We start from the raw sequence: 573227 nt of genomic DNA, 5'->3' as shown, positions 1-573227 counted from the left end.
CCACTGACGGACATATGGGTTCACAGACATAACATAAATAGTGCTGCTGTGACCATGTGTGTACATGTCTATTTGACACTTGTCTTCAATTTCCTGGGAGCGGAACTGCTGGATCAAATGGCAACCCTGTGTTTAACTTTCGGAGGAACTGCCAAACTGTTTGCCAAAGCACCTGCACCATTTTAGATTTTCATCATCAATGTCCAAGGGTTCTAATTTCTCCACATCCTTTACTTATCACACTTGTTCTTATCTGCCTTTTTTTTTTTTAGTTTTTTTTTTTTAGTTTAGTTTATTTATTTTTGAGAGAGAGAGAGAGAGAGAGAGAGAGAGAATCCCAAGCAGGCTCCATGCTCAGCATGGAACCTGACACTGGACTCGATTCCACAATCATGACCTGAGCCGCAATCAAGAGTCAGATGCTTAACTGACTAAGCCAGCCAGGCAACCCATGACTTTTTTTATTATAGCCACATCTCAATAGGCATAAAGTGGTATCTCATCATGGGCTTCATTTGTTGTTCTGTAATGACTAATGATGTTGAGTATCTTTTCATGAGCTTACTGGCAGTATGTGTAGCTTCTTTGGAGAAATATCTACTCAGATCCTTTGTTCACTTTTATTTATTCTGTTACTTAAACTTTAGTTAACATACCCTGCAATATTGGTTTCAGGAGTAGAATTCAGTGATTCATCACTTCCATATGACACCCAGTGCTCATCACAACAAGTGCCCTCCTTAGTACTCATCACCCATCTAGCCCATCCCCCCCCATCAACCCTCAGTTTGTTCTCTATCTTTAAGAGTCTCTTGTCGCTTGTTTCCCTCTCTCCTTTTTTTCCCCCCTTCCCATATGTTCATCTGTTTTTTTTTTTTCCCTTTAATTCCACATAGGAGTGGGATCATATAGTATTTGTCTTTCTCTGACATATTTCACTTAGCATAATACACTCTAGCTCCATCCACATTGTTGCAAATGCAAGATTTCATTTTTTTTAAGCTTATTTATTTATTTTGAGAGAGACAGAGAAAGCGAGAAGGGGAGAAGCAGAAGGAGAGACAGAATCCCAAGCAGGCTCCACACCATCAGCACAGAGCCCGATGCAGCATTGGAACATGAGCCGAAATTAAGAGTTGGATGCCCAACCAACTGAGCCACCCAGGTGCCCCAAGATTTCATTTTTTGATGGCTAAGTGATATTCCATTGTGTGTGTGTGTATGTAAAAATAAATAAAATAAAATAAAATAAAATAAAATAAAATAAAATAAAACTTTAAAAAAGGCAGATAAGAACAAGTGTGATAACGAAAGGATATATATATACATATATATATATATATATATATATATATATATAGGTTCATGTATATATGTATATATATATATATATATATATATATATATATGTTGCATCTTCTTTATCCATTCGTCGGCTGATAGATGTGTGGACTCTCTCCATAGTTTGGCTATTGTTGATAATGCTGCTGTAAACATTGGGGTGCATGTACCTCTTTGAATCTGTATTTTTGTGTCCTTTGGGTGAATACCTAGTAGTGCAATTGGTGGACTGTAGGGTAGTTCTATTTTTAACTTCTTGGGGAACCTCCATACTGTTCTCCAGAGTCTTTGTACACTTTTTTTTTTTTTAAGCGGTGGGGAGAAGGAGCAGAGGGCGAGGGAGAGAATCTTAAGCTGAGCTTGAAGCCCAACTGGGGCTTCAATCCCATGACCCTGGAATCATGACCTGAGTCAAAATCAAGAGTCCAGTGCTCAACTGACGGAACCACCCAGGCACCCTGCCTGCTTTTAAATTAGGTTATTTACCAGAGCATCTGGCTGGCTCAGTCAGTAGAACATGCAACTCTTGATCTCAGGGTGGTGAGATCAAGCCCCACATTGTGCACAGAACTCACTTAAAAAATACATAAGTAAATAAAGTTGTTTACCTTTTTATTGTTGAAGTGTAAGAGTTCTTTGTGTATTCTGCATACTAGTCGCTTATCAGATATGAGATTTGCAAATATTTTCTTTCATTCTCTAGGTTGTCTTTTCACTTTCTTTTTTTAATCACACTGTCATAAATATATGTACATGTGTAAAAGATGTTTCTAAGAGTGCTTATATTTCATTGTTGTCCTTCAGTGCACAAAGTTGTTAAATTTTGGTGAAGTCCAGTTTCTCTAGCTTGTATTTTGTTGTGTGCTTTTAGTGTCATATCACAAAAACCTTTGCCACAAAAGAAGTTGTCCTTTGTTTTCATCTAGGTCTTTTATAGTTTTAGCTCTTGATTTTTGTGCATGGAGTGAGGTTGGGGTCTCACTTCATTCTTTTGCATGTGGATATACAGTTGTCCTAGCACAATTTGCTGAAGAGACTATTCTTTCCACATGTGTTACAACAATTGTTTCATATCCTTAGCACCTTTGTCTTAGCATTTTTGTCAAAAAGTCAATTGACCATAAGTGTATGAGTTTATATATGGACTCTATCATTTATTTCATCGATATATATGTCTATCCTTATGCCAGTCCCATGTTGTCTTTTTTTTTCAGGTTAAAAAAAAATTTAAGTAATGTTTACACCCAACATGGGGCTCAAACTTACAACCCCGAGATCAAGAGTCACATGATCTACTGACTGAGTCAGCCAGGTGCCCCCCAGGTTGTCTTATTTTGTAATAACTTTTGTTAAAAGTTTTGTAATAACCTTTGAAATCAGCAAGTGTGGGCCCTCCCAGCTTTGTTCTTTTTCAAGATGTTTTGGCTATTCTGGGTTCCTTGGATTTCCAAATAAACACCAGAATCAGCTTGTTAATTTCTACAAACAAGCTAGATGGGATTCTGATAGGGATTGCATTGAATCTGTAAGTCAATGTGAGAAGTATTGCCATCATAACAATATTAAGGATCCATGATCATAGAATGTCTTTTCATTTGTTTAGAGCTTCTTTAATTTATTTCAGTAATGTTTTATAGTTTTCGGTGTTCCAAGTCTTGCACAAGGTTTTTCCTAAGACATTATTATTTTTGTGCTATTGTAAATGGAATTATTCTCTTAATTTCTTTGGTGGACTGTTTGTTCACTGCTAGTGTGTAGAAATACAACTGATTTTTCTGTTTTGGTATTGTATCCTCTAACCGTGATGTACGTGTTTATTAGTTCCAATGGTTATTTCAGTGGATTTCATAGGATTTTTTATATATAAGATCATGCCTTCTACAAATAAAGATTGCTTTTCATATAGGCATTCAAAGTGTATTGTAAATATTTTACATTTTCTGTATCTTCTGATGTTTTGATACCTTAACAAACCTTCTGGTTACGAGAGATTGCCCCTTTCTGGGCTAGCCAATTCTTGGGCATAACTTTGATAAGCAAACTAACTAATCCAGAGCCATACCTCTTCTATATGGCCTGTATACTCAGGAGGCAATATTCTTCTGACTTAATCACCTCAGGGCCAGGTATCAGACAACTAGAGACCATTCCAAATCCCAAAACCCACTGAAGTTATTCTTCAACTGTTCACCCAGTCCTGCCTTGACTTTCCAATGGAAATCCTGATAGAGGCTCTGGCCTAATGCTTTCCCCTCACTCCTGTCTTCTGTCTCCTGACCACACTGGTGTCTTTCCCATGTGGCCCTACATGTCATGCGCGGCCTCCCGTCTCTAGGACTTGTGACTATAATACACTGTTTTTCTCTGGAGCCTCCCCTATGTCTCCTCTGGTGGTCATACCTGACTGACCATCTCATAAAAGAATACACAACATAAAGGGGTGCCTGGGTGGCTCAGTCAGTCAAGCATCAGACTCTAGATGTCAGTTCAGGTCATGATCTCATGGTTAATGAGATCAGGCTCTATAGTGACAGCACCAAGCCTGCCTGGGATCCTCTCTCTCTCTCCCTCTCTCTGCCCCTTCTCTGCTGTTCTCTCTCTCAAAAATAAACATTAAAAAAAATAATACAAAACATATAGCTATAAATTTTCCTTTAAGTGCTTTTTTTGCTATATTCCAAAACTTTTGGTATGTTGTATTTTCTTTATTTTTTAAAAATGTTTTTTAGTATGTGCTTGTTTTTGAGAGAGAAAAACAGAGTATGAGTGGGAGAGGGGCAGAGATAAAGAGGGAGACACAGAATCCGAAGCAGGCAGGCTCCAAGGTGTCAGCACAGAGCCTGATATGGGGCTCGAACCCACGAACCACATGATCATGACCTGAGCTGAAGTCAGATGCTTAACCTTAAGACTGAGTCACCCAGTCAATTAAGAAATTGTCCATTTCTCCTTTTTCTGCTGTTCTATGCATATTTGGGGGGCTCTTTTGCTAGTTGCATATGTTTAGAAAAAGTTGTAACAAGGGGCTCCTGGGTGGCTCAGTAGGTTAAGTGTTGACTTGGGCTCAGGTCATGATCTTGTGATTTATGAGTTTAAGCCCCGCCTCGGGCTCTGTGCTGACAGCTCAGAGCCTGGAGCCTGCTTCAGATTCTGTGTCTCCCTCTCTCTCTTCCCCTTCCCTGCTCACACTCCGTCTTTCTCTCTAAAAAATAAACATTAAAAAAAAAGTTGTAACAGAATAGATAAAACTTTATGAAAAACATCTTACTCTAAAATTAAAAATAAAGCATTGCCTCTATGAAGCATTAGAACAAGAAAGAAATAACAGCAGTTGGGGAAGAAATTGTGAGCAAACAGGATAAGATAAAGCATAATCTGTCAGAGCTCAGGAAAGAGGCAGAAGAAAAATAAGATAAATTCATTGCTGCAATGATACTGAAATTCAAAGGCCTCAGAAGTGGATAAAGACCGTAAAGTACCCTAACAGAGGATACACATGAAGAAAGCAATCAGGATGAAGCTGAACTAAAGGTATTAAAAGGACTAGAGAGAAAATTGTAGCTATAGGGAATAGACAGAAAGATGTATGATTTTCCTGTTCAATGAATAAGATAACAAATAAGATAACAAACAAAATAAGATAACAGAATATGCAAATATTTTAAAAGACAAGGAGATTATAAATTACCAAATTACAGACCTGTGCCATCCAAAATGGTGGCCACTAGCCATATGTGGCTAATTAAACTATAATTAAGTAAAATGTTAAATTCAGTTCTTCAGTCACACTAGCCACATTTCAAGTGCTCGGTAGCCACATGGGCCCATTAGCTGCCGTATTGGACTACACAGATATAGACCTATTACATCATCACTGAAAGTTCTATTGGACAGCATTGTTACAGACCATTAACTTCTCATGAACATAGATGCAACATTTTTCGAGAAAATATTAGCAAATCAAACCTAGCGATATACAAAAAGGATGGTGTCTCTGACTAATGCAGGTTATCCCAGAAATACAAGCTTGCTTTTATTAGAAATATCAACCAGTCAGGGCGCCTGGGTGACTCAGTTGGTTAAGCGTCTAACTTCATCTCAGGTCATGATCTTGTGGTCTCTGAGTTCGAGCCCCATATCGGGCTCTGTGCTGACAGCTCAGACCCTGAAGCCTGCTTCAGATTCTATGTCTCCCTCTCTCTCTGCCCCTCCCCCACTCACACTTTGTCTCTCTGTCTCTGAAAAACAAATAAATCTTTAAAAAATTTAAAAAAAGAAATATCAACAATCAACACATTAACAGAATAAAAGAGAAAAGGCACAAGATTAAAGATTAGTTCATTAGATATGGAAAAAATACCTGAAAAAATTGAAAACTCATTAATGATTAAAAAAAACAAAAACCTTGGTGAATTCGGAATTGAAGGGAATTTCTTGAATCTGATAAAAGTCATCTACAAAAAATTTACAACTAACATAATAATTAATGGTGAAATAGTGAATGACTTTCCCCAAAGATCAGGAAGAAAGTAAGGATGCCTGCTCTCACAAATACTATTCATTAGTGCTCTGGAGATGCCAACTAGAGCAGTATGCCAGGAAAAATAAACAGAAAACATAAAGATTAAAAATAAGGAAGTAGGAGTACCTGGCTGGCTCAGTCAATGGAGCATATCACTCTTGATCTCAGAGTGGTGAGTTCAAGCCCCGTGTTGGTTCTAAAGCTTACTTCAAAAACAAAAACAAAAACAAAACAAAAAAACATGAGGAAGTAAAGTGGCCTTTATTCACAAATAAGATTGTATACATAAAAAGTCCTAAGAAACATGTCAAGAAGAAAAACTCACTTGGATTACTGAGTTAGCAGATCATAGGTGAAAAGCCAATTCACATATACTACAAACAAAGAAGTAAAAAATAAAAAGTTTGTGGGGCACCTCGGTAGCTCAGTCAGTTAACCTGGTTTCAGCTCAGATCATGATCTCATGATTCGTGGGTTCAAGCCCCACATCAGGCTCTGTGGGGACAGTGTGGAGCCTGCTTGGGATTCTGTCTCCCTCTCTCTTTCTGCCCCTCTCTATTCGCTCTCTTTCTTTCTCTCTCAAAAATAAAGAAACATTAAAAAAAAAGAAAAAGTTAAAAATATTTTATAATAGCATCAAAAACATAAAATGCTTAGAAGTAAATTTGCAAAATATTTGCAAGACTTGAAACTACAAAACATTTTTTCAGAGAATTTAAATACCTAAATAAATGGAGAGATATACCATGCTCATGGATTAGAAATTCATATATTATTAGGATGTTAATTCTCCCCAACTTGATCTAGAGGCCAATAAGCACATGAAAACTTGCTCAATATCACTGGTCATCAGAGAAATGAAAATCAAAACTACAATGCAATATGCCTTCACATCCACAAAATGGCTCATATTGCAAAGACTGACAACCCCAAATATTGTCAAGAATGTGGCACAATTAGAATTCTTATACATTGCTGATGAGAATGTGAAATTGCTTTGGAAAACAGTTTGGCATTTTCTTGTAAAATTAAACATACACTGACCCTGTGACACAGCAATTCCACCCCTAGAGGTTTACCCAAAAGAAATGAAAATATGCCCCAAAATACACTTGTTCAAGAATATTCATAAGAGGTTTACTCATAATTGCCCCAAGCTGAAAACAAACCAAATGCCCATCAATCAGAAAATGAATAGACAAATTGTGGTATATTCATACAATGGAATGTTACTCAGCAATAAAAATGGCCTACTTATACATGCAACAGCATGGAAGCATCTCAAAAACATTCAAGGGCACCTGGCTGGCTCAGTCAGTGGAACGTGCAACTCTTGCTCTTGAGGTCATCAGGTCGAGTCCCACGTTGAGCACAGAGATTACTTAAAAAAACAAAAACAGGGGCGCCTGGGTGGCTCAGTCACTTAAGCCTCCAACTCTTGATTTCGGCTCAGGTCATGATCTCACAGCTTGTGAGTTTGAGCCCTAGTCAGGCTCTGCACTGGCAGCCTGGAGCCTACTTGGGATTCTCTCTCTCTCTCTCTCTCTCTCTCTCTCTCTCTCTGCTCCTCCCCTGCTCACATGCTCTCTCTCTCTCAAAATAAATAAATAAAACACTTAAAAAACAAAAACAAAAACAAAACAAAGACCAAGAACATTTAAGCAAAAGAAGCCAGACACAAACAGTACATACTCTATGATCCCATTTCTGTGAAGTTCAATAATCCCATTTCTGTGAAGTTCATAATAATAGTATTATGTTATAGAATAGAGCCTAGCACTTCTCCCCAAACTGACCTATAGATCCAATACACTACTAATCAACATCCCTAATAGATTATTTTTGTGTGGAAATTGTCAAGGTCCTCCTAAAATTTATATGGAAATGCAGAGGGCCAAGACTACCCAGGACTCCAAGAAAAATAATGAAGTAGAAGGACTTTCCCTACAGGACAGAGAGACACTATCCACACCAAAAAACACTGTGGTGCTGGCACACGGCTAGCAGACCAAGAGGGTCGCCTAGAAACAGGCCCAGGTGTACATGGATATTTGGTTTACAACAAAGGTAGTAAATCAGAATGGTGTAGAACAGTTATTTCACTTTCAATAAATCTTGCCCAGATGATTGGGTATCTATATGGAAAAAACAAAAACAACCCATATGTCACCTACACACAAATATCAATTCTGGATGGATTATAGATCTGCATGTAAGAGGCGCCTTACATGGCCCCTCAGCAGGGGGTGCCTGGGTGGCTCGGTTGGTTAAGCATCTGGCTCTTGGTTTTGGCTCAGGTAATGATCTCACGGTTTGTGAGTTCAAGCCCCACATTGGGCTCTGCGCTGGCAGTGTGAAGCCTGCTTGGGATTTTCTCTCTCTGCCCCTTCAGCACACTCTCTCTTTCTCTCAAAATAAATAAACTTAAAAAAAAAAAAATAGAGGGGCGCCTGGGTGGCTCAGTCAGTTAAGCATCCGACTTCTGCTCGGGTCATGATCTCACAGTTCATGAGTTCCAGCCCCACACTGGGCTCTGTGCTGACAGCTCAGAGCCTGGAGCCTGCTTTGGATTCTGTGTCTCCCTCTCTCTGCCCCTCCCCTACTCACACTCTGTCTCTCTCTCTCTCTCTGCCCCTCCCCTGCTCACAGTCTGTCTCTCTCTCTCTCAAAAATAAATAAACATTAAAAAAAAAAAAAAAAAGGAAGCGAATCACTAAAGCTTCTAAAAGACGATAAAAGAAAATGTCTCCATGACTTTGGAATAGAGAATGATTTATTAAACAGAACACAAGAAAGTGTAATCATAAAGGAAAATATTGAAATAGCAGACTATTTTAAGAACTGTTAATCCCATAACACTATTGAGAGAGCAAAAAGGCAAGCCACAGAGTAGAAGTAAATATTTGCAATACAAATAACCAAGAAAAGGTCTGTATCCAGAATGTCCAAAAAACTCTGTAAATCAGTAAGACAGGCACCCTAACAGAAACACAGGAGGGGCGCCTGGGTGGCTCAGTCGGTTGAGCGTCTGACTTCGGCTCCGGTCATGATCTTACAGTTCGTGAGTTCGAGCCCCGCATCGGGCTCTGTGCTGACAGCTCGGAGCCTGGAACCTGCTTCGGATTCTGTGTCTCCCTCTCTCTCTGCCCCTCCCCTGTTCATGCTCTGTCTCTCTCTGTCTCAAAAATAAATAAATAAATAAAAGAAGGTTCTTCTTATGTTAAGAACCTTCTTTAAAAAAAAAAAAAAGAAAAGAAAAAGAAACACAGGAAAGAGGAGCACCTCGGCGGATCAGTCAGTTGAGCATCTAACTTTGGCTCAGGTCATGATCTCAGGGTTCCTGAGGTCAAGCCCCACATCTGGCTTGGCACTGACAGCATGGAGCCTGCTTCCGATTCTGTGTCTCCCTCTCTGCCCCTCCCCTGCTCATGTGCATGTGCACTCTCTCTCTTTCTCAAAAAAGAAATAAACATTAAAAAAACTGGCTGATTTCATTAACCACGTTTCTGTGCTTCATCAATGTTGTTAAAAACAATAATTTATTCATTTCCATGTCTCTGTGATATTCCATTATATGAATACACCACGATGTATTTATTCTTTTTTATTTTAATTTTATTTTTAAAATTTACATCCAAATTAGTTAGCATACAGTGCAACAATGATATCAGGAGTAGATTCCTTTATGCCTCTTACACATTTAGCCCATCCCCCATCCCACACCCCCTCCAGTAACCCTCTGTTTGTTCTCCATATTTAAGAGTCTCTTCTGTTTTGTCCCCCTCCTTGTTTTTATATTATTTTTGTTTCCCTTCCCTTGTGTTCATCTCTTTTGTGTCTAAAAGTCCTCATATGAGTGAAGTCATATGATATTTGTCTTTTTCTGACTGACTAATTTCACTTAGCATAATACCCTCCAGTTCCATCCACGTAGTCGCAAATGGCAAGATTTCATTCTTTTTGATTGCCGAGTAATACTCCATTGTATATATATACCACATCTTTTTCCATTCATCCCTCGATGGACATTTCAGCTCTTTCCATACTTTGGCTATTGTTGATAGTGCTGCTATAAACATTGGGGTGCATGTGTCCCTTCGAAACAGCACACCTGTATCCTGTGGATAAATGCCTAGTAGTGCAATTGCTGGGTCGTAAGGTAGTTCTAATTTTAATTTTTTGAGGAACCTCCATCCTGTTTTCCAGAGTGGCTGCACCAATTTGCATTCCCACCAGCAGTGCAAAAGGGTTCCTCTTTCTTTGCATTCTCATCAACATCTGTTGTTGCCTGAGTTGTTAATGTGAGCCATTCTGACAGGTATGAAGTGGTATCTCCTTGTGGTTTTGATTTGTATTTCCCTGATGATGAGTGATGTTGAGCATTTTTTCATGTGTTTGTTGGCCATCTGGATGTTGTCTTCTTTGGAGAAGTGTCTATTCATGTCTTTTGCCCATTTCTTCACTGGATTATTTGTTTTTTGGGTGTTGGGTTTGATAAGTTCTTTATAGATTTTGGATACTAACCCTTTATCTGATATGTCGTTTGCAAATATCTTCTCCCATTCTTTCGATTGTCTTTTAGTTTTGCTGACAGTTTCCTTCGCTGTGCAGAAGGTTTTATTTTGATGAGGTCCCAATAGTTCATTTTTGCTTTGGTTTCCCTTGCCTCCAGAGACATGTTGAGTAAGAAGTTGTGCGGCCAAGGTCAAGGAGGTTTTGCCTGCTTTCTCCTCGATGATTTTGATGGCTTCCTGTCTTACATTGAGGTCTTTTATCCATTTTGAGTTTATTTTTGTGTCTGGTGTAAGAAAGTGGTCCAGGTTCATTCTTCTGCATGTTGCTGTCCAGTTTTCCCAGCACCACCTGCTGAAGAGACTGTCTTTATTCCATTGGATATTCTTTCCTGCTTTGTCAAAGATTAGTTGGCCATATGTTTGTGGGTCCATTTCTGGATTCTCTGTTCTATTCCATTGATCTGAGTGTCTGTTTTTGTGCCAGTACCATACTGTCTTGATGATTACAGCTTAGTAATACAGCTTTAAGCCCGTGTATTTATTTTTTCTACTGTTGGTAAACATCTGGAGTGTTTCCAGTTTTCTTTTACCATTACAAATGATGCTACTATGAACATTCTCATACGTGTTTCTTTCCTTTTTATATATAATTTAAAAAATTTAATGTTTATTTATTTTTGAGAGAGAGAGCATGAGTAAGGGAAGGGCAGAGAGAGAGGGAGACACAGAATCCAAAGCAGGCTCCAGGTTCCGAGCTGTTGGCACAGTGCCCGACACAGGACTCTAACCCACGAACTGTGAGATCATGCCCTGAGCCAAAGCCAGATGCTTAACGACTGAGCTACCCAGGCACCCTTATATATAAATTTTTTTAATGTTTATTTATATTTGAGAGAGAGAGCTCGAGCAGGGGAGGGGCAGACAGAGGGGGACAGAGGATCCAAAGCAGGCTCCAGGCTCTGTGCTGACAGCAGAGAGCCTGACATGGGGCTCAAACTCACAAACTGTGAGATCATGACTGAGCCTAAGTCAGATGCTCAACCGACTGAGCCACCCAGGCACGCTACAAATAAGCCAGATTCTTAAGAAAACATTTTATTATTCAACTTATATAAAGTTCAAAACTGACAAACCCTAACAGCAGTGTTTAGGGGTACATTCTTGAATGGTAAAACCATGAATGTGAAATCTGGGTAGTAATTGGGAGGGAGGAGGGAGCCTGAGGAGGGTTTCTGGGGGTGCTGACAGTGTTTTTGCCCCAAATAGTGGTTATAAGGACTTTATGGTCCTTTATGGTCTCACTGAGCTTTACATTTTTGTTTCATTCACTTTTCAGCATGTAATATTTCACAATTGAAACAAGTGTACATGTGTGTGTATTTTTAAGTAATCTCTGTACCCAACATGGGGCACAAACTCACAACCCCAAGATCAAGAGTCTGATGCTCTACTGATTGAGCCAACCAGGCACCCCAAAACCGAAACAAGCTTAAGAGAAGATATAGTTCACAAACACTTGCCTGATGTAAAAGTCTCCTTCCTACATGTTGGAAGGGAACTCTGCATCCCAAAAAAATATGATCAAATTGGACAAAACTGAGTCATATCCTAGAAAAGTATTTGAATCTTAAATATAAAGATAGACTCCCTTACACAGCCAAGCAAACAGATAAGGTTACTTACAGGGGGGTAGAAATCAAGCTGGCCTCATACTTTCTCACAACAGCATTCAGTTTTAGAAGGAGATGGAACAGGGGTGCCTGGGTGGCTCAGTCAGTTAAGCATCTGACTTTGGCTCAGATCATGATCATATAGTTTGTGGGTTCGAGCCCCACATCAGGCTCTCTGCTGACAGCTCGGAGCCTGGAGCCTGCTTCGGAATCTGTGTCTCCCTCTCTCTCTGTGCCCCCCCCCCACACACACCCATCCACCCCCACCCCGCTCACACTCTGTCTCTCTAAAAATGAATAAACATTTAAAAAGAAAAAAAAAAAGAAAACTGATCCAACACAGTATAACAGCATACAAGAATCATAGCATTCATATCTACAAAAAATAACCATAAGAGGCCCTGGAAGAAAAGATTCCTGTTCACAGTAGCAATAAGAAAGAGAAATTATGTAGGCTTAAACTTCTCAAGATATATGCAAGCCAAAAAAAAAAAAAAAAAAAAAAAAAAAAAAGAAGAAGAAGAAAGAAAGAAAGAAAGAAAGACATAAATCTCCAGAAACAGAACTAAAACAACCTTGACAGGGAAAAGTAGACTTGAACAAATGGAAGAACATATGTTCTTGGATAGAACAACTCAACATTGCAAAGATAACAATCCCATGTTAATTTATAAATTCAAATGATCTCAACTGAAAAATACTAACAGGCTTTTTTTTTTCTGATGCTAGGTAAGTTGATCTACTTAATATAGAAAAATAAATAATAATAGGCATTTTATTCATGTATTTATTTATTTACTTTTTTTGAGAGAGAGAGAGAGAGAGAGAGAGAATCCCAAGGAGGCTCAGTGCTATCAGCACAGAGCCCGATGTGGGGCTGGATCTTACAAACTGTGAGATCATGACCTGAGTTGAAATCAAGAGTTGGACACTTGAATGACTGAGCCGCCCAGCCTCCTTATTTATTTTCTTATCAAAGATTTTATTTTGGGGTGACTGACTGGCTCCATCAGCAGAGCGTGCTTCTCTTGATCTCAGGGTTGTGAGTTCAAGCCCCACACTGGGTATAGAGATTACTAATAAATAGACTTTTTAAAAAAAGATTGAAAAAAAAAGGACTTTAGGGGCGCCTGGGTGGCTCAGTCGGTTAAGCGTCTGACTTCAGCTCAGGTCATCATCTCACAGTCCATGAGTTTGAGTCCTGCGTCAGGCTCTGTGCTGACAGCTCAGAGCCTGGAGCCTCTGCTTCGGATTCTGTGTCTCCCTCTCTCTGCCCCTCCCCTGTTCATGCTCTGTCTCTCAAAAATAAATAAACGTTAAAAAAAATTTTTTTTAATAAAATTAAATTTTAAAAAATGACTTTATTTCTAAGTAAGCTCTACACCCAAAGTGGGGCTTGAACCCACAACCCCGAGATCAAGAGTTGCACACTCTACCAAGTGAGCCAGCCAAGTGCCCAAGAGTAGGCATTTTAAATAAAACCCTAAAATTACCAGTTAGGGCAAGCTGGCCCTACCAAATATTAAAACGTTTTATAAAGCTTCTATAATATGTGGTACTGCTGCATAAAAAAAATAATGGAACAGAACAGGAAACCCAGAGATAGACCAAAGCACATAGGCAAGTTTAGCACAGGCTAAAGATGGCATTTCAAATGAGTGGGGAAAAATAAAAATTTTGATAAACCAATAGCCATTTGGAAGAACATAAAATTGGATCCATGGTTCACTCCATGTATTGGAGTTCAAAGTGTAAAACAATGAAACCAACCTCAGAGTAGGCGACAAGGGGAATGTCTTTTTGCACTGAATCATTCCATTGTCAACTGGGCTCGGCTGCCTCTCCCCAGAATTCCCTTCCCCAGCTGGCCAAAAGAGGAACTTGCTGGTGACGTGAGAGGTAGAAGTAAACAGTGGCCATTTCACTCTGAAGGTCAGTGTGGTGCTGTGGGGACAAGGGACACACGGGTGCCAGTGAGTTCCAGTGCACGCTTGGCCTCTTCTCCATATCCAGCTCTTCTCCCGTGCTGCCTGCAGAGGCCCAGCTCCACCCCCGTGGGCTTGGTTGGGGTCACACAGAGGCACCAGCTTCCCACAGACTTCTCAGCGGCTCTCCTCACAGGGCCCCACTGCAGCCTCCCAGACCGACCGGCTGGTGGCTCCTCTGGTCCTCAAACTGTTCATTCCCAACCTTTACTTCTTGAGCTCCTCTCATGACTGTGGAAAGTTGAGTTCCAATGTTAAATCTCCTTGGGGCGCCTGGGTGGCTCAGTTGGTTAAGTGTCCGACTCTTGGTTTCCACTCAGGTCATGATCCCAGGGTCATGGGATCCAGCCCTGCATCGGGCTCCACACTGAGCACAGAGCCTGCTTGGGTTTCTCTCTCTCCCTCTCCCTCTCTGACCCTTTTCCCCACCTGTGCTTTCTCTCTCTCTCTCTCTCTCTCTCAAAATAAATAAATAGGGGCGCCTGGGTGGCTCGGTCACTTGAGTGTCTGACTTTGGCTCAGGTCATGACCTCACAGTTTGTGAGTTCGAGCCCCTCGTCGGGCTCTGTGCTGACAGCTCGGAGCCTGGAGCCTGCTTCGGATTCTGTGTCTCCCTCTCTCTCTGCCCCTCCCCCACTTGTGCTCTGTCTCTATCTATCAAAAATAAATTTAAAAATTGTTTAATAAAATGAATAAATATATAAACATTTATAAAAACGATTCTCTCTTTCTCCCTCTGCCCTTCTCCCCAGCTCACGAGCATGCTCTCTCTCTCTCTCTCTCTCTAAAAGATAAACCAATCAATCAATAAATAAAAATTAAAACTACGTGTTACCTAGCAGTGGAACACTTGGAAATATTCTCACCTGTGGTAATACTGAAGCCAGAAAATGCACCTAGCAAACCTGGGTGTCTGGCTAAGGAGACTTCTAGGCAGGAAGACAAAAGTGCCAATTGCCTCTTTTAGCCACCTCTGATAAAGAACAGGAAGAGGGAGATGAGCTAAAGCAGGCACAGTTTAGGAATCGTTTTCAAGCAGAGTTTAGAGGAAATGTTTTCAACCCAGTACTCTTCAAAACGATTTCTCACCGCCAGCCTTTACAGATTTTCAAAATAACAAAACGGCTTCAAGGTTAAGATCAAATCTAGATGCGGCTGTAAAACCTTTTGTTAAAACCTTACAATGATATTTTTAAGTTTATTTATTTATTTATTTTGACGGGGGGTGGGGGGGGAGCAAAGAGAGGGAGAGACAATCCTACGCAGCTGAAGGATTGCCCAACAGATCTGACTCACGTTTCAGAATCATGACAAATAATAGACTGTTTTAAGCTACTTAAGTTTTAGGGTTATGCACCAGTAGAAAACAACCTCCATGATACACTGTTGTTCTGGCTCACTTGGTAGAGTGTGCAACTCTTGATCTTGGGGTTGTGAGTTCAAGCCCCACGTTGACTGTAGAGATTACTCAAAAAGAAAACAAAAAATTAGAGGTGCCTGGGTGTCTCAGTTGGTTGAGTGTCCAGCTCTCGATTTCGGCTCAGGTCATGATCCCAGGGTGGGATTGAGCCCTGGGTCTAGCTCCATGCTGAGTGTGGAGCCTGCTTAAGATTCTTTCTCTCTCTGCTTCTGCCCCTCCCACAGTCACAATCTGTCTAAAATAAAATAAATAACTCTTAAAAATAAGTAAAAAATTTTTTAAAGAAAAAGGAAAGGCACAGAATAATGTATATAGTAAGCAATCTTTCATATTAGAAAGGAGGGAGGGAGATATGAATGTGTGTGTGTGTGTGTGTGTTTATATGTGCACAAACATAGATTCATTAAGAAATGGACAAATAAGGGGCTGTGCACTGTCACAGTGTGGAGCCTGCTTGAGATTCTCCCTCTCTCTCTCTCTCTCTCTCTCTGCCCCTCCCATGCACTCTCTTTATCTCAAAATAAACGTATAAACTTAAAAAGATATGTTTTTAATGTGCAAATAAAACAACATGGATTCAATGCAATTCCTGGCAAAATCCCAAGAGGGCTTTTTCATAGAGCTTGATAAGCAAATTCTAAAATTGACATGGTAAAACAAATGCCAAGAATATTCAGGGCACTCCTGAAAAAGTACAAAGTGGGGAATTTACCTACCAGATATCAAGACTTATTATAAAAGGCATAGCAATTATGATAGTGTAGTATTGGCACAGGGATAGCCAAATAGACCAATGGAACTAAACAGATACGCCCAGAGAGAGACCTGTAAATAGGTGTTAGAGCCCAAAGGGGGTGAGGAAGGCATCCAGAGGGCATATCCCTTTAAATACATATACTGAAATATTTACATGTGAAAATATATGATGTCTATGATTTGTTTGAAAATAAGGATGTGGAGGGGCACCTGGGTGGCTCATTCGGTTAAGCCTGTGACTTCGGCTCAAGTCATGACCTCACCATCCCTGGGCTCGAGCCCCACATTGGGGTCTGTGCTGATCGTTCAGAGCCTGGAGCCTGCTTCAGATTCTGTGTCTCCCTCTCTCTCTCTGCCCTTCCTCTGCTCATGCTCTCGGTCTCTCTCTCTTTCTCTCTCAAAAATAAACATTAAAAAATTTTAATACAGCCTAAAATATGTATGGATAAAATGGTATAATGTCTAGGATTTGTTGTGAAATAATCCAGTGGTGGAAATGGAGGGCGAAGGGGGGGGTGGATACAGATGAAAGAAGGGTGCTGGAAACATGCTGCTGTCTGTAGCTGACTGGTGGGCCCCAGGGAGTTCATTGTTCTCTTGATTCTACTTGTAGGTATGTGTGAAATTTCCCATGGAGGAGGGAAAGAAGGGAGAGGAGGGAGGAAGGGAAATAGGGAGGAGAGAAGATCCTGAGAACCTTCCCTAACTTGCAGAGAACTCCAGTCTCTCAGGGCACAGCTCAGCTCTGCATGTGGATGCGGGCTGCCCTCCTGTAGATCATGTCACTAGCCAATGTGAACTTCATAGTTCCACACACTATGCCACTCTTGCCCGGTTTTGTTTGTTTGTCTGTTTGTTTAGAAAGAGACTGCAAACAGGGGAGAGGGACAGAGAGGGGCAGAGAGAGAGAGAGAGAGAGAGAGAGAGAGAATCCCAAGCAGCCTCACACTCTGCAAGGAGCCTGATGAGGGGCTCCATCCTATGACCTGGGGATCATGACCTGAGCCAAAATCAAGAGTCTGATGCTCAACTGACTAAGCCACCTAGGCGCCCCCTTGCCCTGTCTTTTTGAGGCCAAACCCACCCAGAGGACTGCTGTATCAGGAAGGCACAGCCTGCGCAGGCATGTGCACCTGTCCCTCCTGTCTTCCCCAAGCCTTGTGCTTCTCACTCCCTGGAAACCATGCCTAAGAGGTGGGGCCATTTCCCTTTTTCCACCCCTTCAAAGACCACAGCAGTCTCTCTTGAAATACACCAAACGTTTCCATTCCACCCCTTCTGGCACAGCCTGACAGCCCTTGAGGAGTTCCTCTGCCAGGTAGGGGGTGGGGGGGTATATACACGGCGTGGGCTGCGTGGGAATAATATTTCCCGGTAATTCCTGTTCCTCCCTCCACCAAATACAGGCAAGAAGACTTCTTGCTATAGAAGTGCCTTGAAAAATGTTAAGTGCCCGTGGGTCCCCATGCTGCAAGTAAGGGGAACCAAGGGTGAGTCACCAGGTACAGAGCGGTCGCGCATCCACCAGCTCTTACTGCCCCCTAGTGGTCATTTGCTTCTCACAGCTGTTCTTGTCACACAGATTGCCCACTGACCCTGCTCTATTCATAGGTGACAAATTGGCCCCCGGAAAATCTTTTTTTTTTTTTTTAATATTTGTTTTTGAGAGAGAGAGAGAGAGAGAGAGAGAGAGAGAGAGAATGAGCAGGAGAGGTGCAGAGAGAGGGAGGGACAGAGGATCCAAAGCAGTCTCCACACTGACAGCAGAGAGGCAGGTGTGGGGCTCAAACCCGTGAACCACAAGATCATGACCTGAACCCAAGTCAGTCGCTCAACCATCTGAGCCACCCAGGTGCCCCAGCCCCCTGCAAACCTTACATTGGGCCAGTCTTTACTGAAGGGCAGACATTTGGCTCAGCAGTGAGAAAACTTCCTCCCAAAGCAAGTTTGTACCTAAGCATCTTCCAAACAATTTCTTTGCTCTTGGAAAACTTGACCGGTTGAACTTTTTCAAAATAAGTTGGGGACAAGGAAACCTCACGAGGTGGCTACTGGGGAGAGGGATCAGGAAAAACGCTCCCTGCTTCTGTACTGGTGACAGAAGCTCTAATTCCTATAAAAACACCCCAGAGGACACTGCTTGGGCCTAGCAGGGCATGACTGGATCTAACTCCCAAGCATCTGTTTTGGAGCCCCGGTCACTCCGTGACTCAGCCTCTGGTCACAGCAGGACAACATTTGGAGACATAGTGTGGACTGGAGGCAGATAGGACTTACCCCGTTCTGGGGCAGGCCACACAACCCTCCTGCTTGACCAAAACCTCCATTTCAGGGATATTGAGAGTGAGGTTTGAGACCCCAGGGTGAGGAGGACAAAGGCAAAGGATCTGATGAAACCAGTTTGTGGCCAGCCCGCTGCCTTCTATCCTGTGTGGGCCACTTCCCAGAACACCAAAGAGCAGGTCTGTCCCCAGCTGTTCCTGATGTCTTACACCTGAGCAGACAGCGCCAGAACCGCATGGATCGTGCCAACTTACTCCTGGAAGTCCTCATCTAGAAGCCTGTTCCTCTGCTGCCTTCTCCCTGTAGCATAAGCACCTGACGGTTGGGTCTGTGTGTGTGTGTGTGTGTGTGTGTGTGTGTGTGTTTAATTGCAATGCATGCAGGTGCTTGACTTAAGCATTTGATTGCCAAGGCAAGCACTCCAAAGACTGCTATCTTGAATAAACCCATTACCAGCCACACACTAGATACTGAGCCAGGCTGTACCCCCTGAAGTTCTTTTGTTTTAGAGACCTTTGATTTGGCCACTAGTTTTTTCTTCCTGAGCTGTAATCTCCCTTCTTAGGTTCTACATTCACCAATACAGAGAGAACCCAAGAAATTGAGGCTCCTACTCTCGACCCCAATCAAAGCACGGCCCCAGGCTCTCACTCTCCCTGTGACCTTACTGTGTGGTCCCAGGTATGCCGTGTACTCTCCAGGACTTGTAATAAACCTTGTTTTCTTTTTTCAAAGTGTCCTGGGTTTTGCTGAAGCCGTGTGTCTTGCAATCGTATCAGGAACCCCAAGGGCTAGTCCAGCCACGACCCTCGTTACAGACAGGCAGAGACCAGCACAAAACAACAATTTTGCCCAAACGTGCCTTCTCTCTGGCTTCTGATATTCACAAATTAGCAGCGCACCTATAAAGCAGTGTTTTCCTGTGACAGCAGAAAGCTTGCCTTTCTGACTGGTGCAGCCACAGCTATCTTTGAGGGACTGGAGAATTGGGAGGGAGGCCGGTGCAATTCAGATGCTCAGGCTGGGCAGCTGAAGAGTCCGGGATTCAATAACCACATGTCCTTGGGAAACCGGCCACCCCCACAAAGTCTCTTTGCTCATCTCTACAAAAGGGAGAACACCAGCTCTCACCCCAAGGAGTGTTGGGGTGATATGCGTGGGGGATGGCTGAGTTTTGTCCGCACCACTGCTTAGATGCACAAAGTAAATGGGGTCAAGTGCATCTCCTTCACAAGTCATGGGGCTTGTCAGGACTTGAGCTTGGCATCTCAACCTCCTCTGGTCCAAAACGGTCTCTTCCAAGTCCCTTTCCACGTATAACTTTTGAATCAGGGATGGTTTGAGAATCTCTTGAATGACAATCTCTTTCAGATGAACTTCCTGTCATTCGGATGCATGTGATAAGGCACCCCGTCCTTGTGTGCCTCTCCAAAACGACACTTGGGTACATGTGGGAGTGATAGGGAGAAAGGCCAGGAATCCGGTGCAGATCCATGCTGACCCCTGAAGTGGAGGGTCAATCTGGTTTGGTCCGGCCTTGGACATGTGATGGCTAGGGGGTGACTGGTCCCATCGGACCTTTGGGCCACTACTGATGTCTCTGGGCCCAGCCATTTGCCTGTGACCATAAAGACTATGCATCTTGCAGTCTGTCCCCATCCTAGACCTCTGCTGGGCCACTGGTCCCCTCAGCCCCTTCATGTTCTCCCCAGGAGGCAGGTGGGAACTTCTGGATCCCTGCATGCTTCCCCCAGGCCATGGGGAGCCAGGAACCCTGTCTCAGGCTCCTCTACCAGCTGCTTTCTTCTGCCTTTGTGTTAGGGACAGAATGTTAGGGCCCTTCCCCCACCCCCATTCGTATGTTGAAATCCTAACTTCTAATGTGATGAAATTAGGAGGTGGGCTCTTTGGGCAGTAATCGGGTCTGAAGGTGGAACTCCCACGAATGGGATCTGTGCCCTTATAAAAGAGACCCCAGAGAGCTCCCCTGCCCTGTCTGCCACGTGAGGACACAGCAAGAAGACTGCCGTCTGCAGCCTGGAGGAGGGCCCCCGCCAGAACCCAAACATGCTGACACCCTAATCTTAGACTTCTAGCTTCCGGAGCTGTGAGAAATCAATTTGTTGTTCACAAACCACCCAGTCTGTGGTTTTCTGTCACAGCAGCCCGAACAGACTCAGACACCTGCTACTGCTCCCCTGAATCTCTCTGGATGTATCTGTCAGGCCTCCCCCATCGTGGCTTCACCCTGAAAAGGAAGCAAATGGAATATGTGCCTGTGACTCTCTTGTCCTTCCCTCATTCTGTGGTGGCAGGAGGAAGGGACATCCTGGGCCTCCCTCTGCCATAGTCCCTTCTGCTCAGGGCCTTAGTGGGGTCACTCTGTATGCTGAAAGAAACTTTATGATCTGGCCCATTGGTCTCCAAACTGAGGCTGTTCAGGGCACCTGCCTGGCTCAGTCAGTAGAGCATGCGATTGTTGATCTCAGGGTCATGAGTTCAAGCCCCACATTGAGCAGAGACATTACTTTAAAAAAAATAATAGGGGCGCCTGGGTGGTTCAGTCGGCTAGGCACCCGACTTTGGCTCAGGTCATGATCTCAGGGTTCATGAATTCGAGCCCTGCATTGGGCTCTGTGAGGGCAGAGGGGAGCCCGGCCTTGGATCTTCTGTTTCCCACTCTCTGTCCCTCCCACTCTCATTCTCTCTCTTTCAAAAAAAAAAAAAAAAATTAGAAAAGTAGTTTTTTTAATTTAAAAATAATTTTAAAAATAGTAAAATAATAATAAGAGAAAAAAGAAAAAGATTTAAAAAACAAACAGGGGTGCTTGGTGGCTCAGTTGGAAGAGCATGTGACTCTTAATCTTGGGTCATGAGTTCAAGCCCCCCCACATTGGGTGTAGAGATTACTAAAAAATAAATAAATACACTTTAAAAAACAAAAAAAACACTAAGGCTGTTCATCATGTATTTCCAGCCCTCTGCCTCCTAGCATGTGGCAGGATTATACTTCCTGTCCCTGTGGTTGACTTGGCCATGTGACTATTCATGATGGGAGCAAGAGCAAAACATGTTGCTCCCCACCACAACTCAGGGCCCCCACCAACCCCCCACCAACCCACAGCTGGTGTTTAGTGTGAGGGAGAAGCTGCTGCTGTTACAAGGCACGAAGGTTTGGGGACTGTTTGTTATGCAGCATACCTTGAGCATCCTGACTGATCCACTTCTATCGCCCCTAAAAGAAGTTTTTAAAACTTGTGTGTACACCCTTGCACATTTTGAAGATGACATCTACAATAGTCACTAAATATTTAAATTATTGCAAGGGACGGGCCCCAGGGTGGCTCAGTCAGTTAAGCGTCTGACTTCGGCTCAGGTTGTGATCTCACAGTTCGTGAGTTCGAGCCCCACGTCATACTCTGAGCTCTCAGTGCAGAGCCTGCTTCGGATCCTCTGTCTTCCTCTCTTTCTGCCCCTCTCTTACTTGCATGCACGCTCAATCTCTCTCTCTCTCAAAAATTAGTAACAACAAAATAAAAAAACATTTGAAAAATTCTCATGGGGCACCTGGGTGGCTTAGTCAGTTGGGCATCTGACTTCAGCTCAGGTCATAATCTTGCAGTGCATAAGTTCGAGCCCCGCATCAGACTCTGTGCTGACAGCTCAGGGCCTGGAGCCTGCTTCAGATTCTGTGTCTCCCTCTCTTTCTGCCCCTCTCTTGGCTCATGCTCTGTCTGTCTAGCTCTCTCAAAAATAAATAAAACATTAAAAATATTACAAGGGTTGGAATTTCCCACCTGATGTAAATACTAATATTTAACATAAAAAACTATTATGTAAGTCTTTTTTTTTTTTTAAGTAGGCGTCACACCCAGCGTGGAGCCCAATGCAGAGCTTGAACTCATGACCCTGAGATCAAGAACTGAGTGAGATCAAGAGTCAGATGCTCAACTGACTGAGCCACCCAGGTGCCCCTGTTATGTAAGTCTTCTAAATGTATCCAGTGGAATCTAAACATTAAAACACTTTCTTCCCTGCTATCTTCAGGTTTTTAAATCCACCAGCAAGCTCTTCTCCAACATTTGGAAATTTTACACTTTTTCCTTTTTCTCCTTAAATCCATGTTTCCATTCCACATCCTCTGTACATCTTTGCCATAAGGGGATGTATTTTTAGGCTTTAAAGTCTTTTATCGACCACTTTATCATACTTGGCTAGAACCAAAAAAGTATATAAACTGAAATTTTGAAGTTTACTTTATTCCCTACCAACCATAAGTCCTAAGTGTTAAACGTGTCTCCTGAATTGAATTACCGGTACAAACAGAATGAGTACACAATTGACCAAAAGAACAGAAAAAGCAAATTTTGATGAATAATTCTTAAACATAAAAAACATCTTTTATTGAGGCATATACTGCTAAAAACTAATAGATGTGGTGCTAGCAGTCTTTTTTTTATAACAGAAATAGATTATGAAACATTTTATAAGATGAAGGCTGTAATTAGAATACTTTATGCGATTTGATATGACAAGTTAGACTCCATTCTTGAATACCACAAAGAATCTGAAAGAAATATGGAAATACTGGGGTGCCTGAATGGCTCAGTTGGAAGAGCACATGACTCTTGAGCTTGGGGTCATGAGTTCGAACTCCACATCAAGTGTAGAGATAAATAAATAAGCTTAAAAAAAAAAAAGAAATATGGAAATATCACCTGTCAGTTGCAGCCAATGTGTCCTGAAAAGGTTGATACTCCCAGAGACCATGCTCCCTGCTCAGCATCCCTAACCTCCACTATGCCTGCTGTTCAGAGGCACCTGCTGTCCCCACCTAACTAACGATGATTCTTTTTTTTTTTAAGTTTTTATTTATTTATTTTGAGAGAGGGACAGAGAGAGTGATCAGGGGAGAGGCAGAGAGAGAGAGGGAGAGAGAGAATTCCAAGAAGGCTCCACACTGCCAGTGCAAAGCCCCAGTGCGGGGCTCAAACTCACAAACTCTGAGATCACAACCTGAGCCGAAGTCAGCTGCTTAACCGGCTGAGCTACCCAGGTGCCCTGAGACTAATGCATTTCTAGACAAAAGGAGAGATGAAGACAGTAGATCTTAGAAGTTTTCATCACAAGAAAAATATGTTTGCAACTATGTATGCTGGTGGCTGTTAATTAGATTTATTGTGATGATCATTTCATAATATATACAAATACCAAATCATGATGTTGTACACCTGAAACTAATATAATGTTATATGTCAATTATACCTCAGTTAAAAAAAAATTATACCTCACTTGAAAAAAAAAAAGGAGGGGCACCTGGGTGGCTCAGTCAGTTGAGCTTCCGACCCTGATCAGCTCAGGTCATGATCTCACAGTTGGTGGGATCAAGCCCCGCATCAGGCCCCACACTGGCAGCACAGAGCCTGCTTGGGATTCTCTCTCTCTCCTTCTCTCTCTGCTCCTCCCCTGCTCACTTTCTTGTTCTCAAAATAAGTAAACTTAAAAAAATAAAAAATAAAATAAAAACTTAGTTATTTTTTAAAAAGATTCTTTTTCAGATTCTGTGTATCAGTCAATAAATTAGTAAAACCTGTTTTCTGGTTTTCCCAGCCCCTGCACCTGGAAAGACTGTGCACCCCAGAAGTTTGTGTACCCTTAGTTTGAAGACATCTGAGCTTATCTGCCAGGCCTGGGAACTAAAAAAGTTCACAAAATCCTTCTTGTTTCCAACCCTGCTGGCTCTCAGATCTGAACTGGAGTAAAAGCTTTACATTCCCGCAGCAAGACCAAGGCAAACGATGGCTTTGGCAGGGAGGTCACAGCCAAGGGAAGACAGAGGGGAAAAAAAATCACAGTGACACAATTCAAAACTCTCGTCCACATTATACTTGCCAAGTGTTTAGCACAGTGACTGGCAAGTAGTAAGCAGTAAATAAAGGAGAGAGCCACGCAGATGCATTTCACATGCACGCCCCTCAGTCTGGCACGGTTCTGAGCTTCAAATGTCATTCATTGCGGGTGTTGAGTAGGTTGGTGCACAGTTGCTGCTGAACTAACAAGGTAAGGCTCTGAACTAGAGCCTTTGGCCACCTGGTGGTGAACTGTGCACCTACCCCACGCCAGCCCCTGAGCCGCTGCTGTCCACCTGCTTAAGGGCATCGCTGTGGGCTTCAGGCACAAGGAGATGGAGATGGGGAGTCCGTGGGAGGTGGCTGGAGGCTGTCAGTCATCCCAGGGGGGTCGCTCAGTCCCCCTTCCCTGCCTGTGAGCTGAGATCTGGTGAAGAAAAGGCAGAGAATGGCTCAGAGCCCAGGAAGCTCCACCTCCTCCCTACCCTGGCGGGAAGTCCTGGGGTGCCTGACCCTCTTTGCTACCGTCAACCAGCGGGGGAACGAACACAAATTCTGGAGTCTGGCAGACCCGGACACTAACACGGCGTTGCCTGGCCCACCGCTGACCACTCGCCTTGGAGGTCTGCCCGCGCACCTGCTGCTTAGAGGTGCTTCGTCTGACCATCATAGCCATTAACCGAAGAACAGTGATTGTCAAGGAAGAGCTGCTGCCTTGTTCATCCTGGCCACTCCAGACTGTCGTCCCCCCCTTTTCCCACGCTCTGTCCCCTTGATTTTATAACCCAACCCACGTTGGGAAAGCCTCTTCCCATTCCCGTATCCGAATTCATCCTCACCTTTTCATTATCTCCACGGTTAAGACCTCCGTTTGTGTTGTATTAACTTCGTTCCGTCCGACTTCGTAAACTCCGCCCTTTCCACTGGTCCATAACTGAATCATGGGAAAGACAGACTCTATGAATGCAGTCGATCTCCTCCAGTGACACCTAGGCGAAGGAAGAAGGTCCCACCAAGTTTTGGTGTTGGAAAAATTGTAATTAACATCCAAGGGCTGCTGAAGGAAGGCGCGTTCTTGGCCAACAGTGTCCTGCAGGGGGCGCTGTCCACTCAGTGACTCATCACCGCTCAGAGATGGGGGTGGAGTCTGGTTTCACAGCCCGTCTGGATCCCAAGTGCTGACAGGTCAGTTGCTAAGTGTCTACTTATTAAAATGTTTGCTTTGCTAGAAGCAGTCCCAGAGAGCTCAAGGAAATAACACCCTTCTTTAAAACTGCAAGAAAGTACATGTATCCTGCAGCACACACACAATCATTTCAGAAATACGCCATCAAACCACTCCTACAACAAGCCTTAGCAAAGGTCAGGGTTTGAGAGCTGTTCTTTTTATCCTTGGAGAATGGTCCGTTAATGGGTACCGGAATCAAGGATTCTTCAGTGTGTGCGGGAATGTTACTGATTTGATATATAATTAGGTTTGTTTTTTTTCTATTCGTATTCTAGTTCAGGTTTGCTTTTTTCTCTTTTCTGGTTTAACTTTACTTTTTTTGGATATGTAAAACATTTCCACGATTCAATGTCAAAACTATGAAAAAGAGGGGAACTCAGAGAAGTGTGTTCCTCCGATTCTACACCCCAGTTCCAATGTGCGGGTGTTTTCCCCACCCCCAAGTGTTTCTCCGGCACCAGCTGGGTGTCCGACAATTCAACTCAATTCTGATGCTGTCTACCTGGAGAGACCATCAGACGCCACAGGTTAAGGGCTCAGCCCTACAAGACTGCCACCCCTCTGTCCCACCCCACCTCACCCCTTCAGATGCCAATCGCAAATCCAGGTTACTGTGCTTCCGACTGACTGGCTATGGATGGTAAGTTCCAGTGACCTCCTCCCACGGGTTTTATTAATTTGCTAGAGCGGCTCCCAGAACCTAGAGAAACACTTTACTTACTAGATTACCGGTTTATTATAAAGGCTGTAACTCAGAAACAGCCAGATGGAAGATATGCATCTGGCAGGGTACAGGGACGACGCGTGGGGCTTCCAGGCCCTCTCCAGGAGCGCCACTCTCTCCAAGTCTCCACGTGCTCACCAACCCCGAAGCTCTCGGAACCCCATGCTTTTGGATGTTTATGGAGCTTTACTGCACAGGCACGTATGATTAAATCGCCCACCACTGGTGAGATCAGTTCAACCTCCAGCCCCTCTCCCCTCCTCTCAATGCAGGGGGTGAGCCTGAAATTTCCAACCCTCTAATCACGTGGTTTGTTCTCCAGGCAACCAGTCCCCATGGGGGGGGGGGGGGCAAAGTCACCTCATTAACATAACAAAAGACACTTTTGCGCTCTCACCACTTCGGAAATTCCAAGGGTTTTAGGAGCTCGGTGCCAGAAACTGGGATGAAGACCAAGTACTTATTTGTTGTTATAAATCATAGTATCACAGGGACACCTGAGTGGCTTAATCGGTTGTGCGGCCAATCTTGATTTCCATTCAGGTCATGATCTCACAGCTGGCGAGATAAGAGCCCCGAGTTGGGATTCTCTCTCCTTCTCTCTCTGCCCCTCCCCTGCTTGTTCTCCCTCCCTCTCTCTCTCAAAGTGAATAAATTAAAAAAAATAAATAAATCACAATATCACAGTTCCCTTTCCCATCCTGGAAGTTTATTTACAGCAGCCTCCTCCAGGAAGCCCTCCACACCCACTGTTTTTATTTTTATCTTATTTCATTATTTCATTTTATTTATTATTCTCAAATTAGTTAACATACACTGTGGTCTTGGTTTCAGGAGAACACAGTGATTCATCTCTTATGTATGACACCCAGTGCTCATCCTCCTTAATGCACCCATTTAACCCCCTCAATCCAAATTCTGTCCTCTGTATTTGAGTCGCTTATGGTTTGCCTCCCTCTGTTTTTATCTTATTTTTCCTTCCTTGCCCCCGTGTCTTCTGTTCAGTGTCTCAAATTCCACGTATGAGTGAAATCATAGCATATCTTTCTCTGACTGACTTATTTCACTTAGCATAATACCCTCCAGTTCCATCCACTTTGTTGCAAATGGCAAGATTTCATTCTTTTTCATCGCTGAGTAATATTCCTTCATATATATATATATATATATATATATATATATATATATACACACACACACACACACACACACACACACATACCACCTCTTTATCCATTTGTCAGTTGACAGACATTTGGGCCATCTGCAAGAGGGAAAGTCTTGTTGGATGACATCTAGGAGCCCTGCCAGCTCCGGGCTACCTCATGCCCTGACACAAACCTGGACTGCTGAGCCCTCAATCCAAGAGACAAGGTGGAGGCCAGAACAGTGGGTGTGGAGTGCTTCCTGGAGGAAGCTGCTGTAAATGAACTTCCAGGATGGGAAAGGGAACTGTGATATTGTGATTTATTTTAATAAAATAATAAAATAAAATGACTTTCCCTCTTGCTAATTGAAATCAGTAAATCAGGCTTCTGGCCATCTGGGCAGGAACCTTGTGCACACTCCCTCCAGGAAAGGTAAAGCCTCTCGGGCAGTGCGTGGGGTGGGGGGGAGGCGCTCACCTTTATCCAGCTGCTTCCAACCAGCGTGTTTCCATCTAAATCCTCTTACAACACTGTCTGAGGGCTACTCTTCCAAGAAACACACAGAGAGGCATGGAAAGGTCAAAAGACCCGACTGCTCTGACCTCTACAGTCCTTGCCTTTCAAGCAGCATCACACAAAAACGTAACATTCTGCCCCTCCTGCTACTCAGTTTCATCCTCGGTTCCCAGCTTGTACCTGCAGCAGCTGCTGCCGCCGCCTTGCAGGCTTCCAAGCCAGCAGTGCACAAGCCATTTTTAGCTCTTCCTGCTCCTTCACCCTGGCATCCAGTCTGTGGGCACAGAATCCAGCCCTCTAGGGCTGGAGGAAACCACAAAGGGCATGCAGTTCGGCCTGCCCACGCAGCACTTGGATTCCCTCTGAACAGTGGTAGAAGCCATTGCCCAGGCTCAGCCTAAACACTGCCCCCCACCTTCGTGCCAGGGAGGTGGCCACTTCCTGACATTATCTGTTACATCTTGAAACAGTTACGATGTTCAGAAGAGACAGCCTTGGGCAGAGCTGAAATCCGCCTCCCTGTTGCCTCTCCTTTTTACCTCCCTCACACACACTTCACTGGTCCTGGATTTTTTTTCCTGGGGTATCACAGAATCGACCTTCCCCCACCCCATCTTTGCCCTTTAAACCTGAAGGTTAGGGGGCGCCTGGGTGGCTCAGGTCATGATCTCACTCTTCATGAGTTCGAGCCCCACGTTGGGCTCTCTGCTGTCAGCAAGGAGCCTGCTTTGGAACCTCTGCCCCCTCTCTTTCTGCTCCTCCCCCACATGCTTTCTCTCTCTCTCTCTCTCTCTGAAAAATAAATAAACTTAGGGGGCACCTGGCTGGCTCAGTCAGTTAAGCGTCCAGTCATGATCTCACAGTTTGAGTTCGAGCCCTGCATCAGGCTCTGTGCTGACAGCCTGGAGCCTGGAGCCTGCTTCGGATTCTGTGTCTCCCTCTCTCTCTGCCCTTCCCTGCCTCACACTCTTTCTCTCAAAAATACAAACATTAAAAATACATACAGGGGCGCCTAGGTGGCTCAGTCAGTTAAGTGTCCAACTTCTGCTCAGGTCATGATCTCAAGGTTCATAGGTTCGAGCCCTGCATGGGGCTCTGTGCTGACAGCTCAAAGCCCAGAAACTCCTTGCTCTCTGCTCCTCCCCTGCTCACACTCTGTCTCTATCAAAAATGAACAAACGGTAAAACACACACACACACACACACACACACACACACACACACACACAAATAAACAAACTTTAAAAAATAATACAAATTTAAAATAAACGTGAAGGTTAGGATCACACCCCCGCCCAGGGTAAATATTCCCCAATGTTCCATTGGATGTGGTTTCAAATCACTAGCCTGTCTGGCCCCTACTCCAAACATGCTCCCGTTTAGGCAAATCAAGCATTGTAAACTCTGCCTGTGAGGCCCAAGCAAGTGACCTCAGTGCGGGGGGGGGGGGGGGGGGGGGGGGGAGCTGTAGCAAAGAGAGTATGTGTCCCTTCTACTTTGCCTTCCATGGGCATAGGCGACCTCCATCAGGGAAAGACTGTAACCTGGTAGTCCTCGGCCAATGAGGAAGCAGGGGAGGGGCTTCATGCTAGGAGATAAACTGTCTGCTGTAACCGCCCAGAGTGTGCCTGTCCATCAGACACCTGCTCTTGCTAGAACACTAATTAAAGCCTCACTTCACTGTGCTCCGGGTCTCTGTGTCCCTCCTTTGACTGGGTCAGTGGGCTTATTTTTCACAACCCCCTTCACCCAAGCCCCTGCCCTGGGACCTGCTGTGGCCAGACTTCATTCAGCTAAGTCTGGCTCCTAGAGGGCAGGCAGGCCAGAGACTTAGCTAGCATGCCCCCTGGGCCTCTCTGATCTTGTGACAGAACTGTCCTTTCTGCCCTTTCCTCCATACCTTTGCTTAACCTGTCCTTCCTCTCAGAGAGCCTTCCTCCTCACCCACCCACGTCTCGCCCCAGCTTGGCCTAACTCCTCCTGAGGCTTTCCCTGGTAGTGTCAGCCCAAGTGACAAAAGCCCTTATATTCTGCCAACACCACATCTGTAATAAGGAAGTAATGACGGACCAAACCCAGAGAGCATTCAAGAAGTAAATGAGGTGAGGAGCGTCTGGGTGGCTCAGTCGGTTGGGTGTCTGACTCTTGATTTTGGCTCCGGTCATGATCTCACAGTTTGTGAGTTCGGGTCTCACGTCAGACTCTCAGCTGACAGTGTGGAGCCTGTTCAGGATTCTCTCTCTCTCTCTCTCTCTCTGCCCCTCCCCTGCTTGCTCTAAGAAAAAAAAAATTTTTTTTTTAAAAAGGAAGGAAGAAAAGAAGAGAAAAGAAGAGAAAAGAAAAGAAAAGAAAAGAAAAGAAAAGAAAAGAAAAGAAAAGAAAAGAAAAGAAAATGAGGTGACTCACGTCAAGCACTTGGAGCAGTACCAGATACACAGGAAATGCTCAATGAACAGGAGCTCTTACTATTAATCCCCCAATTAGCACTGACTCCACGTGCCATCTTAACACTCTTTCACATTGGCTCCTCTTACCTTTCCAGCTAAATGGTGAAAGAACCCGGGATCTGGAGGCCGGCAGACCTGGGTCTGAATCCACGTCCGCCATGTCTTACCTGGTGAAGTCACACAACCTCTGCTTCTGTAAAATGGAGCTAATGGCTCCCACCCGTCAGGGTTGTGATAAGGATCAAATGAGGCAATGTCTGCAAAGGTCCTAAGTAAACTGGGAAGAACTTCAGTGAGAAGCCTGAGTTTCTGGGGGAGGAAATTCCAGACCAGCCTCCAGACTGCTGGAGTCAAAGGCAAGCCAGGCGGTTCTGTCTTTGAGCAGACCCAGAATGTTCAACAGTTTTCGAGAGCAGCTACTCTGGGCCAGACCCCGTGCAGAGTTCCTGTAAAGATGGGGCCAATCCTCAAAGTAAACACTGTAAAGTCACCTCTAAATCTCCAGCCACTGGGCCATCACCCAGTCCCCAACCTGCCCTTATATTCTAGTAACTTATATTCTAGTATTCCTATATTCTTATATTCTAGTAATTCATTACAGAACTTCTTTGCCTTGGGCGACTGTGTGGCTCAGTAGGTTGGGTGTCCAACTCTTGATTTCGGCTCAGGTCACAGTCTCACGGTTTGTGAGCTCGAGCCCTGCATCGGACACTACACTGACAGTGTGGAGCCTGCTTGGGATTCTCTCTCTCCCCCTCTCTCTCTGCCCCTCCCCTTCTTACTCTCTCTCTCTCAAAATAAATAAAATAAAATAAATTAATTTTAAAAATCGAGGCACCTGAATCGAGGCACCATCGAGGATGGTTCAGTTGAGCATCCAACTTTGGCTCAGGTCATGATCTTTCTTTGCTCTAAAAATTCCACTGTTTTCCCACTACTTATGCTAGTCTACCACTTTGAACCTGGTCTTGGGGACAGTTAGGGATCTGGCTCCACTCCCTTTCCCGCCCCACTCACTTCCTTTCCCAGGAAGGAAGGCACCCACAGGCTCAAGGTGGGCCACACCCCCTCAGACTGGGTGCCTTAGCTCCCTCAGTCCTGGAAACGCCTCTGCCAAGGGATAGGCAGCCAAATGTTTTCCCAGTAGGGGAACCTGTTCTCAGCCCCGCCCACGGCCTAGCTCAGGGGCCTCTCCTCCCCAGGAGCTCTGCCCTCATTCACCTGGGAGCTCCCCAGGGTAATTTTCCTTGTCATTTCCCCAGCATCTGCAGAGTGGACACGCCTCCCTGGGAATCCATCTGCGTGTGTGCACCAAGGACATAGCTGGTAACATATAGTTTTGTGGGTGGCCAAAGAAGTGAGCAGGGAACACTGTCCAGTGGAGAGATTGCAGAGAGGGTCTCATGGGCGATGTTCATATGATCCTGGATGAATGAGCAGGGTGTGACCACAGGGAGGAGAATCACCCACTAGCTAGGGGTGGGCCAGCGGGGGCAGGGACAGTGTGGTGTAGGGGTGCAAAAGTTTCCTTCTTCCCTTCTACGTTCTTTGCCTGGTCTAATAATTAAATTGATGTAAGACCGATTCACAGGAGAAAAGCATACAAAAGTTTTAATAACTTTTTTTTGTTTAATAACTCCTGTGCACAAGGGGGAGACCCGGGAAAATTGAGTAACACTGCCGACCCCACCATGGCCCAAGCTCATCATCTTAAATACCGTCTTCAGCCAGAGGCAAAGGATGTTGGTGGTGGGAGTCAGTTATGGGAAGTTAACAGAAAAGCACAGGAAGCAAGAGTAAAGTTGTTATGCAGATTTAAATCCGGGCCTTAGCCACTGACTGAAGATTCTAAAGATTTAGATATCTTCCTCTTTTTGGTACTTAAGGGGAGACACCCTAACAAATGAAGATTTCCTTTATAAATGTAAATGTCAAATGGGTAACTACTTAGTTTTGCCAGTGTCTGCCGTTTTTTAAAAATAATCAGCTTTTAAAAAATGGCCAGCATGAAATATGCCAAAAAGGCACATTTGGGGATGATATATTTTTTTTTTTTTAATTTTTTAATGTTTATTTTTGAGTGAGAGAGACAGAGTGCAAGCAGGGGAGAGGCAGAGAGAGAGACAGACACAGAATCTGAAACAGGCTCCAGGCTCTGAGCTGTCAGCACAGAACCCCACACAGGGCTTGAACTCGGGAACAGTGAGATCATGATTTAGGCCAAAGTTGGACGCTTAACCAATTGAGCCACGCAAGTGTGCCAGGGGTGATATATTTTGCACCCCTTTAGTGTCCAGATGCATGGGACATGCAAAGGAGCCATCCAGTGTGCCAGTGGGCTTGGAGAGGAAGGTGAGGAAAGGAACAGAGAAAGAAGGTGGAAGAGAGGTCATTTTGATGTGGAAATGTTGGGTTCGGGGCCAACAGCCAAGAAAGAATTCTTGAGACATCTTCAGTATACAAAGGTGGTTTTACTAAAGCACAGGGACAGGACCCCTGGGCAGAAAGAGCTGCATGGGGGTTGTGACAGGTAACTGATTATATAGTTTCAAGTTGGGAGAGGGTCAGGCATAGGGTAAGTCTGTAAGGAATTTTGGAAACAAGGTTTCCAGGACCTTGAGGGGCTAGCTGCTGTTAGGAAAAGGTCATTGGTTACTGTTAGGAAAAGGTCAGTAAAACCTCAGTCATGAGACCCTTCAGATGTCTATCTGGGTCATATGCTTGGGGGATGATTTTTAACACATATCTTGGTGGATAGAGAGAAAGGAAGTTTCCAAAGGAATTTCTATACGTTAAAGGAGACTTACAAGACCCTGAAGGTCAGGATGATGTTAAGTTCAGATTGCCTTTTGCCCTTAGCAAAGTGTCACCATTGAGGCAGCTGAGCTCCTAGAGAAATGTCACTTTGCCTGTCCCAAGGACTTGTCAGTGGGCTATAGACAGCAAGGAAATTTAATTTTTCATTTGTTTTTGTTTTCCACATCACTTTTTTGAAGACGTCAGTCTCCACTTCTCCTGGATCCCCTAAATCTCACTCATCTCCATAACCTGGCCTTGTCCTCTTTGAGCTTTTGACCACTGACCTGCTGAGGTCACAGTTCCCAGCTTGACACTCAAGACCTTTCCCAGTCAGGTTGATGTGGGGAACAAAGGCAAAAGAAAAAAATTAAGGGCTCCTGGGTGGCTCAGTCAGATGAGTGTCCCACTCTTAATCTCATAGTTCAGGAGATGGAGCCCTGAGTCAGGCTCTGTATTGACAGTGTGAAGCCTGCTTAGGATTCTCTCTCTCCCCTCTCTCTGCCTCTCCCCTGCCTGTGCTTGCTCTCTCTCTTTTTTTCTCTGTCTCAAATAAACCTAAATAAATAAATAAATAAATAAGTTTCCTTATTGCCTGACAACCCAGTGCCACATCCTTGAAACAGTAGAGTGACCTTCCTCTAAGAACTCAGCCACCTTAATAGTGACACTTTGCTAAGGGCAAAAGGCAATCTGAACTTAACATCATCCTGACCTCCAGGGGCCTGTAAGTCTACTTTAACATATAAAAATTCCTTTGGAAACTTCCTTTCTCTCTACCCACCAAGATATGTGTTAAAAATCATCCCCCAAGCATATGACCCAGATAGACATCTGAAGGGTCTCATGACTGAGGTTTTACTGACCTTTTCCTAACAGTAACCAATGACCTTTTCCTAACAGCAGCTAGCCCCTCAAGGTCCTGGAAACCTTGTTTCCAAAATTCCTTACAGACTTACCCTATGCCTGACCCTCTCCCAACTTGAAACTATATAATCAGTTACCTGTCACAACCCCTATGCAGCTCTTTCTGCCCACGGGTCCTGTCCCTGTGCTTTAATAAAACCACCTTTAGGGGCACCTGGGTGGCGCAGTTGGTTAAGCGTCCGACTTCAGCCAGGTCACGATCTCGCAGTCTGTGAGTTCGAGCCCCGCGTCGGGCTCTGGGCTGATGGCTCAGAGCCTGGAGCCTGTTTCCGATTCTGTGTCTCCCTCTCTCTCTGACCCTCCCCCGTTCATGCTCTGTCTCTCTCTGTCCCAAAAATAAATAAACGTTGAAAAAAAAAAAAAAAACAAACCACCTTTATGTGGGGCGCCTGGGTGGCTCAGTCGGTTGAGCGTCTGGCTTCGGCTCAGTCATATTCTCGCAGTCTGTGAGTTCGAGCCTCGCGTTGGGCTCTGTGCTGATAGCTCAGAGCCTAGAGCCTGCTTCAGACTCTGTGTCCCCCTCTCTCTCTGCCCCTCCCCCACTCATGCTCGGTATCTCTCTGTCTCAGAAATAAATAAACATTAAAAAAAAAAAACAAAAAACCCACCTTTATGCACCGAAGACGTCTCAAGAATTCTTTCTTGGGGAGCAGCTGGGTGGTTCAGTTCGTGGGCTCCCGACTCTCAATTTTGGCTCAGGTCACGATCTCACGGTTCGTGGGTTCAAGCCCCAGGTAGGGCTCCGTGCTGACAGCACTGAGCCTGCTTTGGATTCTCTGTCTTCCTCACTCTCTGTCTCTCTCCTGCTTTCTGTCTCTCTCTCTCTCATAATGGATAAGATAAACGTTAAAAAAAATACATATTTTAAAAAAAGAATTCTTCCTTGTCCATGGGCTCCAAACCCCGACATTTTCCACATCAAAAAGGACAGGCACTCTCAGCTCCTAGCAATGGAGCCAAGGTGGATACAAGGCTGCCATAACTTCACATTGTTTTGAGAAGCCAGAAACCCAGTCTTTATAGTGAAATTTCCAGATTGCAAACACTACCACCCCCAAACAAAACGTGTTCACGGGCTTCAGTTTGCAGCCTCCGGGCAGGGTTTTAGGCGGCAAGATCAGAGCTAGGCATTGGCCCAGTGATGCTGGTGACTGGTGGGGAAAATGGCCTGGAGGGGTCCACAGTGGAGGCAGGGATGCAGTTGTTGACCTGGGTCTGAGTCAGGGGTGGGATAAAAAGAAAAGGAGAGCTCGGAGAGGGGTAAGGTTGCTGGACAAAATAGAGAACCCCCCAGTTAAATCTGAATTTCAGATTGGGCGCCTGGGTGGTTCTGTCAGTTAAGCATCCGACTTTGGCTCAGGTCATGATCTCACGGTGGGTGGGTTTGGGTTCGTGAGTTCAAGCCCCTCATTGGGCTCTGTGCTGACAGCTCATAGCCTGGAGCCTGCTTTGGATTCTGTGTCTCCCTCTCTCTCTGCCCCTCCTCTGCTTGCACACTCTCTCTCTCTCTCTCACCCTCAAAAATACATATTTTAAAAAATCTGAATTTCAGATAAATAAAAAATTTTTTTTATTATTTATATTTTGAGAGACAGAGCACAAGAGGGGAAGGGGCAAAGAGAGAAGGAGTCACAGAATCTGAAGCAGGCTCCAGGCTCTGAGCTGTCAGCACAGAGCCTGACACAGTGCTCAAACTCACAAACTGTGAGATCATGACCTGAGCCGAAAGCAAACGGTTAACTGACTGAGCCACCCAGGCGCCCCTAAAAATTAAAAAGCAAATAAATAAATAATTTTTAAAGTAAATGTTTATTCAGTTTTTTAGTTTTTTAAAAATGTTTATTTATTTTTGAGAGAGAGGGAGAGGCAGAGCACAAGCAGGAGAGGGGCAGAGGCAGATAGGGAGACAGAATCCAAAGCAGGCTTCAGGCTCTGAGCTGTCAGCACAGAGGCCGACACAGGGCTCGAACTCACAAACTGTGAGATCATGACCTGAGCTGAAAGCGAATGGTTAACTGACTGAGCCACCCAGACGCCCCTATTCATTTTTTTTAAATAATTAATTTATTTTGAGAGAGAGAAGAGTGAGCAGGGGAGGGGCAGAGAGAGAGGAGAGAGAAAGAATCTGAAACAGGTTACAAACTGCCAGCAAAGAGCCTGATGCGGGGCTCGAACCCACAAATCATAAGATCATGACCTGAGCTGAAGTCAGATGCTTAACCAACTGAGCCACTCAGGCACCCCAGGAAAATCTTTTTAGTTTCAAAAAATGATACAAAAAAATAACTCCTTGTTCATCTGAGGTTCCAATTCAGAAGGTATTCTGTAATTTTATTTGCAAAATAAACCTGGCCACCCAGGACCGGGGTCCTATGGCAAAGAACCTGACACGTGGGCAGCAGTGCTGTAAGGTGTCCAGCAAAGGTCAGGGAAGCAGCGCCTCCCTCGGGTACCTGGTGAGGGCTGCTGGGCCCTTTTAACCCAGGCCACCGTCCAGGATGAAACAGCCAGTTGAATCCCAGATGTCAGCAACCCCCACTCCCCCGCCCCCACCTCCTTGCCCCAGGCCATTGTTGCAGGGTGACCCTCAGGCTGGGCTCTGGAGTGGCAAGGAGACTGAGTCCATGGAGATGAGGAGGAATAGGGGAACCTTCCTTTCCCCAGGGCCTCTTCCTGCAGCACAGCCTGGCACTGTCTGCCTTCCCTCCCCCTGCTTAGGAAGATGGTTCCCCCATCACTCTGATCACCTTTGCTGGACGGGGCTGGTGGGCAGGCTGAGTGTTGTGCGGGGCTTGTGGGCAGGCTGGGTGTTGTGCGAGTGGGGTCTGCACCAGGTTTCCTCCTCCCCTCTGCCCACCTGGCTGGCTCCTCATCCTCCTAGACCTGCCTTCAAGAGGAGCAGTCCCTTCAGCCTTAACCTTGAGCTTGGTTCTCTCTCCTGACGATCTCATTCGGGGCTTCAGTGACCATCTGTAGGCTGAGGACTAAAGCAGGACATTTTTTTTTTATCCTGCCTACTTAAACCCCAAGGGTATTCTGACCTGCTGTACTGGGGGTCCCCTCAGCCTACTCACCTCCTCTCCTCTCTCTGACCCTTCCTCCCTCCCTCTCTCTCTCTGCCCTTCCCCTTGGTCCCTCCTTCTCCCCTCTCCTTCCCTCTCTCCCCTCTCCTTCTCCCTCTCTCCTAGTGTTCCTCAACTATTCTTTTCTTGTAATGTTTATTTATTTATTTTGAGAGAAAGAGAGGGAGAGAGAGAATCCCAAGACACAGGGCTCCATCCCATGAACCCGTGAGATCATGACCTGAGCCAAAATAGAGTCAGATGCTTAACCGCTTAACTGACTGAACCACGCAGATGCCCCTTCCTCAACTATTCTTTCCTATCTCTCTCTCCATTTCTGTCTTATTCCCAAAACTGCTCCAAAATTTCTTCTGGATTCCCTAAGAAATGTAGACAAACTATGACAGCTCCACCCAACAATGGAAAATAAAATTGATAGGTAAACCTGCAGGGTAAAATTTATGATTGCCTTAAAATTCTTGGAAAAGTCAGCTCTGCTTGACATAATGGAGAGCTGCAAAACTCAATCCAGGAGACTGGAACTCGTAGAAATACAAGCTGCAAAAGTATGTATAAACTGACTGATGAAGAAAATTTTGTTTAAAAACTAGACTGAATAAAATTAAATTAAGAACTGATAGCCATGGGGCTCCTGGGTGGCTCAGTCAGTTAAGCATCGGGCTCTCAGTTTTGGTTCAGGTCATGATCTCGTGGTTTTGTAGGTTTGAACCCCGCATCCGGCTCTGTGCTGACAGCGCAAAGCCTGCTTGGGGTTCTCTGTCTCCCTCTCTTTCTGCCCCTCCCCTGCTCGCATTCTCTCTGTTTCTCTCAAAATGAATAAACTTCAAAACAAACAAAGAAACAAAAACACACCTGGTTAGAATGGCTGTGATCAAAAAGACAAAAAATAACAAGAACTGATGAGGATGTGAAGAGGGAACCTCTGTGCACTGTTTGTGGGAATATAAACTGAGGCAGCCACTACGGAAGACAGTACGGAAATTCCTCGATGAATTAAAAATAGAACTACCATACCATCCAGGCATTCTACTTCTGGGTATTTCTCTGAAGAAAATGAAAACACTAACTTAGAAAGACATATGGACCCCCAGGCTCATGGCGGCATTATTTACCATAACCAAAGGAAGGAAGAAGCCTAAGTGTCCATCAATGGATGAATGGGTAAAGAAAATGTGAAATACATGTACCATAAAATAGCCAGAAAAAAAAAGGGATTCTTGCCATCTGTGGCAACATAGGTGGATCCTGACAACAATACACTAAGTGAAACAAGTCAGAGAGAGAAAGACAAATACCATACAATCTCACTTATATATGGTATCTAAAAAAAAAACATAACAGGGGCACCTGGGTGGCTCAATCAGTTAAAGCGTCCAACTTCAGCTCAGGTCATGATCTCGCGGTTCGTGAGTTCGAGCCCTGCATCGAGCTCTGTGCTGACAGCTCAGAGCCTGGAGCCTGCTTTGAATTCTGTGTCTCCCTCTCTGCCCCTCCCCTGCTCTCTCTCTCTCTCTCTCTGTTCTCCCCAGCTCACACTCTCTCTCAAAAGTATATAAAATATTTTTTAAAAATTAAGAAAAAAGAATAAACATTAAAAAAAAGTTTTAATAAAAAAAAAAATAAAAAACAAAAGCAAACATGAAACCAAGCTCAAAAATAGAAAGAACAGACTGGTGGTTGCCAGAAGCAGGGAGGGGAGGGTGGCTGAAAAGGGTGAAGGGGGTCAAATGGTACAAACTTCTAGTTATAAAATGAGTAAGTCATGGGGATAAACAGTATTGAGTATAGCATGGGGACTATAGTTGTGAATATTGTACTGCATACTTGAAAGTTGCTAAAAGAGTACATCCTAAAATTTCTCATCACAAGAAAAAAAAATCTGTAACTACGTATGGTGACAGATATTAACTAGATTTATCATAGTGATCATTTTGCAATATATACAAATTTGAAGCATTATGTTGTATACCTATAACTACCATAATGTATGTCAATTCTACTTCAATAGAAAAAAAGTTAATTTGTGGGGCATCTGGGTGGCTCAGTCAGTTCGGTGTCCGACTCTTGATCTCAGGTCAGGTCTTGATCTCAGGGTTGTGAGTGCAAATTCATGGCATGGAGCCTACTTAAAAAAATCAAATCGAAATATTTCCATTCAAAGAAACCACAGGGTTAAAATGCCCCTCATCTGTTGAAGACTAACAATTTTATATAACTGACTGATCTCCAGACATAAATACACAGCTGCTCATGGAACATTCTCACCAAGACATCCCAAAGCCTCATCAAATATAGACGTCCGGGGCGCCTGGGTGGCTCAGTCGGTCCTACTCCAGCTCAGGTCATGATCTCACGGTTCATGAGTTCAAGCCCCACATCAGGCTCACTGCTGTCAGCACAGAGCCCACTTTGGATCCTCTGTCTCCCAATCTCTGCCCCTCCCTCACTTGTGTGCTCTCACTCTCTCTCTCTCTCTCTAAGAAATAAACATTTAAAAATATATATGTATAGATGCCCAAAACCAAACTGTTGATTTTCTCTATTAAACTGTTCTTCCTCTCAGACACCTGTCTTAGATGTCAGGACCATCACCCATTCAGTCACTCATGGCCAAGACCAACAACATGGGAATTGCTGCACTGAGGTCCAGGAGAGGATGGGATTTCAGACAGATGACCCTGATACTTGAGGCTGCAGTCGCCCTGGAAGCTTGTGCCAATTGGAAAGACGTGGCTGGGAGGGCGAGCTCACCTCTCATGGCCTTGCACAACTGGAGACAAAAATCAGAGTCAGGATGGGGCACCTGGCTGGCTCAGGCAATAGAGCGTGCAACTTTTGTTTTTTTTTTTAAGTTTACTTATTTATTTTGAGAGCAAGAGAGCATGAACAGGGGAGGGGGAGAGAGAGAGAGAGAGAGAGAGAGAGAGAGAGAGAGAGGGAGAGGGAGAATCCCAAGCAGGCTCCGTGCTCAGCACAGAGCCCAATGTGGGGCTCGATCTCACAACCCTGAGGTCATGACCTGAGCCGAAATCAAGAGCTGGACGCTCAACTGACTGAGCCACCCAGGCGCCCCTTTTCCTCTTCTCATAAGGACACCAGTCCTATTGGACTAGGACCCCATCCTTATGACCTCACTAAATCTTAATTCCCTTCATTACCAGGCCCACTGGAGGTTAGGGCTTTAATGTGTGGATTTGGGAGGGACACAGTTCCATCGCTAACAGCCCGGGACACAGAATTCAGCCCAGGGGCTGAGCGTGATGAGATCACCACTTCCCTCAGCAGGATAAAATCCCCTGGTGACCCCAAACTCGCCCCTGATGCGGCTACAGCTTCAGGTTTCCCCCCAACCCCAGCTCCAGACATACTATTCTCTCTGAGTCACCTCCACCTGTACCCGCCCACTTCAGGGCCCCACATGTGTCCCTCGGCCAGCATACCCTCACCCTGACCCCTAAAGGTCTTCCTGACCCCCCACACCAGGTCTGGCCCCTGGTTACCCCCCTTTGTGGCACCACTTTGACCACTGGCATGTCCTTTTTTTTTTTTTTTTTTACATTTATTTATTTAGAGAGACAAAGAGAGTGGAGGATGGGGCAGAGAGAGAGAGAGAGATACCAAGCAGGCTCCGCACTGCCAGAGTGGAGCCCATTGTGGGGCTCGAACTCATAAACCGTGAGATCATGACCTGAGCTGAAGTCAGAGAATGTGTGACTCTTGATCTCCAGGTTGTGAGGTCGAGTCCCACACTGGGTGTAGAGATTACTTAAAAATAAAATCTTTAAGAGGCAACTGGGTGGCTCAGTCAGTCACCTGACCCTTGATTTCAGCTCAGGTCATGATTCCAGGGTCGTTGGATAGAGCCCCATTACCAGCTCCTCACTGAGCATGGAGCCTGCTTGGGATTCTCTCTCTCTCTTTCTCTCTCTCTCTCTCTCTCTCTCTCCTCCTCTGCCCCTCTCTCCAACTTGCATTCTCTCTCTCTCTAAAATAAAAAAAAAATGAAAAATGAAGAAAAAAAACAAAGTCAGGGGCCTGCCAAAGGTAGGGGACCAATAAACACTACGTTGGGTTAAGCCCCACAGGACTGCACCCTAGAAGTAAAGCTGAACTGAAAACCAGCCCTTCCCTGAATAGTAGTCCCACTCTGAGTCATCCTGAGGCAACATCATGCCCTAAGTATGAACTAACATGATCTCAGTTTGCTAATCCCTCCAGGCACCTGGCAAAGGCAATAGAAAATTCTTTTTGGCAAATGACAAAAATCACCCCACTGCAAATTATTCCTACAAATAATATCACAACTGTAATATTCAACGTACAGAAACAACCAGACATGTGAGAGAAAGCAAGATTCCTTGAACTAAAACCATCAGAAACAACAGTCAACAGAAATACAACTGGAAGAATTCTGGACTATAAAACAAATTACATGTACTCTGTTCAAAAAATTAAATACCAAAGGGGCACCCAGGTGGCTCTGTCGGTTGAGTGTCCGACTTCAGCTCAGGTCATGATCTCAAAGTTCATGAGTTTGAGCCCCGCATCGGGCTCCGTACTGACAGTTCAGAGTCTGGAACCTGCTTCGGATTCTGTGTCTCCCTCTCTCTCTGCCCCTCTCTCACTCACACTTTGTCTCTCTCTCTCTCAAAAATAAATAAGCATTTAAAAAAAAAAAAAGAAATTAAATAACAAAATTGAAACTTCCAGCAAGGAATAGGAAACTATATAAAATTATATAGCACATGTATAAAAGGAGTAAGTGGAAACTAAAAAGTAAATTATAGGGGCGCCTGGGTGGCTCAATTGGTTAAGTGACTGACTCTTGGTTTTCGGCTCAGGTCATGATCTCATGGTTTCGTGAGTTCGAGCCCCGCATTGAGCTCTGTGCTAACAGTGCGGAGCCTGCTTGGGATTCTCTGTCTCCCTCTCTCTCTGCCCCTCCCCCACTTGCACAGTCTCTGTCTCTCAAAATAAGTAAATAAATTTAAAAAAATAGCAGAATAAAAATAATAAAAATAAAAAGTAAATTATAAACTTAATGGGCTGGGGGCGCCTGGGTGGCGCAGGAGGTTAAGCGTCCGACTTCAGCCAGGTCACGATCTCGTGGTCCGTGAGTTCGAGCCCCGCGTCGGGCTCTGGGCTGATGGCTCAGAGCCTGGAGCCTGTTTCCGATTCTGTGTCTCCCTCTCTCTCTGCCCCTCCCCCATTCATGCTCTGTCTCTCTCTGTCCCAAAAATAAATAAAAACGTGGAAAAAAAATTTTTTTTTTTAAATAAATAAAAATAAACTTAATGGGCTGATTTTTTTAAGTTTATTTATTTTTAAGAAAGTACAAGCAGGAGAGAGGCAAAGAGAGAGGGAGAGAGAGAATTCCAAGCAGGCTCTACACCATAAGCGCTGAGCCCCACATGGGGCTCAAACCCATGAACTGTGAGATCATGATCTGAGCTGAAGTCGGATGCTTAACTGACTGAGTCACCCAGGTGCCCCATTAATGGACTGATTTCACAGCAGATTTGACATGGTTGAAGAATGAATCAGAGAAGTGGAAGACTGGTCAGAGGAAACAATCCAGAAAGAAGTATGGGGAGACAAAAAAAGGATGGAAAAAAAACAGAAGAAAAGGTTACAGATATGGAACCTACAGCAAGAAGGCCTCACATACATCTAGTTTCAGTCCCAGAGGAAAAGAAGAAAGAGAGAGCAGAATAGAGGCAATGTTTGAAAAGATGATGGTTGAGAATTTTCCAGAATGGGTACAAGATATCAATCTATAGATTTAAGAATTCAGATGGATCCCAAGTAATCTCACGATCCGTGAGATCCCGCTCTGCATCTGGCTCTGTGCTCACAGTGAGGAGCCTGCTTGGGATTCTTTCTCTCTGCCCCTCCCCTGCTCATGCGCTCGCTCTCTCTCTCTCTCTCTCTCCAAAATAAATAAATCAACATTTTTACAAAATGGATCCCAAGCAGAGTAAATAAAAAGAAGTCCATACCTTGACCCATCATGGTTGAAAATGTAGAAAATCCAAGACAAAGAGAATAGGAAAAGCATCCAGAGGAAAATGATAGCTAATAGTGCTGGTCATTTACCTCTTGTGTCTCAGATCACAGCTACAATCTGTTGTGTGGTTCTGGGCTAGGGTCTGCGAATGACATTTCCCAGGCCCCCTTGTCAGCTGACCTCCTGTTTGGTTCTGCCAGTGGGAGGCACTAAGGGAGATTAGCCGGCAGGGGAAGGGGATTCCTTCCTGTCTCTACTTCCTGCTGGCTTTACTTCACTGGCATCCAGCTCCTTTCAACACTCCCAGCACCAGCCACACCAACCCCCCTTGCAGGTCATAGCCCAAGCCATCAGGGTCCCTCTTCTGGGGGTCCCCAGAAGGGCTTCCTTCTCCAAGACTCTAAGTGCTGTTAACCCTGCCCCTTCCCTCTTCTCTTCCCAGGTCCAGGGGTAGAAACTATAAACCGGGGCAACCTCAGTACCCTCTTTTGCTCTTTGGGTCTTCCAAAATCTGTGCAATCCACTTTGTGTATTATTTCCCCTTTGTCTGAAAAAACTAGCATGGTTTACGTTTTCCTGAGTGGACCCTAAGGGATCCAGAACTCTCTAAAGGAGACACAGAGAACATGGTAGATAGCATCTTTGTTGTCAATTATTTGCCACCAATCCCTATGGGAAGCTAGTATGTTTCCACCCTGGTGACATCAGGCTTTGTCCAGTGACCTGCAAGGGTAATGACACGTGAGGGTAAGTAATGCCTGCTGCTACTTTTCAGTAAAGGCTTTAAGAGCCATCACATGATTTTGCCATGGCTCTTTTCCCTCCATGCCAGGAGCCAAGCATGTCCCAGGGAGGAGCTGCCGCTGACACCACAGGGCATGGAAAGTGAGCCAAAAATAAACCTTTGTTGTTGCAAGCCAAGGAGATGTAGGGGGATGTTTGTTACCGCAGCACACTCTAGCGAAACCTGCCTGATTCACACAATTTGACTGCATCTCACTCCTTAACAGCAAACATGGGAGCCAGCAGACGGTTAACCAGTAGCTTCAAAGTACTACAAGAAAATTACTGGGGCACCTGGGCGGCTCAGTCAGTTAAGCACCCAACTCTTCCTTTTGGCTCAGGTCATGATCTCACGGTTCATGAGTTTGAGCCCTGCATCGGGCTCTGTGGTGACAGTGCAGAGACTGCTTGGGATTCTCTCTCTCCCTCCCTCTCTCTGCACCTCCCCTGCATGCTCTCTCTCTCTCTCTCTCTCTCAAATAAATAAATAAACTTAAATTTTTTTTTTAAAAGAAAATTACCGCCAACTTAGAATTCTATACTCAGAGAAACTATCCTTCAAAAAGAGACACCAGAAAGACATTATCAGACAAAACCTGGGGGGTATGCCATCAGCAGACCACTGCACATTAAAAGAATCTAAAAACAATTTTTTTTGTTTGTTTTGCAGAGAGAAAATGATTGAGAAGGAAGATCATGGGCACAGGAAGGAATGAAGGACAAAAAACACAGCAAATATGCGGGTCAATCGAGCTGAAGACTGACCATATGAAAGAACAGTGGTAAATAAATACAGTGTGCAGTGCTTGCTGGATCCTGGACCAGAAAGGGGCGTGAGTGGAAAATCTGGTTGAACCCAAATGAAGCCTGCAGTTTATATTCCTGCACCACTGTTAACCTCTCTGCTGTCATCATTGTGTTGTGGTTATGTATGATGGTTTTACTTATTTATTTATTTATTTATTTATTTATTTATTTATTTATTTATTTTTGAGAGAGAGAGAGTATGAGAGGGGGAGGGGCAGAGAGAGACACATAGAATCCAAAGCAGGCTCCAGCCTCTGAGCTGTCAGCACAGTGCCCGATGTGGGGCTCAAACCCACAGACTGCGAGATCATGACCTGAGCTGAAGTCAGATGCTTAACCAACTGAGCCACCCAGGAGCCCCTTATGTGTGATGTTAACACAGGGAGAGGCTCAGTCAAGGATATCAACGAACTTCACTACTTTTGCAACTTTTCTCTACATCTAAAACTACGTCCAAATAAAACAGAATCATCGGGGTCTGTATTGCTGGGTGGTAACCTCTGCCCAATCCTGCTTCCTCCCCTTTTCTTTCATAGATGTTCCAGCCCATAAATTCCTGTGCTCCGAACCCCACCCCAGTGTCTGCTTCCCAAAGGATGGACCCACGACAAGCTGTTTATTAGGTTGTGTGACCTTCCCACTGGCTCATCAGGTGAACTAACCCCACCAGCCTGGAAAGCCCCCTGGGGCTGGCAGCTGTATGCAGAATAAGAGGCAGGTACAGGGAGTGACCCCCACGATGTCCACACCGCACAGGGCATGACCTGCCAAGGGCATGATAAACACGTGCCTGGAGGACCTTGCCAACCACGTGAAGGTCTGTGTGTGGCCTGGATCTCCAAGGTGGTGGAGCTGGTGGGAGGAGAGCTGCTGCCCAGGTAGGTTCGGTCGGAGGGTGGGGTGGGGGCGTAGCAGCGCCAGGCAGGTGCGGGTATGTAGGAGCCTGTCTGGCTCTCCTGGGTGGGGCTGGGTAAATGTTTGGGTACATGGCTCTGTGAGGCGGGCCTGCCTCGGGTTGGGGCTGGAAGCCAGATGGGCAGGCTGTGTCGGGCACATGTACTCAGCAGGCTGAGGAAGCAGGAGAGTAGGAGCAAAGGAAAATCTCTGCCTCAGCAGAAGATACAGGGGAGACAGTGCTGATGTTCAGACTTCCAAGGTCGGGGGCACTTCACATAGCAAGGCCCAGGGCAGCGACGGCTGTGCCCCAGGCTTAGCTGACCAGCTGGACATGGGTAGCTGGGAGGGCGCATGAGGGGCTCACTGGGCGGGGCACCTGGGCAGCTCAGTCGGTAAGCATCCGACTTCGGCTCAGGTCATGATCTCGAGGTTCGTGGGTTCAAGCCCCACGTCAGGCCCTGTGCTGACAGCTCAGAGCCTGGAGCCTGCTTTGGATTCTGTGCCTCTCTCTCTCTCTGCCCCTCCTCCCTCAAAAATAAATAAAACATTTAAAAAACATTGAAACAGTGCACACTGGCATCTTAGCCAATTTCTCCACAGAGACATGAATCCCACAGGTGACAAAAGGTCACTTCTCTTCCTGGCCTTTCCTTCAGGGGAGAGCTTCCATTCTCTCTCAGGAGAGCAGTGTTGGTGGGCAGGGGGCCCAGCAGAGAGGCCCATCTGTGGGAGGCCATGCCTGGCGGACCCCAGGGAGTCTGAACCCTTCAGCTTCATCTTTGGCCATTGTACCTGAGCAACCACACACCCTTAAAATAAATGGCAGTTACAATTTAAAATGTGTGTCCACACTGAAATACTGCTGGATGAAATACCATAATGTCCGGACTTTGCTTTCATGTAACCTGTGAGCGGGGGAGGGGCCAGGGCGTGGAGGGAACATTTATACGGAGGTGAATAAAACCCTAAAGCAGGGTGATGAAGACCTGGGAGGGTTTTTATTCTCCTCTATGGGCCTTTGTGCATATTTGGAAATTTCTGTAATTAAGCTTTAAAAGTAATCTGGATGAAGTCCTTGCTCAAAACAAAATGACTGGCCCCCTACTAGTGTCTTTTAGGTAACCCTGGAACATAAGGATCCAAGTTCACTTCAGTGTACAACTTTTTTTCTTTCTTTTGTTTTATGAAATTGCTTTTTAGAAAGAGAGTGTGAGCAGGAGCGAGGGGCAGAGGGAGAGAGAGGCAGACACAGAATCTGAAGCAGCTCCAGGCCCTGAGCTGTCAGCACAGAGCCCGACACCGGGCTCAAACCCACAGACCCTGAGACCATGACCTGAGCCGAAGTTGGACGCTCACCCGACTGAGCCACCCAGGAGCCCCTTTCTTGTGCTTTTTGAGTGTAGCTGACACACAATGTTGTATCAGTTTCAGGTGTACAGCATAGCGGCCTGACTTTTTTTCTTCCTTCATGAATTTTGTAAATTGTGGTAAGATACATCTAACGTGTAATTTACTGTCTTAACCATTTGCAAGCGTGCAGTTCAGTGGTGTTAAAGCACATTCACATGGTTGTGCAACCGATTTCTAGAATCTCTTCATCTGGTCAATGCACGGTTTTGCAGTGACTTCCCCAGACTTCTTGCAATTTCCCCCCCACCCCCTTTCCCACCCATAAATCCCTTGGACAGAGGGACTGGAGGCCAGGTCTCCCAAATTCCAGAGCAAAGTGCCCTGTTAACCATCTGGGCGGCAGATGTGGGGCCAGGCCAGCTGGCCGGTGACCAGCAGGTGGGCCAGTTGGGTCGCCTGGACTTCCGGCGGTGTTGGCACTGCCGTCCTGGCTGGCTCCTGCAGGTCTGAGCTCTCTGCCCCAGGGCAGGCCCCTGAGCAAGTCCTGGCAGCTGTCAGTTTCCACCCTACCCTGCAGGCTGGAGTTGTCCCGGTCATTGGGGGGGTGGGGGTGGGCAGGAGGGATGAACCGAGGCTCCTCCCTGGCACGGGTGACTCAGGAAGGGCAGTCCTGGGCCCGGGAGTCCACTTTCACCCCAGGGTGTGGGGCACTCTCCCCGGGGCGCGGTGTCAGGGCCCTACTGCCTCGATCCCGCCAGCCATGATGCCCAGCTATGACACAGATCTCCTGGAAGGGCTGGCAGCAGCTGGAACGGGCCCCTACCAGCCAGCCTGCTCTCTGCGAGGTATGAAATCTGCAGGCTACCTCTCCAGAAACGCCCCGCTCTCTTCCCTCCTCCCTCGGGCCAGGGCCTGGCTCTGCTCCAAGGGGACCAGAGAGGATGAGAGAAGGCAAGGAGTGAAGGGCAGGTGGGGGACACACAGCTGTCAAGCCCTTCCTTCACAGTGGTGCCATTTCATCCTCCAGGCGGCTCTGCGTGTTCACACGAGGAAACTGAGGCTCAGAGGGCACCAGGAAGTTACAGACTGGGGATTAGCGCCAGGCCTGCCTCTCTTCCTCCTTCTCCTGGTGAGAAAGAAGCCATACAGTGGCTTTTTGGCAGATGGTGTGTTGGAGCTGAACACGGCCAACTGTCAGGCCCTGGAGGAGGTCCTGGGGGTCTATTCATAGACCGGAGACCAGTCGCTGTGCGTTCAGGGCTTACTGTCTCCAGAAGGTGACAGACAGAAGATCCACAAATGCTGTACTGCTGCAGGGATGGAAGATGGGGGCAGTAACCTTGTCTTGGACGTGGGGCAAGGGACACAGCAGGTGCCATTAATGGGTGCTCCCAAGGACCAGCCCTAACAGATGAGGACACTGAGGCAGTTCCCAGTGCAGAGGTGCACAAGACAGGGGCAGAGGCCAGGCCCGAGGGGGGTATGGGACTAGTCCTAAAGCTGGGACGCCACCTTTCAAGAACACGAGGTTGGGGACAGAGTGTGTGGACTGGAATGCACCCTCTGGGGCAGAGTGGGTGACAGCTGGGAGCCCGTGCATGGGCATAACTGCTGCAATAGTCAAGGAGAAAGGTGACGAGGCCAGAGGTGGCAGGCAGAGAGAAGGGGACAGTCCCTAGTCACCATAGGTAGGCTCCGGGATTTAAAAAAAAAATTTTTTTTAAGTTTTTAAATTTATTTTGAGAGAGACAGAGACAATGCGAATGGGGGATGGGCAGACAGAGAGGGGGACAGAGAGAACCCCAAGCAGCCTCTGCGCTCCTAGCACAGAGCTGGATGCAGGGTTCAAACCCACGAAGCCACGAGATCATGACCTGAGTAGAAACCAAGAGTCGGATACTTAATCTACTGAGCCACCCGGGCGCCCCTAGGCTCTGGGATTTTGAAGTCCTGGCCACTCTCAGGCAGCAAGGATGCACCTACTCTCTAGCCCAGGGAGACAGATCAGAGACATCGAGAGTGCATGCTGGGTGGGGACACCACGTGGCGTCCCCGGCCACTTGAAGACAGGCCCCATGAAGCACTTTGTCCTTCTGACAAACTTGCCTCCTTTCCGCATCAGGAGAAGTGGAGACGGATAAACTAACATTTACAGATGGCCACCATCTGCCAGGAACTGTGTCGAGTGCTTCACATTACTTCACATGATCTCCTTTTCAAGGTGAGAAAACTGAGGTGCAAAGAGAGAAATTAAATGGTCCCAGGTCAGCCGATTCAGGAAGTGGGTGCAGCCAGGGAGCTTGCTTCCCTTCCCCTGGCCTGGTGCCCAAAGTGCCGTACCCCTTGGCATCACTGTGGCTGAACACAGTAAGCCCCATGTCTAGGAGGCAAGACACCCAGCTTCCAGGCCCAGCTCTGCCAGGAACTAGCTCTGATATGCGTTCTGGGGGAGTTTTTCCATCAGAGGAGGTTGGGCTGAGGGTACCCCAGGGTTCAATGTAATGCTCTACGGTTTATGCCCTAAGGTTCATGCTTGTGAATGTGCACAGGAAGGCATGAGGGTAGAGGGCACAGGGCATATGGAGGTGGACAAGGAGGAACTTTCTGGATTGGGACCAAAGCTGCCTCTCCCTTGGGGCAGTGGGTCCCCTCTGCCCTGCACTCCCCATCCAGGGGATCAGGACAAACTCAAAGGGCTCAGAGAAACCAGGCAGGACGGAGCACCTGCTAGGCCAGCTTCCCAGATTGGCGGGAGGGATGGGGGGGTGGTGGTGGTGATGTCCTTACCAGCCTGGAGTCTAGACCTATGCAGGAAGTGGGAGACAGATAGCCAGGCTGGAGGGGGCATGGTCAATTTTGTTTCTTTCTTTTTCTTAGCTTATTTTTTTATTTACTTTGAGAGAGAGCGCGAGCTGGGGAAGAGGGGAGAGGGAGAGAGAGAGAGAGAGAGAGAGAATATCCCAAGCAGGCTACACACTGCCAGTGCAGAGCCCAATGCAGGGCTCGAACTCATGAATCATGAGATCATGACCTGAGCTGAAATTTAGAGTCAGACCCTTAACCGACTCAGCCACCCAGGCGCCTCAATTTTGTTTCTCTAACGAGAGTTCTGTTAGAGGGATAGAGCCAGGCTGCTCTCTGCCCCTGCTCCAGCCCCCCTGCATTCTGCACCCAGTCCAGTTCAGTGAAGTGGTTCCAGCTCCCTATGCAGCAACCAAGGTACCCCTAGCCTCTGCTCTGCTCCCCTCCATTGTGCAGCCACTTTCCCAAGATTCCATTCAGCCAGGACCCTCCTGCCCTTCTCCCCTCCCCTCTCCTCCCTGTGTTTAACATCTCTAGGCTCCAGAGTATTTTCTGATTTCTTTCCCTCCTGTTGGGATGTTCCAAAATACTGAACACCCTTCCTCTCCCACCTCCCTCTGGCAGCCTGGTACAGAGAAAGAACATTGGACTTGGGGTGGGGGAGTGGTCAGAAGATCTTGGATAAGGTGCTGTGTTTTTTTTTTTTTTTTAATTAATTTACTTTTGAGATTAAGAGAGAGAGCACGCGAGCAGAAGAGGGGCAGAGAGAGGGGGGACAGAGGATCCGAAGCAGGCTCCGTGCTGACAGCAGAGAGTGCAATGCCAGGCTCGAACTCACGAACCATGAGATCATGAACTAAGCCGAAGTTGGACGTTTAACCTACTGAGCCACCTGGGCGCCCCTATAGGCTCTTGACAATGGTGAGCACCCTCCTCCCTGGAAATGCCTCCCACCGTTCAAGTACCACCTCAAAAGCGATTTCCCCAGTGAGGCCTTTCCACAGGTCCCCAAAACGGTAAAGTGTGTCCTTGTGCTAAATTTTTATCTGTCCCAGTGAGTAACCCTACCAGACTGGGGGCTCCTCAAGAGCTAATATCCAAAGTAGCAGTGATGCGTTTTCTTAGAGATGAATCCTCTTAAATTTGGCACCCCCATTGTTAGTAAACGGGTAAGGACAGCACAGAATCCAAGGGATTGCAAACTGGTGACCCATGAGCCAAGTCTGATCCACGGGTGACGTGCTTTCTTTTCTTAATTGTGGTTAAATTCACACAACGTCAAATTAACCATTTTAAAGCGTCCAATTCAATGGCATTTGGTACACTCACGATGTTGTGCAACCACCACCTCTCATGTTCCAAAACATTTCCTCATCCGAAAAGGAAACTCCATGCGCATTAAGCGTCACTCATTTCTCCCTCCCTACAGCCTCTGGCACCAATCTGCTTTGTGTCTCTAGGGATTTACCTACTTCATACAAGTGGAATGATACCACAGGGGGCCTTCTGTGCCTGGTTTATTACACTTAGCATAATTTTTTGGAGGTTCATCCATGCTGTAACAGGTATCAGAAGTTCATTCCTTTTTATGGTTGAATATTATTCCATGGCATTGATATACCACAATGTGTTCGTCCATTCATCAGTTGATGGGCAATGGACTGTGTCCACCTTTGGCTATTGTGAAGAGTCCCGCTATGACCATTGGTGTACAAATACTTGAGTCCCTATTTTCAAATTCTTTGGGGTATACACCTTTAAGTGGAATTGATGGGTCATTTGAGGACTCTGCTGAGCTTTTTGAGGAAGACACCTGCTTTAATTTTTTGAGTCTGAATGCCTTTAGGTGTTCATCTCTGTCTCTGTCTCCATCTCCTCTACTGTCCTACACCTATTTGACTCACATCGTCTGGCCCCTGAAGGCATCTGAATCTGCTGCCCCTGTAAGACTCTGGCGGCAAAACAAAAAGAAGAGAGAGAGAGAGAAGAAAAGAAAAAAAGGAAAGAAAAGAAAAGAGAAAAGAAAAGAAAAGAAAAGAAAAGAAAAGAAAAGAAAAGAAAAGAAAAGAAAAGAAAAGAAAAGAAAAGAAAAAAGAAAAGAAAAGAAAAGAATCTTAGCGCCCAATTCAGTCGCTAACGAGCCGGAGACCTTGGGGTCAATCTCTCCAGCTCTCGGAGTACCTTTTGCTCAACCTCAAAACGGGTAACAACGCTTACCTAAGAGGAGGCGGCGAGGATCTGGGAGTTGAACGCGCCTCTTCGGAAGCTGCCGAGTTCTGGAAACGAAGAGGAACGGGCAAGGCCGGGAGGAGGAGGAGGGGGGCTGGCTGGACGCCCTCCGGGGACGTCGGCTGCGCGGGGGCTGCCGACCCGCCGGGAATCCGCGCGGCGCCGGGCGCAGCCGGCAGGGGGCTCGGGCGGCTACGGCGCGCGGCGGCTGGGCGGCGCGGCGAGCCCGGGCGGGGCTCAGGTTGGCTCGCGGTGGGCGGGGGTTGCCCCCCGTCCCCGTCCCCGCCCCCCACATCCGGGGGCCCGGCCCTGGGCTGGCGGCGCGCCGGTGAGTCAGGCCGGGTTTTCCCTCCGCCTCTGGGGCAGGCGAGCGAGCGCCGCGGAGCGCGTCCCTCCCTCGCCAATCCGGCTCCGGCGCCCGCCCGCCCGGTCGGCTGGCCGCGTTTTCCAGGCGCCTGCCGACTGGTCGCTCCGGCCCGGCTCGCATTCTCTCCTGGAGCCGACGCTTGGAGGGAGGGTTCGAATCCGCGCGAGGGAACTGTCGCGCGCTAGGGGCGCGGAGCGGCGCCAGCATGGTGAGTGGGACGCGGCGGGGGCCGGGGACTGGGCTCGGGGGTGGGGCCGGCCGCCGAGGTCTCGCTTTCTGGGCGACCTTGGCCAAACCGCAGCCCTTCGCCCGCGAGGTGCCCGTCTGAGAAGTGGGCGGGGGTGGCAGGGTGCGGTGTGCGTTTCCAGACACTGAAGCGCCGAGGCGCGGGACCAGGGACCGACCGCGAAGCTCCTCTGGAGAGGCCGGCGGCAGGTTACGCTGCTCCCCGCAACCCCTGCAAATGTGCTCTCTCGAACCCCTGCGCCGCGCCTGGGGTGGGGCAGGCGCCCTTGGCGCGGGAGTCTGACCTGGGCTTCGGCCCCCCACCACGGCCGCTCCGGGCAGGCCTCAGGGAGGAGGCAGCAACAGACGTCCCCTCTGGCCCCCCAGGTAGCTCGCCGAACCTCCCGCAGTTCTGCGGAGCCCACGCCTCCGTCACAGCCTTCGGGGCCCGGGGGAGGGAATTTCGTGGGGGATGCCGACATCGTCTGCTCCCCACGAGACCCCTCTCCCGTCCCCTCCGGGACACCCCCTTCCTGCTCCGGTCCCCTGCTCTGTAAGGGCGGCAGCTGCCAGCTGCTAGGGATCCCGACCTATGGGGACGCTACCAGTTCTTGGCGGACGGAGCACCTGCCCAGTCTGGCCACAGCCTTTGGCCAAAGCGAGGACCAGCCTGGGGCCAGGCCCACGTCAAGTCCCTGGCTGTGTCGAGAAAGAGTACTGCGACCGGTTGCCTCCCACCCCGCACCCAGTCCCCTAGTACAGATTGGGGCTCTCCTTGTTTGCACCTGCGGCTTAGTCCGGCTGACCTGCAACCTTGACCCTCCGTGCCCTCTCCCTGCCCAGCCAAGAAGGGAGTGGAGGCAGGAGGCCACCCTGGGCCCAGTGATCAGCCTCCTCCAGGGCCCTCCTGGGCAGGGCTCCTCTGCCGGCTGGCTGAGTGTGGGTGTACATGTGCAAGACTGTGAATGAATGTGGCCAGCCTGCTCCCGCCTCTAGAATCAGTAGCTTCCAGGGCTCAGAGTCCCCATGCGGCAGTGTTTCCACTATTCCTCTTTGACCAGGGGCGGGCCGGAAGAATTCTATGCTGAGGAGACTGGAGTCCAAACCTACCTGGTTGCAGATGCCCTTGAGAGAGGCAGGTGTGGGGGGCTGGCCCGACACACATACACAGCAGTGTGTGTCTGTGAAGGGCAGCTGGTGACCTCTGGCTGGGACAGCAGGAGAGAGGGCCTTGCCCAGGGTTTTGGAATTGTTCATCATTGTGGGATGTTGGGCAGCTGGCTTCTAGGCCTTTCTGGGCCTCAGGTTCCTTGCCTAACCCCAACTAGGCTGTTGTGGAGATGAGCGCAGATGATGAAATGAAAGGCTCAGAAAAACTGTAGAGTGGTGTATGCCTCTGTGACTCTCTAGTGATACTCAGACACACTCCTTTGTGGTTAGATGCCGAGCTTTACTTCTTCAGGTGTCACAGTGTAACTAGGGTATGCCAGCCTCTTCCATCGCCCCCGCCCTCCCCCCGCCCCCTTACCCACTGCCCCTCTTTTGGAACTGGGACATTCCAGTCCAATTCTTCAGAGGCAGCTGCAGACACTCCCTCCAGCAAAGCTGATCCCCCCCAGCAGGTGGTGGGACCTTCCCCTGGGGCCTGGGCTCTGGAGGGGCTAGCCACAGCCAAGGCAGGACTCTGGAGCTTCCTGCCTACATGCTCTGGGATGTCCCACGCTGGAGGAGACTCATGATGGGGTCAGGATGGGCTTCTAAACCTGAGGAGCTGACGTACTTTCTCCAGGGCAGCTGAAAATGTCCTCAGGCATGTGCTTTTACTTCCTGGGCCTCAGTTTCCTCTTCTGAAGAGGATCTCAATATTCCCCACCTATGAGTGTTGTGAGGCTGTGGCAAGCCGTGTGGGGCTGACTAACGGACGCTGGGATGCTTTCCCTGCGTGCCCTGTCTCTGTTTCATGGCCAGCATGGTTCCCGAGCCTCATGTTCCTGTCACCACCAAGGGTTGATCCAAAAGAGATGCCCCTGTCTGCCCAGGGCTTTCAATGCTGCTGGCTAATCTTGGGCCCAGGGGTTGGGAACAGGAACTAAAGGGTCCTGTTGAGGCCAGCTGGGGCCTGTGCAGAATATGGCTTAGCCCAAACCTAGCCACCAGGGTGGTGGGGGGGGGGTTTCATCTCTGTGCAGAGCTCTGAGCCCCAGGGTGTGTACTGAGCTCTTGGCAGGGAAGCCCTTGGAGGCACTTGGAGGAGGCCCTGGTTTTTGCTCTGATGTTCCCATGGGGGACTGCAAGGCTCTTGCTGTCTCTCTCTCCCTCCAATACCCCCCCCCGCCACACACACACATACACATCCTCTCCAGCCCAGCCTGCACAGCTGCCCTGGCCTGACCAGGCCATTCCCTGGGCCTCCAAGCAACGGGGAAGGAATGTGTGTGTGTTGGGAGGGGAGGCAGGATGGACCCCTGTAGGAAAAGGGACTGTCCCAGACTGAGACCTGGGCAGGGTAGAACCTCCTAAAAGCCAGGGGCCTCAGCCTCTCTGGGAGAGCTGATAATACAGCCAGAGAAGTTACCTAGGAGGGGCGAAGGGTGGAGGGCGAGGGCATTAGGGAAAGACAAAAGGAAGGGGCTGTGTGTGCCCCCTTCATCCAGCTCCACAGCTCTTTCTAACTGCTCAAGTCACACGTGGAGAGAAGCCCCTGACCACACACACCCTAATACCCTCTGCATCTAGCCTGGGGCTGGGAGGACGAGTGGGTCTTCATGCTAGAGTAATGCTAGACCATTCCTGTGTGTGTGTGTGTGTGTGTGTGTGTGTGTGTGTGTCCCAGAGGATGCTCATTGCCGCAAAGGTGACCTTGTGCATGACTGTGTCTGCTGTTGGATGTGACTGTCTGTGCTGTGTCCTGTCACATAGGAACCACCGTGCTACTGGTTTCAGTGACTAGACTGCAGTTTGTATGTGGGGTATGCGCTCTAGTGGCCCATGGCTGCCTCTGGTTCAAGGACTCTCCCCCTTGACCCTGAGACCATTTGTAGAGAACATGAGGTGCTAGTTGTCTCTTCCTGAAACAGGAAATAAGGATCTGCCCAGGGGAAGGTGAAGTGGTGTGTGTTTGGGGCGAGATGGGCATATTCAGCACCACTGCCACCTCCCCCGCCCCCCCCCCATGCTTGCACTGGGCTTATAGTTCATGAGACCTTTCACCTCCATTGTCTCTGTGACAAAAACCCAAAGGGAAGGCCAGGGCAGGCAGTCTTTCCCCACTTCAGAGATGGGGAAACTGAGGCATGGCAAAGGGCTATGAGATAGTGTCCAGGGTCCCCATGGAGGGGCAGTGTGAGGACAGGGCTGGAGACCAGGTTCTTTGCTGTCTGCCTCCCTGAGAAGCAGTGACAAGAGTGAAGTGTGCTCATGGTAAGGACGTGTCAGATTGGGAGGCAGGATACTTTGTGTTTTATTTTTTTCTGAAAGAGTGCAAGTGGGGGAGGGGCAGAGAGAGAGAGGGACAGAGGATCTGAAGCCAGCTCTGCGCTGACAGCAGGGAGCTCAATGTGGAGCTTGAACTCACAAACCGCAAGATCATGACCTGAGCCAAAGTTGGACGCTCAACTGACTGAGCCACACAGGCACCCCAGGGATACTTCAATTCTAACTCTTTGGGCTGTGGATGCCATCCTGGGCCCCCACTAAACATTCAACAGCATCCTGCTGGGATCACAGGCATCTCAGCCTGACCAGCTCTGTGACCTTGGGCAAGCCACTTCACCTGCAGGAGCCCCAGTGCCCTGGACAACGGCTATCTCACGGGACTCCGTAAGATCACTCCTTTGCAGGGCTGTGTCTCTGTAGGTGGCCAGCACCTCTGATTCCTTAAGTGGATGAGTCCTCTGGCCCTGTGAGCCCTGTGACATCCTTAGAGGTTATTAGATGGAGGCAGGGCCGTGCCCCCGCTCCGTCTCCCAGAGAGCTTTGTCTTCCACAAACACAAAACCTGGAAATGGTTGAGGAAGATGGAACCTCCTAACGACCATTGTTTGAGGTGGGAGTGGGTATCCCGGAAGCATATTGGGTGGGTGGGGGGTGCTCAGCCACCACATGCCTGCTGGGTGTCTGTATGTAGATGGGAGCAGCCGCTTGGGGGCCAGAGGCAGAGACGGTGGTGTTCACTCATTCAGCAGGTCCTTTCTGAGTATGGACCATGTGCCGGGCCCTGGGCTGGATAGGGGGGATCCAGTGGGGTGGTAGGGCCAGGCCAGGGGTGGGGGGTCTCAGCCCAGATGGGAACTGGGTCCATAACCTGGTCTCTGGGCCGCCTGCCGGGGAGGTCATCTGAGCAGCTGAGCTCATCTTCAACCAGCCTGTGTTGACCCTGTCTGGCTAGGGGCCAGGCCCTGAACTAGACTCTTTAGTCGTGTTATCTCAGCCCATCCTCCCAGCATCTCTGAGTGATAAGACTTGCCATGGCCATTGTCTGCATGAGGAAGCTAGGGCCTACGTGTAATTGGCCCCACCCCGGGTCAAGATTTGGGTCCCCCCCACGCACCTGGTGGTGGTCTTTGGAGTGGCAGCATATGCAGGGGCTGGCGGGGGCTCCCGCTGGCCCTTCCCCCTGCCTCCCCCCACTGCCCCTATGACTATGTGAACACCTGTTCCGGAAACTGTGGCCATTGTTACCACCATCCTTCCTCCCCTCAGGCCCTTCCTGTTTGTATCCCTCCCACTGCAAACCCCCAACCCCACCCGTGCCAGCTGCTTCCCTCGGGGAACTCTGACCCACTGCAGGAAGAGGGGCTCAACTGGGTTTTCCCCCTCCCCAGAGAAAAAGAAGGAATGGAGAATCATAAGCCACTGGCCCCGGTTCCCTGTGCCCTCTGCCCACCCCACCCCCCAGATTGGGTGAGGAGCCTGGTAGGAGAGTGAACAGGGTCAGAGTTGGACAGAGCCTGAGTCCACAGCTGACCCAGTCCTGGGAGGGGCCCCATCCTGCCGCTTTGGGGCCGTTCCCCTATGTCCCCCCCATCACACCGGCCCTCATAGCTGGAGCTGGGGCACCAGGCAGATGACTTTGGGGCCCTTTCTCTTGCCATCCTAGGAGTCCTGTCCTGGGTTTTCTTTCCGGGACCCATATCTGCCTCCTGGGCCTGGGCCAGGCAGGTGGCTGACATAGGCAAAGAGCAACTGGTTTTAGAGTATCGGAGAGGTTGGGCAGCAAGTGCCCACCTGCCTCTGACGGAGCCTCCCAATCCCCAGAAACAGCTGCCTGTGCCCTGCTGAAAGTTCATGGCCACAGCCCTGGGCCCTGCTGGCATTGCCATGGGCAGCGTGGGCAGCCTGTTGGAACGGCAGGACTTGTCCCCGGAAGAGCTACGGGCAGCGCTTGCAGGGCCCCGGGGTTCCCGCCAGCCTGATGGGCTTCTCCGGAAGGGCCTGGGCCAGCGTGAGCTCCTCAGCTACCTGCACCTCCCCAAGAAGGACAGCAAGACAGCCAAGCGTGCCCCTCGGAACGAGAGTGCTGACTACACCACCCTCTACTACCGGGAGCATCCTCGAGCTGGTGACTTCAGCAAGACTTCACTGCCCGAGCGGGGTCGCTTTGACAAGGTGCATCTCTGCCCACTTCCCTTCCCCAGTGTTGGTAGGGATGGGGAGCTCGGGGTCTCCTCGGAGATGCTCTGATGGGGCTGGGACATGAAAATCCTGCTGTAGCCTGTCCTGAGGCTTTGGTCTTTGGTCACCGGTCACTGCCTCTGTGTGACACGCACCCCAGGTTCTCAGAGAGGATCCTGGGGGCTGTGGGAGCGTTAGAGGGCAGAGGCGAGGTCAGCCCAGGGCCTCAAAGCTGCCCTTTCTTCCCGGCAGTGCCGCATTCGCCCATCGGTGTTCAAGCCCGTGGCGGGCGCTGGGAAAGGCTTCCTGTCCATGCAGAGCCTGGCAGCCCACAAGGGCCAGAAGCTGTGGCGCAGCAATGGCAGCCTGCACACATTGGCCTGCCATCCACCCCTGAGCCCAGGGCCCCGGACCAGCCAGGCACAGGCCCGGGCCCAGCTGTTGCATGCGCTCAGCCTGGATGAGGGCGGCCCCGAGCCCGAGCCCAGCCTGTCTGACTCCTCCAGCGGGGGCAGTTTTGGCCGCAGTCCTGGCACTGGTTCTGGCCCCTTCAGCTCCTCTTTGAGCCACATTAACCACCTTGGGGGCTCCCTGGACCGGGCCTCCCGGGTCCCCAAGGAGGCTGGGCCACTGGCGATGCTGAGCTGCCTGCCCGAGCCACCGCCCCCCTATGAGTTCTCCTGCCCCTCCGCCGAGGAGGTGGTGGCCCTGCTTCCCGACACCTGTGAAGATCTCAAGAGAGGCCTCGGTGATGAGGATGGCTCCAACCCTTTCACACAGGTGAGGGCTCCCCCTGCTCTGGGGTCCTGTTCTGTCCCTTGGCATTGGAGTACAGGACACACAGAAGGGTCCCCAGCCAGTTCACTTACGTAGCTCTGGGCACAAGAGAGTAAGGAAGATGGAGTTGATTCGGTTCCCCAGCCCCCATGTGATGGGAATGTCATGTCACTGGTGGCCCTTGCTAGGAGTTGCGTGGAAGGGAGGAAGAGAGACTCCCTGGGCAGTCTTGGCAGGCACTTCACCTCCAGTTGCAGCTGAAGTGTTGTGGAGGGGCTGGCAGTTGGTGTTCAGGAGCGAGGGGGGGTTGGGTGGTCCGCGTGTGGGATATTCCCGCATGGCAGGCGCCTCGTCCCCTTGGCAGGTGCTGGAAGAGCGCCAGCGGCTGTGGCTGTCCGAGCTGAAGCGCCTGTATGTGGAGAGGCTGCACGAGGTGGCTCAGAAGGCAGAGCGCAGTGAGCGCAACCTCCAGCTCCAGCTGTTCATGGCCCAGCAGGAGCAGCGGCGGCTGCGCAAAGAGCTCCGGGCACAGCAGGGCCTGGGCCCTGAGCCTCGGCCCCCCGGTGCCCTCCTGGATGCTGACCCTAACACCCGACCAGAGGAGGAAGCCCGATGGGAGGTGAGAAATTGGGCATACAGAAACTTTTTATGTCCTCTTTGCCACCTGTGGGGTCCCACCCTCTGCTGGCTCCTGGTCTTACCCACTTTGTTTGGCTCTTGCCCATCTTGTTCCCCGCCCCTCCCCACCCAGGTGTGCCAGAAGACGGCGGAGATTAGCCTCTTGAAGCAGCAGCTGCGGGAGGCTCAGGCCGAGCTGGCGCAGAAGCTGGCCGAGATCTTCAGCCTCAAGACGCAACTTCGGGGCAGCCGGGCGCAGGCGCAGGCCCAGGACGCAGAGCTGGCCCAGCTGCGCGAGGCCGTGCGGAGCCTGCAGGAGCAGGGCCCTCGGGAGGAAGCCCAGGGCAGCTGTGAGACCGACGACTGCAAGAGCAGGGGGCTGCTGGGGGAGGCGGGTGGCAGCAGCGAGGCCGCAGGTGGCGCCGAGCAGCTACGGGCCCAGCTGGTGCAAGAGCGGCTCCGCGCCCAGGAGCAGGCACTATGCTTTGAGCGGGAGCGGCGGACGTGGCAGGAGGAGAAGGAAAGGGTGCTGCGCTACCAGCGGGAGATCCAAGGAGGCTACCTGGACATGTACCGCCGCAACCAGGCGCTGGAACAAGAGCTGCGGGCGCTGCGGGAGCCCCCAGCACCCTGGAGTCCTCGGCTGGAGTCCTCCAAGATCTGAAGCCAGGGGGTGAGCGGGCTGCAGAAGCACCGCCAGAAAGCGGCTTGGACGAGCCCGCGCTGAGAGGGCTGGCTCCTTCCTTACACTGGTTGGGGGCAGGAGCTGCTGAGGCCAGCCAGGAGTGGGGAGGCCCACCGAGAGGAGGGGTCCAGCGCTGCTGTGGGCTGGATAGGGTGCCCTCCTGGCAGAGGAGCACCTCGGCAGGGCCCCGCCCTGCTCCCTGGAGTAGATGTGGCCCAGAGAAGGAGGCTGGGGGACCAAAGGCCTGGTGATGCAGAAGGGCAGGCGTGAAGGAGGGAGGCTGGGACGGGGACATTGGCCTCCCTCAGAATAAAATCACATTTTCTACAAGGAGGCCCTGGGTGATACACTGGGCCTGTCCCTGGCCTGGGTCTAGAGGATTGTGGATGGTTGGGGGTGGGGGCCCTTTACCTTGGCTGTATGTAGCTCCTTCCATGGTCATGGTCGGTGGGAGGCCGTGCCATGTGCCTGTGTGCGCAGCTGCTGGGCATGTGTGTTGGGGAGTGGAGGAATCCATGCCCCAGCACCACACGGTTCCTTAGCTGCCGTGTGGGCTGAAATTCCTTTCTCAGCACCAGTGGGATTTTTCGGAAGGAACAATGCCAGAGAACCCAGAAAAACAAAAGGGCAAGTCAACCAAGGCATTGCTAGAACATGAAACATTCTCTTGGTAGGAAGTCTGGACTGTGGTACCCAGCCCCCTGCTGGGTTGGGGCCGGTCTAAGACAGCTTCCCCTGGAGCACCCAAAGGCTCCAGTAGGGCCCTGCCCCTCCCAGAACCCACCTCCCATCTTTCTGTCTGGCTGTGGTGCACCCCTCCCCCCCACACAGGGATGGGAGGCCCTGGGAAGGTAGAGGAGACAAAATTTGTGGGTGGGTTACTTGGTGAAGGGCCTGTACCGCAGCAGGGAACGTGGCCATTTTCCTGTAGACAGTGGAAGGCCCTGGGGTATTTTTTAGCAGGGGTGAGATGTGATCTTATTTGTATTTTGGAAAGATCTGTCCTGAGAGGAAGGAGCCCTCCACTCCCAGCCCTGCGCCGGGCTCTCTGACCCTTAGGCTCAGCCCCCTAAAGCCCACTCTCACCCATAGCCTCTCAGCAGTCCGCTTCCCCTTTGGGTTTTTGCTCCCTCCTGGGTGGATGGCCTGGAACACAGACCCAGGCTGGCATGCAGGCAACCCTTCCCCACTCCCTGCAGTAAAGATCAGTATCCATATGTCATGCATTGAGCACTTCCTATCTGTTAGGCCTTCAGGGCTTGGGGGCTCAGGGTTGAATTAGATGTGCTTCCCGCTCCAGGGGAGCCAGCGCACAGACCTCTTCTCCTCCCAGTGCCTGCCCTGATGGGGCAGCAGCATCCTCTGGTATGTTCTCTGCAGAAACCCCAGGTTGCTCCCTTCCACCATGATCCCCCCTTCCCAGGCCATGCCTGGCAGCCTGTCAGGCCCCAGCATGTGGGTCCTGGTGGTAAGTGGATTCGCTATGTAGGGGCACCTATGGGGCTATGGAGTATGAGCTGATGTGCCCCACCTTTTTAGGGTGGGGAATGGGGTGTGTGTGTTGTCTGCCGTGGGGATGGTGTGTTTATGGCTGTGTAAGTGGCAGGTGTGTAAAGCTGTCTTGTGGGTGGTGGGTGTGTCTGGGGGTGTGTTTGGGGCCCCTGGGTTGGAGGCCAGGAGGGCTGCTTCCTGGCCGCTCCCTTCTGCCCCATTTCTTTCCACCAGTCCCTGCCCCACTTGTCTCTGGCCAGGCTTGAGTAGAGCCTGTGGCCAGAACAGACCCCTGTGTCTGGGTCCTCTGCCTGGGAAGGGAAGCAGAGAGCACTCAACTTAGGCAGGCTGGTCTCCCACAGGCCTTGGAACCCATTTCACAGACTTCTCCAAACCGAGATCTCTGGGCCAGTGACCTTCCAGAAGACCCCCCTCCCCAGCAGAGCTAGGTGCTGACCTGAAGCCTGGGTCACTCCCTCCCCACAACCCGGAACTGGGCAGGCTGCGTGCCCAGGTGCCCCACAGTGGCTGGGGTCTACCTTTCGGTGAACCATCTCTGCAGGACAGCTCCCCACCCAGCAATTAGAGAGCTGGGCTGGCCAGTACAGCCGGCGGGGAGTGGGTGGGCGGTACCAAAACTTGGCAGCTGTGCCAGAAACCAGGGCCAGACCCAGATGCAGGGGGAGGGCACGAGAGAGCTGAAGCTGGGGTGGCTCAGAGGGAACCGGATCCCTGTTAGCTCATCCCTGCTGGGCAAACCAGTTCCCTGGTCCCCAAGCCGGCTGGGTGGCTCTGGGACCAGCTGATCACAGGTGCCACTGCAGTGGCTACTGCTTCGGAACCCTCCCTCCTGAGCCTGGCAGGCCCCTTAGCTCACCAGGTGCCCAGAGGTCCCCCTGCCCTGGCAGACTAGGCCCAAGCAGCCAATTCTCCAGAACTGAGGCCAGCTGCCCACACTGGGCTCCATGCCCCTGGGCCCTTCTGTTCTCAGCTCAGCTAGTGTCACCTCTTCCAGTCACTCCCTGGGCCCCTCAGCCTATCATTTAAGGCCTCTGACAGCCTGGCCTCCACAGAGTCCCTGATAGTGGTTGCCCTTTCTGACCCCATCATTCCCTCACAGCACCTCTGAGCCCTCATCCTCCAGGCAGAGGCTCCTCACAGTCCCCAGATCTTGTTTCCTCAGGAAAGCCTGCCCTGAACTCCTGCCCTGCCCTGCCCTGCCTGGGCAGCGCCCCCCGTCCCTGTGCCCACAGTCCCCTACTTCTCCTGACATTTTGGTCTCTCCACTGGGCTGTGGGCATTGCCAGGCAGGACTGTGTCTTCTGTTTTTATCCCCAGAGACTGCTCTGGCTCCAGCCCAGAAGGCACTGGAGGGCTTTGGACTCAAGAGGAACCAGACCTCTCCCTGGCTGTCATGGGTTCAAGCTGGGGGTGGAGTGGAGTAGGTGGGGAAGTCTCTGGCTCTGAGTGTTCATTCACCATTCACAGGCACCTGGGCCAAGCACTGGGGCTGCAGAGCCAGTCCCCATTCACTGCCTGGGGAGGTACTGCACGCCTCCCTCAGGGCCAGGCCTGGTTCTCAGATGAGGAAGCCACAGTGGCCAACGCCCCTGCCCCCATGACCTTTCCCTGTGGGTGGGGGAGGGAGACAGCACACACATCTGTCCATGGTAGTCACCGGGCCAAAAGCGTGCAGACCTCTACATCACAGTGGCCAGTCAACGGCACATGGAGAAGCAAATTTCTCAGACTGGGTATATCTATAGGTATCAGGGAGCCTTTTTTCAAAGAGGACGCATGCCCCATGGTGACAATTCAGATTGCATAACTCCCCACCCTAGTAGGTGGGTTTTAGCTCTATCAGATTCGGAAAAGAAAAGGAAATGTGCTATTTCTTGCAACAAAGCAAAAGTGAAATATGTCATGAAAGGTAAGGCGTAAGTACTGTGGAGTTCGGGCTGGCTCACTTTTCACTGCAGGTGATGAGGGGTGTGTATTTGACCATATTTTGGTCAGGCACTTTTCTGACCTCTCTTTGTGCCTGACCTTGGCAGGTGTCTCCTTATACGGTCCGGTTCTGGCAAGATTTCTGCTTAGTTTAGCCAGACTCCCCCTTTGTCCATATCTGACTATGTTCCTCATGTAATCTTCCACCAACCCCCTCAGGCAATGGCTAGCCTGCCTTCAGCAAGACTCCTGTGAGGTGCATTTAGCCAGAATCTGCTTCCAGACCCCCAAGGTTTCCTCTCAGTAATTTTTCATCCACTGACCCCTACCCACTCCTTGGCTGTAAATTCTACTTTTCCTTGCTGTATTTGAAGTTGAGCCCACTCTCTCTGCCCTACTACAAAACTCCACATTGCAGCAGCCTCTCTTGAATAAAGTCTTCCTTACCAAACTGATGAGTGTCATGAGTAAATTTTTTTTTTTTTTCTTCAGCAAGGATAAACTTCTCTGAGGAAGGGAAGTTGGGAGGATTTCCTCAGGAGCAGGGTGGGATGAGAGCGTCCAGGATTGGCCTGGCATTGGACACAGAGAGGTGTGGGGCAGGTCCAAGGGAGGGTCCTGTCTAGAAGGGTTTGAAGGGAGGCAGGGCAGCCCCTAGACCGCCTGGTAAGTTGGCACAGGAAGACTTCACCTGTGGCTGTGGGTGGGTCCCTCAGGCAGCCAAGGGGGAGAGCCGGAACTGGGACTAGCTTTTCCTGTGTGTTGTCATTCAGGACAACACTCGGAAGGGCCCTACACTTGGTGCAATGGTCTCCTGTTGCCATCTTGAACTTTTTTTTTTTTTCCTTGAGAGAGAGAGTGCGAGCCGGGGAGGAGCAGAGAGAGAGGGAGACAGAATCTGAAGCAGGCTCCATGCTCTGAGCTGTCAGTGCAGAGCCCGACATGGGGCTTGAACTCCCAGACCGTGAGATCATGACCTGAACGGAAGCCTGACGCCCAACCGACTGAACCACCCAGGCGCCCCGCCATCTTGAAATTATAATGATGTTTGAACAAGGAGCCTTACGTTTTCATTTTGCTCCAGAGCCTGCAGATGAAGCAGCTGCTTTTGGCCTGAACCAAAGCCTGACAAGGAGGGGCAGGAAGAGAGAGAAGGCACAGGAGACTGGTTGGGTGCCACCTGGAGGGTGGAAGAAGAGACAGGGCCTGAGCAGGCAACTTGAGCTCCACAGGCGGAGGCCTGATGCTCCACAGAGGTTCCACAGAGGGCAGGCAGGATCTGCATTACCTGTTATTGCCCTCACCCCAGCTATCAGGGGAGACTCCATCTTTTCCTAGCCTGGCCTTCCAGGGCTCATTCTGAGAAGTGAGGAAGGCTGTATTTTCAGAAAAACATGCCAGGGATTGTCTTATCCCAGAACTTTTTCTCTTTTTAAAAAAAATGTTTACCTATTTAAAGAGAGAAAGAGCACAAGTGAGAGAGAGCATGAGAACGAGTCGGGTGGAGGGGCAGAGAGAGAGAGAGAAAGAGAATCCCAAGCAGGCTCCTCATGGAGCCCAATGTGGGGCTCAATCCCACGAACCAAGAGATCATGACCTGAGCCCAAATCAAGAGTCAGATGCTTAACCAACTGAGCTACCCAGGCACCCCCCGCCCCCGCTTTTTGTTTAGAGATTTATCTAACGTGCTCTTTGTGTATCCGGTCCCGCTCCCCTCCAGCATTTTTAAGGTATAATTTACATAGAGGAAAATGCTTCATTTTTAGAGTATAGCTTTAATTTATTACTTATTAAAAATTTGTAATGTTTATTTCTGAGAGAGTGAGAGCAAGCAGGGGAGGGGCAGAGAGAAAGGGAGACAGGGAGACAGCACAGAGCCTGACACAGGGCTCGAACACACGAAATGCGAGATCATGACCCGAGCTGAAATTGAGAGTCAGACATGCTTAACTGAGACACCCAGGTGCCCCAAGAGTAGTTTTTAGAGCTTTGACAAATGCAGAAAGTTGCGTAACCAACACTACAATCAAGATACAGAATAGTTCCGTCACCCGCCCCCCTCCAAATTCCTGCGTCTCCTAGTCAGCCCGGTCCCCATCCCCAGCAACAGTGATCTGCTTCCTCAATCACCTTGCTTTCCCTTAATTTTTTTTTCCTTTTTGTGAACAGTGTATAATCCCACCACATATTGGAACATATTACAAAGTAGCAAGTAAAACAATATGACATTGGTGTAAAAATAATACCACATCTCAATGGAAGGAATGAAGAGCCAGAAATAGATTCCATTCAGTAGAAAATCTTAATGTTATGATAAAAGGCTTCAAAACGAAGGGGTAAGGTAGGATCATTTAATAAGAGGTACTGGGATAACTGGACACAAATTTGGGGGAAAAATAAGTCATACTGTGCACCACCCCCTGCAAAATAAAATGGACATGTATTGAGGACTGAAATTAAAAAAAAAAAAAAATCCTAGGAAACTAGCAAAAGATTAAACAGACTATTACTGAGTTAGTGGAGAACAGCTAGGTTTTTCTGCTTTGAAGCACTCCACCCCTCAAACAAAACGAAACAAAAGCCATAGTCCCAATGAGCACGACAAAATCATCCGTGCACTTTGAGAAGTAGCCGACATGCAAGGAGAGCCACATGTGGAGTGGACAATGACAGACAGAGGTGAAATGGCCTGGGGTGTGAGAGTGTGTGTGAGTGTGTGAAAGAGACAGAGGCAGAGACACAAAAAAACGTGTGCTCGGGTGCGCGCGCGGGACATTCAAAGTCCTTGGAGAAGGCAGGTTTTGCTCCCGCCCACCTGGACTGTGAGGCAAGCAAAGGCTCCCTCAGAGGAAGTGAGGAAGCCTGGGGCGTTAGGGAAGGTCTGTGAGGTCCTGCTGAGTTGGAGGCGGCTTCAGCCCAGCCCGTGGCCCCAGGCAGGGTTCACCGAACTCTCCGCCCCCGCGGCCCCCAAGTTGGCCAGGACCACCCAGGCTTAAGGTGCACAGTCAGGGCTCTCCAGGATGCTCCGACGACGCTCCCGCGGGGGACTGTGGACTGCCCTCTTCCCTGTGTCATAAGGTTTTGGAGCTGCCTTTCCTCCTTCAGGAGTAGAGGATATTGGCTACCTCGGAGTATTTTTGAGCACTTACTGTGTCCCAAGAACGTGGTGTTGAGGATACAGCAGTGATGAGTCTAGAGTCCTTACTCCAAAGGACCTTTTATCCTAAAGGGTGTGTATGTGTTAGGGGCCGGAAGACAGAATAAAAGAATAAACACACAAGACAATTTCAAGTCAAATGCTATAAAGAAAACACAACTGGATTGTGCAAACGCTATACAGAAAGCAAGATTGCGCAAGAGCATTTGGGGGTGGGTGGAGGTGGGAAGGAGGCCTGGAGGGTTGGAGGGGAGGTTGCTCTGGAATGAGACTAGCCCCAAAAGGGAGCAGGAAATCACGGAAACAAGAGATAAGAGTCTTTTTTCTTGGGCTGTTTCTAGTCCAAATCCCTGAGGCCTGCGGAGGAAATGGGGAGTTTCTCTGCCCTCCCCTGTATAGGAAGGGGGTCTGGGGGGTATCGTGAATTCCGTCCTGGCCTAGGTCTCCTCTCCCTTCCTAACCCTTACCCTTCCTCCTTAGGGCCATTTTGCAACCCCCATCTCTCCCCCACCCCACTCCCCGCCCCTCAAGGGGGGCGTTCTCAGAGGGCAGCCAGACAGGGGCTGGGACCCCCCCCCCCCCCCACACACACCAGCAGAATCCTTCTGTTGAATACCCAGTGGGTATATCAAGTACAGGCTTAGGGGACCAGCGAGGCTGGGCAGAAAAAAGAAAATTTAAACATCGCTTGATGTTTCATAAAGAGCACCAAGGAACCACATCAGGAAAGTTTAACTCCTGCACCCCTAACATGCACTATGCTGTTCGGTATTGTCCTCCCTTTGAAGGAAGGCGAAAGGCAAGGAGCCGGGGAGGCACAGTTGTTCCGGGTTTGGGGCTTCCGAGAGCCGAGTTGGGCCGCTGGGACCCGGGTGGAGAACTCGGGCCGACCAGGTACACGCAGCCCCGCCGGGGGGCAAGTGGTCGGCTCGATTCCTTCCTGCCGACTGGGAGGGTCGCAGCTCTGCAGGCGGCTGCTTGCGCCCGGTGAAGCCCAGAGGCGACCGCCCGACGGGTGGAGGCGCGGCTTCCGGCCGCAAGGCACCTCCTGCGGGCGACTCCACTCTTGGAGTGCGGGAGGGGAAAGCCCGGCGCTCCGGCCCAAAGCCGGGCTCCAGGGACGGCCACCCCTCCGCGAGGCCGCGAGTGGGCGGGTCCAGCCCAGCACAGCAACCGCCGAGACTTCCGGTTCCGATGACAGAGGCGCCGGATGCCAGGGCTCCGGCTGTGGGAAGAGGTGAGAACCGGCTGGCTTCCGGGCGGTGAGGTGCGGGCCCAGGACAAGGGGCGCCGGGCCGGCCAACGGGGGCGCGGGGGACGGGAGCTCTGGGCCTTCTCCGCAGCCCCTCAGGCGCCCGCCCCAGCCTGCCTGTGGGCTTGTTTTCTCCCCAGTCGTCGGCCCGGAGCAGCTGGAGTCCCACGGACTCACAGGACCCTGGAGGAGCCGCCTCTGCCAGGGGAGTCCCTCGAACTGAGAGGACCCGTTCTAGTGCGACCCGGCCGGGTCTGAGGTAACCCGAGGGGGCCAGACGGGGCTTTCAATCAGGGTCTTCTGAAGGATGAGTAGGAGTGTGCCAGTCATTTGCACGTTAATGCAGGCGAAATTCCTAGTAGGAGTTACAGCTTAGGAGTTGCAAATGGTGAGCTTTGTCCTCCAGTTTTGGCTGATAACGAAAGATTTGAAACTTCAACTAGGGATGTATAATGAAAAGAAGGAACGGGGTGATAAGATAGGGTGTCTGGAGTGGGGGTGGAGCAGAAGGGTCAACATTAGATACTGTGATGTAGGAGAGCACCTCTGAAGAGATGATGTTGACATTGGACCCTGACAAGGAGCCAGTCATGGGAAGATTTGGGGGAAGAGTGTATCAGGCAGAGGGAACAGCCAGTCACAGGCCCTGAGACAGAAATAAACTCATTGTAGTCAAGGACAGAAAGGAGGCTGGTATGGTTGGAGTATGGGCAGTGAAGGGGAGAGTGGTAGCTGAGCAAGGAGGGGTGGTTGGAAGTCAGCTCACATAGAGCCTCGTGGGCCATAAAAAGGAGGTGGGAGGCACCTGGCTGGCTCAGAGGAGCATGTGACTCTTGATCTCAGGGTGGTGAATTCGAGCTCCATGTTGGGTGTAGAGATTACTAAAAGAAATAAACTAAAAAAAAAGGAGGGGATTTTATTCTGAGTACAATAGGGATCTATTGGGTTTTAAGCAGAGGACTGGTGGGCAGGGTGGAGACTGGATAGAAGTGAGGAGTGCAGAAGTGTAAGAGTTGGGTCAATGGAAGCTGTCCAGTCCTAGGCATTTTTTTTTAATGTTTATTTTTTTATTTTTGAGAGAGAGAGAGAGCGAGTGAGTGGGAGAGGTGCAGAAAGAGGGGGTACAGAGGATCTGAAGCAGGCTCTGCGATGTCAGCACAGAGCGAGATGCGGGGCTCGAACCCACAAACTGTGAGATCATGACCTGAACCAAAGTCAGACGCTCAATCCCGGTGCCCCAAGGCTGTCCAGTTCTGTGTCAAATGGCAAAGGGGACCTTTCTGTGTTTTGCATAAGCTTCCCTTCTTCCCTTTTGCCTCAGAAGGGGGCCCTTCTGTTTCAGGATGCTGAAGACTGACTGGGGACAAAACCCATGCATGCCTTAGTGGGGATTTTAATACTTTATTCATGTGTCTTCCTGTCCACCCCCCTGCAGGTTCAAGCTCAGGTCCCCTAGCCCAACGGTTAGGAGATGGATGCGCCATTTAATCAGCAAGAATTCACTGAACAGCCACTGTGGACCAGGCCCTGGGCTGGGTGCTGAGGGGAGAAAGAGGACAAGATTGGCCTCCAGCCCTGAGCAGCTCACAGTCTAGTAGGAGACCTGTAAAGAGGCAGTTACTGTGCCACAGTGCTGAGGACTCAGAGGAGTGTGGAATGGGTGTCTTCCACAGAGGTTTGCGAACCAGAAGGAGACACCAGGGGGGATTTCGTCGAGGGCCTTGTGGGGAGCTGGTGATTAAACTGCTTCTTGCGGCCTCCATACAGAGGAGTGCACAGGGCACTCTGGACACAGGAGTAGCTTGTGCAAAGGAAGCGAATGTGTAACTACACACGGCTTGTGCGTCAAGCCAGGCAGTGTTGAGTCAAGGGGTGACAGGGTCTGATGTGTTGTTTGAAGGGATCGTCCTAGTGGATCGTTTCTGTACATGTGAGACCTTGGGGAGGAGGGCTGGAAATGGACATGAAATTCCACTGGATCCATCATGAAGCTTGTCAAAGACAAGCTCACACTCATCCATCCTAGTGCCTGGTGAACATGACCGACTGTGGTTGAGGCAGAGTGGCTCACCGTGGACACACTGAATTAGCCTCCTGGGCTTTTGGGTAGAATACTTGCATGCAGTTCTGTTTTCCTGGCTTATTTATTTTATTTTAGATTTTATTGAGTTCACCAGACTCCTCAGTTCGTTATACATTTAACTGGTTCAGGCAGGGCCTCTATCTCTTTTGTATTTATTTATGTAGTCCCTTTTATCCCCTTTCCTTCCTTCTCCCCCCACCCTCCGCCCACAGGAAACCACCCTGCTATGTTTAGTGTAAATCCTTTTATTTGCCTGTGTCCTTGGTTGTACGCATAGGTTAAAAAAAAAATTTTTTTTTAGTGTTTATTTGTTTTTGAGAGAGACAGAGACAGAATGTGAGTGGGTTAGGGGCAGAGAGAGAGGGAGACACAATCTGAAGCAGGCTCCAGGCTCTGAGCTGTCAGCACAGAGCCTGACGTGGGGCTCGAACTCACAAGCTGTGAGATCATGAGCTGAGCCGAAGTCAGACGCTCAGCGCTCAACCGACCCCACCACCCAGGCGTCCCCATAGATTTTTAATTTACATAAATGGTATTCTGCCTAGAGTTCCTTGTTTCTTTTTTCCCCTTCAGGGCTGTGTCTTTGGGATTTTATTGATGATCCTGTGAGTATCTCTGAGGTGGCTTCTAAATGCTAACCAGGTTTCCATAGATGCATCTCCCATATTTTACTTCCTTGACTTATCAGCGCCTCCCCCTCCAGTGCCTCTCCCCGTGGCTCCTAGATTGTCTTCCACTTCCTGCCACAACACACAGTGCTGGGGTGAAAATCCTTGTACCCAACTCCTCCCTCAGCTTTTTGATACAATTTCGAGATGTTGACTTGGGCTTCCCTTAGATAATCCTGGCCTCGGTTGGTGTCCCACAGGGTTAGACTTGTTTGACCTCGGTGAGGTCCTGACCTTTCTTGAGCTATATTTGTTTTTGGTAGATTGTGATCCTAGTTGGTTCCCCAACTCTTGGCAAACATTCTTTTGTGGTGCCATCTTTCCTAGTTGATCATCTCACAGGCTGTGTGGTTGGTTTTCTGTTGCTTGGTGTCATTAATCATTGCTGTGCACTCATTCCAGCCACAGATACTGGCTGCTTTCCTCTCCTGGTGAGATGGCGGCCTGTTTAAGCTGGTTTAAGTGTGATGTGAAGTGCTTCAGAAAAGGGCTCTGGAGCCAGACTGCCTGGCTTCACTTACCAGGTCCTCCCCTTTCTTAGCTTCATGACCTTGGGCAAGTTATTTAATCTTCTGTCATCTGTAAAATGGATCTAATAACTAGACCTACTTCATGGTGTTTTGATAAGAATTAAATCCGGGGCGCCTGGGTGGCTCAATCGCTTAAGTGTCTGACCCTTGATTTTGGCTCAGGTTATGATCTCATGGTTGGTTGTGAGATTGAGCCCTGTGTCGGGTTCTGGCTAACAGTGCAGAGGCTGCTTAGGATTCTCTCTCTCTGCCCCTGCCCCCCCTGAAAATAAATAAATAAACATAAAAAAAAAAAAACTAAATTAGTTAATGCACGCAAAGTCGTTAGAACAGTGCCTGGCACATGTTAAGCCCCTATGAAACATTATTAGTAGGAGTAATAATAATTATTACTATTTCAGACAGGAGTCCCTGGTATATTTTGCCCATATGGCTCATATTCAGTTGTAGGGTATTTGCCCAGGGGGCATGAGGAGGGAGGCATGACCTCTGTACATCACAATTATGATTACAAATTCTAGTGTGATGACATCAGCCATAAGGATAGAGGGCAAAACCACATCTCTAGGCCCTGGTTGCCATTTTCCCATCACTCATCCCTTGTCTGCGAAGGAGGGGGCTACAGGCTGGGCCAAGATGATGAAGCCAGGGCTGGCACTGCCGGTGTGAATGGGGAGTCTCGTGAAACCGGGAGCATCCCGACGGTCCCCTCAGCCATGGGATTCTTGTGTGTTACTCTGGACCCTTCTTTGAGACAATGGACAGCTGGCTAGATTTGAACATTCAAGAGAGCCCTTTCCTTTCAAATCCATTGGATGGAACGATAGGGAGGGAACTCTGTCACTGACATTTTGAGGACTACCCATGTGGTCAGCATCAAAACTGCTCTGGAATAGAGGGGAGTCGTGGGCCCAGGGTGGAAGGGACTGAGGAAGGCACCTTGGTGGTGGTATAAGAAAAGTCAGCTTTCTTTTAATGGTATAATGAGAAGGGAGGGAAGAAGATGAGAGATGTTCTAGTCCAATGGGGGAGGCAGGCCCTCGAATACCCAGTTTACTCAAATATCTCACATTATCTGGTGATCCAAACTGAAATTGAAGGGGGCCATGTGGGAGTTGAGGGAGCCGAGCAGCAGTAAGCTAGGGATGGCTGCTGGAGGAGGTGATCTTTGAGCTGCCTCCGAAAGGATGAGCCAGCTTCTCAAGCAGTGATGACTGAGGGCTAATAGCATACGCGGGAGCAGAAGCAGCACGGAGCCTGGAGGGAGCAAGGGTTCAGGCTGGCTGGACACAGGCTGCCTGTCTGTGGGTGAGCAGCAAGGGCTGCTGAATATGCTTTGCTGAGGCAAAGCCCATCAGGCCCACGTGGTGGACAGTTGTTCTTTAGGCTGCATTTTCAGTTATCAGCCATTCGAGGACTGCCTTTGTGGCTTCTATCACTGTGGTATGTGGAAAACCAAGTCCACTAGCCAAAGAGAAGGCACTTATGATGAATATATAAAAATACATGAAATATGAAAATAGGCAGCATCTGTATGTATTTCTGCTAGATAGTATTGTCTGCTGAAGGCTCTGGGAGTCCTGCTCTTTCTTCTGATTAAAAAGAGATGAACAAAGGGGCACCTGGGTGGCTCAGTCAGTTGAGTGGCTGACTTTGGCTTCAGGCCATGATCTTGCAGTCCGTGGGTTTGAGCCCCACGTCGGGGTCTATGCTGACAGCTCAGAGCCTGGAGCCTGGAGCCTGTTGTGGATTCTGTGTGTGTGTGTGTGTGTGTGTGTGTGTGTGTGTGTGTGTATGTGTCTCTCAAAAGTAAATAAACATTAAAAAAAAATTTTAAAGAAAAAAGAGATGAACAAGGATTATAGAATGAAAAGAGTTGAAAACAGTAATTTTGTCACCATGATTCAGAAAACCTGTCCTTATGCTTGCCTAGACGCCCCCCCCACAGGGCCCCCTGGCTGGAGTGATGGGCGCTGTGGACTCGTATTTGAAGCTGGGAATTTCTGAGCGTTGATAAATGACATGGGTGTGGCGAGGGGGATCTGGGAGCCCTCCCTACCATGCCCCCCCCCCCAGCCCAGGTGGGGCCTGATGCAGTGGACCCCTTCCGCCCACAGGCAGAGGCCACCATGGAGCAGTGTGCGAGTGTGGAGAGAGAGGTGGACAAGGTCCTGCAGAAGTTTCTGACCTACGGGCAGCACTGTGAGCAGAGCCTGGAGGAGCTGCTACACTACGTGGGCCAGCTGCGGGCTGAGCTGGCCAATGCAGGTGGGTGTACCCCCTGAGAGCCCCATGTCTGCCTCTGGGGGGGCCTAGGAGACCCCAGGGTTGCTTGGTGACAGGCTTCTAGAAGGATGATGGTTTGTGGACGTCAGTACATGGATCCCTAGGCTTCCTTGAAGGATAATGGAAGTCATTCTGAGCTATTTCAAAAGTCCCAACAGAAGTTACTAATTTAGGGGTGCCTGGGTGGTTCAGTCAGTTAAGTGTCCAAATCTTGATTTCGGCTCAGGTCATGATCTCAGGGTCATGTGATCAGGCCGCGTGTGGGGCTCCGTGCTGGGCGCAGAGCCTGCTTGATTCTCTCTCTCACTCTCTACCTCCCCCACTTGCTTTCTTCTTTCAAAAAAAAAAAAAACATTTTGGGGTAGTTTCAAATTTACAGAAAAGTTCCAGGAATAGTATAAAGAACTCATATATACTCTTCATCCAAATTCACAAACTGTGGGTATGATTGCCAGATTTGCTTTATCACTTCTCTTGCATACTCTTACTTTTTCACCATTTGAAAGTAAGTTGCAGATCTCAAACCACTTGGCCCCTAAACTTTCAGTGTGTATTTCCTAAGGTCAAGGGTATTCTTTTACATAAGTACAGTGTAATTATTAAAATCAATAAGTTAAATATTAATACAATGTGATGGCCTAATGAATTCAGCTCATACTTTGATTTTATCATTGTCCTATGGTTTTCATAAAACCTTTTAATTTTATTCCCCATTCCAGGATCATGCACCACATTGTTTCCCATGTCTAATCTTTGTTTTTTCTTTTTTAATTTTATGTTTTAATTTTATTAAATTTATTTATAAATGTATTTACACATTTATTAAAATTTATTAATTAAATTTTAATTTAATGTTATTTATTTTTGAGAGAGAGAGAGAGAGAGAGGGAGACAAAGCACAAGTTGGGGAGGGGCAGAGAGAGAGGGAGATACAGAATCCGAAGCAGGCTCCAGGCCCTGAGCTGTCAGCACAGAGCCTGACAGGGGGCTTGAACCCACAAACCATGCAATCCATGACCTGAGCTGAAGTTGGACACTTATCCGACTGAGCCACCCAGGCACCCCATAATCTTTGGTTTTTTAAACTTGGGACATTTCTTTTACTTGGTCTTTGTCTTTCAGGACATTTGACATTTTTGAAGAATTAAGGCTAGGGGCACCTTGGTGGCTCAGTTGGTTAAGTTGCCTGTCCGACTTCGGCTCAGGTCATGATCTCGTGGTTCATGGGTTCAAGCCCCCCAACGGGCTCTGTACTGCTAGCTCAGAGACTGGTGCCTGCTTCAGATTCTGTGTCTCCCTCTCTCTCTGTCCCTGCCCTGCTCTTGCTCTGTTTCTCTCTGTCTCTCAAAAATAATAAATGTTATAAAAATTTTTTTGAAACACTAAGGCTAATGGTCTTGCAGAATATCTCTTGGTTTGGACTTGTCTGCTGTTTCCTCCTCAGTCAGATTTTACATCTTGAGTAGCAGTACTTTAGAAGCAGTATGGTTCTCAGTGCATCATATCAGGAGGTACAAGGTGTCAGCTTGTTCCATGATTGGTGATGTGAACTTTGATTACTTGGTTAAGAAGGGTCCACCAGGTTCCCTCCCTCCCCTTACCCCCCTCTCCCTGTAAGGGTAATATTTCTCACCAGTTAATTAGTAAGAAATTTGAGGAGACATGCTTTGAGACTGTGTAAATGTCCTGAGCGTTATCAAATGTCAGCCCACTAACTTTAGTGTCCATTGAGATTTCTTGCCTTTAATTAGTTGTTACAAAGCTGGTTGCAACATGGGTGACTTTTTCTGCTCTGTCGTTCCTTACATAGTTCGAACAACACAGATTTGAACTGTGAGGGTCCACTTACATGCAGATTTGTTTTTCCATAAATACAGTACAGTACTATAAATATATTTCTTATTCTGTATGATTTTCTCAATGACATTTTCTTTTTCCTAGCTTTATTGTAAAAATACAGTACATAATACCTGACATACAAAATATGTGTCAATTGACTGTTTATGTTATTTGTAAGGCTTCCAGTTAACAGTAAGCTATTTGTAGTTAAGTTTTGGGGAATCAAAAGTTAGGGCTGCCTGGCTGGTTCAGGAGATAGAGCATGCGACTGTTGATCTTGGAGTCATGACTTTGAGCCCCACATTGGGCACAGAGATTAATTAAAAATTTTTTTTAAAAAATGGGTGGGGCGCCTGGGTGGCGCAGTCGGTTAAGCGTCCGACTTCAGCCAGGTCACGATCTCGCGGTCCATGAGTTCGAGCCCCGCGTCGGGCTCTGGGCTGATGGCTCGGAGCCTGGAGCCTGTTTCCGATTCTGTGTCTCCCTCTCTCTCTGTGCCTCTCCCGTTCATGCTCTGTCTCTCTCTGTCCCAAAAATAGATAAACGTTGAAAAAAAAAAAAAAAAGGGCTAAATGGGCAAGGGGCATTAAGGAGGACACTTGTTGGAATGAGCACTGGGTGTTATATGTAAGTGGTGAATCACTAAATTCTATTCCTGGGGGAAAAAAAAAGAGATGGGGCACCTGGGTGGCTCAGTTGGTTGAGTGTCCGACTTCCGCTTGGGTCATGCTCTTGTGATTTGTAAGTTTGAGCCCCACATTGGGCTTGCTGCTATCAGTCCAGAGCCCACTTCAGATCCTCTGTCCCCCTCTGTCTGCCCACCCCCCACCTCAAAAATAAACATTAAGAAAAAGAAAAACAAAAACAAAAAAGCTAAAGCTATAAACCTTCAAGTAAACTTTTAAAAAGTGGGGTGGGTTCCTGGGTGGCTCAGTCAGTTAAGCATCTGATTCTAGATCTTGGCTCGGGTCATGATCTCACAGTTTGTGAATTTGAGCCCCACATTTGGCTCTGCGCTTATGGTGAGGAGCCTGCTTGGGATTCTCTCTCTCTCTCTCTCTCTCTCTCTCTCTCTCTCTCTCTCTCTCTCTCTCTCCCCCCACCCCCCTACCCCCCCACCCCCCGTCTCCTCCTCCTCCTCTTCCCCTGTCTCCCACTTGTGCACTCTGTCTCTCTAAAATACAAAATTAAATGGGGCTCCTGGGTGGCTCAGTCAGTTGAGCGTCCAACTTCGGCTCAGGGCATGATCTTGCGGTCCATGAGTTCAAGCCCTTCATCAGGCTCTGTGCTGACAGCTTGGAGCCTGGGGCCTGATTCAGATTCTGTGTCTCCCTCTCTCTCTGCCCCTCCCCTGCTTGTGCTCTTTCTCTGTCTCAAAAATAAACATTAAAAAAAATTTTTTTAATAAAAAATTAAAAACAAAAATTATACACAGATTTTTGACTGCATGGGGTCAGCGCCTTTAAGTCCTGTGTTGCTCAAGGGTCCACTGTATTCATTGGCATTCAGCTTTCCTTTTTCCCTTATTTATTTATTTATTTATTTATTTATTTATTTATTTATTTATTATTAGCTCACACCTCATAGATTCTTATTTTATTCGATGGGCTATAATCCATTACTGTTACTATTTATTTTGATGCTTAAATTGTCTTAGATTTGACCAGAGGTCACCTAATTCCTATGTCCTTTTTTTTTAATTGAGCTGTAATTTACTTTAAGTTTCATTCTTTTTTTTTTTTTTCCTCAATGTTTTTTATTTATTTTTGGGACAGAGAGAGACAGAGCATGAACGGGGGAGGGGCAGAGAGAGAGGGATACACAGAATCGGAAACAGGCTCCAGGCTCTGAGCCATCAGCCCAGAGCCCGATGCGGGGCTCGAACCCACGGACCGCGAGATCGTGACCTGGCTGAAGTCGGACGCTTAACCGACTGCGCCACCCAGGCGCCCCTCTTTTTTTTTTTTTTTTTAAACATTTTTTGTTTATTTTTTGAGAGAGAGACAGAGTGTGAACAGGAAGGAACAGAGAGAGAAGGAGACACAGAATTCGAAGCAGGCTCCAGGCTCTGAGGTGTCAGCACAGAGCCTGACATGGGGCTCGAACTCACAAAACATGACATCATGACTTGAGCCAAAGTCAGATGCTTAACTGAGCCACTCAGGTGCCCCTTAAATTTCATTCTTTTAAAGTGTGCAATTCAGTGGTTGTTAGTGTATTTACACAGCTGTACCATCACTACCACTATCTAATTTCAGAATTTTCATCACCCCAAAAACGAATCCTACCCACCAACAATCACTCCATTTCTCCCCTTCTTTCACATCCTGCAGCCACTTACCTACTTTGTCTCCATGGATTACCTATCCAAGATACTTCGTACAAATGCATTCCTACAGTATGTGGCCTTTATGTCTGGCTTCTTTCACTTAGCATAATGTTTTCAAGGCTCAGACATGTTACAGTATTATCAGTACTTGCATCTTTTTTTCTATGCTGGGTCATGTGGTAACTCTCTGTTAACTTTTTGAGGAACTGGCAGACTGTTTTCCAAAGGTAGCTGCAACATTTTGCCTTCCCACCAGCAATGTATGTGGGTTCAAATTTCCTCCTATCTTCATCAATACTTGTTTTTACCTGTTTTTTTGATTATGGCCATCCTAGTGAGTATGAAGTGATATCTTACTGTGGTTTTGCTTTGCATTTCCCTACTGACTCATGATGCTGAGCATCTTTTCATGTGCTTCTTGAACATATATCTTCATTAGAGAAATGTCTACTTAATTGTTTCCCATTTTTAAATTGGCTCTCTTTATTGTTGAGTTGTACGAGTTCTTTATATATTCTTAAAAAAAATTTTTTTTTTCATGTTTTTATTTTATTTTTGAGAGAGACAGAGTGTGAGTGGGGGGAGGGGCAGAGAGAGAAGCAGACACAGAATCCGAAGCAGGCTTCAGGCTCTGAGCTGTCAGTAGAGAGCCCGATGTGGGGCTAGAACTCACAAATGGTGAGCCGAAGTCGGACACCCAACTGACTGAGCCATCCAGGTGCCCCTATATGTTAATAGTAGACTCTTAGTGGATGTGTGTGTGTGTGTGTGTGTGTGTGTGTGTATACACACACATATATATATATATATTTAAGTTTATTCATTTATTTTGAGAAAGAGAGAGTGGGGAAGAGGGGGAGAGAGAATCCCAAGCGGGCCCCACACACTGTCATTGCAGAGCCCAACGCAGGGCTCAATCTCATGAACCATGAAATCATGACCTGAGCCTAAATCGAGAGTCTAAAGCTTAACTGACTGAGGGGCGCTTGGGTGGCTCAGTTAGTTGAGCGCCCAGCTTCGGCTCAGGTCATGATCTTGTGCTTAACGAGTTTGAGCCCCCCGTTGGGCTCTGTACTGACAGCTCAGAGCCTGGAGCCTGCTTTGGATTCTGTGTCTCCCTCTCTCTCTGCACACCGCCTTCCGCCCCACCCCCCCAATTGCACTCTGTCTCTGTCTCTCTCAAAAATAAACATAAAAAAAATTTAAAGCTTAACTGACTGAGCCACCCAGGCACTTGTCATGTCTTTTCACTTTTTTGATAGTATCCTTTGAAGCATAAACTTTTTTTTTATGTTTATTTACTTTTGAGAGAGACAGAGACAGAGGGGGAGGGGCAGAGAGAGAGGGAGGCAAAATACAAAGCAGGCTCCGGGCTCTGAGCTGTCAGCACAGAGCCCAATGCAGGGCTCAAACCCATGAACTGTGAGGTCGTGACCTGAGCCAAAGTCAGACACTTAACTGACTGAGCCACCCAGGTGCCTTGAAGCATAAAATTAAAAAAAAAAATTTTTTTTTAATGTTTTTATTTATTTTTGACAGAGAGAGAGAGAGACAGAGCATGAGTAGGGGAGGGGCAGAGAGAGAGGGAGACAGAATCTGAAGCAGGCTTCAGGCTCTGAGCTGTCAGCACAGAGCCTGACACGGGGCTAGAACTCCTGAACCATGAGATCATGACCTGAGCTGAAGTCTGATGCTTTACCGACTAAGCCACCCAGGCACCCCCGAAGCATAAAATTTTTAATATTGACAAAGTCTAGTTTATTTTTTCTTGGGCTACACAATAAGATAGTTCCTGGAATCAGTAATTTCTTTCTACAAGGAGACTGGTTCTTTTGGTGGAAAATGGTAGTTGGAAAGCAAGATCTGGGTTGTTACTGAGGGGTTGTATCTGTTTTTTTTAGGAGACAGATCTTTGTATGTTGCAGGCCATGGATTTGTGCGGATACCTCTGATTTCAATCCAATATCCAGGGTTCTTCCTAGGCTTCCCCCATCCATAGCCAAATCTCTTTTCTGCATCCGTGAGAAGCCTGACTCCGAACAACATTAATAAATTTCTCATCTGCTTGATTTCTGTGGTACATAGAAAGTATTTTCAGAATTGCTACACTAGTAGCACTGAGAAAAACAAATGTATAGAGTTTGTTTCCTTTTTATCTTTTTTTTTTTAAAGAAAGCATGCACATGGAAAAAGACTAAGGTCAGAAAAGCTTACAGTGAAAAGTGAGTCTCCCTTTCACCCTTGATTCCCAGTGTCTGTGTGCTTCTCTCCCAAGTCAAGCCCTGTCCCTGGTTTCTCAGGTGCCCTTCTAGACAGCATCTGGGTGCCCATATAGGTGGCATGTGTGTCTATTCCCCCCCTTTTTTTTTTTTTTTCCAAACGCAAAAAGGGTAGAATAAAGTACATGCTTTCCTGTACCTTGCTTTCCTAGTTTGTCTTGGGGAATGTTCTGTATTAGTACATAGAATTCTGCCTCATCCTTGTACCTTTTGGCTTCCCATTCCATCATATGGTTGTGCCATGCTATAACAAATGCCCTTGACTTTGATGGCATGTTAACTGTGTGCAGTAGAATGGTTTCCTTCTGTGGGTCTGAAACTCTTGTACACTGTGCTGTTGGTTAACAGATGGTGATGGCTGCCGTAGCGTCTTTACACGGAGACTGTGTTTCCTCAGATGGGGATTTGTCAGGGCTCGTAGTTGTCCGTGGGTCCTTGGGCAGGGAAGATTTGGGGATTTCAGGTTAAAAGGCTTTGGTTTCGGGGCACCTTGCTGGCTCAGTTGGTAGAGCATGTGACTCTCGATCTTGGGATCGTGAGTTCAAGCCCCACGTTGGGCCTAGAGCTTACTTTAAAAAAACACAAAAAAGGTTTGGTTTCCTGAAAGCTGTTGCTTTGTCCTAACAGGAATGTGGCCAGGGAATGTGCAGAGTGTGGCCCTCTGTGACCTGAATGGAGCAGAATATGAGAGATGAGTGGCAAGCTGGGGTTGGGGCAGGTGGCACTGATGTCAGAGTGGAATGCAGTCCTGCCCCATCTCCCCAGCATAGGAGGGTGGCCCATCCACTGCCTCCTGTCTGTATTTGTCAGGATACATTCAGTTACAGGTGACAACCCTGGGGGTGCTGGGGTGGCTCAGTGGGTTGAGGGTCTGACTCTTGACTTTGGCTCAGGTCATGATCTCACGGTTTGTGAGTTTGAGCTAATCATCGGGCAGTGTGGAGCTTGCTTGGGATTTTATCCCCTCTCTCTCTGTCCCTCCCCTGCTCACACACACACTGTCTCTCTCAAAAACAAACAGAAACCAAAAACAAGTGACAGAAACTCAGCTCAGACCAGCGTAAACCAACAGGCGGGGGTCGGGAAGACTGGATTTATGGACTCGGGTCACTGAAATGTCCAGGCTCAGCTGCGTCCAGGTGCTCACGTGATCCCCTCAGTGTATGCTGGCTTCATACTCGGAGCACTGCTCCCCTGAGGTGGTCACAGTGCTCCAGAAGCTCCAGTTCCCATCTGATTGTTCAGCATCTTAGCAGAATGCATCTCTCTTCCAGGGCGTCTGGTCTTGGAGTTGAGACACTCCCCGACCTTCTTGGGTCATGTTTCTTTCCCTGACCCAAGGTGCTGCTGCCTAAAGACAGCGCATCGATGCTGGGCTGGAGGAGGGGCCTGAAAACCATTGCAGGCCTGGGGGTGTGAGCCAGAAATATCCTTGAGCTTCCCTGGCAGTATCCTCTGGGTTGATAAAAGGCACAAACACAGGGATAGTGCCTTGTTGTTCAAAGCCTTCTCACATGTGGTATCTTACACAAGACCATAAAGAGCCCTCAGGTGTGGTGGTGGTTTTACATCTGTCATTGCTGTTGCCTGGCAAGCTCCTGCCTCAGCTTCCTCAGCTAGAGGACGGGATATTCATAGTGCCCACTGCAGAGCACGGTGGTGAGGATTAAATGAGCTAAAATTAAGGGCTTACCCACAGGAAGTCCCAAATCATCTACATTTCACAGCAGCGTACAGGGCCGGCATTGTCACACCATTTTACAGGTGAGGAAATGAACCGAGAGATGAACCCACTTGGCCCACTTGACCAGCTCCAAGGCATGCAGTTACAAAGTGGCAGGACGTGGGACAGAAGCTGAGATCTTTACTTGGGAGTTCAGGGCTTCCTCCCGGGCCTCCAGGCTGGTGTTTAGAGGAAGCAGGGACAAGGTGTGCTCCTCTGTGTCCTGCCTCACTGCCGGTGTTTCCCTGCAGCCCTCCAGGGGACCCCTCTCTCTGCCACCCTCTCCCTGGTGATGTCCCAGTGCTGCCGGAAGATCAAAGACACCGTGCAGAAACTGGCTTCGGACCACAAGGACATTCACAGCAGCGTCTCTCGAGTGGGCAAAGCCATCGACAGGGTGAGCCTGCGGGCATCCCTGGGCTGGGGGTGGGGATGCCCTGGAGCTAGTGTGTCAGGTTCGGTGGGAGGCGGGAAAGTGAGCGTGAGCAGCACGGATGCTGAGTCACGGAGCCCTGTCTCTTGTCCTCGTCAGAACTTTGACTCTGAGATCTGTGGTGTCGTCTCCGACGCAGTGTGGGACTCACGGGAGAAGCAGCAGCAGATCCTACAGATGGCCATCGTGGAGCACCTGTACCAGCAGGGCATGCTCAGTGTTGCTGAGGAGCTGTGCCAGGTAACGGCCTGGCCCGGACGGTGCTGGCACCTGCCCGTTCTGCTCCCGCTTGATAGTTGTCTTTATGTCAGGTTCCTGTTATTCTTTACAGAAGTTCGTTTTAGAAAGGAAATCATTTCCCCTGCCTAAATAGAAGGTAGCTCTAAACATATATATGATGGAAAGTGAAGTCATGAAGTCAGAACTTCTAGCTAGAGCTGGTTGCCTGCCAGGGTTCTGAGTTGAGGCCCAATAGCCCTTTCTTAAATAGGCAGGTTAGTGAAACGACAAAGTAGCACTTGTTAGCTGTTAAAAACACACAAACAGTAAAAGTAAAGGATGCTTTCCCTAATGTAATCAAGAGGCCTGAACAGGAACAATGCTCTCACCATGCTATTCCACGCAGGTCTCAGACCCTGGGGCTGGGGCGGGTGTGTAGTCTGCGCCCTGGGAGGCCAGCATGTAACGCTCAGCCTTAGAGAACTGAAATGTTCTGAACTGAATGTCCAGCGATGGGACTGCGCTCTCCCCCCACAGGAATCCACCCTGAATGTGGACTTGGACTTTAAGCAACCTTTCCTGGAGCTGAATCGAATCCTGGAAGCTCTGCACGAACAAGACCTAGGGCCGGCGTTGGAGTAAGTTAGTCCTCAGATGGGCCAGAGGGGCACAGGGCATGTCTGTGGTCTCCGTGTCACCCAGTGTACTTGACATGACTCCAGCCCTGTGTTATGGGCCTCACTTAGGCTTTTGAAGCCCACCTCAGTCCCAGCTCTCCCAGGACCCCTCTCGTACCCCACCGGCTCCCTTTTTTCCCAGGTGGGCCATCTCCCACAGGCAGCGCCTGCTCGAGCTCAACAGTTCCCTGGAGTTCAAGCTGCACCGACTGCACTTCATCCGGCTCCTGGCGAGCGGCCCCGAGAAGCAGCTAGAGGCCCTCAGCTATGCCCGGCACTTTCAGCCATTTGCACGGCTGCACCAGCGAGGTACGTGCTCAGGGTGCCAGGGTGGGTGCTGCCGGACCCCGGCAGTTGTCAGCATGGGTCAGGCTGTTGGGCTGCTGGTCCCTGCCCCACCTGAGGGGCTGCATGTAACCAGGATGCCGTTCCCCAGCGTGAGAACTCTGACCGCTCCCTCACTGTCTCCGAGGTGAACTCCGAACTCAAGGCTCTTCCTCTGCATCTGCCTCTGCCATCATCTCAGACCACTCGGGTCCCTGACACCTGCTCTGTGCCACACCCACACTCAGCAGGGCGGGCCTGTGTGTGCCCGGGACACGCACGCCCTCATGCTGCCTGGCCTCAATACAGGCCTCCCACCTAGGAGAATCCCACTCCTTCCTGGCACGTCCTCCACAGCTTTCTTCATGAACCTTCTGTCACACCAGCATTTCCACACCTTAGTCATTTGAGCCTCACTTTCCAGATGTTCCCTGCTAGTAACCACCCCTACCATTGGTCCCTTTTTTCTTTAGCTCTGTTTCTATCTACTTATCACCTCACATTTTGTTTGTGAAATTATGAAAACCAGGCACTGTTAATAAATCTAGATACCACCTGTAAGTTTTTTTAACAGGGAGAGTAGCTAGTGTTGGGGTAAGAGAAACGTGAGGGAGACTCCCTCTTCATCATGCACTTGAAAGGATGGGCAGCGAAGTCACACTCTCCTGATTGCCTTGCGAGGATGCTTCTTTGCCCCACACATGAAGAGGCTCCGCCTCCACATGGGACTTTAGGGAAAACTGGTTTTGCCCGAGGGCATCTCATCGCCCCCTCAGCCTGTTCAGGGCCCTGGGCACTGCGGGGCTCAGTCTGCTCTCCAGCCCGTGCACCCAGATCTGTGCCCTGCTCCCCAGCCAGTGCACCAACCTGTGCCCTGCTCACCTTGTAGAAATCCAGGTGATGATGGGCAGTCTGGTGTACCTGCGGCTGGGCTTGGAGAAGTCGCCCTACTGCCACCTTCTGGACAACAGCCACTGGGCAGAGATCTGCGAGACCTTTACCCGGGATGCCTGTTCCCTGCTGGGGCTCTCGGTGGAGTCTCCCCTCAGCGTCAGGTACAGGCAGCCCTGTGGGGGCAGCGCCAGCGGGAGGGTTTCCAGGGAAACAGTTTGCCGAGGCCAGTCATGTGCCAGGGATGGTGCTTGGTTCTCTCAAACCTAAACTGGCTCTTTCAGTCATTCCTCCAGGTAGGAGTTACCTGTTCTTACAGGTGGAGAAGCTGAGATCAGGAAGAGTTGTGGCCTGATGTCACTGCAAGGTCAGGGGCAGGGTCAACGTTCCCCTTCTGTAAGGTCTTTGGAATGAGGTCTCTGTCTTGCCTGCACCTCACCCCTGAATTATCACAAGACCCCCTGCAGCCTGTCCTCTCAACCTCATATCTCAAACCACGTCCCTTCAGGGAGATTTGAAAGTGGCTGAGTAACATGTATTGAGACTTTTCCCTTGGAAGACTCCTTTACAGTAATGTTCTCATGACTCCCCAAGGTCGTGAGGTGCAGGTGGATATCCTCATTTTATAGATGAGAAAACACAGGCTCGACGCACAAATGAACTTGCCCAGGGCGTCACAGACCCCAGAACCTCAGACTGTACCACAACGGATAGCATCACGGTGCCATTTTATTTAGACTGGCTGTGGAGTCTCCTACCCCTCCCCTCCCCTCCCCAGGGTGAAGAATTCATGTTATAGAACAGTGTTTCCCAGCAGGGACACCAGTGGCACTTCAGGATGGTTCTGTAGTGCATGATTTCCCTGAGCATCATAGGTATTTAGCACCCGAGGCGCCAGCCAGTCGACTCCCCGCCCCTGCCTGAGTCACTGTGAGATCTGAGTCTTCCCCCCGTTTCCAAGTGATGACAACCATGTAGACAACCAGTCAGAGGTGCATTATGACAACAGAGCAGGGGAGACAGGCAGGCTGGGGCCCCTGCAAACCGATCACTGTCCCTAACACAGCAATGACATTCCAGTAGTTGGACGAGCAGGGATCTGCCCCCTAGATCTTCCTTTTGTCTCTCCCATAGGTTCGCAAACTCAGGGGTGCGTTAGAATGATCCTAGAGTTGGACACACATTAACCACACGTGGCACTTTATGAGCGACCGGCGCGATTTTCAAGGACCAATATGACCATGTGCCACTTTAGAACCCTGTCCCAGGACACAAGCCAACAACAGTGTGCTGGTGCCTTTGTCCGCTGGGTCCTTGGTCTGGGCCACTGCAGCCCCTGCTCTTTGTTCCGCAGCTTTGCCTCTGGCTGTGTGGCGCTGCCGGTGCTGATGAACATCAAGGCCGTGATTGAGCAGCGGCAGTGCACGGGGGTCTGGAGTCACAAGGATGAGTTACCGGTGAGGCCTGGCGGGGGGGGGGAGGTGTGGGCTGGCGGCAGCACCAGGAAGGGCAGCCATGGCCAGAAGTGGGGCTCACCCCTCCGTGGTGCCCCCACCCCCAGATCGAGATCGAACTGGGCATGAAGTGCTGGTACCACTCGGTGTTTGCCTGCCCCATCCTACGGCAGCAGACGTCAGATTCCAACCCTCCCATCAAGCTCATCTGCGGCCACGTGATCTCTCGAGATGCGCTCAACAAGCTCATTAACGGTGGAAAGTAAGTTCCCCGGGTTCTACTCCACCTCCGTTTCGCTCTCCTGCTGGCCAGCCCCTGAGACACTCTTTGTTCTCCTCCCTTTGCAGGCTCAAGTGTCCCTACTGTCCCATGGAGCAGAACCCAGCTGACGGGAAACGCATCATATTCTGATACTCACCTGGGAGGAACTTTGTCAAAAGGGGCTTTTCACCCTTGAGCCTTGGTCTTGTCTACGCGGGGGTAGCTGCTGTCTGTGGATTGTGGTTCACTTCAGCGCAAATGGCCGACTGCCACTCCAGGCAGAGGCCAAGAAGGGAGATGAACCAGTTTGTGCCAGGCAGCTGGCTCCTTGGCCATGAGGGTAGGCAGACACTGGCCTCTGCACTCCTGCCGTTTCCCTATCTGTATCTGCCACTGACTTAGTCACAACCAACAGAGAGGCAGAGGACTTGGCAGGCAACACGGACATCTTCCCAGTCCTGGCATCCTGCCCCCAGCCGGGTCGCTGATGGCTACACCCATGCTGTATCTGCTGCTCCAGTGGTACAGCCTCACAACTGTATGTATCCACTTCCCACTGTAAATAGGTTTGAACTGAATGCCATGGTTTTATAACTGAGCAAATATATTCACAGGCCTTCTCCTTACTTCACCGACAAGGAATCACTGCACGCCCACTGTACCCAGAGAGAACCCACTTTACATCCCTGACTGGGTGAAAGGGCCCGGTGAGGTCAGACCCCAGGCAAGATGCTTTTACACAAACATGTATAAAGTCTTTTCCTCTCCTTACTAGGAAGCAGTGCGAGGGGAGTTAGGAAGACAAACTGAGTTGACTTACGGGGCTCACAGCTTGTAAAGGAGAGAGCTCAGAATTTAAACCAGATCCGACCCTCAGTCTCAAGCTTTTTTCAGTTTACCCCAGGGCACATGGAGCTTGGTCACTGTGTGTACCCACGGAGCCCTGTGCTGGGCCTTAGAGAGCAGGAAGGCACCCTAAGTCTGAAATGTCTGAAGGGACTGGGTTACCGGGGTCATTGTGCCAAGTAGGAACGGTGGCCCAGGGTTTTGTTTCTAGCTTCATACCCCTCTTTCACATTTGCTGTGCACGTGGGTAAATGGTTTCCATACATTTCCCAGTGGCATTTCAGGCTCATAGGGGCAGGGAAAGGAAGAAAGGAATGGGGGTGTGCCCAGCGCAGGGGCTGCAGGCTCTGGGCATGGGGTTGGCTGCAGTGGCCTCATCCTGAGGCCACCTACCATGGCCATGGGAGGGCCCAGACTCAGCCTGGGTCTGGCAGCAGCCTGGGACACCCTGTAAGTCCTTCGGGTTGTCTGCCAAGAATGGCTGCTTCTACTCCCTCCTGCCCACCACCTCCTTGGCCCAGCAGCACCTGCCGCTGAAAAAGACACCCACAGACTCACCACCTTTTAGTCTTAGCGTTTACTTCCCCCACACTATACCCTCGGAGTGGTCTTCACCAATGCTCAACAGAACATTCCGGCTATGCCTTCACAAAAGAGCCGGCGGAGCTGCCCGGGAAGAAGACATGCTGCAGGGGACCAGGGCGATGCAGAGGCACAGGCCGCAGGAGGACAACCAGCTGGCCCACCGCCAGACCAACCACTTCCGGAGCAAGTGCCCGAGTCCTTCACATGGGTGGGGGCAGGGCCTGCACCTCCTCCAGGCACTCATCATAAGCCTCCTGGTACTCCTCGTGGGGCTTGACCATGATCACGCAGGTGGGGCGCTTGGAGCCTGCGGCTGCCCCCAGGTCCTGTGGAGCAGGGGAAAAAAGGCTGCAAGACCCATGACTTGCTGGCCTCATCCGGCCCACAGACAAGTGCCGTGTGGTCTGCATGACACCATCATTTCAATTCTGCCAACTTTCGAGTCAGGTCCAGCAACACTGGGCCTACACTGCCACACAGCAAGCACAAATGGGCTCCAGCCCAGCAGAGGCTATCTCCTTAGGCCGGACCTGTGTTCTCCTGGTCCCTGCCAACCTCCTCTCTGGGCCATGGCCCCTGTATAAGGATAAGGCCAGCTGCACAAGCCCCTTGAATGCCCACTCCTCCCCAAGCACAGCAGCCGCCTAACGGGACTAACACAAGCACTGCATCTTGGTCGACAGCACATCCACACACACCTCCTTTTCCATTCCCATGGTCCACGAGGGCAAGGATTCCCAGCTCACAAGAAGGAAAGTGAAGTGCAAAGCGCCAACGTGCAGTCCCTCAACCGGGAGCCGGTAGCACCAAGGATCCATTCCGGTCTGCCTCCAAAGCCTGTGTTCTTTCCCACTGTGGCCTGCTCCCACAGACCTGACCCCACACCCGCTGTTCCAATGCTGACCAAGACTGGGGCAGGGGTCGTGTGCTCCTTACCGTCTTGGAGGGGATATAGACGTAGGGCAAATTCCGGTCCTCGCACATAACTGGGAGATGGCAGTATACCTCAATGGGCAATGTGTCTCCTGCCAAAACCATGATCCTGAAATGAGAGAAACCCTCATCTCTAACTTGCTCAGTCCCGCTTTCAGTCAAAAGTGCCTCTGTCCAGAGACCAGTAAGATGGACCTTGCTCTCAAGGACCCCAGTTATTAATGTGGATCTCCCACCTCCTGAAAGTACGCGCAAATTTGTGTTTGATGATCCCCTTCCTCTGGGGAGGTGATCCCTAGTTCTCGGCAAATTAAGTAAATGCTACGAAGTGTGACAAGTGGGATCCCACTGGGACAGGTGAGGTATGGTAGTGACCCCAAGGAGTATGTTCAGTTCTTGAAGAGTCAAGAAAGGAATCAGGATGGGGCGCCTGGGTGGCTGGCTCAGTTGGTTAAATGTCTTGACTTGATTTCAGCTCAGATCATGATCTCACTGTTTGTGACTTTGAGCCCCATGTCAGGCTCTATGCTGGCGCAGAGCCTGCTTGGGATTCTCTCTCCCTCTCTGCCCCTGCTCTATCCACGTTCTCTCTCAAACAACTAAACAAACTGAAAAAAAAAAAAAAAAAAAAAAAAGGAATCAGGAGGGGACAATGGATCAGAAAGCTGGCACCTTCTTAGGGGTCAGGCAGTCCATGGAGGGGCTGGGTACAGGGAAAGCATTTAAGACTGAGAATCAGAATGGCACCACATACCCAGGAGCTGGCTGGCGGGGGCCTGGGATGGGCCTTTGGAATCTAGGATAGGGTAGACGAGAAGGCTAGAGAGATTAGTAGGGGCCATATCCAAAGGTCTTGAGTGCTGGGCTGAGAAGCATTCGCTCAGTCCCAAGAGTGACCAGAACTAATGAAGGCTTGCCAGAGAACCCTCAGGTAGGATACCTCTCTGGCAAGACGTCAGGCCTCTAGGGCAAGGAAGAGTGTTTCTCCAGGGAGTGACAGGCAAACATAAGGGAAGAGCTCTTGGTTCAAAGTACTGGGCCCGCTCTCCTCTAGTTTTTCTTTGGTCTTCTGGGCTCTCCTCTGCACACCTCTTCCTCTGAGTGGCCTTTAAGTGCTGGGGCTCCTCACAGCCTGATCCTTGGCTGCCCTCTCAGTACCTTCTCCCTGGGTGACCCCAGGCACTGCCATGGCCTCACTGCCATGTGCATACAACTCCCAAATCTGTTCTCTCCTGCCTGGCCTCTCCCTTCCAAGCTCCAAATCTATACAGCCACCTGCCAACTTGACAGTTCTGCTGGGGGGGGGGGGGGGGTATAGGATGAGGCAGGTCATGTGTCTAAAACAAAACTCATGATCTTCCCTCTTCAGCTGGAATCCGTACCTCCTCATTGCATGTCTGAAAGTTCTCTCAGATCCATCCACTTTAATTCTATTTCAGCCACCACTAACCTCATCAAAATCACCCCCACCTCCTCTAGACTACAGCAGTCTCCTATCTCAATATCCTTGTGTACTCTTGCGCCCCTGATCCTTTCCAGAGTTGCCAGAAAAATCCTAAGGGTAAACAATTCTGTCACTCCCTGGCTTTTAACCCTCAGTGGCCTGCAAAGCTGAGTATGAAAACTAAACCTACCACAGCTTACAAAGCCCCATGAGAAGGTAATACTTCTGTCCTCCACTATCCTCTCTCCTATTATGGCACCCAGTATCTTCTGGCAGAACCCCTGCCCTCTTGGCCAGACTTCCCACTGGGCATCAAATAATCCCAGGACTGTTTATCTCTTGAACACCAACAACATACCATATACTTCTAGGGATAAAGCAATGAGAGGCTTTATCCTGTTTTCAAAGAGCTTACTGTCTGACCTGAGTGGGAGATCCTGGGAATAAGTAAGTTTCAGATTCTGACAGATGCCAAAAAAGTAATGAAGTCATTCTCACTACACCCTGTATACTCCTTCAGTTATCTCAGAACTTTTAATTTTATGTGTATTTGATTAAAGACAGTCTCCCCATAGCACAGTGCCCGAAAAAGAATATAGACAATAGTCTATGAGTGAATGAAGCTGGTGTCTACCCTAAGTGAGTAGGCTTATACCATTCACTTCCCCAGTACTCACTTTCCCAGTGGTGTTACTTTTGCGCTCTTGTAAGTGATGTGATGTACCCACTAGCTGTATTCAAGGGAAGTCACGGGCTGCTGATTATTTTCCGTATGTGGGGCTGAATCCGATCACTTTTTTTTTTATGTTTAGAGAGAGGGGGAGAAAATCACAAGCAGGCTCCACGCTGTCAGCACAGAGCCTGATGTGAGGCTCAATCTTACCAACTGAGGTTCAACCGACTGAACCATCCAGCGCCCTCCCCCGCTTTCAGCCGACTTTTCTCAAACACCTACTTAGTAGAGATACCTGTTATCGTTCAGAAATGCAAAAATCCAGCGGGTGGGGGGGGGGGGTCCTTACCCTTTCTCGCCTTTGTTGATAAATTTCTGAACTTCCTTCACCCCGCGCCGAATCTGTTTCTGCTTCACAGCTGCAACGACAGAAGAGTCAGTGTGGGGGTCTCGGCCCACCACCCGCGCCACCACCGGCCACCGCGGCGGCTGCAGCACCTTTCTTGATGCATTTGTAGAGCTTCCGCGTGAGACGGCGAGAAGCCAGGGGCTGCGCGATGGGGTTCAGATTCACTAGCAGCTCGTGGTAAGTGCGCTCCCCGAGGCAAGCCTCCGCCTGAGCCTCCGGCCCGTCTGGATCTGCCTTTATTTTGGTCATCGCAGCAGCAGCTCCTGCAACCGAGCCCGCAGCAGGCGAATCCACGCGGCCCGAGGCTCAGGAACCACTTCCGGGTCACCCCGTTCTGCGTAAGCCTGTCATACACCCCAGCCAATCGGGAAATGAAGTCTCTGACTCAGACCAATCGTTGACGCTCAGACCCTTAAATACAGGCCAAACGGGGCGGAGTCTCGGCCGGAGGGCGGAGCGGATAGGGGCCGGGGCCCAGGGGAGGCGGGGCCTGGTGAGGGCGGGAAGTGACTAGGACACTGGCTCCCGCTGGTCTGAGAGTCCGCCTCACCGGTACAGGGAGCGGCGAAGGAGGCAGTACCTGCGGGGGCGAAACCAGGTCTCAGGACTGGACCCTTCCTTGAGGGGCGGGGTCTGCGGCCGAGCGGAAGAATGGTGAATCCAAACCGCGGTAGAATCTGATCGTCAGATGGTCCTGGGCGAAGTGCCGCCGGTGCCGAGGTTGAGGTAAAGCTTCACGCTGCCAGGGGCCTCTTCCGTTCTCACACAGTTTCTCACACTCTTTGTGGCTCCACTCACACTGAGCGCCTGTCTTCCCGCAGGGATCTGCTCAAATGTTACCCACGGGAGAGGTTCCCCTGCCACGCCCCCTGCCACCCCATCTAAAACTGCAGTCCCCACCCACTCCCACCCGCGCCCCCGACCCCTTTGTTTTCCTCCCAGTTCCTACTGCTGCCAGGCGTGCCGCACAATCCCCCGGCCTCGCGGAGATGCCCGAGTGGAGAGGGAGAGGAGAACGTGAGCGTCCCCGGGAACCCTGGGGCTGAGCCTTCGGGGCGCGGTGAGGGAGGTCTAGTGGGCGCCCGCGCTGCAGGTGTCTGTAGAGCTTTGGTGGACGGTGACGCTGGGGCGACGAGCTGGCCCAGACTAGGGTCGATCTTTTATCTCCAATTTCTTCCACCGTGTCCCAGAACACTGGATGGATAGGAATTAGATCATTGCTACAAATTACTTGCCTTGAGTCCTACGATGGTAGGCCTGACATTTTTGTGGTGGCGGAATAGGCCAGTAAGTGGAACTTTTTTTTTTTTTTTAATTTTTAAAGTTTATTTAATTTGGGGGGGGGGTGTTAATCTCTACATCGAAAATGGGGCTCGAACTCAGAACCCTGAGATCAGGAGTCGCACGTTCTTCCGACTCAGCCAGCCAGGTGCCCCAGTAGTTGGAACTTAAAAGTATGCAGGTGGGAAAAAAAACAAAAACAAAAACGGAATACAGGTGGCCGTGGGAGCGCTGCTTAGTTAAGCCAATTTAAAAATTGAACTTTTAATCCTGTAACCAAGTGCAAAGTCATTCAATAAAAAACAAGTCGGTTGTTTACATTTAGCTTTTTTTTTTAGATTTTTAAATTTTATTTAATTTTATTATTTTTTGTTAATGCGTATTTATTTTTGAGAGAGAGAGAGAGAGAGAGAGAGTGCGGGGGGGGGGGGGACAGAGCGGCACTGAGCTGGCAGCGGTGAGCCCAACATGGGGCCCAAACCCACGAACCACCACCAGATCATGACCTGAGCTTAACAACTGAGCCACCCAGGTGCCCCTTCATTTAGCATTTAGATAAGAAAAATTAGGATGCAATCCATCCTACGCTTAGACCCCAAATAGTTTTCACAAATAGAAATGTCTATCAACTGAACAATGAAATACATTATATAAGCAATAAAAAATAACATGAAAGTATACAAAATTTGTATGCACAACATAACAAGAAGATGTTTTCATTTTGGAATTCTCAAGAAAAGATAACCCCTTCCAGAGCTTTGACACTGGTAGTTACTTTCCTGCCTAGGACTTTGCTGTACCATTTCCCACCACTCCCCACACTTCCTTACACCTCCCTACACCTCTCTATACCCCCTTACACTCCCGTAGCCCACCCCCCCCCTCCCCATAGGTCCTGCAGTAGCAGTTTTGGCGGTCCCAGGGAAGTGCGTCCTAAAACTGAGAGCCCCCCGTGGGCTTCCTGAACACATAACTGGCAGGGCTCTAAAGGGTGCTTTTCTTTTCTTTTCTTTTTTTAATATTTATTTTTGAGAGAGAGAAAGCAGAGGGCACACGGGCAAGCAGGGAAGGGGCAGAGAGAGAAGGGGACAGAGAAGGTCTGATCCGAAGTGGGCTCTGCGCTGACAGCAGAGAGCTCAATGTGGGGCTTGAACTCATCAACCGTGAGATCATGATCTGAACTGAAGTTGGATGCTTAACCAACTGAGCCACCAACTGAGCCACCCAGGTGCCCCTGAAGGGTGCTTTTCTATTCCGGCTTCTGAGTGGTGTTCCTGTGAATGTTTTCAGCCTTGTTGGACTGATGACAACGTGTCAGAGTCACGAGGGGAAGAGGCACTGCTAGATGTGTGCATGCGGCAGGATGAACTCTGTCCAGCAGAGAATTTCATCCTCGGGAAACCCAATCTGAGTAAATGTGCCTAACTGACCTTACCAAGGTCTCAGTTGTGAAGGCCTCTCCACGATCATATGGCAGGAGGAAGGAAGTGAACATTTATGTGCCCAGCACACTACATGGAGTATTTCCTCCCTTGCTCACAAAGAATGCCTTTATTATGCACAATTTATGGAGGCTCATAGGGTAAATAGCTCGGTCGAGCTCATACAAAGCTGGATTTCAATCCAGGTCCACTTGTCTGGAAGCCCACACTCTGCTTGGACTCTGTGATACATCCTCTGTCATACAACTATGTCATGTATTTTTATTTATTTATTTTTCATTTTTTATATAAATATCTTTATTTTGAGAGTGTATGTGTGTATACATGAGCATGCATGAGTTCATGTGAGCAGGAGAGGGGCAGAGAGAGAGAGAATCACAAGCAGGCTCTGCACTGGCAGTGTTAGCCTGATATGGGGCTTGAACTCACGAACTGTGAGACCATGACCTGAGCTGAGACCAAGAGTGGGATGCTTAACTGAGCCACCCAGGTGCCCCTACACCATGTATTTTTAAAACCAGGCTCAGACCTCTGTGCCAGATCCGAAGTGGCTTGTGTGACTTTACTGATTTTGTTCTAATGGCTATTTGAGCTCACTTGAAGCAGTATAGACTGGATGAGACCATAATAGCTTAATGGGCATTAGACCAGGGGTCTGAAGGACAAGTGACCTTGGGCAATTCATTTAACCTCTCTTGAGGCTTTAGCACCTTGTCTGTAAAGTGAGAAAGTTGGACCCAGGTAGTCTAAGGTCCCATCTTTTGAAAAGATGGGGAGGATGATTTTTTTTTAATTGTGATAAAATTTATGTACCATATAGTTTGCCCACTTAAAGTGTACAAATCAGTGGTTTTAGTATATTTTAGTGAGTTGTGCAGATATCACCACAATCAATTTGAAGACATTTACATCCCCTCAATAAAAACCCCTGTACCCTCTGACCCCCTCATTCTCTCCAGCCCTAAGCAACCCCTAATTTACTGTCTGTTCCTATAGATTTCCCTGTTCTGGACATTCCATCAAAATGGAATCATATAGCATGTGACCTTTTGTGTCTGGCTTCTTTCACTTAGCATAATGTTTTCTAGGTTTATCCATGTTGTAGCAGATATCAGCATGTAAGAATATTATCACTTAACATTCCATTGTATTCTGCATTTTATCCATTTATCAGCCAATGGATGATTGGATCCTTTCTACCTTTTGACTGTTGTGAATAGTGCTACTATGAACAATCATGTGCAAGTTTTCGTGTAGGCATATGTCTTCAGTCCTCATGGGTATACACCTAGAACTAGAAATCTTGGGTCTATGTTTAACTTTTTGGGGAATTGTCAAGCTGTTTGCCAAAGTGGCTGCACCATTTTATATTCCTAGCATCAATGTACAAGGGTTCCAATTTCCTCACATTCTTTTTTGTTTTTTAAAGTTTGTTTGTTTTGAGAGACAGAGTATGCGCATGCAGGAGTGGGAGAGGGGCTGAGAGAGAAGGAGAGAGGGAGGGATCCTAAACAATCTTCACACTACCAGTGCAGAGCCTGAATTGGGGCTCGAATTCACGAACTGTGAGACCATGACCTGAGCCAAAATCAAGGATGGGTAGCTTAACCGATGGAGCCACCTAGGCACCCCAAGTATTCACTGTTAAGTTTTTTGGGTATATATGTGTACCTATGTTTGTTTACATACATTAAATAATAGAAAATGGAGGCACCTGGCTGGCTCAGTTAGAAGAACATAGGACTTTTGATCTAAGCGTTGTGAGTTTGAGCCCTGTGTTGGATATAGAGTTTACTTCGAAAAAAATAAATAAATAAATAAATAAATAAATAAAAGGGTACCTGGCTATTTCAGTCGTGGAGCATGAAACTCTTGATGTTGGGGTTGTGGGTTTGAGCCCCATCCATGTTGGGTATAGAGATTACTTAAAAATAAAGTCTGAAAAATTTTTAAAAATTCCATAATAAAATGAATTCTATTTAAAAAATAATATAATGGGGGCGCCTGGGTGGCGCAGTCGGTTAAGCGTCCGACTTCAGCCAGGTCACGATCTCGCGGTCCGTGAGTTCGAGCCCCGCGTCAGGCTCTGGGCTGATGGCTCGGAGCCTGGAGCCTGTTTCCGATTCTGTGTCTCCCTCTCTCTCTGCCCCTCCCCTGTTCATGCTCTGTCTCTCTCTGTCCCCAAAATAGATAAAAACGTTGAAAAAAAAATTTAAAAAAATAAATAAATAAATAAAAATAAAAAATAATATAATGTACTGTTCTGGCAATTTATTTCCCCTTATCAACATATCATGGGAAATGTTTCTATTTCTACCATAGAGATAAATCTTATTCTTCTAAGATCTTCATCACATTGCATTGTGCGGATTTCCATAGTTTATTTAAGTAGCCCCTGCTAATGGATTTTAGTTTGTTTTTAGTGTTTTTACTATTTTGAGTAAGTTTGCAATGAATATTCTATCTTTGCTACTTTTGTGAGTCTATCCAGGATAAATTCCTAACATTTATAATTTTGATATCTGCAGTATTATCAGGTGATCCTCTAAGGTACAATTTATTGGGGCACCTGGGTGCCTCAGTTGGTTGAGCGTTTGACTTCGGCTCAGGTCATGATCTCACAGTTCGTGGATTCGAGTGATGGCTCGGAGCCTGGAGTCTGCTTTGGATTCTGTGTCTCCCTCTCTCTGCCCCTCCCCTGCTCATGCTCTCTCTCTCTCTCTCTCTCTCTCTCAAGAATACATAAACTTAAAAAAAATTAAAAGCGTCTTCTGGAGGAGCAGTTCCAGCAGGGCAAGCTTCTTGCATGCATCGCTTCAAGACCAGGCCAGTGTGGCGAAGCAGATGGCTATGTGCTGGAGGGCAAGGAGCTAGAGTTCTATCTGAGGAAAATCAAAGCCTGGAAAGTCAGGTAATAAAAGGTGTTTATCCTGCCCTGTTAAAAAAAAAAAAAGTTAAAAAAAAGAGGTACAATTTACAATTGTTCTGAATAGCGTCTCACCAACACTTGCGAAGACTGGGCTTTAGCGACTTTTTCTTTTTTTATGTTTGTTTATTTTTGAGAAAGAAAGCGTGAGCGGGGAAGGGGCAGAGAGAGAGGGAGACAGAATCTGAAGCAGGCTCCAGATTCTGAGCTGTCAGCACAGAGCCCCATGCGGAACTTGATCTCATGAGCCACTAGATCATGACCTGAACCCAAGTTGGCCGCTTAACTGACTGAGCCACCCAGGAGCCCCTTTTAGCAACTTTTTTTTAGAGGGAAGAAAGTTGGTGATGATCCAATAGGGACAAATAGTATCTTGTTTTCGTTTACATTGATTTAGTTCTTGGGGAAGTTAGATATTATTTTTTTAAAGATTTTATTTTCAGGTAATGTCAGACACCCAACGTGGGGCTTGAACCCACAACCCTGAGATCAAGAGTCGCACACTCTACCAACTGATTCAGCCAGGCGCCTCTATATTTCATGTTTTTACAGCTCATTTATGTTCTATTCTTGTCCAGTTTTTCTATATGGTGATCTCTTCCCGCTGTAGAAGAGCTTTTAGTACTTTAAGGCAAATGTCCTAGTGCTTTTGTGGTTTCACAGTTTGTATGAAAATGTTTGATCCATCAGGTTTAATGTGAGTGTTAGGAGCAAGGCTGGGCTCCAGCTTGACTTTCTTCCAGCTGGCTAAGCCATTGTCCTTCTGTCATTTATTGAATTCTTTATTGAGCCATGCATTCACTTAAAATACACAAAAATAAATAAACCTTAAAAATTTTTTTGAGGAGTGCTTGAGTGGCTTAGTTAAGTGTCTGACCGGCTCAGGTCATGATCTCATGGTTTGTGAGTTCGAGCGCCATGTCAGGCGCTGTGCTGACAGCTCAGAGCCTGGAATCTGCTTTAGATTCTGTATCTCCCTTTCTCTGCCCCTACCCCACTTGTACTCTCTCTCTCAAAAATAAACAAACATTAAAAAATAAAATACCTCTGTTGGGGAGCACCTAGGTGGCTCAGTCAGTTGAGCATCCGACTCTTGGTTTTGGCTCAGTTCATGATCTCACAGTTTTGTGGGTTCGAGCCCCAAGTCTGGCTCTGCACTGGCATGGAGCAGAGCCTGCTTGGTATTCTCTTTCCCTCCCTCTCTCTCTGCCCCTCCCCTGCTTGCGCTGCCTCTCTCTCTCTCTCTCCAAATAAATAAATAAATAAATAAATAAATAAATAAATAAACTTAATAAAATAAAATGCCTCTGTCATATTCTAGATACTTATATGTATTTGGGCAGTAGTAAACTGCTTTGATGGCTATAGTGTTTGTTAGCTTGTTTTTGTTTTTGAATCACTTTTTAGATCAGTTTACTAGTTTAAACCAATCCTAGGGAGAGACAGGATACCTGGAGAGAGGAGGGGTCTGAGAGTCAAACAGGTCAGGATTTGAATCCCAGCCATAAGGTTTTATCAGCTTTTTACCCCCTGGGCAAATTGTTTAACTTTAGGAGCTCCTGTTTTTTTGGTCTTTCAAATCTGATGAGGATTGAAGGAGATCCTGCCAGGAAAGCCCCCAGGCTGCCCTTCTGCTTCTGCTGGTGGCATGAAGGTTCCCTCCCGGGGCCTGAGCTTTAGAGGGCCCGGGTGAGGGGTGAAGAATCTGGGAGCCCGAGGCCTGGAGGTCAGCTCCCCACCCCCAACCCTCCAGGTACAGGAATTCTCTGCTCAGTTGGTGCGGAGATTAGCAGGGCTTGCGTAGCCCTCTCCCCCAGTCTGCCCTTCAGAGGGAAGGCCATCCCTGTAGATCTGAAGGGCGGCCAAGGTGTGGGTCGGTCGGTTGTGGACAGAGTGTGAACATTTGGCTTGGGGCGTCCACACATGTGCAAGTGGGTCCCTCACTGTCAGAACAGAGAGGCGTGGGTAGGAATAGAAGAGGGGGGCTCGAGAGCTCCATTTGTACTCTTGCCCTGAACCTCTCCAATGTGAGAGGTGGGCCTGCTTCTTTTCTTCTTTCTCTCTCTCTTTTTAAAAATTTTTTATTTTTTGAGAGAGAGAGAAAGAGCGAGCTTGTGAGCAGGGGAGAGGGGGAGAGAGAGAGAGAGAGAGAGAGAGAGAGAGAGAGAATCCTAAGAAAGCTCCACACTTAGCTTGGAGCCAGCCGCGGGGCTCGATTCCATGACCCTGGGATCGTGACCTTGTAAGGGTTAAATTGTAGTATAGGGCTTAATGCTTAGCTTGAAAAATAACAGCTTTGTGTTGACACTGAAGGTGAAGAGATAACAGCCTTGCTTTACTCTTGTAAATTACGCCTTATACTCTTGTAAATTAGGCTTCACCAATTAAGGAAACAAAAGTTCAAAGAAAAGAGCATCAGAGGCAGGGTCAAGGAGATCCATTGGTTGCAACTTAGAGGCAGCAAGTCTAAAATAAACACCTCATTAGGCAACTGTTTCTAACTCATCTGGAAACTGTTTCTTTGTTCTGTTCCCAGGTGATGATAAAACAATGTGATCGGCTATAAAAACTCTGTACCCGGGCTGTTCGCGGCTGCACTCTTACCAAGAGTGTTGGTCCCGATCGGTCCGCCTTGCCTCTCATTGTAATAAACTTTGTTGTGACTGTCACTGGTGCCCGTAGCATTCTGTTTCAGGAGTCGTGTGGATGCAACAACCTGAGCTGAAATCAAGATTTGGACACTCAAGCTCAATGGACTGAGCCATCCAGGTACCCCTCTCCTTCCTCTCTTGATGACAAATTGCAAGCAGTGGGTGGGGCTGGGGGAGTGGCTGGGAGTGGGATGTACTCATTTGTTCAACCAGCAGAGACTGGGAACTGACTGGGTGTATTAGTTTCCTAGGGCTGCGCTAATAAAATACCACATACTGGGTGGCTGAAAACAGCACAACTTTATGGTCTCACAATTCTAGAGATTAGAAATCTGAAATCAAAGTATCAGCAGGGGCATGTTTTCTCTGAAGATTCCAGGGGAATATCTATTCCATGCTTTTCTCCTAACTTCTGGAATGGCCCCCAGTCCCTGGTGTTTCTTGGCTTGTAGGCATATCACTCCCATCTCTCCCTCCGTCCTCACATGCCTTTCTTTCTGTGCACCTGTCTTGACATGATATTTTCCTCTTCTTTTTAAAAAAATTTTTATGTTCATTTTATTTTGAGAGAGAGAGAGAGACCTAGACAGAGTGGGAGTGGGGGAGGGGCAGAGAGAGAGGGAGACACAGAATCCGAAGCAGGTTCCAGGCTCTGAGCTGTCAGCACAGAGCCCGACGCGGGGCTCGAACCCACAAACCTTGAGATCATGACCCGAGCTGAAGTTGGTGCTGAACTGACTGAGCCACGCCAGTGTCCCAATATTTTCTTCTTCTGAGAAAGGCACCGGTCATTGGATCAGGACCCACTAATGATCTCATCTTACCTTGATTGCATCTGCAAAGACCCTATTTCTAAATGAGATCATGTGTACAGGTACCAGGGGTTAAGACTTGAATAGATCTTTTCGGGGACACAACTGAGCCCAGCCCTGGGAGCTTATGCCTTAGAGGGGCATGCGCTGGAGGTCCATGTGCAGCCGAGGGATCAGGTGAGGTTGAGACAGCCCCCAGCCCCTGGGCCATCTGGCTGGGTTGAGGTAGTGATGGGACTGGAGGGCTGGGCCTGGAGAGGCTCGAGTCACTAGGCAGCTTCTGACATAGGGCTTCAGCACTGACTCTCCCACTTTCGCAGCCAGTGACCTGGGGCAGGCAGTGACATGTGGCTCTGATTTCTGGCGGGGATATAATTAGAAGGGAGATCTGGACTTTTGGAAACCAAAGGGACCCTGGGGACCACCTAATCCAGACATTTCGCAGATGGGAAGCCGAGGCAATTCCATAAGCCCCTATGCGTTCTGGTTGGGTGCTTGTGCAGGGGTGGGCAGCCCTGGGCTGTGGGCCGTGGCTCTCACTGGTGGTGGGGAAGGGGTGGCTGCTGAGTCCACCCTCAGCCCCTGAGCCCTAATCAGAGCCTGAAGCAGGTTCTATTCCGGGCCACCAACACGAGTCTGAAGTGTGCTTTTCTCTTGGGGCGCCTGGGTGGCTCAGCCGGTTGAGCATCCATCTTCAGCTCAGGCCGAAATCTCACAGTTGTTGAGTTCGAGCTCCACATCGGGCTTGCTGCTGTCAGCACAGAGCCCACTTCGGATCTTCTGTCCCCCCTCTCTCTCTGCCCTTTCCTCACATGCGCTCTCTCTCTCAAAAATAAAGTGTGCTTTTCCCAGATGGGTATTTTGGTCTGAAGCTGCTTGGAGGAAGAGGTGGGTTGGGGGGAGGGGGTGTCGCCCTGTTTCAGTTCTGACTCTCACTTCCACCCTCCTGGTGCCTGTGGGTGTCATGCAGGGCTGCTGTCCTCTGTGGTCCCCCTCGGCCTCTGCCTGGCTGCGTTTCTCACCACGTGCTTCATCTGTTACCCTCTGCCCTTGGCTTTGCATGCTCTCAAAATTTCTCATCTTTTCTCTTTTACCCTCCTGTTTTGGTAAAGCTTGATGGGGTGTTAAGCAGTGTGTGTGTGTACCAAAGCTGCCCCCTTTGCATGGCACTGTGCTGCCTCCCACTGTTTCACAGGATCCGCAAGCTCCGTGGGCACATATTCTGTTCCTGTGCTCCTTTTCCACGGCCTCGTGGAGTCAACATTGGCATGCCTGCCAGACCTCGTGCCATGTTCCTTAAATAGCTCATCCCCAAGCAGTCCCATCCTGGGCTCCAGCTGCAGTGTACAGCTAAGGCCAGGGCAGAGGGCACCAGTGTGGGCACCCATGGGCTAGAAGTCTGAGCAGCCGGAGTTTTTGCAGCCGGCAGTGTCAGCACAGTTGACAAACCATCAAGAGTAGAGGGAACGTGAGGTTTGGGGTCTCTGTACTGGACTTCCCATTCATTCCAAAAGATGTACTGAGCACCTGGAATGTGCCAAATTCTGTGCTAGGCATTGGAGGGAGCGATGGTGAACTACAGGGAGAAAGTCTTTCTCTCCTCCAGAGGTTCCGGTCAGCCAGGAGAAGATGGAGCTGGAACCTGGGAGAACCTGCATCCTGCTGAGAGTCACTGGATTGGTGGGGGGATGGGCGCTGGCCATGCCTGGAGCAGAGGGCGAGGGCAGGGTTGAGGACGCTAGGTGGCAGGACCCACCAGGTCGGCCACCCTCAGTGCTCATGGCGGCCATGCTCATTGTTGGGGATCTACCGGGCTACAGCACAGAAAACCCCAGAAGGGCAGAGACTGTCAGTGGATCTCCATACCTCCCAAGGAGTCAATGCCCAGAAAACATTGGAGCGAATGAACTTTATGGAGTTTTGTTTAGGTCTTGAGCTTACTGGGGGGGGCACTGCAGCAGTTTAAATTGGGGAGTAAGTGTGCCCAGCTGGCTGAGTGGGAAGAGCATGCGACTCTTGATCCCGGGGTTGTGAGTTTGAGTCCCGTGCAGGGTGTAGAGATTACAAAAAAACCCACAAAAATGCTTAGAAACAAATAAACTTTTTAAAGAAAGAAAAGAAAAAAATAAAATAAGGGGCACCTGGGTGGCTCAGTCGGTTAAGCGGCTGACTTCGGCTCAGGTCGTAATCTCACTCTCACAGTTCGTGATTTTGAGCCCTGCATCAGGCTCTCTGCTGTCAGCATGGAGCCTGCTTCAGATCCTCTGTCCCCCCCCCTCTCTCTGCCCCTCCCCTGCTTATTCTCGCTCTCTCTCTCAAAAATAAATAAACATTATTTTTTTAAAAAAGAAATAAATAGGGGCGCCTGGGTGGCGCAGTCGGTTAAGCGTCCGACTTCAGCCAGGTCACGATCTCGCAGTCCGTGAGTTCGAGCCCCGCGTCGGGCTCTGGGCTGATGGCTCAGAGCCTGGAGCCTGTTTCCGATTCTGTGTCTCCCTCTCTCTCTGCCCCTCCCCCGTTCATGCTCTGTCTCTCTCTGTCCCCAAAATAAATAAACGTTGAAAAAAAAAATTTTTTTAAAGAAATAAATAAATTGGGGAGTAGGCCAGTTAGCTTTGTGCATTTGTAAGATCATTTGGCTACCGTAGGAAAAGACGGGAGTGGGCAGTGGAGCCTGGGGAAGGGGAAAGAAAGATGTGGGCAGCATGGGACCCACTTCAGCGGCCCAGTTGACCCGTGAGAGGAGCCCAGGGTGGTGGTGGCCAAAAGGTCGGAGCTCAGGGAATGGGTATGAACAATATGTAGGAGGTAAGCAGGACTTTGAGACGGGGGGTGCAGGTGGGGAAGAGGACAGGTGGGGTAGGCAGAATTTCTAAACTGGGCCCCCAGAGAGGTCTGCCCTAATTCCCAGAATCTGTGGGTCCACCAGGCTGTCACTCCTGTGAGTCTGTGAGTTGGCACCACCGACTGCCCTGGATTATCCAGGCTGGCCCAGCATATAACTGATGAGTCCCTGAAGGCAGAGCACTTCCCTGGCTGGTGGCAGCTAGGCCATTGGGGAGATTAGAAACTGGCTGTGAAGATGGGAGCCTTGTGCAAGGACTGAACAGCAGCTGCAGGGAGCCTGGAGCGGCCTCGGCTGACAGGAAGGAGGACCTCAGTCCTGCAAGTTCCCTGCGGGAACTGAGTCCAGCCAACAACCGGAATGAGCTTGGAAGAGGACCACCCGCCCTGAGCGCCAGGTGAGATTACAGCGGGTAGAGACTTTGACTCAGCCTCCTGTAAAGCACTGAGCAGAGAAGCCCACTGCGCCATCCTGTGACACTTCTGACACGTGAGAGAAGAAATGGACGCTGTTTTCAGGCACGAGGTAGAAAACAAACACGTGGGGCGCCTGGGTGGCTCACTGGGTTAAGCATCGGACTTCAGCTCGGGTGCTGACAGCTCAGAGCCTGGAGCCTGCTTCGGATTCTGTCTCCCTCTCTCTCTGCCCCTCCCCTACTCATGCATGCGCGCGCGCTCTCTCTCTCAAAAATAAATAAACATAAAGGAAAAAAGAAAATGAACCTGTCAGGTTTCTGGATACATTCACTGAATTAAAAATCAGTGGAGGGCAGGAGAGGCTGGCAGAGAAAAAGGCCTGTCAGATTGTTGAGAGGATCAGGAAAGTGTTAGAAAGTATTTCTTTCCTTTTTTTTTAAGTTTATTTATTCTGAGAGAGAGAGAGCCCACGCGAGCAGGGAAGGAGCAGAGAGAGAGAGAGGGTTTTGAAAAAGAGAGAATCCTAAGCAGGCTCTGCACTGTCAGCACAGAGTCTGATGCAGGCCTCGAACTCACAAACCATGAGATCATGACCTGAGTGGAAACTAAGAGTTGGACGCTTAATTCACTGAGCCACCCAGGCACCCGCATCTTGCTTTTTTCAATAGGAGACTGTTCTTATGAAATTGTTGGTGTTTCTATTAGGATAGCTAGCCTTAAATTAGTTTATCAGATGTCTAGGGGAGGTTGGACATCTTCGTGATCTTGAATCTTCTTATTCAGGAACACAAAAGGTCTTTCCATTTCCTCACATGTTTTGTGTGCTCAGCGTTTACTATTTGCTTCATCTTTATCTTGAGTATTAAGTGTATTCCTAGGAGTTTTATGTCCTTTTTCCTTTATTTTCTGATTATTGTTGGCATACATAAAAGCCACCTTACTGAATTCTCTTATTGTTTATTTAGAATAATGTTTTGGCTAATCCTCTTTGGGGCTTCCAAGTATATAATCATGTGATCTGCAAATGGTGATGATTTTACCTACTCTTTTCCTCTTTTACACCTCGAATCTCTTTCTCTTGTCCAATTGTGTTAGTTGTTCCTCCAGAAAAGTTAAAGAATAAATGTAAGAAGGTATTGTTTCTTACTTTAATCAAAGTAAGAAGGCTTCAGGAAGATGACATTTCAGTTGTTTTTTAAAAGCATTTATCTTATTCTATTTTGTCAAGAATGGCTTAAATAAAAATATATGTTGAAATGTATCAAATACCCTGTTCATTCATATGGTAAAACCTTGGATGGTGAGTAACTTGTTCTGTGAGTGTTCAGCAAGACTAGCAAACATTTCTAATACATTTTAACTTAATAAACAAGCAGTGTTTTGCAATATGAGTCATACGTGATGCCGAATGTCACATGAGCACAACTGAGCCAGTGGTTTTTCTCTCTGGCTGTGGAATTGTGGATGATTGTCTCCCATACTCGGATGCTCGGTCTCAGGCCACAGTGTTTGACAGAAGTCAGTGGTTTTATTTATTTATTTATTTATTTATTTATTTATTTATTTTTAATTAAAAAAATTTTTTTAATGTTTATTTATTTTCGAGACAGAGAAAGACAGAGCATGAATGAGGGAGGGTCAGAGAGAGGGAGACACAGAATATGAAGCAGGCTCCAGGCTCTGAGCTGTCAGCACAGAGCCCGATGCGGGGCTCGAACTCACGGAGTGTAAGATCATGACCTGAGCCGAAGTTGGATGCCCAACTAACTGAGCCACCCAGGTGCCCCTATTTTTTTTACTTTTAAAAAAAATTTTTTTTGGGCGCCTGGGTGGCTCAGTCGGTTAAGCGGCCGACTTCAGCTCAGGTCATGATCTCACGGTCCGTGAGTTCGAGCCCCGCGTCGGGCTCTGTGCTGACAGCTCAGAGCCTGGAGCCTGTTTCATATTCTGTGTCTCCCTCTCTCTGACCCTCCCCCATTCATGCTCTGTCTCTCTCTGTCTCAAAAATAAATAAACGTTAAAAAAAAGTTAAAAAAATTTTTTTTTCATGTTTATTTTTGAGAGAGAGAGAGAGAGCACTCATGCGCGCACCTGGGTCAGGGAGGAAGAGAGAGAGGGAAACACAGAATCCTAAGCAGGCTCCAGGCTCTGAGTTGTCTGCACAGAGCTTGACATGGGGCTCGAACCCACCAACTGTGAGACCATGACCTGACCCGGAGTCGGACACCCAACCAACTGTGCCAACCAGATGCTCCAGAAATCAGTGATTTTTCAGAACGTTGGAAGGTGCCCACAACTAGCACAAGTGTATTTTTTGTCACTTCAAAGCACCTATGGACAGTCCTTTGCTTTTCCATACAAGAGTAAGCTTAGGAATGCTTTGCTTCATTCTAGGTCAGGCTGCCTGCAGACAGAGACCGTTTCCTCTGCTGCCTTATTGCCAGTTACAGTGAATACAGTATATGACAAGGGTTTATTAATACTTTACTGTGGCCAACATCCATGAGAGTGTATACAATGGCCCCATGCAGGAAAAGATTGAAAAGGTAGGCGGTAAGAAAGAGATGATTCCGGTGGAAGTTAAGAAGAAAATCAAGGTATGCAAATGAGGTATGAGAGTGGCAGAAACTGCGAGATTTTATAAGAAGTCTACATCGACCATTTGCACAATATTAAAGGAGAAAGAAGAAATAAGGTGGCTAGATGGCAGTAGCAAAAGCAGTGACTCCGTTAGTGAAAGTCGTCCTACACAATAACCCTCCTCTCTCTTGTCTCCCTCACATCAGCCACAAAGGTTTGCAAAGGTAAGTACAGGTTCGTTTATTTTTCTTTATATTTTGTATTTTCTTGATTATTTTGCATTATATTACAGTACTGTAATAATTTTCATATGAATATTTTTGAGTTGTGGAATGAATCATCTGAGTTTCCATTATTTCTTATGGGGAAATTCACTTCGAGATACAAGTGCTTTAGATTACAAGCATGTTTCCAGAACGAATTATGCTTGAAAACCAAGGTTTTACTATAGTGATAAGACTTTTTCCCCCTCATTCTTCCTATTAATATTATCGTTATATTAATGGCATTCTTAAATATTAAAGTGGTTTTTTTTAATGTTTATTTATTTTGGAGAAAGAGAGCATGAGTGGGGAGTGGGCAGAGAGAGGGAGAAGAAGATCCACATTGATAGCAGACAGCCTGATGCGGAGCTCGAACCCACAAACTGTGAGATCATGACCTGAGCTGAAGTCAGATGCTCAACTGACTTAGCCACCCAGGTGTCCCCAATGGAGTTCCTAATATTAAACCATCCTTGCCTTTCTGGAATAAGTCTTGCTTGGTTATGATTTCAAGTTATTATTAGGAGCACCTGACTGGTTCAGTTGGCGGAGTATGCAACTCTTGATCTGGCGGTCATGAGTTCAAACCCCATATTGGGTGTAGAGATTACTTAAAAAATTATTTTAAATATTTAAAATTACTGGGGCGCCTGGGTGGCTCAGTCGGTTAAGCGGCCGACTTCAGCTCAGGTCATGATCTCATAGTCCGTGAGTTCGAGCCCCGCATCAGGCTCTGTGCTGACAGCTCAGAGCCTGGAGCCTGTTTCATATTCTGTGTCTCCCTCTCTCTGACCCTCACCCGTTCATGCTCTGTCTCTCTCTGTCTCAAAAATAAATAAACGTTAAAAAAATTTTAAATATTTAAAATTATTAATATGCTGTTGGATTGTACTTGCTTATACTCACTAGCATTCTTGCATCAGTATTCATAACTGAGCTCAGTCTGTGGTTTTCTCGTATTGGTCATGTCAAGGCTTGGAGATGACCTCCAAGTGGAGGTGTGGAGGTGGCCATAGGACTGGGACCTGTACATCTGGAGCTCATGAGAAAGGGCCAGACTGGGGAGATAGATTGGTGAGTCTCTTGTATATAGGCAGTATCTTGTGCTAAAACATGGGTGAATCTTGAAAACATGCTAAGAAGCCAGATACAAAAAGCCCCATATTATATGATTCCATTTATAAAAAAAGTCCAGGGGTACCTGCGTGGCTCAAGCAGTTAAGCATCTGACTTCGGCTCAGGTCATGATCTCACGATTTGTGGGTTCGAGCCCTGTGTCCGGCTCTGTGCTGACAGCTTGGATTCTGGAGCCTGATCTGATTCTGTGTCTCCCTGTCTCTCTGCCCCTCCCCTGCTCATGCTCTGTCTCTCTCTCAAAAAAAAAAAAAATAAAAATAATAAAACATTAAAAATTATTTAAAAATGTCCAGAATACAACAATCTGGAGAGACAGAAAGCAGATTAGTGGTTGCAGGAGCTGAGGGGGTGGATAGGAATGGCTGCTAATGGGTAAGGGGTTTCTTTTTAGGTCAGGTGAATGTTCTAAGCTTAGATTGTGGTGACCCATTGCCCAACTCTGGGAATATACTAAAACCGTTGAATCGCACGTTTTAACCAGGTGGATTTTATGGCATGTCAATTATATGTGGATTAGAATGTGGGGAGAGGAAAAAAGAAACAGAATTGTCTGGAACTTAGAAGGAAAATTTGGTGACTGGTATGAGAAATGCTCTCCCAACCTGGGTCAGGGTTCGAAGTCCCAATGCGAGTCCAGTTCTCACTTTTCTGTCAAAATGGAGGAACGTTCACTGGGGACAAAAGTATTTGTGGGCAACAAGATCAGTTCTGGGTTATCATTCATCCTTGCTGGAAATAGTTCTGACCCGGCAGCCAAAGGGAGGGGCCGTTTTAGAAGGAACGCTTCCCCAGGAGGAAAAGATTTACTGGCAGGACGCGACAGGAAAACGGGTGGGCCAGGCTCAATAGCCTAGACTAGACCAACATAAATAGGTGACCAGCCTGACCCTGGCCTGGAGGAGATGATGACCGGAGTTGGTTCTGGTAAGGCAGAAGCCTGCCAAAGGACTGGCTGAGGTTGGCGAGGGTGTCTGGAGGAGGCAGGACTAAGATATTAGTGTCGGGATTGATGAGGTGCCAAGGGAAAAGAAGGACATGGTCCTGCAAATCTGGCCCACGCCTCGGTAGGCCAGTTGGAAGTATCTGTTGGGACACCGGGGGAGAGTGTGAAACTGGCCCGGCGGGAGCAGGGGCTGGTCGCTCCCTGGAGGCACCTGAGCCGCGCGCATGCCCAGAGCACGCAGGGGGCGTGCCGGAAGTGTGAGGGCCGAGCAGAGGAGGCGGAGCTGTGAGCCGAGGGCGTTCCTGGGGCTGCGGGTGTCCCCTCGCCGGGAACTGGGTTTGATGAGGGTGTGGGACGCTGTTTCAAGCAGTTGGAGGATTGCACTGCCAGAGTGATCCAGAAGCCACCGAGGTGGGGCTCCGGCCAACGGAGGCGGAGATGGGTGCTGGGAGAAGGCGACAGGTGGGGCATCACCTGCGGGAGGTACTGAGTCAGGTGAAGGGGGCCCTGTGGGCAGGTGTTACAGGCGGAGGAGTGAAGGCTGGAAACTTGAGACTGAGACTGGAAACGAGTGAAGAGTCACCAGCTATATGGCCGGCCCTCGGTTTTCACTCTTTACATTCATTTGAGTGCTGGCCCGATTTTCAAGTGAGTATTGAGGCCCCCAAGGGAAAATGACTTGTTTTGAATCCCAGAGTTGGGACGCTGGGTGGGAGACGGGATATGATTCCAAAGCCAAATCGGGCCCTCCTCTATTGGAGTTTAAGGGGCAGGTGAATGGTGTAGAACAGAGCTGGGCAAATATTACCTGTACAGGATCATATAATAAATACTGTATTGTCTGCCTTGTGGGCCAAGAGGCATGCTATTATGTGGGTGAGTACATGATAAGAAGAGATGAAACAGGGATGTCTGGCTGGCTCAGTCTGTAGAACATGAGACTCTTGATCTGTGACAGTGAGTTCGAGCCCCACCTTGGGCACAGAGATTACTTAAAAAAGGAAAAAAAACAAAAAAATCAGATGAAATGTAGCTCCACTTTTTATTGACAATTAAAAACTTTACTTACAGACACTAACTTTGAAATTCATAGATTTTATGTGTCATGAAATAGTATTCTTTTGATTTTTTTTTCAATCATTTAAAAATGTAAAAGCCATTTTCTGTTCAAGTGTCATACAAAACTAGGCCGCAGGACAGATTTGGGGGGTGGGCCATAGTTTGCCAGCCCTTGTCTAGATCTGTGCTGTTCCCACTGAGCACCTGGAAAGTATCTAGTCTGGGAACTTAACAGAAGACCATGGGGGAAGGGTAGCGGGAAAAAAGTTACAGAGAGGGAGGCAAACCATAAGATGCTTTTAAATACAGAGAACAAAATGAGCATAGATGGGGGGTGGGGGAGAGGGGAAAGTGGGTGATGGGCATTGAGGAGGGCACTTGTTGGGATGAGCACTGGGTGTTGTATGTAAGCGATGAACCACGGGAATCTACCCCAAAAACCAAGAGCACACTTTACACACTGCATGTTAGCCAATTTGACAATAAATTATATTAAAAAAAAAAAAAAAAGAAAGTATCTAGTCTGAATTGAGGAGATGTGCTAAAATACACTCTGGATTTCAAAGATGTCCAAGGGGAAAAAAAGAAAAGAAAAACATCTCAGTAATATTTTTTTTAAGTTTATTTATTTATTTTGAGAGAGAGAGAGCAGGAGGGGCAGAAAGATAGGGAGAGACAGAATCCCAAGCAGGCTTTGCACTGTTAGCACAGAGCCTGACTTGGAGCTCCAGCTCACAAACTCTGAAATCATGACCTGAGCTGAAATCAAGAATCAGATGCTCAACTGACTGAGACACCCAGGCACCCCTCAATAATTTTTTAACGTTGATTACATGTTGAAATGATAATGTTTTGAATAGATTGGTGGTCTAAATAAAGTATATTCAAATTAATTTAATGTATTTCTTTTGCCTTTTTTTCTAATTCTCTCATAGTCTTTTTTTTAATTTAAATTTTAATTAATTAGTTAATTTTTTAAAGTTTATTTATTCACTTTGAGAGAGAGAGAAGGAGGAAGGAGAGAGAGGGAGAGAGAATCCCAAGCAGGCTCCACACTGTCAGTGCAGAGCCCCACACTGGGCTCAATCCCATGAACCGGAAGACCATGACCCAAGCCAAAACAAAGAGCCAGATGCCCAACCAACAGAGCCACCCAGGCATCCTGAATTATCTACTTTTTTTATTATTTAAAACAAATTTTAATGTTTATTTTCTAGAGAGAGAGAGACACACACACAAAGTGTGAGCGGGGGAGGGGCAGAGAGAGAGGGCAACACAGAATCTGAAACAGGCTCCAGGCTCTGAGCTGTCAGTACAGAGCCCCACACGGGGCTGGAACCCACAAACCACGAGATCATGACTTGAGCCGAAGTTGGACACTCAACCAACTGAGCCACCCAGGTGCCCCTCATAGTCTTTTAATGTGGCTGTTGGAAAATGTTCAGTTATACACGTGTTTGCATTTATGGGGACGTGGATGGCCCCTCCATTCGTGTTGAGGGAGGTGGGAGGAGGTGTGGCCTGGCTTTCAGGAGAGTTGGGCTGTGTGGGGACAGCGGATTTCATTAAGGAGAGGTGGAAGGGCAGGGTGAAAGGGGTATATCAAACCAAGGAGGCTTCTGCAGGACTTGGTTTGAGGTGAGGGGATTTCAGGGAGTAGCAGGCTTGAGCTCTTTGAGGGGGCAGCCATGAGAGTGTGTGGGGCAAGGCGGGTGGCAAGAAGGAAAAGGCCACCAAACAGCTGGCCACATGAGTGACTGTGGGACGAGGAGTCTGCTGAGGTGCAACCATCCCTCGACCTCTCTGCACGCTAGGAGCTTGTCTTCGGTTTGGAGCCTGGAGCACGGCCTCTGCTTGGAGAGGTGGCTTGGCCAGTTCACTGGCCAAATGTGGAACCGGAAGTCACGACGTAGCATTCACACCAAGAACACTGGAGACTATTCCTCCCTCCTCGGCTGCTGACCGCCCCTGCCCGGCTGGTGAAGACCTGCCTGCTCCAGCCTTGTGGTGGGAACAGATGTTGCTGCCAGGGCTGTGGCTCCCTGTGCCACTGTCCACGCCCAGGAGCGGGGGCTTTGCCTTGCCCTCTGCTGTGGAGGGAAAAGGGAGGTGCCAAGAAGTGGGTCCCCGCCTGTGGCTTCCTGTTTCTGGGTGAAGGAGAGGGGTGGAGCTTCTGTGTCCTTGTCTGCGCTCACTGGGCGTAGGAGGTCGGAAACCTCAGTGTGCCCTTGTCTCTTGTCTCCAGCTGCCTGGGCCTCGGAGCAGCGCCGGGTGCTGAGTGGACACTGTCCACAGAGAGGCCTGGGTCCCAGGCCTGGTGCCACCGGACATGTCACCCCCTCCCACACTCTACTCCGAGACCGAATGTTTGTGTGTGTCTCCCCCCCGCCCCCGCCCCAGTTCATATGTTGAAATCCTAACCCCCAACGTGATGGTATTTGGAAGCAGGGCCCACCAGGGCAGATGAGGACACGGAGAAGACAGCCATCTGTGAGCCAGGACACTGAATCTTCCAGCGCCTTGATCTTGGACTTCCCAGCCTCCAGAACTGGGAGGAATAAATTTCTGTCATTTACAAGCAGCCCAGTCTATGGGGTTTGTTGTTGTTGTTGTTGTTGTAGCAGCTCAAATGGACTGAGACACTTTTCTTCGCTGCCCTTTTAGTTTTCTTCTCTCTCAATGAGATGCTTGGACTGGACCTGTGAAATGGATCATCTCTTGATTCTTTGCTAGCCATTGTGATGCAATTGGCTTGTGCAGTTAGCTGCAGGTGTCTCCAGGAAGCCAGGGGGCTGCCACCTGTGGTGGGGTGCTTTCTCCTTATTTGCCCATCGCCTTCCCTGCCAGGCCCGGCTTTCAAAGCCCACCCCCGGGAAGTTCTGGTCCACCCTTCCAGCCTTGCTGCCCACCGCCCTGTGCCTGGAGTCAGGGTCGTGACTACACACGGACACAAAGTTCTGCCCACTCACCCTCCTTGATGTCTCTCATCGCCCCTCCTTTCATGGGCTCGTGCCATCGCCACCATCACTGACTTCCTGTTTCCTGTGGATAAACGGATCCCTTTGTCGCCGCACATAAAGTTCCTGCCAGTCGGCACGGTCTCAACTCCCTTCTGTCATGTGGGGCTACCCGCAGTCTTTGAACACTCTGCACCCTCTCAAGCACTGAGCCTTTGCTCAGTGGGTCTCTGTGCCTTCGTCTCCCACCATCTCTGCCTGGAGAACCCCTATTCAGTGTTCAGTGTCTCCCCCTCTGGGAAGCCTGGTCCTTCCCACCCACCTCTCTGACTTACAGGAGGGATGTGTCCCTCCCACACGTCCTGTCCTCCTGTGCCTCCCCAGTGTAGCATTCACCTCTCCACGTGGCAGGGAGACTCCTATCCCGAAGCAGGAGAGGGCTGGGGGTGCCTTCTAATGGTGGAGGCCGGCTTGTTCCCCAGGATAGGTGCTTGCTGATGTCTCCCGAAAAGCTGATTGACTGAAAAAAAGCTTTCCTCTCCTGTCTCCTTTCATTGTCATTAACACGCAGTTGTTGAAGAGCCTGTCCCGCAGGATGGGCGCCCCAGTGTGTCCTTGCCTGCCTTATGCGCGGGTAGCTAAGCTCATTTCTCAGTGTCCCCTGTGGCACAGCAGGTCGGCGTGACAGTTCTAGCTGGTGCAGGGTGAGCAGAAGCGATGCGTGCTACTTCCAGGCCTGGACCATTAACACAGGCGTTGTCCTTCCCCTTTGCTTCCTTCTGCGGGCTGCACGCGCATGATAAGGCATGAGGGGATGGTGGCAGCCCAAGATGAAGGGGCCTGTGTCCTTAAATGCCACGTGGAGGAGAGCCACTTCTCTGACCTGAAAGCCAGTCCAGGACTGTTCATCTATGAGAAACAACCTCCCAGAGGCTCCTGGGTGGCTCAGTTGGTTATGCATCTGACTTTGGCTCAGGTCATGATCTCACGGTTCGTGAGTTCAAGCTCTCTGCTGACAGCTCAGAGCCGGGAGCCTGCTTCTGATTCTGTGTCTCCCTCCCTCTCTCTCTGCCTGCACTCTGTCTCTCTCTCAAAAATAAACATTAAAAAAATTTTTTTTAAAGAAAAAAGAAACAATCTTCCATGCTGTTTAGATCTGTTGGGTAGTGTGGTGTCGTTCATGCTGACTGCCTCTCCTGTCGTGCCAACCTGAGAGCTGTTGACAGAGTAGTAAAGGCATGTTGGGGCCTAGATGGCAGATGGGACAGGAGGAGGTGAGGGAAAGAGGGGCATCAGGGCTGACCCACCCATGTTCCCAGCCTGCACAGGTAGCTAGATGGGAGAGGCTTTCTCTGTAGCCAAGAACAGAGCAAAGGGATCTGGGCTCAGGGAAATGTGGTATGTTCAGTTTCGGACATGCTGAGATTTGAGGCGCCTTGGTGATAGTTCAGTAGGGACGTTGAGGGATACTTATGCTTGAGGGTTTGGAGTTCAGGAAACAGGTCTGTGCTGAGCATTGTGGGCGTGTTGATGGCAGCAGAAGCCCAGGTGTTAATAAATGAGTGAACAGGTGAATTGTTGCATAACCAGAACTGAGGCTCAAAGAGAGAGTCCCCCCTCCCCCGCAAGCCCATACTGACTTAGTGGCAGTGCTAAACCATAAATAAAAGAGCCTCCAATGCTGCCTGTCACAGGGGAACTGGGCATTTCCCAGTTTCTTTTCTTTTTCTTTTTTTTCTTTTTTAATGTTTATTTATTTTTGAGAGAAAGTGTGAGCAGGGGAGGGGCAGAGAGAGACAGGGACAGAGGATCTGAAACAGGCTCTGTGATGACAACAGAGAGCCTGATGTGGGGCTCGAACCCACGAACCGTGAGATCATGACCTGAGCCGAAGATGGACACTTAACTGACTGAGCCACCCAGGCAACCCGACATTTCCCAGTTTCGTAGGCTTTCCGATGCCTGGTGCCCAGACTGCTTTATAAAAGTGACAGTCCAGTCCCGGGGGCTTGGGAATCTGGTTTCCAAGCTTTTCAGGGGATCATGACATGAAGCCAGGCTGGGCCTCTCTTGAGTGCTATATTACCTATATGGGAGATCCCCAGGGGAGCTCCCAAGGACACTGCGGCGGGGTGGGGGGGAGGGAAGGTGTTCTATCTGTGCATCAACCACACAGTCCTTTGAGTCCTGATTCCAGAAGGGCAGCCCAGGAATTTCTGATTGGCCTTCTGGGGGCCCAAGGCTGCCTTTGAAGACTCAAGCCGTGCAGGGGGTGGTTGTTGTAAGAATGTGTCCCTTGGGAGGGGGTGTCCTGCCAGCTGGCAGAGCTGCTCCAGATCTTCCCAGTCTGGAAGATTTGACTTGAGAGAGAGTAGGCGAACTCAGCAGGTGAAGGAAACTTCCCCTAGATCTGTTGTTGTTGTTCTTTTTTAAAATTAAAAAAAAAATTAAGTTTATTTATTTTGAGGGAGAGAGAGAGTATGAGCAGGGTAGGGGCAGAGAGAGAGGAGGGAGAGAACCCCAAGCATGCCCCGCACTGTCAGGGCAGAGCCCCATGTGGGGCTCGAACTCACAAACAGTGAGATCATGACCTGAGACGAAATCAAGAGTCATTCGCTTAACTGACTGAGCCACCCAGGCACCCCTAGTAATCTGAGCTGCTCTCATTTACACCTACTTCCTGCCAGGCACTAGGCTAAACACTTGGCAGATATTATCTCTGATACCTGCAGGACTTCTTCAGGGGAAAGTGTTATCATCCCTGTTTTATTTATTTATTCCTTTAGTTTTTATATATTTTCTAAAGTTTATTTATTTACAGAGAGCCCACAAGTATTGGCGGGGAGGGGCAGAGAGAGAGAGAGAGAGGGAGAGAGAGAGAATCACAAGCAGAGCCCGACTCGGGGCTTGATCTCACGAACTGTGAGATCATGACCTGAGCCAAGATCAAGAGTTGGACACTTAACCAACTGAGCCACCCAGGTGCCCCAGTCACTCTGTTTTCAAGATGAAGAGGGTCGCCTGGGTGACTCAGTTAAGCCACCGACTTTGGCTCAGGTCATGATCTCATGGTTTGTGAGTTTGAGCCCCATGTCGGGCTCTGTGCTGACAGCTTAGATCCTGAAGCCTGCTTCGGATCCTGTGTCTCCCTCTCTCTGCTCCTCCCCTGCTCACACTCTGTCTCTCTGTCTCCTTCAAAAATAGATAGACATTCAAAAAAAAATTTAAAGATGAAGAAGCCAGGCTTCATGGAGGCCTAGTTAGGGACTGACATCTCAGATGCTTTCAGTCGATGAAAATGGTTTTAGGGGGCCCAGGAATAAGATGTTCGGAGCCAGTGGGGGCTGGGGTCAGCGGGAAAGCACCTGCTAGGGGGCAGTGAGTCTCAGCTCAGGCTGATTGTGGACGTGTGCAACTGTGGCCCGGTGTGACTTCATCCAACTATTTTCCAAAAGTAACTAGAGATGCTACATCTCATAGAAATAATCATACTTCATAGATGTTGGCAAATGATTCTGTAAGATGTTCACAATAAGCAAGTGTGCTAGGGAGTCAGATTTGGCCTGCAGAGAACCAGTTTGTAATCCTAGGTTAAGAGATCATTTATTCATTCTGCAGGTATTGGAGTGCCCACTGGAGGTGTTGGCGTGCAGGAGACAGACCTGGTGCAGGACATATTGAGCTTAGTGTCAGTAGGGTGTGGTCTGTGCTCTGAGAGGAGCCCCACCTTGAGGCATGACGGAGCACTTCCTGGAGGAAGTGGAAGTGTGAATGTATCAGTCAGCTAGGGCTGCTGAAGTCCAAAGTCAAGGTGCTGGCAGTGTGGTGCTCCCTCTGAAGGCCCTAGGAGAGAATCTGTTACATGCCTCTCTCCAAGCTTCTGATGTGTCCTGCACTCCATGTTCCTTTGTGCTATGGACTGAATATTTCTCTCCCCCTCCATTCATATGTTAAAGCCCAATCCCCACTGTGATGGTATTTGGAAGGGGAGCCTTTGGGAGGTGATTCAGTTTAGTGGTAGTCATGAGGGTAGGGCCCCCATAATGGGGTTAGTGCCCTCATAAAAGGAGACTGAGAGGGCTCGCTTCTCTCTTTGCTTCTGACATGTGAAAACATGAGAAGACAGCCATCTACAAATTAGGAAGGGGCTCCTCACCAAACCCCAGATCCACCAGCACCTTGATCATTGGCCTCTCAGCCTCCAGAACTGTGACACTTACATTTGCTGTTCAAGCCACCCAGCCTGTGGTATTTTGTTATAGCAGCCCGAGCTAAGACACCTGGTTTGCAGACCCATCACTCCAACCTCTGCCTCTGTCTTCACATGATATTTTCCTTCTCTGTCTCTGTCTCTGCGTGTCTTCTCTTCTCATAAGGCACCAGTCACGCTGGATTAAGGGCCCACCCTATGCCAGTTTGACCTCATCTTAACTTGACTGCATCTGCAGAGACCCTGTTTCCAAGTCAGGTCACATGCAGTGTTGAACCTATCTTTTGGGGGGATACAGTTCAACCCGCAACAGATATGTAGAGTAGGCAGGTGAGATTTGGGGAAGAGTACCCCGGTAGAGGGAACAGCAGGTGCAAAGGCACCTCCAGAGGCAGAAAGATGCATGTGAGTTTCAGGAAATTAACTCAGCAGAGCTAGAGTGGAGAGCGGCCATGAGATGCTGCTGGGGTGGTTCCTGCCGGGCCTCTCAGCTTGTGTGGAAAGGTCAGGCAGGGTTGGTTAGGCTGCAGTCAGAGATGAATGCCCAAATCTCAGCGGCTTGACCCGGTACAGTGTCATTTCTTGCTCACGTCAAGTCTGTCTTAGGTTGAGTGGCTTTTCTCCATCTCATGGCCGTGCTGTGCAGAATGCATGGTCCCTGGGGGAAGCTAGGTCCGGGGGAGGCCCCTGGTCTCACCTGCCCAGGCCTGGAAGTGACCCGTCTGCTCACAGGCCACACAACCAGGGAGGCTGGCGGGGAGCACAGATTTCTGTGAGTCCCCACTCTCTCTCTCTCTCTTTCACCAGACTTTGGAGTTAGGATTTCATCCTCAGGACACTGGGAAGCCCATTCCCACGCGGAGTGAAGATCCAACTTGCATTTTAGAAAGTAGCCTCCAGGGGCGCCTGGGCAGCTCAGACAGTTAAGCGTCTGACTTGGGCTCAGGTCATGATCTCACAGTTTGTGGGTTCGAGGTCCACATTGGGCTCTGTGCTGACAGCTCAGAGCCTGGAGCCTGCTTTGGATTGTGTCTCCTTCTCTCTCTGCCCTTCCCCTGCTCACACTGTCTCTCTCTCTCTCTCTCTCTCTCAAAAATAAACATTAAAAAAAAAAAATGTTCCCTCCAGCTGGAGCCAGCCTCAGCCGTACAGCAGGGGGGTGGCCCATGGAGCAGTGTCGCGTGGACTGGCCACATCAGCCACCACACAGTTGCAACTAATTCCTGCAACTTCTACCTTGCAGCCCCTGCCAGGAAAAAACAGGAAAAAAAGAAAAAAGAAAAAAGGAGAATGTGAGAAAAATTAAGTCATGTACAGTCGACCCTTGAACAACATGGTTTGAACAGTGTGGATCCACTTATATGCAGTTATTTTTTTTTGATAAATACAGTACAGTACTGTGAATGTAATCTCTTCCTTATGACTTTCCTAATAATGTTTTTCTGTGTAGGTGTTCACTCGATTGTAAGAATATAACATGTAATACACATAACATACAAAGTATGTGTTAATTGGGGGCACCTGAGTGGCTCAGTGGGTTAAGTGGTCGACTCTTGATTTTGGCTCAGGTGATAATTACACGGTTGGTGAGTTCGAGCTCCACGTTGGGCTCCGTGCTGACAGTGTGGAGCATCCTTGAGATTCTCTTTTCCTCCCTCTCTGCCCCTCCTCTGCTTGTGCTGTCTCTTTCTCTCAAAATAAACTTTAAAAAAGTGTATGAGTTAATTGGCTATATTATAGGTAAGGCTTCTGGTTAACAGTAGGCTATTAGGAGTTCAGTTTGGGGGACAGTCAAAAGTTGCATGCAGATTTTTGACTGTGGAGGGGGTCGGCACCCCTCACCCCTGCATTGTTCAAGGATCAACCGAAATTTTAAAACCTTTCAAAATGCATTTTGAGTCTGTTCTCTCTGTTCTGGGTTAGTTACTGTATATATTCTTACACACACTGATTGCCGGACAGCCTGAATACCCAAAGCCAGGAGGCTGTACTGTATGGGCCTATTAAGGGAATTTCAGGGGTAACTGGGCTCCTTGCTGATTTGAGACCTCAATGACATAAAAGATATCCTCTGCTCATTGTGGGAGGGGGGATGGGCCAAATGGGTAAGGGGCATTAAGGAATCTACTCCCCAAATCATTGTTGCACTATATGCTAACTACCTTGGATGTAAAATAAAAAAATAAATTAAAAAAAAAAAAAGATGTCCTCTGCTCAGGGTCTATAACTGGGACCCAATAACAAGAGTGGGATCCTTGGATCAAAGGGACTTCCTGCTGCTTCCAAAGAGCCAGGTGCCCTGCCTCAGTCAGAAACACCCTTGGAGGCAACCTGAAAGTATTCTGTGCTGAGACCGACCCCCTCTTGTCTGCAGTTCTTTAGAGTTTATAAGTTCTAAGTCATTGCTTCATTTGAGCCTCAGAAAAATGTAATCTGATATGAGATCTAATTTGTTTTATTTTTTGAACTTTTTTTTAAAGTAAAAAAAAAGTTTATTTATTTTGAGAGAGAGACAGAGAGAGAGCACGAGTGAGCACCAGGGAAGGGCAGAGAGGGAGAGAGAGAATCCCAAGCAGGCTCCGCTCTGTCAGTGCAGAGCCTAGTGCCCGGCTTGAAGTCACGAACCGTGAGATCATGACCTGAGCCAAAAGCAAGAGTCTGATGCTTTACTGACTGAGCCACCCAGGTGCCCCAGCGGCTACAATTTTAGATGTAATTTCATGTGTTTTGTTGTATAAATTACGGATACCCTCACACAAAAATTATTGTGAAGCTCCAATAAAGCAATGTCGGGGAAAGCATTTTGCAAACTGTGAAGCACTGTCCAAATGTTGTCATCCTCAGACTTGACATGTCATGGAAAGTGTTTCCTAAGATGTGCTAAAGGAATCCATGTGGACAAGAGCAGGAGATTAAGTGAATGTATGCCCTCATCATTAGTTACGTTGTGTGGCTGCATTTAGACTATTTGACTTTGAACTTCATTGCCTGTATTATCCTCACTGTTGGGGCAGCTGTGTCCATCATCCCCTGTGAGCCACATCCCTGACCCTTATTTCTGTGGGTGGGCACAGGCTGGGGTGGAGGTCGGGTGGGGAGTTTGTTAAGGTCTTCCTGCAAGCCTTACTATCAGGTTTCAATGACATGGCCACAGTTTTACGGAGATATGTGAATTCCAGTTGTGGAACATAGCCAGAAAGTGAAGCAGTCAGCTGGGCCCTGGGGTGACCCAGAAGGTATTTGCTCATCTGGATGGGTTGGGGGGGGGGTCGGTGGGCGCTGCTGCTCTAGTTGGTTGATACCTTGGGGGAATCCAGTGCTGGGTGACCAAATCTTCAGATGTTCTGAAGTCCATTATTTTTTCCCAATGGGAAACTGTCACATTTTTCATTCTCAGTGCATCTCCACTGGCTGGTTGGATAAGGGAGTGAGTTTTGGGCCACAGCTCAGCTCTGGATTTCCATATAATTTGTGATGGTATCACCTTCCAGAGGGTTGTTAGCAGACTAGATAAGAAAACAGAACCCCCAGCTCACCACACCGGGCCTGGCTGCAGAAACTCAGGGAGGAAATGTCAGCTTCTTGGGCTCTGTTGTCATTTGGCAATCCCCAGGCTGCAGAGGCTGTAATACTGGTCCATTTGGGGCCTGGTCACCCATTATGATTAACAGAAATCACGCAGGCCTTTCAAGTTTGGTGGTCAAGAATATCCAATTAAGGGGTTTTGTATATTGGAAAAAGAGAACCATCCCTCCCGGCCTCCAACTTCGTGATTTCAGGGAAGTGGTATATTTCTCTTAAAAATAAATTTCAGGGGCACCTCAGTGGCTCAGTTGGTCGCGCATCCGACTTCGGATTTTGGCAAAGGCCATGATCACAGGCAAAGGTCATGATCACATGAGTTCAAGGCCTGACTTCGGGCTCTGTGCTGACAGCGTGAAGCCTGCTTGGGATTCTCTCTCCCTCTCTTTCTGTCCATCCCCTTCTTGTGCTCGCTCGCTGTCAAAATAACTTTAAAAAAATTTTTCAGCAGAAATAAATGAACTAACCTAAGTGAAAAATTTTAATACAAAGTATAAAAAACAACGCTTATCGTCTAGGTGCTGCCGGACGACATAAGACTGGAGAAGACCATGGTCCCAACGTTTCTCCCGCCACATCCTGCCTGCCCGAACACCACTGGCACCAGACGCTCGGCGGGCTCCACCCCCTGTCCGCTTCTGCCACTGGGGGAAGCGGCAGAAAGGGCGGGAGCAAGGGACTGTGAGGGCACCAAGGTCAAAGGGGAGGGCGAGTTGCGTGCCAATCCCTTCGAGCCCTGGCGGAAGGCCTTCGGGGAACCCTGGGCGGCCCATCTCGGCAGCCCGAGTTCTGCCACTTCCAGCCAAGCGACCTTGGTTTGCGAGACTTCCTAGAGACCAGTTTCCTCTTTTGGGAAAATAAGAGTGGCCGAAGCTACCGTGCTGGGATGGGGCGCATCGGGGCAAGAGACTGCAGCCTCACAGAGAAGAGGCCGTCTCGGGCCCCTCGGCCACTGGGCTCGCGCGGCCGTTCGCTCGGGACAAGACCGTGGTCCCGCTCCGCCGCGGCAACCCTCCGCAAGGCCCTGGCTCGCGCGGGTTCTAAAATGAGGACAAAAGCCCGCCCGGATTTAGCGTGCGCGCTCCGCTGAGGCCAATGAGACGCCGGCGCGGGGTTGAGTGACGGGCCGGCGTAGCCAATGAACATGCGCCTTGTTGCGAGGTGGGCCCGGCCCCGGCATTATAAAGAGCGCCACGAGTCGGCATTGTCAGGCGGCGGCACCGCGCGGGCCCGAGCGAGCTGTGTAGATCGGTGGTCTCCGTGCGGCGCGGCGGAGGAGGGGGACGCGAGGTCGCGGCAGCTCCGTCGGCGGACGGAGGCGAGGCCCGGCAGCGCGGGCGTGAGCGCGGCCGAGCCCGCGGCGCCTTCCCTGCGGGTGGGGACGAGCGGGCCCCGCGGCGTCATCGGCGCGAGGTGAGCGGCCGGGCCCGCGGGCGGCGGGCGGGAGCTGGGTGGGAGCCGCGCGGCCCTGACGCGCCGTGGTCGCTCGTTTCAGGAGCCGCCGCGCCCCGGCCTAGCATGTCGGAAGCGGGTGAGGAGCAGCCCATGGAGACCACGGGCGCCACCGAGAACGGACACGAGGCCGCCCCCGAAGGCGAGTCGCCGGCGGGGGCGGGCACCGGGGCCGCGGCGGGCGCCGGAGGCGGGAGCACGGCGCCCCCGGCCGGCAACCAGAACGGCGCCGAGGGCGACCAGATCAACGCCAGCAAGAACGAGGAGGACGCGGGGTAGGTGCGGCCGCGGGCCGACCGGGGCGCCGCCTTTGTTCCGGGGCCGCCTTTTGTTGGCGCCACGCGGCGGGGGGAGGGGCGGGCGGGAGGCCGGGGCCTGCTCGCGGCCCGCCGCCCGGCCCCGCTGCGCCCGCCGCGCCGCCGCTCGCGCCGGAGTTTGCAGGAGTTTGTTGGGTCGACTTTGGCGCCGCCCCGGGGCCGCTCGCGCGGGGCTGGGGGCGGGCGGCCCGAAGGCGGGGGGGATAGTGCCCTCGGACCCGGGGCCGAGGCGGCCTCGGGCTCCGCGGGGCTGCGTGGGCGGAGTTGGCGCGCGCCCCGGCGGCGGCCTCCCTCCCCCACCCCGCGGAGGGCGGAGTCACGGTCTGAACGCGGTCTCCGGCCCCCGGAAGCCTCGAGTTCCTTGAGGGCGAGTTCTCGAGGGTGGGGAGGACGGGCAGGGACGGCAGCCTTTTGGTACTTGCTTGGTAGTCAAAAGACTTCCAGTTATGAGTGTTGCGGGGGCTTCTAGCCCAGGCTAAGAGTGCTCTTCTTTGCCCAGTCTGGGGCTGCTCCGTTAGGGTCAAGGTTGTTTGGGAGGGTAGTGAAGATTTGTTAGTACATTCCAAGGGTTTTACCCACCCTTGGGGACATTAAGGGTACATCTTCGACCGGATGGCCACCTTGTTTACAACCCTTACAGTGAAGGTTCTGTCAGGGCCAGCCCTTCTAAAATCACAAGGCTTCTTGTAAGACTTGTTGGCACGTGTCTTTACCATTTCAGAAAAATGTTCGTTGGTGGCCTGAGCTGGGATACCAGCAAAAAGGACCTAAAGGATTATTTTACCAAATTTGGAGAGGTCGTTGACTGTACAATAAAAATGGACCCCAACACTGGCCGGTCAAGAGGGTTTGGGTTTATCCTCTTCAAAGATGCAGCCAGTGTGGAGAAGGTAAGCTGCGTATTTGATGTCAACGCTCTTAAGTGTATCTAAGAGGATATCATTCTTAGAGTGTGATTAGTTTGTGTGTACTGTAAGTGGTTGAGGGCTTTGGCAACAGCAGAGGTGAGGAACTTTGTTTTTGAAGGAATTAAAAATGCAGATTAGGTAGAGCGATGGGTATGGACTAGAGTGGTCCAGGAAGATTATAGCTGGTGTTTATTATGTTTTTATGCCTACTCAGGGCATTGCTGAAGCAGATGCTTTATTGTGGGGATTAGAAAACAGTCCAGGGTTGCTATGAAATAAGGCATTATTTTAGGCCCAATTTGCAGAAAACAGACTCAGAGGTTTAAGTAGAAGAGCTCACACAGCTAGAAAGGGGTGGATTCCAAGCTATACTGTAGATACTGCTGCTTTACTCCTGAAAGAGACCGGCTTTACACCGAGACTGGGCAGGGAAGGTGATGGGGGGGTAGCTATACTTGAAGTTTGGAGAAGTTGAGTTGGTAAGTCAGGTTCGGGGTAGAGTTTGGAGGGGACATACACATTTTGTGTACCAGTGTTGGGTCTTTGTGTCTTAAAGAGAAGGGCCTTGTTCAGGGTCATGCTGCTGAGTTAGAACCTAATGTCCTTCTATTGGGACAGGTCCTAGACCAGAAGGAACACAGACTGGATGGCCGTGTCATTGACCCCAAAAAGGCAATGGCCATGAAGAAGGACCCAGTAAAGAAAATTTTTGTGGGGGGTCTGAATCCTGAAGCCACTGAGGAGAAGATCAGAGAATACTTTGGCGAGTTTGGGGAGGTGAGTGTGTCACTTAGGGAGCTGTCTGCTGGTTGCCCTGAGGTTGTGGTCTTCCGGGTTCTTGGCAGCCTTGGCTGGCTCTAGCCGTCCTCAGCAAGGCTTCTTGTTCATTCTGGCCTTTGTGGGTCTTTTCTCCTGGGAGTTCCCTATGGGTCCTGGGGTGGGAAGAGGCGTTGGTTCTGAGCTTTGTGTATGTTTACAGATTGAGGCCATTGAGCTTCCAATGGATCCAAAAACAAACAAAAGACGAGGCTTTGTTTTCATCACCTTCAAAGAAGAGGAACCTGTGAAGAAGGTTCTGGAGAAAAAGTTCCACACCATCAGTGGAAGTAAGGTAAGGTGTCACGAGCTCTGTATCTGGCCACCTGCTGGCGAATTGGCTTTTACAGGTGTGGGTTAGGAGGTGGACTCTCTAGGGCAGTCTGACCGGACAGTTTTTCTGTAGCATCTGCTTTCCTGATTGGGGCAGATGGTCCTGCCCTTCAGGGGGTTCCTAGGCCGGTAGAATTGGCAGAAACACAGGATGTGTGGGAGGAAGGAGAAAGGGTGGTTTCTGTGGGGTAGAGAGTGTTGAGTAGCCCCTTTGATTTCTGATTGAAAGCTAGAGGTCAAGGTGTTCTGAATGTAGTCTGAGGCGAATAGGGCCTGTAGTTAAGGTCTCAGAAGACTCTAGAACTTCTGTCATCTAGCAGTTCCCTGTGAAGTCTTTTCCTGCTCTGGAGCTTATTCTCTCCTGTCTCGCCACAAACAGATCTTTGTTCACTTGCACCCCCTTTGGATGCTGGTTTAGTGAACTCCCACCCCAGGTGAAGATTCTTGCCCAAGCTCCCAGGGTTTCAGTGAGCTGGCATCCGTGGCCAGTTTTACCTTAAACGAGCTCAGTGCTGTGCAGGGAGAACTGCAACCCTTTCCTCTGAACTCTGGTCAGGCCAGAGGTAGTTTGTCTCAGGTATTCTCCAGGTGGCTTAGGAGGCAGTTGAGGGTGTGGCCTGCTGTGGCTGGGTGTGGCAGGCCCTGAGCCACAGGAGCAGCCAGATAAGGTGGGACTGGTCGGGTGGGGCTTCTGGAAGTCTTAATCTTGGCTGGGAAGTTAGACTGGATTCAGGATTGGGCCCTTAAATGATGTTGAATCCTAGGAGCAGTTGGGTAAGAGCCCGCTCATTCATTGTTCCTCCGGTGGACAATGAATGACACAGAGGTCTTTTTTTTTTGTGTCTTAACTGTGAACTGGATAGGAAGTGTCTGTAAGGTAGTAAATTATAACTGGTAGTGGGTTTTGAAATAAATGTATTTGGCATTTTAATTCAACAGAAGACATCAGATGGCATCATTTGAGGGGGTAGCTTGTTAATTTTTTTGAGTTTTGAGGGAGAGTAGGCTTGTATGGTGATACATTAAAAGGTTTTTTTTTCTTGGTCCTAATTAGGGAGGTATATGTGCCCAGGTATTTTCTTTAAAAAGTAAACTCCTGATTTAATTAGGAGCACTGGGAGGTCCTGGACTCTCATAGCACACACAGTGGGCAAATTTTTGAGCAAAAAAAAAAGGATTCTTTGCGTCCTAAGGGGACACAGATTCCTGGCCCTTCTTGACAATAGGCCAGTGGTTGGGGGAAGGTGGGGGTGGAGCCGTAGGGCCTCAGGGAAGCCTTGTCCTGAGCTTCAGTGGTTTTCATCCTCCAAGCTGAAGGTCACCACCTCAGTGTATTTGAGTGGGATGCTTCGTTTCTTCTGTAAGAAAAAAAAAACTGAGACAGGTGGTTTGTTTCTTTTTTTTTGTTTCTCCTATAAGGCTTTTTATTTGGGAAGCCACCTCTCATCCCCCTTGCCCAGTAGGACCAGGCTGGCATCAGACTTGACCCTTGATGTGGGATCTTGCTACACTGGGTTGGCATTGGCCTCGCCGTCCATCCTCCCAGTTAGACACAGAGCTGCCCCTGAGCAGCCATCAGCAGGCCTGGGGTTGTATCTATCATCCCCAGTAAGTTCTCTGGGGAAAGGTTTCAGCCAAAAAGACCCTAGTAAGTTCTGGTCTATCTAGATTTTAGTTGTGGTCCTGAGAGTTTCTAGCCTACACATGGCTTCTGACTTGAGCATATTTTGTTTTGGGGCAGGTGGTTGCAGGTGGCTATCTGAATGTTTGTCAGCAAAGGTCTTTGTCCACAGTCCCTGCCCGGAGTTTGTCATGGTGGCCTGACCCATTGTCTTCTCTGCTTTCAGTGTGAAATCAAGGTGGCCCAGCCCAAAGAGGTGTATCAGCAGCAGCAGTATGGCTCTGGGGGCCGCGGGAACCGCAACCGAGGGAACCGAGGCAGTGGCGGTGGTGGCGGAAGCGGAGGTGAGTGGAACCTGGATGAAGAAGGGTCCCTGCCTGTGTGGAGCTTCCGTGCCTATCTCAGGGCTCTCACCCTGGCTTCTGGGGCATGGTGCGCCGGGGCGAGTCACATCGGCTCTGCTGCTTGGAATGGAAGAGCCTGGCTTTCTCATGGCCTGGGGTCCCAGGGCAGAGGGGTGATTGCGTTGCATTTGGAGGGGTGGGGGGCACAGAGTGCGCTTGTGTCCACGGCTGTCCCGAGTCTTGGTACACCCGTGGGCGGGCGGGCAGAAGGTAGGGCAGGGCTGTGCCAGGCGCTTTACCTCCTTCTGTCCAGGCCCCTCTGACTCCAAAGCCTGAACTTCATCCTTTTTAAGGCCGAGCTGCCGGGGAGGGTGGGGGTGAGGAGAGGGAGATCGAGTGAGAGTGAGCTCCTGTCTCTTTTTGCCCTGAGTGAAGTCAGTGTTCAGTCCTATCCCGGCCTGCAGCTCACAGGCTCGGGTCACAGATGCAGGGCCGGGCCTGGGGCCCTCCACACTGGGACGGCAGTCCCTTGGCTTCTATCTCCCGAGTTGCCATTATCAGCCCCGCCACCCAAAGGGCAGGATTTCCTCCATCCTAGCTCCTGCGTGTGCTAAATGGTCCACGGGCCCCTGTGCCCGCTCCCCCCACAGGTCAGAGTCAGAGTTGGAATCAGGGCTACGGCAACTACTGGAACCAGGGCTACGGCTACCAGCAGGGCTACGGGCCCGGCTATGGCGGCTACGACTACTCGCCCTATGGCTATTACGGCTACGGCCCCGGCTACGACTACAGTAAGTAGGAGAGAGGGAGGCCCCGTCTGCTCACCCACCCTGGGAGGCAGGACAGACAGCTCAGGGGCCACTGGCAGCAGGGGCTTTGGAGTCGGACAGGCTGGGCTGTGTGTGGTCCGGCTCGGCCACTAGAGCTCCCTGGTTTTGAGCTCTTGAGCTTCTGGGCCTCAGGAAGGTGGGGCACGGACAGACCCCTGCCGGACGGGGCTGTAGGCTCCGGCGAGGATGCATGTCAAGCGCCTGGCACAGGGGTAAACGCTCAGTAAGTCGTAGCTGCTATCGTTGTTGTTCTTGTCCCTAGGTCAGGGTAGTACAAATTACGGGAAGAGCCAGCGACGCGGTGGCCATCAGAATAACTACAAGCCGTACTGAGGCTTCGGCAGGATGCCCGACCGATCGCACACGCTTTGTTTGGATATTGAGTGAACACAATTATGTACCAAATTTAACTTGGCATACTTTCTATGGCCTGTCCCATGTGCATCTTATTTAAAATTTCCCCCCTGGAAATCACTCTCTTGTTGACTACTTCCAGAGCTCTAGTTGTTGTAGGCAGCGTGTGGGGTCTCTGAGGCCAGAGCGGCATTATGGGCTGATTTTATTCCCGGGTTACCCAGAGCCAGATTGGAGGGTCTGCTTCCTGCTGCCGCTCTGCAGCCTGGACCTGTGGACCCTGGTTGTAAAGAGTAAACTGTATCTTAGGAAACCAGTGTCACCTTTTTTTCACCTTTTAATTTTATATTATTTGTGTCATACATTTCCTGTTAATGGAAGTGTTAATTTTACTGTACTTTTTGGTACCTTTTGGGAATCTAATGTATTGTAAGGTATTTTACACGTGTCCTGATTTTGCCACGACCTGGATATTGAAGCTATCCAAGCTTTTGAAATAAAAATTTAAAAACCCCCAAAGCCTGGGTGAGTGTGGGGTGTGCTGTGGAGGAGAGCGGGGAAGGGCCAGGTGCTCCTGAGCCTTCGAAGCTCCAGTACCCTCCGTGACCTAACAGCAGTCCTGTCCGGCACGGCCATAGCCTGTCAGCCACAGGGTACTGCTGCTCAGCTGCTTTTAATGATCTGGCCCTGCCCTTCTAGAAAAAAGTTCAGTGATTCATAGTGAAGGCAGCTGTTCAAGGGGGTGAAGGTGGTACAGTGAAGGATGCCCCAGCGCAGCAGGACGTTGGGGCACCTTCAGACATCTCTCCTTACCCTGCCAATGAAAATAGGATCCCCTCTCCCAGTGAGGACAGTATGGTCCTGTAGATCAAGGCAGTGTCATAGGAGCCAGCTCGATTTGGACACGAGGGGCCCCTCCTGGGTGGTGTAGTACAGCCCACCCTGCCCTGGCAGAGCCTGTCTGCTGCCTGGATTGGGACGCCCAATCAGGCTGGTTGTTAAGGCCTGAGACTAGCTGGCTGCAATAGGCGGCAGTGGGCTAGGGCCCTAGATGGATGAAGCCTGGTAAAAATTTTGTTTTCCATCACTTCTAGAAGGAACTGGCTACTTCTAGGAGGAAAGTGCTACTCTTGCTTTCTCATGTCAGCTGTCAGATGCAACTATTGGAGATTTTTCTGGCAGGGTGTCTGGAAAGGCCCCATTGTTTCAAGCCTATCTGGGGGAAGGGAACATCACTTGGAACAAAACGTTAAGAGAAAGCTTTGGCTTTCTGAGTGAAGGAGCCACCGCTGATGGCAAGGAACCCAGGTGTGGGTCTCGAGAAGCAAGGCCCACTCACCCAGAGAAGAACACCACTCCACAGAGCTGCCTCAGGGCTGGAGCCGCAGTGTCTCACAACTTCTCACCTTTTCTTCCATGTCTGAAAAACATCACAAAGGCACCCAAACAAGTTAATCTTTCTCTAGTGTCCAAGCCTGTCTGGCCCCTTGCCCCATGTGCATGGGCCACCAAGCCATGTTTCCTGAGACTTCAGGCTCAACTGCAGCGCCCCCTACACACAAAAGCTAAGCTAGCTAGTCAGCCTCTCCTCCCCTGGGCTCCCCACGAATACACTCCCTACGGCGGGTCCCACACCACCTCCAGTTGTGTCTGCTGGGGGAGGTGAGGGGCCACCTGCGGGGCTGCTTTCATGTCTACCAGGAGATGGGATCTTGCCTACTTTGCCCACTCCTGCTCCTCCCAGCCCTACACACGCAGCACTGCCTTAGTGCATTCTAGATTGCTTTGTAAGTGCACTTAGGGGACACCCTGGACTGACCTTGATGTTCCTGTGGGATTGGGAATGTGGAGAGGAATCTCCTTTTGCATTTAATCAGTCCTGGCTACAAATCTCATTCCAATAGCTCTGCAGCTGAGGGTCCCCTAGCCTTCAAGTAAGGCACGAAGTTCCTGCCATCTACCTTTCCATGGTTTTACTGATCCATGGTGGGGTTTTCCGTTGTAGTTAGCTTGTCCCGTGTCTGCATGAGTGCCACCCTGGCAGGATGGTGAGTGCCCTAGTTCCTGCCTACTTGGTGCTCAGGAAGGCCCTCTAGGCACAGCCAGGGAAAGGGGTGGCTTGGGTCCCCGGGACCCCTCCACACCTCAGCTCCTTGTTCCCTCCGTCTCTTCAAAGACTCCTGGCTTGCTGTTGAGCCCCTTTCCTGGGCAGGCTGGAATGTCCTGGCTATTGGCTGCAGGTTGAGCTCTAGAGACCCTCCTTGGGCTCCCAGCTTACTTGTCAGGATGGCATCCATCTTGGCCACCACATGTCGTGCATTGTCCACACTGAAGCACATCGGGGGTTTAAACTTGAGGACGTTCCTCCCTGGGCCATCAGTGCTCAGCAAAATGTAGTTCTCCTTCATCCTGTGAGGACAGGATATGGCAGAGCCTTCTCTCCCCGGTTCCAGCCACACTACCCTTGGAGCCCCACCACAGGTGGGTTCCCACCAGGACACAGGACTGGCTGCCTCTTCCCAAACACCTACCTGCCCACCCTTTGTAGCCCAGCATGAACAGCTCCTACCTAGGGTGCCCTGCACCTGTTCCTGAGTCTGCTGCCTCCCCCACCCAGGGCAGGGGCCTCACCTTGTCCATCCCGGAGTTCCTGTCTAAGCCAAGACTACCACAGCTACGATGTAGACAGCAAGGATCCTTGCACTTACTGGTGTTACAAACTGGTACAGTGAACCCGACATATTCCCTTACCTGGCTTCGTAATTTCCCTGCCAACCTTGTTTCTGTTTTCTTCCCGTAAGTAATCTTGAAATCCCAGAGGACTATGCAGTTTTAATTTTCCATTTCTTTTTAGGGAGATGACTTCACCCTTAGTTTTACCAGTTTCTAAGAACCTTCATATCTCACGTGTACAGTTTTTAAACTAGGAAGGTGATTTGGTCAGAAAGGAGACTGACCTGATAGTTATTTCACATTCTCTGACCCACACTTCCATTCTTTTTTTTATTCCTTTTGTTATTTTCAAGTCTTGCCAGGAACAGACTGTGTCCTCAGTCTGCCTTCTGGCTCCTTTCTTCCATACGTTCTTCCTGGCATGGACTATGGTTGTACTAGAAAGAACAAGGTCCATACTTCACATCTGGCTGTGCCACCTACAAGCAGGCCAACTGTGGGTACACCACCTGCCCCTGGTTCCAGTTTTCTCCCTGAACTGGAGAACTTGCGTGAGGTGGAAGAAGTCAGGCCTGGCTCCAGGTCTGGCTCCCTCCTCCCACAGCTTCTGGGTTCTGAGGCTCCGTGGGGGGAGGGGGAAAAGGAGGTGTGGTGGGTGAACTGGTGGGTGTGCCCAGTCAGAGGCGGCGGGGCCGGGACCCCCCAAAAAAGGGGTCAGTCTCAAAATCTGGAGGAGAACATTTTTACATCATTACTGTTCGTGGGTTATCAAAATTGAACGATGCGCATTTCACACTGAATAGGGACACACCAGAAGGGTTTCTCAAGGTGGGGGAAAGGGGTAGGAGTAGGGAAGGGTGATAGAAAGGGAGTAGCAAGGGGAAGGGTCCCAAGGCTGGGGTCCTGAGGCTCAGGTCCTGGATGGGATCAAGTGCAGGAACATGCAGATGGGCTGGGGTGGGGGACTTGGGAGTCCGGAGATGCTTGGTCACCCAGATGCCTTGCACCTGTCCATCTCAAACCCACTGCTCTGGGGGACAGGGAGCCTTGAGTCTGCTTCTGCCTCAGTCCCTGATGTGGCTCTGGAGAAGCTTCTTCCCCTCCGGCAGCCCAGGTCTGAGAAGTGTGGCTTTTGGGCCCTGTGGCTTTGGCATTCTAGGCTGGGAATGGCCTGCACCCATCTGAAGCTTTTGCAGCCACACACGGGCCACAGAGCTGATGCAGCTGCTTTCCCTGGCTGGAGAGCCAGGGGGCGCACAGATGGGTGGCCCATTCCCTGCTCAGGCCCAGATGCCCACTCCGTGCCTGGGAACACGGTGACAACAGAAGTGAGAGGGAGGCTCTTGGTCAGGGCCTTAGACGCTGCAAAGGTAACTCGTCTGAAGAAAAAATACCTGGACACCACGTAATTGGCCTCTTCAGTTGCTGGTGTCCTGGTTGCCTCGTCTTTGATCAGGTCCACACCGATGAAGAGCCCAGTGCCCCTGGAGCAGAAAGACAATGTCTTAGGAGGCCAGGCCCAAGGGACCACGGTCCTGGGCCTCAGCCGAGCCCCTGTCAGCTCTGGGGCTGTTCCTTGGCCTCTTGGGGAGGCTAAGTGCCGTAGGGACTCTCAGAGGGTGGTGACCCAGTTCTAGGAAGTAACTGACGGGAGGGACCCCAGGGGTAACAGAGGAAAGGTTGGGGGTCCGAGCCTAGTTTGATCCTGGTTTTCCCTTCCCTAGAAGCGCCATTCTGGACAAGAGCACCTCTCAGTGCTTTAGTTCTGTGGAGCAGAGAGAAAAATCCCACCCCCCAACCCCAACCCGGGTGGTTAGGTGATACAAGAACCCCCCCCCCCCTTGGCCCCTAGCAGCTGCCCTGAGCCTCACCTGACGTCCCCGATGATGGGATGTTTGGCTTTCTGCTGTCTGAGGAGCTCCATCAGGAAGCTGCCCACGGAGGCGGCGTGGGCCTGCAGCTGTTCCTTCTCTAGGATGTCCAGGACGGCCAGGCCCACGGCGCAGGACACCGGGCTGCCTCCAAACTGAGCCGGGGCACAAAGGGCGTGTCAGATGCTCAGGAAAGTGGGCTGTGCCTCAGGGAGCATGAGGGCAGAACTGCCACCCACGTTCCAAGGGCAGCGACGAGCACAGGCCTGAACCCCTCAGAATTCAGGGGACTCGGGCAAATGGGGTTCTCCTGAAGCCCCCATGGGCTGTCCTGCCTTTCCAGGTGCTGATGTGACTGTAACTCAGGTAAGGCACCCTCAGGGGTACAGGAGGGGCCCCAAGAGGCAGAATCAGAGGAGAGGAGTGGTCATTCCCACAGAGCTGGTTTTTGTCAAGAGGCTTTAGGGCCCCATCTCCCAGGTCAGGGCCAGACCCAGAGCATTGGACTCGTTCCCATCACCTCCTTCAGAGAGGGTCAAGAGCACCATGCTGGAGCCACATCCAGGAAAAGCCACTCTGTCATTTGGCTCAGTGCTCTGTTGTTTGACAGATTTTAGGATGCAGACCATAAGTCAGCGGACCATAAGCCACATGTGGCCTGAGGATTTGTGTGTGGCTTGCATGGCATCAAAAGCTTTGAATTAGGTGCTAATGGTAAATATGTTTTCTTGACTTAAACCTGGCCTGTCTACACAGGAACTGGCTGTCCCCTTTGGGCACCCTGACTGCTTGGACTCTCTTCCTCTGCCTGGCTTTGCAGGTGTCTGAGTGGGGACCTGTGTTACAGAAAGTTAGGAGTAAGGTTGTCTCTTGCAGACTATTTTTTTTTTTAAACATACTTAAAAAGAAAACTGTTGAGCTATAGTGTATATACAACAAACTGCATATATTTCCAGTGTATATAGTTCAGTGCAATTTGACAAGTATATAGACCTGTGGAGCCTCCACCACAACGCAGATACCAAACGTTTCCACCACCCCCTGAAAGTTCTTTGTGTCCCTCCACTACTGGCCCAGGCAACCACTTGCTGTCAGTACAGTTTTGCCTTTTCCAGAATGTTGTATGAATGAAATCGCAGAGGATGTCCCCTTCTGTGCCTGGCCGGTTCTGCACAACATGGTTTTGAAAATTTCCTGTCTTGTGTGGATCAGTAGTTTGTTCATTTTATTGGTGCTAGTATTCCACGATATGGATGTTGCCATTTGTGCAATCTCCCGTTAATGGCCCCTTGCGTTATTTTTTGATTTTTTTGGCTATTACGAATAAAACCGTTGAGAACATTTCTAACAAGGCTTCGTGCAAACGTACGTTCTCATTTCTCTTAGGAATGGAGCTGCTGGGTTGTACGATCAATGTGTGTTGAGCTTTATAAAAAAAATGTTAAGACTCTTCTGAAGTAGTTGTCCTATCACATTCCCATCATTTGTCTACAAAATTCCAGGCGCTCCCATCCTCAAAAAAGCTTGGAATTTTTTTCTGATGGGTGTGTAATGGTGTCTTGCTAGATCATCTTCAAAATCTGTGAGCAGAGCCCCATGCTTGAGAGCATAAGAAGCTTCCTAGGTGAGTCTGCCATGAGGCGGATTTCTAATCCGTCCAAAACAAATTATGTGTGGAACGGACACAGGGGATGGACCAAGGCTACTTACTGTATAGTATTATTAACCATGAACTTGTTAAAAGGTGGAGTGTATGTATTATAGCATCTTTTGTTTGGAACCATGACCTGGCCAAGATGCTGAACTGGCACAATAGACAGGTTGACCTGTGGCCCCAAGATCACTCCAGAGGAGCAACAGAAGATGAACAAGGGGCGCCTGAGTGGTTAAGTCTCCGACTGATTGTGGCTCAGGTCAGGATCCCACGGTTTGTGAGATGGAACTCCGCGTGGGGCTCTGTGCTAACAGCGCAGAGCCTGCCTGGGATTCTTCCTCTGTCCATACCCCACATGCGCACACACATGCACGTGCTCTCTCAAAATAAACATTTATTTTAATTTAATTTTATTTATTTAACATTTATTTATTTTTGAGACAGAGACAGCATGAATGGGGGAGGGTCAGAGAGAGAGACAGACACAGAATCGGAAGCAGGCTCCAGGCTCAGCCATCAGCCCAGAGCCCGACACGGGGCTCGAACTCACGGACCGTGAGATCGTGACCTGAGCTGAAGTCGGACGCTTAACCGACTGAGCCACCCAGGCGCCCCTCAAAATCAACATTTAAAAAAAAAAAACAAAAAATGAACAAGTTCTGACATAGTCCTAGAGAATCTAGAAGGTCATGCATACACATAGGGATATGCTCATGCCCTGTGCCATTGCCTTTTCAGGAAAGACCTGAAAAGCTCTAAGCTCTCACCACTGGCTATCTTGAGGCCCTGCAGAAGGAGGAAGTGAAGGCTGAGACAGTTGTAGGCTGCATGGCTGAGTGCTGAAGTCCTGCCCTAACACACGCGGAACCATTTGTCAAAGGCTGAGATATATTTAAGATATCTGTCCAATCATTAGATGATCACTAAGCCACCCAAGCAAAGACTAGAGATCATGTGTGACACAGAATACAAACTTCACAGACTTAGTTCGGAAAGGGCATTACACAAACAGTAATAAAAAATACCAAATTATAAGGAGGGAAAGTGATTTCCAAAGTTGGTGGATTATTGTCCAGTTTTCAAAAGAAAATTATGAAACCTGCAAGGAAAGAAGAAAGCAGGATTCCTACATGGGGGTGAGGAACAATCAATAGAAACTGTCCCTGGGGAAGCCAAGATGGTGGCCTTCCTAGACAAACATTATATATGTTTTTAACTTTAATTTTAATTCACTTTATTATTTTTTGATGTTTATATATTAGAGAGCGAGTGAGAGAACGAGCACAAACTGGGAGGGGCAGAGAGAGACAGAGACAAAATCTGACGCAGGCTCCAGGCTCTGAGCTGTCAGCACAGAGCCCGACGTGGGGCTCGAACTCACGGACCGCGCGAGATCATGACCTGAGCTGAAGTCGGCCGCCCGACCGACTGAGCCACCCAGGCGCCCCTGACAAATTGTTTTTTAATGTTTATTTTTTGAGAGAGAGAGGGTGCAAGCAGGGGAGGGGCAGAGAGAGAGGGAGAAAGAGGATCCAAAGCGGGTTCCACAATGACAGCAGACAGCCCAATGCAGGGCTGGAACTCATGCACTGTGAGATCAGGACCTGAGCCGAAGTCAGGTGCTCAACTGACTGAGCCACCCAGGTGCCCCAAGAGACAGAAATTTCAAAAAAGAACTAAATGGGAATTATGGAGTTGAAAAGCACAGTACCTAACGAAAAATTCACCAGAGAGGCTCAACGGTAGATTTGGGCAAAGAGATGAAGGAATCAGCAGATTTGAAGATCTGTCAATTGAGATAGTCCTGTGTGAAAACCAGAATGAAACCGTGAACAGAGTTTCAGCAACCTGTGGGACACAATGACGCAAACCAGTATTTGCAAATGGGAGTCCCAGAAGGAGAGGAGGAGAGAGGGAAAGAGACACAAGGACAAGGCAAAGTAGGAGAAATGGGTGAAGGTGGTCAAAAGGTGACAAATTTCTAGTTATAAAATGACTACATCATGGGGATGTAATGTGCAGCATGGTGACTGTAGTTAATGATGCCGTATCATATATTTGAAAGCTGCTAAAAGAGTAGATCTTAAAAGTTCTTATCATGGGGAAAAAAACATACCTGTGTGGTGATGGATGCTAACTGGACTTGTGGTCACTTCAGAATACAGACAAATAATTGAATCATGTATGAATCTAGTACAATACCATATGCCAATTATAGCTCAATTAAAAAAAGAAGAATACTGAAAGCAAGAGAGAAATGACTCATCATATGTAAGAGATCCTCAACAAGATTAACAGCTGATTCCTCATCAGAAACCACAAAGGGCAGGGGCAGTGGGGTGACATATTGCAAGTAATGAAAGAAAAAGATTAGGGCACCCCAGTTGGATAAGCATCTGACTCTTGATTTCAGCTCAGGTCACGATCTCACGGTTTGTGAGATTGAGCCCCGTCCCGTGTCTGGCTGTGTGCTGACAGTGTGGAGCCTGTTTGGGATCCTCCCTCTCCCTTTCTCTCTGCCCCTCCCCTGCTCGTGTGCTCTCTCTCAAAATACATACATAAACATTAAAGAAAATTTAAAAAATTAAAAACTATGTGTTAGAGAAACTGCATGTTTAAAAAATAAATAAAAATGAAAGGAGGAACGAAGACAATTCCAAATACTGGAAAAATGTGTCACTAGCAGATCTACTTTACAAAAAATACTAACGGTGTTTTTTCAGGCTGAGATGAAAAGTGATCAGATAGTAACTCAAATTCACATGAAGAAATAAAGAGCACTGGTAAAGACAAAACAAGTGGGTTGAAAGCAAAAGTGTGGAGATGGCACACTGTAAACAGCAGAAGAGCTGGAGGAGCTGTACTAATAGAAGTAAAAGACTTGCAGATCAAAATTGTTCTTAGCAACATTGACAAGTAGTTTCTTATGCCAAAAGAGTCCATCTATCCAAAGGACGTGACCATTACAAACACATTTGTACTTAAAAACAGAGCCCCAAAATACACAAAGTAAGCACTGACAGAACTGAAAGGAGAAATATACAACTCAGTGACAACTGGAGAGTTCAGTCTCTCATTTTCAGTCATTGAGAGAACCCCCATAGAAGATCAACATGGAAACAAGATGTGAACACTATAAGCCAACTAGACCTAACATGCATACAGAGCAGAATAAACAGTCTTCTCAAGTGCATCAATAGGTCAAAGTCACAAGGACCCTTAAAAAATTTTTTTTAATGTTTATTTTTGAGAGAGCGAGTGAGTGGGGGAGGTGCAGAGAGGCACAAACAGAATCCGAAGCAGGCTCCAGGCTCCGAACTGTCAGCACAGAGCCCAGCATGGGGCTCAAACTCACGCACCGTGAGGTCAGGACCTGAGCCGAAGTCGGGAGCTCAACCGACTGAGCCACCCAGGCTCCCCACAAGGGCATTTAAAAATACATATGAATGCCATGGTTTGTGAGATGGAGCCTGCATCAGAGTCTGTTTAGGATTATCTCTCTCCCTCTCTCTCTGCCCCTCCCCCCTCAAAATAAGTAAGTAAAACATTAAAAAAATAGAAAATAAAAATACAGGTTAATGACAATGAAAACACAACATGCCAAAATTTACGGGATGCAGTGAAAGTAGTAATTACATGAAGATTTATGTCTGTAATTACATGTGTTAGAAAACAGATCTCGAATAATCTAACTCCCCCCCACTAAGAAACTACACAAAGAGCAATCAAAACCAAAAGCAAGGGGCGCCTGGGTGGCTCAGTCGGTTGAGCATCCGACTTTGGCTCAGGTCATGATCTCACAGTTCGTGGTTTCGAGCCCCGCATCAGGCTCTGTGCTGACCTCTTGCTCAGAGCCTGGAGCCTGCTTCAGATTCTGTGTCTCCTTCTCTCTCTGCCCTTCCCCTGCTCACGCTTTGTCTCACTCTGTTTCTCAAAAATAAATAAATGTAAAAAAAATTAAAAAAAAAAAAAAAAAGCAAGCAGAAGGAAGGGAATCCTAAAGATTGGAGTGGAAATACATGGAAATAAAGAAAAACAACAGAAAAAAAAACAAAATCAAAAGTTGGTTGAGAAGATAAATAAAATTGACCAACCTCAACTAGACTGCCAAAGATAAATACTCAAATGTCTAAAATTAGGAATGAGAGGACCCATCACTACCAATCTTAAAGAAGCAAAAAGGATTATAAGGGAAGAATATGAAAAAATGTATGTCAGTGAGCTAGACAGCAGAGATGAAATGCACAAATTCTTAAAAGATGAAAACTACTGACATCGACTCTAAAAGAAACAGAAAATGTAAGAGACATATAGCAAGTATGGGGACCTGGGTGGCTCAGTCAGTTAAGTGTCTGACTCTTGATTTTGGCTCAGGTCATGATCTGATGGTTGTGAGATTGAGCCCTGCGTCAGGCTCTGCGCTCAGCGTGAAGCCTGCTTTAAGATTCTCTCTCTCCCTCTGTCCCTCCCCTGCTAGTGTGTGCTCCCTCCCTCTCTCTCTCTCTCAAGAAAGAAAGACCTACAGCAAGTAAAAAGAAAAAATTAGTAATAAGTTCCCACAAACAACAGCCTAGAATCTGGGCACCTGGGGGCCTCGCACTAGCAGGCTTACAGCAATGCCAGCCAGGCAGGGGGCCAACTCCACCCGACAGTGTGCCCACAGGAGGTGCAGGCCTGCCACAACACAAGGGTGCGTATAGCCTACGCAGGGAACACCCATGGAGCACCTGGCTCTGGTGGCCAGGAGGAATTGCTCTTCTGGGCCCCACAGGACATCTATGTAAGGCCACTCCTTCAAGACGGGGAGGTAACTGAACTACCTAATACATAGAAACAAATGCAGACAGGGGCACCTGGGTGGCTCAGTCGGTTGAGCGTCCGACTTCCGCTCAGGTCACCATCTCACACTCCATGAGTTCGAGCCCCGCATCAGGCTCTGTGCTGACAGCTCAGAGCCTGGGGCCTGCTTCAGATTCTGTGTCTCCCCCTCTCTCTGCCCCTCCCCTGCTCATGCTCTGTCTCTCTCTGTCTCAAAAATAAGTAAAAACATTAAAAAAAAATTTAAAAAACGCAGACAGTCGTGCAAAATGAGACAGAGAAATATGTTTTAAATCAAAAAACAAGACAAAACCTGAGAAAAAGAACTAAATAAAATCAAGATAGCAATATACCCAATAAAGAGTTCAAAGTAATGGTCAGAAAGATGCTTACCAAACTTGGGGAGAAGAATGGATAAACACAGTGAGAACTTAAACCAAGAGACAGAAAATAAAAAAGCAATCAGAGCTGAAGAATACAATAAGGAAAAGGAAATATATACTAGAGGGAATAAACGTAGACTAGATGATACGGAAGAATGGATCAGTGATCTGGAAGACGGTAGTGGAAACCACATAACTGGGACAGTAAAAAGAAACAAGAATTAAAAAGATCATTTAAGGGGCCTCTGGGACAACATCAAGTGTACTAACATTCACATATTGGGGTCCCAGAAGGAGAGGAGAGAGTAAAAGAGACTGAAAACCTATTTGAAGAATTAAGGCTGAAAACTTGCCTAACCAAGACATACAAGTCCAGAAAGCAAAGTCCAAAATAAGATGAACCCAAAGAGACCCACATCAAGACATGTTATCATTAAAATGACAAAAAGTAAAGACAACGGGAATCTTAAAGCAGCAAGAGATGGGGCACCTGAGTGGCTCAGTCAGTTAAGCATCCAACTCTTGGTTTTGGCTCAGGTCGTGATCTCATGCTTTGTGGGTTCGAGCCCTGTGCTGCACTCCATGCTGACAGTGTGGAGCCTGCTTGGGACTCTCTTTCTCTCTGCCTCTCCCCTGCTCCTGCTCTCTCTCTCAAAAATAAACATTTAAAAAATTTTTTTAATATTTGTATTTATTTTTGAGAGAGAGCGAGTGAGTGAGTGTGAGCAGGGGAGGGTCAGGGAGAGGAGAGGAGAGAGAATCCCAGGCAGGTTACACACTGTGAGCACAGAGCTGGATGCAGGGCTCAAATTCACGAACCATGAGATCATGACCTGAGTCGACCCAAGAGTTGGCCACTTAACTGACTGAGCCACCCAGGTGCCCCCAAAATAAATAAACTTTAAGAAATAATAAAAAAATAAAAGACATGAAAAAAAGCAGCAAGAGAAAAGCAAGTAGTAAGGGAACGCTGATAAGACTATCAGCTAATTTTCAGGAGAAACTTTGTAGGTCAGAGGCTCCTGGGTGGCTCAGTTGATTATAAGCATCCAACTTCAGCTCAGGTCATGATCTCATGGCTCGTGAGTTTGAACCCCACATCAGGCTCTTTGCCGTCAGCACGGAGCCTGCTTTGGATCCAGGACAGAGGAGCCTGGTTTGGCTCTGTCCGCCCCCCCCTTCTCTGCCCCTCCCTTGCTCATGCTTGCATGAACACTTCCTCTCAAAAATAAACATTAAAAAAAAAGGAAAAAAAAAACTTTGTTGGTCAGAAGGCTGTGGTATGATATATTCAAAGTGCTGAAAGGGAAAAACAAACCAACAAACAAAACCTTACGACCAAGAATACTCTGCCTGGCAAAGTTATCATTCAGAGTATAAGTAGAGGTAAAAGAATTTCCTGGTCAGCAAAAGCTAGGAGTTCGTCACCATTATACTGGCTTCACAAAAAATATTAAAGGGACTTTTTCAAGCAGAAAAGAAAAGACAGTAACTAGAAATAAGGAAATATGAGGAAAAAAAACCCTCACTGGTAAAGGCAAACATAGAAAAAGTAGTGGAACAACCACTTATAAAATGGTAAAAATGTGTCATCAAAACCATAAAATGTGTGTGTGGGGGGGGAGTGGAGTAAAAATGTAACTAAAAAACATTTCTTTTTTCCTTAGAGACAGTGTGAGTGGGGGAGGGGCAGAAAGAGAGAGAGGGAGACACAGAATCCGAAGCAGGCTCCAGTCTCTGAGCTGTCAGCACACAGCCCGATGCAGGGCTTGAACCCACGGACCATGAGATCATGACCTGAGCTAAAGTCCAGTGCTTGACTGACTGAGCTATCCAGGTGCTCCCAAAATACAATGTTTTTAGAATGAGTTTGAACTTAACTACCAATTTACAACAGACTGCTATACACAGCTTGTTATATATGAATCTCATGGTAACCACAAACCCAAAACCTGTAATAGATGCACAAAAAAAAAAAAAAACCCAGAAAGGAATCTAAGCATAACACTAAGGAAGGTCATCAAAGCACAAGAAAGCAAGAGAAAAAGCAATAGAGAATTGCAAAACCAGCAGAAAAGAAAATGGCAGTAAATACATAGCTATCAATAATCACTACAACTGTAAATGGACTCAATGATCCAGTCAAAAGACACAGGGTAGCTGAATGGATTAAACAAACGAACAAACCCAGGACTCATCTATATGCTGCCTACAAGAGACTCACTTCAGACTTAACATACAAACTGGAAGTAAAGAGATGGAAAAAAGATAATCCATGCAAATAGAAGCAAAAAGGTAGCAATACTTATATCAGACAAAATATACTTTAAAACAAAGATTGAAATAAGAGATAAAGAAGAGCATAATATAATGATAAAAGGGATCATTTAAAAAAATTTTTTTTAACATTTTTATTTTTGAGAGATAGAGACAGAATGTGAGCGAAGCAGGGGCAGAGAGAGAGGGAGACACAGAACCCAAAGCAGGCTCCAGGCTCTGAGCTGTCAGCACAGAGCCTGACACAGGTCTCAGACTCACCAGCTGTGAGAATATGACCTGAGCTGAAGTTGGACACTTAACGGACTGAGCCACCCAGGCACCCCAGAATAAGTGCACATGGAACATTCTCCAGTACAGATCACAAGGCCACAAAACAAGTCTAATAAATTGAAGATGAATGAAATCACACTTACCAACCACAACAGTGTGAAAGGAGAAATCACTTACAATAAAGGAAATGGAAGAAATACAAACACCTGGAGGCTAAACAAGATGCTACTAAACAACCAATAGGTTAATGAATAAATCAAAGAGGAAATAAGAAAATACCTGTGACAAAAATGAAAAAACAATGCTCCAAAATCTATGGGAAACAGCAAAAGCAGTTCTAACAGGGCAGTATAGTGACACAGGTCCATATCAAGAAACTGGAAAAATCTTAAATACATATTTTTTAATGTTTATTTTTGAGAAAGAGAGACAGAATGCAAGCAGGGGAGGGGCAGAGAGAGATACACACAGAATCAGAAGCCGGCTCTGGGCTCTGAGCTGTCAGCACAGAGCCCAACATGGGGCTCGAACTCCTGGACTATGAGATCATGACCCAAGCCGAAGTCAGACACTTAACCGATTAAGATACCCAGGTGCCCCTAAGAAACAGGAAAAATCTTAAACAATCTGAGCTCACACCTAAAGGAGCTAAAAAAAAAAAAAAAAAAAAGAATAAAGCCAAAAGTCAGTAGAAAGAAGAATATAAAGATCAGAGCAGAAGTAAATAAAGACTAACGACAAAAAAAAAAAAAAAAAAAAAAAAAAAAAAAAGAAAGAAAGAAAAGATCAATGAAATTAAGAGTTGGTTCTTTAATAAACAAAACTGAAAAACCTTTGGTCAGACTTGTCAAGAAAAAAGAGAGAGGACCAAATAAAATTAGAAGTGAAAGAGAAGTTACAACCAATACCACAGAAATATAAAGGATCATAAAAGATTTTCATGAACAATTATATGCCATTAAATTGGACAACCTAGAAGAAATAAATAAATTCCTAGAAACATACAATCTTCCAAGACTGAATCAGGAATAAAACAAAAATCTGAACAGATGATTATTAGTAATGAATTTCAATCAGTAAAGAAACAAAAACGAAAACAAAGAAGACTCCCCCAAACCAAAAGTCCAGGACCAGACAGCTTCATAGGTGAATTCTACCAAACATTTAAAGAGTTAATACCTATCTTTCTGAAACTTTTCAATTTATTCCAAAAAACTGAAAAGGAAGGAACACTTATTTATGCTCATGAGGCCAGCATTACCATGATACCTAACCCAAAGACACTGTAAAAAAAAGAAAATTACAAGCCAATATCCCTGATGAACATAGATGCAAAAATGCTTAACAAAATATTAGTAAACCAAATTCAACTAATACATTAAAAAGCTCATACACCATGATCACATGGGACTTATTTTTGGGATGCAAGGATGGTTCAATATCTGCAAATCATTCAATGTGATACATACACCATATTAACAAAACAAAGGATAAAAATCATCCAGTCAGTCAAGAGATGAAGAAGCATTTGACAAAATTCAAAATCCATTCATAATAAAATCTCTACAAAAGGTGGGTACAGACATAACATACCTCAAACACAAAAAAGGGCATACATGGCAAACCCACAACCAACATCATACACAATAGTGAAACGTTGAAAGCTTTTCCTCAAGAAGACAAGGATACCCCCTCCTGCCACTTTTATTGAACACAGTCCTAGCCACAGCAATCAGGCAAGAAAAGGAAATAAAAGACATCCAAATTAGAAAGAAGGAGTAAAACGGTTATGATGCACAGATGACCTACTACAATATAAGAAACTCTCAAGTCTGCACCCCAAAACTATTAGCATAAAGGAATTCAGTAAAGTTGAAGGATGCAAAATAAACAGAAATCTTGTGTCTCTATCTACTAGTAGCAAATTATTGCAGAAATTAAGGAAACCATCCCGTTTACAATTGCATCAACAAATAATTAGGAATCAATTTAACTGAGGAGATGAAACAGCTGTCCCCTGAAAACTGTAAGACACTGATGAAAGAAATTGAAGATGACACAAATAAATGGAAAGATATACTGTGCTCATGGGTTGGAAGAATTAATATTATTCCCATGTCCATACTACCAAAATCAGCCTATGGATTTGATGTGATCCCTATCAAAATACCCAATGACATTTTTTTCACAGAACTGGAACAAATAATCCTAAAAAGACTCCCAATAGCCAAAGGAACTTTGAGAAAAAGGAACAAAGCAGGAGGTATCAATCATACTCCCAGATTTCAAAGGATACAATTTATAGTAATTAAAACAACATGGTACTGGCACAAAACCAAACACGTAGACAAATGGAACAAAATAGAGTCCAGAAATAAACCCACACTTATTTGGCCAATTAATCTATGACAAAGGAGGCAAGAACATACAATGGAGAAAAGACAGTGTATTCAATAAATGGTGTTAGGAAAACTGGACAGCTACATGCTAAAGAATGAAACTGGACCACTTTCTTACATCATATATAAAAATAAGCTCAAGATGGATTAAAGACTTAAATATAAGACCTAAAACCATAAAACTCCCAGAAGAAAACAGGCAGTAAACTCTTGGACATTTATCTTTTTGGATCTGTCCAGGCAAGGACGACAAAAGCAAAAATAAACCATTCGGACTACATCAAACTGAAAAACTTTTGCACAGTGAAGGAAATCATAAACAAAACGAAAAGGAAACCTACTAAATGGAAGAAGATGTGCAAATAAGAGATCTCATAAGGGGTTAATACCCAAACTATATAAAACCTCACAAAACTCAGTATCAACTGTTTTTTCAGAGTCCACACAAAAGTGAAATCATACGGTATGTGTCGTTCTCTGATTAGTTTCACTTAGCCCAGTACTCTCTAGCTCCATCCTTATTGTCACAAGTGGCAAGATTTCATTCTTTTCTATGGGTGAGTAGTATCGCACTGTGTACATCATATACCAGGTCTTCTTTATCCATTCACAAATTGACGAACACTTGGGCTGCTTTCCTATCTTGGTTCTTGCAAATAACGCATGATGAACACAGCGGTGGATAGTTCTTTTCAGATTGATGTTTCTATTTTCTTCAGATAAATTCCTAGAAGTGGAATTGCTGGGTTATATGGTAGCTCTATTTTAAGTTTTTTTTTTTTTTTTTTTTTTTTTTCCAGAAACCTCTGTACTGCTTTCCATAGTGACTGCACCAATGTACATTCCCATCAACACCTTTTCTCCACATCCTCGCCAACACCTGTTATTTTTCATCTTTTTGATAAAGGCCATTCTGATAGGTGTGAGGAGATATCTCATTGTGGTTTTGATTTGCATTTCCCTGATGATGAATGGTGTTCAGTATCTTTTCATGTGCTTGTTGGCCATCTGTAGGTCTTTTTCGGAAAAATGTTTATTCAAGGCTTCTGTTCATTTTTCAACTTTTTTTTTTTTTAATTATTAAGTTGTGTAAGTTCTTTACATATTTTGGGTATTAACCCCTTCCTGGATGTATGATTTGCAAATACCTTTTCCCATTCAGTATGCCACCTTTTTGTTTTGTTGATAGTTTCCTTCCCTGTATACAAGCTTTTTGATTATGGATGTAATCCTATTTAGTTATTTTAGGTTTTGTTGCTGGTCAACTTTGACAAGGGCGTCAAGACCATTCAATGGGGTAAAAATAGTCTTTTTAAAAAATATGTTTTAAATATTTTAAATAAACAAGTGGGGGAGGGGCAGAGAGAAGGGGACAGAGAATCTGAAGCGAGCTCTGCGTTGACAGCAGTGAGCCTGATGTGGGGCTTGAACTCCCAAATTGTGAGATCATGACCTGAGCTGAAGTTGGATGCTCAACCAACTGAGCTACCCAGGTGCCCCAAGGATAAAAATAATCTTCAGCAAATGGTGTTGAGTCAACAAGATATCCACATGCAAAAGAGTCAAGTTACCCCTACCTCATACCATATGCAAAATATTAGCTCAAAATAAACCAATGACCTAAATGTAAGAGCTAAAATCATAAAATTCTTAGAAGAAAGCAAAGGTGTAAATCTTCATGACCTTTGATTCATCAGTGGTTTGTGAGATATGACTCGAAGGCACTCACAACCAAAAAAATAATAAATTGGACTCCCTCAAAATTAAAAACTCTGTGCTTCAGAGGAGACTACCAAGAAGGTGAAAAACAAGTCAGAAATGGGGGAAAATATTTCCAAATTATCTATCTGATAAGGATCTAGTACCTAGGATATGTATCTAATTCTTAGGGTGCTGGGTGGCTCAGTAGGTTGAGCATCCAACTTAAAAATTTTTTTTTTCAACGTTTATTTATTTTTGGGACAGAGAGAGACAGAGCATGAACGGGGTAGGGGCAGAGAGAGAGGGAGACACAGAATCGGAAACAGGCTCCAGGCTCTGAGCCATCAGCCCAGAGCCTGACGCGGGGCTCGAACTCCCGGACCGCGAGATCGTGACCTGGCTGAAGTCGGACGCTTAACCGACTGCGCCACCCAGGCGCCCCGAGCATCCAACTTTAAAAAATTTTTTTTAAATGTTTATTTATGTTTGACAGAGAGAACGTGAGTGGGGGAGGGGCAGTGAGAGAGGGAGACACAGGATCCAAAGCAGGATCCAGGCTCTGAGCTGTCAGCATGGAGCCTGACACGGGGCTCGAACTCACAAACTACGGGATCATGACCCAAGCCAAAGATGGATGCTTAACTGATGAGCCATCCAGGCACCCTGAGGATCCAACTCTTGATTTCAGCTCAGGTCACGATCCCAGGGTCATGGTATTGAGCCCTGCATCAGGCTCTGCACTGAGCATGGACCTTGCTTAGATATATTCTCTCTCTCTCTCTCTCTCTCTCTCTCTCTCTCTCTCTTCCTCTGCCCCTCTCACCCAGTTATGCATGCTCTAAAATAAAAACTTTTAAAAAATTAAAGATTCTTACAACTCAGCAAAAAGAGATAAGTAACCCAATTAAAAAAATGGGCAAAGGACAATGAGTAGACATTTCCTAAAGAATATATATAAATGGTCAATTAACTATATAAAAAGATGCTCAGCATCACTAGCCATGAGGGAAATGCAAACCACAATGAAGTACTATTTCACACTCACTAGGATGGCTATCATAAAAGATAGAAAATAACAATTCTGGAGAGGATATGGAGAAATTGGAACCCCTATACATTGTGGGTGGGCATGTAAAGTGGTACAGCTGCTTGGACAAAGTCTGTAATTTCTCAAAAAGTTAAACCTAGGGTTGCCATACGATCCAGCAAGTCTACTCACAGGTGCCTACTCAGTAGAACTGAATATATATGTCCAAACAAACATATGTACACACATGTTCACTGCAGCATTATTCATAAGAGCCAAGAAGGGGAAATGTTGATTAATGGAAGAATGGAAAAATGCAATGTAGCATTATTCATACAACGGAATTATTATTCATCCACAAAAGAGAATGAAGTACTGATTCATGCTACAACATGGATGAACCTTGAAAATATTATTCTGTGTGACAGAAGTCAGACACAAAAGGCCACATGTGTGATTTCATTTATATGAAATCCATTTATAAGAACAGACATATCCATTGAGATAGAAAGGACAGCGACTGCCAGGACTTACAGAGGGAAGGCAACAAGGAGTGGCTGCTAACGGGTATGGGCCTGCTTTCTGGGTGATGGAAATGTTCCAGAATTAAGACAGTACTGATGGTGGTACAACTTGGTGAGTACACTAAAAACCACTGAGTTTTAATTTAAAGTTTGTTTATTTAAGTCATCTCGACACCCCACATGGGGCTCAAACCCACAACCCTGAGATCAAGAGTTGCATATTCCACCAACTGAGCCAGCCAGATACCCCCTAGCTAAAATATTTAAATATAAGGCCCTGATAAAAAATATTCTTAGGCACACAAGATCGCAGAAGTTCTGCAATATAAAGGCTTACACTGAAAATGATTTGAGATGGAATACTTTTAATACAGATACTATTAAAAGAGAAAAGCATGATAAACTGAAATTATAAATGAAGATGTTAGCAACAGGCCTAAATATACCAATAATTACATTAAATTTAAATTGTCTTAAGTAATCACTTTTAAAGTAAAATATTAACAAATTTACACCAAAACCCCCCAAATTCTAGATATATATTCAATAAAAGAAACACATCTAAAGCTGACTGAAAGGTGGACTCATAGCAGATAAAATGTGATTTAAGACCCAACATCATTATTAGGAATGGAAAAGATTACTCTTTGTGATAAAGATTCAGTTCCTGGAAAATTGACTACTGTCTTACACCATACACAAAAATTAACTCAAAATGGATTAAAGATTTGAATATAAGACCTGAAACCATAAAACTCTGAGAAGAAAACATACCTGATAAGTTCCTTGACACCAGTCTTGGCAATTTTCTGGATTTAACACCAAAAGCAAAGGCAACAAAATAAATGAGTGGGACTACATCAGACTAAAAAGCATCCGCACAGCGGAGGAAACCATCAACAAAATGAAAAGGCAACTGACCAAATGGGAGAAAATATTTGCAAATCATGTATTTGATAAGGAGCTAATAGTCAAAATATATACAGAATACACACAACTCAATAGCCAAAAAACAAACTATGATTAAAAAATGGGCATTAAAAGATCTGAACAGACATTTTCCCAAGAGGACACACAGATGGCCAACAGGTACACAAAGAGGTGCCCAACATCACCAGTCATCAGGGGAATGTAAATCAAAACTGTGGTATTACCTCGTACCTGGGAGAATGGCTATTACCAAGAAGATAAGAAACAGCAAACGTTGGTGAGGATGTGGAGAAAAGGGGACCTTTGTGTACTGTTGGTGGGAATGCAAATAGGGGGAGCCACTATGGAAAACCGAACAGAAGTTCCTCAAAAATTAAAACTAGAATGATCAGGGGCACCTGGGCGTCTGAGTCAGTTGAGCCTCTGACTTACGCTCAGGTGGCGATCTCGTGGTTCATGAGTTAGAGCCCCACATCAGGCTTGCTGCTGTCAGCCTGTCAGTGCAGAGCTCATTTCGGGTCCTCTGTCCCCCTCTCTCTGCCCCTCCCCTGCTTGCACTCTCCCCCAAATGAATAAATATTAAAAAAAAAAAAAAAAAAAAAAGAACTACCATATGATCCAGCAATTCCACTTCTGGGTATTTATCCAAGGGAAACATAAACACTATCTCAGAGATATCTGCACCCCACCATGTTTCTTACAGCACAATTTTCAATAGCTAAGACAGAGAAGCAATCTAAATGTCCATTCATGGTTGAATGGGTACAGAAAATGTGGTATATATTCACAATGGAATATTATCCCACCATAAAAAAAAGAAGGAAATCTTGCCATTTGTGACAACATACCCTGTACCTTGAGGACATTATGCTAAGTGACATAAGTCAGACAGAGAAAGACAAATAATATATCTCACTTATTTGTGGAATCAAAACTAAAAGCAAAAAACAAACCCAAGATGGAACACTTAGATACAGAGAACATATTGGTAGTTGCTAGAGGTGAGAGGGTGGGGGTTGGGCAAAATTAGTGAAGTTGGTCTAAAGTTACAAACTTCCAGTTACAAAATAAATAAGTTCTGGGGGCATAATGTACAGAATGGTTACCATAGTTAACAATACTCTGCTGTATTTTTGAAAAACCTAGAGCTGAATATTGCAGTGGTCCTCACTTTAAATTTAATTAATTAATTAATTTTTCTGAGAGAGTGAGCATGTAAGTGCACGTGAGCAGGGGAGGGAGAGAGAAGGAGAAAGAGAATCCCCAGCAGGCTTCATGCTCAGCATGGAGCCCAACGTGGGGTTCAGTCTCACAACTGTAAGATCATGACTTGAGCAGAAATCAAGAGTCAGAGGCTTAACCAACTGAACCACCCAGGTGCCTCAGCCCTCACATTGTAGAACTTAGAATCCCTTTACACTCTCAAAAATTATTGAGGAACCCAAAGAGCTTCTGTTTATATGGGTTATATCTATTAATATTTACTGGATAGAAATTAAAACCTGGAAATCTGAATAATGTTAAGAAAATTAGTGTCAAATTAATTTTTGTTAGGGGCACCTAGGTGGCTTAGTCGGTTAAGCGTCCGACTTTGGCTCAGCTCATGATCTCAGAGTTCGTGGGTTTGGGCCCCTCATCGGGCTCTATTATGACAGCTTGGAGCCCGGAGCCTGCTTCAGATTCTGTGTTCCCTCTCTCTGCCCCTCCCCTCCTTGCACTTTTCTCTCTCTCAAAAAAACCCCCCAAAAAACCCAAAAACATTAAAAAAAGAGATGAAAGGAAAATCTATACCAAATATCATCCTTGATGGACAAGTATTATAAATATTCCTATAAACTGGACAAGTATGCCCACTGTCACCATTGGTTGTCAACTATGTATTGGAAGTCTCACCCAGTATAATCAAACAACTGCCAGTTTTTTGAAAGGATATGATTTTTTATATAGGAACAAAGAAGAAAAGGTCTGCCTATAAATTACTAGAAGTGATAGAACAGTTTAGCAAGAGAATGGATTAAAAAAATTAATATACAAAAGTCCATTATTTTATACAGCAGCAGCAAAGAGTATACAGATAAAGAGAGGTCATCTTTTATGATAGAAAGTTTCAAATATCTAGGAATAAATTTAATAATGTGTAAGATCTCTGTGGGGGAATTTGTAAAACATGGAGAGGTATGCCATGTTCATGGGTAGCAAGATTCAATAATATACATCAATTTTTGTTTCAAATTCATCTACAGACTCAAGTGATTTCCCTATCAAAATTCCAACAGGGTTTTTCCTGTTTAAAGATAACTTTAAAATAAAACATCAGTGAAATAGTAAAGGGCCAGGATGGCCAGAACACTTCTGAAGAAGGAAAAAACAGGTCAGAGGAGAACTTTTCTACCAGACATACAGCTCATTAAGAAGTTCTAGTAATAAGGCAATGTGGTAGAGCAACAGATAGACAAACTGACTAGAAGAACAGAAAGAAGAACCTGGAAACACACCTGTGTGCATATGAACTCTGGTTACGTAATGCAGGTAGCATGTCCGATCAGCGGGGGAACAAAGGAAGCTAAAAACATGTTATTCACATTCACAGAGATGAAATGTGATTCCTATTTCACACCATGTACAAAAATCACCTCCAGGTGGACTAAGGGCTTATATGTCAAAACAAAATGTTAAGATACCTAACAGAAACTGTAGATGAATACCTTGTAGACTTTAGCGGTAGGGAGAGATCTCTGAAATGAGACACAAAAAGAATTATTAAAGGAAAGACTGATGTAGTCCATGCTAAAATTAAAAACTGTGGTTCAACAAAAAATATGTAAAAGAAGTAAAAGGCAAGTTATAAATGGGATGAACATATTCACAACCTACACAATTGACAAAAGACCAGTATCAAGAATACGTGTGTGTGGGGGCGCCTGGGTGGCGCAGTCGGTTAAGCATCCGACTTCAGCCAGGTCACGATCTCGCGGTCCGTGAGTTTGAGCCCCGCGTCGGGCTCTGGGCTGATGGCTCAGAGCCTGGAGCCTGTTTCCGATTCCGTGTCTCCCTCTCTCTCTGCCCCTCCCCCGTTCATGCTCTGTCTCTCTCTGTCCCAAAAATAAATAAACGTTGAAAAAAAAAAAATTTAAAAAAGAATACGTGTGTGTGTGCGCCCCTGTGTACACACACACACAAATGCATATATACACATACACAAATGCATATACACAGGCACACAAAACTCCTGCAAATAAGTAAGAAAAGCTCTAGTAACTCAATCAAAAAACGGGCAAAAGAAAAAACAGGCATTTTGCAGAAAAGGAAACACATGGCCAATAAACATACGAAGATATCCAAAATCTATAAAGAACTAATATAACTCAACACTCAAAAAACAAATAATGCAATTAAAAAATGGGCAGAAGACACTAACGGAAATTTCTCCAAAGAAGACATCCAGATGGCCAACAGACACATGAACAGATGTTTACTGTCACTTAACACCAGGGAAATGCAAATCAAAACTACAATCAGATATCACCTCACACCTGTCAGAACGCTAAAGTCAACAACACAAGAAACAACAGGTGTTGGTGAGGATGTTGAGAAAAAGGCACCCTTGTGCACTGTTGGGAATGCAAACTGGTGCAGCCACAGTATGGAGTTTGCTCAAAAAGTTAAAAAGAGAACTGCCTTATGATCCAGCGATGGCACTACTCAGTATTTACCCAAAGAATATTAAGAACACTAATTCAAAGGGTTACATGTACCCTATGTTTATAGCAGCATTATCTACAATAGCCAAGATATAGAAGCAGCCCAAGTGTCTATCGACTGATGAATGGATAAGGAAGATGTGGTATATATAAACAATGGAATGTTATTCAGCCATAAAAAGGAATGAAATCTCACCATTTGCAACAACATGGATGGAGCTAGAAAATACAATGCTAAGCGAAATAAGTCACAGAGAAAGACAAATACCATATAACTATGACTTCACTCCTATGTGGACTTTAAGAAACAAAACAGACAAGCAAAGGGGGAAAAAAGGGAGAGAGAGAAACAAACCAAGAAACAGACTCTTAACTAAAGAGAACAAACTGAAGGTTATCAGAGGGGAGGTGGGTGGGGGGTGGGGGAAATAGGTGATGGGGATTAAGGAGCACACTTGTCACGATGGGTGTCACATTGGGTGTTGTATGGAAGCACTGAATCACTATATTGTACCCTTGAAACTAACATTATACTGTATGTTAACTAACTAGAATTTAAATAAAAACTTAAAACAAAAACACATGAAGAGATGTTTCACGTAATTTGAAACCAGGGAATGGCATATCAAGAACACTCCCTGACATGAGGGGCTACCATTTTAACCTTACTTGCCCGGCAAATGTTAAAAGGCATTTGAGAGGAAGTAGACCCACAGAATCTCTTACCCGCCACAGGCAGGATGCTAACTTGTGACCTACTGTGGAAAACAGATGTCATCATCTGTTAAAATGGAGGTGAACACAGACCCCCACGACCTAGCAATTACACTTGTAGGGTCTATTCCTAAGACAGACTCTTGCACATGTACATCGGAAACTTATAAAAGTTATTTATAGCAGCAAAAAACATGGGGACAACCCCAGAGCACATAAAGAGGAATGGACAAATAAGCCAGGGCCCATTCATATGGTGGGGACAGTATAAAGCAGTCAAAACAAACTTCAGGGGTGCCTGGGTGGCTCAGTCGGTTAAGTGTCTGACTCTTGGTTTCAGCTCAGGTCATGATCTCAGGTTTCATGAGTTCAAGCTTTGAGTTGGGCTCTGTGCTGACAGTATGGAGCCTGCTTGGGATTCTCTCTCAACCCCTCTCTCTGTGTCCCTCCCCCACCCCCAGAATGTCTCTGTCTCTCTCAAAGTAAACACATACCCTTAAAGCAACAACAAACTTCAGTGACAAGCAATGTGGACAATTCTTAGTGACTTAATGTTAGGTGAAAAAAACAAATCTCCAAAGACAACACACAGCATGATACATGTTTTATAAGGTTAAAAAAACAACCAGAATAAATAATGAACGTGGTGATGGTTACCGGGGTGGCAGAGGCAATAAGATGGGACTGGGGAGCAACCATACGGGTAGATGCAGGTTACTGTCCAGGTCCTAACTTTCATTTGGAATAATGGCTTCTTGGATGCTTATTACATAAACAAAAGTACCTGGATAGCTGGCTAATGAAGAGAGGACCGTGCAGGGACAGAGGATGAGTCTTCATGAACCACGGTTTGTATGATCTAACTATGGGCACTTCAGGTTAAGCCAAAGAAATAAAAACCCAGATCTGTCTTTCAGCCCTCACAACACACTCCTTCCTGCTCCCAGGGCTGCTCCTCCCTGTTCCCCTAGACGCCCCACTCACAGGACACCCCTTCTCCGCCCTCCCTCCCACATGCCTCGTCCCTTGTGCTGTCCCCGAATGCAAGCTGTCCACGCCTCCAAGGTCAGGTGTCTACAGGTCTGGTCCAGGGCAGGAGCTCTATCTGCGTGTCTCCTGGGCACAAAGTGATGATTTGCCAAACCATCAGCCCTCACCCTTAACGACCTCTGCCAACTTTTGCCCACCTTGCCCAATCCTGATATGTTTCAGCCCCAATTTGAACTGGCTCTTTTTTGAGAAGTCATAGTGAGTTCTTCCCTCGACGCTGTCCCTGCCCATGTCCTCCCTGTGGCCTGTGCCCAGACTTGGGTCTTCCTCTCTTAGACAAGATCCTTCTGGATCCGTTTCCCCACCTCTGGTTCTTTCTCTACACTGATCACCAGAGATCCTTCTCGAGTGTATTTCAGACCTCATCTGTCCCCAGTTAAAACACTTCCATGGCTCGTCATGGCTCGTCATTGACGTCAGGATGGGTCCTGACTCCTCAGCTCTTTCTGAGGAAGCCCCTGCTGATGACCGTGCTCCCCTCACCCCCTGCATGTTCTCTCAGTGCCGCTGAACTTAGGGAAAGCTCTCCAGCCTTGCCCCCCCCCCCCCCCCCCCCCAAGGACAGGGAGCCATGCCCTCCTCAAAGCTCCAACTGGAATGTTAACTCTGCTCCCAGACCACTAGTCACCCAGACAGATGGAGCTCCTCACACATCTGCATCAGCTCAGGCACAGGGCCTGACACCCAGCAGGGAGAGAGGGCCTCTTGTATTCATTCTGCATACTTTACAAGGCACCGTCTCTTGAGACAGCTTTTAGATTGATGCGAGTTTTTAAAAGGTGTGTGGGGCACCTGGGTGGCTCAGTTGGTTGAGCGTCAGACTTTGGCTCAGGTCATGATCTTACTGATCTTGGTTTGTGGGTTTGAGCCCCACAACAGGCTCTGCGCTGACAGCATGGAGCCTGCTTGGGACTCTGTCTCCCTCTCTCTCTGCCCCTCCTCTGCTCAAGCTCTCTCTCTCAAAAATAAAGAAACATTAAAAAAAAAATTAAGGTTGTGTATATTTTTCCCTCTGACCTACAGTAACACCCAAGGACAGCATCTTAGAAATCTGTGCACTGGGCACAGTGCTAGGCCTGTGGCCTTTGCTCTTTAAGGACCACCAGGGTGAGGCCTGCAGGACACACGGTGCTCCCTTGCTCTGGAGCCTTCACTCACCGTGTTGAAGTATTCGACGCCGGTGGCTTCAAATGCCCTTGCCACAGCTTGGGTTGTGGCCACACAGGCTACGGGGTGGCCATTGCCGATGGACTTGCCCATGGTGACGATGTCAGGGACAAAGTCTTCTCCTTGCAGTTGGAAGGCCCAGAAGTGCTGGCCCACTCGGCCAAAGCCCACTTGAATCTCGTCTGCGACAAAGACCCCTCCAGCCCTGTGGATGTGCCTGTGGCAGAGGACAGATGGCTGACTGGGTCTGCGATAAGGAGGATCAGACCAGGAGCTCGGGGGTCTTGGACCCTGAACCCTGGCTCTGCCAGTACTAAGGTGGGGGCCTTAGGCAGGTGGCTGGCTTTCTCAGAGCCACCATTTCTTCTCAAGGTTCTGGCCAAGAGGCCAAGCTGAGGCTGGAATTTGGAACAAAGGTCGGGAAACCCCATTATTACAGCCCTGCTATCTCAGCTACTCACTCTGCCACTTCCTGGAAGAAGCCGGCAGGGGGGATGATCTGTCCTCCCACGCTGGGCAGAGACTCTGCAAAGAACGCTGCAATCTGTGGACGAGACAGGATGCTGGGGATACCACTGTGGAGGCACTGAGTGGCAGGCGGAGCATGTCCTGCCAATGCTGGCTCAGCGCTGGCTCCAAGCAGGACCAGTCACCAGCGTGGCTGTGTGGCCATTTCGGGCTCCAGGTCACATCTGGCCTGTGACTGGGTTTGCTCTGGGGCCGCAAACCAACTCTTACTGCATGGAGTTCTCCAGACCCTTTGTACGCAGCATGTCCCAGGTTTCTCCCCATCGGACTGTTCCTTCTCTGCTCCTCCCTGGTGACTCCCATCACCCCCACCGAGGGAAACTCAGCCCCCAGCCCTGATCCAGCCTCTTCCTTCATCCAGTCAGCACGGCCTCTGCCTCTCCAGTGTCTGTGCGCACGCTCAGCCCCTCCACCTGGACACACCTGCCTCCTGGCATATCTGTCACTTTCTGCCTTGGCCTCCTGCAGATGCCACCTGGTGGGATGCCTCTGGCAGTCCATCCTCCATCGGCCACCAGGGTGAGCCTCAGCTCAGTCGCCAAACTCATCACTGTCCTGTGTAAAGCACTTCCGTGACCCCATTTCTTACAGCTGTGACCTCCAAGCTATGTTTAGTCCTAGAGCTGCTTCAGAGGCTACCGCCCAGATGAAGGAAGGACTGATGGGGTAGGAAACAGTCTCTTATCTGCTTTTATGTAAGTGCAGGCAAAGCATCTGAAATGCACACGCCGAGCTCCCCTGATCTGGACCTGCCAGGCTTTCTGGCTTCATAGCCTGCTGCTCTTTGCTGTGTGTCCTGTGTTCAGCTGTCACTGCTGCAGCAAGACTTTCCGGAGAGCCCTCCCACCAACAGCTAACTCCGTCCAGCGGTCCCCGTGGCCACTGCTCTCCCAGTGCACACCCATCTCTCCTGTCTCTGCCCTTGAACTCCACGGCCACTACAACACGGGGGCAGGGCCTCCTCACGGCCTCAGGCTGGCCCCATTCAAATGCACCCCTGGTCTTACTGCTCTCTGGCCTCCAGCCCTCCTGCACTGCCCTTGTAGGCCTACGTTCTGCCTGCTTCTCTAAGCTCATTTCCTGCCAGCTCGGCCAGGCCCCACGGTGATGTCTGCCTGGGTTGCCCCATGCCCCCTGAGTGCTAACCCCTCTGCACGGAACCGTCCAACCAGGGGCCTCTGGACTCCTGTAACACCCAGCACGTACCTTTATCTAGACTGTCTGCTGAGCAGCTAACCACCCCCCCCAACTAGATTCCTAATGGGGGGGGCCCAGTTCCAGTTTCTCCCAGGGTCCCCAGTATCTAGTACTGGGTTGAAATGCCAGCCGCTATTCAATTCACGGGACCTGTGCAGACAGTTACCTTCCTGCCCTTTTCCTGTACGCTGTTCACCACGCGTTCCACCTCGCTGGCATAGGCCCCAGCCGGATTGGGGTGGTCCTCCCGGTAAAGACCCCGGTAGGTGTCTGGGAGAGGTGCCTGTGGGAGTGACAGCGCCGTGTCATCCAGGCTGGGGGGGTGAGCACCGACCTGTTGCCCACTTGGGCAGTGCATACCACATGGACCCACTCCTTCTGGCCATCCAGGTCTCGGAACTTGTAGGGGCTGATGTCAATCAGGGAGCTCAGGTGACCGTGATAAGCACTGAGGAGAAGAACGGAGGGGGCTCAGGAACAAGTACTCCATGGCCCAGTCCCGACCAACGTCCATCCACCTCAGGAGACACAGGGAAGACCAACCTTTCCAACACAGCCCCCGACTCCTGGGGCTGGGAACCAGCACGGGCCTTGGAGCCGGTAAGACTTCCCATATGACTGCTTACTAGCTAGAATGGTGGCTAATCGGTTAACCTCTCTGGGTTCAGTTCTGTCTGCTGAGAAGTGGGGGGGGGGGGGGTTCTCCTTCAGAACTGTCATTAATGCTCTAGCCCTGGGCCTGGGCCTGGTGCACAGCAGATACTCAATACCATTAGGGCTGTTTTAATACCAAACTGTGGGACCCATTCTCACCACCTTACAAAGCATTTTCTGCTGCCAGAAGAGAGGCCCTGGGGGAAAGAGCCCCCTGGTGTATGTAGGGGTGTCTCTATAGCCGGGTCTTCATGTTTCCCTCCAGTAGCCCAGGCCCCTCCTCATCTTCCTGCCCAAGGCATTCAAAGCTGGAGCCTCAGTGATCCCCAGTAAGTGGTGGGCCCAGGCTTCTGGAAATGGCACTTACTGGTCTAACACCACCACGTCCCAATGTCCCGTGTACTGGCGGGCCAGCCTCAGGGCCAGGTCATTGGCTTCTGACCTATGAAAGAAAAGGTGGGCCCTGCTCAGACTGCTGTCAAGGGCTTTCCTCTTGGATACCTGCTTCCTACAGGGAAGTCCAGAGGGAAAGAAAAGCCCTGCCAGCAGCAAGAAGATTCTCAGGACACCATTTGTGACTCATTTGAGTTCATTCATTCAATCAACATTTTATCAAATGTGCTAGGAGCTGGGGTGGGGGCTGGAAATAGTAAGGAAAATAGGTCCTGGCTCTTCTGGAGCTTTCTACATTCTAGTAGGTATCATGAAAGCAAAATAAACAAAGAATGATCATTTTCATAAGTGCCCCAAGAGAACCACATAGGGCCTCAATTGTGTCCCCCCAAATTCTTATGATGAAGCCCTAACCCCTACCACCTAAGAATGTGACTATTTAACATAAATTTATATGAATTAACATTTATTTATTTTTGAAAGACAGAGACAGAGTGAAAGTAGGAGAGGGGAGAAAGCGGGGGGGGGGGGGGGGGGGGGGAGACATAGAATCTGAAGCAGGCTCCAGGCTCTGAGTTATCAGCACAGAGCCTGATGTGGGGCTGGAACCCAGAAACACAAGATCATAACCTGAGCCAAAGTCAGACACTCAACTGACTGAGCCACCCAGGCGCCCCTAAATTTATATAAATTAAAATGAGGCTGTCAGGGGGTACCTGGGTGGTGCAGTCGGTTAAGCGTCCGACTTCAGCCAGGTCACGATCTCGCGGTCCGTGAGCTCGAGCCCCACGTCAGGCTCTGGGCTGATGGCTCAGAGCCTGGAGGCTGTTTCCCATTCTGTGTCTCCCTCTCTCTCTGCCCCTCCCCCGTTCATGCTCTGTCTCTCTCTGTCCCAAAAATAAATAAGCGTTGAAAAAAAAAAGTTAAAAAAAAAAAAAATGAGGCTGTCAGGGTGGGCCCTAATCCAATCTGACTAGTGTCCTTATACGAAGAGGAAACGTGGGCACACAGAGACACAAGAGGCGTGGACGCCAAGAAGAAAGACCAAGTGAGGACACAGCCAGAAGGTGGCCATTTACAAACCAAGGAGAGAGGCCTCAAAGAAGTCAAACCTGCTGACATTTTATTCTTGGATTCTGGCCTCCAGGAGTAGGAGAAATAAATTTGTTATTCAAGCCTCCCAGCCTGTGGCATTTTGTCATGGCAGCCCTGACTATCTAAAGGGGTCAGGGAAAACCTCTGTGAGGAGACACCACCAGAACTGAGTCCCCAGAGGGAAGTTTCTAGGCAGAGTGAGCAGCACGTGCAAGGGACATGTGCAGGAAAAGTGCTCAGTGTGCTCAGGGAACCGAGACGCACAAGGGAGGCAAGGGGCAGCATGGGAGAGGAAGTGGGGAGATACGCAGGGGCCCCACACACAGGACCTTGGAAGGCGCCTAGATTTTCTTCTCAGTGCCATGCCAAGCTACTGAAGAGTTTTTTATTTTTATTTATAGTAAAACCTTGGATTGTGAGTAACTTGTTCTGTGAGTGTTCTGCAAGATGAGCAAACATTTCTAACAAATTTTAACTTGATAAATGAGCAATGTCTTATGAGTGGTATGAGACACTGAATGTCACATGATCACAACTGAGCCAACGGTTCTTGAAATTTGCTTTGACATGCAAGTGCTTTGGATTACAACCATGTTTCTGGAATAAATTATGCTTGCAAACCAAGGTTTTGCTGTATTTGTTTTTTTTAAAGATTTATTTTATTTATTTATTAAAAAAAATTTTTTTTAACGTTTATTTATTATTGAGAGACAGAGAGAGACAGAGCATGAGCATGGGAGGGGCAGAGAGAGGAGGAGACACAGAATCTGAAGCAGCCTCCAGGCTCTGAGCTGTTAGCACAGAGCCTGATGCAGGGCTCGAACTCACAAACTGTGAGACCATGACCTGAGCCGAAGTCAGACGCTTAACCGACTGAGCCACCCAGGCACCTCAAGATTTATTTTATTTTTAGAGAGAGAGAGAATGCAAGCAGGGGAGAGGAGCAGAGGGAGAGAGAAAGAATCTCAAGCAGGCTCCACGCTCAGCACAGAGCCTGACATGAGGCTTGATCCCATGACCCTGAGGTCACGACCTGAACCGAAATCAAGAGGACACTTAATCGACAGAGCCACCCAGGTGCCCTGCTACTGAAGAGTTTTAATCTGAGAAGGGACGTGAATCAGCTCCCATCTGAGGAGGCAGCCTCCGGCTGTGTGGGCCTAATGGAGTAAAAGGGGAAGAGACAAGAGCTAAGGACACCCAGCTCAGAGAGGTCGTGGCCATGGAGAACAGAAAGAGGGACAGAGGCAGAAGACAACTTGGGGACAGATGAAGCGGGCTTGCTGTAGGATTGGGAGGAGGGTGTGTGGTTCCTGCCTGGAGGAGAGATGCAGATAGTGTTGCCATTTACGAGGTGGGACAGGATCGGGGTGGCAGGGGGGGGTGTCCTCCTGAGAATGCCAGTGACAGCCAGTGCCGTGGTCCCATACCAGGTGTTGGCAGAAGACAACCAACTCCTTTTGGACCCATCGAGTTGGAGATGTTCCACAAGTGGTCATTTAGAACCTTGGGGCTGGAACACATGGGAAGCATCCGGGCTTGAGACACAAATTTGGGAGTCATTAGCACGTGAACATGGAAAGACTTGGAAACGGATGAGATCACACAGGGAGAGGGCTCAGGACCAGCCCCAAAGAAGAGAGGAGAAGCGACTGGCAGAGGAGACCAAGGGGTGGCCAGAGGCTGGTGGAAACCGGGAGTGTGCAGCATCCTGGAAGCGAGACTAGAAAGCACTTCTGGAGAGTGGTGATGCTGTCAACATTGCCGAGAGATAGTGTAAGGCAAGAGCAGCAAAGAGACCGCTGGATTTGGCAACGTGGAAGTTGCTGGAATCCAGAGTGCATATGATGGAATAAACCAGCAAACGTCCCTGACCCCACTGCCCAGGAAGCTCTCACTCCTGGACCCAGCTTTCTGCTCTTCCCTAATAAGCTCTGGTTCTGGCTTTGCTCCAGAAAGGACCCCAAGCTGAGTCCTTTCTTTGAACTACTATTTCCTTATCTGCAAACTGAAGATGGGAACTTACGCATCCTAGAAATTACCAAGGTGTGGCGGCAGGGGTGGGGGGCGCGTACTGATGGATGAAAATGACAGTGGGGCATCTGAGTGGCTCAGTCGGTTAAGCATCCAACTTCGGCTCAGGTCATGATCTCACAGTTCATGAGTTCGAGCCCCACGTCAGGCTCTAGGCTGACAGCTCAGAGCCTGGATCCCCCTTCAGATTCTGTGTCTCCCTCTGTCTGCCCCTCCGCTGCTTGCACTCTGTCTCTCGCATGGTCTCAAAAATAAACAAACATTGAAAAAAAAAAAAAAGAAAATGACAGTGATGATGGTAACACTCATTACTATAACCCAAATGCCATGACTCGGTTTGTTGGAGTGTTCTGTCCCAGGCAAGGCTGGGCCAGACCTACGTACACATCATCATCTGCTGTTCCTGTCCCCGCTGCCACTACTAGCATTAGCTACCATCACCTGTCACCTGGCTGCTGAATTGGCGCCTAATGGGGTCCATTCTTGCTCTTCTCCAGCCCTGATGACATCACTTGCCTGATTAAAACCCTCAGATGGCTTCCCAGTGTTCTCAGGATAAAAACAAATTCCTCACTTGGAATGTGTCAGCTCATACCCTCTCCTCTCCCTTTGGGTCCTCAAGTGTGCCAGATGCCATGCTCTGACTGCTGCAGGGCCTTTGCACAGGCTGAGCAACCCTGATGTGAATACTTCTGGTGAAGTAGGCAGCTTCCTTCCTGCTCATCAGCTCTTTGCCTGATAGAGAAGTCTTCCCTGACCCTCTGCTGGCAGGCTTTGGCCCCTCACCGCTTCTCTGCCTCATCAGGTCCCTTCCTTCTCCTCCAGACAATGACCTCTGCATTTCTGTGAAGGACCAGTTGATGTTTCTGTTCCTTACTGAGCGAGCTGAGGGCAGGGATTTTGGCTATACCCCCGAGCTGGGCCTGTGTATTCATAAGGCAGAAGTAAAGGAACATATTACCTAGGTAAGCCCCCAAGACAATCATGGAGACAATCATGCAACAGAGGTACTGGCATGCCTTACTAAGAGACCAGAAAACTGGGATCTGACAGAGTGAGCACCAGGGTCTACAGAGGGGAGTACGGGCTCCCGACTCAGCAAGGGCAAGGCTGCCTCGCTCCCAGTGCTTGCTGGGTCAGCCACACTAGGTTTCAATAGGTGAGCAATTCTGTCTTCACCACCGGCCGAAGTCCACTTACCCAGAATTCAGGAAATAAAACACAGAGAGCTTCTCCGGCAGGGTCTCTGATAGCCTCTGTGCATAATCCACGATGTTGTCGTGCAGGTACCGGCTGTTGGTGTTCAGCACCTGGTTTTGTTCGTGCGCTGCTTGGACCACGAGAGGGTGGCAGTGCCCAACTGGAAGAGGGCCACCAATGTCACATAGTGGCTCTGCTCAGCCAGCCCCACCGGGCCTCCCCCAGCTGTAGTCTATAAATCCAGCCAGAGGAGAGCAGTTGTGAGGGAGAGGCAGAGAGGAAAGAGGCGAGTCTGAAGACGGGGTGTGTGGTGTGTATGTATGTATGTATGTGCCAGAGAGGCCAGTTCTAGAAAGGAGTCCCCGAGATTCGGGCAAAAGAAAAAGTTCGTTGGCAGAAACCCTATCTAGAAAATCCGTGTCTGTAAGGAAGCTTCTTGAGGCCTGTTGGACAAAGACAGGATGTGGGGAGGAGTGCCTGTCGGCAGGCTTGACTTCACTAATCAATGGAGGCGGGAGGTAATGTTGATTGCCAACAGCCTGGGATTATAGCAGCTCAACCTGTGTTGAGCCAGGCACACTCCAAGCAAATTATCTAAATTAATTCACTTATTCCTCTAAAACACCTTGAGATGAGTCCCTAGTATTATCGTGTCTATTTTGCAGATGAGTAAACTGAGGCACAGAGAATTAAACAACTTGCCCAAGATCATAATGTAAGTGGAGGGCAGGGATATGATGAACCCAAGCGGTTTGGGACTAGAGCCCTTGTTTTTACTATTTCATTAACCTCTAGTTTGCTTTTTGGGTCACAGACTCCTTTTCATCCCATCAGCTCTGGTGGCCCCACCTGGATAGCTAAATTCCTACTTCAGTTTCCTTGCCTAGCACCTGAGAAGGTCCCTGGGGCTGAAGCCCTGCCATGATTCCCAATACTTGGCCAGAGGCCTGCTGTGTTGCTGGTCATGGTCAGGCTGACTGCTGTTCTCTGAGCTTGCCATCAGTCCCAAGTGGAACTGGACTTCCGACTGCTGTGCTGCCTGATTTAGCACAGCTACTGCTTGAAGCCTCTCCATGAGGCACACCAGAAAGACTGGGCTCCTCTGCTCAGCTCGACCCAAGTTCTCCACACCTCTCTGCAATCTCAGGATCACCCTGGGACCAGGTTCACAGCCTCAGCCTGCTCCCCTGCCCTGCCAGCCTGAGGTAGGATACTAACCATGAGCCACATTGTTGACACAATCCAGGTATTCTGCACCCTGTTCATCGTACAAGTACTGTCCTTGGCCCGGACAATCTTAATAGGATCCTCAGGATAAAAGAGTCTGCAAGAATCGCTGTGGGGACAGTAAGAAGTGGACAGCCATGTCTGAAGACCTGAAGGGACAAGCCCACCCACCATAGCACCTGCCCCCCACAACCCCCCAGTTTCTGGGAGGGACAAAACTTTAAGGGCACAGTGGTGCTTTCCTGCTTCCAGTCCCTCACCCATAGGTGGCTGGAAAGGAGGAAGTGATAGGGTGAGAAGCTGCTAAAACTGAAATTATTTAAGTCATGTGAAGGCTAGGCGGCCTTGCTCATTTCTGCACGTGCCCACATTAATCCCTTGGATCCCAAGGAACGGCGGCAGCTCCAGACCCACGGGGGCTCCTTAGAGCAGGGTTTCCTTGCTGGGATGCGTGTGAGGGAGGGCACCCTCGCAGGTGGCTGGAGCTCAGCTCTGAAAGGTCCTTGCCAGCCCAGTGCCTCTGCTACCCTGCTGGGTGTCAGCCCCATGTGCCACCAAGAGTCCCTCTCACAGGTTACAGGTAGGCTTTCTCTAAGGCTTCCTGGGAGACGACCCCCCATGCCCACCCTCCGTCTGAACTTTCAGTCCCTTCCTGGATCACTCTCAGGCCAGGTCCAGCTGGCGGGCCAACCCTGGGGGAGGTCCTCCCAGGTGCCAGGGCAGAGGCCTTCTCCAGGGGGCCAAGGCCGGTCAGCGGCGGCCGGTGGGGTCGGCCCGGCGCCGCAGGGCAGCCCGATGAGGACACAGGCGGGGAGGCGGCCGCAGGGACCCCGCGGACCCGCAGCTGGCGGCTGGGTCTGTGGGGCCGGGGAGCCGGTGCCCGCGCGAGGCCCGGAGCTGAGGTCCCTGGGCTCCGCGGGCTCCGCGCCGGACGTGCGTGCGTCGTGCGTGCGCGCACCGCCCCGCGCCGCCGTCTCAGTACCTTAGCAGCCGCCGTCTCAGGGCGAGAGTCTCGGCCTTCCCGCGCCGATCGGCGGCCATGGCACCGGGCGGGCAGTTGCGCGGAGACGCAGCGCAGAGAAGCCTCTTGCACGCTCGGCCGCCAACCCCGCCCCCCGTCGCGGGCCCCGCCTCCCGTCGCGGGCCCCGCCTCCCGTCGCGGGCCCCGGGGACGCAGCGCCCGCCTCCTGCCCCTGGCACCTAGCAGTTTCCGTCTCTGGGAAGGGTTCTTGGGTGACCCCGCCGCTTTTTTCTGTCCCAGCAGGGCTCTGAGCTCAGGGCTCAGTTTCCCGCGTCTCCTTACTGGTGCATAAAATGGGTTGCCCTGTGAGTTAACTGGGAATGTGTGACTGACACCTAGCCCAGGGCCTGGTTCACAGCAGGGGCCTCAGGGCTGGAGAGGAGATTGTCAATGCTGGGGCAAGACCTAGGAATTCCCAATTTCAGGTGGGAACAGGGTCACTGCTGGGACTGACCAAGAGGGTCCTGGGCATGAGCATGACCTTCAGGGCGGCATGACTCCTGCTAGAATCCAGGGAGGGTGAACAGAGTTCTGTAAACACTGAGAGAATCGTGCAGTGTGTAGGCAGGAAGAGCGTTGGGAGGCCTGCTCAGCCTTATAGTCCGCGGCCAGGAAACTCAGGCCCAGGAAGGAAAGGGGCTTTGCTCCCAGGCACCCAGCAAGTGTGTAGCAGAGGCTGGACTCCAGCTCAGGTCTGTCTGACTCTGACATTCAGTGCAGTGAATGAGAAGAAATGACCCCCAACGGGCTGGGAAGCTGTGCTACCAGAGGCATAGCCCCAACCGGGGTGGGGCCCTGGACTTTCTGCCTTGACAAACCCAGAACAAGGGACTTAGGTCGAGGCCTGAGCAAGCTGAGGAAGGGGAGGTTCCTGCTGTCCCTCCTGTTACCGGTCACGATTCTCAGCTCTCTGCTCTGCTCCCTTTGTTGCTGATTTCTTCATCCCTTCCCCCATTGTGGAAAATGCTTAAGGTATTTATTAAAGAGCGTTTGGGGTTTCACTTTTTTAAAATTGTGGTATCATATACATAATGTTACCATTGCAACCATTTTTAAGTGTATAGTTCAATGGCATTAAGTACATTCACATGCAACCATCACCACCAACCATCTCCAGAACCTTTCTGTCTTCCTAGGCTGAGTTAGAAGGCAGGCTGGTGGGGGTGGGGGGGGGGGTGCGAGTCTGAGAGTCCTGTTTAGGCCCCATCTTTGGCCCTGTTTCTAGCCCCAAAACACAAGCCTCTAATGGCCCAGGGCAGCTCAGAGAAGTCAGGTCGGCTCTGGGACTGTTCCTGCCTTGGGGTAAGAGTGAGAAGGTTGCACTCAGGTCCAGGTCACATCTCATCTACTCCCGGGGTGTCCAGGGTCAGGGGGGCAGTACAGCTGCAGGCCAGGCTGGCCCAATTCCTGGGCCAAGAGTGTCTCCAGTAGGGTTGGGGCAACACTAGGAAGCTTCCCCTTCTTCCTGCTCAGAGAAGCCCACTCCTTCTTTCCTCTGGCCCCAGGCTCAGCACTCCTCTGTTATCTCAAGTGTGGGCCTCGGGGTACCAGGGCAGGGATGGGAAGAAGTGGCTGAATTGGGATTTGAGTCCCAGGAGTGTTCCCCAATCATTGTGACAATCTCAAGCACACTGTGTGTTTCTAGCAGTATCTTGGGGATCAGGAAGAACGAGGTGTGGGTGAGCCTGCTCCTCTTGAGCCTTAGCTCATCTGGAAAAGGTGACAGTAATCCTTGTGATTAGCTTAGCTGCCATGGCACGCCGCGGGGCTCAGTAAATGTGCTTCCCTCGCTTTGGAAGGGGGTAGTGTGAGGCCAAACTGACTTTCTCAGCAGAGGGCCATGAAGCTCTCAGTCCTTGAGGCTCAGCTGTGAGGCAGGGATCCCCCCCCCCCCACCTTCCCGCCCCTGCGCTGAGTCTCCGCTGGGACCTCAAGCACATCATTCATTCTTCTGTAGTGTTTTGCCCCTGCCCAAGCTCTTGGAAGACTCTGTGGGCTCTGTGTTTTGAAGCTTGTTGAAATTTGCAGACCTGACGATACACGGTATGAGGCCACAAGGGGGCAACAGTAGGCCATGGATGGCCTTGTCTTGCCAAAGGGGTGGTTTCTTCCTCCCTTGAGGATCTGCCTGCCAATCACCCCGCATCATGACACTGCCTAGCAGACTCCATGCCCGGCCAAACAATTTGGAAGGACAAACTGGAGGATATCCAAGGACCTGGGTCCAGTCTGCCTGCCACCCACAACTGTCTTGGCTGTGCATCCCTGGGCAGGTGTCCCCCTGCTCAAGTGCTTCAGTTTCCCCATATGTGAAGTGGAAACAGTGACACCAATCATGGAGGCCTGTCCTTCCTTCAAAGGGCTGGTTATGGGATCCAGTGAATCACCCAGGTAGAGGGAGAAGCGGATTAACTGTAGCGTCCAGCCGAATTGTAAAGTTTTGCTGGGGCTCCCAAGGATGCCCGGACACCCAGTGATCTCCATCAGCCCTCAGAGCCCCACTTTGTTTCTGTCCCTTTCCACACTACCAGCTTCCCCAGTGAGCCACACGATTGGCCAGCCAGCAGCACAGCCCGCCACTTACTGCCAACAACTTAGGGAGACAGAGCTGGGGAGTTGATACTTTCCTCCTCCCTAGCAGTGTGTGGCTGGGCCTCTTCTGCATAGTGAGGAAGCCATGTAGCGTGACCTGGGCAGACTCCCCCCATACTGGGGTTTCCTTAGTGTTACCCCTCGGAAACAGAAGACCTGAGATACCATCACTGCAGGCCTGTTCTTGTCTGTACTACCCTGGATGTGCTTGGTTTTGTCATCTGTGAAATGGGCATCCTCACTGGGTTCCTCCCCCAGGGTTGTTATGAGGACCAGCTGCAATGAGGGAAATACAAACATCCTGCAAGACTGTGGCCCTGGCTTGGTCTTAGAGTGGAGAAAAGAGAAGGGATTCCGAACCAAAAACGCTTCCTGGTGCCTGACCTGTCCTAGGGGTAAGCGTTGCTGTCCCATTTTCCAGAGGAGGTGGAGGATTTGAATTTTCTAAGATGGCTGCCACGAGATCTACTATCCCACATTTTCTCCTTAAAGATGATGTTGGCACTTTCCCCTTGAATGAGGGTGAGCCTCTGATTCTGGCAGGAAGTGACACCATCTGATTTCTGAGGCCTGGCTGTAAACGGTGACACAGCTTGCTGCCTGGTCCACCTGGCTCATGCACCGTGGGGATCCAGCAGCTGTGCTGGGAGGAAGCCCAGACCACACAGAGAGGTGTCGGGGCTCTCTGAGGTCCCAGGTAATGGCCAGCATGGGCCACCATGCGTAGGAGAGCTTGAGTGACAACTACACAGCTGAGCCTATCACCCCTAGAACTGTAAGAAAGAAACATTGCTGTTTTAAGGTAAGCTTTAGGGTGATCTGTCATGTAACAGTCATTGGCCGTTGGATCGGAGGAGAGTATAGGGAGTCCGTGACATGATGACTGGATGGAGGGCTCAGCCGGTACGTAGCCGGCCAGGCCTTGAGTCTGTCTTTCTAACACCAAACCCTATCTTTGCCCTGACCCTGAACAGCTTCCTCTGGTTTCTGGGGGGGAAGGGGGAGCTCTGACCCAGGAATTGTCCCTTGTACCTGCCCAGCCAGCAAAGGCCAGGCTGAAACCTTGCCCAGAGGTGCTCAGGGGCAGTCTGCAAGGACAGGCACACCCAGACACACACTGTGGTTTATTACACGCAGCGATAACCGTCTATACAGAGAAAGGAGGCAAGCATCTGGGCTGGGGATGACAGCTGGGAGCCCCTGTCAGAGGTGGGGGAGCCTCTCCTCAGAGCACGGTGGCTGGGGTTGCAGACCCCCTGCTCGGGCTGGCCGGGAATCCACCCACGCCTTCTTCGTCTGCACAGCTCATCCGAAGGACCATTTCTGGCAGGCTGACTGGAGCTCTCCCGGGTGGGAGAGTTGGGGTGAGAGGAGACCCCAACTCTGAGCTGCGGGCCAGTCTCCTTGGGCTGGCAAAGTCCCATCATGACCCTCTTCTGGGTGCAGCAGCCACTCCAGTCTGGGACCCGCCGTCCTCCACACTCGAGGATCGAGAGGCTCCTTGCAGCTGGGTCCACAGGTGGTGGTCTCCTCCGGGCCAGAGGGCACGTGTTCTCATGGCAGGCTAGCTTCCTGAGGCCCACTGAGCTTGGTGGGAGTGGGGGCGCAGCGTGCTCCCCAAAGCTTGCAGCATCCAGCTGCAAGTGCTGGGCAGAAATCTTGTCCTGTCCCGGTGAAGCCAAGGCCCAGAGGGGCCCCAAGGGGCGGGCAGCTGGCTGTGGCCAAGTCCAGAGGCCAGAGAAGCTGGGGCAGCTGCGTTTGTCATCCAAGCCCCGGACCTTTCTGGATGGGGTGGGCCCCAGGGCTCCAGAACCTCAGGGGACAGTCTCTCTGCTAATCAGGTGGCTGAGGGCCCAACCCAGCATCTCTGCAGCCCCTCCTGAGCCAGGCACTTTCACCTTTGTCTCCTTCCCGGGAGAGCCAAGTCCCACGGCTGCCCCTTGGGTACACAATTACCCTGGACCGGCCCGTCCCCTTTCCTGCCAGCTCCACGTGCTGATTGTTCCAGGGCTGGGCCAGGCCATGCTCTTAAATGCGACAAGGCCGCAGGTGGTGCATCCCGTGAAAAAAAGATCAATATATTACTGTTCTGTTTTTACAAAAATTAAAAACGTCCACACGCATCTGTACAGGTTGTGAGCTGGGTGCGGGGGTCACTGGAAGAGGAGGGAGAGACTGAAGGTGAGGAGGGAGGCCCTGCCCTGATCTGAGCACCCTGTCCTGCCCATTTCTTCTAGAACGGGCACGCCCCCAATCCTCTCATGCCCGGCTCTTGGCTTTCACCCCCTCTCAGTGGGGCAGTTTGGGCAAAGTCTCAGAGGGGTGCAGATGGCTTTGCGCTGGCTGGGCCAGGTGCTGGGCGAGCCCCGACTGACCGACAGGGTGGACTAGTCACCCAGGACCACAGCCCCAAGCCTGGGGCCACACGACGGGAGAGTCAGAGCTGGGGTCGTGTCATCCCAGGGAAACCTGGCTATTCAGTCACTGTGTGGGGAACCGCAGACACCCAGCCCCTGGGGTCTCCCCCACCCCCACCGCCGCCCTCCTCACAGTCTGTCCTAGAGACTCCTCCCTGCAAGGTACCTTATGCCAGCAGCCAGGCACGGGCAGCCCATCAGGGCCCTGGAAAAGAAAAACGTTTCAGTGGGGATGGGGGTAGGGGACTTGATCAGCTCCCTACACTCTGTACACCCTTGCCCCGTGTGTAGGGAGGCAGAGATGAGGGAGCTGCCACATGAGGCCACTGGACCCCACTGAGGCAGGGCCCGAACGCCTGTCCACCTGGGTAGTCGGGTCACAAGACATGAGGGCCTCTCACTGGGCTTGTCCCGAGTGCGCCCCCATGGGGCTTGGTTTGTTGGGACACTAGAGCAGGGACAGAACCAGGGCACTGTGGAGTATCAGGTACTGTGCTGGAATCTGCCGGCCAGGAGATACCGAGGGGCTTCATGGCTTCCTGCCCGCAGCCATGATGGTGGCTCTGGCCCCTTACACTGGGGGGGCCTGAGAGCTCTCAGGAGTTTCTCCAAGAGTGTTTTGAAGGGCAGTCCAGGAAGCGGGATCCCCCTCTGGCCTGTCCTGGTCCTTGTGTCTGGATCTGGGTGGCAGGGCAGAATGAGGCTGTCAGGGTAGAAACCGGGGTGGGGAATGGGGATTGTCTGGGGGTGCCAGCATGCCAATGCCAGCCCAGCACTCAGACACAAGGTGGGGTGGGGAAGGTTTCTAGGGTGGCCTGGAGGGTAAGGGAGCTGGGGAGGTACCCATCAGGCAGCCTAGAGTCCTTGGGGAACCCCGGGGGGAAAATTCTTCATTCCAGACGCACACACGGGAACACATTCCATGGAGCTGCCAGACATCTACCAGGGTCACGGGCTGGGGCCCACAGGGAAGTTGGGGGGGAGGGGCAGGAAGGAAAGGAAGGCAGGAGAGAGGAGGAGGTAGAACAGTGGGCACAGGTGCCCGGAATGCACAGCACAGCACACAGCAGGCCAGACCGCATACCACAGGGCAGGGCCCGCTGCCCCTCGCCAGGCCCCTGGAGCCCGGTGCCCCTCGCTGGCCTCCACATTTAAGGTTCTCCTGTTTCAAAGACAAAGGCTGAATGACCCGGAGGGAAGTCTTGGCCCCAGGCCTGGAGTTGCGAGGCTGGGCCACCGCGTCTCTCCTCTGTCCCTGCACTTTTTGAATACGGTCACCACCCTCCTATTTCTCTCAGTGACTCCCCAAGACCACCTAGTGGCCCTAGAGGCAGGGCCTAGTACTCCCACTACTTGGATGAGGAGACTGAGGAACCAGAGGGCTGGTGTGACTCACGGGCAGAGGACTGGGCATCTGGGGTCCCTCACCCTGATCCCCCTTTGAAAGGCAGCCAGGACCCCTCATGGCCGGGTGGCCAGGTATGAACATCTGCTCAGTCTTAGTGTGGAAGGTCCCTGTTTTCCCTTTCCTGTCTTTTGTGAGCTCCATGGAAGAGTGTGACGTGTGGACCCTCCCAGCCTTCCGGGGAGGGGAGTGAACTGTGGTAATTTCTGGCCTGCAGTCCAGTGGGCCTCAGGGGCTGACGTGAGAGAGAAGGAAAGGAGGAAGGTGTGGGGAGCAGGGAGGGACTTTGGGGCATGCAGAGGGGGTGCAGGGGCCGCATGGGGCCACTCATACCAGCAAGGGACACCCACCCAGAGAGGTGAGGGCGTCCTAATCCTCTGTAGCGCCAAGGAAGCTGAAAAGAGATGGGCAGTGACCCTGGCAAACACTGAGGGGGTGGGTCCCCCTGAGGCACGCTCAGGGTGGGGAGTCAGGACCAGAATGAGAGAGGTGCCTCCATGATGGCAGTGACAGCTACGGTGGTCTCTGGGGCTTGTGAGTGAGCTCTGAGGACAGGGAAGACGTTGGCCTGACCCTGGCCTGAGGCGGCAAAGACCTGGGTTGGGGCTCCCGTTCTGCCCCGACACATACCACGGGACACGGCTGGTCCAGGCCTGGCGGTCCCGGCTCACCCTTCTGGCCCTTCACACCTTTCCGGCCCGGGACTCCTCGCTCCCCCTGCACAAGGAAGGAGATGGGTGTGTGGCCAAGGCTGCCAGGTTCAGGACCCCTCCTCCGCCTCTCAGAGGGATGGGCCTCCAGCTGGCAGCCACCCCTGCCCTGCTGCGCCCCCATCCCAGCCTCCACCGACCCCCACCTTCTCTCCACGTTCGCTCCGGTCACCTTTCTCTCCTCGGGGTCCAGGGAAACCCTGGAAAAAGGAATAAAATGAGGTTTGAGGTTTGGTCCTGTATCTGTTCATCTCTGTGCCTCCATCACTGCCCCTTCCCCATGCAAATTTGTGGTATCCGTTGGCCCCACTCAACTCCTCGGTGACACGTATGTTCGGCACGAGGCTGATTTCAAGAAAAGCATACATTCAGGATGCTAGCACTGCTTCCTCCAAAAGAGAACACTGGCGGTGTCTCTGGACAGAAGCCCTCAGGCAGAGGGCTTTCTCTCGCACGTCACTGTCACATGCTGCTGGCACTGACCCTAGCTTGGCTAGGGACAGAGACCCAGGAAACTTGTGGAAGTTTATGTCACTATCTTTGGTGGACTCAGAAATGGTGACCTTTGTTGAGCCTTTGGCTTAATCTCTTACCCACCTCTACCCACCCATTCATCCATCTGTCCATCCACCCATGCAACCATTTTTTTAAAACTTTTTAAAAGTTTTTATTTATTTTGAGAAAGAGCACGGGCAGGGGAGGGGCAGAGAAAGAGGGAGAGAGAGAATCCCAAGCAGGCTCCACACCGTCAGTGTGGAGCCCGATGTGGGGCTCGAACTCACGAACCGTGAGATTATGACCTGAGCCGAAACTAAGATTCAGACGCTTAACCAACTGAGCCACCCATGTGCCCCTGCAATCGATAGTTCTAAGCATCCACTAGGAACTGGGCTGTGGGCTGGATACTGAGGACAGAGAAACAGATTTGATGTGTTCCCCCCCCCCCCCTTTATTTTCTGTGTCTTAAGTTTTGACATCTTAAAAAGTTTGCTGGCTAGGAAGAGGCTGCCCCTCCCTCATGTTGAGTTTTGGAAACAGCAAAGGGCTGGTGTGAGGGCACACCTTTTATATGTAAACCGAAAATCCCGAAATCACTCCCTTTATCTGCCTCTCACACAGCAAGCTGAAATCATCCCAAGGCCCAAAATCATCCCAAGGGCAGGTAGCAGGAAACTAGGGACCACCCCTACAGCCCGGAGCCTGCCCAGATTATTCATACTAACTAATCCTCAAGTGTCTCTCCTGCTCTGTCTTGCCTTTCCCAAGGAAGCCCCAGTAAAAGCTCCGGCTTAAGCTGCCCCCCACTCCCTTCTACCTCTGGATCAAACCTGGTGCTTCCCCATGTGGCCCTGCCTAGTGAGTGAGCCCTTCCCTTGGGAAACATAAGTAACATGTTTTTCTTCCAATGGCATTGGCCAAACTGTGTCCTCAGTCACCTCCACAAATTAAAACCCTGCAGTTACAAATGTGACACTTCCCTCACGGTCTAACATGGCAGGCAAGAGGATATAGAAGATGATGGTCTATGCTCAGTGACACAGGATGAACCAGATGCCATGAGGTCTGAGGGAGAGGGGCTGTTCTATCCAGGTGTGAGGTCAGGGAAGGCTTCTGAGCACACTCCCCATGTCTGCTGGGCCTGGTGGAGAGGGCGCAGGGCCAGAGGCTTGCCAGGTAGAGCCGGTGGGCTCTGAGCTCAGCTCCAGGCCTCCCAGAAGGCAGCCGTGGCCACACCGCTGGTGGCCCAGTCTCTTTAGCTCCACTACCTCCCTGACAGAGCCTGAACTGGATTCAGCATTGGTGTCTTCTCTGGACCCTTTTCATGGATGGAGCATCATCTTCCCAATCAGAAATTCTGTGTCTACACTTGCTCTCCCAGGTGACATTCTCTCCTTAAAGCCTAGGGTGGACACCAGAGTCCGTGCAGCCCTACATCTGGTCACCATTGCCCTTGCAAGAGCCACCTGATTTTCCTGGGAGCCACCCTCCCTTCTTATAACCCACTGACTCCACTCCCAGCTCCAGGAGGGAGGACGTGACCAGGGCTGGCCAATCAGGGCACTGCATTTCTCACAGCAAGTCATGTTTCAGCATTGACCCAACTGGGGCCAGAGAGAGGTGATGAAACTTTTCTAAAAGAATACAGAGTGAGGCAAATGGTCTTTCTCCAGGGTTTGGGGCTATTGCCTCCACCTCATTACCACATGTAACTTGAAATGACACCCCAACAGAGAAAGCACAGACGGGAGGACGAGAGGGTGGGTTGTGTGGATCCACGCACTGTCCCTCTGGATTTTTTTAAATTTTAGAGAGACGGTGTGCACAAGTGGGGGCGAGGGGCAGAGGGAGAAAGAGACACAGAGAGAGAATTCCAAGCAGGCTCCATGCTCAGTGTGGAGCCCCAGGTGGGGTTTGATCCCACGACCCTGGGATCATGACCTGAGCCGAGATCAAGAGTCAGACACACAACTGACTGAGCCACGCAGGCACCCTTGGATTTTTCAGTTAGTAATCAGTTTAAGCCAAATATTTTTTAATGTTTATTTTTGAGAGACAGAATGCAAGCAGGGGAGGGGCAGAAAGAGAGAGGGAGACACAGAAGCTGAAGCAGGCTCTAGGCTCAGAGATGTCAGCACAGAGCCCGACATGGGGCTCGAACTCACGGACCGCGAGATCATGACCTGAGCCGAAGTCGGACACTTAACTGACTGAGCCACCCAGGCACCCCAGTGTAAGCCAGTTTAAACTGTTTTCTGTTGTTGGCTAAAGATCCAGTCAACCTCGAGCTAATACTTCCTCTCCTCTTCTTCCCTCAGTAATGTCTAGCTGAAGCTTCAGCATCTCTCACTAGGATATTGCAACAGTGCAATTTTTAAATGACACAGAATGACACAGGATGACACAGAATCCAAAGCAGGCTCCAGGCTGTCAGCACAGAGCCTGATGCAGGACTTGAACCCACAAACTGCAAGATCATGACCTGAGCTGAAGTCGAAAGCTCAACGGACTGAGCCACTCAGGCGCCCCAATGCATCATCCTTCTATCCATTTATCTATCACCCATCCATCCATCATCCATATATCCAACATCCATCCACCTATCACTCATCCATCTGTCCATCTGTCCATCCACTATCATCCATATATCCATCATCGATCCATCGGTCCATCCACCCATCATCCACCCATCAAGTACCTACTCTGGGCTATGAACTAGACTTGGCATTGAGGACACAGGGGGAACTTGGAGTTTCAACCCTGGAGAAGGGGGTCACATCCAAGTCGCAGATCAGGTGACTGGCCAGCACGGGGTCAGAAGCTACACACAAGAAGAGCCTGATCACAGGGAATGATGAGATACTTACATCCAGGCCCGGCTCCCCGGGTCTTCCCTGAGGAGAGACAAAGAAAGATGTGAGGGGGCTGGGGAGGGGGTGCCGGGAGCAGTAATGGCCGGGATGTGCAGCCTTGTGAATTGTCCACAAGCCTGATTTCTGGCCCTGGGACAGTGTGGTGTCAGGAGTTGAGCCACCAAGGCCAAGCGACACCACAAACATGTGGCCATACTTGGGGGGCGTTAAAGGAGGGTGGTTACCTTCTCTCCTTTGGTTCCTGGCAGTCCAATAAGGCCCGGCGGGCCAGCTGGCCCCTGGGTGGAAAAGGAATGGGTCAAGAAGCATGACAGTTATAGGAATTAGCAGCCTGGAAGGATGGACAAGGCTCATGACACTCACAGGCAGGCCGCTGAGGCCTCTCTCCCCCGACACGCCCTTCTCTCCCTTTGCTCCGTCCAAGCCCTGCAAGCCAAGAGGAGACAGCAGTCAGTGGGGAGGGGTCAGACAGACAGCAGGACAGGAAAGCTTGGGGCCTCAGTGACAGGTGGGGATGCAGGGCAGAGGGACAGACTCCAGGCTCTCAGGGGCTTGACCCCAGCTTCCTTCCAGTGCACATAATCGGAATGAACTATGAGTGTGTGCACTTTACCTTTCCCCACCCATGGGTGCCTCGGTAATCATGGGAGATCGTTGCGGTCACATCCATTTCACAGATGAGAAAAGGGAGGCAAGAGAGGGGCAGGGATGGGCCCAGCCACACAGCCAAGAAGCAGCAGAGCTGAGGACCAGTTGGGTTTCTGAGCCCCAGCCTTGGACCTCGTCCCTAACAGAAGCTGCCTCTTCTAAACACGATCTGGGGAGGCCCTTGGGACAAAACAGAACCAGAAGCAGCCCATCTGGTCGGCCACATGCTTGGCCCCACTCAGCTGGTGGGAATCATGACCAAGTCCCGCCGGCCTCTGGGCTGGGGGAATGGAGAGGTAGTCTCTCCCCCAGGGTGCATGAGAGAGAAGCCAGGCATGGCAAACAGGGAGGCCAGCTGGCCTCCTCCAGGCAGGGCACGTGGGCAGGCCACATTCACGGTTTTAATTTAAGAGCAGAGGACATGACATTATGTAATACACACGACGCCCAAGACTTCATGTCCAGGCTGGGGGCAGTTAAGACGGATGTGTGCATGAGGCAGCAGACTAGTGCTTGGGCAGGGGGACAGAGCCCCAGTGGGGGGCAGGGGACGCTGGCTCCAAGGACATCAGGGAGGTTGTACTCCAGGGGATTCTGAACATTCAGGCCCTGGGATAATGCGGAGCTGGTCTGGAGCCCAGTGTGGGGCCCTCACTGCCCATTAGCAAGGCTTTCTGGAACTGTCCAGGCTGTGGGTCTGAAGTGAGTAGGGGGGTTTCCACCCATGCCCCACAACTCACCTTGGGACCCTGGATTCCCTGAAGGCCCTGGAGGAGGAGAGAGCAAATCAGAAAGGCCATCGGGCTGGGTCCAGTGCTCGGAGCCAGGTTCCTCTTACAGTGGGTTGCAAAGGCTCATGGGCCACTCACTGGTTTCCATGGCCCTGACCTCTGTGGCCTCCCAAGCCCAGACCCAGGCTCTGCCATATTGCTTGATGTGGCCCCTTCCCCACCGAGAAATCCCGTCATCCCCTGGGCCACAGCTCTAGGCCTGGGCTCACCACCCTCTGCACGTCCCAGCTACTTTAAGCCAAATGCTCTTACCATGGGGCCTGGGGGACCAGGGGGGCCTGGGGGCCCTGGCTCCACTATGATCTGAGCCTAGGAAGCAGTCAGAGGTGGATTAGTCACCACCACCCCTCCCCCCGTCATATGTCACCCACCCATACTTGAACATATTGGATGAGCACTCCTGGGGGTGCTGGGCCCTGAGCCACTGGGCCGAGTCTCCTTCCTGCCCCCAGAAGGGCACACTGCCTAGTGGGGAGCCAAGGGGCTGGCCTTTGGGTTCTCAGAGGGGCCTCAGTTGGAGGACACAGCCGAGGCTCCCCCTCCCCCTCCCTCGCTGCCCTTTGGTTGGCTCAGGCCAGGTGGCCTTTCTTTTTTTTTTTTTTTTTTTTTTAGTTTTTTTTTTTTTTAACATTTATTTATTTTTGAGACAGAGAGAGACAGAGCATGAACGGGGGAGGGTCAGAGAGAGAGGGAGACGCAGAATCCGAAACAGGCTCCAGGCTCTGAGCGGTCAGCACAGAGCCTGACGCGGGGCTTGAACTCACAGATGGTACTGCGAGATCATGACCTGAGCCAAAGTCGGACGCTCAACCGACTGAGCCACCCAGGCGCCCCCCAGGTGGCCTTTCTGTCCCAAGGTTTGGGGCCGCAGCCGGTCTAAGCTAGGACCCTGGTCCTCAACAGCCCCCTTACCAGGCTCTCCCGTAGGTTGTCAGATGCCGACTCTCCCTTCTCCCCCTTGGGGCCGTCGGCGCCCTGCAGGACAGGATGGCCTTCAGCCCTTTCCGTCCATCATCAAAATCCCCACCATGGTGGTCAGCACTTCCCCTGCCTTCCCCATGAGGCCTCCAGCCTCAGCAGTGAGTTGGCCTTTGTAGCTTGAAGTATTTTCCCTGAATCAGTGACACGCTCCAGATGCCCAGCACAGGGGGTTTGGGGAGAGCACACTGATAGTGGTATAAATTGTGGGCTCTGGAAGCAAAGACCCGGGTTCAAACCTGGTACCACCTCTCTAGCTGAGGGAGCCTCATGGATGGACACCAGACGTGAAGAGGTGGCATCTGGGGGCTGCTTGAACCCCAAACTCTTCTGGTCCAGCCACTACGACGGTGATAGATAGTGGGCATTTATCACCCGCCAGCCACCCTTCTCAGGCCTGTCGTGCATGCCCTCACAAGTGGGAGATTATCACCCCCATTTTGGAGGTGAGGAAATGGAGGCCCAGGGGGCTTAGGATGCTCGTGCAGGGTTCCAGAGTCAGCAGGAGACAGAGCCGGATGCGAACTTGAGCGGTCAGCGTGTGTGACCTAACCACCCGCCAGCTGGGCTCCACCTTTGCGGAGGCCTCGGGAAGCAGGCGGTAAGTCCTTATATGGAGGAGGAGATGGGGCTCAGAGGGTCTGAGCAGCATGGACTGTCAGAGCTTCCTTTCAAAGGCTCGGTGACCCTGGGCTGGGGGTGGTGGTGGTTGTGCTGGCGGGACACAGCTGGCCCCAGCTGCCCCCCTCCCGCCCCTGTAGCTGCTGTGGTGGGCATGCACCTGCCTTAGATCCCCACGTGGGCAAACAGGGGGGACCCAGCCACACCTACCGGGAGGCCCGACAGGCCCATCTCGCCTGCCTCCCCTTTGGGTCCGGCCGGCCCCACCTCTCCTGGGTCGCCTTTAGCTCCTTTGGGACCCTGTGAGCCACAAGAACAAGGGGTTGGTGAGGCTAGCAGGCTCCCTTCCCCACCCCAGTGGGTTCCCAGAGCTTAGTCCTGGCCAGGCCAGACCCCCACTTCTTTATCCTGGGCCCCTGGCCCAGGTAAGTGCAATGAGGAGCCCGAATGAAGACGGGGCGCAGGATGGGCCAGTGCGTGGAGAGGTGGGGTTCGGGGGACTGCGCAGCCCCTGAGGGGGCACTTACGGGGCTTGGGGTCAACCCTGCGCTCACATCTCAGAAGCTGGTGGTGGGAGCCCCCAAACCCCCCGTACAACCCATCATCCACTCAGTGCCCCTTCTGGCCACTCATTCCCTCTCTCAACCAATCACATACTGTCCAAGGTGGGCACACTAGGGACCCAGCACTAAAGACACTCCCGGTGACGCCCCTGGCACTGTAGTGTGTCAGTAGGATCACACGCAGAGGTACACTTACAGGGACACTAAGCGTACTGATAGCAACGGTAACGAAGACTCTGCTACGTTGTGCCAGGCACCCACCCCGCTCTGTTTTCCACACACAGAATTAGTTACCTCTCACAGCTGTTACCATCCTCACCTCCGGGCGAGGAACTGAACCGAGGCTGCTGGAAAATGAGCAGCTTGCCTGAGGCCTCAGGGCAGACTCAGGACATGCACACAGGCAGCACACTCTGTAATGTGGCCCCTCTCTAGCTCTGCACACACACACACACACACACACACACACACGCACGCACACATACATGCACACGTGCATTCATGCACACATGGACGCACACACACATAACATGCACGAACACAGGCACACACGAAGCCCAACACTAGGCACCAGCATTGCCAACTAAATAAAAAGGCCCAGAGACCTTCTCTCCATCGATTCCCGGGGCACCAGGCAGTCCCAGCTCGCCCTAGGAGGGAATAGAAAGCAAGGGGGGTTACGGTGTCCTGTGGTCCTGGAGAGGGACTTATGGCTGGGCTGCCCCCCCACCCCCCACCGCTGGTTCAGCACAGTGTCCCTGGGTCAGGTCCCTGGAGTTAGTCAGGTCCAGGATGGTGGCCACTGGGTGCCTGGCCGCGTGCCAGGCATTGCCCCCCTGCTCTTCTCGTTTCCTCAGCTCCAATGAGCAGATACAGCCCAGGGCTATAATCTATAGTCTGGGAGGTTACAGGTTTGGAAACTGAGGGTCAGAGGATTAAATGACTCATTCCAGGCCACATAGCCCAGGCTGGGACCAGATCTTGCCTGATTTCCAAGTCTTAGGCTCTTTCTCCTGCGCTGACTAAGCAGGGTGTAAATGATGTGTACAGGCTATGTAATCTATGGGATTTGGGGATGTCTCCAGGGTTTACATGTGTGAATGAGGCTTCCCGGGGAGGAGCTAGGGCTGGGAGGAAGGCGGCCAGCTTGGTTAGGAAGGAGCAGGGCCGCTTTCTCTGAGCCCCTAGAAGCCAGGCTGGGATGCCAGGAGAGAAGCAGAGTGAGCATGCAGAGAGGAGAGGGGAGGCGGGTGCTGGAGATAAGGGGCTCGGGGTGAGGCCACACAACTGCCCGTGAACTGACCTTGGCTCCGGGGATCCCTGGTGGCCCTGGGGGACCCTGTGGCCCGGGAGGACCCTGTATGTGAAAGTCAAGCCGGTCAGTGTTCAGGCAAAGTGTCCCCCTTGTTGCTAGCTCACCCCTTCCACCCCGGGGATCAGGGCTGTGTCTGGCTGGCCTGTAGGAGGGTTAAGGACCCTCACAGCCTACTTCCCACCCTGTCAGGTCAGGCCCTCTTGTCTTGCGAGGGGGCAGGGCGCTGGCACAGGCACTGGGTGAGATACCACAGGGTCTACTGCCACAGAGGGTCCAGAATCCCTCTGCCTTCAGAGCTAGTATCCCCCAAAGACAGATTTCTTCACAACACTCCCTGCTCAAGATCCTGCAAGAGCTCCCTGTTGCCCCTTGAAGCAAGCATAAATCCCCTGCTGGCATTCAAGGCTGGCCAAAAACTGTATCCCTCACAGTGGTCCAGCACTGCCCTCTCTGCCCCTCCCGTGAGTCCTGGGCCTCACGGTTAGGGGATGGTGTCTCTAGGTCTGACCCTGCTCCCCAGCTCCTGCTCCCACCGAGGCTTCCCACAGGCTGCCTGCCCACCATGGCTCATCTGTCATCTTCCAGAGGCACCCTGCCCAGCCCCTCACCCCAGCAACCTGTCCCCTTCTTGCTGGCACCTTTGTTGAGACATCTCTGGTCTTCCTATCCTCCTCCATTCCACCCACCCAGGCCCAGAGCCCACCCCCACCCCACTGTGGTCTCCCTGCCTCCAGCTGCCCCCCCTCCACACTTTGATTCACCTTCCACACAATTCCCCGGCTAGCCTGCTCACAATATGTATTTTTTAAAGTTTTTTTTTTTAGTGTTTATTTATTTTTGACAGAGAGCACAAATGGGGGAGGAACCGAAAGAAAGAGGGAGACAAAGGATCGGAAGCAGGTTCTGTGCCAACAGCAGCGAGCCCGACATGGGGCTCGAACCCACGAACCGTGAGATCATGACCAGAGCCGAAGTTGGATTCTCAACCAACAGAGCCACCCAGGCGCCCCCTGCCCCCATAATATGTATTTTTAATATTACATCTCTGCTCAAGAACCAACCTATGCCCATCAGCTGGAGGCATCATTCCAGCCTGGCATCCAAAATCTACTTCCTGCCTCCCTATACTCAGGTTGCTTCTCCAAGCGGGGCTAGGGCACACCATGCCCATGCGTGCCCTTGGGCTGCAACACACCATGCAGGCCTGGGGCCGGCCACTTGAACTTCAGCTTGAACTTCCCTGAGGCCCATGGGAGATAACTGGAATGGGGCTCAGGTAGGGTCAGGTGCTGAGGCCCTGTGTGGTCTCTGATGACTGTCCCTCTCCTCCCCCTCCCTAGCTTCCCTCCCTGGGAGCTGTGAGCAGCTAGCACCCAATCTCTCTCTCCACTGGTGATGGGCCCCCAGTTGGCCTGGCCCCAGACAGGGCTCAGAGGCCCCAGGCATCTCCCGAAGCTCCTTGAAGCAGGCTGTGCCATTGTCAACCTCTACTGACAGTTCTTAGAAGACCTAGCCCTCTGGCCTGGGTTCCCTGGGAAGCCTGCTGAGACTGGACATCAGGAAATGATCTGCTTCCTGCCCCTGAGTGGGGAGCTTCCCTTTTTTGCTTTGGACACCGGGGAGCTGGGGGCCACATAATCCATGTTCCCAGCAGCTCTTAGCATCGGGTGGGTCTCAGCATAGCACTGATTTCCTTATCGGGTGCACCTGGTGGGGTTGGGGGTCTTTGTGCCAAGCTGCCCTTGGTTCTTTGTGTAAGGAAGTGCAGGATTGGGGCCTGGGCAACTCATTCAGTGAAGTGTCTGACTCTTGGTTTCCGCTCAGGTCATGATCTCACGGTTTGTGAGATCGAGCCCTGCGTCGGGCTCTGCGCTGACAGCCTGGAGCCTGCTTAGGATTCTCTCTCTCCCTCTCTTTCTCTGCCCCTTTCCTGCTTGTGCTCCCTCTCTCTCTGTCTCAAAATAAATAAATAAACAAAGATTAAAAAAAAAAGTGCAAGATTAACGCGAAAAGTATGTGGTTGTCCCCTCAGGAAATGAACAACAGGGGTGTATCCTGGCCCTGCCAAGAACCTACCTTCAGGGCATCCAAGATCCTGCCATCGTAGTCAATCACCACTGTGTCTCCTTGCTCGCCCTTGAGGCCCGGGGGACCCTAAGGCAGGAAGAAGAGTAAGAATTTCAGGGAAGGGCCGCGGTTTTCAGGTCTGTGTCTCAGCCAGAGAACCTGGGAACCTGGCCCGCACGATGGTCCGTGTAACTTGAGCTGTAACCTGGTGGGACCCCCGCAAGCCCATACTCCAGAATCTACTTGGGCACTGGGACCCTGTTCACTGGAAAATGCTCCGGGGGCCCAGGTAGTGGGCATCAGGGAGGGAAGGGGGCTCTGAAGCAATGAGGGAACATGCCCCTGCCTGGTCGGCTGCAATTCAGGTGTGAATTGAAGTCCACTGAGGCCTTATCTTGGAGTTCTCCAGGGAAAACAGAAAGTCTAATTTTGATGGGAAGTTCTTCAGATTTAAAAAAAAAATGTTTATTTATTTTGAGAGAGAGAGAGAGAGAGAGAATGAGCAGGGAAGGAGCAGGGAGAGAGAAAATCCCAAGAAGGCTCTGTGCTTTCAGCACAAGAGCCCGACATGGGGTTCGATCTCCCAAATGACAAGATCGTGACCTGAGCCGAGGTCAAGTCTGACGCTTAACCGACTGAGCCACCCAGGTGCCCCAGGTTCTTCAGATTTTTAGGTGTTGGCAAACAAGCAAAAATAAACACACTCCCCAAACCCCCAAACGCTACGACGATCAATACGAAATGTGCCAGCTGGATCTTCCCCTCGGATCTTACCCTGGGGCCTCTGTTTCCCTGCCTCTGATGGAGGCTGCACGCACCATGCACTAGTAACCAGCACACGGACGCCCAGGCTTACATGCTCCTGCATGGACACGACCCTCCTGCCCTGACTCTCTGAACCTCCCTCCATCCCAGGCTGCCCTCTGCTGGCAACACTCTGGTCAGGCCTGGGGCTAGGCCCCTGCAGAGGGCGGAGACACCCAGGTCAGGGCCTCATTTGCCAGCTACCCGCACGGTCATGGCCTGTATGGAACTGTATGGTTCACACAGAATCCCACACTCAGCGCCTAATCCAGCCCGGCCACCTGCATGACCAGGCTGTGCGCCTGGCCTTGTTCTGTGGAGAAAAGCAGCCTCCAGGAGCATGAGGGAACATGATGGCCAGAAGCCACAGAGCAGAGGACAGGACCCTGGATGTCAACCTAAAGGTGGGTTGATAGGGGCTGGTCACAAAAGATCTGAGACTAGCCCTGCTTCTGGAGATGGGGACGAACCTTAAGCCTGAGCCTCAATGTGGGGCAAGGCACCCCGCAGGTGTAAGGTAACACCACAGGGGACAGATTGAAGGTCTATGCTTAACTATGAGAAGAAAAGATTCTAGGAGGACAGACACTCACATGGGGAGGACTTGTTTTCACACATCCATAAGTGAACCATTGAGGGGCACCTGGGTGGTTCGGTTAAGCGCCTGACTCTTGGTTTTGGCTCAGCTCATGACCTCGCGGTTCGTTGAGTCCGAGCCTGGCATCAGGCTCCACGCTGCACGGAGCCTGCTTGGGATTCTCTCTCTCCCTCTCTCTCTCTCCCCCCACCCTCTCCCCACTCTCTCTGTCTCTCTCAAAATAAATAAATAACCTTAAAAAATTAAAAAAAAAAAACGCTAATGAATTATCAATTAAAAAAAAAAAAAGACTCCCATTTTCTGGAGCTCCTCTGGGGTCGTCTGGGGGACAGGGGCTTCTGAAGAACCCGGGCCCCTGGGTCCTCTCGGTGTGGCCAGAGGGGAGACTGCTTACCCGCAGCCCTGTGGCTCCATCGGCACCTTGCTGGCCAGGCTCTCCCTGTGGAGACACGAGGTTGCAGCCGTCTATGCATGGCTGCCCCATGCCCCCTCCAGTCTTCTCTTCACCAAAAAGCGCAGGGCTCACATGCTGGGGCCCTAAGGGACTAATTTTTGTGACTGCCACGTCAGGAACAGGGCTCATGGAAGGAGCACCTATGGGACCCTCCTCTGGCCCCACGGTGTGGAGAGATGGGCCACTGAGGGAGGGCTACAAGATGACAGCCACAAAGCTGAGTTCGGTGGAGGCCTTGTCACTCACCCAGACCCCCTGGCCACCCAGGCCCCAGGCCGGCCTCTGACAGCCTGAGGAATGAGACACTAGGACCCAAGCCCTCCCGGGACTCCCCACTTCAAAAGGCAAGTTGGAGGTGAAGCCACAGGGAGGTGTCCCCATGATGGGGGCACTGGTCTGAGCCGCACACTGTAAGGCACCTTTGGCCCTGGGGCGCCGTCCACACCGTTTTCTCCTGGAGGCCCCACACTCCCTGGCTCGCCCTGCAACAGAGACATTTCACAGCGAGTGAGCACCAGGGGCCGGCTCAGGGCTACCTGGGCCTGCTGGCTTTCAGGGGCTCCAGGGGAACGTGCCTGAGCCCCCCTGGGGTTGAGGGGAGGTGGGCCTCAGGACTCTCCCCAGCCCTGGGGACTCCAGACCATGGCCAACTTCTCTGGTCTGGGTCTTGGTGCATAGTTAGGGCAGCTCAGGGGCTCAAGAGACATTTTGGAGGCTGACTGGCCATCTCTATGGTTTGGGAGAACAAGGATGATATCCTGTTCCTAGCCTGGGGACAGGATAGAGTAGGGGCCCCCTGAGATGGGAACTAGGAGGGCCTGAGGGTGTGAGGGGAGGCAAATGACCGGATGGGATGTCCCGCCTGGTGCAAGTGGGGCCCAGGGCCTTCCTGTTGCCTCTCTGGCTTGCCCCGGGCATCAGCACGTGCCCCCACATTGGAAAGGGCCAGCCAGGGGCCTCACTAGGCAGAGGGGAGGCAAGGGGCCTTCTGGGGGGAGGCACATGTACCTACCTTGGGCCCTGGGGGTCCAGGGAGCCCTGGCTGGCTTGGCGTCCCGTCATCTCCCTGTGGAGACAGAGGCCGAGGCTGCAGCCCTCAGGCCAGGCATACCGGCTTTGGACGTCTCCCCCACCCTGCGCTCCCCAGCACACCAGTCCTCTGCTGGCACCAACACTGCTCACACTGGGTCAGGACAGGGGTGGGGCAGGTCCCCCAGGACCAGCCCAGAGCGTGTGTCAGCAGGTGTGTGCAGGAAGGCGGATGGGCAGGTGGAGGAGAGAGGGATTTGTTCCTTTAGTCAACAAATGTCATGGGGCCCCTGGATGTCTCAGTTGGTTGAGCTTCTGACTCTTGATTTCGACTCAGGTCACGATCCCATGGTTTGGGGGATCAAGTCCCGCATCAGGGTCTGCACTGACAGCATGGAGCCTGCTTGAGACTCTCTCTCTACCTCTCTCTCAAAATAAATAAACTTTAAAAACAAACAAACAAACAAACAAATATCTTATGAGCACTCTCTGTACAGATAGGGTCCCCGCTCAATGGGTGACAGGGATTGAGGACAAAGAAATATCCAGATAAGCACTTAGCACCATGCCAGGAGGTGGAAGCAGTGGTGGAAAGGGAATGTAAGAGGGTGGCAGGATGAAGGGGCTTGGAGGAACGGTCTCCTGGGGGAGGGGACAGCTGTTTGGAGACTTGGCCCGGGAATAGGTGGGGAAAGATCATTCCAGGTCAATGGTTCCCAAACTTGAGTGCATGTCAGAGTCACCCAGGGGCCTGTTGAACAGACGGGGTCTAAAAGTTCTGGTCACCAAATCTGATGGGGGTGGGGTGTGTCCACACCACCAAGCCATTCTCCGACACCAACCAGGTGTCCTGCAATTCAGCCTAATTCTGATACGTGTCTACCATTTCGAGAGTGTCAGATGGCACCGGTTAAGGCCCAGGCCTCCAGGACTCTCCCGCTGGCTGTCCCCAACCTGCACACTCCAGGCACCAGGAGTAAGCCTGTTGCCACTTTGACTTCTCATCAACTGACCATAGAGTGAAGATTCCCACCACCTGCTCCTTGGGTTCCATCAGCTTTGCTACAGCGGCTCCCAGAACCCAGAGAAACACTTTACTTACTAGATTACCGGTTTATTATAAAGGCTGTAACTCAGAAACAGCCAGATGGAAGATATGCATCTGGCAGGGTACTAGGACAGCGCTTGGGGCTTCCGGGCCCTCTCCAGGAGCGCCACTCTCCCCAAGTCTCCACGTGCTCACCAACCCAGAAGCTCTTGGAACCCCATGCTTTTGGGTGTTTATGGAGCTTCACTGCACAGGCACGAATGATTAAATCGCCGGCCACTGGTGAGATCAGTTCAACCTCCAGCCCTCTCCCCTCCCTGGAAGGCTGGTGGCTGGGACTGAAATTCCCAACCTTCCAAAGGTTCTCCAGGCAACCACCCCCCCATCCTCAGGTGGGGGCCCAACATCGCCTCATTCACATGACAATAGACACCTTCAAATTAGGTTCATCCCTCAGGACATTCCATGAGTTTTAGGAGTCTGCTCCAGAGACAGGAAGGACTGAGACTAAATATGGATTTATCATAAATCACAACATCCTGGGGTGCCTGGAGCTCTGAGGATACTGCTGGTCCTAGAACCTCACTTTGAGAACCACTGCCTAGGGCTGTGAACTGGGAACAAATTTGCTGTGTTTGAGGAAAGGAAAGGATGAGGGAATAAGTGGATAAATGAACAAGATCCTGGCTTCAGAGACAGAGGACAGAGGACCCATATGTGAGGACTTTCCTGTGGTCGCCCTCCCCCCCCCCCAGGCCCGGGCCCCACTGGGAGCCCTGCCCTTCTCTCCAGCCTCTTCCCACATACCCCACAGGGGGCCCCCTCACCTTCTTTCCAGGAATGCCAGGCTCACCCTGAGGAGGGGGTAAGGGGGTGCAAGAGAGAGGTCAGAGCCCTCAGAGCACGGCCCAGACACCAGGCCACCTGTTCCTCTGGGAGAAGTGGCCTTGATGACTGGGGACAGCCTAGAGATTCCGGCCCCACAGACAGGTGCACACGGATGCTGGGGCTGACAGTCTTGGACTCTACTCCCGACTGGGTCCCCCTCCTCCACAAGCTGAATGATCCTGGGCAAGTCACTACTTTTGCAAGTGGGGGGTGTGAAGCCCCAGCCTCAGAGGGTGGTTCTGAGATGACAGAAGTAATGAAAGCCCTTTTCCTTCAGGGAAGACCACAGCTTGCCCTCCCACCCCTGCAGGTGCTGTTCACAGCAGGGGACGGGGGGTGGGGAAGGACAGCTGTCATGGGGAGGGGGCAGTGGGGTAGGCAGCCCATCCCTCCCAGGCCTGGGGCAGGGGACACGGAGTAAGGAGCACCGACCTTGGGCCCTGGGGGTCCCTTCAGGCCCTGGAACAAGAGAAGAGAAAATATTAATGGGATACTGGAGGCTGCTTTCGGGAGGTTCTCCTTCTGGTCATTTTATAAAGGGTGACACCAGGTGCTAGACGGCAGGAGGCGGGGCTGTGCTGCCTGCTCTAGGTCTGACCCTTCCCCATGTCTACGGCCACTTCTGCACCAGATCTCAGGCAGTGCAGTGGGCTGTGGGCTCCCTCCCAGGGACGTGGGGCTGGGGGCCTGGCCCATCGGTTCCCTGATGCTGGTGACAGGGCGGGAGGGCAGGGGTGCCCGCATGCGCACACCCCCAGTGCGGCTGTAAGCGGGACAGGGGCTTCCGGGCCTGCAACCACGGGCCTAGCAGCCCAGGCCTCTGAAATGCCCTGGATACTGACCATCTCGCCGTCTCGTCCAGCCTCTCCTTTGGGACCCTGAGGGGGCAGAAGAGGAGAGCCTCTGGAGGGGATGCAGGGGATGAGAAGTGCAGGGGCTGAGCCCACTCCCCCCACCAGGCCCTGTGCTGGGGCTCCAAGTAGTCTCTCATGTCGTGTCATCTTGACCAAACCCCTGAAGAGCGGGTGCCATTGTTCCCACTTCACAGATGAGAACGTCGAGGCTCAGGGAGTTACACGCCCAATGTGAGTAGGCATGGATGAGCCAACTGAGTAGGTGCCTTGAGAGGGGACAGTTTGGTAGAGGAGCTGGATCTGCACGGGATGGGAAGGACAGGCCTGCGTCCCTGTGTTGGGGGAAGGGGAAGGACATGAAGTCTGGCCTTCGGGGTTCGGGTAGAACTATAGGAGGACAGCTGAGCCTAGCTAGTTAGTACTGGAGGTGGGAAAGCGAGAGAGAATGAGAAAGAGTGAGCGAGGGAGGAACAGGGCTTGGTAAATCTGCCGGAGGAAGTGCCCACGTGTGGGTCTCAGGGCCAGGGTTAGGAATGGGAGTGAAATCACAACCGATATCAGGTTCAGGGCCTCTGGTTCTATTTGGAGTGGACCAGGGATTTGGGAATGAGTTTGGGGTCAAGGTCTTGGATGGTGGTAAGTATAAGGCTGGTGGTATAGTATAAGTATAAGTGGGGTGAGTGTCTGGGTGAGGGCTGGGGTTGGGGTGGGGTTAGGCATGGATCTGGGTCTGGACTGGGAACAGGGCTGGGGCTGGGGTTGTTTCTGGGTCAGGGGTTAGGGTTTTGGTAGGTGCAGGACCGGGGTGTTTCCACCTCCATGCCCTCTCTTACCTCTGGGCCTTGTGCTCCCTTGGGGCCATCTTTCCCAGTGTCGCCAGGAGGGCCTCGGACCCCAGGGGGTCCAGGGGGCCCCGGAGGCCCAGCAGCTCCGTCTTGCCCTTGGTCTCCCTGGAAGACATGGTGCGGGGCTCACCGGGAGGGGAAGGAAAGGGGCTCCAGTCTCCAGACAGAAGCCTCTGCAGATGGACAGGCCCGTGCCTTCCCTTCCCCAGCTGGAGCGGGCTCAGAGGGAAGCGCCTTGTCACTGCACTTCTTGCCGCTTCTTGGTGGCCACACGAAGGGACACGCCCTTGTACTCTGACATAAGAGGCTAACAGGACCCTTCCCCTCTGAGGAATGTGCCATCTTCCCAGCTCCCGGTGCCTGGAGCCCAGCTCTGGTGTTCAGTTGAGAGTGGAGACACGTTGGATGTGGGAGCTAGCACGTGGGCCCCACTGGCCCCCTTCTTCCTGGAGAGGGCGCTGCACGCCTCCCGAAGGACCTTCCCCGTTGGGCAGCTCCTGCTTTATTAGGTGCTGGAGGTGCGCTTCGGGGCACGTACGCAGAGCAATGAGCGCTCGGGCTCACACAAAATCTGCACGCAAGTGTTCACAGCAGCTTTACGTGTAATGGCCCCAAACCAGAAACAACCCAGTGTAGCTATCCAATGGGTGAAGGGTTAACCGACAGGGATACAACCATATCACAGAACACTGCTCAGCAGTAAGTGCAAAGGGACAAAGTACGGATGCGTGCAGTAACTTGGATGCATCTCGAGGGCATCACGCTGAGGGAATAGAACCAACCTCGAAAGGCTACATACTGTGTGGCTGCATCTACACGACATTGTTGACATGGAAATGTCATACAGGTGGAGTACAGATTAATGGTTGCTGGGGGTTAGGGATGGGGTGGGGAGGGAGGGAGTGTAGCTGGGCAAGGCCACCATGAGGGGGTCTCTGCATGTGGTTACAGGAATCTACAAGCGTGATAGCACTGCCCAGACTTAAACACCCCCCAGGTGAATATAACGGGTAAAATCCAAATAAGGCAGGTAGACTGTATCCATTTCCTGGTTATAAGCTCATACTTGAGTGAGGCAAGACATTGCCAATGGCGGGGGGGGGAAGTGGAGAACGGGACAAGGGGTATTATTTCTGTTTTTTTTTTTTTAATGTTTATTTATTTTTGAGAGAGAGAAAGAGGGAGGGAGGGAGGGGGAGAGAGAGAGAGAGAGAGAGAGAGAGAGACTGAGCATGAGTGGGGGAGGAGCAGAGAGAGGGGAGACACAGAATCCAAGGCAGGCTCCAGGCTCTGAGCTGTCAGCACAGAGCCCTATGTGGGGCTCGAACTCACGAACCGTAAGATCATGACCTGAGCCGCTCAATCGACTGAGCCACCCAGGTGCCCCTCTGGGGTATTATTTCTTACAACTAATTGTTGACCTGCAACGATCTCAGAATAAAAAGTTAAAAAGAGGAGTATCTGGGTGGCTTAGTCGGTTAAGTGTCTGACTCTTGGTTTCCGTTCAGGTCATGATCTCATGATTCATGAGTTTGAGCCCCTGTTGGGCTCTACGCTGACAATGCGGAACCTGCTTGGGATTTTCTCTCTCTCCCTGTCTCTCTCTCTCAAAATAAATAAATAAACTTAAAAAAAAAATACATAAAAAGAGCAATGAAGGGCCACACAGTCTCTGTCATGCAACATCCTATCCCCGACTCAAGGACCTGATGTTAGTACTGGGTCAGACCTCAGGCAGCCAGAGCCCTCACCTCGAGGCCCTGCCTACAATGAGGGAGGATCACTGTGCCCCCGGCACTTCCTGCTACCCCAGTGGTACCTGCCCAGCACTGGCACAGGGTATAGTAATGGGGCATGCTTGACTCACAGTGTCAGCAGCTCCCAAACTCCCTGTAACCAAGAAAGGAAGAAGCCTCTGGAAGAGGTGGCCCCTGCTGTGTGCCCAGTGCCGACGAGCTAGGACTTCCCAGAAGGTGTCTCACCCAACCCTTGTGACCACCTGGCTGAGACACTGCTCTTGTCCCATTTCACAGACGGAGTGGTCAGGAACAGCAAGGGTAATTGTTTACCCAGGGTTTCAGAGCTGGGAAAGGCTCCTCTGGCCATTGAGGAGAGCAATGCCTTTTGGACATTTTTTTAAATCCACGGACCCCATGATAGGAAAGTTCACCTCTTCAGCCAGCTGCACCTAAGACACAGTTCATTTGTTTTTCCCAATTAAAAAATTAACTGAAGCTCTCAATGTCCCCCACTCAGGTCTGACCCTGCTGGGGGCATGACCAAGGGGCTACAATTCCAGTCCAGTGTAAAGAAACCCATTAGGTATGGTTAGCTCAGCCAGCCATGGGTGGTGATGGAGGTGGGTAATTCCTATTTCATTTTCTGCTGTATCAGGAAGAATTCGAAGACACCCCATTGTTCCTTTCACAGCCTGGGGCCCCCATGATGGGCACCACTGGTCTGGACTCTACTTGTTGGGGCAGAAAATGAGTTTAGACACTTGAACAGGCCCCAGGACAGGTTTTTTAGGCTCTTCGCTTGAGTTACTCAGGGTGTGAGGCTGGCCAGCCGCCTTGTGTGTGCCCTGGGATCGGATGGCTGAGGTCTAACCCTGGAAATGCAGGGGTGAGTCAAGGGAACACGCAAGCCAGCAGGAGCGGACACACCAGTGGGCCAGGCTACCTTGAAGATGCGGCGACTGTACACGTGATGGTCTCTACTTATAAAGCCCGGATTGAGTCGTGGGAAAACCATCTAGTCAGCAAACGGGTTGTGTGGTCAGGAAGGCAGAAGGGTGATTCAGAAGAGGCAAAGCCGCTTAACCCAGCCGAGTGATTGGGAGAGGCCAAGAACGTTCTCCACAAAGATGGCCGCTATGCTCGTTCCCATCCCGCAGGCCCCTTGCAATGGGCGTCCCCCCCTCTCCCCATCAGGATCTGGGGCCTGTTCCCCTTTCCCCACCTTGACTCTGGTTGGGCCCCATGACTGATGGGACTAATAATATACAGTGGAAGTGATACCGCGTCCATTCCGGATATAGCTCTTAACTGGCCCGACCGTTACGTTTCTGGCCTCCTGGGATGCTAGTTTGGGGATGCCCCTCTAGGAAGCCCACTGCCAGGCTGGGAGAAGGCTTGATGCACAGAGACCCTCCCCAGCCGAGCTCCCAGGCAACAGCCTTGTCAACTGTGGCCATGGGGCGTGCCATCACCTTGGACTACAGGCCCAGCAGCCTTTGCCTGCGATGAGGGAGATCGCCTACCCCCACCAACCCAAGGGGTCCTGAGAGACCGTGGCACATTGTCGTTTTAAACCACAGAACTTTCAAGGGTGGAGGCTGCTTCAGAAGTGGCTGGAACACTGGGACAAGAGGACATCCACGAAGAGCGAAGGGAGGGCTTCAGAAAGAATCTCTCTTTCATGACCCCCCGGGCCAGGAGAGTTCTAGTCTGTTGAGGAGTGGGCATGCCCATTTAGAGTACCAGCTTTCACACACCCAACAGCAAGCAAACCAAAGGATTTTTCTCAGCAGCCACAAAGCTCCACACAGGTGCCCTTTCTTTGACTTCGGGGCCACCTTGCCAGCTTTCGGGGGGCCTTGCCCTCCAAAGGCTCAGCACAGAACAAGCTCTGTCCTGGGGACTCAGCCTGGCCAGCCGGCTGCTCTCAGCTCATGCTCACGACCACCTGTGATGTGGGCCCTCCTGGTCTTGTTGCACAAACCAGGCTCAGAGCCTCGAGGCTGGAGGGATTGGAGCCCAGCCATCACTTGGCGCTGAGCTGCCTCCTCTTTGCATCCTGCCACCTTCACCACCACCCGCCCCCCGCACCGCCCCCGCTCCATCCAATGCTTGCAGAGGCTGGCTGGGGGTGACTCACTCACTGGCTACAACCTCCACTCCCTAACCTTCTTGAAAGCAAGTAGGAACCCACCACTCCACTGCCTTTCTCTGGGTGGTCAGGCCTCTGCCCTGGTTGTGGTAGGAATGGTGGGGACACGCATTTAGGGCCATTTAAGTGGCCCTCTGCTGAGATCTGCTTTGTTGGAGCCACCCCACCCGGGGTCTCCACGCTGCTTCGTCGAAGAGACCCCACCACTTGCTCTGCTTCGTTGAAGAGACCCCAGGTTTGGCAGGAGGCACTTCTGAGTCCCTTGGACCCTGGGGGCTCCGAGGGCCAGGGGACCTATTGTCCCCACGCTAAGTCCTGGGTGCCTACTTTTATGTCTGCAATGAATCTTTGCCACAGCAGCTTGGGGTAGGGTCTGTCACCACCCCCTCTCCACAGTTGCAGAAACTGAGTCTCAGAGGGGAAACTGAGTTGCTCAAGGTTACTTGGCTGATAAGTGGCAGCCACTTCCTGGGGTGCCAGTCACCCTCAGGAAGGTTAGTCTCCGTTCTGGGGCCAGTGCTAGCCCCACTGTCCCGCATCCCTCCCCCGCCCCCCCCCCCCCGGCCATCCATGGTGATAAGTATGACTGGGATGTCTGTCAGCTAGAGACACCCATCTATGATCTCAGCCAGACCAGGGCCTGGGGCTTCCAGCCCGTGGCCACTTAAGTGAAACCACTTAACCAGGATAGGACGTGGGCAGAGACCGCGGGCACCTCTTTCTGCGATAAGGTATAAGGGATCTGGAAGAAAGCTAGATATGCCTTATTATAAAACAAAACAAACTGTGTAGGGGTGGGTGAGGGGGTCTTGCTCCGTTCTTACCCGGGGGCCGAAGTCTCCTGGTGCACCCTGAGAACAAAAAAACCGGAAGACAGATCACTGCTACTATTATTGCTTTATCAGATGTTTTGAGCATTTACCCTGTGCTCAGTGTTTTATGTACCTAGTCTCACTGAATTCTAACAACCGTAACATGCAGGCTCTATTTTTATCTCCATTTCCAATGAGGACACTGAGGCACAGAGAGGCTAAGTCACCTGCCCGAGGTCACACAGCTAGCACACCCAGGGCGTGGAACTGGGCACTCTGTTGTCTGTTGCCGGTCCCCAAAACACGGTGGGAGCAGAGACCAGCTGCTCCCACCGCGTCCTCTTGGGATCCTGAAACCTCAGAACTGTGAGTGTTGATGATTACCTGAATCATTGTTTTAAGTCCCCAAGTTTTGGGGCAGTATGTTACTAAGTGATAGATGCCAAGACACCAATTTCTCTCTGGTTTCAAAGCCTCTGCTTTCCTCATTCAGCCAGAGCCTGAGGGAAATAATCCCTGCACCTGCCCCGCTCAGACCATTACCTCGTGCAGTCTTCCCCCCTGGCTCTGTGAGGTTGCTTTCACTTACAGATGGAGAAACTGAGGCCAACGCATCCAAAGCTGTACAGTTGACAGCGGAGCCCTAATGCTAACCTGACGCCCTGAGCGCCGGGTCCTGTGCCTTGCACAGCTCTGATGGTGGACTGGAGCCTTGGCTGCCTTTATTCCGTGGGCACATCGCGGCGGGGGCGGGGGGCGGGGTTGGTGCTGGGGTGGATGTGGCCCAGCTTCGCCCAGCCATTCCCTAGAAGCATCCCACCACACCTAGGTCTGCTCTGGTCCCTCCCTGCTCTGATCCCACTGTGGGACACACAGGTGTCTCTCGCCCTCCTTTCTGAGACACTTGGAGGCCCCAGCCCTCCAGGGGTCTGCCGTGACATTCAGCGCCAAATGCCAGAAAAGCCTTTCTCACAAGGGGTGTAAAGTTCACAGGGGCAGCTCTCTGCCATCTGTTTTCCTGGGGTGGGGGTGCACTCCTCACAAAGAATCCCATCTACAGGGACTGTTCACCCCCCTGTCCCTGGCTCTCCTGGCACCCCCCTTTTCACAGGCAGGGACTTCCTTTGGAAACTCCTCATTCTGGGCAGACTGTGCTTTGAGCTTTGTCATGCTCTGGTGCTGGGAGAACTCCAATTTAACCCCCTGGCACTTTAAATTGTTAAATATAAGCCGTGTAACCATTAGGAGGGAGGCACTAGTAGCCCCACTTTACAGATGGGGAAACTGAGGCTCTGGGAGAGGATGTGATGTCCCCAAGGCCACACTCTGGAGCTGGGGTTTGGAGACGGGTTTCTGGCATCCTTTATCACATCTGCATCTGGACAGCATCCGGCATCACTTACCTTTTCCCCTTTGGGGCCTGGAAGTCCCTGGAGAAAAAAAGGTGGAGAAAGAACAGGCATGAGCAAGGAGGACTGGGCTGGTTCCCCTTCCGGCTTCCCTAAGGCTTTGGGGGCAGAAGGGCCTATGGGGCTGAGCAGAGCTGTGGGTAGCCAGGTGGGTATATGCACAAATCTGTCAGCTTTTAATGAGGGTTGCTCTGGCCGGCCCTAAGGAAGCCACACAGTGCAGTCCCCCGCATGAGGGAGACGGGGGACTTGAGGGTCGCTGGTACCTCTCAGCTCGGGTAGGGGCACATGTGCTGTCACTCCTCCCAGAGGGCAGAGCCCTCCAAGCTCAGCACCTGCCGTGCCCGGGGCCGCTGCCCCTTGACTATCCATTATCCCTCCAGCTGTTAATGGCTGGGCTTGTTCGTTCATTCAACAACTTGTCCATCCAGGTGGTCAGTTCATTCCTCTATCCTTTAATGCTGCACACATCACCGGGCAACTCCTCAATCGTGTTACTTCTTTCATTCCTTCACTCACTTGTCTGCTCAACCATCATGTGTTTGTCCACCCACTAACTCAGCTACCCTCTCATGCATCCAACTGTTGGTACAATTACCTCATCTGTCTTTCCTTCCAACCATCCTTCCTTCCTGCCATCCACCCATCCACCCAACTGTTCATCAACCCAACTCATCTATCTATCCATCCATCTGTTCTTCCACGCAACCGTTCATCAATCCATTTATCCATCCATCCGTCCATCCATGCACGCACCTGTCTGCGATCCAGTCATCCAGCCAGCCAGCTTTCCTTCCTTCCTTCCTTCCTTCCTTCCTTCCTTCCTTCCTTCCTTCTTTCCTTCCTTCCTTCCATTCATCAGCCCATCTCTCCATCCATCTATCCATCATACAGTCATTCATCCAGTCAGCCTTCCTTCCTTCCTTCCTTCCATCCATTCATCCTTGCATCCATCATCCAGTCAGCCAGGCTTGCTTCCTTCCTTCCTTCCTTCCTTCCTTCCTTCCTTCCTTCCATCCATCATCCATTCATCTGTCCACCCATCCATCCACCCACCCACCCAGCTAACTATCCATCCACATCCACTTTTTTGTTTAATTATGCCCTCTCCCTGTACAGCTTATTTATTCTGCTGAAGATGCCTGTGGACCACAGGCTCCTGGCCCACATGTTGAGAACTCATCAGCCCTGTGCCTACCACTGAAGCCTTGAGACTGTGTTGGGGGATGCTCTGTACGTGGGCTTGCTAGGAGGGGCTTGTATGTGCTGAAGGCTGACTAGATGTCAGGGATGGTGCTATCCACACTTCTCTACATCCCCAGCATGTGGGGAGGGTTAATGGGCCCATTTGACAGAGCCTCGGGCTTGGGAGGTGAAGAGGCCTCCCCAAAGCTGCACAGTCAGCAGGTAGTGGAGGTGGATTTGAACTTAAGTCTGATACCCAAATGGTTTCTCTCCTTGCTGATCCAGGTTCCCAGGGGCCCCTTCCCTCTGGCACCCCATCACTCTCAGCCCCACAGTGGCCTGGTCCCAGGACCACCTAGAATTGCCCTGTCATCACTTACCGGCTTGCCATCTAGACCCAGTGGCCCCTGGAAATGAGAGAGACAGAGAGCAGAGGTTACACACTGGAAAGGCATTTCCTGTGTGTTTTATGACCCAGAGACACTACTGAGCACCAAAGACCAAAACCTGACATGAGCCCATGGGTCTGAAGACCTTTCACGCGGACCTGGGGTGGGGGTGTCTGGGTGTTTGCTGCCCAGAATCCCCTCCTCTGACAAGAGAGCCCCACTTCTCCTCCACAACCACCCCCATCTGCTCGTATGGGGCTTGGGCGTGTGGTCGCATTCCCTCGACCAGGGCGATTTGGTTCAGGGATAAACGTCATGTCTGGGGCTTTGAATGGTGGCGCTTTAGGGGAAAGAGGGTCTTTTCTCCTGGTGGGGCTAAGGCTGGAGCTCCTGAGGGTACCATGTGGCTTGAGAAAGAGCCAACAGAGAAGAAGTCAGAGCTGAGAGACAGTGAGGAAAACGGGGCAAAGGGTCTGAAGCTGAAACCATCCACCCCTGCACACTTCTGTTTGTCAGTAGTTTTTTCTTTAAGCCAGTGTGAACTGAGTTCTGTCACATGGAACTTGGTAGGGACTGAATATGCCCCCCCCCCCAAGTCATGTGTTGGAATCTAACCCCCGGTGTCATGGCATTAGGAGGGGGCTTTGGGGAGGCGAAGAGGTTCATGAGGGTAGAGCTTCACAGATGGGATATTAGCCTTTACAAAAGAGGCTCCAGACGGCTGCCTGGGTCCTCGTCCACCATGTGGGGACACAGCGAGGGGATGGCAGTCTGCAGCCCGGAAGAGGGCCCCCACCAGAACCTGACCACACTGGCATGCTGAACTCAGACTTCCAGCCTCTAGGACGGTGAGAAGATTTCTGTTGTTTCTAAGCCACCTGGGCCATGGCGCTTTGTTAGAGCAGCCCAAACAGGCTAAGACACAAGTGGAAGAGTCCTGAAGGTTCTTTCAGTTCCCTGCATTGCTGTGGCCTTCGTAGGCAAAAGTCAAGGCTGAGAGAAGCTAAATAGCACAAGGTCAGGTCCCAAGGGCTAGTGTATTCCAGAGGCCGTAGAGGGTCAGTGACCACTGCACAGTAGCTCCCGTGGGCGCCCTCCACCTGGGGACCCATTGCCTCTCAGACAGCCCCACTGAGTTCCATCCACTGCCATGTGGGGAATCCAAGGGCAGTGCCATGAACCGGATCCACCCGGTCTCTGTCAACACCTCTCCTCCCCCCCTGCCACTGCCTCCTCATCCTCACGGACACTTCACCCTTGACCCCAGCCAATGTTCTAGGCAGCTCCACTCCCAAGCCTTTTCACACATCACCTGCCTGCCTGGCACACCTTTGTGTGTCACCTTTAGCTGAGTCACCTCCTCTTCCATGAAGCCCTCTGGGTTTCCCCACTTCTCAGAAATCAGGCCATTTATCCCTACACCCAGCACATTTTCTCTCCCTTCCTTCCTTCCTTCATTCCTTCTTTCCTTCCTTTCATTTTTTTAAATGTTTGTTTATTTTTGAGAGAGAGAGACAGAGTGTGAGCAGGGGAGGGGCAGAGAGAGAGGGAGACACAGAATCCCAAGCAGGCTCCAGGCTCTGAGCTGTCAGCACAGAGCCCAACGCAGGGCTGGAACTCACAAACTGGGACATCCTGACCTAAGCCAAAGCCAGATGCTTAACCGACTGAGCCATCCAGGCACCCCATAACCAGGGCAATTCTGAAAATTTATCTCTTAAGTGCTTCTGGCCACCAGCCTCAAGGTCAGCTGAGGTTCTGGACTTCAGGGCAATGTCTTAGGGGTAGATGGAATCCCAGGAGGTGGGGAGTGGGGCCATTCCAAAGTCTTGGGGGTCCAGGCTCTGGGGGTTCCCAATCAGGTCGTCAGCCCCAACCCTAGTCACTGAGGCTGACCAGGAACTGCCCTAGCTGGCATCTCCTGCTGGCTCCTGGCTGTCCTGACCCCTGGGTCCACATGCCTGAGGCCTCCTGTCCTTAGTCTGCTAAAGTTTGGCCCTGCATCTCCTCTCCCTGCCCCATGCTCAGGCCCTGCTAGGCCTCACCCAGGCCCGGCCCCTTCTGCTGCCACAGTGCACACAGGGACATGTCCCACCCTGGTCTCTTCTGGGGGCTCTTTGTGGACCCCTACTCAGTCTGAATCATCACAGCAAGCTCGTAAGGCAGGTGTTCATCCCTGTCTTATAGAGGGGGAAACCGAAGCCAAGTGAGGGAAAGACCTTGCCCACGGCCATGCAGCCAGGGCAGGGCTAGAGCCCAGGATGGCTTTCCGGTTCTGTGTCCTCAGGCACTCAAGCAGCCTGCAGTGGCCTCGCCTAGATTCCTGGCCACTCTCCCCGCAATCTGCCTGTCCTTGCATGCCTCTGTTCAAAGCTTCCTGCTCCATCCCAGTGCCCACTGGACCTCGCCTGCCCGCGGGCCCCCGGCCAGCTTGGCCAGTGTGGCTGCCATCGTGGACTCTGTGTCCGGGCCTTGTGCCCATGTCGACTGCTGAACTGAGCCCAAACACAGCGCCCCTCTATCGATCTAAAGGGATTAAAAAATCCATAATGCAGGGCACCTGGGCAGCTCCTGATTTCCGCTCAGGCCATGATCTCGCGGTTTGTGGGATCGAGCAACGTGTCAGCGCAGAGCCTGCTTGGAATTCTCTGCCCCTCCCCCCACTCATGCGCTCTCTAAACAAACAAACAAACAAACAAACATACATACTGTAAAAAATCCGTAACGCAGACTGAAATTAAAGAGATACAAAGGTGCAGTTAGAGCTGAGTTAATCTCTTTCCTCTTTGGGGGCTGGGAGGGAGGGCAGTGGTCTCACAGCCAATTCACCGGCAGCAGCATGAGGAGTTCAAGGTGTCCCTGACAAGGGCTGGGACACAGTGCAGGGCTGGTCTGAGGGAAGCAGGCACCCCGCCCCTTAGGGCCACAGAGGCAGAGACTCTCCAGGGCAAGTTTAGGAATGCTCTGATGTGCCTCAGTGTGGGCTCTGTTGAATCCTGCCATACCCTTCATGGCTTCTGTCCTCACTGCCGCCCTGGCAAGCAGGCACCACAGTCCCATCCCGCAGCTGTAGAAGCTGAGCCCATGGCTGAAATAGGCCCCCCTCTCCACGTGGTGTTCCTTCTCCTGCAGCATAGGGCAGCAGGGTTGACAGATGGCTGTTCCAGGGGACCTAGGATGAAGCCTCACAGGCCCTGCCTTCCTTCTGGGATTCCTGGTATGTCTGTCTCCCCCACTGAACAGACCTCTCTGGGCAGGGCTCTCTGGACCCTCTTCCACCCTGGCTCTCTACCAGAGAGAGTGCTGGATCAGACAAACTCACTTGCTGTGTGACCCTGGGACAGCCAGTCAACCTCTCTGAGCCTCAGCATCCTCATTACCTATTCTCCCCAGTAGGGTGCTTCCTGCCCTGGCTTGGTCCCATTTCCCCTAAGCTCTGCCACACCACGACCTCCTGACAGCTCTTGGGGTTTGGGAAGAGGTGCTTCACTAGTCTCATGGTACATCTGGTGCCTCTTGAGGCCCATGCACTTACACACGCCATGCTGTTTCTTGGCCCCAGGCTGTGCTTTCCCGTTTTCCTCCACTGCACAGAGTTCCGCCTCCACCTGGGGAACTCCTACTCATTCTTCCAGGCCCAGCTCAAATCGTGCTCCTGGGAGCCTCCCCAAGGAGAAGCAGCATTCTCCCTAGGCTGTCTGCCACAGAGCTGGGTCCCCATCCTTCTGGAAGAAAGCCCTGTGGCCGAGTTCCAGGAGACATGTGGGGCGGACAGAGGAGACAGCCTCTGGATTCAGACCCACCTGGAATCAGATGCGGGCTTTCCCACATGCCAGCTCGTGACCCTGGGCCTCATCATTGGTAGCAGGCCACCCTGCGTCACTGACCTGTGTGTGTGTGTTGGGGGTTGGGGTTCTGCTGAAAAGGTGCTATGTGCACCAAGTGAAACTTACAAACTGTACAGAAGGAGACGGGACAAAGCAAACCTTCTCTTCTCCCCAGCTCCTCTCCCAGAGAGCACCATGGGCATCAGCTTTGGGAAGCTGTCCTTGCCTGGAGAAGCACATGCATAATATCCCTGCCTTTCTTATTTTTAAAGCCCTCTACGGGTTGCACAGCAGACGTCTGTAGCTCCATTTGTCTTCCTGTTGCAGAGGAATCTGGTCCTTGGACCCCTGAGGCACGTCATAGCCCTCCTCCCCGCATTCCAGGAAAGCCCTACCACATACATGTGAGACCTGAGCATCATCCCCATGGCCCTTCCCTAATACCTGTAGTATCTCCCACGCAATGCCCTGGAGAACTTTCTAGAATGCAAGGCTCTCCTGCTTGAGCCCTTCTGGGCAGCCTCACTCCTGAAGGAAAATGTCCAGACCACCTGGTCTGATGCCTAAAGCCCTCCTGCCCCATGCTGGGCACTGAGCACACATCTTGGGTTGGGCCTTTCCAGGGCCGGGGGTGCCTCTGGTCCATCGCTGAGTCCCCAGACCTGGTTCCAGGATGTCTGCTGGGTTGACATAAACCACACAGAGCTGTAGGTGGCCAGCTTTTCTAGAAGTGTGTGCTGCAGAAGGGAGCCTGGGATGTTCCCTTGGCTTGGACCCCACAGGGGGTTCTCCTGTTGCTGGCTGTCTCTGAAAGCATTCCAATGGCCAGACCTCGCTGTCTCTTCTTGAGAGTGACCTTGGGCCTCCCATCTCCTGAGAGGGATTCTGCTCTCTTTCAACTCCGAGATTATTCCTGGTGGTCCCCAAGGCCTCTCTCTGGTGTGTGAGAAAGCCTAGAAGTGGCAAAAACCCCATTTTCCTTCCTACGGCCCTGCCTCTATCTGGGATCACAGAGCTCCTGGTTCCCAGGACTTAGAGTTTTCAAAAGAAGCCAATGAATTTTGTAGTTTCTGATAAATAAAAGCAGAGGGTGTGGCCTGAGCTGTGCTCTTGGAAATGTCCACCATGCAGCTCAAGGGAAGCTGTCCCCATTCCCCAGGAACCCAAGATTGGAGCTGCGGGTGGTTGGATCTGATGCTGAACAGATTCCCGGGGCAAACACAGAAACCCATGTGTGCACATTTGTAGGGCAGATGGTGCCAGCTGTCCCTGGGGATGGAGCTGACCCACAGCCATGGCCCTGGTCTGTGCAGGTGGCTCTGGGCTCATCTCTGATGACATCTAGGCAACAAAGCTCTGCTCAGATCCCTGAATTCCCTGTCTGGGGAAACAGCTGGCCCTTAGAGAGGCTGCTGGGTGACCAGTGGTCACTGGGAGTCACTGAGGAGGGGCTTCAGTGGGGCAGAGGAAGGAAACAGTCTGGCTTTGGAGCCAGACGGACCTGCCTGGCTTGGGGAAGTGAACTGATCCCTCTTATCCTGGGGAAGGCTGGGCCCTGGGATGTGAACCCCCAGAGGACAGGCCCTGCCTGTAGCTACCCTTGCTCAAACTGGTACTGCCTTGCTCAAACTGGTATCAGGGAAACTGTCCTGCAGAGTGTGTTAAGAGGCTTGCCTGGGGAAGAGGTTCGCTGGTCAAGTAAGTTTGAGAAACACCGGGTTACATGCTGTGAAATAGGTTTCTTTCCTGCAAGACTTGTCTGAACTATCATTCTGCCCATGGGTCTCTGGAAGGGCAGTGTTCCCAGCCTCACTGGGAGGCTGTGTGGACCATCTATGAACTGGGCATTTCCATGGGCTGGAGAAAAGCCCAAGCCTAGCTCTGGGTGCTCTTAGGGGAGGAGAAACACTGCAGGGATGGGTGAGGGGCTGGACTGAAGGAAGCCAAGGACAAGCATGGGCTGGAGGGCATGGTCAGGCTGGACTACGGTGGAGCAGGATCCAGGCTGAGTGTCCTAGCCAACAGCAAGCCAGTTTTGCACAGCAGAGGGCCATCTGGGGAGCTGAGAAGTCTGGAACAGCAGAGCCCCAGCCTGGGTGGAGGCACACCCTTGGTGGCGGGGGTCCTATTCCATCAGGGCAGCCCTCCCCTGCCGCAGACTGTGGGTGTCTCCCACAAGAGGAGTGGGAAGGAAGGCACTTGGGGCAGCCCACGAGTGAAACCCTCTCTCCGAACCTCAGCTTCCACAGAACAGGTGATCCTGAGGGCCAGACGCCAGAGCGCTGCGCCCACAGGCACTCAGTTCCCTCCAGCTCCCTCTCCCGCCTGATCAAAGCCATGGAATTCACCAGAGGTTTTCAACACCTTCTGCCCTCCACGAAACCCCACAGCTGTTTACAAGGCTCAGCTCTGCTTTAAACCACTCTTGCCCCATGCAGATCAGCAGAGCTCTGGCACGCTTTCCGGATGCGTGAGGGGCAAACAAAAACCCTGGGCGGTGTGCGGGCTTGGCTCCTTGCTGCACTCAGGGGCCTGAGAGTCCCGGAGCCTCAGTTTACTCATCTGTAAAATGGAGAACATGTCCTCCTCTCAGATGACAAGTTCAAGATGAGTCCCAGGTCTGTCTCCTCTCCCCTCCTCCTCTCCCAGACCCACCAAAGACACGAGACCCTGGAGGTGAGCTGACACGGAGGTGGGGTCTGCATTGGCTCTTGGAGGGGCAGTCCTGCGGAGTGACCTTGTGTGGTCCTCTGACTCAGTGGCAGACCGTGGGACTCTGGCTGTGCCTTGGTGGGTCTGCTCCCTCCCACACTGAATAGATTTCCTAAGCAGGGTTCTACAGAGTCATCTTTTGAGAAAAATGAACTAGAGTGGCAAAGGAGGGAAGGTTTCTTAGTGAAATAAGTTTGGGACGTGGAGTCTGCTGGGCTCCAATCTCTGGTGCCTCGATGTGCATTGGCCCCGGGGGAACCCTGAAGCAAAGGCTGCTGTTTACCCCACACTGGGGGCTGGCTCTGTTCTTCTCCGTTAGCTGTGCCTCAGGACCCCCAACGTGCGAGAGTTCTCTGCTGAGCTGACCCAAAATCACTAAACCGGCGTGTTTAGATGCAGACAAGGAGTAAATGCTCAGACTGGCTGGGGCTGGGTGTCCGTCTCGCTTGCTGGTTGTAATTCATGCGGATGGCTCCCGTCAGGGAACGGAGCCTCCAAATTGCACCGGGATGGGGCCCCTGGATGAGGGGGCTTACCAGGATTATCAGTCCAGGGACCAGTAATTATGGCCCAGATGTTGACAATTCATCAAATTACAAGGCTGTTGGGGCCTGGGGTCCTCAGCCTGGGACATGCACATTCCTGTGTGAAGGCTCCCTCATTAGAGTGGGTGGGCAGACCCCTCGGGGCAGGTCAAATGTGGTTCTGATTTCTCAGACCAGGCTCCTCACACACACGGACCATGGCAAGACTGTCCGGGTTTAGCAATTTCCCAGACTTGAATTCCGCCCTAGGGAAAGAGAGGACCCTCACTTCTTGGGTCCAGCCTGGCTGGTGCCCTGGTGCAGGCACACGGTTCCTCCCCGGGGACCTCTTCCCAGGATTTGGGGCATTCTGTAGAGTCACCAATAAATTGCATCCCAAGCCAGCAAGCCATGAAGACTCCAGCTGGGTGGGGTTCTGGGAACCTGCTGAGGTTAGGGGCTTGCCCAAGCTGCCACCCCCCCGCCCCTACTCTTGGTCCGTATGGTGAAGCAGTGGCCTACAGCCAGCTTTGGCTTGGTGTGTATAGTTAAAACACCAAAACTAGAACCGAAACCAAACTCACTGAATTAGTTGCAACATTTAAAAATGGTGACATTTCATATCAACATCCCGAGTTTGTACTTTTCTAGAAAAAGTGAAAGGTGGTACACCCTGGGGTCTGCATGCCTGGCATGATCGGCTGAGTCAAGTGCTCGTGGAGGGCCACAGGCTCTGCCCTGCCCTAGTGCTCCCCACCGGGCCCACTGCCCCGTCCAGATAACCTGTCAGTTCTGCAGAGGCATCTAGGTTGGTAACCCTCAGCTTAGAAAATCTCCCGGGTCGGGGCGTCTGGGTGGCTCAGTTGGTTAAGTGTCTGACTCTGGATTTCGGCTCAGGTCATGATCTCACGGTTCGTGAGTTGGAGCCTCATGTGGGGCTCTGTGCTGACAACTCGGAGCCTGCTTGCAATTCTCTCTCACTCTCCCTCTCTCTTTCTCAAAATAAAGAAATAAACTTAAGAAAAAAAAAAGAAAGAAAATCTTCTGGGTCCCTTTCAGCTCTACGATTCCGTGAGGCCGGGAAGCCAGCTGGCTTCTATTTTGGGGAAGGGCATGCTCAGTATATCCTGTGCACACTGGAAGCAATTATACATATGTCCATATTATACATCATGGCTGGGAGAGGTGGTGCTATGCCTTTGAACCGATCCCCAAATACCTGCTTAAATTACACATTTGCGAGTTTCATGATTACCCTGTCAGGTAGCAGGAAAAATCGTTCCTGGGTGGGGTGAAGGGAGGAGTCAAGAGCCCTGACTCCCAGTGCATGTGGGACAATGGAAGATGGCCAGTGAGTTGGGCTGTGTCCATCTGAGAGGCCTCTGGCCTCCTGTCTCAGGCTCAGGCACTCTCAGTGCTACTCTTGTGGAAGGGCCTGGAAGTAGTAGACAGGTAGGGGCACCCATTTTGGTGGCAGACAGTGCTGGGGCGGGGATCTAGTGGGACCGAGCGGCCGACTAGATGATGATGGTCGGAGTGTGGCTTGACCTGCATGACGGAGATGGTCTAAGGGAGGCAGAAGGTACAACAGAGAAACCAGGAGACAGAATGACAGAGACAGCTCACAGCGGACACTGAAGGATCCCTGGTGTCCTGGCCAGGCCCAGGCCACACCCTGCTCTGCCCTCCTGCTCCTCAGCCTAAGTCTGCTGGGCCATCTGCTTGCTTCCTCCCAGCGTCACTCAGGTTTGACTTTCCAGCCTCTCTGGTCGTCACCCCCTGGTCTGTGGGATGGGCCCTCCACAGTTTCCAGAGAACACAATTATCACCCACTGGGAATGAACTGCTGGGGACCCTTAAGAATCCAGAGGTTTTGTGCAAAATTTGGAGCTCTAACTTCTCTTGAAATATTGGAAGCTGTGATAATGATCAGCGTGCATGGGCTGAATGGGGTAGGGGGCCCTTTAAGTGGGGCGTGTGCCCCCCCCCCCCCCCCCGCTGGCCCACATAAGGAAGGCATCAGTGAATGCGTGAGCCTGCATTTCTAGCTCTGAACCAGTTCTCCAAACTGCAGACCTCTCTCTAGTCCTGCACCTGCCCCTGCCTAGGACTTGGCCTCTCTCCCACACCAGCCTCCACTAGCCTCCCTGGCTCCGCTCCTCATGCCCAGCCTTCCTGCATGGCAAAGGAGCGGGATGTCCTTGCTACGTCCCCTCCCTGAAGACCTTGGAGCCAGCTGCCTAACTCCCCGAAGCCCAGCCTGTTTCCTCCTCTGGAAAGGAGGGGTGTGGTGTGGATGGAATGGCCACCCGAATGTGACAGTGCCCTGCCCGGAGCTTGGTGTACAGAGGGTGCCAGAGGAAAGTGGTTTAATGAACGACTGGAGTGCCCTGGGCCAGTTCTGGGGGCGAGAACTAAGGAAATGGGAGCTAAAAGCTAAAAACCCCTTGCCTTATTATTCCCATTTCACAGGCGAGGAAACTGAAGCTTAGGGGAGGCCAGGCATGGTCACGAGCCTGAATCCTGCGTGCTTTCCACCTCACCATCCCCCTCTGGCGTTAGCAGTGCCTGGCAAGTACCCCCAAAGCCAGCCTCCCCAAGCTGTCCCCATCCTGTCCCCAAAGAGGCCCTATTGGTGGAACAGCCCCCTTGTGGGAAGACCAACCTCTCCTTAGACGCCCTTTCTGAGAAGTGGGTGTGCCACCATTGCACACCTCCAGTGACGGGGAACTCACTGCTTCCCGGGCAGCCTGATGGGTTTGCCAAGTTTTTATGTACTTCCCATCCTTCCCAGGTTGGATGCCATTGCCAATTCCCTCCACCTTGCGGCCCCTGGGGAGGCAGCCAACCAGCTCAAAGGTGCTGGGTGCTTCAGGGTCACTGGCCTCTTGAGCTTTCCTCCCACCCCACCCCCCCTTTCCCCTGCCAGCCTGGCTTGTTCTCTGTTCTCTGTGTCCTCTCTCTGGCCACTCCTCTGCCACTCCCTTTGTGAGAGAACCTCCTTGTCTTCTGACCTTGGCTCACACCTCCCTTCCTCAGGGCAGCACCCCTGACCCCCACCAGGCCAGCCTCGGATTGCAGGTGGTCACAGTAACCCATACCCCAGGCCTGACCACGGCGCACAGTGAGGTTGGAATCCCCAAGCGCTTTGAGTCTCTCTCCCAGTCAACCATAACTCCATCCAGTAGGGACCCCTTGGATGTTTGTGTTGCCATTCCATACCAAGTGTCAAACACAGTCTTTCGTACGTAGTGAGAACACAATATATAGTTGTTGAAAGAACCAACTGTCAAGTGGATGCCTCTAGGAATGAATGATCAGTTTCCCACTGCCTCCGGTGCCAGAACCTGGGATCACACCAGAGGGCGCTCTTGACCTGCTGAAGGCTGCCCTGGGTACCTGAGGACTCCTGTCCTCTGGCCACAGCCAGGGTGTTGTGCACTGGGGACACTGGCCCGAGAGGAGTTCCTTCAGCCTTGGGGGCTCCTCCTGCTGAGGTCAGTGACCATCACGGTGGCAGGAACTGTCACTCACTGGACCCAGCTTGTGTGCCCAGCACTATGGCTCTCGTGAGGTCATCTACCTGGCTGCCCTGATAGCCAAAGACAGGTTAGGGATGTGACTGAGACCACATGGTCTATGGAGTACCAAAGCCCATTCTCTTTCCATCGCATGAGCAAGACACGGTCCAGTCCCTAATTTCAGATTTCAGGAGGAGCTGGCTGGACCACCTTTGTACCCAAATAACTGCCTTCTCTCAAATTTATTTCCTTGGAAGGCCTGAGTTTGCCTCGGTGACCTGGTGCAGGTCTGCCAACAAGCTCTTCCGTACAAGGCAGAGAAGTGCTTTGCTGCTTTGGGGATGCTGGGAAGAGGTTCAGCCAGCAATCAGCCTGGAGAGTGGCCCTCTGCAAAGGTGTCACCACAGGTACACCCTGCAAAGGGCCCCCTGCCACCCCCCACCCCACAGGACTATATGCTAAGTGCTTTCCCAGAGCTGAACTTGGGGAGAAGGTTGATTATCTAGCGCTGGGGGCTCTTGGCTACTGCCAGGAAGATGCAAAAAGCTTCAGAGGGTAAGCAAGGCATCTGGAAACCCCACATGAGATGATTGAAAGGACTCTGGGGACACAGTGTGAGCCTGAGGCCACGGGCCTGAGTCAAGGAGCGCCTACCCTGGGCTGGTGCAGGACCCTGCGGAGGAAATCCCAGGGAGGTGGCCCTTTCCCTCGGGCCCAGCTGTGTCTCCCTGAGGTTCCAATCTGGGGGCCATTATTGGGGGCTCAGGAAGCCTCCTTTCATCCCATCCCCGCTCAACCCGGAATGTGGGGAGCTGGGGAGCATCACTGCAGGGGGCAGATGAAAATGAGATGTAGGTTGTCGAAATCTAAAAACAGATGAATTTGGAATATTACAGATGAATCATTTAACTAATTACATTTTTACAATCAAAGCTGTTTTTGAACTTGGAGAGTGCAAGAAAGCATATGAATGTGTGGTGCTCTGTGGCCCACCCCCCCTTTTTTTTTGTTCACTTGATTAAATCCACACGGTCCAACAGAGGTTTTCATTTCAAAATTGGTCCCAGGCTGAGACCCTGTCTCATATGCTACATTTCAGCTCAGAGCTATGCTTTCCCTGGGACCTAGGCTGTCGATGCACCCATTGCTGATTCTGGAGACACAGGGCAAATCCTGCCCACTGCCCCCAGCCCCAGTCTCCAGAGCATCGTCTGCGAATTATTGCCACCGCCTCCTATCTGGGCCCCCTTCCTCCAGTTTCTGTCCTGTAGTCAGGGAGGTCTCTCTAGTATAGACACCTGTCCACATCACTAGGGGCTTCTGTGGCCTCCGAACTCTGCTGCTGGGTGGGTGGGGGCCCTGCACTCAGCTTCAGGCCCCCAGAGTCACTGGCCAGGGGACCAGGACCACATTGCATGCCCCTCCCCCCCCCCCCCCGTGTTAATAGTGTCCACGTTTTCACTAGGCCAAGCCTCACACTTCGCCAATGTGGACACTGGGGCTCAGAAGGCCTGAGAGATTGCCGGAGCAGGGGTGGGGTCTCCATCACCATAGTTCCCTGGCTGGGCCACTGCTCTATTCAGCTGCCCCCTGGCCGGGGAAACAGAATTGCACATTTCATCAGGAGGGGATGCTTTTCTTCCTAATTTCTAACAGTAGCTATGAGACGGACCTATGAGTGAGGAATAGGAAGGAACGTGGGCTGAAGAAATGGATTCCTGTCTTTAAGTTAGACGTGGTTTTCCATTTTGTTTTTTAGGGAGAGCAGGAAAGGGTCTTAACAATCTGATAATGGGGGTGGAATGGGGCATGAGCTCCAGGGCCGGATAAAAGCAAGGGGTGAGGACGAGAAACAGAACATTGACTCCAAGTACCTGTTTCCCTGAGTGGTAAGAGAAGAAGGACCCTCCTGCCCACGTGCAGACAGTCCTGAGCCCCCAACTGCTGCTGTGACCTGCTTCCTGATAGGATGGGTGGAGTGACAGAGGAGTCCCCAGCCTGTGTGCTAAGCCAGGCTTTGTCTTGCGGGTGGGCCTTGGGTCTCAGCCAAGTGCTGTTAGCCTCTGAGCTCAGCTTCCTCATCTGTCAAGTAGGGAGGAGACCATCGACCTCCCAGGGTGAGAGCAAGCGGTCAGAAAGTACACTTGCTTCCCTGGCCTGTTGGAGGGGCTTGGGTGGAGGCGGGGTGGGAGTTGACCGTCCTTTCTCCCCTCAGGAGGGGGGAAGTCTCTGAGCCCTTGGCAAGGCAGCTTGTGGTTTCTATAAACACGAAGCCAAGTTTCCGTGGCCTCCGGCCTCAGTCAGTCTGTTATCCTACAAGATGCTACTCCGCACAGCTCTGGAGATCTCTCTGGCATCACGGTCCACTGTTTCCCTCTCATTTGCCTGCTTGTGGCCTTGTCAAGGTCGTCCCAACCTCATGACTGCATGCACTTGCTTTTTTCCTCCAGGAACACTTGCCCCACAAGATCTCTGCATCTTTTTCACCATTTAAGTCTCAGCTCAAATGTCATCTTCCCCAAGGGACTTCTGATGATTTCGTCTCAGCTATACACACCCAGGTAGGTACCTGGCGGGCACTCTCAATACGTCCCTGCCTTATTCTCTTCCTAGCACATTTCCTGTCTGTCGGTGTATTGGTTTCCTGGTTTATTGTTTCTCTCCCCTTGTCTCTCTTGTTTGGTGCTGGTCCGAGGACCCAGGAAAGCATCTGGCACAGAGTCATTGACTGACGGTTTAGTGGGCACGCTCCCCCACCCTAGCCTCGCTGGAATTCATCATCTCCATGCACCTCTAGCCTCACAACCTGACGCTGTCCTCATGCATTCAAATACATGGAACTTAAGCTCTGTAACATATACCCAAAACACATTTTTCGAGAAATGTTTAAGTTGCACTCGGAGGGTGTAAAGCAAACCAGAAAGTCACAAAACCTCAATGTTAAGAGTCAAAAAACCCAAAACACCAAAGAGGAAGAGTTTTGATGCTGTAATTAGCAGATGGTGAGAGTCTGATGTTTTCTGTGCAAAAGTCAAGGTGTGAGCAAGATTGAGCCTTGCATGACACGCCTTTTGCATCTTGGACAGAAGCCACGGTTTGGAGAGAAAAAAAGGCTTGTGATAAGAAATACCCAGGAAGACACAGTGACCCCTAACTGTTCCTCTCTCTCTATCCCATGGCAAACTGGTTGTGTAGGTCCCCCTCCCCCCACATCTCTCCAAAGACTATGACTGATCTCATTCATCTCTGTGCCACCCCAGTACCCAGCACAGGGCATGACACCTTCCAGATTCACTGAACAGAGTCAAGCCTCCTATGTATGAGATGTCAAAAGTCACTTTATTAACATAAATGCTGGTTACTATCCCAAAATGCAAGGAGAGTGAAGTGCCTAGGGCTCCTCTGTGGGTCCCACCCTTGACTCACAATGTTCAAAGCTCAGAATTCCTCCTCGGCTGCTGATTCTATGATGTCCCTGGACCAACCGGAATCCGGAAGCTCTCAAAAATGTTGATTTCCTCCTTAAACTATACCTGCAATTCTAAGCTCTACCACCAGGTGGCAGTTAGGTCTATGCAAACTTTATTAAACCTAGTTTAATCTCAAAGACTACATGTACTGCTCATTAAAATATATCCTAAATTAAAACAGGATACATATATGCACATTTTTTTCAACTTATCATATTGGCATAGATTTAAAAGTATGATAATACCCACAGTTGGCCAGGGTTTGGGGAAATATGCAACATTTGTAAGCTGTTGGTGGGAATGTAAATTAGAAGAGCCTCCAGGGGGCCAATCTGGCAATACACATCAAAAGCCTTCAACATGTGCAAACCCTTTGGTCCAGCAATTCAACTTCTAGACATTTCTCCTAAGGAGATAATCATGGAAATACACCTAAGTTTCTTCCCAGGATGTTGACCATAGGTGTAAAAGATTGTCAAATAAACACTATAACTTGGAGAAGGCTTAAAAAAATTATACAGATGATAAAATACTATGTAGCTCTTACCTTCTAGAATTTTTTTCTTAATTTTAAAAAATGTTTATTTTCAAGAAAGAGAGACAGAGAGAGAGTGTGAGCAGAGTGGGGACAACAGAGAGAGAGGGGAGACACAGAATCTGAAGCAGGCTCCAGACTCTAAGCTGTCAGCACAGAGCCCGACGTGGGGCTTGAACTCATGAACTGCCAGATCATGACCTGATCCAAAGTCGGATGCTTAACCAACTGAGCCACCCAGGCGCCCCTAGAATTCTTAAGGATGTGGATATACCATCTTAAGGATGCTATATTAAGTAGGAAAAAAAAAACAAAACCAGGCTCCCTCCAAAGAAGTATGTCCAGTAATCCCATTTTTAGACTAATAAACGTAAAAACAAACTCACACATAACAAATACTGAAAGGACAACCACCAAAATATTGAGAAGACTAATCTGTGGGTGGTAGGATTACGGATGATCGTTTTTTCCTTTTTTGTGCTTTTCTCTATTTTGGGACAGTTTTATAATAAACATACTTCTGTTGTCATCAGCAGGGAGCTATTAACGAACTCTCCCAGCAGCAAGGACAGGCTGGCCTCTGTGTAAGGGGGCTGTGCACAAAGTGACCCTGGGCCCTTGTCAGTCCACAACCTGCCCCACAGTCCTGTGCCTTGGTTCCTATGCCCCAGTCTCCTGACCTCAGCTCTTAGGTCCACATATGGTCCTGGTTTCAGCTGGTCTCACTCAGGGGGAGGGGCCAGCCTCGAGTAATCCAGAACACACAGCCAGCATGCTCTCCACCATGACCCTCCTGCCTGATATTTTTCTTGCTCTTACTTCCCTTTAGGAAGTGACATGTTTTTAACACAAAAAAAAAAGATCCTCCCTGAGGCTGGTCCCAAAGTTTACTGAACTGCAGAAAAACACCTTTTCCTAAAACTGTTTTCAAAGCCATTTTCCATACACTGCCAGTGAATGTTGGTGGATTAGAATGATTTCCTAAGCTGGGCTTTCCTTCTCTTGAGGCTTTCCTTGGTGAGGAAAGATGGTGACATTATGGAGGGTCTGTCGTATGCCACGTTGCATGGACGCTGCATTCGTTACCCTATTTTAATATTCCACCTCTGTACGTATCATCGCCACAGATGCTCAGAGGCCAAGTACCTGCCCGAGGCCATAGGGCTGAGCCAGCATCCTGAGTTGGGTCTGAATGACTTCAAGCTTGTGGATACTCAGTACACAAAGTGCCTCTTAGGTGGCCCGGGTCCCTCCAGCTGTGGCAGTCACTCTAATCTCTGGGATGACCACATGGAACCCTCCATAAGCACACCCCAGGCTGGGAGCCAGGCCCTCCACAGGCCAAGAGATCTGAATTTCAGGCCAAAACACAGGGGCCCCTCGAGCCTGCAGGAGGCCCTCCCACCCACCTCCTGCCTGCACGGGCATGCTTTCTCTCCTACAGAAGAAGAGAGGCAGGGTGTCACCTCTACCCTGTAGGCCTCATGGAAGGGACTGCCCAAATGGTACCACCAGAACAAGGCTGCTTGGGGGCACCTGGGTGGCTCAGTTGGTTAAGCATCTGACTCTTGATTTCAGCTCAGATCATGATCTCATGGTTCATGAATTCGAGCCCTGCATTGGGCTCTGTGTTGACATCGTGGAGCCTGCTTGGGATTCTCTCACTCCCTCTCTCTCTGACCCTCCCCTGCATTCTCTCTTTCTCTTGAAAAAATAAGAAAAAAGAACAAGGGTGTGTGGAGGAACACAGCTGGAATGAGCTGGCTCCGGGTGCTGAAAGCATGATTACCCTGGACGCAGCAGCAGGCAGGGCCAGCCCAGCCAGGGAAGATGTTCATATCTGTATGAAAAGGGTGGTGTACATTCAAACCGCCATCAGGTGACCTCAGGAAAAGGGGTGCCCCAGCCCTGTACACTCGTGGGTATGTTACCAGAGATTTTGACAGGGTCCCCTTACCCTTCACCTGGCCCCACCAGGCAGTGGGGAAGGATAGCTGGGCCCTAATCTACTTTCTTCCCAGGAAGCTCAGAACTTAACACACTATAAGCACATTCATCCCCTGGCTTCCCCTCCCCCAATTCACAGAGTCCCATCTCTGGCCCAGGCTGGGTACCAAGTCCCTCCTCACATGCTAACCCTCAGGCTTAATTCCCTGGCAGCCCTGTAACAGCCCCAGTCACCTGTCCACCTTTGGTGTCTGGAGGCTCCAGGCATGACCTCACTTCACCTGAACCTCACCGCCCTCTTCACAGGGAGGGAAAGGGAGACTTAGATCAGCGAGTGGTAAAGATGGAATTCAAACCCTGGCTCCACCTGGACCTGGTGGCTGGTCTGGAACTCCTGTCCTTTACCTGGAAAAATGCATCAACCAAAATCTTCTCTTATGCCAGGGAGAAGGGAGTCAGGGAGTCACCCTGTGCTCAGAGGGGCCAATAAGGGGGGAAGAGGGACAAAACCCATTGACTCAGCCTGCTCTCCTTGAGATGCCCAGCTAGGAGGCACTATAAGCCCAGGTCTGCCAGGACTACTCTCCACAGCCTCCTGGGAAGGTGGTTCCTGCAGGACTGGGGGAGCCCCCCCCCGGGGAGGCCCCCCCCCCCCACCTTCCATCACCAGCCCATCCAGACTCTGGCCAGATCTGGTCATTACTGAGGCCTCTGAATCAACCAACATTCTCCTCCGTGCACCTTCCTGACCTGAAGGCACAGAACAACTCTGTCGCCCAACTGTATGGTCCCACCATGCTCTCCTTCCACCAGGTCACCCCCCTGCTCTGATACATCAGGACTTCTGGATGCCATGGCTGTGGTCCTTAACCTCTCTGAGCAGGACTGGACGGCCACACAGCTACATCAAATTTTGCTTTTCATGCAGCACTCACCCAGCCTGGGCGGGGCACGTTGACTGCAAGTATAAGCCAACTTCTAGGTTTAATTCAAAAGATCTGAGAAGGCGATGACACCACAAAGACCAAACTGGAATCAAGCAGTCTCCCGTTCCTGAGTGCTGACAAGACTCGGTGGCCTGGGAAGGACAGCCCCCTGCCCACTGGGAAGAGGCTGGCAGCCAAGCCAGCCAGGGGGAGGGAGACGGGGTGGGGGTGGGGGGAAGGGGCACTCCACAGCCAAGGGCTGGACCCTCAGTGCAGGGCTGATGGTCTGAGAAGCAAGAGCATTGGGGGGCGATCCAGGATGCCAAGGAGGCTCCTTCTTGAGCCTCTCTGCTTTGCCTGCAGGATGGCTGGAGCAGCGGACGTTCCCACCAGGCCAGCCCTGCAGGTCTGCACATCCCTCACCTTCCTTCTCAGAGCTAACGCTAATCCCCTCCAAAGAGAGACCTCAGCCACTGAAAGCAGAAGAGGGGGAGGGGGCAGGAGCGCAGACAGAGTTAAATAAAGGCTCAGAGGAAGAAGATCAGCTTGAGAAAAAAGGGCACAAAGAGCAAAAAATAAACGGCAAATTACCGGGTAGCCATCTCGTCCTGATTGCCCCTGTGGTAATTAATACGTCATTAATAATCAGACTTTCAGCAGAAAACCATATGGCAACACTTATAACTCAATCAGGGCCCCTGATCCCCCCACGTTGTGCGGGGTTTGCAGCAAAGGCTGATGGTTGGTAATGACTCCTGGGGGGGGGGGCACACGCTCGGGGCTCCGGCGGGTCTGGGAGACGGAGCACCCATTTCCTGCCTCTTGGAGCCAGGCTGGAAGGGCCACCAGGGCACACACCCACATGATTCAGGAGGGACACATGGTGAGGACCACACGGGGATGTGGGATTCTGAAGGGTGGTGTCACAACCACCATGGAAAATGCTCCCTAAATCGGGACTAAAGGGCAGAAATGGCTCTTCCTGCCTGTCACCACTGGGAGGGAGTAGACTGGAGGAAGACAGCCTTAGAAGCCACAGATATGGGGGGGTGGGGAGTGGCATTTATTGCTACTGGATGCCCCTACCGGCTCAGAGCACTGACTGTCTGGCCTGTGTCCCACACATCAGCATCCATCTCAGGCTGCAGCTTGAGATTTCTGCATTTGTTGAATACATTTAATAGTTTAACAGCCAAGTCAAAAAAAAAAAAAAAAAAAAAAAGAAAAAGAAAAAAGAATCAGTCCACTGCCCTCTGCATTACGCACTTTAGCAAGTTCGCACAGGCTAGCCTCATGTGACAGCCAGGAATGACTCAACAGGGAGAAACTGCTCGTGGCCAATAAATCTACACATTTCTTGCTGGCTCGCTTTCTGGCTCAGCGTGGTGCTGCTACATGCATGGAGAAGCCCAGATTCCGAAGGGTGCCGATTGGGACGTGAATCATGGTAAGTGGAAGTCAAAAATAAAACTGATCATCCGAAAGGAATTCCTTTAGAAGGTTCATTTTGGCTCAGTGTGCTCCTTGAATTGATTCGTCAGGATTCACTGGGCTCTGAAAAACCACCAAGATGAATCAAAGGCACACTAGTCACGTGTCTTGGAGGAGGACAGGGATTTCCGGGGCGCTGACCACCACCCACCCCTGCTCTCCTTGCTGCCCCCTGGCGGCCGGCCCCCCTCCCGCGCATCCTCCTCGGACCCAACACCCTCCCTGGCCAGTGGTGCTGGGCAGGGTTCAGCTGCCGGATCCAGAGGGTCAAACACATTGTGGCAAGTCAGGAAAATGGACCCCATTCTTCCTGGCATCTCTGCCTGACTCCGGAGCCCTTTGCGCCAAAGCATGTGAGACAAAAACATTTAAATGGATTAAATGCCGCGGAGCATTTAGAAAGTAGGGGCACAGTGCTTGCATTTCTGTGCACCAAGTGGAGCCAGAGACTCCGAGAGGAGCAGTCAGGATCGTGTCAGCTCTCTTGGAGGGCAAAACGGTCACAGAATGCTACAAGGCAAGTCAAACCCACAGAATTCTGTGCTTGTATTTGTCTACAAATTATAAAAAAAAATATGGCCCCTGTCCGGGACTAAGTTTTCTTTTTTTTTAAAGGACACAACACATCTAACTAAAAAAACTTATTTTCATGAAATAGCTACAGAAGAGAACGAAATGTCTTATCTTTCAGGAGCAGAGAGCATAATCCAGGACACTTACAGGAGGACCTGCAAAACACAAGCAGAGAAGCCCCAGTCAGCGTCAAAGGGAGAGAGGGTTCCCTTGGCCAGGCCGGCTCCTTCCTCAGCCGGCTGCTGGCCATCCCTCCTTGCAAGCCTTCACAGGTCCCAAAGCTAAGGGGCAGGGCAGAGGGGGTGCCTTTGCCCTCGCAGGGGCAGGGCTGGGCGTGTGGGTGGCAATGACATCCTGCATGCATTGGTTCATGCAAACATTTCACAAGGTTGCTGTTGATCCGCTGCTGGGGGCCCACCCGGGTCAGGTTTTGGCAAGCCAGGTAGGAGTCAGACCTGTTCCTGCTTGAAGAACCAATTTTGGTGCTCACCTGGGGTCAGTTCATTTCTATCGAAGGGGAGAGACGTGTGGGGGGAGAAAACATTTGGGGCAGAGGGAACACAGCGCTCCGAAGGGTTACACGTATGTGTGTGGCTGAGCGGACATGCATGGGGTACCCGTGGTTCAGCCCTGGGGTTAGGGGCGCCGGGTCTGGGTGTGTGTGGGGAAGCCGAAGGGGCTGAGTCCAGAAGACTCCAGAAAGGCTGAGTGCAGCACGCTGAGACCAGTCTTATAACAGATGAGGGCTCCTGGAGAATGTTCGTGAAACCCACAGGTGTCTTCACCTCATGGTGTGCAGACCGCACTGCATTTGACCTTTGCGAGAGGTGCAGTAAACATCCCCACTTGACACATAGCATAGAGGCTCAGGGAGAAAGAAGTGACTTGTCCAAGGCCACGCAGTTGGTTAGGAGTGGAACTCATCCCAGAAGGAGCTCTCCCAACTCCTGAACCCTACGTACTTCCCACTAAAGCCATGCTGTGGCCGTGCCAGCAACTACTCTTCTTCCTGCAGACCCTGGACCTCAGTCTGAATAGCGAGGCCGGCACAGGGAGGTGACACTCGGCCCTCAGTGGGCCGATGCGTGTTTATGGATCACCACCCATGAGCCGGGTCCCTCTGGGAGAGAGTAATGGGACACACTGGTAACAGTAAGAGGCAGGATCTCGGACTCACAGAATTTTCCTTGGAAGGATAGATGCTTAAGAAAACAATCATGCAGGGAGAAGCACAGGAAGCTCCCAGCACGTAAGAGGTACCCCAGCCAGGCCGGGCTGATTCAGGGCTGGAGGCTAGGCTGCGTCCTGAAGGTGAGAGAAGATTATCTCAGACAGGAAGGGGGAGGAGCTGTGTGACAAAGAAGGGAAGGAGGGGGCGGGGCAGGGATTTGAATGGTAGCGGGAGACAAGGAGCACTCATGGGTCCTGTAGGGAGCAGTGGTGGGAGGGGGCAAGAGTGGCAGTTGCCCCCACGTAGGTGATGGTGGCCTGGACTCGTGTGCTGACTGTGGAGATGGAAAGAAGTGAGTCAGAAGACACTTGTCAGTGGGGACCGACAGGACTTGCTCATCGGTTTAATGGCAGGGTGTGTGTGTGTGTGTGTGGGGGTGCATAGGGCATAGAAAAAGGAGAGACAAGACAGAGGCTTTTGGCTTGAAAAACTGACGTGTGATGGTGCTAATACCCAAGAATGGTATACGGGGGGCTGTGTGGCCCCTAAGTCCAGACTAGGGTGGGGCGGGGCGTTGGCCACCTGGACATCTGTACACCTGACTTCTCACCTTCTGCCAGGGACCTCGTGCCATATTTTCCCCGGGAAAGAAAATGCCCTGGATGGATGTACTTGCACCTGTGCCCAGCCTCCTGTCCGTGCCCCTGAGGTTATGTCAGAGGAGCTGACTGGCCCTATCTTCCCGGGCCCCAGCACCCACCACTGCCTTTCTCTCCCTGTTGCATCATCAGACTGACTTTCTCCAGCAGCTGGTTCCCAGCAGTTCTGGAACGGCTCCAATTCCTGTGCTCACATGCCCTCCTCTGCTCCGGCCTGGCTCTCCTCCCCCTCACTGCTGGGAAGAGGGGGTCTCCTGTCACTGCCTCTCCTTCCCTGCCTTCTACGCACCTTGTGACCCTCTGATATGGATTCCATCCCTCTCACCACCAAAATGGCTCTCACTGAGTCCGTAACCACCTGCTACCAAGGATTTCTCCTCCTCCTTCCACACTGCTAAGCCTGCCCTCCTTCTGGAAGCACTCTCTCCCTTTGGCTTCTAAAAGGTCATGTTCCTCCTGCTTCCTTGGTTGTTCAGCTGGCTCAGTCTCTCCCAGTCTCACACAGAGGCTCTGCTGAGCTCATGGCAAGGCTTTCTTCTCTTCAGTCTTCTCAGCTCATCTGTCCCTTCTCTCCTGTCTTCCCTGGGAATCTCATCCCACTCATGACTACACTAGACAGAAGTGACAGAAGTGTCCCACGTGGGCAACTCTAGCCCCAACTGTGTCTGAGAAGCCCAGACTCCCTTTGCGAGCTGTCTGCTTGTCATTTCCCCTTGAACAGTCCTCATGATTCCTCAGGCCAAGGTGCACAGACACGTTCATGATATTCTGCCCACAAAAGCGCCCCTCTTCTGGTTCCTAGTCTCCATGGATGACATTTCCTACTGCCTAGTTAGAGACCCAGACAACGAGGAGTCCCCCTCGACACACTCTCCCTCCCTGATCTACTGGGACATCCACATTCATTCCACAGACATTCACTGACCACTGCTGTTCTGGGCAGTGGGACACAGCAGTGACAATGACAAAGATCCCTGCCCTAAGGAATTTACCTTCTAGCCAGAGAGGTAGCTGAGATACCAGAGGCATAACACACAAGCTCATCACCTACAAAATGGTAAGTGCTAAGGAAAGAGAGAGGCAGTGGGGCAGGGCAATGGGGAGCTGTTGGTGCCGGGGTGCAGACTGGTGTGTTCAATAGGGTGGTTGGGGTAGACATCTTCCTGAGGAGACATTTAAGCAAAGGCTTCCTGTGGATTCCTGGGAAAATGTGTACCTACCAGAGGGAACACCCAATGCAGGAGGGCACCTGGTGTGTGTATATGTGTGTGTGTTTTTAATTTTTTTTTTACTTTTGAGAGAGAGAGAGAGAGAGAGAGAGAGAGAGAGTGCTGGGGAGGGGTAGAGAGAGGGGGACAGAAGATCTGAAGTGGGCTCTGTGCTGACAGCAGGGAGCCCAACATGAAGCTAGAACTCACAAACCGCGAGATCATGACCTGAGCTGAAGTCAGATGCTTAACCAACTGAGCCACCCAGGCACCCCATCACCTGGTGTGTTTAAGGAACAGCAAGGAGGCCAAAGAGGTGACAGCAGAGGGGGAGGTGGCTTCAGGGAGGTGGTGGGTAGGGGTAGATTGGGTAGGGTCTTGTTGGCCATTTCTAGGACTTTCTCTTCTCTCTGATATGGGAGCCCCTTCAGGGCTCAGTGCAGACACAGGACGAGACCTGCCTTGTGATCCTGGTATGAAAAGGATCACACTGTGTGGGGAGGCAAAGGTAGGATCCTGCAGTGATGCCAGGGAGGGGTGATGGTGGCTTCCAGCTGGTGGTGGCAGTGGAAGGGGTGGAAGTGTCTGGATTCTGGATCGATTCTGAAGGCAGAGTCAAGATGATTTCTCAAGACTCTGGAGAGAGGACTCAAGCAAGATGTCCCTTGAGTGACCACAGAAGTGGGGAGACTGTGGTCCAGCAGGTTTGGCAGGAAGGATGGGGAGCTCAGCCTTGTACAACCCAACAGAGGTTGGGAAGAAGAGAAGGTTCTAGAAGCTGAGTGGAGAGAGTGCATCGAGGAGGAGGGGCTGTGTGTGTGCCTGTCACTTTGGACAGATGAGTAAAATGAAGACTGAGACCTGCCCGCTGGCTCTAGCCACACAAGGGGCTCGGGGCAGGGGGAGTCATGGGTGTGCACATCTGGCTGGAGATGGTTTGGGGAGAAGGGAGGGGAGGAATGGGGGCAGTGAAGGCTTTCAAGCAATTCAGCGGCAAAGGGGAGCGAAGGCACAGAGCACATGCTTTGGAGACACGGGGTCCAGAGAGGGCCACTTCTTCAAGATGAGAGACATAGGACAGTATGTCTGCTTTAATGGGAGTCATTGGCAGTGAGGGGAAGATCCAACATGGTGGAGAATGGGGGATTCTGGGAGCGATGAGGGAATGTCTCCCCCCACCCCCAGGAGGCCAAACGGTTGCATGTTGGCCCATGAGACCAAGCAGGAAGGCCTAGTGCGGTGTGGCTGGGTGTGCGGCCCATGGGGGGAGGTGGAATTTTCCACAGTTGCCTCTGACTGTTCCCACTGCCAGTGGAGTAGGAAACGAGGCCATCAGCCATGAGTGACGCTGGTGGAGGAGGTGTGGGGGCCACACAACCATTAAGCTGTGGTCTGGCATTTAAAGTGCAAACCGGCCAGCGTGGCAGGGGGTGGGGGACAGGGTTGCGTGTGTTTCCCACCAGCCACGGTTGCTGCACAGGTGCCGGAATGCACATGTGGGGTTCGAGCCAAATGGGGCGAGGTGGTGGGATCTGTGGGTTGGGAGATGGGTGAGATGGAAGGAATGTGGGGTCAGGGAATGAGGGAGTGGGCTGGGGTGAATTGTGTGAACTGGGGCATCATGGACACTGCATTTACCAGTGATGTTGAGGCGTTGGCCAAGACCATGGGAGGGAGGGGGCGAGGTCGGCCGGAGTCCCAGCTCACCAAAGGAGGCCTGGGTGTGTGAGGGACTTCTATGTTTGCATCAGGGCTCCCTAGGAATTTACCCAGAAGTAGTGATGGAGGGAGGGCTGCAGATACAGGAGCTGAAACCCACTAACGATGAGGGGGGTGTGCAGGGGTCAGAGATGGCCTCACATATGCAGACATATCACTACCCCAGTCTCCACTCTGGGGCCAGGGTGGTGTTTTCAAGATGCAGATCTGATCATGGCACTCCCATCCCCCAGTCCTCATTTTCCCACAGATCTTAGGACAAAGGCCCCAATCCTACACCACTGCTATGCTACTCTCTGTCCCCTTGAACCCGTGGGAAGAGAGGCATTGTTTAACTAGAGGGGTGCTAGGCAGACTGGTGGTTATTGGGACAAAGTGAAGTTGGATCTGTGCCTCAGCATGAGTCAGGATAAATTCCAGAAGGATCAAAGTCTTACATGTTAAAAAAAAAATCATAAAAATCCTAGAGGAAAACAGACCCACGAATACAGAGAACAAACTGGTGGTTGCCAGAAGCAAGAGGGGGGTGGGAAAAATGGGTGAAGGGGAGTGAGAGATACAGGCTTCCAGTTATGGAATGACTAAGTCACAGGGATGAAAAGTACAGCATAGGGAATATAGTCAATGACACAGTAATATTGTTGTATGGTGACAGAGGGTAGTTATACTTGTCATGAGCACAGCATAACATATATAGAGAAGTTGAATCACTGGGTTGTGCACCTGAAACTCATGTAACACTGTGTGGCAATGATACCTCAATTAAAAAAAAAATCCTAGGGGCGCCTGGGTGGCTCAGTTGTTAAGTGTCCAACTTCGGCTCAAGTCATGATCTTGGGGTCTGTAGGTTCAAGTCCCACGTTGGGCTCTATGCTGACAGCTCAGAGCCTGGAGCCTTCTTCGGATTCTGTGTCTCCCTCTCTCTCTGCCTCTCCCCTGCTCACGTTCTCTCTCTCTCTCAAAAATAAATAAAGATTAAAAAAAATTTTTTTTAAATCCTAGAGGAAAATTCCTTTCTAACCGTGGAGAGGGGAAGGTTTTTCCAACTACAGTTCATAATCCAGAAGCCATAAAATAAAAGTCTGAGTCAACCATATAAAAACAAAAAATGTCTAACAAGGCACAAAGCACTGGAAGCAAAGACAAAAGCCACGGGGAAAACTATTTCTGACTCATGTCACAAAGGCTGATATACCTTGACACAAAAATGCTCCTACCAATTAACCCTAAAAACATCAACAACTTATTAGAAAAATGGTCAAAGATATGAGGGGACAGTTCACAGAAAACATAAATAGCTTCTAAATATATGAAACAAAAGCAAATTTTCATTCATAATATAACTAAAGAAGGTTAAAACTATAATCCCAGCAGAGTCTGATTTGGCAGTGCTAATTAGGACTCAAAATGTATGTGCGGGGATGCCTGGGTGGCTCAGTCAGTTGAGCATCTGACTCTTGATTTTGGTTTGGGTTATGATTCTGGGGTCGTGGAATTGAGCCCCGAGTTGGGCTCTGTGCTGAGAATGGAGCCTGTTTAAGACTCACTCTCTCTCTCTCTCTCTCCCTTGCCGCTTGTGCATGCACTCTTTCTCTCTCTAAAATAAATAAATAAATAAATAAATAAATAAATAAATAAAATGTATGTGTCAATTTCTGCAATGATCCTTCTAGGAATGTATTCTGTAGATGCATTAACGTATATGTAAAAGGACAGGTATATAAAAATATTCATAGCAGAACTATGAACTATTGTGATGGCCAATAATTAGAAACAGCACAATGAAACTGTGTAAAGAAAGGATGGTACAAGCCATAAAATACCTAGGAATAAATCTAACCAAAGAGGTGAAAAAATCTATACACTACAAACTATAGAAAGTTTATGAAAGAAATTAAAGAAGGCACAAAAAAATGGAAAAGGATTCCATGCTCCTGGATAGAAAGAACAAATATTGTTAAAATGTCGATACTACCCAATGCAATCTACATATTCAATGCAATCCCTATCAAAATAACACCAGCATTCTTCACAGTTAGAACAAATAATCCTAACATTTGTATGGAACTAGAAAAGACCCTGGATAGCCAAAGCAATCTTGAAAAAGAAAACCAAAGCAGGAGGCATCACAATCCCGGACTTCAAGCTATACTACAAAGCTGTAATCACCAAGACATAATGGTACTGACACAAGAACAGACACTCAGATCAATGGAACAGAATGGAGAACCCAGAAATGGACCCACAAACGTATGGCCAACTAATCTTTGACAAAGCAGGAAAGAATATCCAATGGAATAAAGACAGTCTCTTCGGCAAGTGGTGCTGGGAAAACTGGACAGCGACATGCAGAAGAATGAACCTGGACCACTTTCTTACACCAGACACAAAACTAAAGTCAAAATGGATAAAAGATCTCAATGTAAGACAGGAAGCCATCAAAATCCTCGAGGAGAAAGCAGGCAAAAACCTCTCTGACCTTGGCCGCAGCAACTTCTTACTCAACACGTCTCCGGAGGCAACGGAAACAAAAGCAAAAATGAACTACTGGAATCTCATCAAAATAAAAAGCTTCTGCAAAGCGAAGGAAACAAACAGCAAAACAAAAAGACAACCGACAGAATGGGAGAAGATATTTGCAAATGACATATCAGATAAAGGGTTAGTATCCAAAATCTATAAAGAACTTATCAAACTCAACACCCAAAAACAACTAATCCAGTGAAGAAATGGGCAAAAGACATGAATAGACCCTTCTCCAAAGAAGACATCCAGATGGCTAATAGACACATGAAAAAATGCTCAACATCACTCATCATCAGGGAAATACAAATTAAAAGTTCAATGACATACCACCTCACACCTGTCAAAATGGCTCACATTAACAACTCAGGCAACAACAGATGTTGGCGAGGATGTGGAGAAAGAGGATCTCTTTTGCATTGCTGGTGGGATTGCAAGCTGGTGCAGCCACTCTGGAAAACAGGATGGAGGTTCCTCAAAAAACTAAAAATAGAACTACCCTATGACCCAGCAATTGCACTACTAGCTATTTATCCAAGGGATACAGGTGTGCTGTTCTAAAGGAACACATGCACCCCAATGTTTACAGCAGCACTATCAACAATAGCCAAAGTATGGAAAGAGCCCAAATGCCCATCGATGGATGAATGGGTAAAGAAAAATGTGAGATATATATATATATATATATATATATATATATATATATATATATATATATATAATGGAGTATTACTCAGCAATCAAAAAGAATGAGATCTTGCCATTTGCAACTATGTAGATGGAACTAGAGGGTGTTATGCTAAGTGAAATTAGTCAGAGAAAGACAAATATCATATGACTTCACTCATATGAGGACTTTAAGACACAGAACAGATGAACATAAGGGAAGGGAAACAAAAATAATATAAAAACAGGGAGGGGGACAAAACAGAAGAGACTCTTAAATATGGAGAACAAACAGAGGGTTATTGGAGGGGTTGTGGGAGGAGGGATGGGCTAAATGGGTAAGGGACATTAAGGAATCTGCTCCTGAAATCATTGTTGCACTATATGCTAACTAATTTGGATGTAAATTAAAAAAAAAAAAAAGGATGGCACAGGGCAACTTTAAATGGACTATTATGCAGTTGTGAAAAGACTAATGTGATTCTATATGCTCTAATGGGAACGATCTCCAAGGCATATTGTTACATTTTTATTTTTATTAAAAAATTTTAATTTAATTTATTAAATTTTTTAAGTGTTTATTTATTTTTGAGAGACAGAGTATGAGCAGAGGAGGGGCAGAGAGAGAGGGAGACACAGAATCCGAAGCAGGCTCCAGGCTCTGAGCTGTCAGCCCACAGCCCAATGTGGTTCTTGAATTCATGAATCTCGAGATCATAACCTGAGCCGAAGTTGGACACTTAACTGACTGAGCCACACAGGTGCCCCCTCCTCTTTTTCATTTTTTATTTTTATTTTAGAGAGAAAGAGTGCACATGAGCAGGGGAGAGGGGCAGAGGGACGAAGAATCTTAAGCAGGCTCCACACTCAGCATGGAGCCTGACAAGAGGCTCAATCCCGTGACCCTGGGATCATGACCTGAGCCGAAATCAAGAGTTGGATACTCAACCAACTGAGCTACCCAGGCGCCCCATATTGTTACATCTTTAAAAAGGTATGGAACGGGGCGCCTGGGTGGCGCAGTCGGTTAAGCGTCCGACTTCAGCCAGGTCACGATCTCGCGGTCTGTGAGTTCGAGCCCCGCGTCGGGCTCTGGGCTGATGGCTCAGAGCCTGGAGCCTGTTTCCGATTCTGTGTCTCCCTCTCTCTCTGCCCCTCCCCCGTTCATGCTCTGTCTCTCTCTGTCCCAAAAATAAATAAACGTTGAAAAAAAAATTAAAAAAAAATAAAATAAAATAAAAAGGTATGGAACAGTATATTACTATGCAGCCATTGTGCTAAGAAGAAAACCTGGTATGCTTTTGTTTGTATAAACATGGTACATCTCTGGTGTGGACACAGAAAGTAGAGCCTGCTTAGGATTCTCTCTTCCTCTCTCTCTGCCCCTCCTCTGCTTGTGCTCTTTCTCTCCCTCTCAAAATAAACAAACATTACAAAAAAAAAAGACAAAAATCCCCCCCCCCCACAGCTCTCCTGCGTGGCCCGCACCTCATTAATGCCTGTGCCCTTGGCCTCAGGATATTCACGTCCACCACGGCCCCGGCTTTATCAGCCTTCCATGACCATAAGACTGAAGACAGTGGTCACCAGGTTGCCTCCGAGTAGGGGAACCAAATGGCGGGAGAACAGAAGTGGTGGGGAGAGACTAACTTTTCAGCATGGAGCTCTTTCACATCACTGGATACTTGTGTGTGGCTTACCAAGTCAGCAATGGCCATAAACTTTAACTGAAAATGGCTGGAGTAAGGTCTGTGTTTAAAAAAAATTTTTTTTAAAAATATTTATTTATTCTTGAGAGACATAGCATGAGCAGGGGAGGGGCAGAGAGAGAGGGAAACACAGAATCTGAAGCAGGCTCCAGGCTCTGAGCTGTCAGCACAGAGCCCTATGTGGGGCTTGAACCCATCAACTGTGAGATCATGACCTGAGCTGAAGCTGGATGCTTAACTGACTGAGCCACTCAGGCTCCCCAGGTCTGTGCTTTTTTTTTTTTTTTTTTAAAGAAAGCTACTTTATTTATTTATTTTTAAATGTTTATTTACTTTTGAGAGAGAGAGAGAAAGAGAGAGCGCAAGTGCACAAATGGGAGGGGCAGAGAGAGGGAGACATAGAATCCAAAGCAGGCTCCAGGCTCTGAGCTATTAGCGCAGAGTCTGACGTGGGGCTCGAACTCACAAACGGTGAGATTGTGACCTGAGCCGAAGTCAGGTGCTGAACCGACTGAGCCACCTGGGCGCCCCCAGGTCTGTGTTTTTTTTGTCTGGTCTTCCAGCTTCGGCTGCCGTTTCTCACACTCACCTCTAGGCTCCCTCTAAGATAGCTTAGACTGGGATTATCATTCTGAGAGCCTGGAGGTTCTGAGTATGCACCCCGGGTCTGGCTGGAGGTACAGCCCAGGAGAAGGCACTGTTAGCATAACCATCACTCACTCATGAGTCCTCATGAGTGTTGGGAGCTATGCTGTTTTCCTCAACCGTCTCATTTAATCCCTGCTGCCTCCTCACTGGGCACATGTTACCATGAGAAACAGGCTCAGAAAGGCTGCCGTTGATCTGGGCAGAAGCCAGGCTGTCTGACTCTGAGCCTAACAAAGGGGGCGGAGGGAAACTGCTTTGGCAGACAGAACTCTGATGTTGACTGACCGTTCCCTGGGGTCCCTGGGCGGGTGCGTGGATTGTCTGAGGTCACCACGGTGGTGAGGGCGCAGCCCAGGTTAGAAGCAGCCTTGTGGGACCCCAAGCTCAGGACACCATCCCGGTCTGCAGAGGGGTGGCCAGAGTGGGGGTGGTGGCATTCCAGAGAAGGAGCTTATCACTGGTGGACAGGTCACATGTAGCCCATCTGTGAGTCTCTGAAACAAACCAGCCGCCACCTCTCTTGGGCCCTACTGGCACCGCATCACAGGCCACCATTGCTTCACATCGGCACTACCCCCACAGCCTCCGAACTGGCCTCTTCTGGTCACTGCAAACTGCCAACGAGTGGGGGCCTCTTAAAAATGCCCAGCGCTTCCAGGGTTTCCCATGCACGTGGAGTGACATCAAAACGCCCCTGTACAGGGGAGTCTGGGTGGCTCAGTCAGTTAAGCGTCCGACTCTTGATTTTGGCTCAGGTCATGATCTCATGGTTTGTGAGTTCGAGCCCCACGTCTGGCTCTGTGCGGGCAGTGTGGAGCCTGCTTGGGATTCTCTCTCCCTCTCTCTGTGCCCCTCCCCTGGTCATGCTGTCTCTTTCTCAAAATAAATAAACATTACAAAAAAAAAAAAAAAAAGACAAAAATTCCCCTGCACAGCTCTCATCAACACCCGTGCCCTTGGCCTCAGGACATTCACATCCACCACATCCCCAGGTCGTGGCTTCATCAGCCTTGCATGACCATGAAACCAGAAGACATCTCCTCATCCTTTGCCCTCACTGGTATCCATGATGGCTCTCTGGTATTTCCCGTCTAAGCACTTATCATGATCCTTAATTATTAAATCCATTTCTTTGGGTGCCGATTATTGTCTGTGGGCCCTGCCAGCAAGGCAGCTCCCCAAGAGCTGGGACCCCACCTGCCTGCAGGTCGTCACCACTTCCAAGTCCGTGGCACTTGACTTCACAGCACAGGGTTGGGCCGTGCTGGCCGCAGCCCCTGGAGTCGTGGAGTGATGGACAGGGCAGAGGGCTTGGCTCAGACCATCCAGGGGTCCCTGCTCAGAAAGCGAAGCTGGGCTGCAGGGCCTCCAGCCGACCGCGTCACCCCACCCAGCGCCACGGTCCCACTCTGCGTGCAGCTTGCAAACATGTGTTCCAGGCATCGCCTGGATCTGTTGGCTTTGCCGTCAGGAATGTGGGAGCAATTAAGAGCCAGATGACTTGGGAAATAAATAAAATGGGGCAGGGTAGAGGGTTCACTGATCCCGTGGCCTCTTTAACTGAACTGATGTTTGTAGCCCAATAGGGTTTTCCAAACCTGGAGCTGTTAGTCCCTCTGGGGAATAAACATTTCCCGAGTGTTTCCCGAAGGGTATATTCCTGGAAAAGGAGAGTGGGAAGAATATTTCCCATAGCCTGGCAGGTGCCCAGCCCACACACTGGAGGGTGGGGGGCGGCCTTGGTGCCTGAGGCTGCTGGGGCCATTGTCCCTGCGGACAGCCCACACCTGCTCCTCTGTGTTGCGCCTGAACTCCTAAGTCCCGCTCAGCTTGCTCCCTTCTCTTTCCAACGGGCCTGGCTCTGAACCAGCCCTCCGCCTCTCCCCACTCAGTCTGCTCCAGGGCAGAGGCTTGGAAGCCTTGGAAGGCTTGGCCACCATGAAGACAACGGTCTTCAGCCACGCTTCTCTGGAGCTGTCCCCGATGGAGCAGAGTGGGACAAGGGCTTTTAAACCGAGTTTGTGGGTAGATGAAATGAGGCTTGCAGGTTGACAAATCCGGAGCCGGTAAACGAGTCCAAGACCTGGCACTTAGCTCAGGTCTCCGGCCCGGATTTAATTAGGCCAGTACTATCAGGGAGTACAGAGGCTTTAGAATCCCAGCCCTGAGGAACTCTAGATCTGGAGCACATGCCTGTTCTCCCTGAGGCAAGGAATGCTCCCCATCTCTGCCTCTCTGGACTGCTACAAAGCCTTGAGTGACACACTGTGCATGTGTAAAGTGCCCGGGACAGCAGTGGCACAGAAGAGGCACCAAAACCCAACGCTGGCTAGAATTACAGTCTTCTTTTTTAATTCTTTTAGTGTTTGTTTATTTTTGAGAGACAGAGAGACAGAGAAGACAGAGTGAGAGCTGGGGAGGGGCAGAGAGAGAGGGAGACACAGAATCTGAAACAGGCTTCAGGCTCTGAGCTGTCAGCACAGAGCTGGACGCAGGGCTCAAACACATGAACGGTGAGATCGTGACCTGAGCCGAAGTTGGACGCTGAAGCAACTGAGCCACCCAGGCACCCCTCTTTTTTTATTTTAAAGTTTATTTATTCATTTTGAGAGAGGAGAGAGAGAGAGAGAGAGAGAGAGAATCCCAAGCGGGCTCTGCACTGTCAGCGCAGAACCCAATGCAAGGCTCAATCTCATGAACTCTGAGATCATGACCTGGGCCTAAACCAAGAGTTGGGTGCTTAACTGACTGAGCCACCCAGGCACCCCATTAACCGCTATATTTTCTTCTAAGGATTTATACTTTTCCCTCTTACATGTAGGTCTATGACACGTTTTGAGTTAATTTTTAAATGCTGTGCATTTAGTTGCCCGAGTACCATTGAATTGTTTCACATTCTTGTAAAAAATAGTGATGGTAAATGTAAGGATTTACTTCTGGAATCTCAATTCTATTCTGTTGACCTATGTGTCTTATGTCTACACCACACTACCTTGATACTGCAGCTTTGTGTTAAGTTTTAGAATTGGGAAGTGTGAGGCCTTTACTTTTGTTTTACCTTTTCAAGGTGTTTTGGCTCTTCTGGATGCTTTGCATTTCTTTTTTTTTTAAATTTTTTTTTTTTCAACGTTTATTTATTTTTGGGACAGAGAGAGACAGAGCATGAATGGGGGAGGGGCAGAGAGAGAGGGAGACACAGAATCGGAAACAGGCTCCAGGCTCTGAGCCATCAGCCCAGAGCCTGACGCGGGGCTCGAACTCACGGACCGCAAGATCGTGACCTGGCTGAAGTCGGACGCTTAACCAACTGCGCCACCCAGGCGCCCCAAGGATGCTTTGCATTTCCATATGAATTTGAGGATCAGTTAGTTAATTTCTAAAAAAAAATCAACTAGGATTTTGATAGGGATTGCATTGAAACTGTAGATTAATTTGTGGAGTATTGCCATATTAACATTCTATTATCTTCCAATCCATGAATATGGGATGTCCTACCATTTATTCAGGTCTTTTTAAATTTCTTTCAACAATATTTTATAGTTTTCAGTGTACAAGCTTATACTTATTTTATTAAATTCATTACTGAGTATTTTATTCTTTTTCATGCTTTTGTAAATGGAAATTGTTTTCTTAGTTTCATTTAAACATTCTTTATTGCTAGTGCATAGAAATACAATTGAGCTTTAAAATATTGATCTTGTATTATGCAACCTTGCTGACCATGTTTATCAGCTTTTATAATTTTTCTGTGGATTCTTTATATAAATAAATAAATAAATAAATAAATAAACAAATAAATAGTGTGAACCAAAAGACACTCAACATCATAATCATTAAGGCAACGCAAATCGAGACCACAATGAGACATCGCCTTACATCCATTAGATAGAATGGCTACTATAAAAAAAAATAGTGGCTCAGTCAGTTGGGGGTCCAACTCTTTTTTTTTTTTTTTTAATATATGAAATTTATTGTCAAATTGGTTTCCATACAACACCCAGTGCTCATCCCAAAAGGTGCCCTCCTCAATACCCATCACCCACCCTCCCCTCCCTCCCACCCCCCATCAACCCTCAGTTTGTTCTCAGTTTTTAACAGTCTCTTATGCTTTGGTTCTCTCCCACTCTAACCTCTTTTTTTTTTTTTCCTTCCCCTCCCCCATGGGTTTCTGTTAAGTTTCTCAGGATCCACCTAACAGTGAAACCATATGGTATCTGTCTTTCTCTGTATGGCTTATTTCACTTAGCATCACACTCTCCAGTTCCATCCACGTTGCTACAAAAGGCCATATTTCATTTTTTCTCATTGCCACGTAGTATTCCATTGTGTATATAAACCACAATTTCTTTATCCGTTCATCAGTTGATGGACATTTAGGCTCTTTCCATAATTTGGCTATTGTTGAGAGTGCTGCTATAAACATTGGGGTACAAGTGCCCCTATGCATCAGTACTCCTGTATCCCTTGGATAAATTCCTAGCAGTGCTATTGCTGGGTCATAGGGTAGGTCTATTTTTAATTTTCTGAGGAACCTCCACACTGCTTTCCAGAGCGGCTGCACCAATTTGCATTCCCACCAACAGTGCAAGAGGGTTCCCGTTTCTCCACATCGTCTCCAGCATCTATAGTCTCCTGATTTGTTCATTTTGGCCACTCTGACTGGCGTGAGGTGATATCTGAGTGTGGTTTTGATTTGTATTTCCCTGATAAGGAGAGACGTTGAACATCTTTTCATGTGCCTGTTGGCCATCCGGATGTCTTCTTTAGAGAAGTGTCTATTCATGTTTTCTGCCCATTTCTTCACTGGGTTATTTGTTTTTCGGGTGTGGAGTTTGGTGAGCTCTTTATAGATTTTGGATACTAGCCCTTTGTCCGATATGTCATTTGCGAATATCTTTTCCCATTCCGTTGGTTGCCTTTTAGTTTTGTTGGTTGTTTCCTTTGCTGTGCAGAAGCTTTTTATCTTCATAAGGTCCCAGTAATTCACTTTTGCTTTTAATTCCCTTGCTTTTGGGGATGTGTCGAGTAAGAGATTGCTACGGCTGAGGTCAGAGAGGTCTTTTCCTGCTTTCTCCTCTAAGGTTTTGATGGTTTCCTGTCTCACATTCAGGTCCTTTATCCATTTTGAGTTTATTTTTGTGAATGGTGTCAGAAAGTGGTCTAGTTTCAACCTTCTGCATGTTGCTGTCCAGTTCTCCCAGCACCATTTGTTAAAGAGACTGTCTTTTTTCCATTGGATGTTCTTTCCTGCTTTGTCAAAGATGAGTTGGCCATACGTTTGTGGGTCTAGTTCTGGGGTTTCTATTCTATTCCATTGGTCTATGTGTCTGTTTTTGTGCCAGGGGGTCCAACTCTTGATTTTGGTTCAGATCATGATCTCACAGTTTGTGGGATCAAGCCCCGTGTCGGGCTCTCCACTGACAGTGTGGGATTCTCTCTTTCCCTCTCTCTGCCCCTCCCCTGCCTGAACATGCACGTGCTCTCTCTGTCTCTAAAAATAACCAAACTAAAATCAGAAAAGAACAAGTGTTAGTAAGGATGTGGAAAAATTGGAACCTTTGCGTTCTGTTGGTGGGTTTACGTCTGGACTCTTGATTCTGATTCATTAGTCTACATGCTTAAAGGTGTCTATTTTTATACCAGCACCATACTGCTTTGATTTCTATAGTTTTATAGTATAGTTTGAAATCAGGACATGTGATGCCTCTGGCTTTGTTCTTCTTTCTCAGATTTCTTGGGTATTTGGGGTTTTAAAAATCCATTTCCATTTAATGTAATTGCTCAGGAGACAGGATTTATGTGTGCTAATTTGTTATTTAATTTCTCTATATTTTATGTCTTTTTTGTCCCTCTATTACTCCATTACTGCTTCTTTTTTTAAAAATAGATATTTTATAAGTGTACCATTTTAATTCCCTTGTTTCCCTTGCCATATTTTTGGAATAATTTTCTTAGTGGTTTCCCTGGAGTTTATAAAATACCATCTTAATAAATAATCTGGTTTACATGAGTAACAATTCACTTTCAACTGTACACAAATACTTTGCTCCAATAAAGCTGTGTTTGTTATCTCCTTCTTTGTACTTTTAATGTACTTTTATGAAATTACCATTTCACGTGTCATAAGCCTATCAGCAGTTTTATCATTATTGCTTCATGCAACTGGCTTTTAAATCAGAAGAGAGAAAAGAGTTACAAATAAAAATTCATTTATACTGTCTCTCATATTCACCTATGTAACTAACTCACTAAAGCTCTTTATTTCTATATGTGGATTCAATTACTGTCTAATGTCCTTTTATTTCAGATTGAAGGAATCCCTTTATTGCATGTAAGTCAGGCTGATAGAAATCAATTCTCTCCATTTTTTGTTTATCTAGGCCTGTCTTTTTTTTTAAATTTTTTAAATGTTTTTTTTTTTTAATTTATTTTTGACAGAGAGAGAGAGCGAGTGTGCATGAGCGGGGGAGGGGCAGAGAGAGAGGGAGACACAGAATCTGAAGCAGTGCCCCGGCTCCGAGCTGTCAGCAGAGAGCCCAATGCAGGGCTCGAACTCACAGACCGCGAAATCATGACCTGAGCTGAAGTTGGACGCTCAACTGACCGAGCCACCCAGGCGCCCTGCAACACATCTTAATTTCTCTCACTTTTGCAGTATACTTTTGCTATAGATTTCTCTGTTAATAGTTTTTTTCTCCCCACCACTTTGAATATGTCATCTGTATTGACTTTTGAGTCATGCTTTTCATTATTTCTAAGGAGAAATCAGCTATTAACCTTATCCAGGATCCCTTTACTGTGACGAGTCATTCGAGATTCTCTCTTCATTTTTTTCCTTTTGGCAGCGTGGCTATGATATTCTTAAGTGTGGATCTCTTCTGAGTTTATCCTGTGTGGAGTTTGTCAAGCTTCTTGGATGTGTAGATGAATATTTTTGTTTATATTTGGGAAGTTTGGGGCCACTATTTGCTCTTATATTCCTTCTGCCTCTTTCTCTGTCTTCTCCCCTTTCTCAGGCCTTTGTTATGGGTATATTAGCACACTTGACAGTTTCCCGCAGATCTCTGAGCCTCTGTTCATTTTTTTTTCATATTTTTTAATCTTCCTTAGACAGGATCATCTCAACAGACCTATCTTCAAGTTTGCTGATGCTTTCTTCTGCCAGCCCAAATCCACTATTGAACCTTTTCAGTGAATTTTTCATTTCAGTGATTGCAATTTACAGCTTCAGAATTTCTATTTGGTTCTTTTTTTAAATATTTTTTATCTATTAATATTCTCCATTTGGTGGTACATAATTCTTCTGCTTTCCTTTAATTCCTTAGAGTTGCTTCCCTTTAGTTCTTCAAACATAATTTATAATAGTCCACATAAAATCTTTGTCTAGTAAGCATCTGGGATTCCTCAGAGACAGTTTTCATTGTCTGCATTTCCCCCTTTTTCATTGCTGTACTTTCTTGTGTCTTTGTGTGTCTCATAATTTTCTGTTAAAAACTGAGCGTTTAAAATAATCTGATGTGGTGACTCTGGAAATTAGATCCCCACCCTCCTTTCCAAGATTTGTTGTTGCTCTTTGTTTGTTGAGGGGTTTTCCTGGACCAATTCTCCAAAGTGTATGCTCTTTGTCATGTGCAGCTACTGAATTCTGTTTTGGTTAGCTTGACGGTCAGCATGGACAGAGGTTTCCTTTAATGCCTTGACCCAACAGGTCCCCCATTCTGTGCCAAGGGGCTCTGTGTGTGTGTTGGAGCACAACTTCAGTGCATCGCCAGGTTACAGCTCTCCCTTGGCCTTTACTTCCTGCTTGAGCAGGGCCTCGAGGTCAGCCAGAAGGGAGAGATTGGGATTCTCTCAGGTCTCTGGTGGACATGTACACAGCCCTGCACATGCAATTGCTTTCTGGATTCCCAAGAATACGCTGGAACTTTTCAAAGCCCCTTTGAGTGGCTCATCCCCTAGATTTTCATTCAAGTTTTTGTGTCAGTTTCTTGCTTGTTCCTACTGGTATTGCTACCTTAGGCAGCTGCAATGTTAAACAATTGCTGCTGAGTGTTTTCGGCAAGCACTCTGGGATACAGCTTTTCCCAGTGAGCTCGGCATAAGGTCAAATAAAGACAGGACCTATGTATGGGCTTTTCCTGGAAGCTGACAGCTGGTGACAATTCTTTGGGAATAAGCATTTGGGGAGTCTCAAATTGTTTTGCTTCCTCCATGGCTGCTACTTTTCACAGGTACCATTGTTGTGAGATTGATGGTTTTTAAGGCTACCATGGGGCTGGGAAATGGGCAAGTTAAAATGCTAAAACCTCCTTGTTCTTAGCAAGATATTTGTACTGAATAAACATTTCTTGGGTTGTTACCAGATTTTAATTTCCAGAACTCTGAAAAGGTCCATTTTTTCCCCTTAGTATTCTTGCTGCAGATTTTCAGAACTCCTTACTCTACCATTCCAGAAGTGCTTCTTTTACTGAATTTTTAGAAAGGGTTTCTTGGGGTCAAGGTAGATTAAAAACCCTAACACTGACATGGCAAGGCAGACCTGTGTGATTGTAACAGAGCCAGTATGTGGCTATCCGTTAAAGTCCCAGTTCTTTTTTTTTTTTTTTTTTTTAAGTCCTAGTTGTTAAATCACAGAAACTTCTGGAACTCTGAGACTTATTTGTCTCTGCAGGTTTAGCACAGGCATCAGCCAAACAGCATTAGATTGGTTTGCCTTGTCTCTTCCTGCTTCCTAACCCTTTATTCTCCATTTGCCCACGAATCTCTCTTTCTCTTTTCCTCCTCCCTTTCCTCCCTCCTTCCTGTCAACAAGCATTTATTGACATCTCCTGAGTGCCTAGGGGTTTAGCCTTGCTCTGAAGAGCCCATGCTTTGGTGGAGAAGGACAGGTGTGCAGAACAGACCACCACAACCAGGTACAGAAGTGCTGGGACCGGGGGAGGAATCTGGGGATGCGGAAGCCGGGGAGAGTGGATGATTTTGGGGAAAGGAGGGTCTGGACGGAAAAAGGATCCTGCCTAAGGTCCCTAGTTCCCCAGAGTGCAAGAGCAGTGCTGAGAAATGGGGGAGATGAGAAATCCATTCCATTACAACGGAAATGCATAAACACGGCAGGGCCCTGAAGGCATTTTCCAGGCAAAGGCTCCCACAGGCAGGGTCAGCTCTGTCTGCAGGTTTGTGGCCACAGCAGCAGCAGGAAGGCATCTCGGCCAGATTACTGGCCCACCAGACAAAAAGAGCCTTTCTCCCTGGGACACAGGAAAAGGCCTGGTTTGTACAAGGGAAGGCGCCACAGCCAGGATGTGCATGTGCGTGAAACTATCTGGAAATAAACAGGAGGCCCAGCCCAAGCTAATCCAAGAAGGACATCTGCTCTGTGCCACTCACACCATTCCCTGACAGGCAGGGGATCAGGACCCGTCATGGGAAAAGGCAGGGAAGGGAGGGGGTGTTGCCCCTCCCTTGCCCAGCAGCTGACCTTAGACAAGACACTTCTCCCCTTGGAGCCTCAGTTTCCTTATCTACAAAATGGGGATGATAACATATTCTTATCTTTTGCAGCGTTCTGTGAGGGTCACACGAGATGAAGGACTTGAAAGGACCCGGCACAGAGGCCTAGTAAATCCTGGTCTTTCTTTGACTTTTAGACTGTGTTAAACCCGAGTCATAATTCGAATGGATTTTTGGAGTAATATTATACTTCGTTCTCAAAAAAGTCACTATGCGTTAAAGGGCATCAGAAGCCTACAATAAAATGCAACGAAACCTTTTACATGGTAGAAACGAGGACTGAGTGGTGAAGTGTGTTTTTGGAGAGCCGGTGGTGTGTGTGTGTGTGTGTGTGTGTGTGTGTGTGTGCGTGTGTGTGTTGGGGGAGTGATTACACACAAAACCAGTGAAGAAAAAAAAATAGTAAAGAAAAGTCGTGGCACTCTAACACAAAGCAGCCTTCAGCTCTGGAAGTCAAAGCAAGCAGAGAACCGTGAAGGGCATTTCCTAGTAATGAACTCTGGGGAGTTTATCTGGAAGTCCTCTCGGAAAGGAATTAGATAAGGCAAGCAGGCAGCAGTAGGAGGGGCGGGAAGCCCACGCCCAGCGCCAGGGAGAAGAGTCTGATTCAAGGAGAGAACTTCCGCATTTCCCCCTGGGGTGCAATCTGCTTGGTGGTGGGTCCCTCTGGCATCACCAGCACACTCTCCTGGTGAAGCTGCTTAGAGGCTGAGCATGTGCTCATTCACTCTGTGCATGTTCGTTCTGGAGCCTGCTGTGTGCCAGGCTCCGGACTGGGTGCTGAAGACTGAGGTGGGGGTTGGGGGTGGGTAGAGCCCACAGCCAGCGGGGTTAGAGAAGGCTTTTTGGAGGAGATGCCTGAACTAGCTTTAAGGGCAAAGAGTAATGAACTTGGCCCAAGAGCCCAGGAAGAGGGGGGAGATTGACAGGGACTTGGCGTGGGGGATGGGGAAAGGGAGGGAGGTCAGGGATGCTGTCCTGGAGTCTGCACAGGGAACTGGTGGCTGGAGTCTCCCCATGACGATGATGATGACAGGGAGCCAGAGGAGAGCAGGTGGGGGTTGCTGGGTTCATTGGGGCAAAGTCCAACCTCCGGGCTGGAGACGACTTGGGTAGAGGCGTCATCAGCGTCACAAGAGAGCTGGAGCCACAGGGGTGTCAGAAAGGACAGAAGAGCGTCTCTGGCAGGCTGGTTTGAGAGGTAAGGGTCCCAGAGAACAGGCAGAGAGGGAGGGTGGGAGATGAGGGAGAAAAGGCAGGCCAGAGCTCACCAAGAGACCTTGGATGATGGAAGGGGAGGTGGGGAGCTGGGTGGGGACAGGGTGTGGGGAAGCTTCTAGAAGCTTCACTGCCATGGGGGTGTGCAGGGTGAGTGCATTTTGGGTGAAATGACAGTGGCAGAAGGGTGTGGCAGGAAGGTGGAGGACGCCCCTCTTGGCACTCTGTCAGGCCTGGGGAGGGTAGGGGACACACACAGGAGGGCTGTCGCATTGCGTGGAGAGACAGGGGTCTGGTGGAACTATCAGTGGCCCCCACAAAGGGAAGAGAGTGTTTCAGAGGCTGATCATGACATTCAGGGAATGGCCAAGGGCGCAGAGGGACTGTCACTAGCATTGCAGATGCCAAGAAGCCAAGAAAGGAGGTACCTGACACTGTGGCTCCGGGGACAGTGGCCAGTTGGAAGGCAGAGGAAGACCTGGACCCAGGGCCACGCATCCTGTGTTATGGGGGGGGGGTGCGTGCGGGGACTGGCACCTCCAGCCAGGTCCCAGGTCTCGATGAGGGCAGACTTCCAGGCCTGGGTTTGGAAACTAAGCAAACGTGGGGACTCACCAGGGTCGCCTCTTCTTCCAGCCTTGCCGCGCCGTCCGGGGGGTCCTAGACAGGAAAACAAGGACAGATTGGTTGAGAAAGGAAGCCAGTGGCCTTGGGCGCAGCAACCCCCGCCTCCCCCACCCCCCCCTGCCCTGGCGTCCCCGGGCCTGCCCACTGCCCTCACATCCATGGTTCACTTAGTCTCTCATAAGTCATTCCCCACCTGAAGAGACTGACTACCCAGAGACTCAGGAGGCAGAAGAGTCTGGAGCTGAGAAACCTGGTCTAGGAGAAGAATAAAGCCGAAACTGAGAGTCCTCTTGCCAAAGGCCTGACAAGTGCTTTTTAATATTCCCTAACATAAAACATCGGAGACAACACATCCCATAGAGACACTATCATGGCTTCCAAATGCCAAAACTCGGTAACATCAGGCGCCGTCCTGTCCACTGACTGACTGTTCTTACTTCGCCGGCTAGAGCCTTCGGCACCTCCCTCCCCCACGGACCCAGGGGAGCTGCTCATGAATTTCTCCTAATTGATCGCAGGTAATGGCCACACCAATGTGCAACGTCCTCCATCTATAGTTTTTTTTTTTTTTTTTAAGTTTATTTATTTATTCATTTATTTTGAGAGACAGAGCACGAGCTGGGGAGGGGGAGATAACAGAGGGAGAGAGAGAATCCCAAGCAGGCCCCCAACCTTCAGCGAGGAGCCCAGTGAGGGGCTCGAATTCATAAACCACGAGATCATGACCTGAGCCCGAACCAAGAGTCAGATGCTCAATCAGCTGAGCCACCCAGGCACCCCCTCCATCTACAGGTTTTTAAGCCTTTCTGAATTTGTGACGCGGACCACCCTGGCCTCCGCCTTCTCCCTGCTCTGCCCACGTGGGTCCCCCCTACTCAGCAACCACAACGTTGAAGGAGGGGAATGCTGACCAGCCAGCCCCTCTGCCCCAGGTCAGGGGTCCATTTTCTCAGGTGCTGGGGGAAAAGGTATGCAGAAGTGAAGTCATGTGTACTAGACTTCCATTTGAGATGGCATGTGATACCTCTCCTTCCACGGTGCCCACCCACTGCATGGCGGCCTGGTGGGACACGGATAGGGTAGATCCGCAGATCCACAGGCTATGCCTGTATTACAAGGAACTGCCCCTTCCTATAAAAGTTGACCTTGAACTCCCTCCAAAATCCCTCAGCACAACCACAGAGGAGAGACTGAGGCTGGCCACAAATCAGGTCTGAGGCAGGATGGTTTACTAAGAAATTCATGTGTATGAACTTTCCTTCCTTTCTCCTGTTGTCAAGCGTGCAGTCATGGGGCGCCCTGGCCCAGGGATCGGGACTGGGCATAAAAACAGAAGCAGCCCCAGGTCAGCGGCACTTCTAGACTTTTGTTGAGGCACAGTCCTGGATGAAGAGGAGGGAGCATCTTTACGGAAAAGAGAGAGAGAAGAGAGAGACTTCGCTGGATGTGGAAGATGCCCCTCAGGGCTATGTTGACTCTAAAACGTTTGCAGGCCGGGGGGGTGGGTGAGGATGGATTTCTTTCTTTCTTTTTTTTTTTTTTGTAATGTTTATTTATTTTTGACAGAGAGAGTGCAAGTAGGGGAGGGGAAGAGAGACAGGGAGACACAGAATCTGAAGCAGGCTCTGGGCTCTGAGCTATCAGTACAGAGCCTGTTGCAGGGCTCGAACCCACGAACCACGAGATAATGACCTGAGCCAAAGTGGGCTGCTTAACCGACTGAGGCACCCAGGAGCCCTGCTTTTTTTTTTTTTTTTTTAATGTTTATTTATTTTTCAGAGAGAGAGAGACAGGGCATGAGTGGGGGAAGGGCAGAGAGAGAGGGAGACACAGAATCCAAAGCAGGCTCCGGGCTCTGAGCTATCAGTACAGAGCCCGTTGCGGGGCTCAAACCCATGAACCACAAGATCATGACTTGAGCCGAAGTCGGGCACTTAACCGACTGAGCCGCCGTGGCGCCCCGAGGATGGATTTCTTGCCAGTCTCATGGATGGGTGTTTGAAGTCAGCATGGTTAAGCATAACTTATTAAAGATGAGAAATGCGCTATTTCTTGCACTCTTGAGTTTGCCATTCAAACAAATTTTCATTGTGTTCAAAGACACAACATAAAATGTACCATCTTAGCCATTTTTAAGTGTCCAGTACAGAAGTGTTAACAACACACACATAGTGCAATGGAGCTCTAGGACTTTTTCATCTTGCAGGATTCGAAACTCTATCTATGGGACAACTCCCCTTTCCCTATTCTCCAGCCCCGGGCAACCACCATTCTGCATTGTTCTAGAGTTTGCTTGTTCTAGGTGTCTCATAGAATGCAATCATACAGTATGTCTTTTTGTGACTGGCTTGTTTTACTTAATGTAATGTCCTCAAAGTTCACCCATGTGGTAGCAGGTGACAATTTCCTTCTTTTTTTTTTTAAGGTGAATATTCCACTGTAAGCATACACTGCTTTTTAAAGTTTTATTTATTAATTTTGAATAAGAGAGAGAGAGAAAGCACAAGTAGAGGAGGAACAGAGAGAGAAGGAGAGAGAATCTCAAGCAGGCTCTGCACTATCATCACAGAGCCCAAAGTGGGGCTCAAACTCACGAACTGTGAGCCGAAATCAAGAATCGGATGCTTTAAAAAAAAGAAAAAAGAATCGGACACTCAACCGACTGAGCCCCCTGGCTACCCCCATACACCACATTTTCTTGATCCATTCACCTCATCTGGTGATGGACACTTGGGTTGCTTCTACCTCTTGACCATTGTGAACAGCACTGCAATGAACATGCGTGTGCAACCATCTCTTCAAGATCTGGGTGTCAATGCTTTTGGCTATATACTTGCAAGCAGGGTTGCTGTGTCATACAGTAAAATTCCATTTTTAATTTTTTGAGGAACCTCCATCCCGTCTTCTATGCTGACAATACCATTTTATGTTCCCACCAACAGTGCACAAAGGCTTCAATTTCTCTACGGGCTCGCCGACCCTTGTTATTTTGTTTTGTCTTGTTTTGTTTTGCTTTTTGGTAGTGGCCACTCTAATGAGTATGATGTGATATCTCATTGTGGTTTTAATTTGCATTTCCTTAATAATTAGTGATGTCGAGCATCTCTTCATATACCTGTTGGCTATTTGTATGTGTATGTCTTCTTTGGAGAAATGTCTATTCAAGCAAGCCCTTTACCCATTTTGTTTTAATTTTTTTTAATGTTTGTTTATTTATTTATTTTTTTAAGAAAGAGAGAGACAGAGAGTGAGAGGGGAAGAGAGAGAGACACACACAGAATCCAAAGCAGGCCCAGGCTCTGAGGTGCCAGCACAGAGCCCTACGCAGGGCTCAAACCCAAGAACTGTGAGATCATGACCTGAGCTGAAGTCAGACACTCAACTGACTGAGCCACCCAGGCGCCCGCCCTTTGCTCATTTTTTAGTTGGATTTTTGTGGTCATTATTGAGTGGCAGGAGTTCCCATCTTCTGGATATTAACCCCTTATCAGGCACGTGGTATGCAAACATCATCTCCCATTCTGCAAGTTGCCTTTGTGCTGTTGATTTTTCCCTCTGCTGGGCTGGAGTTTTTAAGTTTGATGTAGCTCAGTTTGTCTATCTTTGCTTTTGTTGCCTTTTTAACCTTTTGAGTTAATTTTTATCTATGGTGTGAGGTAAGGGCCCTGCCGCTTCATTCTTTTGCCTGTGGATATTCAGTTTCCCAACACCATTTGTTGAAGAGACTGTCTTTTCCCCACTGTATAGCCTTGGCACCTTTGCTGAAGATATTTTGTCCATATAAAGGATGCACCCCTGAGTTTTGAGAGCAGAAGCTCATGCCAGTTACATGGCCCTTGATTTTCCTTGATACTGGACACAGCCCTTGAGTTTTGTACTGGAGTCGCCCAAGGGCCATGTCGACTAGGTAAGGCACTCTCATAACAGACTGGTGAGGAATTTGCAGTTCACAGAGCACCTCCATGTCCATGACCTCAGATGGGACCTGTGATGCCCATGTTGTCCGGTCACCTGCCAACCTGACATCTCCCCGTTGACATCTCAGGGCCACTGAGGCCAAAACATACATCCTGGTCTCCTCCCCAGCTCCTGTATGGGGCTGACTGGGCCTGGGAACCTTGCACAGCTGGCCTGGTGTTAGGCCTTCTCTCCTCTCAGGGCACATCTGGTTTCAGGGAAAGCGAGAGTGTGGGAACAGGAACCCCCACTGGCACACACAGCATTACGCTCCTCTGCTTGTAGGAGGGAAAAGGCCCACGTTCACTCGCAAGGCCCAGCGCCCTGGCTTCTGGCTTCCGGGCTTTCACCAGGTCACAGAGGCTCATGCTTGGCTCTGCCTCAGGCTGAGCTCTTGAGGGACATGGCAAAAAAGGGGTCCGTGAGTGGAAGAGTGAGCCAGGCTCTTCCTGGGCCTGAGAGCTAAAGCACACCGTGGCTTCCTGGTGGTCACTACTGGGTCCGACTGTAAAAGTCTCATCTTGCATAACTCAAGCCAGATGAAGACATTTGCCTTCGCCGAGGCGGCTGAACTAATGGATTTGTCTGGTGGTTCTCCTAGGTGGCACGGTTAGGCAGAAGGCTCGATGAAGAGGGGTGCTAAGCAGGCGAGTGGCTGCCCAGGCAGAGTGGGACCCCCACCTCCCAGAGGCTATGGACAAGTTCCCAGTGGGCCTGGAGCGGGGCAGGGCCTGGGTATTGCTGGGCACCCAGGGCCTGTGGGGCTGCAGGCCCGGCAGGCTTCACAGGACTCCCAAATGAAAGGGCCTTGGTAGAGAAAGAGAAGGAGCCTGATGCTTTTGAACCCACTCTGAGGCCAGCCCAAACCAGATACTGGAGTCTTCTGTGTGAGCAACTCACAGATTGACAACTGGTCAACCCTTTGTGCAAACAAACAAAGGAGGGCCCTGGCCCAGTGGTTTGCCCCAGAGCTTTCTCTTCATTGTTTTTCTTCTTTTCTTTCCTTTCTGGAGTGGGGGATAACCTCTCCCATGGCTAGCACAGATTCAGACATCCAGGTTGCCCTGGGAAGCATCTGGAAGCATGTTTTGAGTGGCCTGCCTACATACAGATGGGGAAACTGAGGCTTTCCAGGGGAAGACAGGTCTTGCCCAAGGATGATGCTCTTGGAAAAATGGTTTCCAGCTGGAAAATCCATCCATGATGAAGACCAGCTTCTGCTGTTTTCCCCACCTCTGTGCGGAACCCATACACTGCTGGGTCGGGATTTGGCAGCTGTGGGGACCCCAGTGTTTAACCGTGAATACTGCCATGGTGGCACCTCGGAGGTGTCCTTCCAGAGGCTGTGTGCCACAGACACCAGCAAGGCAGTGGCTGCCTAGGAGGGGAAAAGACATGACTCATGAGTGATATGTAAGCTGTTTACCTGGAGGAGTTACTCAACCTCTCTGAGCCCTAGGTTCCCAACCCACGAGGGTGAAATTTTAGGGGTGATGGAATTATAGCTGCCTTGCAGAACTGTTAAACAGAAGAGCTGTCAGCAGACACACCAGCTTGGAGGGCACAAATGAGGTGCCTATTTGGGATCCCAGTAAGTAACTGGCTGGAGGGGGCCTTTGGGCCTTCAGAACATGGGGTCCTGATGTAAACGGGCTCTCATGTGTCCACCAGGGTGGGTAAAGCTTGAGACACAGTGGCTCTACTTCAGGGACTTCATGGGCAGGGCTTTGTCTGGGGATTTTCCATGTCCCTCATCGTGGTCTAAGGAGCTGGGGATCAGGATGCAGGGGTCAAATGGTTTGGGAATGTGGTTCCTGAAAGAAATCCTGGGTTTTCAGGCCAAGCCCCAGCTCCAGATTGCTGTGGAATGACCTGTGACCACCATCTGCACATGAAGTAACCAGGGAGAACGATGGTTTTCTCGAGCACTGTTCGAAGCCAGACAAAATGGAACGATTTCTAACTCATAAAAATCTGGAGAACTCATGCCACCGACCAACTCCGAAGGGGGGGCCCAAACCCCAGCAGGCTTCCCTTGGATGTGTGAAGCCCGAGGATGTAGTTCTCAAAGTGGTGGTCTCCTCAAGCCTCGATGGCATTAACTGCCCCCAGGACCCCTCCTCCATCAATGTCTGCCTTACTGCAGCCCTGGGCCTGCCCGCCCAGCCAGGCCATGTAGGGGCCAGCCTGCCCAGGCCCCTGTGTTCTGTGGGCCACTCTGCCCTCAGCCCTCCCCATGCTCCTCCCTCCTGCCAGCCCCTAAGGCCAGGTGGCTTTTTGTGTAATTCATCTTATTGAATCTACACACAGTTCTAGAAAATGCTTTCATCCCTTCCCACACCGTTCTCCCTAAAGACTAGGGAAAATGAGGCTCAAAGACATCAAGAAATGCTGCCAGAGGCAACAGAAAAGGTGGAAGCAACCCAAATGTCCATGGATGGGTGAATGGATGAAGAAAATGTGATATATGCACACAACAGAATATTATTCAGCCTTAAAAAGGGGAGCATTTTGACATGTGCCACAATATGGGTGAACTTTGAGGACATCACGTCAGGTGAAATCAGCCCATCACAAAAGGACAAATACTATTATGATTGCCCTCATACGAGGTACCTGGAGTTGTCAAATTCATAGAGACAAAAAGAAGGGTGGTTGGCAGGGACTGGGTGGGGGGGCATGGGGACTTAGTGTTTAATGGGGACAGGGTTTCCTGTCAGGATGATGAAAAAGTTCTGGAAACAGATAGTAGTGATGGTTGAACAACATCGTGAATATACTTCATGCCACTGACTTATAACACTTAAAAACACAGTCAAAATGGGGCACCTGGGTGGCTCAGTCGGTTAAGCATCCGACTCGATTTCAGCTCAGGTCATGATCTCACAGTTCATGAGTTCAAGCCCCACGTCGGGCTCTGTGCTGACAACATGGAGCCTGCTTGGGATTCTGTCTCCCTCTTTCTCTGCCCCTCCCCTGCTTGCTCTCTATCTCTCTCTCAAAATAAATAAACAGACTTTAAAAAAAACAGTTAAAATGGTAAATTTTATGTTGTGTGTATTTTACCAAACCTAAAAAAGGAACTGTTCCCAGGGTTCTCAGCTCCCAAGGACCAGAGCATGACGAAGAACTCAGGGGGGCCTCACAGAGACCACAGAAATGTTGGCAGCGTGGCTAATGACTGAAGCTGCATGTCTACTGAGAGGCTGGCACTGTGTAGTCACAGGGGACGGTGGCATCCCCAAGGTCACACATTGAGGAGATGGCAGAATAGGAATCTGAACCCAGGTCTCTGTGACTCCAGTGCATTGTCCTCTAAACTCTTCGGTCGTTGTGACCAAGGCCAAGTTCTTACCATCATCCCAGGATGTGACCATAGCCTCATGGGCATCGGAGGCCCCTTTATCTGACCTTCTTCCCAGAAGTCTAGGACGGGCCTGGGGATCCGGGGATGTGAATGCCCCAGACCTTCAGTCTGGAGGTCCTTGCGGTTGTCTGAGGCCCCTCCGGCCATCGCTGGAGTGCGCGTTGAGCAGAGAAGGCAGGGGAGGTCCCTGGATTTGAGCATCTAAGATCAGATCACCAAAACACCTCCCCAGATAATTTTGTTTTATAAGTTTCAGGCCAACCTCGGAGTTGAAAACTCTTGCCCGGGGGAGGGTAGCATTCTCCCTGCTCATTTCCTGCTTGGGCTAATGAAGCCCTCTGTCCCTTGCAGGAGTGGGGGCAGGTGTGTCCTGTGGCCACCTGGCAGGTTGCTTGAGCTTGGCCAGTACCGAGGGCCATGCTGTCCTCTGGGAATTAAAATCACAGCTTCTTGCTCAGCACATACAGCTCATTCCAAAAGGGGTTTATTGTCCCCGCAGGCTCCACCATCCACCACGCTACTGGGAGCCCTGCTGCTTTTTGGAAGGTCCTGAAGCAGTTTGGAAGACCAATGCCACAGGCTGCTGGGCTGGTAGGGCAAATGTTTGCTTGGAACCAGGGTTGTGTCCAGGCTGGTGGCGGACTCCCACAGCCCCAGGGACCAGACCTGGCAAGCCCACTTAGATATCATGCCATTTACCGACTGAACGAACAGGGTCCATAGCAGGGGGCGGGGGGCAGGCTGGCAGATGACCCCAACCTCACATTCACAAAGGGCCTCAAATGTGGACACTGTTATTCTTTCCAAAGGAGTGGATAGTCCTGGATGGCTCCAGCGGCCCCCAACAGTGCTTAATAAAAACAAGTTAGATGGTACCATTTACTGAGTGCTTTACGGTTGGTACTAATCTTGGTTCACAGTATGAACCGAGCTATTCTTCATATTGAACCTATGAGGAAAACTACCGTTATCATCTCTGCTTTATAAATGGAGACACTGAGGTACAGAGAGATGAAGTGACTCTCCGAGTCATACAGCCAGTAGTAGGTGGGGCCATGCAATGTAGGCCCTGGGACCGCGCATCCAAACCCTGCTGCCTGCCTCCCGCACAAGAAGATGCTGTTGAAGGTGAGAGGTTCTAATAGTCCATGAGGTCTAGTACGACTTCTTCTTTTTTTTTTTTTTACATTTATTTATTTTTTTGAGAGACATAGAGAAAGCACAAGCTGGGGAGGGGCAGAGAGAGAAGGAGACACAGAATCCAAAGCAGGCTCCAGGCTCCGAGCACAGAGCCCGAGGCGGGGCTCCAACTCACAAGCCGTGAGATCATGACCTGAGCCGAAGTCGGATGTTCAACCGACTCAGCCACCCAGGTGCCCCTGTCTAGTACCACCTCTTGGGGTTTGTTATTATTATTATGTGTGTGTGTATACACACACACACACACACACACACACACATATATTTAATGTTTATTTATTTTTGAGAGAGAGAGAGCAAGCAGGGGTGGGACAGACAGAGAGAGGGCACAGAGGATTCAAAGTGGGCTCTGTGCTGACCACAGAGGGCCCAATGGGGGGCTCAAACTCAAGAACTGGGAGATCATGACCTGAGCCAAAGTGGGATCCTCAACCCACTGAGCCTCCAGGCAATCCCGTTATTAGTATATTTTTATTTTTTTGACGTTTATTTATTTTTGAGAGACAGAGAGAGACAGAGCATGAGTGGGGAAGGGGAAGACAGAGAGGGAGACACAGAATCCGAAGCAGGCTCCAGGCTCCGAGCTGTCAGCACTTAGCCCGAGGCGGGGCTTGAACCCATGAACCGTGAGATCATGACCTCAGCTGAGGAAGCCGGACACTTAACCGACTGAGCCACCCAGGCGCCCCTGTGATATTTTAAAAAATACTGGGAACCACACAAAATGGAAAGGGCCTGGGGATGGCTCTCAGAGGCCTGTGAATTAAATACTGAATTAAAAGGCCACATGCTACCACCAGCACTGGAGGCCTGGAATGACTCGGGCCCAATTTTGGCATGCTCTCCTCACGCCATCTGAAGTGCCTGCCCTTTCCAGTCTGGTTCCTCTTCTTGGGTCAGGAGAGGATTTACTAAAGCATTTAAAACAGGATCAAGGAGTTCAGACCAATTACTCATGCGGGTGGCACACCAAACCCAAGAACCATCTCCCATGGGTCCTGGTGGGAAGGGCTCAGGCAAGGTGGGGGGAGGGGGCAGACCCGCTGACACTTGCTGACCCATGCGGGCCACATGCTGGGAACTTCTGCCATCTCTCTTGCTCTCTCTTTTTACTTTAAAGAGAGGAAAAGAGAGAGAGAGAGAGAGAGAGAAAGCACAACAGCATGTGCGCACTTGAGCCTATAAGCAAGTGGGGAGGGGCAAAGAGAGCGAGAATCCCAAGCAGGTTCCACGCTCAGCGCAGAGCCTCATGCAGGACTCAGATACCACGACCCTGGGATCATGACCTGAACTGAAATCAAGAGTTGGATGTTTGAGCGACTGAGCCGCCCAGGCGCCCAGCTTCTGCTCTCTCTTTAAGCCTGATCATAACTCAGAGATGTGGATATGATCGGCCCTGATTACAGAAAAGGAAATTGAGGCCCAAAGGGAGGTGACCTGTCCAAGTCACAGAGTTACTCAGGGGCCAAGAGGTGGGCTCAGGTCTGCCAGGGCTCTTGTTGGTACCAAGGCTGCCCTGCTAAGTGCCTTACTTTTGGGGAAATGGGCTGTGGTTTAGGCACCAGAACTAAAAATATGGAATGTCTCATCCAGACACAAGAGTGAGAAGGACTTAGAAAGAAGGAGAACACGGGTGGATGGTGTTCAGAGTGACAGGGCTCACGGAAGGGCTTCTGGTCGACGATGTGTGGGGCTGCCAGGGTCCTGTGTCTTAGTGCAGAGACTTTAGGGGACTTCTTGAAGGATCCTTCTGAGTGACGGATGTAAGGTACACGGGTACCCCATGTTGGGGCCACCCGGTCACAGGCCATTTCTTGGGCTTGGCAGAGTGCCCTCCCCACTGCCCTTGACTCAGGCTACGGAAGGGACTAAGCAAATTCACACGAAGAATGAGGGTCTGGGAGATACCATGGCACTCCTCTCCCATGGGGCTCAAAGCATCTCTGAAGGGTAAAGAGGTCCTGACCAGCCAGCTGGCCTGGACTGGAAGAAGTGTGTAGGGAGGGACTCTCTACCCCTGCCCGGGCTCTCAAAAGGTGGAGGTTGGGAGGTTAACCTGAATATGGAAAGAGCTGGTGCCCAGGCAAAGAAAGATATTGGATACCAAGAAATTGCGGCTGCCCAGGCAGGGAGTACATCTGGAGCACCAGCTGTGGGTCACTGGTGTTAGGTACAAAAACTTGGGGTGACTCTCTGGGGCTCGGCCAGACCCAGATCTGTGCTGGTGCAAATCAGCTTCTCCCCAGAGCCTATCATCTCCTGAGATCCTGTTTCCTGTTGGAAAACAGGCTCCAGAGAGACGCACAGAAACCAGCACACCCCAAATATACCAAATTCCTCAACTCCCCATTCACCCCAAAGCCTTAATCACTGACATATGGGCCAATGTGTATCCCTTCGAACTTAACGAAGGCCAGGATTTATTGCTTTCAGAGAATGAAAAGCTTTTTATTTTTTATTTTTTACTTTATTTTATTTTGAACTTAAAAGCCATTCATGAGAGCTTTGATTTTCATGAGAACGCCTCATAACCTGCAGGTTAACAGCCCCACCCTGCCCCAAGCAGAAGGTCTTAGAAAAGGGCAGGTGAGGCGGGGCAGCTGGAGGTCTTTGGAACGTGGCCAGCACGGTGTGGCCAGGGACTTAGGGAATGACACTCAGGAAAAAAGGTGGCCACTTAGCCCGAGCCACCTGCTTCAAGGTGATCTGACCCCGTGGGCCCTGGACCTTGGACTCTAGGCTCCTTGGGACAGGAAAACAAAGCTTCCTGGAGGGAAGGCCATGCCAGCCGCCAGCAGGGCCTAGGGTGTTTTAACTTATGCATCTAGTAAATATGGGGAGCCGGTGGGTGCTAGGGTGACCAACCACTGCAGTGTGCCCAGGACTTCTCTAGGACTTTTAGGCAAATTGGGATAGGTGGTCACTCCGGCAGGCAGCCGGTGAGGAAGGAGGCTCTCAGCACTGCCTATGTACTACCTGCTCCCCCTCACTCCCCACCCTCTGCCACAAGGCCTTCCTTCTGCTTCTTGAATTCTGCCTGGCCTACTCTTACCTCAGGACCTTGGCACGTACATCTCTACACGGCTGACTCTTCACTGTGCCTTCCCTGGTGACTGTCTGAAGTGGCCTGCACCTAGGCACTCTCTGTGATATTTTCCTGTTTTTATTTTCTTCCAGCCACTTCTCTCTATCTTATTGATTTTATTTGCCTTTTAGGATTTATGGTTTCTGTCTCCCCAGTGGAACGTCAGTTCCCTGAGGACTACTGGTTCATGAATAGGGCCTGACACACAGGCTGGTGCTGAACAAATGGTCAGGGCATGAATGAACTCTGTTCTCGTTGTGGGAGAGCCCTGAGGTCCTGGGACCCTGACGACAGACAGCAGGAAGGACGCAGAGCCCTTTTGAGTCCAGGAGAAGGAGGAGGCATATAAACTCCGAGGCACCTGCTGGCTGATGGGTGTGCAACCAGACCTCATGTAATTCTCACAGTGGACCCACGGGGGCAGGGACACTAGTGCCCCTTGTTACAGAGCGAGGGAGGGACAAGGGCTACCCAAAGTCAACAGGCCCCACAGCCTGGGCCCACCGACAGGACTCAAGTGTGAAGAACCTGCTGCAGCTTCACAGACCACTCGCTGCAGAGGAGCCAAGAGCCAGTGTGGGAAGATTCGAGGGGCCCCGAGGGGCTGCTCCCAGCACTATTGACTCACACTCTCAAGGGGCCTCGAGTAATTCACCATTTGTTTTTCTTGACCCCCAGGGCCAGGGCTGAGGCCCACACTCCCGCTGCAGAGTTTCAGCTGTCAAGAGCCGGGTCTGATTTCCCAGGCCCTCATTTGCGGAGTCTGCCTGGCTCAGAGGGGACTCCACCCGCTTCCCTGCCACCCAGTCAGCGGCTCCCTGCCCTTGGATGTTGTTGGGCCCTTACGGAGGGCCTGGGACCTGCCCTCCCTCCACACTCAGACAATCGGGTGCCAGCAGGCCCTTCTACTTCAACACTTGTTCTTTCTCCTGACCCCGGGGCGCTCAGTAACACTGGGCCCGGCCATGTTTAGGGCAGCGTTATTGTCTGACCAGCTTTATTGAGATAGAATTCACACACCACACAACTCACCCTTTCAATCTATTACACTATAGTTTTAAACATTTTTATTCTCTCCTTTTTCTAATGTTTATTTACTTATTTTTGAGAGAAAGAGAGGGTGAGCCAGGGAGGGGCAGAGAGAGAGGTGGGGAGAGAATCCCAACCAGGTTCCTTGCTGCCAGCTCAGCACTTGACGTGGGGCTCGATCCCACAAATTGTGACATCGTGACCTGAGCTGAAATCAAGAGTCAGAGGCTTCACTGACTGAGCCCCTGAGGCGCCCCTCATTTTTATTATTTCTCAAAAATAATAAGTGGTAAGTTTATTTCTTAAAAATTGTGGTCACCGAAAAGTGACTATCCTCACCATTGTTGAGATACAGTTGAGCGGCATTAAGCACGTTCACGCTGTTGTGCAACAATCACCCCCATCTGTCTCCAGAACTCTCCTGTCTTGCAAAACTGAAACTCTGTCCCCATTAAACACCAACTTCCCATCCCCGATCCTGCCAGCTCCTGGCCACCACCGCTCCCCTTTCTGTCTCTATGGATTTGCCTGCTCTAGATATATCATATGAATGGGATCACACAGTATCTGTCCTTTCATGACCAGCTTGTTTCACTCAGTCTGAGGCCCACAAGGGTCAGCATCTTCTTCCTTTTTGGGGCACGTGGCTGGCTCAGTCGGTTAAGTGTGCGACTCTTGATTTCAGCTCAGGTCATGATCTCAAGGTTGTGAGACTGAGCCCCGAGTCAGGGCGGTTCTTTCCCAAATGCCAGAACATCATCAAGGCGTGGTCAGCCGCACAGAGCACCCAGTGGGGTTTCATACCTAGAGGCAGTGCTCAGGAAGTGTGGGCAGGTGCATCCACTCCCGTTCCTGGGGTCTGCCGGGTAGATGATGATGCTCTTCTCTGAGACAGGGAATTCAGAGGGAGAAAGGAACTGGGGACAGTGATTAGGCTGTTCAGTTACTCGCCACCAGCACTGGTGAGGGACTTCTGTCTCAGCTCAGAATAGCCTGTGGCTGGAGCATGAACTCTGGCACCAGACCACCCTGGGCCAAATCCTGGCCTTGTCACTTGACACTGTGTGACCTCAAGCCAGTGACTTGCTCTCTCTGAGTCCATTTTCCTCCTCGATAGGATGAGATAGACGGTGGCTATGGAGAGTACATTAGTATTGACATGACAGAGCTCAGAACAGCACCTGGCATACAGTAAACACTTACTAATCCTAACAGTAGTAGGAGCAGAAATAATCTCTGGTGGTTTATGAGTTTTGTAAACTCACAATTGGCCTCCAGCCTCCATCCCCTGAGCACACAGAAGACAACATAGCACCATAGAAAGTACCTGAGGCTTGTAATATTTTGTAGGAAACAAAGAGATGTTTAAAGAGAGAGAAGAGGGGTGCCTGGTTGGCTCAGTCGGTTAAGCATCCGACTTCGGCTCAGGTCACGATCTCGTGGTTCGTGCGTTCAAGCCCCTCGTCGGGCTCTGTGCTGACAGCTCAGAGCCTGGAGCCTGCTTTGGATTCTGTGTCTCCCTCTCTCTCTGCTCCTCCCTCACTCACGTTCTCTCTCTCTCTCAAAAAAAAAAAAAAAAAAAAAAAAAACCATAAAAAAATTAAAGAGAGAGAGAATAAATCAATTGGTTTTCCAGTGTGTTTGCTGGACCAGCAAATTATACTTATAAAAAATGCAAATTCTTGGGTCACTCCAGCTCCACTGAATCTGAAACTGGAATGGGGCCGAGCCCCCAGCCACCTGAGCACTTTCAAAAGTAACCCCAGCACGTCCCCTCCCCCTCACCGCCTCCACCGCCAGCAGTAACTGACCCAGGAGCTGCCTGAGTCTGGGGACACCCAGGCGTCTCTGGCCAGAAAATAGCATGTGAATAGATGGGAGAAGCCCCAAGCAGAACCCATTTCTTTTTCTTAAAAAAAAAAAAAAAAAAGGAAAGAAAAGAAAAGAAAAGAAAAAAAAGCAAGTGTTTTGGAATTGGACACAGCTGGCTTTGAATCCCAGTTCTGCCATACACCAGCTGTGTGACTTGGGACAAGTTCCTTTTCTCTAAGCGTCTTTTAGTTCCTCTGCAGGGTAAAATAACTCCCACCTTCTTGGCTGGGATGTGGGGACACTGCATTGTACATGGCAGGTCCACAGGCAGGAGCCCCCTTCCCTGCTCCCCATGGCATCACAGCACCCCTCCAGAGCTCTGGGAACAGTCCAAGTAACACTGACGTCTCCCCATTACAGAAGCCTGATGGAGAACTGTGCTCCACTAAGATCCTGAGCCCCGGGGTCCACTAAGATCCTGAGCCCCACCTCCTAACACCATCACATCGGGGGTAAGGACTTTAATATCTGAGTTCAGGGGGGACAAACGTTCAGGTTATAACAATGGCGCAACACGGATGAACCTTGAAGACATTATGCTAGGTAAAATCAGCCAGACACAAAAGGAGAAATCCTGTGTGATTCTATATCAGTGAAACAGCTAGATGTCTAGAACAGACAAATTCATAGACAGGAAATAGATTAGAGATTACAAGGGGTTGGGGGAAGGGGGAATGGGGAGTTAGTGCTTAACAGGTACAGAGTTTCTTTTGGGGCCAGTGATAAAGATTCAGAACAAGACAGTGGTGATGGTTGCACATTATAAATGTGCCAAATGGCCACTGAACTGTAGTACATTGAAGAGTGGTTTAAAAGCGGTTTAAAAGGCACATTTTATGTGTAATTTACTAGCATTTAAAAAAGTAATATAGTAACAAAATGTGGTATATACATACGATAGAATACTGTATACTATTCAGCCTTAAAAAAGGAGAACTTTTTTTTTTAATGTCTATTTATTTATTTTGGAGAGAGAGTGCACAAGTGGGCAAGGGGCAGGGAGAGACAGAGAGAGAGAAAATCCCAAGCAGACTCCATGCTTTTAGCACAGAGCCTGACTCAGGGCTTGAACCCACAAACCATGAGATCATGAGCTGAGCTGAAATCAAGAGTCAGACACTCAACTGACTGAGCCACCCAGGCGCCCCTGGCATTTTTCCATGTCTTACTGGAAGCCTCACAATGAGGCTTGCCACAATGTGGCAAGACGCTATTACCCCCATGTCATTGCTGTGGATCTGCAACACCAAGAAGTTAAGTTACAGGCCTCAAATCACAGTCAGGAAGAGAAAGAACCAGAGTCGCCCCCACTCTATCCCTGCGGGGTCCCTACCAGCATCTCTCCATGGATCGATGGTCACAGCCTCCTCCGTGGCTCTCCTGTCTCCTGTCATTCTCTACCCAGCAGTCAGGTCCTTCGGAACCACAAATCTGATCCCACCACTTCCCTTTAAAGCCATCCATGGGCTCCCCACTGTCCTGGAGACACACAGTCTGAGCTCCTCAGCCTTTCCGGCTGAGCCAGGTGCCCCCTTCTGGCCTGCTCTGCCCACCCCCCACTGAGTTGTCCTCCATACATCTCTCCTGGCCCACCTTTTGCTAGAACCCCTGGCCCAGAACATGCACCAGCCCCTGAGCTGTGTTGCTCATGTCTCCAAATGTCCTTTCTCCCATTTCTTGCCAGGAAAACTCCTATTCATCCTTCAAGACCTAGACAAGTCATGGACTGTCTTCAGGGAAGCCTTCCTCACTGCCCACTCTTGGGCCCAGGGATAGTCACTTGCTACAGTACCTATTAGTGCACTGGGATGGAGCTGTCTGCCCATCTGTCCAGTCTGCCTTGGTCCTCTAAGAGCGGGGTCTGAGGCCCAGGCCACATCCAGCTAAACTGGACCAAGGTGGATGGTCGCCAGTGGCCCTGTAAAGTCCAGGGCGTCCCCCAGTGGCTTGTGTCTGGGTCTGATCTCTGGTGGGCACTGGAAAAGAAGATGCGCTCTTTTCTCCTTTATTGTTAAGCACTTGTGACCGTCCCCCTCTGCCCCCTGGGGTGGGAAACCGCCAGTTTATGAACCCAGGGCAAGGTCTTTCTAGCCAGGGCTGCTGGAAACCACTTGGGGCAGATAGAGTCCGGGTACACTGCTCTTAACTGCTCTCCGGGGACAGCCCTGAGCCCCCAGATAATTAGCCACATGTGTGTGGGAGACAGGCCTGTTTTTTTTCCCAAGGATTTATGAGACGGGGGAGTATTCTCATTGACCTCCATTTCAGGAAAGGCCTCTTTCTGGAACACTTGCCGAATATATTCCATCAACAGTAAAGCACATATGCTCACAGTAAGCCTGCTTGACATCGTCATACCCGGCATATGTTTCCTGTCTCGTGCGCATTTTAGCAACTCGCTCTGGGGGCTGCGTATGTTTCTGAGGGTCCCCAAACAAAGCTGCGAAGGAAGCACTTATAATTTACCCTTCATGAAAGCCATCACTGCTCTTTCCAAACATACTTAGAAGTGGGTTCAAAGTTTATTTAGAGAAAAAAAATTTTTTTTAATAGACAGAAGGAGAGTGTTTGTGAATTCTTTCTCCCAAGCCCTCCCCCTTGGGACCCTGGGAACAACTCCTCAGCTCACAGACACGGACACTGAGACTGTGAACGTGTGGCCATGGGGTCCTCTGTCCGCTCAGGTGGTTCTCGAATTCATCTTCTGTTTACTCACTTGTTATGCTTTTTCCACCTCCATCCCACTGCCTTTCTTTTCCTTCTACTCAGTCACTGTTACCTCATCATAATTCATTCATCCATTTAGCCCTCCGTGGAAAAATGGCTCAATACATAGTATTGGGTAAATGAGCGGTGTTACTTATTCAGGCAATCAAATATCCACCTGGATATTTGTTCACCCGTCCGTCCATTGAATTACCCATCTTCATTCATCCATCCTTTTGCTCATTTTTCTGTCCCACAGTAACCCACTCTATGCCAGGCACCTGGGATGGTCACAAGAAGCTGGGAGGTGACAGGCAAGCAGCCAATCACAACGCAGCATGGGGAGTGAGGTCAGGGAGATGGGCAGGTGCAGTGGGGGCCCCGGGGAAAGGTTCAGGATGCCTGGGATCGGTGCCGGTACAGAAGGGAAGGCAGAGCCATGCACAGGTGGAAAACTTGCCCCCCTTCCCTGTCTCCCAGAACCCATGGGACAGCAGCATGGAGTCCTGGCCACACCACCCCATGGCCTGAAACTCCACCTGTGCCTTATAGACATGTTATGTCAGAAACAACCCTCTTGACTGTGCCTGTTCAAATCTGTCTCTGTCCTAGTGTATTTATTTTGAGAGAGAGAGAGAGAGAGAGAGAGAGAGCGTGCACACACAAGAGTGGGGGAGGGGCAGAGACAGAGGGAGAAAGAGAAATCCTAAGCAGGCTCCGCAGTGCAGAGCCCGAGGCGGGGCTCGAACTCATGAATTGTGACATCATGGCCTGAGCCAAAATCAAGAGTCAGATGCTCAACTGGCTGAGCCACCCAGGTTCCCCTGTCTCTCTCTTATTGATCCTTACAGTAATCCTGTACCTCCACCCTGGAGGAACCTGGGGCTTGGGAGAGGGGAGGGGCAGACAGGATGTGACAAAGCCCACCTGTCACAATTGGAGGACTGGTGGTCAGTCTAGGTAGCTCACTGCAGCCACTGGTCAATAGGTGGCCCTCAGGACAGCTCCAGCCACTAGCTTATCTGCTCCTCTGAAGGCTTCCAGGGTGCTTGGGACTTGGGCTTGATTGCTTGGGGTCGGGGTTCTCCCTGCACCCCATAGGTCCCAGAGCTAATGGGACATCCCTGGCAGATAAACTGTGATCCCTCTCCAGGAAGCCTAGGGCTAAAAGTCCCCCAACCTCCCCAACCCCTGGCCCAAACCCTGCTATATCACTGCCTCTCTTCTCCTGGCCTTGGGCCAAGGGGCTAAGGAAGAAAGCCTCGCTTGCAGAGCAGGGACCATGCAGGCCAAATTCCAGGCTCTGGTCAGGCCCTGGGCTCTGGGTCCTGCAGAGAGCGTGGCCATGGTCCCAGAGAGAGCATTCTGGGAGCTAGCTTGCCCAACACTGCCCCGCCTGGGCAAGAATGGCAGGCAGTCCCTCTGCAGGGCCTCAGAAAGAAAGAAGTTATATTCAAGTCTGCTCAGAGGTCTTTAATGTTATGTGGTACATTAATGAATCATGTGGCTCAATTTATTTATTAAAAAAACAACAACAGAAAAGTACCATTTGGTGAAGACACACAGCCTAAACCAGACCTCATGGATGTTAGTTCTAGATGCTTAAAGAGGGAACTAACCTAAGGGACCTGTTAAATAAATAAGAATAAATAAGAATAAATAAAAGAATAAAAAAGAAATAAAATAAAATAAAAAAGAATAAAAGAAAAAAAAAATAAATAAATATAAATAAATAAGAATAAAAGGAGCCTGCCTGATAGTTAAAGACGGGAGATGGGGTGTATCATACATTTGGCTCTACTATGTCCAGAAACCTGGGCTCCAAGGGCAGAGAAGTCAGGAAAGGAAACACCAGCAGTAATGTTTAGGAAGCTGGGAAGGAGCCAGTGAAGGGTTATTGCCTGTGCAGAAGTGGGACAGCCAAAACTTGAAGCCGGCAAACACTCAAGAGTAACCAACCCACAATGCAAACACCCAAAGCACTCAGGACCTGGCAGCACCAGTTACCTGGTGAGCTGGAATCTAGACCAGGGGTCTCCAATTATAGTCCAGGGTCCAAATCTGGCCCACCATTGATTTGTATAAATAAAGTTTTATTAGGGCACAGCCATGTCCACTTATTTATGGGCAGTCTGTACCTGCTTTTGTGCTATAATGGCAGAGTTCAGTAGTTTCAACGGAGATGGTATTGGCCCAGATACCGGATGGTATCTGGACAGGTGCCCTTCTTCGAGCTGGGTAGAACCCTGGTGGGGGGGGGGTGGTTATTTTCTGGAGACAGGAAAATAGTGTCTAGCATATAGGATGCCAGGCAAAATTGAGGGAGGAATACTATTAACTGAAAGTTGACACATGGAATGCGGAGGCCCCCACACCTCTCCTTCCTCAGTAGGGCTCCAGGACACGGGCAGCCAGGCCCTTGCTTCCAGGCAGGAGATGAGAAGCCTCTTCCTAGGGGTTCTGATGAGCCTAGGAGAAAGATCCAGCCAGCTCACACCCCTGTGAAACCACGGTTGACCAGCCCCTTCTGTGCCCATGGAGTTGCCAGTTGGCTTTTTAGGTTTCCACTATGAAAAATGAGCCAAAGGTGCTGGACATTTGAGACAGCCTCTTAATGAAAGACCGAGGCCAAAACAAGTGGAGAAAAGTAACTCAGAGGATATAGATTTTCAAAAACACAACACTTAACAACAACATGTTTGGAGAAATGGCTGATATATCCACGAAACAAGATCAGAATGCTATTAAAAAGAAATATGCATACAGAGAAAGACAGATACCATATGTTTTCACTCTTATGTGGATCCTGAGAAACTTAACAGAAACCCATGGGGGAGGGGAAGGAAAAAAAAAGAGGTTAGAGTGGGAGAGAACCAAAGCATAAGAGACTCTTAAAAACTGAGAACAAACTGAGAGTTGATGGGGGGTGGGAGGGAGGGAAGGGTGGGTGATGGGTATTGAGGAGGGCACCTTTTGGGATGAGCACTGGGTATTGTATGGAAACCAATTTGACAATAAATTTCATATATTGAAAAAAAAAGAAATATGCAGAGAACATTGGCACAAAATGTGTTGCAAATAGAAACCATGGTAGTAAAGTGTGTTGCAAATCAAAATTATGGTAGCAAAGATTTAAATTTCATTTGAAGTAGAGTTGCAAGAATAAGTCTAAGAAAGTTGCAAGAATAAGTCTCCAAGAAAGCAAAACAATAGGCCAAATGGATGCAGAAAATAAGACAGAAGAGATAAGGAAATCAGCACAGGAAATCAGGAACAGCCTAGGTACTGTCCTTTCTGCCAATAACAAAAACTTCAGAAAGAGAGAAAAGAGAACTCTGGAGGGGGAAATCATTGAAGACATAATTCAAGAAATTTTTGCCTGAGAATGCAGCTCAGCGAAAGAAAATAGACCTTGCTAACAGACCAGGCACTCCATCTTGAAATTTCAGAACACTGGGGTAAAGGAGATGATCCTGAAAACCTCCTGAGAGAAAGTAGCAGATTTCATGCAAAACAACAGAAAAAGGGAGGGCTCTGGACTTCTAATAGATAATGACTAAAATGGAAAAATCAAGGGGTGCCTGGGTGGCTCAGTCGGTTAAGAGTCCGACCCTTGATCTTGGCTCAGGTCATGATCTCGTGGTTTGTGAGTTCGGGCCCCACATCAGGGCCCTGCGATGACAGTGCAGAGTCTGCTTGAGATTCTGTCTCTCCTTCTCTCTGCCCCTCCCCCACTCATTCTCTCTCCAGTCTCTCACATAAACTTTAAAAAATATATAAAAATCAAGAAGTCACAGGATATTCATGTTATTCAGAGGAAGGTGATAATTTCCAACGGAACCCCACTATTTGCCAGGGACCGGGGAGAGAACAGGAGTAAGCTAGGCACAGCCCCCACCATCATTACAGACTAGTTGGGGGAGACAGGTGTTGGCTCAAGGGTGTTACCAAATTACAGACTGGTAAGTGCTATGAAGGAAACGTACAGGAGGGACCTCCTACAGTATGTTGTAGGTGAACACAGTCTGGCCTCTGCAGGCTCCAGGTTTTCCTGAGAAACTTTTGTTTCAGATGAGGCCAGGCAGCCCCTTGGAGCTGACTGGGCAAAGAGAGGAAGGCGTCCCAGGCAGGAAGGACAGCAGGCACAAAGGCCCTGCCATGACAGGTAGCAGGGCTTCCACCTCCCATCGGGTCCCCCTAGAACTGATGGCTGGGCCTCACCCCCCACCAGAGTTTCTGGTTTCAGTAAGTCTCAGGGTGGGTCTTCAATTTGTAATTCAAACAATTCCCGGATGATGTTGACACTGCTGGCCCAGAACCAGTTTGAGAAGCATTGACCTAAAGTCCGAGGAGCCCAGTCCTAAAGAATTTGTTTTATCCTTCAGGTCAGTGCTTCTCAAACAGGAGGCTTGTTGAGAGAGCAGATTTCCAGGTCACCCCCATAGATTCTGATTCCTAGGCCTGGCAACGTGTACTGACTTGGATACCCGTGGTCCCAGGGGTGGGCGGGGGCCACTCGAGGGGTGGGAGCCAGGGGACTGGGCAGGCACCTGTTGCAGCCATGTGTGAGAGTGACGATGGGGCCTCACAACTCAGGCAAGGGACTAGAGGTGGAAAGGGCATTCAGACGGCAGGACTGAGGACTGATGGCTTCAGGACGATAAAACTGAAGGGTGGGGGCACCACGGTGGCTCAGTCAGCTGAGTGTCAGCTCAGGTCATGATCTCACGCTTCGTTGAGTTCGAGCCCCGCATTGGGCTTGCTGATGTCAGTGTGTAGAGCCTGCTTCAGATCCTCTGTCTCCCTCTCTCTCTTCCCCTCCCCCGCTTGCATGCACAACTCTGTCTCAAAAATAAATACACATTAAAAAAAAAAAAACCCAAAAAACCCCGAAGGGTGTGCAGGAAAACACAGCTAGCCTGGGGTGGGGGGTTGGCTCTGGTCTTGGGGGTCTGGGATCTGACCTCCGGCTCCCTAGCTAACAAGTGCTGTCAGTTCCAACGCCTCAAAGCCTCTTTGTCAGGCAGAAAGTCCTTCTTCTCCAGGTGGCCAATTTCAAGTTGCAAGTGTCAGCTGGAATTTTCTGCTCACGGCACCCCCGCCAAACCTGTTCACCAGTTCACTGCCAAACTGATTTCCAAATTTTATCAGACAAATTTATTCCCAGGTGAAAACAGCCGTATCTGATTTCTTGACTGTGGACGATGCAGTCAGGATGGAAATCTGCTGTGTCCGACTTTAGAATCCACCAGAGTCAGCTTCCATTTCTAAGACAACTGGACAGGGGTGCCTGGATGGCTCAGTCAGTTAAGCGTCCGACTTCAGCTCAGGTCATGGCCTCTCGGTTTGTGGGTTCGAGCCCCATGTCGGGCTCTGTGCTGACAGCTCAGAGCCTGGAGCCTGCTTGGATTTCTTTCTCTTCTTCTCTCTCTGCACCTCCCCCCTCACACATTCTCTCTCAAAAATAAACATTAAAAAAAAAAAGACAACTGGACAAAGCCTCAGTTCCGACTGGGTTCCCTCAGACGGTGTGGGCTGGCCCCCGAGCCCCACCTGCTGCCCTGTGTCCCCAGGAGAAGGGCCCAGAGACTTTTGCTTTCCTGTTATTTTCAGATCTACCTTCTCTCCCCCGAAAACTATGAAGTACTGACCCCCACACGCACTGTATCTCTGTGGGCTTTGACTTTCTTGGGTTTGTCCTGTCCCCAGTTCTCACTGTTCATTCAGGGCATGTCCTTCTCCTGGTCAAGCCATCGAAAGCCTTCCTCTGAATTCAGGTAAAGATCCACCACCTTCCCTTGGCCCACAACACACTCTGCCCCTGGGCTACACCTGCGACTTCATATCAAATCCCCAGCCCCGGTTTAACCGCACGGACCTTCCTTCCGCTCTTCCCGTGTCCCCACCCCCATTCCTGCTTCAGAGGAGGGGTCCTCTGTCTGGGAAGCCCAGCCACCTCCCTGTGGCTGGCTCCTTCTGTCACCCGGGTCTTAGCTCAAATGTCACCTCCTCAGAGTGACGCTCTCTAAAGGCCTTGGCTCATCAGCTCCCCACTGTCTTCCCCACCTCATGTGTCACCTGCCCACTATATGTCTTCATGCTGTGAGAATATAAGCTCCTTGACAGGACAGATCTCGTCTGTTTTATTTCCTAGTGCTTGGTGCTCAGAAGTACTTGTTGAGCGAACGAAATGAGGAAACAAAAGACCCAACTGGGGCAATGACTTGCCCCAAATCACACGCTGTCACGGTGTGTTGCCTGTGGTTCCCCTCCCATCACCAGGGCATTGGTGAGGGCAGCTTGGGGAGGCTCTGAGTGGCCAAAGGAACCTTTTGGAAGGCAGAAATGCTGCTTCTGGGTTTCTCTTGCTGCAGAGCCTGCAGACCAGGCAGCAAAGTGCAGGGTCCCAAGTGGAGGCTGTGAAGCCAAGTAGACCTGGGCTGAATCCCCGCTTCGCCCTGGGTAGGTCACCTAATCTCCCCAAGGCTCGGTTTCCAGGTCTGCAAACCCAGGATCTCTTGGCATCTACCTTCTCGAGTTGTGAGGCTTACATAAGAGCCACCACCGGGGCGCTGATCACAGGCCTGTCACTTGGTAAATGTTGCAATAAAAATGAAAGAGGCCACTCTGCCCGCCAGGGGCCGAGGCTCAGAACTCACAATCCAGCCTGAGTCCTGTGTTCTGATGAGGGGTGCTGGCTGTGTGCCCCTAGGGTTCCGCAAACGGCCCCCGGGGGAAATCAGTGGCTTGGAGATGGTGCCCCATTGGGCGGGGTCCTTAGGCGGGTGGGGCTCTGAGGGCAGACAGGGCCGCCATCAGGAGGGTGCGGCAGGCACAAATGCCACAGGGCACAGGGGTTTGGACACAGACACTTGGCTTCTTGATTTCCGGCAGAGCTGGGACATCTGCGTGGTTTTTCATCTTTTAATCCCAGCTGTTATCAGTTGCTGGGAAATAGCTGAGCCCAGTCTCCATCCAAGCTGGCAGAACCTTCCTCTAAATTCCACAAAGAGAACAAAGAGTTCCCAAAGAGTGACAGCTGCCCAGGCTGGCAGCCCAGGGAGGGGGGCCAGGCCGGGAAGAAGGCACGTGCAAGCCGGGCGAAGATGCTTGGCCAGGAGGGTGGGCACAGCTGCCAGGAAGCTGCCCGCTGGCCTGCCAGGGACCACCCTGGGCTCTGGGCGTCTGAGGGCATCTTTTCTCTGAGCAGTGCCTTTGTTATCTGGGAACTCTGGAGCCTCCTGTAGTGTGAAGTTCCTGGGCCAAGACCACTCCGGGCAAGGTGGGTGGTGGTTTGGCGGGGTCTCGGCTGGGTGACAGCCCCGCCCCCTTCCCCGGAGCGGTCGGGGGTCATTTGTGGCCGTCCCAAACCTTTCGGTCACCCTGTTCACTTCTGGATGCCTCCCCATGGCGCAACCTTGCAACACTGGTTACAAACCTCCCCGCTTTGTTGGGGTGAGTGGTGGGTGTCATTTACAGCCCACTTGTCAGTCACATCTGAGCTGAGTTAGGGGGGCACAGAGGCAGGGCTCAGGGCTTCCGCTGTGCAGGGAGAGGCAGAGCAGTTCTGAGCCAGCAGCCGTGAGGAAGCTTCCTGATCTGGTGGGAGTGTTCTTGGCAGGCTGGTTCAGAGGTGGCTCTGGGAGCCATTCAGGGAAACTCCTGTCTTCCTTCATATCCCTTTAATGAAGCTTTTATTCTTTTCTTTTCTTCTTAAACTGGCTTAAACTGGATTCTATTGTCTGCAACTATGAATCCTGACAAAGTCCTTCCAATGACTCCCTGGCAGTTTTCTTTCTTTCTTCCTTCCTTCCTTCCTTTCTTTCTAATACATTATTTTTTAATGTTTATTTATTTTTGAGAGAGGGAGCGCGCATGAGCAAGCATGAGTGGGGGAGGGGCAGAGAAAGAGGGAGACACAGAATCTGAAGCAGGCTCTAGGCTCTGAGCTGTCAGCACACAGCCTGACGTGGGGCTCGAACCCACAAACCAAGAGATCATGACCTGAGCCGAAGTCAGAAGCTTAACTGACTGAGCCACCCAGGTGCCCCTCTTTCTTTCTTTATTAAACTTTTTTTTTTTCAATGTTTATTCATTTTTGAAGGAGAGAGAGACAGAGCATGAGTGGCGGAGGAGCACAGAGAGAGGGAGACACAGAATCTGAAGCAGGTTCCAGACTCTGAGCTGTCAGCACAGGTGCCCCTAAACTTTTCTTTTTTTTTTTTTTTTTTTTTTTTTCATTTTTCCCTATTCAAATTTTTTTTTTTTTTTCAACGTTTATTTATTTTTGGGACAGAGAGAGACAGAGCATGAACGGGGGAGGGGCAGAGAGAGAGGGAGACACAGAATCGGAAACAGGCTCCAGGCTCTGAGCCATCAGCCCAGAGCCCGACGCGGGGCTCGAACTCACGGACCGCGAGATCGTGACCTGGCTGAAGTCGGATGCCCAACCGACTGCGCCACCCAGGCGCCCCGAATGTTTATTTATTCTTAAGAGAGAGACAGAGCACAAGCAGGGGAGGGGCAGAGAGAGAGAGGGAGACAATTCGAAGCAGGCATCAGGTTCCGAGCTGTCAGCATAGAGCCCGATGCAGGGCTCAAACTCACAAACCTCGAGATCGTGACCTGAGCCAGTCAGACACTTAACCGACTGAGCAACCCAGGCACTCCCCTGGCAGTTTCAAACCCTACTGCCTAAAGGGATAAGTGGGTGGATAAGTGGGTCACATAGATAAAGGGAACAGACCCATTAGCAAAGACTTGCGAGGCAGCCTTTTGGTCTGTATTTGATACAGAAATCCAATTCAGAGAAGCCCTTCTTTACTAGGAGAAAGGGAAATGGAAGTCCCAGAGTAAATGGTGACTGATACACAATTTTAGGGCCCGGGAGACAATAAGGAATAGTGGAGATTGTGATGCCCTGGAGACAGTATCAAATATCTAAAGGGGGCAGCTCTTCTGTAGTTACAATGAACCGTTTCCAGATCCTTCCATTTTCCAAGAGAAGCCAGAAACCAGGATTTAACGTGACATGTCCCATATTTTAAATTGTTAAGTCACATTTAAAATACATTGCAGGCCAAAAAAAAAAAAAAAAAAAAAAAAATCCCCCAAAAGAACAACCAAAAAACCCCAGAAGCTCAACACCGGAGTCAGGGTTTGCCCTGGGGCTGCCCCTTTGTGACTATAGCCTTGTGGGATCAAGTTCCAGCTCTTTTTGATGGCATTTAAAGCCCTTTGTATGAATCCAGCCCGGTTTCCTTCCTCCCCTCCCCCATCCCTGCAAGCACAGACCCTTTGCCCTTTATCCAGGCTGCTTCCCTGTCCAGCTACACCCTTTCCCTCTTCAGTCTCCAGCCTGGTGAATGCCTATGCATCCTCTAAGACCACCCCGATGACCAAGTCCTTGGTGAAATGCACCCCAATCTCCTGGATCCGAGGCATACAGTCTTGGGGCTCCCATAGTCCCCTCTACGTCCTTTCCTCTTGGTGCTTCTAACCAGCAGGCCCTCTGTCCTCAACCCAGGGCCAGGAGGATGTCCTTCTTTATGGAAATCCTGGACAGTGGGCTGTTTCTGGGGGTCTCGGCATCTGTTCCAGTGGAGTGAGGTGTGGGGGGTGAGTTTAGGGAACCCAGCATGGGGAAAGCACTCTGGCTTCTTCCTGCCTTGGTGATAGGGGGATCCCCAAACCTGGCTGGGGGCTGTGAGGGTAACCACAGGGCAGCTGGACTTCCCAGTGAATGAACCCCTGGCCAGCCCTCTGGTGCTTGAAGACATCTGAAAGCCTCTGGGGAGAGATCTTCCCCTTCTCCCTGGGGGAGTAGCTGGGCAGGTGTGTGGTCTTGTCCCCATCCTCCACCCCATTCCCTGGGGGAGAGTTTGAGGCCCCCCCAGGCTGTAGGCGCAGCCCCGCCACCCCCAGCCCTTCCCTGCCTCCATTTTTAACTGCAGAATCACCTTTCTCCTGTTCTCCTGGGATGGGCGGTGACACACATCAGTCCCCTCCGGCAACTATAACCCAGCTCACTTCACATCTGTGAAGCTCTGCAAGTGCCCGACACCGTGCTGGGTGTGCCCAAATCTCCAGGGAGCCTCACGATGTCTCTCTTAAGCTGGTGTTAATGCCTGTGTTAGGAGAAACCGAGGCTCAGAGAGGTGGAAGTGGACTGCCCAAGGCATGGATCTGAACCAAGACCATAACCCCGCTGCCAGTCCTGCCCTCCCTCCAAAAGCAAGGACTCCCTACTGCAGGGCAGGAAGGGAGCCAGCAGGAGGCACTGGCCAACCTCTCCCTGTCTCACGCTCCTGAACTGAGCTTAGGGGAACGCATCCCAGTTAGCAGTTCACAGGGGACCAGAGTGCTTACCACTTGCACACTTGAGAGCCTCCAGCTGGGAGCATTACCCAAGCACTCCCTTGGTTTGCTTTTCCTAAGCTGTGCTTTTTTTTTTTTTTTTTTTTTTTTAAAGTAGTTTTCATGCTCAGCGTAGAACCCAATGCAGGGTTTGAACTCCCAATCCGTCCCCACATGTCATGTCTGGATCAGCCTGGGGAAGTTCCTAATTTTCTTCAAGGCAAGAGGAGCACACCCCCATAGTTTGAGATACACCTTACCCCCCAAGTAAGGCAAGGGAGCCTGCCCGTGGGAAGGCCCGGAGTTAAACGGGCTAAAGGCAGAACAGCCAGACAGGAAGGTCAGCTTTCTGCTTCTCCGAGGGCCAGCTGGTGTAGGCCAACCAAGAGGGACTTTCAGAAGCGAAACGTTTTCTAATGAAATGACAGGTGCGATTTCACAGGAATCCCACATTTTGACACTTCTGAGACCTTTGGATGAAAGTGATGCGTTCATAATTATTTTGGAGTAGACAACATATTTTCCAAATCAAAACTGTGTATGGGGTGGGGGGCGCCTGGGTGGCTCAGTCGGTTAAGTGTCTCACTCTTGGTTTCAGCTTAGGCCATGATCTCATGTCGTGGGATCGAGCTCCACTTGGGACTCTGTATTGACAGCACGGAGCCTGCTTGAGATTCTTCTCTCTCTCTCTCTCTCTCTTTCTCTCTCTCTCTCTCTCTCTCTCTCCCCTCCTGCTCCTTGTACCCTCTATCCGCTCCCCCCCCCCCAGCCCTTCTCTCTCAAAAAGTGATGGAAGGCAGGTGACCAGGAAATTCAAGGGGCACAGCAGAGTTTCCATCCAGTGTCATCATGGGAAGAACATTCCTTCTCAGCAGGTATAAGGAAAAAAGAAGACAAAAATAAGGATGTCAACTGCTTAGACCACAGGACTCTCACCATGAACTTATTCTATGAACCTGGACACACACACACACAGGTTATTCCCTCATGAACCTCTGAGGGCAAATGGTTTGGTTTACACTTAATATCTGAAGACTCTCATGCTAGAATTTGCCAACCCTCCCAGCCCTATAGGAAACTTCAGCATCTTCCCAGGGAGGAGAAAAGAGCTCAAAAAGGAGTTTCTGCCCAGCCTGTTGTCAGTGTAGACTGACAAATCCAGGGGAAGGGTCTGCCAGAAGCCCAGGGGACTTGGAACTACCAATGGACACTGCAATAAGTTGCCAATTCATTGCAAAGTGACAGTTCACTCATTATATTCAAGCTATAATTAATCGACCGTGTTTGCAAAGAATTCCAAATGATCCACGGTATGTCAATAACTGCTCTGTCACCAGCTTTCTAGGTGGCTGTATTCGCCAGCTGATTGTAAGCTTTTTCTTGCCCTGTATGAGCTGGTAAGCTAACAGGGAAAACAAGCCCTTTGTTTTTTTGTTTTTGTTTTTAAAATCTTTATTTTTTTTATTAAAAAAAATTTTTTTTTTTTAGCGTTTATTTTTGAGACAGAGAGAGACACAGCATGAACAGGGGAGGGTCAGAGAGAGAGGGAGACACAGAATACGAAACAGGCTCCAGGCCTGTCAGCACAGAGCCCGACATGGGGCTCAAACTCACGGACCGTGAGATCATGACCTGAGCCGAAGTCGGACGCTTACCCGACTGAGCCACCCAGGCGCCCCATTGTTTTTAAAATCTTTTAAATGTTTATTTATTTTTGAGAGAGAGACATACATAGAATGTGAGCAGGGTAGGGTAGAGAGAGACACACACACAGAATCCCAAGCAGGCTTCAGGCTCTGAGCTGTCAGCACAGAACCTGACGCGGGGCCTGAACTCACAAACCACGAGATCATGACCTGAGCCGAAGTCAGATGCTTAACTGACTGAGCCATCCAGGTGCCCCTATTTATTTATTTATTTAAGAGAGAGAGGGAGAAGGAGAGAGAGTGGGAGGGAGAGGGAGAGAGAGAGAGACAGAGAGAGAGACAGAGAGAGAGAGGGAGAGAGAGAATCTCAAGCAGGCTCTGTGCTCAGCCCAGGGCCCGATGCAGGGTTCAATCCCACGACCCTGGGATCATGACCTGAGCTGAAATCAAGAGTTGGATGCTCAGCGGGCTGAGCCACCCAGGAGCCCCTCTGGGTGGCTTATAAAGAACAGAAATTTTATTTCTCACATTTCTGGAAGCTGGGAAGTCCAAGATCAGCAGATTGGGTGTCCAGTGAGAGCCCGCCTCCTGGTTCATATAAATGGCTGTCTTCTTCTCGTGTCCCCACATGGCAGAAAGGGCAAGGGAGTTCTAAGGTCTCTTTTATGAGGGCACTCACCTCATTCATGAAGCTCCACTCTCTCTTTTTATTTATTTATTTATTTTGAGGGGGGGGGGAGGGGAGGAGCAGAGAGAGAGGGAGAGAGAGAATCCCAAGCAGGCTCTGCACTGACAGCACGGAGCTGAACGCGGGGCTCGAACCCATGAACCATGAGACTATGACCTGTGAGGCTCCATCCTCTTGACTCAGTCACCCCCCCAAAGGCCACCTCCTAAAACCATCACATCGAGGGTCAGGATTTCAACATACGAATTTGCAGGCTGGCACACACACCAGGTAGTCAGTAAAATCTAAGTGAATCCAACCATTCCTCAAAAAGTAAAACAGAATGGTGCCTTGCTCCGTTGGCTCAGGTCACGGTCTCGCTGTTCATGAGTTCGAGCCCAGCACTGGGTTCTGTGCTGACAGCTCAGAGCCTGGAGCCTGCTTCAGAATCTGTGTCTCCCTCTCTCTCCCTGCACCTCCCCTGCTCACACTCTGTCTCTCTCTCAAAAATAAATGTAACATTAAAAAAAAAAAAACAACAACAACCAACCAAGTAAAACACAGAGCTACCCTAAAAGCCAGCAATTCCACTCCTAGGCATAAACCCCAAATAACTGAAAACAAGTGTTGAAACATCTGGGTGTACGTACATCATTGTTCAAAGCAGCAATATCCCCAACAGCCATGAGGTGGAAACAACCCAAATGTCCATCAACATGTGAATGGATAGAATGTGCCACAGCCATAGGATGGGATATTATTCGGCTATAAAAAGTAACGAAGTACCGATCTATGACGTGGATGAACCTTGAGAACATGACGCTGAGTGAAAGAAGCCAGACACAAAGAGCCACATATTATATGACACGATCGGTATGAAATGCCTGGAAGAGGCAAATCTACAAATCTACAGAGACAGAAAGTACGTGAGTGGTTGCCAGGGAGCGGGGGGTGGGTAGGGAGTGACTGGTAATGGGTACGGGGTTTCCCTTTGGGGCGCTGACAATGTTTTTTGAAGTAGGTAGGGGTGGCGGTTGCACAACACCGCGACTATATTAAATATCACTGGGTTGTTCGCACAACCGGGTTTATTTTGTGTTTACGTGCATTTCGCTTCCATAATTAAAGCAAGAGACCCCGGCTCACGGTTCCTCTTGCTTCTGGAAGGGCAGCCTGTCTCATCTCTGACTTAATGATGGTTTTAAAAATAAACAAAATTTAGGGGTGCAAAATTTAGGTGGCTCATCAGTTGAGCGTCCGACTTCGGCTCAGGTCATGATCTCACAGTTTGTGAGTTTGAGCCCGTGTTGGGCTCTGTGCCGACAGCTCAGGGCCTGGAGCCTGCTTTGGATTCTGTCTCCCTCTCTCTCTGCCCGTCCCCCGCTCACACTCTTCTCTCTCAAAAATAAATAATCAGTAAAAAATAATAATAAACAAAATTTAGGGGTGCCTGGGTGGCTCAGTCGGTTAAGCGTCTGACACTTGGTTTCAGCTCAGGTCACGATCTCACGGTTTGTGGGATCGAGCTCCACGTCGGGCTCCGCACGGACAGTGTGGAACCTGCTTGGGATTCTTTCTCTGCCTCTCTCTTTTTCTCTCTCAAAATAAGTAAAAAAACTTAAAAAAAAAAGTGTTAAAAAAATTTAAAGGGAGGTGGGGGGAAGCTAAGGCAAGTGGGTAGAAGGGAAAAAGAGAGCGCGAAGCCGAAGAAAGTGCAGTTTTTGTGCAGCTGGTGTTCCAAGCCTTCCGTTTTACGGAGGCATGGTTTTCATTCCCGAAGAATAAAAATACTTCTCAGGCAAAGCCAGCGGCTCAGAGAGGCAGAAACGGGAATCATGCGGATCTCTCCCCTCTGTCTGTGGCTCACTGGCAGAATTCAGTTGGAGGGAGCGGGCCTTCTCAGAGGGGTCTGAGTGTGGAAATGGGGGTGGGTAGGGATCACACGTATCCTGTGCTATCCCTCCCGTGCTGCCAGCCCCCAAGACGAAGCGGACAGTCCCTCCCAAGTTTGTGCAAAAGCCCTGCCGGCTTTTTTTGCCCTGGAGGCAGGCTCTCATGGCAAAGTCCAGACATCGCCTCTCCCTCGTTTTAACATTAGTGCCATAACACGGAGTAAATTCAAACACATGAGACCCTTTCACGAGTTGGGCTGGCTGCCAGGCTCCTGGAGATCCAGAGTGGGAAGGAGCTGGGGGCAGGGGGTGAATCCTTCCATATCCACAGTCCCCTGCCCTAGGGGTACGTAGGCTCTACAGGGATGGGGGAGGCTTTGCAGGGGCTCCCCTGGCACCCACAGATTGGAGGCTCCTTCTCTGTCCAAACTGGGGCCCTTCTACCGACTTTCTTCCTCTGAGTACAAAAGCATCATTCACTGTCCATCATCACTTAAAAAAAATTTTTTTTTAATGTTTACTTATTTTTGAGAGAGAGAGAGAGAGAGAGAAAGAGCAGGGGAGGGGCAGTGAGAGAGGGAGACACAGAATCGGAAGCAGCTCCAGGCTCTGAGCTGTCAGCACAGAGACCGACATGGGGCTCGAACCCACCAATGGCGAGATCATGACCTGAGCCAAAGTAGGATGCTTAACTGACTGAGGTGCCCAGGCGCCCCCACCATCATTTTTTAGTGGTGGAAGGGGTTCCTGGGATCCCCTTCCCAGGGGAAGAGGGGAGAGGAGCCAAAATAATAAGGATAATTACGACAGCTGACATTTATTGAGCATGGTGCTGCTAAGGGCTGTGTGTGGTTTATCACATCCAGGCAGGTAATGTACGACCCTAGGAATTCCTGTGTTATCGCTGAGGAAACAGGCTTGGAAAGGTTAAGTAACACACTCTGGGCCACACACATGGGGATGTGGGTGAGGGGTTCCACCCAGGCAGTCTCACCCCAGGGCTGCGCTCTTAACTATGACTTTCTACACCCAGGACCCTTGGGGGTTCATGTCCAGCACGTGCTCCTGAAGCTTCCTTGCGTCTCACCTGGGAGGCAGGGGGATGGTGCAGAGAACACAGGTAGGGAGACGGACCCACCTCAGAACCAGCCCTCCCGGGGGGACAGTGACACCTCGGCTGGTCACTCTGAGCTGGATTTCCATGATGTCCAGAGAGCACAGGGAGATAACACAAGCGACCAAGCATCCAGACCACACCGTGAGCACACAAGGAGCTGTAACAAGCCTGCCCTACTGACACCAAGGACAGGCTTCACCAGTGTGGGGCAGCAGCCTGGGTCCAAAGGCAGCTTGTTGGGCAAATCCACGCATGCCTGAGACCATCCTGGAAGATCCTGAGAAGGTGTCTGAGCCAGAAAAGCAACATCCGGTTTCTTACTGAGGCTGGGGCAGCAGCCTGGTGCTTTATCTTGCACCAGATAAAGCAGTTGCTTGTGTCTGGTAGAAACCATGTGCTAAACCCTAGATGCTCCCTGGGGACCATACAGAGCAAACGCAACCACTCCTCACAAAGGCCACTCAGAGATGGACAGGCAAATCCACACCCCCAGTTTCCAGAAGCATTTCTGCGAGATGTGCATTCAACAACCCTCTGCCATCCTGGAAGCCTCTTCCAGCCCTGCCCCATCTAATACATTCCATCCCTCTACACCATGGTTCCCAGGAACTGAGTCTCGGGGCAACGCAGGACAATCACCTCCCTTGCTGAAGATGTTATGCTTCTGTTAATAAAGCCACAGATCCTGCACTGGCATGCAGGCAGAGGAGGTCATGATGGGTGTTTCACTCAAGGCTTTATGCTGCCCCTCTCTGGGTCTCAACTCGTCCATATGTAAAGGGTGCACAGGTAGAGGTCTGATCTGTTTCTGTCCCGTTGGTCTGCTGTGGTAGGAGTGGGAAGGTGCTGGCCATAGGAGTGAGTCCCTAGGTGTGTCTTGGCCGTGCAATGGAGATACATGCTCAGTGACTCACAGCTAACTATGTTTAGGGGAAAACAAAAGATCGATGATTTAAATACCAAGGATATATTCACTTACACACTGGAGTAAATGGGGAAATGGATTTGCAGCCACTTAGTAGGCCTTGATTGCCAGGGCTTTGCCTGGGGGAGAGCCTCCAGCTGAGCGTCTGGTACTCAAGGGGTCCTGAATGCTCACCCAGGCTGTTTCCGCCTCCCACCCCTTGCACCCCCCAGCACTGGAGCAAACACTGGCTCTGTGGAGTTTCAGAAAGATGGTGCATTCTTGCATTTTATGGGGAACCCGCAGGGTTTTCAGCAGGGATGAACCACGCAAGATTTTTACCTTACGTAATCACTTCTGAATAAAAATCCTACCGAAAATGAGACTTTGCAAAGATGGTTTATTTTGTATTAACCTTCCAGCTCTGGGAAGGCAGGGGTCATGTATTTAAAAAAAAATTTTTTTTTTTCAACGTTTATTTATTTTTGGGACAGAGAGAGACAGAGCATGAACGGGGGAGGGGCAGAGAGAGAGGGAGACACAGAATCGGAAACAGGCTCCAGGCTCTGAGCCATCAGCCCAGAGCCCGACGCGGGGCTCGAACTCACGGACCGCGAGATCGTGACCTGGCTGAAGTCGGACGCTTAACCGACTGCGCCACCCAGGCGAGGGGTCATGTATTTTAGTTACCTGTGTCTCCTCGGGGCACAGCCTAGTCCCTGGAACATCCCAGAGGGGGTGGAAGGGTGGGCTCGTGAATGAGTGGTGGATGGATGGTTGCAGGGGATGAGTGGGTGGCTATGGCTACATGGGAGGGCTGGATGGACCAGTGGGTGGCAATGATGGAATTCTGGTGTTGCCTGTCACTAGCTCTTTGACTTTGGGGATTATATTCCCTCCTTGCAGGGCTCTTACCAGGAATGAATGCATGAAAGCATGGAGCCTGAGGCAAGGACAGGCCTGGTAGAGAACCAGGACACCTCTCTGACCAGCACCAAAAATGGGCTCATGTAAGAGTACAGGCAGCTTGGGGTGCCTGGGTGGCTCAGTCGGTTAAGCATCCGACTTTGGTTCAAGTCATGACCTCTCAGTTTGTGAGTTCGAGCCCCGCGTTGGGCTCTGTGCGGACAGCTCAGAGCCTGGAGCCTGCTTCAGATTCTGTGTCTCCCTCTCTCTCTCTGCCTCTCCCCCACTTGTGCTCTGTCTCTGTCCCTCAATAATAAATAAACGCTAAAAAAAAATTTAAGAGTAACAGACAGCTTCCCACAGGGCTGTGTCAGAACAGCTTTATGGGTGCTCCAGGAGTTGATCGAAGGGTTAGGAAAGCTGGTGGTCTTGGCAGCCAACTTTCACCCCTGCCTTTGCCTCTGGGGCAGGAAAAGCCCCCTCAGTACCACCACGCCAGCTACACGCAGGCCCTTGAGGTCACAGTCAGGCCACCCCTGCCAACCTCCCCATCCTCCAGGCCTGGGCTCCTCAAACCTTAAGTGCGACTCATCTGGGATCTTGTTAAAGTACAGGGTCTGCGGTACAGTCCGAAATCCCTCCGGGAGGAGCTGACACCATGGCCCTGGGCATGTGTGGGCCATTTACCAAGGCTCATGAGCACGGGGCTGCCATTCCCTGCGGACCCGTGAAACCCTGCATCCCTGTGAAATGAGTAAGTCTAGTCACTGGAACAGAGGTAGACAGGGGCAGGGCCTAGCCTTTTGTTTTTTTTTTTCTTCTTTTAAAGTTTATTTATTTATTTGACAGAGAGCGTGAGTTGGGGAGGGGCAGAGAGAGAGAAGGAGAGAGAGAATCCCAAGCAGGCTCCACACTTGTCAGCGCAGAGCCCGATGCGGGGCTCCAACTCACAAATCATGAGATCATGACCTGAGCTGAAACCCAGAGTCGGATGCTTAACCGACTGAGCCACCCAGGTGCCCCAGGCCTAGCTTTTCTTACATGACATTACCACCTTCCATCCAAGAAGCCATGCTGCCATTGTTCCATGTGTGGGAAAGGACCATGAGATAAAGCACCTGTGACTGATGTGCACTGGCTGGGGCGCTGAGAGGCAAGTCCGGTCTCAAAGTCAGAGTCTCTGCAGCTGTCCCATGAGATGGGGACCTCCCACCTGCCAGGCCGGCTTGCTCTGACCCTCCATTCTGACGGTGAGGAGACTGAGTCCCCGGCAAGGAGACCTTTGGGCAGACCTCCCCCGGGCCACACTGATGGTGGGCAGGACCAGGCTCCATCACCTACTCCTTGTCTTGGGTCCTCCCTGCTGGGTCCTCAAAGAGAGAATGAGAACCTTGTCTGGAGAACCGAAGACAGTTCCTGCTTCCTCCCCCAAACAGCTCCCAGCTCCCCTGAGCTGAGACCTCGTGGGCAGGGCATTGTGACATGCCCCCAGGATGGGCAGCCCCCTCTCACAGGCTCGTGCTTGAATGGGGCTCCGCAAAGCACTTACAATAAGCTTCTTCCTCTCTGAGTGACAGGGTCCGCATTTTGTTTTCAAAATCTGCAGATCAACAGGAGAAGCGGACAAGGACAGGGAGGTGAACGTTTTTTCCATGGAAGGCTGCGCCTCTGGCTTTGCCCTGAGCCCTGGGTTGGGGAGGCTGGGGAAGGGCCAGGAGTGTGGATGCTGGGTCCCGGGTGTGGCAAGCCTGCATGACCGCAGGCTGGCCCCTCTCTGTCTGAACTCCTGAGTGATCTGGTCTCTGTTATCCCCTGTCCTCATCTGCCATCACTTACTTCTGTAGGTCTCCCTCACCCCTGCTTCAGCTACATTGGTGTCTGTGCTCTTCCTTTCTCTCACCTCAGGACCTTTGCACTGGCTGTTCCTCCTTCCTGAAATATACTTCCTCCAGATGGCCACCTGGTGAACTCCCTCACTTCCTTTGCTTCTTTACTCAAATGTCACTTCTCATCTAAAACTGCCACCTTGGCTCAGTCGGTAAAGCATCCGACCCTTGATTTCGGCTCAGGTCATGATCTCGAGGTTCATGAATTTGAGCCCTGCACCATACTCCATGCTGACAGTGCAGAGCCTGCTTGGGATTCTCTCTCTCCCTCTCTCTCTCTCCAATAAATAAATAAATAAATAAATAAATAAATAAATAAATAACTTAAAAAATTGTTTTAAACGTTTATTCATTTCTGACAGAGACGGAGCACAAGTGAGGGAGGAACACAGAGAGAGGGAGACACAGAATCTGAAGCAGGCTCCAGGCTCCGAGCTGTCAGCACAGAGCCCAACACGGGGCTTGAACTCACAAATGGTGAGATCATGACCTGAGCCAAAGTTGGACGCTTAACTGACCGAGCCACCCAGGCAACCCAATAAACAAATAACTTAAAAAAAATAAAACTGTCACCTGCACTCCCCTGCCTCCAGCGTGCCCAGTCACCCTCTCCTGATTTATTTATTTTTTCCCGTAACACACTAACCTTCTAACATATTGAAACCTACTCACTGCCTGTCTTCCCCAACCAGCACATAAGCCCCGTGAGGGCAAGGCTTGCTGCCTACTTCTGTGACCCTCTCCTCAGTGCTCAGACCTGAGCACACTGTAGGTGCCCAATCAGTATTTTGTTCACACTACCTGCCCACAGTGCTTACATGGTTGTTTCCAGGAGCTGATGTCTGTGAACCAGATTTACAGACTCGAGGGTGTGAGCGGTTAATGCACCTGATACAAGGCAGTATAATCCCATACATATCCCGCATGAGTTGCGGCATCTGGCACAGAAAAGATCTGGGGAGGGCGTGTGGTTCCCACATTAACAAAGTTAAATGTGCCCTTTCATCACATTTGTGTTTTCACTCCTGGCTGGAGTGAAGCCTCAGATGCTCCAACCAGGAGGGCCTGGCCGGTGGTGGAGGGGGGGGGGCATCATTCAACCCAGAGAAATGTTGTGTGCCCCCTGCCCAGGGCACCCACAGATGGGGGGAGCCTCTGAGCCCTGTTCCAGGTGGATGTTCTGGATGGATCCAGGCTGGTGCGGCCGGGAACGTGGGGGTGACACACGGCATCCCATGAGGCCACCTGCATACTGGTGGCAACCAGCATAGGGACCAGGACCAGGAGACACAGGCTGAACATGAGAAATACAGGAGAGGGGGTGTGGCACCTAGAGAAGGATGAGCCAGCTTGCGGCTGGAGATTCCCCAAGCGAGCTGTGAGCTGGCCTGAACGCCAGGGCAGGTCAGATCTGCTGGAGCAACTGGGAAGACACACCATCCTCAGGGCAAATGTCCCCCCGCCTTGGGCCATGGTGGGGGGACGGAGTGATGTCCGGCGGCCCTCAGCAGAAACAGCTCAGCAAAGGAATCGGGAGAGCTTCCTTCCGGACAGCATCCTGCCAACCCAAGAGCTCTGCCCACAGAGCAGACTGCACAGACATGCGGCCCCTTCGCCGCTCACGTCCAGCTGTGTGACCCTGGACGGGCCCTTCACTTCCCGATGCCACAGACTCCTCATCTGCAAAGCAGGACCCATCACGAGGGGCTGACGTGAGCAGGAATCCCACCCCTAAAGCCAGCCCAGGGTGAGGACGGAGCAGGCTCTCAGGAACACTTATTTATTTGAAGGAAGAAGATGGGACCGGGCGCCTGGGTGGCTCGGTCAGTTGAGCACCTGACTTCAGCTCAGGTCACGGACATGCGGTTTGTGAGTCCAGGCCCCGCGTCGGGCTCGGCACTATCAGCACAGAGCCCGCTTTGAATCCCGTCCTCCTCTCTCTCTGCTCCTCCCCAGCTTGTTCTCTCTCCCTCTCTCTCAAAATAAAGAAATAAACTTCAAAAAAAAAAAAAAAAAAAAAAGATGGCTGGCACATGCCAATAATTCTCAAACCTTTCATTTCAAAAGTTCCCCCCCTTTTCTATTAATGTATATTCTTATTAAGTCAGAAATCAAACCTTATTAATATTTAATATAGACACTGCCAACAGTACCTATAGGGGGAAATGATTAAATAGTAGCGAAACAACAGAAATACTAGAGATAGCTTTCTAGAATTAAAGAAAGAGGGGGGACGCTTGGGTGGCTCAGTGGGTTAAGCGTCCAACTTTGGCTCAGGTTATGATCTCGCGGTTTGTGACCTAGAGCCCCACGTTGGGCTCTCTGCTGTGAGCGCAGAGCCTGCTTCAGATCCTCTCTCTCACTCTCTCTCTCTGCCCCTCCCCCACGCTCTCTCTCTTTTAAAAACAAATAAACATTGGGGTTCCTGGGTGGCTCAGTCAGTTAAGTGTCCGACTTCAGCTCAGGTCATGACCTCTTGGTTTGGGAGTTCAAGCCCCGCGTCAGGCTCTGTGCTGACAGCTCAGAGTAAAGACATTTTTTTAAATAAACATTAAAAAAAAAAGAAGAAGAAAGATGGAAACTCTTGGATGGAAAAGGCCTACAGAAGACTAGAGTTTGGAAAGAGCCCATACCCATCCTGCAACACATTACAGTGAAATTTAAGACTGTCAGAGACAGCAAGGTCTGAGACGGTCAGAAAGCAGACCATGGCAAAGGACAAGGCTCAGACGGACACCACGCTTTCTAAGGGACTAATGGTGTTGAGAACTGACATGAGTTTTGAAGTTTTGACTACTGCACTTGGAACCTTGAGCTTTACATTTGGCCAGCTGGCATCCATGCATGAGGGAATGACCAATGCATTCTCATACAGAAGGTTCTGGAAGGTCTGCTGCATAAAGACGCACACATGGTAAGCATTCCTGTGGGAAGAACTCAGAGAAGAGAAGAAACAGACCCAGGAGATGCCCCAAGAATCACACGATCAAGGGACGGTCAGATTCCCAAGTAAAGACTGTTGCCCTCACCTGCAAATTGGCTAAGACCAAAAAGGGGAACAGGGGAGCATGCCCATAAGGACATGATGGGGAATATGGGGGGGGGGGTGCATCGGGGACTTGAGGGCACAGTGTCTTGACAGAGGGACATATAGATAACAATTTTATTTATAAAAAGAAAGCATTCACAGAGAAACACAGAAAAAAGCAGGAGAAAAGCCGAAGCCATAAACTTCTCAATAAAAAGACAGAGACTGTTCATCGGATAAAACGTAAAATCCAGCTGTAAGCATTTTACAAGAAAGACAACTAAGCTGTAAATCAAAGTAATGAAGGGGGAGAAGGGGGTGTGGAGGGGGTGTATCTGAAATTTGTTGAAGCTCGATGTAGATCCATGGGAGTTCACTATGCTACTCTGTCTACGTGTGTAAATGTCTGGACTGTTTTCCTTATAAGATGCTTTTCAAATTATTTTTTAAACATTTTTTAATGCTTATTTATTTTTGAGTGAGAGAGAGAAAGAGCGCGTGAGAGAAGCAGAGAGAGAGAGGGAGACACAGAATCCAAAGCAGACTCCAAGCTCTGACCTGTCAGCACAGAGCCCGATGTCGGGCTCAAACCCATGAACTGTGAGATCATGACCTGAGCCAAAGTCTGACACTTAACAGACTGAGCCACCCAGGTGCCCCTATAAAACGCTTTTTAAAAGAGTACTTCTTGGGGCGCCTGGGTGGCGCAGTCGGTTAAGCGTCCGACTTCAGCCAGGTCACGATCTCGCGGTCAGTGAGTTCGAGCCCCGCGTCGGGCTCTGGGCTGATGGCTCAGAGCCTGGAGCCTGTTTCCGATTCTGTGTCTCCCTCTCTCTCTGCCCCTCCCCCGTTCATGCTCTGTCTCTCTCTGTCCCAAAAATAAATAAACGTTGAAAAAAAAATTAAAAAAAAAAATAATAAAAGAGTACTTCTTAAAAAAATTGTTTTTAAAAATATATTTATTTATTTTTGAGAGACTGAGACAGAGCACAAGTCGGGGAGGGGCAGAGATTGGAGACACAGAATCTGAAGCAGGCTCCAGGCTCCGAGCTGCCATCATAGGGCCTGACGTGGGGCTCAAACTCACAAACTGTGAGATCATGATCTGAGCCAAAGTTGGACACTTAATGGACTGAGTCACCCAGGTGCCCGAAAAGAGTACTTCTAAAAATTTATTTTTTAAAGTTTGTTTGTTTGTTTACTTATTTATTTATTTAGAATCCCAAACAGGTTTCACACTGTCAGCGCAGAACCCAACGTGGGGCTTGAAGTCACGAACCGTGAGATTATGGTCCGAGCTGAAATCAAGAGTTGGATGCATAACCGACCGAGCCACCCAGGTGCCCCTAAAAGAGTGTATTTTTAATTATGATTTCTCTCTTCTCCAAAAGGTCAAGACAGTTGTGAATTGCTAATTTTTACAACTGTCCCCACCACTTGAACTTTTAAAAATGGCTACATAGAAATGAGCTCACAGGAACAGCTTTTATTGTGTAGTGATACGAGTATGCCCAATGCCTCTGGAAATGCCCCAAACTTCTCTTGAGAAAGATCACTGTAAATTGTCAGGGATGAGAAAAGAATTGTATGTTTAAATAGATCTTTTAGGGGTGCCTGGGTGGCTCAGTTAAGCGTCCAAAGTTCATGGGTTCGAGCCCCGCACTGGGCTCTGTGCTGACAGCTCAGAGCCTGGAGCCTGCTTGGGATTCTGTGTCTCCCTCTCTCTCTGCCCCTCTCTTGCTCATGCTCTGTCTCTCTCTCTCTCTCAAAAATAAACATTAAATTTTTTTTAAAAAATAGATCTTTTAAAATTAAATGCAAATAGGGATGCCTGGGTGGCTCAGTAGGTCAAGCATCTGACTTCAGCTCAGATCATGATCTCACGATCATGAGTTTGAGTCCCGTGTTGGGCTCTGTGCTGTCAGTGCAGAGCCTGCTTCAGATCCTTGGTCTCCCTCTCTCTGCTCCTTCTCCTCTTTCTTGTGCACGTGCATGTGCTCTCTCTCTCTCAAACATAAATAAACTTAAAAAAATTAAAATTAAATGCAAATATATACAGATTCAAATATCATACCTATATGCATATTTCTTTGTGTGCACCTTCACACGCTCCCCAAAATCTTAATCTTGAGGCTATCAACAAGAATGCTAATAATGGTTGCCTTTAGATGGCGAAACCACACAAAGGGGTCCTTTTTATTAATTTTCCTCTCCCTCTGAAAAGATCATGTGTCCCAAGCTGCATTTATAAAGTATCAGCTTGCTTGCTTTCTCATCTTTATTAATCAGAGTCATATGCAGTGGCCACTGGGAGCCTGTGATGGCTGTGGAGGTGGCACTCCCACACCAGGTTGACAGAACTTCAGCTGAAAGCAAAGAAGAAAACCCAAGCGCTGGGTCAGCCTGCAGATTGATCCCTTGACAAGCATGATTTTCATCAGTTTTGGAAACAGCAAAAATCATTGATGGATCCCAATAGGACCTCTGGGGACCCAAGAGAAGGACCGTGAGTCCACGCCCATCAGGTGGGCAGGGGTGGGGTCCTGCTGGCATTCCCCCCTCCCTGATCGTCCACTGAGGGCATTGTGGAGTAACACTGCCCCAGAGAACTTCCTTCCTATTTTTAAATTTTTTTTTTTTTTAGAGAGAGAGTGTGAGCAGGAAAGAGGGGCAGAGAGAGAGAGAGAGAGAGAGAGAGAGAGAGAGAGAGAGAGAGAGAATCTTAAGCAGGCTCCATGCCTAGCACAAAGCCCAACACAGGGCTTGATCCCACAGACCACGAGATCATGACCTGAACTAAAACCAAGAGTGAACGCTCAACCGACTGAGCCCCCGAGCACCCCGCCCCAGAGTGATTTTCAATATTTGCTGCACTGTCTCATGTGGAAGCTAAAAGCCACATGTGGTTACTGAGCACCTGAAACGTGTCCGGTGTGGCTGAAGAACTGAAAATTTTCATTTCATTGAACTTTAATTAATTGAACTTTAAATAACTATGGCTGGACCTTGAACCCATTATGCTAAGTGAAAGGAGCCTTTTAGGCCACACACTGCCTGATTCCGTTTCATAGGAAATGCCCACGGTAGGCAAATCCACGGAGACAGAGGTGGATCAGTGGTTGCCAGGGAGTGGGAGGAAGTGGGAATTAGAAATGGCTGCTAGACAATGTTCTGGAATCAGGTAGTGGAGATGGTCACGTAGCACTGTAAATATACCAAAAACCACTGAATTGTGTACTTTACAAGGGTGAGTTTTATGTTGTGTGAATTATATCTCGATTTAAAAACTACCATAAAAAATTCAAATGGCCGCATGGGCTGTGGCTACTGTATTGGACAGCACAGTTCTGTAAGTTTTTGAGGAGGGGTCCAGGCCTTTGATCATCCTCTCTTGCCCCACATTCATGCCTCCCAGCCCTGGTGGTGCTCCTTAGGGGTCTTCTCCACCCTCCATGGCTTCTCCACCATCGCTGTTCCCCCACCCTCCCTGGACCTGCCCCAGCTCTTCACACCTGAGAGCCCCTGCCTCGGGATGCACACGGCCCAGGGGGACCGTGGGGACCTGCTGACTCCCGGTGGGAGGGAGAGAGGCCGGACCGAGGGCAGCTTCCCCGGCCAGCCAGCACCAGCTGGACAGGCGGACCCCCCAAACCCCACCTGAAACGGTGCCAGAGCGGGGGCAAGCACGTGTGAAAGGTGCTTCGCTAAACACACAGAAGGCGGCATTGTTTCTCTGTGTCTGGCCAGGCAGAGAATCTGGAAGGGATTCTTGGTAGGAGCCCTGATGAGGGCTCACCAAATTCTCAGCACAGCAAGGACCCGGTGATTGATGCGGAGAAAAACATTTTCACCAGCCCCCTCATCTGGTTTGTATTAAGAGATTTCATGCTTGGACTTTTTTTTTTCCCCCCAAGGTAAAAACCAACGATGAGTTGGGAGCGGAGAAACAGCAGAGAGGACAGGCAGCTGGACGGACTGGGGAGCTCGACTGGAAGATGTGGCTGAGGGGGAGGAAGGAAGCCCCCCACCCCCTTGGCTATCAGGAGACAGAGGCCCAGCAGGGTGGGTAACCCAGGGTTGATGGAGACGCCATGACTGGTTCCCTTTCTCACTTAATTAAAGTCACAATGGGTTTGGCAAAGGTGGTCCCTGGCAGCTCTCCCCCTGGGGCTGTGTCACCACACTCCCTGGCCCCTTGCTGGCCGCCTTGTCTTTTTCCCCAACACTAGCATCTGATCTACCTGGAAGCTTCCCTTTTGTTTGTATTCTCTCTGCTGCAGCAGGTAAGGCCCAGAGGACAACGGGGTTGTTGACTGTGCCAGCTGAACGATGGAGCAAATCCTGCCTTCTCCAGCCCCCACCTGGGCCTCCTTCTCACCCAGGCGCTCCAGCCACATTAGTGCCCAGATGGGGGTGATGCTTCAAGCTTCCCCCTTGGGTGCTTCTCTCCCCGCCAGGCCTGGAGAGGGTGGGCACGAGGTGGGGAAGGCCCTCACACCCACCCACAGAAGGCGTCAGCTCTAACCATGTCTCTGGCTATTCAAGTCCTCTCACATTCTCAGACCCTCCGTTCTGAGCACCCACCATCAGATTATAAAGCGGAGCTGGCTGAGCCCACAAACACTGGGCTGGGGATGCGCTGTTTCCCTGCCTAGAACGACCTTGAGACTTTCCCACTTAGCCGGCTTCTACTCATGCCTCAGGGTCGAATGCCCGTGTCACCTCCTCCAGGAAGTCTTCCTGGTCTTGTCCTTCTTGCTCCTGGCCCCACCTTGCTCTGAAGCACAGCCTGTTTCTCCACGATTTGCTCGCCTGGTGAGAGCTCCTTCAGGGTCCCAGCACCCATCACAGTGCCTGGCACACAGAAATGCTCACAGCGGGTGTGCTGGGAGGATGCATGAAGTCAGGGAGTGGCCAACCCAGTACCCCAGCACCCAGCATGGGGTCCAGGGCAGAGTGGGCAGGACACGGGGCTGGATGAAGAGAGGGCTTCCTGCCACCCCTTCCCACCTCCCAGCCTCTTAGGCCTGTGCATGGCCTGTCTGCTCTGCTTCCCTGGCCTCATCTGAGGACGGCTCACTTCTATTTCAAGGGCGCCCGTCAAGGGCTCAGACCTTTCCCTCCAGCACTCAAGCTTCTCTCCCCGACCACAGGCTCAGCTGTGTCGAGCCCCCCTCTTTAACAAACGTGGGTGCAGAGTGGCACAGCGGCAGCTACTACTGCACGATCTTAGTTCAAGGTCAGGGTCCTCCTGTCCAGACAGCCACAAGGCCAGCTGGGGCCATCTCCGGGGGTGCCAGGAGAATCTGCCAGTTGTCACGGGACCCACGGTGCCTTGAAGCCCCCTCACCCGTCCCGACGGCTGGGCACAGGACTAACCTCCAGCCACATGGGGCCTCTGTAACCTGCGGGATTAGGTTGCGGGATCCCTCACTACCGCACCAAGAGACAGCCTGTGGCTGGTTCCAGAGCAGGGGCTGGATAAAGGGCGGGGAGGGGAAGCAAAGCAAGACAAAGCGTGAGGGAGGGTGGTGCTGTGCCCTGGTGCCGGCAGCTAGCCAGCCAGGGGAGATGGAGACGGAAGAACCACGTTTCTGCCGTCCTGGAGGCAAAACCTTTGAAGGAGGAACAGCGTGTGTGCACGGCACGGGTGGTCCACCAGCGAGCATGGCCTGAGCGCCCACTCAGTGCCAGCGGGGCTCTGCCTGGGGGGAAGACATGCCAGTGGTGGGGCGCCTGGGTGGCCCAGTCGGTCCAGGGTCCGACTTTGGCTCAGGTCATGATCTCACGGTTCATGAATTCAAGCCCCACATCAGGTTCTGCACTGACTGTGCAGAGCCTGCTTGGGATTCTTTCTCTCTCTCTCTCTCTGCCTCATCCTCCACTCTCTTTGTCTCTCAAAATAAATAAATGTAAAAAAAAAAAAAAAAAAAAAAAAAAAGACATGCCAGTGGTCAAAGTGGTGCCACAAAGGGGGGTAACCAGGGGCCAGACCTGGTGTGGGGGGTCAGGAAGACCTTTAGGGGTCAGGGTGAGGGTATGCTGGCCAAGGGACACACGTGGGGCCCTGAAGTGGGCGGGTACAGGTGGAGGTGACTCTGAGAGAGAATAGTATGTCTGGAGCTGGGGTTGGGGGGAGGCCTGAAGCTGCAGCCCCATCAGGGGCCGGGTTTGGGGTCACCAGGAAGGTTTTATCCTGCTGAGGGAAGTGGTGATCTCATCACGCTCAGCCCCTGGGCTGAATTCTGTGTCCCGGGCTGTTAGCGATGGAACTGTGTCCCTCCCAAATCCACACATTAAAGCCCTAACCTCCAGTGGGCCTGGTAATGAAAGGAATTAAGATTTAGTGAGGTCATAAGGACGGGGTCCTAATCCAATAGGACTGGTGTCCTTATGAGAAGAGGAAAAGGGGCGCCTGGGTGGCTCAGTCGGTTGAGCATCCAGCTCTTGATTTTGGCTTAGGTCATGACCTCAGGGTTGTGAGATCGAGCCCCACATTGGGCTCTGCGCTGAGCACGGAGCCTGCTTGGGATTCTCTCTCTATCCTTCCACCACTAGCACATGCACACGCCCTCACTCTCTCTCCCACAATAATTCACGGGCACCTGGGTGGCTCAGTGAGTTAGGCACCTGTCTTGGGCAGGTCATGATCTCACGATTCGTGAGTTCGAGTCCCACTCTGGGTGAGTACGAACTTCACTTCTCTGTCTCTCTCTCTGTCTCTCTGTCTCTCTCTCTCTCTGCCTCTCATGGTTTCTCTCTTTCTCTCCCTCTCTCTCTCTCTCTCTCTCGGAAAAAAACCCCCAACAATTCACAATAAAGAAGGGTTTTAATTAATCGGGAAGATACGGAAACCCACATCTTTCAAACTCTTATCTCTTCTTTCCAACATACCATGAAGACAAACCTCTCCACCTTTAACTCCAGAAAGAGAGAAATGAAACCCCACAGCTAAGAGAAGGGGCATCGATTTTCCTGTGGCCTAACAGACAGCTCCTGATCAAGTCTTCCAAAGATATGATGTGCATTCAAGGCTGCCACTCTGAAGGCGGTGGTTGGATACTCAGCAGGTGTCAGGATAAGATAAACACCATCACTACCCCAGCCTGCGGACAGGGAGGTCTCCACTCCGAACGCTCCAACAGCTCTACTTGTCCATCCTCCCCACACTTAATGTTTTGAGAGGAAAATAAAGGAAGATGTTTTCCATTTGAAAAAAAAAAAACCGCTGGCAAGGCGTGAGGCGGGGCGCTTGGACTCCATCGTAAGGAGGAACACAGGACAACTTCTTTAGAAAAAAGTAATCTGCCGACGTATTTTCTTTCTTCTTTAAAAAATTTTTTTTAATGTTTATTCATTTTTGAGAGAGGGAGAGACAGAGTGTGAGCAGGGGAGGGGCAGAGAAAGAGGAAGACAGAATCTGAAGCAGGCTCCAGGCTCCGAGCTGTCACCACAAAGCCCAACTCGGGGCTCAAACCCACGAACCGTGAGATCATGACCTGAGCCAAAGTCAGACGCTTAACCAGCTGAGCCACCCAGGCACCTCTGACAACATATTTTCAAAATCTCAAATGCAATGCTCTTTGCACTTCCACGAATGTGTCCTCAGGTAGGTTTCTACATGTGCACAAAAGCATGAGTTACCAGAGGATTCACTGGAACAACACAAATGCCCAATGACTGGAGACTGGAGGAGTAAATTATGACATATGCATGCAATGAAATCCTAAGCAGCTTTTAAAATGGACGAAGCAAACTGAAGCCATAAACTTACGAAATGGAGCCATAAATTTCTTTTATAACCTCCGATTTGAGAAGGTCCTTTTATTTTTATTTATTTATTTATTTATTTATTTATTTATTTATTTATTTTGAGAAGGTCCTTTTATATACGATACAAACCTCAAACTGTTTTAGAGACTGATAAATGGGACTGCATTCATATTGTGTTTGCATGACCCAAGAGAAAAACAAAAGAAAATCCAAATCCATCAACGAAATAGTATAAAATGGTGAGAAAATATTTCCAACTCATATGACAATTTTCTTTCTTTCTTTCTTTTTTTTTTTTTGAAGTTTATTCATTCTGAGGGAGGGGAGGGGCAGAGAGAGAGGGAGACACAGAATCTGAAGAAGGCTCCAGGCTCCCAGCTATCAGTGCAGAGCCTGACACGGGGCTCGAACCCACAAACTGTGAGATCACGACCTGAGCCAAAATCAAGAGTCATACACTTAACTGACTGAGCTACCCAGGAGCCCCATGGCAATTTTCTTAAAGCATTCCTGCAAATCAGTAAGAAAAAGATGAACAACTCAGCAGAAGAATGGACCAAAGATCTGATTGGACAGTTCACTGAAAAGAAAATAAAAGTGTCTCTGAAATAGATCAGGAAAAAATGCTCAACTTTCATCAAAGAGAATTGCAAATTCTGGGATATTGTATCTCACCTCTTAGAATGATGTCTAATGAACTAGGGTTGACCCTTGCACAACATGGGTCTGCACTGCATGGGTCCACTTATATGTGGATTTTTTTTTTTTTTTTGGGATAAATACAGTACAGTGCTGTACGTGTATTTTCTCTTCCTTATGATGTTCTCAATAACACCTTCTTTTCTCTAGCTTACTTGATTGTAAGAATTTCCTGGACTTCATTGTGTTAACTGTTTGTGTGATCAGTAAGGCTTTGGGTCAACAGCAGGCTATCAGTTGTTACATTTTTGGGGAGTCGAAAGTTATATGTGGATTTTTTGGCACCTTTAACCCCCACATTGAAGGGTTGCTTAGCTGGGGCCTGGGAGGCGTTTCTCTCCCGAAAGGCTGAGGGGGGTGAAAAAGGAATCAGCACTAACAAGTCACTGATGCTTTGATCCAGAAACCTTACTTGCAGGAATTCATTCTTCAGATGTATGCACCCGCAATGCCCTTTAATTCAGTCATTCCAAACTCCATCTGAGAGACAAAAATATTTCAGATATTCTTTTTTTTTTAATGTTTATTTTTTTTGAGAGAGAGAGAGAGAGAGAGCGAGAGAGAGAGAGAGAAAGAAAATGTGTATGAGCGGGGTAGGGGCGGGGAGGGAGGGCAGAGAGAATCCCAAGCAGGCTCTGCACTAACAGCAGAGAGCCTGATGCGGGGCTCGTACTCATGAAACCTGAGACCATGACCTGAGCTGAAGTCGGATGCTTAACCGACTGAGCTACCCAGGCGTCCTCAGATATTCTATGAAGTAGAAATAAGGGACAAAACAGCATGTGTGTTAACAGTTAACATAAGAGCAGGAAAAGACTGTGTTTATACATGTCTGTATGGGTTGCAAACTCCCTTGGAAGGAAGCCTGAGAGATGACCGTGGAGAACAATTTGGTTGCTAACAGACTGGGGACGGTAAGGGACTGTCCTTACAGTAGGCCTTTTTAGACCTTTGGAGTCCTGAATTATAAATATCTTGCCTATTAAAGTTAAAATTAGTGGAGAAAAATAAAAAGAATGAGGTAGATCTATAGGTTCTGATACGGAATGATTTCTAACTTCTCTCGAGTGTAAGAGGCAAAGTGCCAAGCATGTTACGACACGGACGAGCTTGGAAAACATTACATTACATGAGAGAAGCAGGCACAAAAGATCACATATTGTGTGATTTCCATGTATACGAAATGTCTAGGATAGGCGGGTCTACAGAGGCAGGGTAGATTAGTAGGTAGGGGACTTCTTTTGAGGGCTGGTAAACATGTCCTAAAATTGGTTCTGGGGATGGCCGCCCAACTCTGTGAATATACTAAAAGCCTTTGACTTGTATACTTCAAGTGGGTGGAGGGTATGGTATATGAATCGTATCTTAGTACAGCTTTATTAAAAAAAAAAAAAAAAAAAGGCCAGGTGTAGAACAGTGTGTAAAGCCTACTATAGCCTGACTAAAAGAGGGGGCATCTGCCGGCACCTGGGTGGCTTAGTCTGTTGAGTGTCTGACTCTTGATCTCAGCTCAGGTCATGATCTCACAGTTTTGTGAGATCAAGCCCTGCATCGGGCTCTGTGCTGACGGCTCAGAGCCTAGAGCCTGCTTTGGGTTCTGTGTCTCCCTCTCTCTCTGCCCCTCCCCTGGTCATGCTCTCTCTCTCAAAATAAATAAACTTAAAAAAAAATAAAAGAGGGGCATCTGTTTGTATGTATGGTATGGACATGGAAATATAAGATCTGAATCATTCTGGGATATGGAAGGAGAAGGTGGCCGTCTGCAGAAATGAACCACACAACAGAGCAGTCTAGTGACAGGCACCCGCCCTGCTACAAGTGAGGCCCCAGCATGGAGGGCGCCTCTGGAGCCTGGTAGGATTAGAAACAGACAAACTGCCTCCCATCAGAACTTATATGGCCCAGTGTCATTTTCCCTCTTCTTTCTCCCCTCCCCAACATCACCTTCATCTCCTGTCCTTCCACCTTCTGTAAGGAGCAGAGACAGCTAAAGCTTCCTGGCACTTATGACATGCCTGACACTGGCATCCGTTGCCTTGTTTAATCTTTTGGAAGTTTACTTCCAAGATCTCACAAGGGGCCTTTTGAACATCCAGACAGAGCCCAATGTTTCTAATCAAAGTTTCACTTCACGGGTGAGGTACTGGGGAGAAGCTGTGTAAGGTAGGACTTCAGGGAGAGTGGCAAGGCCATCAGGGATCTCAGGTCGGGGTGGGGGACTTTCTTGGCCACAGAGCTCAATTTCCCACCAAGCATGAAATGTGTCCATCTACCCATCCATCCATCCATCCATCAATCCACCCATCGATCTACCCACCGATCCATTCATCCATCTATCCATCCATCCATCCACCCACCCATCTTTCCTTCCTTCCTTCCTTCCTTCCTTCCTTCCATCTACCCACCCATCCACCCACCCATCCATCCACCCAGCTATCCACTTATCATCCACCCATCCATCCATCCATCCATCCATCCATCCTTCCTTCCATCCATCCTTCCATCCTTCCATCCATCCATCCATCCATCCATCCATCCATCCAACATTTATTTATCATCTCCCTTGTTATCAAGCAGTGGGCCCTATTTCAGAGATAACAGTGGTGATTCACGCCTTGTCCCACTCATGAAGCCAGTTTAAGGGGGTTCGAATCAGCCTTTCCCATAATGGCCTTTCAGCCCATTTTTGCTTATTTCTCACGCTGGGGAACTCACCACCTGACAAGGAATCTCATATTCTATCTCATGGAACACTAGGACTGTTCGCCCCCTTCGTTTTCTAGTTGAGGAATATCTGAACCCTAGGCAAAGGAATACATGGCTGAGCTTGTACCACACACCAGCAGTGGAGCTGGGCACCTGACTCATGGCTGCTTCTTCCAGCTCATAGCTCTCTGCCCTATGGTGTGTTGCCTGAAGGTATTGTCTGAGATACTGAAATAAAAATTCACAATAAGTTTTAATTGGTAACCAAAATCTATTTAGCATCTCAAATGCATAGCATACTGACAGCGGACTATGTTAGTGCAAAGTCAGACAAAATCAATTTCTCTGTCTTTAATTTTTTTTTTTTTGAAAGAGATTGTGTCTCCCCACCCCACTCCCATGGCCCCTGCTCCAGGAGATTGTAACAGACCACAAGTTTTTCTCCTTCATCTTAAAAATTTTTTTTTAATGTTTTATTTATTCTTGAGAGAGAGAGAGAGAAAGAGTGAGTGGGGAAGGGGCTCCCTCTCTCTCTAGAGAGGGAGACACAGAATCCGAAGCAGGCTCCCAGCTCTGAGTTGTCAGCACAGAGCCAGATGCGGGGCTCGAACTCACGTACTGTGAGACCATGACCCGAGCTGAAGTGGGACGCTTTACCGCCTGAGCCACCCAGGCGCCCCACTCCTCCATCTTTTGATCCCAGTCTCCAACACAGGGCCTGGCATGCAGATCATCTATGGAGGAGGAGAAATAGCGTGGGCTCCCGGCCTCGGGTTCTGGTCCTGGCTAAGGCCCCAGTGATTTGTCCAATTAGGTTCTCTGAGCCTGTTTCCAAACCCTTCTCCAGACAATCTGAGATACTATGTATCAAAAGGTCAAGAGATGCCTGGGTGGCTTAGTCAGTTAAGCACCGGACGTTTGATCTTAGCTCAGGTCTTGATATCAGGGTCATGAGTTCAAGCCCCGCATTAGGCTCTGCACTGGGGGTGAAGGCAACTTAAAAAAAAAAAAAAAGAAAAAAAAAAAAAGAAAGGAAAGGTCTAACACAGAGCCTGACACTAGTAAGTGTCAACAGCAGAAGTGAGGTTGGATTTTTCAACAAAGGGCTTTGAATCAAATTAAAGTATTATCTGAATTGTGCAGAACAGAACAATGAAAGAAGCCCTTTACAGGAGGCTGATTGTTCCCCTGTCCCCCTCTGCTCTTTCAGTCCCTCATTGCATTAAGCATGAGTTCCCTCCCTGGTGACCCTGGGCTGCCCAGCAGGAAGTGACCTTGAGGCCACCTGCCCAGAGCTCTGCTCCCTCAAGTCTGGGGTGATGCATCCTCCCAGATGTGACCTTTCCTTCTCCTAGGCTTCCCGGGCCAGCCTGGCCCACATGAGAATGCCTCTTCTGTGCTCTTATGAAAGACCAACCACCTCTGAGCTTGGAGCAGAGAAGCAGGCTGAGCCCCCAGGAGCTAGGACTGGGCTGAGGGCAGCTGTATCCCTGAGAGCATTTACAACAAAATGAGGTTAGGCAGGGTCAGGCCAGAGAGAGACAAGGGGTCTTGCTGTGAGCAACACACTGAGGAATTCTTTGCCTTTGAGCTTTTCTTTTCTTCTGTTAATGTTTATTCATTTTTGAGAGACAGAGCACAAGTGGGGGAGGGGCAGAGAGAGAGGGAGACACAGAATCCCAAGCAGGCTCCAGCCTCTGAGTTGTCAGCACAGAACCCGACACAGGCCTTGAACCCACGAGCCGCGAGATCATGACCTGCACCAAAGTCAGATGCTTAACAGACTGAGCCACCCAGGCGCCCCTATGCCTTTGAGGTTTTAACCATCCACTCGGGAAACTCTTTAGTAAGTTCTTTAAAAGAAAACATATTTAGTCTCAAGATACCACAGGGTAGGCAGTCTTCAGATGCCAGGCCTCGACTCTAGGCTGCAGTTATGCTAATGATGAATATGCCCCTGATTTCAAAATGTTTGCTCCAAGTATAAAAGAATTTACCCGTCAGCTGAAATTCTCAGTTTTTATTTTGCCCAATGTCACATCAGATTTAAAATATGTGAATACGTGTGTATCTCTCAACATGATATATACCCATGTCAAACTTAACATATGTTTTAAAAACCCACAAACACATAAAATACTTATATACATGATATATTTTTAAGAGGTCTGTTTCTTTTTTTTTTTTTTTTTAATGGTTATTTATTTTTGAGAGAGTGCAAGCAGGGAAGGAGCAGAGAGAGAGGGCGACAGAGGATCCAAAGCAGGCTCCGTGCTGACAGCAGCGAGCCTGATGCGGGGCTTGAACCCACGAACCACAAGGTCACGAGATGAGCTGAAGTCAGATGCTCAACTGACTGAGCCACCCAGGCGCCTCTTTTTTAAGTTTATTTATTTACTTTCAGAGAGAGAGAGAGCGCGTGCAAGCATGAGCAGGGGAGGGGCAGAGAGAGAGAGGGAGAGAGAATCCCAAGCAGGCTCCACACTGTCAGCGCAGAGCCCGACACCGGGCTCAATCTCACGAACTGTGGAATCGTGACCTGAGCAGAAAGCAAGAGTCAGATGCTTAACCAGCTGAGCCCCTCCAAGTGCCCCCCAGCTGATTTCTGAACAGAAGACAGGGCAGGGCTGTGAGGGGTCCTGGAAACCAAACTTCTTCCTCAAGGCGTGAAGAGAGAAGAGAGCAGGGGAGCTGGATGGAAGAGGGAGGGGGCTGTGAAGAGAGGTGTCAGGGAGCAGGGGTGGGGTTGAGGGTGAGGTTATGGAAGCAGTAATGCTTTTCCTGAGGCCAGAACCTCGTGTGAGACACAGAGCACCCCCACACCCCTAAAGTCACAGGGCTTTGGCAACAGCTCCAGCTCCCTTCTGGGGTTCCCATAAACTACCCAATGTAGTCGTCCGACACGCAAACCACACCTTCCAGAGACAGTCCCTCCTGCCCCAGAAATGGCCCCAAATTCTTTGTGAGTCCCAGCATAGGAATTTCTGGATGGGAAAATGTAATGACTGTAAATTTATGGAAAGTGGAATAAGAACAGAAACTGCTAGATTATTTTCAAGGAAACATAAATTTCTTTATCACACTGTACAATCTTTCCCCAGTGGGGACAGGTCAATTTAAAGTGGCGGCAGCTATTAAGGCGTGACGCACACACCCGGGTTCTCTTGGCCTTGTGAATGACACACTCCCAGGGAGCCTTGGTTGGGTCTCATGTGAGAGCTACATAGGAGCTAATCTGCTTGGACGGAGGGCACCTAATGCCTGGCAAAGAGCATGACAGCAGGCGGCATGCAGATTTGGGTCCAAGTTCCCTGCCTGGTCCCAGATAGGTGACTCTAGGCAAACACCTCTCTGAGCCTCAGTTTAGCCACCTTAAAAATTTTTTTTTAATGTTTATTTATTTTTGGGACAGAGAGAGACAGAGCATGAACGGGGGAGGGGCAGAGAGAGAGGGAGACACAGAATCGGAAGCAGGCTCCAGGCTCTGAGCCATCAGCCCAGAGCCCGACGCGGGGCTGGAACTCATGGACCGCGAGATCGTGACCTGGCTGAAGTCGGACGCTTAACCGACTGAGCCACCCAGGCGCCCCAGTTTAGCCACCTTAAAAGTGGGCATTATAATACCCACCTGGTTGGGCCATAGGGGCGACTGAATGAAAAACATATTAGAAACTCATAAGTTGGGGCGTCTGGGTGGCTCAGTCATTTAAGCGTCCCACTTCAGCTCAGGTCATGATCTCACAGTTTGTGGGTTCAAGCCCCGCATCAGGCTCTGTGCTGACAGCTCAGACCCTGGAGCCTGCTTCGGATTCTGTGTCTCCCCCTCTCTCTGCCCCTTCCCTGTTTGCTGTCTCTCAAAAATAAATAAACATTAAAAAAAAAAAAAAAAAGAAAGAAAGAAAGAAACTCACATGTTAATACCCAGCCCATGGAGGTGTTCAGGAAGCAGTGTCCTTGTCATACTCAGTGCAGGCGTCACCACACACTGCTGTGTTTCTGCAATGACATCCTTTGGGGGAACCAGTAAGCCCAAAGAACTATAGATGCTCTATGTCCTGGGACTGGAAATTGGCCAACAGAGCAAACGCGATGCAAGGGAAAACATTCCGCACTTGGGGGCTCGAACAACAAGTTCTGTGGTCTTTCTTAGATCAACGGGATAGTGAAGAATGATGAAAAGAATTTTTGACACTCAGCTTCAGAGTCAGCAAACAGCACTGGACTGAACCTCTCAAGGACACACTTTGGTCCCATCTCTGTTGTATCTGAGCAAAGCCTGCCCAAAGCTGCTGGGAGTGTCTGTTTCAGGATCTTTAATTATTCCAGTCCCATCTGCACCATTTCTGTAAGCTCCCCCCTGCTTTAAACTGCTTTTTCTTATTGAAATAAATATGTTCGGAAATGAAACTTCCATTGCTAATTGCTACCACAAAAGGAAAACCAGTCTCCCGTGCTGTGAGATGGTTATTGTTAAAATAATACACAATGAAAGCTACATAATACAGCAGAGTTCCAGCCAAACCCTTTGGTGGAAAGCACTGAGCCTGAGGTCTGTACCGTTTGCAAAAAGGGAGATGAACACATATTAAAGAGGTGTCAATGATACAGTAAGACCAAACTGAGACTGATCTCTTGGACCAGCTGGAAGGATTTTAAGAGATTTGAAGACACGCTTTTTTTTTTTTTTAATGTTTTCATTTATTTTTGAGAGAGAGAGAGAGAGAGAGAGAGAGAGAGAGCGTGCACACACACAAGCGGGGGAGGGGCAGAGAGAGACAGAGGGAGACACAGAATCTGAAGCAGGCTCCAGTCTCCGAGCTGTCAGCACAGAGCCTGACTCGGGGTTCAAACCCACAAGCCATGAGATCATGACCTGAGCTGAAGCTGGATGCTCAACCGACTGAGCCACCAGGCCCCCCAAAAGGCTTTTAAAAAAAAGTTTATTTATTTTGAGAGAGAGAGAGAGAGAGAGAGAGAGAGAGAGAGAATGAGTCGGAGAGGGGCAGACAGACAGAAAGGGAGAGACAATCCCAAGTAGGCTCCTCACTGTCAGTACAGAGCCCAACGTGGGATTCGATCTCATGAACCGTAAGATCATGACCTGAGCAGAAACCAAGAGTCAGACGCTCAACTGACTGAGCCACCCCAGTGCCCCTGAAGAAAGGCTTTTTTATGTGGAGTTCCTGTCCTTTGATATTGAATGAATGCTCTTGTGCCCTCGCTCTGAGACACTGCTCTGGCAGAAATGTGGCATGGCCTGAGGAATGTGTAAACGGATGCTCTTAGATTCTCTTTCATCCCACATCTCCTTGCCACCTCTCCATGGACTCCATTTCCCTCCTCCACAGCCCTTCTCCCCGCTTCTGTGCCTCGACCCAAATGACTTGGTCCTTCATCCTTGTCTGCCTCAAACACCTGTGTGCAGAACACATTTCTTCCTGCAGCCACCACTGGACCCTCCACTTTGAGCACCCCCAACTTCCCCCTGCCTCTCCAAGTCTGATTGCTCCCCACTCTGCTCCTGGGGTCATCCACTCCGAGCTGGACCCTTGTCCCCTTGGGGAACCACAGCCACCTAAAGACTGGTGTTTTCACCTGTGTGCATTCACCCCTATGCACTAGCTCTATTGCCCCCTTCTATGGATGAGAAAAGTGAGGTTCCTCAGCGCCAGGCAGGCTCCTATTCTGACTCCTGCCTTCCCTCCAGGGGTCCTCCCACCACCTCACTCTGGAACTGTCTCTGCAAACCACAAGCTGAAACAACATAGGGAACCACAGGCAGTGCCTAGGAAATACAGAGTGGGAGATAAAAAGAGTTTGGGTTTGTACGCAAAGGCTTCCCTCTTCCTCCCCTAGGGATGTGGGGCCATTAGCAAGGGAACCTCCTGGGTCCAGCTTCCTCTAGGTGACCTAATGTAGGTGTTGCAGGGACATGGAGGTGGAAAGCACTTGAGGTGCCCCCTTCTCCAACTAAGAGCCAGCTGGCTCGGGACAAGTTTTCAGAGACATGCCTGGGGGCTGTTAGGTTGAGACACCAGTCACACTTCTACCCAGAGTCCAAGGCAATGGAGGGGGCCTGAATTTGGAGCCAGATGGATAAGGGTTTGAATCCCAGCTTTGCCATGGACCCCCTCCGAGGGCCGCTTGAGGGCCAGGAAGAGGAAGGATAGGAGCCTCCATGAGGGGGTTCAGCCTGGAGGTAACCCCGTGGGGCGGAGGGAAGGTGCTGCTGAACCTCGGGCCCACTATGCTTCTGAGTGGAACACACGGGGCTCACCTCCAGGGCTGACCCAGAACCCAGGCTAAGCCACCACTAACCTTGCATGGGACGGGGGTCCCTGGGGCCTGCCCAGAAGCCAGTCTCCCTTCTGTCGCCATCAGCACCTCAATGTCGCTTGGGAGACCCAGCCCTCCCCACTCTCATTTCAGTGGATTTGCTGGGTCTGGACCCCTCTCACCGGCCCTGGCTTCCAGCATGTGACTTTGGCCTGGTCCATCAGGCCCCACTGGCCCTGTTTTTCTGACCGTAGTGATTGGCACAGAGATGGATATGCCACCACGGAGGCTCAGTCATGAAACTTTTGCTGGGAGCGGTAAGACGGAGAGGCTCTCTTTGGGTGAGCTACAAGAAAAGAGTGAAGCGAGAGCCTGGAACGCCTCACTTCCGGAAGCTGGAGCCAGCAAGGAGGAGCGCAGACCGAAGCATTCCTGACATCACCGGATGAGCCCCGGGATCCATCCTGCCGAAGCCAAATCAATGTTCTACCCTTTCTTTCTTTTCTGGCTTAAGCCAGTTTGAGTTAGGTTTCTTGTGACAGGCTACAAGACACGTCCTTTACAGGTGCAGGTGGCTTTTGGGGGGACTAAGAATCAGTCCACCATCTGTCGTTACAGTTTATCACGCTTTTGTTAAAATTTTAATTCCGTCCTCTGATACAGTTACTATCACCCTCTGTAAGGTGATCCCTGGACGCATTTTATGGCGTCAAGTTGTTAAAAACAATCAACAGGGTACCCCAATAGGGTAGGCCTCAGTATAGAAGCCACAGTCCAAAAGAAGGAAGCTACCTCCTGGCTGGCTGACAGTGGCTCATTCATTCATTCATTCATTCAGTGTTTACTGAGTCCTACTTTGGGCCATTGTTCTGAGTCATTGTTCACTGCTGTGACTATTAACCAATCAGCCACACTCCCAGCCTGACTCTAGTCCAAATGGCTCCTTCTCAGACGAAAAACCTGGACATTCTGTCCACCTATCTGGAGTCCAGATGCACTGGGATTAAACAAGCCTGTCCCGCAGTCACACGGGAGCCCTGCTTCATGGATGGCTTGTTCCTGGGGGGGCCCCTGATGCTCACTGTTCGCTGGTCACAGAGCTCATGGGACCTCTGTGTCCTCATCTGCTCTAGACAGTTGGCCCCACTTCCCTGTCTGGCTCACCTGCCTGGAGTTTCTAGAATCCATCCTTCTGAAAATGGGGGCAGTTCTGATGGTGTATCCTATCCTCTGCTCTTCCTGAAAGACACAGCCATATTTCTCCGGTCACATTAGCAAGTTCTTTCCACCCTCTGGGCACGGCACATGGGGATCTAAAGACTCAGTTCAGGCAGTGGGATTCATCAAATGCTTTTTTTCGCACCTGCTTTGGGACAGAGAATCCTCAAAGCTCCCCCCACCCCCTTTAGTCCACATCCCTCTGCGATGCTGTCCATCAGCATCAGAGCTGGTGACACTGACCCCAAGACATCTTCTGTTCCCCACCTTCTGTCCCTACTAATCCTCTGCCTGCTAATCCTATGTCTGGAGTCCCCAGCCACATGTCTGGTTCTTCTTTCTTCTGCTTGTGCCAAACAGGCTTCTAAAAGCCCAGTGTGTGTTCTTCTGCACATTTCTGCCATCCCTGGGCCTGCCTTCTGGGCCGCATCCCAGCTCCCATCCCTCCCATCTACACACACACACACCCTTTCTGAGTCTGAGGAGTGTGTTCCAAATGCAAGCCTGCCAGCCCCCACCCCTTGAGATGGGCCTCTGCTTTTCCTTCAAACACCCTGACATCTGCTTTCCTAATTTTCAAGATATGAGTCTTTTGGTTTGTGGGATGGTGGCTGCAGGTCCCCGGGACAGTGAGCTAAGGATGGGGTGGGCCCGCAATGGGTGGAGGAGGTAAAACTTTGCCCCTGAAATGTAGGGGCCTGGTCATCTGGTAGTGCTGGGGCTCATGCCCATTCCTCACAGGCTCTGTCTCCTTGGTCCTGCCCTGCCCATGTCTAATGCCAAAGGACACCAGATTACGGTTCTAGAATGGGGGGTGGTGGCAGGAGGAAGGCCCTTGAGAATCATCTGATCCAACAGTGATACCTTTAATTAAAAAAAAATTTTTTTTAATTTAATGCTTACTTATTTTTGAAAGAGAAAGAGAGAGAGAGCCAGAGTGGGGTAGGAGCAGAGAGACAGGGAGAGAGAGGATCAGAAGCAGGCTCTGAGCCATCAGCAAAGAGCCCAATGCGGGGCTTGAACTCACGACACCTGTGAGATCATGACCTGAGCTGAAGTCGGATGCTTACCCAACTGAGCCACCCAGGCGCCCCAGCTGTACCTTTAATTAGCAGAATCACCTGAACGGCTTTTCCTGTCCCCACCCCAGAGACTGAGACATGGGGTTTGGGGCGGGCCTTGGGCACCCGGGTCTATGAAAAGCATGCTATGCCCTATGACTGCTGATGAGCCCCCTGGGAGCCCCCTCACCTGTTGGCATAAGGCATCGACTGCTACGATTCCAGGTTAAGCTCACAGAGCTGCCTAGGACCCAGGCTCTGGCATGCCCAGCCCAGTATTCCTATACCCTCGTGCTGACTGCAGGTCTGGAAGCCCAGGCCGGGGGCCGCTTACTTCCACAACCCTCGTAAAGACAGTCCGGGCAAACTGAACAGCAGGGACCATCCAGTCAGGCCAATAAACAGCCGCACAAACAGATAAATCAATGAAGCCATAAACCACAGGGGATCATAACAATCTCTTTACAATTCCTCTTTGGGGGTGGGCTTTGCCAATGTTGTTTTGTGTTATTTTCTTTTTTAAATAAGCAAAATTGTTTTCTTGGGATGCTGTCCAAGAACATTAGATAAATAACTGTAACCCAGCTGCTCGTGGGAGACCCTGTCCGGGCAGACAGTGTGGGAGAGTGAGGCTGCACTTTGATGTGCAGGGTGGGGGCACCCTGGGGCCACCAAGGCCTTTGTGAAAGCCCCAGGCTCTCCGATCCCTGGCTTCATTCCCAACTGGCCCCCTCCGCCTCCTCCCTGCCACTCTCACACGTGCAGGATGTGACCAGGAGCTTCCCTCCCTCTGCCCAAAGCCTCCTGTGTCTCCCATTCTCCCCCTTGGAAAGCCACTCCCGGACAAGCCTGGCTGGGTCATCACCTTTCACACCCCCCCCTCCCCCACAAAGAAGCCCTCCCTGACCCCACATGGGGGCCCCGACAAGCCAGGCTCCTCTGGGATCTGCTTCTTCCCTTACTGTCTCCCTGCCACACTGGGGCTCGTCCAGGGTAGAGCCTAGGTCCTCTCTGGAGGGGTCGAGTGAGGCAGGAAGGACAGTCAGGGCAGTGAGGGCTTTGGAGGCACATGCACGGAGGGTTCAAACGCCACTCATGCTCTCACTAGCTGGGTCACTATCTACAGCCCGTGATAGGATCCTCTCGGTGACCGACAATATCTGCTGCCATGAGGCCTCCCTGCTTGGTCCGACCCTCCGTGAGAGCGGGTATCCCATCTGTTAAAGCTCTGTCTCCCCTACCAGCCTGTGAGTCTGTGCAGCAGGGCTGGGGCTGATTCCTCTTTTTCCAGCCTCAGCCAGGCCCAGCAGGTGGCCCAGGAACTCTGCCCTCTGCAGACTCTGCTCGCTGTCCCTGCCTGCGGCTGGGGTTCCTCCCACGTCCCACAGTGGGGCATCGGGTCCTCTGTCCTCCAGGCTGTTAGTCACCTTTACTCTGAGCCCCTGTTCATTCAGCCCCACCTGGCTGCTGGGGTCCACTTTCCCAAATCTCTTCTACCCCTCCTGCCATCTCCTGAGCTGATCCCAATGTGCCCCTGTCTTCTTCCTGCACTTTCCTTTACAGTCTCTTCGGCACAGGCCCCCCCCATCCTCTAGACCGTTTCCCACCCTGCCCCTGAGAGAGCACTTTCCTCCGTCCATCTTCAAACACCCATCACTGTCCTAGAACAAGCTCCCGTATCTCTCTGTCAGATCCCCAACCCACTCCGGCTTCATCTAGAAGCTGCTAGATGGGTCCACAGTGCCCAGCTCTGGACCCATGACACAGCCACATGGAGCTTGCTCAACCTCCTGGGAAGTCATTCCCTCCTGCTTGCCTTTGGGTGCTTGTCAATGTCATGTCTAACCATGTAGATGCGGAGCAGATGTCATTCCATCTACAAAGGCTCTTCTGAGTCTCTCCTTCCCCCAGGGAGTGGGAGGTCCTGGCCTCCTCCACAGCCTCAGTGACTCGTTTTGGGGTGGGCACCTGATAAGTGTTTGTCGAAACTGAGTATCGTACGGTAGGCATCTCAGACCCCAATCTGAATGGCTTTTAGTCTGAACGTTAAGCAGTCCATGTGCTATCAGACAAAATTCAGTTGTGGTCAGGTCAAGATGTTTTCTACGGCCAAATTATTCTCTGACGGTATTGCTGGAATATAAATCAGCGCTATCTCGATCTGCTTGAAAGGACCGATGGCATTCACTCCAAGTTGTGTGATGATGTCCAGATGTGGGCTGCTGCGCTGAGGCGCATTTTCTATAATTAAGCTGACAGGAGCCCCACGTCTGACGGGGGCGTTCGGCCATGGGCGGGTCGCCTCTCTCTGTGTGCTCCGTTTCTCCTCGGCAGCAAGGAGAGAGCACCAGCTGGCTTCCCAGCGAGTTCACACACAAGGGGGAATGATGCCCATTTCTCTGATGCAGGCTGTATTCTGAAATCAAGTATCCTGCATATTTATATAGAGCACGGAGTCCCCTGTAAACTGGGTGGGCTCCCTGTGGGCTGGAGCAGCTGGCCTTGCCACAAGGCTGAACGGAGGAGGAGACCCAGAGGTGGATATTAGATCCCACTGTATAGGCTGGGAGCCCAGAAATGTCAGGGAGGTTGGGGTTCAAACGCAAGGTCAGGCAGGCTCCTGGAGGCTCATCTTATTCTACTGGCAAACAAAGGTAGGCTGCCATCCTATGACTGTGTCTTTTCTTTCTAGTGCACCAGGCAAATGTGCCCTCTTCCCACTTTGGGGACTTCTTGCTTCTCAGCGAAGAAACCGTCCTGGGGCACCAGAAGGTAAGAATATAGTTGCACACTGGTCCAGGCTTCCTGGGGGTACCTCCACTACCCTCTGGGTGAGTACTATAGCTTGACTGAGTGCAGAGGGACGAGATTCAGGTGCTGTCCCTGAGGAGCTCTCAGTCAGGCCAGGTGGGGGGCCATACACCAGAAGAAATGCCCTAAGGGAGGTGCCACAATGTGCTACAGAAATTCATGGGTCAGGGGCATACGTTTTTGCATATAAGGGATCAGGAAAGGTTTTTTTTTTAAGTTTATTTTTCAGAGAGAGAGACAGAGAGAGCACGTGCAGGGGAGAGGCAGAGAGAGAGTGAGGGAGACAATCCCAAGTAGGCTCTGAGCTGTCAGCACAGAGCCCAATAACAGGGCTCAAACTCACAAACCATGAGATCATGACCTGAGCCAAAATCAAGAGTCGGATGCTTAACTGACTGAACCACCCAGGTGCCCCAGGAAAGGTTTTATCAGGGAGGCAGTATTTGAGCAGGGCCTTAAGGGTGAGAAAAGCTTAGGCAAGTCTGAGATAGAGGACAGTCTGAGACGAGATATGGAAACAAGTAAGCCTGGATTGACTCATTTTTGTCTAGAACTTCCCATGTGTGAAAAGCATGGGAATAAAGTTCACATGGCCAAGACAGCCGGCTAAAGAGGGGGAATCCCGTGGACTGGGAAGAAAGGATCTACTGGGGATTTGTGCAGGGAAGCACTAGGACCAGACGGGGCTGCCAGAAGGCATATATTTTTTTTAATTTTTAAAAAATGTTTTATTTGTTTTTGAGAGAGAGAGCCAGAGTGCGAGCAGGGGAAGGGCAGAGAGAGAGAGGGAGACACAGAATCCGAAGCAGGCTCCCGGCTCTGAGCTGTCAGCACAGAGCCTGATGCGGGGCTTGAACTCATGTACTATGAGATCATGACCTGAGCCGAAGTCAGTGGCTTCACTGACTGAGCCACCCAGGTGCCCCCAGAAGCCATATTCTTCCAGAGCAGTGCCACCTGCGAGCTTCACAGTCACTTTTCTCCAGGACACCCTGGTACATTTGGTATCACTCCAAGCTGAGTATGGCTGTTTATTTGGACACACAGCACTTCTCATTGTTCTCAGGCTGTAAGACCATAACCATGCCTTTCCCCTGATGTGGCCTTGCCTGCTAACTGATTCCTGCTGGCAGACAAATGCATCCCCAGCACAAAAAGCTGCTTCTCGCTGCAGCAGACCCTGACCGGTGCAACCTGAGAGAAGACAGAGTGGTAACATGGATTGTACAGGGGTATGGGCCGGAGGACGAAATGAGGAACTGCTCACGTGCATGTGACCTTCAAGGTTTAAAAGGTCCCCTCGCATCCACCTTCCCAACAAAGCCACTGGTGAGGATGTGGGCTGTGTTTGTCAGGCACCCTTTGCGCCTTGGGGGGTTGGCTGAATCCACTAAGGGGACAGTGCCAGCCATGTGAACCCATCCTGGCAGGGTTCAGAGAAACTGCCTTGGCAGAGAAGTCCTGTCCAAGGGCAAGAGAATAGCAGGTCTAGGGGTCTTTGGCACCCTGGCCTCTGGAGAGAGGAAACCCTCCCCCCAATCCTTTCATCCTTGTGTGGACACCCTGATCCCCGGTTTCACTTCTTGGGCAACTGGACACTAGGGAGGAAGCGCCCTGGGCTAGGGTGATGCCCTTCTGGAAACTGGGAGGGCCACCCCCATTGCAGATCAGAAGAGAAACTCATCTCAATTTCTTTTCTACTGTCCAGAAAAGCTTTCAGACAAATTACAAGAACATATTTAGTTCAATGGGGTAGAATGAAAACGTGGGGCAAAAACAAGAGGCAAAAAATAAATGACTCCGTCGGGATGCAAGACATGAGGTCCCATGCCCTTTCTAGATGTGAGTCCCAAATGTATACAGTCAAGTTGACATGCAAATGCAACCATGGAAACCATTTGCAGCACATGGAGGATAAAAACCAGCAAGCACCTCAGGAGAAGCACAGCCAACCCAGAACCACACTGATGCAAAGCATCCCCACAAGCAGGATCCTAAGTGACATCCCTTAAACACACTGCCCTGGAGAGATGGCCAGAGCCACAGGAACCACGAAAGGTACGGAGGAACATCTGCTCAAAAGACCTGCTACAAGGGGCGCCTGGGTGGCTCAGTCAGTTCAGCGTCCGACTTCGGCTCAGGTCATGATCTCACAGTTCATGGGTTCAAGCTCTGCACCGGGCTCTGTGCTGACAGCTCAGATCTCGGAGCCTGGGGCCTGCTTCAGATTCTATGTCTCCCTCTCTCTCTGCCGCTTCCCTGTTTGTGCTCTCTCTCTCTCTCTCAAAAGTAAACATTAAAAAAGACACGGTGCAGGAATGTACAGAACCCAGCTGCTGACTGAAGAACCTGAGTGTACTTTTTTCTCCTTGTGCTTAAAATGTCAGAGGAAAGGGGCACCTGGGTGGCTTAATCGGCTAAGTACCCACCTCTTTTTTTTTTTTTTTTTAAGTTTATTTATTTGAGAGATAGAATGAGCAGGGAGGAGCAGAGAGAGAGAGAGAGAGAGAGAGAGAGAGAGAGAATCCCAAGCAGGTTCTAAGCTGTCAGCTCAGAGCCTGATGTGGGGCTTGATCCCACAAGCGGTGAGATCATGACCTGAGCCAAAACCAAGAGTTGGACGCTTAACTGACTGAGTCACCCAGGAGCTCCTGAGCACCTGACTCTTGATTTTGGCTCTGGTCATGGTCCCAGGGTTGTGGGATCAGAGCCCCACGCTGGGCTCTGAACTGAGCGTGGATCCTGCTTGGGATTCTCTCTCTTTCTTTCTCTCTCTGCTCCTCTCCCCTGCTTGCACATGCATGCTATCTCTCTAAAAAAATAAATAAAAATAAATAAAATAAAATGGTACTTAAAAAAAAAGTGTCAGAGGAAAGGCTCTGTGCAGATTTAAAGAAAAGTCAGAACCTGGGCACGTGGCTGGCTCAGTCAGTTAAGTGGCCAACTTCAGCTCAGATCATGATCTCACGGTCCGTGAGTTCGAGCCCCACATCAGGCTCTGTGCTGACAGCTCAGAGCCTGGAGCCTGCTTCGGATTCTGTGTCTCCCTCTCTCTCTGCCCCTCCCCTGCTCACACTCTGTGTGTGTGTCTCTCTCTCTCAAAAATAAATAAACATTAAAACACATTTTTTTAAAGAGAAGTCAGAACCTGACCCTCCCATCACAAGTATCTGTGCTTCTTCATCCTACGTGGGTCCAAGCGGTGTCACTGGACAGCAGCCCCTAGATCACAATAGGTGTCAGGATCCCTGGTTTGCAGGCCAAGAGGGGCAAAATGATAGGCTCACGTTCACACAACTGATCCAATTTCCTCTAATATCTTCCTCTGAAGGGATGCCGCAGCAAGGAGGGCAGCTGAAAGAAAAGCCAGAGGCGAGGTAGTGTGTTTTGCCCCACGGGTGATCGCTCCGATGGGTGTCCAGGGGCCCAGCTCCAGCTCAAAGTCCTTACTCCCCTTAGCTGAGCTATCTGACCTCTGGCTGGCCAGGCTGTACTGGGCAGCCAGAGCCCAAGCCTCCTTCTGGGGCACAGTGCTGACAGTCCCTGGCACCTGTGAGCCCCCAGCTCTCCCACCCCTTGTGCCTCGAGACGGAGAGCCCCGATTCCGTGGTCCCCTCCTGAATGGTAGGTTTCCTACTGACTTGGAAATGGGCTTTCTCTCTTCTCATCTTCGGGCCCCCATCTCCCTACTGGTCCTCTCTACACAAAGCCAGCGCCCACCCCACCCCACTGCACACTGCAGGAGGGGGTTCCATCACACCCAACTGTGAATCTGAGGGTGGAAATGTTTCCAAGCATTAATCTTCTAGCTATCGCCAACCAGAGTTAAACCCTTCGGATTCAGCTTGGGCTCTAAAAAGAACTATGGCTCTGAAGGTTCTAGTAGGTTGGTTAAGAAGGATTTTAGGGGCACCTGGGTGGCTCAGTCGATTAAGCGTCCGACTTTGGCTCAGGTCATGATCTCTCAGTCTGTGAGTTCAAGACCTGCATTGGGCTCTCTGCTGTCAGTGCCGAGCCTGCTTTGGATCCTCTGTCTCCCTCTCTCTCTGCATCTCCCTGATTGCTCTCTCTCTCTCTTTCTCAAAAATAAACAAAAAAAAAAAAAAAAAAAAAAGAGAAGGATTTTAGAAAAACAAACAAACAAACAAACAAAAAAAAACCTGACCAACCCTACACTAGGAAACCCAGTATCATTTTTTTAGATTAGAGGTTGCACAGGGATAGCCATGGACCAGAGGTGATCCACAGACATGTTTTGTCTGGCCTGCAGAGTGTTTTTAAAACAAGTGAATTAGTAGCCCAGAGTTAAAAATCAGGCGATTATACACACAGCCCTGGATTTCTGTTCCTCTCTGAGAAGTAAAGGGATCGGCAGGGCAGAGGCTAATGGTCTGGGGTGGGGGCCAGCTCAGGAGGGTAAAGGTGGGCATGAGAGCTGGGGTGGGCCTTAGCCGGCGTCAGGGGGCACTGGGAGACGGGGTTGCTCACCGAGAAGTGCGGCTAAACGTTCCTTGCTCCGAATGCAGACCTGGCTTGGCTGGGAGCCCTGGCATGATTTATAGGCTTGGCAGGAGAGCCATTTCCTCGTGCCTGTTTCTCATTAAAGCTTTTAGGCAAAGGGCTTCGTTGCGGATTCTGGAGCCGGGGTTAGCCCTGGCCTTATTAAACAGAAATATCCAGCCAAGAGGAAATGAAGGAGGAAGGGCAAATGATGCCGAAGGGTAAAAGGGGGGACCAAAAACCAGAGTAAAATACTGGGGTGGGGGGCGGGCTGGGGGGTTGGTGGGGAGATGGGATGGAAAGGGGCAAGAAGTAACAGTTCCACATTTCTCAGGAAGACTGATGAGAACATGGGAGCAAGGAATCAGCATCCCCCACCCCCTGCCACCCCGGCAAAACCTCTGATGTGGGTTTGGGCACTGGGGCTGCTACCCACCAGCTGGCTCTATACCCTTGAGCCCCTGGTGGATTTGGTGCCTCTCCTAGCCTTGGTATCCTCAGCTGTAAAATGGGCACAGCAACAGTAGTAATAAGACAGAGTTGTTGAGGGGACAAGAGGAAGGCATGATGTGGAAGACCACCAGCATGTGGGGGACAGGTGGCTTCTCAGAGGCGGAGGCTCCCGTTCTGCCCTCGGTCAGCAGAACCAGATCTGCTGTTCCCATCATGGCTGCCACCTGCTGAGTCTGGGGAGACCAAGCTGGAGGAAGCCTGTTGGCGGGCACGGTCGCCCCAAATGCCTTTCACCTTGTACCTGTTGAGCAGTGAGAGCCAAAAGCACCACGTGGGGTCAAAGAGGAACAGCCAGCTTAACCTTCCAGCGCACCTGAGGAGCATGCACACTTGGGCAGGGGCACGGCAGGGCTGGGGGCTGACGCACTGCTCAGGCTGGGGCAAATCCTCTCCTCTTCGCCCACACTCACCCCAGGGAGTGCACTGGGGTGGGAGGTGAGTGGAACGTACGTATGGAGGAGTTTGCATAGGTTATATGCGTGTCCATGTGCCAGGAGGTGTTCAAATAGCGTGTTCACTTGGTTTTAATCAAGTGGACCCTGGAGGGCATAATTCTCAGCACCTACTGGCTTCTATTCAGAAATGAAATATTCGATTGCAAATTACCATGCTGAAGCAGATAACAGAATGGTTAAGTACTTTAGCGGAGGAGGTGGTAAGAACAGGCTGTTTCCATTAGGATCACCTGAGGCAGACCTCTGCTCCGCTCAGCCTCGGCATGCTCTTCCACCCCGGCAGTGTCCTTCCATCCACCTGACCCCTCGACACAATGCTCCTCCTCACCCTTCCGGGCCCAGTTCAGCTGTTGCCTCCCTCTTCTTCCTTGACACCCCCGAGTTGCCACGGTCTTTCCACACACGGCCGGCGGAGCTCCGGTTCATGGGCGTGTCTCCCACCCTGTAAGGTTTTTGAGCATGGACAAAATCGTGGGCTCAGGAACTAGACCGCCTGGGTTTGCATCACACCTCTGCCGCCTGTGACATCTCCGTGCCTCAGTTTGCTCCTCTACAAAGTGAGGAGGAGAGTGGCACCTACCTCGAAGACCTGTTGTGAGGACCAGATGAATGAGTGCACGGGAAAGTGTTGACCGTGTCTGCCCTCAGCAAGCCCTGAAAACCTGGGAACTGAAACCACAATGGGCTACCACCTCACACCATGGGCTGGTTAGAACCACAAAGTCAGACAACAGCAAGTGTTGGCGGGAGGGGCCCTGGGGGGCTCAGTCAGTTAAGCGGCTGACTCTTGGTTCCAGCTCAGGTCATGATCTCACGGTTCATCAGTTCGAGCCCCGAATGGGGCTCTGCACTGACAGTGGGGAATCTGCTTGGGATTCTCTCTCTCACTCTCTCTCTGCCCCTCCCCACCTTTCAAAATAAATAAATAAACATTAAAAAAAAAAAAACAGCAAGTGCTGGCGGCATGTGGAGAAATCAGAAACGTGCATCCACTGCTGACTGGATCCTAAGATGGTACAGCCACTCTGGGAAACAGTCTGGCAGGTCCCCAAACAACGAAATACAGAGTTACCATGTGACCCAGCAATTCCACTCCTAGGTTTGTGCGTGAAAGAAGTAAAAACAGTGCCACATAAAAATCTGCAGATGCATGTTCGTGATAGCATTATTCATGAGTCTCAAACTATAGGCAAATGTCAATAAGTGGACAAATGGAGAAAGAAATGTGGTCTATCCATACAACGGAGTATCATTCAGCCATAAGAAGGAATAAAGTATTGATTCTTGCTACAGCATGGACGAAACTTGTAAATATTACGCTCAGCGAAAGACATCAGTCACAAAAGGCCACATACTAGGGTTTCCATTCATGTTAACATCCAGAACAGAGAAATCTCTACGGACAGAGGGTAGATTAATAGTTGCCAGGGGCTGGGGGAAGGGGTGGGAGGTGAGGGGGTGTTGGCTAAAGATCATGGGGTTTCTTTTAGAGGTGATGAAATATTCTCAAATTGGCTGTGGTAAGGGTTGCACAACTGTGTGAATACACTAAAAACTACTGAATTGTACACTTTAACCGGGTAAATTGTATATATGGGATATGAATCATATCTCAATAAAGCTGTCTTTTAAAAAACTTGGTTGCCCCCCACAGGGGAAAATAAAAAGAAGAAGAAGAAGAAGGCAAGAAAGGAAAGCCTGTTAGCTGTTATGATCTGTTTCTTGGCTCCACGGGGTCCAGCCCAGAACAGGTCCTCAGTCAAGTTTGGGAAAGCAACGAGTTAAATCAAATCATCAGCACTGATTATGTGCCCACTGAATGCTTACACACAGCTCCTCATTTAGTCTTAGGAGAGCATGGAGACCTTCCCAGTGCTTGCTTCCGTGTCTCACTGCCCTTAGCCAATCTGTTAGCAAATACCCCCACTATCCCGCCACCTTCCAAATGCATCCAGAATCCGACCTTTTCTCATCGTCTGCACCACCCCTGTCCCCCCTCCCCTGGATTCTCCAACCCAGCTACGTGTCCCCAGCTTCCACCCCGCTCCCTACAGCCTGTCTTCAGCCCGGAGATCCTTTAGGAACCAAAGTTGGTACTTCTGTCTTTCTCCCAGAGCCCTACAATGATGTCCCTTCTCGCTCAGACAACAAAAGCCCAAGTCTGACACTGCCTCTCTTCCTGCCCCTCCCCCACCCCATCCCACTCCGGGTTATTTCTCTCCAGCCGGGTTATTTCACTCCAGACGCTTGCCTAAGGGTCTTCTCCTCTTCCTGGACCCCATCTCCCCCAGGAATCCTCTTGACTCCCTGTCTTTCCTACTTTAAACCTTGGCTCAAACACCTCTTGCCAGTGGGGCTCCCAGACCTCCCCCGTCCCCCATGAAATACGTCCACCTGCACGTTCCATACCCCCAAGTGCCTTCATCTGCTTTTTCTCTTTTCCGTAGTGCTTGTCATCTTATAAAATACTATGCAATTTATTTATTATAGCCTTTATTTATTGTCAGCCTCCCTGCTAAGTGCGAGCTCCGTCAGGTCAGGTCAGGGATTTTTATTGTTGTGTTGATTTATGCAGCCTCTTGTATTGGGAGGCTCAAGAAACATTTGTGGACAACTTGGTCTTCACAACATCTCTGAGAAGGAGACTTTATTTTTCCTCATGGAAGGGTTGTGGGATCTGCCCGAAGCCACACACTGAGTAGATAGCAGGGCTGAATGTTTATCTGTATAAAGGGGTTGCCACTGACCTCCTTCCTCTCTCCCTGCTCCGCAGTGTGGAAGGCATGTCCTGTCCACTTCCACGAGGCAAGCACATTTGGATAAACTGTGCTCAGGAAGGTAAGTTTGCAGCCAGTTGTACAGGGTCTGGAAGGAAGCTGCATGAGGCTGATATGCTGGCGCGTTCGCAGGGAGAGGTCTGAGTCAGCGGTGGGCGGTGGAGGATGACCGTGTATCAGCACAGCAGAGCCACTATTAACATAATTTGAGTAAACAGTATCCTGTCATGGGCTGCCATTTCACATCTGTCAGATTCAAACTGCCTCCCCCAAGCGGGGGATGCCTTTCCTTCCTAGACTTGCAAAGGGAGTCCCTCCTCCTTGCTTCTGGCGAGGAAGAAATGGCCCTGTGGTGTTATTTAAAACGGCAAAATTCTGGGGTGCCTGGCTGGCTCAGTCGGTTAAGCGGCTGGCTCTTGATTTTGGCTCAGGGCATGATTTCACGATTCGTGGGTTCGAGCCCCGCGTCGGGCTCTGTGTGGATGGCGCAGAGTTGGCTTGGGATTCTCTCTCTCTCTCTCTCTCTCTCTCTCTCAAAATAAATAAATAAACTTAAAAATAAATAAAGTGGCAAAATTCTGGCCCCCATCTCCAAAGGACTGTTACTCCACAGCTGCCAGAGAATGAGCCCCAAAGCATCGGGCAGTCAGTCCTGACATTGGTTTAATGAAACATGCTTATGTCAAGTGACAGTGAAGCCAGAAATCCCATTGTCTTAGACTCTCCTTTTCTTCACCCTGGGCCACCAGCCATTTCTGGTTCTGTGATCATAGCACCTCACTTCCCTGGGCCCCTTTCCCCACCCCACCTCGTCTCCATGGTGGTCTGCATAGTTCCTGGGCACCATCTGTGGGCAGATTCCATCCTGTGCATGGTGACAGCCTTGGGGGATGTCAGGAGAGCAGACAGGCAGATAGGGAGGAACTGCATGTACCTTTGATGAGGACAGGATGGGTCTGGGGACAGAGAGGGATCCTACGCATGTGGCAGAAGAAGGGCCCCTGGGATGGGGCAGAGAAGATACTGGAGAAGCATGCATGGTCAGATGAGAAGGGCTTTACCTAACATCCATGATGTTAACCCTCCAAGGGGTTAGCAGATTCCACAGAGCCCTTAGAAAATGCATCGGTGCCCACCCACTCTCGTCCAATTTCAGTGTATTCATGGATCCTCTGAAGTCTGCTGTCCCCACCCCCTGGCAAGTGGGTCTCTCATCGAGTAGGAAATACCACCATCGGACCTGGCATTCAGAAGGGTTCAGGAGATGACAAACCAGAAGGAGAGAAAAGAGGGAAGGGGTGAGAAAACCCCACAATAATGCAAAAGTCTTGGGTCAATCCAACAAGGTCCAAATGGTAAAAACATTCCAAAGCGAGGCAGGTAACCAACAATGACCCGAGAGGGAAGAGGCAGCCGTGGAGATTGGAGAAGTCTCCCGGAAAAAGGAGAATATGGGGAGAGAGTCCCAGCATGCAAAATCTGACAGGGTCGGGGGGAGCGGAGAGGGGGCTCGCGGGTTGAGGGTTGCGCACTGGTTGGCACAGCTCCCAGAAAAGGTTTAGTGCCTCTGGGGTCAGGCTGCCCTCCTCAGTCCCCACCCCACACTCCCCCTACTGTCAGTGGTTAGAGGCAGAGAACAGAGGGCAGGGAGGTGTGGCAGGCGGACATGTTTCAGCCCTCTTTGCCCAGCAGGTCTGATGTGCGGGGTCTGTATGCAGAGGCTCACAGCCTGAAACCCAAAAGTGCTTATCCTGGACCCCAAAAGCTCTAAGCAGAGAGTCTACCTTTGGCAGGATCATCTGGAGGCAAGCCCACCCTGATGTGAGGCTGTTCACAGATTTTATGCATCCCGCTGCATTTATACATTTTCCTGCAGAACCGTTAGCGTGTCTGGTTACGGGGGCTGCCTTGTGCATATTGCCTTTCTAAAACAGAGCAATTTTGAATTCTGCACTCGCCAAACCCCAAGGAACTGGAGAATATATGGTGACCTGTAGCAGGGAAAGTGGGATTCAATTATTGCACCTCTCTGAGGCAGTCAGAAAACACAGCAAGATCTCCAAGACACAGCGTTCAGTTGAAAAAAACAACAACAACAAAAAAAAGTGCTAATTTAACCATGCAACAAAAATTTGCAAAGTATCCGATGAGTCAGATGCTATTGTAGGCAATGGTATTAGAAATGTAAAAAAAAAAAAAAAAAAGTCAAAATAAAACAAAATTCTCTGCTTGTGCTCACCTATGTGCATATAAATGTATAGAGAAAAGCCCGGATGGAGCCACAGGAATCTGGTAATAGTGAGAGACCCCTGGTGAGAAAGATCCTGTAGGGAGAAAGGTGGACTTTGACATTTTATTCTATATACTTTTGTATTGCTTATGTTTTTATTTTTCTAATAAGTGCTACAGACTGTATCTTTATGTTCCTTGTAGTTTCATAGTTTGAAATCTTTTTTTAAAGTTTATTTATTTTTATTTTGAGAGAGAGAGAGAGCAAGTGTGCATGTCCAGGGGGAACAGGGCAGAGAGAGGGAGAGAGAGGGAGAGAGGAAGAGAGAGGGAGAGGGAGAAGGAGAGGGAGAGGGAGAGGGAGAGAGAGAGAGGGAGAATACAACGCAGGTTCTGCACTGTAAGTACAGAGTCTGAAGCGGGGCTCAGTCTCACCAACTGTGAGATCATGACCTGAGCCGAAATCAAGAGCCGGACACTTAAATGACTGAGCCACCCAGACGCCCCCATACTTTGAAATCTTGACACTCAATGTGATGGGCCTTTGAGAAGTGATTAGGTCACAAGGGTGGGGCCCTCATGGTGGGATTAGTGCGCTGATAAAGGAGACCCCAGAACTCCCTTGCTCCTTCCTCCATGTGAAGACACAGAGAGAAGGCCATCTATGAACCAGGAAGCGGTGGCCCCACCAGACACCCAATCTGCTGGCACCTTGGTCTTGGCCTTCCAGCCTTGGGAACTGTGAGGAACAGATGTCTATCCTTTGTAAGCCACCCAGGCTACAGTATTCTGTTATAACAGCTCGAACAGTCTGAGACAGTAAGCAAGAGATCATGTATGACTCCCGTAATTAATAGAGAAAAAAGAGACAGACCTATAAAAACAAAAAAATAGGGGCCCCTGGGTAGCTCAGTTGGCTAAGCGTCTGACTCTTGATTTTGGCTCAGGTCATGATCCCATGGTTCATGAGTTCAAGCCCCAACTTGGACTCTGTGCTGCCGGAACGGAGCCTGCCTGGGGTTCTCTTTGCCTCTGCCCTGCTCTTTCTCTCTCAAAATAAATAAACGAACATTAAACAAAAAAAACAAGAATAAAAACAAAACAAGGAAAAAGAAACCACCCATCACGTCCAACCTGTTTATTTTACAGACGGGGAAACTGAGGCTCAGGGAGCATCCCCCCACCGCTGCCGCCAGCCTCAGGTTGGAACTGGAATCCTGTTCTACAGACTGGTCCACAAGGGCTCTTCCTGACCCCACATTGCCTCACACACAACCCCACAAATAATACCATTGATGTGAAGGTGTTTTGTGAATCTTAATGAACTATACATGCATGCCACTCTTTAGGGGATAGAAAATTCCATATTTGGGGTGGGTTTTTTTTTGCCAAAGCCTTTCTGATGCCACTGAGGAAACATGGCAAGGACGTTTGAGAGCAGGGAAAAGTGGACAGGTCATACATTAGCCAGAATCAGAGCAGTTGAAGACCACACCCCGTAGATGGGACTGTGATCCTAGGTCACAGGTGACTTTGCTGAGGGGAGCACAGCCCGAGTACCAATGTGTGACCCAGCAGTGGGGAGCGGATACTCTCGTGTAGCTGCGTAAAAACGTAGCATTCTTGGGTTTCCAGGGCTTGTACTATTTTTTTTTTTTTAATTTTTTTTTTTTCCAACGTTTATTTATTTTTGGGACAGAGAGAGACAAAGCATGAACGGGGGAGGGGCAGAGAGAGAGGGAGACACAGAATCGGAAACAGGCTCCAGGCTCTGAGCCATCAGCCCATAGCCTGACGCGGGGCTCGAACTCACGGACCGCGAGATCGTGACCTGGCTGAAGTCGGACGCTTAACCAACTGCGCCACCCAGGCGCCCCGGGCTTGTACTATTTTTGTGTGGCTTTCTCTTTTCTGTTTGCTTTTACGTTTCCTTCTTATTTTCTTTCTTTTCTCCAAAAGGGGAAACGACATTGCCACCCACAGCATCTGATCCTAAGTTCCAAGTTTTGATTTTGCAATTGCAGTTGATTTCATTCATTATTCATTATTTTTAATGTAACGTATTAAAAAAAATTTTTTTTTTTTACATGGAAACATTTTTTTCCAGCAGTTTGAAAACCAGGAGTGAATGGAAAGTGACATTTGAGTCAGGCCTTAAAGGAAATGCTGGGGAGGGTGCCAGCCTTGGACATGGGGTGGGGTGGGGGTGGGGAACAGCACACAGGTCTAGGTCTTCAGCAAGTCGGGGGATGAGCCCCTGTAAGAGGGAGGAATCACCAGGACAGGACTCAAGGCTGCACATGCAGAGGTGTGGACCCCACCTGTCCCCAAATGTCCTGCTAAGTACAAATAAGTGCCTGAGGCAGGGGAGACCCTTCCAGGGCCGGGGGCAGGGGAGGGGGGAGAGGCTAGTATCAGGGGGAGGCTGGGGCAGCTGTTAGGGGGAGAGGCAGGGTAGAGCACATCCAGCGAGGCTGGCTCCAAGGTGTGACTGCTATGTCACCTTACAGTTGTGATTCCTTGCTTGAAAAAAATCAGAGGCTCCAACCTCCCTGGCCCACAGTCACTGAAGTGGCCCCAGGCTCTGACCCCTCCCGGCCCTTACTCATCAACTGGACCCATCTGAAGTGGCTTTTATGGAGCCCTTTCAGCTTGAAGGGGAGGACAGTAGGCTGGCAGCCAGCTCTGCTGAACACTTAGGGGAGTGTGGAGGCTTCACGAGCCACAGTGGGGGCTACCAGCTCACTTCTTCTCCACCCTCCGCCGGGAAGGCTGAAGGGCACACAGTAGGCTCTCCTGGCTGCCTAGACAGGCACAGTGAAGACAGCGGATTAAAACCTAAAGAGGCGGGTGCCTGGGTGGCTCAGTCGGTTAAGCGTCTGACTTCAGTTCGGGTCATGATCTCGAGGTCTGTGGGTTCGAGCCCCGCGCCGGGCTCTGCGCTGACAGCTCGGAGCCTGGAGTCTGCTTCAGATTCTGTGTCTCCCTCTCTCTCTGCCCCTCCCCACTCACACTCTGTCTTTCTGTCTCTCAAAAATGAATAAGTGTTAAAATTAAAAAAAACAAAAAACCCTAAAGGGGTACGTGAAAGGGGTGCCTGATTAATAATTACCCAGAAAGTCCCTTGCGTGGTCCAGTAAGCACAGTGGTCATGGGTATTATGTTTCTCTGAACCTGGCACTAACCAAAGGATGTGTAGGCCTGGATTTCTTTGATCGAACTGGCATGTTCCCTCTCCTGTGGGGAATCCAGGGGCTTCCCAAGGATAAAGCAGTCCTGAACCCGAGTCTCTCCTGAGTCTGACTATGCAGAGACGCCTATTTTGGGGCGCCACATGACCCTGGAGTCTTCCTGAAGAAGCTGGTTTCAGCACAGTGCCTATGGGGCTGAGCTTTCTAAGCTGGGAGGCTGAGGCCCAGAGAGGCTGGCTTGTCTGCCCAAGGCCACACAGTGGGCATGGGCATAGCCACAATTCAAGATGTTTGGGGCCAGCAAGCACCCTGGCTCCTGATCAGAGGCACCCACATGGCCTAGAGGGAAAGTTGGGTTTTTAGGGTGGGAATGAAAAGCAAAAAAAAAAAAAAACAAAACAAAAAAGAAAAAGTCAACTTCTAGGGTTTTTTGTTTGTTTCAAAATCAGTTCTTTTGAAACCTCATGCAAGTCTAGAGTTTATGCCATAACAATGGAAAGAGGTTAAAGCTAGAGACCCCGGATACTCCTTCTTCCTCCTCAAGTGAAGGGGACTAATGGGGGACCAGGGACATATGACCCAGAGGAGGATGGGGCCTGGGGGGCGGGGGGGCGGTGCATGGATACTCCACTGGTGGCCCAGCCCAGTGATAAAGTTTGGGGGGAGCGGCTGGGCCAGCTGGATGCATCCTGGGGTCCCACTGAGCCTAATGGGTGCTGTGCTGCCCCCAAGGAATCAGTAAATTCTAAGCCCTCTTCACTCCCAGGAAGTGAGAAATGAGGCCTTGAACCCCAGAGAGGAGTGTTAAGGAAAAGAGAGCCCTGACCCAGGACTACAGATAGAGAAGCCCAGTGTGGCCACGGGGGCTGGGAACTGTCTCCACCGCTGGGCTCGGCTCCAGTTCCCCACCTCCTCCCAGGCCTCTCAGGCAAGAGGCCCCTGAGGGGAAAAGTCGTAATGCTGAATGTCAGTTGTGATTCAGGGCAGCCTGGAAGAAAAGTGAATCCAGCTGGCAACCAGGGACTGCAAGGGCGGGTGCGGAGGGAAGGGGGCAAGGAGGAAAGCGGGTACACACGAGGGCAGACCTGGGCGGCGAGAGTCCTCACCAGACGGCTGGCTTCAGCCTCTGGCCTGCTCCTGAAAGACAGACAGGAGACGGGAGAGTCTCCATTAAGTTTGAGTGGTTCTCAAACTTGACATGCATCCGAATTACCTGGCAGACCTGTTAACACACAGAGTGCTGCCCCCTCAACCTTCCCCCCCAGTTAGGTCTGGGTGGACCTCAAAAATATGCATTTCTAATTTCTGGAGACTTCCCAGGAGCTGCTGCTGCTGGTGTGGGGACCACACTTTGAGAACCACTGCTCTAAGCTGAACGCTTCACTCCAGTCCTGCCTTGCTCCTTCCCCACCTGGGTCAGACTTCAAACAAGAGCTCTGCTCTGACCCCACCTGTGTCAGGAAACACAGGACAAGGTCCCTCAGAGGGAGGGCTCGAGGCCAGCTTTTTCCTCAGCCTGGCCATTCCCCTTCCAACTCTTCAGGCCCAAGACTCTGCCTGGGCTGTTGGCTACCTCAACCTCCAGGGACTCTGTCAGCCCCAGAAGACTGTCCCATGGTTTCCTAGGCAGGCGGACAGGGGATGGCACAAGTCCCCAGTTAGCTGTCTCATGTGCCCCAGGACTTTGTGTGGAAACCTGGACCCTCACCTGGAGGCAGAACATTGCTTTTCTCCTTAAAGCCTGGGTGAGGGTGGTAGGCCACTGAACCCTCTGCTGATTTCTCGAGGAAGGATCTGGTGGGATCCTCAACAGCCCCCTGATGCTCTTCAGGGTGGAGGCTGAGGTTGGGTGGGATGATGGCTCCCAGGCTCAGGTGCCATTAGTGTGACTTAGAGGCAATATGCCATCTGTTTACATATTGGCGGCCGTGAGTAAAAGGCCTCGATGGTAGGAGACATCAGGACCAACCTCATTTCTGTATTGACTGTGGTAAGAATCTGGGCTCCACGCATCAGTCATGTGACCTTGGGCAACTTAATTCCTTTGTGCCTCAGTTTTCCTGTCTGTACAATGGAGGTCATTACAGGACCTATCTCATAGGGTTCCCTGAGGGAAAAATGAGACAATCTGAGTAACCCACTGAATGCTCACTAAACATATTACTTAAAAAATAAGCCAAGAACATGGGGAGCCTGGCTGGCTCAGTCGGAAGAACATGCGACTCTTGATCTTCGGGTCCTGAGTTCGAGCCCCGTGTGGGGTGTAGCGATTACTTAAACAAATAAAACTTAAAAAGAAAATAAGCCAAGAACAAAACCTTGCAGATGAGTGTTCACTGAGGGTGCTATTCACAACAGCCACAAAGGTCCCTTGACAGATGAATGGATAAACAAAATGTGGTCTGTCCATATTACTGAGCCATAAAAAGGAATAATGTGCTGGTTCTCTGCTATAACATGGATGAACCTCCACGACATTATGCCGAGTGAAAGGAGACAGACACAAACGGTCACATCTTGGATGGGTCCATTTGTACAAAACGTCCAGAATATGTAAAGCCACAGGGACGGAAAGCAGATTAGTGGTTGTCAGGGGCTGGAGGAGGGGGGAAGGGGGAGTTACCGCAAAAGGGTGCTGGATTTCCCTTTAGGGCAATGACAAGGTTCTGGAACTAGTTGTTGGTGATGGTTGCACAACACTGTGACTGTACTAAGTGCTACCGAATCACAGACTTTACGGTGTCCCCAGGCAGATCTTCCCTCTCCAGAGAGGCTGCTCATCTCGAAAGGGCAGTGATTGTGAAAAAGCCTGACTGAGGAGGCACGTTTAAGAAATGACATGTCAGGGGCGCCTGGGTGGCTCAGTCGATTAAGCATCTGATTCTTGGTTTTGGTTCAGGTCATGATCTCACGGTTCATGAATTCAAGCCCTGCCTGCATGGGGCTCCACGCCGTCAGGACAGAGCCTGCTTGGAATTCTCTCTGTCTCTCTCTCTGCTTCTCCCCTGCTCGTGCTCTCTCTCTGTCTCCTCTAAATAAAAGAAAATTTTAAAAAATTTAAAACAAAACAAAAAAAAGAAATAACAGGTGTCAAAAGCGGTGTTGACCCAGTCACCGAAAACACACCAAGCTGGTGACTGTAAATCTATAGTTAGCCAGGCAGCATGGCACAGCCCCTCTCACTGCCTCTACCTGGACTGCCTGTTTTCTCATAAAACAGGCTTCACGAGGTCTTGACATGAGACTGAAGCCTCAGGAAATTCCAGAGATGTTCATCCGGGTCATAAACAAGGTCACAGCTTTTCAAAGGCTGGTTTCTCCTCCCTGAGCTCCCCTGAGGCCATGGCATTACGGAGGCCACATGGACGGCTTTGAGTGAAGTCCTTCCCAGGGGCTTGTGTGACCCCGAGCCAGGGAAACAGGTGGCCCATAACAGTGACCCCTCAGCTGGGCCCCTGTTTTTTTTCGTAATTAAAATTTTTTTAACGTTTATTTAAAATTTTTTTTTTAATGTTTATTTTTTGAGAGACAGAGAGAGACAGAATGCAAGCTGGGGAGGGGCAGAGAGAGAGGAGACATGAAATCCAAACCAGGCTCCAGGCTCTGAGCTGTCAGTACAGAGCCTGATGTGGGCTTGAACTCACAAACGGGGAAATCATGACCTGAGCTGAAGTCGGATGCTCAACCGACTGAGCCACCCAGGCACCCCTAATGTTTATTTATTTTTGAGAAGAGCAGGAGAGAGGGCATGAGCAGGGAATGGGCAGAGAGAGAGGGGGACAGAGGATCCAAAGCGGGCTCGGTGCTGACGACAGAGAGCCCCATACAGGGCTCAAATTCACAAACCACAAGATCATGACCTGTGTGAACGAAAAGTCGGACACCTAACCAACTAAGTCACCCAGGCGCCCCTCAGTTGGGCACCTTCAACTCCCTTCCCTCCCCAGAGCTGATTCTATACCCACCCTGTGAGGTCGGGGTTTGCAGAAGGGGAAACCAAGGCTCAGTGGGTGGGAGGCAGGCCTGGATTCACTCTCAGGTGTTCTGATGTTGGAGCCGTTGGGACCTCTGTGATGTGCGGGTGCTTCTGAGGGGGGTGCAGTGAGAGCGTGCCCTGTGCCTAGACCTGGGTACCAAACTTCCCGGCACAGCCTGGGGTATGGAGTTCCCCCCAGAGAGAAATAGCCCCTAACAGAAAGCCTCATAAAATGTTAGGAAGAGGCCACTAGAGACGCTTGCATTCCTGAGGTGTGTGGGCCACACTCTCTGCCCCTATTAGAACCAAGCCTACTGGGGTCCCTCCACTCCCGATCCGGGAGCACACTCCCTGAAGCCTGAGCACTTCTGACACAGGCGGGACGCCTGGGGCAGCCCATTCGTGGCTGGACTTGTGCCCACAGCCTGGAAAACAAGTACGAGAGGCGGGTCTGGGGGTGGGGGCTCCTGGAGACCTTCACAGCAGGGGACCTGTTGCACTCATAGTCATATGGAGTGAGGATCTCCCCATCTCCAGGAGCTCTCCCTACCCAGGAACACCATTTCCTTTCAGGGTCTTCTCCTGAGGGGGCAATGCTGGGAGGTGGGGGACCCCTCTGCACTGCTGATGCTTCCCTCTCCTGGGGCGTGGATACTTGGTGACCAGTGAGGGGCAGGAGGTTCAGGGAGGAAAACAGACTGATGCTTTATCAGACCTCATCTGTCCACATATGCCCACATGCCTTCATGTCAACAGGCTGGAAGCAGATGTCCAAAAATGGAAAAATTTGTGCTGACTCAGTTTCCTGGCCCCTTACTCCACCCCCTTACCCCCCCCCCCAGGGGGTGTAAGCCCTGCCCGCCCTAGACTCTGGGCTCCAGGAGCCTTGCCCACTTCTGAGCTGGGTTGGGGGGAGATGGGCACATTCTCCCTGCCCTCCTGGGAGCAATGTGCCCCCGCTCTGGAAATGTTCATGCAAGGAAGTTTCTCTCGTGCTCTTCCTCTGAAACTGCCCACGGGTGGGTGATATGCAACCTGTGGGCTCTCTCCAAATGATCTACCCCAACTTCTTGGTTTGGTGTTGATTACACCAGTGTTCACAGAGAGACCGTGAACCCAAAGTGGGCACTCCCCAGAGATGAGAGCCAGGCTCAGCCATGCCCACCTTCAAAGGCATCAATGATAAACCTGATAAACCTGGGACCATGGAATCAGAGTTCCCACACCGGCTGCCAAGGTTTTCAAGAGACTCATTCAACCTGTATTAACATGGAATGCATATAAGATTTTACCAATTTCCCCTACACTCATAATAAACATGACATTTCTTGAAATTTTAAATATTTTTTAATGTTTATTTTTGAGAGAGAGAGAGAGAGAGAGAGAGAGAGAGAGAGAGAGAGAGAACATGAGTGGGGGAGGGGCAGAGAATGAGAGGGACACAGAAGCTGAAGCAGTCTCCAGGCTCTGAGCTGTCAGCACAGAGCCTGATGCAGGGCTCGAACTCACAAACCATGAGATCATGACCTGAGCCAAAGTCAGACACTTAACCGACTGAGCCATCCAGGAGCCTCTCTTGGAAAATTTAAATCCGTGTATCCAGGCCATCTTGTATCAGAGCAGAAGGAAGCAAGGCATACAGAATTTACCAGTTTGTTGCTGCATTAATGACAGCAGGCAGAATGAAAGCTCATGTGGCCGGCCACAGAAAACTGCACTTGTATATAACCAGGGTTTTTTGTGCATGTGGGCATGTGGGTTTTTTTCAATATTATTATTAAAAAGGCAATATATTATTTTCAGGAAATTTAGGGGTAAGACCCACCCACAATCCCACTGACCTAACACAAATATTTCCATTTTTGGACATTTGCTTCCAGCCTGTTGACATGAAGGCGTGTGGGCATATGTAGAGACATGAGGTCTGACAAAGAGGGAGAGGGTCCTGTTTTCCTCACTGAACTTCCTGTCCCCGCAGGTCACTGAGACCTGGGGCGTCAGCAGCACAGAGAGGCCCCTTCACCTCCTGCCCCTGTCCCATCAGGAAACCTGGAGAGCCAATTGTGGGCTCCAAGAGGAGGAGGGGCTGTGGCTCTGATCCTGGGCGGGGGGTCCTCATGAGATGGTGAGACCCACACTCCATATGGCTGTGAGTGACACAGGCTTCTTTTGCCATAATGTTTCACAGCTCCATACTCTGCCCTATGATTTACTTGGCCATCTTCCCTTATCCTCAGACATTTAGGTGGCTTCCATTATTTTACTATTAAAATGGGTGCAGCATATGTCCATATGCAGACCTTGGTTTTGCCCCTAGACTTCACTTCTGGAGCTCATCTCTGCCCAGGGGCTCTGGCTGTCCACTCCTTCCACATCCCACTTCCTCCTTCCTTCTCTTCATCCTCCCTGGAGCTGATGTTACCCAGGTCCCTCTTTCTTGTTTTATCTATCTTGGGGCTGCTGGCTCCCCATGACCCTGTCCAAGGACCTTCCATGGCTCACCAGAAACAGTCACTTGGAGAAAAGCCACGCTTTCTAGCGTGGCGATTGAGCCTCCCATCCCATGGGCCTGGGACCCCCCACCTCTCCGCCTCATCTCCTTCCACATGCTCTTCAAATGTCAAGCTCTGGGCAAACCAAACCACTCCCAGTTCCTTAAGATACTGTGCTCGGTCAGGCTTCCATGCATTTGCACACGGGCTCCTCCCCCTGGAGCACCCCCCTGCTCGAAAGTGCCCACCCCCATTCCTACTTCTCCCCTAACATCTTCGCTCTGGCATCAGCCCTGTTCTGCTTCCTGCCCATGACCTCTCCGGGTGGGATCAGACACTGCTGCATCTAAGTGTGCCATAGACACAGCTCTCTCGGTCATGCTGCTTTTTACATGGGCTGTATTTTGGGGTTTACGTATCAGCCTCCTTTCCTGGAACAAGAACTCCGGGAGGCTCATGACTGTTCAGATTTTTAAAAAAAATTATTTATTTTTGACACATACACACACACACACACACACACACACACACACACACACACACACACAGGGAGAGCATGAGCTGGGGAGGGGCAGAGAGAGAGGGAGACAGAAGATCTGAAGCAGGCTCTGTGCTGAGAGCTGAGAGACCAACGTGGGGCTTGAACTCACAGACTGTGAGATCATGACCTGAGCCGAAGTCAGATGTTTAACCAACTGAGCCAGCCAGGCATCCCACACCTGTTCATCTTTTACCCCCAACACAAATACAAAGTTCAGGCCACACAGCACACCCAATAAACACAGGATGAGTGTATGAATGAATGAATGAATGAATGGATGAAAGAATGAATGAATGAATGAATGAATGAATGAATGAGGGAGTGAGTCTGAGTTCTCCCCACTGGCAGTGTGGGACCGTAGCATCCCAGCTGAGTGCCCCTCTCCAGGCTTCCACACCCAGGGCAGGGAAGAGGGTCTGTAGGGGCCCTGGTGGCCTTATAGAAAACAGGATGGAAAATACTGAGCTGTAAGCCATCTGCCTGCGAGGTCTTCTTGGGAGACTTTACAGCTACAGCAGCATTGACAAGAGCTGCCTGACTGAGGACAGAAAACAGTCAGCGGAAGCAGAACAATGCAGAAAGCCCCTCTGTCCCCTGGGCCTGCCCACACCAGCACCTGTACTCTGCGCCTTTCCACCAAACTCATTTTCTGTATGGTTTTCCTGTGAGGCCGCCTGTGACAAGTGTCTGTAAGTTACACCTGAAACTGCAGTTCTCTGCCCTCGGAGGAGTCTCCTGTGCTTTACAGATCATTATTGAGAGACAGACTCCTGAAATGTAAGCCTTCTGCCAGCAAGCAGGTCTGATTAGGATGTAAGAAGTATTGTGGTGCCTGAGTGGCTCAGTCGGTTAAGTGTCCAACTCTTGGTTTCAGTTCAGGTCATGATCTCACGTCTTATGAGTTCAAGTGCTGCATCGAGCTCTGTGCTGATAGTGCGGAGCCTGCTTGGGATTCTCTCTCTCTGCCCCTCCCCTGGTCACTCTGTCTCTCTCAAAATAAATAAATAAACTTAAAAAAAAGTGTTTTTAGTGTTAGTGTTGATGATCTCATGGGAGATCCAGTCCCCCACTCTGTTTAAGAATTTAGGGGCCGGGGTAGTCTGGGGGTGTATTGGCTTTAATCTGTTTTCCCTCTTCTTGGAAGGTAATGAAAAGCAAGATGTGCTCTGTGGGAAGCCGGTGTCATCTAGAGCCTTCAAGGGAACACAGGACCTGCACTTACCGAAGGTAAACACATGCTGGCAGGAAGAAGCCCTTCTCAACTACTCCTTTCCGGGACTCAGAACATCCCAGGGGATCATGACCACTGACAGCATGGAGAGGAGGGAGGCTCTGGGATGCAGCATATCAGCAGAGCCCTGAGGCAGCCTGTTGTCTTACTTGTCTCTCCTGCTTTCTGTGGTCAATTCCTTCCCCATCTAGTGATTTTGCTGGGTCCTTCCCAGACGTCCTGGAGCTACTGAGATGGATCCTCTGACTTAGCCATTGACCAGCCACCTCGCAGACTCCCTGCCTCCATCATGTCAGGGGCATCCAACCCTGTCACTCCCTTGCACTGAAACCTGCAGTGGTTCCCTACTGCCTGAGTTATGCTTCCCCTGGAACAGAAAGGCTACAGGATGGTTTAATGGAAACCCTAAGTAATTAGCCAAAAACGTGTTTGCTGCAGGACCTCTAAGGGCCCTTAGTATGATAATACGTTTTGCAAGTATCCAAGGTGGAGATTTGGGGAGGAGAAGTTGCATGGGAGGTCTCCCCAGCTGTGGAACCCTTTGTGCCAGGAGCATCTCATGAATCTGTCCCAGGGAGACTGATTTGGAAATCCCTAACCAAAGGCTAAAATTCACATTCCTTATCAAAACAATCAAAACCTACATAACCTGGCCTCACCTTATTCCCCCCCACCCCCCACCCCCACCCACTCCCTACCCCCCAGCCACTGGCACTGCCTTAGTACTTGCTTTACAGAGCTCCTGCTGCCTGGAAGCTCCCTCCTTCTTCCTCCAACTCCTCCCAACACAGCTTCTGGGTCACCCCCTCCAAGAAGCGCTCTCCTGCTCCCCTCATGCATGAGGATTTTCCTGCAGTCTCCCCACAGTGTGACAGTTACACAGTTAGAGCATAAGGCAACATTTGCATTTAGTCACTTGATTCTTTGGTTTGCACTTAGAGGATAAGCTGTATGAAAACTTCAGCCCTCACTCAGAAGATCAGGCAGTCACAGGGCTCTCAGGAGCTGATGCCTACTGGGGGGGCTGCACATTCTCATCCCTCCCCACAGAGGGCATCTGCTGGCACTGCTTGCATTAATTCTCTTTTTTGCAACTCCATCTAGACCTTTTTGTTTGTTTGTTCTTTTGTCCAAGCCATAGCTGGGTTTGCATCAGTTAAAGTGTGTTTATGACACTATTCTGGGGGGTGGGTGAAATGTGTGAAAGGGATCAAAGGTACAAAGTTCCAGTGAAGATAAATAAGTCCTGGGGATGTAATGGTGATTGTAATTTACAATATTGCATTGTATATTTGAAAGCTGCTAAGAGAGGAGATCTTAAAAGTTCTCCTGAGAAGATGGGGTGCCTGGGTGGCTCAGTCGGTTAAGCGTCCAACTCTGGATTTCAGCTCAGGTCATGATCTCACAGTTTGTCGGATCTCTCTCCCTCTCTCTGTCTTTTCTTCTACCCCTCCCCCACTCGTGTGTGCTCTCTCTATCTCTCAAAAGTTCTTATAAGAAGAAAAAGATTTTTTTGTAACTCTGCGTGGTGATGGATGTTAACTAGACTTACGTGGCAATCGTTTTGCAATATATACCAAATCATTATGTTGTACACCTGCAATTCACATTATGCTATATGTCAATTATATCTTAACTTAAAAAATACACTAAGGGAGCACCTGGTTGGCTCAGTTGGTGCAGCATGTGATTCTTGATCTCAGGATTGTTAATTTGAGCCCCATGTTGGGTGTAGGGATTACTTTAAAAAAAATAAAGAATAAGGGGTGCCTGAGTGGCTTAGTCGGTTAAGTGTCTGACTTTGGCTCAGGTCATGGTCTCATGGTTCGTGAGTTCGAGCCCCACATTGGGCTTTGCACTGACAGTGCAGAGTTTGCTTGGGATTCTCTCTCCCTCTCTCTCTGCCCCTCCTCCCGTTGCTCATGCTCTCTCTGTCTCCCTCTCTCTCTCTCTCTCTCAGAATGAATAAATAAACTTAAAAAAATTTTTTTAATTAAAAAATACATTTAAAAAACTAAATGAAAATAAGAGTTGGCTTCGTGGAACAAAACAGAAACTCACTATTCCCTCCTGTGTGGAAGTGCCTTTCCCCTCCTTTTTGGAATGGTCCCTCCAAAGGTGCTTTTTTTTTTTTTTAAGTTTATTTTTTTTGAGAGAGAGAGAGAGAGAGAGAGAGAGAGAGAAAGCAAGCAGTGGAGGGGCAGAGAGACAGAGAGAGAGAGAGAGAGAGAGAGAGAGAGAGAGAATCCAAAGCAGGCTCTGTGCTAACAGTGCAGACAGAGCCCCAGGTAGGGCTCAAACTCACAAACTGTGAGATCATGACCTGAGCCAAAATCAAAAGTCAGATGCTTAACTGACTGAGCCACCCCAGGTGACCCCAGAGGTGTTTAGTGGCAAGGAGCTGCATATCATGAGCTTCTTGAGGCTGTGGGATGGGCACACAGAGGTGGCATGGGCAGAGGCTGAAGTAGAATGAGGCTGCCCAGGCCAGGACACTGGTAAGTACTCCATCTGGGCTAATCTCACAGGCTCCCACAGAAGGCTTCTTGGCCATAGGAGCCCAAGGAGGCTGCAAGGCCTGCCAACAGCTGTGCCCATGGTGGCTTTGTGGGATCCAGGCAGCATTTGCTGAGGCTTTAACTTTAAAGTGCAAGTTCAGGGCAAAGGGTGGCCTTGGACTCCAAGGACACATTTGGGAGATCCACAGACATTCTCATCCCAGTCCTTGCTCTATGAACAGGTGACTCCATAATTTATCACCCAAACCAAGGTATTTGAAGACAGGAAGAATATGCATAAATTGGGACTGTCCCAAAATGGTGGTACGTACAGTCATTTTAGCTACGACTAGTTTGAGTAGGTCAATGAGGAGCAGAGAGGCATGCCACTCTGCAGTAGGTGACCCGTGGTGCCCTTCAAGCATGGTGCAGCCTTCCCTGGCCAGGGACATTTCCTTCTTAGGCACAAAGGTATACCCATGAAAAGGAAGAGTTGATACCATCCATTCTAACTAGCTGTCCTCCCAAGGGTCTTCCAGCCCAGTTACCCACCCTATTTCCCAAATGCACCCCAAAGTGCACAGGGCTTTGTAAAGCAGAGACAACTCAACAGAAGGCCCTGCAAGGTCTCTCAATGCTACGTGCACCCCAGGCTACCTGTGGGCCACGTCATGGTGGCTGCTGTCCTATCCTCAGGAAGGTTCCTAAAAGCTATTGTTCTGACAAGAATGCCAAGACAATTAAATGGGGGGGGGGGGGGGGGGAAGAACAGTCTTTTCAACAAAAGTGTCTGGGACAATTGGATATCCATATACAAAAGAATGAGTTTGGACCCCTACCTCACACCATATCCAAAAAATTAACTCAAAATGGATCAAAGGCTAAATATAAGAGCCAAAAGTATAAAAACCATAGAAGAAAACAGGTATAGATCTTTGTGATCCTTGATTAGGCAATGTTTTTAGACAGGACACCAAAAACAAGCAACCAAAGCAGGGAAAAATGGTTATACTGGATTTCATCAAAATAAAAAAATAAAAAAAACACACACATAACTTTTGCACTTTAATAGATACCATCAAGAAAGAGAAAAGGCAATGCACTGATGTGTATCCAGAGTATATAAAGAACTTTCACAACTCAACAATAAAAACACAAACAGATCAATTAAAAAATAGACAGAGGGGAGTGCCTGGCTGGTTCAGTTGGCAAATCATGTGACTCTTGATCTCAGGGTTGTCAGTTCAAGCCCCATGTTGGGTGTCAAGATTACTTAAAAATAAAATCTTTAGGGGTGCCTGAGTGGCTCAGTCAGTTGAGCGTCTGACTTCAGTTTAGGTCATGATCTCAGCATTTGTGAGTTCAAGCCCTGTGTCAGGCTCTGTGCTGACAGCTCAAAGCCTGGAGCCTGTTTCTGATTATGTGTCTCCCTCTCTCTCTGCCCTTACCCTACCCCTCTCAAAAATGAATAAACATTAAAAAAAAAAACAAAACAGAAATGGGTGAACTGTATAGTGAGTGAATGATATCTCAGTGAGACTGTCACAAAACAAACCCCATCTGAAAGTCTGAGCCAGCATTTACATACCACTGTACTCTGTGCGTCAGGAGTCTCAGGGAACATTCATCCGGTATCTTACCAACAACCTGCCCACTGCATTTCCCTCTTTCTCCTAAAAATCAAAGATACTGTGTCCATGGTACACATACCCAAACAGGATTGTTCATAGACACACCACCACGGATTAATTCTCAGAACATGAGGAGTTTTGGAGGCACCTGGGTGGCTCCATCGGTTAGGCATCTGACTCCTGATTTCCGCTCAGGTCATGATCTCACTGGTTTGTGGGTTTGAGCCCCATGTCAGGCTCTGTGCTGACAGTGTAGAGCCTGCTTGGGATTCTATCTCTACTCCTAGCCCACTTGCACACACGCCCTCTCTCTCAAACTAAATAAGTAAACTTAAAAAAAAAAAGAACAGGGGGAATTTTTAATAGAGGCAGAAGCACAAATGAGTGGAAATTACCAGTCGTCTGCCTTCTTACTGTGATCCCAGGCAGCAGGAGGGTGGAGCACAGGCCAGACAGCAGAGCTGATGTTCAAGGAGGCACAGGGCAGTCCTGGCTGGCCTTCCGGAATAAGTGAAGAGGAGCCAGACCACCCTGTTGAGGACCTCAGTCCTCAATCCCCTTAAATCTGATGGGCAGATCACCTGCCTCTGCCACCTGTCCCTGGACCCAGATCACTCAACTGGTAAGAGGATGATCTGGTAAGAAGACGTAGCAAGGTTAGGAAAAACAGTGGTGTTAAAAGATCTTCGGTGTCGAAAAACTAACGTAATAATCAATTTGGCAAATGGAAGTCCAGCTGGGCCCAAAGCAGTGTGGCCTCGCATGCTCCAAATCTAGGCGTCCAAATCAGAAGTCAAGGGTGATACACAGGCTGACAATTAGCTGCACGATAAGCGTGCTGGCCCCAGGGCCAGCAGGTGCAAATAGAACCGGGCCACACGGGACCACATGGCCACCACATAGACAGCTAAACAGGAGCCCAGCCCTGCTCAGAACAGCCATGTGCTGGGGACTCTCAGCCCTTGCCAGTTTCCACCTTCACCTATAAGCACACAGTAGCTTTTCACCAATTGCACATGTTTTGGTGAGACCTCTCCTGCACACACTGAGGTTCAGAAGATGCCACATTAGAAGAAAAGGCCCCTTGGGGCGCCTTGGTGGCTTAGATGGTTAAGCATCTGACTTCGGCTCAGGTCATAATCTCTCGGCTCATGGGTTCGAGCTCCCACATTGGGCTCTGTGCTGATGGCTCAGAGCCTGGAACCCTGCTTTGGATTTTGTGTCTCTCTCATTCTCTGCGCCTCCCCTGCTCTTGTTCTCTCTCTCTCTCTCTCTCTCTCTCTCTCTCTCTCTCTCAAAAATAAACATTAAAAAAAAAAAGGCCAAGGCCTCTTAAGAAGAGCAAGACCCAACAGTGTGTCCACACCAGGAAACAAAGATGTAAGATAGGAGTGTGCCAGCAATGATCCAGACACAAAAAAAAAACCCTTCTGGGGAGTCAGGGGGTCTGAGCATGATGCCCCTATTATCGCAGCTCCCCACACCGTACGGAACATTTTCCAGTGCCTCGCCCTCCACCGTCTCACTGGATGCTTGAAATTGCTGATGGGGCATCTGTGTTTTGCAGAGGACAAGAGCCTGAGGGGCCTGGTGGGATATGACAGAGAACAGCTCGCTCTCAGGTCTTCTAACCCCACACTGTGTATCGTCACATGATTTTGTTGAACGTGCACAAAACATTTGGGTCAACAGATATCCTGGCATCCATCAGGTGATGTGGGGTGAGCACAGATGTGTGGGGATATGAACTGCTAACAGCTGTCAATCAAGACTCTCTTTCCTCTTTTCAACCGCTGTCCCCAGGGCAACGATGAGTGGGAGGGACCACCACCACCCTGCTCACCGTGGTTGGCGGGGCAGAACCCCCTTGTCCTGAGGCAGGAGGTGAGCAGTGTAGCCAGACCACCGACATTTGCAGTGAAAGCTTCTAAGGATGGAGAAGAGGGTAGAATGTGCCTGCTAGAGACAAGGATCCTGAAGCTGAGCCCACATTTGTTATCTGCTCAAGTCCCTCTGTCCTGTGAGTCTCAGAGCTTCCTGAGGGCAGGCCCTGTGCCCCAATGCCACCCCAGGATTCAGAGAGGATCTGCTCTCTGCTGTGTGCTGTTCCAACCAGAAAAACCTCCACCCACCCTCTCCCAGCTTACTCCCCAAAGATCTCCAACTCATAAAACTGCATTTACAGGGTGGGTTACCATTCTGCTCCAAGAAATTAATTCATTCCCAAAGACTGGTGTTCTGGCCTACACGTGGTGTCTGGGCTGTTCAAAGAACCATGTGGCCTTAAGGTTCACATCTTTGGAGAAACAGGAAATAAGGCGGAACTAGCATTTCTTGCTCAGATCTCTCAGCAACCTGGTTCGTGTGCCCATCTAACAGGGAGAAGAGGCTGTGAGTGGCCTTACCCTGTCAGGCTACTAAAGGGGAAACTGAGGCCCAGGGAGATGAAATGACTCGCTGAGGTTACAAGCTGACAGTAGCAAGGTCCAGAATTATAAGCCCCCAGGTCTCGGGCAAGGGTTCAGGGAATCGGCCAAGCTCAAGTCACGTTAAGCTGCATGGGGCTCTCGGCCCCACCCGCCCCAGCCTTGGCTGCCCCTCCTCTCCCCCACCGCCAGGCTGTCTCCCCTCGCTGGCCAGCACTGAGGGCTCCTGCCCAGAGCTGCTTGGCGTGGACTTCAAAGGCGCAGGACAGCTGAGCATCTGGGGCTTCCCTGGGGTGCACTAAGTGAACGTCAAAGCTGCTGAGCCATGGGGCCACCTGTCCCCTGGGTGGAGGCTCTCTGGGACACAGCCTGCCCTGTGGCTCAGTCAGCTGAACCACCCTGCCCTGTGCCAGCCGTGCACATGGTCTCCAGGGAGGGGGCGCAGAACTCTTCCAACCCATGACCCAGCTGGCAAGACCACTGAGGGTCAGAGTTCAAGACCTGGCCAGCCTGGCCATTTACTGGGCAAGTCTGTCGGGACTGCTGAACCTCAGTTTCCTCATCTGTAAAATGAGGCTAATGGAGCTAATAATACCAAACCCCCCAGGGCTGTTTGTAGGAATTAAATGAGATGACACATGGGAGTGCTCTCGGTCTGAGCACCGTGCCAGGCATGCAGCTGTGCTAGGTGCGGACAGCACAGGGCTGTGTCAGAAAACCTGGCTTGAGGGGCGCCTGGGAGGCTCAGTCGGTTAAGCATCAGACCCTTGACTTTGACTCAGGTCATCATCTCGTGGTTCATGAGATCGAGCCCTGCATCGGGTTCTGAGCTGACAGCACAGAGGAGCCCGTCTGGGATTCTCTCTCTCCTCTCTCTCTACCCCTCCTCTGCTCTCACAAAAACATGCTCTGTCTCTCAAAATAAATAAATAAACACTAGGAAGGAAGGAAGGAAGGAAGGAAGGAAGGAAGGAAGGAAGGGAAGGAAGGAAGGAAGAAGGAAGGAAAGGAAGGAAGGGAGGGAGGAAGGAAGGGAGGAAGGGAGGAAGGGAGGAAGGGAGGAAGGAAGGAAGGAAGGAAGGAAGGAAGGAAGGAAAGAAGAAAGGGAGAGAGGAGGAAGGGAGGGAGGGAGGAAGGAAGGGAGAGAAGAAGGAAGGAAGGAAGGAAGGAAGGGAGGAAGGAAGGGAGGAAGGAAGGGAGGGAGAGAAGAAGGGAAGGAAGGAAGGGAGGGAGGGAGAGAAAAAGGAAGGAAGGAAGGAAGGGAGGGAGGAAGGGAGGGAGGAAGGAAGAGAGAAAGAAAGAAAGAGAAAGAAAGAAAAGAAAGAAAGAAAAAAGAAAAGAGAAAAGAAAAGAAAAGAAAAAAGAAAAGAACCTGGCTTCAGTCCCAGCTCTGGTCCTCACTAGCTGTGTGACCTCAGACAAGTCCATTCCCCACTCTGGGCCTTGGGTTTCCCTGCCTATGAAGTGCAGAAAACTGTACCTCCTGCCTCATCCAAGTGTCGTGAGGATTAATGTGGCAGGTGTAACAACAACTCCCCCAAATCTCCATGCCCTAATCCCCGGGCCCTGTGAATATCTTCGCTCACCGTGATGTACTGGGTTGTGCAGAGTCTCTCCAAAATTCATGTCCGCCCCAAACTGCAGACCCTGCCCTTATTTGGAAAGGGTCTTTGCAGGTGCCATCAGTAAAGATGAGGTCATACTGGATCAGGCTGGGTGCTAAATCCCATATGACTGGTGTCCTTATAAGGAGAATGAGACACACACAGACACACGTACAGGGAGACAGCCATGTGAAGAGAGAGGCAGAAACTGGACCGATTCAGTTACAAGCCAAGGAATGACAGGATTGTGAGCTCACACCAGAAGCTAGGGAGAGGCAAAGAAGGGTTCTTCCCTAGAGCTTTTAGAGGGTCCATGGCCTTGCAAACACTTTGATTTTCGACTTCTGGCCTCCGAAACAGAAAATAAATTTCTGTTGTTGAAAGCCACCAAGTTTGTGGCACTTTGTTGTGGCCCTAGGAAACTAATGTACATGACAAAAGGGACTTTGCAGATGTGATTGTATCAAGCACAGCCAGTTGGTCAGATTATTCTAGATTATCCAGGTGGACCCAATGTAATCACAAGGGTCCTTCTGAGAGGGAGGCAGGAGGTCAGAGGGGGAGAAGGTGATGTGATGATGGAGCAGAGACAGGAGTGATGTGGCCACAAGCCAAGGAATGCAGGTGGCTTCTAGAAGCTGGAAGAGGAATGGATTCACCCCTAGAGCCTCCAGAAGGAACTGGCCCTGTTGACATCTTGATTTTAGCATCCCATTCTGGAGCTCTGGCTTCCAGTACCATAAAAGAGGATACATTCATGTTGTTTTAAGCCCCTAAGTTTGTGACAACTTATTATTGAAGCCCTAGGAAATGAAGCCAGTTAAGTCCCTTCACAGTGCTGGGGTACACTGGAGAACTCTACTCCACCCTGGTGGGTCTACCCTAATGCCAGCTTGTTCCACCGTCCGGGGTGATTTGTTAAGAAATTCAGAGCCTTGGGGCGCCAGGGTGGCTCTGTCGGTTAAGCATCGACTTCAGCTCAGGACATGATCTCACAATTCATGGGTTCAAGCCCCACGTCGGGCTCTGTGCTGACAACTCAGAGCCTGAAGCCTGCTTCAGATTCTGTGTCTCCCTCTCTCTCTGCCTCCCCCACTTGTGCTCTGTCTCCCTCTCTAAAAAACTAAATAAACATTAAAAAGAATGGAAGAGGGGCACCTGGGTGGTTCAGTCAGTTAAGCATCTGACTTCAGCTCAGGTCATGATCTTGCAGTCAGTGAGTTCAAGCCCCGTGTCAGGCTCTGTGCTGACAGCTCAGAGTCTGAAGCCTGCTTTGGAGGCCCCGTGGGCTGCGGGAGCAGCTTGGACTTCACCCTGGAGCCTTGCTGAAAACCCTCACAGGACTGACAGGGGGCAGGGGGCAGGACCTAACGCCGCATGGATCAGATTTCTGTTTCAGGAGGAGAGAAACATTCTCAGGCACCGAGCGGTGGGTCCTTGTGTGACAATCCCATGTCCGAGGCTTCACAGAGAGGAGCCAAAATCCTCACAACACAAAAATAGCGACTAAGCTGACCCTTTATAAAATCAGCCCCAGTCAGCTACACCTGGCTGTCAACACTGCACCTGTGCCCACTCCCCATCTTATCAGTGGTAGGCAGTGTCCGGATGAGCCGTGTGTTAGAAATGCACCTGTTTGAGGAGGGTACCCATGACTGTAAAAAATATGATGCAAATCCATGGCAAGACAAATTCCAAACCTTGTCAAAAAGATGCAGACTTCCGTGGGGCGTCTGGGGGGCTCAGTGCGTTGAGCATCCAACTTCGGCTCAGGTCATGATCTCGAGGTTTATGAGTTCAAGCCCCGCATCAGACTTACTGCTGTCAGAGCAGGGCCTGCTTTGGATCCTTAGTCTGCCCCCCTCTCGCTGCCCCTCCCCCGCTCACATCCTCCCCCAAATAAATAAATAAATAAATAAATCTTTTTTTTAGATTCATACTTTCACAAAATTGAAGAGGGTGATGTCAGAGCATTGCTTAGATCAGACACCAAGACATCCAGACATGGGGCTGGATCTGCTGAGTGAGCCCAGTAACAGCCCCACAAGGGCAGCGAGCCAAGGGGAAGGGCACCATGGCTGCTCCAAAGCAGCGATTCAGGTGAAAAGAAGACCAAGAAAGACAGGGGAATTGATTACGGCAGCTGGTGAACACTGGTACATGAATGCTTCTTGTAATCAACGTGCTGTGACATCCAAATGTAACAAACCTTACTGTGCAGGGTGCCTAGGTGGCTCAGCCAGTTAAGGGTTTGACTTTGGCTCAGGTCATGGTCTCACGGTTTGTGGGTTTGAGCCCTGCATTGGGCTCTGTCTCACCTCTGTCTCTCTCTCAAAAATAAATAAACATTAAAAAAAAACAAACCATTACTGTGCTTTCATATGAATTTATCAGTAAAATTCAAACAAAAACAATCCCTTTTTCATTAAAAAACTCCCAGAGTTGAAATTATAACTTAAACGTTTTTTTTTCTTTTCTTTTTTTTTTTTTTTAAGTAGGCTTCAGGCCCAGCACGGAGCCCAGCACGGGGCTCGAACTTCCCTGAGATCAAGACCTGAATTGAGATCGAGAGTCAGATGCTCACCCAACTGAGCCACCAAGGTGCCCCTTAAACATTGTGAAATAGTGAGATAAAATTATCAAAATGTGTTTATTTTGGTCTCTATTTTCAACATTTAGTTCCAATGAATCTGGGTTGATACATTACTATGAAATTCAAAGGCCTTTTTCTGGGGCCCACTGTTCTTTTTTCTTTTCTTTCTTTATGTTTATTCATTTATTTTTTGAGAGAGAGGAAGAGAGAGAGAGAATCCTAAGCAGGCTCTGTGACGTGAGCACAGAGCCTGACTCAGGGCTTCAACTCATGCATGAACTGTGAGATCATGACCTGAGCTGAAACGCTCAACCAATGGAGCCACCAAGTGCCCCCAGGCCCCACTGTTCTTACCTAAAAGGGCCTCCTGAGCGTGCCTTTTTTTGCAGATCTGCCTCTCTGTAGAACACAGGCTCTCAGAACAGTAGTAATGTTTTCATCTTTGCATCCCTGGCCCCCAGGCAGTCTGGCCTGCAGTGGACACTCGGGGGGGGGGGGGGTCTCGTAAACAGATGAATGAAGAAGACACAGAAAAACAACTGTGTCCTGTGTCACTCACTGGGATGTTTGCTCAGTCCCGTTCTGCAGCAGTGGGCTCAGAGGATCCCCATGAGGTGGCATGAGGTTGGGGGGTCGCCCCCAAGCTTGTGGACTCAAGCACTCTTGCTGGTCTGAGAGAGTATGCCTGAGCAGCAGGGCAAGGTCACGCAGGGAGGGAGGCCCCTGAGTGAGCGAGAGGCACATCAGGCACGGGCAGGTGGGAGGGGCCTGTTCCATGTCATGTGCATGGATGCTGGCATCTAAATAAAACCCTGACAAATTGCTTCTCATGAGGAACATCCTGAAAGCAAAGTGACTTCTGGGAGTGTGGTGTGTCTCTGCAGGAGGTCAGCATCGCTGGGGCCGCCCTGAGGAGCTGAGTTGTTGCTGAGGCCATGAGCAGTCAGCAGGGAGGAGAGAGATCTGGAGTCAAAGGAAGGGCTGGACTGGGAGAAAGAGAGTGAAAAGGGTAAAGACAGAGATAGAGAATCTTGAGGATATTAATTAACTGCTGGATCTAGCCTTGTCTGAAGGTAGCCCGGCCCAGGTAGTGGGGGGCTTTCAGTGTCCTCAAGCCAACACCTTCCCTTTTTTGTTGAAGCCAGTTACTGTCACTTGCAATTTAACTGTCTCTTTTAGTTGATCTCTGGGAACATGGGAGGGAGAGGAGGGCAGCAGGCTGAAGGCAATGGCCTACTCTGAGAGGCAAGCCCTGCAAACCAGAATTGCATCCCTAGTTTTCAGACAGCCTCGTCCTCCTTCAAGGGTTGGGGGCAGGGTAAGGAAACGTGCAAACAAAAGCAATAACCAGAGACGTTTTAAAACCAGAGCATCAAAAAGGAGGCAGATGTGAAGGGCTGCTGAGCAAACATACTTAACTGAAAAATGACTTGAGAAGGTATTAAAGCATCCAGATTCACCAGATTCCAGCTGGTCTCCAAAGGAAAACTTACTGACATGATTTTTATCAAAGTTACACTAAGATGGCCACAGTGTTCTCCTCTCTTTGGCTCATCTGTCTCGGGATCCACCCCACATCCCTCCCTAGGGTTCTGAGGAACATGGGCTCCTAGGGCTCGGCCTTGTGCACAGGTGGAATTAATTAATATTTGTTGGCTAAATGCATGAACCGAAAGAAGAGTCAGAACCCAGCTGGAATGCCTCTTTTTTCTTTAATTTAATTTTAAATTTGCATGGAGTAAAATTCATTCTTTTTGGTATACAGTTCTCTCTGCACAAATGAATAGTCATGTGACCACCATAACAATCAAAGGTACAGAATAGTTCCTTCATTCCCCCAATTCCCTTGTCCTACCCCTACTCCACTTCCTTAGTCCTTGGCAATTACTGATTCATTCTCTGTCTCTTTATTATTATTTTTTTCATTAAAAAAATTATTTATTTTTTTGAGCACGAGAGAGCAAGAGACAGGGAGCATGAGTGAGCAGGGGAGGGGTGGGGGGGGGAGGGGGACAGAGGATCTGAAGCAGGCTTTGCCCTGACAGCAGAGAGCCCAATGCAGGGCTTGAACCCACAAGCCATGAGATCATAACCTGAGCCAAAGTTGGAGGCTTAACTGACTGAGCCATCCAGGTCTCTCATCTGTCTCTTTAGTTTAAAATATATGTAACATAAGGGGCGCCTGAGTGGCTCAGTCAGTTAAGCATCCAGCTCTTGCTTTCGACTTAGGTCATGATCTCGTGGTTCGTGAGTTTGAGCCCCACATCAGGCTCTGTGCTTACAGCACGGAGCCTGCTTGGGATTCTCTCTCATTCTCTCTGCCCCTCCCCAGCTCACACTTTCTCTCTATCTGAAATAAAAATAAACATTAAAATATACATAACATCAAATGTATTTTAACGGTTTTTAAGTGTTACAATTCAATGGCATTAAGTATATTCACAATGCTGTGCAACCATCACCATGGTCTATTTCCAGAACTTTTTCATCATCCTGAACAGAAACTTTACACTCATTAAATGATAACTCCCCACCCTCATCGTCCCCAGCCCCTGGCAACCACCATTCCACTTTTTGCCTCTATGAATTTGACAACTCTAGGTACCCCACATAAATCATATGGTATTTGTCTTTTTGTGTCTGGCTTGTTTTTACAGAATATCCTCAAAGTTCATCCATCCATCCACATCCTCAAGGAAACGTTTCAGAATTTCATTCCTTTTTAAGGCTGAATAATATTCTATTTTGTGCATACACCACATTCTGTTTACCCATTCCTCTATGGATGGACATTTGGTTTGTTTGTACCTCTTGGTTATCATGAACGCAACTTCTCTGAATGTGAGTGTACATACACCTGACTCCCTGCTTTCACATACTGTCCCTACAGTTTTGCCTTTTACAAAATGTCACATAACTGCAAGTGTGCAGCATGGAGTGTGGTTTTCGTTTTTTTTTGTTTTGTTTTGTTTTGTTTTTTGTTTCCAGCCCAGCTTCTTTATCTTAGCATAGTGCATTTGAGATCCACCTATGTTATGGGGCGTATCAACAGTTTGTTCCTTTTTATTGCTGAATGGTACTCTACAATGTGAATGTACCTCAGTCTGTTTGTCCATTCCCCCATCGGAAGGACATTGGGGTCATTTCGAATTTTTGGTAATTATGAATAATGCTGCTACGAAAATCCACAACCCTGATTTTTGTGTGAATATATTCTTTCACTCTCCCTGGATAAATACCTAAGAGTGAGACTGCAGAGTCATATGAGGAGCAGGTGTTTACCTTTGTAAGACATGGCCAAACTGTCTTCCACAGTGGCTGCACCATTTTGCATTCCCACTGGCACTGCATAAGAGTTCCAGTTGCTCCATATCCTTGCCAACACTTGGTAATGTCAGTTGCCTTGGTCTCTTTATTTTTTTTTCAATTCTTCATTTAAAAAAAATTTTTTTTTTGAGAGTGAGAGAGCATGAACAGGGAAAGGGCAGAGAGAGAGGATCCCAAGAAGGCTCCATGCCCAGCGCAGAACCCAAGTTGAGGCTCGATTGCACAACCCTGGGATCATGACCTGAGCCAAAATCAACAGTTGGATGCTTAACAGACTGGGCCACCAAGGCACCCCACCTTGGTCTTCTTTAAACCCATAAACTATCCACTAATTGCCAGATCTTAATCATAGAATGATTTCAGTGGTAAGAAATGAGGGAGGAAGTGAATGGAAATACAACTTACTGAGGTAGTTCTACATATCAAACTATTACTGTGCACCAGATGGGGTCCTTAGAGATTTTCAAGTATTACCTCATCTAATCCTTCCGTTATTCCCAGTTTACTGAAGTGATGACTTAGACACAAAGAGAAACAACCTGACCAAGATCACTTGGCTTATCACAGCTGAGCCAGACTTGAACCAAGGTTCTGATCGGCCATGTCTGTGCCTCCTTCACATACAGGTGGGTGCTAATAGATGCGACTTCTCCTTCCTCTCCCTGGAGAGTTTAAATGCATTGTCTCAATTGTTGCAACACCCCCTTGAGGGCAGGATTATTCTTCCCATTTTAGAGGTCATGTTCACTCAGCCAGTGAGAGGCACAAGATCCACCTGACTCCTGTGCAAACCACTGCTTTTAGACAAAAGTCCTGAGAATTGGGACTGTCCCCCAGAAACAAAGGCAGAGACCTGAGCTCTGAGATCTAGCACTCCACAGGCATCTGAAGACTCAGAGCCCTGAGGGGTCTGTATAGTTGGGATACCTCATAAATGTGCAGCCATTGTTTGAAGCCACCTCCCTCTGCACCAGCTTTGCCCAACATCTGCAACACTTTCTAAGAAAGACAACACGAGGCCAAGGGAAAAAGAACAAATGCCTTTGTGAAAAACCCAGGATTTGAAGGCGCCTTCCAGCCTTCTGGGACAGCCCAGAAAGTGACAGATGTGGGGGGCTACCACCAAGGCTTCGAAACCACAGGCTCATCCAACTCCTCACAACGAAAGCCTCCGAAGAACAAGAGATTTTTCTAAAGGGAAGTTCAAAGGGTCTTTTCTCACCCTCGGCGGGATTCCTGGAAACAGAAAGGAAAAGAAGACAGAGGCTCAGGTCAGGGTCTCATGCAGCCCGTGTCTCCCCATGGTGCTTGGCTTACCCTGCCTCCATTCGTGGGGTCAACACAACCAGACCATACAGCAGCCACTCACTGAGAGCCTACTGAGTGCCAGGCAGGGCCTGCTTCCAATGCAGGGCTGCCCTCCCCGGATCCCCCATTGGGGACCATGCTCATCAGAAGCAGTGGCCATACTACTGGGTGCAGGTGCCTTAGTAAAGTGCTTGGTTATAATAATCACCGTCATCATGCATTCATTCATTCATTCAACAGCAAGGGACTGCAGTTCAGAAAGGGTGGTGTAGCCAGTGGGCAGAGGTGGGCACTAGGTATGTGGGGGCATTAGGAAGAGGCATCAGAAGTGGGCACAGCACACTTCATGGAAGAAGCGACTCTTGAGCTCAGTCTGCAAGACGGATGAATTTGCCAGAAAGGAAAGGGCATTCTGCGTAGCACAAACAACATATACAAAGGCTCTGAGGCTTGAAATAACACGGAACGTTTGGGGGAAACACAGGTGGGAGAATGGGGTGAGGAAGAAGCATGAGATGAGCCCAGACCAGTCCCTCCATTGGCTCCTGTCACCCTAACTCCCACCGCATAGAGAAGGCACTCAATAAAACATACGACCGAGCAGAGACCAGTGGGGCTGCAGGAGCCCAAAAATCACCGATAACCAGACCCCTGTTTCCAACATCCCTCAGAGATACAGATGCCCACACGGTACTGAGGATGGGGAGGTCCTGGGGTTCACACACAGACCTGGGCCCACACTGGTGGGCATTCCCCAGAGGACACGAACCGTAACTCTCCCTCTCTACTCAGAACACCGGTATGAGAACGAGGTCCCCATGCTGCTGCCCTTGATCTTGCTTTGATGGAGAAAAGAAAAGGAAATCATTCACAGAGCTTGGTCTCTGTGCTTCTACTGAGACCACAGTGCCACCGGTGCCCCCACACCAGAGTGCCTCGGTCATGTGGGTCCCTCCCCGAGCCCAGCCCCTTGCACACCACTTACACGGGCACCACGGGTCAGAAGCAGCCCCAGCACCAGAAGTTCACGTGACCCACAGAGTGTGTGGTCCTGAGTTTGCTCTGGGAAACGATGACAGCGAAACACAGGTCTGCTGTGAGGCCACCTGCACCCTGAAGTTTCTGCTACTTGCTTCTCAGTCAGTACAACCCCTTCCAACTCAGGCTGGTTTAAGTGGTTACTTGTTCTGAGACTTCTTAAATTTTCTTTTGAAGTTTATTTATTTATTGGAGAGAGACAGTGACAGTGCGAGTGGGGGAGGGGCAGAGAGAAGGGAGAGAGAGACTTCTAAGCAGGCTCCAAGTTGTCACCGCAGATCCAGAGGCAGGGCTCGATCTCACCAACTGTGAGATCATGTCCTGAGCTGAAACCAAGAGTTGGACGTTCAACCGGCTGAGCCACCCAGGCGCCCCCGAGACTTCTCCTTAATATAGCTCTGTTCCTGATTAGATGATTCTCTCACCATACTATGATTCCATTTTTGGATTTTCTTTCTGACCCATTAGTTATTCAGGAGACTGTTCTTAAATCTCCAGATGGCAAGGTTTTTCTGTGTTTAAGTGCTTTTGTTATTCATGCCTGGCTCATGACATTGTGAGAAGGGGGACAGTAGACTAGGTGGGTCCTCTCCCCTGCATTATTAAAAAACATTATTCCAACGTGCTATCACAAGCCTTGTGCTGAAATGCTGAAAGCACCCCCATTAAAGTGAGGAACCAGATGAGGGTGCACCATCACCAGCACCGTGACAGAACGGTTTTCTGGAAGGCCACAAGAAAGGAGGGAATGCTAATGTTGGGATGGAGTGTGAAAAATATAATTATTAACATCTGATATGATTTGATACCTCCGATCCATGAGAATAAACTACAAGCAACCAGAAATAATGAGCAAATATACTAAAGTGGATGGATGTGAATGGAACATATAAAAATAAATGGCATTCCTGGGAGTGCCTGGGTGGCTTAGTCGGTTAAGCGTCTGATTTCAGCTCAGGTCATGGTCTCACAGTTCATGGGTTCGAGCCCCCCGTCAGGCTCTGTGATGATAGCTCAGAGCCTGGAGCCTGCCTCGGATTCTGTGTCTCCTTCTCTCTCTCTGCCCCTCCCCCACTTGCACTCGGTCTCTCTCTCTCTCTGTCTCAAAAATAAATAAACATTAAAAAAAATAATAATAAAATAAAAATGAATGGCATTCCCATATACAAAGAATAGCCAGTTAGGAAGGCATAATAGAAAAAGTGTTCCATTTGAAATCGCTACAAAAGAGGCACTCATCATCAGGGAAATACAAATCAAAACCACAATGAGATACCACCTCATACCTATCAGAATGTCTAAAATTAACAACTCAGGCAACAACAGATGTTGGCAAGGATGCAAAGAAAAGAAGAATGCTTTTGCACTGGTGGTGGGAATGTAAACTGGTGCAGCCACTCTAAAACAGTATGGAGGTTCCTCAAAAAATTAAAAATAGAACCAACAATTGCTCTACTAGGTTTTATCCAAAGGATACAGTTATGCTGTTTTGAAGGGGCACAATGTTTATAGCAGTGCTATTGACAATAGCCAAAGAATGGAAAAAGCTCAAATGTCCATTGATTGATGAATGGATAAAGAAGGTGTGGAATAGAATGGAATATTACTCGGTGATCAAAAAGAATGAAATCTTGCCGTTTGCAACAATGTGGATGGAACTAGAGTGTATTATGCTAAACGAAATAAGTCAGAGAAAGAAAAATATCATATGAATTCACTCATATGTGGAATCTAAGATACAAAACAGATGAACACAGGGGAAGGGAAGCAAAAATAATATAAAAACAGGGAGATTAACCATAAGAGACTCTTAAATACAGAGGATAAACTGAGAGTTGCTGGAGGGGTGTTGGGTGGGGGGATGGCCTAAATGGGTGATGGACATTAAGGGGGGGCACTTGTTGGGATGAGCACTGGTGTTATATGTAAGTGATGAATCACTAATTCTATTCCTGGAACAACAACAACAACAAAGACAGGGGGTGCCTGGGTGGCTCAGTGGGTTAAGCATCCAACTCTTGGTTTTGGTTCAGGTCATGATCTCACAGTTGGTAAGTTTGAGCCCCAAGTCAGGCTCTGTGCTGATGGCGTGGAGGCTGCTTGGATTCTCTCTCTCCCTCTCTTACTGCCCCTCCCTCACTCACACTCTTTCTGTTTCTCTCAAAATAAACAAATAAATTTTAAGCAGAGAGGAAATGACAAGACAAAGGAATCTTGGAACATAAAGGAAAAAGAAAGAACGTGGAAAGCAAAAATATGGGTGCATGCAGTAGGTCTTTCTTCTATTGAGTTTGTATTGTATTGTATTGTATTGTGTTGTATTGTATTTTAGCCATCTACTTATTGCAAGACATTTTGGTTGTTTCTAGTTTTTGACTATTACAAATAAAGCTTCTATGAACACTCGTGAACAGATATTTGTGTAGACATAAGATTTCATTACTCTGAGATAAATGCCCACAAGTATATAACTGATGGGCCAAATTGTGTTTAATGGTTGAAGCAAAAGGTGTAGTGCTCTTCGATGGGGTTCCCAATGTATGGAAATAGATAAGAGAACTATATTTTAAGTGGAAGAGTATAAAGGGATATTAAATTAGTTAAAATTTCTATACTTGGCTCACACTGGTACTGTGTGCTCTAGAAAATAGCTTGGTAGTTTCTCAAAAAAAAAAAAAAAAAAAAAAGATAACCAACCAGACACAAAACAATAACAACAATAAGCCCTAAAAATATACTCACCATATATGGTCCATCAATTATATACTTGTGGGCATTTATCTCAGAGTAATGAAATCTTATGTCTATACAAATATCTGTTCACAGATGTTCACAGAAGCTTTATTTGTAGTAACCAAAAACTGGAAACAACCAAAATGTCCTACCATATGTAGATGGCTAAAATACAATATAACACACACAATACAATACAACAAACACAATACAATACAATAAACACAATACAATACAATACTGCTTGGCAATAAAAGTGAATGAACTGTTGGTGGGTGGGGGGATGTGTGAAATAGGTGATGGGGATTAAGGAGTGCACCTGTTGTGATGAGCACTGGGTGTTGTATGGAAGTGTCAAATCACTAAATTGTACATCTGAAACTATACACTGTATGTCAACTAACTGGAATTTAAATAAAAACTTAAAAAAAACTATAATGAGATATCACCTCACATCTCTCAGCATGGCTAAAATCAACAACATAAGAAACAAAAGGTGTTGGCAAGGATGTAGAGAAATAGGAACCCTCTTGCACTGTTGGTGGGAATGCAAACTGGTGTAGCCATTCTGGAAAACAGTACGGAGGTTCCTCAAAAAGTTAAAAATATAACTAACCTACAATCCAGCAATTGCACTACTAGATATTTACCCCCAAATACAAAAATACTAATTTTTTAGTATTTTTACTAATTAATTTAGTTTTAAATAATTAATTTACTAACTTACTAATTTATTTAATTCAGTATTTTTACTAATTATTTAGTAAAGGGATACATGCACCTGAATGTTTATAGCAACATTATCAACAATAGTCAAATTATGGAAACAGCCCAAGTATCTACTTACTGATGAATGGATAAAGAAGATGTAGATAAAGAAGATGTATCTACTTACTGATGATTGGATAAAGAAGATGGAATATTACTCAGCTATCAAAAAGAATGAAACCTTGCCATTTGCAATGACGGGAATTGAGCTGGAGAGTATAGCACTAAGCAAAGTAAGTCAGTCAGAGAAAGACAAATATCATACAATTTCACTTATATGTGGCATTTAAGAAAAAAACAAACAAGCAAAGGGAAACAAAAAGACCAAGAGAGGCAAACCAAGAAACAGACTCTTAACTATAGAGAACAAACTGATGGTTACCAGAGGGGCTGAGGCAGATGGGGGCAATAGGTGATGAGGATTAAGGAGTGCACTTGTGGTAAGCACTGGGTGATGTATGGAATTGTTGAATCACTATATTGTACTAATACAATACTGAAACTAATACAACACTGTATGTTAACTGGAATTTTTTTTTTTTAACTTTATTTATTTTGAGAGAGAGAGTGAGAGAGTGAGTATGATTGGGGGAGGGGCAGAGAGAGAAGAGACAGAATCTCAAGCAGGGTCCACAGTGTCAGTGCAGAGCCTAACACGGGACTCAATCTCAAGAACCATGGGATCATGACCTGAACTGAAACCAAGAGTCAGATGCTTAATGGACTGAGCCACCCAGGTGCCCCCAACTAACTGTAATTTAAATAAAAATTTTTAAAAAGTGAATTAATTGTTGATACATGCAACAACTTGTATGGAACTAAAGGCATGATGCTGAACAAATAAAGCCAATCTTAAAACATCACTTACTATATGATTCCATACAGTCCATAAAATGACAAGTTTATAGGGGCGCCTGGGTGGCGCAGTCGGTTAAGCGTCCGACTTCAGCCAGATCACGATCTCGCGGCCCGTGAGTTCGAGCCCCGCGTCGGGCTCTAGGCTGATGGCTCAGAGCCTGGAGCCTGTTTCCGATTCTGTGTCTCCCTCTCTCTCTGCCCCTCCCCCGTTCATGCTCTCTCTCTCTCTCTGTCCCAAAAATAAATAAACGTTGAAAAAAAAAAATTTAAAAAAAAAAAAATAAAAATAAATAAATAAAAAAAATAAAAAAAAAATGACAAGTTTATAGATATGGAAAACAGATTAGTGGTTGCCTGAGGTTGGGGTCGATGGTGGTGGAGGGGGGTGGTTTCCAGATGATAGAATAGTGTTGTACTTTCCTAGTGCTGTGGTTACATGAATCCACACCTGTGATGGCATAGAACTTTACACACACATTGTACCAATGTCAATTTACTGGTTTTGATATTGTTTTATAGTACCTAAGATGTAACTAATGGGGGAAACTGGGTGAAGCGTACATGTGACTTCTCCGTACTATGTTTCTAGCTTCCTGTGAACCTATAATTATTTTAAATAGAAAAATTAAAACCAGCCAGTTTGGCCATGGAAAAGAAATTAACAAACAATGACAAAGAATACAGTATTCAGAGTGTCACAAATTCAGAGGGTCATCAAGATGGCATTTCCTGCAGTGCTAAAAGATGGATTATTCTGGACAACTAGCTAACCATATGAAAAAACAGAAAATTGCATGGCTACCTCACTCATTATATAACAACAAATCCCAAAGTTATCAATGATGTCAATATAAAAATAAAATAAATAGGGTTATAGAACAAAACATTAGTGAATTTATTTACAATGTTAGATTGGAGAGAGCTTTCTAGCAGGATACAAAACACAGAACTCATAAAAGACATACATTTGACTATATTAAAGGAAAACAAACCTTGTACATATCAAAAATTATCCTAAATAGGGTCATGTGACTAACATCAAATTGGGAAAAATATTTACACTATCTATGATGAAAGGTCAATTTCTATATTAAAAACGATTATATGAAGCAGTCTGAAAACACAAATAACTCATTAGAAAACAAGGCAAAGGATATGAATAGATAATTCATAAGTACATTAAAATGAAAATAAATATGTGAAAAAATATACAACTTCCCATTTCATGTTCATAGATAGGGAGACTTAATATTGTTAAGATAATAACACTCCTCAAAGTAGTCTTTAGATTCAATGTAATCCCTGTCAAAATTCCAATGGTTTTGTTTTTCTTTTGAAGGAAATGGCCCAGCCAACCATCAAATTCATCTGGAATCACAAGGGGCCAATAGCCAAAAAAATACTGAAAAAGAACAAAGTTGGAGGACTAATACTTACCAATTTAAAAACATACTACAAAGCTACCATAATTGAAACTGTATGGTTCTGGACTAAGAATAAACATACAGACCAGTGGACTAGAATTGAGAGTCAATAAACCCATACATCTATGGCTAATTTAATTCTTAACAAGGATGCCATGAGAAAAGAATAGTTTCTTTTTTTTTTTAATGTTTATTTATTTATTTTTGAGAGAGAGAGAGAACGAGTAGGGGAGCGGCAGACAGAGAGAGAGAGACAGAATCCCAAGCAGGCTGCATGTTGTCAGCACAGAGCCTGATCCAGGGCTCAAACCCACGAACAGTGAGATCATGACCTGAGCTGAAACCAACAGTCAGATGCTTAACTGACTGAGCCATCCAGGTGCCCTGAAAAGAATAGTTTCTTTAACAAATGGTGGTGGGAGAACTGGATAGCCACATGCAAAAGAATGAAGTTGGACCTCTCCCTCACACCATAGACAAAAATTGACTCAGAAGAGTTCCATGACCTAAATATAAGAGCTAAAACTATAAAACTCTTAAGGAAAATATAGGGATAAATCTTCATGAGATGATATTTAGCAATGGATTCTTGGATATGACACCAAAAGCATAAAACAAAAGAAAAAAACCCCAGATAAATTGGACTTCATCAAAATTAAAAGCTTTTCTGATTAAAAGACATTATCAAAATGTAAAATGACAATCTACAGATTGGGAGAAAATATTTTCTTCTCCTTCTTCTCCTCCTCCTCCTTTCTTTCTTTCTTTTCTTTTTTTTTTTTTAAAGAAAGCTCTATGCCCAACATGGGGCTTGAACTCACAATCCTGAGATTAAGAGTTGCATACTCTACTGACTGAGCCAGCCAGGTGTCCCAAGAAAATATTTTCAAATCATATATCTGACAAGGGTCTGGTATGCAGAATATGTCCAGGATATATATTCAATATAAAAAGAACTCTTACAACAACAGAAAGACAACCCAATTCAAAAATGAGCAAAGGACCTGAACAGGCATTTCTCCAAAGAAGACATACACATGAAAAGACATACACATGTCAACAAGGACATGAAAAGATGCTCAACATCATTAATCACGAGGGACATGCAAATCAAAACCACAATGATCTATGAATTCTGTTCTTTGAGAATTGCTGCTGTGAGGGTTACTGTGCTCTGTCAAACTTACATCTTATTCAATTTAAAGAAAAGACTAGGGTTGCTTAGCATCATATCCATGTTTGGATATATCCATATCCAAGCTTCTAAGTGGAGCTTCTGAGCTTTATACTGCTTAAGATTTTCATAAATAAATTTTTTCATAAATAAATTGGTAGATTCATTTCTTGTAAACACAATTGGCTTTTCAGGATTTAGTTTACCAACTAATATTAACAAGAGTTTATATGTACCCTTCATAAACACACACACACACCCACACCCCCCACACACAATGAGAGATCACCTCACAACCATCAGACGACTATAATAAATAATAATAATACAGAAAATAAAAAATGTTGACAAAGATGTGGGCAAATTGGAACCTTCATGGGTGCCTGGGTGGCTCAGTCAGTTAAGGGTCTGATTTCAGCTCAGGTCATGATCTCACAGTTTGTGAGTTTGAGCCCCACATCGGGCTCTCTGCTGTCAGCACAGAGCTCAATTCGGATCCTCGGTCCTGCCCGCCCAACCCCCCCCGCCTCTCCCCTGCTTGCATGTGCTCTCTCTCTCTCTCTCAAAAGTAAATAAACATTTAAGAAAATTAGAACCCTTATATGTGGCTGGGTGGGTTATAAAAATGGTTCAACCACTGTGGAAAAAAGTTGGTAGTTTCTCAAAAATGTAAACATAGAAATTATGACTCAGCAACGTCACCTCTAGGTATGTGCCCCAAAGGAATTAAACACAGGTGCTCAAACTAATACATATATATGTATGTTTATAGCAGTACTATTCACAATAGTCAAAAGGTGGAAATGACCCAAATGTCCATTAACAGAGAAATATATACTCTTGTGGTATATCCGTATAATGGAATATTATTCAATCATAAAAAAGAATGAAATACTGATTCTTGCTACAATGTGGATGATCCAACCTCAAAAAAATTAGGGTAAGTGAAAGAAGGCAGACACCAAACATTACCTATTGTATGGTTCTATTTATATAAAATATACAGAATAGGTAAACCTACAGAGACAGAAAACAGAGTAGACTGGCAGTTGCCAGGGGCTGGGGAAGGGGGATCCTTATTTAGATTCCTTTCTTCTTTCATTGGTATACATCCTAGAGTAGCTTTCTCAGAAATAGTAATATAGTGTCCAAGCCATCACATATCTGGAAATGTTATTTTTCAGTCTTTACCTAAGACTATTAGTATAGCTGTATATGGGGCTGTGCTGAGTATAACCTTTTCTACCCACTTCTGTAGGCACAGTGTTGCTGACCTCTGATCCTTAGAGCTGTGGAGAATTTTGAGGCTCTCTGCTTTTTTTTTTAATGTTTATTTTTTGAGGTTGGGGGGCAGAGAGAAGGAGACACAGAATCCCAAGCAGGCTCCAGGCTCTGAGCTGTCAACACAGAGCCCAATGCAGGGCTCGAATTCCTGAACCATGAGATCATGACCTGAGCCAAAGTCAGAGGCTTAACCAACTGAGCCACCCAGGCTCCCCAAGGCTCGTCTGCTTTTTGACACTTTGCAGACACAGGTCATGTGACCATGTTATGGTAGCTTCTTACTTCTTCCTTAGAAGTTTATGGAATACCTTTGGTGTTTTTTTTTTTTTTTTTTCAACTCTTTAAGTTTATTTATTTATTTATTTAGAGAGAAAGCACAAGTAGGGGAGGGGAAGAGAGAGAGGGAGAGAGAGAGAATCCCAAGCAGGCTCTGAGCACAGAGCCCGATGAGGGGCTCAATCTCATGAACCGTGAGATGATGACCTAAGTCAAAACCAAGAGTCCGAAGCTTAATGGACTGAGCCGCCCAGGCACCCCCTTTTTTGCTCTTTAAATTAAGATACGTTGCCGCATGGAATCTATCCAATTTACCTTGAATTCAGTAAGTCCTTGGATACATAGATTCAGAACAGAAAGCTTTCATTATATCATATATTCAATTATTTATGTTCCTACTGCTAGGGCTCTTTCCCATTTATTCATCATCCAACAAATGTTGAGGCTTTACTTAAGTGCCAGACACTACAGATACACGAGTGAGTTAGACATGGTCTCAGCTCTCACTGAGCTTTCGTTTGGTGGAAAAGCAGCCATCTGATGAACCAATGATTAACAAAGTGTGATATGGGTACAAGAGGGAAGTTCCAGACGCGATGGATCACAGGCAGGGGGACTTCTCTCAGCCTGGGGGCAGGGGGAAGGTCTCAGGAGCCTATGTGGGGGTGGGGGTGGGGGTGCGGAAGGGACGAGGCTGGGAAAGAGTTTCAGGCAGAGATGCAACATGTACGGAAGAGCCAGGAGAGCCTGGAGCTTGGAGGGAGTACAGAACTGTTGTGGAAGCTCCACGTGATTGCCTTACTTTACGGGTGGGTGGGTATCTGTTTCCTCTTTAGTCTCTGCAGGCTGTTAAAGGAGCATCCGCCTAGTGCTGGAAGATTTATCTTCCTGAGCGTGAGCTCTCTGAGGGCAGGAAGTGTACTCTGGTCACCACCACCACCCAGCATGGGGCTTGGGAGAGGGTCTGGACTCTGCCATTAACTACAACTAGTCTTAAAAAAAAAGACTAAGTGGGGCGCCTGGGTGGCTCAGCCGGTTAAGCGCTGATTTTGGCTCAGGTCATGATCTCGGCTGTCAGTGGTTCGAGCCCCTCATCAGGCTTTGTGCTGACATCTCAGAGCCTGGAGCCTGCTTCGGATTCTGTATCCCCCTTCTCTCTCTGCCCCTCCCCCAGTTATGCTGTCTCACTTTGTCTCTCAAAAATAAATAAATGTTAAAAAAAATTAAAAAAAAATAGACTAAGCGATTTCCCTTCCCACTCCCTGCCTCCTCAAAAGGCAGGTAAATATCTATATGAAGAAAGGGAGGCAGGAAAGCAGAACCCCCTGGGTCCACTTCTCAGAGACACCCCCAACCCTGCCTGATGGCAAAGCAAGATCACTGAGCCCACCTGGGTGGTGGTGATAACACGTGTAGGACAGCCAGGTTTCTGGCATCCAAAATGCACCAGCTGCTGCCCACGTGCCTCTCTGCTCCCAAGAACAGGTGAAGGCAGGTTGTTGAAGAGTCTGTGTCTCCGTTTCTTGGTGAGAAACCTGGGATGTGTGAATGCTGGTTCCCTCTTCCCTGGGAGCAGCGTTACTTGGATTCAGCCCCTGACCCTCTCCAGAAGGAGTTAAAACCCAGTCAAGGATCCTGACATCTGCTTAGTACAATTACACACTCTGTCCTCTGATTGAGGTCTTGTCAGGGTGGTACTGTGATATGTGGGGATGAGCCTACCCTCCTGGGCGGGTGTCATGGGTTTGTGCAGGCAGCGGGAGGACTGCAGACACAGCCCGCCATGCTGAGCTAACATTAGACTCCGCATTAGCCACATGTCTAAATGCAACCATGTCTCCCCCCACGTCCAGGCTTGGCCAGCCTCTTCCTCCCAGGGCCGGCCCCTCCGAGAGCACCACCTGGACGGCCTGCCTCCTTTGTTCATGATGTACCAGCTCTGTTTAGATCTCATCTCCACGAACACTTGTACTCTCTGCTGAACTCTACACAGCTAGGGGGATCCACAGATGTTCCTCACAGGTAACACTTCAAATGGATTTAGGGCTTGCATGAGACGTGTTCATGTCTACGAGGGGTCTGCTGATGCTAGGAGGAAAACAGGAGGAAAGTGCTGTTGAGAGATCCTCTCTGCCTCCACCAAGGAATAGAGGGCCCTGTGGGCAGTCATTGAGGGGGACAGGGCACACACACTTCGATGCCACAGCTGTGCCAGAACTCCGGCCAGGCACAGACATACTGAGGAGGGAGGCCACGGCTTTTGTCCACGGCCCAGTGGAGACAGAGAGGTGAACGACCAGACTGAGCTCCTCCAGCACGCTACCTGGAGAGATGAGAGCCTGGCTGCCGACAGGTGGATATTGCGGACAGAGGGACAGTGGGTGGGGCCAGAGGGGACTGACGGCAGGGTGGGGCTGCCAGGACTGGGCGGGGCCAGAGTGAGCTTCCATGGGAGGGGCTGCCAGGGCTGGGCGGGGCCAGAGTGAGCTTCCCTGGGAGGACTGGGCGGGGCCAGAGGGGACAAGTGGGTGGAAAGGTGATGCCAGGGCTGGGCGGGGCCACAGTGAGCTTCCCGGGCAAGGGATGTCGGGACTTTATGAGGCCAAAGAGAACTGGGGTGGGAAGGTAATGTCAGGATTGGGAAGGGGCCAGGGTGAGTTTCCAGGGGAAGGAGATGTGAGAGTTTAGCCTTGAATCCAACTTGACGGGTTGAGGGGTGGAAGGCAAAGCAGGGTACACCACGGTCCCTCAGCCATGGGCCAGGGAGGGAGGTTCTGAGGCAGTTTGCCAAGTCATGAGATCCTCAAACATCAGTTACCCTGATGCCATTCTCCCTCAGACTCCAGACCTTCCCGTTCATTCATTCACTCACTAAATACATATTGAACACCTATTTGTCTGACATTGGATACAGAGAAGAAAATGAGCATACTTGTCCTTGAGAGGCTTATATTCTAAGAGGTGGGCAAAGATACAGACCCCTGGAGGGCAGCCTGCCTCACTCAGAAAGCCCTCGGGGTACTGCGTTGCTGGACCTGATGGGCTGAGTCACTTTGCTTCCATCGCTAGCTGGCTGCTGATCAGCACTTGTCCTCCCCTTTCTGCCTAGATCAGATCTGCCTCGGGGAAGATCTCTAGGGTGGCAGTGCCGGTCGGAAGGTCCTCTGGCTGGAATGTGTATGGAGGGGAGAGGGCCCAGAAAGACCTGTTGCCTAGACCAGGATAATGTATGGGGTTAGAGAGAGATGGGTAAGCTCCACATGTATACAGGAGGTAGACATAACCATATTTCAAGCTCTCAACCTGCAGAACTGGTAACAGTATCATTCCCATTTTACAGATGACAAAACTGAGATTCTGAGAGATTAAATAACGTGTCCAAAGTCACACAGCTGAGGAGGTGATTAATGGGATCTATAGTGGGAGCTGCTGAGGGTGACCCAGGTTTCTGGATAGGCGGGGGCTGATTGCTGAAATGGGGAGCATAGGCGGGCAGCACATACAACAAGAGGAAGCAGCCAACATCCGGGCGCATCACAACCTGACCCACGACCTGAGGTCTGCCCTCATTCATGTCCTGTCCCTCCTGGAGATGTAAGTCTTCTCCATCAGAAGTAAGGGATTTCATGGGGTTAAGCATCAGCCTAGGGCCTGCTGACAAGCATGCTTGTTGAATGAATCACAACTCAACAAAAACATTCCTAACACCCGAATCAACTTCCTTTGATCCTAAAATGAGGCTTAGAATTTGGGGCAAGGCAGAACCACTCCTTCCTAATGGCTGGCTCTTCTGGACGGACACACACACATACACACACACACGCAGAAACACACTTGTACATGAATGCACAACACGTACACAAGACGTGTTCATACACACCCTCAAACACACACATCCACACGCACCAGGACAACATAAGAATGCAGACAGATACACATACATACAAACCACTCACACTCACACACATACATGTGAACTTCTACCTTTGGAGGCTTGATCCTGCCGACTGTTGCCTGCACGTTAATGTCTGGGAGCTCGGCCTACCTTACTTGTGTGTACCTTTTAGTTATTGCCAGTATTTCCGCAGGTAAAGAATCTGATTCTGTCTAGCAGCAGAAGGGAGCCAGGTATGCAACATTCTGGATTCTCCGTCTGGGAGAAAACCACAGCACAGCCTCCCCATTCCATCCCACATTCCCCCAGTGAGATATCCTTATACAGCAGAAAACCACGGGGTCTGTATCAGAGGGAAATCCAACCTTTGACGATAAAGGGACATTTGAAAGAATGCCCAGGAACACCAACTTCTGATTAGACGGTTTTTATAGGTAGCTGTGCCCCTGCCCCCTCGCTGCCCCCTCACTGCCCCCTTTCATCCAGGCCAAGGAGACTGGGTTCATTAGCAGAACAGATGTGGCTTGTCTCTACTATTAGGATAAAGATCACAAACTACCCGCAGAAAACAAGGACATTCTGAACCTGAGCAATAGCAACGACATCTGACTTGGGCCCAAAGAAAATTGCGTTTTTCCCTTCAAGTTCAATTAACAAACATTTATTCAGGGCCTGTTATTTATTCAGCTTCATGTTTCAGGCTTCTCTGTCAAGGCCTCCCCCTAATCCTGGGATCAGCCCTGAGGAAGCAGCCTTAGGCTGCCAGCAGGTAGGGCTGCAGAACGTTAGTCCTCTGCGGAGGATCCAGTGTCTGGAAGGTCCAACACTGTGCACTCCCTGGGTTCGAATCTTAGCTCTTCCACTCAGTAGCTGTGTGACCTTGGATAAGTTACTTAACCTCTCTGTGTTTTGGTTTCATAATTTGTAAATTTTGGACAATGCTAGCACCTGCCTCGGTGTTGTGGCGACTGAATGGGCTAGGACCCATAAAGTCTGAGACTTTTATGCCCTCAGTAAGGATTAACTATTGTCATTACTACTAACATTGCGATAATTATTAGCAAGTTAGCTCCGCACTCTTGCATGAGCTCGAGCCTCAGCATTCTTGCCGTGTGAGACTTAAAGTTCCTCCACAGACTGGAGCCCTTACCTAAATGTCAGCCCTCCTGGCCAGACCCTGATCCTGTTTCCTCCTTGCCTGGGTTCCCATCTCAGCCATGCATCTCAGCCACGTCTGAATGACTGATCCCCCCGTTTGAGTGCAGTGTGCCCTTGGCTGCACAGTCCAGCCCGCTGCCTCCTACCTCAACCCTTATTTAAACCCAACAGAGCTTGGGCACTGGGCAGCCTTTCGTCTGGTCCTCCAGCCCCACAGTAACCTGTGCTGTGTGCTCAATCTAATCTCCAGTCCCACCCCAGCCCTTCGGCGGTAGCAGGATGTGGGTGAGAATGTCAGAGAGAAAGAAAATCTAAAACAAGCCTCAGATATATGCACATCATCCTTTGCATGTCTGCATCTGGAGGCAGTCTCTCCTTAAATCTCAACAACATGGCTTTAATTTTAGGAGGACTGCAGAGATCCACGTATCTCGCAAAGACCAGATTGTGCAATTACAGATTTAATGTTTGCCTCCCCCCCGCTGGAGGGAAAGCCCCAGGAGGGCAGGAGTCTGCCTGCTTTATTCATGACTTAGTGCTCAGAATGATGTCTGACTCATAGGAGGCCCTCAAGAAACATTTGTAGAATGAATGAAGCAAACACACTGCCAGTTCCCTGCCCCCTTCCATCCAGGCCTGGACACTAGTGTTCTTTTTTTAAAAATGTTTATGTATGTAGATATGTATGTACTTATTTATTTAGAGAGAGCATGCAAGCAGGGGATGGGCAGACAGAGAGGGAGGGAGAGGGAGAATCTCAAGCAGGCACAAGCCGGATGCAGGGCTCCATCCCATGAACCGGGAGATCACGACCTGAGCCGAAATCAAGAGTCACATGCTTAACCGACTGAGCCACCCAGATGCCCCTGGGCACCAGTTTTTAAGAAGTGGCATTGCCTGTTTTGTCCAACTTGGCCATGGCCACACCATGGGTCACTGCCGCAGGACCAGGCAAGAAGAGGCAGGCTTCCAGCCCTTCAATGCCAGGGCTGAAGTTATTGATAACGACCCTAAATATTTACTGAAAATCTGTTCTGTGCCAGGCGCGGGGCTAGGTACTCCTAACCTGAATGATCTCCTTTATCCTGCCCACCCATACAAGGTACATATTCCTGTTATTATTTTCCCATTTTGTAGATGAAGAAGGAAAGCACCAGGGGATAAGCACCAGCCCAAGGTCACAGGGCTTTAAGTGGCAGCACTAGACTTGAACCCAGGCGGCAGGTTCGAGACTCCCACCGGCCCCCTCGTGTTGGAGGGTTCCAGCTTTTTCTCCCTACTCTGCTTGCAGCTTCGGGGAAGGTTGAATAAAGCCTTCTGTCGTCAGCAGGGCTGATTTTACGTCCCAGCCTATCACATGCTGGCCGTATGACCTGGAGGAAATCATGTCATGTCCCTCAGTTTGCTAGTCTGTAACATGGGGATGAGGCAAGCACTTCTGTGGGTCTGTCATGCAGATTCAAAACACGGCAGAGGGCCTAACACAAAATAGGTCCTGATTTCCTCCTCCCTGTGGTGAGATGTTACTTCCCTTTTGGCTCCCACACAAGGGGAATGTGGGCTTTGGGACTTAAAAAGGGCAAAGAATGTCCCAAACAATGGGAAACACTGAGCTCTAAAGTCCTGTGCTTTGGGTGGTCATCACGCCCACCCTGGGGGAAGGCCTGACCTCGTGGGGGCCTTTGTTGTTTTTATTTTATTTGTAGAACTTGAAACAGAGTTCCATTCCCAAGGAAAACTCCCAAGGAAACAGAAATAAAAACAGAACGCCCCCTCCCCGCTAAAGGGGTCACAGAATCCCAACCTAGGAGAGGCTAACCAGTGTTCTTTGTTCGCTGGGAACCTTGAAAACACTATCTGGTCTCATTTCCATTTTCTCTTAGTAAACAGATTAGGCTGGGGGGAAAAAAAGGTGCCATCCGTGTTAAAAATTCCCACGTTGTAACCCAAACCATTTTTGAAGGCATGATCAATAACGACGGTCATGATCTATCTCACTTTGGGAGATACGGGTTGAGCTAATGAGTGTGTTCCATAAGAAAAATGATTTTTCTATAGGAGAAGAACAAACATGGCAGACAGTCAGCCAAGGTATGGCTGAATGGACACCGGACTCTCCCAGAAGGGCTTGGATTTCCAAGCAGACTCTACCCTTACCAGCTGTGTGATCTTGCTCAGATCACTCAGCCTCTCTGAGCTTTGTTTTCCTCAGCCGTAAAATGGGGAAAGTTGCACCTGCATTGAGAGCTGAATTCAATGATGGAGTAAAGTCTCAACACAAGGCAACCCCTCCTCTCATGTCAAACACTGTTGCAGAGGGACCTGCCCTACTATAGCAGGACCCACGACTCACTACGTTATCAGGATAGGCAGGAGGCAAGTGTGAGGCAGAGTGCACATGGGGCAAGGCCACCAGGGGCTCCTCCAGGCAATGACAGCTTCTTGCTGTGTGACCTTGGACTTATCCCTTCCCTCTCGGTGTTAGTCTCTTCTGTGCAATGAGAATCGGGCTTGATCTCAGGCCCTCCATGCTCCCCAGTCCCAAGACCATATCTATACTAGCTAATTCTAGTGCCCACATCTCCAATATGATTTGAAGCATATAGTACTTAAGTATATATGCTTATATATGAAGCATATAGTACTTAAGTGACAAAGGGAGCCCCTTGTGCTCCATGGGAGGTGGGGGGACAGTCCGCATCTCCGTGCTGGGAAAATGCTGTCTGCAGTGAATCACAGAGCGCTTAATGGGCACCTTCCAGGTGTGAAGGCACTCCACCCCCCACATTCCCACTGAATCCTGACGCTTCCCTCAGGCAGCCGCATGTACTCCAAAGCCACTCCAACTGGTCCTTCTGCTGAAAATGAAACAGAGCCAGGCTTCACAGGAACAGAGTACCAAAGCAACTGGGAGCAAAAACCAAATCAGAGAAGACATTTGATTCTGGGGACTGAGAAAAGGGCCAGCACGCAGTGGCCACGTGGATGACTCAGATAGAAGCGCTGCCCAAACGTAGCCATCCAGGAGGCACAGAGTCACAGACTGCAGGAGGGGGAGAGCAGGACGGTCAGTCTCCGCTCACTCACCCTTCCCAGACAAGCTCGGCTGGCCATTGTCCCCCTAGCGGTTAATGAGCAGGCTGGGAATAGGGACATTCGGCATTTCTACATCCAGCTTGTCCTTTATCTTACAGCAATATACAGTAAAACCTTGGATTGTGAGTACTTGGTCTGTGAGTGCCAGTAACTTGGTCTGTGAGTGTTCCACAAGGCAAGCAAACATTTCTAATATATAAACTTTAACTTGATAAACAGGCGATGTCTCGCAATACGAGTAGTACGTGATGCCGAACGTCTCATGATCACAACTGAGCCAAGGGTTCTTGAAATTCACTTTGATATACAAGTGCTTTGGATTACAAGCATGTTTCCAGACTGAGTTATGCTCGCAAATCAAGGTTTGACTGTAGTTGGAGTCGATGGCAAGAAAAGCACTTACCTGAATATATCATCATAATTGCATAAAATAGCACCTGCAGTATTTATAATTAAATCGTGATCGGGGCGCCTGGGTGGCTCAGTCGGTTAAGCATCTGACTCTGATTTTGGCTCAGGTCATGATCTCATGGTTTGTGAGTTCGAGCCCTGCATCATGCTCTGCACTGACAGCAAAGAGTCTGCTTAGGATTCTCTCCCCCTGCCCCACCACTCTCTCTGCCCCTCCCCTGCTTGCACACACTCTCTCTCTCACAATAAATGAATAAACTTAAAAAGAAATCGTGATTATATATCAATGCAATGACAAACACATATACAAAGCTCTGACATGTTCCCACTTCTCCTATGATTCTTGCTGTGGCCCCAGTCCTGGAGGTCCATTTTCTGCCCTCATTGTAGCATGGGGAAACAGTCTCCATGAAGGCTTCCATATGATAGAGACCTGCACCATGTCCCACGGTTGTGGTCACAAATGTCAGGATGCTCTGTGTGCTCTAGACAGAGATGTCTGTGAGCTCCAGAGGCTGAGTGGGGGTATGATGGAGCCCTCCTGATCTAGCAAGTAATCCAAGAGGGCTGAGGGCTCAGAGGTGGGGAAAAAGCCCATTTTACAGATGAGGACACTGATGCTTGGCAGTAAAATGATTTTCTTAACATCACACAGAAGTTAAATATCAGAACCCAAGGCCCTATTCCCTAAGGGAGGGAGGAAAGAGGAGATGGAGGTGATTCAAGCTCACTCTCTGCCCCAGGGAGGGCGGGCAGGAGCTAGATCAAGCAGACTTGCTTGCAGACAAGCATATATTCATTCATACATCATGAATGCATGCATTCATTCATTCATTCATTCATTCATTCATTCATTCATTCACAGTGTGAATTCCCCTGTGTTAGGTGCCAAAGCACCTCTCCAGTCCTCTCTAGGGCAAAGGCTACAAAAACGCTTGTTAAAGCAGCTTCACCATATTGTGTGTGGAATGTCCCGCGAACCTAAAATCTGGCCGGCCCGGCCAGGATCCTGGGGTGAGCGCTGTTGCATGGGACGCTGACAGAACAGCAAGGCTTCAGGAAAACCCTTTGATCTGGGTCCCAGTCACATCCTCTGCCTCAATCCTGCCCTGGAAGGGGCAGTAAAATGTACACATCAAGCGGAGGGAGAACATTTAATGCTCTTCTCTGGAACTGAACAAAGAGGGGACATACCAACAGCTCTTAGAACTGAAATATCTGAGCCATCATAGTCACTCGGTGTTCTCTGTCCAGGTCAGGACTCGGGGTCCGCACTCTCTTTCTTAAAATAGTAATTTCTCAATTAAACCTGAATGGTCGTAGTTATGGCTCAGGGCCACCGTGGCAGGTTACTTAGCTCTGAGTTTCAGGCACTGTCCATACAGTGCTACACTCTCCCAGGCGCCGTGGAGGATCCAGTGAAATCATGGGAGTAAAAATGGCACAAAGTGGGGGTTCAGGAAGTGACTGGGGGTACCCCTCTGGGTCAAGGGAACCAAAGAGGGGTCCTGGCCCTCACTTCCTCCTTCTCGGCAGGCAGTGCAGCGTAGAAAGGGGCAGAGTGGGAATCCAGTTGGGAAGGCATGATTGATTCCGTGCCCAGGTAGTACTTCTATGCCTTGGCGCAGGGTATGCTTTGTGACCGTCAGTTTCCCCCTCTGTACAATGCGGATGCTAATGAATATCTGGCAGGACTTTAAAGAAAGCCAGAAAAGGGGCGCCTGGGTGGTTCAGTCGGTTGTCTCCGACTTCAGCTCAGGTCATGATCTCATGGTTTGTGAGTGTGAGCCCCACATCCGGCTCTCTGCTGTCAGCATAGAGCCTGCTTCAGATCCTCTGTCCTCTCTCTCTCTCTGCCCCTCGCCAGCTTGTTCCCTCTCTATCTCTCTCTCTCAAAATAAATAAATAAACTTAAAAAAAAATTTCTCTCCTTCTGCCCCTCCTACCACACCCACGCACACACATGCACTCTCTCTCAAAAAACAAACAAACAAACAAAAAACAACAGCCAGCCAAATATGTGAAGTTCTCTGTAAAGTCTAAAGCACTGTGCAAAGGGATGCTGCTTCCCCATCTCACTGCATGCCTCAGTTTCCTCATTTGCAAATTGAGGTTATTAGTATTGACACCCCAGGGCTGTTTTGAGGTGGGTAAAAATCAGGTGAGATGATAGTTGTGGAAACAGCTAGTCCATATCTGGCATGCAGAAGGTGCTCAATTAACGTTGAATCTTGGTGTGTGGTAGCCTAGGAAGGGCTGAGATGAAACACAGAATCACAGGGGTCCACGTGCTGTTTCAGAGAACACCGGAGCCTACCATCAGCACCTGCCTCCAATTACGGTTTGGCTTGTTACCTGGGCTCAGCTTTTATTTGGAAAGATGCTTGGATATCAGCCAACTGGGAAAACAGGACAGATTTGTGTCCCTAGCCACAGTGGTGCAGTGGTCACAAGTGACAAAGGCAGGAAGCCCGCCCTTAGCTACTTCCTGCTCCTCCGAGCACATCCCCAGAAAGACCCTATGGCAACCAAGGAGGGCTCATGTTCCTGATCCTTCCCTTGAATCCACTGTAGAACTCATGGTTTAGTGTGGGCAGGAATAGTAAAAACTTTAGAAATCAGTCTTTTTAGGGGTGGCCGGGTGGCTCAGTCAGTTGAGCGTCTGGCTTCAGCTCAGGTCATGATCTCATAGTTAATGAGTTCAAGCCCCACATCAGGCTCTGTGCTGACAGCTCACAGCCTGGAGCCTGCTTCAGATTCTGTGTCTCCCTCTCTCTTTGCCCCTCCCTTGCTCATGCTCAGTCTCTGTCTCTCTGTCTCTCTCAAAAATAAACATTAAAAAAAAGAAATCAGTCTTTTAAAAGTGTATTTATTTATTTTTGAGGTGGGGGAGGAGAGGCAGAGAGAGAAGGAAAGAGACAGAATCCCAAGCAGGCTCTGCACTGTCAGCACAGAGCCCAACACCAGGCTTGAACTCATGAAACGTGAGATCATGACCTGAGCTAAAATCAAGAGTTGGTCACTCAACCAACTGAGCCACCCAGGTGCCCCTAAATCAGTTGTTTTTAAATAAAGAGCTGTATTTATAAGCAGCTATATGAAAAATGAAAAGGGGAAAAACCCACCCTCAAGGTTGTCGACTCAACAGAACTCTTCGTGTTTTTGTGAATTTCTTTCTAGTCTATGACCTTGTGCACATGTAGTTCCAGAGTTTTCCTCTGAGTTCATGCCTTCCTGTGTCCTGTGCTCCCCACCTTGTCATCCAGTGACTCACATTTTCCTACGATGCCTCTTCATCTTCATAAATAGCACTTCTAATGGCTGCCCCATGCCCTGTGGCCGCCTGGGCCATGGCGATCTCATGCATGGCCCCATGCTTTAGAGACATTCAGAAGTGGTCAAAGCCACATACCACCCCCCACAGCATGTGGCTCTACCAGCTGTCCCACTGGGTGGGATCTGCTTTTGCCATTTAAACATGGACTATCAGGGGCACCTGGGTGGCTCAGTCGGTTGAGCATCCAACTCTTGATTTCAGCTCAGGTCATGATCTCATGGTTTATGAGATCAAGCCTTGCATTGGGCTCTTCACTGACAGTGTGGAGCCTGCTTGGGATTCTCTTTTTCCCTCTCTCTCTGCCCCATCCCCTGCTTGCACTTGCAGGCACGCACGTTCTCTCCCTCTCTCAAAATAAATAAATAAACATTTTTAAAAAGTATATAAACATGGACCATCAAACAAGCCACAGATTAGGAGAAAATATTTGCAATATAAAGGACTGTTATCCAAAATATAAAAAGAACTTGGGGAGCCTGGGTGGCTCAGTCTGACTTTGCTTTCAGCTCAGGTCATGATCTCATGGTTCATGGGTTCAAGCCCTATACTGGGCTCTGCACTGATGGTGCAGAGCCTGCTTGGGATTCTCTCTCCCTATCTCTCTGCCCCTACCCTGCTCACACTCTCTCTTTCTCAATAAGTAAATAAATAAACTTAACAACAACAACAACAATATATATATATATATATATACACACATATATATATACGTATATATATGTGTGTATATATATATATATACACAAAGAACTTTTAAAAGTCAGCGAGAGTCAAAGACCTCAACAGACACCCTCACTAAGAAGATACACAGATGGCAAATGAGCACATCAAAAGGTGCTCCACATCATATGTCATCAGGGAGGTGCAAGTGAAAACAACATTGAGACACTGCTACACACCCAACAGAATGGCCCAAATCCAGAACACTGACAACACCGAATGCCATCAAGGACAGGGAGTAACGGGGACTCTCATTCATTGGTGGTGAACGTGCAAAATGGTACAGTCCCCGTAGAAGATAGCTTGTCAGTTTCTTACACCACTACACATACTCTCACCATATGATCCCGCAGTCCACTCCTTGGTATTTACACAAAGGAGCTGGTACACAAAAACCTGCCATTTACAGCAGCTTTAATCATCATTGCCAAAACCTGAAAGCAGCCCATCTGTCCTTCAGCAGGTGAATGGATGAACAAAGTGTGGTACCTCCAGACAATGGAACAGGATTCAACACTAAAAGGAAATGAACTATCAAGCCACAAAAAGATATGGAGGAAACTTAAATGCACATCACTAAGGAAAATAAAGCAATCTGAAGAGCCCATATGCTAGGTGGTTCCAGCTACGTGATACTCTGGAAAAGGCAAAACTATGGAGACAATAAAAAGTTCAGCGGTCACCAGGGGTCTAGGGAGAAGGCAGAGATGAACAGGCAGAGCACAGAGAATCTTTAGGACAGTGAAAATACTTTGTGTGATGGTGGATGTGGGTCACGCATTTATCCAAACCCATGGAAAGTACAACTTCAAGGGTGACCCCTCAGGAAAACCAAGGACTGTGGGTGACAATATTGTGTCAGTGCAGGTGTATCCATCGTAATGAATGTGCATTGATAATCTAGGAGGCTCTGCGTGTGGGGGGGGTGTATGGGAAATCTCTGCATCTTTCCCTCAATTTTGCTACGAACCTGAACTGCTCTAAGCAATAAAAATCTATTAAAAAGCAGAACAACAGGCTGATGTTTCAAAGAGGTTTTATTTTCCTTCCTGGATCATAAACTATGATTTGGTGGCTCCCGCAGCGGTCATGGGGGCTTCCCACAGTACAAGCCATCTTTGGGCTGCTGGGGGATGCTCCTTCCACAGCCCCTCAGGTAAGTGTCCAGCTCCTGTCTCAGTCCAGCACCAGGCCACCTCCATGGCCACACTTAGGAGACCCACATTCTGGGCTCCTGTCCTGTACAGGAACTCCAGGGAGGAAACTTTGCTTATCCCAAAGCATAGGGGCCCACACTAAAATCCTCCCATGGTGGGCTCGCTCACTTGTGCCGCCTTTGTGGGAATTGGATGGGTCAAAATGAGCTAAATATTGCTCCCACTAGGGAAAGCAGGGACAGAGCCCCCAAGACAACACCGTGCTCACACTGAAACAGTCACCCTTGGGGCAACCGGGGTGGCTAGGTCAGTTAAGCATTCAACTTTGGCTCCAGTCATGATCTTGAGATTCATGGGTTTGTCTGTGCTGACAGCTCAGAGCCTGGAGCTGCTTCAGATTCTGTGTCTCCTTCTCTCTCTGCCCCTGCCCCACTCACACTCTGTCTCTCTCTCTCTCTGTCTCAAAAATAAATAAATATTTAAAAATTAAATAAGTTCTAGAGGTGTTATGTATGGCATGGTGGCTACAGTTAACAATACTGTATTGTACATTTGAAAGTTGCTAAGAGGGTAGATCTTAAAAGTTCTTATCACCAGAAAAAAATTTTGTCACTCGGTGTAGTGATGGATATTACCTAGACTCATTGTAGTGATCATTTGCAACATACAGTTGACTCTTAAAAGTGGGGATTAGGAGCACTGACTCTTCAGGCAGTTGAAAATCCACACGTAACTTTTGATTCCCCCAAAACTCAATTACAAATGGCCTACTGTTGACCAGAAGCCTTCCCAATCACGTAAAGAACTGGTCAACACATATTTTGTATGTTCTATGTTTCACATACCGTAATTGTTACAATAAAGTAAACTACGGAAAAGAAAATGTTATTAAGAAAATCAAGGAAGGGGCCCCTGGGTGGCTCAGTGTGTTGGGTGTCTGACTTCGGCTTAGGTCATGGTCTCACCATTCGTGGGTTCAAGCCCCACATCAGGCCCTGTGCTAACAGCTCAGAGCCTGGAGCCTGCTTCGGATTCTGTGTCTCCTTCTCTCTCTGCCCCTCCCTGTTCTCTCTCTCTCTCTCTCTCTCTCCCTCAAAAATAAATAAATATTTAAAAAATTAAAAGAAAATAAAATCAAGGAAGATGGGGTATCTGGGTGGCTCAGTTGGTTGAGCATTCAGCTCACGTCATGATCTCATGGTTCATGAGATCAAGCCCCACATCGGACTCTGCACTGACAGTGGGGAGCCTGCTTGGGATTCTTACCTCTTTACCCCTTTCTCACTCACTCATGCCCTCCCAGTCTCTCTCTCTCTCAAAATAAAGAAACATTAAAGAAAAAAGAAAATTGAGGAAGAGAAAACGCATTTATAGTACTGTATGTATATTTATTGCAAAAAATCCACATGAAAGCAGACTGGACTCAAGTCATTCAAACCCTGGTTGGTAAAGGGTGAACAGTATACAAATACTGAATCAGTGAGTTGTATACCTGAACCTAATATAATGTTGTGTGTCCATTATAATTCAATTAAACAACAACAAGTATCCTGGCCATTAACCATGTGCCAGGGCCATGCAGGGAGACCCCATCTCTCCCCCTGTCCATTTATCCACTTGTGGTCTTGACCACAAGTTATGGGAAGGAACTGTCTGCAATCTCCTACCCCCTCACTGGACCTGCCATGCAGCAGTAGGAAAGAGGTCTGTGGCCAGCGGTTGGGGCAGGATTTGGCCACCATGGCCTGTGTCCTCCCATTGGGTGGGCACAAGTGTCTTCACTGTCCCAGGCCCTTGAGGAGGCATGGATAGGACCCACCAATAGCTGGCTGTGTGTCTGCATGTTACCTTCCTGGACCTCACAGCCTGTTTGGCCCCGGGGCCAACCCCTTCCCTCTAGCCCAGTCTTTCCAGCAGCAAAGCAGATGTTCCGAGCCCAAGAAGTCTGTTTGTACAGTTGCTTCAGATCTCAGACGGCAGAGGAGTAAAGGGGAATCAGGGGTCCTGGCATGGTGTCGCCAGAGGAGACTGAGTCCCTTCTGTGGCAGGGAGAGCAACTGACTTCCATCCAGGCAAGAAGGCACTGAGGCTGGCCACCCTTGCTGGAACCTGAGGGATCGTTGGGCCAGCTCTTTTGCTTTGTATTTTATTAGCATTATTATTATAATGTTTATTTATTTTTGAGAAAGAGAGAGGGAGCATGAACGTGCCCACACGCGAGCAGGGGAGGGGCAGAGAGAGGGAGACACAGAATCCAAAGCAGGCTCCAGGCTCTGAGCTGTCAGCACAGAGCCCGACACGGGGCTTGAACTCACAAACCACCGTAACTCGAGAACTGTGAGATCATGACCCGAGCCAAAGTCGCTACTTAACCAACTGAGCCACCCAGGCACCCCCTCTTTTGCTTTTTAAACTGAAGGGATAAGAGCATAAGGAGAAGCCATCCTGGACCAAAAATCAAGAGACTTTTCTTGTTAAGAATCTCAATGCGCTGGATGCTGTGGGGCCAGGATGAGAGGCACCCCACAAGCCTCCGAGTTTCTCGTTATTTTTCTGAAACTTTAAGCAATTAAGCCTAATTATGTGGAATTGTAATATAAAAGCTGAATATAAACTCCAGTCGTTTCTGCACAGAAACCACAAATTCCCTCGGGAGGGACAAGTGGCTTTGTGTTTACCCGCTTGGGGCCTCAGTGCTTTGGCCCTGGAAGGCTAGCCAGACCCGCACATGCCAAGCTCAGTGTGGGGCCCGTGACCTGCAGCCACCCTGGCAGTGACAGGGAACCAGGGACAGCCCCCGGGGAACTCGCCCCCGTTCTCTTCCTCGGCAGTCTCTGTGACCAGGGCTGGGTGAATGTTCTGGCCTGGGCTCTGTAGTCAGGAGCCGCTGCAGGGCACCGCAGCCCGGTGGGCTGGATGGTTTCTCGTGGCTGCCAGTCTCTGCCCGGCGCCCGGCAGCCCCTGAACCAGGACAGCGGCCATTTCTCCTGACCTCATTATGTCAGCACCCAGAATGTGTGCTGGGGCAGAGCTGGGGACAGGATGTCTCCTGCTCTTCCAGGACACTGTCACTCTCTCAGCCTGTGGCGATTTATTTCAAGGCTTCATTGTGTTCCTGAAGCAGGACCAGCATCTAGATTTTAGCCTCTTGGCTGCCCGATGAGGGCTGCAGAAGCAGAAGGTACCAGCCCAGCAGCCCCGGGTCTCAGATGCTCCAGCAGGAGTGCGGGGTGGCGGGCGGGAGAAGGGGCTGCCACTGAATCTGTGTCACTGCCCTGCCAACTCCCTTCCCACACACAGGAGGCACAAGGGCCAGCACACAAATGGGGTGGCCCCTCAGGTGAGCTTCCTGAGACTCTACTGCACCCCAGAACCACGCAGGCCAGCGTCCCTCTTGCCCACCTTTGGCAGAGGCAAATAGGTAGGAATGTCAGCCTATGGTGGGTACCTGGCATCTGAGCGGCTGTAAACCTCACTTGGTCTTGGGCATTGGGTGGTGTCCCCATTCTACAGACGGTTGTGGGGGGGTGCGCCCCAGGGGGTGCAATATTGCATCCCAGGCACCAAAGGGCCTGGCCTCAAGCCCAGTGTTCTTGCCACCACACTGACCCCTATCTTCCTGGTGGGGCCACCAGGTCTCTTGCCTGGACAATGCAAAGCCCCCAGATATCTCTCCCAGCCCATGTCCACACTGATGTCAGAGCGACCTTCTGAATACATGGCCCTGACTGTGTCCCTCCCTCCCTGATCTACCCTCCATGGCTCCCCCTGGCTCCTACCAGGTGCCATCCATGTGTCTCCACTGAGAGGGTCTTGAAGGGCAAGGTGGCTCTATTTTCTCCCTCCATCCAGTGGCCTGGCTCTGTCCCCACCACACTTTTCACTCTCCAAGGCACAGCTAGAACTCAGGTTTGGTCTGTCCCCACTGACTGTGCTCTGCCTTCTGTCGAGGTCGCCCTTCTACATTCCTGGTCCAGGGGGGCTCTGGAGCCAATGCTCACACCTTGTCCCAGCAGGTCCCATGGATGTTGTTCATTTAAGGAGGTCAGCCAGTAACTCCCTCCCCCAAGGTCTGCCGGGAAAGACACATGCACAATTGTTTGTCACCATGCTGGATTTTAAGAGCATTAAATACTTATGGGCTTTCCAGGGCCTCTGCCCACTGGAATTCTGCCACCGTTGCCAAGAATTCCAAAACCAGATTCCGATTTCCCAAATATGTGACTGGCATTGGCTGCCCCATCCCATCCTGAGGGCTCGGTGTCCCCTGGAAAGGATAAAATGGGAGCTGGGAAGAGAAGAAAAAGAAGAGCGGTGCTTTGTCTATTCCTAAGGGCTGTCAACCCCCTGGCCTGTCCACCTCTGTGGCAAAGGTCTGCATATGCGTGCACGTGCTGAGTGCACACCAGTGTGAGTGTGCAGGGAACACAGGGGCTGATCTCCAGGCAGGGTGTTGAGAAAGGAAACCGACAAAATCCCATGGTTCCTTTAAATGTTATCTTTGTGGGGGCATCTGGGTGGCTCACCTTCTGACTCTTGGTTTTGGCTCAGGTCGTGAGTTCAAGCCCCACATCGGGCTCTGCGCTGACAGCGTGGAACCTGCTTGGGGTTCCCTCTTTCTGCCCCTCCCCAACTTGTGTGTGCACGCACTCTCTCTCTCTCTCATCATAAATATGGAAATATAAAAAATAAATAAACAATATTGAAAAACATAAATGGCATCTTGGGAAATAAGGGCTTCTGATGAAATGAGAAAGAGATCATCTGTTTGCTCGATTGAATGAACATGAGTCATGTTCTCTGAAGGTCTGTGACCCTTCACTCATGTTCATGTGGAGTTGCCAGGTATGGTGGGTCAGAAGTGAGTGAGCAGGTCCAAACCTGGGGAGTCAGGCAGCAATAAGTCCACTGTGCTGGTGTGTTAATGCAGACCCAGAGACGGCAGCACAGAGCAGGGAGACATGGGAGGAGGTGGCGAGGAAGATGGGCTTTGAAGGATGAGCAGAGTTCTCCAGGCAGAGGAGGCAGATGGGAACCAAGGCAGCAGGTCCAGCGTGAGCAAGAATACAAAAGGTGAGTGAATGGTCGGTTTATGGAAGACAAGTGGGCGAGCTGAGGGTGTGGGTGACGGAGGACTTGCAGGAAAGGAGCCCAGAAGGCCAGCGGGCCCCTGCAGGGTGAGGGCTGGACTTGGGCCTGCCAAGCTCAGAAGCGACTCTGGAGTTACACGCAGGGTATGTCCTGGTTGGAGCTGGCTTTAGAAAGTTCATTCTGGGGGCAGAAGCTTATTCAAAGAAAGTTCTGGAATACAACTGCCATGATGAATTTCTGAAAGACACTATGGTGAAATATAGTTGAGGGGCGCCTGGGTGGCTCAGTCGGTTAAGCATCTGACTTCGACTCAGGTCATGATCTCCCAGTTCGTGGTTTCGGGCCCTGCATCAGGCTCTGTCAGCGTGGAGCTTGTTTTGGATGCTCTGACCCCTTCTCTCTCTGCCCTTCCCTCACTCATGCGCATACACGTGCTCTCTCTCTCTCTCTCTCTTTCAAAAATAAACATTAAAAGAAAATACGGTTGAATAGTGGCCCCCAGAGATCTCCCTGTCCTAATGCCCAGAATATGTGAGTGTCACCTAATGTGGCAAAAGGGACGTTGTGGGACTTTGTAGATGTGATTAAGGTAATGTTCTTGAGATGGAAGAGAGTATCTGCATTATCCAGGTGGGCACTAAAGGTGACCACAAGTATCCTTATAAGAGGGAGAGAAGAAAGCCAGGTGACCACGTAACACAGACCAAAGTGATGTGGCCACAAACCCAGGGATGCTGGCAGCCACTGGAAGCTGGGAAAAACAAGGGATGCATTCTCCCCTGGAGCCTCCCGAAGGAACCAGCCCTTCTGATACCCTCATTTTAACCCCACGAAACTCATTTTGGACTTCCAGCCACTAGCATTTTAAGAGAGTAAATGTAGGTTGTTCTAAACCACCAAGTTTGTGATAATTCGAGGCCACTCATGTGGCCTACAGACACCCCTCGAATTGCTGCACATTGCCAGCCACGAAACCTCTCACACGAGAAGGATTCTATCAAAGGTGTCTGTGATTATTTCAGCTAAGTAGGTTAAACATGGGCTGCGGAGAAACATCTTTTACCCAAACTTTCTAGAGGTAGAGAAGAGAAATCATTCGGCAATCCACGAGAAATGAGAGAAATGATTGTCAATTCTGATCCGAAGTGTAAGCAGTTTAAAACTCCTGACGAAAAAGAAAAGGACATTTGCAGCATGCTTTTAAGGTCTCAGAATAAAATACTGGCATTTCCTTAAGTGTTGGAGGACTCTGGCTGCAATTAACCACTGCAGAGCCTTTCAAGGCAACTCTTAGGACACTTTCCTTTTATTTTGAAGGCTTCTGAAAAAAGTCTTTTTTTTTTTTTTTTTTTTTTTTTAATGTTTACTTATTTTTGAAAGACAGCATGAGCAGGGGAGGGTGAGAAGGACTGAGGATCTCAAGTGGGATCTCTGCTGCCAGCAGTGAGCCCAATGCAGCATGGAAACTCAAAAAGTATGAGATAATGACCTAAGCCAAAGTCAGAGGCTCAACTGATTGAGCCACCCAGGTGCCCCAGAAAAAAGTCTCTTACATCGATTCATACAGACAAGGTCGAACTAAGAAAAGAGAAACCACTACAAGTGTTTACAACAGAGGGAACCGAATGCAGGGGGCTAGTTACTCAGGTGTTGGAGGAGTCGAGCAGCTAGACAGAAGGTGTTTAAAATAACCCAAACTTTAGCAACAGCAGGAAGCTACTTCCACCCCTAAGCTCAGGTGACAAATGAAAAGAGACTGTGTTACTGGAGCTCAGGGACTGAGCCACCAACAAAAGCTGGAACTCCAACAGGCCACGTGGCCCGAGACAAGACAGATGGGGAGAAATACCCTAGCTTCTCCCTTCCTCCCGCCCTCTAACTTCCTCCTGCGATCCTATTGGCTGAACCCAGCAGGAAGTCAGGAGAGCCCAGAGCAGGGGAGCACCAGATTGCAGGGGTCAGTCACCAGTGATCAGAGCAGAACAGGAAGCAGGCTGAGGGCATGCAGACACAGCCATTTATCTATGCTCTCAAACACCCAGAACTGCTGAGACCATCAAAGCTCAGGTTTCCTGAGCTTTTCACTCTCTGAGAGGCCTCTTTCCCTCCCGACGCCAAATACCGTGGCATCACTTCTAAACTTACTTCACCAACTCTCTATCACCAGCTAGGGGTCCTCCCATTTAACGTGAGTCAGACACTAACTGCCTGGATTTAGCACAGACCCCATAGGGTTCAAGGCTCAGTCCCAAATATTAGGCCACTCATACTTCTGAACAAGTGGCTATAAACCGGGGGTACCCATGAACCCCTCCTTGGGTCTGCAAATTCTCTAGAAAGTCACTTTACTGATGTTTACTGGCTTATTAGAAAGGATACAGATGAACAGCCAGATGGAGGAGCACAGAGGGTGAGGTTCAGAAAGGTCCCAAGAGCAGGTGCTTCTGTTGCCATGGAGCTGGGTGTGCCACCTTCCCAGCATGGAAGGGGTCTCTCCCAGCTCTGAAGCTTGTTCCTCATGCCCACCCATCCTGAAGTTCTCCAAACCTTGAACCTCATCCTTTAGGGTTTCATGAAGATTCCATTACTAGGTGTAACTGACGAAATCATGGGCCATTGGGTGATAACACTCAATCACCAGCTGTCTCCCAACCTGGAGGTGGCGGTGGGGCAACTGAAAGTTCCAACACTGTTATCACAGATTGGTCTTTGTGGAAACCAGACCCCATCCTGCAGTTACCTGGGGGCGCTTACTACTGAAGATTCCAAGATTTCAAGGGGCTGTGTGCCAGGAACCAGGGACAAAGACCAAATATTTATTTTTCATTACAGCACACTCTCTTTCATTTAACCCTCTGCTGTGGGCTCAACTGTGTCCCCCCAAATTTATATGTTGGCATCCCACCCCCAGGACCTCAGAACGAGGTGGTTTTTGGAGATCAGGGCTTTCAAGATGTAACTAAATTAAAATGAGGTCATTAGGGTGGGGCTTGGCCAAGGGCAACTGTCCAAACAAGGAGAGATCAGGACACAGATGTGCACAGAGGGAACATGTGAAATCACAGTGGGGGGCACCTGGGTGTCTCAGTAGGTTAAGCGTCCGGCTCTTGGTTTCAGCTCAGGTCATGATCTGGCAGTTTCTTGAGTTGGAGCCCTGTGGTGGGCTCTGCGCTGGCAGTGCAAAACCTGCATGGGATCTCTCTCTTTGCCCCTCTCTTACTTGCTCTGTCTCTATCTCTTGAAAGAAAGAAAGAAAGAAAGAAAGAAAGAAAGAAAGAAAGAAAGAAAAAGAAAGAAAGAAAGAAAGAAAGAGAAAGAAAAAGAAAGAGAAAGAAAGAAAGAAAGAAAGAAAGAAAGAAAGAAAGAAAGAAAGAAAAAGGAAGGAAGGAAGGAAGGAAGGAAGGAAGGAAGGAAGGAAGGAAGGAAGAAAAGAAATCACAGGGAGAAGGCAACCACCTGAAGGCCAAGAAAAGAAGACCAAACCCGCTTACAACTTCACCTTGGGTGTCTAGCCTCTGGAACTGTGAGGAAATCTACATTAAGCATGCGGTCTGTGGTCACTGCAGCCCAGCCAACTGATACGCCCTCCCACACACCCCTAGAAGGCTGGTGCTGTAATCATCTCTGCTCTACAGATGGGGAAATCAAGGCTGAGAGAGTTTAAGGAGTGGCCCAAGGTCACACACTCACACCCAAAGCCACGTCACAGGAAAGTGGCAGGCTGTGCTCTTTCTCAAGGGACTCCTCAGCTTCCTAGGGCACCCCTCAGTCATACACTCACTGGCCCTGACTCTCCCTCTTCAGGACAGGCCCCACCAGGATGGCCCCCCAAATGCCTGGACCTGGACTTGGACTCTGGGTTCTGCCCTGTGGCAGCCGTGTGGCTGGCGGGGACTCTCCCATATCTGAAGCTTGTTTCTCATCTGTAAAATGGGGAGGCTGGTGAGGACAGCAGAGGCTGCTGGATCCAGAGGAGGGCTCATTCCAGACCAAGTCTCCCCTCTGGTGGCAAGTCCCCGGAACCCTGGCCTGGAGACCTCACTTTGTGCCTCACGAAGCCAATTTGTGGTAGGAGCCTCTGGTCATGATGCTGCTGAGGAAGGGAATCCAACACTGCTGTGCCCCTCTGGAGGGCAGGAACCTCGCTCATGCATCCATTTCACAGATGAGGAAACTGAGGGTGCCTCATGGCATCCTGGGGTGTTGGCCGCAGGCAAAGGGGGTATCATTTTCTCAGGGCCACAGAGTTGGAACTTAACAGAGGTGGGATTCAAAAAGCCAGTTTGATTTCAGAGCTTCTGGCCCTTTCTGAAAGGCAGCAAGTCCCTTCTGAACCACACAGCTGGTCACGTCGGCCCTGGCGCCCAGTGCGGCTCATGCAGGGCACCCCAGCCCTGACCCTGGCCGCCAGCTGCTGTTGGACCCCATGTTTCCCAGGAGCCTCTGCTGTTGAGGGAGGGGGTAGGCACCAATCCAGAGCAGCATGCTTGACTCCGAAAGAGCACCGGATCCAGACGCTGCTTGCCCAGCAGGGTAAGCAATAATCTTTTCGTCTATTCCCAGCTCCTGGAGATTTGCCTCTCTCTGGGGAAATTACTCTGGGGTCACAGCGAAATTTCTGTGACAGCTAATAAAGTAACCTTTCGGTTTCTGGAACTAGATCCTGGAGCCCTGGCCCCCTGGGGGATGTGTGTATTGTATTTTTCCTCCTCCCTTTTAATCACCAGATGAAGTGGAAAGAGGTGAGCCAGGTGAGGGCAAGAACTCTGAGCTGAATTACCTCCTTGGCTAGCGTTCACTTTGACTTTGTCACTTGCAGACACAGAGCCCAGGGGAACAGGATGCCTCCCCTGGGGGGCCTGTAGTGACCCTCAATTGTACGTACTGCAGGAGTCCCAAGTTCGACCCTCTACTCGGCAAAGCTGAGCCACGTGCCAAGCCCAGAGAAGGGCACACGGAAAGGGAGTCCCTGGAATTCTGACCCTGGGCTCACAGAGGCTGATGAGTGGGGTTCCAGTCCTGGCTCTGCCACGTGACCCAGTGGGTGGGTATTGAGCTCTCTCAGACTCCGTGTCCCCATCTGCAAAATGATAATGATAGGAGCCATCTCCCAGGCTTCCCTGGCGGCTCCAGAATTTCTGATTCAGAAAAACATAGCAGAGGGAGGCGATTGGTTTCAGGGCTGTGAGGTGGGAGCCACAGTTACATAGTGGGGGCACTGTTTTCACTTAAATGGTGTGTTTTGGGGTGGCCCCAGGGAAGGTTCCCCCACCCCCACCCCAACCCCCCAGCCGCTTGCAGCTTCCTGGCCCTGCTGCTGAGGAATGAATCAGACTGTGTACGAGAATCGCCTAGTACAATGCTTGCCACCTAGTTAGCAAGGAATATGCTGACTGCCATTCTTTTATTGTTGTTTCTGTTAATAATAGGATATGACGCTTGCCCTGGATATGTTCACAGAACAGCGGGGGAGGAAGCCATACAGCAGGTCATTATAAACAGCATCCTAATGTGCCAGGCATTCCCAGAGGACACAGAGAGCCTGTTTAATTCTGCCTGCACATCCAGGGCCGACTTCTCAGAGCTGGTCACATTTTTTTTTTTTTTTTTAATTCTTTAACGTTTTATTTGTTTTTGAGAGACAGAGCGTGAGCAGGGGAGGGGCAGAGAGAGAGGGAGACACAGAATCCAAAGCAGGCTCCAGGCTCTGAGCTGTCAGCACAGACACCGATGCAGAGCTCAAACTCACAGACCCTGAGACCATGACCAGAGCTGAAGCCAGACGCTCAACCGACTGAGCCTCCAAGGCACCCCAGACGGTGACATTTTAACTGAGTCTCAGAGGATGCTCTGGGCTCAGGGCAGGGCAGGGCCTTCGGACAGAGGTCTGCATGAATGAAGAGGGAGGGTATGTGACGAGTGACCAGTAAAGACACAACCTCAGGACAGCAGCAGAACGGGGGTTGAGGCAGCCAGCCTAGAAGGGAGGGGATTCAGAGCTCCAAACTCAGATGCCTGGCGGTGTGGAGAGACAGAGGTGGAGGCAGGGAGACCAGTAAGGAGGCCGCCAGTGTCTAGAGGCAAGGTTGCAGCAGGGACCCTGAGACAGCAGAGGGTGTGGTCACAGGGGGGATTGGCGTGGCTGGAAGGGCCCAGCTGAGGTTGACTGACGTGGGAAGGGCAGGTGGGGCAGGCATGGAGGGTGGGGTGGATGGTGGTGATGCTGTGTTTCCGAGAATGCACAGAACACCATCTCTGGTGAAAACCATCTAGAAGCACCCTGTTTGCCAAAATGGACCTCAATCAAAGATTCACCAGGGCTGCCTGAGAACAAAGGCACCAGAATGGCAGACAAGCTAGTTCCTCTTATGGTGCACTGTGCAGCCTCTGGTGGCCCAAACAAGCCGTCCTTTCTGAGCAGAGAAGTGGGACCCAAAGATGAACCCTGCTCACTCCTCAGCCTGCCTGCCCGGGGCACAGGGCTCACAGCTAACATTTATCGGGGACTTATCCGCGTAGAATTGTGCCAAGCTCCTGGCAGGTTCAACTGATTCAATGCTTAACGGGTGAGCCGCCTATTTTGCAAAGGAAGAGACCGAGGGTCACAGAGGTTTGCCTGCCAGAGTTGCAGAGCGGTGGGTGGGTGGACTGCCTGGACTGCACAGTTGGCCGAACACTTTTACAGCCTCGTCTTGAGACTCCTTGTTTCCCATCTGTTTCTGTTCCCAAGATCACAGTGTTTTGAGTGGTAGAACAGGCACATGAACCCAGAACGTCTGTCTCCAAATACAGTCTTATGTCGCTGCTGTCTACCTCGGTGAAGTATAATCTCGTCCTTTCGTTCCTGGTGGGAGGAAGCAAGCAGATGGTGTCTGATCATAACCACCTTCTGGCACTTTATGCTCTACCTGGGATGTGACAGGCCTGGGCAGAGGCTGCAGGTGAGGAACTGAGTGCAGAGCCCAGGAGCAGGCTGGCACTAGGAGCCGGCCCGTTTCTATGGCTTCTTGGGCCCTGGAACGAGTCTCAGGCTGAATTGTTCCCAGTGAGCAAACAAATGCATGGGTCTCCTGACCTCTGCCTTGATGTCCCAGCGGGGTCCCAGCTGCCACCTGCTTCGAGTGACCTGTGAACTATCTTCTGCTGCTCCTCCTGGGGGTAAATTCAGTCTCTGAACCTATGGCCTTGGTCCTGATCTGAGTTCTAAGGGCCCAGGCCCTGTGGGTGCTCACTGTCTACTTGGATCCCCTCTGCCATGGCCCCATGCCCCCCCATCCGTCATCTGGCCCCTCTGAGACCAGCCCTATGTCTCCATCAGCCCCAGTACAAGCTCCCTCCCTATATTCATCAGCCAAGGTGCAGATGTGAAGATGCTGATCCAGACCTGGGGGCACTGGGAGTCTGGACCCAGGGTCCCAACCAGCAAAGGGCCCCGGGACGGGGGGGTGGGGGGTGGTGGGGGGGGGGGGTGGGGGGGGGGAGGAGGGATGGTGGGGTGGACCTCAGCCAAGTGCCCAGGCTCCTCACACCGGGTCTAATTGCCGACTATGGGCTCAGAGGTCCCTGACGGCCACAGGGAAAAAAAAAAACCTGAAGTTGACCCAAGGCTGCCGGTCAGGCCTCAAAAAATCTCAGCCAAAGTGTGATAATCCCCAGGGCCAAAGGCAAGCAGAGGCAGGGCTCCTCATGGCCCCTGTCTCCATTCTGAGACTCTGCTCCGGTCCACACCAAAGGATTAAGGCATTAAGCCTGAAGAATTCACATAACACCTAGAGAATGCAATAGGCCGGGGCTCTTGGTAAAACGGTCCAACCTTAAAAAATAAAGCCGGCTCTGACCTCCTGCTCAAGTTACTGCTGGAAGAGTTAAAAGATGGGCAGGAACGCACAAATGCCAAACACCTGGAGGAACAGAAAGGTGCAAGCCATCATTTTGTTTATTTAATTTACTATCTGAAACTATGTGGGCAAGAAAAGTATGCATAAATGAGCTTTCCAGTGGGGTCCTGGTGACATAAACTATTTTACTTACAGGTACTCAGTTCATTGTGTCTGTTCTGTGTTTACGCACACAAGCACTGTGTGGACCACAGAGTGGGCAACACAGAGCGATCATGCTGGCTCCTTACCCATGAATATCTTTAAATTCCTTCTGTAGCCATATTTATAAATATTTTATGTAAGCCAGATGGATTTATAGAACATGTGCACGGGAATCTGGTTTTGTTTTTTAACAACATGCACTATAAAATGCTTTGGAAAAATGATCTGTGCGTTCCTGAAAGGAAAAAGAAGAAAAAGCTTTCTTGGTCTACTTCCTGAAATGGCAAGAGAATCAAGAACACGCACAGGAAATGCAGGCGCTGGACACCTGTGATGGGAACGGACTCTTTGTCACCTAGACAAAGACACGTCACCTAGAGCAGTGGGTCTCCAACTTGGCCGCACATTATGATCACCTGGGGAGATTTTAAAAGTTCCAGTGGTCAGGCCTCATCCTTTACCAATTATACCAAAAGCTCTGGGTGGGATGCAGGCATCCACAGCTTGTCAAACTCCCCAGGAGTTTCCGGTGTGTAGCCGAGTGGGTGGCCTTGCCCTGGAGTGGAGTCACCCAGGAGCTGTGAACCTCTCCACGTCCAGGCTGTGTCCAGACCAATGACACCAGGACCAGCCAATAACGGTAGATCTTAAAGCTTCCCAGGTGATTCAAATGGGCAGCCAGGGCTGGGATCCACTTCCCTCAAAGGGTCTGGGACTGACCTAAGGAACAGGACTGGAGAGCTGACCTCGCTTGATGGGAATCTGAGACAGGTCAGGGGCTTCAGCACCATTGTCTCAGTCCAGATGCAAATCTTCCTCCCATGGGACCCCCACCTTCTCTCTCTCTCTCTCTCTCTCTCTCTCTCTCTCTGCCACTTATGAATTGTGTGACTTGGAGCCAGTTCAAGAAGTGCTCTGTGGCTCCTGTCCCCTCCATCTGCCTTGTGACTGCTCCTTCTCCTTCGGAGGTAACTCTCCACTCTGCTTCTGGAGGGATCTTTTTTTTTTTTTTTTAATGTTTATTTATTTATTTTTTAAGGTTTATTTCTGACAGAGAGAGCGAGCATGAGCTAGGGAGGGGCAGAGAGAGAGGGAGACACAGAATCCGAAGCAGGCTCCTGGCTCCAGGCTCCGAGCTATCAGCACAGAGCCCAACGTGGGGCTCGAACTCACGAACTGTGAGATTGTGACCTGGGCTGAAGTCGGACGCTTAACGGACTGAGCCACCCAGGCGCCCCTAATGTTTATTTCTTTTTAAGAGAGAGATAGAGGGACTGTGCTCACCGTTTGAGCAGGGGAGGGGCAGAGAGAGGGGAACAGAGTAACCAAAGCAGGCTCTGCACCATCAGCACAGAGCCCGACGTGGGGCTTGAACTCACGAACTGTGAGATCAGGACCCAAGCCAAAGTCAGATGCTTAACCAACCAACTGAGCCACCCAGGCACCTCTGGAGGGATCTTCTTAAATGCAAATATTCACATCTATCTCAAATCCTCCAGCAGATGTGGAGACACTGGAACCCTGTGCACTAGGAGTAAGGAATATGAGTTGGTGTAGCAGCTGTGGAAGTCAGTGGGACTGTTTCTTATAGAATTACACACATATTTACCACACGATACAGCAATTACACTCCTAGGATTGAGCCAGGAGAAATGAAAACATACGTTCACACAAAGACATGCACACAAATGCTCATAGAAGCAATATTCATGGGGTGCCTAGATGGCTCGGCGATTAAACGTCCTGCTCTTGATTTTGGCTCAGGTCAGGATCTTGCAGTTTGTGAGATGGAACCCCACTTCGGGTTCTGCGCTGATGGCATGGAGCCTGCTTGGGATTCTCTCTCCCTCTCTCTGTCCCTCCCCCGCTTGTGTGCTCTCTCAAAATAAACATTTAAGAAAAAAAGAAGCAATGTTCATACAGCACCAGACTAGAAACAATCCAAATGTCCGTCAGCAGGCACATATATATATATACACACACACACACACACACACACACACACACACACACACACACATACACACACATGCATATGTGTGTGTGTGTATATATATATATATATATATATATATATACACACACACACACACACACACACACACATATATATATGTATGTGTATATATTCCACTGAGTATACCTGATCTATGGAATACTACTACTATAACATGGATGGACCGTGGAAACGTGAGGCCAAGGAAAAGAAGCCAGATTCAAGCGCTATGTATTGTATGATTCCATTTGTATGAAATTCCTAGAAAAGACAAATCTGCAGAGACAGAAAGATCAATGGTTGCCTGGGCTAGGGAAACAAGTGGGGATTGACTGGAAATGGGCACAGGGAACTTTCTGGGGTGATGGAAAGAGTCTGAAACTGGGCTGTGGTAGTGGTTATATAACTGTATGAATTTATAGAAGTCATGGAACTGTACCCTTACGATGGGCAGGTTTTATGGTGTCTAAATTACAGTTGACCCTTAAACAACTCGGGGTTAGGGGCCTTGAGCCCCTCCCTATGCAGTTGAAAATCCACATATGACTTTTGACTCGTCCAAAACTTAACTACAAATAGCCTACTATTGACAGGAAATCTCACCGATAGCATAAACAATGAACACATATTATGTATGTCATATGCATTATATACTCTGTTCTTACTGTAAGGTAAGCTAGAGAAAAGAAAATGCTATTGAGAAAATCATAAGAGAAAATACATTTGCAGTACTGTGCTGTACTGATTGAAGAAAATCTGCGTATAAATGGATTCATGCAGCTCAAACCCAGGTTGCTCAAGGGAACAACTGTATACTTCAAATAAAACTAGTAAAAAAAAAAAAAAAAAAAGCCTTCTGGTAGTTCACACAGGACAGTGAACGAATTCCTTGCCTGGTATGCAAAGCCCTCCACCATATGCTGATCTGCCTTTCCAGGACCCTCTCCCCAGATACCCAAGCCCCATGGAACTCTCAGCTTTTCCCAAGTGCACACATGGCCATAGTGTCTGGAACTCCTTGACACCACAGCCAGCTTCTCCATCTGGCAAACTCCTTCTCATCCTTCAAGACTCAGAGCAAGTAACACTTCATCTGAGAAGTCCACACCACCCCTATGTATCATTATGCTTATCAAAATGTCATTATTTGCTTACATATCAGCCTCTCCGGTCAGAGAGGTGCTTTTAAAACTTAAGCTACTGAGCTGTGAAATCAAACGTCATGTGCTACAACTGTTTTTTAAAAGCAAAATAAAGGGGTGCCTGGGTGGCTCAGTCGGTTGAGCGTCTGACTTCGGCTCAGGTCATGATCTCATGGTTCACGAGTTCAAGCCCTGTGTTGGGCTCTGTGCTGACAGCTCAGAGCCTGGAGCCTGCTTCAGATTCTGTCTCCCTCTCCCTCTCTCTGCCCACTCTCCCCACCCCCAGCTTGCATTGTTTCTCTCTCGTTCTCTCTCTCTCAAAAATAAATAAACAACAGCAACAAAAAGGTGAAATAAAACAGGAGTGCCTGCATGGCTCAGTCAGTCAAGCACCCAACTCTTAGTTTTGGCTCACGGTTTCTTGAGTTGGAGCCCCACGTCAGGATCTGTGCTGACAGTGTGGAGCCTGCTTGGGATTCTCTCCCTCTCTCTCTCTGCCCCTCCCCCACTCACATTGTCTCTGTCTCTCTCAATATAAATAAATAAACTTAAAAAAATACTTAAGAAAAAAAGAAAAGGAGCTTCCAGAGGGCAGGGGTTGCGCTGTGTTTCTCTCTGTATCCCTGTGGTCAGCATAGGGCCTGGTGCCCAGAACTCACCCGGTACAGTACCTGCTCCATGAAAGACTCTGGTTTTGTGCATATGTGAACACCTCCACCCCTGCAACTTGATTCTGTGTCCCTTTGTGTCTTATATTTTTCTCCTCTCCTACAATGTGCACATGGTTTTTCTTTTTTTTTTAATAAAGTCATCATTTAACGTCATGACAATTAGAATATTCTATCTAGAGAGAAGAGCATTCTTTTTTTTAATGTTTATTTATTTTTGAGAGACAGAGAGTGAGAGACAGAGTGCGAGCAGGGGAAGAGGAGAGAGAGAGGGAGACACAGAATCTGAAGCAGGTTCCAGGCTCTGAGCTGTCAGCACAGAGCCTGACGTGGGGATCAAACCCACGAGCCGTGAGATCATGACCTGAGCCGAAGTTGGACGCAACCAACTGAGCCACCCAGGTGCCCCACATGCACATGGTATTTAAAAAAGCTGTTAGCTGATATCCTTCTACAGTTAGACTGGCAGCAATCCCCAGCAATATGTGCAAGTGATTGCTATAAATCTTGAATTGTAAGACTAAATACAAATGTCAAATACATTTTTGAGACATAAGAATTGTAATGTCGTAACTATAATTTAAATCTAAATCTCCAGACAAGACTGGCTACATAACTGGTGGGGTCCAGGGGCAAAATAAAAATGTGGAGCCCCTTGTGCAAAAACTCTCAAGAATTTAAGAGTGTTGAACCAAAGAGAGACCCCTTTCAATGTGGAGCATACAGTGATCACCTACAAAGCCTGGCCCTGTCCCCAGATCACCAAGATAGTGACGGGGGGGGGGGGGGGGTGCAGAGAAATTTAAAAGTGCTTCTTCTTGGTCTTACTGGATGGGGCACAGAAGATCCCACTTAACTCCTGATGTTTAGAGAAACAGGGATTCAAAATGCTTTTGAAACAAGCAAGACAGCCAAGGTGCCTCTAACTGATGACACAGGGCTGGCAGATTTAGCCTTTGGCTCTACCACAAACACTGCTTATCTGTTGGCAGAACCCTCTGTACCATTTGTCCAGATCATGGAGCCCACCCAGCCCAATACAATGGCAGTGACAAAGGAAACCCATCAGATGTCTGTCAGGGGCCCCGAATCACAATCACCCATAATAGAAGGATTTGGGCTAACAAAAGGAAGTTCTGTACATCACAGCCGAAATGTGACTGGGATGAGGACCCATGGCCAGCCCATGCCTCAGTTTCTCTGCTCTGAATACCCATCCCTGTGGCTAGGGCCTTGACTTTCTACCTGAGCTCCCATCCGATGGCCTGCCCTTCTAGAACATCCCATCAATGCCAAGTCTAGTGGCCTCATCAGTCTCCCCAGCCTAGTCCAGGGGTGGTGGTGGTGGTATATGTGGTCAAGAAGGAGGCAGAGGCAGATCTCAAGCATGAAAGTATAATACAAGATCCTACGTGCTGGTAATTTCATGAAGAAAATTGCCTTTGACGTGTCTGTACAAACAAGTTTGCAAATTTAGATGGGAACTTTTTTTAAAAAGATTCCCTTGCTCTTCACACAACTTAAAATGTTGTCATTTAAATTATTTGGAGCTTCTTTTGAGGAACTTTCTACCCTTACGCATGTCAGAAGCAATTTTCTAGAGTGAAGCCTTCATGAATCCAGAATTATGGGCCTGCACATCTCCCCTTCAGAGAGTTGGGGGTCAGGGTCCATAGCGGGAGTAGGGGGGTAGTTTGAGTTTGCTTCTAGCTGACTCAGGAAATCACAAGGTGCCCAAGGAACCTTACAGATCATCTGGTCCCATGGTGATTAAACCTTGTTTAAAGCAGCAGAAGGCATCTCACAGAGGCCCAGTCTATAAACGAATCAGAGTCAAACAGTTCTGGCTTTTGCTTGGCACAAGGAACCTACGCCTGATCCCCCTGATTCCCCTTTGCCACACCCTCCCCATCCCCTCTCACCCCTACAATTGAGCACAGCTCCGTTTGAGAACCCCTGGTCTATTCTGCCGCTGTTTCCTATTTTACAAGCAAAGGAGACCTACCATCACCCCAAACTTTCCCCTGTCTTCAGGCCAGAGATGTTTCCAGCACCCCAGGCTGCCTCCTCTGTTTCCTTTTAGACATCAGGAATTTCAGGGCCCCGAAAGATTTGAAGCAGCTTGTGCATTTGTGTGGTCTTGGTGGAGTCTGGAGTGGGCCCACTGCGTTCACCCGGGCCTGTGAATGTGTGGCCTGCAGGCCTCTGTCGGAGGCACTCATACGCATGTCCGCACCCCTACCCACCTACGGCGCTTCCCTGAAACCCATTAGGAGTCACAGAAGTGGTGCCCATGTGAAAACACTTATCATGTGCCATTTTGGTTGCAGGAAGCAAACGAACCCCACATTTAAAGGGAGCTGAAACCTGAGAGGCCTGAACTCCCCACCAGACCATCATGGAAACCCCCTGCTTTGGAAGGTGATTCAGCAGCAGACACACAGGGGCCAAATGCCCTGTGGCCACTTGCCTTCTCTTGGTTCACATTCTGGAAAGAGTTTTCAAATTTTAAACACAATAAAATTCTGGGGTTTTTTGAGTGTACTGTTCTATGAGGTTTAAGACATGCAGATTCTTATAATTGCCACCACTCAATGGGATAAAGGACAACTCCTAAACACGCCCAAAATTCCTTCACGCAATCCCCTTGAAGTCTAGACCTGCCCTGACCCCGACGTCTCACCCCCATAACCACTGATCTGTTCCCCATCACTAGTTTTGCCTTTTCCAGAATGTGATATAAATGGAATCACGCAGCATGTAACCTTTTGCAATTAGTCTCTCTCCCTTAGCATAATACATTTAAAATTCACCCAAGTTGTTGCGTGCATGAATAATTTGTTCCTTTTTCACTACTGAGTAACATTCCGACAAAATTGTTGATCCATTCACCCATCGAAGGACATTCATTCCCCCCCCACCCCCCCAGCTTTTGGTGATTATGAATAATGCTATCATGAATATTCACGTACAGGTTTTTTTTTGTGTGAACCTATGTTTTCATTTCTCTGGGATAAATGCCCAGTGGCGGGACAGCTTGGTCATTTGCTAAGACTGTGTTCACCTCTGTAAGAAACTACCTAGTGGTTCCCAGAGTGGCTGGACCATTTTGCATTCTCGCCAGCAAAGCAGGACAGTTCCAGAGGCGCCACACCCTTGTCCACACTTGGCACCGTTGATACGCTTTTTAGTCACTGTGATAGGCATGTGATGGTATCTTATTGTGGTTTTAATTTGCATTTTCCTAATGATTCATGATGTTCAGGGTCTTTTCATGCGTTTACTTGGCATCCATGTATCTTCTCTGATGAAGTGGCTTTTGCTTATTTGTTATTGGGCTGTTATTTTCTTAGTGTTGAATTTTGAAAATTCTTTATATTTCTTGATGTAAGTCCTTTATTGGACGTATGATTTGTAAGTATTTTCTCCAAGTATGCAGCTGGTCTTTGCTTCTCATTCTATTTAGTATATTCCCACCAGAATGAAAGTTTTACATTTATGTCCCCCTTATTGATGGTTTAAAAAAATGGATTGTGGTTTTTGGTTGTCTTCTCTAAAGAGCCCTTTGCCTGATCTGAGATACGAAAGATTTTCTACTATAGTTTCCTCTAAGAGTTCTATAGTTTTACATTCATATCTGATCCCCATTTTGATTTAATAGGTAGAGATGGTATGAGATTTGGGTTGAGGTTCACTTTTTTAAAAAAATTTATTTTAAAGTTTATTTATTTATTTTGAGAGAGAGAGAAATAACACAAGCTGGGGAGGGACAGAGAGAAGGAGAGACAGAATCTCAAGCAGGCTTCGCACCATCAGCACAGAGCCTGATGCAGGGCTCGAACTCACAAACTGAGATCATGACCTGAGCTGAGATCAAGAATCAAACGTTTAACTGACAGTGCCACCCAGGAACCCCCACTTTTTTTTTTTTTTGCATATGGATGTCCAATTGTTCTACGATTCTTTGTTGAAACCACTGTCCTTCCTCTGGTGAATCACCTTGGTCAAAAATCAGTTGACTCTATCTGGATGGGTCTATCTCTGGATTCTATGCTGTTCCACTGATCAATATGCTATCCATTTGCAAATACTACCCTGTCTTGATTAGTGTGGTGTGAATCCTCCTTGGATCCTCTTTTTCAAAATTGTTTTCACTATTTCTAGTTCCTTTGCCTTTGCATATAAATTTTTGAAGAAGCTTGTTGGGGCACCTGCGTGACTCGGTTAAGCATTTGACTTTTGGTTTCGGCTCAGGTTCTCATGGTTTGTGAGTTCTAGCCCCATGTTGGGCTCTGCTCTGACACTGTGGAGCCTGCCTGGGATATTCTCTCTCCCTCTCTTTCTCCCTCCCTCTCTGCCTATCCCCCATGCATGCAGTCTCTCTCTGTCAAAATAAGTAAATAAACTAAAAAAAAAAAAAAAACAATTCTGAGAAGAATAAGCTTGTTGACATCTATAAAGAATCCTGCTTGGATTTCGAGTGGGATTGCATTAACTGTAATGAGTCTTCCAATTCATTCAATGTCTCTCCATTTATTTAGTTTTTCTTTGATTTCTTTCATCAACACTTTGTAATTTTCAGCATACAGATCCTGTGCATATTTTGTTATATTTATGCCTAATGATCTCATTTAGAAGAGAGTACTGTAATTGAGGCTACTTGTTAAATTTCAGTTTCCAATTGTTTGTTGCTGGTGTACAGAAATACAACAAATATTTTTTATGTCGACCTTGTATCTTGTGATCTGCTAAACTCATTTATTAGTTCCAAGAGCTTCTTTTTTTAAATTTTTCTAATGTTTTTTGAGAGAGAGAGACAGAGAGACAGAGAGACAGAGACAGAGACAGAGAGCAATCAGGGGAGAGGCAGAGAGAAAGGGAGACACAGAATCTGAAATAGGCTCCAGGCTCTGAGCTGTCAGCACCGAGCCCGACATGGGGCTTGAACTCACGAACCATGAGATCATGACCTACCGATCATGAAGTCAGATGCTCAACTGACTGAACCACCCAGGTGCCCCTCCAAGAGCTTTTTAAAAATAGTTCCTTTGGATTTTTTAGGTAGACAATCATATCATTTATGAATATGGATAGTTTTATTTTTTCCTTTCCAACTTGAGTGACTTTAATTTCTTTTTCCTACTTTATTGCGCTTGCTAGAACTTCTAGTACAAATATTGAATAGGAATGCTCTCCCTGATTATCAGGAAAGCATTCAATCTTTCACCATTAGGTATGATGTTGGCTGCAGGTTTTTGTAGATGCTCTTTATCAGTCATATCATACTCTCCACCCCTGATCCCTGGAGACCGCTGATCCATCACTACCATCACTACAGTTTTGCCTTTTCCAGAATGTCATGCAAATGGAAAAATACCTGTTGAGATTTATCTTTGGTTTCAGGCTAAAGGTGTTACTTTCTATTTCTGAGAGTTTCTATTTCCTTTCTACTTTGCTAAGAGTTTTTATTGCAAATGGATGTTGAAACTTATCAAATGCTGTTTCTGCAGCTATTGATAGGATCACATGGTCATTCCTATTTAGTTGCTAATATGAGGGGATTTTATCCATTGAATTTAGTATGTTGAACCAGTCTTACATGGCCAGAAAGTTTTAGACATGATATCTCTTACTTTCTACCATGTATTAAAGCTGTTTCAATGTATGTTATCTCCCTATGAAGGTAGAGATTGCCTTTTATTCTATTCGCTCAGGTGCATCTCATGTGCTTTGAATGCCCACAAAGAATCAGGCACTACTCCAGTTCACACACATAACCTTAATTTTCTCCAGAGCACCAGGAGGTAGATATCATTACGCCCATTTTACTATCAAGAAAACCAGCAGCAGGAGGTTAAGAGGTTCACCTTACTCACATGGAGATCTCCCAGCCTCACATCCATTCCTCCTCCTGCTGTAACTGTAGCCACCAGTTCATCTGAGAACCAACACTGTGTTCAGCATGGTGATGGCACACACCAGGAGGACCATAATTGCTGATTCAAACAGATGGTTATGCCTCCTTGCACACGCACCACTGGTAAAAAACCCCTCTTGCTGGATTCCAACATAGCGTGGGCTTCCTTACATCTTATCCAAAGAAGTTTACCGGTAAACCCAACTTAAACAATCTAGCCTCAGGACAAGGGCATGGAGGTAGCAAGTTTTTACCCACTGGATTGCAATGGAAAGAGTAATTCCACTTAGACACATCATCATTTGTCTATAGTCTTTGCTAACAGGTGATTCTGAAGAAGGAAGATAGAAAATCTAGAGAGAGGGCTACGTGAATTGCAGAATGAGCAAACCCATGCAACTCCTGAGGCCAGACAATGAAGAGTGCTGGAGGTGCTGTGGATCCCTAAGGACGAATCATTACAAATTAGCCACGTTTTGCTTCTCAACAGTGAGGTGAGTGTCACAGGTGTAGTGTAGCCAGAAGGCGCCCCACCACCCCATCTCTGACATCTGGAATGAGGATTAGCAAACAGGTGAAAAAGTCTCTGGGGATATCCCTGTACACTAGCTGCATAGGTGCGTTTGGAAAAAGCTGTCAACCATGTTCAAATGTCTATCCTACAGCAGATCTCTTTCCATATTCTTCCCCACTAACCGAACTCAGTTTGGTTAGGGAGGACATTGAGATGCTACAGTTTCATGAAAGGTGGGTCCCCATCCCGACCCAGACCCAGACCTAGACTGAGGGTTGAATCATGGCTGATTCATTCTCTTTGGATGGGCAGGTGATAATTCAGGCTAAAGAGATAGAAGAGGAAGTTTGCAGAGAAGGGCTACCTCCCTGAATGAAGGGGTAAAGCCCCGCCAGAAGAAAGCCTTTTCCTCCTATTCTTTCTTCCCTTCTGGTACAAAGACCAGGCTGGGGGTGGAGCTGTCATCTTGGGGCCACAGAAATCCAAACATGAGATCCAGAGCCAACACACCAAAGACGGTGGGGCAGAGAGAGCCCCACCAATCGTGCCATTGTCAAGCAACTGAGTCAACTCTCCAGAGGTCTGGTCATGTGAAAAGAACACATTTCTATTTGTTTAAGGCATCATGAGTCGGATATTTCTGTCACTTGCCACCAAAGCATTCCACTTTTACTCACAGAGCCGGCTTCATCGCAGCCGCTGCTCCCTGAGAGGCTCCGTGTGGTTCCTTCCCTGGGCGTGGAGGCACCAGCCGAACGATGCCCCCTTCCCAGACACAAACCACAGGTGACATTTACTGAGCACCTGGGATATGCCAGGACAGTGCTAAGTGCTGTGTACACCTTAACTCCTTTAGTCCCGTGAAAAATAAACCACAGGCTCCAAATGGCATTAATGCCTAATCCAATTACAGTTGCAACTTGCCCCAGAAATACAGTCTTAACTGGCCAGTCAGGAATTGACTGATCAGTGCCAATGAATCTGCCACAAGGGGGGCCTCTCCATTCCCCCCAAAGGAAGATGAGGTCATCAGCATGATAAGACCCCTTAAGGGAAAACAACCTAGCCTTGATAATCCTTTTCTTTTGCTAAAAACGTTCTTGCCCCCCCAATAAAAATGTTCTACTTTGTACATTGGGGCTCCCCTCTCATTGACGGATGGGATGCTGCCTGATTCATGAATCACTCAATAAAGCCAATTAGACCTTTCAAATTTACTCAGTTGGATTTCTGTTCTTTGACAGCCTTCACGTGAGGTAGGTGCCGTGTTATCCCCATTTTACAGATGGGGAAATTGAAACAGAAAAGGTTAAGTAATTTACCTCATTATGTCATTAAGCTGTACTGTCTTGCTGTCTCCCTTGTTTCTCCAAAAATAAAAGGGGGGGGGGAGAACTAATACACACCCACATATACTCAAAGTAGAAATTTCAGGAGAGAACTGAGGAAAATAACCGTGAAAGGAATACTCGGTAGTCTTCCCTGAGTCTTAAGCTCAAAAGGTCTCATTGAGTAGCAGATAAAATTAATAATAATAAAAAAAGAGACCTAACTTGATATTTGGGGAAATTTATTGACATTTGCTTTATATCTTTCTTTATACAATATATTTTTATAGGTGACCATAATTTTATTTTATTGTTTTAAATTTATTTAATGTTTATTTATTTATTGAGAGACAGAGAGACAGAGCACAAGCAGGGGAGGGATGGAGAGAGAGGGAGACACAGAATCTGAAACAGGCTCTAGGGTCTGAGTCGTCAGCACAGAGCCTGATGCGGCGGCTCAAACTCACAAAATGTGAGATCATGACCTGAGCCGAAGTTGGACACTTAACTGACTGAGCCACTCAGGAGCCCCAGGTGACCATATTTTTAAGTCACAATATATTGTAGTTCCCCAAACAGAAGGTACATACACTGACCATTAGGCTATACAGCCAGAATAAATAATAAAAGTTTAATGTAAAAATAACTCAGAAAAAAATTTAAAGACTCCTATTTTTCTAAATGCTTAGATCCAAAAGAAATTAAAAGATTCAATTGCAGGGAAATAGAACACGTATATTTTTGGAAAACCTAATCAAGAATAAATACAGCAAAATCACTATACTTAGCAGCACAGATTAGAGGTCTGAGAGACTAGAAAACACTGTATGTGAATATTACATGAAACTCAAACACTTCTTTGGAAAGAAAAACAGAATTATTAGAATTGACTAGTCCTGGGTTCAACTGGTGTTTTAATAAGCATGTTGCTTGAGCCATTGAAAGAACAATTTTTACTTACCATAAACTTTTTCACATCTTAAGAAATTTAGAAAGCCTCCCCGTTCTTTTTTCTAAGAAGCTATTATCATCCTTCATATTTTGGGTAGATATTTATCAAGTGTCTACCATGTCAAAGACACTTGGGCAGGCACTGAGTTTTTAATAGCAAACTAAAGACAGACACTTACCATCATGGCACCCAAAATCTATGGGGGGACAGGAATAAACCAAAAATCACATCAATAATTAGTTACAATACCCCTCTCCCAAGACCCCAGCACTAGCAATAGTTACAATAGAGGTTATTGCTATAAAGAAAGTTCAAAGTATTGTGAAGGAGAATAACCAGAAGAAACTTAAATTACTGTATGTAGGTTGGTGATTTAGGCAAGACTTCCGGAAAGATGAGTACATTTAGCTGGGTAAAACAGAACAAGAAGAGATCTGGAAGGTAGCAGGAAGAGAATGTGCAAAGGTCCTCGGGCAGTAAAGGGCTTCATGGGTCAGAGGAGAGCTTCCCAGCCTATGTGCAATGAAAGAGTTTCAGGGTCATTTCTGGTTGAGAATAAGTAATATGAAAAATGCTGTAGGCCAGTGTGGCTGGAGCAGAGCAGGAAATGAGGAGCAAGTACATTCAGGGTCTAGTGGGTGATGTTAGGAATTCTGATAAGAAATCAGGACAGGGTTTTAAACTTGAGAGCATGGTGATCTAATTGTGCGTTTAAAAAGATCACTATGGGGGTGTCTGGGTGGCTTGGTCGGTTAAGCGTCCGACTTCAGCTCAGGTCATGATCTCACGGTCCGTGGGTTTGAGCCCCGCGTCGGGCTCTGTGCTGACAGCTCAGAGCCTCGAGCCTGTTTCGGATTCTGTGTCTCCCTCTCTCTGTGACCCTCCCCCGTTCATGCTCTGTCTCTCTCTGTCTCAAAAATAAATAAGCGTTAAAAAAAAAATAAAAAGATCATGATGTCACATCAAACCTTCTCAGACACCTCGAAAATATAAAAGAGGAGGGAACACTTACTTCATTCTATGAGAGCAACATTACTCTGATACCAAAGCCAGACAAAAACATTACGAGAAAATAAGCTGATAACCTTGACGAATATAGATGCAGAAATCCTCTACAAAATACTAGTGACCTGAATCCAGTAGAATATTAAAAGGATTAAACATCACAACCAAACTGGATTTGTACCAGAAATGGAAGGTTGGTAGCATCTGTGAAAAACCCACAGCTAACATCATCCTCAATGGTGAAAGCCAGAAAGCTTTCCACCAAAGATCAGCACCAAGACAAGAATGCCTGCTTTTGCCACTTCTATTCAACATAGTACTGGCAGTTCTAACCAGAATAATTAGGCAAGAAAAATAAATAAAGACATCAAAACTAGAAAAGAAGAAGTAAAATTATTTCTATTCATAGATGGCATTGTCTTATGTATAAAAAATCCTGATAGACCCACAAAAAAACCTGTTAGGGATGATAAATTTAGCAGTTGCAGGACACAAGATTAATACAGAAAATCAGTTGCATTTTTATACACTAACAATGAAAAATCCAAAGAGGAAATTAAGAAAAAAAAAATCCCATTTACAATAGCACCAAAAAGAATAAGGTACTTAGGAATAAATTTAGCCAGAGAAATGCAAGTCTTATACACTGAAAACTATAAAATATTGTTAAAGGATATCAAGAAAACCTAAACAAATGAAAAAACATCCCATGTTCATGGATTGGAAAACTCACTATTGTTACGATAACAATACTCCCCCCAAAGTGACCTATGGATTCAATGGAATCCCTCTCAAAACCCCAATGGCCTTTTTTACATATGGAAACTATGGTCCTAAAATTCATATGAGATTGCAAAAGACCTGAGCAAGCCAAAAAAGTCTTGAGAAATGAATAACCAACTTAGAGGACTCATACTACCCAGTTCCAAAATTTACCACAAAGCTACAATAATCAAGCAGTATGCAACCGCCATAAAGATAGTCACACAAGGGGCGCCTGGGTGGCTCAGTTGGTTGGGCGTCCGACTTCAGCTCAGGTCACGATCTCGCGATCCGTGAATTTGAGCCCCGCGTCAGGCTCTGGGCTGATGGCTCAGAGCCTGGAGCCTGCTTCTGATTCTGTGTCTCCCTCTCTCTCTGCCCCTCCCCTGTTCATGCTCTGTCTCTCTCTGTCTCAAAAATAAATAATAAACGTTAAAAAAAATTTTTTTTTAATTTAGAAAAAAAAAGATAGTCACACAAATCAATGCAATAGAACTGAAAGTTCATAATAAACCCATACATCTATGGTTAATTCATTTTCAACAAGGGTGCCAAGACCACTTAATGGAGAAAGAGTAGTCTCTTCGATAAATGGTAGTGGGAGAACTGGATGACCACATGCAAACTCTTACCTCATACTATACACAAAAATTAACTCAAAATGGTTGAAAGACCTAAATTTAAGAGCCAAATTTGGCTGTTTTCTTAGAAGCGTTGGCAAAAACATAGAATAAACTGGAACTCTTACCCATGCTGGTGGGAATGTAAAATCGTTCAGTCACTTTGGAAAACAGTTTGGCAGTTCCTCAGCAAGGTAAATATGGAATTATTATATGATTCAGCAACTCCATTTGTCCATCAGAAACAGGCCCATCATGTGAAAACAGATATTCAAACAAATAATCACATACACACAAATGCTCAGAGCAGCTCTATTCATAATAGCCAAAAAGTAGAATTAACCCAAATGTCCATCGAAGGATGAATGGATAAACAAACTGTGGTATATTCATACAATGGAATATTGTTCAGCCGCAAAAGGAATGAAGTTTTGAGAATGCTACAACATAAATTAACCTTGCAAACATTGTGCTAAATAAAATAAGCCAGAGACAGGAGGCCATATATTGTATGATTTTATTTATATGAAATATCTAAATCTGGCAAATGCATCGGGACAGAAAGTAGATACATTAGTGGTTGCCAGTGGCTGAAGGTGGTGGAGAATGGGAAGTGACTGCTTAATAGGCATGGGATTCCTATTTGGGGCAATAAAAAAGTTCTAGAACTAGATAATAGCAATGGTTGCACACTACTGAGAAGGTACTCAATCCCACCCAATCATATGCTTTACAGCAGTTACAATGGTACATTTTACGTGTTGTGTATTTTACCTCATTAATAGGGAAAAAATGCAAACAAAAAGCTCAACTAATCAAGCAACTTAACACTGTTTTTTTTTTATTGACTGCAAAAGTTAATAAACAGACACTTTATGCAAAAAAAAAAAAATCAACTTAGCTGTTATAAGGACAGTGGGTAGAGTAGAAGCCATAGCAGAGGTGGGCAGCCACGGGAAGCAGAGGAGAAAGGAAGGGAGCTATTGGATTTGTGAGATGCTGAGAGGTAGGAAAATGATTCTAGACTCTGGCAAGATAACTGGGGGAAGGAGGAAGACATGTGGGTACATCATCACCAATTCAGTTCCGATTCCCAAACTTAGGAAGGCAGGTACCTCATGTCTTAAATAAAACATTAGCAAATCCAGTTATAACACAGACTAAAAGAACACTGCACAATGTCCAAGTAGTATTTATTCTAGAATTGTAAGGTTGGCTCAGTATTACAAAACTTGTTAACAGGACTCAAAACATTAATAGCCAAATGCGTTCATGTCACAATCCTTCCCTTTTCCACTGGTATGAAATATTTCGCTCTAATGAAATGCTGTACCAAATTACTTTATATGCTTGGATCTGTTTCAGAAATTTCTGTTGTTTCACTGATTTGACAGTCTCATACTGGCAACACATGTTTTTCATTTTCACGACCATGACTTTATATTCTAATATCTGATAGCCTAAGTCCATCTCCTTTGAACTTTATCTTTCTAAAATTTTCTTGGCTGTTTTTATATGTGGCTTGTCTCACATGAAATTTAGGATCATTTGGTTGAATTCCCCACATGTCTCATCACAATTTATTTTTTAGAGACAGAGAGAGAGAGAGAGAGAGAGAGAGAGAGAGAGAGAGAGACAGAGAGAGTGCATGCATGCATGAGTTGGGGGGAGAGAGGGAGAGATGATTTTAAGCAGGTTCCACACTCATCACAAAGCCCGACCTGGGGCTCAATCCCATGACCTTGGGATCATGATCTGAGCTGAAATCAAGAGTCAGATGCTCAATCAACTGAGCCACTGAGGTGCCCCTTGATTTTGATGAAAATTGTACAAAATTCATAAACTGATTTGAAAAGAGTTGGCATCTAAAACGGGCAGCCAGCTATCTCTATGACATCACCATTTTGAATGATCATTAGCTATTTGGGGGAAAAAGTGGATTAAAACCTACACTTACCACTGGCAAGATGAAAGAGAGGGAGTCTAAAGAGTTACGTATAGACAATTAAACCTTATAAATACTAAAAGAGAATATTTGTGATGCTCGGAGTATGAAAGATCTCACCAAGGTATGACACCAAAGACAGGGGCCATGAAGGAGAAGATTTAGAATCAAAAAATTAAAATGAAAACACCAAACCAGAATAAATTGAGAAAGATTTTGTAATATGGTAAACAGTTTAAATATCTACTGGAAAAGAGAAAAAAAAGTAACAGAACAATTCACAAAGAAAGAAATACAACTGTACAATAAGCATATGAAAACACCTTTCATTTATTTAATTACATGAACCCAATCAAGTTAACAATTGCTAAATGAGGGGCACCTGGGTGGCTCAGTTGGTTAAGCGTCTGACTTTGGCTCAGGTCACGATCTCACGATTTGTGGGTTCAAGCTCCACGTCAGGCTCTGTGCTGACAGCTCAGAGCCAGGAGCCTGCTTTGGATTCTGTGTCTCCCTCTCTCTGCACCCCTCCCCCACTCGCACTCTGTCTCTCTCTAAAAAATGAATAAACATTAAAAAATATTTTTTTAAAAATTAATTACTAAATGAGATAGTAATAAGATAGTTTTTTTACCTGAAACTTCCCCAATATATATCTTTCTTTTTTGAGAGAAAGAGAGAGAGAGAGAGAGAGAGGGAGAGAGAGAGAGAGAGAGAGAGAGAGAACACGAGTGGGGAAGGAGAAGACAGAAAGAGAAATTACTAAGCAGACTCTACACTCAGTGCAGAGCCCAATGTGGGGCTCGATCTCACAACCCTGGGACCATGACCCAAGCTGAAATCTAGAGTCAGATGCTCAACTGACTGAGCCACCCAGGCGCCCCCAATATATATCTTTTTTAACATTTTAACAAATACCCAGTGTAGAAGACCCAGGTCAGAGGGTGTTCTTACACACAGGAGTCTTAACATTGCAAAGAGGTAGTTACAAATATGGTCATCCAATATTATTTAAGATAGCAGAAAACTGAAAAGAATCCAAATTTCCAAAATTGGGGAATTTTATGAGAAGGTATGTAATGTCCTAAAAAGATGTTCACATACGTGAAAAATATTTTTATCCCATTTTTAAAAAGCAACTAAAGAGAAAAAGGAAAAGAAGGAAAGAAAAAAAGGAATTATACACACACACACACACACACACACACACACACACACATATATATATATATTTAATATTTATTTATTTTTGAGAGAGAGAGAAAATGTGAGCAGGGGAGGGGCAGAGAGAGAGAGGGACACAGAATCCAAAGCAGGCTCCAGGCTCTGAGCTGTCAGCACAGAGCCTGACTTGGGGCTCAAACTCAAGAACCATAAGATCATGACCTAAGCCGAAGTCAGATGTTCAACTGACTGAATCACCCAGGCACCCCTATATGCACATATTTTTAAAACTTCAGATAGGATACATACCAAAATATTACCAGTGTTTATGGCACAAGGGCAAGATTATAGTAATCTTACTTTCTTCTGGCTTCTTTACATTTTATACAAGGATGTATTACTTTTTCCAATAAGAATAAACAATTTTTTTCTCATGTAATCATTTTCACCTTTACAAAGCAGGAAAAAATTTAGAAAAGAGCATGAAGTCATGACTGTCATAAGTATGAAAGTAGTAGCTTTCAAACATTGGTTGAAGCATTATAGATCAGTATGCAACTTCTGAACATCAATTTTGCAACATATTAAAGACTATTAAACTTCATTTCCTTTGACTTTGTGAATCTATCCCAGAGAAATAGTTCAAAATACTGAAAAAGTTATGCATGTGAAAAAGAAAATGTTTACTCAAATGCTCTTTGCAAAGGTGAAAAATTAGAAGCCAACCATAGTATCCCACATGAGAAGAGTGATAAAATAAAAATGATTATATCTACTGAACAACTAGACAGAATTTTTAGGTAAAGGCTCCTCAACACATTGAGAGAAAACCAAGATAAAAGGCTGTTTATCAATTATAATTATCATTATGAGAATAATTATGCTTATGATTGAAAATACCATAGCACACCTTGGTGGCTCAGTCGGTTGATCGTCCGACTCTTGATTTCAGCTCAGGTCATGATCCCAGGGTCGTGGAATCAAGCCCTGCATTGAGCTCCACACTGAACGTGGAGCCAGCTTAAGATTCTCTCTCTCCATCTGCCCCTCTCCCGTGCTTGTGCTCTCTTTCTCTCCCTACCCCCCCCCAAAAAAGATCAAAAATGTAAGAAAGACATGTATGAAAATTACTGATGGATGTTAGGATATAAAATTGTACATGACTATTTCTTCCTTTTTTCTCTATTCCAAATGTAGCTATATTACTTTTATTCTCCCAAAAAATTATACATGGAAGAGAAAAAGAAGAGGTAAGTTGGGTGGCAACATGGAGAATATGATGAAAGGGGGACAAGGGGTCTGAAGTGAGGCTGGAGAACGCTGGTTCTCCTGGTGAGGACCTTGGAACATGGGGCTGACGAGGTTTGAGCGCTAACCCAGGTTTCCAGTTGGGGCAATGAACTGGGTGGTGCCTCAACCTGGGACGAGGATAGTTTGTATGGCTTGTCAATAATAAACTAGATGAGGAAATGGCAAACTCTCAGGACACACAGTGATTCCCTGATAGCGACTGGCTGTGTGTCTTCTGGCCAAGGCTCCCCCTCATAGGAGGTTTCTGGCTCAGAGCTGCAATAGACCCAACAGCATTGACTCTTTCTTTCAAGCTTAGTGAATAAAACCGTTTTACATGCTTGAATGCTAAAAGCACTCTTTTTTCCCCCCTTGAAATGAAGGCATTAAAAATAATGCTCATTAAAGTCAACTCAGACAGGATAATTAAAGGCACAACTGTCCTGCCCTAAACACAGCTTTCAAACTCGAAAGATGCCGCAACCCCTCCACCCCACCCCCATCTTTTTACTTACTATTTTTCCTAATTAGAGAAGTGGCCTGAGAGACAGGGAGGCTTTTGTTGTCTGGTCTTAATAACCTTCTAAAAAGATTTATACATAAAGCATCCTCCTCCACATCCTGAGACAAAAACATTGGCACGCGATCACATCCAGCACTGTTCAGCGAGGGATGTGAACTGAACTTTGTTGATTATGTCCCAATGATCCCTTCACTGGAATCAGTCTACAGGCCATCAATCAACATTTATGGGCACATACTGTATACCTGGCACTGCCAGTACCATACTGAGATGGTAGGCAAAAATTTCAAGGTTTGATGTCTCTCAGGAGTGTCCACCTCACTTCAGCAAATACCAAGATATCGGAGTCCAGGTTATACCTCATCACCTTACATTAAGATGCACTCACCAGCAAGTGCCAGAGAATGAGCAATGCTGATCTGGGTATGGCAATCATACACCTTCACAGCCCTACAGTGAAATAAGGTACAACATCAGATTCTGAGCCCTCCCATGCCTCCCACCTCACCACCAAAATGGGTCCAAACCAGGCCCAGGTATGTGTCCATCAGTGGTACATGGCAAGTGTCAATTTCATATAATATGTATGGCTCCTACTGCTAGTGGTCCCAGCGTTCATTTTTCCCTTCCTCTACATGAAGAAAAATTTTAGAAGGGCATAAACACTACATTTCCCAGGTTCCTTTGCAGTTAGCTGTGGCCATAGAACTAGTTTATGGCCAAAGGCACACGAGTAGAAGTGATGTGATCAGCTTCCTGGGCATGATCTTAAGGGCAAAGTGCATCTCTCCCGCTCCCACACACACCTCTTCCCGTTCTTGTTTCTCATGGGCTGAGTGAAAATGCCATGGCAAGAGCTGGAGCAGCCATTGGGGCCATGAGATGATGGAAAACACATTTCTGTCTTGTTTATCTACAGTATTTAGGGGTCTAAGTAACAGCAGCCTAATCTGTATCGTAACACGTTAAGGATGGTTTAAATTAATGATATATTAATAATAATAGCCATCATGTATTCCCAGGTGTCAGGCAACGTGCTAGGTGATCTCAATATACATGATCTTGTTTGATTCCTCACAAAAACCCTGTTAATTAGTTATCATCAGTCCTATTTTATAGACTGGGAAGCTGAGGCCCAGGGAGGTGGGCAACATTACAACGAATTGGTGACAGAGCCAGAACTTGAACTCATCTTTGAACTCAGTTTAGGACTCTTCCCATTACCTTGAGCTGGGTCCTTACTCTAAGTTAGGTACTTTTCCTTTCTACCAAATTATTTTTGAGGACATACTATTTCTAAAATCAAAGTTAATTCTGAGCACAAATAACATAAGGATCTCAATCCTGGCAGAACTCAGTTCTCAACTTCTATTACATGACTTTGCTTTGAAATCAAGGCTTTGTTGTTGTTGTTGTTGTTGTTGTTGTTGTTGTTGTTGTTGTTAAAAAAGGAGAAAAGGGAAAACTTTAAATCTATTGAACAACTATTTACATTTTAAGAATTGGTATTTTCAAGAATAATCCCCCAAAGGAGAAATGTAAGATCACTTCATTCCCCATTTTTCTTGTTAATTGGTAACATTCTTATCCTATTTTCCTTCACCACCTCAATTTTACACCAAAACACTTTGATCTTTGGGATAATTGTTTACCTAGGAATTCCAAGACAATCATAAACAATGAAAGAATTCAGTAATATGGCGACATAAAAAATGAATATAGAAATCAGTAGCTTTCCTATATAAAAACAACAACCAAGTTATAAGATATAATGGAAGAAAAATCCTATTTCTAGTATATTGTATTCTATCCTACCCTATTCTAAAATAACAGATACCTAGGGATAAATTTATTGAGAAATTTATAATATCTGCATGAAGAAAATGATTAAGTCTTCTAAGAGATGCCAAAGAAGGTCTGAACCACTGGAGAAGCAGGGCATGTCGGACAGGAAAACAACATCATAAAGGTGTCAATTCTTCCTATACTACTCTTGACAGTCAATGCAATTCACACACACACACAAATACCAACAGGATGTTTCTTTGAACTAGACAAACATATTCCCAAGCTCATATGGGAAGCTAAACATGTAAGACCAAACAAGGAAATTTTTAAAAGAAGACTAACAAGGTAGGAACAGCCCCATCACATATTAAAACAAACTATAAAGTCTTGGTAATTAAGCAGCACTGACACGCAAAAGATCAATGGGACACAATAAAAAAGTTGAAAAGAAAACAGATGAAACTACGTACAAGAATTCAATTTATGAGAAAGGTGACATCTCAAAACGTGGGAAGGGTGTATACAATAGTTGGAACTAAACAACCATATTTAAAAAAAGTTGGATTCACATCTCATACTTTGTACAAGATAAATTCCAAATAGATGAAAGATGGAAAGGTAAACATGAGACCGTAAAATGGTCTAAGAGAAACCAAGGAAAAATTATTTTAGAAACTTGGAATGGCGAGACTTTTTTAAAAGTTTTTGTTCATTTAAGTAATCTCTGCACCCAATGTGGGGCTCAAACTCACAATCCCAAGATCAAGAGTCTCATGCTCCTCCGACTGAGGCTGCCAGCTGCCCCCAATGAGGCTCTTTCTAACCCAGTAGCCCTAAAAGACTCATAAAATGGACCATACGAAAAGTAAGAATGTCTATATATCTAAAAACGACCGTTAGCAGAATCAAGAGAGTAACGATACACAGGGAAGAAATACATAACATTCAACTCATTTTACAAAGAGTTTCCTTCCCTCATACACAAAGAACGCCTACTCATTTTTAGGGAACAGCCCAACAACCTAATAGAAACAAAAGCAAAATGATGACACAATTTACAGAAGAGGAAAAGATACCCAAGAACACTCATAACAAGAGTGTTGCAAATGAAGACTTCTCTGAGAGAGCATTTTTTTTTTACTCACTAGCATGGCCTGGATCCAATACCTGATAACACACAGAGGTGGGGGTAAAACCAGGAGTGTAAAACGGTGCACTTTGATAATAGGCAATTTGTCAATGTCTGACATTAACAACGCGGGTATCCTTTGACCCACGATGTCCACTAGGAATTGATTAGGTGGATGTCTACGTATTGGAAATTATGCATTCATAAACTTTTCCCCCTGGTATTGTTTATAATGGCAAGAGGTAGACATAACCTAAATGTTCACGAGGAGGGCTGGCTAAAGACACCAGGACACGTCCGTGCAAAGGAATACTGTATAGCAAGAGAAATGAATGAGGAAGTGTTTCATACAGTGATAGGGAAAGATCTCCAAAATGTATTGTTAAGTGAAGGAAATAAGCACACAGCAGTGTGTTCTGTGTGTTTGTGGGTCGTAAGAAAGTGGGGAAAAGAGATACAGAAGTCCCCCTTATCTGTGGGAAATACATTCCAAGACCCCCTGTGGATGCCTGAAACTGCAAATAACACTGAATTCTATGTAGTGTGTTTTTTCCTGTACATACACAGTTATAATAAAGTTTAATTTATAAATCAGGCACAGTAAGAGATTAACAATAACTACCAATAAAAAAGGGAACAATTCCAACAACACAATGCAGAAAATCTTATGTGAATGTAGTTTTTTCTCTTTGTCAAAATATCTTCTTGTACCATACCCAGCCTCCTCATGACGATGTCAGGTGATGAAACGCCTGCGAGATGGGATGGGGTGTAGGACACAGGCCTTGTGACATAGCATTTGGTTATTACTACTCTGATGCTACATCAGGAGGGTTGCCTGCTTTCAGATCGCGGGAGACCACAGACAACTGAAGCCATGGAAAGCACAACTGCAGATAAGGGGAGGGATGACTGTATATACACAAGTATATATTACATGCATTTTTTAAAAAACTCTGGTTGTAAATGGAATAATATGTTATTATATATAACATATATTTTTAAAAACCTCTGGTTGCATATTGAATTATATATATGTATGTATGTATGTATACATACACATGTACATATATGTATATATAATATATCTTCTGTGAAGAAGATAACTGGGCATCTGGAAAACCATATACACAGCACACCCTATATACACCAACATCTTTCAACCATGTGAGTGTGTCACCCATTACATTTTTTATCAGCCATTGAAAAAACAAACGTATTGGATCACTTTTCTTCTTCTCTCCCTGACTCACTCATTTCCCAGGTACTTCCTGTGTATATGGTGCTCATATAAGTCCTCTGAGGGATTGGGGTGTGGATTTGGAATTTTGTCCAATTCTGTTTAAGGGCGACAAGCACCCCAAGCTTCATTGAGACGTGGAATCTTCTCCTTAATTAAAAAGTTTCGGGGCGCCTGGGTGGCGCAGTCGGTTAGGCGTCCGACTTCAGCCAGGTCACGATCTCGCGGTCCGTGAGTTCGAGCCCCGCGTCGGGCTCTGGGCTGATGGCTCAGAGCCTGGAGCCTGTTTCCGATTCTGTGTCTCCCTCTCTCTCTGCCCCTCCCCCGTTCATGCTCTGTCTCTCTCTGTCCCCAAAATAAATAAACGTTGAAAAAAAAATTTTTTTAAAGTTTCAACTTCAGGGGGTTGCGTGGATGGCTCAGCTGGTAGCAAGTGTGACTCTTGATCTCAGAGTCATGATGTTCAAGTCCCACGTTGGGAGTGGAGCCTACTTAAAATTAAAAAAAAAAATTTTTTTTTTAAGTTTCAAATTTGACAGAATCCCAGAGCTCACAGTTAAGATTTTGTTTTGTTTTGTTTTAAAGAAGTGATGCTAGACTTTCCTTTTTCTTTTTAAGTAGGCTCCACACCCAACATGGGGCTTGAACTCACAGGCCTGACATTAAGAGTCACATGCTTTATTGGCTAAGCCAGCCAGCCATCCCAGAGATACTTGGATTCTTTTTTTTTTTTTTTTTTAATTTTTTAATGTTTATTTATTTTTGAGAGAGGGAGAGAGAGCATGAGCAGGGGACAGGCAGAGAGAGAGGGGGACACAGAACCTGAAGTAGACTCCAGGCTCTGAGCTGTCAGCACAGACCCCAATGTGGGCTTGAACCTTCAAACCATGAGATCATGACCTGCGCCAAAGTTGGATGCTCAACTGACCGAGCCACCCAGGCGCCCCGAGATACTAGGATTCTTGAGACTAGTCACCTGTTTAGTAACGTGTGGCCAGTCCATTTGTTCAATCAACCAACTTGCCATGATGAAGATAAAGGCAAAGATGATGATGATGATGATGATGATGATGATGATGATGGATGTTATTCCCATTTTACAGATGACAAAACTGAGGCACGGTGAGGCCAAATGATTTGCTGACATCCACCCACTCTCTGTCTAGAAGTGGCAGAGTAAGTATTCAAACCCAGGCAGTCTGTTTGCTTCTCACCACGATTCCATACGAACCCTCAAAACCTCCTCAAAGCCATGCCTGTGCCGGACTAGAGACAATCCAAATAGAAGAAAAAATCCTCCTCCATCTTCTGGGAGCTTCCGTTCAGGAGCCAGGGTTTGTTTAGGTATCGTGGGCAGGCAGTTAGAGATTACAATAAAACCATTTCAGAGAGTTCAGATATGTCACTCTCAGAACAGAGAGACATTTATCTCTGTCTTTGCAAACCTTTCCCTCTCCATACGGTGTGGCAAAATAATTATTACATACAAACACAGCATTTGGCTCGTTAAGTCACAGCCCTGAAAAGCGATCACAGATGAAGTTGACGGGACTTCCTTTCAATGTGCGGCCCACTCACCCCCAGTCCCTCCGCAAGTACTAGGTTAACAGATCCAGGTAATGTTTAAGAGAGTCACGGACACTCAGTAATAAAGCTCATGATAGTCCTTCACTGAAGCCAGTTTCTAAATTTCAAAGCCCATACAAAGCAGAGATCAAAAAGTGCACAAACAGCCACTTTCTTTACAGTTATCAAATGGACTAACAGCCTAGGCCTGCACGCTGTCAGCCGAAAAGAATGTGTCCAGGAGTAGGATCCCCACAGCCCCCAAGTGATGACAGATGGGCAGGGGTCCTCCTGGCTCAGCAGGGTGTAGCCAAAAAGGAGAAGCCTGCAGTTGTTGGGCAAGGCATTAGATGTGTATGGGCCTCAGTTTCCTTGTCTGTGAAATGGGGAGAGTAATACCCTTTTTAAAAAAAAAAAATTTTTTTTAATGTTTATTTACTTTTGAGAGAGACAGAGACAGAGTGTGAGTGGGGGAGGGGCAGAGAGAAAGGGAGACAGAATCCGGAACAGGTTCCAGGCTCCGAGCGGTCAGCACAGAGCCCGGTGCAGGGCTCAAACTCACAAACCGCGAGCTCAAGACCTGAGCGGCAGTCAGACGCTCAACCCACTGAGCCATCCAGGCGCCCAGAGTAATACCCTTTTTTGCAAAATTGTGAGGCTCAGGTGAGCAAACCTGTTAAGGATTCAGGAGCCTGGCTCCCAGCCAGAGGCTCAGCACTGGGGCCTTTCCTTTCTTCTCTCCGATTCACATGATCGCCATAGGCCCCTGGAGACCACAGGCCCTTGAGTCTGTGAGCGAAGGCATTCCTACCTAAGTGGGTAAAGGTCTGCGCTTCACACGGCTTCACAGGAACTGACAGGAGTTTCCAGGGCGGCCACACATTAACAAAGTACCACAAACTGGTGGCTTTAAGCAACAGAAATCTGTTCTCTCCCACTTCTGGAGGCCAGAAGCCTGAAATCGGGGTGTCAGCAGGGCCGCACTCCCCCTGAGACTCCGCTACATTCCGTCCTTGCTTTGGGGGGTGGCCAGCAATCCCGGTTCCTTGGCTTACAGCTGTGACATTCCAGTTTCTGCTTCTGTTGTCAGGATGGTCACAGGGCACGCTCCCTGTGTGTCTGTCTTCATGTATTTTCCCTCTTATAAGGGCACCAGTCATATGACACTAGGGCCCACTCTGCTCCAGTATGACCTCATCTTAACAACATTGGCAATGACCCTGCTTCCAAATAAAGTCACATTCTGAAGCGCTGGCAGGAAGGACTCCCACAGATCTTGTTGGGGGATACAGTTCAACACCGACCAAGGCTTTACTGAGCCCGGTAATGCAAGGTGACAAAGGAGATGTCAGGCCCTGCCCTAGACCTCTTCTGCTGGGTCTCTTCAGGGACAGGAGGTGCTGGCCCTGAGTGACCGTGGGAGGGTCAGCCCCCACTCTGGCAGACACAACAGGGTGTGAATCCCAGGGCCACCACATACACCCACCCTGTGTGACCAGGGCAAGCTACTCAGTGATGTGCTTCTTGGTTCCTCCTACATAAAATAGCAGCCCCTCACCACCTGGGTAAAACACCAGCACACACAGGTGCACAAAGCATGGGGTGCATTTTTCTTCTCAAGTCACAGAAGCACAGAACCTGGATCCCATGACAGGGAAAAGCTCCACCTTCTACCCGGTTGACCAAACAGGAGACTAAGGGGTCATCCCAGATTCCCATCTGCTCCACTCTCCACACGCAAGCGTGACGTCATCCTGTCCTGACCATCCCTTCACCATGCTTCCATGCCATTCCAGCCACGCCCCACTGGCTGGCAGGGACCCCAGCATCCTTCTCCTGCACAGCAGCAGCATCTCCTGGCCCCTGTTCCATGTGGCCATCAGGTCGGAGGAACCACGGGAAACACAGACCTCAACATACCACGCTTCGTGTGAAACTTGCCTTGGTGCATACACGCTCCCATTGGAGGAAGTCCCAACTCCATTTAGAGCCATCCCAATCAGGCCACCTGGGTGGCTCAATGGGTTAAGCCTCCGACTCTTGATTTCAGCTCAGGTCATGATCTCATGGTTGGTGAGATCGAGCCTCATGTCAGGCTCTGCACTGACTACGTAGAGCCTGCTTGGGATTCTCTCTCTCTCCTCTCTCACTCTGCCCCTGCCCCACACACACCCCCCACGCACGCAATAAATAAATAAACATTAAATAAATAAAGTCATGCCAATCAATATATCATTGGTTTAACTTGACAAAATAATTCCCATGTATATTTAGACAATAAACATACAAGAACAGCGATGGCATTCTTGAAAAGGAAATGCAACCAGAAAGTGACTTGAATTGTTAAGGAGTATTACATAACCACATGAATTTAAACAAACTGGCATTGGTACAGATTTGGAAAAACAAAGATGCTCGTGAACTAAACTATATAATACAGGAGAAAACAGATTGTGTTGGCTTAACTAGTTATTTGGAAGACCTTCAAGTCAGATTTTCTCTTTGCTCCATATATCCCAACAAATTACAGATTTAAAGAAGTTAAACACATAAATGAAGCCCTCACTGCTTTCCCTAAGCTTTTATAATTCTGTAGCAAACACGTATTCCTTTTGTACTAAGAGGGAATGAATAATAAAGGTGGAAAAAATAAATGAAGCCTTATACAAACTAGAAGGAAGGACAGAGAGGTAAACATTCAACCGATATCAGCTGTGACTTTCTAAACATGAAAACAATGAAACAAACAGATCAACAAATATGCTGCATTTAAAATTTTCAAATTATATATATTAAAAAAACATAAATATCAAAAGGCAAATGAAAAAATGAGGAAAACATTTGCAACAAACATAAAGGATCACCATCCTTAAGATATTAAAAAGACCTTGCAGATCAGTAAGAAAAACACTAGAACTCTCTGACTCCTCATCCCAAAGACAATTCTAAATAGACCTAAAACTGTCTAAGGGCACCTGGGTGGCTCAGTCAGTTAAGCGTCTGATTTGGGCTCAGGTCATGATCTCATGGTGGTTCATGCGTTTGAGCCCCGCATCAGGCTCCGTGTTGACAGCTGGGAGCCTGGAGCCTGCTTCCGATTCTGTGTCTCCCTCTCTCTCTGCCCCTCCCCACTCACGCTCTGTCTCTCTCTCAAGAATAAATAAACATTTGGGGCGCCTGGGTGGCTCATTCGGTTGAGCGGCTGACTTCAGCTCAGGTCATGATCTCGCTGGGTTTGTGAGTTCAAGCCCCACGTCGGGCTCTGTGCTAACAGCTCAGAGCCTGGAGCCTCCTTCGGATTCTGTGTCTCCTCCTCTCTCTGCCCCTCCCATGCTCATGTTCTGTCTCTCTCTGCCTCTCAATAATAAATAAACGTTAAAAAAACTTAAAAAGAATAAATATTTAAAAGTTTTTAACAAAAAAAAGAAACTAAAACCATCTAATAAACAGATGGCTGATAATTATAACAAAAACACACACACACAGATAAAACCATGAGGCACCCTATCTTGGGCCTTCCGGGATACAAGGATGCAGGTCTTTCCACGCACAGCTGGTTCTGAGAAAGGCACCGGGTACTATGCATGTGGGGCTTACACATGTCCGCTACCTTTGACTGTCTCGTTTCACTCCCCGTAGTCTGGTCTAAAGAAACAATCAGAAATAAAAGCAAAGGCAAGGGTGTTTATCCCAGCATTATCTATAATAGCAAACATTTGAATGTAACCTTAACGTCCAAAAGTGGAAAAAAATTCTGCCTCAAATATGGACTATCATGGCCCCCTCTCCCAACAAAAAAGGTGCTCCTTCAAGACTAAAAGAAATGCCAAAAAAAAAAAAAAGTTAAATTGTGTATAGTAATCCTATAGATGAAGGTAGTGTGACACTTATTCTAAGATTGTTGTACGTGTATTCTAGGATAAGGCAAGTGAATTCAGTGTGTGGTTGAGAGCAGGATTTTCAGGATGAGAAAAGATTAAATGTGAACCCTGCAGGCCTGAATGCAAATTGAAAAGAGCAGCATTAGCTGAGGATGCATTTTACCTTAACAACAAGTACACATTTTCTAGTTCTTTCTAGTTCTTTCCACCGAAAAGGACGAAAACAAAAATGACTAGCTTACCCACAACGCCCAGATTATGGTCTCTATAAATTTCCTACTTCAATATAGAAGATGAATCCGGACCATCTAGTCATTGTCAAAGCAAAGAAACTACAGAAACAATTAGGGTCAAAAGGGACTCACGGCTCAACTTGAAGAGGTTCCCACTGGCCGAAGTTAAGACCCCTTTAAATGTCAAAAAAAATAAGCGCAATGGATTAAAAAACACCAAAGGTGCTTTAAAAAAAATGTTTTTTAATGTTTATTCATTTTTGAGAGAGAGAGACAGAGCACGAGCGGGGGAGGGGTAGAGGGAGAGGGAGACACAGAATCGGAAGCAGGCTCTAGGCTCAGAGCTGTCAGCACAGAGCCTGATGTGGGGCTCGAACCCACGAACTGTGAGATCATGACCTGAGCCGAAGTCGGACGCTTAACCGACTGAGCCACCCAGATGCCCCCAAAGGTGTTTGAATGTATGGCATAAGGGTACTTTAAAAAAGAGAACTCAGCAGTCATCTTTCAGGACGCTTCGGAGCAAACTCATTATTTTGAAAATTAGCAAATAATTGGAGGGAAAAACCCCCATGTATTCTGCTGTTCTTAAGTGTACTCTACCACGTGTTAACCGAACAGTTGGTCTTTACAGAAGTATTCCAGCTAATAAATAAAGAAGAAGGCAGAATTAGACTATCACCATTTTACTACCCAGTAAACGAACAGATCTGCGCAATGACCATCAATGTCCCTTGACATCAAGAAAGAGACACAGTCCACCATGTGCTTTCTGGTGACAGCACACACCACAGCTTGGTAAGTATTTTCCCCACCCCCCCACCCCCAAAACCAAACCTGAATCTCATCAAGCCTCTAGATCTACCCACCAATTTACAGGAAGTATAGAGGAAAAGGAACATAATAAATGACACCGCAGGAATGTAATCCTCAAAATCCAGACTGTGGGAAACTGCAGGACAAATGACCAGTTTCTTCAATAAATACATTGCAAGGGAAACTGATAGACAAGGACACAGAACCTCTATACCAAAAGAGACTTAACAGACATCAACCGATCACAACATACGAACTTACTTGGTTTTGAAAATGTTTAACGTTTATTTATTTTTGAGAGACAGAGTGCGAGCGGGGGAGGGGCAGTGAGGGAGAGGTAGACACAGAATCCGGAGCGGGCTCCAGGCTCTGAGCTGTCAGCACAGAGCCTGACGTGGGGATGGAACTCACGAACCTTGAGATCATGACGTGAGCCAAAGTCGGACGCTTAACCAACTGAGCAACCCAGGCGCCCCTATGAACTTTATTTGGATCCTGATTCAAAGTATTTAAAAAAAAAATCACAAAAAAATTGGGGAAACTTGAACACCAATGGGATATTTAATTGATACTAAGTATTTGCTAACTTTAAAATCTTTTAGGTACAATAAATGGTATTTTGGCTATGTTTTTGTTTTTTTTTTTTTTCAACGTTTATTTTATTTTTGGGACAGAGAGAGACAGAGCATGAACGGGGAGGGGCAGAGAGAGAGGGAGACACAGAATCGGAAACAGGCTCCAGGCTCTGAGCCATCAGCCCAGAGCCTGACGCGGGGCTCGAACTCACGGATCGCGAGATCGTGACCTGGCTGAAGTCGGACGCTTAACCGACTGCGCCACCCAGGCGCCCCAGGCTATGTTTTTTAAAAACGCATTTCACTTTCACATATATACACTGAACTATTGTCTGAAAAAACATATGATGGTCATAATTGCTTCCAAATAATCCAGGTGGTTAATAGGTAGGAGCTGAGATGCAACAAGATGGGTTATGATTTGATAATTATTGAAAACCAGGTGATTGGTATCCGGGGTACCAATCTATTCTCTCTAGTGTATAAAATGTTTGGAATTTTCCATAATAAAAGCCTTTTAAAACATTTAAAATGAAAAATTTTTTCAAAACAATTTAGCAACGTGGGGAAATGCTCAAGATATGGCTATGGGAAAAACTACAAAACTAATACATACTGTTATCTCAGTCTTATTATGTATACATCAAGAATTTTACGGGCGCCTGGGAGGCTCAGTTTGGTTAAATGTCTGACTCTTGATTTTGGCTCTGGTCTAGATCTCACTGTTGTGAGATAGAGCCCTATGTCAGGTTCTGCGCCCAGCATGAAGCCTGCTTGGTCTCTCTCTCTCTCTCTCTCTCTCTCTCTCTCTCTCAAAGTAAATAAACTTAAAAGACAGAAAGAACTTTAAGGCAAAAAGAAGAAAACTCAACATAACTGTCCATTACATTGTTATCTCTTTACGGCGGTGTGATGGGTGGTTTTTCTTTGTATTTTGTTTTCTACAGTTAGTAAACCGTACTTTAGAAGAACAGAAATTTTTAAACGCATTTAACTTGGAATTTGTCAAGGAAAACCAAGTTGTTATGCTCACCGTGTGTTTACTTCTGCTTCAGCCCAACCACTGCCAACAGTCTCTGGAACTGCTGGGAACCAAGAGACCCTCACCGTGCAGAGAATCCCCAGACTTGATAAAATAAACAACGTTCGGTAGACCTAATACGGAAGCGCTTTTATCGGGCCAAGGCTTTACAGAGCCCATAAGCCTTTACCTTGAGGGAGAAAGAACCAAGCAGAATGTATTTCTTTGCAAAGATGAGCACAGCAGTGCCCCTCCCAGGAGGGGACAGCTGGTCCCAGCCCAGGGCCCACAGGCACAGAGCAGTACCAGGCAGGGGGCCCATGACCGTTAGCCATGACGGGCATGGGATCTGTGCCAACAACATAAAGAAAACCTGTAAGGAAAGCTCAGTCACTGAAAAAAAAAATCCTAATAACTTATGAATCCCAACTAGGAAACATAATTTGGGCTACCAGAAGAGGCTCTGTGAGAAGGTGCAGTGGTTAAAGGAGTTCATTTCATTGGGTGGGACCACTCTCCCCTCCTTTAATAAAGATTCACCTTTAGGATTCAACTTGTTGTGAAAGCCTAGCTTCCAGAAAGTTCCACCATCTAATCTGACCAATCTACCCCCTACCTAGCTGCCTTGTGTCCTAATGAAAACTGACATACCCATAGAACCTTTTTCCTTCCTTTTCTTGCCTTATCCCTGCTCCTGTAGGAAGAAGAAAGGGAACTTTTTCTTTTTTTGTCCTTCGCATTTTACAAAAGGACTTACAAGTTTGCCAACCCTACATCATTAGGACTTATGGGGGGGGGGGGGTATTAATTCCTAGGCTTTGCTGATGCCTAGTTTACAGGCCCCTGGGGAGGGAACTCAGCCACCCAAGATATCCCAATTCCTTTCCCCCATTTTATGATATTTGAGTTTGTGGAGGGAGCTGTGGATGGGACGTCTCAGTTCATACAAGCTTTTAAAAAAAAAAAAAAAGTTGGGGCACTTGGGTGGCTCAGTCTGTAAAATGTCCGACTTCGGCTCAGGTCGTGATCTCACTGCTCGTGAGTTCAAGCCCCGCATCGGTCTCTGTGCTGACAGCTCAGAACCTGGAGCCTGCTTCAGACTCTGTGTTTCCCGCTCTCTGCCCCTCCCCTGCTCAGGCACGCTCTCTCTCTCTCTCTCAAATATAAAATAATACATAATTTAGAAAAAAACGTCGAGCATAAGGAAATAAAGAGGAGAGATTCCTATGGAAGAGTCTGAATGGCATCTCCCTGAAGAGAGCTGTTCCCTCAGGGAGGCTGGTGGGCAGAAATGAGCCCCTCTACTTGTTCTGGCAGCAGGACATTAGTGCAGAGATGGGAACTGGCCACAGCCCAGGAGCTGGATGCCTGGTGCTGCCTCCCCCTTGGGGACGGGTCAGTTCCCCTGACCTTACAGCCAAAGGACTCTCCAGAGAGCTGCAGGGTATGTACCCAGGCTGCTCACCTCCGCTGAGTCAGGCCAGACCATCACTGGTCACCTTTCCTGACTGTAATGGCTACTTCCGCCACAGGGGGCAGCAGCGGCAAAGGCACCCTGTGGTCCCCACCCTGAAAAGAGGGGCTGGATGTTGGGGATGGGGGGATCAGGTGGCTGACCACTCCCCAGTGCCTCTGCTTTCCCAAAGTGGGGCTCCAGCAGGCGCCGGGCCCCAGGAGCACAAGTCCCACCAGGGAAGGGCCCCTCGGTGGTGTGGCGAACAGGTACTGCTCCCTGAAAATACAGGACCAATTTTCAATAGTTCAGGCAACTGTGAATGCACTTTGGGCATTTATTTTACTTTATTTTTTTAATGTTTATTTATTTTTCAGGGAGACAGAGACAGAGCTTTACCAGGGGAGGGTCAGAGAGAGAGAGAGGGAGACACAGAATCCAAAGCAGGCTCCAGGCTCTGAGCTGTCAGCACAGAGCCCGACGTGGGGCTCAAACTCACGGACCGTGAGATCATGACCTGAGCCGAAGTCGAACGCCCAACCAACTGAGCCACCCAGGTACCCCTGTACTTTGGGCATTTAAAAAACATCTCTACTTTGGAGAGATTGGGGTAGCCAATATGCCACAGTTGTATACAAAGGCACCTCATCTGGAAGTTCCTCTAAGTGTGACCTCGGCAAGTTGCTTCACCTCTCTGGACCTCAGTTTCCTTGTAACGTAAGGAAGAGAACAATATTTACCTCGGGGAGAATGTGAGGATTGAGGCTATGGGCATAAGGTGGTCTTGGCAAGCACATGGCGTGTCCTCCATAAATACTACAGACATTTGTTGTGCTTTTTTCCCTATTCAAAATCACAGGAATTCGACAGAAATTCAAGAGTGACTGCAGGAAAACGTCAGGGGAAAATGCCCAAAAGTTCCCACTCAAGCAACCACATCCCATCCTGCAGAATTGGTTCTGAGTGGGTGAGCTTGCTCAGCGCTGGGCTCCTGGCGCATAGTAGGTGCTTATTCAATATCTGGGGAGGACTTGAGATGAGAGCAGCCATGTATTCAACACTTGCCTTGTGCCAAGCATGGTAAACATTTCCACATAATTTATCCCTTGTTTTATGACCACCATTTCACAGATGGCATTGAGTCTCCAAGAGGTTAAGTCCGAGGTTTCTCCCTGCCGCCATGGGGCCCAATCCCCAACACAGCTTTTAAACAAAAGCAGCTGAGGCATTTACCCCGGTCAGTAATGAAAATTCAACATTCTTCTGTCATTGGTATAACTTATAAGGAGTTTTTCATATTGATTCCTTTTATCTTTGCATTTGAGGCTAAGATAAACCTGTATGCATTTAACTTATTTCGGTCATTTGAAGAAATAAAGAACAAAAGAGTCTGTATTAAATCAGGCACAATAAGAGGAAACATTTTAACAAAATATTAGGCTAAGAGCTTCAAGTGTCTAAAAATCCCCCCCATCAAGCTCTGAAATCCCTAAATTACTATTGTTGTGCTTTTCAATATTCCCCATCCATAACAGCTAATGAAAATACAAAGCCAGGCCAAACAGTCGTGGAAAACTTAACTTCACTTCTGACTCTGCTCTGCAGAAACGACAAAATCAAAGCCCTCCAGGATTTAACAAATTTAACTACAAATTACAAGTTAGATCCTTTCAACAATTAAGTGTTCAAGGAGGAGAGAACAGTTCCCAAATCAAATTGCCCAGATTTTTCATTAACAGACGTCCCCACGCTTCCCTCTTCAGAACTAGAGCCAAAATGGAAACTGGTGTGAAAATTAGCGAACATTTACCAACAGCAGACAACATCAGAAAAAGGAGAGGACAGCATTTGCTATTTATTCGGCATAATTAGCAAAGCAGAAGCAGCTGAAGGCTGGTACCCCATACCTTGCCCACACGCTCGTGGAGGGGGAAAATGTTCAAAGGGCCAAGTAAGTGGCTGGTTAGGTGCAATTTCATGCCTCACTACACAGCTAAATAAAGGGAAATATTTTCTTAAGTGTAATTGAACTTTAGACGCCCTGATGGGCTGTTTTGCTCTGGGGATTTCACTTATTTTGAGAGCCACTGCACACCTTCCCAGCCGCGGCGAGGGCTTTCACATCAGGCTAGGTGACACATGAGTCCAAGAAAGATTTCCTTCTGCTCCCAACTGGAGAATAAACAAACATTCTGAATTTTAAGTGTTGGCAAAAACTCTGCTTTTAATTAAGATGCGTGGAGACGAGTTTATTTTCTCAGAAAGCCCAAGATGTCCGTGGGGTTGGCTTTCTTTTCCCAGGCTGGGGCTGTGGGGCTGAATAAAAGCATTATTGTGTCTGGAGAGGGCCAGCAGAAGCAAGAGGGGTGGGGGAAAGGCCAGGAAAGTGGGCTAGAATAATGTAACACACTCCGACCATGGTTGCTGCGTGCCTGCACTGTCCTGAGTGCTTTGCAAACATTCCCGGAGACTTGGCCCCTGTGACATGGCATTGTTAGTATCTCTGTTCCACAGATGAGGAGACAGGTGGGAGAAGTTAATTAACTCCCTGAAGGTCCCACAGCTAAGGATGGCGGGGCGGGGGAGGCGGGGCGCCAAGAGAGACTTGCCCCAGAGGGTTTCCAAGTGTGCACAGCCCCCCCCCTCACCCCCACCCCCACCCCGGGCCTCTTCCCCTTCCATCCTGTAAACACAGAGTGCTGGGATGGGAACAGACGCTTCGTTTATAAACAAGGAAGAGCTCAAACATCTGGTCTTGCCTTTGCAGCTGAGGACACTGTGCAGGTATGGGCCCTCTGCCCTGCTTGGGCCACGTGGCGTAAATACCAGGAGGTCTCCCCGTTTTGGGAAACCAGCCTGGTTATGGAGCATTCATGGGAAGGAGCCCATTCCTTGCTGTACAGGGTCTCCAATGACCACAGGGCAAGGGTGCAGGCTCGGGGGCAGAAATCTAACGCCCCCCAGTTTGCAGGTGTCACATTTACCCCGCCATCTCCATTTGGTAACATACCCGTCACATAAAATTGACCATCTTAACCATTTTAAGTATAAAGTTCAGGGGTGCCTGGGTAGCTCAGTCGGTTAAGCGTCCGAATTCGGCTCAGGTCATGATCTCACTGTTGTGAGTTTGAGCCCCACCATTGGGCTCTGTGCTGATAGATAGGAGTCTGCTTCAGATTCTGTGTCTCCCTCTCTGTTGGCCCCTCCCCTGCTCATGCTCTGTCTCTCAAAAATAAATAAACGTTATAAAAAATTTTAAATAAAATAAACTAAAAACAAACATTAAACGTGTAGAGTTCAGGGGTGTGAAGTACATTCACACTTAGTGCGACCATCACCAGCATCCATTTCTGGCACTTTTTCATCTTCCCAAATTGAAACTCTTTATCCGTTAAATCCTAACTCCCCATCTCCCCCTTCCCCGGCCCCTGGAAACCCCCTTCTCCTTTCTGTCTCTATGAATCTGACAACTCCAGGGAGCTGGAATCCGCTCTTCATACAAGTGGAACCATACGGTATTTGTCCTTTTGTGACTGGCTTATTTCACTTAGCGTGATGTCCTCAAGGTTCATCCATGTTGTAACATGCGTCAGAATGCCCTTCTTTTTAAGGCTGAGTAATATTCCACTGTAAATACCGTATTTGTAAACTTCCATATTCCAATGTAAACAACACATTTTGTTTCTCTATGCTTCTGCTGATGGACATTTGTCTGCTTCCATATTCAGTATCCCTTTTATTTTTTTAAGTTTACTTATTTATTTTGAGAGAGGGGAGAGAGAGAGAGGGGGGGGGGGGAACATGAGCAAGGGGAGGGACAGAGAGAGAGAAGAAGAGACAGAAACCCAAGCACAGAGCCCAATGCAGAGCTCAATCTCATGAACCGTGAGATCATAACCTGACCATGAGTGTCAGATGCTTAACTGACTGAGCCACCGGGTGCCCCTGGCACCCCTTTTAGACACAGTATCTCCTCCCTGATGTAACACACGTAATTACAGCACATTGCTATTTATAAGGCACTGTCATCCCCGGGGTACACGTGAAGGCTGTGGCTGTCACTCGGCCCTGACTGTGGAAATGCAGGAACGTCAGCCCTGCTGCTAGAACTTCCCACTTGTAAAAGAGCTTGGGAAGCAGGACTTAAGGGACATCTATATTTTTAACAATTCATTCAAAAGCTTTATTTTTAATTTTTTTAAAAAGTGCATTTATTTTGAGACAGAGAGAGAAAAAGGGAGATAGCAGGGGAGGGACAGGGAGAGAGAGGAAGAGAGAGAATCCCAAGCAGGCTCTGCACTGACAGGGCATAGCCTGAGGCAGGGCTCGAACTCTTGACTCTCGAGCCGAGACCAAGAGTCGGATGCTTAACTGACTGAGCCACCCAGGCGCCCCTCAAATACTTTAAAACGCTCTTTTAAACAAAACAAAACTGGCTCGGAAGCTAGGTCTGCAGATCCCCAGTGTCCCCTCGGCCTGGTAACAGCTCCATGCAGCAGTGTTTTGAAGACCAGGAAACACAGCGCAGAGAGTTTAAGTGAGTTGCCCAAGGTCACACAGCAGCAGCTGCACTTGAACAGAAGTATTCAGCTTAAGCTCAGTCTCCTTCCAAAACATCACTACATGGCAAATGACAAGGTGGCCCATGGATTTAATACGTTATTGTAAACAATACTGAAGCAGAGGCTTTAAGGAGAGCCCTGAAAAAAGTCAATTCGAATTACAAAGCATATCCAAAGCCCAGCCAGGTGCAGAGTGGTCTTCTGAGGTGCTCCTGACCTCCCAGTGGCAAAAGAAAACAGAACTTCCACCTCCATGACCCGCGTGGTGTATACATCGAACCCTCTGGGAAGCACGGGTGGGCCTTCCAGTTGTTAATGAGACCCTGACAGGTGACAGGCTTCCGAGGACTGGGGTTCAGAGATCCTGCTGTTAGTTCTGGGAATTAGAAGATTTGGTCCTGGGAGCACCAGGCTCTCATTAACCCTTAGGGTCCAAAGGCCAGAAATTCTCTAGCTTGAGCTAGACTCCTTAAAACCTTACACGCTGGGCTCCTCCTGGAGCAAGAAGGGGTTAAAGCGTGCATCTGTTTTCTCTCTTGGGAGGTCAGGAACCCAGGCACCAGTTTAAAAGCATTCTTCACACAGCCACAGATAACCCCACTGACATTGCCCTGGAGCAGGCCTGCTGGCTGAGCCCCGCCTCCGGCAGGGATGGCCCCCACCCAGCACGCCTGAAGGCAGAAGAAGAGGCCTCATCTGGCCTGGGTGTGCCTTCTGGCCACCCCCAGCCCCCAGCATACTCTCTCTAGCATGATCTGAGCCCCTTGGTGCTGGGACCACAGCAGTGAACAGAACTGCAAACAGCCTGCCCTCATGGGGGCCACATTCCAGAGGGATGTAGGGTATAATGTGATAAGTAGGTAACTGGGGCACCTGGCTGGCTCAGTTGGTTGAGCATCGGTTTCAGCTCAGGTCATGGTCTCAGAGTTTTCCGGGTTCGAGCCCCGAATCTGATCTGGCTCTGTGCTGACAGTGTGGAGCCTGCTTGGGATTCTCTCTCCCTCTCTCTCTGCCCCTCCCTTACTTGCATTCTTTTTCTCTCTCTCTCAAACAAACTCTAGATAGATAGATAGATAGATAGATAGATAGATAGATAGATAATCACCTTAAAAGGTGATGAGTACTATGAGAGATTTGGTATGCCAAAAGTGGGGAGATTTGTGATTTTAATGATTATTTTTGAGAGTGAGAGAGACAGAGCTCAAGTGGGAGAGGGGCAGAGAGAGAGGGAGACACAGAATCTGAAGGAGGCTCCAGGCTCTGGGCTGTCAGCACAGAGCCCAACGCAGGGGTCGAACTCATGAGCTGTGAGATCATGACCTGAACCGAAGTCGGATGCTCAACTGAATGAGCCACCCAGGTGCCCTTAAATATATATTTTAAATGATTTTATTGAAGTATAACTGATATACAAAAAAAGCTGTGCATGTTTAACATACAACTTGATTTGGGAGATGATTTAGAGGTAAAACCATCACCAAAGTCTATGCCATGAACATATATCTATCACCTCCAAAAGATTCTTCTGGACTTCTTTATTTATTATTATTATTATTGTGTGTGTGTGTGTGTGTAATAAGAACATAAGATCTACTCTTTTGGCAAACACTGAAGTATATGCTAACGCATTGTCAGCTACAGACACCAGGCTGGACAACAGACCCCCAGAACTCGCCCTATGTAACCAAGACTTTGTACCTTTGACCATCACCTCCTGATGCCCCCTCGTTCCAGCCCCAGGCTATCACCATCCACTCTCTGCTCCTCTGAGTCTATTTTATTAGGTTCCTCATGTAAATTCGATCATGTAGTATTTGTCTCTCTGGGTCATACTAAATACGAACGACTGAGTGACACAGGGACACTGGCGACTGCTCACTTCTAGTCCAGCCTCGACCCCAGATGCTCATACACAGTGCATGCTTCAGGAAGCCTTTGAGAAAGTCTCTTAAGTGTCCACACCAGCCCACTCTGCCAGACTCTCTGCTGCTGCTCCTCAGAGGCCTGTCACACCAGACCTCAAGCTCCCTAGCCATCATCCCTGTCCCAGAGGGCCACCTGCTTCCCTTCTAAATGCATCTCCACTCCTTACTTGCTTTGCTCATTCCACATCTTTAAAATGGGAACATCGGGGACCCTGGGTGGCTCAGTCGGTTGAGCGTCCAACCCTTGCTTTCAGCTCTGGTGATGATCCCAGGGTCGTGGGTTCAAGCCCCACGTTGGGCTCTGCACTGAGCATGGAGCCTGCTTGGGATTCTCTCTCTCCTTTCCCTCTGCCCCTCTCCCCCACTCTCTCTTTCTCTCTCTAAAATGATAAAATAAAATTAAATTAAATTAAAATTTAATTAAATTTAATTTAAAAAATAAAATAAAATAAAAAAATAAAATAAAATAAAATAAAATAAAATAAAATAAAATAAAATAAAATAAAATAAAATAAAACAAATAAAATAAAATAGGAACATCAACAAGACCCACACTGTGGGAGGATGAGATGAGCAGGTATACCTTGGGCACGGGCAACACTGCTTACTAGCCATCAGCACTGTCATAATAGGTTTTTTTCTTCCTTCCTTCCTTCCTTCCTTCCTTCCTTCCTTCCTTCCTTCCTTCCTCCTTCCCTCCCCCTTTCTTTCTTTCTCTTTCTTTCTTTCTTTTCTTTCTCTTTCTTTCTTTCTTTTCTTTCTTTCTTTCTTTTCCTCCTTTCTTTCTTTCTTTCTTTCTTTTCTTTTCTTTCTTTCTTTTCTTTTCTTTCTTTCTTTTCCTTCTTTCTTTTCTTTCTTTCTTTCTTTCTTTCTTTCTTTCTTTCTTTCTTTTTCCCCCTTCCTTCCTTCCTTCCTTCCTTCCTTCCTTCCTTCCTTCCTTTTCCTTCCTCCTTCCTTTCTTTCTTTCTTTCTTTCTTTCTTTCTTTCTTTCTTTCTTTCTTTCTTTCTTTCTTTCTTTCTTTCAAAAAGCTGAGGTAAGGGCACCTGGGTGGCTCAGTCTGTTAAATGGCCACCTCTTGGTTTCCACTCAGGTCATGATCTCATCGTTTGTGAGTTGGAGCCCTGTATCAGACTCCGTGCTGATAGTGTGGAACCTGCCTGGAAGTCTCTCACTCTCTCCCTCTTGCTCCACCCTTCCTCCACTCATGCTCACTCTCTCTCTCAAAATAAATAAATAAACTTAAAAAAAAAAAAGCTGTTTGTTTTTTTTTTCTATAGCTATCACAAAGGAAAGTGCCAACCTTTCTTTGTGTGATCATTCTGAGGCTCCCCAGGCTGAAGGGTCCCAGTGCTTTAGGACACAGCAGCCACAGTGGCAGAAACCTGAGACAGGCCCAGCTTAGCACCTTCCAGGCTGGAGTGTGCACGACAAGCCAGCACCGTCATCCCCAGCCCAGGTGTCAGGGACCCCCTCCTTCTGGTCTTGCCAGTCCATAGGCCAAGCAGGTTGTTTTCTGGGTCCTTAGAGCCGGGGAAGGGGGTGGAGGGAGTGGCCCTGCACCTGCTGCCTCTTGGCCACACAGGATGACATCAGAGCCACGGACACAGTCCATGGGAGGTGAGTGTGCTTCTGCAGAAGATCCATACATAACACCTCCGCCCAGCGGGAGGGGCTATCAAAGCAGCACCAAGCCCTCCAGGCCAGGTGGGGGACAGCTATGTCTGAAGGTCAGCTGGTGACACAGCAGCCAAAGTGGGGCAGCCGAATGGGTACAGAAAGTAGAACATGGCAGTGTGTCCCTATTCCAGCTGCATGACTGTGGGGCAAGCTTGAGCCTCAGTTTCCCTGGCTGTAAAATGGGGATAAGAGTCCCTCCACTGAGGGCTTATTTTGAAGAATAAATAAAAGAATAGGTGTGATAAAAGGTATGAGGGGCGCCTGGGTGGCTCAGTCAGTTAAGCAGCCAACTTCGGCTCTGGTCACGATCTCAAGGTTCGTGGGTTTGAGCCCCGTGTGAGCCTCTGTGTTGACAGCTCAGAGCCTGCAGCCTGCTTTAGATCCTGTGTCTCCCTCTCTCTGCCCCTCCCCTACTCATGCTCTGTGTGTGTGTCTCTCAAAAATAAACAAACGGAGGAGGAGGAGGAGGAGGAAGAGGAGGAGAAAAGGTAGGAGATGTGAAATGCCATAGACCTGTAGTAATACACTAGTTATTGTTACAAGATTAAGTCGGGGTGCCTGGGTGGCTCAGTTAAGCAGCATCAGACACCGGCTCAGGTCACGATCTCATGGCTTGAGAGTTCGAGCCCTGTGTCGGGCTCTGTGCTGACAGCTCAGAGCCTGGAGACTGCTTCCGATTCTGTGTCTCCCTCTCGCTTTGCCCCTCCCCTGATCATGATTTTTCTCTCTCTCAAAAATAAATACAGTAAAAAAATTTTTTTTTTTTTTTTTAAAACACAAGATTAAGTTGGAGGATCTCATAACATGATTGAGTGGGGCCACATGGACTAAATTAATTCTTAGGAGTCTCCTGGTCCTGCCTGGACCAAGGGGGCCTTTGGGAAAGAGAGAGTGCTGACCTCACCCTGTCCCTGTGCCCAAGGGGAAATCCTTCCTCCCCTCTCAGCCAGCAGCCTAGAGGTGACAAACACTCCTGATGACAAACAGCTCCTGGCTGGTTGCGAGATGGGGACTAGGGGCAGGGAGGTGGCCCGTCTTGCTCCCCGTCTCAAGTAAGTGTATTCTTTACACCTACAAAGAGGCAATTTCCACACACTGTGACACGTGCTGTGAACATCGGCCGCTACCTGCTCTTCTGCCGTTCAGACGGTGGGGGTGGGACGTCCTGGAAAACCGCAGGGAAGAGCTCACGTCTGGGCCAGTGTCTGGCGGATGCAGACGAGTTCTGTTTAAACCAATTCGTGTTTTTGTTTTTTTTTTTTTTAAGTTATTCCACAAGTAAACGTTATACACTCCGGTAAATAGAAAACCAGTTACACTTGCCAAAAATAGAAAGAAGCCCTAAAAATAAATACAAGGAAAGGAAGTTATTCAATTATAACCAGACACCGCAGCCCACTGGAGTCACAGAGTCTGAGGCCTACACTCTCCGTTTGCGAAAAAGGGGAACAAGCAGGAGTGAGAAGCGTGAGGGACACACCAGCACCAATGTGAGGTTTTCTCCTTGAGGTCATGGAGAAAGAACTGGAACGGGGCAACGTGCTGCAAGGTAGGCTGATGTTACTTGTGTGTGCATCGCGGAAGAACCTCTCCTGGGGGTGCACTCTGCCTGCTTTGGGAGAAGGCGCTGGAGCTGGAGAAGGTGCTGGAAGTCTGTCTGGTTTGGTTCTGCGTTTGGGGAGGAAGGACACAGGACTCAGCGTGTGAGGGGAACCGGTGCAGATGACAGTGAATGCAAGCATATCAATGACCCCTGGGGCACCTGGGTGGCTCAGTCGGTTAAGCGTCCAAGTCTTGGTTTCGGCTCAGGTCATGATCTCACAGTTCCATGAGTTCTAGCCCAAAGTCGGGCTCTGTGTTGACAGTGCAGAGCCTGCTTGGGATTCTCTCTCTCTCTCTCTCTCTCTCTCTCTCTCTCTCTCTCTCTGCGCCTCCCCCACTCGTGCTGTCTCCATCATAAAATAAACTTAAAAAAAAAAAAAGGAATATCAATGACTCCACTGGCCCCTGAGGGTAGTACTGTTCTGGGGACGGGATAGCATCCTTTCACTTAATCCTTACCCCACTTCAGAGGGACAGACAGGTGGGAGAGAGACCTACCCTCTCACAGTGGATCATTCTACTATGAGAGACCCTGCAGTACTTGGCCTTGAGCTTCAAAAACACTCTCTTCCCTCCTCTGTGACAGTGGCTGAAATCATGCCCACATCTCACTCATGGGCCATGTATCACCCCATCCCTCTGAGCCGGGTGACAGCGCAAACACACCGGGCGTGCCGGGGAGCCCGAGGGGAGGGGAGGGGCTGGCAGTGGGGAGAGCCCAAGGTGGGCCAGGAGTGGAGCTGGCCACCTCCCTTGGTTCTCCAGGTGGCCCTGCAGCCCAGACAAGACCCTGTCACCTCTACAGCTCAGAGAGGAGGGCTGGGCCAAGGCCCTGGAGCCTGTGTTTCCCCTCTGTGGTGTTCAGGACCCAATGTTTAATTTATAAATCCCCAACTTTAAAAATGCTTTTGATAATTTTTTTAATGTTTATTTATTTATTTTGAGAGAAAGAGAGAAGAGAGAAAGAGAATCCCAAGGAGGCTCCATGCTGCCAGGGCAGAGCCTGATGTAGGGCTCAAACTCCTGAATCATGAGATCATGACCCGAGCTGAAATCAAGACTATGCTGCTTAACCTACACCCTGGCCCCCCTTAAAACATGCTTTTATTGTGGCAAAATATATACAACATAAAATTTACCACTTTGGGGGTGCCTGGGTGGCTTAGTCAGTTAAACAGCATCTGACTTCAGCTCAGGTCATGATCTCACAGTTTGTGAGTTTGAGCCCTGTGTGGGGCTCTGTGCTGATAGCTCAGAGCCTGGAGCCTGCTTCAGATTCTGTCTGTCTGTCTCTCTCTCTTTCTCTCTCTCTCTCTGCCCCTCCCCCACTCACGCTTTGTCTCTCTCAAAAATAAATAAACATTAAAAAAAAAACTTAAAAAATTTTACCATGTTGACCACTTTTAGGTAGGAGTTCACTGACATCAAGTCCATTCACATTAATGTGGCCATTACCACCATCCTGAACTTTTTCCCTCTTTCAAAAGTGAAACTCTGTCTGTATCACATGACCCCTCATGCCTCCCCTTCCCCAGCCGCTGACAACCACTCTTCTACTTTGATCTTGTGGATCTCACCACTCTGGTTCCTCATCTGTGACTGGCTGATTTCACTTAGTATATAGTGTCCTCAAGGTTCATCCGTGTTGTGGCGTGTGCCAGAATCCCCTTCCTTTTTAAGATAGAATGATATTCCATTTGCTTCACCCCTCAATGGACACTTGTGTTACTGCCACATTTTGGCTACTGTCAATAATGCTGTTACAAACATAGGTGTGCAAATATCTGTTCGGGTCCCTGCTTTCAACTCTTTTGAGTACATAACCCAGAAGCAGATAAATTCTCAACTTCAGGTGGCTCAGTTGGTTAAGCATCCAACTTTTGACCTCAACTCAGGTCACCATCTCATGGTTCTTGAGTTCAAGACCTGCATCAGGCTCTGCGCTGACAGCACAGAGCCTTCTTGGGAATCTCTCTCTCTCTCTCTCTCTCTCTCTCTCTCTCTCTCTGCCCCTCCCCCACTAGCTCTTTCTTTCTCTCTCAAAATAAATAAAAATAAACTTAAAAAAAATTCTCAACTTTAAACATGAGCAGAAAGGCCCTTGTTCCTTCTGGGACACTGCCCATGAGTAGGCTCCCTCTGTCCACCTCCTGTCTAACCCTCCCTGCTCCCAGCCTCGTCTGCCTAGACAGTATTCACATCCTTACTCTGACATATTGTTTCTCTCCGCCCACAACATTCTGCAAATTCTATGCACTCTATGCACATGTGCTGGAGGAGCCACATTCTGAAGAAGTGTCAGTTCCAGAATCCAAGGCTTGGGTGAAGAGCGGGACATGGGGCAATCGGCACCCTGGATCCTGGAGAAAGGCCCCAGCCGAGTGTCCCTGGGTGAGCCAAGCACAAGGCAGGCAGCCATAACGGGTGTCGTGTCTGTCAGCATCTGACAGAGCCCGGGGACGCCCTGCCATCTGCTGCCCTCTCAGAGAGCACCCCGCCTGCAGGCAGAGTGGCCAAGCGTCCCATCTCCTGGGCCAGGTCGGTGGCGGCTGCTGATATGCAGACTTGGTCACGGCAGGAGGTGGGATGTGCCTCCCCAACAGTCCTAGAATGGAGAGAAACTTCTAGCCTGGACGTGGGGACAGATTGTGAGTGTCTCATCCAGCCAGCCCACTGTGCAGAGGCCCAAAGGGAGCCTTCGTCATGCAAACATGGTTTTATTTTTCTTAGGCATCTTTTCTCACTGGCCTTTCTTTTCTTTTAATTTTTTTAAAGTTTATTTTTGAGAGAGAGAGAGAGAGAGACAGAGAGAGAATGTGAGCAGGTGACGGGCAGAGAGAGAGGGACACAAAAAATCCGAAGCAGGCTCCAGGGTCCGAGCTGTCAGCACAGAGCCCAATGCGGGGCTCAAACTCACAAACTACAAGTTCATGACCTGAGCCGAAGTCGGATGCTTAACCGACTGAGCCACCCAGGTGCACCACAACAGCCCTTTAGAAGCAGAGTTCTGGCTGGTGGGAAGAGGGGAAAGTCTGAGAGATTTATTTATTTATTTATTCATTCATTCATTCAAAAATTTTTAATGTTTATTTATTTTTGAGAGAGAGAGAAAGACAGAGCATGAGCAAGGGAGGGGCAGAGAGAGAGGGAGACACAGAATCTGAAGCAGGCTCCAGGTGTGAGCTGTCAGCACAGAGCCCAACTTGGGGCACAAAGTCACAAACTGTGAGATCATGACCTGAGCTGAAGTCGGGTGCTTAGCCAAATGAGCCACCCAGGTGCCCCTGTGCCAGCTATTGTGCTTGTGATGTGTAATTCTTAATTTCCACAACAATCCTAAAAGGTAAGTATTGTTATTCTCCTCTTACACAGATGGAAAAACTGAAGCTCAGACTGGTTAAGTAACTTACCCAAGATCACACAGTGTGTCAATGGGAGAGCTGGGATTTTGAGTCTGCCCAAAGCCAGTATTGTTTTTCCAGTTCCTTCTAACATCACTTCTGAATAGTCAAGGCCACAGTCCAACGAACAACACCTTATATCCCCAAAACCTCCCTGAAGGGGCTCACCAACTCCTACCCTATCACCCAACACACCCCTATGGGGTTTTGTGCATAGATGCTTTAAAAAAGTGTCCTGAGAACTTTGAAAGAAAGGTGCTGAACAACACCACGAGGTGATTATTTTGTGTTCATACTATTTCATTTCCCTTAATAAGAGTGAACCATTTTTATTGCACTGAAGAAGGGGTGCTCAGCTTTGATGTAGAGATGCTAGCCCAACTAACCCTTGGCCAAGAGAACGTGGACTTCAGCAAGGGGACTGGGGTCAGTCCCAGTCGGGAACGTGGACTTGCTTTGACAGATTCTTCAGAACAAGAGTTCTTAACCTCAGGCCTCAGCAAATCCTCAAAACCCTGACACTACATGTGAGGCTTTGCATGAATGGGCACTTTTGTCTAAGTCCTTAGCTTTCATCAGATTTTCAAAGGAGCCCCTCAAAAGTCAGAGTTTTGCATCAATTTCTTTCCTAATTAACTTTAAGGGTTATCCTCCCCAGTCCCCTTTTCTCTTGTCAGCAAAACTACATCCTGGTCCAAAACCAGGCGGTCAGTGGAATTTAGCTCACAAATAGTTTATGATACAGCAGCAGGCTACATGAAAAATAAATTTTCAATAGTTCTGTTCCTTTTTCTTATTCATAACGAAATCATTATTTTCTTGAATTTCACGTCTGAGGTTTTTATTGGAAATATCTTTTTCCTAAAGATTCAGTATCTTCTCTCCCTCTGTGGGATGTTAAAAAAATAAATCCAAAATGAAACAGATCAGTAGAGCTCACCATATTTCTTTCTTACCCTTTTTAACTGTAGAAGCATGTGGCACAGAAAGGATTTATATCATGGACACTTTTTAACTAAATAAATATTCATCAATTCACTCAGCACATTTTTATTAAGTCCTGTTCCAAGCACTGATTTAGGTACAGGGGTGGCACTGGAAACAAAAAAAGTCAACTGTTCGCAAGAAACTTAATGCCAGTGGGAAACACAGACTATAAACTATAAACCATAGGATAGATAGATACAGATACATAGATAATTAGATACATAGATACATAGACACATAGATACATAGATAAACACAGAAAGATATACAGATACATAAATACATAGATACATAGATAGATACATAGAACACACATAGATACATCCATAGATACACACAGATACAGAGATAAATACATAGATACACAATAAACAGATACATAGATAGATACATAAACACACAGAAAGAAACATAGATACATGGATAGATACATATAGATACATACATAAATACATAGATATATACATAGGATGAAAGAGAGCGATGGTAAAAAGTACTATATTATTATCCTTTGGCTGCTATAACAAATACGCACAAACTTGGAGATTAAAACAGCGGAAATTTATTGTCTAATGGTTCTGGAAGCCGGGAGTCCAAAATCAAGGTGTCAGCAGGGCCATGCTCTCTCTGAAAGCTCTAGAGGAGGACGCTTCCTGGCCTCTCCTAGTTTCCAGTGGTGGCCAGCAGCCCTTAGCATTCCTTGGCTTGTAGATGCACTTTGATCTCTGCCTCTGTTGGTCACATGGTGTTCCCCCTGCATGTCTGTGTGTCTAAATGTCTCTCATCTTCTAGAGACACTAGTCATTAGGCTACCCCCCCCCCCCCCATACAAAGTTGGTCACATCCGCAAAGATCTTATTTCCAAATAAGATCCCATTCACACATAGCAGTGGTTAGGACTTCAACATGCCTTTTGGAGGGATGCAATTCAACATACGACAGGTACCATGAAAAAAAGTAAGTGGCTATACGGGAGACAGAGAGTGATGGATGCCAGCAAGTCGGGGAGGCCTCCTGGAGGAGGAGTCACTGGAACAGGAATCTAACTGAAGGACCAAGTTCTGAGGACAGCTGGGTCCAAGCAGAGACCCTGAGGGAGAGGCATCCCATAGAGCTGCACCTGCATTTCTAACTCTCAAACTGTGAGATGCTAAATGCAGTTTAAGTCCTTAAGATTTGTGGTCATTTGTTCGCAGCAACACATAACTGCTAGTTACCCTGCAGTGGCTCTGCCTTATAGCATTGGTTTTCCGTTGCTACCAACAAATTGCCACACACTTGGCAGCTTAAAACTTAACTCACGGTTTCTGTAGGTCAGAAGTCTGGGCTCTCTGCTCAAGGACTGCAAGCCCTGTGAGGGCTGAAATCAAGGTGACATCACATTCCTTTCTGAAGCTCAGGGGCCAAGTGCCCATGCTTGTTGACGGAAATCAGTTCCCTGAGGTTGTAGGATGTTGGCCTGAGGGACCACTCTTAGCTCCTAGAGGCCATGTGGCTCCCCCCAAAGACATATCATGCTTCAGATCCCTCTGACTTCTTCTTGGCTCTACTTCTAGAGTCAGATTTAAGGGGCTGATGTGATGAGGTCAGGCCCACCCCGATAATTTCCCTTTGATTAACTCCAACTCAGCTGACTGGTAACCTCAACTCCATCTTCAAAATCCCTTTGCCATCGAATGTGACATAATCCCAGGAGTAACATCCTACCACCTTCTCAGGTTCTGCCCACTCTCAGGGGAAGGGATCACAGAGTTGCACACCAAGGGGCAGGAATCTTGGGGACCATCAGGACCCTGACAGCCATACCCAACTCCACGCAGATTGCAGTAACTTCCAGCCATCTCTGGGCAGCGTAAGTGCTCTGTATGCACCCATGGTACTTGCCAACAATGTGGGCGGGGCTGCTTGGGCACCTGCCTCTTTGCCTCTGATGTAGCAAGAATAATAATGATGGTAATTATTATTAAATAATAGTCTTAGCAAGAACAATGCCAGCTCCCATCCTAAGGGACTTTCAATGTGCAATGTCATCCAACTCTCCCTTGAAAGCAGGCATTATCAACTTCTCTGTTACATAGATGAAAAAAATGGGGCTCAAATGACTTAATACCTCTCTAAGCTCCCAAATGCCAAGAGGCACAGCCAGGACTTGAACCCAGGGTGTCAGATAATCAGAAGTCCTGTTCTAACATGATTAGCTTCTACCTGTGTCACTCCCCTCCTCCGAGCCTTACTTTGCCCATCCATATAGTGGGGTTAACAGGATATCTGTGCCTCCTCCCTCTCAGGGCTAGTGTTTGGGTTCTCTAAGCCATCATGGCTGCACTGCATTTTCTAAACAGCGAAGGGCCATAAAAGGCTGAGCGATGGTAACTGTTGACATTCCCGTTAAGCACTTTTATCTTCTTTTACTGGAAGAAGTTGTTTTCCAGGCAACTCGAGGATTCAGAAAACAACCAAAGCATTAAGTCATCTCGAGGATCACCGAGCTCTGAGCGGGAGAAGCAGCACCTGGGCTCTGGGGGAAAAGCATCAACCCTTGAGCAGAGGCAGGGTGGCTGGACTGGCTCAAACCAGAGACGCGTCTGAGCAGAACCTTCCAGTGTTACCCGTACTCATGCAGGGCACTGACTCACCCGTGCAGCCCAGTAAACCATCTTGCATGCAAACAAATGGCTTGTTTAAATGGAAAGCAGACAGTGGAAGCAGAATTGTCCCCCAAAGAGTGTATTTCATGCCTCCTTATTAGACGCCAGTAGGTGTTTTAGACAGTTTGGCCCAAAGGGAAGAGCGGTTTAATCACTGTGCCTGTTGCCTAATTGAAGGACACATCTGAAGCCTCCTCACAAAAATGGAAAACAGCCTGAGCCCCTCTTCAAGTGAAAACATGTATGTTTACAACCATCCACATATCCCCCCACCCCGCCTTCTTTCTCTTCCCAAAAGAACATAAAATAAGAAGCAAACATTTAGGGGCGCCTGGGTGGCTCGGTCAGTTAAGCATCTGACTCTTGGTTTTGGCTCAGGTCATAATCTTGCAGTTCGTAAAATGGAGCCCTGCGTCAGGCTCCGTGCTGACAGCACGCTCCCTGACTAGGATTCTCATTCTCTCTCACTCGCTCGCTCAGAAATAAATAAACATTTTTTTTAAAAAAAGAAGAAAACTTTTAAAGTATAGCAGGGAAGTCATCTGTTTTACAGGGTAAGACGGTTTGGTATATTGATTCCCCTTGGGTGACATTTGCCACTTAGAGGCTGATGCCTATGAGGTAGGAATGATCGTGCCCATTTCACGGCTAAGGAAACTGAGGCCCAGACGGACCTACAGGTGAGATGGCAGATGCCAGTTATCAGAGGAGCACACTCTCAGGCCCCTCATTTTGGCTGGGAGGTCTCAGGGCCTGGATATAGCTGGGAACACAGATGGGGTGGAGGTGGGAAGGGAGACCCCAGCTATGGGGAGAGTAGGCAGGGAAGCAGCCGGGGCTGGGGGTCTGGCGAGGTTTGACCCAGTTGAGCCAGAGGCCGCCTGTGGGTACCCTGGCAGACACCAGTGAACCCCACTGGGGCATTAGACATGAAAGCTCTCTCTGAGCCCTGTTCAGGAGTTTTACATGTGAGGTGGGAAGATACCAGAGTTTGGCCAGAAGAACCAATGGGTTGCCAAGAAGCCTGGAGCCGGTGGGCAGGCGTGGGGATGGCGGTGGGGGTGGGGGGGCAGTCAGGAGAATTCACTGAGGGTTTGGGACATGGAAACAAACCCATATTATCCTGGGCTAACTAGAACAGCTGTTCCCCTGGGCTACACGTTTGACTGTTGCAGAAGGAACCAGCCTGCAGACTCAAAACAATAGCTGTCATTTCTTATATAATCGACATGCTATTTATTTATTACCCAAATGCTGCGGGTTTTCCTAGCTCTGGTCCCTTTTACTTGGAAGCTGCTCTTTTCTTCCAGCGTCTTCCATACCAACATCAAGGCCCATGGCCCCAGGAACATCTGGGTGGCCTCCCCTAGAATGGGTCCCATCTGGGCAGCAAACATTTCCTCTGCCAGCCCCCTCCCTTCCTGTGTCCACGGAGAGAGTGTCTGGAGGAATCTAATGTTTTACATTAATATTTGGGAAAAGTACCCAGGCCAGTTGTGTTACCTTCGAAGCCAAGATATACTCGGGTTGAAAGAGAAGTAGCTACAAAGGAAGGTGGTGTAGCCCTTTGAAGGTATCAGTGCCTTCCATTTGTGCCCTTGAGTTATGGAAGACTTTATCAAAAGGTTTGCCTCGGAGATCAAGGGCACAGAGATCATCCCAGGGTCCTGAAATGCAAGCCAGCACAGAGATTCTGCCAGAATTCCGCCATACTGGAACATCAAAACACCAGTGGGGTTCCAAGAGGTACCATTCTTCAAATCACTGGGTTTCCCTATAACCTTGGTGTCCCCAGACTGTGTCCCTGGGGGGGGTCGGGGGGGGGGGGACAGCCATGTCCGTGATCTTTACCAGGATAACAGTATTGATTACGGTGGTGGCACTGTTGATGACAACAGCCAGCCTTCTTGAGTACTTAACAACACTGTGAGGCTCTCTGGTGCAAGATTTAATAGGAAGTAGGAACTCTGTCCCCATTTCATAGCTGAAGAAATGAAGGTTCGGAGAGGTAAAGTCACCTACCCAAGGTCACACTGGTGACAGGAGCCAAGACCTGAACACAGGCTATCTTACCCCAAACCTGTGCTCCTGACCACAAACATGTACAACCTCACCTCCAGCCAGTGGCTGCCTCTCCCTCATGCCCCCCCCCCCCCGGGAAGCCGCTGGGGGTGCCAGTTTGCCCCATGGCGACGCTTCCCACCCCTCACACAAGTATTTTCAATTCTTGATTATATTCCACAAAGAATTCTGGTTCCTTCAAGCCAGAGGATGTGGGACCAGTTCCGAGGAAGGGGGCAGAGGGGGTCGGTGTGATACTATAGTGAGGTGACATGCTTTAATTCAAGTAGAGATATCTGAATTGGGACTGGAATTATGTAGTATTCAGGATTCATATTAATTTTAGGTGTGACAATGGCATGGAGGTTATAAGGGGAAACAAACCCACCCTAATCCTTGAGAAATGCACAATGAAATATTTGCAAGTGAAATATAAGGGGCCTGCGATTTGCTTTAAGATGCTCCAGAAGGGGCATCTGGGTGGCTCAGTTGGTTGAGCGTCCAATTCTTGATTTTGGCTCAGGTCATGATCTCACATTTGGTGAGTTCAAACCCCACATTGGGCTCTGGACTGATGATGCAGCACCTGCTTGGGATTCTCTCTCTCCCTCTCTCTCTGCCCCTTCCCTGCTCACACTCTCACTCTCTCTCTCAAAATAAATAAATAAATTTTAAAAAATAATAAAATAAAATACTCTAGGGAAAAAAAAAAAAAAGGGCAGATGAAACCAGATCAGCAAATTGATGATAACTGTGGAAGCCAGGGATACAGGTTCATGGTGGGGGGTGGGGGGAGGTGGGGAATCAGAAGCTTAGTCTCCAAACCAAACTAAACTGTGCTAAACTGTACCCTCAGTCTAGGTCCTAATCCTGCTGTCATCCCAGACCTACCAGCTGCCACCCAAGTCCCCACTGCTCTCTCCCCAGGAGGCTGTAGGAGACCTCAACCAGCTGAACCCTGGGTGCATGGCCCAGTTTCCCAGAGCTCCTGAACCCAGCGGACCCCCACTCTCACCCTACCCCAAGACCTTGCCACACCACTGTAACCCAAGCACATAAGCATTCTTCTATTAAGAACAATTCAAAATAGCCCCATTGACGGGTGCCTGGGTGTCTCAGTTGGTTAAACGTCCAACTCTTGATTTTGGCTGAGCCTGCTTAGGATTCTCTGTTTCTCTCTTAATCTCTCTATCTCTCTGCCCATCCCCCACTCATGCTCCCCCCTCCTCTGTCAAAAATAAATAAATATTTTTTCAGTCTCCTGCTTTGAATGACATGTCTTGTCTCGAATGTAGTCAACGGTATGTCTGTCAGTCTGCATTCAACAGCCCACACCCCGAAGGAAGCGTTACAGTGGAAACTCCCAAGGTAAATAAAAGTCTAATGGTCACAGATAACATCCAGATATCTGGTCAACAAGGATGCAAAAAAAAAAAAAGTCTGTTTTTCACAGGTTCAAGCAGACTTGACTGTGTGAGTCCACCTTTGTATAAGACCTCAGGGATATTCATCGATACTTTTATATAAAAAATAAATTTTGTCCACGTATAAAAAATAACTAAATATGGATCAAAGACTTTAACCCAAGAGCCAAAACTATGAAACTCTCGGGAGGAAACAGAGAGAAAACTTTTCATGACACTGAATTTGGCAACGATTTCTTGGCTATGATGCCAAAACCACCAGCAACAAAGAACAAAACAGATAAACTGGGCTTTGTCAAAACGAAAAAATTTTGTGCATCAAAGGACAGTGTCAACAGAGTGAAAAGGACAACTTTCAGGATGCAAGAAGATATTTGCAAATCATATATTTGATAAGTGGTTAATATCCGGAATGCATAAGGAAACCCTACAGCTCAACAACAAAACACACAATTAAAAACGTGCAAAGGACTTGAATAGACATGTCACCCGAGAAAATATACAAACAGCAATTGAGCACATGAAAAGATGCTCAATATCAAAATAAAAAACACAAGAAACAGCAGGTGTCAGTGAGGATGCAGAGAAAGGGGAACCCTCTTGCACTGTTGGTGGGAATGCAAACTGGTACAGCCACTGTGGAAAACAGTATGGAGGGTTCTCAAAAACTTAAAAATAGAACTACTCGGGGCACCTGGGTGGCTCAGTTGGTTAAGCGTGACTTCAGCTCAGGTCATGATCTCATGGTTCATGAGTTCAAGCCCCACGTCAGGCTCTGTGCTGACAGCTCGGAGCCCGGAGCCTCCTTCAGATTCTGTGTCTCCCTCTCTCTTTCTGCCCCTCCTCTGCTCATGCTTTGTCTCTCTCTCTCTCTCTCTCTCTCTCTCTCTCTCTCTCTGTCTCAAAAATAAATAAACATTAAAAAAATTTAAATAACAATATAAATAGAACTACTCTATGATTCAGTAATTGTACTACTGGGTATTCACAAAAATACTGATTCAAAGGGGCACATGCACCGCAATGCTTATAGCAGCACTACCTACAATAGCCAAACTATTGGAACAGCCCAAGTGTCCACCAATAGATGAATGCATAAAGAGGTGGTATACATATACAATGGAATATTATCAGCCACAAAAGAATGAAAGCTTGCCATTTTGCAACGGTGTGGATGGAGCTAGGGAGTAAAATGCTAAGTAACATAAGTCAGTCAGAGAAAGACAGACACCATATGATTTCACTCATATATGCAATTTAAGAAACAAAACAAACAAAGAGGTTACAGACTCTTAACTATAGAGAACAAACTGATGGTTACCAGAGTGGAAGGGGATGGGGGGGGGGGGGGAGAATGGGTGAAACAGGTGACGGGGATTAAGAGCACATTTATCACAATGAGCACTGAGTATTGTATAGAATTGCTGAATCACCACAGTGTACCCCCGAAACTAATATAACACTGTATGCTAACTATCCTGGAATTAAAATTAAATAAACATATATATAAAACAAAAAATAAAAATACATTTATTATTCAATTAAAAAAAGATGCCCAATATCACATGTCATTAGCAAAAAGCAAATTAAAATCACAAAGGATACTAATGCACATCCATTAATGTGGCTATGACTTAAAAAGGAGGGAGGCGCTTGGGTGGCTCAGTGGGTTAAGCTCCAAATTTGGCTCAGGTCATGATCTCACAGTTCGTGAGATCAAGCCCCATGTCGGACTCTGCGCTGACAGCATGGAGCCTGCTTGGGATTCTCTCTCTCTACCTCTCTCTGCCCCTTCCCACCCCCCTCAAATAAATAAATACACCTGGGGTGCCTGGGTGGCTCAGTGGTGAGGTGTCCGAATCTCGATTTCGGGTCATGATCTCACAGTTCGTCGGTTTGAGCCCTGTATCAGGCTCTGCGCTGGTGGTATGGAGCCTGCTTGGGATTCCCTCTCTCTTCCTGCCAGACTCTGCCCCTCCCCTTCTCCCTCTCTCTCTCTCAAAACAAATAAATAAACTTTAATAAATAAACAAATAAACTTTTTTTCTTAAGAGAAAACAACAAGCATTCGTTAAGACGTAAAGAAATTGGAGCCCTTGTGCACTGCTGGTGGAAACATAACAATGACAGAGCCACTGTGGAAAACAGTTGGGCAGTTTCTCAGAATGTTAAGTATAGAATTACCATATGACCCGGAAAGTCCAGTCTTAGGTACCTACCCAAAAAACTGAACGCAGGGACTCAGACACATACGTATACGCCAGTGTTCATAAGCAATAGCCGAAAGATGGAAAACAACCCAAGTGTCCATGAACACATGAATGGATAAACAATATGGTCTATTTGTAGTGTCTTAATCCATTCTGTCTGCGACAAAATACCGTGCATGGAGCGGCTTAGAAACAGCAGAAACGTTTGGTTCACAGTTCTGGAAGTGGAAGTTCAAGATTGCGCTGCCAGTATGGTTGGGTTTTAAGAACAGACATCTTCCAGGGGTGCCTGGGTGGCTCAGTCGGTTAAACATCCAACTGTGGTTCAGGTCATGATCTCGCAGTCCGTGAGTTCGAGCCCTGCGTCAGGCTCTGTGCTGACAGCTCAGAGCCTGGAGCCTGCTTCGGATTCTGTGTCTCCCTCTCTGTCTCTGCCCCTCCCCTGCTCGTGTTCTTTCTCCCTCTCTATCAAAAATAAATAAACAAACATTTTTTAAAAAATCTCCAAAAGGTGGGTAAGTTGGCCGTGGGCAGCATCCCCAGTGCTATCAGATTCAGATCCAAGGAACAAGAGTGCTCAGAGGGACAGACAGACTCTCTCAAGACACAGAACTTGGTGGGGCACCTGGGTGGCTCAGTCGGTTAAGCGTCCGACTTCAGCTCAGGTCATGATCTCGCGGTCTGTGGGTTTGAGCCCCACATTGGGCTCTGTGCTGACAGCTCAGAGCCTGGAGCCTGTTTCAGGTTCTGTGTCTCCCTCTTTCTCTCACCCTCCCCTGTTCATGCTCTCTCTCTGTCTCAAAAATAAATAAATGTAAAAAAAAAAAAAAAAAAAGACACAGAACTTGGAGATGCTCTCTGCTCACGTCTTCCCCTCTCTGGGCTTTTCCAGCACGTCAGCTGACTACAACGTGGAAAAGTAGGGGGTCACATGGGAGCAAATAAGAAGTCTGAGGTCAAGTTTAAAAACAAATCATTTAACTTTTTACATGCTTAAATATTTACGTTTCTAAAGTCCCATCTACAAACCACAAGTCATATTCAGAAACGTTTAGCTTCTATCTGTATGCATCCAGTTCCCTCCCTTGCTGGTTTGTTTTACATTCCTCTGCTTTTGTTTTGGTCCTGGTCCATCCTTCCAATATTAGGTACAGTTTGGCTTATGTGTGAGTTGTAATTCCAACAGGACCATCTTTACCCCACGAAGTCGTAAGGAGCATTGTGCAAGAGAATTTGTCTTTAATTTTTTTAAATGTTTATTTATTTTTGAGAGAGAGACCACAAGCAGGGGAGAGGCAGAGAAAGAGAATCCAATGCAGGCCTCAAACCCATGGACCAGATTGCAAGATCATGACATGAGCCGAAGTCGGACACTCAACCATCTGAGCCACCCAGGTGCTTGGAGAGTTTGTCTTTAAAAGGAAACTTTTATACTAGGGTTGGTGAGTGCACACACACACAAAAAAAGGAATACACATTCAGGAATGTCCCTTTGCTAGCCCCGAGGACAGCACACGTTTCGCTGGTCACCAAACTCTGTGCTAGGCACGCGATTTTCCAAAGAAGTTTGTTTTCATTTGTTCTGTTTGGAGGATGATTCAAACTGCAAATCTATCAAAAATGAAACAAAGCAAAATCACCAAACAAACCTAAGGGCAGTTTGTTGAAAGAATAAGGACGGGGTCCCAAGGGCTGAGCTGCCTGTCCCATCCCAGGAGCCTTGTGCAGGAGGCTATCACCATGAGCACATGACATAATGGCCACTTCTGCATCTGGCTCCTCAGACCATAAGCATGATGGCACTGGACATGATGTTTCATTTCTTTCTGATGAGTAAGAGAACATATTTGTAGGGGCGCCTGGGTGGCCCAGTCAGTTAAGCATCTGATGGGCTCAGGTCAAGATCTCATGGTTTGTGAGTTTGAGCCCCGCACAGGGCTCTCTGCTGTTAGCACAGAGCCTGCTTCAGATCCTCTGTCCCCCTCTCGCTGCCCCTTCCCCCTCACATTCTCCCCCTCCCTCTCTCTCTCTGTCTCTCAAAAATAAACATAAAAAAAAAAAGAACATAATTGTAGAGTCCAGCACATAGGATGTGCCCTTCAGAGGTCAGACTCTGGCCATCGCTCTCCAGTGCTTATCAACTCAGCACAGTGAGCTTCCAAAAAATTTCTCAACTCTGTAAAAATGCCCTCCTAAAATCCCTACAATATATCAGTCAATTTACACATTTACTTCCCACCTCGTTCCAATGACATGAAATTGGTGTAATTTTACTCATCAAGAAACTAAGCACAGATATAAAACTTGACAGTAAAAAGGAAACCCGTCAGGGGCACCTGGGTGGCTCAGTCAGTTGAGCGTCCGACTTCAGCTCAGGTCACAATCTCGTGGTTCATGAGTTTGAGCCCCACGTCAGGCTCTGTGCTGACGGCTCAGAGCCTGGAACCTGCTTCAGATTCTGTGTTTCCCTCTCTCTCTCTGCCCATCCCCTGATCACACTCTGTCTCTCTCTCAAAAATAAACAAACATTTAAAAAAATAAAAATAAAAGGAAACCCGCCAGCAAGCTGAGTTTGTAAGTAGAGCCTCAATTTCCAAGTGTCCATTGCACTGGGCAGCAGGGATGGTGGTGATGATGAGGTCTGCATAAAAAAGACTCCCACCAGCAAGAAATACAAATTGCCTACTCCTCAACCTTTGAAAGATGGCAAAAACTTCTGCCCTCAAGTCATGATGCCTCAACTAGCTAAAATTGTGTGAAATGACCTGATCATGGTATGGAAACCTGCAGAATGACAGTGGGTTAAACTGATGCTCATGTGCGCTTATATATGTCAATCTAGGTCATACATGTGGTGCCAACTTTGACTACTGAACACTTCGACACATAATTTCAAAAACACTCTGGAAGATGTGGATCACCTTCAACGTTCTGAAGATGTGGAAACATTCAAGAAGATTCAGGATGCTGCAAAGTTAGAGTAATTATATTCAGGTGATGTATACAGGTGACCACGACCCCTGCTCTGGATGAACAGAAAGGTCAGGGTTTTGGAGGAGTCCCTTCCTGTGTCACAAAGAAGATCTGGTGCAGAAAATACCGAGGGCATGAACCATGATGGAAGTCCAGGAAGTCCACTGCACAAATACCCCACTGTGGAAAGTAACACGTTGACAAAACACAGTCATTAGTTAGGGAAAGGCAGAATGAACATTTAAGAAGTCAAGCAAGAGAAGGGAACTTGGAGGCTTAAAAGAAAATGAATAATTGGCAAATGCAAAGATGCTATTTCAGGGGGAGACCAATGGTTTTATCAAAGTGGAGATAACTCAAGGTCAAGGGGATGAAGGCTGTGAGGGAGACAAGATAAAAGGTGAGCCAGAAGCTAGGCAGTCAGTGGAACCAAAAGCCTGCTTCACATATGCCCAGGCAAAGAGGTGCTTCCTCTAAACAAGGGCCAAGGTGAGTAGGACCAGTTAGAAGGTTTCTCTTTGAGAATGAGAAGATTCACAGAAACCTCACTAGCTTGCCTTGGACTCTAAGAAGGGCACCATCAAGACAGCATTTGACACAATGAGCAGACAACTGAGGGATCAGACAGGGTGTGGCAAAATTAAAAATCCCACCTTTGGGGTGCCTGGGTGGCTCAGTCTTGGTTTCAGCTCAGGTCACAATCTCATGGTTCGCGGGTTCGAGCCCCACATTGGGTTCTGCACTGACAGCACTGATTCTCTCTTGCTGCCCCTCCCCCCCTCAAAGTAAATTTTTAAAAAACTTAAAAATCCCACCTCTGGGCCTCCTGGTGTCACTCTCCCCTAACAGCCACATTAGTGGTATAGGATGTAAATTGGACACTCAGCACCTGATTTTTCAATTTTAATCCATTTTATACCAGTGAGCCAGGGACCTACAAGTTCTAAAATCAACCTATCCAGCATCTCCCCCAGCGCCTCACCTCACAGGTGATTCTGCAGGATTCTCTCGGAATCCTGATGCTCCATGGCAGGGCCACGTTGGATTCCCAGATTACACATCTCCAGCACGTCTCCAGCACGGCCAGTCAGTGTCTGAAGGTAGCCATGATGCTAGGCTTAGCCTTATTTTTTTGGAAGCTTTTAGAGGAACTTGGGTGCAACAGGGATCTACCCCAGGAATGCCAGATACCTATGCAGGCTGTGACACTTGCCCTGGGAATGACCCTGGAGAGTTCACTTGCTGCAAAATCTCACCTCCCTCCTAGGAAGGTTGGTGGGATGGATAAATGATGGTGTAGAAAGAGAAGCCTTACTTAAGCTAGTCAGCATTTCCTCTAGCTCTTTTATGATAACTACATACATCAGTTCCAACCAAACTTGAATCAGGGTACCAAGACCCACTAAAAACCCTGCATCACAGGACTGCTTAGATGGGAGTCACATTTTTTACTTGTTTTTTAAGTTTATTTACTTATTTTGATAGCGACGGAATAGAGGGGCAGAGAGAGAGAGTCCCAGGCAGGCTCTGCGCTGAGCCCAACTCAGGGTTTGATCTCATGAACCATGAGATCATGACCTGAACCAAAATTAAGAGTCGGATGCTTAAATGACTGAGCCACTCAGGCATCCCAGACGTGAGTCACATTTAAAATCACCTCTTTTCTATAGGCATCTGGGTGGCTCAGTCATGATCTCTTGGTATATCAGATGCTCAAAGGTGAACACCTAAAAGGGTGTATTTTACTGTATGTAAATTCAATTTTACCTCAATGAGCTTGACTTAAAAAAAAATCACCACAGGGCACCTGGGTGGCACAGTTGGTTAAGCGTCCAACTCTTGATCTCGGCTCAGGTCATGATCTCACAGTTTGTGAGTTCGAGTCCCACGTCAGGCTCTGTGCTGACAGTGCAGAGCCTGCTTGGGATTCTCTATCCCCACTCTCTCTACACCTCCCCCACCCTAAATAAATAAATAAACCTAAAAAAAAAAAAACCCACAGAAGTGATGTTTATGTAATAGTGTAAACTTAATGCCACTGAATCATATACTTTAAAATAATTAAAATGATACATTTTATACTATGTGTATTTTACCATAATATAAAGAAAAGTGGTTTCGTAACACCATGAAAACCAAAAAGGGGCCACGTTTGACTACCCACTTTCCACATCCATTTCCACCTACTGGCTGCCGGGGGTGGGGGGAGGTCACACACAGACTCGATCCCAGCCATGCTCCTGACAGGCCGGGCCGTTTTAACCCCTCCCCACCTCTGCACACACATGCCCTTGCCTACACTGGCTTCCCACCTTTTCTCCACCTGGCAGGATCCTCCACCTGGAGGGGCTGGAGTGTTAACTCCTGGCCCCTGGCCAGCGTCAGCCGCCCGTCCACTTGTGAGTCCCAACTTACCCCTGAGGGTGTAAAGAGCACCAACTCCAGGGCCAGCCTATCTGCAATAGAATGCCAGCTCCCACCATTTACTCTCCTGTGATCTTGGGTCAGTTACCAAGCTTCCCTGTGCCTCAGTTTCCTCATCTGTAAAGTGAGTGACAGTGGTGCTCACCTCACGGGGTTATCGCCAGGACTCAGTGACCTAATGCAGGCAAAGTGTTCCCAATAGTGTCGGGCACTCAGTAAGTGCCACTTAAGTGTAATCTAGCAGGTCAATTTTTAACTGTTGATTTATGCAGGTCAACCTTCAACTGTAGGTCTCTAGGGCGGGAACGCTGATGGAGGATCCCCATTTTCTGGCAATGCACTGAATGAATGCCCTGTTCTTCACTGTGATGGAGAAGAGAGAATCTCCAGGGGCCCTTAGCTCAATGTTCTGTGGATCATAGAGCCCAAGAGATTTAGAAATGCCTTCCGTGCCATCATCCCTCCCTCCCTATAACTCTATAAAGCTATGGATATGGCCCTAATGGAACCACTCCTCCCAGCTCAGCAGGCCTGGGGTTCACCAGGACTTGTAACTTTTCTTGGAAGAGAACACACGCTTTACAGCGGATTTAGGACTGTTCTAAGCCAGAAAACTCAGATCCTATCCAGGGAGGCACTGGCACAATTCCTCTCCACCAGGAGAGAGCTCTGTCCACACGGGGTCATCCAGCTTCACTCTCAGAGTTCTGAGGCCAGCAACACCGCCCCTCAGGCCCACAACTCTCATCTTGGCATTTAAATGCCCTTGTGGGAGAGAGCCAAAGCATAAGAGACTCTTAAAAAAAATGAGAACATGGGGCGCCTGGGTGGCTCAGTGGGTTGAGCGTCCGACTTCGGCTCAGGTCATGATCTCGCGGTCTGTGAGTTCGAGCCCCGCATCGGGCTCTGTGCTGACAGCTCAGAACCTGGAGCCTGTTTCAGATTCTGTGTCTCCCTCTCTCTGACCTTCCCCCGTTCATGCTCTGTCTCTCTCTGTCCCAAAAATAAATAAACGTTAAAAAAGAAAAATTTTTTTAATAAAAAAATTTAAAAAAATGAGAACAAACTGAGGGCTGATGGGGGGTGGGAGGGAGGGGAGGGTGGGTGATGGGTATTGAAGAGGGCATCTTTTGGGATGAGCACTGGGTGTTGTATGGAAACCAATTTGACAATAAATTTCATATATTTAAAAATAAAATAAAATAAATAAAATGCCCCTGTGGTGGGGCATTGGGTGGCTCAGTCGGTTAAGCGTCTGACTTCAGTTCAGGTCATGACCTCCCAGTTCATGAGTTCGAGCCCCATGTCTGGCTCTGTGCTGACAGCTCAGAGCCTGGAGCCTGCTTCAGATTCTGTCTCCCTCCTCTCTGCCCCTACCCTCCTCTGTCTGTCTGTCTGTCTCTCTCTCTGTCTCAAAAATAAATAACCATTAAAAAACAAAAACAACAACAACACCACCCCTGTGGAGTGCTTCTAGAGACCATGCCTCAGGCCCTGCAGCCAGGCCAGCCCCTGCCAGAAGCCCTCACATGTCAAGGGTCCCAGAGAGGTGAGTTCGAGGGAACCACTTTCTCTGTTGTCCCATCCAGACCTGGGTAGAGCAGGGGTGGCTGGCAGATGTGACCTCTGCAGCCACAGGGGCCACGGGAGAAGGATCCATGCCCTTTCAAAGCAGAGCTTCCAGCTCTGGAAACACATATTCCTCGGGCTGGCCCACCAAATACCACCCGCTCCTGGCAGGGTCTTCTCCAGGGGAAACCAAATCCCACCAGCTAAGGCCAAAGCCTGCAATCACGCCAGGCCACCGGCCACTGCCAATCTCAAGCCTTTTTCCTTCACTGATCCCAGGACACACTTTTACTAGGTTTGAGCCACCAGTGTGAACACCACTGCCACTACTTAAGAAAGTGCAATTTAAGCCCTTCTTTCCTGTGTGTGGAAACACAGGGGTTTGTTCTGGCAACCTGGTCTGTTTCCAATTCAACTAGTGGAGAGACCACAGCAGGACAGGGGGAAAGGGATATAGGAGTGTGGATCCGGTCTAGTTTTGCAATACCCCAGGGTGTCTCAATTATATCAAGAGGGGGTTGTGAAAATCTTAAAACATTCTGCAAATAAATTCAGCTTTCATTCGCCCAGAAGGACACATTATTCAGTTTTGATTCAGCAGACATTTATGGAGGGCTGACCAACGCAAACATCACACCGCCCTTCCTTCAAGAGGTGAGGGGGTCAGTGGTCTGGCTCAACAACAGCAGGTCACATGCCAGGAAAGTGAAGGGTTGAGAGGGTGCTGGGACTGAACTGTGTCCCTTCAGGATTCAGATGTTGAAGCCCTAACCCCCACTGTGACTGCATTTTGAAGACAGAGCCTTTAAGGAGGCAAGTGAGGTTCAATGAGGTCGTAAGGATGAGGTCGTAATCCAACAGAACGATAGCCTTATAAGAAGAGGAAGAGGAGGGGCACCTGGGTGGCTCAGTCAGTTAAGTGTCTGACTTCGGCTCAGGTCTTGATCTCACAGTTTGTGAGTTCGAGCCCTGCATTAGGCTCTGTGCTGACAGCTCAGAGCCTGGAGCCTGCTCTGGATTCTGTGTCTGCCCCTCTCCCTCTCTCTCTGCCCCCCCCCCCCCCCCCCACTCACACCCTGTCCCTATCGCTCAAAAGTGAATAAGCATTAAAAATTTTAGAAAAAAGAAGAGGAAGAGGGGTGCTTGGGTGGCTCAGTCAGTTAAGCGTCCAACTCTTGGTTTCAGTTCAGGTCATGACCTCACAGTACGTGAGTTAGAGCCCTGCTTTGGGTTCTACGCTGACAGCACAGAGCCTGTGTGGGATTCTCTCTTTCCCTCTCTCTCTGTCCCACCCCTGCTCTCACTCTCTCTCTCTCTCTCAAAATAAATAAATCAACTTTAAAAGAAATTACATAAAAAGAATAAGAAAAAAGAAAAGGAAGAGACACCAGAGTGCTCTCTCTTTCTCACTCTCACCGACTCTATAAGCACAGAGGAAAGCCCACATGAGGGCAGTGAGGAGGTGGTGGTCTGCCACCCAAGGATAGAGTCCTCACCAGACGTCAACCATGCTAACACTTTGATCTTGGACTTCCAGCACCCAGACCTAAGGGAAGATAAATTTCTGTTGTGTAAGCTCTCCCCTCCCCACCCCCTAGCCTATGGCATCTGGATACGGGAGCCGCAACAGATGAATCCATTGAATCACCACTCCAATTGGAACAAAGGTCAGACTCAGGTGGCCACGTTGAGGCCACTTCTGCCTCAAAGGCGCTGGGTGAGGGGCACAGACATCAAACACAGTGACTTGCTTCCCACTGATGCTCCAAACAAAACAGCGCCCACTCTCTGGGGCGTCCCCAACACCACCCAATAGTCTCCCTTTTTCCACCCTATCCAGTATTCAGGATGCTTCCTGTTAGTCACTGTGGTTGCTATCTTAGTCGTGCCTTTGAAGACCTCGGCCCCCATCATCACAAGGAAGGAAGAACTTTTTCCTGCCCCTGCACATGCACATTTGTCTCTGGGTCCCAGTAAACTGGGGGCCAAGTGTGGGTGGCATCAGATGTCAGGTGGGGACACTGCGACTCTGACACCACTCACGATGTGCCCATCAGGACTGGATCCTCACAAAACTAGGGTTGCCAAAGGTGTGCCTGGTGTCCTCCTCCTGATCCTGCCAGCTCTGAACTGAGATTCGCCCAGAACCCCAGTACTCAATCTCCCATATGGGCAGAGATCACCCACCAACTTCTCCCCAGGCATGAGACTATGTTCCCTGGACCATAGCTTCCTTCTGGTCCAGCCATCAGCAGCAGCGTCCTCACTGTTACTTAGATGTCAGAGGTCCCACTGAATAACCGGAGATAGGACTGGCAAGCAATTCAGAGAAACTGGAATTTGGGATTAAGCAAATTAAGTATTTTGCTCATGGGGAGAACCCTAAGTGGCTCAAATCAAGGATGTGGAAAATGCAGTGACACAGCCCCAGACTTGCAGGTCAGTCGTGAACCTCAGAAAGGAAGGAGTTGAGGTACTACTGGGATGAATGAATGAATGAATGAATGAATGAAAAATTTTAACCCAGCAGCTTGAATCCTAAGAAAGGATACCAGCTGCCACTCTGAAATGGGGAAAAAAGGGTAAAGAGGTTGACAATAAGTTGGATAAAGGGCATCACTACCCAGAGAAAAGGCTGGTAAGAAATTTGCAACCATCAGATTGTGAAGGAATTCAAAAGCATGAGGGTGGATGAAGTTGACCAAGCAGAGTGGGAACAGAAGAAGAGAGGGCATAGGGGCGAAGACAGCATCAAATTGCACTAAGAAAGTAGTGGGGTCTGGGAACGCCTGCGTGGCTCAGTCGGTTAAGTGCCTGACTCTTGACTTCAGCTCAGGCGTGAGTTCGAGCCCCACGCTGGTCTCCACACTGACAGTGTAGGGCCTGCTTGGGATTCTCCCTCTCCCTCTGCCCTCCCCCATTCTCATTTTTTTCTCTGTCTCCAAAATAAATAAATAAACATTAAAAGAAGAAGAAGAAAGTAGTGGGGTCGTAGCTAGAGACACCCATGCAACAAGTACAAAATGGGGAGAAGTTCCTGGAATGCGACAACTGGGAGGTTCCAATGGTATGTTTCTGTTCAATGTAGTCCCTGCAGCAATAATAACCATGGTAACGGTAATTAAAAAACTAGTAGTCATAATAACGGTTGACATTTAGGAGTGCTTGCTATACTTTCTAAGTACTTTTCCCACATTTCATCTTTTTGTCCTTATAACAGTTGTAGCAAGCAGAGGCACAGAGAGGTTAAGTAACTTTGCTGAAGGTCACACAGTGAATACATAGTGTTTGGTGAAGGGATATGAACTAGCTCCTAAGCCCATGTTCCTATGCATTTCGTTTCACGTCTTCGCTCAGAGGCGCCAGTCAATAACTGCGACTCAAGGGGCACCTGGGTGGCTCAGTTGGTTAAGCGTCCGACTTTGGCTCAGGTCATGATCTCGAGGTTTGTGAGTTCAAGCCCTGCATCAGGCTCTGTGCTGATAGCTTGGAGCCTAGAGCTTACTTCAGATTCTGTGTCTCCCCCTCTCTCTGCCCCTCCCCTGCTCACACTCTCTCTCTGTCTCTCAAAAATAAATAAATGTTAAAAAAAATTTTTTTTTAATTAAAAACAAACAAACAAACAAACTGTGACTCAAAAGATGGGCCAGGGCAGGAGTCAGAACTCACAGCATGAGCCTGTCAAGGGTCCCTCAGTCCTGACTTCTACAATACGGGGGTTGTAAAAATCGGCCCCTTTTCACCTGCTGTGAACAGAATGTATGTGAGTCTACTCAACTCTCTGAGAGAATACCTCAGTACATCCAAGGTCTGTTTCTTACTCTGAAGCAGGGTGAAGCCCCAGAGCAATTCACTCTCCCCCTGGTCAACACTGAAGGCAAAGGAGGTGTGCAGAGAATTCCAGTTCAACATAGTCAGGACACAGCTGGCCACAAGGGGGGAGCAGAGAAATGCCCTCATGTTTACAGGAAGCTGTGTTTGTTCACTCATGCCTTGAGTACGAAGCTTCAGAAGTTGGAGCCAGGTCAATTTGCATAAATATTTCAGATTATGCCTCCCCTTTGGATTTTAAGAACACAAGAGAAGGAAATATACATGCAAAATGTTTATAACTTTAACTTAATTTACTTATAACTTGCCTCTATCCATAAAAGAGATATAGAGGTCGATAGGCTATAAATCTATTAACATAGAAACTAAAAACAATGACTGAGAAAGAGGAGAAAGGCATCTTTTTCAGTCCTAAGGACTAAAAAGTTGACATGATTTGGCATCTGTTTTGACCAATGCTTCCTGGCAGCTTGGGCAAAAAGGGAAATAAGATGTACTCTAAAGTTCTTGTCATAAGGCAGAGGAAGCTGGCCAACCCCTCTGGGAAGACAAGATTTTTCCTGGCACTAAGTTCTGAAAAAAATTTCTCATGTTGAATCTTTATATAGAGAACACGGTGACTAATGGTTCTCTGAAACACTGGAGCCTGAGACCTGATTTTTCAAGGCCACAAACTATTCTGAAAGGGTCCCCATTCTACTGAGACACGTTTTTCTAAGTTCCAAGGATTACATTTGGATTCCTGCCTGATGAGTTAAAAATCTGTTCTCAGAACTCTGTTTCTGACATTATGGATGTTGAGGTGTTAACAGGAAGTGCTCCTTAAGGCAGTGCTGCTATCAAAAGAGTAATGCTTCATCAAGAACCTCACCCACCAAGTGCAAAACAAAACATGAGCTACATGTAGCCTGAACAGTGAGGGGCCAGAATCTGTCCTAACGGCAAATGGCAATAAAACATATAAGGACATAGTGCCTTGGGTCAACAGCAAAAGAAACTTGGGAGTGGAATTTCCAGCTTCACTAGGTCAAGATCCTTAAGAGTGGCTGATAAGGTTTCAGGGCAGTGGCTCCCCATGGCAAGCCAGCTGAAGGACAGGCAAATCTAATCTGGAGGAAATCTCCACTTCAGACTCAGGACTCTTATAGATTAGTATCAAGCTGTGGGTTCATTATCAAGGATTAACATGTAATAAGGCAAGACCCTGTGGAATAATAATCAGCAGAAACAATAAACAACAGGTATCTTCTTTTCTATATTAAAAATTTCAGGAACAGAATTACAGAAGATGTGTGTATACACACAGAAAAAAGAGGAGGCAATCACAAAGATGAGAAAAAAAATAAGAAAGAACTATGAGGAATTAACAGGAAGTTGGGGGTTTGGAATATGGCTTCTATATGTGAGAAATATAATGGTTGAAATAAAAAACAATATATTTTTTATACAGTAGACTAGATAAAGCTGGAGAATCAGTGAACTGGAAAAGACAAAGATATCACTAAAACGAACCAGAGTAAGACAGGGTATGAATACAAATGAGATGTTAAAAGATACTGAGAACAGAATGAATCCACAAAAGAGAGAATAGAAAAAGTGGAGAAGATGGGGCGCCTGGGTGGCGCAGTCGGTTAAGCATCCGACTTCAGCCAGGTCACGATCTCGCGGTCCGTGAGTTCGAGCCCCGCGTCGGGCTCTGGGCTGATGGCTCAGAGCCTGGAGCCTGTTTCCGATTCTGTGTCTCCCTCTCTCTCTGCCCCTCCCCCGTTCATGCTCTGTCTCTCTCTGTCCCAAAAATAAATAAACGTTGAAAAAAAAAAAAAAAAAAAAAAAAAAAAAAAAGAAAAAGTGGAGAAGAGGTAATATTTTTTTTTGAGGTAATATTTTAAAAAGATCATGTCTATGAATTTCCTAGGACTAATAGGGATAAAAAAAAATGAATCCACAACTCTAGGAAGCAAAACATATCCCAAGTAGGATAAATAAAAAGAAGTCCTATCTAGGTAAATTAAAACTACATAACATCAAAAACAAAGAGAGGATCTTAAAAGTATACACAGGAGGGGCACCTAGTTGGCTCTGTCATTTGAGCGTCCCACTCACTATTTCAGCTCAGGTTGTGATCCCAGGGTCATGGGATTGAGCCCCACATTGGGCGGTGTGTGGAGCCTGCTTGAGATTCTCTCTCTCTCTCCCACTCTCTTCCTCCCCACCACTCATGCTCTCACTCTCTCTCTCTCTCTCTCTCTCTCTCTCAAATAAAAAAATTAACAATTAAACCAAACAAACAAGGACAGTCTAAGAAACTATCACAGCCAAGAGGAGTCTAAGGAGATATAACAACTAAAAGCAATCTGGGGTCTGGTATGGAATCCTAGAAGAGAAACAGGACATTAAGTAAAAACTAAGGAAATCTGAATAAAGTATGGACTTTAGTTGGTAATAATGTATCAATATTAGCTCATTAATTATATCAAATTTATCATATTAATGTCAGATGTTGTTAACAGTAGGGAAAACTGGGTGTGGGGTATACAGGAACTCCCTGTCCTATCTCCATTTTTTCTGTAAGTCAAAATCTATTCTAAAATTTAAAAGTTTATTTAAACAATTTTTTAATGTTTTCATTTATTTTTGAAGGAGAGAGAGAGACAGAGCATGAGTGGGGGAGGAGCAGAGAGAGAGGGAGACACAGAATTTGAAGCAGGCTACAGGCTCTAAGCCGCCAGCACAGAGCCCAATGCGGGGCTCGAACCCACAAACTGTGAGATCATGACCTGAACCGAAGTCGGACGCTTAACTGACTGAGCCACCCAGGCACCCCAAAAAGTTTGTTTTAAAAAGAGCTTTGGGACACTAGGGTGGCTCAGTTGGTTAAGCATCTGACTTCAGTTCAGGTCATGATCATAGTTTGTGGGTTTGAGCCCTGTGTCAGTCTCTGTGCTGATAGCTCAGAGACTGGAACCTGCTTCAGATTCTGTGTCTCTCTCTCTGTCTACTCCCTGCCCCTGCTTACTCGCTCTCTCTCTCTCTCAAAAATAAATGTTAAAAAAAATTTTAAAGAGTTTTTTAAAATTAAAAGCACAATAGCAGAATCAAAAACTCATTAAGAGGGTTAGAAGACCGTGTTAAGATAACATCTCAGAAAGTAAAGCAACTTAACAGTTTGAAAGTAGAACAGTAAAGATAAGAAAATTAAAATACAATCCAACAGTCAAATGTATCAGGAAGAAAAAAAAAAAAAAAACAGAAAAAAGAAGAGAAAGTCATCCTCTAAAATAATTCAAGAAAATCTCCCAAACTGAAGGACATAAATTTCTAAACCGAAAGGATCCACTGAATACCCAGCATAATAGAACCCTTTCAAACACTGGGGACAAAGAGAAGATCACAAAAATTTGAAACTTCTCAACCACACTGGAAATAAGAAGACAATGGAGTAATTCATTCACAATTCTGAAAGAACAGGCTTTCTAATTTAGAATTCTATACCCATCCGAATCACCAATGAAATGTCCAAATAAAATAATATTTTCAGATGTAAGAGATGTAAAATATTTAATTTAATGTATTTTTTTTTTCTAAATGCACCTTACTGAAGGTTGTTCTCCACAAAAATGAGAGGGTAAACTAAGAATGAAAGAGACATGGGATCCAGAAAACAGGAAATGTAATACAGGAAAAAAGGTAAGAGACTCTCCAAATTAAAGAAGAAAAACATCCTGGGATAATGACCCTTACCAAGTATAAAAGACAACCAGAATTAGCAATAGACACACACATAAATGAATGAAGCAAATACAAATCCCAAGCAAATATTAACTTCGAGTGAAACAAAAAGAAACCAGAACACATTCTGAACTATGAATAATACATTAATCATACATCTATCATATGATCAACCATTCCACTCCAATGTATTTATAACTAACATAAATGAAAGCATATTCCATACAAAGACTTGTACACAAATGTTCATAGCAGCTTTATCCCTAACAGTCTCAAAATAAAAACAACCCAATGTCCAACAAGTCAATGTATAAAAAAATTGCATTACAGACACACGATGAAATAGTATTCAGCAATAAAAAGAATGAACTATTAACTACATACTACAACATGGATGAACCCCAAAATAATTATGCTGAATGAAAGACACTAGACCAAACAAAAATAGTAGGAACTGTATGATTACATTTATACAAAAATCTCAGAAGTCCATACTAATTTTGAGTAACAAAAGCCAATTGGTAGCCTGAGGCTGGAGGGAAGGTGAGGAGGTTCAGGGAGAAATGATTACAAAGGAGCAGGAGGAAACTTTTGGGGTGATGGATATGTTCATTTTCTTTATTGTGGTGATGCTTTCACAAGTGTATACATATATATGTCAAAATCTATTAAAATATACACTTTAAATATGTCTTTTTTATTGTATGTTAATTTATACTTCAGTGAGGTTGTTTGAAAATATTAAATTGGACCCCTACCCTGTAACATAACCTAAAATCAATTCCAGGTGGATTAAGAAATTAAACATGAGTGGGGCACCTGGGTGGTTCAGTCAGTTGAGCGTCCGACTTCAGCTCAGGTCACGATCTCGCGGTCCGCGAGTTCGAGCCCCGCGTCGGGCTCTGGGCTGATGGCTCAGAGCCTGGAGCCTGCTTCCGATTCTGTGTCTCCCTCTCTCTCTGACCCTCCCCCATTCATGCTCCGTCTCTCTCTGTCTCAAAAATAAATAAACGTTAAAAAAATTAAAAAAAAAAAAAGAAATTAAACATGAGAAGCAAAAGCATTAAAAATTTTAGAAGCAGGGTGCCTGGGTGGCTCAGTCAGTTAAGCGTCCAACTCTTGGTTTCAACTCAGATCATGATCTCACAAGCTTGTGGGTTCGAGCCTTGCATCAGTCTCTGTGCTGACAGTGCAGAGCCTGCTTGGAATTCTGTCTCTCTCCCTCTCTCTCTCTCTGCTCCTCCCATGTGCTCTCTCTCTCTCTCTCTCTCTCAAAATAAATTAATAAACTTAAAAAAATTTTTAAGAAGGCACTATGGGAGATTATTTTTCTACATTTTGGATAAGGAATTATTTCTTTTTTTTTTTTTTTATTTTTTTTTTTTAATTAATTTATTTTTTTTTTTTATTTTAAAAAAAAATTTTTTTTTCAACGTTTATTCATTTTTGGGACAGAGAGAGACAGAGCATGAACGGGGGAGGGGCAGAGAGAGAGGGAGACACAGAATCGGAAACAGGCTCCAGGCTCTGAGCCATCAGCCCAGAGCCCAACGCGGGGCTCGAACTCACGGACCGCGAGATCGTGACCTGGCTGAAGTCGGACGCTTAACCGACTGCGCCACCCAGGCGCCCCAGGAATTATTTCTTAAACAAGAAATAAAACCCACTAACTCTAAAAAGAAAAAGGAAAGACTGGTAAGCACAACCACATCAAAATCAAGAACATCTGGCACAACATGTCAAAGAGCACTAGGTAGAAATTCTCTTAAAAAGCCACAAACTGAAAAGTAATATTTTTCATCTTGGAGTAAGGATCAGTATTCACAATACATAAAGAACTCTTACAAGTCAGCAAGGGTTCCCCTTCTAGGAAGATGCGATAGACATACTTCTTCCTATTTCTTTTTCCACTAAGCATAATGAAAAGTTATGGGCATTAGATATAAAACAAGTCTATATAAAACACAAGAAGATACTTATGGTGGAGAGAAGAAGGCAGATCAGCTTGATACCTCGAGACCCAAAGAATGAACAACACAGTGATGAGTCCCTGGGTTTTCTTTTTGCTTCCTCCATCCCAGACTTGGAGCTGAAGAAACCAGCAATCTGAAAACTCCAATGGGCACAGACAAAACTGCCCCAGCAAAAGCTGACTCTCCCTAGCCAAAGGACCTGGAAAGGGGCATCTTGGCATGGCTGAGGACATTTAGACAGTCACCTCCCTACTCCAGCCAGACACCACAGAGAAAACATCAAAGGCATGTGCATGAGGCTATGTACAAGGGGGCATCCTAATACTTGTGCTGGGGTGGTTTCAGAGAAGGCCAAGTGGGGTGCCAGGACTTTCACCCCCAGTAGGTCAGTCATGAGATGCCACCTGGATATTGCTGGAGACTATGCAGGCAGCCAGAACTCCTACTGCAGTAGCTGTCATGAGGAAACCCCCTCAGGTATCAACAGAGGCATGATGGGGGATCTGGACTTCTACCTCCACTGGCAGTGAGTGGCAGTGAGGTGGCACTCCCCACTTCCCCTGCCAGGGCAACGTCAAGAGAAAACCAGGTCAAAAAAAAGAAAGAAAGAAAAGAAAAGAAAAGAAAAACAGAATATGTAAAAAGAGTCAACAAGAAAAAGACAAATAATCTGATAGGAAAATGGGCAACACACATGAATAGAAAAGAAGGTAGTAGAAGTATCTACCTAATCATTAGGTTGTTTTTTAGGATTAAATGATATGTGTTGCTTAAAACAGTTTCTTGCACATATTAAGTTGTAAACAAGAGGTGGCATTACTACTACAAATACTACTATGACTACTATTATTTTACAGGAAATAGCACACATATGCTCAAAAACCATGAAATGATGCTCAACACCATTAGTAATCAGAGAACTGCTCATGAAAAGTATCACCAGACAATAATTTGTCTATTATACACCATTTATACACTAGGTGGCCAAAAAATATAAAGTTTGCAGGCAGGGCACCTGGGTGGCTCAGTCAGTTAAGCATCCAACTCTTGACCTCGGCTCAGGTCATGATCTGATGGGTTCGTGGGATTGAGCTCTTCCTCGGGCTCTGCACTGACAGTGCAGAGGCTGCTTGGGATTCTCTCTCCCCGCCCCCCTCTCTCTGCCTCTTCCCCACTTGTGCTGTCTCTCAAAATAAATAAACTTAAAAAAAAAGTTCTCAGGCACTCTTACTCATTGCTAGCGGAGGATAAGTGGCCACACCCACTTTGGCAACCACTTGGGAATTGTCTTGAAAAGCCAGGCATTCACATGGTTGATGGCTCTGCAATACCAATGCTGGATACACCCCAAAGAAACTCGCACTTGTGCACCAACAGACATGCACAGGGATGTTCCCAGCAGCACTGTCCACAGTAACACAAGACTGGAAATAACCAACTGTCTCTCAACATGCAAATAAATTGCAGTGGATATGCACACTGGGATGGGATTCAGGACCAACGACAAAGGAGTTACAGCTAGCATGCAGCAACATGGGTGAACCTTAAATACATAACGTTGAGTCACAGAAGAGCACATTCAGGAACTGGAGGTAATAACCACTCAAACTCAAAACGAGGAACATTCTAATTTTTTTTTCTTTAAGGGTTTCGAGAAAGGAGGGAGACAAAATTTTCCAAAATGTCAATGGTATGAAATACAAAGAAAGTCTGTGGAAACGTTCCACATCCAATGATGCTAGGGAGACACAGGTGGCTCCAGTACTGGAGGGAAAAAATGCTATAAAGGGCATTCATTATTCAGTCAATTTGTTGAAGCTAAAAACTGTGATATGAGAGAATATTCCTGTTGTTAGGAAATACATGCACCCCAAAATATTTAGCGGTGACATAACATGACAGCCTCAAACAGTTCTCAAGAAACTACAGGAGTATGTGCATAAGGGTGAGTGGGTGAGTATAGGAAGGGATGAGGGAGGGAGAGAACGAGATCACATGATAAAGACAATGGGGTAAAATGTTAAACACAGGTAAAGCAGGGTAAAGGCTCTATAGGATTCTTTGTACTCTTTATACTTTCACGACTTTTTCGGTAAATTTGAAATTATTTCCAAATAAAGAGTTCAAAACAAGAGGGGGAAAGGGGAATGATAAAATTCAGGATAACAATTAGTCGAGATGGGGCAGCCAGAAAAATGAGCTACGTCAGGAGGGGACTGACCCGAGCTTTCATTTGTGTTTGGGCGCTTGATTTAGGAAACAGGTCCTTGGGTGTTCATTACACTATTATGCTTTATAATTCAGCCATTGCTAATTTGTATGGTATACAGTATCATATTTGAAAAGGTAAAAAAGAAAAAGATGTCTGAGTGCCTGGGTGGCTTGGTTAGTTAAACACCTGACTCTTGATTTCAGCTCAAGTCATGATCTCACAGTTTGTGGTATCGACCCCCACATTGGGCTCTGTGCTGACAGCACAGAGCCTGCTTGATATTCTCTCTCTTTCTCAAAATAAATAAAAGAGGAAAAATATCTCATCTCAGGGAAGATAATTCAGTCTGGTAACAACTAGAGTTCTGAATATATACTCAATTCCTAGAATCTTTCCATTGGAAGGATAAAATGATTCATCTTTGTTCTCTGTCTTGCATAGTCTACAATTTCCCATACCACTGCCCCCTTCAGATATGTATTTTTTAAGTTTATTTATTTGAGGAAGAGAGAGAAAGAGAGAGATGGAGGGAGGGTGGGAAGGGCAGAGAGAGAGAGAGAGAGAGAGAGAGAGAGAAAGAATCCCAAGCAGGCTCTGCACTATCAGTGTAGAGCCTGACATGGGGCTTGAACGCATGAACTTCAAGATCATGACCTGAGCTGAAGTCAAGTGTCAAATGCTCAACCAACTGAGCCACCCAAATGCCCCAACCCTTCAGATAACTTTGAATTGGGACAGGAGGAGTAAAAATATAAGAGAAACTGCTAAGTTGAACTGCCCTGGAGTTTTCAAATGATAATTAAAAAAAAAATCTACTTTCCTTTGGCAAAAGGGTCAACCAGTGGGTCTGGGACAGGTGGGCAGTGGGATGAGTCAGGAGAAATGGCCTGGATACCAATATACTGCCCACTATGGGGCAGGCCCAGAGAAGAGGAACCTGGGGACAGGCACTGGGTGGGGCCAACGAGGTTCATGCCGGAAGAAGGGCCCCTTCCCAGATGGATAACAAGGTGTGAGGTCAAGGGGTCTGCGCACAGGCAAATGGCTAGAATCTGACAGCTGAGGTGACAGCTGAGGTCAGACAAAAAGACTGAGAGAAGTAGGGAAAGGTTCTGGAGGAGGTATTAGAGCAAAGATCAAGAACTCAGATGCCTCCTGAGGCCAGGCCGGGCCGGGCTGAACTGTCCTGTGTGGGGCTGAAGCAACTCGTCTTGTGTTGCCTCTATGCCTCAACATGCTCTGAGTTGATTGTAGGCTCTGTGGCCAAAATGTGGGCAGCAATGACTCTGCTCCAGCCACCTATGGCCAAGCAGGAATGGCCTGGGGGTTACGAGATGTTCTGATTTTTCAAAGGAAACTAGAAATCTGAGGGCTATGGATGTAGAAGTATTGGCTCAAAGCTTTTTATTTTAAGTTTATATTTATATTTATATTTATATTTATATTTATATTTATATTTATATTTATATTTATATTTATATTTATTTTTGAGAGAGAGAGAGAGAGAGGATAAGGGGCAGAAAGAGAGGAAGAGAGATGGAATCCCAAGCAGGCTTCATGGGCGGTCAGCGCAGAGCCGGATGCGGAGTTCGAACTCACGAACTGTAAGATCACGCCCTGAGCCGAAATCAAGAGTTGGATGCTTAACTGACGGAGCCACCCAGGTGCCCCCAAAGCTTTTTAAAATAAAAAGCAGGGGCGCCTGGCTGGCTCAGCCGGTAGAGCATGCGACTCTTGATTTCGGGGTCGTGAGTTCAAGCCCCGAATTTAAGTAGAGATTACTTAAAAAATAAATAAGTAAAATAAAACAAGAGGCAGGTTTGACAAATATGTGCTGGCCACCACTGGGTGACCTCCTTCCTAGGTGTATTCATTTTCTGCAGCTGCTGTAACAAAGTCCCACAGATTGGGTGGCTTATGCCTCTTACAGTTGCAGAGGCTGGAGGTAAGAGATCAAGATGTCAGCAGGACTGGTTCCTTCTGAGCACCATGAGGGACTCTGTCCCCAGCTTCTTGTCTCGCTGCTACTGGTTTTGCTGCAGCTGTGGGGTAATTCGTTTTTGTTTTTGTTTTTTTTTTTTTAATTTTTTTAATGTTTATGTATTTCTTGAGAGAGAGAGAGAGAGAGAGAGAGAGAGAGCAAGCAGGGGAGGGGCAGAGAGAGAGGGCAACACAGAATCTAAAACAGGCTCCAGGCTCTGAGCTGTCAGCACAGAGCCCAACACAGGGCTCGAACTCATGGACTTTGAGATCATGACCCTTGCCCAAGTTGGAGGCTTAACCGACTGAGACACCCAGATGCCCCTGATGTTTCTCGACTTGTGGATGTATCAGCCCGTCTCTCCCTGCCTCTTCACACGGCATTCTCCCTGTGTGTGTCTGTCTCTCTGTCCCGATCTCCCCTTTTTTATTCAGGACACAGTTCCATTGGATTGGGGCCCACCCTGATGACCTCCCCTTGGTCATCTGCAAACACCCTATTTCCAAATAAACTTCCACCGACAGTTTCTGGGGGTTAGGACCTCAACATCTATTGGGAAGACACAGTTCAACCTGTAAGACTAAGGTGATCGGCAGATGATCAAAGCAGCCGTGGAGGCCTGGGAGGATCATGAAGAGGACAGGCAGGGATTCAGAGTGGGGCCCAGACTCGGGGACGCAGCATCCAATCATTAAGACTGGTCACATAGAAGGACCTGTGCCAGGCTCAGCCTGTCAGCGAGGGCTCAGGTAGCTGCGTAGGCAGCAGCGCCTGGCAGGCTGTGACCCTATGCTGAGTCTCACAGATGCCACCAGACCCACAGTGAAGCCGGCCCCTCAAGTCCATGGGGGATTTGAATGAGGCCTCTGATGGGACACGGCCACCCAGCACTGCACCCAGAGCCTGCAAAGCACATGTGAGTCCAGGTCTGCTGAAGGATTTGAGAAGTGGGGTTGAACAAATAAACAAAGAAGGATAAAAAAAAAAAAAAAAAAACCAAAAAACACAAAAAACAGCAAAGGCCTGTTTCTTGACCAAGACTGAGTGACCATGCCTATCCTGACAGTCAGGGCTCAGCCTGGGGGGTTTCCGGTCTTCAGCAAGGACAGTTTCCAGCCTGATCACGGGACTGACGGTTCTTGGAGGCCTCGGGCTTCCTGGGTGTCCCACCCCACTGCAGCCTGCACACATGGGCAACAGCTGGCGCCTGAGCTGCGGGGGCCTTCATCAGGAAAACCAGGGGGCCCACGGGCACAGCCTCCAAACAGACTTTGGGGCCGCAGAAGCCATGGAAATACCCCTTCACCCCATCCATCCAAAGAACATCCATTTAGACTAGGGCACGCGCAAAGATGAGCAAAGATGAACGCGGTGGGGAAATGGAGGCTCAGTGGGAGGTTGGAGGGAGGGTCTGACCTGAGGCAGGAGACCTGGTGTGGGGCTGTGGTGGCTACTAATGACATTAACGCAACTGCTTAGGGAATAAAGAGAGGCCTTTATACTGCTGTTTCCAATTCTCCTTCAAGATGACAAGATTTACTTAATTTCCAGGATTTTATATCTGTGCCCCTTCCCTTCCAATGAAAACCCTGGTTCCCAAAGACATGAATATAATTATTTATGGTTAAATGTGTATATTTGTATATATAATAGCTTCAAAACAATGCTGTTTTGGTTAGCAACAATAGGCTTGCTGAATACAGCTTAGGGTCTATTGGTGGTTCTTTTCGTCTTTGTCCCACGTGAAATACACAAATTGTTTCAGAGTCACTTAAAACAATTCTCTGAGATTCATGCCACCAGTTTTGTATGCGGGACCGTTTGTTTTCAATGTTACGAGGAAGCTTTTATTCTTTTTTGGTTTAATTTTGGTTTCCAGTTATGTAAAATGTTTACATGGGTCCAAAGCGAACTTACGAAACAAGGTACATTGTTTGGCTTGTAAACCCGGGGTTTGTTCTTCTATTGTTTCTTTTTTAAAATATAAGCAGATAGGTATGTGTATTCCTATCCCCCTCCCCCTTTCTCTAATATGAAAGGCAGCGTACTATACACAAGATTCTGGACCTGGTCTTTTTCAGTCTGCAACACAGCCTGACGATACCTCACAGGGATGGATGAAGACCTCCTTAGGGTTCCACACCACACTACTGTGCAAATGTGCTGTCCCCTCCAGATGATCTCGGGGAGATCCCCCATCACCAGTTTTGTTAAAAGTGGTGCAGAATTGGGGCGCCTGGGTGCGCAGTCGGTTAAGCGTCCGACTTCAGCCAGGTCACGATCTCGCGGTCCGTGAGTTCGAGCCCCGCGTCGGGCTCTGGGCTGATGGCTCAGAGCCTGGAGCCTGTTTCCGATTCTGTGTCTCCCTCTCTCTCTGCCCCTCCCCCGTTCATGCTCTGTCTCTCTCTGTCCCAAAAATAAATAAACGTTGAAAAAAAAAAAAAAGTGGTGCAGAATATAGCCTTGCTTGTGTGTAATTTCATTCTTTTGAGAGATTCCTTTTTTCTTTCTTTTAAAGTAGTCTTCATGCCCCACGTGGGGCTTGAACTCAAGACCCTGAGATCAAGAGTCACATGCTCTGCCAACTGAGCCAGCCAGGCATCCTGAGAGGGTCCATTTTGAATCTTCCCTTTTCATCGTGAACCCTTTGGCTGGTCACTTATTCCAAACCTCAGGCTCCTCACCTATATAATGGGCATAACAATAGTATCTAGTTCACAGTTCCAAATGAGTTAACATATATTTCAAATAGCATGTTTAGGGGCGCCTGGGTGGCTTAGTCAGTTAGCAGCCCACTCTTAGTTTCCATTTGGGTCATGATCTCACAGTTCATGAGATCCAGCCCCACGATGGGCTCTGCACTGACAGCACCGAGCCTGCTTGGGATTCTCTCCCTCTGTCCCTCTCCTACTCTTTCTCTAAAAAAACAAAACAAAACATGTTTACAAGGCCTGGAAGACAGTAGAGTCAAATGTTTGCTGTTGTTTTTGTTTTCTAACTGTCCACAGCCCAGTACTTTCAAAGTTCACTACCAGGAAGGAGAGAGAGATGTAAACTTTAAGTTGCCGGATGGGGTGCCGAATGCTAGGAGACATAGGTATGTCGGCGGCTCACCCATCCTGCCCCAGGGTCAGGGAAGGTGTAGGGTGTATCTCTAAATTTGCACTCTCTTCCGCTGACTTTTTTCTTATGCAAACCACTCCCCAGGTTTCCAGGTTTCCATTCTCCACCGGGAGCTACACCAACTCCCCACCCACAAGGTGAACACACGACTGGGCCTCGGCTCTCAGGCTCTCCATGATTGGCTCGGAGATGGGCACATGACCCAGGCCTGACCTCACAGGGACTCAATGATTGGCTCAAAGATAGAAGGATGCGATGCATCCAATGACAGTCAGCCGTGGAGCTCCCTAGGGACTCTTAGAAAAGAGGCTCTCTCTTTTTCCCCCTGGGTGCGGAGCTCGTTGGAAGTAAGTGTGGGGCCACCAGGGGCCAACACATGGCAATGGAGAGCGTGAAGAAATCTGAGGGCAGAGATGGAGCAAGACAGACTGCCAACACGGTGGCTTGATTATTAGGGATATCAGGTGAGCTGGAAAAAAATCCCTTTCCTGACTAGGCTTAAATTAGGTTCTCATTTGCATCAACGTTGGCAAAGAGAGGAATCCTGAGGCTTGAGGCTTAGCAACTAGGAGGATGGAGGAAAACACGACTTTCCAGTGGAGAGAAAAGCATGTGGGCAAGTCCTGAGGACGCAGCAGTCTGCCTCTTTAGCAGCTTTCCTTAACGGCAAGACCTGTGAGCTGAACAAACCCACCTTCTCAACTGGAAGACTGAGCTCTGGATTCTGGGGAAGAGCAGGGCGCTCTCACCTGGACAGTGCCTCTCATCAGGCAGGTGATGTCAGAATGGATAGGGGCATGCAAATGAGTTGATGGTGGTGTCAGAGGCTCAGCCTTCCTGGGTGCAGGCTGGTGACCCTGTGTTCCCCCACGATCAAGTTCACAGCTAACCCTGCTCATGCCCTTTAGAGCCTGCAAGATGTCCTCAACGGCATTCTCTCCATTGCTCAGTGCAGGCCTTAACTAGCATCCTCATTTTACCCCGGGGCCTCCACTTCCCTCCAGAGGTCGAGGCTGTCACACTGTCCCTTTGGTTTCTGAAGCCTCTCTGTGCTCTAGAAGTCCCTCCTTTCGTGCCCCCATGGTCTTGCTCAATGCCACTCCGAATCAGCTAACAAACCTTTACTGGTGCCTGAATTGAAACACACCGTATAACAGCTTGTGCTGAACAGGGCAAAAGGGCCAGATTGCGCATGCCTGGCTTGGAGCTTGTGGGAGTGGGGGCGGGGGGGAGGGGGGTGGTGAGACTGAGAAACTGCACTTTGGTACTTGGAGACTTTTTTTTTTTAACCCTTTTATTTTTTTAAGTTTATTTATTTTGAGAGAGAACACGAGCAGGGGAGGGGCAAAGAGAGAGGGAGAAAGAATCCCAGTCAGGCTCCACACTATCATGACCTGAGCCGAAATCAAGAGTCAGAGGCTTAACTGACTGTGCCACCAGGCACCCCCTTTACCTTTTTATTTTGAAATAGAGATTCACATGTAGTTACAGATGGCACAGGGAAGTCTCTAGCACTCTCTGCTCAGTGTCCCCCATGGTTGCATCTTAAATATAGTACAATATCAATACCAAGAAGTTGACACTGGTGCACCGCGAGTGTGTGCACGTGTGCATGCGCCCTTCTTCGCTGCCATTTTATCACAGGTGTAGAGATCAGCACAGCCACCACTGCAGTCAAGACCCAGAACTGTTCCATCACCACAAAAGTCTCCCTTTATAGCAATGATTGTGAATTTGTCGGTTCTCTTCAGTTCTTTCCGTGTTTGCTTTACATTTTTTTGCAGCTCAGTAGTTTGGAGCATGCACATTTAAGATTTTTTTTTTTTTAATCTCTTCTTGGTGGATAGACCCTGCTATCATTATATAATGTCCCTGGCAATTTTTTTTGCTCTGAAGTCTACGTAATCTGATATTAATTTAGCCATTCCTGCTTTCTTTTGATCAACACTTGCATGATATATCTTTCTCCGTCCTTTTATTTTCAACCTACCTATATTCTTCTATTTGAAGTGAGTTTTTCTAGAAAGCTTATAGTTGGGTCACGTTTTTCCTTTTTCTTTTAATTTTATTCATTTATTTTGAGAGGGAGGGAGGGAGGGAGAGAACCCCAAGCAGGCTCCGCGCAGTCGGCACAGAGCCCATCATGTGGTTTGTTCCTATGAATTGAATTGTTAAATTGTGACCAGAGCCGAAATCAAGAGCTGAGATCAAGATTTGGACGCTTAACCAACAACCACCCAGGTGCCCTGGATCATGCTTTTTAATCACTCTGACAACCTCTTAATTGGAATATTTAGACCATTTACATCTACATTTAATGTAATTATTAATATGTTCAGGCTTAAGTGTGTTGTTTTCATTTTAATTCTGTGCTATTTTTTCTTTTTCTATTTTGTTTCTCCTGCCTTCCTATGGGTCATGTGAGCCTCTTTTTAGAATTCCATTTTGATAGATCTCTAGTGTTTTGAGTGTTTCTCTTTGCATAGCTTTTTTAATGGTTGTTCTAGATATTACATTATATACACATAACTTAACACAGTCTACTGGTGATGTCATTTTACAAAGTGTAGAAAACTTCCCTCCCTTTAAGTCCCTTTACCTTCCCCCACTTATTATATCATTACTTTTACTATTTCCTCTCTGTACCTTTATAGAACCACATCAGACAGTGTTAAAATTTTTGCTTCAACCACTGAATTTGGAAAATTCGAGAGAAGGAAAATGTATCACATGTACCCACTGTTTTTTATTTGTTCCATTGGTCTTTCTTATTTCCTGATGTTCCAAGATTCCTATTTTTATTTTTTTTCTTTAGATAATTTTCTTTAGCAGTACATTTAGTCTAAGTCTGGTGGCAACAAAATCTATTAGTTTTCCTTCATCTGAAAATGTCTTGATTTCCCCTCATTCCTGAAGGCTATTTTCAGTCTACGATTCTGGGTTAAAAGTTCTTTTCTTTTGGCACTTGAGAACTGTCATGCCACTTCCTTTGAGATCCATGATTCATTCCTTCCTTCCTCTCTTTCTCTCTCTTCCTTTCCTCCTTCCTTCCTCCCTCCTGACTCTTTCTTCCTTTCCTTTCTTCCATACTTCTTTCCTCCCTCCCCTCTTTCTTTCCTTTCCTTCCTTCCATCCTTTCCTCACTCTCTCTTTCCTCCTTTCCTTCCTTCCTCCCTCCTCCCTCTCTTCCTCCTTTCCTTCCCTCCTTCCTTCCTCTCTTCCTACCTTCCTCCTTCCCTCTTTCCTTTCCTTCCTTCCTTCCTCTCTCCCTCTCTTCCTCCCTCCTTTCCTCCTTCCTTCCTCTCTCTCTTTCCTCCTTCCCTTCCTTCCTCTCTTTCCTTTCCTTCCATCCTTCTTTCCTCCCTTCCCTCCCTCTTTCCTCCTTTCCTTCCCTCCTTCCTTCCTCTCTTCCTCCCTTCCTCCTTCCCTCTTTCCTCCTTTCCTTCCTTCCTTCCTCCCTCCTTTCCTCCCTCCCTTCCTTCCCTCCTCCCTTCTTTCCTTCTCTCCTTTCTTCCATAGGCTCCACACCCAGTACAGAGCTGAATGCAGGGCCTAAACTCACAACCTTGAGATCAAGAACTGAACTGAGATCAAGAGTCAGACCCCTAACCAAATGAACCACTCAGGTGTCCCAAAGAGAACTGAGCCATCTGTTTGATTTTGTTGTTTGTTTGTTTGTTTTGAACTCACAGCCCTGAGATCAAGACCTGGCCAAGAGTCAGATGCTTAACCAACTAGGCCTCCAAGGCGCCCCCTGGCTCTGTGATTTCTGATGAGATATCCATTCTCGAATTTTTTTTCCTATGGAGCACCTGGCTGGTTCAGTTGGAAGATCGTGCAACTCCTGATCTCAGGGCTGTGAGTTTGAGCCCCACATTGGGTGTAGAGATTACTAAAAATAAATAACTTCAAATTGTCTTCTTCCTATAGGTAAGGCATTGTGTCTCTCTTATTGCTTTCAAGATTGTTTCTTTGTCATGAGATATCAGAATTTTGACTTGTGTCTTGGTGTGGATTTCTTTGAATTTATTCTATTTGGCGTTCACTCAGCTTCTTGAAAGTGGGGGTTAGTCTATTGCCAAATTTGAAGTTTTCAGCCATTATCTCTCCAAGTACTTTGTGACCTGCTCTCTTTCTCCTTTCCTTCTGGGACTCCAGTAACATGGATGTTAGATCTTTTGTGACAGTCTCACTGGTCCCTGACTCTACTCATTCTTTTCCTTCCTTTTTGTGTATTTTCTATTTATTGTTTAGATTATGTAATTTTTATTATTCTATCTTCCAGCTCTTATTCTTTATTCTGTTATCCCTATCCTGCTGTTGATACCTTCTACTGAGCTTTTCTTTTTTTTTAAGTTCATTTATTTATTTTGAGAGAGAGGGAGAGAGCATGAGCAGGGGAGAGGCAGAGAGAGGGAGAGAAAGAGAGAATCCCAGGCAGGCTCCACACTGTCAGCACAGAGCCTGACACGGGACTCAAACCCACAAACCGTGAGATCACAACCTGAACCAAAATCAAGAGTCAGACACTTAACCCCTGAGCCACCCAGGTGCCCCCCTGAGGTGCCATTTACTGAGTTTTTAATTTTTGTTTTTGTCTCCTTCAGCTCTAAAGTCCTCATTTCGCTTTTCTCTCTTCTATTCCTTTGTCAAGACTCTACTTTTTCACTTGTTTCAAATGTGTTCATAATTGCCCACTGAAGCATTTTTATGCTGGCTGCTTTAATATTCATTGCAGATTATTCTAACATCTCCACCATCTCGGTGTTGGGCACTGACTGTCTTTTTTCATTCAGGTTGTAATTCTCCTGGTTCTTGTTATGATGTGGTTGTCAATTAAAACCCATACATTTTGAATATTATATCATGAGACTTGAGATCTTATTTAATTAGATCTGTTTTAGCTGGCTCCCCTAATACAGGCCACTTTGGCAGGAGAAGAAAGGTACCCCCTCATTACTGCCATGGGGAGGGAGATGTCTAGGTTCCCCACGTGGCCTCTGTTGTCACCTGAAGGCAGGTAGTTCCGGGTGGGACTGGGAATTCCTTCTCCCCCCTAGGCCTCACTGATCCCATCCTTGCTGGGGGGGGCTGCCCCACAGGAGGCTCCACTGAAACCACCACAGAGCCAGGGTGGTGGTGCTTGGCTGTGTTGGGAAAATAAAGTTCTGCACCATAAGATGGCCTATGGGACTAACATAAGCTTCTAGCTTAGAGACCCTGCTTCTGGGTTCTTCTTCCTGCCCTGCTTGCCGTGTGTGCCAAATTACTACTATTGCAGAATATGGAAGTGACATTATAAATTGTCCCCCATGCTTGTGCTCAGGGCTCAGATCTTTGGAGAAACGGTCTCCTCTGAGCCTGCCAGTGTTAAATAAATCTCCGATCCACCAAGATCTCCAAGTGCCGCTTGGTTTTTCCCGCCAGTGTTCCAGCCTGGTCCCATCACAGCTGGAGTCCAGTAGTTATTATCTAAACTTTTCTATCTTGCCAGGTTGCCCCTTTCCCGGTCCCCTGGCTACAGGGAGCAGGCCTTCGTTGAGAACTCACCGCCACGTCATTCCTTGTGTCCTGAGGTCCCTAGATGGCCTGCCTTCTTCTCGCTACCTTGACAGTCTTATGTTTCTTTTATATATAATGTCCGTGGCTTTTAGTTGTTCTTAGCAGGAGAAGAGGGAAAAGTACTTCTCCATCTTTCCAGAATGGAAGTTACGTGGAGCCTTTTAAACTGTGTTTCAGATGCCAACGAGGAACAAAAGTAAAACAAAGCCAGAGTGCCTGGGGCAAACACTGTAACGTCTTAGATGGCACTGAAGGTACTGGGGGTGACACGGTTAAAGAACATGAGCATGGGGGCTGGAATGACCTCAAATGGAATACTAACTCGACCTTAGGCAAGCTGCTTTGGCTGTCAGAGGCTCAGTTTTCCTTCCGGAAAATAAAAAGCAAGTGACTTCTTATGTCGGGTGTCATGAGGAGTGAGATAAAGTATGTCAAGTGCCTGGAGTTGAGAATGCATGCCATAAATGATTGCTTTTCCCAAACAGTTCCAACCTTCCACCCTAACATTTCCTAAGTGAATCCTCAGTTGTAGTTCAAACTGTCTGTAATCTTGCTGCACCTGCTGCCGAGCTCTGTGATGTTGGACGTGACCCTTTCCCTTGCTGGGACTTAGTTTCCCCAACTTCAAAAGGAGAGGGTTCGTCTAGATCCCTGTTACTCCATGGATGGGTCACAGCAGTTTCTGGGAGCTTGTTGAAAAGCAGAATCCCAGGTACCGCACCAGACCCACCGAGGGAGAACCTACATTTGAGCAAGACCCCCAGCCGTGTCTGACACATTGAAATTTGAGAAGCAGTGCTCTGGGTGACCTCCAAGGAGGCTTCCAGCTCTGACTTTATCTACATTGGGCTTTCCCACCCCCACACCACTGCTGACGCTTTGACCTTTCTATCTGGCCACAGAGTGCTAACCATCATTTAAGACACACAGCACTATCCCTTCCCACCCTGCCCCACCCCAAGGATAAAGCTTTCTCTGATCGCCCCAACCTGAAGTCATCCTCAACACACCCTAACGACCCCTAAATGACCACTCTCTGGACCATTAGTTAGATAATTAATCATGTGCTCTGTGACAGTCTGCCTGTTTTTTTTTTCCCTTGAGCCACTGTTTAAATCTTGTATCCTGTATTCTTATTAAACTTTCTATATCTCCGCGGATATGGAGAATGCAGACAGCTCCTGGAAAGCTCTTGGGGGACAGAGACCATGACTTCCACAGGCCTGAATGCTAACCATCTGGTCCCACACCCACAGGAGACAGTCAAATACACAATCATCTATCTACACAGCGAACGTGCTCTACGCACAGCTTTCGAGTGCCTACTTAGGAAAAAATGTTATGATAGTCAGTATTTTAAAAGAGCACAAGTAAATCCATATTTTCTGTTCCCTAACATGTTAAAAAGGAAACTTTTTTTCTCTTTTTGATGAATAACCAGTGCTGGAGAGATCGTGCTGAAACATAGCTTTTTCACAAAGCACAACGGTGGGGCGCCTGGGTGGCTCAGTCAGTTAAGCATCCAACTCTTGTTCTTACTTCGCTCAGGTCTTGATCTCATGGTCATGAGTTCCAGTATGAAGAGTCATCATATATAACTGCAAAGGCTAGGGTACATCCATCTGATGGACAACCATGGAGCCATGTAAAATAATTAAGAAGGCTGTATTCAAACATAGAAAAACGCATATTCAATATTAGGTAAGAAAATACACAAAATAACATATGCTACTGATTATAACTAGTATGTAAACAAGAATTGAGAAGAAGGAACAAAAAATGAGAAATCATACTTTAAATGATATAATTGGGTTTAATTTCCTGTACTCATTTTTCCCCCAATTTTTCATTTTGCCAACATTTCATTAAATTAAAAAGAAAGCTTTTAAGTGACACTAGAAGTAGATTTGGATATCAGCCTGGGATGACTTAGGAACAGACCCAAGTCCATTTTCCTAGTAGGTTCACCCATTCTGCCATTATGTGGGACCTGACAGTTACGTGACATTTAAAAAAAATTTTTTTTAACATTTATTCAAGAGACAGAGAGCACAAGTGGGGAAGGGGCAGAGACAGACACAGAATCTGAAGCAGGCTTCAGGCTCTGAGCTATCAGCACAGAGCCCGACGTGGGGCTCGAACCCACAAACGATAAGATCATGACCTGAGCCGAAGTTGGACACCCCACCAACTGAGCCACCCAGGCGCCCCTATTTTTTTTTTTAATGTTTACTTACTTTGGAGAGAGACATGAGCAGGGATAGGAGCAGAGAGAAGGGGATAGAGGATCCAAAGCAGACTCTGTGCTGACAGCAGTGAGCTCACGAACAGTGAGATCATGACCTGAGCCAAAGTTGGACACTCAACCGAGCCACCCAGATGCTCTGTGACATTTAAATTAATAACTAAGTTCTCAGCACTAAGAAGCTCTCAGCAGCAACAGCAAAGGAAGCCCCAAGGCTGGAAATGACCACCTTGAAAGAGAAGATGTTCATTTATAATCTGTAGCTGCAAGCTGTCATTCATTCATCCCCAGCCTGCACTGAAATAAGACTTTATTTGCAGATTGCCAGTGGGATAGGAGATCATTAAAATAGTCTTTAGCCCACGTACCAACCCTATCCTTAGCACACAGCTCATAGGGAGCCCCAGTTCACTTCCCTTCTGTGGTTGTAGGAGCAGGGAGTGGGGCCCGGTCACCCTCACCGGTGACCCATGGGTCCCTCGATCTGCAGTGACCCCAACCTTCCATTACCCTTGACCAGCTCCTGAGCCTCCTCCATCTACAAAATGGGGATACAGCTTGCTTTCCTCATTGGGAGAAATGTGGTAATTTTGAACATTTCTAGAACATGGCAATGATTAATATGGGTTCTCATCTCAGATTTCAGTTACATGCTATCAGTTTTTATTTTTATTTACTTTTTTAATGTTTATTTTTGAGAGAGAGACAGAGCATGAGCGGGGAGGGGCAGAGAGAGAGGGAGACACAGAATCAGAAGCAGGCTCCAGGCTCTGAGCTGTCAGCACAGTGCCCGACACGGGGCTCAAACTCACAAACCATGAGATCATGATCCGATCCAAAGTTGGACACTTAACCAACTGAGCCACCCAGGTGCTCCTCATGCTATCAATTTTTAAAGCTAAGAATTAAACATTTTTTCATTGATAGCACTCATTGCTAGATAAGAATGGACGCTCTTGTACATTCCTAGTGGGAGTCTCTATTGATACTACCTTTTGAGAAGGCAATTTGAAAACCACGATGTGTAACTGAAGCTTTAAAAATGTGCGTATCGGGGCGCCTGGGTGGCGCAGTCAGTTAAGCGTCCGACTTCAGCCAGGTCACGATCTTGCGGTCCGTGAGTTTGAGCCCCGCGTCGGGCTCTGGGCTGATGGCTCAGAGCCTGGAGCCTGTTTCCAATTCTGTGTCTCCCTCTCTCTCTGCCCCTCCCCCGTTCATGCTCTGTCTCTCTCTGTCCCAAAAATAAATAAACGTTGAAAAAAAAAATTAAAAAAAAAAAATTAAAAAAAAAAATGTGCGTATCATTTGACCCAGCAAATCCACTTCTGGGACTCTGTCAGAAGAAAATTAAGTAGAAGAGAAAATGTGTGTGTACAGGGCTGCTCACTGCTTATAAATAATAGAGGCAGAAACCTGGAAACAGCCTAGGTATCCAACAGTAGAAGACCATTTAAATAAATTTTGGCACACATCCGCAGTGGAATCTTAGCACTCATGAAGTTGTGGATGTATAGTTAATCACGTAAAGGAATGGTCACGGAATACCGAGCTATTTTAAACCATAATATTTACTGTGTGATTCTGTTTTGAGAGGAAAAATCTGTCTATCTAAATCTAGATATACACGTACCATATATACGGTATCCAGTCTGAGAAAGAGAGTATCATTCATGGCCCTTTCCCGACTGGGTGTTTCCTGCTGGGGCAGGTGCCTGTGGTGAATTAACACAGCCCCTGTCCAGTGGGGAAGAGGCACCTATGTCCACAGAGTGCCAGGGAGAAGGGATCGGTGGAAAGGTCCAGAAGAGGAGCTGCCACGTGCCGGGAACGTCAGCAGCCCTGTGCAGGCTCTGTCTGAGCAAGTGGTGCAGAAGGAGACCCCTGCCTCCCCACTTCACCACAGACCCAGCAGGCTCTCGGGGGCTTCCATCGTCCAACTCACTGAGTACCTGTGACCCAATCCCACGGCGCTAACATCAACTCTGCGCCCTCTCTTTCTCGTTGTGACCACATGTATCTTCTCATCCACTGTCATCTGCCGGGTGCTGGAGGTTTCGAGGGTCACACTGTCTGTAGGAGGCAGAGCCCGGGTCTGACCGTGCAGGTCGGCACTCACTGCATCACGCCACACGGACCTTTACCCATGCCCGGTTTTACACTGGGGGGTGAAGAAAGAGGAGACTGTGTTTCCGGAGCTCGCGCTGGAGGGGACCAGTGTGCGCCAGAGGGACAGATGAGAGAAAAAAGACAGGAGTCACTGAGTGGTAAACTGCCTTGTTCCAGAGGGTATGACGGATGGAAGGGGACCCCACAGGATGGTAGCACGTGATAGAGGCCAGGGGAGAATGACCACTGTGGTGGGAAAGGCAGTAACGACACCAACGTGTGTGGGGCACTCAAACTGTGATGCCAGGCACCACGCTAAACACTGATGATTAACACATTCGCATCTCCCTACAGTCCACGAGGAGGTGTGGAGATACCCAATTGACAGCTGGAGCTTAAGAAACTTCTCCAAGGGGGCACCTGGGTGGCTCAGTCGATTGGGCATCCGACTCATGATTTTGGCTCAGGTCATGATCTCATGGTTCGTGAGTTCGAACCCTGCATTGGGCTCTGTGCTGTCAGTCAGAGATTGGGATTCTCTCTCTGTCTGCCCCCCTCTCTCTCTCATTCAAAAGAAGTAACCAAACTTAAAAAAACAACAACAACAACAACAAAAACTTGCCTAAGGCCACACGGCTGGAAAGAGAAAGAGCTGGGATTCAAACCCAGTCTTTTTTTTTTTCAGTCACTTGAAACCACACACATGAATTATCCTAAGTGTTCTGTTAGTCAGAAGTCCAGTATGCACCCCATCAGAGTAAAATCAAGGTGTGGGCAGGCTGTAGAGGCCCTGAAGGAGAATCTGTCTCCTGCTCATTTGCAGTGTCGGCAGAATTCAGGTCCTGTTGTCACACTGAGGTCCCCGTTTTCTTGCTGGCTGTAAAATCAGGGCCCATCCCAGCTTCCAGAAGCCACTGCATTCCTTGGCTTGTGGCCCCTCTCTCAATCTTCAAAGTCAGCACTGGCAGGGGGAGTCCTTCTCTTGGCGTCTCTCTCTGAATTACCTTTTTACCTTTTCAACCATCCTCCGCTCTTTCTGAAATTATTTTCTTTAATCACAGTGACATACACATAGCATAAAACGGAATCATCTTAACCATTCATCAGTGAACAGTTTAGCGGCATGAAGTTACATCCATATTGTTGTACAGCCATCCCCACCATCCGTCCAGAATCTTTCCATCTTGCAAAACTGACACTGTACCTGTTCAGTAAGAACTCCCCCTTCCCCTCACCCTGCAGCCCCCGAGAACCACCATTCCACTCTGTCTCTAGGACCTTGACTACCGTAGGGTACTTCAAACACGTGGAATCGTACGCTATTTGTCCTTTTGTGACTGGCTATTTCACTTAAGCTTCATCCATGTTCTAGCACGTGTCAGAACATCTTTTCATTTTCAGGGTGAATCGAATCCACTGCAGGGACAGACCACATTTTGTTTATCCATTCATCCACTGATTGGACACTTGGGTTGCTTCCACCTTTTGGCTACTGTTGAGTAACGCTGCTAAGAACTTGGGTGTACAGATGTTTTTTCCAGACCTTGCTTTTAACTCTTCTGGGTGTGGACCTGGAAGCAGAACTGCTGAAGCACCTGGGGAATGCACACCGTTTCCTGTTGCATCTGCACCACTTTACAATCTGAAGCCAGGCAACTTTAATCCACGGCCTGTACCCTCAATTCTAGCCTAAGGGAGGGTGCTCTGGGTTCAAGGACCCAGGGATAAAGCTGCAGAGGGAGGGTAAGCAGATGTGTGTCTGGAGGGCAGGGAGGAGGCCACCCTGGCTGGCATGGAGGCCCCAGAGGCACGCTAGGCTGAGCCATTTAGACCTGATGCTGAATGGAGCCACTTACATGTTCTGAGAACAAGATCCGGAGATTTTGAAGACGGAGTTTCACTGGGAAGACTGTTCTGGTCACAGCACATGGCTTGGATTGAGAGGGTCCAAGTCGGCATGAAACAGACCCTGGAGCCCGTGGCTCTCTGCAAGGAGTCAGATATTCCCTCTTCACTGCATTCATTAGCTCATCCAACAACCCATTGATTCAAGATCCCTCAGCACTCACGGTTCGTGGGTTTGAGCCCCGTATCGGGCTCTGTGCTGATCGCTCAGAGCCGGGAGCCTGCTTCAGATTCTGTGTCTCCCTATCTCTGTCCCTCCCCTCCTCTCTCTCAAAAGTAAACCAACATTTAAATCAATCAATCAATCAAATACAAGATTTATCACCCTACTTGGTGCCACATCCTGAGGTCACAGACAGGAATCGACCTGGGGCTCACAGCCCAGCAGGGAGGCCAACACAATAGCCCACTGCTCCCAGTGACACAGGAAGAGGACACTTTGGGAATTCAGGGATCTGGGCCAGCACAGACAATCTGCACTTATAACTGACATGTATGGGAGGAAAAACACCCCAGTTTACGGACGGGTTGCCTCCCAGTCTGAATCCTAGTTGCTCACAGAGCACAGGTTACTCTCCCACACAAATGCACAATCCCTGGCTGTAAATTCAAATTAAGCCAGCATTTTCAGAGCTTGGCTTAATACGTAGGAACAAAGCTGAGCGAAGGGACCTAGTCCCATTTGGGTTTTCTGCCAAGGTTCTAATTTTTAGAACTATCCCTCCCCCCATCCCGAGTCTAATGAAAATAAAATCACTGTCTTTGAAGCAAAAACTTTTCCACGCAGAAGAAAGTTGCTGCCTGTTCCAATGGACGCCCAAGAGCCATGTGCTATATGAGCCTCTTGGAGGCAGCTGAGATGCAGATGTGGTGGAGGGCAGGCCGGGCTCAGCTCCCAGCCAGCCCTCCCAGGGACATCTGCTCCAGGGGACTTTTCCTCTGGAAGCCACATTGCCCTGGGCCTCTTCTGCTCCCCTTCACGCCCCACCTGCTGCAGCCCCCCAACCCCAGCCTCCGTGCCCGCGCAGGCTCCTTCTGCAATCTGCTCACCTTAGTGGGGGCGCGACCAGGACCCCGCGAGCACCTGCTGTGAGCCTGTCCTTGGGCCAGTGTCTGCCTAGGAACCACACGGGTCCAGGACTGATGTGGAGGTTTCAGGGGGAGTGGGGGCCTAACCAGCCTCAGCAGGGAAGGGGTGATGAGGAAAGGCCATGCAGACCCACAAATCTCCCAGGGCCCTCAGCGCCTGGATTCCAGCTCCTGCTGGCTCTGAGCCTGCCTCCCCACTGCCCCCACCACACCGCCTTCACTGAACAACCAAAAGCAAGGGAGTAACTCTCAGCCTCCTGACTCCCTCCTGTCCTCCCCTGTGGGCTTGCGCCCCACCTCCTCCTGCGTCTTCAGGACACCCAGACCATACTCCTCTTAGCCATCCGGTCTGGCTCCTCAGCTCAGCTGTCATACACACTCACGGCTCCTCCCTCTTGAGCACCTCCCAGCACCCTGTGCCCCTTCCAGAAGCTGCCCACTCCGCCTCAGCTCTTCCTTTCCTCCCCACCTCCCACCCATTCCTCACTCAGCTCCCCACAAACAACACGCACCAAGGTTTAAGTCCAAATCCAAGTTTTACTGCTCGGTGTCACCTGCCCCTGATGACTGGCTCCCCCGAGGACTCCATCCCACATACATGGCCGGCTTTCCTCCCCATGCTGTCCCATCTGCAGCCTCCTCTGCTGGCCCCTTCTCAGCACCTTGCACTTGACCGGGATTCACTGACTCTCTGTGGATTCTTCAGGATCTCACCTCCTCCCGGGCTTCGGTCATGGTCCATCGTGAGCCTCAGAACCAAATCCCTAACAGCATCCTGGGCACCACCACCATCCTGTTCCACCTGGCCGATCCCGTTGACCCAAGCTGCTCCTCACAGGCACCCAGCACCCCAGAGACTTCCCCTGCCCTCCTCTCCCTCCCCTAGCCAATAAAACCCAAGCCCCCAGCAGTCCTGATCCTGAACACCTGTACTCAAGAATCATTTACTACCTACTCCTCTCACCTGAGCTGAGCAGGCTCCTCCCTCATCCCCCCCCCCCCCCCCCCCCGCTGCCCCGCCTGAGGTCAGGCCCCTCAAATCCATTGTTGTCCAACTAAAATGCCCAAGTGCTCACAAGGCATGCCCTGGCTGAAACCTCCCCAGGTAACTTCCTGGCTCTTAGGAGAAGTTCAGACTCCTGACCATGTTGTACGAGGACTAAATGATCTAAATGTCAAAGGACCCTCCTTCCAGACTCATGCTTGGCCTTCCTGCCCATCTCCCGCTAACCCTCATACCACCCCCCCTCACACACACACTTATGTACAAACTCTACTTTCTAACCATCTTCAACCAACCCTTAGTTCCTGGAATGCCCAGGTGCTCTCTCACTGTCCACTTACCCTTACCCTAGGTGTCATTTCCCTTTGGAAGCATCCTGACTCCTCAGGCCCGGATTGGGCATCCCTCCCAGTCTCCCCCCAACTCCCCAGATACTCCATGGGGAGGTGGACTATGCCCGCCTTCCCCACCAGGTCTCCCTGCATCTCATACTTATCCTGGAGCTAAATAATTAGCAGTTAAATAAAAGAATGAGGATGTGTGATGTGCTGTCAGTAACTGGCGAAGTGGGTCCTCCTGTATACAAAGCTGAAAAGCCCCAGGCTGCAAGCATGGAAAGTGTCCATTATGGTAGACAGATGCGCCTCTGGGCAGGGCTCCAGTGGGTGCGCACCCTCGTCAAAGCTCATGACTCCTGGAGGCCATGATGGGCTGTGTCTGGGCCCTCAGCCAGGGCCCAGCTGGGACAGAGACTCTAGTCGGTGGAGAACTGTAACAACCACACCCATCCTCCCATCCATCCCTCCAGTCAAGGAACAGCCAGAAGTGTCCAGCCAGACATGGCAAGATGTCTCAGTCATATATTCCTTATTGCACTATCATATCCCCAGTGTCTAGAATGGTGCCTTGCAAATAGGCGTGTCATAGAGATTAGCTGTATGGATGGATGCATGGACGAAAGCAATCCCGAACCCCTGACTGGTGGGAGAGGAGTGTACATTGCCAGCATCCCAGCATCAAAGACACAATGGGAAGGGTCAGAATGCTCCCTGAGGCCTGTCTAGACACGGGCACTGGGAGGACAAACAGGCCCACACGGCTACCACTTAAGCAGAGTGAAGGAAGGACACAAATAAGTGGTTCACCTCAACTCAAAGGAGGGTCTGTTAAAGTCAACACCCACCCTATTGACAAGGCCCCGACTTGCTCTCTCTTGTTTCAGGCTTTCAGTGACAGCAACCCCTCCTTTAGAACAGCACATGCAGTCTGCAGACCTTTTTCAGTTCCTTTATCATCTTTGCTCCCACTCCCCCCGATCCCTAACAGTCAATATGTAGATGAGGAAACTGGGAGTTCAAGGACAGAAATGTGTCAGAACAAAGCCCAGGCCTCAAGCTGGGGGCAGAATGTGAGGCCAGCCAGCGGCTACTGCAAACAGCTCGAGCTGGGGGCACAGACTCAAAGGCCTCCTAGGCCAGGCACACAATGTGTGCCAGACAGTGGGGAGCTGTAGACTGGTGAGCTAAAGGCAAATCCTCTGCTTAGTGCAGCACAGCTCTGGCAGCACTGCCACGTGGCAAGCTGGTCTCTGCGCTGCCTGGCCCAGATTTCCCAAGAGAAGCCAGGTATCAGGATTTTGGAACAGAGTTTCCTGACTTTTAACACATTATACTGGTTGGATCCATTCTCTATTGAAGGATATTTATCTCACTAGTCATTGCTACTGTCCCCCACTATGTCCCAGAGCCTAGCACAGGAAGTAGCATCCACCAGGCCTACCACAAATACTGTCTAGATGGATGGTTGGTTGGTTGGATGGATGGATGGATGGATGGATGGATGGATGGATGACAGATGGAGGGATGGACAGATGGAAGGATGAATGGACAGGTGGGTGGGCAGATGGATGGATGGGTGGGCAGATGGATGGATGAATGGATGGTTGGATGGATGGATGGATGGATGGACAGATGGAGGGATGGATAGATGGAAGAATGAATGGACAGGTGGGTGGTGGATGGATGGATAGGTGGATGGGTGGATGGATGGATGGACAGATGCAGGGATGGACAGATGGAAGGATGGATGGACAGGTGGGTGGGTGGGTTGGTGCGTGGGTGGGTGGATGGATGGACAGATGGAGGGATGAATGGACAGGTGGGTGGATGGATGGATGGATGGATGGACAGATGCAGGGATGGACAGATGGAAGGATGGATGGACAGGTGGGTGGGTGGGTTGATGCATGGGTGGGTGGATGGATGGATGGATGGACAGATGGAGGGATGAATGGACAGGTGGGTGGATAGATGGATAGATAGGTGGATGGATGGATGGATGGATGGATGGATGGATGGATGGATGGACAGATGCAGGGATGGACAGATGGAAGGATGGATGGACACGTGGGTGGGTGGGTCGGTGGGTGGGTGGGTGGATGGATGGATGGACAGATGCAGGGATGGAGAGATGGAAGGATGGATGGACACGTGGGTGGGTGGGTTGGTGGGTGGGTGGGTGGGTGGATGGATGGATGGATGGATGGGTGGGCAGACGGGCAGATGGATGGATGAATGGATGGTTGGATGGATGGATGGACAGATGGAGGGATGGACAGATGGAAGGATGGACAGATGGAAGGATGAATGGACAGGTGGGTGGGTAGATGGACAGATGGATGGATGGATGGATGGATGGAGGGATGGATGGAGGGATGAATGGACAGGTGGGTGGGTGGATGGATGGATAGACGGATGGGTGGGCAGACAGATGGATGGATGGATGGATAGATGAGTAGATATATGAATGTGTGGATGGACTGGTGGATGGATGCAGATGTGGATTCATGGACAGTTGGCTGGATGTCAGATGGTCAGATGGATGGATGGATGGTCAGAAGGAAGGGAGAGAGGGAAAGGATGTGTGACCAACAAGGCTGGACAGTCCCCAATTTTGCTGCCAGAGCAGAAGGCTCCATGAAGGTAGCTGGTTACTAGTTCCCCAGTTGCAAAGCAGACAGATCTATCAGTTACTCAAAGGCTTCTTCCAAACTCCCCAACAGGCACTCACATGACTCCTACATACTCTCCCTCACCACTGGAGAGTTGATATGGGATACACTAAGGACAAAAGAGAAACCTGGGTTATTCTGGACCACAGCTCAGAGTTGCTCTGTTGACATACTTGGGAAGGAGGCATCTGTGACACATCTCTAAATGTGAACAAAGCAGCATAAACCAGTTTTGTCTCCATGATTAATGAGAGAGAATAGACAGAATGGGAATGCGTGGATTTGGGAATTAAGTGGACCAGGATTCAAAGCTCAGTTCAGCCACACTTAGCCATGTGACTGTGGGCAAGTCCCCTATCCTCTCAAGATTCAGTGTTCTCATCTGCAAAAGGGGGTGATAATGCCTATTTCATACCATGTTTGTGAGGAGTACCTAAGATGATACTGTGTGCATGCTGCTAGCACAGAATCTGGCTAATGAATGTTAGCTCTACTTTGTGCTACCCAACTGTCCCCGCAGTATTATGAAATGAAGACTTTATAGGAATAAAATGTAAAGATTAAATTTACTCCTTCAAACTATTTAAGACCAAAATTTAAGAATGAGGAGGTTCAGGGGCACCTGTGTGGCTCAGTTGATTAAGCCTCTGAATATTGGTTTTGGCTCAGGTCATGATCATGAGGTTCGTGAGTTCGAGCCCCACCTCGGGCTCTGCACTGTCAGTGCAGAGCCGGCCTGGGGTGCTCTCTCTCTCCCTCTGTCTCTGTCTCTCTCTCTCCCTGCCCCTCCCCCACTTGTGCTTTCTCTGTTTCTCTCAAAATAGATAAGTAAACTTAAAAAAAAAGAATGAGAGGAGCGCCTGGGTGGCTCAGTTGGTTGGGCATCCAACTTCGGCTCAGGTCATGATCTCACAGTCCGTGAGCCCCATGTTGGGCTCTGTGCTGACAGCTCAAGAGCCTGGAGCCTGCTTCGGATTCTGTGTCTCCCTCTCTCTCTGACCCTCACCCGTTCATGCTCTGTCTCTGTCTCAAAAATAAATAAACATAAAAAAAATTTTTAAAAAAAAGAATGAGGAGATTAAAATGTACATCAATGGAATGGGTATACAAAGTGTGGGATATACATACAATGGAATATTAATTCAGTCATAAAAAGCAATGATGTACTGATTCATATTCAAATGTGCTAAGTAAAAGACATTGGACACAAAAAGCTATATGATGTAAGATTCAATTCATATGAAATATCTATTTTTTTTGAGACAGAGAGAGAGAGAGAGAGAGAGAGAGAGAATGCACGTGGAAGAGGGGCAGAGAGAGAAGGAGAGAAACCTCAGGCAGGCTCTGTGCTGTCAGTAAAGCCTGATGGGGGTTGGGGGCGGGAAGGCTCGAACTCAGGAACCATGAGATCTTGATCTGAGCTGAAACCAAAAGTCAGATGCTTAACCAACAGAGCCACCCAGGTGCCCCAACAGGAAATATCTAGGCTAGGCAAGTTCATAGAGACCCAAAGTAGATTAGAGGTCACCAGGGGCTGGCGGGTGGCAGAAGTGGGTCACAAAGTTTCTACTTTGGGTGTGAAAAAGTTTTGGAAGTAGACGGTGGAAACAGTTGCACAACATCATAAATGTAATTAATGCCACTGAATCGTACCCTTAAAAATGGTTATGATGGAAAATATATTTTACCACAATAAAAGAATTTTTTAAAAAATGGGAAGCCTTAGCAAAGTAACAATTCTCCTAGTTTGCTTAAAAAGGGAGAGAGCTACATGACTTTGGATTGTATAAACATTAAAAACATTTAGAGTTAACTAAATGAAGGCGTCTTTTTGCCCTTGGAGACCTAAAATGTGTTTTCAGTTTATGAAATGACATTTGGAAACATGACCTGGATGTTTGGTTTCTGTAATCTGGGGGCAGGAGAGAGAATGGGAAAAACTAACCAGGCAAGTGACTGCCCCTGAAAGACAACCAACCATAGAAAAGTTTCTCCCCACCTCTCAAATTAAGGTACATGGATTCAGCTCACATGAATTCCAGTCAGAACTTTTGTTTTAAAATTTTTAATGTTTATTGATTTATTTTAGAGAGAGAGAGAGAGAGAGCACGCATGTGAGCACGTGCAGGGAGGGGCAGAGAGAAAGAGGGAGACAGAGAATCCCAAGCAGGTTCTGTGCCACCAGCACAGAGCCCGAGGTGGGTCTTGATCTCACAAACTGGGAGATCATGACCTGAGCCCAAATCGAGAGTCAGATGCTTAACCGACTGAGCCACCCAGGCACCCCTCCAGTCAGAATGCGTTTTAACAGGGACAATAGTGTGGTCTCAAGCAGTCTACCCCAGGGCTGGGAAAGGCCTCACCACCTTCCCTGTGCAGGCAGGAGATGGTCTGCACAGACAGACCCTAACCCAAGTGGTTCAGCAAGGGACACAGCCACCCTCAGCCCATGAGCTGTGTCCACAAGTCTTTTGAGGAAGAAGGTACCCAAGGGTAAGTGATGAGCTTTTATCTGAGGACCAGGGGGCAGTGTCGGAGGGCTAGATGGCAGCTGAGGGGGGTGCCTGTGATCCTCAGGCAGTCTGACGACATGTGCCAGTACCACAAATGGTAATCCAGGCAGGCACTGAGCACTCATAACGGGAACTGTCCAGGGACCAGAGTCAGCTTCCAGAGACTGCTGGTTACCTATGACAAACAGCATGCTTTCTCTTATGCTTTTGTCTCCACACAGATCCCCTCACCCTGCCACTGTCTGGGAAAGAAGGTCCATCTTGAACCCTTGGGCACTGAGCACAGAGACAGTTTCACTAATGAGCTGTGTGCCCCCAGCCCTATTTTCTATGTCTCTTGCACAGCTCCTATCTAAGCTCAGAACTGAATTGGAAAAAAACAAACAAAAAACTCCAAGATGTGGACAGGTTCCAAGAAATCCATGTGGCCCAGCGTTAAAGATGTGTCACTAGAACGGGCCAAGGAAGAGCAGCTCCAAAGCTCTGTTCCTGTTTAACCACGGACAGAAATTGTCATCCTCTGTGTCCATGGAGGCATTAGGGTGGGTGCTTTATATCATTTTCTTTCATTTCTGCCACGCTTTATCGGTGCATGTAATTATTTCCATGACCGAACCAACAGTGAGTGTGAAATACAAACAGACGTAGCCAGAGGAACCTAATGAGATCTGAAATGATGAACAATGGGCAGGAAACTCTTCTCCGTGCAGTCAACACACATTCTAGATTCTGATGTCCCTGTGACTGGGACCATAACATGACACGGTGCTGTTTCTGAGGGTGGGACAGGTTCTGGTACATGGATCGTGAACACGGCTTTCACTCACTGCCATGGTGATTTCCTGAGAACCTCTCCCATCTGGGGCAGTTTATTTGGGTGACCTCCAAGAAGGACCTCGAAAATGCAAACACCCGTGGGAATAAGCATCAGCAGAGAAATTAGGTCTATGTAATGTGGTTAGAATCTCCGGGGAATGGCTGCTTCCAGTAGGGCACTAGATCAGTCAGGATTTTTAATCTTCAAAGATCAGGGATACCTGGGTGGCTCAGTCAGTTAAGCATCCAACTTCAGCTCAAGTCATGATCTCATGGTTTGTGAGTTCGAGCCCTGCATTGGGCTCTGTGCTGACAGCTCAAAGCCTGGAGCCTGCTTTGAATTCTGTGTCTCCCCCTTTCTCTACCCCTACCCTGCTCGCGCTCTGTCTCTCTCAAAAATAAACATTAAAAAAATGTTTGTTTTTTTTTTAAAAAGCTCAGAACCAGATCACATTAACTTAATAGAGAGAATGCACTGCCTCCCTTGAGTAGATTCAAGTATAGCTACATCCGGGTGCTCCAATTACACCACTGTCATCAGGACTGTCCTTCCCCATCTCTCAGCTCTGGTTCCTCTGAGTTGAATTCATTCATGGCAGGAGGGCCCAGAAGCTCTGGGCTTACATTATACCAGCTTTGCAACCCCAGTGGAAAGAGACCTTCACTTTTTCAAAAGTCCTAAGAAAAGCCTAGAATCTGCCTCTTTGGAGGCTGACCCGGTCATGTGCTTATCACTAGAGAGTGCGGTCAACCCACCCTAAGCCATAGCCTTGGAACAGGGAAAGAGGTGCTGTCACCAATGAGGGGGGATAGATGTCCGCTGTCCAGCACAGGTAGGGCAGACATCCTGGTAATGGCTAAGCCTTGACCTGACCAGCTCCTGGCCCTTACCAGCCTCCTCTTCCCTGCCAGATGGAGCCACCTGACCACACCTGCTGATTCTTCTGCAGATCTGCCCCAGCTTCTAGAACAGCCTGGCCTAAGGCAGGTGGGCAGTGGCTGGTTCTTGCCCTGTTTATGGTGAGGTCTCCCCAACACCACAAAAAAAAAAAACAACAGGATTTTTCTTTTTTCATAGAGTTCCTTGTCTAGGGTCCTACAGGCAGTGTGCCTCAACAATGGACTGAGTGATTCATTCATTCACTCACTCATTTACCAGCCATTTGTGAGCCCAGTTCTCTGCTGGACTCCACTTCCCATGCACACTCCTGTTTAATCTGTGTAATTCTTTTTTTTTTTTTTTTTTTTTTTAGTGTTTATTTTTCAGAGAGAAAGAAAGAGAGAGAGAAAGAGCAAGCAGGGGAGGGGCAGAGAGAGAGGGAGACACAGAATATGAAGCAGGCTCCGGGCTCCGAGCTGTCAGCACAGAGCCCGACTCAGGGCCTGAACTCACAAGCAGTGAGATCAGGACCTGAGCCCAGGTCAGACGCTTAACCAACTGAGCCACCCAGGCACCCCTAATCTGTGTAATTTTTTAAGGTAAGTGTTCTTCTCCCCAATGCAAAGACAAAGAAACTGAGGAACAGCAAGGATGAATAACTTGGCTACGCTCACATGGCAAATAAGGACAGGCTACAACAGTAGCCTCAAGACTTTGCCTGATAAAATCAGTGCAAAAGGGAAAATGATGAAGGGTCCAAAACTCACAGGAAAAGCTTCATCTGTATAGAAAAAGACCTCACTATACATGTGGGACAAAGACCCACATGCATACAAAGTTGAAGATGGTAACAGCCTGAGGATATAAACACTGTCTGGGCAGGGTGAAAGAAGCTGAGTGTCCAGGGAGTTCTGGGAAGGAAAGAATGCAGACAGGACTGGAGTAATCAGAGATGGCTTCCTGGAGGAGGGGAGAGTGCGAGGACCTTGAGAAGAGAGGGACGAGGACAGGTTCTGGGCTGGGGGCTGGGGATGAGAAGGAAAGGCAGAGATGAGTGTGAGTCCTGGTGTCCACACCTGTGGGGTTTGCTTCCTAGCATCTCTCCCTGTTCCTTCTAGCATCCCAAGTTCCCCCTGGAGAGCCACCCCTTTGCCACACCTATATGGGTTTGGTGGGGCTGATCCTGTCCCCTGACCCCAAGGGTTGGGCATAAGACTCAGGCCTGGCCAAGGAAAGACCCACATCCTCTCGGCTACAGTGACAGGTTTGGGCGCCATGTGTCTGTGGCTGGACCAGTGCCAAGGCCTCGTGGGATCCTTCTGGGGCCGCACAGCTGGTAGATGTGGGCCTGGAGCAGGGAGGTGCCTTCACCACTCCCAGGGGAAGAGCCCAGCGGAGAATGAAGCTGAGATGGGGAGACAGGCACACTTACGGGGAAGATGTCAGCTGTCCCTGAATCCAGATCGCCCCAAAGCCCAGTCAGCTCCTTCTGATGCTTCCGCCAGGTGGACTTAGGTACCGTCACTCGCAATAAAAGGAGTCCTGGCGCAGGCGTGGAGTTTCCACGCCTCCATTGGTGACAGCACCTCTTTCCCTGTTCCAAGGCTATGGCTTAAGGTGGGTTGACCGCACTCTCTACTGAAGGACCAGCCGGTGAGTGTGCCATAGGGTCTTTCCATTCCTGAGCTTGGGGGCCAGCGATACGGAGGCGGTCAGGCTGGCCACAAAGGGCTGGAACCCCAAAATGTGGGTTCAGACTCAGAGCTGCAATGCACTGTTCCCTCAGCCATGTGTCCCTGCTGCCTGGACATCAGGGTTGATAAATGGCAGTTTGGGGGGTTCAGATATAATTCAGTCACGCTGCTCCTTGGACACCGATTTATTACACTGAACAACATGTGAAACCGTTCCTATCTTCACTCAGCCTCCACCTGCTGCCATCAAGAAAGATGGCCTCGTTTGCAGAGTCCACGGGGCGCACTGATAGGGCAGAGTCTGCAAGGCCATTTGGAGCCAGGCAGGGGAGACGGGGCCAAGGCCCGGAAGCTAAGCACCAGAGGGCATCTGGTGTAGGAGGGGCCAAAAGCCAAACTGGAAAAGGTGGGGTGTCACTCCCCAGAGGTGCACCCCAAAGGGGTGTGGACTGGCAGGGCCTGGGAGGGGTGACAGCAGGTGAGTTGTGCAGGGGGTGACCAGGAGGGCGCAGGGCAAAGGTCAGTGGCTCTGGGGCTGGTCTGAGCCGAATCTAGCTCACCTCGAGGGCTGAAGGAGCAGGGCAACATCCTTGAGAGGAAAACCTGAGCCAGACGGCTGTCAACAGGTTTTTACAAACACCAATCCCTCATGGCCTCCTGACTGCCAATACCAGGAGCCTTGGCCTTTCGCACTTTTCCATCCGTCTGTCCGGAGATAAGTGGCCAAGCCCCTCATCTCCCATTCCTAGGCATCTGCCAGCAGCTACAGGCCCCGGGGTACACCTCAGCCCCACGGCAATGGCTCCTACTCAGGGTCTATTTCCAGGAGGCAGCTGGCCCAGATGGTGCCTGTGTCACAAGCTTGCACCGGGCACGGCACTGGGTACAAACTCTGTGACCAGCTGGGGTGGGGCGGGGGTGCCCCTCTTCTGCAAGCGGCTGAGACAACTGTGTGTTCCCAATGGGCTGCAACCACCATACCCGCAGAGGGCAGACTCTGAGGTGTCCCCTGGAACCCGGCTGCAGGCTGCCATTCAGAACCACTGCTCAGGCCCCCAGAATGGCCTGAGACTGAGGGCTCAGGGCTCCTGCAGAGCCATACGTCAGAACGTGGGATGGCTGAAGGTGGCTCAGCCCCAGCCAGATGCAGCCTCTCCTTCCTCAGATAAACAGTCTGAAGTGGCAGATGACAAAATGAACCATTTCCAGCATTTCTTGGACATTAAATAGTGTGCGTGTGCACATGCCAATGACCTAAGTGTAAATGACTCAGAAACACGTAGGCACTTTTCCTAAAATACAAATGAATTTTAAATTCGAAAGGAGGGGCGCCTGGGTGGCGCAGTCGGTTAAGCGTCCGACTTCAGCTAGGTCACGATCTCGCGGTCCGTGAGTTCGAGCCCCGCGTCGGGCTCTGGGCTGATGGCTCAGAGCCTGGAGCCTGTTACCGATTCTGTGTCTCCCTCTCTCTCTCTGCCCCTCCCCCGTTCATGCTCCGTCTCTCTCTGTCCCCAAAATAAATAAACGTTGAAAAATAAATAAATAAATTCAAAAGGAAAAGCCTAACCCACATGCGGAGTCTCAGGAAACACACAGCTTTCGGCTAAGACATCTGGCTCTCTCCAGTTGCAAAGCAGACCCCATGTGGCACCTGCTTTCAGCTGTCACTCACCCCAAGTGCGCTAATTCCCACCTGGAGGCCTTCTTCTATCTCCTGTTCTATCCCTCAGCTTGCTTGCCTCCTAAGACCCTTGTCCCTTTCTAGCAACAAATCCTGGCTTAAATATTAGATGTTGAAACATTTCTTTCGTGGGGCACCTGGGTGGCTCAGTCGGTTGAGCATCTGACTCTTGGTTTTGGCTCAGGTCATCTCGCAGTTTGTGAGTTCAAACCCCACACTGGGCTCTGCCCTAACGATGCAGAGCCTGCTCTCTCTCTCTCTCTCTGCCCCTCCCCAACTCATAGTATCACACTCTCAAAATAAATTAATTAAAAAAAATTCTTTCGCAGCTAAGCCCACTCATAATTATTCATTCACCCCTCACTGATTTAATCTATTCCCTGTGGAGGATTATCTGTTGAGTCTGACTATTAGCTCTCCACTCTTCCCCCTCATTTCTCTCCCTTCCTTACCCTACTCCAAATCATCAGTTGGGTGGGACCAGACCCCACCCCCTGCCCCAGCTACAAGAATGGGCACACATCTCCAGGCTGGTGTTCCCCTCCTGGACCCAGTGATTAGCTGCAAGATGAACAAGTGGTTTGCATTAGTTCAATGAGAGTCACTCCCACGACTTTTGCTAAAAGTAATGCAAAGGAGGTGCTCTATGTCCATCTGAGCCTGGAGTAGCCGGCAGCCATCTTACCACCACTTACAGGGGTGTATTTGTCATCTTTGGCCATGTAACAATGCGACCCAAAATTTAATGTCCCAAAACATCAATGAATTCCTTCTCAGGATTCTGTAGATTCACTGGGCTGAGCTGGCCAGTTTTGTTCCACATGGTGATAGTTGAGGTCACTCACGTGGCTGCATTCAATTGAGAGCTTGTCTAAGGGGGTAGGGTGTCTGTGATGGCCTCACCTCCAAGATCTCTCTCCACGTGGCCTTCTTCCCTTCAGTAGTCTAACCCTGAGCTTCTTCATAGCTGGGTGGCCAGGTTCTATGAAGGGAGTTCCAACAGGACAGGCCCCCAGCATACAAGTGGGCTGTCATACTGTATTTGCATCAGACTTGCTCATGTCCAATTACCCGAAGCAACCTGCACAGCCAAGCTCAGAATCCATGTAGGAGGAGGCTATACATGGCATGAATATCAGTGTCTGTCACTGACCAATACGGTGACTGATCTGCCTCTATGCCAAGACCAGGGTCACTGACACAGGCTGATACCAGATGTGGCTGACCTAGCTAGGTGGGAGCGTCCCCAGTTATCTGCCTCCCCAGTGAAACTACAAACTCCCAGTGGATGGGGCCAGACCTCGGGCCTCATTGATAACTCATTAGGGCCAGCATAGTGCCAGGCATGTAGAGAATGACCCATAAAAACTCATTGATGAACTTCTAATATTACACGTTTTCAAACACTACTGTATAATTATTCTCAAGTAGTGTGGTCTCTGGGAGCAACTCTCAAAATGAACCAGGATTGTTTACTTTTAAGACTGAAGAAGGTCCCTCGTTGCAAGAGGTTGGGCCAGGGCTTTCCAAAGCAGTCCATGATAGTAAAACCTCCTTAACAGCCTGTGTGCAGTCTTTGCCGTGAGAAGTAGCCTGTCTTGTCTTTTAGAAATAGTGACAGAATGCAAGAAAGACAAGGAACACTTAATTTGAAACCTATAGATGTGTGGTGGTTTTAAATATTTTTTTTAAAGCTCATTTACTTATTTTGAGAGAGAGATCAATAATAGATAGATAGATAGATAGATAGATAGGATAGAAAGAGAGGGAGAGAGAGAATCTCAAGCAGGCTCCACACTGTCAGCACAGAGCCTGACATAGGGCTCAAAACACAGCTGTGAGATCATGACCTGAGATGAAATCAAAAGTCGGACACTTAACCGACTGAGCCACCTAGGCTCCCTGATGCATAGTATTTTTAAACATGTCCATAGGGGTGCCTGGATGGCTCAGTCAGTTAGGCGTCCAACTTCAGCTCAGGTCATGATCTCATGGTTTGTGGGTTCAAGTTCCACGTCCGGCTCTGTGCTGGCAGCTCAGAGCCTGGAGCCTGCTTCGGAGTCTACGTCTCCCTCTCTGTCTGTCCCTCCTCCGCTCACACTGTCTCTCAAAAATAAATAAAACATTAAAAATTTTTAATAAATAAATAAACAAACATGTCCATAAATTCTTTGACACCCCTCCCTCAAAAAGCAGGTCTAACTTGTCTCCCCTTGAATAGCAGCTGTCCTTCATCACTTACTTCTAATGAAGAAAATGTGGCAGAAATGATTTTGCATGCGTTCCCAAGCCAGTCAGAAGAGGCGATCCATACAGCCTCTCCTGGCCTCCCCTTGGGACGTTCACCCTTAGAACTCAGTGACTACACTATGAAGAAGCCACACACGCAGCCACGTGGAAGTCCAGGTGCAGATGTTCCGGCCACAGCTCCAGCTGAGGTCCCAGACTACGCCCGCATCCCCCAACCCCTGCGAGACATGGTGTGAGCTCTCGTGCGATCCCAGCCTCCCAACCAACACCAAGTGGAGCTGAGACCAGCTGTCCTCACCAAGCCCTCGCAGTACTTGAGATTCATAAGCAAAATAAACATGTGAAGCGATAAGATCTGGGGGTGGTTCATAGCACAGCAATAGATGCAGAACCTGGGACAAGAAGGAAGGGACTTTCAAGATAACATAGTGCAACTTGGCCATTTGACAGAAGATGGAAGTGACTTGCCCCAAGGTGACCCAGAGATGGCCACGGACTTATTTTTGAGAGAGACAGCATGAGTGGTAGAGGGGCAGAGAAGGGGGGGACAGAGGATCCGAGGCGGGCACAGAGCCAGATGTGGGGCTTGAACTCATGAACCGTGAAATCATGACCTGAGCCAAAGTTGGATGCTCAAGTGACTGAGCCACCCAGGTGTCCCGCCTATCTTTTGATTGTAAGTCTAACACTCTTTGTATCTCCTGCCTGGGACTGACCCAACACTCATTCCAACCCCCTTCTCCCTGACCTCTCAGTGAAGATGAAGGTCTGCCGCTAAGGATGGAGAAATGAAAAGAGGAGTCGAAGGTTCCAGAAACATCCCTGAGCAGCCACACCAGCCCCGGACTGCCCGCCTCCGGAATCAGCATGCAAGGAGAATAAATGCCCGTGAGTTTCAGTTAGGGTTTCTGTTATCTGCAGCCAGATGCGTACCTAACTGATACACTGGCTTTCAGATGGCACTCAATTCAGAGCTCCTACTTGGCATTCCCAACTTACTTTGGTACTGATGCCAGAAACACATAACCAAGCTAAACCATGTAACTCCAGGGACCAACTTGAGAGAGCTCCTCACTGCCCTTCTTGCTGCCAGAATTGCCAGAATACTCAGAACAAGCTGGTCCTCACCCATCCTCAGCTTTCAAAGCTGACCCGGACCTGCCCCGGCATCCTGAATGCTCCCTCCGGCCAACGGAGGACAGTAGATGCCTGGTGCTTTTCTCAGCCCTACAGTTACCGAGTCACAACACCAGGCTCCCCAGGGACTGCCTGAGCCCTCAGAGCGGGTAACGAAACAGATTGCACAGCGCTTACCTGACAAGCAGAACAGGGGAGGCCCCCAGTGAGTGTGTGCAGCCAGGGTATGTCTTCTGCTGCTGTGGGTGGGGTTTTCTCAGAGACTCCCTCCTCAGGTCCTATCCCAGCTGAGGCCTGAGGTCACCCCCGTGTAGAATCAAAAGCTGACGGCTCTGACCGAAGCTTTACACCAGGCACCTTTTTTTCCTGAGTCTGTTTACCTGGTCATGACTTAGTATTATCCCTTTTAAAATAATCAAGTTTTGGGGTGCCTGGGTGGCTCAGTCAGTTGAGTGTCCGGTCTCAGCTCAGGTCATGATCTTGCAGGTCCTGAGTTGGAGCCCTGCATCAGGCTCCGTGCTGACAGCACAGAGCCTGCTTGGGATTCTCTCTCTCTGCCATTCTCTCTGTCCCTCCCCTGCTCATGCTCTCTCTCTCTCAAAATAAATAAACTTAAAAAAAAAAAAAAAGCAATTCCTACAGAAACACATGAACAGGAAGGTTTACTACCTATTGGTGGTGGAGAAGGCAGGGAGCCAGCTGTGTTTTTCATTCTGACTTCCAGTTTGTCAGGCGCCGATGCTTTTGGTAAATATAATAAAATGATGCAGTAGAAAATAAAATTTTAAAAACCCAAAACATAAAAGCACTAGCCCATGTTTTTTATTATGAGATTCAACAGACATAAAATTACCGCTTAAATTGTTGTAAAACTTTCCAAATACTCTCAATTTCTATCCTAATCTTGTTATAGGTCCATAACAAACAGTTCAAGGGCCAGCACCCATTGGCAAACCACATTTTGAGTAGCACTGCCCGGAGCACTGTTCAACAGCAAAAATGCAAACATCTTAAATGACCAGCAATAACGCAGTTGTTAAATACACTTTGGTATATCCATGTTATGGTTTAGCAATAAAAAATAATGAAGCCTATGAGTCAGTAACTCGATTCCTAAGTATATAGCCAACAGAAATGAAAACATATGTTCCCACAAAAACTTGTACATGAATGTTCATAACAGCTGCATCCATTATGGCCAAATACAGGAAACCCAGATGTCCGTAAATGGACGAATGGATCAACAAAATGTGGTATATCCACGCGATGGCATATTATTTGGCCTTAAAAAAGGAACGAAATATTGGCGCATGCCATACACGGGTGAACCCGGAAAACCTTATGCTAAGTAAAAGAAGCCATGTACCAAAGGTCACGTATTTATGATTCCACTTAAACAAAATGCCCAGAAGAGGCAAATAGAATGAAACAAAAAAATAGAGGGGCACCTAAAAATTAGGGTGGCTCAGTCAATTATTCATCCGACTCTTGACTTCAGCTCAGGTCATGATCTCATGGTTCGTGGGATCAAGTCCCACATGGGGCTCTATGCTGACAGTGTGGAGCCTGCTCTCTCTCTCCCTCTGTCTCTGCCATCCCTCCACTTGCACACACTCTCTATTAATCTCTAGATAAACAAACACACAAACAAACATTTAAAAAATATAGATTAATGGTTTCCAGGAGCTGAGGGTGACAGCAGGATTGGAAGATGATGTCTAAGGGGCACAGGGCTTCTACTTGGGGTGACAGAAATGTTCTAAACACAACCGTGGCAATGGTGGCACCACACTGCATACACTAAAAATTGCTGAATTGTACACTTTAAATACACGAATTCTGTGGTATGTGAGTTACACCTTTTTTTTTTTAAGATTTTTTTTTAAGTAATTTCTACACCTAACATGGGGCTTGAACTCACAACTCCAAGATCAAGAGTCGCATGCTCTTCTGAGAGCCAGCCTGATGCCCCCTGTGAGTTCCACCTTAATAAAGCTATTACAAAAACATAAGGAGAGTCCTACAGCTATTAAAACAAATGAATTAATTATTTAAAACCTAAAGAAATCCTACATCTGGATGTTTTCACTAGGGATTTCTCCCAAACATTTAAGAAAGGTGCAACATAGAGGCACCTGGTGGCTCAGTGGGTTAAGGGCCTGACTTCAGCTCAGGTCATGATCTCATGGTTCATGGGTTTGAGCCCCACATCGGGCTCTGTGCTGACAGCTCAGAGCCTGGAGCCTCCTTCAGATTCTGTGTCTCCCTCTCTCTCTGCTCCTCTCCCCTGCTTGCGCTCTGTCTCTGTCTCTCTCAAAAATAAACATTAAAGGGGCGCCTGGGTGGCGCAGTCGGTTAAGCGTCCGACTTCAGCCAGGTCACGATCTCGCGGTCCGTGAGTTCGAGCCCCGCGTCGGGCTCTGGGCTGATGGCTCAGAGCCTGGAGCCTGTTTCCGATTCTGTGTCTCCCTCTCTCTCTGCCCCTCCCCCGTTCATGCTCTGTCTCTCTCTGTCCCAAAAATAAATAAACGTTGAAAAAAAAAATTTTTTTTTTTAAAAATAAACATTAAAAAATTTTTTTTTAAAAAAGGACAGAAAGGAGCAACATTAAATCATATACTAATTCTTCCAGAAGAAACAGGGCTAACAGTTCCCAACTCATCTTATAGGTCCTGGTCTTAATATTAAAAACTGACAATAGAGGGAAAAAGGACACTTACAGACCATCTCTCTATGAAGACAGATGCAAAATCCCCAAACACAATATTAGCAGATTGGATCTAGCAAGCTATTAAAATAACATAGCCTAATCAATAAGGGTTTACTTCCAGGAATGCAAGGGAACTTAACATTCTAAAATCAATCAATGTAACCTACTGTTTTCACAGAGGGAAAAAAAAGGGGGGAGAGCTATTATCTGATTAGCTCATAAATGCAGAAACATCACTGGACAAGTTTTAACACCCAGTCATAACTTAAAAACAAACAAACAAACCTCACCACAAACTAAGAAAAGAAGAAAAACTTCTTTAATGGGATTGGCAGCTGCAAAAACCCTAAAGTAGTGGTCATGCTTAGTGTTTCCCTCTGGGTTGGGTTATGAAACCAGGATGCCTCTGCTCCAGAACTGGTAATACCTCTGTTCAGCACGATGGAAGGTCTCAGCCAAAGCAGTGAGTCCAGTAAAAGAAATAAAAGGCACAGAATAGGAAACAAACAAACAAAAAAAAACCCCTCTATTTATAGACAATATGATAGAAAATACATGGAAAATCTAAACACAAACTGCTAAACATTAACAAGCAAAGGTGCCAAGGACACTAGAAATAAGAGCAACCTGAAAAATTCTCAGCAACAAACAGGAAATGAATTTTCAAAAATATTACCATTGAAAATGGTAGCAGAGGGGCACCTGGGTTAAGTTAAGTGTCAGACTTCAGCTCAGGTCATGATCTCACAGTTCATGTGTTCAAGTCCCGCGTCGGGCTCTGGGCTGACAGCAAAGAGCCTGCTTGGGATTCTCTCTCTCCCCCTCTCTCTGTCCCTCTCCCCAGCTCATGCTCTCTCTCTCAAAATAAATAAACATTTAAAAAATAAAAAATAAGTAAATAATCCACAACCACACGTAGCAAAATGGATGGATCTCATCATGATCAACTAAAGACAAACAAATCTACATCATGTGATTCCATTCACGTAAAGCACAAAAACAGGCAACGCTAGCCTATCGTGTGAGAAACTGGAATGCTGATCACCCCTGGGGCAACTGGGGGGGGGGGCAGGGAAGGGGGTGTGTCTCTGGGGGGCAGGTCATGTGCTGTTTCTTGTCTGGGCCATAGGTGTGTGCTATCTATGCAAATTGAGCAAGCTGCAAATTTAGGATATGTGCTTGGCCTGTAGTTAAGTTCTATTTGGACAAAAAGTTAAAACAAATAATGAGGCAGACATCAGAGGCATAGATATGCTGTGTTTCTTTTTTAAGATTTTTTTTTAAGTTTATTTATTTTGAGAGAGGGAGAGAGAGAGAACAAATGGGGGAGGGACAGAGAAAGAGGGAGACAGAGGATCTGAAGCGAGCTCTGTGCTCACAGAGCAAGCCCGATGTGGGGCTCGAACTCACAAACCATGAGATCATGACCTGACCTGAAGTCAGATGCTTAACCAACTGAGCCACCCAGGTGCGCCTTAAGATTTTATTTTTAAGTAATCTCTACACCCAATGTGGGGCTCAAACTCATAACCCCGAGATCAAGAGTCACATGCTCTTCCAACTGAGACAGCTGGGCACTCTCCGATACGTTGATATTATAGTGACCAAAGCTACTAATGGTTGCAGAGACACAGAGTATCAAGTACATGCATATTCACTGCCCTTCTCCACCTTCTGTGGAAGCTTGCCCCCAGAATCAGAAGGAGCAGGACACAAGCTGGGAGACTTTTACACTGGAAAGAGTGGAAAACCACTGGTGTGGAAGGAAATGTTGGAAGAGGTCCAGGAGGGCAGAGGGAAAGCAGGGAGGCTGCCCCAGCTCCCTGCCTGGAGTCACGGTTTATTGTTTATTTGAACAGGTCTCCACGTAAGCTTGGCCGTGGGCCCCAGAAGTCCATGTGGGTTGTATGAACTGAGATTTGTACCTTTAAATTGTGAAGACAAAAAAAAAAAAGTTCATAATACCACGTGTTATTTTATTTCTGCAAGAATTTAAATGTGTATTTACATCCAGGGAATGGTATTGGAGAGGGTGGTAAGGTGAGGAAAAAAGGGAGACTTTTCTTTGAACTTCAGCGCTATGTTGTTTTTGAGGAGGGAGGCAGTGGGGTAATTTTAAGAAGCACAGTTTGCTTTTATAATAATAATTTTTAAAAAATAAAAGGAGGGAGAAAAAAACAAAAATAAAATAAAATAAAATAAAATAAAATAAAATAAAAGGGGGGCACTGGGTGGCTCAGTCGGTTAAGCATCCCGACTCTTGATTTCTGCTCAGGTCATGACCTCGTGGTTTGTGGGATTAAGCCTGTTGGTAGGAACCTGCTTGGAATATTCTCTCCCCCTCTCTCTCTCTGCCCCTCCCCTGCTCATGTGCGCATGATCTCTCTCTCTCTCTCTCAAAATAAATAAACTTAAAAAAAATTTTTTAATGAAAAAATAAAAGGAGGGTAAGAAGACAGGAAAGGGGGGGGCATGCGGGGAGGCAGGGACCTTCAGGATGAAGCAAATGGTATGCTCTAGGTAGAAAATGAGGCTCTCCATCATCAAGAGGTGGCCTGGAGACCAACTGAGTCAGTATGGGGACAGGGCAGATACACCTGAGTTCACGACTCACTCCATCTCTCACGCCTCTTTCACCTCTACCTCTTCCACCAAAGCAAACCCCTTGCATTCACCCACCTGTAAACTCTCCCTCCTGAGTTTATGCCCCTGAATCCCCCACATGCAATCTACCCCTCCACACATACACCTTCCCCAATTTTCTACACCCCCCACCCCTGCAAACAGTGAAGGGGCCAGTGCCCAGGTACCACAACGTGACCCTCACAGACCCCTCCTGATGGAGGTCCTGGATCCCAAGAGGGGAGCAGGCAAGAGGAGAGGATGTACATTTCAGAGAGCAAACAGGCATGGGAGGGTGGATGGAAGGTACTACCTTGTCCTCCTGGCAGTGAAGCTCAAGTCCCACTGGGGATGCAATATGGTGGGGGGGGGGGGGGGGGAGGCACTCCTGGGCAGCTGCTCCTAGCCTTCCTCAGGGGCAGCCCTCTGTCCTGTCTGTGCCTCCCATCCCCCCATACGTACACATATACACAGAGAAAATGGTAAGACCAGTGGCCAGACCCCCTCTGGGGCACTTTGAGACCCACAATCACAGCCAATAAGTGTGCTGCTCCTGTACAGAGCTGACCTTTCAGCAAGCACTTGGGCCAATACAGTCCCCCTTCATCCCCACCTAGGTGACAGGCAGTGCTGTGGATGGGAAGTGATGCTCAGGGGTAAAGTCACTATCCAATCCTCCTGTGGGTGGGACAGCTCTGGTGCATTCCCCCCCTGCCTCCAAGTCACCTGCTGCTCCCACTCACCCGGGGGCACATGTGGTCTTGTCTATACATTTTTTTTTTTTTTTTTTGAGAGAGAGAGACAGAGTACAAGTGGAACAGGTGCAGAGAGAGAGGGGGACAGAGGATCTGAAGCGGGCTCTGTGCTGACAGCAGCAGGCCTCACATGGGGCTCGAACTCATAAACCGTGAGATCATGACCTGAGCTGAAATCAGGCACTCAACCCAGGCACCCCACATTTTTAAAGGTACATTTAGTAGAAAGCACCACAGGGAGGCAGGCGTGTGTGCTTCTAACGGGGGACCCAGGTCTGGCCCCTCCTCCACACTGGCCATGCACTGGCCTTTGTTTGCGAGACTTTCCTTCCTCGTGAGCCCCCACCCTCCCCCCCCCCCCCAAGGAACCTCAGCCCACAGCGCTTTGAACTTCTTTCTGTGCTAGCCTGTGAGTGGCCCGCATGGGACTACTTCTAAGGAAACAGACCAGGCAACAGGCTACTTCAAGCCAAGTGTCATGAAAATCATGACCTCGCGGGCAAGGCAGCGTGGCCGGCATTCAGTCCCAATTCTAAACACAGGGCTGCAAAAATAAAAAAGAACAGTAGAGTCAGGGAAGAAGGGAGGCTTTGCTGCATCATGGGGGAAACTCCAGGGCCACCCAAAAGTAAAAAGCTTTATAACTGCTGCCTGCTGATCATCAAGTTGAAGGGCTCCCCAAGGAGCCAGGAGTTGCTCTTTCTGCATCCTGGAGCAGAAGCTTCACTCGGGGATTCTGGCACCAAATGAACCAAGAGTCTAAGCAGAAACGACAGTCTGTTCTGCAGAGAAGACAACAAAAGGAAAGTGTTCCCACGGTCATGCTGTCTATGCTGTCTTAGTAACATCCCACCCACAATAATGATCTGTGTCAGGCTCTCTCCCACCTCACGAGGGGACCACAGATCCACTTCCTTAGGGATAAGGGAACAGACATTATTAGATGCCTAATGTATGCCAAGCACTTCCACATGTGTTCATCTCAGTGTATCCTCAACACAAACCCATGAAGAAAATAAGGTTATCCCATTTTACACACAAGGAGATGGACAGTTTAGTTTTTTTAAGTTTGTTTATTTTGAGAGAGAGAGAGAGAGAGAGAGAGAGAGAGAGGAGACAAAGCAAGCAGAGGATGGACACAGAGAGAGAGAATCCCAAGCACGCTCCAAGGTGTCAGCACAGAGTCCCACATGAGGCTGAACTCATGAGCCATGAGATCGTGACCCAATCTGAAATCAAGAGTCGGGCGCTTAACTGATGGAGCCATCCAGGGGCCCTGAGGAGAAAGACAGTTTAAAGAATCAAATAACTCACAGAGCCCATGGGTGGTGGCCACAGCTGGCACTCGTGGCTGGATCCACCCACATCCAAATCCAGACTCCTTTCCTGGACGCCAAAAGGTATCCTGGCACCCACAGGAGAGATGCTTCTCTGCCTCTCCGCCCTGCCTGGAAACCCCAGGTGGAGGGACACACACAGAGTCCAGGCCTGCCCAGTGGGGCTTCTTCTCCCGAGACCCTGAACCTCAAGCACAGTGACACACATACAAAAAAAAAGTTGGCTGGGCGGTATCTGAGAAGCCTCCATGCCCTGGGGACCTGCTGCCCTGATTCCCAGAACTTTCCTGCATCCTGTCCTCCATAAGCCTCCTCCCCAGCAGGTGCATCACTTTTGTGAGCTCCAGTTTTCCTTCCAACACTTTCCCTTGCTCTCTAACTCCGCCAACTTGATTCTGCTACTAGGAACAAAGAATGCAAGCTCGCTCACCATCCACCGAGATGTCCTCCTTCCTCTCTGCTCCCTGGAACAACACGCCAGCTACTTGCCCTCTTTCCCAGGTCTGGGGGCACATCCCAGGGCCCAGCTCCCGTGACATGCCGCTACTAAACACTTACGGACGATGAAGCGGGAGGATGCATGCAGCACCGTGGGACGGAGCGAGCCAAACTAACATATGAAGGGGGAAAGGAGACGTTTCTGTGTGTTTTTGCTGATCCTTTTTGTACCATTTAGCAAGGGCAGCTATTTCTGTCCACACCCCTGACTTTGATCAGCCCCAGAAGGATGGAAGGCAAGCTGAGGCCACCTGTGCCAAGGGTGAGGGCACGCAGGGAGCCTGCAGCACCATCTCGGCAAGCCTGCAGGGATCCCAGCTCTGGGTGGCACATGAAGCCTGCATGAGGCCACAGGAGGAGAAGAGGGGAGAGAAGCTAGGGGGTCCAAGGGCAGGCAAGAGATGAGGGGGACGATCCTGCAAAGAGGTGAGGCTTTCCAATCTCAGGAGGTGTCTGGATGTACCCAGGTCTATACAACTCCCAAACCCTGCTCAATTTAGGCAACAGGATAGGGGGAGGTGGGTTACTAGAAGAGAATGTACAGGAAACATTAGCTGCAAAGGATGGGAAGGCTTTTCAGGAAGGGGATTTCTGAAGTGTTTCCTTGTAGGGAATAGATTTCCGACACAGAGCGGCAAGTGCCCCAAGGCAAGCCAGCAGGAGCGGATCTGATTCACAGGGAAGGGACCCTGGCCAGCGCCAAACCAAATGCAATTGCTTCCAAACATTGGACCCCGGAGCCAGCTCAGAGCTCAGCCTAGCCAAGTCCTGGCCAGCGTTAAGCCTAAGTGAGGAAGGAGAAAAGGCCAAGTGGAGAAAACACTGGAAAGAATGTAAAGAGAGTATCAAGTTTAAAAACAAAAAGGAGGGGCGCCTGGGTGGCTCAAGTTGGTTAAGCATCGGATGCTTGGTTTTGGCTCAGGACATGATCTCACCGTTCCTGAGTTCGAGCGCCACAGTAGGGGCTTGGGATTCTCTCTCTCTCTCTCTCTCTCTCTCTCTCTCTCTCCCTCCCTCCCTCCCTCCCTTTCTCTCTGCCCCGTTCCCCCCCACCTCAAAAATAAATAAATAAACTTTAAAAAAATAAAAGGAGGCCAACATCCCTCCAAGGAGTTTTCCCACACAGGTCAAGAAACTGCCCCTGCAGGCCGCCCTGTTTGAGGACAGCGTGTAATTCAAGAAGGACAATGTCAGCTATGGAAGCTTCCTGTCTAGATTTTATTACCCTTTCCCTATAACTGCCCTCTAACAGACCTGTTATTCCACAAATCACCCAAAGATATTAATAGAAAGAGCTGAATTCCATGTGTTCCCTTACTAAAGGCTGAGTTTGTCCTCTGTTCCCGCCACCCTATCCAACACTCACGGAGGGCCTGTTACCAGCCAGCCATGCAGCCAGCGGATCGTGAAGAAAGAATATGGATCCTTCAAGGAAAAATGCCAGGAGGAGAGAGATGCTTCAGGCAGGGGACTGACACACAGGTTCCAATTGAGAAACTAAGTCATTCCATAGGGCATAGGAAGGTGATGTGATTTGAGAGATGGGTCCAGAGAACAGGGCAGGAATCAGATGGAGAAATGCCATGACACAGGTGTGATGGTTAATTTCATGGGTCAACTTGGATGGACCATGGTGCCCAGATACATGGTCAAACATTTACTTTGGATGTTTCTATGAGGATTTTTTGGGATGAGATTAACATCCCAATAGGTGGACTTGGAGTAAAGCAGATTGCCCTCCAGAATGTGGGTGGGCCTCACCCAATCGGTTGAAGGCCTGAATAGCACAAGAAGACAGAATTCCCAAACAAGAAAGATTTCTCCAGCAGACTGCCCTTGGACTTTGTCTGCAACAACTGCCCTCCAGAAAGACTGAAACAATTCAAACACTATCACTGTGATCACTGAAAACAGTATCTCCTTTTACTAGGAATTTCTGCAATTATTCACAACAGATGAATAAGTATCCACTGAAGGAAAGTGTCACCATTTGTATTTTTCATTGGGAACTCCCTGTTCCTATTCTTTACCCATCTTTCCACTACAATATTTGACTTTTCCTTATTCTTTTGTAAGAACTTTATACTTCATGACTATCAACTGTACATTTATTATATATGTTGAATTGTTTTCAGGTATTTTTTTAAACTTTTTTTTTAACGTTTATTTATTTTTGAGAGACAGAGAGACAGAGAATGAGCAGGGGAGGGGCAGAGGGAGAAGGAGACACAGAATCCAAAGCAGGCTCCAGGCTCTGAGAGTCAGCACAGAGCCTGACACAGGGCTTGAACCCATGAACTGTGAGATCATAACCTGAGCCAAAGTCAGACACTTAACCAACTGAGCCACTCAGGCGCCTCTCAGTATTTTATCTTTAAACTCTGTCAGGGTGAGATTTTCCATACAGAAAATATAAGCGCTAAGCTTAAAACGTTTCAGAAAACATTTTAAGTAATGGCAGGGTTTTTCAGCCTAGACACCACCAACATTTGGGGGTGGGATCATTTTTTGTGTCGGAGGCTGTCCTATGCCTTGTAGGATGTTTAGCAGCATCGCTGGCCTCTACCCACTAGATGCCAGTAGCATCCCCGCCACACCCCACGTTGAGACAAACGAAAAACATCTCCGAACATTGCCAAATGTTCCCTGGGGACAAAATCTTCCATTTGGTGGATTCCGACTGCTTTATGATTTGCGACTTCAGTACCATGCTTATAAACTCAACTTCCACCTCATAATTTTAAGTGACCTATTGTATTTTTGTGTTGCCCTCCACGGTTTCATTTTTCATATTTAAGTCTTCAGTTCATCTGGAGCATACTTTAGCACAAGAAATAAAGTAAGAAGCTGGAGATGATGATGATGACATTGAACTTAGCCTGGGAGAAGGCAGTGCCAACACATGAGTAGCTCCTGATACGTGGGACATTTAATATTCCTACCATACAAAGTTACACGACACCTCACGTAGTGACAAGTTGCACCTGTCACCCAATAGTTGGCACAGAGTTGGCCAAGCTGAGGTCAAAACAGTTTTAGTCCTACAGCCTCAGGATTCTCAGCTACGACTAAACCAGATGGTGCTCGATACACGTTGGGTGGGTGGGTGGGTGGGGCGGGCAACTGTTCCAGGAATGTGTTCGCCCATGGCTATTTTACCCTTGGAATAATCCATCACAGCCTCCAGCAAACCACCTGATTCTGGAATCTTCTGGAAAATTCCAAGGCATCTTCCATTTTAGTAGGAAAAAAAACACCAGAGTGGGTGCTTAGCTCTGTGTCTCGCTGCCCCTGGTTTGAACTTCTGTGTGCTTTGTAGTCAGTTTTTTTTTTTTTAATATTAATTATCCATTGCTTTTCAATGCGTGTTAAATTTCTATAGAATTTAATGAATATAGTGGGCTCCCTCTGGTGGTCACAAGAAAATTTCCAAATTCCAATGGTCAGCACACAGTTAAACCCCAAGGCCTTTATTTACGGGACATGGTACATTTTGTAATTAATAGACTCAGAGTGGCTAAATGATGCCTTAAGAGAAGACCCCTAATTATCATCCCTCAGTCATCAGTGGGTCTACTAATTGGTTCATGAAGCCACTCACTATCTAAAACCATGCCTACCATCTTCCCTTCCGAGTCCCTTGTGGGGGATTTCCCATTTCTGCTCAGGGCATCAGGCTCCCCCAGGCTTGCAGCTTCAGGCACCTCTGTCCCCACCAGTGCCATCCATCCTGTTCGTGAGCTCTGTCCACCGCGTGGCCCGTGCCTCCTGCAGCTGTTGCCCGCCATCAATTCTCACAGCCCCCATTCAAGTTCTCATGACCTCTCCTCCACAGAAGTCACCCAGCCGTCACTCACCATCCCTCCTCCACGTGCCCAGCACCATTCCAGGCTCAGTGGACACAGCAGGGAACAAGACAAAGACCATCCCCACCCACCTACCCTGAGCACCCTCTCTGGGGGCTTCTCTGCTAGAACTGAATCTGCCTCTGGCCCTTACTCCATGCTGTTTTGACTCCTCTTAACGCTGAACTCTAACGCAGATTCCTTCAACTGTGTCATCTGTGGAATAACACCCACAACCGTCCATCCCCGAGACCTGCCCTTACTGCCCACTGCCACCTTCCAACCAAACACAGTTCCCCGCTATTCCAGGGGCTCCCCTGGAGTCGCCTCTGCTCAGAATGATGGGATCAGGAAATGTGCCCCCTGTCCCAGCTGGCTGAGATGCCAAGCAGTCTTCAAAATCCTGCCCGGCTATCATCTTCCCACTGCCCAGGTCCTCCTGATCTGAGGCGATATCTCCCTTCTTTTTATGTCTGTAAGACTTTTCTTTTTTGTTAAATTTTTTAAAAAGTTTATCTATTTTAAGAGAGCAAAAGAGAGAGAGTGAGCAGGGGAGGGGCAGAGAGAGAGTGAGCAGGGGAGGGGCAGAGAGAGAGGGAGAGAGAGAATCCCAAGGAGGCTCCTCACTGTCACTGCAGAGCCCGACATGGGGCTCGATCCCACAAACCGTGAGATCACGACCTGAGCCAAAACCAAGAGTCGGACATTCAACCGACTGAGGCACCCTATGTGAGACTTTTCTGTTCAGGCTCTTCCCATTCTTAATAGAGTAAGGTTCCTATATCTGTCCCATGATCTCCAGTGACAGGCTTTGCAATTCCTGGCACAGTCTCTGTCAATATCGCCCACAGGAAGAGCACAAAAGAGGGATAAGGAGAAATGAATGAAAGAAGGAACAAATATCAAGGCATAATGAACTGGGGACCAGAGACCACACTCCAGAGTATTCTAGCCAACAAATAGGCAAACAAGATCAGACACCCAAATTATCTCCTTCAACTCTGTGCAGTCTTACACAGTAGGATAACTGCCATCAAGTGACCTTTTTATACCATAAATTCCAGTCAAGTAGGATTTCACAGGTTAAAAAAAAAAAAAAAAAAAAGTCATTATTTAAAAAATTCTCTGAATAAATAATCCAAAGGGGAATCACCATTTCTTGCTTCAGAGTACCAAGAAAGGGTATATACCTGGGGGTGCCTGGGTGGTTCAGTCAGTTGAGCATCTGACTCTTGATCTCAGCTCAGGTCATGATCTCACGGTTTGTGGGATCAAGCCCCGCATCAGGCTCTGCGCTGGCAGCATGGAGCCTGCTTGGGATTCTCTCCCTCCCTCTCTCTTGCTCGCTCTCTCTCAAAATAAATAAATAGACACTGAAAAAAAAAAGGAAAGGGTGCACTTCCTCCACTAAGCTCTTTCCTACACCAACAAACAAGCAGGCCAAACACAAGGAACTTTTAGCACTTCTGTTCTGCTCTGTAACATTTGCCATAAACTAACAGTGAAACGTATAACTTACATCATGCTCTCCCATGAGGGTTTCACTCTCCTGCTCAAACTTCCAGACACTGTCACAGAGCAGTGAGCGTCTCGCTCTGATTCATCTTATCAGTGTGCATCGTTTGGAAACCACACGCGACATCTCTGGTATATGATACAAGGATACCGTGGGGCACAAAGAAGAAATGAAAGGTACTCCCACTTTTCTGCAAAGTTCCTAACAAATTTCCAGGGCAGGTGGAGCCGGGTTAGAAACCAGTGTGAAGTGTACGCAGGGGCAGAGCCCCAGGCTTTGCACTGGTCCCTCTGGTTGCCGTTAGCAGTTGACAAGAACTCACGGGCTACACGCTTCCTTTTTCTTTCCGGTTCTCTCACTCCTGTGCTCTGTCGCCAGCATTTTTCACCCACGTCCCAGAAGAACACGCCAATACAGTCTGCCAAGCCTTTGTTCTTTCCCTCCAGAATATTCCCAGCCAACCTCCAGCTTCAAATCTCCTCTCCCCATCTTTCTGGCAGCCCTGCCCGACATCAGCAAAACTCAAGAAGGCAACAGGCTGCACAGTGGGTCTGGACGGGCCTGGGGACAATGGATCTGAGTTCATGGTAACCATAAGTAACTCACTCTCAGGAAGCGAGTGCCAGGCCCTATTCTAAACAACTCACATGCATTAACTCATTCGATCCTTGCAATACTCCCGGGACATAGGTACTGTTGGAAACTTTCATTTCACAGGTGAAAAACTGAGGCACTGCTTGGATAATTACTCGGCCAAGGTCATCGAACTAGTAAGTGACAGAACTTGAACCAGGGAGTCTGGGTCCTGAGTCTGAGCACTTTATCACCGGGCCTGGCTGACTACTGGACAAGTTCAACAGAGGGAAAGGACTGCCCTTGTGTGCCTGGAGTGGAGGCAAACCTCTGGTCACATCCAGACTCTGTCTACAGTCCCCAGCTGAGGGCCACCTGGACAGGGCTTGCCAGTTGCCCCTGCAGTGGTAATCTCTTATTTACGACCGCCCAGTGAAAACCATTTTGTCTTCTTCCGGGAACAGCACCCTAATATTCCTTGTGGTAAGTACCCTTCTCCATTCTCAGACCACATGGTTCTGGCAGCGTCACCCTGCCCCCACGACTGCCTCCCCCAGGTCCAAAATGGTCACATGACCCAGAGCCAGCCCATCAAGGCATCCTATCCTCCAGGCACAGCAATTAGTTCAGGCAGAGGCATCTGCCCCAAGCCCAGCAAATCAGGGTCAATTCCGGAGCTTCTTTTAAAATTTTGGTAAAATGTATATAAATCTACAATCACTGAATGGTTCAAAGTTACACAATTCCACGGCATTTATTCACATCCACCTGAATACAGCCCGACCTCTGACCTTTCCACTTCCAGTTATATGAGCTAATAAGTTTCCTTTTCTTCATTAATGTAGGATGGTTAGAACATTAGTATTCTGATGCTTGACTCAAACAGTTAATGCAATGACCTTTTGCACCACAGTGGCCCATCCCAGGACATGTAGGATGACCAGGGGTCAGAGTGAAGATTCAGATCCAAGGCTCTCGGGCTCCAAGGTGTTGGGCACTGGCTCTGACCCAGCCCTTAGGATGACCTAGGGTCATGACTGTTCTTAGTGAAGTGGGGGCCGGGTTTTCCCTTCATCCGCCACAGGACAGGCTTGGGAATAACCCTGCCAGAGCCCTTCTTGAAATATTCTAGAATTGCTGCTCTGAGGGCACCCTCCCCAACAGACTGTGGGCTCCTGTCCTTCCAGCCCGACACCCCCAGATGCCGTAGCAGTAACTGGCTCATGACTAGCTTCAGTACAAGGCATCAGGAGGGCAGAGAACAGAGTGAGAAGGCCGTTCTCCTCCCCTCCAATGCTTCCCTGCAGGCTGGGCTGTAAGAACACAGGACAGGAGGGGTGCCTGGGTGGCTCAGTCAGTGAAGCGTCCGACTCTTGATTCCAGCTCAGGTCATGATCTCATGGTTCATGAATTCAAGCCCCACATCGGGCTCTGTGCTGACGGTGTGGAGCCTGCTTGGACTTCTCTCTCTCTCCCTCTGTCTCTGCCCCTCCCCAGCTTGTGCTCACTCTCTCGCTCCCTCTCAAAATAAATAAAACTTAAAAAACAAAAAACAAAAAAAAACGACACAGGACAGGAAACCACCTAAACATCCTTGGTGGTGACTGGCCAGGCACCTCACAGGATAGCTCAACAGATGATAAGGATGCCATTATTTAACCAAAATGATGTAGTACGTGTCCTCTGATGTGCAGACTGAGTCACCATCTCAAAGAGAAACTGTGAATCAAAGAAAGCAGTACAGGGACAATAGCCTATGGTACCCTTTGTGGAAAGAAAAACAGGAGAGGAGTTACTCACTGAAATATACATAACACTACCTCAAAACCCAGGCTGCCCCATACCATAGCCACTAGTCACATGTGGCCATTTAAACTGAGTAACAATTTTAAAATTTAATTCCTCTGTCGCACTAGCCACATTGTCAAGGGCTCCATAGCCAGTAGTGGCTGCCATTTTAGCCTAGATAACAAATCATTTCCACATCACACAAAGTTCTGCTGGGCAGCACTGCTCTAGAAGGTCAGGAAGCCTCTAGAAAGGCGACCAGGAGAACGGGGAAGGGGAATTATTCTTCATGTGTAATCTTTAGTAGTACCTGAACTTTTTTTTTTTTTTTTTAATCACATCATACATCATTTCCTACTCAAAAATAACCACTTTAGGGACACCGGGTGGCTTAGTCGGTTAAGCGTCTGACTTGGTTTATGCTCAGGTCATGATCTCACAGTTCGTGAGTTTGAGTCCCGCGTCAGTCTCTGGATTGACAGTGTGGAGCCTGCTTGGGATTCTCTTTCTCTCTCTCTCTCTCTCTCCTTCTCTCTCTGCCCCTCCCCCACTCATGCTGCCTTTGTCTCTCAAAATAAATAAATACTTAAAAAAATAACAACCACTTTTAAACTTTAAGTACATGGGTAACATAAGAAAAGCATGTTGGGTAAGTCCCCTGTGTCTGAAGCCTGGAGATCTCTGCGGAAGGAGTGCAGGAGTGTCTCTCTGGGCAGGTGAATGACAAAGAGCAGCATGGGGGAGGGGGGATCCCCAGGTAGCAGCCCCCCTTCCAGCCCCCACAGTAGGAAATTTTGACCCTCATAGCAACCTTAAGGCCCTCGGGATGATTCGCCTTCCTGTCCGCTTTCCTTTGCTAGGACTGCCCCAACAAGTCTCCACAAACTAGGTGGCTTAAAATGACAGACATTCTCCCACAGTTCTGGAGGCCAGAAGTGCAAAATCAAGGTGCCACCAGGGCCAGTTCCTTCGAGAATATTCTCCCCTGAGCACCCCTTTCCTCCAGCTCCTGGTGGCTGCAGGCAATCCTGGGCTTGTAGATGTATCCCTCTGTCCTCCAGAGAGCTCCTCTGCATGTTTCTCTGTGTCTCAAATCTCTCCCTTCTGTCACATAAGGACACTGGTCACTGGACTTAGGGCCCACCCTAAATCCTGGATGACCTCGTTTTATAGACGAGAGGAGCAAGGCTCAGGCCCCTCCCTTGTCTGAGGTCACAGGGCACAGCCCTGCCAGTCTTCTCACCACTGGGTTGGGCAAGAGGCCTGCTCCCTTCTCAGCTCCACGGCTTCCTCTTCACAATGGACAACACACGGAAGAGATGCCCCCTCCTCTGGCCTCGCTTATCTGTTTGATCAGATCTCCCAGGGTCTGACAAAGGATCACACAGTCCCCAGGCCATGAGAAGAAACGGGGGTGGGCAGTGGGCATCTGTGAATATCTCAAATCAGATGGGGACCAAAGCTGCAGAGGGCGGTTTGCGTGTCCTGACTCCAAACAGCTGCGGGGCAGATCAGAGCCCCGGAGACAGGAATCAGTGAAGGCTTCTAGTGCTAGAGAAAAAGGCTTCTGTCCTTTTTGTGACAGGGAGAATGTGCCAGCTGACAGGGGTTTGCGTTGATGAAGGTCTCCGGGCCAAAGGGCTCCAATGAGGGGCGCCTGGGTGGCTCAGTCGGTTAAGGATCTGACTTTTGGTTTCGACTTGGGTCATGATCTCACAGTTCCTGAGTTTGAGCCCCCCATCAGGCTCTGTACTGACAGTGTGGAGCCTGCTTGGGATTCTCTCTCTCTGTCTCTCCCCTGCTCATGCATTAGGGCCTGGCCATGCTGGCCACACTGACCAAGCTGAGCACACCTCCCAGGACAGCTTGATAGCAGCCCTGAGACCCTCTGACGACAGCAGTGTAGTCCTGACCACCAGCAGGGGACCCCTCCAAGAGCAGGGTAGGTCACTGCCCTCCTCTCGGCAGGACTGGGGGGGTTATGACCAGACTTTCAGTCCCCAGGGTCTTCCCTGGGACTCTCTTGGAACTTCTCTTGGTGGTTCAGAACCCTCCAAAAGGGAGGCAGGTCACAGGATCCCTCCGGGCTCATGGACTTTGACCTACCCTTTCTCTATGACCTCAAAAATGTCTACAGAGCCTACTCCAATACTGTTATCATTTTTTGATAAAGATCTTGATTGTTAATAAGTGACAGACCAAGATTTGAACCTGGTTCAGATTTATTTAGGAGCTCCATGCCCCCTCACTGCCTCCTCTACATGTCTATCTCTATTTGGGACTTTCAAACTTACAGTCAGCAATGCAGAGCAGGAAACCCATTTCAATCGCCATCCAGGTCATACACTACAGATAGAAATAGCTCAAACAAAAATTTCTCTCCAATATGTTTTTATTCCAGTCTATGGCTAGTTCAACATGTCAAAATGCTGGCTGCAACCCACGGAACTGATTTCATATCTCACAAATGCTTTGTGACCCCAGTTTATTTATTGTTTTAATGTTCATTTATTTTTGAAAGAGAGAGAGAGACAGAACATGAACGGGGGGAAGGGCAGAAAGAGAGAGGGCGACATAGAATCTGAAGCAGGCTCCAGGCTCCCAGATGTCAGCCAGAGCCCCAGTCAGGGCCCAAACCCATGAGCCATGAGATCATGACCAGAGCCGAAGTCAGACACTTAACCGACAGAACTACCCAGGCTCCCCTACCCAGGCTCCCTGTGACTCCCAATTTAAAAAATACTTACCTACATAGCTCACGTGAATTGACATGATTACAATACTTAGAAAGAGGTGGGGGGGGGGGGGAATACAAAAAAAAAAAAAAAAAAAAAAAACAAGAGGAATCACTCCTATTGTATGCATTTTTAAGATCATCCTAAAACTCAGGTGTCGATCTGAATATTTCCCCCCATTGAATCAAACATCTGACTTGATGATCTGTTAATGATGTCATTACTTGTCATGTCCTTTTTGCTATTAAAATGTTAGAGGTGCTATTAAAGACTAACTCAAGCTCCTCCCTAAGATCCTCTTCCACTGGGCCCTCGGAGACAGAATTTTTCATACCAGGAGATCCACCTTTACAGAAACCCAAGGGCATCTCCCAATATGGAGATGTTAATGTTCAATGAGCTTTGTGTCTAGGCCAGCTGAAGTGGATTGGGAAATGCCAGACAGCTTGGCTAATGGAAGGAATGACAGCAAGGACAGGGGCCCCTGGGCTCAGCTCCCGTGTTTTCCACGTTGTCCGGCACAGTGGGAAATCTAAGAAGTGTTGCGATTTTCAACTCATTCACTGGTATTACACACTGTTCTACAGGGGAGAATTCTTGCCCTGAAAATGCCAGGGCCAAGACAGCACACAGACTTCAATGATGGTCTGTGCCAAGCTCCCATGAGGACAACCGGAAGACCTGATAGGCATCAGAATTCAGCCACAAGAACTGGGAATCCACAAATCCTGGCCTTATTCACAGCCATCCTGGTTGCACCACCAAAACCCAAGATAGACATTCTTATTTGAATCATTCAGACCATCATTCCCATCTTCCCCCCTCTACCTCCACCAAAAGAAATGAAAACCAAAAAACCGACAGTCACCAGAGTACTTATTTACCCCCTCGTGTCTGAACAGAGCTGGAATCACAGTTAATACTGTGTGGATGGTCCATGCCTGTTTCTGTCTTTGAAACAGGATGGCTTTCACCTTCCCAGTACCTAAGCCTTCATCATAAGTCATTTCTTTTTTGTTTTGTTTTGTTTGTTTGTTTGTTTGTTTTCACAAGTCATTTCTAACAGTTCCTTAATTCCTACCCCAAGATCACCATCTTCATCAAACCAGGGCAGTTCACCCTGCTAGAATCTTTGACTAGTCATCTGGTCAGGGAAGACAGGAAGAAAGACGCCAGATGGTCCACGAGGTACAACAGACAGACTGAAACCCATGCAAGCTCTTGACCATGTCCTCAGCAGTTCTGAGCAGACAGGAGACAGGACACCAGGCCTCTGGGAAGTCAAGGGCCCACAAGAATCAAATATCCACTTACCTGGGGGGCAGACACACTCGGTCGGCGCTTCCCGAACCGTCCGGTGCTTGACCAGTCCCTCCAACTTCTGAATTAGGGAAGAAAAGAGAGGGGAGAAAAAAAAAAACACCAGCATGAGTTTGAGAGTGGAGAGGGATAAAAGTGGAAAAACCAGCAAAAAACGATGTATTGGAAAGATCTACGTCGGCAGTGGCATTTTCGAGAACATTTATTACAAGGTAGTTAAATGCTACAGGCAGTCTGGGTATGAGAGGAGAAACGAAAATAAACATGCAACAATTATTTGGGAGTCCCTGAAAAGAAGGTGGCAGGTTTCTGCTTTGTTACATTTTTAAATACAAATCCAAAAAAGCCAAAGTGACCATGCAGTCAGCATGCAGATGGGAAGGCAGAGGAGAGGGAGGCCGGGCAGGCCACACCAAAACTGGCCCTTCTAGCCCTTGGTCCACAGATCAGGCCCCGACCCAGGAAGACCCAGGCCCAGGTTCCCTCCCTGCAGCCCCACCCGCCAGCCCACTGGCCTCAGACCCCAGGCCCAGGCCTAATCCACCCTGATGACATCTTCCTTTCTTCTTACCAGCAGGGATCCTTGGCCTAGAAAATTTGGCTCAGCACAGTCTAACAAGAACATCTACGCATGCCCAGTCCTGTGCTAGATTTGGGTGAAGGGGAAAGAATTACCCCAGAAATAGGGTCAAACATCACAGCTCCGCTATGATGGTTTAACCGTAACCTCAGAGATCCTGATTATTGTCCCTGCCTTGCACTGAGGGGACAAGCTTAGAAAAAAAAAAAGAAGAAATTAGTCCCAAAGCCCAAATCTAGGTTTAGGAAGGTGAAATGACTGGCTCATAATCCCAAAACTAGCCAAGACTTGAGTCCCAACAAGAATAAATAAAGCATTAGCCTTTCTCTAGGAAGCAAACAAAAATCTCCCTAAAGGTAAAACAAAGCAAATCCTAAACAGGTTGAGTGACAAAATGCGATACCACCGCTAAACCTGAAATGTTTGGTTTTTTAGGTTCAAACCTAAAAATGTAATCTTTCTCAATAAAAATAAATAAATAAATAAATAAAAATTTAAAAGCCCTTGAAAACGGTACAGCAAGCAAATACAACTTATTTTTTTAAATATTTATTTACTTTTGGGAGAGCGCAAGGGAGGGGCAGAGAGGGGGGACAGAGGATCTGAACCAGGCTCTGCACTGACTAGCTGTCTGCAGCAAGCCTGATGTGGGGCTTGAACTCATGAACCTGAAGATCATATCTTGAGCCAAAGTTGGACGCTCCACCGACTGAACCACCCAGGAACCCCAAAACTGGGTTTGTTTGTTTTTTTTACTTTTTATTTTAAAGTAATCTCGGTACCCAACGTGGGGCTCATTCATAACCCCAAGATCAAAAGTCCTGTGCCCTACCAACTGAGCCAGCTGGGCACCCCAAACGTATTTTTTAAATATGTATTTATTTTTTGAGAGAGAAAGAGACAGAGCGCGAGCGGGGGAAGGGCAGAGAGAGAGGGAGACACAAAATCGGAAGCAGGCTCCAGGCTCTGAGCTGTCAGCACGGAGACCCATGTGGGGCCCGAACCCACAGACGGGAGATCATGACCTGAGGTGAAGTCAAATGCTCAACCAACTGAGCCACCCAGGCACCCTCCCAAAACTGTTATCTCTAAACAACTGCTTTCCAGGAGATAAGAATGACATCCCTAGTTTTGAGCCCCTGACCCACCAAGCCTGGAATTTTCAAAGGAGATGCGACTCCAGCCAAGTCCTGTCTGCCTCTGGCTGGAGCAGCCCAGGATCAGGAGCCCTACAAACCTCCCCCACCCCTCAGCCCACCAGCACCGCCCCGCCCCGCCGGGCGGGCCGTGTTGCCCTGAGCTACTACTGCTTGCAGCCGCAAGGCAAGGACCATCCACTGTCACTGAACCAGAACTCAGAAGCCGCCTGCAGATGCGGATACTGGCGTGCGAGGGACCTCATAACTCACTGCCCCCCCCCACCCCCCACCCGCGCACCACATCGTACTTGCGGATACTATTACAGATTTCAAATTTTACATGGAAAAAGAATCCAGCCTTCTCGTTTAAGCCAGTCAATTTGTGTGAGACCCTCTCATCTGTTTTTATCATTGCTAGACAGGCTAGAAGCCATACTAATTTCCTTTTTTTAAACAAAAGCATTTAAAGCTAAACGCCAATTCGTTTTAACAACCCGCGATCACATCTGGGCGGCTCTCCTGAAAGGGAGGGAGGCTTTATCAAATACTGATAGGAAACACAATGACTTCTGAACTGCTCTTATCGTAAAATAAAAAACTAAACAGGAAACTATTGGGGGGGGGGGGCGCTTTACTGTTAATGCTAGTAGGTGGGGTCATAAAATACTGGGATTGAGTTTTTGTTTGATCACTTATCCTAACTCCTTTTATGCCCGTTTTCTCTGGATTATACAGTGAATCTGCAGTTTTACCGGCTACCCTCTAGCTTACCGCGCCCCGCCCCCCACAGCCACTCCAGGCCCCGAACTTTCTGTGGGTTTGAAATGCCACTATTAGGAACACAAAGTGAAATGTTTGAATTAGAAACCCAATACCACAATCTTTATTTCCCTGGTTTTTTTTTTTTTTTTTCGTTCTGCATTCAAGAAAATATTGCTTTGTGTCCAGGTTTGTAAAAAAAAAAAAACAAAAACAAAAAGATTTAAAAGCCACAACTTTTTTACATTCAATTATCTGGCAGCACCTCTAGCATCTGCAAACAATATGGTCCTGGTTTTACATATGCAAACAAGTCCTGACTCCTAAAGTAAATAAAGGATGAGTTTCTGAGAAAAAAGTCCCTGAGACTTTGGGAGCCGTTCCCTCCAAGAGTAAGGAGGAGGAGAACTTGAAGTTGCCTGGTGGGGGGGATGGGAGGGGGGTATCGAGCATTGTGGAGAAAATTACTCCAGGAAAATCATGGTTCTCAGAAAAGCATTACACAGTTAGATGATAAATTCATTAATGACGTGTGGGAGCACTAGTCTGGGCCACTTGGCCAGATGTTTGATCATAGCCTCCAACGGTCGCATTTTGATGAAATGTAAGTTAACATACAAAAAAAGGACAGAATGATTTATTTCTGTAAAATGATATAAATAAAGCCACAGAGACATTCCTATCCTTTTGGACAGAGGATTCCTGCTCTAGGGGATATATCTTGAGAAAATAAAAATCAGCAGGAGCAAAGAATGATACCCATGAAGTTGCACCCCAAAACAGTGGGAGTGGTTTAGAGAAGGGTGGCGAAGCCCCTGATAAAACTGCCCTATTTCGTTTAGTATCATTATGAACACTATGTGGCAAAAAGGGGGAGAAATGTTTATGAGACCATCAATAAAAGGTCTACATCTGTACGAAAATTCAGGCACTGGGTGACAGCAGCTACCAAAATATGAACCCCCTTGGGTGTACAGAGTATGGTGATTTACTTCTTTTAGAAGCCCCTCCTGTGGGGGCGCCTGGGTGGCTCAGTCAGTTAAGCATCCAACTTCAGCTCAGGTCATGATCTCCAGGCTTGTGAGTTTGAGCCCCGCATGAGGCTATTTGGTGACAACTTTGGATCCTCTTTCTCTCTCTCTCCCCCCTCACGCTCTCTCTCTCAAAAACAAATGGAGGAGGGGCGCCTGGGTGGCTCAGTCGGTTAAGCGTCGGACTTCAGCTCAGGTCACCATCTCGCGGTCCGTGAGTTCGAGCCCCGCGTCGGGCTCTGGTCTGATGGCTCAGAGCCTGGAGCCTGCTTCCAATTCTGTGTCTCCCTCTCTCTCTGCCCCTACCCCATTCATGTTCTGTCTCTCTCTGTCTCAAAAATAAATAAACGTTAAAAAAAAATTAAAAAACAAATGGAGGAGATGGTATATTTGAAAGTTGTTAAGAAAATAGATCCTAAAAGTTCTCATCACAAAGAAAAAACACTTTTTTTTTGTAACTATATGAGATGATGGATGTTTACCAAAGTTATGGTGGTAATCATTTCACAAACCATGTAAGTTAAGAGTCATTGTGCTATATAACCTTAAGCTTATACTATATTATATATACACCGTATATCAATTATATCTCAATAAAATTATATCTCAATGAAAAAAAAATGGAGGAGGAGAAGCAGGAGAAGAAGAAGAAGAAATCCTTCCTGTGTTCTAATACCATTTTTTTAGTTAAAAAAAAAAAAAATTCTGGAAGTAGAGGAAGAACCAAAATGAAGCCCTACGGCATCCCCGCAGAGGACAATTTGTGAATGACAGGTGATTCCATCCTCCCTGGGACACGAACTCCCAGGACGCAACAGAGGACCCTCTCTGTGCAGGGCACAAATCCTCTGCCCTCCTCCCGCCCCCACAGGGAAGAGCCCCTGCGTGCATTCTCACTACCACCATCAACCCAAGAGGGCAGCATTTTCTGGCCTCTGACATTCTTTTTTTTTTTTTTCATGCCTTGGCATGATGATGAGGAAGATAACAAATAGCGAGCATTATTACTGAGGACACTGATTACTTGATGGGGGCCAGGCACTGTGCCCACAACTGTTATCCCGTCTATAACCGTATATTGGCGGGTATCCCTGCCAATACCCGCCATGAGGCTGGGACTATTATTACACCCATTTACAGATGAGAAAACTGAGACCACAGAAGGCAATGTAAGCGCCAGGATGGGACCTCAATCCTGGTAGCAACCAGCTCCAATCACAAAGCAAGACAACCTCTGCTTACAAGCAATGTTCATAACTAACAACAAACAAACAGTTGCTACCCACAGTCAGGCCTTACAAAACTAAAAGGACAGAAATCAGATCTGGGGTTGCCAAAGGTTGGAGAGCGAGGAAGGAAGTACAATGAGGAGATTGTCGGGTAACGGGACTGTTCTGTAAGGCACTGAGGTGCTGGACACATGACTCTACACATTTGTCAAAACCTTTAAGACTGTACGTCACAAAGAGTGAACTTTAATGGATGCAATTAAAAAAAAAATCAACCAGGATGTCAGAGAATCCCTGGATGAAATGTGGGCTGTGACAAGTGAATCCAACTATGTTAAAACTGTGTGACAGCAGCACTTGGGTGGCTCAGTCGGTTAAGTGTCTGACTCTTGATTTTGGTTCAGGTCATCATCTCGCGGTTTGTGAGTTTGAGCTCCGTGTCAGGGTCTGAACTGACATGCAGGGCCTGCTTGGGATTCTCTCTCTCTCTGCCCCTCCCCTGCTTGTGCTCACACTCCCTCCCTCTCTCTCTCTCTCTCTCTCTCAAAAATAAACTAACTTAAAAAAAGCTGTATGACATAACTCACTGAAAGTGTTAGGAAAAAACATGTAGCTGACCTACATGCAAAATAGCATCTTGATCAAGAACTATAAGGCTGGACACAAAAGGAACTGTCTGGAAATGCTGTACTCCAGTAGGTAAAGTTGGTTCTCACAGGGGTACAGGTTAGCAATTTTGAAACTACTTTAGAGACATTAGCAACAAACAAGTGAGTAAATAAACTATTGGTAATGAGAACTGGGCTTCTCATTGTCCAAAAGAGAAGTTATAAATACACAAAGTGGGAAAGACAGAATGAACCATCTTGTGCTGAATTAATCAGAGACATCACTATGAGGTCCCATCTAATGCCTACAGGAAGATACATACAGAAATATTCATAGGTATGTGTACAGAGGGGAGCGAATATTCACACATATATACTATAGATGTCTGCAGAGAAAACCTATAATCAATGACACCCTGGAAACATCAAGCACACCCAACACCCAAATCTTGGTTTCTAAATACCATTCTCTAAGAAAAGGAACCAGGGCTCATTGGAGATATGGCTGATTCTAGGCCCAGGGCAGGAAATACACAAGATGAACCTGGAGTGCCTTGTAGTGTGGCAGAAAGAAAGGAGGTCCTTTTTGAAAAAAGGAAGGGAGGGAAGAGTATGTCAAAGAAACACAAAACCTACCCAAAAAGGCTCAAAATGGCCAAAGCTGGAATAATTTTGGCAATAAGATAAAAATAATGCAGTATTGGATTATAACCCAAAGAATAAGTTAGAAACCCATAAGTTATATACTGATACAAATGACTGAATAAATAGGTGGGGAGAAGAGACAACTCTTCCCTACAGAAGAATGCCCAATAATATATGTAGATACTGCCCTCTCCGAGATGTGGAGCTAAGTTCCACCCTCCTTGAGTGAGGGTTAGACTTCCTCACTTCCTAAAGGCAGAGAAAGGAAGATAGTGACTTTATAATGTAAAATCTGGCAGACACAACTTTAATCAAGGGATCAAGGTTAATGGCACCAGTGATAGGTCATGTGACATCATGGACCCGACATGATGCCAGGACAATGGCAATCTACCTTGATGCTGTTCTTCCCAAGCCCGCATAACCTACTTTAATCATAAGAGTGGCCCAAACTGAAGACCATTCGACAAAATACCTGACCAATATGTCCAAAAATTGTCAAGGTCATGAAAAACATGGAAAGACTGAGAAAATGCTATAGGTCAGGAAGACATAACAATGAAATGCAATGTGGTGCCTTGGATGGGATTCTGGAGTAGGAATGGGACATTAGAGGAAAAACTAGGGTGATCTAAAAAAACAGTCTGTCAAAATTCACTTTTTAAAGATGGGTAAAAAATAAATCACAAAGTCACTTAAGACCAACTAAGATACAGCTTTGTTATTTTCAATATCACATGTATTTTTTAAATTGAGGTAAAATTCACATCACATAAAATTAAGTGAACAACTTTACTTTTTTTTTTTTAGTTTATTTATTTATTTTGAAAGGGGGCATTAGGAGGCGAGGGTGAGAGAGAGAAGGCGGGGGGAGAGAGAGAGAGAATCCTAAGCAGGCTCTGCACTGTCAGCACAGAGCCAGATTTGGGGCTCGAACCTACAAACCGCCAAGATCATGATCTGAGCCGAAACCAAGAATCAGATGCTTAACTGACTGAGCCACCTGAGCACCCCCCTTTACCTATTTTTAAATCAGGTTGTCTTTTTGTTGCCGAGCTGTAAGAGTTCTTTATATTTTCTGGATACTACATCCTTAACAGATATATGATTTCCCAAATATTTTCTCATATGCCAGATCTATTATTGATCAAAATTCTAATCATCTCCAACCAAGGTATAATATGGGTATATTAAAAGCATCTTAAAAATTGGAGGTGGTGAAGCAGGCAGCTGGGTGGCTTGGTCGGTTGAGTGTCCAACTTTGGCTCAGGTCATGATCTCACCTTTCATGGGTTCGAGCCCTGCATCAGGCTCTGGGCTGACAGCTCGGAGCCTGGAGCCTGCTTTGGATTCTGTGTCTCCCTCTCTCTCTCTACCCCTCACTAGCTCATGCTCTGTCTCTCTCTCTCTCTCTTTGTCTGAAAAATATATAAACATTAGAAATTTTTTAAAAAATCATAGGTGGTGGGAATGGACTCATGGCTTCATGCTGGTCCTCATAGAGGTCTTTGTTGAAATCTTGCTAGATTAACAGTGGGATATTGTTACTAAGGAATTCGACCTGGTCCTTTTTAGTTAATAGTAATTGTATTAGTTTGCAATTGCCGTGTAACAAATTGTCACAAAATCCGTGGCTTAAAACAATACACATTTACTATGCTTTCTGTGGTCAAAGGTCTGAACACAGACAAGTTTGCTTCTCTGCTCATGGTCTCTTGAGGCTGAAATCAATGCATCAGCTGGGTGTTTCTTTCTAGACCTCTGGATCCCCTTTAAAACTCATGTGGTTCCTTGTGGTCTGCAAGCCCCATTCTCTTGCTGGCTGCTGGCCAGGGGCCACTCTCAGCATCTAGAGGCCACTCAGAGTTCCTTGACATGTGCCCCCTCCACACATGCTCTCATGCTTCAGATCCCTCTGACTTCAGGAAGGACCCAGTCCCTTCTAAGGCCTCACCTGCTTATGTCAGGCCCACCAAAGATAAGATTTGTAATGAACTCAGCCAACTCATTGGCAACTCAAAGGAGTGATACCATCATAATCACCGGGGAGGGAATTATACAAAGTGTGTACAACAAGGGGTGGGAATCCTGAGGGCTGTCCTAGAACTCTGCCTGCTACAGTAAGTTATCACAGTTAATTTCTTACTTTGGGCAAATGTGTTACAGTTATGTACATATGTAACTACATTTTTCATTTTTTCAAAAAATTTTTATTAATGTTTATTCTTTTTGAGAGAGACAATGTGAGCAGGGGAGAGACAGAGAGAGAGAAAGACACAGAATCCGAATCAGGCTCTAAGCTCTGAGCTATCAGCACAGAGTCAGACGCAGGGCTCAAACCCATGAACCATAAGATCATGACCTGAGCCAAAGTCGGATGCTTAACCGACTGAGCCACCCAGGCGCCCCTATATTTTTCTTTTATTATGTTTATTTATTTTTGAGAGAGAGAGAGAGAGAGAGAGAGCAAGCTCACAAGCAGGAGCTAGGCAGAAAGAGGGAGACAGAAGATCTGAAGCAGGCTGCATGCTGACCCTGGAGAGCCGGAAATGGGGATCGAACTCACAACCCAAGTCCAAGTCAGATGCTCAATTGACTGAGCCACCCAGGCACCCCTGTAACTATGTTTTTCTATAAATCTAGAATTATTCCAAAACATTTTAAAGGCCACATCATGGATTTCTACTTCTAGGCAAGATACAGGAGCAATGACTATATTTATCCCCCTGCATAAAATAACACCACCAAAAACTCAAAAAAACACCACAACAAATTCTGCAAATAAAATACATGAAACAGAGGTTTTGAGGATACCGATACCGAGCAGGAAAGGAGAGTGATCTCAGACAGAGAACAACTGCTCTTGCTTCCTGCCTGGGGAGAGTTTCCAGGCTGGGCACAGGGAAGGGGGAATCACACATGAAGCCTGGCAGCTATCCAAAGTTGAAGGATGGACCTGGAAGTCCAGGGATGCCAGGCAGTTGGCACTACAGAGCAGAGGACCCGAGAGAACCAGAGATCTGTGAGGCTCTTTGCAGATGTCCGTGGAGCACTGACCAGCATGTGTAGGAGGCAATGACCCATGGCAGGGAGAAGAACCACCCAAAAGGATGCAGGGAACAGTGCTTCAGTCTTACATGGGGCAGGGAAGGGTGCCCATTCCCCCAGCCAAACCGGGAAACCCCTAATTCACACTCATAAATCACTGAGTAGAGCACCAAGGAGGGTCTTTTGCCTCAGAGATAAGGAGTAATCAACCCTAGGCTAAACGTGGCTCTGGTCCCACCTCACATATCCTAAATACAAGACTCAAAGGGTCCAACTGTTTCTGAATAACTGTAACATAACAGAGCTCATGAAAATTTACAGAAATACAAAAATACTCAACCCCCAATGAGGTAAAATTCATAATGTCCAGCATACAATAAGAAATTACCAGCAGGAGGGAACACCTGGGTGGCTCAGTCGGTTTAAGCATCTGACTTCGACTGAGATCTCACAGCTCGTGGGTTTGAGCGCCACATCAGGCTCTGTGCTGACAGCTCAGAGCCTAGAGCCTGCTTCCCATTCTGTGTCTCTGGCTGTCTCTGCCCCTCCCCCGTGCTTGCTCACACGCGGGTGCTCACTCTCTCTCAAAAATAAGTAAGCATTTTTTAAACAAATTTTAGAACAAGAAATTACCAGCAGGAAAATAGGCCCCATAAGGGGCAGAAAAAAATTAGTTAACTGAAACGAACCCAAAACTGACATAGATGTTAGAATTATCCCACAAAGACTATAAAACAAAAATTATAACTATGTGGTACATGTTCAGAGAGTTAAGCAGAGGCATCAAAGAAATCAAAATCTCTAAACTGAAATTCTAGAGTTGAAAACTACCATGTCTGAGGTGAAAAACAGGGCAGGGGGGATTAAGGACAAGATTAGACACTGAAGAAGAGAAGATTAGTGAACCTGAAGACAGCAGGAGAAATTATCCAAAATGGACAGAGAGAAAGAATTTTAAAAAAGAAAGAAAGGAAGAAAAGAAAAGAAAAGAAAAGAAAAGAAAAGAAAAGAAAAGAAAAGAAAAAAAGAAGAGTATTAGTGAACTCTGGGTCTCCTAATGCACACGTAAGTGGAGTCCCCAAATTGGGGGACAGAAAAAGTAGGACAGAAAAAAGTATTTGAAGAAATGATGGCCACAACATTTTTCAAAGTTTGATGAAAACTATAAACCCACAGATCCAAGAATCTCAGTGAAACTCAAGCACGATAAACACAAAGAAAATGACACCAAAGCATATCACATTTGAATTGCTTAAACCAGTGATCACGAAAAATGTCAAAAGCAGCCAGAGGTAAAAGGGCAAATTATGTGGATAAACAGAACTCACATTCTGTTTATGCTGCTAGTGGGAATATAAAATGATACAATGGCTTTCAACAAGAGTTGGGCAGCTTCTTGAAAAGTTAATCTCGTAGGGCGCCTGCGTGGTTCACTCTGTTGAGCGTCCACCTCTCGATTTCAGCTCAGGTCATGGTCTCACAGTTCCTGGGATTGAGCCCCGCCTCAGGGTCTGCACTGAAACCGCAGAGTCTGCTTGATATTCTCTCCCTTCCTCTCTCTCTCTGCCCCTCCCCACCTCAAAATACACAAACTTAAAAAAAAAAGTTAATCCTACACCTATCAGATGATCAACTACTTCATTCCAAGGTACTTACACCCAAGAGACATGAAAGAGCATGTCCATACAAAGACTTGTACACAAATGTTAATAAAGTAGCTTTATTTGTAATAGCTCCAAACGAGGAACAAACCCAAATATCCATTAACAGGTGAGTGGATAAACAAATTATGGTTTATCCATATAATGAAATAGCACTTGGTAATGAAAAAGAATGAAATGATAATACCTGCAAAACTATCAATGAATCTCTCAATAATTATACTGATTGAAGGAAACTAAATACACTCACACACAACCAAAGAGCAAATATTGTATAATTCTATTCATATAAAAATCCAAAAAAAAAAAAAAAAGACTAATCAATAACAACAGAAATCAGCAATACCTGAGTGGCAGGTGGGAAGGGACAGAAGTCAAGGGGGGCAGAGGAAGCTTTGAGGGTGATGGATATGTTCACTACCTTGACTGTAGAGATAGTTTCACATATGCACACATACGTCACAAATTATCAAACTGTAACTTTAAAATATTTGGAGTTCATTGTGTGTCAAATAGACCCCAAAAACAAACTAAACTACAAAACACCTGGGTCCCGGTTCCCACAGTCGTGGCTCCCATGGGATGGTAGAGCAGGGCCCCCGGGGTCAAAGGGCATCACTTCACCCCACTGGGTTGCATGGTCCACCCTGGTCGGTGCCAGGTAAACCCCCAGCAGAGTCAAGTGAAGAGCCAGTGAGAGCACCCAGCCCAACCCAGGCATTTGGCAGGAGCTCAGAAATGTTTTCCTAAGGAACGTGGGGTTTACTCAGTGACTCCCACTGGCACACTGAGTGACCTCCAAACTGCATGGGCACACATTTCCATAGGGGTCACTCCTGAGCCCTGAAACACGTTAGCGTGCTTCGAAAGGTTTAGTCTGTAAGCAAGATGCAATTCTTCAGCGATCTTCATTCGTGCTCCCCTTTATGATTTTTCTTTTCTTTTTTTTTAATGTTTATTGAGAGAGAGAAAGAGAGAGTGAATGGGGAAGTGAAAGAGGGAAACAGAGGATCCGAAGCCAGCTCCGTACTGACAGAAGACAGCCCAATGCAGGGCTTGAACTCTCAAACCATGAGATCATGACCTGAGCCAAAATCAATGCTCAACTGACTGAGCCACCCAGTCATGCCCCCTTGCCCCTCCATTTATGATTTTTCAAAGACCTACATCTCATCCTGTCAGAATCTGCTACGGTTCATCACACGGTTCACCATACTGGGCTGACAGAACAAAATCCCATCAGTGGCCCTGGGTAGAGAGTGGACGGTCTCCACCACAGGTTTTGACAGACTGAGGAGAGTCCTCGGGCTGTCCCTGGGCAGAGCCTCCAAGCCTTCCCACACAATGGCAGGTCTTCTCCAGTGACCCCAGGTCACCGAGCCAGGCCCTGCCACAATCCCCACACTGAGGTCACCTGCTTTCGCTGACCCTGACCTCTTGGCCTTGTCCACAGGGAATGCCTACAGTTTACCCTGGCGTGTCATCTGATTAGACAGTGTCTTGGGCTGCCTTGTGTCTTTCCAGAGTCCATATGTTGAGGTCCTAACCTTAATAGCTCAGAATGTGACTGTATTTGGAGACACAATGTTTAAAGAGGTGATTAAGGGGTGCCTGGTGGCTCAGTCAGTTAAGCTTCCCACTCTTAATTTCGGCTCAGGTTATGATCTCACAATTCACTGACAGTGCAAGAGGCTGCTTGGGATTCTCTCTCCCTCTCTCTCTCTGCCCCTCCTCCACTCATGCTCTCCCTCTCCCTCTCTCTCTCTCAAAATAAACAAACCTTAAAGAGGTGATTAAGTCAAAAGGAGGTCACTAAGGTGGGCCCTAATCCAATGTGACTGACATCCTTAATAGAAGAGGAGATTAGGACACTGACACATAGAGGGGAGACCGTGTGAGGACACAGCAAGGGCACAGCCATCTGTAAGCCAAGGAGAGGCATCGGGGGAAGCCAATTCAGCCAACACCTTGACCTCTGGCTTCCAGACTCCAGAACTGTGAGGAAATAAATCTCCGTGGTTTACACCCCCCTTGACTGGGGTACTTTGTAAAGGCAGCCTGAGCAGACAAAGACAGATGGGGTCTCCCCGAAAGCCCACCCCACCCCACCTGCCGCCTATGGGGATGGATGGGCAAGGAGGCATCTTGGAGCAAGGGGAGGCTCAAAGGACATGGGGCCTGACCGCAGAGCTGAGTGAGGTGCTTTCTCCTCATGGGCCCACAGGCCACAGGAGGCATTGAGGGTTGATGGGGAGAGAACCGAACTCCACTGAGAATATCTAGGAAGCGGACAAGAAGAATGAGGAGTGGCCAGGCCTGCCCGAGGCACAGAGGGACAGGACCCAGAGAGACAAAGCATTTCCAGAAGGGCCAGGTGCTAAAGGAAGGGGACAGAAGAAAGCCCATGAAGAAATGATCACAGGACCAGCCAGCTGGGTAGAGGCATCTTCTTCCAGCTTGTTCCCTGGAAGCCAGGCATAGGTGTGAGCCTCACGACAGGCACAAGGAGGAGGAGGAACCATCCCCAGGAAGGGCCCTGGCACTGGATGTTAATGAACAGTCCTGGCAGCCACCCACCATCAGGATAAGCAAGGCAGGGTGTGGGTAGGGGGTGACGTGACTTCTCACTCATTGTCGTAGGAAGTGAGTATCATGTCATCCTCAGGGAAAGAGTGAAGCAGACACTGTCCCCCTTTTCCTTTTATAAAAATTTTTTTAAGTTTACTTATTTTTGAGAAAGAGAGAAAGAGAGAGAGCACAAACGTGCGAGCCGGCGAGGGGCAGAGAGAGAGGAAGACAGAGGATCTGACATGGGCTCTGTGCTGACAGCAGTGAACCCCATGCAGGGCTTGAACTCACAAACCGTGAAATCATGAAGTCATGAGATCATGAGATCTGAGACCAAGTCAGACACTTACCTACTAAGCTATCCAGACACCCCTGTCACCCTTTTTCCAGAGGAGGAAGTGGAGGTTTGGAAAAGCCAACTCATTGGTCTCCAAGGCACTGCAGTCAGTTGATTTTATTTTTTAATTTTTTTACATGTTTTTATTTATTTTTGAGAGAGAGAGACAGAGTGTGAGCTGGGGAGGAGCAGAGAGAGAGGGAGACACAGAATCAGAAGCAGGTTCCAGGCTCTGAGCTGTCAGCACAAAGCCTGATGTGGGACTCGAACTTGTGAACCATGAGATCATGACCTGGGCCAAAGTCAGATGCTCAACTGACTGAGCCACCCAGGTGTCCCAACTGCAGCCAGTTTACAGGCATCTCCAGATTCAGACCCAGATCTCACAACTCTGGAGCCCACGGCTTGAGCTGTGAGGGTCCAGTTAAAGGGGCTTTCAGGAGGACCTGAGTGGGACAACCTCTGTGGTGCATATGTGCACACGCACACCCACGTGTATGCACACATAAGCGTTCACATACACACGCATGCATGTGTGCACAGACATGTATGCACGCAAAGGCAGGCACTCACGTGTGTGCACACTCACACGCGTGCACCCTTGCTTTCATGTGCATGTGTACACCCTTGTGCCCTCCAGCCCTCACAGTGGCTTGCCCTCATAGTCCACATACTCCAGCCCAATTGACAGGTGAACTTGCCCTTCGCTGGACTAAGCTACACCACGCGGCTGAAAAGGAGATGCCATGGATGGCCATCGCCATCCCACAGAAAGGACCGTGAAATGAATGGACAGACTGCGCATTTTAGGTGATGGTCCTACTGGGAGGCCCGAAGCAGAGGAGGTTTTATTTAAACTGTCCTCTAAAACCCCCAGAAATCACTATAATTGTTTTATGACTTGTTTCACAACTCAAAGTTGGAGGCACAGTCAGTTTTAGAAGCTGAAATTACCCATTTGAAAGCACTTCCCTTCCTTCCCGATTTTGTGGCTACATCAAAAAAAAAAAAAAAAAAAACCTAAAGATTTTCTCATTTACCAATGTGACTTAAAGCAGATGTGTGTGGGGCCTCTAATCCATCAGGTTAATCACGAGCATTTGGGGGTGTTCGTGCCATATTGCACAACCACATGAACAGACTTATTATTTAAAACGAATTTATTAGGTGTTTGGGGCCCTTCTGCAATGAAAAATCCATACACTAATTTTCGTGAATAATTACGTTTTGATTTTGGTCATCAAATGGGAAATTTTTTTGTTTAAATGAAAAAATCTCATTCTGCTTAAATGAGAAACTGGAAGGAGAAAAAAAGTGGGAATTATGAAGCCAATTCAGTCCTTGCTTTCCTTCAGGAACGAAGTCATTTCCCATCATTGACTGAGAGACTGATGTAAGTTTTTCACTTCTGTCTGGCCTCCCTCGGATGGTGGGATCTCAGTGTTAATTAAAAGGACCATAGGACCTCCTCTTCAATTAGCAAACAGACATACACACTCCTAGATTCAGCCACAGAAAGCCTTCTAATAAGAACAGCCAGTTTTAGGATGTATATGACGTCTGGAACACTTTGGATTATATCAGCTCATTTAATCCCCACGGAAACCTTGTGAGGCAAATATTATAATCCCCTGTTTAATAGACGGGCAAACAGAGGTTTAGAAAACCAGTCATTTACCTGAAAGTAACACAGCTGGGAAATGGCAGAGGGGGGATACAACCCGGGTCTACCTAAAGTGAAAGTCTTCCCCCCCACCCTACAAATAGGTCATGTATGGAGGATGTCTACACTGGCAGAAAAAGTTGCTACTGAACCAAACTCAATTAGTGCTGCCACAGAGTTTGCCATGAGGCTGCAGAAAGGACCCAGGACTTGGGTTCAGACAAACGCTGCCACCTGAGGCCAGTCGCTACCCCTTCTGGAAGGGGTGAAGTGCTCCCCTGACAGGGGGGTGGGGACTGAGATGGGGCTGTTAACAAATGTTGTAAGGGCGGGGCTCCTGGGTGGCTCAGTCGTTAAGCATCTGACTCTTGACCTTAGCTCAGGTCACGATGTCACGGTTGTGCGTGGAGCCCTGCATCTGGCTCTGTGGTGACATGTGGGGCCTGCTGGGGATTCTCTCTCTCTCTCCCTCTCTCTCTGCCCCTCCCTTGCTCTCAAGCTCTTTCTCTCTCTCAAAATAAATTAATTAATTTAAAAAAAAAGAAAAACCGTGAAGACGTACATGTGAACACTTCTGCCCAGGCTACTCACAAGAGAAGCACTCGGTCATTTCCCCTATAGCCTCTAGGAGCACCCTGACGGGTCTTTCTTTAAAACTACATCTGCAAACCTATTTTTTTCTCCCAATGATTCGTGCTTAGTCCTGAAATATGTTTCCGGACATGCTGAAGGGATGTTTTCTGAGTGCCTGTGTCAACAATTAAAGATTAATCCTGATCCTCCACATGGAGAAAATCGAACGGGGAAGGAGCTGAAGGTCGTGTGTGGCCTCCAGACAGCACTCCCCAAACCGAATTACATTTGTTCACAGAATTAGAAAGAACTCATGCAGACTGAACGCAGTACCTGGCTCGGCTAAATGCTGCTCAAGAAAGGGGTCTGCACCAAACCAAAAAAATGAGCCTAATTATCAGATGAAATCTTCAGTTTTCAAAATTGCCCTTTGCTTTCAACAACAACAAATCCAACTGAAAATTTAAAAATTCAACGAGGGGCGCCCAGGTGGCTCACTCAATCAAGTGTCCAGCTCTTGATCTCAGCTCAGGTGTTGATCTCAGGGTGCTGAGTTCAAGCCCCGAATTCGGCTCTCTGCTAGGCATGAAGCCCATTTAAAACAAACAAAAAAAATGTTTCTTTCAACCAAACGATAGATTGAATCCACTTTGCCCATCATAAAACTTGAAACATGACTTCACAAGGGTACAGGTTTGGAATACCACAGGAGGATAAATGTGGATTGCCTGGACAAATTTGGATAATCTAAAATCAAAACAAAAAGCAAAGCCCTAAAGATGTTCTTCCTTAGGCAGTTACTTACACCCTAAAGAATAACACAAGTAAGAAACTTGCCCCATGAAACCACTGACTACACTGTATTCTGTGCCAACAAAAAGTGGGGGAGGCCTCAATTCTCTGTGTTGATAGAAAGATGCAGATTCTGGGGCGCCGGGGGGGATCAGTGTGTTGAGCGGGGGACTCTCCATTTCAGCTCAGGTCATCATCTCATGGTTCATGTGACAGAGCCCTACGTTAGGCTGCGCGCTCAGCATGCAGCCTGCTTGAGATTCTGTCTCCCTCTGCCCCTCTTCCCCACTCATACTCTCTCTCCAAAATGAAAACAAAGGGGTGCCTGGATGGCTCAGTCAGTTGGGCGTCCGACTTTGACTCAGGTCGTGATCTCACGGTTGGTGAGTTCGAGCCCCACATCAGGCTCTGTGCTGACAGCTCAGAGCCTGGAGCCTGCTTCGGTTTCTTTGTCTCCCTCTCTCTCTGCCCCTTCCCCACTTGTGCTCTCTTTCTCTCAAAAATAAACATTAAAATGAAAAAATATCTATATTAAAAAAAAGAAGTATGCAGATTCCATTGACAGGATCAGATGCAGTTATGAAACATGACCATAACGATTGTGCAGCACCTAGAAAAATGTTTTTGAAGTTTTTGTTTGTTTTTTGGGAGACAGAGACAGCAAGGGTGGCGGAGGGGCAGAGAGAGAGAGAGAGAGAGAGAGAGAGAGAGAATCCCAAGCAGCCTCTGCACTGTCAGCACTAGAGCCCAACATAGGGCTCAAACCCATGAAACCAGGAGATCATGACGGGAACCGAAACCAAGAGTCGGATGCTTAACGGACGGAGCCACCCCAGGGGCCCACCTGGAAAAATGTTGATACAAGACTGAAATATACACAAGCAACGTACAAATGGGACACACTCTATGGTTAACATTGGGTAGGTGTAAATCCGTCCCAGGATAAGGATTATGCAAAAAGTTAAACAGTTCTTGTTTTAAGGTGGTGGGATTATCAATAACATTAATCATGTTAAATCAACATATTCTTTGGTTATTTTATTTATTTATTTTTTAAGAAAAGGAGGAAAAGGAAGGATAGCCAAGCTGGCAAGCTGTTTCCCTACACTGGGTATAACATCCTATATAAGGAAGTGGCCACAATTCAGCAGCCATGGGAGTTGGAGAGCCAAGGGGCAAAGACAAAAAGGTCTACACCTGCCCTGCAAAGAGCAGGTTTGAAAGAACTCTATTTCCCAGCAACACCTATCAATGACTCATGGTGGGAGTTAGAATTAATCAGGGAGAAGGGAGAAATGTGTAGAAAGCTGGTGAAGGAGAAAGCTACTCTGAAGGTATAGGATTATATCAAAGCCCTGTGCGGCCCTGGAGGTGACAGACAGGGGATGGGGTGCCCAGAGTTCACCCCCTATCTGGTGTTGAAACCTAATCCCCAATGTGATGGTATTAGGAAGTGGGGCCTTTGGGACATGATTAGGACTTAGTGCCCTTATTAAAGGGACCTCAGGGCGCCTGGGTGGCGCAGTCGGTTAAGCGTCCGACTTCAGCCAGGTCACGATTTCGCGGTCCGTGAGTTTGAGCCCCGCGTCGGGCTCTGGGCTGATGGCTCAGAGCCTGGAGCCTGTTTCCGATTCTGTGTCTCCCTCTCTCTCTGCCCCTCCCCCGTTCATGCTCTGTCTCTCTCTGTCCCAAAAATAAATAAACGTTGAAAAAAAAATTTTTTTTAAAGGGACCTCAGGGGTGTCTGGGTAGCTCAGTCAGTTGAGCATCCAACTCTTGATCTCAGCTCAGGTCATGATCTCATGGATTTGTGAGTTCAAGCCCGGTGTCAGGCTCTGTGCTTACAGCACAGAGCCTGCTTGGGATTCTCTCTCTCCTCCTTTTCCTCTGCCCCTACCCACTCCCCCTCTCTCTCAATAAATAAATAAATAAACGTTAAAAAAAAAAAAAGAGAGAGAGAGAGAGAACTCAGAGAGCTCCCTTTGTCCCTTCTGCTGTGTGAAGACACAGTGAAGACAGCCACCTGTGAACGAGGAAACAAGGGCCCCCACCAGACACTGGATCTTCCAGGGCCTTGGTCTTGCACTTCCAGCCTCCAGAACTGTGAGAAAGAAATGTTTGTTTTTAAGCCACTCAGTATTTTGTTATGTCAGCTGGAACAGTCTGAGACAGTGGCCTTCTGACTCCTCATCCAGAGCCTTTCCTCTCCCAAACTGAGGCCCGCAAAGCCACCATGGCACACGGTGCCAGGCAAGGCTGTGGCAACCTCCTGGCTGATAAATTCCCTTTTTAACTTAAGCCAGTCGGAGGCAGGGTCGTGTCACACTGCCATGTGAAGGGGCAAGAATCCAAAGACATGTAGAAAGGCTGGATGAGGATGATGCTTGGTGAGGGTAAAAGGGCCATCCTGCCCTGGGGACCACGGTTTTAATGGCACACACTCTGGAAGGGAATTTGGGGGCCACAGTGACATATGGCTGCTGAGAAAAGCCAAGGAGACCCATGGCAGTGGGGTAAGGGAGGACAAAGAGGAGAGCTGTTGGGGCACATCTAATGGATACAGGGCTCCATACACAATTTGGGGTGTACTGATCTCCCTGTCCTCGGAACAACCTCTTCCATCTACTGCATGGTGACAGAGGTATCCTCTCCCCTGTGTAAGCTGTGGTGCAGGAAAAGTTGGGAAGCAGAGACTGAAAATGCCTTCCCAGCATGGAGGCCACCCCAGCCAGTCACTCTGGGGTCAAAATGGCATCCACCGAAGGGTTAAAGACCATAAGCGCCAAAGAATGGGGTTGTGCCAGAGAGAATTCATGAACACACCAACCTTGACTTTGACTGTGGCTGGAGGCAGAGCTGGAGACTGAGGGAAACTGAAATTTTGTGGCTGTGGAGTGTTCCCAAAGGAGGTATGGTTATGAAAACTGGTAGGCCAGTGGAGGACCGTTGCCCCCCACCGAAACCCTCCTCTGGGGTAACATTCTACAGCACCCACCTGACACGGTTGGTTGCTCCCCAAAACATTCCCTGTCTTCCTTCCTAACAAAACCACAATTCTCTAATAGTGGCAATGTGCCCAGCCTGTGCCCGGGGAGAAATCAAGATTGGCTGAAGCTGAGGTGCCTGGGAGGCTCAGTCGTTTAAGTGTCTGACTCTTGATTTCGGCTCAGATCATGATCTCATTCATGAGTTCGAGCCCCACATCAGGTTCTGGGCTGATGGTGCTGAGCCTGCTTGGGATTGTTTCTCTCTGCCCCTGCCAACAGGCTCTCTCAAATAAACTTAAAAAAAAAAAAAAAAAAAAAAAAGATTGGCCACTCCTGTGGCAACCCCATTACCCTTGCCAGTGAAAGGATGATGGCAGTCATGGGCCTTGGCTCTGGTTGGTGGCCACACTGGAAGTCTTCTGAGAGGTACTGGGAGCTTCCCTGCTCTGACTCAAACAAAAGAGAAAGCCTACTGAGAAGATGACTCTTTTTCCTGCTCCCTTCTCTTCTACCTTGGTTACTCTTGTGTGAAGACATATGGTTGGAGCTGCAGCAGCCATCTTGACACCATGAGGAAAAGCCAAGACAATGAATGGCAAACACTGACCTGGCCCCCACTGGTGGCCAAGTCATCGACTAACTCGGGAACTAACTTCTGGGCATCTCTGGTTATGCAAGGTAATCCAATGACCGAGTTTTTTAAGCGACCACCCTCAAATATTCTGTTACCATCAAGAAGCACACTTACAGACTAACACTTTCCTCTCTATTATTTGCTTGTCAATACAGAGGTTGTTGTGACCCTTAGAAACGAGGGAGCTGAGGGGCGCCTAGGTGGCTCAGTCGGTTAAGTGTCCGACTTGGGCGCAGGTCATGATCTCGTGGTTCATGAGTTCAAGCCCCGCATCGGACTCTGCTGACAGCTCAGAGCCTGAAACCTGCTTTGGATTCTGTCTCCCTCTCTCTCTCTTAAAACTAAACATTAAAAAAAAGTTTAAAAAAGAAAAGAGGGAGTGGCCACCCAGGAAGATGCAGAGGTTAGAGGACACAGCTAGTAAAATGGCACGACTGAAACTCTTCTCTGCCTGCTGGTATCATTCAGTTTACAGATTGCCCAACTTCAGGAGCTGTGCCGCAAATCTTCAAAACCAGAACGTTGAGGTCCGATTCAAACATTTCCAAAATATGTTTGCGAAAGAAATGCCCCCGACGGTTGGCTCGCTCTAAGCACGTTGCTGTTTTATAAAGTTCTCCCAAATTGTTCCCCCACCTCCACCAGAAAGAAAAAGAATGAATAGAGAAAGTGAGCCTGCCAGGAAGTCACTGGAAAGAAATTTTTGAGTTTGAGAGCCAGGAAATGTCAAGGAAACAAACGTAGCTATGATGGACTCTTCATCTCCTGTTGTGCTAGGGGATTCAAAAACTGGATCTTTATTCAAGTGTGCCCCACAGAGCGGTCCCGACAAAGTGACAGGCTGGCGCAGTGGCCGAAAAAGCTACATGTGATTCTGGGTTTTACGGTAATTTAACCAATACGTATAGTCGTTGATGGTAGGAAAGGAAATTGAATTTTACCCAGAGTCTCTGGGTTTTTCTTGTTTTCAAACTGATTGGTCTGGAAAATGGAGGACCGGGAGCCAACAATAAATCCATTGTAAGCTGGAAATGGTCTCCTCTGAATACAACTAAATATTTCTTTAATCCTTCCATTAAATTTGTTACTGTAGTATGAAAGCTATTTTATTTACTCTAAAATTCAGGCTGTTGTAATGCTGTAATTATAGGTGTAACCAATGGGGGGTTGGTGACTTAGACAGCCCATTTAAGGCACATTTAATAGCATAATATCAGATGCTTGTTTTCCATTGAATATCTTTGGGTCATAATTAAGATACTATCGTTAATGACTTTTATGTTCTGAAAACCATTTCTTTCATTTTGTACCATGGGAAGGCTCTTTAATAATCCCATGTTAACATGAATATTCCCTTTTTTGCAGCTTCTGTATCTACATTATCAGGCACATCAGCCAGTCCCAACAAAGTTATGTCACAGCTCTGTTCCCAAGGGAACAAAGACATCGGGTCGCATATTAACAGTGGCTTTTGTTGGCTTATTTTTAAATATTTTTCCCTGACATTAAAGTTGTGTGTGGTTGGCAAGGATTTCTCTTCCTCAGTTTGGATGTGGTTTCTGCCTCCGAAACTCTGAAAACAAGCTTGTTGATAAAGGACGAGCTGCAGGCACCCTCGCATACATACCGACTTCAGCACAGGCTTCACTGAAAACAAACCAGAACCAAAAACCACGTTCAAGTCCAAACGCTCTTTCCTTAAGAGATTTGCAGTTCGATATTTCTTTGTCCTTCATACCTAACGGTTCCAAAAAGTATCTTCACATCTACTTATTCATTTATGTTTATTTTTGAGAGAGAGATAGAGCGTGAGTAGGGGGAGGGGCAGAGAGAGAGGGAGACACAGAATCCGAAGCAGGCTCCAGGCTCTGAGCTGTCAGCACAGAGCCCGACACGGGACTCGAACCCACGGACCGTGAGATCATGACCTGAGCTGAAGTCCGACGCTTAACCGACTGAGCCACCCAGGTGCCCCCACATCTATTTAAAGCCAATTACCAACTCTTCATTATGTGCCTCCCTCATCTCAGCGAGGGGGTGTAGGTGTTGCCCACCAGGCTGTGGACATTTCCCAGCTGGTGACATTTGTGAAAAGAATGGCTTTTGGCAGGAACAGATGGATATCCTAGGAAAGAGATGCCCTCCCACAGGGGACCCCCAAACAGCCAGAAGCCCAACTCCAAGTGCATTCATGCCACGGCATCTCTGACAGTCCACCAGCCAGTCTGTGCTCCAAGCACATGCACTTTAACTCAAACCTAACCAAACCAAGCATACGTTCACATACATCCTGTGCTAACGCCAGCCTGCTGAACGGTATGGCCAACTTCAAGTGCAAATCCCAGGATGTGAAATATTCCCTTTGCCTTCCTAAATCAAGAGCAGAGAGACTGAGAGAGACAGAGACCAAGAGAGATAAAGTTCTGCCCAGTAACTACTAGCCCAAGCACTACAGTCCCACCCAGGTAAAATCGGTGCCACTGGAGGGAGCAGGATGAAGCCACTGCCTTCTGTCCCCTCAGGTCCTTAATCCTCAGAGTTTAGGATTTGCGAATCCACACTTTTCAGCTGGGGTTGCTTTGTCAGGACATCTGCCCTGTCCCCATTGCCATTAACATGGACACAAATTTATAAGCTGCTTGTACCAGGACTTCTGATTTACTCAATCAGGCCTCCCAGTTTATTTTTCCTAAGAGGGGCCTCCTAGGGGAGAGAACAGCTCCGGTTACTGCACTTACAGATAGAAATTTTACTGGCCCTCCATCAATCAAGTCAACACCCCGGTCTCTAGGGATTTGCCAAAAGATAATGGGCTGTAATTACGAAACCTTCACCACCAGTTGCCAGTTCCGAAGTTTGCGGGCACGTTCAAGGCAATAATAGGAAATCAATTCATGAAGCAGCAGTTCTGCCCAAAACCATGCTGGAGGAGACGGAAGGCTGGCTTCAATGGAAGGGGCTTAAGAAACAGGTAGGGTGGACTAGAAGGTGTGGTCCAGCCTTCTCCCATTCCCCAAAAGATTCCGAATGAACTCCTCAAAGGACACGCAGCTCAATGCATTAATGAAGATCACAGCCAGCACGGTCTAGGGGGAATTGGTAGCAGCAGGCCTGGCCTCCCTCTCCCCTACCTTGAAACACTGGGGATTTTCAGGATACAGTGAAGGATGCCCCTCTGGGCACTAGACTTGGGATCCACCTCTCCCAGGGAGGAAGAGGGTGGCTCAGGCCACGGAGGTGAGCTCATCCGGGGGACCCCTGGCCAGCCCACCTGCCTGTCTTCAGTTCTACCAGGGTCGGGCACTGGTGCACAGAACGTGGAGATTTTGATGCACACGACGGATGAGGGTGTTGAGGCCACAGCAGCAACCTTCATAGAAGTGTCGCAGAGTCTCATTCGACACTTCCAACAAGGGCAAGGAAACTCAGGATGTAGCTGCATTCCCCAGGTGGCATCGCTTAAAAGCAGAAACCGGGTGTTTAATTCCCCTCATCCTACCAAGCCGAGGCGGCTGTCGCCTCAGGTTTCCGGGGCACTGAGTACGCATTTAAGAGCCCCAGAACACAGCATCTCCAGAATGGAGCTGCTCGGAAACAAACCTTTCTGGGAGAAGGTGTACAGGGAAGGTCCGGCTGACCGGAACCCTCCAAGGGCCCTGGCCCTCGGGTCCGTCTAAGGCTTCCCTCCACCGGGGCCGCCACTTCTCCGAGTACAGCAGCATCGGGACAGTGGCCGCCACCGGAGACGAGTCACCCACCAGGCACTTCCCACACGAGCCTGGTCATTAGCCCGGCACAGAAGAGGAGCCAGGCGCTCACCTCCGGCGGGAAGCGACGGGTCTGAGCGCACACCCCCGTGGACACTCGCCCCCCCCCCCCCAGGTCTGTCACGATTTCTAAGCCCGTGGTCTTTCCTCTCTCTCCCTTCGCACTACTCGCTCCCGAAACAGCCCTTCTGGCTCGCGTTTCCTGCGGCCGCTGCGCCCTGCAACGTGACCCTGCGGCCGGAGCGGAGGCGGCAGGACCCCCTCGGGGACCGGCACCCCCAGCCAGACGCGCAGGCCGCCGGGAGGGACTCACGCGCGCAGGGCAGGCGACCGCTCCTCGGGGAGAGACGGCCGCGGTGCCCGCGCCCCGGGCGCACAGACGCTCCCCTGCCGCACGCGCGCCCCGCGCCCCTCACCTCGTGCAGCAGGCGCTCCAGGTGCGGCTCGGCCCAGGCGGCCAGGTCGCCCGGCGGCCCCCCGCGCCGCAGCAGATCCCGCTCCTCCTCCAGCGCCGCCACCCGGCCCTGCAGCGCGGCCGCCTGGGCGCCCAGCAGCAGGCAGGCGGCCGCCGAGCCAACAGAGAGCAGCAGGCACAGCGCGCTCACCGCCCAGGCCCCGGCCGTCGTCGCGGGGTGCCCCCCGCCGCCGCAGCCGCCCGCCGGGCCGCCCTTACGCGCGTCGCCGCCGGCGCGCTGGCCCGGGCTCATGGCGCGCTCGTCGCGCGTGGGTCTCCGAGGGGGCGGTGCGCAGCCGCGGGTGCGGGCCCGCGCGCGGGGAGCAGGCGGGAGAGTCCGAGGCACGAGGTCGGCCGCGCGCGGGGCTCGGCCTCGGGGCAGCAGCGGCTCGCGGCGCACGCCCCCCACTCCGCCGCCAGCTCCTCCACAGCGGCCACTTTGGGCAGTTTCCTCTATGCAAATAGATCCTACCAGAAAAGGAGCCGGGACCCACCCAGGGGAGGAGCGGCCCGGCCGGCCCCGCGCGCCGAGGGGCGGGGGAGGGAAGGGAGCTGGCTCTTCCGAGCCCCCCGCGCGCGCCCGGCGGACCCCCGGCGCAGCGCGCACCTCCACCTCACCTGTCCCGGGCGCCCAGCTGCAACCCCACTGCCGCGCGCGCACCTCCGCGACTCCCCAGCCCGAGGTCCCTTGCGGTCCCCAGAGGTCTGCGGTGCGTCCGGAGACTCAGAGCGCCTTCCGCAGCCCACCTCTGGCCCGAGCATCGTTCGTGCCTGGGGGCAATGCCGCTAAAACTTGTGAATTAACCTTTCTGACACTTTTTTAAAAGTTCAGAACTTCAAACCCCGTGGAACTTTGTGAATCGGTCCTGGATGGTGCCTTAGCGCCGCTCCGTGGCCGAAAACGACCACTGCGCAATCACACTGAGAGACGCAATCAAGGTTGCGCTTTCGCCCAGCAGAAACATACCTCTCAGATCTTAGTGCTCTCACCATTTATTAGGTGCTAGGTGTGTGGTGCTGGTGGCAGAAATTGTAAGACCTTGTTCCTGACCTAGAGAGGGTGTTAATTTGAGAAAATTGATCAATGGAGAAGATGGGGAAAGAACTCCAACTTTTGTGCCGGCGACGGCTTCATTCTGTAGCGGAAGCACAATTTGGCCAAAAATAAGCCAGTATGCACTACACTCAGCCTATACTACGATTCTGCTGCAAATTTAGATCACAGGGTTAAGGTAGGAAAGCCTGAATGAGAATAAAAAGGCCCTCTCAGTCTTTTCAAGAAAGAGAAGAAAGGCTGGAAGTTAGGTCCATTTGCCACTTGGTCGCGAATTCCTACCAGGTGTATTCATGTCTTAAAATGGGTCTCACCATGTCGCTTCCACTAATGCCTGTAATATTAAAATAAACAAGCAAAACTGCTGGCTTGGATCTTTGTAATTTGGGCAACTCCACAACCAATTTGGGGGGGTGGGAGGGAAAGACCTGTTAGATCTTCCCTCTTGCTCCCTGGGTATCTGTGGATGATTAATTTCTGCGGATACATTACTTATCTCTGATAACTGTTGAGAGCCTCCACCTGACATGTTCCTCCTTACTCTCTGAATTCAGAGGGAAAAGCCACCTCTGAGATTGGAATAAAACAGAAGTGATTGGCATCTTACCCCTGCAACTTCATAGCTGTGACCTTAGGTAAATTGGGATTATGGTTAGCTGATTATCCTAGAGGTAGGTCCTGGTACTATGCTAAAATGCAGCGCATGCCCCGCAAATCCTCCGAAAAGTGCTTGCTAAGCAAACTAGATCGTCGGCTTGAAAGAGGTCAAACCATATTAGAAGTTAGCACCTCAATATTATTACAGACACATAGCTTAATTGCCCATCACCTATGCTGATGTCACTGTGTGTCCGATGTTTATAGCAGCATTATCTACAATAGCCCAGTTATGGAAGCAGCTGGAGTGTCCATCCACTGATGAAAAGATAAGGAAGATCACACACACACACACACACACACACACACGTGGGAATATTCACCATAAAAAAAAAGAATGAAATCTTGTCATTTGCAATGATGTGGGTAGAGCTAGAGAGTGCTATGCTAAGGGAAATAAGTCAGTCAGAGGAAAACAAATACCATATGATTTCATTCATATGTGGAATTTAAGAAACAAAACAAACCATAATGTGGGGAGGGGGAAAGAGAGAGAGAGAGAGAGAAATCAAGAAACAGATTCTTAACTACAGAGAGCAAACCGATGGTTATCAGAGGGGAGGTGGCTGGAGGATGGGTGAAATAGGTGACAAGGACTAAGGAGGGCACCTGTGATGAGCACCCGGTGTTGTATGGAAGGGTTGAATCACTTAATTGAACACCTGAAACTAGTATAACACTGTATAACATATAGGACATATATAACATAACACTGTATGTTAATTAACTGGAATTTAAATAAAAACTTTTTTTAAAAAAGCCAAGCTCATTTGTCCTTTAGGACTTTGCCCTTGTCTACTACCTCCCTATCTGGAATGTTCTGTTCTCATATCTTTTTTTGTTTTAAGTTCATTGATTGAGACAGAGAGAGAGACAGAGAGAGAGAGAGAGAGAGAGAGAGAGAGAGAGAGAATCCCAAGCAGGCTCTGCACTGTCAGGGTTCGAACCTACAAACTGTGAGATTATGACCTGAGCCCAAATCAAGAGTCCAACACTTAACTGACTGAGCCACCCAGGTGCCCCTGCTCTCAGATCTTTGAACAGTAAGCCCTTCCTTCAGGTCAAAGTCCCCAGGTCCTCAAACCTCACTGCCCCTGAGAGACCTTCCCAGGCTGCCCAACCTAGGGTGTCTGCACCCGCTGCCCCTCCCAAAGGATTACTCAGGGGATCAGGCCATTTATCACTGTTTGAAGTTACCTTTTCATTAGAAAGACAAAGTTACCCCTTTGTCTTGCTCACCACTGTTTTCTCAAAAAAACAGGACAGGATCTGACACATGGTTGATGCTCAATAAATATTTGCCAAATCAAGTAAGGAAAGGTGAAAATAGGTTTACTGCCTGCGGCTCACTTTAATTTTTTTTTTTTTAACGTTTTATTTATTTTTGAGACAGAGAGAGACAGAGCATGAACGGGGGAGGGGCAGAGAGAGAGGGAGACACAGAATCGGAAACAGGCTCCAGGCTCTGAGCCAGCAGCCCAGAGCCTGACGCGGGGCTCGAACTCACGGACCGCGAGATCGTGACCTGGCTGAAGTCGGACGCTTAACCGACTGCGCCACCCAGGCGCCCCACGGCTCACTTTAAAAGTCCAGGAAGAGGAGCGCCTGGGTGGCTCAGTTGGTTAGGCGTCCAACCTCGGCTCAGGTCATGATCTCGTTGGTTCGTGAGTTTGAGCCCCGCATGGGGCTCTCACCCCTCGGCACAGAGCCCACTTCACTTCGTGTCCTCTGTCTCCCTCTCTCTCCGCCCCTCCTCTGCTCATTCTCTCTCTTTCTCTCTCAAAATAAAATAAGCTTTAAAAAATGGAGGGGGGGGGCACCTCGGTGGCTCAGTCGGTTGAAAGTCCGACTTTGGCTTAGGTCATGATCTTGTGGTCTATGAGTTCAAGCCCCGCGTTGGGCTCTGTGCTGACAGCTCAGAGCCTGGAGCCTGCTTCAGATTCTGTGTCTCCCTCTCTCTCTGCCCCTCCCCTGCTCATGCTCTGTCTCTCTGTCTGTCTGTCTGTCTCTCTCTCTCTGTCAAAAATAAACATTAAAAAAAATTTTTTTAATTAAAAAAAAAAGTTCTGCATACAAGAAGCTGTGACCTTTGGTCAAGGGACATCACCTCTGCAAAACCATGAGTTGGAAGGTGGGGACTGAGGGGATAGTCTTTCTCTCCTCCTGCTCTCTGCTCTGCTGGGTCTCCTACCTCCCACTGACCAAACCCACAGGGCAGGGAGCCCCGACAATGCAGTGCATGCAAGAGATCAGCCTGCTAAGGACAGACAGTCAGAGAGATATAAGGCAGCTGTGTGGCAAAATAAAAAGAGAAGACCCACCACACTACCTAAGCTGCTGGTGACGTTTGTTGGTAAACGCTCAATACAGCTACTGCTGCCTCTGAATGGCTAACGTGCCAGCAACAGGCACTACTCCTCGGGGAGACCAACTGGCCATTGGGTGGCAAATCAGCTAGTTTGGATTCCCTCCAGCCTGGAAGGGCAAGCAGTTTGTCGCTCATGGGGACAGCTAGCTATTCCAGGTACAGGCTTGGCTTTCCTGTCTGCAGAGCCTCAGCCAGCACCACTAACCTCACAGGCTGCCCGATCCATAGGTATGGGATCTCATACAAAGTAGCGTTGGAACAGGGGGCCCACTTTACACTGGGAGTGAGCCCATGACCTTGGAATCCACTGGTTGTATCACATCCTCCACCAGCCGGGAAAGCAGCCAGGCTCACAGAATACTGGAACTGCCTTTCAAAGGTGCAGGCGACCCAATGGTGCCCCTTTATCCATGGGGGATATATTCCAAGACCCCCCCAGGGGATGCCTGAAACTGCAGATCACACCAAACCCTGTAGATACTCAGTGGTTTTTTCTGTATGTACTTTCCTGTGATAAAGTTTAATTCATAAATTAGGCACAGCAAGAGATTCACAACAATAAAAAATAGAGCAGTCATAACAGGATACTGTAACAAAAGTTATGTGACTGTGGTCTCTCTCAAAATCTATTGCACTGTGCTCACGCTTCTTTTTTGTGACGATGTGAGATGATACAATGCCTACGTGATGAGATGAAAGGAGGTGAATGGCAACAGGGGTTTGTGACATAGCGTTAGGCTACTATTGACCTTCTGACGATACACCAGAAGGATCATCTCCTTCTAGACCATGGTGGACCACAGGTAACTGAAACCCCAGAATGTGAAACATGGATAAGAGAGGGCTACTGTCCTCTGAAAGGCTGCAGGGCCACCTTTCAGGTCATGGCATATGCATTAAATAAGGAACCTCTACATGATGCTCTGTTCCCGGTAATACAGGAATCTCGGAACCGAGTAGGAGTGAGAGTAGCCCGAACACACCATCACCCCCCATGACTCGCTGGGGGATTTTGAACTTGCTGTCCTCCCAACTGTGGGTCCTGCAAGTCTGGAGATCCTAGTTCTCCAAGGGGCTATGCTCTTTTTTTTTTTTTTTTTAAGTTTATTTATTTATTTTGAGAGAGAGAGAGACAGAGAACAGGGGAGGAGCAGAAAGAGAGGAGAGAGAAGAGAGAATATCCCAAGCAGGCTTTGCTCTGCAAGTGCAGAGCCCGACACAGGGCTCAATCCCACGAAACGAGAGATCATGATCCGAGCCGAGATCAAGAGCGGGTCGTGTAACTGACTGAGCCACACGGGCGCCCCTCAAAGGGGTCACACCAAGGGGCCATTCAACTACAAGCTCTGGCTGCCACCCGGGGCACTTTGAGCTCTGTGTCCGGGGACCTGAAGTCAATGAGTCATCATTTGGGTGGGGGTAACTGACCCTGACCAGCAGGAGGAGGTGGGGTTGCTCCTATACAGTGTGGGCAGGGAGGGATATGCCAGGAACCTTGTGGTACCCTTGCGCCTCCCTGTGGCCGTGAACAGCAGTGTGCAGCAATGCAGCCTGCTGGTTGACAAGAGCTCAGATTCGTCAGAATAAAAGGGTGTTATAAAATGTTTTATTAAAAAAGGAATTATTGGGGCACCTTGGTGACTCAGTTGGTTAAGCGTCTAACTCTTGGTTTTGGCTCAGGTCATGATGTCGCGGTTTGTGGGATTGAGCCCGCGTCAGGCTCAGTGCTGAGCATGAAGCCTGCTTGGGAGTCTCTCTCTCTCTCTCTCTCTGCCCCCCTCCCTCCCTTCCTCTCTCTCTATCCTCCCCTCTCTCAAAAATAATAATAAGGGTCGCCTGGGTGGCTCAGTCTGTTAAGTGTCTGACTTTGGCTCAGGTCATGATCATACGGTTTGGGGGTTTGAGCCCCACGTCGGGCTCTGTGCTGACAACTCAGAGCCTGGAGCCTGCTTCAGATTCTGTGTTTCCCTCTCTCTCTGACTCTCCTCCACTCACAGGCTGCCTTTCTCTCAAAAATAAATAATAAAAAAATTTATATAAAAAATAGTAAGTCAAAAATCAAAAAGGGGGGCACCTGGGTGGCGCAGTCGGTTGAGCGTCCGACTTCAGCCAGGTCACGATCTCGCGGTCCGTGAGTTCGAGCCCCGCGTCAGGCTCTGGGCTGATGGCTCAGAGCCTGGAGCCTGTTTCTGATTCTGTGTCTCCCTCTCTCTCTGCCCCTCCCCCGTTCATGCTCTGTCTCTCTCTGTCCCAAAAAGAAATAAACGTTGAAAAAAAAAAATTAAAAAAAAAAAAATCAAAAAGGAATTATTTGGGTCAGATAGGGTTGATGACCACTGCAGAAGATCATAAGTAATGTTAACACTGAAAACGTTCACATATGTTCAAAATGTTGTTTAAGAAGGCAAAGGTACTTACTCAGATTTTTTAATTATCAGTGAAAATGATTTAAATTAAGCTATGAGGCTTAAAGGGCTAAGCTTCAATGACCTGAGGAAATTGTTGCATAGAAAAGGCAGTGTGAGGGGCACCTGGGTGGCTCAGTCAGTTAAGTGTCCAACTTCAGCTCAGGTCATGATCTCACGGTTCGTGGGTTGGAGCCCCGTATCAGGCTCTGTGCTGACAGCTCAGAGCCTGGAACCTGCTTCGGATTCTGTGTCTTCCCTCTCTCTCTGCCTCCCCTGCTCATTCTCTCTCTCTCAAAAATAAAAAATCATTAAAAAGTTTAAAAAATAAAAATATAAAAAAGAAATAGTAAGATCTTTTAAAATTAAATTCCTCTTCTGATGGCATACTGTAAATGTCATTTAGGCCTGTTCTTGTCACTTATTCAAAATTATATCTGCCCATGTTGTCTTTAATTAAGAGAAAATCCAGCAGCTTTTTAAAAGCATGGGATTTTTTAAGTTTAAAAAAAAAGTAATTTTCATTTATATTTCTTTTTTTCTTTTATCATGTTTATTCATTTCCTGAGAGAAAGAGACAGAGTGTGAGTCGGGGAGGGGCCGAGAGAGAGAGGGAGACACAGAATCCAAAGCGGGCTCCAGGCTCTGAGCTGTCAGCACAGAGCCCAATGTGGGGTTCCAACTCCTGAACTGGGAGACCATGACCTGAGCCGAAGTCAGATGCTTAACTGACTGAGCCACCCAGGCACCCCAGTAATTTTTTCATTTATATTTCTAATGGGAAACATTTTAACTCACAGGGTGGGGTGGAGGGGGAGCATGGGAATTGCCCAAAATCTACAATTTATCTTTAGTTCATCTCATTACATGTAACTGCTGCTAACAGTATCTGAAAGAACTAAACCTATGAGAGGCTTATCTCAACAGATGTTTAAGGCGGTTTCAAATCTTCATAATTAAATCTATGTCTTGGTCTTTTAATTATGTATGATTTCCCCCCAAATTGCAATAATTAAAACCAAACTAAAACCAGGAAAGGAGTGAATCTAAGAAAATGTATCTGAACAGTAGACATTCTTGACTGGTAAACCAAACAAAATTTCTTTGAAAATTCTATTCCCCATGACATTTCAGTGAAATGTCACAATAAAAGCTACAATTTTAGGGGGTCAAAAATAGAATTCTTGGTAGCTTAGTACTTTCTGGTGCCATAAAGAGGAACAATTAACATTGTTAAAAAATTTTTTTTTAATTTAAAAAAAAATGTTTATTTGCTTTTGCGAGAGAGAGAGAGGCAGAGACGGAGACAGAGACAGAGGCATGAGCAGGGGAGGGGCAGAGAGAGGGAGACACAGAATCCTAAGCAGGCTCCAGGATCTGAGCTGTCAGCACAGATCCCGACATGGGGATCGAACTCACAGACCGCAAGATCATGACCTCAGCTGAAGTCAGAGGCCCAACTGACTGAGCCACCCAGGCAGCCGCCCCTTGTTAAATTTTTTAAAAACGTGGTGGGTGGCATCTGGGTTAAAACATTTATGGAAAACAAAATAACTGCTATTTATTAGAGGGACCACTAAATGCCAGGTAATCTGCTAGATGTTTTAAAAAAAAAAATTTTTTTTAACATTTATTTATTGTTGAGAGACAGAGAGAGACAGAACATGAGCAGGGCAGGGGCAGAGAGAGAGGGAGACACAGAATCTGAAGCAGGCTCCAGACTCAGCTGTCAGCACAGAGCCTGAGGTGGGGCATGAGCCCACGTGAGATCATGACCTGAGCCGAAGTCAGACACTTAACCAATGGAGCTACCCAGGTACCCCTGGATCCATTATTTCATTAAGAGTTACAACATAATGTCTTTCTAACATTTTGTATTTCATTTTGTATTTCTAGTAAAACTTCTGTGTTTACTAGAAGGAATTCTATTTAAAAATTTTCCCTTCATCAACCATCAGTTTACAGGATCAGTGAGGACTAGAGAAATGGACTCCAATGGTGAAATATTGAATATGGGAAATTCTTTTAAGACAAATGACCCAGTTTCATTGGCAAAGAAACAGAATGTGGAGGGCAAAAGATACATCTTGTGATTCTGAGAGACCTGAGACATATTAGTAATGTGTGGACCCTGACTGGGTCCTGATTCAAACCAATCAACTATAAAATGACTTTTTTTTAAAGATGAACCTTAAATATAGACTCAATATCAGGTAAGGAATTATTTGGTTAGGTATGACAATGGATTACATTTTTTAAAACTCATCTGTTAAAAGGTGTACAGAAATATCATGGGTGAAATGATATGGTATCTGGCATTTGTATTTAAACACAACAAGAAAATAGGTTGAGGAAGAGACGAAACAAAATTTGCAGAATGTTTTATTTATTTTTGAGAGAGCACAAGCAGGGGAAAGGCAGAGAGAGGGACAGAGGATCCGAAGCAGGCTCCACCCTGACAGCAGTGAGCCTGATGTGGGCTTGAACTCATAAACCTCGAGATCATGACCTGAGCCAAAGTCAAAGGCTCAAGCAACTGAGCCACCCAGGTGCCCCAAAAATGTTTTTAATTTTTGAAGCTGGGCTGTATGCACTTAGAAGTTCATTATTCTATTATACTTTTGCATTATATTTTTAAAAATTACGGATGTAGGGTCACCTGGGTGGCTCAGTTGGTTGTGCCTCCAACTCATTTCGGCTCAGATCATGATCCCAGGGCCGTGGGATCAAGCCACATCAGGCTCTGTGCTGAGCATGGTGCCTGCTTAAGATTCTCTCTCTCCACCTCTCTCTCTGCCCTTCTCCTGCTTGCACACACTTTCTCTAATTTTTTTTTTTTATTATCAATATAGAGCTAGCCAGCTTCCCTAAATGACTCAAATTAAGTGTATTCATATTACCTATATCCCAAAAGGTTGGATTGACTGAGCCACCCAGGTGCCCCCAAACTAACCAGTCTTTCACTTTACATTCCCTCTATCAAAAAAAGAAAGAAAGAAAGAAAGGAAGAAAGAAAAAGAAAGAAAGAAAGAAAGAAAGAAAGAAAGAAAGAAAGAAAGACCAATTAGCTAACCAAGCAAAGCTTTAGCTTAAGGATTTAGCTGCAGACAGCAACCTCTTAAAATTGGTAAAATGATCAGGGCTTGGGATTCTTTCTCTCTGCCTCTCCTCCATGCACACTCTAAAAAATAAATGAACTTTAAAAAAAAAGGTAAAATGATCAACTCTTTTAAGAATTAAAATTGTTTCGACCTATTTATTTGCAAACATTCAGTCTACTAAGCCAACAATTACTGATACCACTGTTGATACTATTATTTGTAATGAATCCTTCTGACCACAGTATTTGAAAATGTAGCCTGTTGGGGTGCCTTGGTGGCTCAGTCAGTTAAGCATCCGACTTTGGCTCAGGTCATGATCTCATGGTGCCTAAGTTCGAGCCCCAGATCTGGCTCTGTGCTGACAGTTCAGAGCCCGGAGCCTGCTTCAGATTCTGTGTCTCTATGTCTCTCTGCCTCTCCCTCCCTCCTCTCGTGTGTGCGCACTCTCTCTAAAAAATAAACATTAAAAAAAAAAAAAAAAAAAAAAAAAAAAAAGAAAATGTAACTTGTTAAGCAGCACTGGATTTTTACATTTAAAATATTTCGTTTGCGGGGCACCTGGGTGGCTCAGTTGGTTGAGTGTCCGACTTCAGCTCAGGTCATGATCTCACGGTTCGGGAGTTTGAGCCCCACATCAGGTTCTGTGCTGATGGCTTAGAGCCTGGAGCCTGCTTCAGATTCTGCCTCTGTCTCTCTGCCCCTCCCCTACTTGTTCTGTTTCTCTCTCTCAAATATAAAAAATAAAACATAAAAAAAATTTAAAATATTTTGTTTGCACCAGTTTTGTGGGAATCACAAACTTCAGATTGGAAAGGATTTAAACTCAGTCCACCTGACAGTGTGTCTTCATTCATTCACTCATTCATGTCAAGATAAGCTTTAAATACTTGTGTGTGCCTATCTACTTAAAACATGTTTTTTTAATTAAAAACAATTTTTAATGTGTATTTTAGAAAAATTTTTTTAATGTTTATTTTTGAGAGAGAGACAGAGTGAGAATTGGGTAGGGGCAGAGAGGCACAAACAGAATCTGAAGAAGGCTCCAGGCTCTGAGCTGTCATCACAGAGCCCTGTGTGGGGCTGAAACTCATGAACTGCGAGACCATGGCCTGAATGGAAGTTGGATACTTAACCAACTGAACCATCCAGGAGCCCCAAAACAAAATGTTTTCTTTTTTTTTTTTTTTAATTTTTTTTTTTCAACGTTTATTTATTTTTGGGACAGAGAGAGACAGAGCATGAACGGGGGAGGGTCAGAGAGAGGGAGACACAGAATCGGAAACAGGCTCCAGGCTCTGAGCCATCAGCCCAGAGCCCGACGCGGGGCTCAAACTCACGGACCGTGAGATCGTGACCTGGCTGAAGTCGGACGCTTAACCGACTGCGCCACCCAGGCGCCCCTAAACATTAAAAATTTTTAAAAAAACTTTTTTTTTTTTTAGAGAGAGAGAGAGTGTGTGTGTGTGTGTGTGTGTGTGCGCACGTGAGTTGGGGAGAGGGACAGTGGGGGAGGGAGAGACAGAATCCCAAGCAGGCTCCACGCTGAGTGGGGAGCCCAATGTAGGGCTCAATCCCACAACCCTGGGATCGTGACATACACTAAAATCAAAAGTCAGACACTCACCCGACTGAGCCACCCAGGCATCCCTGTTTTTCAATTTCGTGAACTACTAAATTTCATAGGGTAATCTGCTGCCAAATGAGTAACAGCAGGAGTCAATTTTATTCATCTACCCCGAAAATTTTGATGAATACCTGACAAATAAGCAGCAGAAAACACTGCAAATAACCTATTTAGCTGCACTTTTCAAAATGCCTCATAAAAATCAAGTTTTCAAAATGGACTAGATTAGAATGTAAGAACTGAACCCATAAAATGCCCAGAAGTAAACACAGGTGGTCCTTGACAATCAGTCTTGGCAGTGACTTTTTGGGTTTTTCGTAACAAAACCAGTAAACAAGTGGGACTACATCATACGAAAAAGCTTTTACACAGCAAAAAAAACCACCAACAAAATGTAAAGGCAGCCTATTGAATGGTAGAAAATATTTGCAAACCATATAGTGGATGAGGGTTAATATCCAATATATGAAGAACTCTTACCACTCAAAGGAAAAGAAACAATCTGATTTAAAAATGGGCACAGGACCTGAAACACCAATTAACCAGCCAAACAAAACTTTAGCTTGTAGGTCTTCCCCAAGAAGACATACAGATGGCCAACAGACACCTGAAAAGATGTTCAACATCACTAGTCATCAAGGAAATGCAAATCAAAAGCAAATATCACCTCACGTCTGTTAGAATGACTATTATCAAAAACAAGAAAGAAGTGTTGGTGAGGAAGTGGAGAAGAGAGAATACTCGTGCACTGTTGTTGAGAACATTAAGTCGGTACAGCCACTACAGACAACGGTATGGAGGCTCCTCAAATAATTAAAATAGAACTACCATCTGACCCAGCAATTCCACTTCTGAGCTATTCACCCAAAGAAAAAGAAAACACTAACTGAAAAGGTACATGCACCCCCATGTTCACTGCAGCATTATTTACAAAAGGCAAGATATGAAAACAACCTAAGTGGATAAAGAAAACATGATACATGCATGCACACACTTTATCAGCCACTGAAAGTCATTTTGAGATGGCACACAAAACACGGTTGGAACTTGAGGCATTATGCTAAGAAACCAGATAGAGAAAAACAAATACTATATGATCTCCCTTATAAGTGGGATCTAAAATAAAAACCACCACGAAAAGAAAAAAACAAAAACAAAAAAGCCAGGGGCTCCAGGGTGGCTCAGTCAGTTGAGCATCTGACTCTTGATTTTGGCTCAGGTCAGGATCTGAGGGTCGTGGGATCAAGCTCCTAGTTGGGATCCTCACTGAGGACCTGCTTCAGATTCTCTCTCTCCACCCTTTCCCTGCTAGTGTGCCTGCTCTCTCAAAATACATAAATAAGCATTTAAAAAACCAAATGAGGGGCGCCTGGGTGGCGCAGTCGGTTAAGCGTCCGACTTCAGCCAGGTCACGATCTCGCGGTCCGTGAGTTCGAGCCCCGCGTTGGGCTCTGGGCTGATGGCTCAGAGCCTGGAGCCTGTTTCCGATTCTGTGTCTCCCTCTCTCTCTGCCCCTCCCCCATTCATGCTCTCTGTCCCAAAAATAAATAAACGTTGAAAAAAAAAAATTAAAAAACCAAATGAAAATCCCCCCAAAACAAACTCATAGATTCATGGTAGTCACAAGATAGGGGGAGGGGATGCCAGGGGGTGGGCAAAATGGTTGTGAAAGGGGTCAAAAGGTACAACTTCTACTTATGTCATGGTGACATGGTGTACAACACGAGGACTATGGTTAATAATACTGTATTCCATATTTGAAAGTTGCTAAAAGAGTAGATCTTAAAAGTTCTCATCACAGGGGCACCTGGGTGGTTCAGTCGCTTAGGCATCCAACTTCAGCTCAGGTCATGATCTCACAGTTGGTGGGTTCGAGCCCCACGTTGAGTTCTGTGCTGACAGCTCAAAGCCTGGAACCTGCTTCAGATTCTGTGTCTCCCTCTCTCTCTGCCCCTCCCCCGCTTGCATTCTGTCTCTCAAAAATAAATAAAAATGTGAAAAACAATTTTCTTTTAAAGTTCTCATCACAAGAAAAAATTTTAACTGTGTGGTAATGGATGTTAACTAGACTTTGCAATACATACATATACTGTACACCTAAAACTAAAATGTCAATTATGCCTTAATTATAGAAATTTTTAAGATATTTATATTGAGTGGGGAGTGAGGGGCAGAGAGGGGAGGGGGGAGAATCCCAAGCAGGCTCCACACTGTCAGCATGAAGACCTACTTGGGGCTCAATCTCATGAACCGTGAAGTCATGACCTAAGCCAGGATGAAGAGTCAGACGCTTAACCGACCATACCACACAGGTGCCCCTAAAAGTTCTTAAAAAACAAATAGCTTCAATTGTTTTAGAAACAGTAAAGTATGAAGCATCAAATTATTATGAAAAACACCTAATTGCAAATGACCCATATATATTCATTGGCCATTCTAAACTTTTCCATCAGTGCTGAAGCTCTGGGCACTATCAGGTAAAAATCTGGTGCTTTCAGAAAATGAGTTCAGGGGGGCCTGGGTGGCTCAGGCGGTTGGGCATCCGACTCTTGATTTTGGCTCAGGTCGTATCTCACAGTTCATGAGTTCAAGTCCCGTGTCAGGCTCTGTGCTGACAGTACGGAGCCTGCTTGGGATTCTCTGTCCCTCTCTCTGCCCCTCCCCCAATCGTGTGCGCTCAAGCTCTCAATATAAACAAACTTAGAAAGGAAATCAGTTCAGAAGCACAAGGCTAAATATAAATAAATCCCTAAGAACCTCAGAGCTCACAGAAGGGAAGGTTGGCAATAGATACATAATGATCCCAGAGGTACCACCTTAACTACTAACACATTTCTTCTATCTTTAGTGAAATTTCACTCTAATTTCCAAAATTCTAGAAATTTTACCTAGGAATTAGCAAACACTCTGTGAAGAATGTAAATACTTTTGAGAAGAGAATGTGGGTTAGCAATCATTAACTTCTTAAAAATAGCATGGGTATTTTTTTCTTCTTACATCTTAAGTTCAGCTACTCTGAGAAAGTTAATTTCTGATGAAGAAAGCAAACACTGATTTGGGAATTGAAGCACTTGTAAGGAATAGGCCAGAGGCTTAGGTAATATGGCAGCACTGGTAGAATAGAAATAGAAGGGAAAATCAAGGATGGCAGACACCTTAACCTCCATAGCAACATTGTTAGGGTCAGGGAAAACCTCTTCTTTACATCAAATGCTCCTTTAAAAATCCTCATCATACATATAGATGGCCAACAGACACACATGAAAAGATGCTCAATATCACTGTCAGGGAAATACAAATCAAAACTACAATGAGCACCTCACACCTGTCAGAATGACTAAAATTAACAACTCAGGAAACAGGTGCTGGTGAGGATATGGACAAAGGAGTCCTCTTACACTGCTGGTGGGAATGCAAACTGGTGCAGCCACTCTGGAGAACAGGATGGAGGTTCCTCATAAGTTAAAAATAGAACTACCCCATGATCTAGCAATTGCACAACTAGGTATCTACCAAAAGACACAAAAATACTGATTTGAAGGGATACATGCACCCTGATGTTTATATAAGCACTATCTATAGACAAATTATGGAAAAGAGCCCATCAAGTGATGGGTAAAGATGATAGGTAAAGATGTAAGGGGTGCTTGGGTGCTTCAGTTAAATGTCTGACTCTTGATATCCACTCAGGTCATGATCTCATGGTCCGTGCGATCGAGCCCATCGGACTGTGTTGACAGCATGGAGCCTGTTTGGGATTCTCTCCCTTTCACCTCTCCCTGCTCATGCATGCACTCTCTCAAAAAACAAAAGGTGTGTACACACACACAGACACACACGGAGTATTACTCAGCCATAAAAAAGAATAAAATCTTGCCATTTGCAACATGGATGGAGCTAGAGTATCATGCTGCATGAAATAAGTCAAAATAAATACCGCATGTGGATTTTAAGAAACCAAATGAACATAGCGGGTAAAAAAAAGAGAGGAAAACCAAGAAAGACTCTTAACTAAGAACTGATGGATTACCAGAGGGGAGGTGAATGGGGGAGATGGGTTGAACAGGTGACGGGGATTAAGGAGTGCGCTGGTTAAAAGGTTTTGAGAGAACGTGTGAGCGGGGAAGGGGCAGAGAGAGAGAGACAGAATCTGAAGCAGGCTCCAGGGTCTCAGCTGTCAGCACAGAGCCCAATGCGGGGCTCGAACTCACGAACTACAAGATAGGGACCCGAGCCAAAGTTAGACACTTAACTGACTGAGCTACTCAGGCTCGCCTAAGGACTGCAACTGTGATGAGCACTATGTATTGTTCAGTGTGGAGTCAAAATTCTATACCTGAAACAAATATTACACTGTATGTTAACTGGAATTTAAATAAAAACTTGAGAGAAAACAAAAAAACCTTGTCACATAGAATATAGTTCAACTATTATGAGGGCACATTTACTATATTTGGACTGCATCAGAAGCGTAAGCATAATTCATGCAGTGATTCTATGGTAAAATGTCAGCTTTCTTAAATTTCTAGTCAAATTCAGAAACATAAACCTTGTTATATTGGCCAATGCTGCCTGTGAATAATGTAGGGAACCCAGCCTGGTTTCGTGGTTTGTCATATGAAAAAACTCCATGTGTTCTATGTTTAAAATATATAGACTACTTAAATCCTAGTGTAGTGCACATAAAATGACAATACTTTCGATAAAAAAACCCTTTTATCTAAATAATTATGGATTCTACAACCAAAAATATTTCTACCTGGCAGTTCTTGTTTACTAAATTAACATTTACTGGGGCGCCTGGGTGGCGCAGTCGGTTAAGCGTCCGACTTCAGCCAGGTCACGATCTCGCGGTCCATGAGTTCGAGCCCCGCGTCAGGCTCTGGGCTGATGGCTCAGAGCCTGGAGCCTGTTTCTGATTCTGTGTCTCCCTCTCTCTCTGCCCCTCCCCCCGTTCATGCTCTGTCTCTCTCTGTCCCAAAAAAATAAAAAAAAAGTTGAAAAAAAGGAAGAAAAAAAAAATTTTTAAATTAACATTTACTATGTAGTTTCCTCCTCCTCTTTAATGAGAGAGAGAGAGAGAGAGAGAGAGAAAGTGAGCGCATGCACGCGAGTGCACACACTGGGGAGGAACAGAGAGAAGAGGGTACAGAGGATCCAAAGCTGGCTCTGCCAACAGCAGAAAGCCCCATAGAGGGCTCAAACCATGAGATCATGACCTGAGCCAAAGTTAGAACCTTAACAGACTGAGCCACTCAGGTGTCCCTACCCTATAGTTTCTAATGTGAAAACAGGTAACAGTAAGAAAAAACACCTATAGGCAAACAAAAACTATCATGTTAACCAACCAATTATGGTCTGGAAATTTCTGCAGAGGTTTCTTCCCAAAGTGTTTTCCAATCACATCATTCTTTTGCTCCAGTAAAGATTATTACAAATATAAATTGCTTAATAACCTTAATTCTCATAGGCTGAGTGAAGTTTAAGTTATTTACTTCATTTAATATGGAAATTGATGCTAGAAAATTTCAAGACTCCTCACGATTTGGTATTAAAAATTAATCCTCAGGGGCACCTGGGTGGCTCAGTCAGTTCAGCAACCAACTTCAGCTCAGGTCAACCAACTTCAGATCTCACAGTTTTTGAGTTTGAGCCCTGCATTGGGATCTGTGTTGAGAGCTCAGAGCCTGGAGCCTGCTTTGGAAAATGTGTCTCCCTCTCTCTGCCCCTCCCCCACTCACACTCTCTCAAAAATAAACTTAAAAAAAAATTAACCCTCAGAGGCATCAGAATTCCTATTTCTGATGTGACTGTCCAGTTGGGACTTTAATCTTAAATGAAGTATGTGCTTTTATTAAAAAAAAATCTGTCATGATCGACAAATTGGATGCCTTTTCATGAACTCTACTTCTCACCACTGACATCACCCAAGGAGACAAAACACAATTCTTAAAATTTAATGAAATTCCAACAGTAAACATTTCCTATGGGTTTTGGTTTCCAATACCTGCCTATTGGGAGTTAATAATACTTATTACCTGTTCAACAATTACAGAAAAAAACTTTAAAGTTAAGAAAAGTTCTGAATTTGAGGTATATAAAGAATATTCATTAAGAATAAAGTAGTCAAGATTTCCTTTTACTCAAAAAAATCACTTCAAAGAGTTGACCTCCATGTACAAAAGACAAGATCAATCACGTTTATCACTGGACACAAAGAATATTCCAAAGGTCTTTAAAAATGGTAATTAATCTCAAAAAGAAAAAAATTTAACTTGTATAGTTCATTCATTATCAAGACCATACTTGCTTAACAAGGTAATTATGCTATTGATACAAAACATACAGTATTTACACTTAACTGTACAAAATAATTTAATGTTTACAAAAATATTAGAATGTTTAGAGTTGACTGACACAGTCTTAAGTAATCTCTTCTAGAGAAGTATATAGTAAGACCACTGATTTCCATTTCATTTCTTTTTTAATAAGTCAAAGAAAGGATGTTGCAAGGCTTCATCCAAGGTAATTCTTTTCACCGGATCATATTCTAACATTCTTCGTACCAGGTCAAACAGTTTCTCATGTTCTTCGTCATGAGAAAGCATAAATTCCTGGGGAAAGAAATATTTTTGTTGAAGAAAGATTTTAAAATTTTTAAAAACTTTTTTTTTTAACCTTTATAATCTTTTTGTTTTCCTTTTACCTTTAATGGTTTGCAGCGTCTCCTAACATATCTACCAGCAGAACTATGTTCATCCCAATCTAGCTGGTTATGGTGAAAATACTTGCGTTTTCTACAAGAAAAAGAAGTCTGGATCAGTAAAAACAATACAAGAGCCACACGTTTACTCTGACCTCACTGGAACAGCTGGAAGCATGAACATCTATCTGTGTAGACACACACACACGCAAACAATTTTTTTAAATTCCAGCAATGACATACTAGATCAGACATATTTTCTAAAACATCTTCCTTAATCTTGCACCCTCTGAGGTTCTCGTGCCCCACCTGAGTGGTTCATGTACCGCACATGGAACAGTGACAGCTTATGGATCCATTCCTGTGAATGTGGATTTCACTAGGTCTGGAATGGGGTGAAGCTATTTGCCAACCACTCTAGCATCCTGTGCAAAGACACACAGCTAGCTAGCGATAGTATGGAATACAAACGTAAACTGCTAGGACTCCCCAAAAATCAAGCTGTTTTTTACTACTCTATTATGTTTATAGCAAGTTAGGAAAACACTTCTGCAAAGTTTAACTGGAGTGTAAAAAGACGCTTTATTAGTAGATCACAAGGTAAATACTGCATTACTTGTTAAAAATTTGACTTTATGGAGGAAAAAAAATTCGAAATCTGAAGTCCTGGAACAAGCAATAACAACAAAGTTGGGTTTTCTGTAGTTTGAATACAGGCCACTGCCCATTCCCAAGAAAGGGCTTTCATCTTAGAGCATACCTTGTTTTCTGAATCATGTGTGTTGGTATGGGTCCTAATATTCGTTCCATCATTGCCAGGTGCTCTTTACTATCATGAGTCTAAAACACAAAGGAAAAAGAAATTTAGCACTTTCCCTTCCCCTACTCGCACAATAAAGGAAAATATAAGAAAACAGCGCTGACACAAAAGGACTAGAGAGCTGCATAGTTTATATCACCCTCTACTTCAAAGATGGAACAATACTGAATGAGCTATATTAGCTGGTATAAACCAATAAAACTAAAGTCTGATATCCAACATAAGGTTCTGTATAGCAAGTGGATTAGACACGTAATTTAATGTGAAACTGAACAATTTCCTTATTTGTTTTCATTTCTTGCACTGTTTACTGAAGAATGACTAGGGAACAGTACCAGAAAAATGGTCTCCTCATTTAATCAGCTGCTGACCCAAAACTGACTTTATTCACTAATGAAGATCCATGTGTTAACATTTACTATTCCTGGGCAATAAAAATACAGTTGTAATAATTCTCACAACAATCCTGAGCTCGGTATGTGGGAACATGAGTTTCAAAGGAGTTAAGATACTAGCCCAAGGTCATATAGCTCATGAATGAGAAAACGTAGCTATGAATCTAAGTCAAAACTCATCTTCATTCATAATAGAACAGAGTTTTGGCTCAAGTGGAAGAGAGAAAACTGGCACGCTTAGAGCTGGAACGGTATGCTCCTAGATCAGAGGTTGGCAAACTTTTGTAAAGGTCCAAACAGTAAATATTTTAGACCTGGCTGGTTACAAATGGTCTGTGTCACATATTCTTTTTTGTTTAAAAGCAGGCATCAGACAGAATATCATCTGCCAACTCCTCAATCTGAAGAGCAGAGGCTTTTTAAAATCTATCAACCTATTGTTTCTAGCACATTGCTTCCAAAATGTTAAGGCCCTAATTCATGACAGGAGTTAAGTAATATTAACCCCACACTTTTATTTTTTTATTTTCCAAACCAATACAGCTTTTATTGCATCTTTAAAATATCACAAATAAGGGGTGCCTGGGTGGCTTGGTTAAGCATCCGACTTCGGCTCAGGTTAAGAGTCATGAGTTCGAGCCCTGCACTGGGCTCTGCACTGTCAGTGCAGTGCAGCTTGGAGTTTTTTCTCTCTCTTTCTCTCTGCCCCTATCCCACTCATGCTATCTCAAAATAAATAAATTTTTAAAAATATGTATCACAAAGAAGTTGAAAAATCATCCAGCATCTTGTTATTCTGTAGCTGGACAACTTAGATCTTATTCACAAGTCTGTTGAACAGTTCCTTTTTCAGATACAACTCCAAACTTTTCTGATATCCTTGTTTTTAACTGTTGTAACTAGCTGAATCAAAGTGGCTGAGTTTGATACAAGTTCAATATCATTTCCTTCAAGAACTCATCTTTCTGGGCTTCTGAGAGATACTGGACAAGCAACACCTGGCCTCATCTGAATCCTGCAGATGTATTTTTCACCCAAGAAATTCTGCATTTCAACAAGAGAAACCACTCTCCTGAGTAACAACGATGATGGGGAAATGAGCATACACAGACGTCATCTAATGGAAGCCCAGCGTAACACCCTTGACCATGTTCTATATGGACAAAAAAGAACTGGCTACTCTGCTTGCACTAATTCCCCACCATTTTTGTCAACCTAGAGCCTCTTCTTTTTCTTTCCCAGGAGACAGAGTACACGGAGATGACTGGGTTCCTCTGGAGCGGTTCACAGTAACAGTGCCTCCCTTCATAGTGATGTTGACATTTTCTGGAATGTCGATGGTCTGACTGCCAAGAATCGTCTTCATTCTTGCAGTAGATGCAGCAAAGAGCTAGCTCCACATTTTTAAGAAGTTCCTTAGTTGAAGAATATTTTGGAGGATGCAATTCCAAATAGAAACTTTATCTCAAACCAATGTTAATAATCTGCACTTATGACCAGAGTGATTTATAATCACAGATTATGTGAAGCAACTATTTTGTGTGTCAGAATGAAGAAATCATGCACGCACTCTACTCAACTTTTTCTTGACCTTCAGCTTACAAGACCAGATGCCACCTCCAAGAACTGAGTAGTCACTATGGTTGTAGGTATCAAGCTTGTCTATGAACTCAAAATACTTTTAATAGGGTCTCTATGGATCAATGGATTAGAAACAGGAGAAGTCTGACAACGGGGTCCAACAAGCAGTGAACACACATTCTACAATAGCCACCACCTAAGTGACTCTTACTTGTCATAGCTTCCTCTCCACCCTGCATGGCCCCCAACTTCAAATCAACCTCAACAGCAGGAGCCAGAATCCACCAAATCTGCACCCTTGACCCCTACAACAAATCACAACACTTTGACCACATTAGAACCCTTCTTCAGTGGGTGCATAACCTAGATCTTCCAAGACTGTTAGATGTCAGTTGTTAAGGAGAATTACAAGGGAAAAAAGCAGAGACTTAAATATGGCTTCCTACTTTTTGTTTTGCCAAATCAGGACTTTAATTTTAGAAAATTAACTATCAACAACTATTATCATCATTCCATGAAAAGGACATTTCAGTACCCAAAACAAAAAAGCTAGAGGGATAATCTCTAAATAAAGGTCAGAATGACAAACTTACAAAATCATTTTCACTTTGGATTAGTCCACATTCTGGAAACCATGAACTTCTAGGAAACAAGTACCTTTCTATCCAAACAAGTCCATGATGAGTCAGTCCTTGCCTGACCTCACTTCCCCATTTATGCAAGACAGTCTGACAGCACTAACTACTGTTCCCTGACTAGAGAATGCTCTTTTGTGTATCTACACACTTATGGGTACAAGATCTTCCTGAGCTGGCCACCACTCTCTCCAGTTTTCTGACAAACCTCTAATCATCCTTCTGGCAACTGGCTTAAACTCCCTACTTTCTCGGTGACGCCTTCTCTGAAGAAATTTAACCCTCCATCTTTCCTGGGTTCCCACTACACTTTCTACATTGTTCCATTATAGCAAATAACACATTACACTGTAAGCTTTCCCACATTTATCTTTTACATGACTACCCGGAGGACAGAGATGTTGTCTTTCCAACTTTAAACACATAGTGCCTTAAAATGTGCCTAGGATGTCACAATAAAATATGACTTCTTGTCCCTGAATTATTTTATAAAACGGAGTGACTTGCTCATGGCCGTGGTAGTCAGCACAACCAGAACTGAATTATCACTGGCCACAGTAACGCTAATACAAATTTATGCAGGAGCTCAATAAAAAAATGAGAACACAAGACAATATGAACCATGTGAGAAAAACTCCAATCACATGCAAAACAGAATTATGAACACTCACCAAGAGCAGTATTTCATCCAACTATGGTTTTAGAGGATGACCATTCTGCACATATAAGGGTTTTCTGGGGAGTTTTTTTATTTGAGAGAGACAGAGAGCACATGAGTGGAGGACAGGGGCAGAGGGAAAGAGAAAGAGAGGGAGAATCCCAAGCAGGTTCCACACACAGCGCAGAGCCCAACACGGGGCTCAATCCCACAACCCTGGGATCATGACCTGAGCCGAAATCAAGAGGTGCTCAACAAACTGAGCCACCCAGCCTCCCCATTTTATGTAAGTTTTAATATTAACACTACAGCAACTTTTCAAAACACAGGCCAAAATTTTAACATGGCTCTTAACACTGAAAATTAATTATGGAATGGCATTTACTAAATACATACCTGGAAGACTGTGAAACCAAGGTAATATTCAATAAGAATGCACCCTATGCTCCAAACATCACAAGGTTGAGACCAACCTAAAGCTGTAAAAAGAAAAACACTTCTATACGCAACAATTTTTAATTGCCAATGTACCATATCCCTTCCCTCTATGCATGCTCTCTTTACAATAAATAAGATGGTAAACTCCAGGGTTAGATTTTAGTTTCACGTAAAATGTTACTCGGTATGCTCTCACAATTCTCCGTATCTTTACATCAAATTAGTGTTTATTGTGGGGGAGGGGGCATTTTATGTAAAGTAAGAGAGAGACTAGCAAATATTTTCCAAGTATAACTATCAATTTGTGCAAATACTCCATATTCTCTGATCTGTGTGCAATGGGGAGCATTGTTACTCGCAGTTCATGATTGTTCTAGGAAATTTTACATTTTATTATAGCAAATACAGGTTGACAAGCTCAGAATGTAATTACTAACCACTTCTCAACTTACCATCTTAATGCCTGAGTTTACTTCTTGCGTTAAAACAACAACAAGAACCGGGGGAGGGGGTGGTGGTGCCTGGGTGGTTGAGTGGGTCAAGCGTCAACTCCTGATTTTGGCTCAGGTCATGATCTCAGGGTTTGCTTCATGAGATTAAGCCCCACAGTGTGCTCTACACTGACAGCATGGAGCCTGCTTGGGATTCTGTCTCCCTCTCTCTCAGCCCCTCCCCCACTCATGCACTCTGCTCTCTCTCACAAACTTAAAAAAAAAAACAAAAAAAGGATCATGATTTCATGCCCTTCCCTTGGGCTCCGTGCTAGGCGTGGAGTCTGCTTAAGATTCCCTCTGCCCCTCTCCTGTTCTCACTCTCTCAAAAAAACAAAAAACCATGGTTTTAGATAAACTAAGGATTATAAATGGCTATTATAAGCAGTTATGTTATAAGAATTATAGAGCTATTTAAAGTTCACAGAGAGAAATCTACTTATATATGTACTTTTCAGGCTGTCTGTACGTGATTATATATACCTTCACCTTCACAATTCTCAATGGCAATACTATTCAGGAAAAAATAAAATACCTAGTCTTAAGGTACTTAATTAGAAAGGAGAAGAGTAAATCATACAGATGTTTCAAAATTTTAAAGATCAAGTACTTAGTAAAACAATAATGTATAAATAAAACCTACTTTATCATTTTTTAAGTTGATTTACTCTGAAGGACAGAGATGCACACACACATGCACATGCAGGGCAGAGAAAGGAAGAGAGAGTCCCAAGCAGCCTCTGTGCTGTCAGCATGGAGCCTGACTTGGGGCTAAATCCCTTGAACTGTGAGATCATGACCTGAGCTGAAATCAAGAGTTGAGATGCTTAATTGACTGAGCCAGTCACCTAAGTGGCCCAATAAAACCTACTTTAAAGGACATTTTAATTACTTTCAGTAACATAAACGAATTTAAAGAAAAAGGAATAAACAAAATGTTCAAAAACCTTGACTATGATTTTGGTTGTTTTATTTATTCACTTTTTTTTTTAAGTCATTTTAGTTAACCCTCACAGTGCCTGTGCCTATCATTTCAACAAATGGGTAACTGAGGAGTCCACCTACAGTGACATATAAAAAAAATCTGCAATTGATAGATCTTGGACCTAAAATGAAGATCTATCTTCTCCAGCCATTCTTAACCAGCTTCTTCCTAGGTGACTGTAACCCTCTGCCACACACCATTCTAAATCATCTTGTTCTGAGAAGTTGGTCCTCATACTCTTTGGAATGCCCCATCGTTCACTTCTACTAACCTCTCCCAGCTTCATGTCTTTACTACAATACCAGACACGTGAGACCAACTGCATGACTACATCTTCCTCTCCAACCTAATTCTGCCTTAATCCTCAGGATTAACACTCCACAAAAACACAAAGGACCTTTCCCAACCTCTTTTCCTCAAAACCAATAACCCCAATTTTGAATTTATATGATCGATCTATCTAGCCTGGCCATACTTGGAACCGTGTTATTGTCACTACTAAGAATACTATATCTTATCCAATCTAGGAGGTCAGTAAGATGTATGACTATTTTATGCACCAATAACAAAGCAAAAGTGCCAATTATTTTGTGTTGTGCTCCCCATGTTAAAATGTGGGGGGGGGGGGGAAATCCACCTCTTAAAACTGACAACACACAAAGTTATGTCTTTTTAAGCTCTGAAAATGCCTCTCTGTCCACAAACTTTTCCCACACTCCTTTCCTAAACTACTGCAATACAACAGCTCCTTTCAGACCATATGAGGCAGAAATGGTATGATCATTCATTTCAAAGACAAGCTCGAAATTTTTGCTAACTTTGTAGTCACTGGCCACATGAGGCTGTTTTACATCTAACATTTAAATTAACATAAGGGGCGCCTGGGTGGCGCAGTCGGTTAAGCGTCCGACTTCAGCCAGGTCACGATCTCGCGGTCCGTGAGTTCGAGCCCCGCGTCAGGCTCTGGGCTGATGGCTCAGAGCCTGGAGCCTGTTTCCGATTCTGTGTCTCCCTCTCTCTCTGCCTCTCCCCCGTTCATGCTCTCTCTCTGTCCCAAAAATAAATAAATGTTGAAAAAAAAATTAAAATAAATAAATAAATAAAAAATAAAAAATAAATTAACATAAAATTTAGAATTCAGTTCCTCAATCACAGTAGCCACACTGCAAGTACAGAGAAGCCCACATGTGGCCAATGGCTACCATACTGGACAATGCAGATATAGAAGGTTTCCATCACATGGAAAGTACTACTGACAAGCACTGCCTAATCTCAATTTCCTTACGCCTTTACCAATCCTCCACCATGGGTAAAAACTGTTAGTGTGCTTTCCTACTCTTATTCTGAATTACCAACTCCTACCAGCACATGTGAAAACTGGAAACTGACTCTAAAATTTCTACTAGCAAACTCAGTTGGACCTTACTTTTGACTAATAAGCTTACTCCATGTATCTCTCAAGAGCATCTGATCTAAACTTCTCCCACTCTCTCCAAGCCCCCAACCTCTTCTCCTCCACTCCATAAACAAGACCTAGTCTCTGCCATCTTGAGACATAAGATACACACTCCCTGAGTTCCCTCTTACTTCCAAACTCCGCACCTTAAGTCACTTTCTTCTTTAACCTTTCTGGTGTCAATGATTATCAAAGAAGCTCTCCTCTTAGACTAGCCCCCTTTTTCTTCTTGACCTCCGCCTGGCCCTTGACTCAGATGTCTGCCAACCAGACCTTTAGCATTTCTATAGTACCATGCTTTTGTGACATGAAAATAGGTACCCACATCACTTCAAAAATCACATTGCTGTGATGTACTTAGCCAAAAGAACTTGCCCTTTCAGGATCTTGTAAGATTAGCATGTTTAAAAAATAACCACCTGGAATATCTTTACAAATGGTATCCCATTTTTCCCACTCAGGAAGAATATTTATAGCAATGTCCAATTTTTCTTAAGATAGTTACTATTTTCTGTACACTAAGAAAATCACACCCATCCCCTAAGTAAAAGCCATGGAGAAAAAAAACCTCATCTTTAATTACAGTATCAGGAAGAGTAGTGTCTACTGACCCAAAATGACCTCTGGAGCTCTGTAATGCCGTGTAGATACCAAAGTACTATGATGTTCATCATCATATGTTGCACTTCCAAAGTCAACAACTTTGATATCTGTGTTTTTCAGAGTGCGTTCATCACGTTTCTAGAGAAACAGAGTTGAGTCAACATGAAGATCAGTAAAGACATAAAAAACGTTACATATTTCAAAAGGCTTGCATATGAGTATCTTTTTGATTCTCAACTAATTCCAGGCGAAAGGTAAAGAAGGATGATCCTTTTAGGTTAAAAATCAGGCTATAACCAGTCTTAGAAGTCAAAATTACTCATCGAAGGGTCACCAAGCTAAATTAATTTTAAAAACCACCACCAAAATTAAAACAAGTCTTTAACTTACCATTTTAGAATTATATTTGACTACATAGTCAGACTTCACAAATAAAATATTTTCAGGCTTCAAATCTGTATGGGTTAATTTATTATGATGCAAAACTACAAGAAAACAAAAAGAAATCATTAGTTTCACCTACGTATTTCATCTGTATTGGGGGGGATAAGAAGGATCAGTAGTGGATACAGGGATTTCATCTTTACCTGTAACGTGTATTTTTAGTGACAATGTTTTGACATGTTGCTTGTATAATAAAATCTTTTAATTTTCTGGTGTTTAAAAATTTATCAAGTATACTTACAATTTATTGACTGGCAGATCTGATATGCCATCTGCCTGATGTGGTCAATTTGAAATGGCAGAAAGCTATTTTCTTTAATGAAATCATAGGTACTAAGTCCCAGCAGTTCAAACACAATACAAACATGACCATGATGATCAAACCACTCTAGCATCTGGACACATCGGCTAAAACAGAGCAAATAAAAATGAGTCAGTTCAGAGAATTCTGATTATTTTAGGCAAGATGATGGGTCACAATTCAAGTTTATACTTACAAGACGCTATTGGGATCGGTACTATTTAAATGCTCCAATACTTGGATTTCTGAACGAGCTGCTTCACGGTAGCGACCTACATTTTTTACAATTTTCACTGCTACATGTATGCCATCCCTTAAAAACAAAATTAAGATGAAAACAGTAGAGGAGCAGAATGAAAACACGTGTCCCTAAAGCATCATCTTACTGAGTATTAATTACTCTATGCTATTTTTCTAAAATCATCTTTCAGGGCATTTTATACCAGATTCCATATAACATCTCTTCAAAACAGTCTGGCAAAACACACTTTCTATGGAGCGATAATTCCCTTAATACAAATTTTAATGTTTGTTTCCAGAATTTTATCTAGATTTTATACCAAAAGAAAAAAAAAGACAGGGCGCCTGGGTGGCTCAGTTAATAAACGTCAGACTTCAGCTCAGGTCATGATCTCATGGTTCGAGGTATGAGCCCAGCATCAGGCTCTGTGCTGACAGCTCAGAGCCTGGTGCCTGCTTCAAATTCTGTGTCTCCCTCTCTCTCTGCCCCTCCCCTGTCCACACTCTGGCTCTGGCGCTCTCTCTCAAAAATAAACACTAAAAAAATAATTAAGATAAAAATAAATCCTCAAACAGAATATGCTACTGCTGAAAGCATTTGCTCAATCACCTAGACAGACCTGCCCTGTGCCAGGTGTGTAGAGCACAGGGGTTAGTCAAGACGAGGGTCGTCACTATGTACCTCACAGCCTAACAGAAAAGGAACACATGAACAACTGACAGTGTTGCAAATGCTTGGTATGAGCTTATACAAAGAGGTAGGAGAGCCAAAAAATTAGAGAGGGGAAGCTCTAATTTATTCAAAGAAGAGGTGACACACAACTGAGCCCTGAAAGACAGCCAGCAGTCTATAAAATGTGGGAGGAAAAGGAACACGTTCATTAAAGGAGATACCATCAGTAAGTCATGAAGTTGAGAAAATGCTTACTAGCACATTCACTGATACGAGTAGGTAGAAATAACTAGAGCATAAGCTCTAGATTGGTCACCTATAATACTTCCTAAAAAGTATCAAGCCACAAATGATTTTGAGAAAATGGATTTCTAAATTCTCAAATTCCTTTTATCCTCTTTTCTTGAATTTCTTAATGTTTACTCATTTTTGAGAGAGAGAGGGAATAGAGAGAGACAGAGTGTGAGCAGGGGAGGGGCAGGGAGAGGGAGACACAGAATCTGAAGCAGGTTCCAGCCCCCAAGCTGTCAGCACAGAGCGTGAAGCAGGGCTCAAACCCATCAAGAGTGAGATCACGACCTGAGCTGAAGTCTGACGCTTAACTGACTAAGCCACCTAGGTACCCCTATCCTCTTTTCTAAATCTGATCTTCCTGAAGATGAACCAGCATTCAAGCCTCTTTTTTTGTTTTTTTTTTTTTTAAACTATGGCCCTTCCATTTGATGTAAGAAAACCTCATAGATCCCTCATTATTAAGATATATAACCTAGAATGTAAAAAAAAAATCTTTGGGACAAACAAACTTTTCTAGTAGCTGGATAGCAAGCCTTTCTCTAAGTCCGGTGGTTTCCAATTTACTGCTTTCACCAAAGCCCCAACGAAGTTGTGGGCTAATAAATCATTAAAACTTATTTTGATGATAATCTCCCTAGGACATTTGGCATATATCTCAAGGTTGCTATGAAACCGCTGTGACAAAACTCCCTTCTAACTCTTATTATATGACCAAGATTTCTTGGTGTTTATGGCTCTAGAAAAGAAGATAAAGGTGTTAGCTAACACCACTACAGTAATTAACTGCAATGAACAGATGTATACCTTAAACTTACACAATGTTACATTACAAACAACTATATCTCAAAAAAAAAAAAGGAAACACATTTAATGCTAAAGCATTTAAGATGTTTATGAATACATGTACTTTTTTTTTGAAATCCCAACCAACCCAATAAAAGACACATTTCCAATTAAACTTTATATTTAGTTCCAGTAACCATCAAAATTCGCAATAGATTTATACTTGATCAACTGAATACCGTTTACTGGAATATCTCAAGTACTCTCTTGGACTCTCAAGTTTTAAGAGAGCATTAATAGGGCAACTGGTAAAGTCTGAGTAAGATCTGTAGATCAGCTGGCAAAATTTGAAAATATAACACATGTATGTATACAGCAAATTATAAAGAAAATACTGTAAAATGTTAACATGAGGAATCTGCGTGAAGGATATATGGGAATTTTTTCAACTATTCCAGAAAATTCTAGGAGTCTGAAAATATTTCAAAAGTTCACTTCACAGGGCTCCTGGGTTTGTTGGTTAAGCATCTGACTCTTGGTTTCGGCTCAGGTCATGATCTCACAGTTTGTGGGATTGAAACCTGCATCGGGCTTTGTGCGGACAGCACAGAACCTGCTTGGGATTCTCTCCCTGCCCCTCCCCTGTGCATGTGCTTGCGCTCTCCTCAAAAAAAAAAAAACGTTAAAAAAAAAATAAGACTTCACATTCACATTTTTATTGAAAAGACAGTGTGATAATGAACTTTAAAATGGAATGAAAATATGTTCAAGAATAAAACATGTTTAAGCATTCAAGAGTTGGTTCATGAATAAAGGTAGCTATCAAATTGCTATAATATTTAGATTCTCAAATATACTTAACAGTTTTTAATAATATATTAATGTTTAAATAAGCTGGAAATTATATCTGTCCCCAACCATTTTATTTTTTTATTTTTTATTTATTTATTTTTCAACATATGAAGTTTATTGTCAAATTGGTTTCCATACAACACCCAGTGCTCATTCCAAAAGGTGCCCTCCTCAATACCAATCACCCACCCACCCCTCCCTCTCACCCTGTCCCCAACCATTTTAGGATGAAAAATTTTAAATGTCAATTTAGAAATGTGCAGTTGAGGGGCCCCTGGGTGGCTCAGTCGGTTGAGCATACGACTTTGGCTAAGGTCATGATCTCACAGCTCATGAGTTGGAGCCCCACGTCGGGCTCTGTGCTGACAGAGCCTGGAGCCTGCTTCTGCTTCAGTGTCTCCCTCTCTCTCTGCTCCTAACCCACTCGCATTCTGTCTCTGTCTCTCTCAAAAATAAACAAACATTTAAAAAAAAAAAAATTAAAAAAAAAAAAAAAAAAGAAATGTGCAGTTGAGGGGCACCTGAGTGGCTCAGTCAGGTAAGCGTCTGACTTCAGCTCAGGTCATGATCTCATGGTTCCTGAGTCCGAGCCCCGTGTCGGGCTCTGGACTGACAGCTCAGAGACTAGAGCCCGCTTCAGATTCTGTGTCTCCCTCTGTCTGCCCCTCCACTGCTTGCACTCTGACACTTGCATTGTCTCAAAAATAAACATTAGAAATGTGCAGCTGAAATGAACTGTGTTTTAAAACAGGTTTACTTACTAAAAAGTCTGCAAACTACAGAACAGAGGTTCTGGAGGAAAATGTTGATGTGAGACACAGGGTCAAAACACAAAGGGCTTTTACTAAGTCATTAAAGAATTTGGATTTTTTTTTTCTGCAGGCTTTAAAGTAACAGAATTCCTTCGTAGTTTAAGATGCTAACTCTTAACATGCAAATATTATCCTTTGGGAATGAAGATTTTTGTTTTATTTTGTTGCCATAGATACTTTTATTTCATGAAGGCTGAAGAAACAGTGTACAAAATCGGCATGATACACACAGCACAAATGAAAAAAATGATAAAATAACATTCTTCAGGTAATAGCTAGTACTTTATAGCAGACTACTTCTTCTCCAAAGATAATTATGGATTGTTCCCAAATAAAGCTAGATAGAATGTTCTTAAACCTTTTAAATGCAAGATGCTCCCTTCTACTCCCTTAGCTACACTACAAAGCAGATTGCTTTTTACTAGGCCATTTCTTCCATGTGCAATTTTCAGATCGGGAATAAATGTTTTTGACTAAGATTAGACAAACTTTATTGTCTCTGCTACTCAAAACTAAAGCAAAGCACTCTAAATCTCACATAAGGGCCAAGGCCTAAGTTCTGGGAAATTCCTTTACTCAAAGATTCACTTTAATTTTTTTTTTTCTTTTTGTTTTTTTTTTTAATTTTTTTTTTTCAACGTTTATTTATTTTGGGGAGAGAGAGAGACAGAGCATGAACGGGGGAGGGGCAGAGAGAGAGAGGGAGACACAGAATCGGAAACAGGCTCCAGGCTCTGAGCCATCAGCCCCAGAGTCTGACGTGGGGCTCGAACTCCCGGACCGCGAGATCGTGACCTGGCTGAAGTCGGACGCTTAACCGACTGCGCCACCCAGGTGCCCCGATTCACTTTAATTTCAACAAACACCCCATCTGATAGAATATGTCAATTTTTTTGTTTTTTTTTTTTAAGATTTTTTTTTTAAGTGATCTCTACACCCAACATGGGGCTCAAACTCACAACCCTGAAATCAAGAGTCACGTGCTCCACCAACGGAGCCAGCCAGGAACCCTGAAATTCGTCTGCATTCTTGACCAAAACCCACACCCATGATAAATAACCAGACACAGTTCAAGAAATTTTGGGTATTTATACCACCCAGGAAAACAAGTGGCCACCTCTTAAAAATGTCATTTCATTTAAATCATAGACCCTTCCCTACCCAAAATATCAGAATGTTCAAAAAAGGAAAAAACAAACTTACATGCCATGATCAATGCACTCTACAACTTTGCCAAAGGCCCCTTCACCCAAAGTGTCCACGATTTCATCTAAAGTAAGGGAGGAGAAAAAGGAGTAAGTACTTGAGTATAAATTATCTAGTTATTCAAACAATGAATACTTAAGTGTGGAATATTTTCAAATGATGTCTATTAAAGCATAACTAAGGTTTCAGCACTCAAATTATTTTATTTTCAGCTGCTACAAAAACAATTAGATAGAGCTATCTTTCTTGCTCTAAGCTCAAATTCCACTGATTATTTTGGAACTTTAGAGTAGAAATATTTAAATTCTATAGAAAAGAAGAAATACAAAAGAACAAACAAACCCACAAAAAACAAAACAAAAAAGCAATGAAGAGTTCTTTAGCCCCCCGCTGACAACTATTCTTAAAAAGATTATTCTGTCTGCAAAGTTAAAAAAAGTGTTGAAAAATATTCTATACATCTTGCTCTTAGAACGTCTCCACTTTGACAGATCAGGTGACCCTCCTCATCATCCTCTATACTCCTGGATCTTTTCCTTCGGTGGCTCTTCTGGAACGGCAAGTGGGCAGCACCAAGATCGTCCAGCCAATCAATATATCAGAGTGAATTCAGGGCAGAATACGCAATTCATTCAGCGGGGAGATATTCAGGCATTCAGATAAGCACCAGGCCACGAACAGTTGGCAGGAGCAATTTCAAATTCAGTCCCCAGAAATTCACAGGGCACAGTTTATGTTACAGAAGAAAAACATGGCAAGGAACAGATTTTCAGATAAGATACTTAAAGTGGCAATAGAAAAAAAACAACACAATTGTCTCTTTAAAATACTGATTTAATTGAAGTCTGAAATTTAAAGAATGCAATGTCATGATCTACTTATCTCTTGTTATAAAATAGCATATGCTGTGAATTGAGATGTCTAGTTTGTTGGGGGGGGAAGGTTTTAAAATGTCAAAATTAGTTGAAACTATTTAGCAATATTTTAAAACACACATAATTAAAGGGGGAAATAAAAGCTAGTTAATTTCCATGTTCACTCTAATCAAAACTTGGGGAAGGAAACAATTTATTCAAAGTTTACTGATTAAACAGGTGAAGATGTCTGAGTGTAAAAAAAGGCAAACTTTTTGGATAACGCACTTTCCATTCAGCACCCATTTCAGAATTTCAGTGCAACTAGCTGCAGACAATGATGCACTGTGCTCTGGGACTATGCTATATATAGAGTACACTTAAGTATCCACCAGTGCAAAGTTCTAGAGATGTTTCCAACCATTAGGAAAAGGACTTCTTTTAAAGTAAAAAACAAAAACAAAAAAAAAGTTTACTATGAAAAAAAAGATGGGTGCTTTAATTTTTCATAAGATTATATTACAAAACATAAAAATATTTTTAATATGAAAATTTAATATTAAAATCAAGAACTCATGATCTGGATTGCAGAAAATGAGTAAATATGGGCAAACGAAGGCTACCTAATAAATACAGATTAGCTATGAAAATTTGGACGTTTAAGGATTCAAGTAATATAAACACATTTATAATATATCCAAATATTACATATATATATATAAAAACTTTTTCAAACTTACTGGCTCATTAAGAGTTTTTACACACAAATAAGCATCCACCCAAAATAAAAACAAAATCAATCATACCGAACGTGACTGTTGACTTGAACAGTGTCTATTACGCTTCCTTTTAGGACTGCTTCTCCTACTTCGGACCGAAGATTTACTGCAGTGGATTCGATAACTGCTTTCAACGTCTCTGTGATAATGTCTAGGAACATAGCCTTCGCAGTAGTCATTTCTATATTCATCAACATATCTCCGGTCCCGATAATCTCTCTCATTCAAGGACCTCGCTTCTAAATAATGACTGCAAACACATTAAAGGATTTCAAATTATTCTCTTCATCCTGGAACTGTGGTTCAAACAAAACATTCTCTCAAGAATTCCTGGTTTAAACAGCTAACTTGATAAAAAGAAAAAACCTCAAATTGATGAATTAGAATTTATACTTATCTCACAAACTTAAGACATAATTTTACTTTAACCAACAAGCGAGTTCATATTCTCCATCAGATAGACTGCTATCAAACACCTCAGATCAAAGAACAAAGCTTGAGTCAATTATGTTCAGTGTTTACTTGATTAAGTGTCCCTGTACCTTTTGGAGAAAGTTAACACCAAAAATTCACCAGTCTTATGATATATGCAACTGTAACTAAGCTTTCTTTTCTCAGAGAGCCACACACAATCAGAGGCAGGCAAAACAGGATTCCTTTCTCTTTTAATGTTAAGCGAATTTTAGATATCCCCGGCACACACATAATTCTTTCATGAAAGGTGTACTGGAGCTCGAAGTGATCTTACATGTATTCCAGACCTTTCATTTTACAGATGACTAAATTAAGATCCCAAGGACAATGATTTGCCATGGCTGTAGAGCATTCTAATTCCTATTATAAGGGCCAATTTTATTACACATATCACATATCACCTATGCCACCTTCTCTCCTCTTTGTATTCCTAGCTTCCTGTTACTCCTCTTTGAGAAAGACAACATAGCTTTTGAAGGCTGCCTCATGTGCCAAAGATATTAAACTACATCCCCCCACAAATGAGAAAAGGATCTTGTAATTGCTTGCCTAGGATTACAACAGACCCACCCCCACCACCCTACTTCCCTTTGCATTTCTAACTTCCTGTCATTCTTACTTGCAAAATACTCAAAAATTCTACATGGGAAACCGCATCATCTAGTGCCATAGTGGTTAACTTCTGAATCCACAGATCCCTTTAAAAATCTGATGAAAGCTATGGACCCTCTCACTTAAGAAATGCACAAATGCATAAACAAAACTTGGCAAGGAATTTCACAGAGGTCACGGACCTCAGGAAGTCAATGGATCCCAGTTAAGTATCCTTGATCTGATGGAAAGAAAAGGACATAGATTCAATTGGCCCAGTTTCCCGTCCCCCTCTCTACCTGGGATGGTGTCCTCTTCAACAGAGTGCGAAGCTTCAAGAGGGATGCACATGGAGCACTGAGGGAGAGAGGGGACACCTGCCCAGTCAGACAAATCGGCTAAAAGAATCCTGACAAGCAATGGAGTGACAGATGTTGACTAGACTGCCCTCACCAACCTCATTCTCTCCCCAGAATATGCTGTTGTTCATTTTCCCAGGGGGTGGTTTAGGCAGAAATAAAGGGAAAGCATCTCTAAACTGCTACTCAACAGGGCTGGCAGAATATCCAGGCTGAGGAAATGCAGAAACCCCCTTCTCCCTTTCCCCAGTGTCAATCTTAAGTTCTAACCATTGGAGAAACAACTTGGGGTATCAGGGTAAGACTGTGAGTCTATGTCAGGGATCTGACGACTTGGTTTGGACCTGTCAGGGAGAGATCTGTAACACATCAGCCTAGAAATTACCATACTCTCAAGGGCATCCTTTTCAATTCTGTAAGGCGTCCTTCCTATAAAAGTCCAAAATCTATCAGAAAAAAATAGTACTAATAAACTTTAGCTGGAATAGTGCATAAAATTAGAGTTGCAGATAATCCATAAACAATCTACAGACTAACAAACATGAGGTGAAGCCATGAGGATAAACTAGAAAAATGAGGGACCTCTTCAATCTCTAACAACCAAGCCTTAGAGATTACATAAACAAAGTCTACAGAATCATAAAGGCCATGTATGGACAGAGTGGACAAGATGAACAGATTGATTTAAATTCTAAAATATTCACTGAATATCCAGTGAATATTTTACTGTAGTCCTTCAAAATAGCCAAGACTAATGAGGCTACGGGCATTCGTTTTTATTTCCACACAGGTCCTGTGGAAGATAAAAAAATATATATAAGGCAAAATCCCTGCCAACAAATAATGAACAATTTGAGATCATTCACATAAAAACAAAACTCGACAATGCAGAAAATGCTGAAAGGTTGCACGAGTGCTTAGGATCATAGAGGGGAAAAAACTCAAACTGCTTAAAATGGTCAGAGAAGACTTCATAAAAAAGCAAAGAGTTGCATCTTAAAGGGAAGTCAAGATTTGGACAAGGTGGCAAGCAGAAGAAATGGGAGGGGAGAAGAATAGCGTATGACCATCTCACACTTACAGATCACCTGTAGCCACAATGGCTTGGAGATGGGTGGTCTACGTATTACTTGGGAAACAGTGCATGGACACTACAGCAAGACCACTGTTCACATAGGGAATGAACAGAAGCAAATAAAATAAGCTGGAAACAGATCATGCAAAATCTTGCATGCCAGGCTAAGGCGTTTAAAACAGTGTTTCTCAAAGGGTGGTCTGTTTATTGGGGCGCCTGGGTGGTGCAGTCGGTTAAGCGTCCGACTTCAGCCAGGTCACGATCTCGCGGTCCGTGAGTTCGAGCCCTGCGTCAGGCTCTGGGCTGATGGCTCGGAGCCTGGAGCCTGTTTCCGATTCTGTGTCTCCCTCTCTCTCTGCCCCTCCCCCATTCATGCTCTGTCTCTCTCTGTCCCAAAAATAAATAAACGTTGAGGGAAAAAAAAAAAAAAAAAAAGGGTGGTCTGTTTATCAATCATATCAAAATATGGAATTATTAAAAATGAAGATCCCTCAGCCCCAGGTCAGACTAACTCCATCTATATATGGTAATATGCATTTTAAACATACCTCTGAGACACTTCTGTTCATACTAAAGTTTGAGAATCTTTGGTTTAAGCTTGATACTCTATATTACATAAGAAAACACTTAAAAACTATTAACACAATATATAAAGTTGTTTGAAGCCATATCAGTCTTCCTGATACAGAACTAGAATTAGTACAAAACTAATTAAACCTGTAACAAGGGAGACCAATTCACAGGTTACTGGCAAAAGACAAATAAGACACTCTGCAATACATACAAAAAAAGGTTTAAAAATTGATATATATTAAAAGCTCTTATAAATCAGTAAAATACTCTGTAAGAGAAAAAAATGGGCATTGGACAAACTCACTAAAAATTTAAAAATTCAAATTAAAACACTATTCTTGGCATTTCAAAATGCCAAGATTGGTAAGAGCAAGAAAGAGTATATTGTACAACTTGGTACAAACTTTCAAAAAAAAGACATCAATATGTAGCAAGAGCTTTGTACCCTTAAAGAGTTCACACCCTTTAATTTAAAAATGTCCCTTCTCAGGGGCACCTGGTGGCTCAGTTAAGTGTCCAACTTTGGTTCAGGTCATGATCTCACGGTTCATGAGTTCGAGGCCCCTGTCAGGCTCTGTGCTGACAGCTCTAAGCCTGGAGCCTGTTTTTGGATCCCGTGTCTCCGTCTCTCACTGCCCCTCCCCTGTTCCCGCGGTCTCTCTCTCTCAAAAATAAATAAGACGTTAAAAAAAAAAAAAAAAAGTTTTTTTTAAATGTCCCTTCTTAGAACCTATTTTCAGGAAATAATCAGAAGCAAAGACTCACATAGAAAGATTTTTTTAAGAATAGAATAATGGGGGTCTAGGATCCTCCCAAGGATACCTTCTTTACAGTTTATGGCAATTCTCATTCTTTTCAATAATTTCGTAAAAAATACTGTTGTAAAGTTTTTTTATCTTCAAAAAGACTATCAGATATTAGAATATTCCACATTATGGAGAACAATTACCATTAGACACCTCTGGTGTCAATGTCAAAGAAGACACAGGCCTGCTGTTTAACTGGATTGACGTAGTATATTTATGTAGTTAATAATAAACAAGAACTGTCCACTCAAATCACTTCCTTCCTACATAAGAAACCTATGTATCATTAGTACTATGATGTTAATTTAAGACTTACAGGACATTCTGTATTTATTAATAAAAGGGTACAGATGTTTCTCTACAGTGCATTAATTAGCTCAGGTCATTGCAATCCTGGCGCAAACCCTCCCTCTTCCCCATGTAACAGAGTGTGATGAAGAAAGATTAATCTGTGGTGACTACCCACAAGCTCACTGTTCCGCAGAACAAGTCTGTTTTAGCATGGAGAAGGAAAAAAATTACATACTGTTTTTTAAAGTAACCCCAGCTGGCTAATTTAGAAAGCAATCTGGCAAACAGTCTCAATGGAACATCTACAAAACAAGGAGAAAACATAGAACCAACAAAACAAATGAGAAAGGGAAGTTAATGGAAGACAGACTGAAAGAAATGCTACTCACCTAGCCTTTCTTTAATCACTTAGGTACTTTAAAATTCCTTTAATTCTCTGTAAATGTATTACCTCCAAATTTTACAGTAAGAGTATAATTAAACAGGACACATGCTACTGAAAAATTTTTATTGAAGCCTTTCCCTAAATTATTGGTTCTTACAATAACCTTCTAAAAAACCTACACACATTCACTGGCCTTATCTACAAATGTAACCTACAGAACACAGTGTAAGCGACGAGTCCTCTACGTACTTTACCATTCCCAAATAATACATGCTGGTTTTCTCATCTAGTTGAACTCTCCCTACCCCTCATTCTCTCTCACTTGTGGAACCTAAACAAGCATCCCAAAATACATATCTCCTCCTACATACAAGTTAAAGGCACATACTGGACATTCTATCATCACTATTACTTAACTGTTTGTGTGTCTCACCACCCCAACTACATTACTGGCAGCTGGGACTCAACTATCTCCCACCACTCCCAGATAGATGTAGATAAATAAGGTTTGCTCACAGCTGTAGTCTCGGCACCTATATAGTGCCTAGCCTGTAATAGGAATTCAATAAACATCAACTGAATATTTGTTGACTTAAATATAAAACAATCTGACAGAATAAAGCTACGTAAGCTAACGAGAAATCATTAAAACTACTAGTGGTAAAATGTTACTGATTCAAGAGTGATTTACCAATCAGATTCTTTAAACTGGTGATGTGGTTTACAATGTCTGTTCTCTTGCGTACTGCTGTGGGACCTCCTCTTCCGTTTGTGACTTCCACTGTAGCTTTCATGTCCCCAGCTTTCTCTGCTATCCCAATCAGGGCAGTGAGTTCTTTTGGAATGACGCATCTGTTAACGGAAATGAAAAGTTGTGGAGGTTACAGATGGCTACGTTTAGTAAATAAAATATTACACATTATTTAAATAAAACACTCAGCACATGGGGTCATACATGTTCTAAAATCTTTGTAGATGATGTTTCCCAAGGCATGCGACACCATTCCACAGTGTGTCAGATGACTGTAAGTGGCATACAGACCGAGTACTAAATTATGCATAACATTGTGAGACCTTAACAATACGTTCTCTTTCAGTTCTTCTGGATTAATTAGCAGCTTAGTGTTTATCTTCAACTAACCCTTGCTAACTGCCATTGTAAAAACAGTAAAAGGGCCAGGATTCAGACTCAGAACCTCCAGTAGACAACAATATCCAGCTAGAAATTAATAATTTGGGGGCTTTAATTCATTTTTATCTTAAAAAATAAGATTTTAAGTAATCTCTACATCCACTGGGGCCTCCCAACTCACAACCCAGAGATCAAGAGTCACACACTCCAACAACTGAGCTAGCTAGGCACCCCTTACCTTCTTTTTATAATCAACGATCTCCTTTTAAGTTATTGATATGATTTCCTTTAAAAATGTTTATTTTTTTTTTAATTTTTTTTTAATGTTTTTTATTTATTTTTGAGACAGAGAGAGACAGAGCATGAACGGGGGAGGGTCAGAGAGAGGGAGACACAGAATCTGAAACAGGCTCCAGGCTCTGAGCCATCAGCCCAGAGCCTGACGCGGGGCTCGAACTCATGGACCGCGAGATCGTGACCTGAGCCGAAGCCGGACGCCCCTAAAAATGTTTATTTTTTAAATATTTACTTAGAGACAGAGAGAAAGAACGAGGACAGGAAGGACACAGAGAGAAGGAGAGAGAGAATCCCAAGGAGGCTCCATGCTGTCAATGCAGAGCCCAACTTGGGGCTTGACCTCACCAACCATGAGATAATGAATGACCTGAGCCGATATCAAGAGTGGGCACATAACCCCCCAAAAAATGTTATCTTTAAAATATGAGCTATTTTAGGGGAGCCTGGGTGGCTCAGTAGCTTAAGCCTCCATCTCTTGGTTTTGGCTCAGATCATGATCTCACAATTTGTTAGTTCGAGTCCTGCCTGGGATTCTCCTTCTCTCTCTGCCCCTCCTGCATGTGCTCTCTCAAAATACAAACTTTAAAAAATTTAAAAAATATATGGGCTATTTTAAAGAGAAATATCATGGGGTGCCTGGGCTGCTCAGTTACTTATGTGCCCAACTCTTGATTTCAACTCGGGTCTGCTCTCAGGATTCCTGGGATGAAATCCTTGCATCTATAGCCTGCTTGCGATTCTCTCTCTCCCTGCCCCTTCTCCCCTGGCACATACTCGCTCACAAAATAAACTTAAAAAAGAAGAAAGAGAGAAATAGCGTGCCATACAGCTTTGGCAAAATTCTGTAACACAAACAACTGAAGTCAGAGAAACATTCAGGTATACTAAATATAGGGGATGACGTTGTCTTACAAGTAAAGAGCCAGTAATGAAGCTTCTTTTTCTCAAAAACTAGAGAGAATTGCTTTTTCTAAATCTCAGGATGACTCCAAGCTTTGGGGAAAAAACTAGGAGGTGAGTGGAACACAGTATTCAGAGACTGAAAAAGCAAAGCTTGTATAAACTCATTTTCTCTATCCAACATGTTTATTTTCAGATCATCTTGCAATTAGCCTTAAAACGAAAACATATTTGTTGTAGATCTGGGGTAACTGAAAAAACCAACCTACAAGGATGCACATGGTCACAGTGAAATGGGATGATGATACTGACAATTCCCTGATTTTCTGCCTCCATCTACAACCTCTAAAGCATAGGTTCCCTTTAGGCTCAGGATCTGTGTTCTAACAATGTAATCCCTATCTGCTGCTCCCCATCTTAATTCTTCTACAAATAAGCAGTTTTTATCCATGATATCCAAGCTGCTGGGAAAGGGTGAGTTTCACAGCTCAAGGAAAGAGCTAAAAAAAGAAAAAATGGAGCAAATCCAGCTTAGTTAACTGCTTTTAGCTTGCCCAAATGACTCAGTAACAAGCAAATTCAAGTAAAAATTTAAATGATTTCAAACGGATTAAAAAAAGACTCGAAATGAGGCAGCTGTGATTCTCCTGGGAAGTATTCCCTAAGAAAATATTTGTATCGTAACTTTTGCTTAAAAAAGGGAATGAGGGTGCATTGGTCAGATATATAAAAAATCCTAAAACTAGTTAGGATTCTCACTGGAGGGGCACCTGGGTGGCTCAGTTGGTTGAGTGTCTGACTCCTAATTTTGGCTCAGGTCATGATCCCAGGGTTGTGGGATCAAGCCCCAGCCCCACATGCGCCACACATCTGGCTCTGCGCCGATTGTGGAGCTGTGGAGCCGGTTTAAGATTCTTTCTCTATTCCACCCCCCTACCCCCCCCCCTCCCGCTTGCACTCATTCTCTTGCTCTCTAAAATTAAAAAATTAAAAAGGATTCTCACTGGAAATTATTAAGTGAGCATTCTGGTTTTATAGTCACTTCAAAATGGGAAACTGAAATGAATGACACTAAAAATTAACTTGAGGCAAAGGCCATCACAAAAGCCATCTAAAATTGTTATTTCTAGTGGAATTCTTCCAACACTTCCTTCAATTACCCCAACTGTATTTTAACCACATAACTCTTTAAAATAGATGGTTTAAGCATTCTTTTTTTTTTTTTTTTTATTGTTTAAGCATTCTTAAATCACAGCCAGCAAAATTACAACATCTGATGACTGAGGATTATTATAACTATCCATTATTATGCAATTTTTACAAAACTTGTGTCTGCTTTAGCTTTCTTTTCCTTGTCAGCCACAACCAGCTCACCTCAAACAAGGCAGAATTCTCAAACAACCAAAATTATCAATACTCAAAACATTAAGAATGAGCATCTTGGGAAGGCCGATGATTTTTTATTTCTCTAGTTAAGTTCACTACTTTAAATTTAATTCGGCTGTTAGAAAGCTTTTCTCCCTGCTAACCATGTTCAGAAATATTGTCTCAGGAGGCAAAGAATCCCAGACCCATATTTTAACAGAGATAAAGCTCCTTCACATCCATAAGAAAACCCATCTAGAATTATTACACTACCTTTAATTAAATAATCCTACATGCTAGAATCCCCACATATCTTTCATTAAAAACATCAGACACAATGGATCTGTATGTATATACACGTCTTAGAAATCGGATTCTCTCCCTGCCCTTTCATACCCGTCAATTTTATTCAACGTATATGGCTTAAAAAAAAAAAAAATCGAAACAGGTTAAAGCCACGATTACATAGATGGCTCCAGAAGGACTGCACTTAATGGGCAACGAGCAGCCCGCAGGTAGGTGTGTGTTTATGGAGCAGAATCTTAAAAGGGCAGCTATAAAGCAAGACCAGGTGGGTGGCCGGGTCAGCGGGGCAGGCTACTTAGGTAATCCAGGATAACAAGATGCAAAAGTATCAAAACGCAGACCAGTGCAACAATGGTATGTTCCACTTCAGGGGGAATAAGTGTTGCACAAGGGACGAACCTCTCCGTATCTCTACCTCGCACAAGCACGAGCTCGGTTCCACCACCGGGACTCGAGCAGACCGACGGTTTCTCAGACGCCCGGTCCCCACCCTCCCCCACCCCGCCCCAGGGCACCTGGCCAGTGCCTTTGGCGCACTCACAGATAGGGCCAGATGTTTGGACTCTGGAACCCACCCACCCCCCCCCCCCCCCGGCAAAAGCTACAAACGGCAGAGACCAGGCCATCAGGGGAGAACCTGATCTCAGACAACACAAACCCCCAAGGACGGCTCTCGAAGGGTCTTCCCGACAGATCCTCGCCCTCGCCGGCGGCACGAGCCAGGGCCTCTGGAGCAGCGATGCGAGAGGCCGGGGCCCTCAGAGAAGACTCAGCGGCAGAATCGGGGCCTCTCCGCCCCAGGACATTAAATCTACCACGGCACCTGAGCAACTTTAGGTTTTGAAGGCCACAAACCCAGCTGTGCTCCAAAGAAACCCCGGTCGCCAAGGCCCCGAACCGGGTCGTTTCTCCGACACCTGGCTTTGAGACTTAAAAGACTGGAAACGGCCCAGCCCAGCCGACCCAAAACCTTACCTCCGCAAAAGGAAAAGGCCCTCTGGCCGAGAAACGTCGCCAAACCGCCGTCTTCTCTCTCCACCCGCTGCGACAAACACCCCACAAAATGGCGGCAGCGCCGTCTCCTTACAACCCCCCAGGCGGCCTCTAGCGCCACCTACGCCGCGCGAACGCGCCTGCGTGACAGAGGCTCGCGCGCTCCCGCCTCACTGCGTAAGGGGCGGAGCTCCGTGTGCGCCGAGACGGGAGGGTCCGGCCCTCCACACTGCGGCTGCGCGAGTCAGACAGGGCAGCACCGCCCCCCCCCCCCCCCCCCCATGCCTGGTTGGGGGAAGGGGATCCTTGAGGTTGTTTTTGTTGTGGGACAGTCAGGATGAAATCCAGGGGAAATGCGTGTGCCCTGCCCTCACCCGGTGGCACGTGTCTGCTCCTTCAGATGGAGTTAAGTGCGGCACCACTCGGCAGAGCCAGCCGTGGCCCTGTTTCTTGCTCTCCCGCTCAAATGGACAGCACCATGGCCTTTGGGCGGCAGTCCCTTGAGTCCCCTTGGGGACGTCGCCTGTAGACAGTTCCAGCAAGCAACAGCGAAGACCCCAAACCCACCCTGTGCCAGGCCCGAGCTGGTTCTGGGAGTTCAGTGAACAGGACACGAGTAGTCCAGGCTGTGTGGAGCTTCAGTCTAAAATGGAGTGGGATAAAGAGGACGTCTCAGAAAACAAGCTCAGAGTTGCTTATACTTTTTTTAAGGCCTGTGCTACTAATCAGAAGAACACAACAACAACAACAAAAAATGAAGTTTCAACTGAGACTCCTTACAGTGTTCTTCCTGTTAGGGTTCTTCCTGAGGAGAGGGTAGCTGGAAATTTCCCTAACAAAGCTCCCATTTTTTTTGTCCCTGTAGGTGTGTTTCATTAAACGGAGGCAGAGTGATGTCTGAGAGCTAGTGAGCATCTATTAAGAGGCTTGCTGATCTCAACTGAGGCATTTTGCAGTCCTAAGAACCCCTAGACAGTTCTCTATGGATAGTATGTAGAGTGAGAAAAGAGAAGCAGTCCCAGCCCTAAGAAACACTTTTAAGGGACAGAGGAAAACAACCGAAGAAGGAATGATAAGAGGAGAACCAAGAATATGGTGTCAGAGAAAGGAAGGGGAGAAGGGCTTAAACGAGGGAAAAGCTGGCAGTGCCAAATGCAGGGAAGGGGTCAGGTATCCTTAGTACAAAGTGTGGAGGCACCTGTGTGGCTCAGTTGGTTAAGTGTGTGACTCTTGGTTTGGGCTCAGGTCATGATCTCACAGTTCCTGAGTTCAAGCTCTGCATTGAGGCTCTGCACTGACACAAGGAGCCTGCTTGGGATTCTCTCTCCTCTCTCTGCCCCTGCTAAACTTAAAAAAAAAAACAAAAAAAAACAAAAAAAAAAAAACTTAAAAGAAAAAAGTGTCAAGGGGATTCTGTATCCTGACAAGGATTCCCTGGATAAAAGGGAAAGCCAGAAATCAAATTTGGGAGGACAGGGTTGGATGGTTATGGGCATAAACCCGATAGCAGGGGGATGACCTGAACTCTTGTATACTGTTAAGTGAAAGGAAGTCACTGTAATTTAGTGATCTGATATCCTTACAAACTTGCACAACCTACTTTGGATAAAATGAATTGTGGAAATTGTGCTACACTTTAAGAAGCAAAGAAGTGAAGTTGAAAAGATACTTGGAAAATTGGAAGTGAAAATTCTTTATGCTATAGAATGAAACAGACAGTATTATTCTCATGTGGAATAGCCAACATTTCTGTATCTACAAATTTAAATTGTGCCCATCCTACCAGGTCCATCTCTAAGATGCTGTCCCTGACTATATCAGTTCCCAACCATTACACTGCTCTTAACACCTCCAGTTAGAGATGAGGTCTTGAAACGGGTGGCCAAGGCATACTGTTGCGCCTGGAGCCACCAAGATACGTCAATCAATTGTGCCCAATAAGTGAAATGTACTGGTTCTGCAATGGATTACATGTACTTTCAGGGACGTCAGATGGAATGTTGAACCAAGTGGATTGGGCTCTCTTGCAAGGTAAAGTGAGGCTCAGCTTGCTGAATATATAGAGGTATAAACTGAAGCTGGCACCAAAGAAAAGTTGCATTTTTCTTTTTGCTGCAGTATAAGAGATCTTTGTCTCAAGAGGTTATAAGAGAATGTGGTCAGGACAGGACACAGTTCTGCTCAAACAAGCAATGCAACATGAAAAGGCAGCCAAGTGTAAAGGCCACCTACAGAGGTATTTATAGCCATCACAGAATAGTGTCACCCAATAGCAGGGTCTGCTTTGCAGTTGCCGCTATTGTGTTTTAGTGGCATTTTTAGTATTCAAACTTAAGTGTGCCACACCAAGGGGACCAATACTTGAAATTGTGTAGTGATCAGATGGAGGTTGAGAACATCCTACGACTCGTGTCTCTATTACATGTAACAGCACTGGCTGTTGCTCTCTCTGCCTTACGTGCTTTGAGAGCATGTTGCTCTCTCTGGCTTACATGCTTTGACTGGAGACAAGGCCCTCATTTATATTGTCTTTAGTATCTCAGTGCCCCAAACTCAGGACCTATTGTAGGTTATTTATTTTAGCTATTTTGCTCAGTTGCTTTAAGTTGGATTAAATAAAAGCTAGGAAGTTACTCCCAGAATCCCTGTGCCGGTTAGTGTAACAATCTTACATGGCACCTCAACCCTTTCTATCAAGTAAGTTACTATTAAGTCAGTTACCTGGAAAATGAACACCTTTGCTCAGAAGATTTAATGAAGAAGTCTATCTAAATTTCTTTTTTTAAATTTTTTTAAAGTTTATTTATTTTTGAGAGAGAGAGCGTGAGTGGGTGAGAGGCAGAGAGGGAGACACAGAATCTGAAGCAGGCTCCAGGCTCTGAACTGTCAGCACAGAGCCCGACGCGGGGCTCGAACTCATGAACTGTGAGATCATGACCCCAGTGGAGTCAGGTGCTTAACCCACTGAGCCACCCAGGTGCCCCAGTCTATCTAAATTTCTGAGAATCCACTCCCAGCAGTGAAAAACTGCCTAATCTAGTAGCTTCATTTCTACTGAAGAACACATATGTCCAAAAAAAAAAAAAAAAAAAACCCTTAAATTAAACCATATTTAAAGAAAAGCTTAGTTCTGAAGAACAACCAGAGGAATATTCTTATCATGGAGCTAGCACAGATATCCTACAGGCTTATCTTCAGACATAGAAAACAGTCATCTGTGAGAGCAGAGTTCCAGAGAAAAAGCCTAAATTGTCCAGAAAATTATTAATTTTTTAAGATTTTTAAATTATTTTTTAGTATTTATTTATTTTGAGAAGGAGGAGGAGCAGGGAGAGAGAGACAGAGAATTCCAAGCAGTCTCCATGCTGTCAGCGCAGAGCCTGATGAGGGGCTTGAACCCACAAATTGATCTGAGCCAAAATCAAAGGTCAGATGCTTAACTGATGGAGCCACCCAACTGCCCCAGATTTATTGCTTTCTTTATTTGTTTGTTTATTTTTATTTATTCTAATTTTTTAAATGTTTATTATTTTGAGAGAGAGAGAGAGAAAGAGAGAGAGAGAACATGAGTGGAGGAGGGGCAGAGAGAGAGGGAGACACAGAATCTAAAGCAGGCTTCAGGCTCTGAGAGCTGTCAGCACAGAGCCTGATGTGGGGCTCAAACCCACAAATAGTGAGATCATGACCTGAGGCGAAGTCTGACACTCAACCGACTGAGCCACCCAGGCGCCCCTGTTTATTTATTTTTAATGTTTATTTTTTATTTTTTGAGAAAGAGACCACTAGCGGATGAGGGGCAGAGAGGATCTGAAGCAGGCTTGGTGCTGACAACGGAGAGCCCAATGATGTGGGGCTCAAGCCCACAAAGTGTGAGATAATGACCTCAGCCGAAGTTGGAGGCTCAACTGACTGAGCCACCCAGGCACCCCAGATGTCTTTAATTTTAAGTAATCTCTACATCCATCATGGGGCTCAAACTCACAACCCCAAGATCGAGAGTTAACATGCTCCACTGACTGAGCCAGCCAGGCACCCCATCCAGTAAATTAATTTTTAACAAAAACTTACCATCTATATAGAGGAAACTTTACAAAGGTGTAAACAAACCTTTATGGGGTTATAACCTTTGTTGTAAGTTGCCTATTACTGGGAATTACCAATCTGTATTCAATTAGATTTTTCATTTGTTTTTAGCAATCAATTAAATATCCATTCTGTGCTAACCACTGTATATTCATGATCTCCTCATTTAATAATCTAAACAATCCTGTAAAGTGATCTTTGGTTACTTGCTCTAAGTCACAGTCATCAAGTACCAGAACCAGGGTTCGGTCTTAGGCCTTACTTGCTCCAAGGTGCTTGCGTGTAACCATTCTACTGACTGCTTTACCTCATACAGCAAAGTTTCATAGCAACTTACTTTGCTTAGGAATCATGGAAAACAGGCTGAGTCCATCTTTCAGCAACCCTGAAGGAGTTTGTCTTAAACAACAACAACAACAACAACCCACTCTCCAAGGTGATGTATCATCTATGGCTCCTCATGATGAAACAATGGGACAGCTTATCTCCAGCACATCAGGGTCATCAAAGATCCCAGTGGCTTCATTCACTGTTCAACAGCAAGTCCCAAAGGACTCCCATTCATTCCATACTGCCCAAGATGAATAACATCCCAGGTTCCTCCAGTGTTTCCTGACACTGGTTGTGAGGAGAGTAGCACAACACAGGGCTCTTATATAGGCTCGGTCCCACCAAACAGTGCTAGAAGAGTTCCCTGATGCACAAAGCACTTTGCAGTGTGTAAGTGTATATATGAGCAGGGGAGTAAAAGGGTCCTGGAAGTGATTTAATTGAGAGGTTCTGGAGGGTATAGGATAGGCTGGTCTTTCCACTCTCCCTGTGAATTTCCACTACCTCCAACGAAAAGGTTAGTAAATTAGTTTTTCAACCCCCACTTACCAACAGTCTGAACTATCAGACATCCAGTGAAACTTTTGAAGGGAACATATATTTATCTAAATCCTTAATTTCTTGTGAACACTGTAGAACCATACATAAAAGCATGAAAATATGTAATATATATTTGTCTTCATATCTTCTGGGATTACCCTTTCTTTAATGGATTGTTGTCAACTTCCTATTTCATGGACTTAGGCTACATAGGTGCTGAGCATACAGGACAAAGTATCTGCCCTCGTAAAGCTTAGATTCCAGTGGGTGAGAGAGAAAGAAAATAGAATAAAACACTTCAACTTTTTATATATGCTATGAAGGAAACAAGCTGGGGACTGAAACAATAACCGAGGAGGGTGGTCCTTAGGTAGGATGATAAGAGAAGGACTCTTGGCAGATATGACAAGCAGGGCTAAAGGGAAAGGAGGTGACCATGTGAAGAATGGAACAAAAGCCCACTGAAAGTCTCATTTAACCCCATGAGGAAACATGTGTGAGGATATTCTTTGACATTTTGTGATAGGAAGAAAAATTATAATGTAGATAGATGTTCATCACTAGGGGAGTAGATAAGTAAAATGCGTATATGGTCCATCCTTGAACAACACAGGGGTTAGGGGCGCCGACCTCTGCTGCACATTTGAAAATCTGCATGTAACTTTTGACTCCCCAAAACTCAACTGCTAAGAGCCTACTGTTGACCAGATGCATTACCAACATAACAGAAACAATTAACATATTATATATATTATATATATATATATATTATATACTGTATTCTTACAATAAAATAAGCTAGAGAAAAAATGTTAAGGAAATCATAAGGAAAATACATGTATAGTACTAGACTGTATTTATTGAAAGAAAATCCACGTATAGACAGACACACATAAGTTCAGACTGGTGTTTTCAAGAGTCAACTGTAGACTACACATCAGTTAAAAGCAATGAACTAAGTTGACATATAGCAATACACACCTGATAACGTCGAGTGAAAGAGAAAATGTGATTTATAACAAAATGTCATTTTTGTCGTTTTTAAAAAACCACAACTATGGTACATGTTTTTTGTTTTTTGGTTTTTTTTGGTACATATTTTTAAGGATATGTATATACTTAAATAAGTGAC

General features: G+C 47.9%; 8 protein-coding genes and 3 long non-coding RNA genes across 30 annotated transcripts; 5 read left to right on the top strand and 6 right to left on the bottom strand.

Annotated features, from left to right (window-relative positions):
- Window positions 1-13508: 13508 nt before the first annotated feature.
- Window positions 13509-53158, bottom strand: LOC123578484 (translation initiation factor IF-2-like). The gene is made up of 5 exons (XM_045441376.1): window positions 53073-53158; window positions 52737-52867; window positions 52073-52577; window positions 25180-25329; window positions 13509-13991 (listed from the first exon to the last, which is right to left on the bottom strand). The coding sequence occupies exons 1-5, from the start codon at window positions 53156-53158 to the stop codon at window positions 13580-13582; spliced, it is 1284 nt and encodes a 427-aa protein (XP_045297332.1). The 3' UTR covers window positions 13509-13579.
- Window positions 52425-64258, top strand: N4BP3 (NEDD4 binding protein 3). Of its 2 annotated transcripts, none has more exons than XM_045485895.1 (5): window positions 52425-52659; window positions 57933-58283; window positions 58542-59069; window positions 59431-59685; window positions 59818-64258. In XM_045485895.1, the coding sequence occupies exons 2-5, from the start codon at window positions 57963-57965 to the stop codon at window positions 60346-60348; spliced, it is 1635 nt and encodes a 544-aa protein (XP_045341851.1). In that variant the 5' UTR covers window positions 52425-52659; window positions 57933-57962; the 3' UTR covers window positions 60349-64258. The 2 variants fall into 2 exon arrangements, with proteins under 2 accessions (XP_045341851.1, XP_045341842.1); XM_045485886.1 differs by having other exon boundaries at window positions 52481-52659; window positions 57939-58283.
- A 3852-nt stretch (window positions 64259-68110) lies between these two features.
- Window positions 68111-86839, top strand: RMND5B (required for meiotic nuclear division 5 homolog B). 7 transcript variants are annotated; one of them, XM_045485832.1, is made up of 12 exons: window positions 68111-68201; window positions 68357-68475; window positions 69652-70322; window positions 73615-73765; window positions 82205-82350; window positions 82486-82626; window positions 83143-83243; window positions 83425-83591; window positions 84496-84661; window positions 85852-85954; window positions 86059-86213; window positions 86300-86839. In XM_045485832.1, the coding sequence occupies exons 4-12, from the start codon at window positions 73627-73629 to the stop codon at window positions 86361-86363; spliced, it is 1182 nt and encodes a 393-aa protein (XP_045341788.1). In that variant the 5' UTR covers window positions 68111-68201; window positions 68357-68475; window positions 69652-70322; window positions 73615-73626; the 3' UTR covers window positions 86364-86839. The 7 variants fall into 7 exon arrangements, with proteins under 7 accessions (XP_045341788.1, XP_045341778.1, XP_045341767.1 ...); XM_045485822.1 differs by having other exon boundaries at window positions 68112-68201; window positions 69652-69891; XM_045485811.1 differs by lacking the exon at window positions 69652-70322 and having other exon boundaries at window positions 68112-68201.
- A 779-nt stretch (window positions 86840-87618) lies between these two features.
- NHP2 (NHP2 ribonucleoprotein) lies at window positions 87619-91436 on the bottom strand. Its single transcript, XM_045485866.1, has 4 exons — window positions 91193-91436; window positions 91044-91113; window positions 88581-88686; window positions 87619-87970 (listed from the first exon to the last, which is right to left on the bottom strand). Exons 1-4 carry the CDS (start codon window positions 91350-91352, stop codon window positions 87845-87847), a joined length of 462 nt encoding a protein of 153 aa, XP_045341822.1. The 5' UTR covers window positions 91353-91436; the 3' UTR covers window positions 87619-87844.
- Window positions 91437-91506: 70 nt separating this feature from the next.
- LOC123601925 lies at window positions 91507-103979 on the top strand. The gene is made up of 4 exons (XR_006714293.1): window positions 91507-91829; window positions 96564-96737; window positions 99289-99521; window positions 103145-103979. It is a non-coding gene; the product is annotated as an uncharacterized LOC123601925 (long non-coding RNA).
- A 1868-nt stretch (window positions 103980-105847) lies between these two features.
- Window positions 105848-112039, top strand: LOC123601900. The gene is made up of 3 exons (XR_006714286.1): window positions 105848-106280; window positions 107293-107393; window positions 111273-112039. It is a non-coding gene; the product is annotated as an uncharacterized LOC123601900 (long non-coding RNA).
- Window positions 112040-112064: 25 nt separating this feature from the next.
- Window positions 112065-112724, bottom strand: LOC123601904. Its single transcript, XR_006714287.1, has 2 exons — window positions 112428-112724; window positions 112065-112157 (listed from the first exon to the last, which is right to left on the bottom strand). It is a non-coding gene; the product is annotated as an uncharacterized LOC123601904 (long non-coding RNA).
- An 8677-nt stretch (window positions 112725-121401) lies between these two features.
- HNRNPAB (heterogeneous nuclear ribonucleoprotein A/B) lies at window positions 121402-127701 on the top strand. Of its 2 annotated transcripts, XM_045485750.1 has the most exons (8): window positions 121402-121620; window positions 121703-121934; window positions 122698-122866; window positions 123503-123661; window positions 123864-123995; window positions 125881-125998; window positions 126649-126789; window positions 127091-127701. In XM_045485750.1, exons 2-8 carry the CDS (start codon window positions 121726-121728, stop codon window positions 127159-127161), a joined length of 999 nt encoding a protein of 332 aa, XP_045341706.1. In that variant the 5' UTR covers window positions 121402-121620; window positions 121703-121725; the 3' UTR covers window positions 127162-127701. The 2 variants fall into 2 exon arrangements, with proteins under 2 accessions (XP_045341706.1, XP_045341715.1); XM_045485759.1 differs by lacking the exon at window positions 126649-126789.
- On the bottom strand, window positions 124932-163783 carry PHYKPL (5-phosphohydroxy-L-lysine phospho-lyase). The gene is given in 14 exon segments (XM_045485739.1): window positions 124932-125391; window positions 128522-128602; window positions 129461-129591; window positions 131250-131339; window positions 131727-131881; window positions 154336-154561; window positions 154806-154888; window positions 156236-156352; window positions 156430-156517; window positions 157091-157165; window positions 161446-161605; window positions 162664-162732; window positions 162735-162781; window positions 163655-163783. Coding segments are annotated over 13 exon segments (1350 nt in total). The 5' UTR covers window positions 163714-163783; the 3' UTR covers window positions 124932-125391; window positions 128522-128552.
- A 3611-nt stretch (window positions 163784-167394) lies between these two features.
- Window positions 167395-525183, bottom strand: COL23A1 (collagen type XXIII alpha 1 chain). Of its 10 annotated transcripts, none has more exons than XM_045485726.1 (29): window positions 525002-525183; window positions 499903-499969; window positions 236550-236594; window positions 215051-215058; window positions 213431-213457; window positions 195369-195395; window positions 193798-193824; window positions 192407-192433; window positions 187680-187796; window positions 186835-186870; window positions 186425-186451; window positions 185932-185958; window positions 184040-184093; window positions 183447-183509; window positions 182968-183012; window positions 181181-181258; window positions 179093-179146; window positions 178395-178439; window positions 177437-177526; window positions 176540-176602; window positions 175880-175936; window positions 175577-175603; window positions 174552-174614; window positions 174413-174466; window positions 174183-174209; window positions 170964-171017; window positions 170738-170824; window positions 168869-168907; window positions 167395-168312 (listed from the first exon to the last, which is right to left on the bottom strand). In XM_045485726.1, the coding sequence occupies exons 1-29, from the start codon at window positions 525143-525145 to the stop codon at window positions 168238-168240; spliced, it is 1554 nt and encodes a 517-aa protein (XP_045341682.1). In that variant the 5' UTR covers window positions 525146-525183; the 3' UTR covers window positions 167395-168237. The 10 variants fall into 10 exon arrangements, with proteins under 10 accessions (XP_045341682.1, XP_045341599.1, XP_045341673.1 ...); XM_045485643.1 differs by lacking the exon at window positions 525002-525183 and adding an exon at window positions 524346-524843; XM_045485717.1 differs by lacking the exon at window positions 525002-525183 and adding an exon at window positions 524346-524842 and having other exon boundaries at window positions 167395-168441.
- A 16351-nt stretch (window positions 525184-541534) lies between these two features.
- Window positions 541535-571585, bottom strand: CLK4 (CDC like kinase 4). Of its 3 annotated transcripts, none has more exons than XM_045485623.1 (13): window positions 571563-571585; window positions 562841-563001; window positions 557623-557845; window positions 556422-556512; window positions 555960-556026; window positions 551299-551415; window positions 551043-551209; window positions 550748-550842; window positions 550366-550495; window positions 546781-546863; window positions 543056-543135; window positions 542299-542389; window positions 541535-542206 (listed from the first exon to the last, which is right to left on the bottom strand). In XM_045485623.1, the coding sequence occupies exons 2-13, from the start codon at window positions 562999-563001 to the stop codon at window positions 542066-542068; spliced, it is 1446 nt and encodes a 481-aa protein (XP_045341579.1). In that variant the 5' UTR covers window positions 571563-571585; the 3' UTR covers window positions 541535-542065. The 3 variants fall into 3 exon arrangements, with proteins under 3 accessions (XP_045341579.1, XP_045341568.1, XP_045341588.1); XM_045485612.1 differs by lacking the exon at window positions 571563-571585 and adding an exon at window positions 567125-567271; XM_045485632.1 differs by lacking the exons at window positions 556422-556512; window positions 562841-563001; window positions 571563-571585 and having other exon boundaries at window positions 557623-557736.
- Between the last annotated feature and the right edge of the window lie 1642 nt (window positions 571586-573227).

This window comes from Leopardus geoffroyi, chromosome A1 (assembly GCF_018350155.1).
Source record: "Leopardus geoffroyi isolate Oge1 chromosome A1, O.geoffroyi_Oge1_pat1.0, whole genome shotgun sequence".
Classification (NCBI taxonomy): domain Eukaryota; kingdom Metazoa; phylum Chordata; class Mammalia; order Carnivora; family Felidae; genus Leopardus; species Leopardus geoffroyi.
The sequence above is the reverse complement of the archived record's forward strand: the minus strand, read 5'-3'. Positions and strand labels throughout refer to the sequence as shown.

What these genes read in the sequence shown, in the direction of transcription:
- LOC123578484 (XM_045441376.1), bottom strand. Translation starts at nt 53,158, where the DNA reads ATGTCGGCATCCCCCACGAAATTCCCTCCCCCGGGCCCCGAAGGCTGT. An exon ending in GCAGAACTGCGGGAGGTTCG is followed by an intron (nt 52,868 to 53,072) that starts GCGAGCTACCTG and finishes CGGCCTCTCCAG; the next exon opens with AGGAGCTTCGCGGTCGGTCC. An exon ending in TCCTCGCCGCCTCCTCTTAG is followed by an intron (nt 25,330 to 52,072) that starts GTAAGCGTTGTT and finishes TCCTTCGCCTAG; the next exon opens with GTGTCACTGGAGGAGATCGA.
- N4BP3 (XM_045485895.1), top strand. Translation starts at nt 57,963, where the DNA reads ATGGCCACAGCCCTGGGCCCTGCTGGCATTGCCATGGGCAGCGTGGGC. An exon ending in GCTCCAACCCTTTCACACAG is followed by an intron (nt 59,070 to 59,430) that starts GTGAGGGCTCCC and finishes TCCCCTTGGCAG; the next exon opens with GTGCTGGAAGAGCGCCAGCG. An exon ending in AGGAGGAAGCCCGATGGGAG is followed by an intron (nt 59,686 to 59,817) that starts GTGAGAAATTGG and finishes CTCCCCACCCAG; the next exon opens with GTGTGCCAGAAGACGGCGGA.
- RMND5B (XM_045485832.1), top strand. Translation starts at nt 73,627, where the DNA reads ATGGAGCAGTGTGCGAGTGTGGAGAGAGAGGTGGACAAGGTCCTGCAG. An exon ending in GACCTAGGGCCGGCGTTGGA is followed by an intron (nt 83,244 to 83,424) that starts GTAAGTTAGTCC and finishes CTTTTTTCCCAG; the next exon opens with GTGGGCCATCTCCCACAGGC. An exon ending in GTCACAAGGATGAGTTACCG is followed by an intron (nt 85,955 to 86,058) that starts GTGAGGCCTGGC and finishes CCCCACCCCCAG; the next exon opens with ATCGAGATCGAACTGGGCAT.
- NHP2 (XM_045485866.1), bottom strand. Translation starts at nt 91,352, where the DNA reads ATGACCAAAATAAAGGCAGATCCAGACGGGCCGGAGGCTCAGGCGGAG. An exon ending in CTACAAATGCATCAAGAAAG is followed by an intron (nt 91,114 to 91,192) that starts GTGCTGCAGCCG and finishes CTGTCGTTGCAG; the next exon opens with CTGTGAAGCAGAAACAGATT. An exon ending in TCTATATCCCCTCCAAGACG is followed by an intron (nt 87,971 to 88,580) that starts GTAAGGAGCACA and finishes CCTGCTCCACAG; the next exon opens with GACCTGGGGGCAGCCGCAGG.
- HNRNPAB (XM_045485750.1), top strand. Translation starts at nt 121,726, where the DNA reads ATGTCGGAAGCGGGTGAGGAGCAGCCCATGGAGACCACGGGCGCCACC. An exon ending in ACACCATCAGTGGAAGTAAG is followed by an intron (nt 123,996 to 125,880) that starts GTAAGGTGTCAC and finishes CTCTGCTTTCAG; the next exon opens with TGTGAAATCAAGGTGGCCCA. An exon ending in CGGTGGTGGCGGAAGCGGAG is followed by an intron (nt 125,999 to 126,648) that starts GTGAGTGGAACC and finishes CTCCCCCCACAG; the next exon opens with GTCAGAGTCAGAGTTGGAAT.
- COL23A1 (XM_045485643.1), bottom strand. Translation starts at nt 524,636, where the DNA reads ATGAGCCCGGGCCAGCGCGCCGGCGGCGACGCGCGTAAGGGCGGCCCG. An exon ending in CAGGAGACTTCGGCCCCCGG is followed by an intron (nt 187,797 to 192,406) that starts GTAAGAACGGAG and finishes CATGTCTTCCAG; the next exon opens with GGAGACCAAGGGCAAGACGG. An exon ending in ACGGCGCCCCAGGGCCAAAG is followed by an intron (nt 183,013 to 183,446) that starts GTGCCTTACAGT and finishes GTGTCTCCACAG; the next exon opens with GGAGAGCCTGGCCAGCAAGG.
- CLK4 (XM_045485623.1), bottom strand. Translation starts at nt 563,001, where the DNA reads ATGCGTCATTCCAAAAGAACTCACTGCCCTGATTGGGATAGCAGAGAA. An exon ending in CAGTTTAAAGAATCTGATTG is followed by an intron (nt 557,846 to 562,840) that starts GTAAATCACTCT and finishes ATGTGTTTGCAG; the next exon opens with TCATTATTTAGAAGCGAGGT. An exon ending in GATCTGCCAGTCAATAAATT is followed by an intron (nt 550,843 to 551,042) that starts GTAAGTATACTT and finishes GTTTTCTTGTAG; the next exon opens with TTTTGCATCATAATAAATTA.